The 552,233-nt window shown below is 37.7% G+C and overlaps 58 protein-coding genes, 4 long non-coding RNA genes, 6 other non-coding genes and 5 pseudogenes across 118 annotated transcripts; 36 read left to right on the top strand and 37 right to left on the bottom strand.

Annotated features, from left to right (window-relative positions):
- Positions 1-14,657: 14,657 nt before the first annotated feature.
- On the bottom strand, positions 14,658-15,481 carry LOC121766621 (annotated as a pseudogene).
- A 1,350-nt stretch (positions 15,482-16,831) lies between these two features.
- Positions 16,832-19,579, top strand: LOC121769382 (protein TIC 20-I, chloroplastic-like). The gene is made up of 3 exons (XM_042166178.1): positions 16,832-16,973; positions 17,175-17,386; positions 18,746-19,579. The coding sequence occupies exons 2-3, from the start codon at positions 17,197-17,199 to the stop codon at positions 19,381-19,383; spliced, it is 828 nt and encodes a 275-aa protein (XP_042022112.1). The 5' UTR covers positions 16,832-16,973; positions 17,175-17,196; the 3' UTR covers positions 19,384-19,579.
- Positions 19,580-20,051: 472 nt separating this feature from the next.
- TRNAW-CCA lies at positions 20,052-20,123 on the bottom strand. Its single transcript has one exon. It is a non-coding gene; the product is annotated as a tRNA-Trp (tRNA).
- Positions 20,124-20,224: 101 nt separating this feature from the next.
- LOC121767894 (reticulon-like protein B13) lies at positions 20,225-21,374 on the bottom strand. Its single transcript, XM_042164227.1, has 4 exons — positions 21,147-21,374; positions 20,894-21,080; positions 20,601-20,812; positions 20,225-20,532 (listed from the first exon to the last, which is right to left on the bottom strand). Exons 1-4 carry the CDS (start codon positions 21,316-21,318, stop codon positions 20,348-20,350), a joined length of 756 nt encoding a protein of 251 aa, XP_042020161.1. The 5' UTR covers positions 21,319-21,374; the 3' UTR covers positions 20,225-20,347.
- Positions 21,375-32,121: 10,747 nt separating this feature from the next.
- Positions 32,122-35,283, top strand: LOC121768747 (L-ascorbate oxidase homolog). Of its 2 annotated transcripts, none has more exons than XM_042165289.1 (9): positions 32,122-32,228; positions 32,379-32,536; positions 32,618-32,727; positions 32,972-33,242; positions 33,551-33,647; positions 33,728-34,073; positions 34,163-34,528; positions 34,615-34,693; positions 34,778-35,283. In XM_042165289.1, exons 2-9 carry the CDS (start codon positions 32,396-32,398, stop codon positions 34,982-34,984), a joined length of 1,617 nt encoding a protein of 538 aa, XP_042021223.1. In that variant the 5' UTR covers positions 32,122-32,228; positions 32,379-32,395; the 3' UTR covers positions 34,985-35,283. The 2 variants fall into 2 exon arrangements, with proteins under 2 accessions (XP_042021223.1, XP_042021222.1); XM_042165288.1 differs by having other exon boundaries at positions 32,209-32,262.
- Positions 35,284-39,191: 3,908 nt separating this feature from the next.
- On the top strand, positions 39,192-41,541 carry LOC121767629 (L-ascorbate oxidase homolog). Its single transcript, XM_042163955.1, has 7 exons — positions 39,192-39,387; positions 39,489-39,598; positions 39,702-39,972; positions 40,052-40,148; positions 40,227-40,941; positions 41,019-41,100; positions 41,199-41,541. Exons 1-7 carry the CDS (start codon positions 39,241-39,243, stop codon positions 41,391-41,393), a joined length of 1,617 nt encoding a protein of 538 aa, XP_042019889.1. The 5' UTR covers positions 39,192-39,240; the 3' UTR covers positions 41,394-41,541.
- Positions 41,542-44,814: 3,273 nt separating this feature from the next.
- On the bottom strand, positions 44,815-46,159 carry LOC121767631 (dof zinc finger protein MNB1A-like). Its single transcript, XM_042163956.1, has one exon. It carries the CDS (start codon positions 45,970-45,972, stop codon positions 45,079-45,081), a length of 894 nt encoding a protein of 297 aa, XP_042019890.1. The 5' UTR covers positions 45,973-46,159; the 3' UTR covers positions 44,815-45,078.
- Positions 46,160-64,822: 18,663 nt separating this feature from the next.
- Positions 64,823-73,147, top strand: LOC121767590 (autophagy-related protein 101-like). 4 transcript variants are annotated; one of them, XM_042163893.1, is made up of 8 exons: positions 64,823-64,969; positions 65,302-65,450; positions 65,542-65,578; positions 65,901-65,986; positions 71,191-71,286; positions 71,703-71,868; positions 71,971-72,124; positions 72,793-73,147. In XM_042163893.1, exons 2-8 carry the CDS (start codon positions 65,418-65,420, stop codon positions 72,866-72,868), a joined length of 648 nt encoding a protein of 215 aa, XP_042019827.1. In that variant the 5' UTR covers positions 64,823-64,969; positions 65,302-65,417; the 3' UTR covers positions 72,869-73,147. The 4 variants fall into 4 exon arrangements, with proteins under 4 accessions (XP_042019827.1, XP_042019830.1, XP_042019829.1 ...); XM_042163896.1 differs by having other exon boundaries at positions 72,736-73,147; XM_042163895.1 differs by having other exon boundaries at positions 64,828-64,969; positions 65,414-65,450.
- A 4,915-nt stretch (positions 73,148-78,062) lies between these two features.
- LOC121767115 (geraniol 8-hydroxylase-like) lies at positions 78,063-80,006 on the top strand. Its single transcript, XM_042163308.1, has 3 exons — positions 78,063-78,715; positions 78,831-79,229; positions 79,343-80,006. The coding sequence occupies exons 1-3, from the start codon at positions 78,269-78,271 to the stop codon at positions 79,934-79,936; spliced, it is 1,440 nt and encodes a 479-aa protein (XP_042019242.1). The 5' UTR covers positions 78,063-78,268; the 3' UTR covers positions 79,937-80,006.
- Positions 80,007-93,348: 13,342 nt separating this feature from the next.
- On the top strand, positions 93,349-96,101 carry LOC121767452 (salicylic acid-binding protein 2-like). Its single transcript, XM_042163719.1, has 3 exons — positions 93,349-93,751; positions 95,230-95,367; positions 95,675-96,101. The coding sequence occupies exons 1-3, from the start codon at positions 93,386-93,388 to the stop codon at positions 95,954-95,956; spliced, it is 786 nt and encodes a 261-aa protein (XP_042019653.1). The 5' UTR covers positions 93,349-93,385; the 3' UTR covers positions 95,957-96,101.
- A 3,377-nt stretch (positions 96,102-99,478) lies between these two features.
- On the top strand, positions 99,479-104,385 carry LOC121769399 (salicylic acid-binding protein 2-like). The gene is made up of 3 exons (XM_042166196.1): positions 99,479-99,925; positions 103,587-103,724; positions 103,925-104,385. Exons 1-3 carry the CDS (start codon positions 99,572-99,574, stop codon positions 104,207-104,209), a joined length of 777 nt encoding a protein of 258 aa, XP_042022130.1. The 5' UTR covers positions 99,479-99,571; the 3' UTR covers positions 104,210-104,385.
- LOC121769400 lies at positions 104,297-108,058 on the bottom strand (annotated as a pseudogene).
- Positions 108,059-119,566: 11,508 nt separating this feature from the next.
- LOC121769076 (nuclear pore complex protein NUP58-like) lies at positions 119,567-123,170 on the bottom strand. The gene is made up of 6 exons (XM_042165754.1): positions 122,656-123,170; positions 122,428-122,542; positions 121,362-121,835; positions 120,477-120,975; positions 119,985-120,025; positions 119,567-119,775 (listed from the first exon to the last, which is right to left on the bottom strand). Exons 1-6 carry the CDS (start codon positions 122,919-122,921, stop codon positions 119,740-119,742), a joined length of 1,431 nt encoding a protein of 476 aa, XP_042021688.1. The 5' UTR covers positions 122,922-123,170; the 3' UTR covers positions 119,567-119,739.
- Positions 123,171-123,481: 311 nt separating this feature from the next.
- On the top strand, positions 123,482-126,490 carry LOC121766365 (THUMP domain-containing protein 1 homolog). Its single transcript, XM_042162642.1, has 7 exons — positions 123,482-123,639; positions 123,717-123,833; positions 124,443-124,946; positions 125,239-125,378; positions 125,474-125,594; positions 125,799-125,939; positions 126,266-126,490. Exons 1-7 carry the CDS (start codon positions 123,580-123,582, stop codon positions 126,353-126,355), a joined length of 1,173 nt encoding a protein of 390 aa, XP_042018576.1. The 5' UTR covers positions 123,482-123,579; the 3' UTR covers positions 126,356-126,490.
- A 773-nt stretch (positions 126,491-127,263) lies between these two features.
- Positions 127,264-128,142, bottom strand: LOC121767663 (dof zinc finger protein DOF3.4-like). Its single transcript, XM_042163994.1, has one exon. It carries the CDS (start codon positions 128,005-128,007, stop codon positions 127,393-127,395), a length of 615 nt encoding a protein of 204 aa, XP_042019928.1. The 5' UTR covers positions 128,008-128,142; the 3' UTR covers positions 127,264-127,392.
- Positions 128,143-133,094: 4,952 nt separating this feature from the next.
- LOC121767757 (GDSL esterase/lipase At2g23540-like) lies at positions 133,095-134,862 on the bottom strand. Its single transcript, XM_042164082.1, has 5 exons — positions 134,606-134,862; positions 134,373-134,503; positions 134,019-134,267; positions 133,655-133,910; positions 133,095-133,474 (listed from the first exon to the last, which is right to left on the bottom strand). The coding sequence occupies exons 1-5, from the start codon at positions 134,844-134,846 to the stop codon at positions 133,251-133,253; spliced, it is 1,101 nt and encodes a 366-aa protein (XP_042020016.1). The 5' UTR covers positions 134,847-134,862; the 3' UTR covers positions 133,095-133,250.
- Positions 134,863-135,288: 426 nt separating this feature from the next.
- LOC121768766 lies at positions 135,289-138,641 on the top strand. Its single transcript, XM_042165309.1, has 6 exons — positions 135,289-135,634; positions 135,874-136,101; positions 136,534-136,617; positions 136,938-137,067; positions 137,154-137,837; positions 138,287-138,641. The coding sequence occupies exons 1-5, from the start codon at positions 135,342-135,344 to the stop codon at positions 137,835-137,837; spliced, it is 1,419 nt and encodes a 472-aa protein (XP_042021243.1). The 5' UTR covers positions 135,289-135,341; the 3' UTR covers positions 138,287-138,641.
- On the bottom strand, positions 138,164-149,517 carry LOC121768763 (protease 2-like). Of its 2 annotated transcripts, XM_042165307.1 has the most exons (12): positions 149,296-149,517; positions 149,032-149,227; positions 148,124-148,302; positions 147,816-148,038; positions 147,604-147,745; positions 147,322-147,522; positions 147,094-147,225; positions 146,779-146,907; positions 139,686-140,095; positions 139,289-139,505; positions 138,906-139,096; positions 138,164-138,758 (listed from the first exon to the last, which is right to left on the bottom strand). In XM_042165307.1, exons 1-12 carry the CDS (start codon positions 149,438-149,440, stop codon positions 138,575-138,577), a joined length of 2,349 nt encoding a protein of 782 aa, XP_042021241.1. In that variant the 5' UTR covers positions 149,441-149,517; the 3' UTR covers positions 138,164-138,574. The 2 variants fall into 2 exon arrangements, with proteins under 2 accessions (XP_042021241.1, XP_042021240.1); XM_042165306.1 differs by having other exon boundaries at positions 149,032-149,517.
- Positions 149,518-149,530: 13 nt separating this feature from the next.
- LOC121768764 (pentatricopeptide repeat-containing protein At5g50280, chloroplastic-like) lies at positions 149,531-152,641 on the top strand. The gene is made up of 2 exons (XM_042165308.1): positions 149,531-150,428; positions 151,094-152,641. The coding sequence occupies exons 1-2, from the start codon at positions 149,596-149,598 to the stop codon at positions 152,409-152,411; spliced, it is 2,151 nt and encodes a 716-aa protein (XP_042021242.1). The 5' UTR covers positions 149,531-149,595; the 3' UTR covers positions 152,412-152,641.
- A 1,855-nt stretch (positions 152,642-154,496) lies between these two features.
- On the top strand, positions 154,497-154,976 carry LOC121768725 (B3 domain-containing protein Os01g0723500-like). The gene is made up of 2 exons (XM_042165265.1): positions 154,497-154,559; positions 154,695-154,976. Exons 1-2 carry the CDS (start codon positions 154,497-154,499, stop codon positions 154,974-154,976), a joined length of 345 nt encoding a protein of 114 aa, XP_042021199.1.
- A 2,756-nt stretch (positions 154,977-157,732) lies between these two features.
- On the top strand, positions 157,733-159,623 carry LOC121767888 (putative B3 domain-containing protein At5g66980). 4 transcript variants are annotated; one of them, XM_042164222.1, is made up of 4 exons: positions 157,733-157,857; positions 158,625-158,693; positions 158,783-159,103; positions 159,170-159,623. In XM_042164222.1, the coding sequence occupies exons 2-4, from the start codon at positions 158,637-158,639 to the stop codon at positions 159,425-159,427; spliced, it is 636 nt and encodes a 211-aa protein (XP_042020156.1). In that variant the 5' UTR covers positions 157,733-157,857; positions 158,625-158,636; the 3' UTR covers positions 159,428-159,623. The 4 variants fall into 4 exon arrangements, with proteins under 4 accessions (XP_042020156.1, XP_042020157.1, XP_042020155.1 ...); XM_042164223.1 differs by having other exon boundaries at positions 158,783-159,106; positions 159,182-159,623; XM_042164221.1 differs by having other exon boundaries at positions 158,783-159,106.
- A 78-nt stretch (positions 159,624-159,701) lies between these two features.
- LOC121768293 (extra-large guanine nucleotide-binding protein 1-like) lies at positions 159,702-167,159 on the bottom strand. Its single transcript, XM_042164743.1, has 8 exons — positions 165,479-167,159; positions 165,255-165,392; positions 165,063-165,167; positions 164,769-164,954; positions 162,927-163,116; positions 161,641-161,882; positions 161,006-161,166; positions 159,702-160,560 (listed from the first exon to the last, which is right to left on the bottom strand). Exons 1-8 carry the CDS (start codon positions 166,796-166,798, stop codon positions 159,978-159,980), a joined length of 2,925 nt encoding a protein of 974 aa, XP_042020677.1. The 5' UTR covers positions 166,799-167,159; the 3' UTR covers positions 159,702-159,977.
- A 6,205-nt stretch (positions 167,160-173,364) lies between these two features.
- On the bottom strand, positions 173,365-175,160 carry LOC121767692 (protein JINGUBANG-like). The gene is made up of 2 exons (XM_042164018.1): positions 174,238-175,160; positions 173,365-174,149 (listed from the first exon to the last, which is right to left on the bottom strand). The coding sequence occupies exons 1-2, from the start codon at positions 174,976-174,978 to the stop codon at positions 173,472-173,474; spliced, it is 1,419 nt and encodes a 472-aa protein (XP_042019952.1). The 5' UTR covers positions 174,979-175,160; the 3' UTR covers positions 173,365-173,471.
- Positions 175,161-176,861: 1,701 nt separating this feature from the next.
- Positions 176,862-200,369, top strand: LOC121768344. Of its 2 annotated transcripts, XM_042164817.1 has the most exons (36): positions 176,869-177,331; positions 177,443-177,545; positions 178,144-180,308; positions 181,085-181,199; positions 182,125-182,886; positions 183,036-183,297; positions 183,427-183,896; positions 184,679-184,805; positions 184,888-185,012; positions 186,096-186,802; positions 186,913-187,030; positions 187,108-187,224; positions 189,234-189,328; positions 189,672-189,817; positions 190,958-191,013; positions 191,107-191,320; positions 191,645-192,061; positions 192,142-192,419; positions 192,493-192,578; positions 192,661-192,747; positions 193,720-193,972; positions 194,060-194,482; positions 194,582-194,681; positions 195,771-196,093; positions 196,918-197,034; positions 197,149-197,316; positions 197,456-197,581; positions 197,682-197,771; positions 197,890-197,996; positions 198,072-198,220; positions 198,533-198,615; positions 198,699-198,794; positions 198,877-198,999; positions 199,216-199,299; positions 199,516-199,653; positions 199,997-200,369. In XM_042164817.1, the coding sequence occupies exons 1-36, from the start codon at positions 177,051-177,053 to the stop codon at positions 200,318-200,320; spliced, it is 9,435 nt and encodes a 3,144-aa protein (XP_042020751.1). In that variant the 5' UTR covers positions 176,869-177,050; the 3' UTR covers positions 200,321-200,369. The 2 variants fall into 2 exon arrangements, 1 of the variants encoding a protein (XP_042020751.1); XR_006043354.1 differs by lacking the exons at positions 197,456-197,581; positions 197,682-197,771; positions 197,890-197,996; ... (5 more) ...; positions 199,516-199,653; positions 199,997-200,369 and having other exon boundaries at positions 176,862-177,331; positions 195,771-195,962; positions 197,149-197,287.
- Positions 200,370-200,604: 235 nt separating this feature from the next.
- Positions 200,605-200,676, bottom strand: TRNAH-GUG. The gene has a single exon. It is a non-coding gene; the product is annotated as a tRNA-His (tRNA).
- A 10,092-nt stretch (positions 200,677-210,768) lies between these two features.
- Positions 210,769-211,354, bottom strand: LOC121767400. The gene has a single exon (XM_042163666.1). It carries the CDS (start codon positions 211,310-211,312, stop codon positions 210,854-210,856), a length of 459 nt encoding a protein of 152 aa, XP_042019600.1. The 5' UTR covers positions 211,313-211,354; the 3' UTR covers positions 210,769-210,853.
- Positions 211,355-212,453: 1,099 nt separating this feature from the next.
- TRNAS-AGA lies at positions 212,454-212,535 on the bottom strand. Its single transcript has one exon. It is a non-coding gene; the product is annotated as a tRNA-Ser (tRNA).
- Positions 212,536-212,970: 435 nt separating this feature from the next.
- LOC121767755 lies at positions 212,971-214,738 on the top strand. Its single transcript, XR_006043196.1, has 2 exons — positions 212,971-214,331; positions 214,707-214,738. It is a non-coding gene; the product is annotated as an uncharacterized LOC121767755 (long non-coding RNA).
- A 10,395-nt stretch (positions 214,739-225,133) lies between these two features.
- LOC121769525 (BTB/POZ domain-containing protein At5g66560-like) lies at positions 225,134-227,885 on the top strand. Its single transcript, XM_042166359.1, has 4 exons — positions 225,134-225,589; positions 225,669-225,738; positions 225,819-227,120; positions 227,196-227,885. The coding sequence occupies exons 1-4, from the start codon at positions 225,552-225,554 to the stop codon at positions 227,745-227,747; spliced, it is 1,962 nt and encodes a 653-aa protein (XP_042022293.1). The 5' UTR covers positions 225,134-225,551; the 3' UTR covers positions 227,748-227,885.
- A 1,001-nt stretch (positions 227,886-228,886) lies between these two features.
- LOC121767731 (cold-regulated 413 plasma membrane protein 2-like) lies at positions 228,887-230,055 on the top strand. The gene is made up of 2 exons (XM_042164059.1): positions 228,887-229,406; positions 229,492-230,055. Exons 1-2 carry the CDS (start codon positions 229,240-229,242, stop codon positions 229,922-229,924), a joined length of 600 nt encoding a protein of 199 aa, XP_042019993.1. The 5' UTR covers positions 228,887-229,239; the 3' UTR covers positions 229,925-230,055.
- A 5,237-nt stretch (positions 230,056-235,292) lies between these two features.
- LOC121766331 lies at positions 235,293-236,720 on the top strand. Its single transcript, XR_006042975.1, has 2 exons — positions 235,293-235,323; positions 236,419-236,720. It is a non-coding gene; the product is annotated as an uncharacterized LOC121766331 (long non-coding RNA).
- On the top strand, positions 235,463-235,554 carry LOC121769603. Its single transcript, XR_006043629.1, has one exon. It is a non-coding gene; the product is annotated as a small nucleolar RNA SNOR75 (small nucleolar RNA).
- LOC121769641 lies at positions 235,633-235,702 on the top strand. Its single transcript, XR_006043661.1, has one exon. It is a non-coding gene; the product is annotated as a small nucleolar RNA Z105 (small nucleolar RNA).
- Positions 236,721-239,171: 2,451 nt separating the features above from the next.
- Positions 239,172-241,948, bottom strand: LOC121766322 (pentatricopeptide repeat-containing protein At1g20230-like). The gene has a single exon (XM_042162581.1). It carries the CDS (start codon positions 241,853-241,855, stop codon positions 239,792-239,794), a length of 2,064 nt encoding a protein of 687 aa, XP_042018515.1. The 5' UTR covers positions 241,856-241,948; the 3' UTR covers positions 239,172-239,791.
- Positions 241,949-244,899: 2,951 nt separating this feature from the next.
- LOC121767197 (CASP-like protein 5C1) lies at positions 244,900-246,939 on the top strand. Its single transcript, XM_042163412.1, has 3 exons — positions 244,900-245,338; positions 246,368-246,500; positions 246,569-246,939. Exons 1-3 carry the CDS (start codon positions 245,208-245,210, stop codon positions 246,758-246,760), a joined length of 456 nt encoding a protein of 151 aa, XP_042019346.1. The 5' UTR covers positions 244,900-245,207; the 3' UTR covers positions 246,761-246,939.
- A 7,375-nt stretch (positions 246,940-254,314) lies between these two features.
- On the top strand, positions 254,315-254,962 carry LOC121767733. The gene has a single exon (XM_042164061.1). It carries the CDS (start codon positions 254,359-254,361, stop codon positions 254,845-254,847), a length of 489 nt encoding a protein of 162 aa, XP_042019995.1. The 5' UTR covers positions 254,315-254,358; the 3' UTR covers positions 254,848-254,962.
- Positions 254,963-264,414: 9,452 nt separating this feature from the next.
- Positions 264,415-265,036, top strand: LOC121767566 (STS14 protein-like). Its single transcript, XM_042163868.1, has one exon. The coding sequence runs from the start codon at positions 264,444-264,446 to the stop codon at positions 264,939-264,941; it is 498 nt and encodes a 165-aa protein (XP_042019802.1). The 5' UTR covers positions 264,415-264,443; the 3' UTR covers positions 264,942-265,036.
- A 2,734-nt stretch (positions 265,037-267,770) lies between these two features.
- On the bottom strand, positions 267,771-271,806 carry LOC121768999. 2 transcript variants are annotated; one of them, XM_042165634.1, is made up of 12 exons: positions 271,379-271,806; positions 271,220-271,286; positions 270,668-270,740; positions 270,424-270,507; positions 270,220-270,336; positions 269,674-270,078; positions 269,050-269,453; positions 268,863-268,962; positions 268,721-268,780; positions 268,563-268,649; positions 268,405-268,468; positions 267,771-268,229 (listed from the first exon to the last, which is right to left on the bottom strand). In XM_042165634.1, the coding sequence occupies exons 2-12, from the start codon at positions 271,282-271,284 to the stop codon at positions 267,964-267,966; spliced, it is 1,725 nt and encodes a 574-aa protein (XP_042021568.1). In that variant the 5' UTR covers positions 271,285-271,286; positions 271,379-271,806; the 3' UTR covers positions 267,771-267,963. The 2 variants fall into 2 exon arrangements, with proteins under 2 accessions (XP_042021568.1, XP_042021567.1); XM_042165633.1 differs by having other exon boundaries at positions 268,340-268,468; positions 271,379-271,805.
- A 4,484-nt stretch (positions 271,807-276,290) lies between these two features.
- Positions 276,291-278,191, bottom strand: LOC121767798. 2 transcript variants are annotated; one of them, XR_006043204.1, is made up of 2 exons: positions 278,068-278,191; positions 276,291-276,871 (listed from the first exon to the last, which is right to left on the bottom strand). It is a non-coding gene; the product is annotated as an uncharacterized LOC121767798 (long non-coding RNA). The 2 variants fall into 2 exon arrangements; XR_006043205.1 differs by lacking the exon at positions 278,068-278,191 and adding an exon at positions 277,383-277,711.
- Positions 278,192-282,997: 4,806 nt separating this feature from the next.
- Positions 282,998-293,754, top strand: LOC121769504 (histone-lysine N-methyltransferase SUVR5). Of its 4 annotated transcripts, none has more exons than XM_042166329.1 (12): positions 282,998-283,290; positions 285,274-285,874; positions 286,028-286,330; positions 286,513-286,623; positions 287,530-287,640; positions 288,187-290,967; positions 291,508-291,669; positions 292,343-292,459; positions 292,660-292,763; positions 292,877-293,014; positions 293,335-293,422; positions 293,507-293,754. In XM_042166329.1, exons 2-12 carry the CDS (start codon positions 285,407-285,409, stop codon positions 293,612-293,614), a joined length of 4,491 nt encoding a protein of 1,496 aa, XP_042022263.1. In that variant the 5' UTR covers positions 282,998-283,290; positions 285,274-285,406; the 3' UTR covers positions 293,615-293,754. The 4 variants fall into 4 exon arrangements, with proteins under 4 accessions (XP_042022263.1, XP_042022265.1, XP_042022264.1 ...); XM_042166331.1 differs by lacking the exon at positions 282,998-283,290 and adding an exon at positions 283,375-283,799; XM_042166330.1 differs by lacking the exon at positions 282,998-283,290 and adding an exon at positions 283,375-284,224.
- Positions 293,755-296,978: 3,224 nt separating this feature from the next.
- LOC121768450 (BEL1-like homeodomain protein 4) lies at positions 296,979-302,017 on the bottom strand. Its single transcript, XM_042164968.1, has 5 exons — positions 301,643-302,017; positions 300,286-301,473; positions 299,394-299,776; positions 298,703-298,763; positions 296,979-297,716 (listed from the first exon to the last, which is right to left on the bottom strand). Exons 2-5 carry the CDS (start codon positions 301,414-301,416, stop codon positions 297,285-297,287), a joined length of 2,007 nt encoding a protein of 668 aa, XP_042020902.1. The 5' UTR covers positions 301,417-301,473; positions 301,643-302,017; the 3' UTR covers positions 296,979-297,284.
- Positions 302,018-322,553: 20,536 nt separating this feature from the next.
- On the top strand, positions 322,554-326,886 carry LOC121769490 (protein DA1-related 1-like). 3 transcript variants are annotated; one of them, XM_042166312.1, is made up of 12 exons: positions 322,554-322,780; positions 323,264-323,418; positions 323,517-323,613; positions 323,791-324,127; positions 324,681-324,801; positions 324,919-325,002; positions 325,320-325,439; positions 325,529-325,741; positions 325,820-325,882; positions 325,965-326,080; positions 326,161-326,219; positions 326,308-326,886. In XM_042166312.1, the coding sequence occupies exons 2-12, from the start codon at positions 323,308-323,310 to the stop codon at positions 326,637-326,639; spliced, it is 1,653 nt and encodes a 550-aa protein (XP_042022246.1). In that variant the 5' UTR covers positions 322,554-322,780; positions 323,264-323,307; the 3' UTR covers positions 326,640-326,886. The 3 variants fall into 3 exon arrangements, with proteins under 3 accessions (XP_042022246.1, XP_042022245.1, XP_042022244.1); XM_042166311.1 differs by having other exon boundaries at positions 322,555-322,780; positions 323,271-323,421; XM_042166310.1 differs by having other exon boundaries at positions 322,555-322,780; positions 323,264-323,421.
- Positions 326,887-327,971: 1,085 nt separating this feature from the next.
- LOC121768105 (dehydrodolichyl diphosphate synthase CPT3-like) lies at positions 327,972-330,234 on the top strand. Of its 8 annotated transcripts, none has more exons than XM_042164474.1 (3): positions 327,972-328,165; positions 328,267-328,334; positions 329,286-330,234. In XM_042164474.1, exon 3 carries the CDS (start codon positions 329,353-329,355, stop codon positions 330,058-330,060), a length of 708 nt encoding a protein of 235 aa, XP_042020408.1. In that variant the 5' UTR covers positions 327,972-328,165; positions 328,267-328,334; positions 329,286-329,352; the 3' UTR covers positions 330,061-330,234. The 8 variants fall into 8 exon arrangements, with proteins under 8 accessions (XP_042020408.1, XP_042020407.1, XP_042020405.1 ...); XM_042164473.1 differs by having other exon boundaries at positions 328,267-328,470; positions 329,298-330,234; XM_042164471.1 differs by having other exon boundaries at positions 328,267-328,470.
- Positions 330,235-330,455: 221 nt separating this feature from the next.
- Positions 330,456-332,414, top strand: LOC121768104 (UPF0603 protein At1g54780, chloroplastic-like). The gene is made up of 3 exons (XM_042164467.1): positions 330,456-330,956; positions 331,634-331,826; positions 332,041-332,414. Exons 1-3 carry the CDS (start codon positions 330,456-330,458, stop codon positions 332,286-332,288), a joined length of 942 nt encoding a protein of 313 aa, XP_042020401.1. The 3' UTR covers positions 332,289-332,414.
- Positions 332,371-334,664, bottom strand: LOC121768103 (lysM domain receptor-like kinase 4). Its single transcript, XM_042164466.1, has one exon. It carries the CDS (start codon positions 334,385-334,387, stop codon positions 332,495-332,497), a length of 1,893 nt encoding a protein of 630 aa, XP_042020400.1. The 5' UTR covers positions 334,388-334,664; the 3' UTR covers positions 332,371-332,494.
- A 1,220-nt stretch (positions 334,665-335,884) lies between these two features.
- LOC121768723 (probable ATP-dependent RNA helicase ddx47) lies at positions 335,885-338,216 on the top strand. The gene is made up of 4 exons (XM_042165263.1): positions 335,885-336,152; positions 336,254-336,414; positions 337,624-338,064; positions 338,145-338,216. The coding sequence occupies exons 1-4, from the start codon at positions 335,885-335,887 to the stop codon at positions 338,214-338,216; spliced, it is 942 nt and encodes a 313-aa protein (XP_042021197.1).
- Positions 337,590-342,629, top strand: LOC121767722 (protein DA1-related 1-like). The gene is made up of 12 exons (XM_042164045.1): positions 337,590-338,064; positions 338,145-339,134; positions 339,229-339,325; positions 339,507-339,846; positions 340,408-340,528; positions 340,646-340,729; positions 341,047-341,164; positions 341,254-341,468; positions 341,547-341,609; positions 341,692-341,807; positions 341,891-341,949; positions 342,038-342,629. Exons 2-12 carry the CDS (start codon positions 339,021-339,023, stop codon positions 342,367-342,369), a joined length of 1,659 nt encoding a protein of 552 aa, XP_042019979.1. The 5' UTR covers positions 337,590-338,064; positions 338,145-339,020; the 3' UTR covers positions 342,370-342,629.
- Positions 342,630-345,159: 2,530 nt separating this feature from the next.
- Positions 345,160-348,191, top strand: LOC121767721 (dehydrodolichyl diphosphate synthase CPT3-like). 3 transcript variants are annotated; one of them, XR_006043187.1, is made up of 3 exons: positions 345,160-345,430; positions 346,900-347,842; positions 348,051-348,191. XR_006043187.1 is itself a non-coding variant. In XM_042164043.1 (2 exons), the coding sequence occupies exon 2, from the start codon at positions 346,943-346,945 to the stop codon at positions 347,768-347,770; it is 828 nt and encodes a 275-aa protein (XP_042019977.1). In that variant the 5' UTR covers positions 345,160-345,384; positions 346,900-346,942; the 3' UTR covers positions 347,771-347,946. The 3 variants fall into 3 exon arrangements, 2 of the variants coding, with proteins under 2 accessions (XP_042019977.1, XP_042019976.1); XM_042164043.1 differs by lacking the exon at positions 348,051-348,191 and having other exon boundaries at positions 345,160-345,384; positions 346,900-347,946; XM_042164042.1 differs by lacking the exon at positions 348,051-348,191 and having other exon boundaries at positions 346,900-347,946.
- Positions 348,063-353,233, top strand: LOC121767718 (annotated as a pseudogene).
- A 2,376-nt stretch (positions 353,234-355,609) lies between these two features.
- On the bottom strand, positions 355,610-357,074 carry LOC121767720 (probable galacturonosyltransferase-like 1). The gene is made up of 2 exons (XM_042164041.1): positions 355,917-357,074; positions 355,610-355,839 (listed from the first exon to the last, which is right to left on the bottom strand). Exon 1 carries the CDS (start codon positions 356,965-356,967, stop codon positions 355,918-355,920), a length of 1,050 nt encoding a protein of 349 aa, XP_042019975.1. The 5' UTR covers positions 356,968-357,074; the 3' UTR covers positions 355,610-355,839; position 355,917.
- A 3,913-nt stretch (positions 357,075-360,987) lies between these two features.
- On the bottom strand, positions 360,988-362,456 carry LOC121766567 (E3 ubiquitin-protein ligase RNF185-like). Its single transcript, XM_042162836.1, has 2 exons — positions 362,299-362,456; positions 360,988-361,810 (listed from the first exon to the last, which is right to left on the bottom strand). The coding sequence occupies exon 2, from the start codon at positions 361,782-361,784 to the stop codon at positions 361,137-361,139; it is 648 nt and encodes a 215-aa protein (XP_042018770.1). The 5' UTR covers positions 361,785-361,810; positions 362,299-362,456; the 3' UTR covers positions 360,988-361,136.
- A 5,254-nt stretch (positions 362,457-367,710) lies between these two features.
- LOC121766380 lies at positions 367,711-372,999 on the top strand (annotated as a pseudogene).
- A 77-nt stretch (positions 373,000-373,076) lies between these two features.
- Positions 373,077-375,483, bottom strand: LOC121766381 (protein VTE6, chloroplastic-like). Its single transcript, XM_042162672.1, has 5 exons — positions 375,108-375,483; positions 374,477-374,730; positions 374,191-374,314; positions 373,451-373,555; positions 373,077-373,351 (listed from the first exon to the last, which is right to left on the bottom strand). Exons 1-5 carry the CDS (start codon positions 375,345-375,347, stop codon positions 373,256-373,258), a joined length of 819 nt encoding a protein of 272 aa, XP_042018606.1. The 5' UTR covers positions 375,348-375,483; the 3' UTR covers positions 373,077-373,255.
- A 1,194-nt stretch (positions 375,484-376,677) lies between these two features.
- Positions 376,678-379,342, top strand: LOC121767512 (50S ribosomal protein L13, chloroplastic-like). The gene is made up of 4 exons (XM_042163796.1): positions 376,678-376,949; positions 377,685-377,870; positions 378,567-378,737; positions 379,008-379,342. The coding sequence occupies exons 1-4, from the start codon at positions 376,728-376,730 to the stop codon at positions 379,122-379,124; spliced, it is 696 nt and encodes a 231-aa protein (XP_042019730.1). The 5' UTR covers positions 376,678-376,727; the 3' UTR covers positions 379,125-379,342.
- A 719-nt stretch (positions 379,343-380,061) lies between these two features.
- On the top strand, positions 380,062-381,891 carry LOC121767514. The gene is made up of 2 exons (XR_006043129.1): positions 380,062-380,239; positions 380,343-381,891. It is a non-coding gene; the product is annotated as an uncharacterized LOC121767514 (long non-coding RNA).
- LOC121767513 (protein trichome birefringence-like 41) lies at positions 381,053-383,243 on the bottom strand. Its single transcript, XM_042163797.1, has 2 exons — positions 382,807-383,243; positions 381,053-381,796 (listed from the first exon to the last, which is right to left on the bottom strand). Exons 1-2 carry the CDS (start codon positions 383,061-383,063, stop codon positions 381,604-381,606), a joined length of 450 nt encoding a protein of 149 aa, XP_042019731.1. The 5' UTR covers positions 383,064-383,243; the 3' UTR covers positions 381,053-381,603.
- A 1,421-nt stretch (positions 383,244-384,664) lies between these two features.
- LOC121766421 lies at positions 384,665-389,245 on the bottom strand. Of its 2 annotated transcripts, XM_042162714.1 has the most exons (8): positions 389,183-389,245; positions 388,421-389,045; positions 387,578-387,817; positions 386,445-386,534; positions 385,987-386,136; positions 385,729-385,853; positions 385,263-385,392; positions 384,665-385,099 (listed from the first exon to the last, which is right to left on the bottom strand). In XM_042162714.1, exons 2-8 carry the CDS (start codon positions 388,955-388,957, stop codon positions 384,974-384,976), a joined length of 1,398 nt encoding a protein of 465 aa, XP_042018648.1. In that variant the 5' UTR covers positions 388,958-389,045; positions 389,183-389,245; the 3' UTR covers positions 384,665-384,973. The 2 variants fall into 2 exon arrangements, with proteins under 2 accessions (XP_042018648.1, XP_042018647.1); XM_042162713.1 differs by having other exon boundaries at positions 388,421-389,226.
- An 11,694-nt stretch (positions 389,246-400,939) lies between these two features.
- On the bottom strand, positions 400,940-403,030 carry LOC121767388 (calcium uniporter protein 2, mitochondrial-like). The gene is made up of 2 exons (XM_042163649.1): positions 402,380-403,030; positions 400,940-401,773 (listed from the first exon to the last, which is right to left on the bottom strand). Exons 1-2 carry the CDS (start codon positions 402,953-402,955, stop codon positions 401,321-401,323), a joined length of 1,029 nt encoding a protein of 342 aa, XP_042019583.1. The 5' UTR covers positions 402,956-403,030; the 3' UTR covers positions 400,940-401,320.
- Positions 403,031-408,405: 5,375 nt separating this feature from the next.
- On the top strand, positions 408,406-414,047 carry LOC121768722. Its single transcript, XM_042165262.1, has one exon. The coding sequence runs from the start codon at positions 408,411-408,413 to the stop codon at positions 414,045-414,047; it is 5,637 nt and encodes a 1,878-aa protein (XP_042021196.1). The 5' UTR covers positions 408,406-408,410.
- Positions 408,963-409,069, bottom strand: LOC121769637. Its single transcript, XR_006043657.1, has one exon. It is a non-coding gene; the product is annotated as a small nucleolar RNA R71 (small nucleolar RNA).
- Positions 414,048-418,679: 4,632 nt separating the features above from the next.
- On the bottom strand, positions 418,680-424,261 carry LOC121768835 (pentatricopeptide repeat-containing protein At2g01390-like). 8 transcript variants are annotated; one of them, XR_006043430.1, is made up of 5 exons: positions 424,035-424,261; positions 422,529-423,483; positions 420,517-421,663; positions 418,991-420,032; positions 418,680-418,915 (listed from the first exon to the last, which is right to left on the bottom strand). XR_006043430.1 is itself a non-coding variant. In XM_042165403.1 (3 exons), exons 2-3 carry the CDS (start codon positions 423,274-423,276, stop codon positions 420,663-420,665), a joined length of 1,749 nt encoding a protein of 582 aa, XP_042021337.1. In that variant the 5' UTR covers positions 423,277-423,483; positions 424,035-424,261; the 3' UTR covers positions 420,449-420,662. The 8 variants fall into 8 exon arrangements, 1 of the variants encoding a protein (XP_042021337.1); XR_006043429.1 differs by having other exon boundaries at positions 418,998-420,032; XR_006043431.1 differs by having other exon boundaries at positions 419,031-420,032.
- Positions 424,262-426,708: 2,447 nt separating this feature from the next.
- On the bottom strand, positions 426,709-428,275 carry LOC121769218 (UPF0496 protein 1-like). Its single transcript, XM_042165952.1, has one exon. It carries the CDS (start codon positions 428,144-428,146, stop codon positions 426,938-426,940), a length of 1,209 nt encoding a protein of 402 aa, XP_042021886.1. The 5' UTR covers positions 428,147-428,275; the 3' UTR covers positions 426,709-426,937.
- Positions 428,276-454,596: 26,321 nt separating this feature from the next.
- Positions 454,597-456,970, top strand: LOC121767613 (transcription factor DICHOTOMA-like). Of its 3 annotated transcripts, XM_042163932.1 has the most exons (3): positions 454,601-455,152; positions 455,471-456,656; positions 456,728-456,970. In XM_042163932.1, exons 2-3 carry the CDS (start codon positions 455,779-455,781, stop codon positions 456,741-456,743), a joined length of 894 nt encoding a protein of 297 aa, XP_042019866.1. In that variant the 5' UTR covers positions 454,601-455,152; positions 455,471-455,778; the 3' UTR covers positions 456,744-456,970. The 3 variants fall into 3 exon arrangements, with proteins under 3 accessions (XP_042019867.1, XP_042019866.1, XP_042019865.1); XM_042163933.1 differs by having other exon boundaries at positions 454,597-456,656; positions 456,731-456,970; XM_042163931.1 differs by having other exon boundaries at positions 454,601-456,656.
- A 6,548-nt stretch (positions 456,971-463,518) lies between these two features.
- On the bottom strand, positions 463,519-472,499 carry LOC121768310 (DNA topoisomerase 1-like). 13 transcript variants are annotated; one of them, XM_042164768.1, is made up of 15 exons: positions 472,262-472,469; positions 471,870-471,936; positions 471,418-471,763; positions 471,149-471,298; positions 470,378-470,438; positions 469,313-469,804; positions 468,773-469,236; positions 466,826-468,553; positions 466,627-466,741; positions 466,435-466,524; positions 465,699-465,764; positions 465,522-465,617; positions 465,294-465,416; positions 464,815-464,850; positions 463,519-464,417 (listed from the first exon to the last, which is right to left on the bottom strand). In XM_042164768.1, the coding sequence occupies exons 5-13, from the start codon at positions 470,435-470,437 to the stop codon at positions 465,297-465,299; spliced, it is 3,231 nt and encodes a 1,076-aa protein (XP_042020702.1). In that variant the 5' UTR covers position 470,438; positions 471,149-471,298; positions 471,418-471,763; positions 471,870-471,936; positions 472,262-472,469; the 3' UTR covers positions 463,519-464,417; positions 464,815-464,850; positions 465,294-465,296. The 13 variants fall into 13 exon arrangements, 12 of the variants coding, with proteins under 12 accessions (XP_042020702.1, XP_042020704.1, XP_042020703.1 ...); XM_042164770.1 differs by lacking the exon at positions 471,149-471,298; XR_006043345.1 differs by lacking the exons at positions 471,149-471,298; positions 471,418-471,763; positions 471,870-471,936 and having other exon boundaries at positions 463,519-463,860; positions 464,006-464,417.
- A 381-nt stretch (positions 472,500-472,880) lies between these two features.
- LOC121767300 lies at positions 472,881-474,947 on the bottom strand (annotated as a pseudogene).
- Positions 474,948-476,413: 1,466 nt separating this feature from the next.
- On the top strand, positions 476,414-482,277 carry LOC121768270 (nuclear matrix constituent protein 1-like). The gene is made up of 8 exons (XM_042164704.1): positions 476,414-476,834; positions 477,597-477,806; positions 478,167-478,420; positions 478,534-478,804; positions 478,878-478,961; positions 479,168-481,149; positions 481,468-481,645; positions 481,741-482,277. Exons 1-8 carry the CDS (start codon positions 476,637-476,639, stop codon positions 481,957-481,959), a joined length of 3,396 nt encoding a protein of 1,131 aa, XP_042020638.1. The 5' UTR covers positions 476,414-476,636; the 3' UTR covers positions 481,960-482,277.
- Positions 482,278-482,745: 468 nt separating this feature from the next.
- Positions 482,746-491,247, bottom strand: LOC121768110 (histone acetyltransferase HAC1-like). Of its 4 annotated transcripts, XM_042164482.1 has the most exons (17): positions 491,141-491,247; positions 490,260-490,361; positions 489,792-490,050; positions 489,615-489,665; positions 489,453-489,518; positions 487,274-488,958; positions 486,826-487,125; positions 486,468-486,740; positions 486,256-486,384; positions 485,757-485,957; positions 485,514-485,656; positions 485,119-485,419; positions 484,377-484,516; positions 483,938-484,016; positions 483,402-483,842; positions 483,058-483,275; positions 482,746-482,975 (listed from the first exon to the last, which is right to left on the bottom strand). In XM_042164482.1, the coding sequence occupies exons 2-17, from the start codon at positions 490,335-490,337 to the stop codon at positions 482,921-482,923; spliced, it is 4,419 nt and encodes a 1,472-aa protein (XP_042020416.1). In that variant the 5' UTR covers positions 490,338-490,361; positions 491,141-491,247; the 3' UTR covers positions 482,746-482,920. The 4 variants fall into 4 exon arrangements, with proteins under 4 accessions (XP_042020416.1, XP_042020414.1, XP_042020415.1 ...); XM_042164480.1 differs by having other exon boundaries at positions 489,453-489,665; XM_042164481.1 differs by lacking the exon at positions 491,141-491,247 and adding an exon at positions 490,841-491,113 and having other exon boundaries at positions 489,453-489,665.
- Positions 491,248-497,271: 6,024 nt separating this feature from the next.
- LOC121768587 (zinc finger CCHC domain-containing protein 8-like) lies at positions 497,272-501,342 on the bottom strand. The gene is made up of 9 exons (XM_042165118.1): positions 501,237-501,342; positions 500,232-500,630; positions 499,995-500,076; positions 499,845-499,920; positions 499,574-499,654; positions 498,793-498,929; positions 498,372-498,621; positions 498,142-498,205; positions 497,272-498,050 (listed from the first exon to the last, which is right to left on the bottom strand). Exons 2-9 carry the CDS (start codon positions 500,455-500,457, stop codon positions 497,497-497,499), a joined length of 1,470 nt encoding a protein of 489 aa, XP_042021052.1. The 5' UTR covers positions 500,458-500,630; positions 501,237-501,342; the 3' UTR covers positions 497,272-497,496.
- Positions 501,343-502,808: 1,466 nt separating this feature from the next.
- Positions 502,809-505,104, bottom strand: LOC121768720 (protein GAMETE EXPRESSED 3-like). Its single transcript, XM_042165261.1, has 6 exons — positions 504,769-505,104; positions 504,442-504,688; positions 504,092-504,376; positions 503,618-503,677; positions 503,413-503,555; positions 502,809-503,333 (listed from the first exon to the last, which is right to left on the bottom strand). Exons 1-6 carry the CDS (start codon positions 505,102-505,104, stop codon positions 502,809-502,811), a joined length of 1,596 nt encoding a protein of 531 aa, XP_042021195.1.
- Positions 505,105-507,472: 2,368 nt separating this feature from the next.
- Positions 507,473-512,208, bottom strand: LOC121768589 (isoprenylcysteine alpha-carbonyl methylesterase ICME-like). Its single transcript, XM_042165119.1, has 11 exons — positions 511,778-512,208; positions 511,219-511,295; positions 510,395-510,464; positions 510,219-510,299; positions 509,556-509,630; positions 508,987-509,088; positions 508,651-508,788; positions 508,498-508,563; positions 508,261-508,404; positions 508,013-508,103; positions 507,473-507,854 (listed from the first exon to the last, which is right to left on the bottom strand). Exons 1-11 carry the CDS (start codon positions 512,020-512,022, stop codon positions 507,693-507,695), a joined length of 1,251 nt encoding a protein of 416 aa, XP_042021053.1. The 5' UTR covers positions 512,023-512,208; the 3' UTR covers positions 507,473-507,692.
- Positions 512,209-512,315: 107 nt separating this feature from the next.
- LOC121768586 (proline-rich receptor-like protein kinase PERK8) lies at positions 512,316-517,305 on the bottom strand. The gene is made up of 8 exons (XM_042165117.1): positions 515,549-517,305; positions 514,627-515,028; positions 514,457-514,540; positions 514,011-514,081; positions 513,776-513,858; positions 513,449-513,596; positions 512,883-513,044; positions 512,316-512,785 (listed from the first exon to the last, which is right to left on the bottom strand). The coding sequence occupies exons 1-8, from the start codon at positions 516,501-516,503 to the stop codon at positions 512,597-512,599; spliced, it is 2,094 nt and encodes a 697-aa protein (XP_042021051.1). The 5' UTR covers positions 516,504-517,305; the 3' UTR covers positions 512,316-512,596.
- A 12,468-nt stretch (positions 517,306-529,773) lies between these two features.
- LOC121768417 (probable endo-1,3(4)-beta-glucanase ARB_01444) lies at positions 529,774-533,821 on the bottom strand. Its single transcript, XM_042164921.1, has 2 exons — positions 533,734-533,821; positions 529,774-532,280 (listed from the first exon to the last, which is right to left on the bottom strand). Exon 2 carries the CDS (start codon positions 532,165-532,167, stop codon positions 530,011-530,013), a length of 2,157 nt encoding a protein of 718 aa, XP_042020855.1. The 5' UTR covers positions 532,168-532,280; positions 533,734-533,821; the 3' UTR covers positions 529,774-530,010.
- Positions 533,822-535,142: 1,321 nt separating this feature from the next.
- LOC121768418 (protein trichome birefringence-like 19) lies at positions 535,143-538,341 on the bottom strand. The gene is made up of 2 exons (XM_042164922.1): positions 537,878-538,341; positions 535,143-536,026 (listed from the first exon to the last, which is right to left on the bottom strand). Exons 1-2 carry the CDS (start codon positions 538,313-538,315, stop codon positions 535,259-535,261), a joined length of 1,206 nt encoding a protein of 401 aa, XP_042020856.1. The 5' UTR covers positions 538,316-538,341; the 3' UTR covers positions 535,143-535,258.
- Positions 538,342-552,233: the final 13,892 nt, after the last annotated feature.

The raw sequence follows: 552,233 nt of genomic DNA, 5'->3' as shown, positions 1-552,233 counted from the left end.
CATGGTGATCAGCTCGCCGATGTTAGTACGTAGGCGAAGCTGTCGTTGCTGCGTTTAGTCGACGTCGTCGGTGCCATCGAGGTGGTAGATTTGTATCAGGGTTTTGAGGGCTGAGAAGGCGTTGGAGATCAAGGAGTAGCGATAGGGACTCGGAGGTATCATACCAGCAGTGACTCAAGCTCGTCAATAAACTGCGATCTTTTCCTATTTTCCATATCATTGAGATTTAGCATATCTTTGGTAATTTCATTGATAATTTAATAGGTTCTTCTAGGTTTAGATTTCCTCTCATATTTAAAGGAGATCTTGCCGATTATAAATCATTAAGCAATAATATATGGATTAATTCTTCCTCATGCTTATGGCATAAATAATCTTTTTCATCCACTTATCACATCTTTCAATCTCACAAATCTTCAATCGTTCAAATCTCAAACTCGTGCTCGATCTCTCACTCATTAAGCCAATAGAAAGCCTAATAGGTAGCCTAGCAAGTATTGTTGTCACTTTTGCACTGTCTCACCGATTGCATAAAATTCTTTATGATATAGTGATAGGTCCCGGCTTCTTGCTGAAATATGCCAACGGGTGCCCAGCTTGTAGAAGAACGACTCCAATACCGAAATACTCCCTCTGTCTTGGATTAAGAGTCCTATTTAGTTATGACACATGTTCTGAAAAATGTAAAGAAAAATGAGTTGAATAAGTTAGTGGAATATGAGTCTCACTTATGCAAATTAGTTTTATAATAAAATGTGAGTGGAATAAGTTGATGGAATGTGGGGTCAACTTACCATTTATAGTAAAAGTGAAATATGACTCTTATTGTAGGACGGACTGAAATGACAAAACATGACTCTTATTGTGGGACGGACTGAAATGACAAAACAGAACTCTTATTGTGGGACGGAGGGAGTATGATGCATTGGTTTCGATGTAAAACAACAGTGTGAAGTCAGGCATGTATAACATGGGTGGAAATCATGATATGTTTCAATGCCACAAAACTGTTCTCGGCCGCTGGTAAAATCAAGAAAAAAATCCGAGAAGATAAACCTAAATCTATCAACGGAATATCTTGCATTTTTATGGCAAGATATTGTGTAAGCTAGGAAAATCAACCAAAATATGCTCACTAAGAAAACGAGAAAATAAATAAAAGATAACAACCAAATTTCGGACTGTAATCTTTATATCTTTCCGGGGCTGTTCAGCGGCTGGTGTTGTCTTCGTAAGGTCCGAGGTCCTATATATATGCAGTAACTCTTTAAGTTAATTCTCCCTTTGTCCACCAATAAACTATCCATTTATTTTTTTACTACTTTTAATAATGATCCTCACATTATATTAATTTTATTCTAGTCACTTTTCATTATAAAACTAACTCGTTGATATGATGATATCTAATTCATAGTGTTTAGACCGGAAATAGTAGTAATTAACAGCTTAATTTTTCTAATCAACAGTAATAAAGTGTTGAAAAGAATAGACAAAGCTATAGGGAATCAGAAATCTTAGCATCAGACAAATGCTCAATATTGTAGCAAGTCAACTTACCCTATTAAATGAGTAAATTAAAGCTTATGTAATAGTCTTCATATGGAAACTAGGCAATGCGCCTTCCTTGTTCAATACAGTGTTACTAGTATTGAGTTTTCTAATTCTTATTTTACTCCCGCTTACTTTATTTTCCTACTTTATTCATTTTTTACTTTATTCTCTTTACTTTTCTCCCTCTTACATTTTTATCTATTTATTTAATATACTTAATATTTATTTATTAAGCTTTGTGCTGAAAAGTTCCGCCTCAACTATAAAAGAACGGAGAGAGTATTTCGTTATAGGTACCCAACTTATAACTGGATAATTACTGTTTCTTGGACTTCAAATGCCTCATATGCCTTGTAGATCAATGTCTTTTGTACTGCTCGAGGTTCAACTTTAAATATCACATGTGTTTTATTTTCTAAACCAAATATATATATATACACACATATAAAGCATTAGTCACGTAACTAATAGATTTTTCGGTTTACAATATTATATCTAATGATTAAATATATATTGTGTTTATCATAAAATTGAATCTCACAATTTAATTATAGATGGATAGTCTTATGATAATTAATCATAGCCACCCCCTTCAATTAAAATAATTTTGCAACTTAATTTTAAATGACTAATTATATGATAATTGTTGAGTACCAACAAATCCACATCGGGTGTCTGAGGAGGAAATTGGAAGGTGTATATAATTGATCATGTCCAACCTTCAATCAGTTTGAGGCCTTTTGGGAGTGACCCAAAAATAAATCCATGCGAGCTTGATCAAAGCAGACAATATCAAACTACTGTTGCGGTCGACAATCCGAACAACAATTGATGCAAATCAAATTATTCAATTTATATTCCCCTAACTTTGAGTGGTTTATACTTATTCCGAAAATGATTGTCAAAACCGTCGCCGTGCAAAAACCCACTTCCGAACAGAAGCGGCGACCCGCGGGTTGGTTCCCGTACGAAGCCGGCGGGTCGCCGGTAATGAAAGTTGACTCCTGAACAGTAGCAGCGCCTCGCTAAGTTAGTCCCTTGACGAAATGGGCAACCTGCCGTGAGTGTTTAAACTGTGATAGTTTTGCATGCAGTTATTAGTGGGGAGTTTCATGCATGGAATTGCGAAGAGAAGTTGGGACTACAGATGGAGAGAGAGAGAGGGGCATGACTTGGGGAGTACTTGAGGTACAAATATTGAGAGATTTGGTCTGACGATTTGGGGGGAAGAAAAGAAACTGAAAGGGGAGAGAAGAAGAGAGAGAGGGAAGAAGATCCAGCATCCATTCTTCATCATCTCAAAGACGGACTACCGCGGGCCACAGGGGCAGACACAGAAATTTTTCTTGATAGAGGCTGCATATATATGTTGTATTTCCTCATCCCATCGAAGATAACCACTTTTCTATTATGTTCGTTTTAACAAAGATGATCTCTTACTTATTTTATGCTATCTCTCGTACTATAAAACATCAAATAAACTTTTCTCAGAAAAAACTATATAGAAGACAATTTTTTATGTAGTTATATTATAAAAAAGGCAAAAGAAAAACTTAAAATTACCCAAAAAAAAAGTTAACGCTTTTAAATAGGAAGAAAGTTGTGTCAAGAACCGATGTTTGAAATTTATCTAGTTAGTAATATTTTTTTATATATAACGAATTCACTTAAATATAATTACTTAGCTTCTAGTATAGCAATTGTCACTTTTTAAATGACACTACATGGTTTAAAAGAGTTACATTTCTTACATATATATTTTGTCATAAACTCTACTTTAGAGTTGAATACATACTCCAGTCTCCACTCGTGTACCTTACACGTTTTATTAAAATAATACTAAAGAGCCCAAAATTAATAAGCTCACTTTAAAAGCCCAATATCCCATAAATTATTCACTTTTCTTGTTCTTCTTCAACCTCTAAACAGTCGGCAGCCATTGATCATGCTTTCTATTGCAGTTGAAGAATTTAAGATTCAGCCCTTTTCGATTATTTAATACCCAAGAATTTAGTGTTGAGAGGCATTAGTTTGTAAGGGCTGAAGAACATGATTTTCGAAATTTACAAAAATTTAGATGTAAAAACCAAAATAAAAATTTATTGGAGAACGCCGTTAATTCAACGGTTTTTCTTCTGTTTGGCTAGTTTTTCTCTTCTTCATTAATGATATAGACACAGACGTATAACGGTATATGAATTCATTGTTTTAAAATTGTTTGTAGCTCTTCCAAACAAACTCGTTGATCATAGCGTTTAAATTGGACATAGTAGTAACAGCTTAATTTTTCTAATCAACAGTAATTTAATCTACTTTTTTTTCAAACGTAAAAGGGATTTAAATTTCAAACCTACAATAATAAAGTTCCATCATAAAATGATTGTCAATGGATCGGAGTGAATCATAGCTGATGCGAAGCATATGTTCTATGTTTTTCCCCTTAGACTACACACTTTTATGTGAATTGTAACTCACCAAGTCATGCTTTGAGTGTAGTTTTGGGTGTTAGAAGCTGGAAAGTCGTCGGAAATGCACAGCTGAGAAGGCATTCGGAGTCCAGAGACTTTGCCCGGTCGGGCGATTTTCGTATTGCAAAACGCCCGGTCGGGCGTTTTCAGTTTCGCATGAGGAGTACAGATTATTCGCCCGGTCGGGCGAATTTCTCTTTTAATTCTGCCCGGTCGGGCGTTTGGTGCTGTAACTGCATTTTGGCAGTTTTCTCTCGGGAGTTTTGGGCAATTAAATAAGGAAGAGGTCGTGAGAAACAGGGGGAGGACGGCTGAGGAAGAAATAAGGAGAAGGAAGAAGAGGAAGGGAGGATCCATACTCCATCCCGGAGGAGATCATCCATCATCTAGAGTTGGAGAACACCACGGAGTTCACGGTTCACGGTTCTTTTGGTGTAATTCATTTTTAGTATGTTTGGCTAGATTTCCTTCGTTGCTCCGAATATGTTGTAGGGTGAATTGTTGGATACTTAGATGATTATTATGGTTTGATTTACGTGTGATTCTTGTTTATGAATTGTTTAATTATTCTACTAATCTTGAGACGTCTAGATAGGTAGAACTTTGTAGCCATTATTCTATTGCCTCTTTAGCATAGATTTTGGTCGTACTCATATGCAAGGAACTCGAGATTTGATACTTGTTCAGGGAGATAATCTCGAGTGGATCGATAGTTTTCTTCTATATATTTGGTTTAGTGTCTGCTGCGCTTCCGCGTGGGCATTAAGTTAAAATGAGCTAATTATCGTGTTTGACAATCATAGAAGCTAAACTAAAGCTTACTGCGCGACCTAGCAGGAGTGATAGGTTAGTGACTAGAACTTGGGAGACGTGTTCAGCTTATCCTAGGTATACAATTCTCTTGAAGTGTTCAGCAGATAGGGAGCGTAAAACAAACTTAATCCTCTTAAGCATAGTCTTGATCGTAGTAATCCATCGAAGTATCCCAATTCGTATGCCCAAGACATATAGGAGCAATGATTTCTTCTTATCCTATTTTCTAGTTTTGTATTTTATTTATCTTTGTTTGTTTTATCCTTTCTTTATTTTTATCTTTCTCTAATTAAATAACCTACGCCTCCCTGTGGTTCGACACTCTTTTACTACAACTACATCTGTACTCTTGCAGAAAGTTGTAATTTTAGAGCTATTTTATTAAGCTTGTGTGTAAGTAATTCATTGATATAAAAGCTCGAAAGTTACACATCAAGTTTTGGCGCCGTTGCCGGGGAGGCAACTGGTTATTTAATTAGGATTCTTTTTGTTTTTTTTATTTTTGTATAGTTTTCTAACATTTTATTTTTTGTTTCAGAGTTGTAGCTAGAAGACTAAGTCGAGCCAACGACTTTAAACAAAGGCGCTAGTTGGGAGGCAACCCAATGAGTTTTTAGTTTTCTTTTTATTTTCTCTTAATAAATCGAGGGTTTTGTTCGCTCAATTCTTTCCTTCGATGTATTTTTATGAATTGAGTATTTTGTTTTCTTTTTGTTGTTTTAATTTTTCTTTTTGTAGGAGCAACGTGGAGATATGATCCACATTCGAACTTATGAGGAAGCACACCTACAAAGGAAAATACACCCACCCACCCACCCGAATGCACTTTGGATATCACGCCAAGTTTGGGGGAGTCTTCTTTCCCTTTACTTTTTATGTTCTCTTTTGCATACATTGAGGACAATGAAGCATTCAAGTTTGGGGGGGTTGTGAATGATGTGGGATGCATGTTTATTGGGTGTATTATTTGCTAAAGTGTTGTGAATCATGTAATTGACGGGTGCATGCTAGATCTTCGGCTTTCTGGTTGGGAAATCTTGCTTGATCTTACTTGATCTTTGAAGCTTAGGATGGATAGAATCTGTGCATGAATTTATTTGAAAGAGCATGTTGTGATTACATCCGATTTCTTGAGTTGAGGAGAGTATGAAAGTCATATATCTTGTGGAAATTATCTTGAATTGATTTGCTTTATCGAGTTGCGTGCTTGTATTCATTTGTGTTAACGATTTGGGAGGATAAGGCACTAGGATGAACTCTATGGCCAAATGATCACATGCCTAGTCCATCACTTGATCCCCTAGATGCCACGTTGAGCTTAATTCCCTATTCTTTGTGTAAACACTTAGCCAAACACTTAGCCACTGAAAAAAAAAAGCCTAATTTTAGCCTCATCAATTGACCTTGCTACTATTTGGGTGCTAAATACAAGTTGAGCTTGGTGTTTTGAGTTGTGAGTGTGGGGGTGGTGGACTGTAAAGAGTAGACTTCTCTAGACTTGATGTAACGTGAAAAGAATGAAGTTCTTAGAAAAAAAAAAAACCTCCAAATTCGCAAAAGTCGAGGTCTTTACAAAAACAGAAAAAGAAAAGGAAATAATAAGTTGATGAAATAAAGATAGAGCTTCGACAATTGTTTGATGTAATCTTGTCTAGAATAGATCTCAAGTTTGGGGGAGTGTGAGTTGGGTTGTAAAATTGTTATTGTTCTATCTTTGGAAGGATGGTGTAGGAGGGAAGATTTTGACACTCAAATGTGTAGCCTTTGAGCTCATCATCCATATTTATCCTACCTTGTCCCTAGCCCCATTACAACCTTGAACGAAGACCTTGGACCTAATCGTTGATGCTTGTGGATGTACGTAAATAGCTTGGTAGAGTTAAAGAAGTTTGGTTTGAAATCCGCGAGTCTATGTGGTAAGTAATGCTTGACGAGTCAATGATGACGGTTTGAGTTGTATGATCACATGTTTGGACTTACCTTGAAGTGCACCTTGACTTGAAGTTCTAGGGGGATGAGTGATTGTTCTTGAGAGTGGGAAATCTCGATTGGAAATGTCGGGGGTTTAGATGTTGTCACTCACGTCCCTACATGATTCTTGTTGATGAAAATCTCTTTGCGGGTTAGACTTGGTTGAGTTTTTGTGCTTAAAATGTATCTTGCTCGGGGCGAGCAAGAGCTTAAGTTTGGGGGTATTTGATGCGAAGCATATGTTCTATGTTTTTCCCCTTAGACTACACACTTTTATGTGAATTGTAACTCACCAAGTCGTGCTTTGAGTGTAGTTTTGGGTGTTAGAAGCTGGAAAGTCGTCGGAAATGCACAGCTGAGAAGGCATTCGGAGTCCAGAGACTTTGCCCGGTCGGGCGATTTTCGTATTGCAAAACGCCCGGTCGGGCGTTTTCAGTTTCGCATGAGGAGTACAGATTATTCGCCCGGTCGGGCGAATTTCTCTTTTAATTCTGCCCGGTCGGGCGTTTGGTGCTGTAACTGCATTTTGGCAGTTTTCTCTCGGGAGTTTTGGGCAATTAAATAAGGAAGAGGTCGTGAGAAACAGGGGGAGGACGGCTGAGGAAGAAATAAGGAGAAGGAAGAAGAGGAAGGGAGGATCCATACTCCATCCCGGAGGAGATCATCCATCATCTAGAGTTGGAGAACACCACGGAGTTCACGGTTCACGGTTCTTTTGGTGTAATTCATTTTTAGTATGTTTGGCTAGATTTCCTTCGTTGCTCCGAATATGTTGTAGGGTGAATTGTTGGATACTTAGATGATTATTATGGTTTGATTTACGTGTGATTCTTGTTTATGAATTGTTTAATTATTCTACTAATCTTGAGACGTCTAGATAGGTAGAACTTTGTAGCCATTATTCTATTGCCTCTTTAGCATAGATTTTGGTCGTACTCATATGCAAGGAACTCGAGATTTGATACTTGTTCAGGGAGATAATCTCGAGTGGATCGATAGTTTTCTTCTATATATTTGGTTTAGTGTCTGCTGCGCTTCCGCGTGGGCATTAAGTTAAAATGAGCTAATTATCATGTTTGACAATCATAGAAGCTAAACTAAAGCTTACTGCGCGACCTAGCAGGAGTGATAGGTTAGTGACTAGAACTTGGGAGACGTGTTCAGCTTATCCTAGGTATACAATTCTCTTGAAGTGTTCAGCGGATAGGGAGCGTAAAACAAACTTAATCCTCTTAAGCATAGTCTTGATCGTAGTAATCCATCGAAGTATCCCAATTCGTATGCCCAAGACATATAGGAGCAATGATTTCTTCTTATCCTATTTTCTAGTTTTGTATTTTATTTATCTTTGTTTGTTTTATCCTTTCTTTATTTTTATCTTTCTCTAATTAAATAACTTACGCCTCATTGTGGTTCGACACTCTTTTACTACAACTACATCTGTACTCTTGCAGAAAGTTGTAATTTTAGAGCTATTTTATTAAGCTTGTGTGTAAGTAATTCATTGATATAAAAGCTCGAAAATTACACATCAATAGCTTAATGCAAAGGAGTATAATTATGACTCTCGAATCAACTTGTCTTCTTAAATTCATGAATCCGAGATTTGGACGCAAAAAACATACAAAAATATGGAGTACTAACTAACTAAACGAAATTTTATTTGGAACTTTAAGACTATCAAAGTCGTCCATGCATGCATATGAAGTATATACACACGTTGTGAGTTTCATTTCTCCCTCATGTGTTTGGCAATCTCATTCACCTTCTCTTGCAAATCACTGACAACGGCAGCAATCCTGTTGGTCTCGCACAGGTGAAGAGCCGCCACATCTACTTATAATGCTAATGTTTTTGTCATTAATTTCAAATTGAATTACAAAAAGGTGCCGGGTGGATGCAGTTTGCATATTTGCAATACCGGTGAACTAATTTATCACGTTTAATGTACTTTTTCCATTGTTTTCGGATATTTTTAACCTCTTTAATATAGTTCAAAGTGGAAATAATAGGGTGTTAAAATTCATAATTCTTGTCCCACATCGACTTGGTAACGATCCTAGCTCACCTATATAAGTGTGGATAACCCTCCCTCTTATGAGGCCTTTTAAGGGGTGAGTGGTCCATTTCTAATATGGTATCAGAGCGGGCCCAAGTCGATGATGGATTATATCTCTTTATCTCTTCTCTTGCCTACCCACGTGAGGGAAGTCCGATGTGTCATTCCGGCCCACACGTGAGGGGGGTGTTAAAATTCATAATTCTTGTCCCACATCGACTTGGTAACGATCCTAGCTCACCTATATATATAAGTGTGGATAACTAAGTGTAGATAACCCTCCCCCTTATGAGGCCTTTTAAGGGGTGAGTGACCCATTTCTAATATAGGGCATAGAGAGAAGTCATGAATGGAGCAAGATGAATGAGAAATAAATATTTAGATGTACTAAGGCAGTTCTGAGGCAAAAATGTCTGAAAAGAGTGAAAATGCACCGTAGTAAATTCATTCACCAGAATTTTCACGAGTACCAAATATATGGAAACCACATTCATGTCAGAGAATTTTTTTAGTTCAATCTTAATTTTACTGCACTAAAATAAAACATAGTAAAATATTTAGTTACCCTAGAATTAGAACCATAAGAACGCTACTAATTATATATGAAGTATTTAACAAGAAGATGCATCCACTGTAAATTTTCAAAAAAGTATTCTTACTTAAATTCTTCATATTTGTAAATTAATGTAAAATTTTATTTCCATTGAAAAATAATAAATCCTAAAAATATTGTACATGAATTATATATAAACACACTATATATTGTAAAATTTGTTGGTTTCTGGGATTACAAAGATAACTACCGGGCGTAATACAACCCAAAAGAAAGGAAAGGAAGAACTGAACTTAAAAATACAACGTATAATCGAAACTACTAAACCAGTGTGATTAGCCGAGTCGAGGAGGCCTCTTCCCGCAAGACGAGATACGCCCCGGTAGTGCTCTTCGGTTTGGCGTGTCGTCCCCAAAGGTAAAACGGCTACGTCTCTATTGATGCAGCACCGCAATCAACAGAGCTCCGGCGAACTGGATGGAGGAGAGGGCAGAGCTTCGACAGAAAAAACTATGCAGGGAGAGGGAGAGAGCTTATGATGCAGAATGCTTTTTGAATTGTGTAGTGATGCATGGAATGGCTGGCCTATTTATAGGCTCAGTCCACTGCAGGGGGTCAACAGCCATGATGGCTGTCATCATGGCAATTCGTAACCGACGTCGGTTACAGACGTGTGGCAGGAGTGTGCCATCCGTGTGTGGAGCGTGTGGATTTCTCACGTGGCAACCGTGACTGTGCCTCGCTTGACGACGTGTCAAGCCACTTGGATTGCTGACTCGGCGGTGGTCCAAAAAGAATAGTTTGGGCCAAGCACCAAGCCCAAAGACCACCCAAAGACCAATTGCCAAGTCCAAGTCCAAGTCCAAGTCCAAGTCCAAGATCAAGATCAAGATCGGGATCGGGCTCGGGATCGGGCTCGGGCCCGGGCCCGAGGCCCGAGGCCCGAGGCCCGCGGCCCGCGCCCGCGACCACGAGCACGAGCACGAGCACGAGCACGTGCACGGGCACGGGCACGGGCTCGGGCTCGGGCGGGCGGGCGGCGGCGGCGCGCGCGTGTGCGCGCGTGTGGGCTCTTTCACCCATCTTGGTCCACTATAATTATTAAGTAACATAAAGTCACTTAATTTATACACATTAAAGATGTGTTAATCCTCCAATGTGGGATAATTAACACTAGTTAATTATTCCCTAAGCTCCATCTCCAAGCTTTAATTAAAAGCTAATTATGCCCAACTTTAATCCACTATTTCTCACTCACCGGAAATCGGATTTGAGAAAGTGAATATACTACATTTACCTACGTAAAATGTAGATCGACGCTATGTCATTTAATTTCACAAAATTAAATGTCTCGTCACATTTATTATTTGGTCAAAATCCATTGACCGGGCATATTTAATCCATGATTTTTTACAATCCCCCACATGAGTGGAAATAGCCGAATGCATATGCATGCAGACACAAGCTCAACCCTCGCGAGGTATATAAGCATAAGGATAGGTAGTTGTTGACTTTGAACCCTCCATAGTCGACACCATCGGATACACAGGCGGCTTAGTAGCGCGATGCTTTGAACTAATCCCCCACGGCGTGCACCGAGACAATGGTGTTAACACTTAAACACCTCAACCTCATCCGTTCTCACGTTTTGTGTCCATTGCGGTCTTGGACACCACTTTGGATTCATAAGTGCGTTTTTTATGAAGCGACCACACTTCGCACTTACGTAGGTGATTCTTAGTCAAGTACCTTGCCATACTTGGTCTCTTTGAGAATTCCATCTCTTTGAGATCCTTAAGAACCATTAAAAGTCATAGACTTAGCCTTTACCACGAGGCAAGTTCTCCAACACTCTATTGCTCTCTAGGGAATAGATATAGTTTGAGTGTTTTTCCATGAACTCTCATAGCTTAGTTGTCCCTTTGAACCAAGTTCTTGGGATCTCCAGTCATCATGGTTGGGTTACCACTATGACAATTCTTTAGTTTGTGGATTTCAAACCCATTCCCTCTAGCAACTTATTCATTTGATCACGGTTTAACCCTTTGGTTAGCGGATCCGCTAGATTATCTATTGACTTCACATAGTCAATTGTAATCACCCCTGTTGTGATCAAATGTCTCACGGTGTTATGTCGTCGACGTATATGTCGAGACTTACCGTTATAGAAACCATTGTTTGCCCTTCCAATAGCCGCTTGGCTATCGCAGTGAATCAGCACTGGTGGCACTGGCTTAGACCAACATGGAATGTCTTCAAGGAAGTTCTTAAGCCACTCGGCTTCCTCACCAGCCTTATCCAAGGCAATGAACTCCGATTCCATTGTTGATCGGGCTATACAGGTCTGTTTTGTGGATTTCCACGATACAGCACCACCCCCAATAGTAAAGACATATCCACTTGTTGAAAGTGAGTCTCTATTATCGGATATCCAATTGGCATCACAGTACCCTTCAAGCACCGGGGGGTATCTCGAGAAGTGTAGCCCAAGATTTTGAGTGTGTTTTAAATATCTCAAAACCCTCACAAGAGCTCTCCAATGCTCTTTGCTTGGATTGCTCGTGTAACGACTTAACTTGTTCACGGCACAAGCAATGTCAGGTCGAGTGCAATTAGTCAAGTACATAATGCACCCGATGACCCGTGCATACTCTTCTTGTGCAACGGGCTCGCCTTTGTTTTTGCTCAAGTGAACGTCGAGTTCAATTGGAGTCTTAACCGGCGCGCCATCATAGGCTTTGAATTTATTCAATATCTTCTCAACATAATGTGATTGTGTTAAGATGATTCCATCATTCGTTCTTAAAATCTTCATTCCAAGAATTACATCGGCTAGACCCATGTCTTTCATGTCAAAGTTTCTCTTTAACATGGCCTTTGTATCGTTAATTACTTGAGTGTTGCTACCCAAGATTAACATATCATCAACGTAGAGACACACTATAACATGACCGTTATTAGTGCTCTTGATGTAGACACATTTGTCGCACTCGTTGATTTTAAACCCATTTGATAACATCACATTATCAAACTTCAAGTGCCATTGCAATGGCGCTTGTTTCAATCCATATAGGGATTTCACGAGCTTGCATACCTTTTTCTCTTGTCCAGGTACTACAAACCCTTCGGGTTGTTCCATGTAGATTTCGTCTTCTAGTTCACCATTCAGAAACGCGGTCTTTACATCCATTTGATGAATCTCGAGATTGTGCAATGCAGCAATAGCGAGAAGCACCCGGATAGATGTAATCCTTGTTACAGGTGAATAGGTATCGAAGAAGTCATGTCCTTCTTTTTGTTTAAAACCCTTTACTACTAATCGGGCTTTATACTTATCAACTGTTCCATCGGCCTTAAACTTTCTTTTAAGAACCCATTTGCATCCTAAAGGTTTAGCACCTTCGGGCAAATCAACCAACACCCATGTGTGGTTTAGCAAAATTGAATCAATTTCGCTTTGAACAGCTTCTCTCCAATGCAGCCCGTCTGGGCCAGCAAAGGCTACTTTTATCGATGTTGGTTCTTCATCCAACATGAAAGCAATGTAGTCAGGACCAAAAGTTTTTGGTGTTCTGACTCTATTACCACGTCTTAGTACTGTATCTTTTGGATCGGGCCTTGCACGCTTGCGCGATTCAGGTTCCGCATCTGTTGATTTAGAACTAGTGGCTTCTTCTTCCACTTGTTTAGAACTAGTGGCTTCTTCAATTCTTGTCTCAGAATTGGTTGATACTTTTTCCTTATCTTTGCAAGGAAAGGTATTTTCGAGAAATACAGCATTCCTCGACTCAATTGTTGTTCCTACTGTGATAGTCGATATTTCAGACTTGTGAACAACAAATCGATATGCACTACTGTTAAGTGCATATCCAATGAAGATGCAATCAACCGTCTTAGGTCCGATTGTAACTTCTTAGAAATTTTTAAACCAATTACACACCACTAATAATGTGGATCTCAACCAACGGGTCGCAGCGCAGTTGGTAGCACGAAGCTGTGGTGATCTTGAGGTCACGGGTTCAAACCCCGCCACCCGCGGGAAGACTTTCGGCCTTAATCTGCAAGTCCGGTCTAGCAGGATTAGTCGGATTCTGCCAAAAGGTGGGTTCGACACTTGTGGTTAAACCAAAAAAGTAACACTACTCTCACTACTTTTTCCCTCTTTCTTTTATTTTTTCTCATATCTCTCTTTTACTTTACCAATTAATTGCACATAAAAACCAAGGTGGGTTCGACACTGTGGTTAAACCAAAAAATAATGTGGATCTCACAATACAGTAACACTACTCTCACTACTTTTTCCCTCTTTCTTTTATTTTTTCTCATCTCTCTCTATTACTTTACCAATTAATTGCACATAAAAACCATGTCATTTACAAGTTTGTCTATTTTTTTGGGACATGGAGAGTAGTAATTAACTCACTTTTTTTCCTACATCATTCTCTCTAATTCACTTTTCTACTTTATTTTATCTACTTTTTCCTTTCTCCTACTTTTCTCTCCGTCCATATTAAACAATAAACATTTTTTAAATCTCCGTGCAAAAAAGAAATGTCTCAACTCAACTACGGTGGAATGAATAGGGTACTTTAAATTAGTTAGGGTGTAAATTTATTTCCACGTTTCAAATAAATAGTGGTTAGACATACCATGTCATAATGCCACCTTGATGTGGCTTTTTTTTTAAAAAAATAAAAGAAATTAACTCCTATATGAAGGAGAAAATTACAATAAACTCTTATAGAAAAAGGAAATTACAACTGATGTAAAGATGATTCAAACTCGGCACCTCATATAGTAATGTCTAAGCTCCTTGCCACAAGGACAAAGCCCTGGACCCGTTCTTAGTTGCCACCTTGGTGAGGCTTTACTAGTGAATATTTTCTCGATAGTTGGACCTATATTATTAAATTGATATAACTTTCTAAAAATACAATGCATATATTTTTATGGGACAGATAAAAATGGAAAGTGCACTTATTTTTATGAGACGAGGAAGTATTAATCAACGCTGCTTAAATAGCCGCACATTCTGCCCACATAGTTAATAGTATATTTTTTTGGTTTACCACATCATACATAATTTTGTCCATAGTAGTATTTTTTTTCGTCAATTTCTGAAGAATCCATAACTTTAAAATATTTTCATACTAACAAAATAACTTACTCCCAAGCAATTTTAGAATTAATTATGTTACCATCACCATAAACATTGCTTATTCAAAATATGCGATTTAAGAAATTAATGAAAAAAGGTACGAGTGGCATTATTGAGCAAAAACTCCTGAGTCCTCTCCTCATAATAGTAGCCACCGGCAGCCGAAGCATCAGCCGAGAAAATCATGGCACCATAAATCTCAAAACCTTTCTCCTCCAACAAATCCAACGCCTAAACAAACGCATCCCCCTGAATCCCTCTCCCATCCACCTCGTACGCCGGCAACACCTTACTCCCCTCAAACACCACCGTCCGATTCCGAAACGCCTCCAAATACTTCTTCGGACTCCTCAATTTATCCGTGTAAAACTGGTAGTTGACGTAGTCAATCACCTCCCCATACCTCCCGTGGAGCTCTGCGTAGGGCCCCACGGTGGTGTAGAACGGAGCGACGGTGGCGACCGTAATGAGGCTATGATTATTGAGCATGGTGATGAGCTCGCCGATGCAGTAGGCGAAGCTGTCGTTGCTGTGCTTGGGGAAGCGCTCGTAGTCGACGTCGATGCCGTCGAGGTGGTAGGTTTGGATTAGGGTTTTGAGGGAGGAGAAGGCGTTGGAGATCCAGAGGTCGCGGTCACGGGGGTTGTACCAGGAGAGGGTTTTGAGGCCGAGGCTCCACCCCGAGAGGCTGGCCATGTCCTTGGCGTTTGGGTGGCGGGATTTGACGCCCGCCACCGCGTCTAGGGTTAGGGTTTCGGCCCAGTAGGGGGAGAATACGCCGTTCTGGGGGTGCCGGAGGGGTCGGCGTCGATGGCGAAGCTGAGGATGAAGTGGAATTCGATGTCGTCTTTGATCGGGACGTCGTTGATGTTCACCGGAGCTCCGGTGGCGCCGATGTATTCCATCATTCCTTTCCATCTAAAATTTAAATGTTGACAAACCCTTTATTTTTCATTACTTTTATTGATTCAATAATATTTTTGTAATTTACATAAGTACTTACCACAAATTAGGTGAAAACTGGAGCTGAGTGAAAGAAATAGGAGAATGAGTTGAAGATTATCCATTATTCATTCAGAGATGAGAGACTCCGATCATGCAGTTTTAATGTGCATTTTGCATTATATAGATTATACTGCCGCCGGCGATCCAAAAAAAAAATTAAAGACGTGAACAAACTAACTAGGATTTTTAATAGCGACTTGCAGTTTGGCACAAAGTCGAACTCTACAAAGAATTCAAATTGAATAATTTAAAAAAATATATACTGTAAATGTCTTCATGCACGATTATGTTTGTGATTTTCAAGAGTTGATTGTTGTCGCCTATGAGCATGTTATTATTGGTGGCACATGCACCGGGGCGGCAATATATGCCAAAAAAAAATGATTAGACCGTACAAAAATTTTATACACGTCTTTAAACTAAAAAGATAAACACATTATAGTTTTGTAATGGGATATTGGTCAAATATTTAAGTTTTTTATTTAATTTTTTTTATTATGTCAAATGTGTGTAACCAAATATTTTATGTGTTTTTAACATAGTAGTAATTCAAATCCTAAGTGATTATATTAATCCATCTAAATAGTACTACTTCCATCTCACAATAAGTGTCACATTTTGTCATTTCGATTCATCTCACAATAAGAGTCACATTTCACTTTTACCATAAATAGTAAGTAAACTCCACATTCCACCAACCAATTCTACTCACATTTTATTATAAAACTAATATATATAAGTGAGACCCATAATCCACTAATTTATTCAACCACTTTTCTTTACATTTCTTAAAACCCGCGTCCACACTAAACGTGACACTTAATGTGGACGGAGGTAGTATACTAGTATTACTTTGTCTAATACGGTAATATTTAGTGTGTAGCAAATATGTTAAATAAGAGAGTCAACAAAGTTATTCGTCCATAAAATTACAAACTTTAGCCAAATTTAATATTTTTTATGAACTTAATTAAATTTAGTCGTATTCATGAACTTATCTATTGTAGTGAAATTTTCCATGAATTGAGGAAAAAACCAATTTCGTGGGAAATCCATTGCAAAATCTAAATTCATAATAACCAAATTTAAAGTTTTTGAAAAATACCAAATTTTAGCTGAAGTTTAATTTCAGAGAACAATACCCCTTCTATAATTCAATAGTGGTTATCCCCTTCGTTCAAAGTGAGAGAGAAAACACAAATCGTATTCCTCAAATTATTGAACTGCATAAGTTGGGCTTTTATAAAGGGCCTATGTTATCACTTCTTAGCCGGCCCATGTTCCAGATAAGAAAGATAACTAAGGAACAGGCGGAACGAGAGTTGCGAGAACGACGGAGCAAAGCGGCGAGTCGTATTTTCAGAGGCAGCATCGACAATCTGTCTCAAAATAGAGGTAATCTCTGGATTCTTTGATTTTTTTAATGTTTTTTTTGTGTGTTTTCGCATAATTTTGGAATTGGAGTTCGAGGTTTAACTCGTGGAATCGGAATGTATTTCATAGACTAATTTAGCTCGTTTAATTGGCTTCAAGTTCATATGCCCATACATACATTATTGTTTTAATATAGAATTTGACTGTTATCTGTTCAATTAGGGTGGACATTTGAAGCTGGAGTATGAGTGTCAGTGGGAGTTGTTTGAATTCTGGGGTTTCCAGTCTACTCCCTTACAACAGAAATCCATGTCATTTCCGAAAATGTAGTTCGAGGATTTCAAGCATCCAACCCTCACACAGAAACATTATGTCTTTCAGTTGTGGAAGCTCCAGGGGACCTCTTCCAGAAATTAAACCGTATGCATCTTTAGGTGTGTTCAATTTGACTAAATTGAGTTATCGCCCTAGTTTTCTGAAGCTATGTGTATGTCAGAGATGGAGCTGAGTTTTTGTTTACATCTTCTATTGCATAGGTAGTAGGAGTAGTATTTTATTTTAGAAATGGTTCGTTGTTCTGCTGTCACTCTGTTCAAGATGCTTCACATTTTACCTCATTTATGTATAGCTGATACTTCTCTTGTGTATATGTAAACTGAATGTGAGTGTTTAATTATGTAATAACATAGTGAAATCCATCGTTTACTTAGATGGATTGAAAACTTGGGATACCATGAGGTCCTTGACAATTCCTATAATTTGATAAACATACTAAATTATGTAGTATATCATTAATCTTGAATAGTAAATGTCCCCAATGCAACAAAATTCTGCAATGTTAGCATAGACTTGACGTGTGATGTGGTCAGCAAACATGAGTTTCTCATGTTGGCAATTTAATACTGTACCCTCACTGTCTTAATCTATCAACAAATTACTGCTAACCAATCTTTAGGTGTTTCCTAATCTTTTGTTAATGTGTTGTGTTTTTTGTAAGTGTATTGTGGTAGTAGTATAAGAATCTAGCTGCAAGTCGTTGATTGGTTGCCACCAAGATTGTTATCTGTTAGGAACTTAGGATTTAGCTATATGGGTGGGTGTCATCTGATGCTAATCCTTTATTTTTGAATGGCCACTATGGTGGTAAGAACATAATTTAGAGGCACCTCCTTGCTACCACTGTTGTTATATGATTAAATTTATTGGTGTTGGTGTTATCATATGATTTTGCGTCCAATATCTTTTAATAGAATACAATGGTAGAGGGATGGCAATATAGCGGCATGTGGAAACTCTAATATTGTTATCAGTTAGAATATACCTGTGCAGGTGACATCTGATTCTCACATATATATCTAGTGCCTACAATTGTTATTGGGTTAGAACAATAGTTGCAATTAATCTTGTTTTCTGATTAAATACGCCTGTTTACATTCAGTGTTGATCTATTGTTCTAATCATCTAATGTATCTGGAAAGTACTTTCCATGTTGGACTATTGTATTTGCTTATTTGCACATTTGAACGATGTGATTGTGGCAATTCTTGCTCTCCTAGTCCACCAATTTGTGTTTCTAGAAATACTGGTTCAGTAAAACTGTTTAGGAAGACTTCAAAATGGTAAGTTATGTGTATCAGTCATCTTAAATATAGCAAATCTTCATGAATTGTAGAATGAATAGTAACCGGATTATGATGACTCAAATAGGATAACTTGATATGAGTCTCTTTATGGATCTGATTAGCAGTGCCTTTGTTTTCTTTGTGAAATTAATTTTTGGAGTATCTTGGCAGGCAACCAGCACTTCCTTCTTTCTACTACATCATCACCACTCTTACATGGAGAAAAAGGGAGTTTGTTTCATACCATTCCCAGTTTTCCTAAAAGGAATCGGCAATCGCTGGCTCCAAAAGCATCCAAAGATGTACCTTCCAGTTACCGATATCCTGCTATGACGGAGAAGCCGAAATGGTGGTGGAGAACTTTGGCCTGCCTCCCTTATCTGATGCCTCTTCACGAGACATGGATGTATGCTGAAACAGCCTATCATCTACATCCTTTTCTAGAGGACTTTGAGTTTCTAACATATCCTTTCTTGGGAGCATTAGGGAGATTACCGAGTTGGTTTCTGATGGCATACTTCTTTGTTGCTTACCTTGGAGTTGTGAGACGAAAGGAGTGGCCCCATTTCTTTAGATTCCACGTGGTTATGGGCATGTTGCTGGAGATTGCCTTGCAGGTTATTGGAACTGTGAGTCGATGGATGCCTCTTGCTGTCTACTGGGGCAAGGTTGGGATGCATTTCTGGACTGCTATGGCATTTGCGTATTTGTTCACAGTGTTGGAGTGCATAAGGTGTGCCCTTGCTGGGATGTATTCCGACGTTCCATTCGTGTGTGATGCTGCTTACATTCAGATTCCGTACGACTAATGACAGTATGTTAGTACTTTACATTTTGTATTATCATTATAAAAATAAGCTCAGATACTAGAATGAGACCGGATTTGTAATTTTATGTGCTTACTATGTTGTGCTGTTTCTCTTTTTGAAATTTTGTATATCCTCGCCACCAGGATTTAGCCTATGCGGATTGCTAGTTATGAATATGTCAAAAATTCTAGATTTAGAATTGTCTTTACGATTTCAGATTTTTTTTGTCTTCTCTCCATTTTATTGTGCCTACCTATCTTGGTTTGTCACTTAATTAAAAGGAATATAACATGGTGAAGTACCCTTTATACTCATTGAAGTGAATGCATTGTACATTTGTTGCGGTGGGAAGGGGAACTGCCAATTTCTCCCGTACCCTTGCCGGAAAACTGTCATGATCGCCCCCTCCCTTGGCTGCTGGCGCCACCCCAAAGAAGAAGATTGACATTGTGATTGACTGAGATCATGGAGTTGGGAAGAAGTGGGAGATGAGGAAGTTCTGTTTGTGAGGTATAGATGTAGTGCTGCGGATTGTATCTGAAAGTTTGTTTGGAGATGTGAAATGATTTTGGAAGTGAATAAGTTTTGGCAATTATATAAGCATTTAGTTTTTGGATTATTAGACTAAATTAAAAAAAAAGGAATGGACCGTTTAAGATCGGGAGATTTGAACCCGACGTGAATCGAACACGCAACCTTCTGATCTGGAGTCAGACGCGCTACCATTGCGCCACGGATCCAATTGATCATTCTCCTGACTTTAACTATTGTTATTCAATTTATTCATTCAAAGCATTAAATAAATGCATTCAAAGCATAGGTAGTAGCTATTTTCCTGCGATTGCTGCAGTTCGCATAAATCATGAAATATTTAGCGCAGCTTTTTTTTACGACAAAGTCCTCGCAACATTTTATATCTTGAGCAACAAATTGAGATGGAACGTAGAATTACAAAACCAACAGCCTACTTAGTCTTCTTTTCCTTAACCTCTTTCTGTTTCCCTCCTATTTTGCTTTTCACAATCTGAAACTTCTCCTCAAACATCACATTCAACCTTTGCCACCTCATCATCGCACTCCCTTCAAATTCTCGTATCTTCTGCTCGTTCTTCACATAAATCACCGGCACCGTCATCGCCCCCCAAATCCCTACAACATACTTATTTAGTAGTAATTCAACCTTAGAATCGCCACTTGTTCAATGTAGTAAAACATACCTATAAAGCAAAGTGTAACAAAATTCAAGTGTTTTGCAGCCAGCGACAGTATATAGAGAGCGGCGACAGCTCCAACAAACACAAACCATTCTCTCTCACTGCCGACATGAAACATCAGCCGTATTCCGTCCTCCACCCGCCGCCTCAGCAACCCGGCTTGCGCCTTCGCCGTCTCCTCGCTGATCTCAAGCTCAGACAGGTCGGGCGCCTCTCTACAAAGAGAAAAGACATAGTAGTATATTGGAAAAAGACAAACTAGTAATTAGCAAAAAGAAGAAAAATGGTTATAGTACTTTTTCAAGAAGCGGTGGATGGTGCCCCAGAAGAACAAGCAGGAGAGGAGGGCGATGGCCACCCAAGAAAGGAGAGTGATGAAACTGTAGTGGTAAACATCCATCACTATCCATGTCGCCGTTGCTGCTGCGAGGATTCCAACATTCAGCTGCTTCCTTCTCCATAACACTATCTCTCTTAGTATATCTGTAATTTTAAGGACTTCGTTAAACCCTCTGTGCGTTAATTTGTACGAGATAGAGAGAGGGGTACCTGAGTTGCTATGGAGCTGAACTTTCGGGGGCGGCAAGGTAGGAGTTTCCGATGTTTCTTGGTCTGATTTTGGCGGTGGCGATGGCGGTGGCGAGGCTGGAGATTTCGATGTTTGTTGGTCTGATTTTGGTGGTGGTGGTGAGGTCGGTGATTCCGATTGTAATTCAGACATGATCGATCGATCGAAAAGCTATATGTTTGTAAAAGATGGAGAATAAAAGCGTATGGAATAAGTCTGAAAGTTTTGGAGAAGATAAAAAGGGGAGTAAATGAAGGAAATTTGACACGTGCAGTGCTGAGAAGAGGCCACGTGAATGCCATGCAAGTATTTCTATCCATGTTTTGACACTCAGCAAATATATAAAACTAGTGACTCTTTTCACTCATTCCGGCACCATTTATCATCAATCTTTTCTTTAGTTATCACTTTAAAAATAGTAAGAATTGAGGCTTGAAATTGAATAACAAAAGACGCGTACATTTCAATTATTTTCACTTAAAAAATAAATAATAGTACTAATTAACGTTATCAGTGGAATACAATTTATGATTTACTCATTGGTTTGGTGAATTGGTCCATATTTAACAAAAAAAAAGAGGCAAATCTAATCGGTAAACTATATTTTTTAAAACATAAACCAAACTATATTATTCAAATAATCAAGTACTCCACCCGAGAGCCCATTCACATATGTACATATGGTCCATATTGACAAAATCGAAAAATATTTATTCCTGATCCATACCAATTAGATATACACAACATGAACACAACGATGATGGCCAAACATCAGTAGGTAATATACGTTCAGTCCAATTATAAACAGGAGTGTTCAGAAATGTAAATTGCTCATTCTTTCGTGAACGCTTTAAAAGAAAATTTCACCTTTTAAAAGCAATTCTTTCCAAAAAAGTTACACTAATGTGAATGTTATTTGAGCTTTGCTTATTTAAATGTATACCAAAATACTCTTTTTTTTTGTTTACTTGCGTTAATTTATTTCTGTTGCAGTAGTCGCGTTACCATGAAATTATACATCATAATTCATAAAATATGTAGGCGTTATTTAACGTGTAAGCTACGAGTTTATTTAATGTCCCTACTTAATGATTAAAGGATTAAAGTATCGCATGTATAATGTATCAACTCCTTTAATTAGTTGGTCACTTTGTTTTGGATAACCAGCTGTAAATACTTTTTGGAGGATATAACGTATGCTATACATTCGAATAACTTTTTCTTTAGGCAGAAAATAGGAAATATGTTAATATATGTAGTTATAAATTTAATAAGAATGAAATTGACTTTGGTTATAGCGTGTAACGCTCCAGTCAAAGATGTCATGTACTTATTTATTTATTTCAATCATGTAATTTTTTGTTTTAAATATATAATTATTCATTTTTTAATTGAGTAGTGATAAATTAACAAAAATTGTATATACAAAATTGGACATTTTAAGTATTTTACATTTACAATAGATTTATGATGATTAATTCATTTAATGTATTATATAATTAACCTTCTATGATCATTTTGGAAAAGTTTAAGTTTTCTAATCATCATTCACGCATTATGTAGATAATTTACTATATCTTCATAATCAATTATGTAGATACCTTACATTAGTTGCATAATTTCTTTTTCCATTAATAAGAATGTGGATATTTTTTCATTCCACTTAATTCTTTAGTGTTACCATCAAATAAAATAATCATAGTCATTCACATCAAATTATTTTATTATTAAATAATTTTTAAAAATCTAATATAAAAACACTACATCCATATATACTTAATTTCTGAGTATTATCATAAAACAAAATCATCATAGTCATCAGCACCAAATTATTTTATTGGTATTAAATAATTTCTAAATTTGTAAATTACAAACAATGACTACACGCAAATATACTTAATTTCTTAATTTTACCATCCAAAGAAATAATAATAATAATAATAGTACGTCGCATCCAATTATTTTATTATTAAATAATTCTTATAATTCTAAGGTACGAAGACGACTAGTGTATATATACTTATTTCTTAATTAAATGTTATCATCAAACGAAATAATCATAGTTATTTGCATCTAATTATTTTATTATTAAATAATTTATAATTTCTAGATATAAAAAACAGGATACGTCATATATATTTAATTTCTTAGTGTTAATATCCAAAAAAAATATTTGTATCTTGCATCTAATTATTTTATTAAATACTCTTATAATACCAAGTTATAAAAACAACCATATGCATATATACTTAAATTCTTTGTATTATCATCGAACAATTTAATAATAATATTTCACATCCAATTATTTTAGTATTAAATCATTCTAAGTTATATATGCGTATATATACTTAATTTGTTAGTGTTATCCTCCAACAATTTAATCATAGTCATTCACAATCTAATTATTTTATTATTTAATCATTTATAAAATTCCAAGTTATATAAACACCTACATATATTTATATATACTTAATTTCTTAGTAATATCATCAAATGAAATAACCATAGTCATCTGCATCCAATTATTTTACTAATAAATAATTTTTGAATTTCTAAATTATAAAAATAACTAAATTCTTTTATACTTTATTTCTTAGTGTTATCATCCAAAAGATAATAATAATAGTATTTCACATCCAAATTTTTTTATTAAATAATTCTTAAAATTATATACTATAAAAATGACTATATTCATATATAGTACTTAATTTCTTAGTGTTATCATCCAATAATTTAATCATAGTCATTCACCTCCAATTACTTTACTGGTAAATAATTTTTAAAATTTTAAATTATAAAAATGTCTGCATACATATATACTTAATTTCTTAGTGTTATCATCAAACGAAATTATCACAGTCATTCACATCTAATTATTTTACTATTAAGTATTTTTTAAAATCTCAAGTTATAAAAATGATTACATGATTATATACTTATTTTCTTAGTATCATCAACCGACAAAATAATAACTGTATTTCGCATCCAATTATTTTCCTATTAAATATTTATTAAAATTTTAAGTTATAAAAACGACTACATGCGTATAGACTTTATTTCTTAGTGTTATCATCCAGCAATTTAATTATAGTCAGTCACATCCAATTACTTTATTATTAAATAATTTTTAAAATTTTAAATTACAAAAGTGACTACGTGCATATATAATTAATTTCTTAGTGTTACTATCAAAAGAAATATCATAGTCATTCATATCCATTTATTAGATATATTTAAAAAATTTAAGTTATAAAAATGATTGCATGAAAATATATTTAATTTCTTAGTCTTATGATCATTAAATGAAATAATCATAGTCACTTGCATTCAATTACTTTATTATAAAATAATTTTCTAATATCTAATTATTAAAAGTGACTACTTCATATATATTTAATATCATAAAATTATCATCTAACGAAGTAATATCGTTATTTCACATCTAATTATGTTATTACTCTTTAAATAATTCCTAAAATTTTAAGTTATAAAAACGATTATAGCATATATACTTCATTTCTTAGTGTTATTATCGAATAAAATAATAATACTCCTAGTACTATTTGTATGCAATTATTTTATTATTAGATAAATTTTATATATTTTAGGCAAATAATAGTGTTATCATTCAATTTATTTTAATTTATGAGATATCCCTTATATGAATGGCACCGTTTTTTTCACTCATCATGCATATTTAATATTTTACCATATATAAACCTTGTAATTTGATATTGATTAACTTTACAAATATACTAAAGAAAGGGTAATTAAGTAAAGAAGGAATAATAAATAAGAAAACCAGTTTAAATAAAACCGGTTTAAAATTTAAGGGCATTTTGTATGTACAAATTTTGTTAATTTATCTTTACTCTTTAAAATTATATAGTACATTTTTTGTTATTTTCGTGAAATTTTTGTAATTCTAATTTTATTGTAAACCAGTTTACTAATTATTGCAACACATAAAAGGTAGGTGGAATTAATAAATAATGTAAGTCTAATGTAAGTGAAGATTTTTTTTTGTTTATGAATTATGAGTTAAAATATAATACAGCTATATGGGACGAATAAATAATGGAAGTGAATTGTTTTTGTTAATACTTAGCTTCGTAAATATTCTCAACTTTAATTGGAATGTGATCAAATGCAAACTTTAACTATTGTACAAACTCCAAACTATGATCTGGACCATTAGAAAATATCAACAGATGATAAAATAATAGCAACAAAAAATGTCAACACAAATAGGTTGATGTTGTGTTGAAATTGTGTTGACATTGTATTGACATCAAAATCTTGAAATTTTACACTCTGTTGACGTTGCATTGATACTGTGCTGAAAAGTTTGGAGTTTATAAAATATTTGAGTTTGTGTTTTATCACTACCCCACTTTATTTTATTTATTTTATGTTAATATGTTATTATTGGTAATAATTGCTATTGTCGTAGTTGTCAACCAATACTTTATTCTTGTAACGTTTAGAGGGACACATGAAATAAAAAAGAAATAAAGGTTACTGCCTAAATATGGAAATAGTATGGCGCCCACATTCGATAATTGACCTAAAATTAAGGGGGATGTGTATACTAGAATCAAATTAACCAAATAAAATCAAAATAAATAATGAATTATCATCAGCAGCAGCACCGCTCAGCATCATATATATTTATAATTTATATAAGGCTTTTGCTTTCTTTTGTGACAAATTGATGGTCATAATAACAACTCACATGGGTGACAATCAATAAATAATTTTCTAGTATATTTCGTCTATTATTTCCCTTATTGTTTCTCATAATCCAACAGATTTGCATATCTATATTCTAAAGTTGCGTATTTTATATAATTATCTTCAAAAAATCCCTGCGAATTAGGTATAAGAAAATAATGTCCGCCTATAATGTATATTAGTAGTTGTTTGGTTTGCAAGATTATAACTCGTGATTTAATATATAGTGGATTTGATTCATGAAATTGAATCCCACAACTCAATCCTAGATGGATAACCATATGATAAATAGTCACAACCAATCTCTTCCAATTAAAATAATCTTACAACTTAATTAATTATATCCCGATTCTATTATATTTAGAAAACCGAACACCACCGTAGTGTATTATAATACTACATGCTAATATTAGTTAAACGCATAATAATTTTTACTCATAATACTAGTACCATTGAAAACAAGGTCATATAATCATAAAGTTGTTGATGTCATTAATTAATGGTTCTACCTACTGTATTTCTTAGATCAATATAGTTTTGCCCTTAGTTCATTTTACTTCTTTTATCTTAGTTTATTATCGTAAATACAAAAGAGAGAGAGAAAAACGAGCCTAAAATATTAGGAAATCACAATTACAAGATCTAGCGGGTCGGTCTATAATAAAGCCTCTTGAGAAAAATCCACTCTTAATTAGAGAAAGAAAAATACTACAGTACTTACTACTTACCTTTCCAAGATAGATATATAAAAAAAAGAGAACTTAATGGTGAAGAAAAACAAACAAATCGTGACATGTGAAAACAAAGGCACCAAACATGTCCGAGTTTAACAATGTTCAAAATGCACATATGAGCATGAGACCAAAATCAAGAAAAAAATAATAAAATGATCCAAGCATATATGGTAGTAGTAAAATATGAGAACTCAAAATTTAAATTTTATGCTAACATGGAGATGGAGTACATGAATATTCAACACATTTCTCTCTTTTGTTTGGAATTCGGCATTCCATTGTCTTAAAGATGTGTATGGACCAAAGAAAAAGATAAAGCAGAAAAATGCCAAAGTTGATGAAAGGAAAAGAGAGATAAAACTTGAAATTTGAAGGCAAAGGATTACCACAATTTAGTGTTGTGGATTTATCCATGTGATGCATGTCTATGCTGACATTCAAATCAGTTTTTCAGTCCCACATAAATTAATGCCTGCTAACTTCAGCAAATAATAATAAATGAATTACTGAAATATAAACAATGAGTTTATCTCTGTACGTGACTTAAAATAATTGAAGGTTTGGTGGCTGCCGATTTTCATATATCTCAACTCCTGAGACAAAACCCTAGCTAGATCCACTATTATTTTCTTACACATTCAAATTTTGGGAGTGAGATTTAATGTTATTTTGACGTTAGGCAAATTACAGTATGACTAAAAAGTGAGCTCTTGTTATAATTTAAATTTTGAATTGATTGCAAGTTGGTTCAGCTTGCTGAATTTAATACAAGTCATTTCTTCATTATTTATGGCTCTTGTACTGGGAGTTCTTCAGGGTAAATTATTTTTAGTCTTACACCCTAGCTTGATTAATTATATACGATTATTGCCTTTCTCGAGAAAAATATAAACCTTATATAGCTAGGTTTGTTACTTTGTTTGCATTGAAAATCATGTAATAAAACAGTGAGGGCAATTATTTATGATTAAAAGCCAACCAAGGTTTAAAATTTAAATTGATAGTTTTTTAAAATTCTCGGGTAGCAATGAAATTATGGGAACCGAAATTCTCGGGTATATATACAGCATGAAATAAGATCTAGATTATAATTCAGCAATTCACTTGTCCAACATTTTGAAGGTGATTTCTTCCTTTTTTGGTGTAATTACTGTAAAAAGTAGTAGTACTCAGGGCCGTCCCGACAAAATCAGAGGCCCTGTGCAAAAATCTAAAATGAGGCCTACCACTATAGAAAAAAAGACAATGCATTTTAAAGTTATATGATAATTAAAGAAATATACCATTTCGAACCTCGATTGCATAGTCTTTACTTGAACAACATCATTCTTTTGGTGTTCTTTGAAATGAAATCTTCGACGATGTTCTCATATGCAATCTTCTCCAGCATCTCACTCTCGAGTGCGATTATGGCCAAATCATTCAGTCTATCTTGTGTCATTGTAGAACGCAAATATGACTTCAATAGCTTCAATTTAGAAAAGCTTCGTTCTGCCGATGCAACAGTGACAGGAATAGTTAACAGAACTCTATATGCAATAGTTGCATTGGGAAAGCAGCCATGTTGCTATACAAGAGAAATAGCTTTGTTGGCTGAAAAAATAGGAATACATGTATATGGGCTGAAATATTTCAGAGGCCCCTGAAAATTGGGGGCCTTGTGCGGTCGCACAGGCCGCACGGGCCAAGGGACTGGCCTGGTAGTACTATAGAATTACATGTATTCTATAACATAGATATCTTAACGATATAGTATAAAAATATAGTGATAAACTAACTATATATTTAAAATATCAATAATTTGTTTTAATGTATTATAATTAAACTTAATATATAAAATAAAACAAACAACACTAAATGTGTATTAAACGAATATGATGTTAATTTACATAATTTCCTGAATATACATAATTTAGGTAATTTTGACCATTTTCATAATTTCAAAAATTTGAAATATTAATCAATTCTTGGTTGAAATTATATACCCTCCTCATTATAATTGAGAAAATGGAACATTTTAAACTCCCATTTCAGAAAAGGAAAACTTTTATTTCCTTGATGAAGAGATACTCTATTTATATTTATAATTAATTTGAATAATTTACTATGTAAATTATCCATGATTATAAAGAAAAGGGATTTCCAATTAAAATAGTGTACTAATCTAAACGAGCGGTGGCGGCGAGATTCCCGGTTAATTCAACCTCCGACCACACTACTTTGGTCCTTCATTTCGACGGTTAAACAATAACAAACCAACTCCACAATTAGTATTGTGTAAACAAATTGGCAATGAAAATAATGAAGCATGCATTCATAATAACGCGGAAACGCGTGAATTATAGCATATACGGATACCCATGAGTTGGCAATGCAATAGGGAGACAGCCATGCCCGCTCCTTTTTTCCCTTATAATTTTCTGAATTGCCTGATCATTTTATATATATTCCCAAATACAGCTGCGTTTCTTTAGGGCATCCGCAATGGGCGGACTATGACACGCCCGATGGCGCGCATTGTCCGCGCCATCCATCGTCCGCACCCATTGCGGGTGCGCGCCATAGGGCGCGGACGATAGTCGCGCCCTATACTTCGGTCGTGGAGGATAGCGCGGATGATGGTCATCGTCCGCGCCATCGTCCGCCCCATTGTGGAGGTCGCGGACGATCAACCGCAGACGATGGCACGCGGTTTCGTTTTTTTATAAATACCGTTCATTTGTAACATTTCATTTCACTCGATTTCATTTTCGAAACTTACAATTACATAATTACTACAAAATGGATTCAAGCCCCAATAGTCCTACGTTTAGCGCAGGGGCGCATTGGCCGGGTACAGAACCCGGCGATTATCGTTCGTTCGACACCAATGCTCATTACGATCCCGATTTTAGTACGGAATCGTATGGGTTATCTGACATGGAGCCGTCTCCGCACCGCCCAACCGCAGCGGCCGATCCCGACCCCGCCGCGACCGCTTCCGCCCCAGCCAGAAAGAAGCGGAACCGGCAGCGGGCGCAGAAGTTGCCGCCTCCCGGTGATTGCGATGAGTACGCCCCCCGGCCGTACGAACTACAACGGTGTTGGGTAGATATATCGGAAGATCCGATATTCGCGAACAACCAGCGACAGATCGCGTACTGGGAACGCATCGCGGACCTCTACAATTCGGTGAAGCCGCCGACCGCGTACAAGCACAAGCGTGAGCAACTCCGCAAGCACTGGGATCAAGTCAAGAAGCAAGTGAACTTGTACGCGGCGGAGTTCGAGAAGTTCACGCGGTCACAGGGGAGCGGCGAGAGCGCGAGCGACGTGCGCGCTAAAGCGCTGTTGTCGTACCGGTCGATGTACGGCGACTTCAAGCACGAGGCCATCTGGGCGTTCTTGAGGGACAAGCAGAAGTTCCAAGGTGGAATTCTGCACACTGGTGCGCCGAAGAGGACGAAGACCACTGAAGCTGGTGATTATACGAGCAGCGGCAGCGGCAACCATCCGGTTGACCTCAACCGGACGTACGTGGATGAAGGGAGTTCCGGCACACCGGCGTCCTCCCGGCGTCAAGGCTGCGAAGGCCAAGGGGAAGGCGACCGCGACCTCATCGTCGACCGCTGCAACCCAAGCTCCGGTCCCGGTAGAGCTCCCAACCCAGACGGCCACCGCGTTTGTGTCGTTAGCAACAACGTCGATGGCAAGGGCGATGTTGCAGACGCACAGGGCCCTCAAGAAGTGTACCGACCCCGACGAAGCCGAATATCTCCGGGCGTTACTCGATGAGCTGCATCGGAAGTTGAGAATTGGTCCTACTTAGTTTTTTTTTATTAGTTCAATTATGTAACTTTTTTTTATTAAAACTTCGCCGTTTGTTATTTAGACCGTTTTTTATTTACTCGTTACTTGTTATTTGAAAACAGTTAAATTAATTAAACAAAACAATAAAATGATGATGTGGCGCGCCATAGGGCTCACCTTAGGCCATCCACAATAGGCGCCCAGCGACCGCCCAGCCGAGCGCCGGCGCTGGGCGGTTCGCTGGGCGGTCTATTGCAGTCGCCCAGCGGACGATTGGAGAGAGAAACCGCGCAGCGCTGGGCGGTTTCGTGGCGCTGGGCGGTGCGCTGGGCGATCCGCTCGGCGCTATTGCAGCGCCCAGATCGCCCATCGCGATTTTTTTTTAAAATTCGAATTTTTGAAATTCGAATTTTTAAAAAAAATCAAATATAAAAAAAATAATATTTATTTATAAAAATTGTTTTCTATATATAAAAATCAATTTTTATAAATAAATTTATACTAGAAATTCGTAATAGTCCATATATATTTAATGGGCTTGCGAATTTATGAAACTAATTATTGGTTGTCTCTCTTTTATAAAGACATCCTTGAATGTTTTATGTTCCACTTTCGATGTGGGACAAACTCATTCTTGGTTGCCTCTATTTTATAGAGACATCCTTGAATGTTTTATGTTCCACTTTCGATGTGGGACAAACTCATTCAAGGATGTTTCTCTTTTATAGAGAGATATCCATGAATGTTTTATGTTCCACTTTCGATGTGGGACAAACTCATTCAAGGATGTTTCTCTTTTATAGAGAGATATCCTTGAATGTTTTATGTTCCACTTTCGATGTGGGACAATCTCATTCAAGGATGTTTCTCTTTTATAAAGAGATATCCTTGAATGTTTTATGCTCCACTTTCGATGTGGGACAATCTCATTCAATGATGTTTCTCTTTTATAGAGAGATATCTTTGAATGTTTTATGTTCCACTTTCGATGTGGGACAAACTCATTCAAGGATGTTTCTCTTTTATAAAGAGATATCCTTGAATGTTTTATGCTCCACTTTCGATGTGGGACAATCTCATTCAAGGATGTTTCTCTTTTATAGAGAGATATCCTTGAATGTTTTATGTTACACTTTCGATGTGGGACAATCTCATTCAAGAATGTTTCTCTTTTGTAGAGAGATATCCTTGAATGTTTTATGTTCCACTTTCGATGTGGGACAATCTCATTCAAGGATTTTCTATAAAATTGTATTTTAAATTATGTCATTTTTATTTTTTAAGATTTTAATTATGTCTTTTTTTTATTTTTTAACTTTAAGTTGTAATGTTATTTTAAATTTTCATTTGTAAATTTAATTAATGTAATTTTTTTTAATTATGTAATTTTTTTTAATTATGTACTTTTTAAATTTTATTAATATTAGTTAATTTTCTCGTAAATTAAATTTCTTATATTGCGTTATTGTTAATTATTGCATTTTGTATATATTTGTTAATAGTGATGTGGATAGTATGTGGCTAGGCTATGGCTGGGCTATTGCTGGGCTATTTGCTTGTTTTGATGATGTGGCAGGAGGATTTTTAGTGCTGATGATGTGGCAGTGGCTAGGCTATGGCTGGGCTATTGCTGGGCTATTTCTATTCTGGATGGCCTTAGGGCGCCCCACTGCAGGTGGGAGGTAGGAGGATAAAACTGCTGACGTGGAGCGCCTTAGGGCGCCCTAATGATTTTACCCAAACAAATATTCACTCACGTTCTTTTATTCTTTCCATTTTCCGCATTTGTTTGATCGCTCTAACCAGGTGCGTGCGTATCCAATTTCCCTGCATTTTATCCGTATGTCTGTTCTTTGGTTCAATCCCACTTCAGATCTGCTCTTTTTTGGCCTTTGTCAGCATTTTAGCTTTTCAAGATTTGATTTTTATGCTGTTGGGCTTTCTTTTTTGGTGCAGATTGTAAATTTGGTGAAATGTGGCGAGCAGTTTTGCTGTGTTTGCTTGCGGTTTTCTCATTTTGGAGTTTCGCTGTGGTGAGAGGAGAGGATGCTTACAAGTATTACACTTGGACTGTTACTTATGGAGCTGCTTCTCCACTTGGCCTTTCTCAACAGGTTAGCTATGTTTCATGTCTCTGTTTTCTTGAGAAAGATAGAGAGATGTGCAGTTTTCTGAGAGAGTTGGGTGGTTTGTAGGTTATCTTGATAAATGGTCAATTTCCTGGTCCTACTCTTGATACGGTGACCAATGACAACATTATCCTCAACGTTATCAACAAGTTGGACCAGCCTTTCCTCTTAACATGGTAAGTCATATTCTTCATGTTTCATATCTGTTTATGCTCACTTATTTTCTCTTGTTTGGGGCCTTATCACTTGATCTGCGTTTCACTTTCTTGTAGTTTAGTAGTTCTTGAATAAATTATCACATAAGCATTTTGTCACAGCCTATATAGTTATGAGATTTGAGCTTTTGTTGATCTCTTTGATTTTGTGCCCTTATCATGTCTTGAAGTGAGGCCTGAAAGTTGTGTGTGTTGTATGGGATAGGAATGGGATTAAACAGAGGAAGAACTCTTGGCAAGATGGAGTGTTGGGAACCAACTGTCCCATCCCTCCTAAGTCGAACTATACGTATAAGTTCCAAACCAAGGATCAAATTGGTAGCTACACCTACTTTCCTTCGACTCTGATGCACAGAGCTGCTGGAGGTTTTGGAGCGCTTAATGTGTATGCAAGATCAGTGATTCCAGTTCCGTATGCGAGGCCAGCTGGAGATTATAGCCTTCTCATTGGTGATTGGTACAAGACCAGTCACAGGGTATGCCTTCACCACAATCCTACTTAGATCACAGTTATGAGATTGCTTTTGATCACTAAAACCTGCATTTCTTAGTCATATTGCTCTACTGATTAGTTTTGATTTGAAGAGAATTGGACTCTTGTAATATCTGAACTATAACTGGATAGGTAAATGTGCTTTGCATATTGAAGCCTGGCTTTTATAGATGAAAATGGTGTATGCATCCATGCTAAAATGAGATCTTAATATTAGTTGTTAAACTTTCTTGCGTACATTTGATGAAATAGGTAGATCTGTTGATTGAATTCATCTGAATGTGATTTCAGGTATTGCAGCAAATACTGGATTCAGGAAAGGCCTTGCCCTTCCCTGATGGAATCCTCATTAATGGACAGGGTCGACCATCCTTCAGTGGTGATCAAGGTATTCTACGAACCTAACCATTCTTATGTTGTGTTTTTTCATTGAGAAGTGTGTTTGCTGATAGCAAATCTTGTTTACAGGGAAAACGTACATGTTTAGGATCTCGAATATTGGATTGTCCACGTCGTTCAATTTCAGAATCCAAGGGCATAAGATGAAGCTTGTTGAGGTTGAAGGGTCTCATGTCCTTCAGAATATCTATGATTCTCTTGATATTCATGTTGGTCAATCCGTGACTGTCCTCGTCACTTTGGATCAAGCCCCTAAAGACTACTACATTGTTGCATCAACGAGGTTCACACAAACAGTCCTCACTGCAGCTGGCGTCTTGCACTACGCCAACTCTGGGGCTCCAGTTTCCGGCCCTGTCCCAGCTGGTCCAACCAATGAGGTTGGATGGTCTGTTGATCAAGCTCGGTCTTACAGGTATAATTGTTCGAAAGAAAGTTCGTTATACAAGAACCATTAGATATTCTTCATGAGGAATATATGAACTTAATATGCACCTGTTTCAGGTGGAATCTTACCTCCAATGCAGCAAGGCCCAACCCACAGGGCTCTTTCCACTACGGAACAACAACACCAACAAGAACGATTATCCTTGCCAACACTGCCCCAATCATCAATGGCAAGCAGAGATACGCTGTCAATGGCGTCTCTTACATCAATGCAGACACCCCCTTGAAGCTCGCGGATTACTTCAACATCCCCGGTGTTTTCAGCATCAACTTCATCCAGAGCTCTCCATCTGGCAATGGAGCTAGCCTACGCACCTTTGTTTTGGGAACTTCCCACCACGACTTCATTGAAGTCGTCTTCCAAAACAACGAGAACGCCATCCAGTCATGGCATCTTGATGGTTATGACTTCTGGGTTGTCGGGTAGGCCAAAACATATACGCTTTCCAATCATACAACGATTTATAAGTTCCCCTCCCTCTAACTCATGCTTTTGCTCATCAAAACAGATTCGGGACTGGACAGTGGACACAAGCAAGCAGGAAGACCTATAATCTTGTCGATGCTTTGACCCGACACACGACTCAGGTAACATTATCAAATCAATGACATTGTAATCATCTCTACTAATGTTTCATCATATATATAACATTGGTTAAACTCTTTTCTCAGGTATATCCCAACTCTTGGACAGCAATATTGGTATCGTTGGACAACCAAGGCATGTGGAACTTGAGGTCCGCGATGTGGGGAAGGCAATACCTCGGACAGCAGCTGTACCTCAGGGTTTACAACCCAACACAGAATCTTGCCAACGAGTATAACATACCCAACAACGCTTTGCTCTGTGGCAAAGCCGTCGGACGAAGAATTCCTTAAGTTTTTTTTCCTGGCTTGAAGGTTTTTAAGAGTATTTGTTGAGTTTTCAGGTCATGAGAGGTTGGCTGCTAGTATTCCACAAACAGATTATCTCCTTACATATGTATATTCAGACATAGTAGCATTTAACTATTTATGATAGTTTGGAGGAACTTGTAGTGGCAGTTGGTTTATTGGGTTTGCTTAACGGACTTTAGTGTTCTGGTTAAGATCATGTGGCTATACCCATATTGAGTGTAAATGTGGTGTTTTGAATCGAAATGCCAAAGGCTATATTATCAATTTAGTGTTTTCTTTAATTGCTTTACTTGAATCTTACTCCAAAAAGAATATTTTCGAGATATATTTTATCTCTTGCTTTATTATTTTAATAATCTATACGCATATTTGTTGAACTAATTGATAAATATATACATAATGTACAAAGAATTTTAGTAATTTACATAATATTACTGTGCGGAGTGATCCATTGCTAACTCATCATTTAATTGCTAACTACAACTAATTTAAGACCATAGGATTTTAGAAATCTTGTGGTCTAAAATTTGTCACGTGTAATTTTCGTTTTTATTAATTAAATCGAAAAAGATAAAAATAACTATCAAATTAGGGTTTTGGATGAAAATGTCAATATAGTGTTTCGAAAATATCAACGCAATGCTTAGAAAATGTCAATACAATGCTTTGAGAATGTTAACACATTGCTTATATTGACATTCTACATGTATGTATATATTGACATATTTTATATATTATGTTGACATTTGTTACCGTACGAAAAAATTGAAAATTTTCTAATTTTTTTTTCAAATTTTGACGTCGGAACATATGCAAGTGAGATCTCGTTAGAATCCTTATGAAATTATCTTTAATTTGATATATGTTGTTCGAAAACATAATTTAAATCGAGAAAGTTATATGCGTTTTAAAGTTATGAGATATTTTTCAAAAGTTAGTTATAACTAATTTGTTATAAATTAACCTTAATAGCTTATTGACGTTTTTATGGTATTGACATTCCTGGGCTGATGATCTAGGTCTTTGATTTGAATATCTAATGACTATTATTTAATTGTAGCTAGCAATTAAGTATTGAGTTAGCAATATAACACACCATATTACTATAATATACTAGATTGGATTAAAAAGTGCTGTTTAAAATGTGTATTAAGTTATTGATAATTAAGTGGAATAAAAACTGATAATTTTATGCCTTTTTATGCTTAGGCAAAATTTCGGTATTTGCATATATGTATGCTTCGCCAATTTTCGCGATAGTCCAGTCTATAAATCATTTTCATAATCGGTCCAGGTAAAATATGGACATATATGTCACATGAAAAAAAATTAGGCTGCAAAATAATGAGCATTTAGTTGGTTACCTAGAAAGCTTTTAAGATTTGATCCTTATTTTTTTGGATGGGAATTACAACATCGTTAGGATGTCAAATTTGGTGAAAGAAATAAAGTTAGAGACATTGCCTTGTAAAAGGTGTGGAATTCAATCTCAATTTCTGTTCCCTTTTAATAAGTGATTTAAAATTTAAGAGAAAATCTATATTTAAAAATCACTATAAAATGGGTCTACAAAGAATCAGAAAAATCGATTGATTTGGCATAAACGACTGATCAATTGAACCGATTTAAATGTATGTTTTCACAGTAAAATGAATTTAGAGTTGAAGAAGAAGATAAAGGGAATGGGGGGCGGGCTGCAGTCCCAGGGCATGAGAGCAGTGCCGAGGTGGAATTTGTACATCTATCAGGAAGCTTTTGTTATGTTGTCCTGTTGGGAGATTCTTGTGTTAAATAGTATATAAATAATTTAAAATTTTCCATTAGATGACAATTATAAATATATAAGATCTCCATTAAATAATTTTCTAATACACGAATTTAATGCATTACAAAAAGTATTTAGTTCCAACAAAACTTTTAAAATATGGAAGGCCAAAAAGCGATCCAATTAAATTTAAATTTACCATCCGAATAATGTAAATCCAAATGAATTATCAATATTCATACTTGAATTATCCTATATAGTAGTATTACATGTTATGTAGAGCTTCATATATATGCACTCATTCAACGTTTCTCCTTTATAAATAAATAAACAATGCCATTCTTTAATATAATATAATCATTAAAATCAACTGTGAATTTATGTCAACTATTAAGACTCAAAATTGGAGTATATGGTGAATATTTTCCACATCGAGAATATATATTAAATTAGGCAAACTCAGTTAAGTAAACTTAAATAATAAAATAATATAGTATTATTATTATTATTATTAGTATTGCAAAATGAAATTATTTATTACTTCATCGAAAATGTGTAAATTGTACTAGGCGACCTTGTAAGACAAATACATAGAAAAAATGAATTGTACCATCCCCTGAAAACATAGTAAATTAATTTCATAAGGCAATTAAAGAAAAATAAACTATTGATTTATAAAATCACAAACTTTTGCTTAAATTTGGTACTACTTCCCAAGAACTTAAATTTGGTTGTAAAAGTCATAAATTTATGCAGTGCAGTGAAATCCTCCCGATTTGAAATTCCGTCGAAATTTGGGAGAAAATTTTAAACTCAAGTAATGTACAACGTCATTTACACCTATTTAAATGTGATGATGTTTCTTATATTGACCATTTTGTCTATCTAATATAAGAAAAAATCAAAGCTGTTGAAAAATCCTTGCAAAACATAAGTTTATGATATTAGTGATCTAAAGTATGTAATTTTAGGACCATTACCCCCAAGCAATACAAAGAACTCTTGACGGGGTAAAAAGAACAATAAAGACTTGTGATAGAGAGAAAAAATTGAAGGAGATCTTTTTCGATTAACATGATAATCTGGCGCCAAAACTCCCCCACATACCGATGAAAGGGAGAGGCATTGGACTTCTTCATCCACATTAATAAATACTATAACCTCCCATTGTCTTGGCTACTTGCATTTGTTAAACCAAAACTATTCTTTAATTACTTCTCTCTCTCATTGTTGTATTAACTCATTTTAATTACTGCAGATTGTTTTATTAAATCATGTTTTACAAAACCTATTTAATCCTTAATTACCAAGATCCGTCCTCGGCTGCGCGCTTCTCGCTTTCACACCACCCTCATATATCCTTACCTTACTCCACCGACGAATCTTGTTCCTACTACAACTCAAAACATTAATTTTCACTACAATTGTTAAAATACATAATGTACTCTCCAATCACCATCACAAAAATAACTACCCTTCTTAATCTCTATCTCCTGAATGAAAGTCCTAAATCTATACACACTCAAGTAGTCATCAATTTACACCATTTCTATTGTATTTGACATATATTGCAAATCCACCCACTATGTAATATTTTGTTCGTCCACGAGTAAGTAACATAAGTTGACTCATCGACTTGAATTTTAAGAAATGTAATGAAAATCGAGTAAAAAAATTACTAGAATGTAAGTCTCACATGCTCAGATTTATAATTAAATGCGAGTGATATGGGTTAATGGAATATGTGGTCTATTACTAATAAAAAATAGGAGTAAATAAGACTTTTAATCATGGGCGGACCGAAAAAGGAAGCTCGAAACACTTAATCGTGGACGGAGGGAGTAGTTTACTAATCGCATGAGACATGCAAATATTAGGCTAGCATTTGGCAACCAACTCCACCTAATGATGTAGAGCAATACGAGTTCATTGATACCTAACAAAAAAACATCATTTTAGATGCCAATCTAAGAACAAAAAAGCTTCAAAATTTCTTGATCATCTAAGTAACTAAAAAACTAACTTATTATCAAAGAAGTGACCAAATTCTTGTAGCTAGTGCAAACTCTAGCGAGGATTCGTTGGCGCCACGCAGTACTACAGAATAATGCCACCAATGAATAAGCAAATACCGCAACAGAAAACTATAGTCATAAAAAAATGATTGACTGAATTAAATCAAATTGCTTTGCGCTAAAGGATTGTGAATTACAAGAAGAGAGCTGAGAAATTAAGAGAAGCATTAAAGAGCAAGAAGTACGGCGCAAATGAGCTTCAGATTTCATCTTGAAGTTTGCATTGAGTTGGGATCTACGTTAATTTGTTGGGATCTACGTCCCCTTCATCTTCTATATATTCTCTTTTTCTGCACTTTTCATTTCATCCCTCTTCCATTTTTGTTCAATCACATTGGTTGATGGACTATTAGATTTTCCAAGTTTTCATCAACTCTTTATTTTTCTTACATACAACAATGAGACAGGCCATTCTCCTGCATTTCTTCCTCGGAGTCTCGGCCTATTTGAGCTGCGTTTCGCTTGTCACGGCCGAGGACCCTTACGTCTATATCAATTGGGTTATTGAATATGGCGAAGCTGCGCCTCTTGGCGTCGACCAAAGAGTATAAATGCAATCCCAAATATGTTTTTTTTTGGACTTGTAACTGGCCTCAGACATTAACCACTTTAACTTGTTAGTAATACTTGTGTTTTTTCTTGGCAGGTGATTCTTGTCAACGGACAGTTTCCTGGGCCGACAGTTAACGTGGTCACAAACGACAACGTGATAGTGGAGGTCGAGAACAAACTGGACGAGCCAATGCTCATCACATGGTAAGTTCGTGCGACTCAAACGTAAATTCTAGCACGTTAACTTGTGTTAGGACCCCATCCCCATCTGTCTGTGTGTCTGATGGTGTTTGGTGTGAAATATTAGGAACGGGGTGAAGCAGAGGAAGATGTCGTGGCAGGATGGAGTGCTGGGGACGAACTGCCCGATCCCTGCCAAAACGAACTGGACTTACAGGATGCAAATGAAGGATCAAATTGGGACATACAACTACTTCCTATCCACATTGATGCATAGAGCTGCAGGGGGCTACGGTGGCCTCAATATCCTCGCGAGGTCCATCATCCCCGTCCCCTACCCCAAGCCTTTCGAGGAGATCACCGTCCTCGTTAGCGACTGGTGGAAGAAAGATCACAAGGTACTACTTGCATTACACACTCATACACTTGTACTTTTTCTCTACCAAGATGGCCTGATCATAATATGTATGAGTGCAGGAACTCCAAGCCATTCTTGATGCAGGGAAGCCCTTCCCTCTACCTGATGGCATGCTTATCAACGGCAAACAGTCCACAGTTTTCGACGTCGTCCCAGGTGAACTAATCAAACCTCTATAGCAACAGCAGCAACAATAACAATAACAACAACAACATTAACATACATATATTTCAGGGCAAACATACTTGTTCAGAGTGTCAAACATAGGAATCTCCACTTCAATCAACTTCAGAATCCAAGGCCACACAATGCACCTAGTGGAATGCGAAGGCTCCCACACGGAGCAAGAAGCGTACGAGTCACTCGACCTCCATGTTGGCCAATCAAGCTCTCTCCTAGTCACCATCAACGGCGGCAACCCCAGGGACTACTTCATGGTGGCATCCACCCGTTTCACCAAGCCAATACTAACAACCACCGCGACCCTCCACAGCCAGGGCTCAACCAGACCGGCCTCGACTCACTTGCCCATCGCGCCAACCTACCACATCCACTGGTCCATGAAGCAAGCCAGGACCATCAGATGGAACCTGACAGCCAACGCAGCAAGGCCAAACCCACAGGGGTCTTACCACTACGGGACTATCCCGGTCGTCAGGACAGTAATTCTAGAAAACAGTGCCACCAAGATTGATGGGAAGACAAGATATGCTGTTAACAAGATATCTTACAAAAACCCAGAGACGCCGTTGAAGCTGGCTGATTACTTCAACATCCCCGATGTCTTCACCGTGGGGTCCATCCAAGACAGCCCGCCGGCTGGCCCTGCAGAACTCGGAACCTCGGTTCTGGGGACTGCTCTGCACGACTTTGTCGAGATCGTCTTCCAGAACACCGAATCCACCGTCCAATCGTGGCATTTGGACGGCAATGATTTCTGGACTGTTGGGTAAGAAAAATACTATACAACATAACATATTCACCAACTTTTTTTTTTCAGTGTATTAACAAATTTGTTGAATACAGATTTGGGAGTGGCAGGTGGAATACAACTCTGCGCAGACGGTTCTACAACTTGCACGATTCTCCCACCAGACATACAGTTCAGGTAATTGGCAGTTACAACTGTGCAACATATCGTATATATTGTTTGCACATTTTCTAATTCTGTAATATGGGATGATGTATTTTGGTATATATATATAGGTGTATCCGTATTCATGGAGTGCGATATTGGTGTCGTTGGACAATAAGGGGATGTGGAATTTGAGGTCTGCAAATTGGGCAAGGAGATATCTGGGGCAAGAGCTGTATGTGAGAGTTTGGAACGACGAGAAGAGTCCGTATACAGAGACAGATATTCCGCCTAATGCTCTGCTTTGTGGATTGGCCAAGCCGTAGTCCAAATTCAAATCTCAACGTTGCTGTGATCTTTGAATTTTTCTTTTCTTTTTTGTTATTATTGGTTTATGTTGGTTTTGTATTCAGTTACGAGGGTGTGACTGTATGCAAACAAGAAGTGCTTACCAAAGATAGAAACAGAGGTAGAGAAAAGGGGTGATAGTTTTATGACTTGTAATTGGCCATAATTTGTGATGGTCATTCATCAATTGATGGATACGACTACTTCATTTCATACTACTCCATTACTTCATTAATACCCCTCCGTCCACGATTAATTGACACTCTTTTCCATTTCGGTCCGTCCCTCAATAATTGTCACACTTCATTTTTTACCATAAATGGTAAGTAGGTCCCACATTCCACTAACTCACTTCACTCACATTTTATTATAAAACCAATATAAAAAGTGAGTCTCATATTCCACTAACTTTTTCAACCAACTTTCTTCTTTACATTTCTTCCACTAACTTTTTCAACCAACTTTTCTTCTTTACATTTCTTAAACTTTTCTTCTTTACATTTCTTCCACTAACTTTTTCAACCAACTTTTATTCTTTACATTTCTTAAAACTCGTGACTGATAATTAATCGGGGTCGGAGGGAGTATATTGCAGCATATATAGCTTTACTTGATAATTGAGATGAAAGTGGAATTCTTCTTCTGCAAACCTTTATAAGTTGGAAAAGGGTGGATTGAACAAATTAACAGAGACTGAATCATTAGCAATAAACCATGATTTATAAATATCCTTGAAAAATTCCACAAAAGAAACACAACCTTAAAATTGGTAGAATGGTACTCCATGTTATGTGAGCATATTTTTAGTATCCATTTTGTTTCTCAATATACAAATAAATTTCGAATATTAAATACATTGTGTTTTAAAATTGTCAAGAGATGATTTTGCGGTATGTTTATGATTTATGAAAAAGAGTGTGTGACTGAGAGAGAATAATTTATTTTTCCTTTTTTTGTTTGTCGCAAAGAGCCCAGTACGTCTTGTTCATTTTTACTAGCGGATTTTTAATGGGCCTCTCATTTTCAGTATATAATTGGGCAATATAAAAGACCACTACACCTTGGCCCTTGCTCATTTTACTGCCGAAACTCCCGATATTTACACAAAATAAAATTTAGCATCGTAACCTTTTATTTTACATGCTTTTATACGGACCAAACAATATAACACATTGAGTCCGTAACATTCGCCAACGTCCTCGTTGATCACTGCTGGTTCTTTGTCAAACCACCACTCCGAGTTCTCGTTGGTCGCGTGACGGCAGAATCTTTGCGCGGCCACCTCTCCGTGGGTCACCACTCCAAGTTGACCCCAAACGTACTCGTTGGTCACGGCGAGTTCGTTGCCCGACCACCACTCCGATTCGTTTGGGCTATCAACGGACACCAATGGGGGTTGTGGGGTTGATGTTGTTGCCACCGCCAATCCTGCATCTCCGGTTGCTGCAGTAGCGGCCATTGCAAAGCTTCGGGTGGAGGAGTAGGCGGTTGGTAAGGTTGCTGCGGCTGCAGATATTGTTTGGGCAGTTGTGCAGCGTGCGGCTGCTGAAACGTGGTCGCCGGTTGGTACCAAGACAATGGTGACTGGTAGTGCAGTTGTGCAGCGGTGTACAACGTGGCTGCATCGGGTGGATCAGGTTCGGGCTGGAGTGGAGGGAGCGTGGATGCTTCCCTACGCTCATGCTCAATCAATCGGGTCTCGAGTCGGGCATGCCAAGCGATGATATATTCCAACGTTTCAGCTATTAAATTCAATTGCAAGTCTTCGGATGCTTGCGATATCTCCGGCCATGAACGAAGATTCACTTCGGCCATGAGTTCGAAGATGAAAGCACCAATTTGATAAGGGTATTTCCCTTATCACGATGCCGGAGACGATTAACAAGAAGTCTCGGGAGGCAGAATCCCGCCGACAACTCAAGCTTTAAACAAAGTACTAAAATAAAACAGAAAGAAGCGTAAATTTTACACTTTAAACAAAGTACTAAAATAAAACAGAAAGAAGTGTAAATTCATATTTTCATTCATTCGTTTTAATGAATGGAATAACAATGACACCTATTTATAATGCTAAATACCCTAACTTAAGGAACAAGAAAATATCCTAAACATATATGGAAAAGATATGACAAATAACTAATTAACTAATTAATAAAAATATGAGGATCTTCATATAGATATGCACGTATCAATACGGCACATCAATTATTCTCACAACCGAGGTAGTAATTGAGTCCGTAACACACTTACATGTAATATTGGTATTTTAAAATTGATGACTTGGAAGTTGGAAATCATCCATATTTTGCATGTCCACCTCCATCATTTTCACAATTTTTCTGAAGTTAATTCATTTTTCTGGAGTATTTTTATTTTGATTTTAATTATACAACATTATTTTCAGCGTAAAAAAACATTGTTTTGTACACAAATAAAAGAATTGATAAAAGTTGAAACTTCAGAAACTAATGATTTATAACTGAATTGGATTTGGATGGACCATTTAAATAGCTTTTCAACGATAATAAAGCATTGATATGAAAAAGAAACAAAATATGACTACTTCAATTATCAAGACCCGAAAACAAAATATTAGATTTAATATATAACTTCTTTTAAATTATAAATTTGTAAAAACTTTCAGATTCGTCTCATTCAGGGCCCTTGGTTTAGCAAGCCATGCGAGTAGAGATTATATTCGTATTTCTTACCTAAGTAGATAATCATGAGATTATCTCTCTCTACCACAAAGATCGCAATCCTGCACCAGTTCATTGAATAATAAAGGATAGATTATTAAAATCGTGGATTATGATGTTCTATATTACTAGTGTCAGGGAATAATATATACTTACATGTATCGTATTTTCTTATCATAATCCTGTGCAAGAAAGATTGTACAGGTCAATTTAACCATCCATTTTCATTACTGGCTTTACAGATGTGGTGTGGAATCCTTCCATCTGTTAGAATCACCTTGCAGGATTTCAGAGAACCTCTTCCAAAAGCCTGCTTCTACTCTCTCTCTCTCTCATCCATCCACACAAACAAACACTTTAGTATTTGTTTTGTTCGATAACTCTTAGAAGACGAAACAAGAATCTCCATGTTTGTCCACCAGCACGCCTGCCTGCCTCACAATGTATCTGCAGCCGCTGGAAAATGTACACTATCTTGGACTGAATCAACAATATTTTAAAATACATGATTTTAATGATTTAATAATTGCATTATGCTGCCTGTATGGAAGATTGGAAATATCTACAATATCACTAAGATATTGTCCAAATCTTCTTTGCGCAAAGTGAATCTTCTCGCATATCAAGAATACATACATACATAGTGCTACTCCAACTGTAATACTAATAAAACAACAAAGTTAAAAAGTACTAGCGCTGATTTAACAGAAAAATTCCATTTCCAAAACCTAATTTCGTTACACACGATCTCAGTTTACCAAACACACACTTAAACTAGTCTTACACACCACATGAAATAACCATGAAATTAAAGTAAAACATGGAAATGCTAGAGTCACCATATCCATATACCACACCCCAAATAGAAAGAACCAAACCCTAGCTTCTCTAACCCTGAAAATTATCAAAGTAAAATTGAAAATGTTACTTATTTATTACATAACTAGGATTAATTAATTAATCTCTACGGATATGCACCGTTAGTGGTCTGCAAATCAGCCGGCCACGAGCTCCAAAACCCCATCTCAGCAACCGGAGCCGATTCGAGAATGGCCGAGGAATTTGCCGATGACATGTTTCCATTGATCACGGGTGCATGCTCCGGGTAGCAATTAGACGATAGTCGGAGGCGGTGGTAGAGCTCTTGAAGCCCGGTATTCTGTGCTTCGCCGTGGAGGATTCCTCCGGGGGTGGCTAGGGTTTGGTTTCTGTATAAGGAATTCGGCATCCCAGTAGAGGGGAAGTGGGCCGGGCCGAGGTGGTCGGGCCCTGAGGTCAAGTGGGACGAGCCGAAGAGGGGGGTTTCGTCTTTGATTGCGAGGTGGCTTAGGTTTAGGGTTTGTTGGTTGGCTCGGATTAGGGAAAGGAAATGGGAGTTTTGGGAAGATGGCCAAATTATGGGGTTTGAGGAGAGAGCTTCGCCGTGGTCAAAGGCGCCGCCGAAGAGGTGGTTTTTGGAGAGCTCCGACGGCGGTGTTGTTTTGAACTTGGCGGCGGCGGATTTGGCGGCGGCGGGGGTGGTGATGATGGTGTTCTTGTTCTTGCGGCATCCCCCGCCGATGGGGACGTTGCGGAGGGCGCCGCCTTTGGTCCAGTAGCGGCGGCAGGTCTTGCAGAAGTGGCGCGGCTGGGTGAGGTTGTAGTTGTTGTAGTAGCAGAATTTGGTGTTGGCGGAGTCGCAGCGGGGACACCTCAGGTTCTCCGGCGGTGCGGCGGCGTTTGCGGCGGAGGAGGATGGGGAAGGAGATGGAGATGGAGAGGGCGATTGGGAGGCGGCGCCGCCGCAAGGTGTGGTGGAGAGTTTGGACCTCTCTCCAATTAAGCCCACACTAGTTCCACCTAAGAGCTCTTGGATCATCTTTTTTGGTTTTTGGCTTCTTTGTAGATCTGTGGGAATTGGAAAACAAGGAAAAAGGAAGGATGGATTAGCCTTTTCTTTAGATGTGAGAGAGAAAGTAGAGAGAGAAAGGGGAAGTGGTGGGATGAGTTGAATAAGGTTTTGGATTTGGTGAGCCAAATTTTATGGGGGTGGAGTAACAGAAGATCTCAGGACAAGGCTACCTTTAATATAGGATAAACTAATAAAAGGAGACAAAACCACTTTGTCGATTATCGAAATGAAATGCATTGGATTTCGGAAGAAAAAAAAAATTGGTGGTATTTGGATTTTAGTTGTTCTTTTTATTTTTAACTTTGGGATGTAGAGGGAGACAATGCTACTACTATCCTATTATTCCCTCAATAGCTTAGTATAGGAGAGTACTACCATACTAAGAAAGGATAATTAATCCACTTAGATTTGCTAAGGTACGAAACACTAAGCACTTTTCTCTAATAAATATCATCAGTCCATTATTATACTTGCACATTCTAGAATTCCAAGAAAATTAAAAGGAATATTACACTTTCTATGTTATATGGTATTTGAGTTGTATTCGTTTTTTAGTTTTATAAGCTAGTTGAGTCTATTCCCCCTTTTTTTAACCAAAAACTTTATTCTCTTTTATATTTCATAGTACTTTTTTCTCTTTTATATTTAATTTTCTTTCACACTTTATTTATTCCCTCTCTCACTTAAAATTTGAACATCGATTTTTTAAGAGTAAAGACCAAAATTGGTCCTGAACATATGCTCATTTTATCATTTTGGTCTTAAACTTTATCTTTTGAATTTTTTGGTCTTGGACATTTCAAATCGGATCACAATTGGTCCTCCGTCAACAATTCCGTTAATATTTAACGGTCAACGATTTTAATCACAATTTTGACCAACTTAAACAATTTTTAATTATTTAATCATCAAAATTATTTTGTAAATAAAATCATAAATTATTTATGAGAAATAATTAAATATTTTTTAAATAATTAAATTATTTATTCCAACTTAAACAATTTTTAAAATACAAAATTATTTATGATTTTATTTAAAAAACATAATTTTGATGATTAAATAATTAAAAATTATTTAAGTTGGTCGAAATTGTGTTTATCATAAAAAAATCATAAATTATTTATTACAACTTAAACAAATTTTAAATAATTAAATTATTTATGATTTTATTTAAAAATAATAATTTTGATGATTAAATAATTAAAATTGTTTAAGTTGGTCAAAATTGTGTTTATCATAAAAAAATCATAAATTATTTATTACAACTTAAACAATTTTTAAATAATCAAATTATTTATGATTTTATTTTAAAAAATATTTTTGATGATTAAATAATTAAAATTTGTTTAAGTTGGTCAAAATTGTGATTAAAATCATTGACCGTTAAATATTAACGGAATTGTTAACGGATGACCAATTGTGATCCGATTTGAAATGTCCAGAACCAAAAAATTCAAAAGATAATGTTTAGGACCAAACTGATAAAATGGGCATATGTTCAGGACCAATTTTGGCCTTTACACATTTTTTAAATCTTGTGTCCAAAAGAAACGCCTCAACTATTTTTGGGACGATGGGGCTGTAACTTTTTCAGACGGCCTAAATAAAGCTTTGTTAGATAACTAATTATCTTGTTATTATCCAAGCCCCTTTGCCTAGCGGTAAAGGGTGCTGGATACCACGTTCATCCTGGAGGTCTCGAGTTCGAACCCTAGGTGGCGTAATTTGTCTTTCCTCCTTGTTATAGGAGTTGATTTGTAATTTCCTCCTTCATATATATGATATAAATATATGAAGTTAATTTAAAAAAAAAAAAAAAAACTAATTATCTTGTTATTTTCAACTCGATGTTATAGGAATAAGTGAAATAGTGTGTATATAGAATTGATAAGTAATTCCAATGGAGTACTATAAATCTAAAAGCAAATGAAGGAATGCAAATAGATGAGTCACTATAAAGGAAATGGATGAATCATAGGAATCAAAATCAAAATCAAAATCAAAATCAAAATCAAAATCAAAATAATGCATGAAAACACAATTCGCAAATTCATCCAGACAGTTACCAACAGGAAAATTCTGTCATGGAATTGTCCTAATCCAATTCTTTTTTGTGATGTGTCAAATCATGTAGAATTTTCCAGGACGTCGAGGTTGCCTATTTTGCATCTCCACAACACGTATTGCACAAAAAAAAGTTATACTACTACTACTATATGCCCATATTTTATTTATTATTTATCTAGGAATATATAAAAGCAGATTATTAGATTACAGGGTATATCTCGGGCCAGCATGCCCTTTTCTAATCCCAAAAAATTTGAATCTTTGAACGTACTCTAATTAGCAGTATAATTTAGTTAGGGGTGTTAGTAAACAATTATTTTGAAGGTGGGAGTGGGAATAAACAGTTTGGAATTTACAATGATATCAGCAATCAAGATTTGGAAAACGAATAATCTTGATTAGTGGTGTGTGTGCTTTTCTTGGTATCGAAATGCAATGATTACGATTTCAAGAGTAGGACCATATGTAGTGGAAATACGTGTAAAGGCTAATTTCAAACTATTTCGTTATTTCACATTTTATTTTGTTCTTGACCTACATTGAATCTTGATTTCAAATACTAGTTCTTATGGTAAATTTTAGACAAACTTTCAAAATTCAAATTTATGATGTTCGGCTCACCAAATACTTGTTGAATTTTAATCAATCATAGACAAAGTCTGCAAAATTTAAATTTATGTTTAAAACATTTAATAAAAAACTAAATTATTTCAAAAATTTATGCAACTATAAGTTATTATTATTATTATTATTATTATTATTATAGAATAATTAAAGACAAAAACTTAGATGCGCAAGAGAGCATGGTGCTTATAATTATTAATTGTGATATTTTTTTTAAAGTCCTAATAGATATGTGTACTCCGACAATTTCAAATGCCTTAATATGTGTTTGTATCTCTTTTATACTACTATATATGTGTGTCTAATAATTTCATAAATAATGCTAGTAGTCCTTGAATAAACGAATCAAGATTTCGAGATGGAGATAATACAAATTGCCCCCGAAATTTATGGGTTGAATTGATTAAGATGCTGGTGATTGAACACACGATCAACGAATTTATGGGTTGAATTGATTAAGATGCTGGTGGTTGAACACACGATCAAGTGATCAACACACATAATTACCAACACGAGGGGTTTTGATTTCTTCTACGGTAATTATTACTAGGACAAATTTTTTTTTTCTGTGGAAACTCTTTATTCGTGCGTGCTTGCGTCAATCTCTTTCTCTCCTTTGTTTATTCCTATGTAATGATGTTAATGACTCACCATTTCTTGAGTATGACCAAACTATGCTTTGATTATTTTATTATATTTATTGTCACTTATCACAAGCTAGTATCGAATTTTTTTTCCTACTGATTTGAATAGTGGAGGCAAGCATAATGCTATTTCCCATGATTAAATTCTAATTAAAATCAACAAACTTTATGTGGCACATGCACCATATATTCGGATGGGAGACAATCTTTGTCCGAAAAGAATTGATATATTTGGTAGCACATGATACTAAGCATACTCAACTTGCTTCAGAAATATTGATGACTGATTAGCTCCTTTAAAGTGTTTGTATATGATATACTGTAGTATCTTTACTTACTTTTGAAATAAGATATTAATTACATATCCAATTAAAGTAATAATGACAAAAATATCCATTTGTGTAGACCCTTTTTAACAATATGTCTTTAGTTTGATCATAACTGTTTGCGGTTATTTTTCCCATTATAAGGAGCAATACTGGCTTGTATGTTAGCATCTTGATTGATACCATTATATTATAGGGAGTAATATATATTCTATGTAATTTTTGTAAATATAGATCATATTTAATTATCAAATTCAAATATTAGTTGCAAAATCAAATTAGCTAGCAAAATATGATCCGATCGACTCTTAATAAATTTTGCTTCTACAATTAATATATAACTGTTCATAAGAATTACTACATATAAAGTAAACGAAACTAATCTTTTCACCGCCCTCATAACTCATTACCGACAGGGATTGTTTTTTTTTTCAAAAGCAATTAAAATGACTCGGAAAATAACGTTTCAACTAACTACTGCATATGGATAAATCGCAGTACTTTTACATTTTTAATTCATGTTAGGCAGCGGCTAATCCAGATTTTTTTTTTCACTTTGAAAATAGCTAATTAACAACACCATTAAAGTTCAGATTATAGTGTCATTATTTTCTCAAATTTCTTGCAATGATTTGAGATAAAGTCTTCATACTGTCCATTTTGTGTTACATTCAGTCTGTGGAAATCTTGAAATAATAATTAAATATGCATTTCTTAGAGTATTTTCGCCCTCAAATTAAGTTTTTAAATAGTAGTATTACGTATATATATAGAGTGGTTTGTGAATGAAAGCATTCAATCTAACTTAACAAACTTTACGTCTTATGCACTATGCAGTCAATATAGCAAAAAACAAAAAAGGTAGTCAAACCAACAATTCCAAGTTTCATTAAAGTGTGAATGATGAGAATAGTTATCCCAATAATGCAATAGTTTATACAATGCTGACAAGGAATCTAGGCGCACAAAATAAAATACTAAAACTGATAGTATTTTTTAGGTTTTAATTTTTTCGCTTTCATTTCCAAGCAATTAAAAATACACGAACATATTATTCCAGCAGTAATTGATGTCTACTCAAAATTGAGAAACTATGCTCTTGAAGTAACTTTGATGCGTAATAGTACTATTACAAGTGTACTACACAATTTTGATATGATTACTAAAGCAACAAAATGAATTATCGGGAGACAAAAAATGAAAACGAAAATTGAAAAGTTTCCTTCGTTTGTTAATTGTTCCTGAATACTTATTAGGTATATATATTGGTTATAAAAATCATAAACTTTGAATGTGGCCTTAAATATTAGTAGTACAAATAGAAAATTTTCAATAGATTTTGATCCTACGTGGGTAACCGTAAAATCTATGTAAGTTATAAGTCTGAATTATTAATGAAACAACATTGTTTCTGATCCCTTAATTAGTGAATTGGACACTAAATAATAAAGTAATATACCACGTAGTTCGGTTGGTGGCTGTGAAAATTTGCACCAATCTTAAAGTTTGCGATTTTTTAGATCACATTCAAAGTTTATAATTAAAAGCCCAACATTCTTAAATATTAGTAGTACTTGGTTGGAGTGTATAGAAAGATGGAAGAAACAAAAACAAAGAGATAATGGCCGTGTTTCCAAATTCCAAATAAGCGTACAAAATGGGGTTTATTTTTATGTGGGTGTCATTTAGCATGGTTGGTTTGGGGCGCCCGTAGTTAGTACACCTGACCAGACCTGACCGCGCGTGCCGTCCGGAACTCCACAGAGAGTCTTTTTTGATTCATAAGAGCGGCTATTGATTCAGTGACTTTTTGGGAGTATTATTACAGCGGTGGTGGAGGTGGTGGTGGGGGCGGAAAAGGACGTGAGAGTGGTGGTGGCCGGAATTAGAATAGATCATCGCTACTGTCCACGTCAGACACTCCTCGATTCTCGGGCTCTTCTCTTCCTCCCTCTTTTGCATGCGCCCCCACTAACATGCACGCTGCCCCGTCACTTTCATGCTAACGTTTTCTTTTTTCTTTTTATCTTTTTTTTTTGTTGGAAAAGGAACACCAGAAATGGTAGCTTGAGTGGAGAGAGTTTATGGTAATCTGAAGACGTGCTGCGTGAAATCGGACACCTGCGCAGTGTGATTCAATAGTTTTCGAGGAAATGCAGAGCCTTCGGACCGGTCTTGCACATGTTTGAATTTTGATAAAGAATGGATTGTAAAAAGTAATCCAAAGTTAATTTTACTATTTACGTATATATATTTGAATGAATTGATTAAATTTAAGTATATTTAAGGATCTTTTCCTTCAAATACTTAATCATACTATATATTTTACCAATGTATCACATGTATCAAAGTAAGCATCCCCATAAACATTAAAATAGTGGAGTTTACTGTTTACATACGAATTTTCGATGGGATGCATGGTTCCTACTTCCTTACCGACGAATTACCGACAGTGCATATCTCCGATGAACATTTACGCGCCAAAATCACCGTCGACAATGACATGCAATGTTGTTCAAGAATTTACTACAGACAAATCAATCGATAAACCTAATTTAGATTTAAATATATTTGAAATTGTACATAATACCGATGGGCCTTTCCGTCGATGAAGTTTTCGATGGACATGATAAACCTAATCAGTCGATGGACCTTTCCAGAAGAGATGTCACTGTCTAATTTTGGACCAGAGTGAAATAAAAATGTGAACGAGGAGATGAACAAGAGAGAAACTTCTCAAATTGTTTTAATCCTAAATATGAAAATTTCGGGAGAGGTGAAAAACTACAAATAGATATGAAATCAACTCAGGCACTTGAGATAGAGAATGGTGCGTAAATAATATAGTAGAATAATAAATTAATTTAAAGATGAAAGGTTTTTTGCATTTTAATTGCTATATCAAAATAAATTAATTAAGTGAATTGAATTAAATTACTAATAATATAACGCATAAAGTATAGTATTTATTTGAAATAAATTAAACTTTAGTAACCAATAATGATACAATCACTAGAGTTTGATAACTATGAAATTAACTTCATTATATTAATATTAATTTATTCAATGGTCTAAACATTTAAGCATATAAATAATTTTTGTATTATAAATCACACAAAAAGAATTGCAACCTCAAGCAGGTATTAAAGGAGAGACACACTGAAAGTTGAAACAATAATTATGTACTATAAATTAAATAATGTACTCAAATGTCTTTATTATACTAAAACATTTAACTATACTAAAAGTAGTCTTAGACCTTAGTATTGCATAAGATAACAAGCCGGAGAAATTTGAACGAGGCCGAGCTAAAAAATTTCCATCATTAAATTCATGGACCTTAAATCATTGGCACTTTAGTTGCATGTGTAAAACCTAAAATGTAAAAATTAGACCACAGGTCTAGCTAGTAGTCTTAGACCTTAGTATTGCATAAGATAAGAAAATAGATTTAAGTAATTCAAATTGAAATAGTAAGAAAATTGGAATAACGGAAATTATGAATATAGGTGGGGCCATGAGGTAGTGTTGTTGTCGCGCTTTAAGCGGCCAAGTAATCTTTTACCACCAATCTCAATTTGGCCTTCAACTCGAATGTGAAAGGGTGTGGGTACGGTCCGATTTATGCGCTTGCCTAATTATTCCCTCAATTATTCATCCCAAATTCCACCCTTACATATGCTTCTGTACAAAAACAAGTTTTTTTTTCTTTTCTATTTAATCAATTTACCGAAAATATGACTCTCATCACTAATTAGGGATGATCAGTTATTAATTCACCAATAGTCAAATAAATTGAGATCAATTACTAATTAATCAAGATATATTAGTAAGTTATTCTAACACGAGGTTTGTAGTAGTTTAATGTAGTTTTTATTCTTAATTTTTTAATTATACTTACAAGTAGGGCTGATAATTTTTGACACGATACGATAACACGACACGAACCGGAACGAAATTAATGGGTTTGGGTCAGAGCTTATTGGGTTCGTGTCCTTATCGGGTTGACCTGTTAAGGACACGAAAATTTCGTGTCGTGTTCGTGTCGGGTTCGTGTTATCCGTTAAGAAATAATATTATAATATTATTAATTCTTATTATTTTCATTTTTGTTAATTTTTGTTGGATTTTGTTGGATTTTGTTACTAAGAAATTATTGATGTTTTAATGTTTAGATCAGATTTTTTAATTAGCAATTGGATGTTTTTAATAGGTTTAACCGTTATCAGATCGTGTTGTTATCGAGTCGTTATCGTGTTATCTCATGTACGTGTTGTTATCGTGTCGTGTTGACCCGAAGTGGTTCGTGTCGTGTTTGTGTCGTGTTCGTGTCTGAGGGTAGCGGGTCGTGTTCGTGTTTGAGGTTTTCATAACGGGCCGTGTTCGTGTTTGTTGTTATCATGTTCGTGTCGTTATCGTGTCGACACGATAACGACCCGACACGCACGATTTGCCACCCCTACTTACAACTTGTTGTAAATTAGTAATTTGCACATGAGAACGTTGTGTATTTCATTCATCATCATAACAAGAATTAGATTATATATTAAACTATTTCTTCTTATCTCTTTCTCCTCTCCTTATCTTCTTATCTCGACCTAACCCTAGCGCCAACATCCAAGCTGCCGCCCCCTCCTTCCCTTGCTCTTGCTGCCGTTGATCTCAACGGAACTTCAAATCAATGATATATCCCTTTTTAGTTTATCAATGAAAAAAGAAATGATGCATATCTTCTTTTAGATCATAAAATGATCTATACTTATCTCTAGCTAGTCTACATATAACATATGTGAGTGTATGTGACTGGAGCAAGAAAGAAAATGCATATATTTTTGGGAAAGAAGAAAAAGGGTGCTCATGTGGGATGTCGTTCGTTTGAGAATCTGTTTAACGGAGTACATCCTCAAGGACCCATTCATCCTGTAGGGATCAGACTATCCGGATTCACTATTTACCGAGACCTCTTTGGTCTTGTTTACAAGATGGCTCAGTCAAACCACCAACCAAGCGACTGATTTAATACAAGGACACTAGCTATTACAACCAATGAGCTAATGAACTTAAACACTGCCTTCACGAACCAGAATCCTCAAGATTCACCGAGAACCCTGCACAACTAGAAACCCTAGTTAGTAAAATAAGAAAGATCCTTTCGGATCTACACAAACCAAGCAGTAATAAGCAATATAACAAAGGAATCGCATAGATCTATAAGCAATGGCTCAGCCACCCGCCAATAGTACAGATCTATTCACCAAAACAACAATCCAAGGGAGCAACGTTGAGTTCAACCGTGAAACTCTTCACAAACCATAGGTTGCAACCCCAAACCACTCCACTGCACCGGATCTAGCCGATCTCAAAGCTCACAACCACAGAAACCTCTCCACAAGAAACCCTAACTTCTCTGGAACCCCAGCAACCGAAGTAGTTGCTAATCTCAAACCCACACACTCGTTTAATCACACAAATATCAGTGATAAACCACAGTGGAACAACCAGAGAAACATCAGAGAAGGAAAACTCAAGGGAAACTCAAGAACTCGAGAGAGAAGTGTGAGAAATCAGAGAGTAGAGAGTGAAGTGAGGCGGTGAGTGGAGAGAGGGGGTATATCAAACCGGGAATGGGCTAGGGCAATAACTAGCCCAACTTACCTGATGGGCCAGATTAATTCCAGGCCCAACAATAATAGTCCACCAACTTAACAGCCCAAACAATCAACATACTCCACCTTGGACATTATTTTTGGGAAACCAATTGCACTATTAGCTAAGGTTTTAATCATCATAGCCTACAAGGCAGTTCCCACAGCACCAAAGAACAAAGTTCAATTGCATAGGAAAGCAACCAGGTTTGCCTACAAGACTCCTGAGGGGCTGACACCCATTAGTCTTGAGGACTTAGTGCCTCCAGCCACCAGCTACCCTTACCACAGTAAGCTTAGAGGCTGAGGTCTTTAACCCCCGGGACATGCAGCTATCCTAGGTCAAAATGCAGATATTTAATGCAGAAAAGAAGTTTTTCAAGTGGTAAGCATTTAGTTCCCATGTCAGCTGGGTTCTTATCAGTGTGTACTTTTAAAAGAGAAACCTCATTCTTTTCTACAATATCTCTGATGTAATGAAACCTTACATCAATGTGCTTAGTCCTATCATGGAAGACTGGATTTTTACACAGTTGAATGGCAGATTGAGAATCTGAAAACAAAACAGGAGGAGTTTTCACAAAATTGAGTTCAGAGAGCACTCCCTTTAACCATACAGCCTCCTCCATTGCCTCTGTAATGGCAATGTATTCAGATTCAGTGGTAGAGAGAGCTACAATATGTTGCAGCTGTGATTTCCAACTTATGCAGGACCTGCAAACAGTAAAGACATAGGAGGTGGTGGACTTCCTCTTGTCTCTATCATTAGCATAGTTAGAATCAACATAACCAGTCAGTTTTACACCATCTTCACATCTGGAATAGCACAATCCATACTTAGAAGTATGTTTCAGATATCTTAACAACCACTTCAAGGCTTCCCAATGAACAGGACCAGGATTTGACATGTATCTACTCAAACAAGACACAGCATAGGCAATATCAGGCCTAGTACTAACCATCAAATACATCACAGATCCAATAGCATTAGCATAGGGAACCTTTTTCATGGCATTGATATCATAATCAGATTTGGGGCACAAGTCTTTACTCAACATGAAATGAGCAGCTAAGGGAACAGATGTAGGCTTAGCATCAAACATGTTAAACTTCTTCAGAATTTTGAGCACATAGGGTTCTTGATGCAAAACAAGTACACACTCTTTTCTATTTCTGATAATATTAATGCCTAATATTTTCTGAGCATCCCCTAGATCTTTCATGTCAAAATTCTTGCTCAGAGCAGTTTGCACAGCAGTTATAGTCTTCAAGCAGGGACCCATTATTAACATGTCATCCACATACAACAGAAGAAAGACAGGAGCAGCAGTATTCAAGTTTTTAACATACAAGCAAGCATCAAAAGTGCTCCTAACAAAACCTAGATCATGCATGCAAGTATTAAACTTAATATTCCACTGCCTAGGTGACTGTTTCAGACCATACAAAGCTTTCTTGAGCAAACACACATGATTAGGAAACTTAGGATCAACAAAGCCTTCAGGCTGTCTCATGTAAATAGGTTTATCCAAGTCACCATGCAAGAAAGCAGTTTTAACATCCATTTGTTTCAGTTCCCAATCAAAATGAGCACACAAAGTAAGCATCAATCTCACAGTTGTAAATTTAACCACAGGGGCAAAGATCTCAGTGTAATCTACCCCCTCTTGTTGAGTAAAACCCTTGGCCACTAATCTGGCCTTATATCTTAAACCCTCTACCTCACTTTTAAGTTTATACAACCACCTGCAATCCACAACAGAGGCACCCAGAGGTAGAGGAACAAGTATCCAAGTATGATTAATTTTCAGAGAGTTCATTTCCTCTAACATGGCTTTATGTCATTCATTCCAGAATTTAGACCTAGTAGCTTGTTTATAAGATTGAGGCTCTTCCCCATCAGCTTCATGAACATTGAAAGCCAAATTGATTAAAGCAACCAAGCCTACATAACCATCATATCTAGCAGGTTTATGAATTTGCCTCCTAGGTCTATCTCTAGATAAGATGTAATCATTTAGATTTGGAGCATCAATAGCATTTTGAATACCAGAGGGAGAATTAAGCACATTCTGGACAGGCATTATAGGAGGATTACAGACAGGACTACCAGGTAAGTCAGCAACATTGTCCATATTATCATTTGAGGGCACATTCATATCATTATCTTGTGGACCCCCTTCATTAGGTGTTTCATTAGGAGTATAGATTGGAGTACAGTTCCAATAAGGCTGCTCCACCTCACTTGGAACATCCTGAGGATGTTCCACAGCAGTGGGTGTATTTGTGGACTCCACCTCAATAAGAGGGTCACTGTCCACATTCTGTGGAGCAGGGTTTTCAGCCATTTGCAAGCAAGGGAATTCAGATTCATTGAACACAACATCCCTACTAATAATGACTTTAAACCCTGGCTCATCTCTTAGCCATATCCTATACCCTTTCACACCTTCAGGATATCCCAAAAAAACACCTTTCCTAGACCTTGGTTCTAATTTATCAGTTTTAGTATGCACAAAAGCAGAGCAACCAAACACTCTCAGATTAGAAAGATCAAGGGATTTCCCAAAGAACACATACTCAGGACAGAGTCCTTGCAAAGGCACAGAGGGAGATCTATTCACAAGATAAGTTGCAGTCATTAAAGCTTCACCCCAAAATTTCTTGGACAATCCAGACTTAGCCAACATACATCTCACTTTATCAAGTAAAGTTCTATTCATCCTCTCAGCCACCCCATTCTGTTGAGGGGTATAAGGGACTGTCTTATGTCTTTTAATGCCATGACAAGCACACAAATCATCAAATTGTTTATTACAAAACTCTAAACCATTGTCAGTTCTGATAACTTTAATCTTATTCCCAGTTTGAGTCTCAATAAAGGTTTTCCAAGTAGTAAATTTTCCAAACACATCATACTTGTGCTTCATAAGAAAACACCATACTTTCCTTGAAAAATCATCAATGATTGACAGAAAATACACAGACCCAGAGTGGGAAGACACAGAGGCAGGGCCCCACACATCCATATGCAAGTATTCCAAGACATTTTTACTAATGTTTGCAGGGACAAGGGTGGGAAAAGAAACCCTATGTTGTTTACCCAAAACACATGTGTCACAGAAAGGCATGTTGCCCATTACATCAGAATCAGACAATATTGCATGTTTTTTCAAAATGTTTAACCCCTTTTCACTCATATGACCTAGCCTATTGTGCCACAGTAACAATTTATCAGAATTTACCACATTAGCACAGGCTTTATCACAAGTCAGAGGCACAGCATTACACACATACAAGCCACATTTTCTCTTTGCCTTAAAAAGACACATAGAACCCTTACAGATCTTCATACTTCCATCTCCCCACTTTCCACTCAGGCCAGAGTGCTCAAGTGCAGTACATGACATCAAATTGTAGCATAATTCAGGCACATATCTTACATCATTCATGTTCAACACATAGCCATTCTCAAACTACAAACACACAGTGCCAATACCTTGAACAACACACTTTTTATCATCAGCCATAGAGACATAGGTATTAGTTACAGGCTTTATATCAGTGAACAATTCCTTAAAAGGACTTACATGGTATGTACAGCCAGAGTCACATAGCCAATCATTTGAAGAGAAAGCACATTTGGGGGAGGCATTAATATACATCAGACCATGCAGCATAAACACAGAGTCATTTTCATTTTCAAATTTGACAATATTTGCCACATTTTCAATCTGTGAGTTTCCATTATTATTGTTAGGAGGTTTATACTTCTTTAGCTTATTACAGTTCTTCTTAAAGTGCCCAGGTTCCCCACAATTATAACATTTCCTGATAAATCTAGGGTCCTTACTGTTGGACCTAGATCTGACCTTTCTTCTGGAGTTAGACCCTCCATTAGATTCATTCCTCCCTCTTGAGTTAGACCTTCCCCTAACATTTAAAGCCTTATTAGGAGTAGCCTTATCAGAAGCTCTTTCCCTTAGATCCAATTCTTTTGATTTAAGAGAGCTAATTATCAAATCAAGAGGAGCAGCATCTCTGCCATATTTAATAGCTGCTTTAACATCACTGTATGAATCAGGTATGGCATTCATCAAAGCAATACTGGTATATTCATCAATAGTTTTATCTCCTGACCTCTTAATGTCTTGAACAAGCTTTTGAAATCTATCCACATTGTCATCAATATCTTTTGACAAATCAAGCTTAAATTTAAAAAGTTTTTCAAGCAAATACATCCTTGAAGACATAGAAGTTTCAGTGTACAAGGTATCAAGATATTTCCACATTTCAGAGGCAGATTCAATGTGATTTATCTTCCTAATCACAGAGTCAGACAAATTGAGAATTATAGTTGCTTTTGCCAATTCATTCATTTCATCAAGCTTATCTTGTGGGGTATCAGTAGGCACAGTACCATCAACACATTTAAACACTTTTTGCTGAATAAGAACACATTTAAGCTTCTGTTTCCAAATCACAAAGTCATTTTTGCCATTGAAAGGGACCAAACTGACAGGTTGAGCCATTTTAGAAGCAAACAAAAGAAAAAAAAAATTTCAAGCAGCACAGAGAGGAAGAAAGGCAATTAAAAACCCTCAGCAGGCAACCAATCAAGCACACAGACAGCCTTTCAGGCAGCAAGAGAACACAGATTCACAGGGAACAAGAAAAAAATTTACTCAGATTTCACAGAGTTTTCACACAAGAACCTCAAATCCTTGACTGTCACGAGCAAGGCCGGCTAAGGCTATCCCAGTTCGCAATCACTCGCTTGTGGAGGGCGCAGGGGGTCACTTAGGCAGCACAAAATGCTTGGTGGTCAAGTAATAAGAGATTTTAAAGCAGAGAGCGCAAAGGAAAAAAAACAGACAAACACCACGGAAGCAAGAAACACAGTGAAAAACACACCAAGAAACCCTAAGTCTTGCCAAGACTGTCTACCAGCAACAAAAAACCCAATCCTATAGTTGGCACTAAACAGAAAATAGAAATATCCAGAAAGATTTAGCCAATTTACCAGAGCAAACCCCCACTCGAGGGAGGGTTCCACTTGCCCACCTCCTTTAGCGACTCGGCGTGCCGGAATAGTCCCCCCGTGGCTCTGATACCACTGTAGGGATCAGACTATCCGGATTCACTATTTACCGAGACCTCTTTGGTCTTGTTTACAAGATGGCTCAGTCAAACCACCAACCAAGCGACTGATTTAATACAAGGACACTAGCTATTACAACCAATGAGCTAATGAACTTAAACACTGCCTTCACGAACCAGAATCCTCAAGATTCACCGAGAACCCTGCACAACTAGAAACCCTAGTTAGTAAAATAAGAAAGATCCTTTCGGATCTACACAAACCAAGCAGTAATAAGCAATATAACAAAGGAATCACATAGATCTATAAGCAATGGCTCAGCCACCCGCCAATAGTACAGATCTATTCACCAAAACAACAATCCAAGGGAGCAACGTTGAGTTCAACCGTGAAACTCTTCACAAACCATAGGTTGCAACCCCAAACCACTCCACTGCACCGGATCTAGCCGATCTCAAAGCTCACAACCACAGAAACCTCTCCACAAGAAGCCCTAACTTCTCTGGAACCCCAGCAACCGAAGTAGTTGCTAATCTCAAACCCACACACTCGTTTAATCACACAAATATCAGTGATAAACCACAGTGGAACAACCAGAGAAACATCAGAGAAGGAAAACCCAAGGGAAACTCAAGAACTCGAGAGAGAAGTGTGAGAAATCAGAGAGTAGAGAGTGAAGTGAGGCGGTGAGTGGAGAGAGGGGTATATCAAACCGGGAATGGGCTAGGGCAATAACTAGCCCAACTTACCTGATGGGCCAGATTAATTCCAGGCCCAACAATAATAGTCCACCAACTTAACAGCCCAAACAATCAACACATCCCAAATGATAATAACTTTAATTATTTGAATTCAAGGATTTAAAATTATAAACTTTATATTCATTAATGTCACATAAAGCTCGTCTTAATTAGTAATTTTGGTTAATTTTATGTTTAACTAATCACGTCATGTGTTCGGGGATTTATAGCTTTTATCTAAGATGAAAAGTATAATGTTTTACTTTCCAATCAAATTTTGTAAGCGTAATAAATAATCTTACATAAGACAAAAGATTTCTTTTATCATGATACAAAACACAATGCATGCCGATATCTCATGTAACCTTCAATAGGGAAAAAATTTGGCCAATCAATGAGGAAGAATCTGCTTTTTTACAAATCATTTAGCTAAAACAATTGTGTCCGTATATATGTTTAATTAGATAATAAACAAAAATTGTACCAATACTGCTAAAACAATTGTGTCCGTATATATGTTTAATTAGATAATAAACAAAAATTGTACCAGTACTTTATACTTTTCCTTAGTGGGAGATATGTACATAAATTGATTCCATCAAAAACATAAACCCAAAATGTTTGAACTTTGAACCATAGATAAATGGAGCGCTATTATATATGATTGGACCCAAGATTGTCCTTATTGTGAAGATTTTGGAGATTGTCTATGACAAGGACTAGAAGATTTTATAACTCTATAAATGTCACATTTTCACATGCTATACCATACAAATCTTAAGACAAAACTTAGTGGTAGAAAGCTATGTGACATTCCTCTAAGATTGAATGACAACATGGGCCCCATTGTGTAAAAACAAAATCATGACATAACATGTATATTCAATACCCATTATAGTATTGATTGTCGCCACACATGAAATTGGTCAATAATTTGGCAACTTTGCTTCTCACACAAATTTCAAATTGAGGTTCAAGTCCAATAAACTACTCTAATAAAGGCATTGCAAACATTTGAGAGGAAAAAGTAACGACTAATAAGTTCATTAGAGTGTGAACAAGATGCAATGATATTTTTTCCTTAAAATAATGGAGTATTTGATTCTTGCTTGAGGACATGTACAACTGGTCCCATATTTTTGATTGGACAGAAAATAATTTACACATTGTATATTTCTGGCAAAGAAGAATTAATTAATTAATCAAATGTGGGTTGATTTACATTCTTGTTACCTTTAATCACACTAGAGTTTTCACATAGTAGCTAATCATGATGATGGTGTTTTGCTTTAGTCATTTGATCTATCTTGTTACTAATTGAGTCAATTATTCTCCACTCAAATGGAAGTCACTATCCTAAATAATATCTTGATCATGGTGGTTGAAAAAGCAATTTGTCTTCATTTGTCCCAAGGGTGGCAATAAACAGAGATTGTTCGCACTGTGTGTGTGCTACACAGTAGTACTCCATAATTAATCAGCCTATTTTAGTTGTATAATTGAAATTAGACGTTTCGAGTTTTTTCCTTCTTTAATTCTGTTTTTTTATTACTACTGAATATTTAAACTTATGGTTGATGACGAATCCATCGCAAACCGAAGTTCAAATGGGAGCAACAACTTCGGAGGAAATTTGATTGCCAAGAGCATCCACAACCGTGCTCTTGCCAACGAGCACAGTTGTAGGCCCGGCCCCACTTTTTCTGTTTGCTCTTAGGCAAGAGCACAACACCCACATCCGTGCTCTTCCGCAAGGACAAGCACAAGGTTCCCACCATTCCATTATTCAATTTAAATAAAAACATTTCCACAAAATTAAAATACATTAAAAATACCTGGAATAATATTACAAAATACATTAAAAATTACATAATTAAAATCCAAAAAATAAAAATTACATAATTAAAATCCTAAAAATTAAAAATTGTTGGAGTTAAAAATTACATAATTAAACTCCTAAAAATTAAAAATTACATAATTAAAGGCTAAAAATACCCCGTGGAAGATTATTCATCCGGCGGCACTACCCCCAATTGTTTTTGGAGGCCCAATATCATGGCCTCATGCGATCGAAGTTGCGCTGGGGTCATAGTTGACCTATCGGCCATATTGAGTTGGACCAAAATCCCCACAACGAGTTGGTGGGGGTGGAGGTGGCGCATAGGGAACGGGAACGGGAGCATCGCCGGATGGAGTCGCGGCGCGACGGCGGTTGGCCGCTGCCTTCTTCCTTCCTTGCGATCGGCATTGGGAACCGCTCGGGCCGGCGTCGGGGCTACCCAAGTTAGCTACGGCAAGTTGGCTAGCCACGTCTTCGGAGCCGGCGTCGGATAGGGCTATTGACCTTGACCGTTTGGAGGAGCCGCTAGAAGAGGATGTTACGCCTCCCCTATACTTCGGATGCGACCGCGTCTCCTGCCAAATGTTGAGGTACCTGAACGGCTTGTAGTTCATGGATTGGTAGGTCGACAAGGCAAAACTGATGATGTCGACCTCGCTCCGGCCGCTCCCCGCCGACCGCTCTTCCTGTAGGTAATACCCCTGGAACTTTTGGATTTCTTCGTTGGTGTTGTATATGGCGTTGCGCACCATACTCTCGTTGCGCTCGATTGTTCCGCCGGCCGGTTTTCATTGTACCGGCGACAGATGCGCCACCAATAATGATCGCCGGATTGGTTCGTGCCAACCTCCGGATCATCGGAGATTGACAAGAATGCCTTGAACAATTGCTCCATCTCCACCGGAGTGTACGGTGTGCGGACACCGCGAGTAGGAGGAGTCGGAGTTTGGGAGGGGCCGCTCGACCTCGCTCTAGGCTCGGGTGTCCACCCGTATTGCCCTTCGGGGGCTTCTTGGTCGTCGATCGGGTAAGGCCGGTAGCCACCCGGAACTCCCGAACTTTGGATTTGAGGAGGGGCCGAATATTCCGTTTCCGGACTAGGAAACGGTTGTGAACCGAACCAATTGGGGTTCCAACCGTGGGAGCCCGGGGGGGTGATCGTCGTGGCCGGACATTGTTATGTTGTAGGAGTGGAAGAAAGATTGAGAATGGAAATGAGAGAATGTAGATGAGAATTGTGTAGTGTGGTGTGAATTTTTGGGTGTGAAAGTAGGGGTATTTATAGATGAAAATGTGTATTTTTGGGGGAAAAAATTGAAAAATAAATTAAAAGTGGGTAGAAAACGGATATAATTTTTTGGGAAGTGGGAAAATATTTTTTTTATTTTTAATCGTTCTTTAATTAAAAACCGATTTTTTTAAAAAAAAATCAAATTGCCAACGGCTATGCCGTTGGCCAATCACCGCATGCCAAGTCACCTGCTCGCTGGCACGGACGTGCTCGATGCATCGAGCAGCGCCGTGCCAGCGGTGGACAGCGTCTCCGTGCCGCTGGCACGGACTGACATCGACTTGCGAGTAAACATCGACTCTTATTCATTTCTGAAATTGGGAGTAGAAATGTAAAAATTGGTGAATAGACAGACAGACATCTTGATCCACAACAAATGCTATTGGAAACGTAAAAATATTTTGGCCCAACAATTTTGGGCCCAAAGCTATATTCAATACTTTAGAAACATCTATAGCCCATATTTTCGTTTAGGGCTTTTGGATCCGAAACTGATCGACCAATTTCCATTTCTATAATTCTGCTCTGATATTTATACTGTTACAAATTCATGCTTCAGAAATTCTCTTGCTCTGTTTTCGAATCCCCAAATTCACCGGCACTTGATACTCGATACTACTTCCTAAAGAGGCGAATAGGATGGATTCGTAACAGTTAACTTTCTACCTTGTGTTGTGTTGAAGAAGGTACATTTTCTGGATTCCAAGTTGTTTTCCGATCGCTGATCTGAATTATGCTCTTCTCTGTTTTTTAAAATTATTTTTCAACCTAAATTACCCCTGTGTTCTTATTATAAACTGAATTTACAATTTACAAATAAAAACTATTAGTAATATGATAGTTTAGCAATTGCCAGATGCAATGTACTAACAATATCCAGAAGACAAAGTTAATGTGCTGTTAATTTGGACTGAGTCTTTGATTTGTTTCCGATTATGTAATTTCATTTACATCCAATAATAAAAAGTGTAATCTATTTATTGTTTTTTTATTCGAATAAATCTATTTCTTATTATAGTCTCTTTCATCGTAATTTTACCCACGGAGGATGTGTATATTTGAGACTTCGACGCTGCACGCTATCGTTAATTTCCTCTCTTTTCTTTCCGATCGAATTTCTCATCGAAAAGCCTGATGAACTGCGAAATCTGCCAACTCAAAGAGCTCGTGAGTAAATCTTCGCGTCGTGAACTATATGTTTGTATATGCTGTTGGTTGAAGTTATCTTATGCGTGATTATCTGCTTTCGCTGAATTAGGATGTTGAGCACTTCGAGATACGCGAAGTTCTTAGATGTAAGTTTGCTTCCTCGTTACCTCTCTTCTTTTAGAAATGTATACAGTGATAATTCCTTGCGGAATTGAACTGAGCTTAACTTTGTTTCTTGATTTATTTATTTCTAGGTATTAATTGTATGGGTTTTGGTGATTGAATTTAGTTTATTTGAGAGGAATCATATGTATTGTATACTGTACTGTTAATCTCATCAGACTTGAGGTTTCTCACTCGATGAAGGAGGTGTTCAATATTTTATTTAATTTCCTGAATTTATTTTTTCTACAATTAGAGAGATATGTGGTGCCTAGCAGTTTCTAATACGATAAAGTGCGATTGTAGGCATTTTGCACACTATTTTGTTCCACAGAGCTTTAGGGCTTGTGCGTCCGAAAGACATTGATTTGGAACTTTTCGAGATTACATATGTAAGTAATTTCTAGTTTCACTGTTATGTTGTTATATCAGTTAAGCTACCAATGCTTTTATAATGATCAGCATGGTTTTAATATGATTTTGATAGAAACATTACTCTGTTGTTAGGACTATGCTTTATTGATTCAACCATTATACATCATTAGGAATTTAGCAGGCATGATTTATACCCTCTAATGTGCATGCTTTTGTAATTATCAGCACGGTTTTAATATGATTTTGAGAAACATTCCTCTGTTGTTAGGACTACTATACTTCATTGATTTCACCATTATACATCATTAGCAGGCTTGATTTATATCCTCTAATTATCTTCATAAATACTGATAGGATGGTTTCACTGTTAATTATGGAGCCTAAAATATCTCCTACCATGTTTAGGATTTGTTTCCTTGAAGTATATTTCCTTGTGATAGATTTATTCCTTAAAAGATATTTCCTTATGGAATATGTTTCCTAGTTTGACTAGAATTATGGCTCTCTAGTTACTTATAAATAGAGGTGCTCCCTCATTATTAAATCATCCTTAAATTATATAGTGAAATCTCTGGCTTGGCATCGCCCCCAGACGTAGATACACATTGTATCGAACTGGGTAAACAACTTCTTGTGTTCATTCTCTTTCATATTCGTGATTGCCTGTGTTTATTTCCCAACAACTGGTATCAAGAGCCTAGGGTTTAAGAGGCAGAAATCACGATGGGGATCGACGAGAAAATTGCTGTAGAGAAGTTCGATGGATCTGATTTCGGATTTTGGAAGATGCAGATTGAGGATTACCTGTACGGTAAAGATCTCTGGAAGCCTTTAAAAACCAAACCCGAAAAGATGGAACATGAGGAGTGGGAGCTGCTGGACAGAAAAGCGATGAGCGCGATTAGGCTATCGTTGTCCAAGGATGTGGCTTATCACACGACTGCAGCAAAGTCGACAAAGGAGATGATAAAGATCTTGGAGGACATGTATCAGAAACCATCAACGGCAAACAAGGTACATCTGATTAGACGATTGTTTAATTTTAGAATGCAAGAGGGAAAGCTGGTGCAACAACATCTCAACGAGTTCAACATGATTACTTCGCAACTGAACTCGGTTAATATAAAATTCGATGATGAAATTCGTGCCCTGATTTTGCTATCGTCTCTGCCTGAGAGTTGGGCTGGCACAGTGACAGCAGTTACTGCTGCAGAGACAAAATTAACAGTTGACAGAGTAAGAGATCTGATGATTGGTGAGGAAGTTCGCCGGAGAGAATCAGGATCTTCTACTTCGGGATCAGCACTGAATACAGAACAGAGAGGCAGATCGAAGGGAAAGCAAAATCGTGGAAGATCAAATTCCAGAGGAAGGAGTCAATCCAAGAAGGATTTGGATAAAGTTAAATGCTGGAATTGTGATGAGTTTGGGCATTTTAGAAATCAATGTGAGGCACCGAAGAAGTATAAGAATAAGGATCAGAAGGACAAGAAGACAGCAAACGCTACCATGTCTGATGACGATGGCGAGGCGTTGGTCTTGAGCGTCAGTAGTCCGATGGAATCGTGGGTATTGGATTCTGGGGCGTCGTTTCACTCCTGCAGCAATGTGGAGATAATGGAAGACTACGTTTCTGGCGATTTTGGGAAGGTACATCTGGCTGATGACGAGCCCTTAGATATCGTGGGAAAGGGAAACGTGAAGGTAGTGACGTCCAATGGATCCGTAATAAAACTGAATGGAGTCAGACACATTCCTGGATTGCAGAGAAGTTTGATTTGATTGGGCAGCTTGATGCAGAAGGGTACACCGTGACGTTTGGCTGCAACAATTGGAAGATTACCAAGGGAGCTATGATAGTAGCTCGAGGTAAGAAGGAGGGTACGTTGTATACCACAACTAACTCCAAAGATTGCATTGATATTGCAAGTGAGGCAAATAATGCAGATTTGTGGCACTGTCGTCTTGGCCACATGAGCGAGAAAGGGATGAAGATAATGTGCTCAAGAGGTTTACTGCCTGGCTTGAAAACTGTTGAAGTTGGCCTGTGCGAGGATTGCGTGTTTGGGAAACAGAAAATGGTGAGTTTCTCAAGAGGAGACAGAAAATTGAAGACACAGAAGTTGGAGATGGTCTACACTGATCTATGGGGACCAGCACCTGTGAAGTCCCTCGGAGGCTCTGAATATTATACGACTCTCATCGACGACTCTACTCGAAAGCTATGGGTTTATTTTCTGAAGAGTAAATCCGATGCGTTTGACGCTTTCAGGAAATGGAAAGCCCTTGTTGAAACTGAAACCGGGATGAAGGTGAAGTGTCTAAGATCCGATAATGGAGGAGAATATGAACTTGCAAAGTTCAAGGAATTATGCGCCGAGAATGGAATCCGCATGGAGAAAATTGTGAAAGGAACTCCACAGCAGAATGGAATCGCAGAGCGCATGAACAGAACGTTGAATGAGCGAGCAAGATGCATGAGGTTGAAAAGTGGATTGCCAAAGATTTTGGGCAGATGCAGTCAACACAGCTGCATTCCTAATTAATAGAGGTCCATCAGTTCCCTTGGAGTTTCGGATACCCGAGGAGGTTTGGACAGGAAAAGAGGTAAATCTATCTTTCCTACGCATCTTTGGTTGTGTTGCTTATGCTCATGTTAGTTTCGTTGAGAGAAGTAAGTTGGATGCTAAATCTATTAAGTGTACGTTCATTGGTTATGGAGGCGATGAGTTCGGTTATAGACTCTGGGATGAGCAGAACCGTAAGGTTATTCGCAGTAGAGATGTCATCTTCAATGAACAGGTATTGTACAAGGATAGATTGGAGGCGTCAAGTCCCAGCAGTTCTGAGCCACAAGTGGTCGAGCTTGACATCTCAAACTCGAGTGGGAGCAAGGAGAGTCAGAATGCTGAAGAGGTGCTTGAAGAAGAACCAAGCGCTCCACCACCGACTATTCCGCTGCCTAAATCGACTAGAGAGCGACGTGCACCTGATAGGTACTCGCCCTCTAATTTCTATTTGTTACTTACTGATGGTGGTGAGCCCGAGTGTTATGCAGAGGCAGGAGAAGGCCCTGATAAACGAAGGTGGAAAATTGTCATAGATGACGAGTTTGCCTCTCTTCTCCTAAATGGCACATGGGAGCTTGTGGAACATCCTAAAGGGAAAAAGGCATTGCATTGCAAGTGGGTCTATCGAATCAAAGGTGAAGCTGATGGTAGCAAGCGCTACAAGGTTAGGCTGGTTGTCAAGGGATTTGAGCAACGATACGGTATTGATTATACAGATGTGTTCACTCCTGTTGTGAAACTAACTACTATTCGTTTAGTGTTGAGTATGGTAATTGCAGAAAATCTATTGTTACATCAGATGGATGTAAAGACGGCATTCCTTCATGGTGATTTGGAGGATGAGTTGTACATGACAGTTGACACAGCCTGAAAGATTCATAGTAAAAGGAATGGAAAACCTTGTATGCAAGTTGAAGAAGAGCTTGTATGGTTTAAAGCAAGCTCCAAAGCAGTGGTACAAGAAGTTTGATGGATTCATGATGGAGATTGGCTATAAAAGATGCTACGCTGACCATTGTTGTTACTACAAGAGGTTTGACAAGAGCTATCTTATTCTGTTATTATATGTTGATGATATGTTGATCGCAGGAGGTGATCAAAAGGAGATGGATAAGTTGAAAAGGCAATTGTCTGAACTATTCTCCATGAAAGATCTTGGAGAGGCTAATCAAATTTTGGGCATGAGAATCGAGCGTGACAAGGCGGCAGGAAAATTATATCTTTCGCAAGCTGCTTACATTGGTAAGCTTTTGGAAAGATTCAACATGGATAATTCGAAGCCAGTAGTGTGCCTTTGGGCAGTCACTTTAAGCTGTCAAAGAAGAAGTCGCCGAGTACAAAAGAAGAACGTGCTGAAATGAAGAAAATTCCTTATGCTTCAGCAATTGGCAGTATTATGTATGCAATGGTGTGTACGAGGCCTGATATTGCACAAGCAGTGGGAGTAGTGAGCCGGTTCATGGGTGATCCGGGCAAGCAACATTGGGAAGCAGTTAAATGGATCCTTCGATACTTGAGAGGTACTACAGAAAGCGTCTTATGTTTCAATGGCAAGAATGTCGAGCTGGCAGGTTATGTGGATGCAGACTTGGCGTCCAATGATCTTGATGGGAGAAGAAGCACAACCGGGTATGTATTTACTTATGGTGGTACTGCTATTTCATGGACTTCTAAGTTGCAGAAGACTGTTGCTTTGTCTACTACGGAGGCTGAATATGTAGCTGCGACAGAGGCAAGCAAGGAGATGGTGTGGTTGCAGAGTTTCTTAGATGAACTTGGGAAGGAGAACAAGAGTAGCATACCCTACAGTGATAGTCAGAGTGCTATTTTCTTGGCGAAGAATCCAGCGTTTCATTCTAGGACAAAGCATGTGGAGTTGAAATATCATTACATCCGACACCTAGTGGAGATGAAAATCCTGCAACTTGTGAAGATACTTGGAAGTGAGAATCCTGCAGACATGTTTACTAAGGTGGTGACCTTAGAGAAATTGAAGCTATGCATAGCTTCAATTGGCCTTGGAACTTGAAGAGAAGGTTAGGCGATGCTAAGCGGATGAAGGGATGAGATCACAAGGAAATGGTTGTTTAGGAGTTGTTAGTCTCCAAGTGGGAGATTGTTAATTATGGAGCCTAAAATATCTCCTACCATGTTTAGGATTTGTTTCCTTGAAGTATATTTCCTTGTGATAGATTTATTCCTTAAAAGATATTTCCTTATGGAATATGTTTCCTAGTTTGACTAGAATTATGGCTCTCTAGTTACTTATAAATAGAGGTGCTCCCTCATTGTTAAATCATCCTGAAATTATATAGTGAAATCTCTGGCTTGGCATCGCCCCCAGACGTAGATACACATTGTATCGAACTGGGTAAACAACTTCTTGTGTTCATTCTCTTTCATATTCGTGATTGCCTGTGTTTATTTCCCAACATTCACATAATGTTTCCATGTTATTTGTATGATGATCATGGTTATCATTTTATCTTTATACGTAAATCTATGGTTTCCCTATAATGTGCATGTAGCAAATGAATGAAATGGCAAATGGCTTTGCTCAATGATTCTTATCTCAACTAGTAACTTCAGCGCTATTTATTTGAATTTGTGTGTGTAGTATGGCCAACATTCTTTTATGTTTATATATGCAGGTACAATGTGGTGATGTAGAACTTGAGAGGAAAACAGATGAGAAGATTGAGCAATTCATAGACAGGGCGGAGAAGCACCCAAATAAGAAAAATCAGGTATTATTGCCACAAGCTTGTAACCTTTCTTGCTTGCTTTGTTCAAGCTTGGCTACTTCTTTATTTAAAGATTATTATGCCATGTGATACATTTATTTTTCACTTTCTCTAGTGAAAACATAGAAAAGGGGAGGTACTGGTAGGTCTGATTAGCTTTCTTGTAACCTTTCTTGCTTTGTTCAAGCTTGGCTACTTCTTTATTTAAAGATAATGCCATGTGATACACTGAATTTACTGGTAGGTCTGATTAGCTTTATGGGTAGCTCTAGAGGAGTGCTCACTTCCCTTCTCTCTCATCATTCGTTATTGTGTAGCACTAGAGGGGTCTCCACTCTCGTTCTCTCTCAGTAATTTTCTTTCATTTTGTTGATATTTCAATCATTGTTGAGATTCATTGACATTGTGGGGTGATGCAGATATGTTTGTCCTTCTATGAGGTCAAAAACAAACAGCCTACATGGTTCACTAATAAAGTTGAGCGCCTCTACTGGGAACAGTGGTACATAAACTTGAATGTAGCACAACACCAGAAAGGGCATTCTGGAAAGTCTACCTCTTCCAAAATAGTAGTTGATCCTGGAGGTATTATCTGTTTTATGAAATTTTTAAGATAATTCAGTCCACTTTTTAATCAACTGGCATAGATACTATACTTTCTCTCTGCTTACTATATTAGTACTGCAGCTGAGGAAAGGACTGCTCGGCGTGCAGCATTAGAAGCTTCGCTTCGTGATGTTCTATTTCAGATAATTAGATTTGTGAATGAAAAGAAGGATCACATTCCTCCAGTTCCAAACCTCGAAGGTGTCTCATTCCCCTATGAAATTACTATCTCAAGGTATTTTGCTTTTGTTATTTTTGCAATGTAGTTATGCGCATACTTGTTGTGTTTCACTACTCTATTGCATGCTAAAGATCGACATTTTTTCCAACTTTTCTTTTCCAAGTGAACTGGTATGTGATGATTATTAAAAGGAGGTTATTTTAAGGTTTAGAGGTCATACCTTTTTCTCTTTAAAAGTTGCATATTGATTTCAACACATTCATGGTTTAATCACTGCAACCTAAGAACTTGGCACTGCATACATGCTGATATGTGTGCTTACTTTCCTTGGAGGCAATATAGTAGTATCAGAATGACATGCTTACTGTGCGTGCTTGAACTTCTAGTGCATAAAACCTTTCACAATATTTATGAGTAATCTCTCATGACCTATTGTTGCATATAAGAAATCTGATTGTTCTGTTCCATGGGACATGGTCCAATTTAATGGTAATAAATAGAAGTATTATGGTTTTATGATGAAAGGAAGTTTATCTTGTGGTGATTGCGTGTGGCTGACACGATTAATGTAGTAGGCTCAGTCATGATTGATACATTGGTTTGGTACTTGGAAAGGATGATCACCTTGTGCTTGGATGTTATTGTTTTTTGTGTTTCTTTCGTAGATGTAACTGAAGCCACATATAAACCTGCCTGTTAAGTTAAGCACTGCATTCTTATAGTTCGTCAGATTCTGCATTTGGAATGGAAATGTTCAAGAGGATGCTCCAAACCGGGAATCCTACGATGCTCAGCTGACTCGTGAGGTCCTCTAGCTGCTGTATTTTGTCTCGAGCTCTCTCTGTTATGTACTTGGAATGAATATGCTGCGTGTGAATATCTTATGCTAGATTATGTAAATCGAGATCTACTAATTTACAGCCAAACTGAAGTTATGTACTTGGAATGAATATGCTGCCCGTGAATAGTTTCTGCTAAATCAAAATTTGGTGCTCTGGAGAAGCACACGGTGATTGTGTACATATCAAATTATGTAAACCATCTTAACTATTCTTTATTGAAAATTTTATTCTGGCTTTTCGATGGATTTTAAAGATTATGATTGGATTCGTGGAGTCTTTCCACAACATTGCCGTACACACAGTTTTTCTTTAGCAATTAGAACCACATTTATCAATTATGTTGGATTTGAATGTGAACTAACTTGGACATTAACCAATGCATGCCTCTCAATTTTTTTTTCTGTTTTTTGCTTGTTCATCACAAGTGGCCAGTTTTCAAAATTTTATTGTATAAATAAGTAAAGCTTGAAGCTTAAATGTAGTTAGACCATGAAGCTTCTTATAAAGTGCTTATACTTGATGTCAAAGCATACATATATATGCAGCAAAGTTGAAGGCACGAAGAAATATTTGTTGAGAGAGAGATATCATATTTCATGGACGACTCATAAGTTATTGGAGGAATAGTTCAGAAGCTCGATTTGGTAATTGAGTTGTCAATATCCATTTCTAATTGGTTTCCCAATATTAAATATATTATATAAAAAATATTATATAAAATACAAAATTACTTCCTTTGTCCCCCAATAATTATCCACTTTAGTTTTGACACGGGTTTTAAGAACTGTAAAAGAAAGTTGGTTGAAAAGTTAGTGGAATATGAGTTCCATTTTTATATATTAGTTTTATAAAAGTTAGTGGAATATGAGTTCCATTTTTATATATTAGTTTTATAATAAAATATGATTGGAATGAGTTAGTGGAATGTGAAGTCTATTTACCATTTATAGTAAAAAGTAAAAATAGACAATTAATAGGAGACAAATGAAAATGATAAAAGTGGACAATTAATGGAGGACAGAGGGAGTATATAATAGTCCTTATCCAGAAATTAATGGAGGACAATTAATGGCGGTTCTACCAATATTTGATCGGATACAATTCAGGTTTCGAAGATATTCATATGTAGATTCTGTTTTCTTTCTTTGAACCCAGAAATTGATCATAAGAAGACACTGAAAACGAAGAGTCGCGTTTCTTCGTTTCATAACTGTTTTTAACAGCTTTTTGCGGAATAGAAATTTGTAAAATAGTCCATCAACTTTCGGAAATTACATTTCCGGATGAATTTTCTGTACAACAACTTTAATGGAAATAAAAAATTTCTAACCCAGCTAGGGGCTCAGCCCCTTGGACCCCGCTACTCGGGGGCGCTGCCCCCGAACTCCCGTCTAATCATAACAAATTCAAATAAGTGTACACTCCACACTTCTAACTTATTTGATGTCTCATTATGATCACGTTGATCAATCAGATGCCGAAAGATGAAAGTCTTTTAAAACATAATATCCAAAGATGAAAGTCTTTTAACAAATTAAAATCTTTTAAAACATAATATCTCATGTGCCGAAACTTACAGGACATTTCCCTGTCCAGCCCAGTAAAGCATTCTTATCTTCCTTCTCTGTCCCTTCCATCATTATTCATAGCAACACCAACAAAGGCTAAAAACCTATACTAACATATTGCCCCACCACCACTCCATAATTCAAACCGAAATCATGCGGTGGAAGAAATATTACTCCCTCCGTCCCGAAAAATTTGTCACCTATTTCCTTTTTCGTCTGTCCCTAAAAATTTGTCACCTTTCACTTTTACCATTTTTGGTAGTGGACCCTACATTCCACTAACTCATTCACACTCACATTTTATTATAAAACTAATATATAAAAGTAGGACCCACATGCCACCAACTTTTTCAACCCACTTTCTATTACATTTATTAAAACCCGTGCCTGGTCAAATGGTGACGAATTTTGGGGGACGGAGGGAGTATCACTTATGTTACCCTTTAAAGTTATTATGGAGCTAGGAAACGTAATTCAATCACATCTCAATTTGTGTAATAGTCTATAAATCACAAGATAAGACGTGTAACTAATAAAAATGTGTGGGCTGTCTATGTACTTACTGCATTTATAGGACGGTTCACGTGCTTAGTACAGCAATTGTGTAATTCGACTTGCGCCTATTTATTTCAATTTTCAACACCATACTACGTCTATTTTACATACCTACTATATAGGAGTAAATAAATAAATAAATAAATAATTTAGCAACGCACACGTTAATAAGTTGACTAAACTTTTAATAATTTTTTATTTTGTTTTTAGATTTTAATTTTTAAATACAAATATATAAACTTTAGATTTTTCTGATTTCTCCTCTAAAAAATCAAAATTGCCATGACAAATTAAAACATACTCCTACCATGTGATAATTAAAGCAATGTCATTTTAATTTTTTAATTAAAAATATACTTTTAAAATTCCAGATATCACTCTTTCTCTTTCATAATCTATAACATTGTTATTTTCTCTCTTCATTCTTCTCTTTCCAAACCACCGCTATGGACTAAATTTGGGGAAAATATAAAAACTTTAATAAATGCAGATAATTTGTAAAAATAAAATAAAAAAAATTATCACGATGGAAGTTGGCGATTGCTACTCGGTAGTGCTTTTTTAGGGCAATGGCGAGTAAATCCAAACCTAATTCATCAAAATCACAGCAAACTAAGTCCCAAATTGTTAGATCAATTGATCAGGTTGGGTTGAAATTGACGTATCTAAAATACTGCCAATTCGCTATCAGAGTTGAGCAAAATAAAAACTCCAAATTGATCGAGTTAATTTTAATTCCCAAAAGGAAGTAATATAATTATGATGAGAATACTATAATCTTTTACATCAGGAAATAGAATAATCGAAATCCATCTATTCTAGTACTTGAACAAATTAAGATCTCCCTTAGACCCATTTATTTGTCGGAAATATATAAAGTTTCCACAAGAATAATGATTCACTAAATTATAATTCATGTAAATTATGAATTTTGAAAATATGATTTGCGTGTTTGGAAAAATGTCAGAAATCTGACGTAAGGAAGTTTGAACTTATAAACAAAAGACAAAACAACATTGGATATGCAAAGAAAATAAGCAGAATACGAATATGCAATACAAACAGTAAACTGACCACTTCCGAAGAGATTTGTCCAAAATATCTAAAATAAACAAAAAGAATGATACTCTTTTTATATTTCCTTTGAATTACAATCTGCCCAAAATTTGAATTTTCAATGCCAATTGACTTGTTAATTCCTAATAAATCATATTCCCTCCATCCTCATTAAGTGTCCACATTTAACTCGATCCAAATTTTAAGAAATGTAAAAAAATGTGGTTAAAAGAATTATTGAAATACAAATATCACTTATATATATATATATATTAGTTTTATAGTAAAATATGAGGGAAGTAAGTTAGTTGAATATAGGGTTACTTACCATTTATGGTAAAAAAAATGAAAAAAGAACTCTTTATTGGAGTGATAGATAGAAATAACAAAAGTGGACACAAAATATGGACGGGTGGAGTAGATATTTCTCAATTTATGTCTCAAAATTTGTAATTTAACTATCCAACCATATTTGAGGAAATAGAACTGTAAAGATGAATTTCATAAAATATGATTTATTGGGGAAAACATGATTAAAATTAAGATAAAATTAGGGTAGAAATTAATAAATAAAATACAGGATTAGTAGTAGTGAATCTTATTGGAAACGGGTCAAGAGCCTGGGCTATGTTGGGTTGGATTTTTGAATGGCCTAGGCTAAACCTAGGTTTAAAAAGAGTCCATTTAAATTCCACTTCAATTGACAAGCTCAGCCTAGGCCCATTTCATTTTAGTATGGTTGAGGTTGAACCGCCCGACTGAATTGGGTCGATATAGTAAGTTTGAAAATACCTACATACACGTGAGTTTAAAAACTAATCTGTTACTAATTTTATTGTATTTCAACTTTGTCACTTAAACTATATCATTTACCATTTTCTACTTATTTTGCAGTACCCTAAAGTCCTAAACACAAACCGTCCGTTTAGGTAAATTATTTTATTAACTAAAGATTTTTTAAACATACAAAGGAATAGATTCATATTTAATTATGTTAAGAGAGATTGGGATAGGTAAAAGGAGGGCTTTACTTATTCATTCATATGTTTATCATACATTAGGCACTACACTATTATATAGGACTAAGAAATACTATACACGGAAAAAACTAATTAATTATATTGATTGATGTTTGGTAAGATATTATCTTGCATATCTTCCATTGATTTGGCGTGATCTTCTCAAACAAATTATGTGGACACAGTTTGTATATATGTTTATTTTGTTCATAAATGGTAGAGATGAATGGCCAATTAATATCAACCGGCAACGTTTTCGTTTCGACGTCTTACTTTAAATGCGAAATCCAATTTTGTGGCAACCCACAGTTCACACTAGGCTAAAGATCATAAATGCCTACTATATTTATAAATATTGGGTGTATAATTTGGGGTCAATATGTCGCCATGGGTGACCAAATTTGATACTTCCTCCGTCTCATTTTAGGAGTCTCATTTGAGTTCGGCACGAGTTTTAATAAATATAAAAGAAAGTTGGTGAAAAAAGATAGTGGAATGTGAGTCATACTTTTATATATTAGTTTCATAATAAAATGTGAGTGGAAAAAAGTTAGTGAAATGTGGGGCTTATTACCATTTATGGAATATTCCAACCGGGACTCTTAAAGTGTAACATCCAAAAATGGTAAACCGGGACTCCTAAAGTGGGATTGAGAGAATATTTCTAAAGGAAAGTGGCAAAAAATTCATAAAGACTGAAAAACATTTTGTACTCCTAATATGTCATTGACTTGATGTGCACATGTTTTAAATTGACGGACTCAATTGATTTATTTGATGTCATTTAAATTTTTTTGGGATATCACGTTAAATACAATTTCATCTGTTATAGACCTTATGAAAAAATTAAATTCTATTTTTAAAAGCCATTACTATACAGCTAATTTTCCAGTGAAACGAAATAGATCAGAATTTAATTAAAGTTCACTATTTTTCAAGCAATCTATCCTACTATTTTTCAAGAATAATCCAGAATGAGTTCGCTAGTCTAGAGATACGTGTGAGTAATGAATCTCATCTATACAGAGGATATTAATACTAGTAGTAGTACTAACTACTATAAGTCTATAAGGTACTATTACACTATTAATATTAAGGAGAGGCTGTGACTGAAATTACTCCTATTTCTTCATTCACATTAACCAATTGCATTTTGCCATGGATTTGCTCACAATCGCCGTTGGATTATTGTTTGGCCTAATTTTATTCCATGGCTTCCAAACAGTGAGGCTGAGGGGCAAAAACTTCCCACCGGGGCCGCGGCCGCTACCATTCATCGGAAACCTCCACCTGCTGGGGCCGCACCCCCACAAATCCCTGGCTCGCCTGGCCAACATCTACGGCCCCCTCATGCGCCTCCGCCTCGGCTCTAAAAACACCATCATCATCTCCTCCGCTGACGTTGCCAAACAAGTCCTGCAGAAGCACGACCTGGCCTTCTCCAGCAGGAGCATCCCCGACGCCCTACACGCCCACGACCACTTCAAGTACTCCGTCGTCTGGCTTCCAGTCTCCTCGCGGTGGCGCAGTCTCCGCAAAGCCATGACCTCTAATATCTTCTCCCCAAGCCGCCTCGACGCCAACCAACACCTCAGGACAAGGAAGGTGTCTTTGTTTTGAACATAGTTTTTTATTAATAAGATTATTTATATTTTCAAAATATTGTGATTTTTCTGATTACTCACCAGTTTAATAATTTTTTATACATTTTTGTATCAAGGTGGATGAGCTCATAAGCTACTGTCGGACGGCGGATGCGGTGGATATCGGCCGTGCCTCCTTTCAAACTGCCCTCAACGCGCTGTCCAGCACCATTTTCTCAGTGGATTTGGCTGACCCCATCTCTGATTCCGCTAGAGAATTCAAGGAATTGATATCCAACATCATGGAGGTAGCCGGGAAGCCCAACCCGGTCGATTTCTTTCCTTTTCTAACAATATTTGATCCCCTAGGGATACGACGTCGTTTGAGTGTCTATTTTGGGAAAGTGATCGACATTTCCCGTAGCTTGATTGATGAAAGGTTGGAGAAACGGAAAGAAGAGATGAATGATGTGATCGACATCCTCCTCAGCATGCCCCAAGAAATTGACCGGACTCATGTCGAACATTTGTGTCTGGTAATTTGATGTATAACATATCTATGTTTTTTTTACTGACATTCACTTATTTCCATGTTAGAGCCAAAATGCCTAATATTTATATATTTATTTATTAAAATTGGAACATACAGGATCTGTTTGCTGCTGGAACAGACACCACTTCCAGCACAGTGGAATGGGCCATGGCGGAGGTGTTAAAGAATCCAGAGACGATGAAAAGAGCAAAAGCTGAGGTAGAGGAGGTGATTGGGAAAGGAAAAATGGTACGCGAGGGTGATATATCACACCTCCCATACTTACAGTGCATTGTGAAGGAGACACTGAGGCTACACCCACCGGTCCCCTTCCTGATCCCACGCAAAGTGGAAGAGGACGTGGAGGTCTTAGGCCACACAGTGCCCAAGGGCTCAAAGGTGTTTGTGAACCTGTGGGCCATTGGGAGGGATCCCAAGGTTTGGGAGAAACCTTTGGACTTCAATCCCCTCCGTTTTCTAAACTCGGAGGTGGACGTGAAGGGCAAGGATTTCGAGCTCATCCCGTTCGGGGCGGGCAGGAGAATCTGCCCGGGCCTGACCCTTGCCATGAGAATGGTGCCCGTGATGTTGGGATCACTGCTGAATTCGTTTGATTGGAAAGTGGAAGGTGGGAAATTGGAGATGGATGACAAATTTGGAATTACGTTGGTGAAGGCTCAGCCATTGAGAGCTGTCCCCATCCCTCTCTAATTATAGTCCACATGCATTGGAGTATAAACTTTTAATTTATTTTATATTCGAATATATCATTTTGATTAAACCTCTTTATTACATATAAAAAAATATCTCGTGCACGACTTTTGGTTTCTATTAGCCCCTTAATTTATTAAATCTACTTTATTTTAACTTGCTATTTTCTGCATGCAAAAAACACTAATACTACTACTACTATATTTTTTAATTGTTTGATTCATGATCAATTAAATTATTATTTATATTGAATACGGCTATATATGTCAATCACGTCCATTAATAATTACAACCTCTATATATTGCAATAAAAATAGCTAGGGTGCGATATGGAAGTCAGTCGTATGACATGTTTTAAGAGAATAATATAAACATGAATTTTTATCTTAATGCATCATCAAATAACCAAACAATCAAATACAGAGATCATTTTCAGATAATACACAAATTAATTTTAGATCGTTTTTGTTCAATTGGAAAATTTAGATTTTAAAAACACGAAGATTATTTTTAAATTGTTTTAGTTCATACGAAGGATTTGCACTGACACGATCTAAAAATGACCACTTTTTATATAATAATGACATCCGATTATATAAATATACATTAGGATTTAATTATTAATTTCTTGGTCTCGACTCATATAATTATTCACCATATGTCTACTAATTATTAATAAGGCCAAAATTAACTATGTAATCATACAACATTCATGCACACCTCTGTTTTGAGATAATTTCAACATGAAGTATAAGTTCTAACGTCTAAGTTCTAAGCATGGATTAAACTTATATAGCAAATTTATGCATCTCACAGATAAATAATTAAATAATGAATAGTCACTACAGGGGTGAGGGGACTATTCTAATTTCTACATAACTATGAGCCCGATCTCTATTATACAATTTATTGACTGTAGCATTTAATTTTAATGATATCAAACTTGGCGTTATTTGAAAAATACATTATTAGTTTATCTATTATATTTTCATATGCAAAAATTATTTATTTGCTGATTTGTTGAAAACGTGTAGTCGGTAACTAAGTAAATAAAGAATATTAATCCATAATTAAAAAACTTGAAAATGCTGGCCACCAGTAATCCGCCAGTAATCTCTCACTAATTAGTTTACACTTTACAGCATACATGCACACAATAGTTTTGTGATAATTACAACATGAAAACATAAGTTTTAAGTATGGATTAGACTTGAATAGCAAATTTGCATCTCCTAGAAAATAATGAAAGAATGAATATAATAGTAATTTCGTGGGGATATGAATTAGATGAATTGTAATGGTAAACCTACTGAGATAACTATTAATAAAATTAATTAAGTAGTAGATTTTTAATATCCAATACAAATCCTGAAAAAATAACAAGGAGTAAGGGAATCATTGGGAACTTTAAGGCATCGTTTGGTAGCTATATCATGTTTCGACTAGACATGATACAATTCGTGATAGTTATCATAGTTTTGATTAGTTAATTAATCTTGATAGTGTGTTTGATAGCTTAAGATAATTATGAGTTATCATAGTTAAATGTTTGGTACAACAAGTTACAAATAAAGATAAAATTAATAATTGTTAAAATTATCCTTATTATTAATTTAAATTAATGACTATACTATCTTTAGAAGAATAATTGTTCTCTCCTTTATAAAATTCGATCACTCATTCTAGTTATATTTATGTTTTACGTTTCAAACAACTTTTTATTCTTAAAATATTCGAAGTCCGCCATTTATTATTGAAAAAAATACAAATAATTTATTATATCTAGTAATATATCTAAATGTACAAATAATGAATTAAGGTGTCGCTAGATCAATAATTAACTAAATTAATTTAACGTGTGTGTTTGTGTGTTGGATTGAACAAATAATTTCTTATAGAGGCAACATTTTTTTGGTCCACGAACTTTGTTAAAGTATCATTTTAGGTCCGTGAACTTTGAAAATATCATTTTAGGTCTGTCAATTACAAGTTAATATCATTTGAGGTATTTTGAACTTTTTCTGGATGAAAATGCCCTTACGGTCTTCAAATGGCAATTTGGACAATTCTTTCGCCACTCATCTTGCGCCGGAAGCCTATAGTCCAACAATTTTTAACGGCAGATTTTTATAATTAAATTCAATTTGGATGGTAATTGATTTCCATCATGAAATTCATATAAATAATACTCGAATGACCATCCAAATTAATAGCTATCTAATTTCAAGACAAATAAACTAAATATAATTCACAAATCGCCTATAGTAAGTTCTTAAAATGAGGTTTAGATTGAAAAAATAAAATAAAGTATCAAGTCTCAATTCACTATCCCTATATAATTGGTCATCTAATAATTGAAAAATTAACACATAGTACTATTTTTTACGGTAAATTTTAATTATATTTAAATTTAATTTGGATGATAATTGAATTAAATAGTAGTAAAAAAGACTCTAGGTGTTTGACGCAAGATGAGTGGCGAAAGAATTGTCCAAATTACCCTTTGAAGGCCTTAAGGGCATTTTCGGCCGGAAAAAGTTCAAAATACCTCAAATGATATTAACTTGTAGTTAACGGATCTAAAATGATATTTTCAAAGTTCACAGACTTAAAATGATACTTTGACAAAGTTTGTGGACTTAAAAAGATGTTCCCTTTTTCTTATATCATGATTGTAAACTAAATTACTCCATAAAAAAGTCATGAATATAACAACAGTTATGAAAATTGACCTTGGTTCACCTGAAATTAATTAAAAAATGAAATGGGGGTAAAAGAAAGAACCGAAAGTTGAAGGGGAGTCAAGTTGGACAGAAAGTGAGGAATCAATTCAACGAGACACATGAGAAATATGGAGGCATATTTATGTTTTGTTTATGGTTAGAAAAATTGATGGGGAAAAATGTATTTTGATAAAATTAATTAGATATATTAGATATGTAACATGGGCAAATGAGTAGTCAAGGTCGGAACTACCAGCGGCCAAGCCACCGCTCCAGCAGGGGCTTGGCCGGTCCCGGAACCTCCTTACCCATGGTCGCCCTCCGCCCCGGCGCCCCAGTGCCACGACACCGAATGCGAAATGTTCAAAGTTGAGAAGCTGCGTCGCCAGATTTTGGGAAGAAGATGAAGGAAAATGGCTTGAACTCATGTTGGAGTATTAATTTTCTATTGGGTCTTAAATTTTATGTCACACCCTATTCCCTGACGTATACATTTTTAATAAGCAAAAAATGACTTAAAAGTAATTGGACGGTAGTGAGAGCCTCTCACAACTCTATATGTATTATACATTTGTCTACATGCAAAAGGATGAGGAGGAGAAGATAGCCAGAGTCGTCAGCCACCGACCCTGATAATATGTGTTGTTTATAAAACTCACGTCAACCAAACCATCAATAATATCGTACCCAAAAAAATATTAGTGGTTTACATGAGCCACAACTCAGTGTATATAAACTTTATCTTTAATTTCACATCAAATATCAAACATCAACACTATAACAAGGAATAATAAATATCAGAAATAATTTCATATACATATACATATGTATGTGTCCAGTTTATTATTATCTGACAAATCAAGCCTGGTATCTGCCCGGGATTCTTCTATGACCCGAAAGTCCCTCTGTATTGGACCCATAGGTCCCTCTGTAATGGACTCATAGGTCCTTCTGTATTGGACTCATAGGTCCCTCTTTATTTGACCCGTAAGTTCCTCTAAAATTTCAGATCCAGTGCAAAACTGTCACAGATCCTCTTTAGTCACATGATTCATGTACTTTCAATACCATATATAAAACGTATCAGTTCTATCAATGGCATATCTGCATTATATTCTATCAAATAATTTCAATACTATATATATAGGCTTGTATTATATATCAAACTAGGTTCACAGTCCTATATATATATCCTTTGCACCAATCATATATCTATATCATATTTCACTATCAATATCAATTAGTAAATAATCCTATCATGTTCACATTATATAATTCAATATTCACTCTAATTCAGCATATAGCAATCAATCACATAACATATGTAAAATTAAAAGTGTGATTTATACACATCTTATTACTATTAGTCTATTACGATAAGATATCTAGCTAGCTGGGCACTTGTTCATGCTTTCCGTCCAAAACCCTAGATTATAAAAGTGAGAGCGTATATAAAAATTAAATTCCTGAAACTCATCTTGCATTCGCTTATCCTATTAAAACTGTACTCAGTAAATTTTGGTTTCCTTCTCTAAAACTTCCTTCCATTCTTTTTTTTCCTCCTTCCTCTCTAAGATATATATACACATATAGAAACGTAAGTCGGCTAGATCGACTAATTTTTAATAAAACACCTAAGCACAACTTTCATGCATCATTTCCCTTAATTACATGTGTACTCCATTCCACATGTATAAAACCCCAATTTTATTCTTTTAAAGCATTAGCTATAAGTATACAATATACCATTTACAAAACTTTAGTAACTAAAAGATTTCATAGACTTGTGCAAAAAGCTATACAAATATGTACATATTGTACGAGAAGTAAGTATATATACTTAGTGCATATAAGAAATATTATTTAAATAAATTCTTGTTACATATATATATATATCATTTTTTGTCACGTATGTATATAATATATGCTTAGCTATATATTCGATTTATATGACGAATATGTATTAAAAAATATAAAATACATAATTATCCAAAATTATGCAATTTATAAGGTTAGGGATGTTACATTTTACTCCCTCCGTCCCAAGATATTAGACTCGTATACCACTTTGGATTGTCCCAACATACTTTAGTCATTTCTATTTATAGTAAAAATTTACTTTATTACCAACTGCACTTACACCACTAAACAACACCTCCTAAATTTTTGTGCCAAAAGAAATAAGTCTAATATCTTGGGACGGAGGGAGTATATAATATTTATTGGGCTGTTTTTATTGAATATTATGATAATAAAACAAGCCAAAGTTTAAACAATTAAACACATAAACAAAAAAACCCAACAATGAAATCCCACACGTTATGCAGCCGAGCATATATTCTTTTTCACAATTTTTATTTCTTCTTTTAATTTAGTACTTTTTTTTCTTCCCATTTTATTTTCCTTTTTAATCATGAGTGGGACACTTGTCACCAAATTGTCCAAATTTTAATTCTTAAAAGAATATAAAATTTGCACATACTATATTTTCAATATCCTTACCTTTAATTTAAAATTTCATAGATAAAATATTTTGAGTACAAACATGATCTAATCATCAATTTCATAGATTTTGAAATTTGAATTATTTTTATTTATTTGAAAAAACATAAAATCCAATTAAAACATACCTAAATAAAATACATCTCAACTTACCTTTTTATTTTAATATTTCTTTTATAGATACAGTAGTTTTTATTCTAATATTTGTAGATATATTTTGATTGTAATACATATTTTAACTTAACTTTTTACTCCATGATCACTTGTTTTCGGATTTCAAATAAAATATTATGTTTTCTAAATTTGATTGCATATTTTTATTTTAAAAAAGAAATTGAATGAAACAATAAATCAAACTGTATAGTATATCAATAAATTAATTTTTTAATATTATTATTATTTTAAATAATATTATTTTTTATTAAATTTTAGCACCGGCTAATTTATATTTCTAGTTCTGTCCCTGTGAGTAGTTACAAATATGATTGAAACATAGGCTTTTCAATGGACTTTGTGCGTGACGGATATAAAACACGGGCTACGCAGATTGGTAATATAGCTACCAAACACACAAATAAACTCAGATTATTCCTCTTGAGTCTTGTCTAGCCGTAACATTGCTACCAAACGGCCCCTAATTTTATAAAAAACATGTTCTTTGTAACTAAGGTCCTCCCTTTTTCAAAAATTAATCATCATCTTTTGGAATTGATCCGAAGGGGAAAGAAAAAGAAGATCTCGATGAGAAGAGCGTGAGGAAGAAGGCTGAGATTGCCAAGAAAGCCCATAGCGCTATTATTCTCAATCTCACGGACAAGGTGTTGCGCGAGGTTGCGAAGGAAACCACAGCGCATGGGGTATGGACGAAGCTCGAAGCGCTGTACATGACCAAGTCGCTTGCTAATCGCCTATACATGAAGCAGCGCCTCTTTTCATACAAGATTCTTGAAGACCGACCCTTCGCAGAGCAGATTGATGATTTCAGCAAGAATCTGGATGATTTGGAGAATGTAGATGGCCCCATGAAGAATGAAGACAAGGCCATCTTGCTCTTGAATGCTCTTCCCAAAACATTCCAGCATCTTAAAGATGCAATGCTGTTTGGCCGGAATGCAGAATCTGGAATCACATATGAAGAAGTTCAGTGTGCTCTTCGATCAAAGGAGCTTGAAAAGAACTCTTCGATTGTGAAAGTATGCAAAAGTTCGATGATGACAACCATGCGAAAAAGAAAGAACACTAGAGTTTTACGTGGTTCGATCGTAAGATCTACGTCCACGGCCAAAGGCAATATGATTCAGTATATTGAGAAATATGCAGAGATTTACAATCACTCAAGAACTCTCTCCAAGAACTCAACACCTCTAATCTAATTCTAAACCAAGAACTAATCAAGTGATAGTTTGGAGACTCTTTTCTTGAATACCGAAGTAGCTGATTAACTATTTCAGATGCAGCCTTCGTCTGCTTTTTATCAGTCCCTTCATCCTCCAACGGCTCTCTTGAGATGTTAGTTATCAAATCAGTTATAACTGTTCCAACGGCCACTTCCCGTTTCTTGGTTTGCATCAACATGCCGAAGTGCTGCATGATGCCGAAGTGCTGCATGATGCCGAAGTGCTGTATGATGCCGAAGTGCTGTATGATGCCGAAGCTCAATGAAATGCTGAGCTCAATAAACCGCCGAGCTCAATAAAACACCGAGCTCACCGAGCTCAATAAAACACCGAGCTCACCGAGCTCAATAAAACGCCGTGCTCAATAATATGCCGAGCTCAATAATATCTTGAACGAGCTCAACCTCTAACAAATCTACAGCTGTTGAGAATGACATTGATTTTTAGCTTGCTGCATCCAACGGTGATTGTGAGATTATACTCCAACAAACTCCACCTTAATCTCAGAATCAACAATGAATCATAATCCTCTGACAAAACCTCAAACTCATCACTCCACAAGTCCCACCAGCCCCAAGCAGTATTTAAACTTCATGGCTGGCAACGGCTTTGTCAACATATCAGCCGCATTATGCTCAGTAGATATTTTCACCATCTTGACTTCGCCTCTCTGTATTTCATCCCTTATGAAGTGCATCCGCACATCTATGTGCTTACTTCTTTCGTGAAACACTTGGTGTTTGGCAAGGCATAAGGCGCTGCTGCTGTCACAGTTTATCTCCACTGTATCTTGCTTCTCCCCAAAATCTTCTAGGATTCCCTTCAGCCATATTGCTTCTTTCACAGCCTCTGTCATTGCCATGTACTCAGCTTCCGTAGTAGATAAAGCAACCACATGTTGTAATCCAGATTTCCAGCTTATAGCAGTGCCATTTAGGGTGAACACATATCCAGTTTGAGATCTCCTATTATCTCTATTTGATGCATAATCAGAATCGCAAAACCCCACCAGTGCTCCACCTTGATCCTTACAATCTGCCCTGTACAACAGACCATAATCTGAAGCACCCTTCAAGTATCTGAGCAACCACTTCAATGCTATCCAATGCTCTCTCCCATGGTCTGACATAAATCGGCTAGTAACACTTATAGCCTGAGCCAAATCTGGTCTTGTGCACAGCATTGAATACATTATGCTTCCTATGATGTTTGCATAAGGTATCTTGCTCAGCTCTCTCCTCTCTGAGTCATTCTTTGGTTTCTGATCCATGCTCAACTTAAAGTGAGCAGCCAATGGTGTAGAGACAGGTTTGAAGTCATCAGCCTGAAATTTTTTCAAAACTCTCTGGATGTAATTCCTCTGCAACAACCTGAGCTCTCTCTTTGGCCTATCCCTCAGTATATCCATGCCAAGGATTCTCCTTGCATTTCCAAGATCCTTCATTTCAAACTTGGATTCCAGTTCAGCCTTGATTCTCTCAATCACTCCCAGATCTGCTCCTGCCACAAGCATATCATCAACATACAAAAGTAGGAAAGCAATTGGTACACCATTCCTTTCTCTGATGTAAACACAGCTATCATACTGTGATTTTCTGAAACCAATACTCATCATATGCTCATCAAACTTGAGATACCACTGCCTACTACTTTGCTTCAATCCATACAAACTTCTCTTGAGCAAACACACTTTGTCTTCATTCCCAGCCTCCATGAACCCCTCGGGTTGATGCATATATATTGTTTCTTCAAGTTCACCATGCAAGAAGGCTGTCTTGACATCGAGTTGGTGTAACTCCCAATCATACTTTGCAACAAGAGCAAGCAATATCCTGATGGAACTGTGTTTTACAACCGGAGAGAACACATCATTATAATCAATCCCCTCTTCTTGAGTGAATCCTCTAGCAACAAGCCGTGCCTTAAATCTGACACTCTCAACTTCACCAACTTCAATCTTCATCTTGAAGATCCATTTGCAGCTAATAAGCTTTTGGGTCCCTGGATTCTTCACCAAAATCCAAGTGTGGTTTTTGAGTAGTGACTGGATCTCTTCTCTCATAGCTGCAAGCCATTTCTCCTTTTCCTTACTCGACATAGCTTCAGCATAGGTGGATGGCTCTAAGCACTCCAATACCTCAGCAACACAGAGAGCAAAAAAACTCATCTCATAATCACTGAACCTAGCTGGCTTTCTAATCTCTCTTCTGTTTCTGTCCCTGGCTATAATATGTGATCTCTGATCATCATCAATCTGATCTCGTTGCTGGGGTTGCTGTGGACTTGAAGCTTCATGGGAACTTGAAGCTCCACCTCCATTCTGATCATCTGGATCACTAGGTGGTGGCTGGCCATGCTGAACTTCTTGATCAATAGATACTCTTTCACCCATCTGATCCTCAGTCTTCAAGAATGGCATATGATGCTCATGGAAGACCACATCTCGGCTCACAATTATCTTTTTGTTCCCCTCTTCAGTGCACCACAACCTGTACCCTTTTACTCCATGTTGGTACCCAACCATCACACATTTCTGAGCCCTTGCATCAAGCTTTCCCTGCTTGCAGTGGGCATATGCTCTACAACCGAACACCTTGAACTGGTTGTACTCTCTATCTCCACCATACCATCTGACATCTGGGATTTCATTTCCTATAGCTGATGATGGAGAGCTGTTAATTAGCACCGCAGCAGTACACACTGCCTCCCCCCAGAACATCTTTGGCAAGCCTGATGATAAAAGCATGCATCTGACTCTATCGAGGAGTGTTCGGTTCATTCTTTCAGCAACTCCGTTTTGTTGCGGATTAGCCGGGACTGTCCTATGCCTTTGTATCCCATTTGTTTTGCAGAAAGACTCAAAATCTTCAGATAAGAACTCCAGCCCGTTATCAGTCCTCAAGCACTTGAGAGTGGTGGATTTCTTCAACTTCATCTCTGTGCACCATTCTCTGAATTTTTCAAATGCTTGTGACTTCTGCTTTAGGATGTATATCCAGACCTTTCTGCTATAGTCATCTATTATCGACATGAAATACCTGCCTCCTCCCATAGAAGCAGGCTGAGCTGGACCCCATAAATCACAATGCGCATAGTCAAGAGGTAATTTTGAGGTGTGTTTACCAGCCTTGTATGGTAGCTTCTTGCTCTTCCCCAGAGCACAGTGTTCACATTCCTTGAACCTCTGATCACTTCCAGCCGGAATGACCCCTTTCTTGATCCGTTCTCTCATCCCACTTTCTCCAAGATGGCCGAGCCTCTTGTGCCACAGACCTATATCAGAGTCCTCTGCAAGATTCACTGAAGCAACAACAGTTTCTGCTACTAGATAGTATAAACTGTTTCTTCTCTCAGCAATCAGCAAGATTTTTCCATTAAGTGAGACATTCATGTAGCCTTTCTCAGAAGAAAACCTGAAACCTCTAGATTCAAGCATGCCAAGTGAAATCAAATTCCTCTTAATCTCAGGAATGTACCTGACTTGAGTAAGCAGTTTTGTTGATCCATCATGAGCTCTCAATCTGATATCTCCAATGCCTTTGATGTAGCACATCTGATCATTCCCCAACATTACTGACCCGGTTGCCTCAGAAAGGTTTTCAAACCAAGCTTTGTTGGAACAAATATGGAAGCTGCACCCGGAGTCCATTATCCAAGAACTCTCTATCCCACCACTCACCACATTCATGATCTGGGGTGGATCTGTGTCTTCTGCAAGATCAGCCTGATTTTGGGTAGCCTTCTCTTCGTTTTGCTTCCTTTTCCACGAGTAGCAATCCCTTTTGAGATGCCCAGGTTTCTTGCAGTAATGACAGCTTCGCTTCTCCTCATTTTGCTTCTGATACTTAGGCTTTTGATTCTGATTGAATTTCTTTTTCTTGCCTTTGAAAGCCTTTACATTCAAGGCTTGACTGCCACTTCCTTCATTTGTCTTCGAAGAGTTCTTTTCAAGCTCCTTTGATCGAAGAGCACACTGAACTTCTTCATATGTGATTCCAGATTCTGCATTCCGGCCAAACAGCATTGCATCTTTAAGATGCTGGAATGTTTTGGGAAGAGCATTCAAGAGCAAGATGGCCTTGTCTTCATTCTTCATGGGGCCATCTACATTCTCCAAATCATCCAGATTCTTGCTGAAATCATCAATCTGCTCTGCGAAGGGTCGGTCTTCAAGAATCTTGTATGAAAAGAGGCGCTGCTTCATGTATAGGCGATTAGCAAGCGACTTGGTCATGTACAGCGCTTCGAGCTTCGTCCATACCCCATGCGCTGTGGTTTCCTTCGCAACCTCGCGCAACACCTTGTCCGTGAGATTGAGAATAATAGCGCTATGGGCTTTCTTGGCAATCTCAGCCTTCTTCCTCACGCTCTTCTCATCGAGATCTTCTTTTTCTTTCCCCTTCGGATCAATTGGCTCGATTGCTTCATCGAGCCCTTGCTGGATCAACAGAGCCTTCATCTTGATCTGCCACAGACCAAAGTCATTCTTCCCCGAGAATTTCTCCGCTTCGTACCTCGTCGTCGTCATCGATATCAACTCCGATTGCGCTTCCCACAGACGGCGCCACTTGTTGTGAAAGTATGCAAAAGTTCGATGATGACAACCATGCGAAAAAGAAAGAACACTAGAGTTTTACGTGGTTCGATCGTAAGATCTACGTCCACGGCCAAAGGCAATATGATTCAGTATATTGAGAAATATGCAGAGATTTACAATCACTCAAGAACTCTCTCCAAGAACTCAACACCTCTAATCTAATTCTAAACCAAGAACTAATCAAGTGATAGTTTGGAGACTCTTTTCTTGAATACCGAAGTAGCTGATTAACTATTTCAGATGCAGCCTTCGTCTGCTTTTTATCAGTCCCTTCATCCTCCAACGGCTCTCTTGAGATGTTAGTTATCAAATCAGTTATAACTGTTCCAACGGCCACTTCCCGTTTCTTGGTTTGCATCAACATGCCGAAGTGCTGCATGATGCCGAAGTGCTGCATGATGCCGAAGTGCTGTATGATGCCGAAGTGCTGTATGATGCCGAAGCTCAATGAAATGCTGAGCTCAATAAACCGCCGAGCTCAATAAAACACCGAGCTCACCGAGCTCAATAAAACACCGAGCTCACCGAGCTCAATAAAACGCCGTGCTCAATAATATGCCGAGCTCAATAATATCTTGAACGAGCTCAACCTCTAACAAATCTACAGCTGTTGAGAATGACATTGATTTTTAGCTTGCTGCATCCAACGGTGATTGTGAGATTATACTCCAACATCTGTGTGTTTCGATTTTCTCTTTATATAATCTGAGAAAAAAATCTTTGGTCGAATACGGACTTGTTCATATGTCAGTTAGAGTTAATAATATAATACTGTTTCTAACAGTAATTAAATTCGTTCAAGATGATGTGATGAGCTAACGTAAAATAAATGTTCAATAAATTACATAAACAAGATTTTAACCCAAAACTTCTTAAAAGAGAATTTTGTGGGGCCTCAAATTGACTTTTTAAATTAATTCGTACTCCAGTAACTAAATCTTCGTGATTCACATGTTACTTACATATTTGAAAGAGGCAACGATGGCATGATTTGTGCCTAAAAGTTTGCTATTTTTTTTTATTATTTTGTAGATTGATATATTATTGCATAAAAGGTCATAAAATCTAGAAAAGATTTTAGTCAGATTTCGTTATCGTTTACTTGAAATTATAATTATGATTAATTGGTAGGGTATTTGTGGTTTGAATCGGAAATATTTGATCTGCCGAACCTTTGCACGCCATCTTCGTAATTTGAGCGTTTCGCTCTACGTCAAATAAAAAAGTGAAAAAACCGAACAAACCTTTTAGTTAAATTGATGGTTCAATTCAATCATTATACTATACATTGATACAAAAAAGGAAATCAAAAATAGAACGTGGAGAATTATTGTTGATTAATACAACTATTCATGCTTGTAATTTCTCCATCAGGAACCAAATTAGGCCTATGAGCCTCCGACACGTGGACACCCAGTTTATCATCTATAGCTGGCACCTAATTGGACAATCTCGTCTTAGTTAATTATTAAGAGTTTAAGACTAGGAGTTAATTACGTTTTAAATTATATTTTGTCGATTTATAATTTGAACTTATCAATTATAACTACTTACTATTAACCGATAATTCTAGTTTAATCACCTCTAACAGGAATTTGTTTATTCATAATAATCCTTTAATAACTATTTTAATTTAACTAGATAATAAATCTCCTAATCTGTTAATTATTGAAAGTCGCACCGTTAATCAGTCAACATTGGATCACAAGGATGGTCCCATATTGCAGCCATCTATGAATATTACTCCTCTAATTTAATTTTATATGCAATGTAAAATTTAACTTTGCTTGCTCCTCTAATTAAATTATGAAATCAAGTCTCCTTTATGGAGTCCTTCATACGGTAACTTACTAGTAATAGATGCTAAGTTGCTAACAACTCAAATTAAATTATGCTTACTTTTTATGTAAAGCAATTTATTAACATATGGAATTTACCTGCAAACACTTACTTAATTTGTCAGTATATATTATCGAATTTTGTAACATCTGTACTCGAAAATCCACCAATAAAATATTAATTTCTTTTAATGATAACTTTGTTCAAATTTGTTATAATTTGACAATAATACAAAGAAATCAATAGAGCAAATACGTCTTGTATAACTTATATATGAGCAAGACATCCACCTAATTTTAATTATTTTTTTTTCTCTTGAACTATCTATAAATACGCCTACGCACACAAGCACAAATCACAACCAAAATTCCACCATCAAATTTATTTGCTGATGGCAGCTGTCTCGGTGCATATTGTCCTGGTCCACGGCGCATGCCACGGTGCATGGTGCTGGTACAAGCTCAAGCCGCTGCTCGAGGCGGCCGGCCACCGCGTCACGGCCCTCGACCTAGCCGCCTCGGGCATAGACCGGAGAAGCCTGCAAGAGCTCCGCACCCTTGACGAGTACTCTCAGCCTCTGCTCGAGCTCATGGCCGCGATTCCGGCCACGGAGAAGGTGGTTCTGGTGGGCCATAGTCTTGGTGGAATGAATATTGCACTTGCAATGGAAATGTATCCTCACAAAGTTGCTGTTGCTGTTTTTCTGGCTGCTTTCATGCCTAATCACACACATGCTCCCTCCTATGTTCTTGATCAGGTAATTAAACTACCTTTTTTTCAATACACAAATGAATATAAATTTAAAGGTCACGCTCTGGTGCACCTGAACCTGAGCATTACCACTCTAACGCTAGATCAACTCACACACACCTTTTTTAATTAAAATGGTGAATAGTATTAGTATATACACAGCTAGGCCTAGGATTTGTTGAATTAGACCACTCTTTACGCCAAAACCTAGAAAGAGATAAACTAAACTAGATAAAGTATAGGTCCCCGGATATTGTTATTTATAGAAAATATGTTAATTTAATATTGTACTAAAATTTTTTTGGACGATCTAAATAATACGATTGTCTAATTAAACACCCTTGAGATGGAACTAGAAGGGGTACAATATGTGATTTGACATACAGATATCATAATTTATTGCATTTGATAAAGCCCACATAATTTATTGCATTTGATGAAGTCCACATACCTGAACCATCACATATTTTCTTATCATCGTTTCGTTATACTATTTCGAATTGGATTGAAGAGGGATGACGATCACGTGGATACATCATCAATGTAGCGGTGGTGTGCGACTCCATATGTAAAAAACTAAAAAACTATATTCATCCATGAAAAATAGTCATATTTTTATATTTATGTACATATAGAGTATCAAAATTAACTACTAATCCTATTATCTATTTATAATAAGTTTAACTATTTCATTATAAGAATTTCATTTTTGGTTAACAATATTTCAACTTTTTTTCTCTTTGTGTTATGTTACCAATTTTCCTTAGTGTCACATTAATTTTTTTGGACAGGTTCGTATATATATCGAATTTTGATTGCGTGATTAATTTTCCTCAACTAACTTCTACTGTGCATGTTTTACTTTAGAAGATTAAAGTAGTCCAAATCAATCACCATTTAAAGAAAACCATGTGCCGATGTGCGTTTGAGTTAGGGATGCATTTATTATTTTGTCAAGAAAGCAAGAGCACTTCAAATAAATCACAAACAAAAAAAAACGATGTACTTTTAAATCGATGTACAAACCCCATTAATTCACTCTTCGTTTGCCTATGAATTAATTTTAGCTATTAATATTTGTGAAAGTCACTCGTTCCTAAAAGTTTGTCACACTTTTTCTTCTGCACTAATTTTATAAATATAATAATAGATAGTTAAAGTTGAGAGTGTAAAGTAAAATGGAGAATAATTTAGTTAAGACTTTTCTATACATTATTCTTTTTCTTACTTTACTCTTCATCCACTTTAACTATTTATGATTACTTTTACAAAACGAGTGCAAAAGAAAAAATGTGATAAACTTTCAGGGACGGAGGGAGTACTACATATCATATCCATGTCCGAAAAGGAATACAAATCAATTAGCTTTCTTAGAAAACCTATATATTATTATATTTTTTTCATGAATTTATTGTTTGTGTCATATATATATAGTTAAATTTTTTATGAGTGTTTAATTTAATATGTATCTTTTTAAATTTGAAGTATAACGAGAGAACTCCAGCAGAAGCGTGGCTAGACACTGAGTTTCTTCCATATGGCTCTCCTGAAGAAAATCTTACCTCAATGTTTTTTGGCCCAAATTTCACATCCTCCAAATTATACCAACTTTGTCCACTTGAGGTAAATCTCATCATATTATTCAATATTTTTGTGTATCCATATTTAATACTGTATGCTTCCAACAAAGTAAGATACAAAAAAGGTCTTCTTTATAGTAGTGGTTAAGTGAGTATTCAGTTCTCAAATGTGACCCACCCCTTTTGTATACTTTTTGGAGCAGTAGTATAATAGTATTGCACAATAATGTAATTTTTATCCAAATATAGTACATAGCTCTTGTTAGATTTTATACAATTCATTTCCATAACTTTTATCAGTGGCACCTAATTTCTCAAATTGAAGTTAGTTATATGTGGATGATGTGCAGGACTTGGAGCTAGCAAAAAGTTTGCTAAGGCCAAGCTCTCTGTTTCTTGAAGATTTATCAAAGAGGAGTCGATTCACAAAGGAAGGGTTTGGATCGGTGAAGAGGGTCTTCGCAGTGTGTAAGGAAGATAAAGGCATTCCACTAGATTTCCAGCTGTGGCAAATTGCAGAGAATGGAGCAGATGAAGTGAAGGTTTTAGAGAATATAGATCACATGGCTATGCTATCAAAGCCCCATGATGTTTGTCAATGTTTACTGGAGATAGCTAAAGTTTATGCTTAACATTTTCAATGTATGATACTTTTAAATCCTACTCCCTCCGTCCCCCAAATATTGTCCCATTTTGACCCGCACGGGTTTTAAGAAATGTAATGTACTTTTATATATTAGTTTTATAATAAAATGTAGGAGGAATGAGTTAGTAGAATATGAGGTCCACTACAAAAAATGGTAAAAAGTGAAATGAGATAAATTTTATGGGACGGACGAAAATAGAAAAATGGGACAAACTTTCAAGGATGAAGGGAGTACTATTTAATTGCGTGCACTTGATGATATTATAAACATTCACTTTTCATTATTAATATTATCGGAATGGGCCTTATACTATGCCTTCTGTGGCAGTGGCGGATGGAGGTGGGGTCGAGCGGGGTCGACCGACCCCACCACCATCCATAGTAACCGGAAATATCCATGGTCAGAGTTCTTCGAAACTGCCGGCGACCCCACGGTCGGCAGGTCCGCCCCAAACTGTCAATAGCCAATCGATGAATTAGATCTGCAACTCAGCCCAGATGAGACTAATTATGAAACCAATTTTGTGTTGGATTAGGGAAGAAAACCAATAATCGTAAGAATACAATATCTTGTGGAAGAAGGCTGTAAATGTAGAGTCGTAGAGTTTTCCGATAACTAAGAAAGTAAGGAAATAGTGAAAGGAAGTGCCTAGTCAGAAAAATATTTGCACCTAAAATAAATGTGAAGTTCCTATATATATATTGCTTTGATGCCTAGTATTTTATTTGCTGTAATTCTTTTTCCTAGTTTTTAGTAGAAATCCTAAATATATTGTGCAATTTAATTTTTATTTTGCGCTAAAAAGTTTTGTTAAATATAAATTTGTACTTTTCTTCTATATTAGACTATTTAAATTCTTCCATATAGCTTTAGTAGTTTAAATTTTGCAAAATATGTTTATACTTTATTATAATTATTATATATTATAGTAGCATATTTTATGGCCGTTCTCCTGTAATTTTAATTTTATTTAATAAAGATAATACTATATAATTATAAGTTATTTTCTAAATAATAATTATTTAAATATTATTTATTATTAAATTTTTACTATTTTTCAACCCCACGATAAAAGTTTTCTGGATTCGCCATTGTTCCGTGGTATTCTTGTCCTTTTAATTTGTAGTGCAAAATTAAAATTGACTAAAACAGGGTCCAAAAAGTCAAGTCTTCCAGTTCCAACAAAGTACTGTACATTCCTGGAAAATCATTTATAACTACTGCAATAAATTATAGAATATGATGGTAGAGGAAGACCATAAAAGAGTGTGGATGACTTTGAGTCAACATAGCTTCAATGTAAAACTTTTGCAAAATTTAGTATCGAATTTGATTATATGTAGGGATATTAAAAAGGCACATGCATTGAACCTATCGTGTACGTCTGGTATACTCGACGACATCCATGAATGTTCATATTATATGATTGTAAATTGTAATAAACCCATCATTGACCATTGTCCATATTCTTGGCTTCGTTAGGCTGTGTTGTGTTGTAATGTTGTGATGTGCCAAAAAAAATCATGACTTTTAGTATAGTTTAAAATAGTTATATTAAAGGATTTAAGTTATTTATATAAAAAAATCTATTTTCAATTGTAGTTTATATATACACCCATACACACCTTATAATTATTTATTTGAAGTTATACATAAAATGGTTAAATCAGGCTTCGATTTTATATAATTTGTAATTTAATGATGAAAATAACAGTATTTTTTTTTAAATGTTAGAATCAAACTAAGTATATAAAATAAAATAAATATTGTTAATGTGCAGTAAATGAGAGTGTTGCTCACGGGGTAGTGATAAAATGCAAACTCATATATTGTACAAATTTCAAACTATAATTTGGACAGTTAAAAATTATCAACATATGTCAAAATAGTAGCAACAGAAAATGTCAACATAATGTCAACACAACATCAATCGTTAACATTGCGTTGACATTTTCTGTTGCTACTATTTTGTCATCTGTTGATATTTTCTAACGGTCCATATCATAGTTTGGAGTTTGTACAATATTTAGAGTTTGCATTTAATCACATTCCTCAAGTTTCTATATAAAATTATATTATTGCAATTATTTTTTAAGTAGTAAATTAATTTGTAAGGTGGTATTGTAAATATATAAATTATAAGGATATATAATTAAAATCAGTTTCAAATTAAGGTAGAAATAGTTAAATATAGAATTAGTAGTAGTGCTTCTCATCTGAACCGAACCCAGGTTGGGCTTAGGTTAATGTTGGTTTGGGCATGAGCTAGGTTGTTGGATTTCAAATTTCGAATAGATTGGGCCTGGAGATGAGTTGAAGAAATGTCCCAACTGAAGTTCGCTTCGAAGGAACAGCTCGCACCTTATCTGGGCTGAAATGGGCTCAGTCAGCATGGCCCAATTGATAATTCTAGGTCTATACTAGGGCCGGGGAAAAATACCGAAATGCCGAAATACCGGCCTTATCGTACCGAAAAAATACTGAAAATACCGAATTTTAGGTATACCGTGATTTTCGGTACGGTATGATACCTTACTGAAATATTTCGGTAAGGTAAAGGTATGAATTTTTATATACCGCGGCATACCGAAATTCGGTGTATACCGTAATTTAAGGTATATATCATAATTTAAGGTATATACCGTAAAATATGAATACAATAATATATAAAGTATTTTATATATTTTTAAATTATAAAATTTATTGTGAAATATAATATAATATGAATAAAATATACTAGTATTTAATACCCCGTATATTATTTAAATTACTATAAAATATAAATAGTATTCTAAAAACTCAAATATTTAATTTTCATTGATATTGAAAGTAAGGTATACCGCAAAAGTATGATATACCGAATTTTGGTACGGCATACCAAAAATGAGGTACGATATTGGTATGAAAATTCTCCATACTGAAAATAAGGTATGCGAAGTTCGGTATACCGAAAATTTTGGTAAGATAAAGATATGATTTTTTCGCATACAGAATTTACGGTATGGTATATGGTATGCTGGTTTCGGTAAGGTATACCGTACCTACCCACCCCTAGTCTATACGTGGGAAACCAATATTTTCTCTTGAATCATCTATTTTATAAAAATAATTAGCATTATAATGGGGAGGGTTATATTACTAACTCAATACTTAATCGCTAAATATAATTAAATAATAGCCATTAGATATTAGTTGTAACTAACTTTTAAAAAATATCCTATAACTTTAAAACGCATATAACTTTCTCGATTTAAATTATTTTTTCGCACAACATATATCAAATTAAAGATAATTTCATAAGGATTTTAACGAGATCTCACTTGCATATGTTCCGATGCCAAAATTTGAATTTTTTTTAAAAATTTTTTATAAATTTCGTTAACAGATTTATATATCTTAAATTAGTTGTAGTTAATAATGAAATGATAAGTTAACAATTGATCACTCCCCTCTAACAATGAATCTATACAACATTGTATATTATTCTATAACGACTAGTCTACTAACAAAGTGAAGAACTAATTGATCATGATAATCGAAGGGCTATAATTTTGTCTTAAATTTTTTTTATAAGACGTGGTTCAATTTTTTATAGTTGTAATGGAAGCTGTCTCAAAACCATCGGTGCATATTGTTCTAGTCCACGGCGCTTGCCACGGTGCGTGGTGCTGGTACAAGCTCAAGCCGCTGCTGGAGGCGGCTGGGCACCGTGTCACGGCCCTTGACCTAGCCGCATCCGGCATAGACCGGAGAAGCCTGGAAGAGGTCCGCAGCCTGGCCGAATACTCGCAGCCTCTGCTTGAGCTGATGGCCTCGTTGCCGGCGGCGGAGAAGGTGGTTCTGGTGGGCCACAGCCTTGGTGGAATGAATATTTCACTTGCAATGGATATGTATCCTCACAAAATTGCTGTTGCTGTTTTTATTGCTGCTTTCTTGCCTGGCTCTACACCTCAGGTAATTAGATTAAACTCCACCCTATATTATCAATATTTTAACAACATGAATATTTTGATACTAATGTTAATTTGATTTACTTCATCCACCAGCATAATTCTTTGTTATTACAATAATAAAAAAATGCAATTAAGATAAAGTTATTCTCTATATTATTCTTTCTCTTACTTTATTTTTTCTCCACTTTATCTATTTAATACTCCATCCGTCCCATAGAGATTGTCTCACCTTGACCGGGCACGGGTTTTAATAAATGTAATGAAAGTGAGTTGAAAAAATTAGCGAAATGTGGGTCCTATTTTTATATACGTTTTATAATAAAATGTGAATATGAATGAGTTAGTAAAATATAAGGTCCACTGCCAAAAATAGTAAAAAGTAAAATGTGACAAATTTTATGAGAAGGACGGAAATGGAAAAATGGGACAAACTTTGTGGGACGGATGGAGTATGACTTTCTAAAATTGGTGCAAAAAAGAGTGACTCAACTAATGTGGGGGAACGGAGGTAGTATTGTTTTGTTCGTAATTCAAGATTAAGAACTCTGGAATTTAGGTTTTAATTGTTGGCAAAATAGACACAATTCACCATTGATGAATTCACAAATAATAGAGAATTATTTTTATAATAAGGATAAAACTGTAAAGGGTAATTTTTTTAAAAAAAATCTTGGTGACTGTTTTAGTTTTACAATAGCAAATTATAACTAGGCGACAACCCCCTAATTGACCTTAAACCTCCAAATTGACCACAAAAATTAAAAATTCAAAATTCATAATAATAGTATGTGTGAGTACCTAGGATGAATAATAATTAATCGTGCAAGTGATAGAGTCCACCTAATAGAGGATGGCATCTTATCTTCTTTATCGTTTTGTTAAATGATCAATCAATCAATCAGTTGATTGAGACACCGATGACATTAGGAGTGGGATCTATTAATTGCAACTTGAATATAAAACGTTCATTTATTTCGATCAGAAAATAATGAGTCAATTGTCAAGCCTTAGACCATCCACAACGAGTCTCGCCGGCGTCTCGCATCTCGTCTCAGCGAGACGAGACCCCGGCGAGACTCGTTGCAGCCTCCATCTCGTCCCGTCTCGTCGCGCGTCTCGTCGCGCGTCTCGCCCTAGGCGACGTGGCGCAGCCCGGCGTCGTGCGTGACGCCCACTCGCCGGCCCGCGAGTGGGCGTCGTCACGTGCTGACGCAATAAATATTTTTTTTAAAAAAAAATTCGAATTTAAATAAAAAAAAAAATTTTGTAACGGTATTATTACCGTTTTTTTGTTTTTTTTTATATTTTTTTTGTTTTTTATTAAATTTTTTACTCTATAAATACTCCTAAACCCATCCTCATTTACACACAACTACACATCTATTCTTCCTATCATCTAAATTTTCTCTCAAATTTTCGCTGAAATTTTCATAACCCAACTCAAGATGTCCGGCGACGGCGAGGGCAACTATGGCGGCTCCGGCTCCGGCGGGTGGGATCTCAACTCATTCGGCGATTGGGAGAACATGATCAACACATTGGGCGGTGGAGGTTCGTCAACGCCGGGGACCCAGGGTTCGGCGACGCCGGGGGGGTACCAACCACCCAATTTTGACCTTGATGCATATGTTCGTCCCAACGTCCCGCGGTTTTCGCAGGGATTATCCCAGATCCGGGAGGATTTTCCAGTTGATCCCACGCCGGGAGTAGGCCGAGGCGGTGGAAGTGGGCGAGGCGGTGGAGGTGGCCGAGGCAGTGTACAACCCCAGACGGGCGAGGACGATGAGGAAGAGGATCTTGGCCGACATCCGTACAACAACCTCAAAACGATGGCGGTGTACAACGCCTGGATCACGGTCTCGTACGATCCCATCGTCGGGAATCAACAAACCCGGAAGTGTTTCTGGGAAAAGGTTGTCGAGGTCTACCACCAAATAAAGCCGAACCGCTCCCGCAAGCGCACAGTTAAAATGATCCGCTGTCACTTTGACCGAGTCGACCGACAGGTCAAAAAATTCTGCGGCATCTACTCGGCGGAAGAGGCGCGCTACCAAAGCGGCGCCACGGCCACCGACATTTTGACGTCCGCTTTGCGCGCCTACTACCAGGACGAGGGACATCAATTCAGATTTGTTGATGTTTGGCGCGCCGTCAAGGACGAGGAACGATGGGCCGGCGGTTTCCGCTCCAGCTCGGGCTCAACCTCGAAGCGCACGAAGCATACGACGAGTGACCAATACTCGTCTAGTGCTGGTGCGTCTAGTGGTGACACTGCTGAAGGCATCAGCCAACATGATGCTGAATCCCAGGAGTTTGCGGGTACAGTCGGCGATGCAGGAGGATCAGCGAGTGGGCGCCGTCGGCCGCAAGGGACGAAGGCGGCGAAAGCGGCTAGAGCAAGGAAGGGCCGAGGCGAATCAAGCTAGTCGGCCTCAGGATCGGGCTCGCGAGGAGGCTCGGACACACTTATGGTGGCGTACATGACCGCCACAATGGCGGACACTTCCCGCTTCTCGCACTCCCAATTCGCGGCCTGGTGGAACGGAATTGTGCATATGGCAGCACAACTTGGCCTTCCGACTCCCCCTCAACCTCGACCGCCTCCGGAGGATGATTAGCCCTTCCGATTAGTTTTTTTTTTATTTTGTGTTTTTTTTTTAAATTTTTTTTTTGTGTGTTTTTTTTATTTTGTGTGTTTTTTTTTATTTTAATTTTAATAAAGTGTGTTTGTTTAAATTGAATTGGGTTTTTAAAAAAAATTATAAATTAAATTGAATGAATAGTAATTAAGAGACGGTATAGAGACGGTTAAGAGACGGAGCGTTGCAGGTTCCGTCTCTTAGTTAAGAGATGGAGGAAAAAAGGACAATGGGGCCCTCAAATAGTGCTCAAATAGTAGTTAAGAGACGGTTTAAGAGACGGTATAGAGACAGCGTTGTGGATGGCCTTAGGACAAATAGCGATAGGATACTAAGAATAGTCCATTATGAAATCACGAATGTCACCAAAATGTATGATGGATTGATGGACATAAATAAAATCAATCAAATTGGTCGGAGCAATCAACCTATAAACAGTCCACCAAGACTTCGTGGCTTCTACTTGTCACCACATGATTGGTTTTTCAAATTTACTTGAATGTTAAGATAATTGTCAAATCTCTTTTCTAATTACATTAATAATAATAAAACCTTTAAACAAGTCATTCTCAATAAATAAACACTAATAGTGCCAATACTATTCTATCATTTTCTCTACATACAAACATCAATTATTTTTCACTTCCAAAGCCAACATATGAGGTCATCTTTTCAATCAACAAATTTGACTAGTATAAATTGATTAATCGAACTATATTGCATTCTAATCTGCAGAGGCCGATAAAAAATAACTAGTTTCAATTTGCTATGATAAAATTTATAGAGTATTAAGATTGAATTATAAAATGAAAGAAAACGATGTAGTTTTTGATTTCGCCTTTCATAGATTGAATGCACGAACAAAAATATATCAAGTGACGGTGTATTCGCGTGTAAACAAGTTTATTTTAAACTAGAAGTTAGGGATTTCAATATATTCTTTTTTATCATATTTAATTAAATATAGTAGTGATTGGATTAATCTTATTTGGAAAAACATTTTTGTTTTGTTTAAATTTGAAGCTTTCGGATATAACTCAAGGAGAAGGGTGGTTAGACACACAGTACATACCATATGGTTCCAATGAAAATCCTCTAACTTCGATGCTCTTCGGCCCCAATATGCTTTCCTCCAAACTTTACCACCTTTCCTCACGTGAGGTACGTGCGTTAGTTGAGAGACCGTGAGTGATCAGTGAAGGGCACAACATTTGGTCTTGATTCTCACTCACGGTCTCTCTTCCATTGTCATGAAGAAATATTTATTTAATTTAATTAATGCTATTCTTCAAATGTTTATTGTCACTGTTAAAACTAATTTTAAGAGTGCTTATTTGGTATTACATGTGGATGTTGGGCAGGACTTGGAACTAGCAAAAATGTTGGTAAGGCCAAGCTCTGTTTTTCATGAAGATTTATCAAAGATAGGTGCATTAGTCACAAAGGAAGGGTATGGATCGGTGAAAATGGCATACGTTGTGTGCACAGAAGATAAGATTATTCCAGAAAGTTGCCAACGCTCGCAGATAGAAACAAATGGTGTGGATGATGTGAAAGTGATACAGAATGCTGATCACATGCCTATGATCTCACAGCCCCAACACCTCTGCCAATCTCTACTCGAGATAGCTAATACATATGCTTAAATATGTAGTATATTTTATGGGGTCGTTCGATTGCCATGTTTCAATGATTTTGTACAACTTATAAGCGTGTTTTCTTAGGCCATATAGTGATGTCTCTTCCAAAAAATGAATTATTGAATCTATTTATACAAAAATTAGAGGGATGGGAGTGAATGACCATTCCACATTACTTGAAATTGAAATACCTATGCTTATGAGATAGTGATTCTGTAATGTAACAGTTAGGATCAACTATTGCTGAAAAGAGAGCTCCTGAAACTTCATCAAACTGCAAAAATATCAAAGAGTGAGAACATTATGTTGTTCCAATCAGCAAAGATATCCTGCATCCATTTTTTGGGCCCTGGAAGCATTGGACGAGCTACGTTCAGATTCTGAGGGCCGAAAAATGGACGCAAGATGATTTTGATACAAAGTCGGAAATTACAATTATTGGAGCAATATATGCACGAATGGATGTTCAGAAGTCGTATGAGATGGCAGGAAAATGACTTACCGGCGCAGAAGCACCTGTGGATTATATGGAAATAAACTTTTTTTGTTGAGACTGTCAATGGACGTGGTCAATGAAGCCAAGCAATCCCGAGCAGCCACAAATGGTCGTTTAAAATTGGTACGGCTGTTGTTGCCATGTGCATGGCCTTCGTTGCACTCCGTCTTGAGTGATGGAGTTCCGCCATCCTTTAATGGTGCCGGATATGTTGCTACCTTGATATCTCTTGAATCAGCTAAAATCTTTCGTCTCTTTACACACGATTCGCCAGAATCATCTTTCACTCCCGGAAATTCCACAAATAAGCTCCAGAAATTTCAAATGATTCGTAATGATCTGGCAGAATCCATGGTGTTAAAATACTCAATGCTTGTTGAAAGACCATGCGAATTTCAAGGGAAGACACGCTAGATATAGGAAGTTTTGAATACAAACCTCAAAAGGTATTCAGCACAGATAGATCCAGTATCTTTCGAGATGAGATGGTCAAGAAGGACTTGATGATCATAGCTTATCTATAGCAAAGATACAGAAACTTTACTGCATCAAATAAAAGAGAACTTGCTAAGACAGAAAAAAAGATTTTGGTGAGATTTTCCTTCTCAGCAAAGGTACCTCAGCAAGAAATAAATGGAACAAATGTATAGGATTAAACACATCAGCAGCAAGACAATTCTTCACTTCAGCAAGTGGCTCGTCGTTAATAATCCTTCAATAATTTACATGTACTGATCAGGAAACGCATCAAGAAACACTTCAGAAGGCACTAACTAAAGAGAGGCTCTAGTATTAGTATTTTACTTACTGACGTTCTTGAAAGAATGACGGCACGTGAAACAGTTGCAAGAGCATTTTAAACAGTATATCATCCTACAATTCAAGGGGATGAAACTATTGAAAAACATAAATGCATGAGAGGTGATAAAATTACAAAAAATTGAAATAAATTGAAAAACCACAATACAGTTATAACACTGATACACATTTTAAGATGCGTAAGAAGCTAATCGATAACTCCCATGATAAGATAGAACAATGAGAACAAACCTCATGCATGAATAATTGGATAAAGGATAACGTGAATCTCACACATCGTTCGAAATACAACTCATCATTTAGAAGAATATCCGCATGAACGTGTAACTGAAGCCACTTATGGAGCTCTGTTAAACCTATGCTGTTGTCACTAGTACAACAAAACTCTAATTCCAAATTCAGGTCTGAGGAACTTATATGTTTCAAATTTTCATCCATGCACTCCTGTTCATCAGGACCTGCTTCCACGCCAACCAAATTGAGCGAACACTTAAAGAAAAGCAAAATCACCAGCCTTTGCAAATGGAAAGATGGAATATTATGTTGTTTCTCATCAAATATGCTTGTGCAAAATGGGGACCCTTCTAAAAAGCCATCTTGGTCGAGTTTACCCCCAGACATAGGTTGCAATAATAGATCTTCAAAGTAATCATGCAGTAGATGAATCCATGTCTTGCTTATAGTTGGCCCAATACGGACTATCGAACTAACCCTGACCATGAGCATCTGCATGTGCAACATCTACCAGGTTAGGTATGGTAATGGTCTTCTATCAAATGAAATATAGCCAATCTGAACAAAGTCAGAAACACAATCATCAGAAAATCACTGAGATAAAGTTCGACAACCAAATTCACTCATTCATACACTAAAAGATAGTTGGAAGAACATGTATTTTACAAGATATGCTGTGGCAGGTGTATGGAATGTACATCAGAAGATGTGATAGAATGTAAGTCCAGATAAATAATATATTTAATTAGCAGAAAACAAGAACACCATCACTCCAATTATCACACTGTTCTTGAGAGTACGACAAGTCAAATTATTTACCAGCACTTTGTGTCTGAAGTAATGAGACATGCGGACATGATGAGGACTTTGAACCTCAACTTGGCACCACAATGTAAGTTTGGGGACAAGGTTGACAATTTGCCAAATCATAGATGAAAAATCAACTTCAGCTTCAACTTCAAGAGAACTGCTTTGTGTGACCAAAGAACAGAATAACTGAATGCAATATCCAAAGAATGTAGTAATTTCTCTCAGTTGCAAATCATATATTTTCAGTACATCTTCTGCACGGCCATAGATCTCTCTTAGTAAGTCCCATGGTAAACTTATCAATAAAGAGCTTACAGAATCCAAGTACGTTTTCAATTTTTCATGCATTTCTCATCGATATCTTGCTTCAGACATTTTTTTATATTACGCATAACTCGGAAAATAGCAGCCACCACAGACCAATTTGTATTTTTCAGTTTCAACTCCAGTAAGGATTTTATAGATGGATTAAAATCCAGATGTCTGGTTTCAAATGCACTATCTGGAGAAGATTTAAGAATGCCACGAATTGCCAAATCCAAGCAAAGGCACAACAACTGCATAAATTCATCCCAGTCACCATCCTGAAAGAAAAACATTATGTAATTAAAAACAGAAAACATGAGTGAAGCCATGAATTATATGATCACTACAGAATCGTACCGATGCAAGCAAAAACTCAGAAATGGCCACAAGAGTGTTGCCTACTAAATGTTGAGCATACCGACTGTTGATAGTGAGCAAAAACATCTGCAAATAAATTACAAAATCATGATGTCTAATAAAAAAACACAAGTCCAGTTTCCAAATGAAAAACAGAACAAGAATCAGCTAGCTCAAGTCATTTAACACAAAAATGGTTTAGCACAATGTGTGTGGCAAGCTTTACCAAGTCACCAATGATAGTAGCCAAACAATGACGGTTATCCAACTGTGCGGTTGCATCAATAAAACCTTCGCCATCAAAGGCAGTGTCTGCCAAGTGCCAACAGCTCCTCCTAAAGAAAGGAAAGACTTTTCAATAGGAAAAAAGCAATGATTTTTAGCCAGTGTGAAGAATAAATGAAAGTGCAGACCTCGTCAGAGTCGAGTTCATCAACCAACTGCTTAACTTGTCTGAAAACCTACAATTGGGGAAAGATTAAGCAATATTTGGAGAGCAATTGGAAGGCCTTTCTCAACAGAAATTCAACAGTAAACCTGAGACAGAGAAATTAGAAGGTCCTTCTCAATTTCTTGAGTGAAGGTGCTGGTAGAAAGATCCTGCAAATGCTCAGAGCACGACGGAAATAATTAAAAGAGACGGAAACGTAAAAAAAGAGGAAGTAGATAAAACAGTGGTGGTTGAAATAGTTACTGAGAAGCGGTGAAGAGAGTCGTGTAGGATGCGGTGGAGATGCATGTATTCAGGGCGAGGACTCATCTTGTTATCGTGATGATTTGACTGTCAAGGAATGGAAATAGTTATTGGTTTTTTCATTTGTCGAACAGTTTTCTACAATGGAAATTGAAAAAGATTTTCTTCTCCCAAAACCCATCGATTAACGACGTAGGTTTGATTTTTTAGTTTCATTTTTTCTCTAACTACTATTAACGCCTGTGATATACATGGGACATAAGAGTTTCAAAAAATAATACAATTTTCAATGAATTTATAGAAAATAAGAACTTGAAGCAATGTAAAGATTTACACAACAGACATGTACTTACATTGTCCCATTCTAAATGTAGAATTTACTATTGTCTAATGGATGAAGCATTTCAAACTATACTAATAACTTATGTCAAGTTTTATCAAACCGATCATGGTGAAAATCAGAGATGAAATGTGAAGAGATGGATGAAGAAAAGATAGAACTCCATGGAAGGAGATGAAGAAGAATGAAGGAACATTGCAGATGAAATGCGACGAAGAAGGGGGAGAACAAATGAGAGAATTTTTCATTAATGGACTACATTGTGAAAGAGTTAGATTACAAACTAAACCAAGCTATGCCTTATATAGGCTTACATCTAACTAACTAACTAACTAACTTCTCTAACTAACTAACTCTAATAGCCCCCCTCAAGATGGAAGCAAGACAATTGCTACATCTTGACAACAAAACAGCAAACAAAACATGATAAAATGATATTTTGATCTTCATGCATGGACTTGAACTTCATTCTACAACACTTGAACAACACAAGCTATCGACTCTGTCCTTCACTCGAACCATCACCTCTTCACTTCAATCATCATCTCGAAGCTTCTACATATGATCAGCTTTTCGGGCTTGCTCAAGTTGTTCTTGCTTGCTCAAGCTGTGCTCTCCACAGAACCTCGGAAATATCCGATACAATCGGAGGAAAAAAAATCTGCACACTTGCTGCAGGAAGAAGACGAGCTGCTGCACATACTCTTTGCAACCAGAAATCTGCACTTGTTGCAGGCTGCTCTTTCTCACAAAACCGAAAACAAGTGGAGAAACATATCTCCATAGAAAGTAATGAGCTAGGATCATACAAATCCAGCTAACACAAAAACAAAAACAGATTCACCGATACAATCGGAGGAAAACAAAGATAGATTCAGAGATTAGATTTCGACAGAAACTCAAAGCCGAAGAGAGAGCCTATCTAAAATGGAGAGAAAATGAGCTCTGGTAACACCAAAATGGTGAAGAAGAGATGAATTGAGAAAAAGAAGAGAAACCGATTTAACATGAAAGGAAACAGATCGGTGAAACCAGAAACAGAATTGATATTTCAGATTCATAGAACCCTATTTCAATTGATATTTCAGATTCATAGAATCATATTTCAATTGATATTTCAGATTCATTGAATCCTATTTCAATCTGTGAGAATTGAGAAAACCGAATTCAATTGGTGATTGACGGAAAAACGGTGAGAAACACCGATCCAAAAAATCTGAAGAACTCCGCGGAGATGATTTGAAGAACACCGTGTCAAATGTTGATCATGGTAACAAATAGGCGAAAATTAACACCGAACAACAAACAAGAGATAGAACCGAGTTAAATCGGCGATTGGCTGAAACGCCGAACAGAGAACTTGAATCGAACTGATTCAAAAAATGAAAAGAAAAAACAGAGATATAGATCGAGAATCAGAGTGATATGCGAAAGATTTTGCTCTGATACCATTGTAAAAAATCATGGATTAAATATGCCCGGTCAATGGATTTTGACCAAATAATAAATGTGACGAGACATTTAATTTTGTGAAATTAAATGACATAGCGTCGATCTACATTTTACGTAGGTAAATGTAGTATATTCACTTTCTCAAATCCGATTTCCGGTGAGTGAGAAATAGTGGATTAAAGTTGGGCATAATTAGCTTTTAATTAAAGCTTGGAGATGGAGCTTAGGGAATAATTAACTAGTGTTAATTATCCCACATTGGAGGATTAACACATCTTTAATGTGTATAAATTAAGTGACTTTATGTTACTTAATAATTATAGTGGACCAAGATGGGTGAAAGAGCCCACACGCGCGCACACGCGCGCGCCGCCGCCGCCCGCCCGCCCGAGCCCGAGCCCGTGCCCGTGCACGTGCTCGTGCTCGTGCTCGTGGTCGCGGGCGCGGGCCGCGGGCCTCGGGCCTCGGGCCCGGGCCCGAGCCCGATCCCGATCCCGATCCCGATCTCGATCTCGATCTTGGACTTGGACTTGGACTTGGACTTGGACTTGGATCTTGGCAATTGGTCTTTGGGTGGTCTTTGGGCTTGGTGCTTGGCCCAAACTATTCTTTTTGGACCACCGCCGAGTCAGCAATCCAAGTGGCTTGACACGTCGTCAAGCGAGGCACAGTCACGGTTGCCACGTGAGAAATCCACACGCTCCACACACGGATGGCACACTCCTGCCACACGTCTGTAACCGACGTCGGTTACGAATTGCCATGATGACAGCCATCATGGCTGTTGACCCCCTGCAGTGGACTGAGCCTATAAATAGGCCAGCCATTCCATGCATCACTACACAATTCAAAAAGCATTCTGCATCATAAGCTCTCTCCCTCTCCCTGCATAGTTTTTTCTGTCGAAGCTCTGCCCTCTCCTCCATCCAGTTCGCCGGAGCTCTGTTGATTGCGGTGCTGCATCAATAGAGACGTAGCCGTTTTACCTTTGGGGACGACACGCCAAACCGAAGAGCACTACCGGGGCGTATCTCGTCTTGCGGGAAGAGGCCTCCTCGACTCGGCTAATCACACTGGTTTAGTAGTTTCGATTTTACGTTGTATTTTTAAGTTCAGTTCTTCCTTTCCTTTCTTTTGGGTTGTATTACGCCCGGTAGTTATCTTTGTAATCCGAGAAACCAACAATCGCAAGACGAGATAACTTGCCTTTGAAGGAATTTGGACTTCTAAACTGAACTAAAACTTTCGAAATATTAAAACACCTTTGCTGGAGATGTCTACCGACTCCAACACCGCCGCTGCCACCACCGCCGCCGCCATTCCCTCCACCATGGCGACCACTGGACCGGTCAACACTTCATCGATTCCCTCGATGATGCCAACTCCTGGCTTCCCAGCCGCTTCATCCACCGTCCCTTGGGTTTGGGACAACCCCTTCGGGGCGTCCACTGGTTCCACCTTTGGTGGTTCGGTTGGTTCCACTTTTAGTGGTTCCTTCGGATCCTTTAATGGATCGAGTGTTGGTGCCTTCGGGCTCAATACTAGTGTTGGATCTTTCGGGATCAACACGAATGCTGGGGCCTTCGGGTCTCATGCGGGTGCTAGTCCCTTCGGGGCTGGTACGACCATGGCGGGCTCTATGCCCAACATGAATGGTGGGGGCTCTATGCCCAACCAAGTTGTTGGCTCCTTCGGGGGCAACGGAATTGGTTCCTTCCAAGGACCAACTGCGGCACCTTTGGCACCAAGAATGATGCCACCTGCCGAGAAGCCACCAAAGTTTGGAGGATCTGACTTCAAGCGGTGGTACCAGAAGATGTTGTTCTACTTGACAACATTGGGCGTCGCCAACTTCCTCACGGAGAACGAGCCGCCCGCGCCAAGCGACCAAGAGACTAGGCTCGAAGTCATGGCGGACTATGAAGCTTGGAGAAAAGGGGATTATCTATGTAAAAACTTTATTTTAAGTGCATTAGATGATAGCCTCTATAATGTATACTCCAATGTAACCACATCTAAACAAATGTGGGAAAGCCTAGAGAAGAAATATAGCATAGACAATGCTGCAGGGACTGAACAGGTTGTAGCATCCAAGTTTATGGACTACAAGATGGTCGACTCTCGACCCGTCATGGAGCAAGTCCAAGAGCTCCAAATGATCATCCACTCATTAGTGGCTGAAGGGATGACCTTGCCCGATAAGTTCCTAAGGTGCACGATCATTGACAAGCTCCCTCCAAGTTGGAAGGACTTCAAGAGTTATCTCAAGCACAAGCGAAAGCAGATGACCCTTGAAGACTTGATCGTGAAGTTGCGCATTGAGGCCGACGTGCGCAAAAGTGATCAAAAGGCTAAGGGCTTCACCCCAAATGAAGCCAAAGCCAACCTGTTGGAGCGGGGCGGTCCCTCCAACAAACGCCCTCGCCCAAACCGTCCAAACGACAAAGGGAAGGGAAAGCAGCCTTCAAAGAAGTTTGAAGGCGACTGCTACAAATGTGGCAAACCGGGCCACTTTGCCAAAGACTGCCGCAGCAAGAAGAAGAAGCCGGCAGCCCACGTCGTTGAGAAGGAGTTCAAGGACTGGGATGAGAACGACCTCATTGCAGTGGTCACTGAAGAGGTTAACCTTGTTGATAACAAGGGAGGCTGGTACATCGACACCGGCGCTACTGCTCATGTTTGCTCCGACAGGAGCAAGTTTGCCTCCTACACTGCTGTTGAAGGGAGGAAGATCAACATGGGGAATCAAGCATCGTCAGAAGTCCTCGGCGTTGGCAACGTGATTCTCATGATGACGTCTGGCCTAACTATCACTTTGAAGGATGTGCTGCATGTCCCGGACATCCGCAAGAACCTAGTGTCAGGATCAATACTAGTTAATAAAGGGTTTAAACTTGTATTTGAGTCCGATAGGTTTGTCTTGTATAAGTTTGGAAAATCCATCGGAAAAGGTTATGTAACCGATGGGCTTTTCAAGCTTAGTGTAGCAACTCGAAGTGTTGCGAAGCCATTGGCCAATAAGAATAAAGCATCTACTTCCTCTTATTTGATTGAGTCTTCAAATTTGTGGCATTGTAGATTGGGACATGTAAATTCAAAAGCCATTAAAAGATTAGTAAATTTAGATTTACTAAAGGCTAATGAATTGGATATCCAAGATAAATGTGAAATTTGTCTTGAAGCAAAAATGACTAAGTTGCCGTTTCACTCGGTTGAACGAAGCACAAAACCCCTTGAATTAATTCACACGGATGTATGTGATTTAAAGATGTTGCAAACTAGAGGTGGTAAAAAGTACTTTATCACTTTCATAGATGATTGCACAAGATATTGCTACATTTATCTTTTAAGAAGCAAAGATGAAGCAATAGAGGCGTTCAAAAATTATAAGAACGAAGTTGAGAATCAACTTGGTTGTAAAATCAAAATGATTCGAAGCGATAGAGGAGGCGAATATGTAGCCCCGTTTGAGGAGTTATGCAACGCAAGTGGTATAATTCATCAAACAACTGCTCCATATTCACCACAATCTAATGGTGTTGCAGAACGCAAGAATCGAACTCTAAAAGAGATGATGGATGCACTGCTACTCAGTTCAGGATTACCACATAACATGTGGGGGGAAGCTGTTTTGACAGCAAACTATATCTTGAATAAAATCCCTCTCAAAGGAAAAGATGTTACTCCTTATGAGTTGTGGAAGGGAAGGAAGCCATCCTACAAATACCTCAAAGTGTGGGGGTGTTTGGCAAAGGTGATGGTTCCTCCGCCCAAAGAAGTTACAATCGGACCTAAGACGGTTGATTGCATCTTCATTGGATATGCACTTAACAGTAGTGCATATCGATTTGTTGTTCACAAGTCTGAAATATCGACTATCACAGTAGGAACAACAATTGAGTCGAGGAATGCTGTATTTCTCGAAAATACCTTTCCTTGCAAAGATAAGGAAAAAGTATCAACCAATTCTGAGACAAGAATTGAAGAAGCCACTAGTTCTAAACAAGTGGAAGAAGAAGCCACTAGTTCTAAATCAACAGATGCGGAACCTGAATCGCGCAAGCGTGCAAGGCCCGATCCAAAAGATACAGTACTAAGACGTGGTAATAGAGTCAGAACACCAAAAACTTTTGGTCCTGACTACATTGCTTTCATGTTGGATGAAGAACCAACATCGATAAAAGTAGCCTTTGCTGGCCCAGACGGGCTGCATTGGAGAGAAGCTGTTCAAAGCGAAATTGATTCAATTTTGCTAAACCACACATGGGTGTTGGTTGATTTGCCCGAAGGTGCTAAACCTTTAGGATGCAAATGGGTTCTTAAAAGAAAGTTTAAGGCCGATGGAACAGTTGATAAGTATAAAGCCCGATTAGTAGTAAAGGGTTTTAAACAAAAAGAAGGACATGACTTCTTCGATACCTATTCACCTGTAACAAGGATTACATCTATCCGGGTGCTTCTCGCTATTGCTGCATTGCACAATCTCGAGATTCATCAAATGGATGTAAAGACCGCGTTTCTGAATGGTGAACTAGAAGACGAAATCTACATGGAACAACCCGAAGGGTTTGTAGTACCTGGACAAGAGAAAAAGGTATGCAAGCTCGTGAAATCCCTATATGGATTGAAACAAGCGCCATTGCAATGGCACTTGAAGTTTGATAATGTGATGTTATCAAATGGGTTTAAAATCAACGAGTGCGACAAATGTGTCTACATCAAGAGCACTAATAACGGTCATGTTATAGTGTGTCTCTACGTTGATGATATGTTAATCTTGGGTAGCAACACTCAAGTAATTAACGATACAAAGGCCATGTTAAAGAGAAACTTTGACATGAAAGACATGGGTCTAGCCGATGTAATTCTTGGAATGAAGATTCTAAGAACGAATGATGGAATCATCTTAACACAATCACATTATGTTGAGAAGATATTGAATAAATTCAAAGCCTATGATGGCGCGCCGGTTAAGACTCCAATTGAACTCGACGTTCACTTGAGCAAAAACAAAGGCGAGCCCGTTGCACAAGAAGAGTATGCACGGGTCATCGGGTGCATTATGTACTTGACTAATTGCACTCGACCTGACATTGCTTGTGCCGTGAACAAGTTAAGTCGTTACACGAGCAATCCAAGCAAAGAGCATTGGAGAGCTCTTGTGAGGGTTTTGAGATATTTAAAACACACTCAAAATCTTGGGCTACACTTCTCGAGATACCCCCCGGTGCTTGAAGGGTACTGTGATGCCAATTGGATATCCGATAATAGAGACTCACTTTCAACAAGTGGATATGTCTTTACTATTGGGGGTGGTGCTGTATCGTGGAAATCCACAAAACAGACCTGTATAGCCCGATCAACAATGGAATCGGAGTTCATTGCCTTGGATAAGGCTGGTGAGGAAGCCGAGTGGCTTAAGAACTTCCTTGAAGACATTCCATGTTGGTCTAAGCCAGTGCCACCAGTGCTGATTCACTGCGATAGCCAAGCGGCTATTGGAAGGGCAAACAATGGTTTCTATAACGGTAAGTCTCGACATATACGTCGACGACATAACACCGTGAGACATTTGATCACAACAGGGGTGATTACAATTGACTATGTGAAGTCAATAGATAATCTAGCGGATCCGCTAACCAAAGGGTTAAACCGTGATCAAATGAATAAGTTGCTAGAGGGAATGGGTTTGAAATCCACAAACTAAAGAATTGTCATAGTGGTAACCCAACCATGATGACTGGAGATCCCAAGAACTTGGTTCAAAGGGACAACTAAGCTATGAGAGTTCATGGAAAAACACTCAAACTATATCTATTCCCTAGAGAGCAATAGAGTGTTGGAGAACTTGCCTCGTGGTAAAGGCTAAGTCTATGACTTTTAATGGTTCTTAAGGATCTCAAAGAGATGGAATTCTCAAAGAGACCAAGTATGGCAAGGTACTTGACTAAGAATCACCTACGTAAGTGCGAAGTGTGGTCGCTTCATAAAAAAAACGCACTTATGAATCCAAAGTGGTGTCCAAGACCGCAATGGACACAAAACGTGAGAACGGATGAGGTTGAGGTGTTTAAGTGTTAACACCATTGTCTCGGTGCACGCCGTGGGGGATTAGTTCAAAGCATCGCGCTACTAAGCCGCCTGTGTATCCGATGGTGTCGACTATGGAGGGTTCAAAGTCAACAACTACCTATCCTTATGCTTATATACCTCGCGAGGGTTGAGCTTGTGTCTGCATGCATATGCATTCGGCTATTTCCACTCATGTGGGGGATTGTAAAAAATCATGGATTAAATATGCCCGGTCAATGGATTTTGACCAAATAATAAATGTGACGAGACATTTAATTTTGTGAAATTAAATGACATAGCGTCGATCTACATTTTACGTAGGTAAATGTAGTATATTCACTTTCTCAAATCCGATTTCCGGTGAGTGAGAAATAGTGGATTAAAGTTGGGCATAATTAGCTTTTAATTAAAGCTTGGAGATGGAGCTTAGGGAATAATTAACTAGTGTTAATTATCCCACATTGGAGGATTAACACATCTTTAATGTGTATAAATTAAGTGACTTTATGTTACTTAATAATTATAGTGGACCAAGATGGGTGAAAGAGCCCACACGCGCGCACACGCGCGCGCCGCCGCCGCCCGCCCGCCCGAGCCCGAGCCCGTGCCCGTGCACGTGCTCGTGCTCGTGCTCGTGGTCGCGGGCGCGGGCCGCGGGCCTCGGGCCTCGGGCCCGGGCCCGAGCCCGATCCCGATCCCGATCCCGATCTCGATCTCGATCTCGATCTCGATCTTGGACTTGGACTTGGACTTGGATCTTGGATCTTGGCAATTGGTCTTTGGGTGGTCTTTGGGCTTGGTGCTTGGCCCAAACTATTCTTTTTGGACCACCGCCGAGTCAGCAATCCAAGTGGCTTGACACGTCGTCAAGCGAGGCACAGTCACGGTTGCCACGTGAGAAATCCACACGCTCCACACACGGATGGCACACTCCTGCCACACGTCTGTAACCGACGTCGGTTACGAATTGCCATGATGACAGCCATCATGGCTGTTGACCCCCTGCAGTGGACTGAGCCTATAAATAGGCCAGCCATTCCATGCATCACTACACAATTCAAAAAGCATTCTGCATCATAAGCTCTCTCCCTCTCCCTGCATAGTTTTTTCTGTCGAAGCTCTGCCCTCTCCTCCATCCAGTTCGCCGGAGCTCTGTTGATTGCGGTGCTGCATCAATAGAGACGTAGCCGTTTTACCTTTGGGGACGACACGCCAAACCGAAGAGCACTACCGGGGCGTATCTCGTCTTGCGGGAAGAGGCCTCCTCGACTCGGCTAATCACACTGGTTTAGTAGTTTCGATTTTACGTTGTATTTTTAAGTTCAGTTCTTCCTTTCCTTTCTTTTGGGTTGTATTACGCCCGGTAGTTATCTTTGTAATCCGAGAAACCAACAACCATGTCAAGTTTTATCAAACCGATCATGGTGAAAATCAGAGATGAAATGTGAAGAGATGGATGAAGAAAAGATAGAACTCCATGGAAGGAGATGAAGAAGAATGGAGGAACATTGCAGATGAAATGCGACGAAGAAGGGGGAGAACAAAGGGGAGAATTTTTCATTAATGGACTACATTGTGAAAGAGTTAGATTACAAACTACACCAAGCTATGTCTTATATAGGCTTACATCTAACTAACTAACTAACTTCTCTAACTAACTAACTAACTCTAATAACTTATATAATTTTAATTTATGATCTAAGTAGAGTAACAAAAAAATAAAATAAATGACAAAGATAAGATGTATGACTAATGATCAAAAGTTCATAAGTTTTGAAACACTTCTTTGTAAACAATATTAACAATGGAATCACAATACTATAATTATCACATTTACAAACTAAAATCTTCAGGCCTCCACGACTCGTAACTCTAGATATAGCACTGAAAACTGATTTTTTTGTAAAAAAAATAATCCAAAAGAAAGCACCACAATGTGAACAAAATAACCAAGCATCACCTCCCAATATTCTACAAAAGAAAAAAATATTAACAAAATAGAAATATATTGTATTAAAAATAAGAAGTCAAATGAATTTATCAAGCGAATTAATATGTAAAAGCATTCATGATCAATATTTTAAAAATTTCTAATTTTTTAAAAATACATAACTCCATTTTGATTTACAACATACTACAAATGATACTATCATTCAAAATAAATGAATTAGGTTGATCAAGAACAACATAACTCGTAGCTATTGAACTTTGAACGAATACACCAACATTTGCTAGACAAAAAAAATTAGTAAAATCAAACAGAACGAAATTTGATTCAAGATATAATTAAATTTTACCATACAACAATTTCATTAAAATGAATATAACCATTAAAAATTTAATTTTGTTTTTCTCAAGTTATTATTATCTAATATAAATACATTATATAAAAACAGGCTCAAAAAATGGTTCTTTACAGCCATAAGATATCAGACTGCAGACCTAATAAAATAAAAACAATAGCCCAAATATAAAAAACAGTCCAAATAGATTAAAAGAATGGTCCATTTGTAAACTAGAAAACAGTCCAAATAAGAAATTGCAGACCAAGACGTTGCCCTATATTTAATCCTATATCATTAAGCTAAAAGAATCTTAACTTAGGTTTTTAAACAATACTTATAATATAACAAAGTATAAAAGAAAATTTTCATTATTCAGAAATCACCGCCCGAAACCCTATCGGCGCCGGTTACATCCTCCTCCAACGCCACCACACAACACTGAAACACGCCTTCTCCGATATCACCAAAATCGTACTCCAAATATCCTAGGCAGCGGTCAGCTATTTCAGCTCCACCGCCATAACCTAGACAAATTCGCCTTCTCCAAAATGGCCGACACTTTCTACTTAATCGAACCTTTAATTACCTACTCCGAAGTTGAAAAGGGGTTTCCGACGGTCGACTTTAAGCTCTTAACAGAAAATGACAACAAAGCTAACAACATCATCACAAGGGGCAAGTGACACCAAAAAGGGCAAAATGGTCTTTTCAAGAAACTGTCCCTTTAGATTAGTATAGATTTGTAGTAATACTATTTAATTTAAAATGCGATATTTGAAAGAAAAAAAAACAGGTGAGAGCGAGGGTGCATTATGTCAATTCCATGAGATGTTTAAGGAAGGTTTAGAATTAGGCCAGTCGTTCTTAGAAGTATCTTGGCGACTTTATACAAGGGGAAGTGATGCATTCTCTGTTGTTGAAGACATAGCATGATGCTGAATTTTGAGTTCACAACAATCTGGTTGATATATGACAAAAAGGGGGAGCTCGCCTCTGCTACAGATGCATTTTCTTGCCTGCCCAAGTGTGATTGAAGGTGTTGGGGCTCGATGCTTACAAGATATGGTCACCGAGGGAGGGCGAATGTGGTGTTTCAAGATGCTAAAGTGTGGCTTGAAGCCGGATCAGGCCATCTTGCTTTCTCTTCTGGCTGCTGCTAACTAACCATGGTAACTTGGGTGGACAAATCCAGATTCTTCTGGAGGAGTATTTAAGGAGATGCTCCTGAGATCGGTGCCTAAGCACTATTCATGCATACCAGTTTGTGGAGACAAGCTGGGCTGTGGAAGGAAACGATCCCAGTTTCAGCTGGATTCGAGTTCAGATTATTGTTCGTGTGTTCTCTTTAGGCAAGCAATCATAGCTGCAACGCAGTTAAGTTGAGGCCGAGTATTCTGCTGTAAACATGATGCCTACCGTAGCTTAGCACATAAATCCAGTAGATCTTTACGAGTACATGATGGAACATGATTGAGAAAGAAATAGAGAAACCCAAAACTGGAAAGCAGGAAACGCAAAAGGCAATTTTAATAGAATATCTGCAATTCTTCCAGCAATAAGATTCAGAATTACAATGAAATTTCTGAGGTCGAACTACAACCCCAAGGAATGATACATGTTATGTCGAAACAAGTAAGATGGATAGTAACAGTGGAGGTCTCTTCTTCATCACTAGCGCCGCCCTGTGCGACTTTTCGCTCTCGCCTTCTGCAGGACAAATGGAGATGTACATAAATAATAAAACTATGATCGTTGCTGCTAAATTTTGAACGCATAAGACTACTTAATTCTAAATTGAATCACAATCAGAAATGGCATGATTAAAGCTTGCTTAACCAGTGTAAACAATCTAGTCAAGCTAGTACACAATTTAGGGAGACGGGCAGTTATTTCCAGGATAACGCAAGTTTACTTACTGATGCCATTCCAAAGCTTGCTCCTGACCCAGTTGCAGCTCCTATTGACAAAATAAAGGATGTTTAGTGAGATAGAGCAAATAACATGTAATCAATGAAAAGGAACTAATCTTGTATGGCATCACTGTACGTGCAGGATATCAAAGTGACTTTTGTCCTGTAACATAACTTCTCAGAACCATCTCTAAAAAAGTATAGTAACACTATTCGGGAATAATTACACTTTAGTCCAAAAACTCATAAAAGCATTTGCAGTATCTCAAGATATACTAAGGAGACAATAACATCACATTATGCACTGGCTGGCCAATTTTATAGAATCCATCAATAACAGTAGCAGCAAATGGACACATGTTGGAAAGAATTAGTTTTAGCATTTCAAAATAAATCACAAAAGGACACCAGCTTCTTCATTTTTTCTCTGTTCCTATTTCTCCTGTTCATTTTGGCATTTACAGAGAATTCAAAACCTAGTAGAAACTGATAACTGACCTGTAGCAAAAGGCATCGAGAATGCTGGCGCTGCAGCAGGGGTTGAACTAATGGGTGTGGAAATACCAAAGGCAGATGAGGAAGCAGACAAGGAACTAAAAGGTGATGACTGTGAAGCAGCAGTTCCTAACAAAGATGAGAATGAAGCTGAACTGGTAGGGGTTGAGAATAAAGAGGGTGCTGATGAGGCAGCAGCAGGAGTAGGAAAGAATAGAGATCCAGTTCCACTTGATGCTGGTGCAGTAGTAGAGCTTGACGGGTTTGTTGAAGTTGATGCTCCAGTTGGAGCTGACAAGGCTAGGAGTCCTGTAGCCTGACCAGATGGTTGAGGAACATTAGGTAAATGTATAGTGGGATGAACCCTTCGAGCTGCAGCCTCCTGTTTGGCTGTTTCCCTCCTATCAGCTTCAAGAAATGGATCATTCTCATCTCCTCGATGGCGTTGGTCAGCAAGATATGCTGTTCTCATAGATTCGATGTACTGATGAATACTTTCCACCTACGCAATCGTTAGGGAGATCAATTCAAGGGAACCAGGTGTACAATTCAAAGCAGAAGCACAAAGCATTTGCAATTAAAACAACAGCAATCCAGCAAAAGTAAATACACTGAAACCTATCCCTTAGAGCAAGATCGAGTTGAAGTGTACTACCAAAGCACAGAATAAATGCATCAGAGTTTTAAAACAGATATGGAAGCTTTCATATTCTGTTAATTCGAATCCAAGAAGGCTATAATATAAGATTGAGAAAACAGACACATATAGACTTGAAAATACCAGGGTTCAAATTTGTTAACAAAGAGTTCATTAGTAAGTGAAAAAAGGAGAAGGGTTCAAGATATTTATATACCACCAAAAACAAAAGGAGCTACTTTTCTCATTACCTTTGCTGCAACATGAACAAAGAAGTCATGTACGTTAGTCATGACTTTAGGCAGAGATTGCAATAATGAAGAACTCGAATTTAAAGAATGTTTTCCAGAGTCTAAAAGTAGCAGTTGTTCTAATTCTTCAATCCACTGACGACACTCCGAAAGATATTTCTCAAATCGGGCAACAGTTTGCTGCAAAAAGGGTGACGGCTTCTTTGGTAGCCCACTGTAAAAATCAAAAATAGGAGCCATGGAGTTTCCCGCAGGCTGACCACTTGATGTTTGAGTGACAGTTGCCCCAGAAGGCTGGGATGGTGCAGTGGCACCCGCTGGAGAATTTTTATTTTGGTGAAGAAACCTGGGCCGTAAAATCATAAAAGATCGAACAGCTACTTCTGTATTTCGCAGCATATCTTTCACAACAGTCATAAGCTCTTGCAGGGTCGCCTTCTGCCTCTCCATAGAAATGGTAATTCCACCCAGTTCCTGAGAAAGTATAGCATAGATACCCATTAAGTGCTTAATAATCAATTAGATTGACAGCACAATAATTTCACAAAAATGATCATCATCTCGAAAAATAGTTCAAATTCCTATATATCTAGTCGGCAAAATAAGAAGTTATTCATCATAGAAAATAATCAGACTTCTGCATTAATATTTGAAAATCAAGGAGCCATATTATTATTACATAAAAAGAACATACAGGAATTGAAGGAAAACATAGAAAGCATGGAAGTAAGATCATTCCCACACACTTCATCAAGTTGTCTGAGTCAAAACTACTGCCTAAAAAGATGGTCTCCGGAGTAAGATTAAGAGAGGTCTTACAATTTTAGCAGAACACCTAACTAGATACATATCATGAGGAAGAATCTCAGCCAAAGGCCTAATAGCAGACATACAACAGACAGATTACAGAGACATTGTCAGATAGTTATTTAGTTCTTTGTCAAAAGCACCATATATCCTCTGAAAATCTCTGCCTCCCAATCATTGACACGAAATTCCTATATAATGCTATAGATTTAGTTCTAAATTCGTAGATTGAGTACATAAGTGGAAGTATTATATGAACCTGCACAATAGAGCTGGCATCAAGCTCAAATCCGTTGTTAGAGACAGACGAATCAAAAAGCCTGCTGCATTGGTCCAATCTCTGGCTTTCGTCTCTGTACTCCAATATCTTCTCCCTACATCCACACAAAACTCAATTCCTAATCAACCCCAATAAAAAGTTAAAGCAAAAAAGGGGAAGGGAACACGACAAAACCCAGCAGGATAGCGCAAGAGAAACGAAAATTACTCAATTTGAAGCAAGACTTTCTGCGAATCAGGATGTAAATCAGCCCACTTGGTACCATAAGAAGCGGGAACTTTGTCATTCGTGAAGAGATAGAGCTGCGGCTGTTGCTGCGGCTGTGGCTGAGACTGCGGCTGTTGTGGCTGCGACAATTGTAACTGGAAAGGAGATTGTTGTTGCTGCTGTTGGGGTTGGAACGGCGAGGGTTGTTGAATAGGAGTCTGGAATAGAGATTGCTGAGGCTGCTGAGGGGAGAATGAGAATGCCATTTTCGAGAACCGTTCACGATTCAAACCTTGAATTCGAGGGGACTATTCTCGATCCGAAGCTTGGAATCTCCGGGAATTATTCACAAAAACTGAAGCTTTTCAATGGTGAAATCGTTGGAGGTGAAGAGCACCGGAACAATGTTTGGGTGCAGAATTGAAGTTTTTTTGGCATTGAACTGTAAAACCCGTTTCCTCCTCCGTTCAAAATCAAAACCCTAAACCAAGGAAAAAGGCGCCATCACCATAAAAATGAAGGGCATAAAACGTAAATGTAAAAAGTGAAGGACGCTAAATGTAAATATTTTCTTTGTCAACAGAAACATTCAATTTTTATTTTGTAAATTTACAAGTAATAACAAAAATCATAGTATAATATCGTTAAATACTCAAATTTTGATAAATATTGTGCAAAATTTTATATATATATAGATTACATAAGTAATTTCACTTATATAGTAGTAGGAAATCCAATCTGGAACAAATTCCTAATAACTAAAATTTACAGACATAAATTGCATTAAAGGAAATAATTAATGTAATCCAATTGGATTGAAGGCCCATTGGGCTTTCAGCGACTTGGAATTCATGAAGCAAGTCGACAGAGAAAATGGCGGCACCTTAAACTTTCTCGTCACAAACCGCTGCAGCTCGCTCCTCAATGGCGCCCGACCACAAATCCAATCCAAACAAGAAAAGAAAGAATTACCTCCCCCAATATGTAATCACCCACACTTCTCTCTTTTAATTATACATATCTCGAAGAATTTCAACTGATTGTTTAGCTTGCTTTTGCAGAAGCCAGTGAAAAAGGGTTCTTACCCATTGCGCCCGGGAGTTGAGGGATTCTTTATAACGTGCGATGGTGGGAGGGAGCACCAGGCAGCAAACGAAGCTATCAATGTCATTGAATCTGTATGTTCATATATTTTTCAATCAAACTGTAGTTACTTTAATAAAAATTATGCCTTTGAATGAGTACTAGGTTAATTAATTTCTGCTCATTTGCGGGTAGGAGTTGTGTGATTTAGGTTTAAGTTGTTTTCTTCAGGGTGTTATATGATTTTTATCGTATTTTCGTTTGCTTTCATGGCGGTTTCGTTGTTCATGATTTTATTTAGTTTAGGAAACCTAAATCTTTTGAATTGTTCTATTTAATCATAAAGTTAGTTTTATGAATATTTTCGAATTATTCTGTACTTGTGCTGCATATTTTCTATTGATGACTTTGTACATAAGCAAACCTAATTAGCTGCTATGTTGATTTTCCCTTGAAAATTAGAGTTCGTAAGTTGATTGTGAAACCTAGTGTCATTCAAGTTTTTGGTCATCACGCCTTCCTATTTAGTTGTGATAAGGTGCTTTTTAGCTTATATCATGGCGTATTTAGATGAGGAAGCATTTCTCAATCTCGGAGGATATGAATGATGCACTCACTGTATATTGATTTTTCTTTTTTCTTCTTGTTAGAGCATGAAAGTAGTGACGCCATAGTTAAAGTTTTAATATATTTGTTTGAAACAGTTCTATGAGGAGTTGGTGGATGATGATGATGCAGAGTTAAGAGTTGAGCACACAGAATTACCTAAGAAGCCTTCAAACAAAATTATAAAATTCGCATCGGATTCTTCTGGCAGCGACAATGATGATGATGACGATGACAAAGATGCCAATAAAGTTGATGCAAAGGATATAAACAATCTAGAGACAGAGGAGGACAAAGACCAAAAGGCTGTTGCCTCAACTGACAATGGAAATGATGAGTTAAGACTTGAAACTGAGAATGTTGTGCCTTTCGAGAATCAAGCACTTACAGAGGAAAAGAAACCTGAGAAACAAGATATCAAAGAATCCGAGACACCTGAGAATCAAGATATCAAAGAAGCTGAGGCTCTGGGGCCTCCGGCTAAGAGGCAATGCACCGATGCAGATGCTGCAAACAATGGAACCTTGTCCAAAAAGGTTGAGACTAAATCTGTTGATAAGTTGATTGAAGCTGAGCTGGCAGAACTGGGAGATAAGAGCAAGGTAAGCCAATATTATACTTTATTGTTATTCAACTTGCACCTGAATGCAGCTGATTCCTTACTTATCTATGTCCCTGAAATATGAATGATAATTTAGTAATGCAGTAAGGAAGTCAGGGAATGCTCCGTTTCATTGTTTTTCTTTTCTTTATGTTGTCATCTGATTGATAAAGTAAATCAGCAATGACGTCTTCCAAACCTGAAATCTTATTTTCAGTTCTCACTTCTCCACATGTTTTCATGTCTATTACTCCCGCTGTTTGGGTGATGCATTTATCTCTTTATGTAAGCAGAGGCGTTTTTGTAAACTTGACACTGGTTGTAATGGTGTTATCTTCATACAAATGCGTAAGAGAGAAGGAGATCCAAGCACAAAAGATATCGTGCATCGCATGATGACTTCTCTTGCTGTAACCAAGAAACACGTCTCGAGGTTAATACCTGACAATTAACATGTTCTTTCCGAATTTCTCAAAATACGTCCAGCATTTGGTATCACCCAGCTGAGAGCATGGCATTTTTTAACAGGTTTCTTTTAAGGCTGCTTCCAGTTGAAGTATCATGCTACCCTTCAGATGAAGAAATCAGACGAGCCATCAAACCTGTCATCGAAAAGTATTTTCCTGTAGAAACTGAGAAACCGCATAAGGTAAATGTTTCGCTTTCTAATTACTGTTTTGTTTTGTGAACATTAAATAGTATTTCAAATATTGATTAGAAGATTCATACATGATACATAGAATCAACTTCATATGGATATTAATCTTTTTGACACTTCCTCCAAATGACATTTTTTCTGATTGATACAAAAACACAACATGATTCTTACTCTTGATTGATTATTTTGTTTCAGTTTTCAGTTTTGTATGATGCTCGCGCAAACACTGGCATCAATCGTGCGAAAGTTATCGATGCAGTTGCCAAATGTGTTCCATCTATTCACAAGGTGGATCTGGCCAACCCAGATATAAGTATTATGGTCCAAATTGTCAAGGTAAGAAAATTCAGCTTTGTTAATAAAATCTGACTGCATTTTCTCATGAGATTTTGGCATTTTAGTAGTGCACCTACTCCATAACTGACTTAAAACCTACACTTTGATTGTGCTTGCTGCAAGCATTGATACATGCATAAGCATGCCTTGAAGATGAGACTTGCATCTATCTGAAATTGTAGATACTGAATTCAAATTTTCCTGATGAGAGACTAACTTTATGACTTGCATTGACATGGTGTTATTCTTTGAAAATTGATAATACTTTCAAATATGAGTATCTTCCTCTTTATATTGAATTATTGATGGATACTTTGTGATTCCAGACTGTTTGCTTGATTGGAGTTGTGGAGAAGTACAAGGAATTTGCAAAGTATAACTTGAGGCAGCTTAGCAGCCCCTCAAATGAGGAGTAAAATTAATATTTTTATGTTATGAAAGGCATGGATCTACAGAGTTTCTTTTACTTTTTCTTCTTCTATTTTCGTTAGGAACTCAACTGAATTACTTGGTGCATTTGATAAGAGATTTGGTGAATTTATGTTCTGGTATTTTAAGTTTTTAACCACGAATGATTTGGGCTAAAATTGGTTGATAAATTGCATGTTGAATTACTTCATTGCAACTTAACTTATACTCCATTAAGAGAACAGAATTACTCAATCAAAGTAATTAACTAGGATATAATAACAACAGACTCTATTAATATACTAATTAGGTAATTAATCTACTTAACACCACAACAGAAAACGTTAGGAGTACATAAACATACCATTTAAAATACGTACAACTACAAGGGGGGTTCAGTTCTAACATAACATAATTTTAAGACTTTTAAACATATAATTAAAGTAATTACAATTTACACACATGTACTAGATCTTTCGTTTATGCACCATCAATAGACGGCATCACAAGTTTAATCAATACATAGATTTAGTCTATGCAAGGAACTTAATAATAATATACTGCATAGCATAGTTCAATTTGCAGGAAAACATGTACAATATCAAAGTCTTGTAGCACACATTTGATGTCAACATATATGACTTTTGAACATCGTAATCTTGTATAAGTCCTTGTTATCTGACATTAAATTGTTGCCTGTCTGTGATCGGTCAATTTCTATTTGGGAGAAATTTGAATTCAGTCAAATTTTGTACTTAACCCACTATTACAATAGTAGGAGTAGAAGATATAGAAGCTTTTTGTTTCTTTTCGCATATTTTAACTGCATTAGAAAATAAAAAAATAAAACTGTGAAGATTCATTAGGATTTAGGAGTGTGGCTGTGGCATGAGAACAAGATGATTGGCCAATTAAATAAACAACCAAAACCCCTATGGCAATTGGCATTCATGAAAACTGCAAAAACAATCTCTGCCACCAAACCAACTTCGATATTCCTCCCCTCTCACTTTCCTAAGCACAAGTAAATAAATGATTTAAATCATCATTTCATAAAACTTCCTCCCGGTGTGGAAATAGCAAGATCCGGCAAAGCAAAATAGTCACCGTTGCTATATCCACTCTCCCCACTCTCAACCTGCCACGTGTTCCCCGCCACAGTACCCGCGGGCCCGCCCTCAACCACCCCAGGAAACGGCCACACAGCCCGCCCCAGCCCGAATCCCACCTCCTCGAACCCGCCCAGAGCCCAGAACCCGCCCCCCTGGGTGTTCAGCAGCGAAGTGAAGCTCCCGCAGATTTTAGCATCGCCGGAGACGGAGAACGGCCCCGCGGCGGGGAAGGCGCGGAAGTCGTGGTGGTGGGGCGGGTGAGAGAAGACGGCATTGTACCCCACGGCGGCGGAGGCGGAGCGGGAGCGCTTGGCGTTCTTGCGGCTGCCGCCACCGACGGGGATGTCGCGGAGGGTGCCGCCGTGGGTCCAGTAGCGGCGGCAGGCCTTGCAGAAGTGGCGCGGCTGGGAGAAGTTGTAGTTGTTGTAGTAGCAAAACTTGGTGTTGGTGGAGGAGCAGCGCGGGCAGGGGAGGTGCTCTGGCTCAGGCGGCGGAGCTTGCCCTGAGCGCGTTGCCTTTCTCTCAGCCGTGTCTGTAGCAGCCATCATGTATTGTGTGTTTGCAGAAAGAGGAGTGGCTTCAAATGCTGGGGATTAAAGGGTTTATTTATATTGTGGAGGGGTTAGAGAAGGAGAGCAGATTTTGCAGAGGAATCAGTTTTAGGAATAAGTCGGCTTTGTATGGATCGGCTTCCATGTTGGGGGGGGGGGGGGGGGGGTGGTTCTTTATATGCATGAATTCCCAACATTTCTTCCTATTATTGGTACGGCTACTTTCACATATCAATGCTTTTCTTTTCAAAATTTCTTTTTGTTGCTTGCCTTATTATTGTATGGGATGTTGTCATTAAAATTACGAATTTGGCCCAATTCTAAAATTTCCGTGAACTTTTAAAATTATTTAAAACTTCATAAATTTTACATTTGATGTGTTATTTCTAATAAGACCGAATAAGATATTTTCACTGAAAAATGTGAGAAGCATGAAACATTTGTGATATTTTAGATCACTTTAAAGACCGTGTCAAATAGGATAAAGTAAATCACATTCACCTAATGGATATATATGACAACTAACATGAGGACTGTTGTGGAAAATAACACACAGAAAGATAATTTTATTATACTTTAGACTATTTTTTTAAAAATCATAATATAATATACCAGAATTGAATCCGAGTTTATAATCATAGAGACCAATATTCATATTAGTACAACATTAAACCCATGCTACTAAATGCACGGTTACATGTGTTGATTTTGAAACTAAGATTTCTGTTATTTGTATAGTTTGACTTATATTAAGTCTTTCATATATAAAATTATATTTGTAATATGTGATCCATTGTTTGATAAAATGTTGTAAGTTTAATATAATTAATATTTCTTACAAATCTGATGTTTTTCAACTTTTGGGTTATAAAAGCCATGTACTACTACTTAAACCAAATTAAGTCATTTTGTAGTATGACTATTATGTTTGTTTTATTGGGGGATCAGGGGGTTGCATGATTTAACTAAAGGTCATTGCAGTAAAAATGTGAATTAATAAGGAAATGTCACCTTCAAATTGTAATTGGTGTAACATTGCAGAAATCATATCAAGAAGACATCATCGATGATTATGATTTATGATGTTGGTGGGGTAGGATGGTTTGCACCATCATTTTAGTGGTAATTAATGTAAAAAAGCATGTGCATGTGCATGTGTAGTAATGACTATAGTCATCATATGCAATGTATAATACAATGAGGGAATTATGATGCACTAGTATACATAGTGGGCAACAATTAGAAATAATAATGTACCAAGTTCATCACTAACTGAAAATCGTGCTATATGATTTTAATGTTACAAGTAGTATTATCTCAAATTCTTGGCCATACTTATCCAGACACAGTGGGATTTGTTTTGGACTTTTGCGTCGTCATTTTTGTCCTTCCAAGATTCTATCAAACACTACTACTATTTCATACTCCTAATTTATGGATTAATTTTGAATTTTAGTATAAAGTAAAAGTATGCAATGCAACAAATGTAGAAACAAACTAGATTAGTTGGTAAAGACCGAAATTGAGAGGAGAGAGAGAGACAGTGAGCGTGTAGGAAGAGGAAAAAGATTGAGTGATGGGAAGGAGTTGAATTCGGACAGACAATATCATGATTGTCGGACTAGCGTGGGTGAACAATTATTGGATTGCTTCCCTCCACCTCCGGACCCGTCCTTTTCTCTCTCTCTCTCTCTCTCTCTCTCTCTCTCTCTCTCTCTCTCGTTTCTCTCTCTACAATTCCATCTTATGCTCCGTACTCCAATTACTTGCCGGATTTCTCGTTCCGATGTCTCCCACATTACAATCCCCTACTCTCCACCTCACCGTAATCCCCCTATTCCCCACCCCTCAATTAGTTTGTTACAGTGGCTAGGTTAATCTAAATTTCAAGTAAGATTTTGTAATATTCCGAATAAAACAAATTAAGCTAGTTGATTGGGGTTGGTCGGGGAATAGGGTGGTTGATGAGTAGCACGCCGTGATTGTACTGTTTGTAAGTGGCAGATGAGATGGTGAAGCTGTTTGCTAATTTGACCACTGACTGCGCGCGCACTCCTTCTATCTAGTCCTTTTCACACACTATCTCTCTCTACAGTGTTAGGGGTTGGGCCCCACGCCTGTGCTTTCAGATTGCCTATCTTTTTGTCTTCTTGTCTTTTCGGAGAATATAATCTCCTCTATTCCTACATTTATCAGCCTGCACTATATATGTATCGTTTTTTTGTTCCCATAATAATGCCAAAATTTTATTTACAATGGAATGTTTCGGAAATTTAAAATTAAAGTCATATTCAAACTTATTCTTCTTTTACAATAGTATAAACTAGCTCATACAGATTAAATTGTGAAATTAAATCAGTTAGGTAGGTTGACAAGACAACTCCAATCTATTAGAATATGTTATATATGTGCAGATGCGCTCATTTGCTATTATGGAAAAAATTAAGGATCATAATGTAGTGGAATGATGACAGCAAAATAGTAAGATAAATGTAACTGATGTAGTGATGCATAATGTAATGAAAAAACTTAATTACAATTTACAGGACAGACACGTATTAATGATGTATACATTGCAAAATAAGGGGCACTACCCATGGAACTGGGCAGGCAGATAGCTAAGCAATATCTGCATAATATCACATGGCAAATATGAAACGCTCTATTTAAAGTGGGACGAAGGTAATAGTATTACGAAGGATAACTATCATACAAAATGCCATATTCCCTCTGTCTTGACGAATTCTAATTTTTGTTATAAATAATAATCATGATATATTAATATTATAAAATAATAAAATTTTAAATTTATAATAATTGTTATGGAGTACGTCTACTATTTAATCGTGGAATTGTTAATGGAGCACCATGACAAAATAAAAAATAAAAAATACGAGGCAGAGAATCTGACAACATTACCCTGAATACAAATTAGTGATCATGCATATAACTAGTTAGTTTAGATAATACTCACTCCGTCTGCGAATAGGAGTCTCATTTCTACCCGGCAAGGGTTTTAAGAAATGTTTAAAAAAGTGGGTGAAAAAAAGTTAGTGAAATATGAGTCTCACTTGTATATATTAGTTTTAAATGATATTTGAGTGAAATGAGTTGGTGGAATGTGGAGCCTTTTTACCATTTATGGTAATTATGAACCGGGACTCCTATTCGCGGACGGAGGGAGTAGTTACTATGGTATAAAACATAGATTCATAGTTTTTCTCAATAGAAATATGGATATCTGTAGTTGGATGACCACAATCTAGTATCGTATAACTGAAAATTAAATTTTGACCAATGCATTCAATTTTATACGTACTAATATTTTAATGTCCATCTCCATATAAATGTACATAAAATTCATCAATAATTTCGTTAATATTTATATCTTTAGTCTGATTTCTTCTCTTCACATGAACAACAACTTTATTGAAAAAATCCATTCTTTTGGGTTTAACTTAGTAAGTACTGTACATTGGTATAAGAAAAGATTTTGTACTTACACTGGGCTGGACTCAAGTGCAGCCTTGTACTCATAACTCATGTGATAATAAATGAGATGAGAATTTCCGAAAGTTTCAACTCATTGTTCAACAATCATATAATCTTCACATACTAACAAGTTTTGTATTCGAATGGTGGTTGTTGACACAAGTCACACAATGCATAATAATAATACTACACATGAAGATTTGGACATGAAGATTTCGATAATGAAATCTGATTCTAGATTTGAATTAATTCAACCATAACATTTATAATATAAGTGGGGATAAAATCACCAACCTCCATCCATGCTTTGGTCATTTGATGTAGATGTTGAAATCCACCATTTGATGTTTATCTTCTCTTCAACAGGATTCTTCAATTGATGTTATCCCCTCTTTAACCTCAACGCTTTAATTGACTCTTTTAATGGATAAAGAATCAAGATCTTTAATGTGTATATCTATGTATACAAGCCCAAATGCCGTGAGTGTATATTTACATATTTGCCGTAAGGACATATGTAATATAAGTATGCATATTGTCTGTCTTTTTGCATTACCATATTCACGTTTATATAGAATTAACGTGACTCTTCGCAACAGACACATCTATTCATATTACATAGGAATCAATAGATGAATAATATAACTAACTATTAACTACCTTTCCCTTATAACCTCTTACGGCACTTACATATTAATTATGTAAATACATATACTAAAAATACTCACAGCACATGCATATTATTATATGTATATATATGCATGCACATATATGTACAAACAGCCCTTCATATACATTATGAATCTTGCGCACATTTATATAGGGATGTCAATGTAGCCCGTAACCCGTGGGCTGGCCCGAATAGCCCGCCAAATTTATAGGGTTAGGGTTGGAAATTTCTAGCCCGATAAAATCAAAACCCGATTAGCCCGCACCCGATTAACCCGCAACCCATTAGGGCCAGACCCGAAAACCCGATGGGCTGGCCCGAAAACCCGATAAAATTTCTATTATTCTATTTTTTTACTCATAATTCGACATTTCATTGATTAATATTAACTAAAAAAATAACTTTCAATTTTACATTAAATATACAAATTATATATCGAATTTTTATTAATATAATAATTGATAAATAAATTAAAACTTCAAATTCACAAAAAAATATTTAAATTTCTAAAACATGCATTAAAATTCTACGAAATATCTCAAATATTAGTATTTGATCATGTTTATGATTGAGTTTAAGCATATATCTCAAATATATCATAATTAAATATTTTACATTGTATGAATATTAGTAATTTTAATCATTATTTATTAGATTGATCGCATGTTAATATTATCGGTACCAACCCGATTAACCCGCTGGGCTAGCCCGAAACCCGAGCTTTTAGGGTTAGGGCTGAGCTTTTATAACCCGAAATAAATCACAACCCGATTAGCCCGCACCCGATTGACCCGCAACCCGAGTAGGGTTGGCCTGAAACCCGACGGGCCAGCCCGATTGACATCCCTTGATATATATACATATGCATGTATATTATTATTATAATTATAGGTAAAAGAGGAGGGTTATCAATACACCCGAATTCTAATTCTTTAATCGAAACCGATCCATCACGGTATCGTCTTTTCTATTAGAATTCTTGACTTTAGTGTGAACTTAATCTTTCATATTAAACCAATAGATACATAGGTCACATAGAATCTAAATATTCTTACGATCAAAAGTACACATATATTGTTCAAAGATCTCGAAGCTGTCTGAGATTCATTGGAGTCATGTATTTTTCACCACCATTCACCAACTGTTTAGCGATTATAACGTTAGCAGCCTCACTCGGGTGGTAAGGATCCCAGAAAACATGCTTACTCCGGTCCGAACACATGCTCGATGTCGGCCCACACGGTACAATGCCAGCAAATTGCCCACCATTCCCACAGCAAGCTTTGCTTGAAGTTGTAAATCCTGCACAAAACGTGTATGTAGTCTCTCTCAATTTTCATATTCTCTAAAAAATAATAAAAACACGCATTTTAATTCATATAATTTCAAGATAGATGAGTTATCTATCCTACCAAACTGTCTCTAATAAAGTATTTCTTATCAGTCTTACGTTAATGGCGTGAAATTGATGTATAGTATTACCGTATTTGTCGTAATTTGAAACGAGTTCCATGACAAGTGCATAGACATCGGCGTGGACAACTGTGGCATCTTTGAGGTTTTCGTTGAGTTCTTGCAGAAGATCTTTCAATCTGGCATTGTATTGAAGTGCAAGCTTGTTTGGTAGTGAAACACATTCAGTTTCATGAAGTTGATTAATAGTCTTTTGGTAGGGTATGCATCCAATTGGTCCAACATTTCCCACCACAAATTTCCTTGCATCTAGCTTGTAAAGTCTCTGCATTACAATCCAAAATAAAATAGTTTTATATGTGGATGACACATGTTTTAATGCGTAAGTAGGTTAGAACGAAGAGAATATATCTATCATATAGGTAGCTCATACCGTAAGTTGGCCTCGTAGGTGATTGATGAGATCATCGACGAAGCCATTTGGGCTTTGTGTGATTCTTGCACCCATTGAAATCACAGGTAGGAGATAATTGTTCAAAAAATCATTGGAGCCTATTGTGATGGAGAAAATTGATCTTTTTGTGACGTATTCTTTTGCATTTGCTGCACCCAATAATTTATCAATTTGTTTCCTGGTTATGTTGAAGTAATCAACTTGAATGTCCATTGAAAGCCTATTTACCTATAAACCACAATGATGTTCCCAGTAATTCAAAGTATTGAAAATAGTAACGACTATATACTAGTATCATGTACTGATGAAATGAAATATGTGCCGCCTACTTACAAAAATTCTTCCGGTGGCATTCATGATTCCGCCGCCTCCCGATGCATAATTGACACCGTGCAGGATGGCTCTTCCGGTAGTGTTTGGAGCAAGAAAAGGCAAGGCATAGTGTTGCTGCCCTAATTCCTCCCCTACCACACCAAATTTATAGTACATATAAACAATTCATGGCCTTTCATTGCTATAAACAAAAATTATAAAAATAATATATAGGGAAATGTTATGTCACGTACCAACAATATCTCCAATGGTTCTTCCATTGGTGTAGCGGCCGGTGGGAGTGCCACCGGAAGCTTTGAAATCAATACCATTGGGAGCAATGTTGGCCCTCGACAACGTCGGTAAATAATTATTGTTGCCGGCATCTACCAACGAATCTCCGAAGATGAATGAAGCCCCTTTTGTCAAATCTTCAGTCTGGGAAATCCCAAAAGAGCCTAAACTTATAATCACTGAGAGAACCATGGCCACCATGTGAATCAAGTTCAAAGCCATGATTGATTGCTGATATTACTGCAATTGCACACCCACATACACATATATACGTGTTACAAAATTCTAGGAGTTGTATTTTGGTGTGACCATTGAAAATAATTGGTTTTCTAATATTAGGTAATCGATAATGTATATCTTGTCCAAGTGCTTTCTTTTGATGTGAGCAAAGTGAAAACGAAAGTTTCTTGCCTAAAATTAACTCTCCAAGAATCTTAATTTGGTGCATTTGGTTGAGAAAATTCAAGCTGCCTTTATTTATGATTTGAGGTAAAATAGAGGCAACTAACTAAACTAATGGGCTGGACCAAGATATAAAAATTAATATTCGGCCCAACATTACATCATAATATCTTCATAAAAGGACAGAAGGGCTTTATCGTCAATTCGTGTGACAAGACACATTTCCCGCCCCCCGAAGCACCATACATACTATTGTGATCGAGCCCTCTCCTTCTCTCTCACCCTGCTTCAGCAATGGTAGTAGCTCTGAGAAGTTCGCCTCCGGAAATCCTTCAAATTCCCGAATCCGAACGGATGCAGCAATGTGAAACCGTGGAAGAAGACGATGCGTGTGGCAGCGAGATTTCTGGTTATGAGCTGTGCAGAGAGGAACGAATTAGAGAGAATCGGGAGAGAATGCAGAAGCTCGGTATTTTTTCTATCGCTCAGAAGCTCAATTCCCCCAAATCCACTCCCGTCAGAGCCTATCGAAAAGCTCCGCGCCTTCACTCTCCGCCATCTGTCGGCCCCACCCGCCGCTCCTCCAGGTACTTTCTTATGTTTCCCTTTTTAGTTTATTTTTGTTTTAATTCATGAATTATGAAATTAGGAATCGAGAATCTAAAGTGCGAGTTACCAATTAAGTTTGGGTGATGCTATTGTGATTAATTTTTTGGCGCTTGTTGATTATAAATGATCAGAAAATGAGTGCTGAACTTAATTGATCGCTGTTTCTTTGACACTTGTGTGATTATTACTAATCTCCTCTTTTGTGGTGGGGATATAGGCTGCAAAGCTCTACGCCAGTTAGTTACTGCGAATTACGCTCAGAGAAAAAAGAAAAACCGTATGATATTTTGAGCGGAGAGGGTTCGACGCCTGAAGTTTACACCGAAGAACATGACAAAATGCTGGGAAGCGCTGAAATGAGCTGGACTCTTTCTGTTGATGGATATGGAAAAGATGGCAAGCGAATTTATGATCCCTTAAATGGGAAGAGTTGCCATCAATGCAGGTAGCTGCACTTCTCTTATTGTGTATTACTATGTCTTTCAAGTGTGCTTATGTGTAGTATAAGGTTCAAATATCAGATGCACTCTTGATTATATTGAAGTTTGCATTGATGATTAATAATGTTAAATCATTTTACCACTACTGTGATGGAGGCTTAAGTGTGATTTCTTGTTGTACCAGTTACTGTGATTTTATATCTTCAACTTTCTAGGAAAAATGGGGACTCATATAAAATCACAACTTCATTTTGAATTTTCTCGGAAGAGAACACTTCTTGCTCATTTTGTTTTCCTAGAACCAAATCTTGCAATTCTTTTCTAATTCGTGCTATGAGAATGATTTGATATGATGCGTATTTCTTATTTGGTGATATGTCGTAAGATTGCTTGAATTTTCGTGTTTCTCATTACTGTAAACAACCCCTTATATGCAGGCAAAAAACTCTTGGTCAGCGTACACATTGCAGCAACTGCAACATGGTCCAGGGGCAGTTCTGTGGAGATTGCTTGTACATGAGGTATAACAGAATATGAACTCATAAACATTGCTTTACAAGCCCAGCTGAATGTAGATTGTGTTGAGTAGAGGCATATATCTTTTGTATTATTGTACTGTGTGGGCCGTGGGGTTTACATACTGTTAACTGGTGGACGACCCGGATTCAATTTTTTTCACAGAAACAAATCCATCTATGGTTCTAAGGAAACATAATGTTGCCTCAGCAACAAATAGCATGTTGTGAAGCTTGTTCCTTAGAAGTTTGGGTTTTATTTGTGGTAACTGGTAAGCCTTCTATAGAAACAAAATGGTTCACCAAGGGCAAACATTTTCTTTCAGGTATGGCGAGAATGTGCTTGAAGCAAATGCAAATCCTGACTGGATTTGCCCTGTTTGTCGTGGAATTTGCAACTGCAGTTTGTGCAGGCATGCGAAAGGGTGGCCTCCTACGGGGATACTTTACAAGAAGGTAAGTGTAGAAACTCTGGTGGACTTTACATATTATTACAAGCCGCATTTAGAGCTAACTTCAATTTTTTTTCTTCATATTTTCAGATTTTAAATCTTGGCTACAAGTCAGTGGCACATTATCTCATCCAAACACGGCGGGCACAAACCGATAAAGTGAACAATGTCGTTAGCAAGGCCCCAGTTTCTGCTAAGAGATCGCTGCCTTTTTCGGGCATTGAAGTAACTGGTGAAGACAGTGATCTTTCTAAACCTAGCCATGAATGTTCAAACCCTAATCCCGTATCCATATCTGATAAAGAATCTAGTGATTTTAAATTGCCTCCTGAAAGCGGAGACAAGCCTTTGCTATATCCTGCTGATGATGCTTTAACAAAGGATCAAGTTGAACATCCATTAAAGCCAGAAGTTGGAAAAGATTCAGATTCTCCTGAATTTGACGGTGATAAAGAAAGTATACATGTGGCTTGTACAGTATGTGTAATTGTTACAGATGTGAAAACTGAGCCACTGAATGAAAGAGGAGATGATGATGCCTATGAGATTGAGAAAGAGGAGTCCGTTCCAGATATCAAGTGTGGCATTGAATCTGAGACTAGTCCAAAATCCACCAAGAAACGAGCGGGCTATAAACCAGCACCCGATAGTATTGGCAGGAGGTTGAGAATGAGGCGCACAGGACCAAAATTGGCAAGCCACACTGAAGATGCATCCACAACAGCAGACGTTGGAGGTATTGCTAGTAGATTGAGAAAGCGTTGCAGAGTATAGGTACTGATGCCCTATTTTTCTGGGTTAGCTTTGATCAACCACCCCTTTATGGTGCAGTTATGTTGTTTTTGAGGCGTCTTTTGTAAGGTAGTTTAACGACAAGCTCATAAATATTTGCAAACTATTTTGAAAAGCATGATTTCATCCAGGATTAACTGTGTTCATCCAAGCCTTAAAAATGACTTCCACTTGCTTAATGCATACCTTCATCTTGCTTTTTAACGATATGCATATGATGATTGCACCTTAACTTTTCCTCTACAGAACCCAAAACAAATACTACTTCAATACCATTACAATACTGGAATAAAATTTTGTTATAAGCATGTAAAAGGCGAAGCATAAAATGTGATCTGTATTAAAGAATGTATACTACTACAAAAGAAACTTGTCAACGCCAATACCTACACTGCCATCTGTGAACTCAACTGTTTCAATTTTGTGGACAGAGAAGCAATATTTGTGGTGAGTGAGCTTTGCTGGTTTCAAGTACTACAAAAGAGAACATACTTCGTAAACTCTGTTCTGATAAAAGAGGAACAGATCACGATCACCAACCATGCCATGAGACCCGTTCATGATTCGCTTAAACTCATTTCCAACGTTCAACATATGGTGCATGGTAAGCCAGATTTCCACTAGGTAAGAAAAGGGTCTCCCATCTGAGTGAAGCCACAAGTCCTTACATAGCAGATGTGAGGTGATGAGAGGCAAAGCTGTATAAATGATTCGCTTGATTATGACTGGTCATCTACAAACTTGATAAGAAAAGCACTCTCCAGTGCTGCCTCTTTGCAGTGCAAATATCTGTTCTCCTCCACTATATCAGTTGTTAAATTAAGAAGTACCGGACGACTAGGGTCATGAACAGTATACTCCCTAAGTCGTGCAACCCATTTTGCTGATTCCCATACTCCAAACCTTATAAATTCAAACATGTAAACCAATTGCTATATGATCATAATAAACCTCAACCAAGTTAATAACACAGAATAAGTAAATACTTATACAGTTTGTATAGATGCTACAGCTACATACCAGCAAATACATTATAAGACACAAAATTACCTTGTACTGAAAGATGACGTCACCAGAGTAGAAGGATATACTGCATCTTTCCGGATATTATCGTAGGGAGAAAATTCTCGGATGGCCAGGAAATCTTCAATGTCCCCAGGGTATCCAAACTCCTCATAGTCATTAGGTGTAAGTGGTAAGACAGGAAGCAGCAGGGTGTGTGTTGGGTCTAAAAATGGCACCTAGAAATAGAAATCTTTTTTAACTCCCCAAATGTGGAAGAAGTCACAAAAAAGACAACATGAGTAAAGTTGAGGCTTAATTTGATAGTAGAAAAGTTTGGTTACGAATATTTGTGAATTCTTGCACATGAATCACAATAAATTCGGACTACAAAATAGAATTGAAAAAAAAATGCCATTGACTTTATTCACCTTCAAAACAGCAGCTCGAAATAAATCTGGACGAAAGTTTAGAGCTGAAGCAACTAACAATCCTCCAGCACTGTATCCCCAGCCAGCCAGTTTGGTTTCTCCAACAATCTCCCTTTCAATCAGAAACTTCGCACATGATATATAATCCTTAACCGAATTGAGCGTCTTAGTTCTCCTGCCATCATAACACCATTTTCTACCTCCGCCACCTCCGCCTCTGGAAATTAAGATCACTGAACTAGTCAGAAATATGAAAGCCTTCGCACAATTCATGTAATATAAACAACAAAACCACCTTCCTACAGATAAGCATTTTCAAAAAGCTTCCGGAAAATAGTCGTATTAAACACACACGCACACATATGCATTTAACCAAATATATGAACATATGCACAACCTAACATCAGCATAAGCAATAACCCAACCGCGATCAAGAAGGCTTTTGAGCTCATTTCGCCATCTTTTATCGAGTATCTCCCCATAAGCTCCATGTCCATGAAGTAATCCAGGATTTTCCCTTGTTATCTTCTTATGGCGTGAATAAAGTATGGTAAGTGGAACTGAAACCCCGTCATGTGAAGGAACGTCATACTCTTCACAAGCATAATACTCAGAGAGGTCGTTCCAGGCCCTATCATCTTCAGCATTATCGGCACAGATGTTTTTTGATATAGATGTCTTTCTACTACTGCTAACAGCAGCTGACGAGCCATATAGAACTCGTGTCCGTTCGTAAAGCAAGTTTTGCTGTTGAACAATAGTCCATTTTCCACTTAGCAAATCATAATCAACCACTGCATCTGGCATCTGGAAATTTGACATGAAGTTAATGTACACATACAAGAGAGGAATCAATATAGTAAAGCCTACAATACCATGCATCTAATCACACTCCAACACTCAAATAGAGAATAACACAGAGAAAAATGCTAACACCTCCACTTCAACTCATCTCAAGATAATAAATCCAGACATTATAAAATTATATTCTGCAAAAAAAATGCTGTGGCCAGTAAGCATATATATGCAATCCTAATATATGAGATTAGAAACTTTATCTAGTGGATATTTCAATTTTCACATGCAATCTGTTTTGCAGTAAAAGTGTAGGTCATAGTCGAGCAGAACTATATTTTGTGAATGCTGAACTATTGTCTAGTGATTCTGGAATTAACTAGTCCAGGGGCTGTGCCAATGGCAATCACGCAACAAGCATTGATAGGGGACTGAACCAATTGTATTGCAAATGAGTAAAGAGAACACTCCTCCGCAGAGGCCTACGACTTCAGTCGTCCAATTACAATTGATCTTCCAAGATAAAAAGAGCTTCCTAATTACATTTATTTATACTAGGCGGAACTTAACTAAAAGCATAAATCTAGGGATGCATTAGAAAAGGAAAGCAGCTGAAACTGCCGTGCATGAGAATAGGAAAACAGCTGAAACAGAATTGAGCTGGCGGCTGACTTCTTCAACCCCTTGCACCGGCTCCCTTCTTTTCCTCGCTGCCTCCAACGTCCTTCCCCTTATTGCGGCGTGTGTACACCTTCCAACCGCCGAGGCTGCTGACCGTATCAATTGCCCCGCCCGTCGGAACAGCCTTGTCCGCAAGGCTGAAGAAGGGAAACTGGCCGAGGACGTCCGCCTCGTCCATCCAAGTTGCCTCGTCATCCCCCAGGCCGACCCACCCGATGAGGACCTGGTCGACGGTATCGTCATCTCGGCGCTCAGTTCGGCGTGCCAGCACCTTGTCTGGAAGGAAAGGTGGCGCGGCATCGACTAGGCTGTCGGGTAGCGTGGTTTCCACAGGTGCGTCTCCCACGGCCCGTTTGAGGAGGGAGACGTGGAACACCGGGTGTATGCGGGCTGAGTCGGGAAGCTGCAGTCGATATGCCGTTGCCCCAATACGCGCCTCGATTTTAAAAGGCCCACAAAATCGGGGGGCGAGTTTCCTGTTTCGGGTTGTGAACAGCGAGGACTGCCGGTGGGGCCGGAACCGTAGGTAGACCATATCGCCCACGCAGTATTCGACATCCCGACGTCGCTTGTTCGCGGAGGCCACCATGCGGTCCTGGGCTCGACGCAGGTGGTGCCGCAGCAGCTCCAGCATCTCATCGCGGGAGCGTAGAGAGTCCAAAACGGACTGGGCCCGGCTATGCGGCACGGATACGGATACGCGTATCAGTATCCGAAGGATACGGATACGCGGATACGGCTCTTTCCCAAACAACCCGATACGCGGATACGTTTTAACTATTTTTTTAATAAATAATAATAGTGCATAATAAATTACAAAATAGATATTCTAATGTTATTATACAAATAAAAATAATAAAATTACAAAATATTAAAAGCTAAAGTCAATTTCTTTTATGGTCGATTACACCACATCGATTTTTGGGTTATACTTATCCATATTACCAATAATATTGATCAAAATATTTATTTATAGTTACAAAATTAGACAAAGTTAATGGAGTAATAAATTGGCCCAAAAAATGAGCCCCAAATATACTCCTTTTCCATCGTGACTACTTCTTGCCCAATTCATTCTCCCATTTCCAATTTTCTTCAATCCCTAGTTGAGGCAATAGCGGCGCCTCCCCTTTCTTCTTCTTCTTCTTCATATCCGATTAACTGTCAATTTTGTTCCCAAATCGGATTGAAGTTCGTAAATTGAAAGTTGCGAAGTTCTTCGACAGAGATGGACGTTGATTTCGAAGAGGAGAACCTCAGATCTTTGCAGATAGAGGAGGATGAAGGCCCAATACGGCCCAGCTCGCGGATACGCCGAAGGATACGTATCGAATCTGAGGTTTCCCGGCCCAATACGGCCCAGCTCGCGGATACGCCCAGGATACGTATCGACGGTGTATCCGTCGCGTATCGGTATCGGATACGTATCCGATACGTGATACGGCAACAGGGTGGCGTATCGGTGTTATATAGGGGCCCGGACCTCCCCCGGCAGGAAGGCGTGCAACGTGGGCGGGGGACGACCGTAAACCGTTTCGAACGGAGTCATGCCCGAAGCAGAATGGGCGCTCGTGTTATAGCAGTACTCCGCCCATGGGAGCCACTTGTTCCACTGCTTCGGCCGGTCGGAGGAAAAACAACGCAAGTATGTCTGTAGGCACCGATTTAGCACCTCCGTTTGGCCGTCGGTCTCGGGGTGATAGGCGGAACTCATCTTGAGGGTGGTACCCGTGGCCCGAAACAGCTCTTTCCAGAAAGAGCTTAGGAAAATGGGGTCGCGATCCGACACGATGGAACGGGGAATGCCGTGGAGACGAACCACCTCACTGGTAAAAACGTCCGCTACCTGCCAGGCGGTGAACGGGTGTCGAAGGCCGATAAAGTGGGCGTATTTGGACAGACGGTCGACGACTACAAACACGCAGTCCAGACCCCCAGCTCTCGGCAGCCCCGAGACGAAATCCATGCTGATGTCTTCCCAAACGCGGCTCGGTATTGGCAGGGGCTGGAGGAGGCCTGCCGGGGACTTGGTGTCGGCCTTGTGCCTTTGACACGTTGTGCAAGCCGCTACAAAATTCGTGACATGCTTCATCATCCCGGGCCAGTAAACGTTTGACGCGATCCGTCGGTATGTGCGGTAGGCTCCCGAGTGTCCCCCCGGTGGGGGTGACATGGAATTCGGCCAGGAGTTTTGGGATCCACGGAGAATGGGGTGGCACGACTATCCTCCCTTTATAGAATAGGGTCCCATGGACGAGCTCGTAATGTGGGGAAGTGCGGTGGCCGGCCTCCAAGGCGGTCTTGATTTTTGCCAAAGATGGGTCGGCCGAGAGGGTCTCCTGGACCGAGGACCAGTTTGACCAAGATGGAATGGAAATCGCCGCGAGCTCCGGTGTGTTTTCGTCTCGATGGGACAGCGCATCGGCTGCCCGATTCAACCTGCCCTCCTTGTACACGATGGCGAAATCATAGCCGAGTAGTTTTGCCGCCCAATTTTGTTGTGCCGGGGTGGCCAGGGGGTGGGCCAGGAGCTGGCGCAGACTTCTCTGATCCGTGTGCACGACGAATCGCCGACCCAACAAGTAGGGACGCCAATGATGGATTGCGAGGACGAGGGCCATGAGCTCCTTCTCGTACGCTGACTTGGCCAACCAACGAGAGGACAGTGTCTTGCTGAAATATGCCACTAGCTGGTGGTCCTGCATTAGAACAGCGCCGAGGCCCCGCCCCGAAGCATCGCACTCTATGACGAACTCCTTTGTAAAATCCGGCATCCGGAGCAAGGGTGCCGATGTCAGTGCTGATTTGAGGGTGTCGAATGCAGCGGCAGCCGCCGGCGGCCAATCCCATGCAGCCTTGGGTTGGGTGACGAGGGGCTTTTTGAGGAGCTCCGTCAATGGGGAGGCAAGCTTGCCGTAGTCCTTGATGAAACGGCGGTAGTACCCCGTTAACCCTAGGAAACCGCGGACACTTTTTAGGGATGTTGGCGTCGGCCAACGGAGGACAGCTGAGACCTTAGCAGGGTCCATTCGCACGCCGTCGAAAGACACGATGTGGCCTAGGTACTCGACGCTTGAGCGACCCAGAAGACATTTCTTCGCGTTGACCACGAGTGTATGGGCGTTAAGTACTTCGAAGACTCGGCGGAGATGGCGCACATGATCCTCCCACGACGCGCTGTAGACGAGAATGTCGTCGAAAAACACCAAAACAAACTTCCGAAGGGCCGGGCGGAAGATGTCGTTCATTAGGCTCTGGAACGTGGCGGGCGCGTTGGTGAGGCCGAAAGGCATGACCAGGAACTCGTAGTGGCCGGAGTGGGTTCGGAAGGCTGTCTTAGGAACGTCCCCGCTGGCCACCCGAATCTGGTGGTACCCTGCTTTCAAATCGATCTTGCTGAACCACTTGGCGCCGTGCAGCTCGTCTAGTAGCTCCTGGATTACCGGGATAGGGTATTTGTCCGGGACCGTTCTTTTGTTGAGCTCTCTGTAGTCTACGCAGAATCTCCATGAGCCGTCTTTCTTGCGGACCAGGAGTACCGGGCTCGAAAATGGGCTGGTACTGGGTTGAATTACCCCGGAGCTTAACATCTCGGCGACGAGCTTCTCCATCTCATCTTTCTGCAAATGGTTATATCGATAGGGCCTTACCGAGACGGGGTCGGTGCCGGGAAGGAGTGGAATCCTGTGGTCCGTCCGGCGGCGGGGGGGTAACCCGACGGTTTCCCTTGTCAATGCCGGGAACTCCTCAACCAGCCTGAGGAGGTGCGACTTGGCCGCGCTGGCAGTGCCGGGTCGATCCCGAAGGGTTCGGCCGAGGTGTCCTTCTCGAGGGCGCGGAGGACCCAGCAGCAGTCCCCGTCCTCGAGGCAGCGAAGGTCGTTGGTGGAGCATGCCCGGCGCATGAGGGACGGGTCTCCCATGAGTGAGACCGGCCGCCCGTTGACCTTGAAATCCATGGATGACCGCTGCCAATTAGCCATGACGTAGCCGAGGGATGCGAGCCAAGCGACCCCTAGGATGACGTCGATGTTCCGGAGGGGAAACACATAGCACGCCACCACAAACTCCTCGTTTCCCAACATAAGCGGCACGGTCCTATATATCCCAGCTGCCCGACGTGTGGAGCCGTCGCCTAGTACCACCGAGTAAGGCGAGGTCGGGGTAACCTGTAGTTCGAGCCGTTGTGCACACTCCTCGGATATGAAGCAATAGTTGGCGCCACTGTCGATCATTACTTTTACTGGCTGTGCTGCGATTTCCCCAAAAAGTTTCATCGTGTTTGCCGTGTCGAGGCCGTTTAGGGACAAAACGGACAGTTGGGGCTCCGCCCCCGCCTCCAAAATCTCCGAGTCCTCAGCGTCGGCGTCCGCATCCGCCAGTTCCTCCTCGTCGCATATCATGACATTTAGGGTCCGGGGAGGGCACCTATGGGCTGGTCCAAACTTCAACCCACATTTGACACAGGTTCCTGCTGCTAAGTGTCGCCTATACTCTTCCGGGGACACGTTACGGAAACGTTTCGATACCGGTTGTGAAGAAGCCGTGGAGTACGCGGGGCTCGGGGAATACCCTTTGGAGGTCGACCGGTTTGAGGGCGCTGGGTAGGAGGGCGCTTGAACCGCGGTCTGCGAAGGGGCAGCCCGTTGTGGCCGAGCCGAGGCTATGATGTCTAGATCGAGGGCCATTTCAACCGCGTCTTCGTAGGTTGTGATCTTGGCAGCCTTCATTTGGAGACGCTCGGGTCGGAGTGCGGCCATGAAGAAACCGAGGTACTGCTGGCACGAAATGTCCGGTACTTGCGCGAGGCGCGCCTCGAATGCCGCGACAAATTCCACCAAGGATCCCGTGTGCCTGACCGCCGCGAAAGCTTCGTATTCATTCAACGCTCCGGTGCCCCCGAAACGTTTCATCAGTTCCCTTGCGAATCGAGCCCAATTCAGATACGGGACTCGAAGTCGCAGCAATTGGTACCACGGAAGGGCCTCGCCTGCCAATGCCACCATCGCGAGACCCACCCGATCCTCGGGGGCAGTCCCTGCGATCAAGAAGTATTGCTCAGCTCGTGCCAGCCAAGCGAGGGCATCCGAGCCATCGAACGTGGGCATGGGAGAAGCCAACCCGCCCCCGGCGGCCGCCGGCTTCGGCCCGTGGTTCGCCGATGCGGATTCATCTTCCGGACTAGCCGTGTCTTTTAGTTTTAGTGACGCGAAACCATCGCGCATTTCCTGAAGCATTGCCGCTGCCTGTTCCTCCGCGTGGCGGAGCTGCGCGTTGAGTTCTTTCACCGCGGCATCCAGCGAGAGGCTGGACTGGCGCAGGTCACCCGTCGTCTTCTCCAATTCATCCAGTCGCGTGTCCGCCCTAGAGTTCACCATCGTTCACCGCACCAATTGTTAGGAGTGAAAGACGAGGGGAGAGGTAGGGAGCACGAGAGGTGCACAGAATTTGTAATATGTAACGTGAGGCTAGTAGTGATAGGGGACTGAACCAATTGTATTGCAAATGAGTAAAGAGAACACTCCTCCACAGAGGCCTACGACTTCAGTCGTCCAATTACAATTGATCTTCCAAGATAAAAAGAGCTTCCTAATTACATTTATTTATACTAGGCGGAACTTAACTAAAAGCATAAATCTAGGGATGCATTAGAAAAGGAAAGCAGCTGAAACTGCCGTGCATGAGAATAGGAAAACAGCTGAAACAGAATTGAGCTGGCGGCTGACTTCTTCAACCCCTTGCACCGGCTCCCTTCTTTTCCTCGCTGCCTCCAACGTCCTTCCCCTTATTGCGGCGTGTGTACACCTTCCAACCGCCGAGGCTGCTGACCGTATCATAGTCAAGCAGAACTATATTTTGTGAATGCTGAACTATTGTCTAGTGATTCTGGAATTAACTAGTCCAGGGGCTGTGCCAATGGCAATCACGCAACAAGCATTGAAACATATCTGCACATCACATCCTTCTCTGACATTCCTACATCATAATTCAGAAATTAAGAAGTCACTTACATACCACTGGTGATGATACTGTAAAGCGCATGGTTGAAGAATAGAAGTCATAATTCGATCCAGGCAATATTTGGGCTACATGATCTGGAAGAGGCAAGCTTTGTAGATTGAAGTCTTTGAGAAGAGCTCCAACCTGTAAGCTCATTACATAAGACACTGCATACCATTAATTTTATGTACACTCCACACCTAATGTTTATAAACTTGTTCTCATGAGAGAGAATCAAGCAATTGTACGTGTAGTATTTTCAATGGAGATGTACGAACAGAAGACTTTGACATTATGGATATGTATCAAAAGATCAGATGAATGAATTACCTTGTTTCTATCTAAAGGTAAAGAAAGAGAATACAATTCATATTTTCGCCCATTCCTCACTATAAGTACCAAATGAGTGCTGCAGAAATCAACATCTACAATACTCATCTGCTGGTCATGGGAAAAAACATTCTGCAAGATATAATAAAAATAACTAAGGATAAACTGTAAGAGACTTTAATATGTATATATCCATGCTTATATGATTAATTGCAGAAATATAATAACCTGCCAATTCCTAGGAATACATGAAGAAGCAACAGGACTACACAAAAGATAATGGTTATCAACAGGTTGCCCCTGCAAAGCGGCATTTGTAAAGAGGTAGAGATATCCTTGATGGTGCTCAATACTGCAATGGGAGTTCGGTTCTCCTTCCCAGACAAGTGTCATTTCAGATAAAGGGTTGGCTGCATTTAATAAAAATACCTAACAGTGGATCAAAAATATGTGAATCCAGCTCAACTTCATGCACTCATTGGAGAGTTTAAATCGTGTTAGTAGGTATACCTTTGAAGTCTGGGTCGTGAATAGGTTCACAGTCAAAAATTGGAAGTCTTTGGTGTGCCTTACAGTCAGATGGACGTTTTCTTGAGGTTCCTCCAGAATCATTACATCCTCAGCATCTGAACCAAGCATTATACAGTAGATCCTGTGAGAATAAAATGTCAAATTTATATCCAAAGACCCAATAGGGAAACCTAATATTCAGCAATATGAACCTAAATGGTCTCTTCTTATCATCCGTCACAGCATAAAGTAATGCTTGCCCATTTTTGGCCCAAGCTATACTGGAAACCCGGTCAGCTTGAGGTTTATTACAAAGCAACCCACTATTCAAATCTCTAACAGATAGTTTGAAGTGGTCATTATCCTTGTCATACATAGTGTATGCAAGATATCGGTGATCAGGTGAGACTTCTGATAGTTCTTCATATGCATAACCTGTTAACAAGAATACATAAGAATTTCTAGAATGTCAACAGAAGTAGCAAGATGTACAGGTTCTACTGAAGAAACAAAACTATACCTCCAAATCTTTCAGCTTCTTTGTTGTAGTCAAGGAGCTTCTGCTCAATTTTCTTTCCAGACGTGAAATCAAATCCAGCTGATGGAGACTTGTTAGATATGAACTCTTCATTAAGACTGGCCAGTCTCCTACATAATACCGAGTACTGCATTCCTTCTTCAACACGCCTGTAGTACAGCCTATGTCAACCAGAAACAAGCCAAACAAGCAATTAGACTCCAGGTTTTTTCTCTTTTCCAGAGTCAGATACAAAGACTTATATATATATATATATATTGGACAAGGGTAGCTGTGAAAAACGTTTGTCTCATCATCCTAGACAATATACTCCAGCTTAAGAAAAAACACTCTTGAAATAGCACTATTATGGAATCATAAACAAAAATCTACAAATCTCATCAATACAAATACAAACTCAAAAGATGAAAACAGCAGGCAGGGAAAACATAGGATAATCAAGAGAATGGCATGTCTGCAATTTCAGAGATCAACCTCCAAGCAAAGACTTCCACTCGTTTTCTACCCAACAAAAATATTTTTCTTTCCAAACATTACTGCTATATTAAGGATTTTCCTTCCCTAAAACTATCTAGTCGCATCACATGGAACTGTGAAAAAGAATTAAACAAGCACACTCCATATTGCCGACAAACCACTACTAAGGGTAAGAATAATACCATCAATCAAACTTTACATCTCAGAAACATTGCAGTCATTGCTAAGTAGTAGTATCAAATTATCATCTTCCTAAGATTTGAATTTCTCTAGTGTGGTTCGTGCACTGATAATAAATTTTATAAATTCTCAATTTTCTCTCTCCAGAGCAATATGATGATTCCAAAAAAAGCAACTAAATTTGTTAACAGTCAAGGGAAACAACTAGAGTAACAAATGTAATTTGAGATTACCAGGGACCCCAACGGAGGGAAGGGGTGGAGAGGTCGGCGGCGAAGCGGGAGGCCATCTCAGCATGGAGCTTGGACTGGAGTCGATCAGTGTTGGACATGACGGCTTCAGTATACTTCTCCTCCTGCTCCATGTAGACGTCCATGTGGCGCATCGCCACCCTGTCACTCAGCTGCGACATCCAGTTATAGTCGTCCGACCACGACTCCCCGTGCAGGGAGAAACTCACCGGCTTCTTAGGGGGCTTCGGCAGTGACGGCGGAGAGGGAGCCGCCTGCGGATTCTGCGGCTTGTAATTCGCCAATTGGAGAATGGCGCGGCGGCGGGGAGGGCGGCGCAAGGCCGTGAGAAGGTGCCGCATAGTGGTTGATGGCCGGGAATAGAGCTGCCGATTGCCGTGGGGTTTAACATGCCATTTGTTTAAGTTTTTTTTTTTTTTTTTTTTTTTTTTTTGCCATTTGTTTAAGGTTCTTTGTCGGGGCTTTCTAATTTCCGTTGTACTTATAAATACATAGTAGCAGTATAAATTTATATGACTTCAAATATCTAAAATTTTCGGCTCAGAGATGGCGGTTGCGCCATTAAACCTCCGCCGTCAATTCTCCATCTTTTCCTCGCCTTCTGCATCTTCACTGCACCCTACTCATCTTCTTACCCCACAACTTATCAAAATCCCAAAAGCCCCCCAAAATCACAAGAAGAAATTCTCCACTTCCTGCTCCTCCTCTTCCTCCCCCTCTCCTATATTCCTGCCCTTTCTACAAACCCCATCAATAAAACAACCTCAAAATCCCGACAAAGATGAAGAGGCCGAAGAATCCGACGACCCACTTCTCAAATTCTTCAAGACCCGAACTTCAAACGCGGACCCGCTTCAAGAAGGCCGGATTTCCCTCCAAAAGAACCGCAGAACATCGTGGCATCTAGCGTCAAGTCTTAATGACCCAGAATCGGAAGCCGCACCGGAATCAAAAATCGAGAATTTAGATGTGACATCTGACAAAAATGCAGAGACCCCTGCGGAAGTGGAAGAGGGGATTGTAAGGAAAATACTTAAAATTGCGAGGTCATTGCCCGAAAATGTCACGTTGGGAGAGGCGTTGGAAAGCTGTGATTTTGGAGGGAAATTAGGGGTGGAGGAGTGTCTGGAAGTGTTGAGACTACTAGGCGAGGAGGGTGAGGTGATGAGCTGTTTGTATTTCTTTGAGTGGATTGGATTGAGAGAGCCGCATTTGGTTACAGCAACGGCGTGCTCAGTTTTGTTTCCACTGTTAGGGCGGGCGAGGAAGGGGGATGAGTTGTTGGTGGTGTTCAAGAATCTGCCTTTTAAGCAGAATCCGCACTTCAGAGATGTTCGTGTTTACAATGCTGCGATTTCGGGGTTGATGTCTTGTGGGAGGTATTGAGGTTCATGTTTATCAAATCTTGTGATTGCAGTTTCGTAGTGTTTTTATTCTGATTCCCATCTTAGAAGTTGGAGATTTGAAATGAAATGTTCTATGCTGTATTGGTTGTGGTTGTATTAGAGCTTTATCAAGTTCTCTTGTTGTGTGGTTAAGTTGTATTATTTGGCTGTAAATGCAGATTGGATCAATGTTTTTTTAAGGTTCGCTTTATGTGGCATGTGTCTAAAAGATTGTTTAGGTTGTTTTCTCGGGTTTCTCTCTAATTTCTGTGTACAATCTGTAAGCAGCTTACTCTGCAGAAGTTGTATTGTGCGTATGCACAATGAATCCATGTATAAACATTAATATTCTGACTGTGTATGTATATTTATATGAGATTGTATAGTACATGCTCTCAGTATAGTCTTTCAGTTGTGCTGAGTACTGAAAGTGTATATGTACTTATCTTGAGCAATCCTTGTACAAGTGTTAAAAATTCATGTGTAAATACTTGTTTGTTCTGTATTTGCTTTGGGCATTAATAAGCATCTTCGCCCCTTTTCAAATCTGTTTTTGCTGTGTTTCTGCTTTCGCTGCTTGATTCCTTGAGATTATATGTTTTTCTTGTTGTGATAGAACTTGTTAATAGTTTGTAAACCATGCCTTGTTTTTGTGGAAGGTACAATGATGCTTGGACTGTGTATGAAATGATGGAAGCAAGTAATATTCGGCCTGATCATGTAACAAGTTCTATCATGATCACAGTCATGAGGAAAAACGGAGACAGTGCTGAAGATGCATGGAAATTCTTTGAAAAAATGAATCAGAAAGGCATCGAGTGGAGTTTAGAAGCTGTGGGAGCACTTATAAAATTGTTCTGTGATGAGGGGTTAAAGAAAGAGGCTCTGATTATCCAATCAGAACTCGAAAAGAAGGGGATATCTTCTAATGCTGTTATTTATAATACAATTATGGATGCTTATGGAAAGTCAAACCATGTCGAGGAGGCGGAAGGTCTTTTAACTGAGATGAAGGCGAAAGGAGTAGCCCCAACAGCTGCTACTTATAACATTTTGATGGATGCATATAGCAGAAGGATGCAGCCTGATATTGTTGAGAAGCTACTTGAAGAAATGGAAGCTGCTGGTTTGGAGCCAAATGTAAGATCATATACGTGTCTGATTAGTGCCTATGGTAGGCAGAAGAAAATGAGTGACATGGCTGCAGATGCATTCTTGAGAATGAAAAGAGTCGGCATCAAACCATCATCACATTCGTACACTGCTCTTATCCATGCCTATTCCGTTAGTGGCTGGCATGAGAAAGCTTACTTGGCTTTTGATGATATGTTAAGAGAGGGAATAAAGCCCTCCATTGAAACATATACTGCTCTACTTGATGCGTTTAGACGAGCTGGTGACACTGAAACACTGATGAAAATCTGGAAGTTGATGATCAGGGATAAAGTTGAAGGGACTCGAGTTACTTTCAACATTCTGGTTGATGGATTTGCAAAGCAAGGCCAGTATGTGGAAGCAAGAGACGTGATGCACGAATTTGGGAAGCATGGTTTCCATCCGACTGTGATGACGTATAATATGCTCATGAATGCATATGCAAGGGGAGGGCAGGAGTCGAAGCTGCCACAGCTGTTGAAGGAGATGGCCGCACTGAATCTGAAACCAGATTCTGTCACCTATTCCACAATAATATATGCATATGTCCGTGTCCGTGACTTCAGTAGGGCATTCTACTATCACAAACAGATGGTGAAGAATCGCCAAGTGCCTGATGCCAAGTCATACGAGAAGCTCAGAGCTATCTTGAATGTGAAGGCAAAAATCAAGAATAGGAAGGACAAAAGCGCACTGATGGGGATCATTAAAGCCAGTGCAGGCTTGCTGAAAGAGAAGAAGAAGGGGAAGAAAGACGAGTTCTGGAAAACCAAGAAGGGGCTGCGGACGCCTCAGTCTCGCCCTCCTCAGCCTTCGCGGTGATCAATAGTGCCGTCGCTCCATCTGTAATGAGGTGATGAGTTCTTGAGTTCTGTTATGTTATTTGAGCTTTATGATCTCATTTAAATTGATCATCATGTTGCATATGGTTTATCCAGAGTGCACTAGTGTATAGTAGTTTTGTGTTTCTCAATTTTTTGAAGAAAAAATTGTAGGGGCTGGTGAAATTGAAAGGCTTTTTGGCGTTGTAATGCGATTTATTTATTTTTATCTTTGATTTCCATGCCTTCGCGCTGATAATGAGGTAATGAGTTCTTGAGTTCTGTTGTGTTATTTGAGCTTATGATCTCGTCCGAAATGGGAAAGATGTGTCTTACACATTAGTACTAAATGCAAACACAACCGCATCCCTATTCCCTACCCAGCCATTCCTCCCCATTGGCTACACATTTACGCAACTTGAGGGAGAAGGAGAAAGGAGTGAGGGACAGAAAGTAAGGAGAGAGAGCCATCCTCCTTGAGGAAGAAGTCGAGAGGTGGAAGGAGGGAGCTAGCTGCATTTAAGTTTCAAGAGTTCTTCAAAGGTTTTCGTTTCTATCTCTTTCGCGTGTTGCTAAGCTTTCAAAGTTTGCGGGCTGTTTTGAAGTCAGTATTGAAGACTGGAGAGGAAGTTGAGCTTTTCAGCTCCATGCTGCCGTATTTTGTTGAAGGACCACTCCTTTCTGAGGCATGTGGTTTGTGTATTTTCTTACATCGGTCACTCCTTTCTCCAATTCTTAAAGTCAGAATCTGTGTATTTTCTTAAATTTTTTCAGCATATTCCCAAACAGTTTTCTGAGGCTTGTGGTTTGTCCGATAAAATGAACATATCTCTACAATATGTGGAATAAAATATCCTTATTAAATAATTTGATACTACCTCCGTCCCACATTAAATGTCACATTTAGTGTGAACACGGATTTTAAGAAATGTGAGCAGAATTGATTAGTGGAATATGGGGATGTCACATTTAGTGTGAACACGGATTTTAAGAAATGTGAGCAGAATTGATTAGTGGAATATGGGGTCTACTTACTATTTATGGTAAAATTGAATAAATATAAAGTGAAATAATATTAAATTGTAAAAATATATTTAGGTGTTGTATTTGTATTTATAAATTATTATACGACTACAAATCAAAATTTATAAAGTTCATTATGTATACTATAGATACTTGAGTTATAGTTTTAATTTTTAACTTTAAAAAGTATCATTATAATTCTCCTCATATTTGATGGAAACCTTTATTCTATTTCCTTATATATATAGATGAAAGTTAAAAAATCCTTTATTAGTTAAATGACATTTTTTTAGTGAAATGAATTAATGAAAAAAATTAGTATAAAGTCAAGAATGAAAAAACGTGGGGATGTCACATAATAAGATAAAAGTTATTTTAAGCTCAAGAATTTGTAATTGTATAAAAAATTAAGTAGTATAATAGACTAGTTGGTGGTGAAATTTTGAATTTACAACTCTTATTAATGAGGCAATAAATTTCCTCCACGATTAAATGAGAAAAGACACACGCCGGCAAAATATGTAGAACTAGAAATAAATCAAATATTGAATGAAGATATAGTAAATGATCTTCTGTTGCAAGAACTGACGAGCCTATAAATTTCTTGCAGCCAAAATAGAAGGAAGAAGCCATGATGATATTAATTTAATGAAGAATATATCTAGTGAATGATCTTTAGGGTTGTAATAAATGAAATTAACAAATAAGTACTCCCTCAGTCCCCTAACAGGAGTAGTTGTTTGACTGGACACGAATTTTAAGAAATGTAAAGAAAAGTTGGTTGGAAAAGTTAGTGGAATGTGGGACTCACTTTTTTATATTGGTTTTATAATAAAATGTGAGTGAAGTGGGTTAGTAGAATATGAGACCTACTACCATTTATGGTAAAAATGAAGAGCGACTCTTAATGGGGGACGGCCCAAAAAGGAAATTAGCTACTCTTATTCGGGGACGGAGGGAGTACATTTGAAGAGACTTCTATTATTCATTTTCCAGCTATAAATATAAATGGCAACGAACATCGGGTAGTAATAGTATATATAGCTCCTAATTAGAAAGAGCAATGTCAATAGAAAAACCTTCATTTTTCAAGGTTCTTGCCACTTTGGATTTCACAAAAGAGCTGGTAAGCCATTATACCTCTATATATACATATATTGATCGATCAGTTGCTAATTTGGATGAAAAATGGTTTCGATGCAGCGATTGCCGCCTAGTTTCTTGACAGAATACAACTTAAAACCTGCCTGAAACTGTGAAGCTGAGAGCCGATGATGATTCAGGAAGAAGTTGGGGCGTGAAAGTGGAAAGATTGAGTGATGGCTTGTTTGCCTTCACCGACGGCTGGCCCAAGTTCGCCGAAGATGCTGCTCTCCGCCTCGGAGAATTTCTCGTCTTCTTCCTCCTGCCGCCTTCCAACTTCAACGTAGTCATCTACGGGACTAGCTTTCTTCAGAGAGAGATCCCAACACCTTCGTCTCCCCTCGTTGACCGAGTGGCCGAAAGCAGTAAGAGGAGAAGAGGGAAACCATCACAACCCTAGTATTATCAATGCAAGTAGTTAGCTAGTTTTTGTGTGTATGCAAACACTGGTCTTCTAATTGTTCTAACTAATGACTGCATACCTTGTTCACAAATTAAACTGCAAATCTCATGCTCGGATATATGGTCTGTAGAATTTGCAAGTTAACAACAATATTGGATTTTACTAGTACTCCTACTATTTAATTTTGTTTAGTTAAGAAGGTACGGAATATTTACATTTATACTTGCACTGTATCTTGAGAATCCTATTCAGACTATCAAAATGGTACTCCAAAGTCCAATCAATAACACATTTGTATATATGTATATATGTATAGAGGGGTATGATCACATGATAATTAAAGTTTATATTGCTGACAAATAACTACATCTCATGCAGTTTAGATGTTATCCTTGTGATATGGTTTTTAATTCATTTTTAGCATTTACAGACAGATGATCTATTGGCAAGACCACTCACAATGATGACCTTATATAGCGTAAGTGATCAAGTGTGTGACCCAAATTTAAAGAATAAAAATAAATGTAAATTTAAAATGTCACGTCAACCTTTAATTTGTCACCATTTATGTAATAGAAGGTGGGTTGAAAAAGTTAACAGTAAATGGATCTTTTTTTATATATTAGTTTTGTACTCTTAAAATGTGAGTGAGAATGGGTTAGTGGAACGTGAGTTCCACTGCAAAAAATAGTAAAAGTTAAAGGTAACAAATTTTTAGGGACGTACGAAAATAGAAATAAGTGACAAATTTTCAGGAATGGAAGGAGTATTACTGTATTCTCCGCCTTTCTTCTCTCTCTCAGTCGCACCATTCTTCTCTCTCCGTACATACAAATACAAGGTAGTAGGAGTAGTAGTGATTTCTAACTCCCTTTCCTTTTAGGCTTAATTTTATGTGAACGATTAAATTATGATCAGATCCATTAAATAGCCAAACTTGGTTTCATGTGAATTGATTTGATGGAGAACTGTAGTGGAAAATTAGAAGAATACTTATTTAACCATAAATTAGTTTTGAATATTTTGAGAAGGGAAATGGCTGGAAGTGAATACAGGAAGGCATCTTTCGTGATGCCGTGCCTCGGTGATTTCTCCTCGAACCTGGTAATGGTATATTACACTTAATTTCTTCGTTTTTTTTTATTTGGCAATACTCATCATATTCACAGATGTACTCCATCGAAGCTATTCAACACTCTGTGATGTTGCAAACTGATTATGCAACAGAATGCAGTTGGGAGGTGAAGATCAATTCCTTTAACATCGTATATATACTTCCTTCAAATTTCAATTGCATCTTCTTTTTTAGTTTTGTTTAACAATATTGAACATATTTAATTTGCTTTGATTTTGTTTTTGGTGAAAAGGGAGATTCCACCATCCACACTAGTTTCAGGAAGAACAAAAGGATGGTTTTTAAAAAAGGATGACCCACTCTACTTTGCAGCTACTCTCAAGCCTCATCACAGACTCAGATTTGTAAGATTAATTTTGCTTATTGAAGAAGTTGATAAATCGTATTCCTACTATTAACAAAGTTAATTAATTAAAAGCTCATGGTAATTGGTTTTAATTACATGATCAGAACCTTCCTGGGGATTTCTCAAGGGCTGCAAATATGAAGGTGAAAAGGCAAGTGAGGTTGGTGTATGAAGGAAACAACAGCAATGGCATATCTGTTGTAGTTGATCCTCGGCCGGAGGGGCGTAGGGTTGATCTGGCCATCGGAAGGAGACAATTCTACAAGGCGAACCGTTACAGAAGGGACGTACGTACACTTTTGAGTTCAATCCCGACGAAGATCTCTTCCATGTAAAACAAGTAGCTCGCACGAGAAGCATGATATCGACATGAAATTAGGGTTAATTTATTGCTTATTTTGAATCGGGATCGGGGCATTGTCCTTCTTTCTAGACCAAAGGCAACTTGATTTCATCAATTTCTTGACTTGTTTTTGTGTAATGTTGTAGTCAAGTAAGGGGATCTTTAGACTAATTGGAGAATGATGTTATGTACTTATAGCTTAAGTATGCACGATCATATGTAATATTATGTGTCTCAATATATAATTGAGGTATTTTGGTATACTATGTAGTTAATGTTTTTATATTGATTACATATTGTGTGAAGTAGCATTGAATCAGAGTGAACTATATCGTGTGGATTCCCAATTCCCCATTTGCATAAATCTTCTTGTGATTTTGTTTACAAATTTTGGAACCAAGCTATAAATGATCCCACACCAAATTCTGGAGAAGAGTTGTAGTAGCATTATTTATTGACGCCAACTGTCGCCAAGTCACGTGTAAATTTGATAGATCTCTTAATTAATGTCACGATAATGTTAAAACAGACTTCATTTGGTAACGGCTTTATTTAGTTTAATATCTTATAGTTGAATAAATATGAGTGCATATTAATAAAATCATACACTAAATATATTTGGTAGTATATTTCAATGTATTAATATTTTAGGCATCGAAGAAGAACATTTTCTCAATTTTGTTTTGAGTGGATTTTGGTTGGAGAATAAGGTAGAGAAACGTGGACAGTGGATCTCATGAATATCTCAATAACCTTAATTAGTACATCCTATATTAAAGAATATGTCGAAATTATAATTTAAAACATGTTTAGCTATTTGAGGAATCTGTAGACAGCAGTAGCTATTATGCATATTATGGAAATGTGAAGAAATCAATAGAAAAGCAGGAAAGAATATGTCTTATTACACATTACTGCGAACCGAACAACCCCATCTCTATTTCCTTACTCACTTATTCCTCCCCATTGCCTTCACATTTACACACTGCAACCTTAAGAGTAGAGAGAGAGTGAGAGGAGAAGTCGAGAGCTGTATTTGAAGAGTTCTTCAAAGGTTGTTGTTTCTGTCTCCTTTGCATGTTGCTAAGCTTTCAAACCCTTTAGTTTTTTTGTTTGTGGGCTGTATTAAAGCTAACATTCAAGCATTATGAGATGTTCTTGACATGTTTTACTCTTACGATATTTTGTGAAGCATGTGACACACGTGATTTTAGTTTGGTTATCCTGAAAAGAATTTTTGCAACATTGTATATTCTTTTCCATTGTATATTGCAAAGTAGAGTGGGTTATCCTTTTCAGCTAGTTTTTTTCAGGCTTAAGCCCTAGTTTTCAGGTTATGTTGCAAAAATTCTTCAACTATTTTCAGGATATGTTGCAAAAAGGATAAGCCCCTCCACACTAGTTTCAGGAAGAACAAAAGGATGGTTTTGGTGATTTTAGTTTTTTCCTTATCTATTCTTTTCAATTTAATAATGCAAAAGTTTGGCTTTCTAAAGTTATCCATATTTACTTTATTAGGAGAAATTAATAATAAGAATATACTAAAAAAAATTTGTTATGAATTGAATCTGTAGTTTAATTTATAGGATATTTTTTAATTTATTGAGAAGTATTGATTTGAGTTTGAGTCATTTAGAATGAAAGTTTTTCAGATAATTGAAAGTACAGTACCAAACAAATTCTGAGTGTCTAGTTGTTGTAATTCAATAGTACCATTACTATAACATTAATTGTTTTACTTTTTTGTTATGTGTATATATGTTGCTCTAGTTTCATGTACAAATATGTATACATTTTTATTGTTTGCTATAAATGATTCAGAGTAAAACGTCCATGGAGGGGAAAAATCCGTCTTTTTACAAGATCTTGATGGAGCTCTCTTCCCATCTCGTAACTCTTTCTTTTACTTTCTTTGTCTTTGTCTTCCTCCTTTATTATTAGTACTTTGGTTAGACTGATATGGTGTGTAATGTGTATAGAGATTGCCTCAAGGCTTCATGCAAAAGTATGGCAAAATGTTGCCAAAACAAGTTGAGCTGAGAGTTTGCAACAATACATGGAATACATGGAAGGTGGGGATGAAGAAACAGACTCTGGATGGAGAGGATCATTACTTCTTCGAGAAAGGATGGACCAAATTCTGCGAAGACGCGCGGCTTGAAATCTTCGAGCTGCTCATCTTTTCCTACATTGATAAGTCCACCTTCTTGGTGACTGTGTATGGAGTCACTGCTTTGGAGAAGACCATCTTCAGTCCTCCACGCTGCATTATTGTGCTCAAGGACTACCGCTGCTATAAAGTTGTAAGAATCCCTCCACTCTCCACCTCTGTTTACGAAAGGCATGAATCTTTTCTTAATTTGCAGCATATTCCTAAGAAATTTGCTGAGGCTTGTCGCTTGTTCGACAAGAAGGAGATATCGTTAGAGTACGTGGGCGGATACACTTCACCAGTGTCGTTGACTATGTGGCAGGGGCGGATAGCTTTTGGGGCGGGTTGGTCCGCGTTCCTCAAAGCAAACCGGCTCTCATCCGACATTGCTCTTAGTGGTTCTAGAAAAACCCTCTGTTTCGAGTTCGTTCCCATGAAGAATCTGATGAAGGTTCAGCCACTCCACAATTGAATTCCAGTTGTAATAGTTGTGAGTTTGAATTGTAGTGATAAGATTATGAGTATGACTCTTTAAGTCTTTCAAACTAACGCTAGTATTTCTTTTGTGGTGATTGCAACGGTGTCATGAACACGTCTTGATGGCGATTTCATTTTGGTTGATTTGAATTTGGGTGTAGGAATTTATGCGTTGTGTTCATTTCTTGGAATCGAAATTCCTCTCCATTTGAAGTGTGTGGATGTGTGTTAGTTGTAAGAAGAAAGTAGTTTCCAATAATGTAAATGAATAAATCAAGAAAATAGATTTATATCATCATCTCATAACTAGTACAGTACATACATTAACCAAGATCAACTCCACACACACCAACAAGCAGCAGTAGCTTTCATTTCTGGAATTTTACATCTGCACTAACACTACCTATCATGAATTCACAGAAATCACCTAAAAAGGAAAAAATTAAATCTATAATCTCTATCAGCTATGGCACGACTAAGGCGAAAGAGCAAGTAGGATCAACATCTACACCATGATTTCTGTACAACGGGCAAGGGAGATATTCTCAATGAGAAAACGAGCTTGCCTCCGTGCTATAAATCGAATATTCACTCAGACTAACATTTGGTCTCTCCTCATCCCAGTTCAATACCTCTCTTGCGTATTTCAGCGCTGTGTCTACACTGGTAGGATCCAGAGCCTTCACAGCCGATGCATATAGCTTTCGCCCTGTCAGGGCAGCAAACAGCCGTTTAAACTTCACAGCAACATAGTGGAAACCCAACTGCCCCAGGGTTGGATGATTTGAGTTGTTGCTGTTTGAACGGTTACGACTGATCACTGGAAGGAAATCATCAAACCACTCGCATTTAGTTAGAGGAACTTGTTCAATCTTTTCCTCAAAGGAGTCGAATTTGTTTAAAAGGAGAAGGAATTCCATCTGATCAAACGTCGGGTGAGTAACCATGTTCTCGAAGAACTTTTTGCTCAACATCATCTTGTTCACTCTGTTTCCATCAGCATCAAGAGCAAACTGATCGTAGTCACTTAGAGAGACGCAAAAGATAACGATCCGAACATCTTCAAGCATCTCCAGCCACTTGCAGTTTTCTCCAAAGCCTTTCGCCTGCAACCTGATTAGCTGGTATCTGTCATCAATAAACAGAAATAGAGTCAATAAACAAGACTGGACAAATCAAAACTTCAAATGCATTTTTTACACCTAATCCAATCAAGCAAGTAAGCAAGAGAGATCATAAAGCACAAAGTTGCTGGTACCTGAAGGGACCTCAGGAAAATTACAGATAATTTTCTGTTTACATGTTTTTCTTAGATGTTTCAAAAAAAAGAAACAAAATGGTGTATTCAGAAAGATATTCTATGAACAAATAAAAAACTAAGAAATCTCATTTGTTGAAGCTTTTAGGAAGGAGAAAATAACTATAATCTGTAGTTCTGTACAGAGGTGCTTGGTATGAAATAATGTAGGAGGCAATGAAATGGTCATTCCTACCTCCATTCCATTTCCCCCTCAATCTAACACCCAGGTTTTTCTCACTAGTTTCAGGAGAAAAATAATGTTAGGTGCAGTACCTGAGCAGCGGATCACGCAGATCCCCACTGTCATCACCATCATATACTGGCTCGGGGAAAGAAAAATCAACACATTCAAGCCCATTGGATGAAGTAACATGTTCAGCATAAAGGATATCCACATCAGATGGTTTGTAATCCGGTTTCAGAATTTCAACAGCCTGGAGAGGAAAAAGGCAAAGTAATAAAGGATCAGGCAAACAGTTGATCGAGAGGAAAAAGTTCATATAGAATATCGTAACGAATACACAAACTCAACTTGTTATCTGGAAGAGCTTTCCTATGAACAACAAAAAACCCTCTTACATGTGAATGTTTCATCTCATTCAAAATAACTTGTGGACTGCTCAAATTTTGTCCACAAGCACACAAATCTAGCGCACATGTTATTTCCAGAAGGATCAGCAAATCCATAGAGCTTAAAATTAACTTTCAGAAGTCAACGGCATTTGGATATGTCATGTAAGGTATACGACTGTGATTAGACTATTAATTCGGTACCCTCTAAATGATCGTCTGGAAATAAACAAAGCCATCCACAAACAAATTTGTGAGTTACGTTTATTTGGTGTTCAATCTACTTAGACAGACCATTACTTGGACAGAGCAACGTGTACGATGGTAAATAATCTTGCCTGTTCTAAAAAGTAACTTGAAATACTGGGGAGGCTTTCCAATTCATGTCTCCGTTTGTAAGTTGCCTTGAAAGCAGCACTACTACACAACTCCTCAACCAGTGGTGCATATTCCCGACTAGCAGCAGGGAATATTGCTTCTAAAGATCCTGATGCCATGATTTTAAGTAGCCAATCTGAGAATGCCTTCAGTCGTGGACCGATTGAATAAGGAGTATCTTCACCATTGCCATCAACATCTCCTATCATAAACCAAAAGATAGGGGGATTACATCCAGATATAACATATAATCTGTGACAGCAGACATGTAAATGAATCATAAAAGACTTCAGTCGGCACTTAGAGCAATGCTATTGAGTAGTACTCACCAGTTCAAGTAATTAGATAACAGAGACCACTTAATATAGTACACTAAAGGTAGTTGTTTTAACAACATCAATTCTAGAATCAAATGATCTTTAATGAAGGTGTACATGTGCAGGGAAAATGAAAAGCTATGTATATCATAGATAGAGGAGTGACAGCCAATCCTTGACTAAACTTTCATTAAATATTTTTCCGATTAGTTTAGATTAATTTCATTTGAGTTGCTATGTTATTTGTTACGATAGCTTCAGCTATTTAAATTGTCATGACATGAGGATATGGTAGGGTAGGCAGGCAATTTGTTAGTAACAAGTAGGCACTTTTCGCCGGGCAGGATTTACTCCTGGGGCACTTTGTGTTATCTATTCATGTTTGATGGAGATAACTGTGACTCTCCGAAATATGTATTTGGCATCCCTTCCCTGATACTTGTACCTTATTTTCGGGTAAATGTTTACTGTTAACAACAGAAAAAAAGGTATGCTAATTATTTTTCTTCATGCTTGTAGGCTGATGTAATGGGAAGTCATTTTTCTTGCCCTATGTACGTATTTTGGTTAGAAAGGAATTGGAGAATCTTTGAAGACGAAGAAGTATTTTTTAGAGTAATTTTGGGAGTGAGTAAAGTTAAGAGTTCCATGGTGGGCTAAAATCACAAAAAAAATTATTTGTCCTATATGTTGCTTTAGACTGAAGTTGTATTTGTAATTTGTACTTGGGTTGAATATATTGTTCTGTTTAAATTACCAAAGAAAGTTGGGGAGCTTATAAGCTCTGCCACACGCAGTCGAAAAAAGCAAACGAGGAATACACAATCATATTTAGTGTATATACAATTGAATCCCAACATAAAACCAACCAATGATATTTTTACTTACATTTAACAAATAAGGAAACTGAATATCAGATAAAAATGTACCTGCAGGAGTTGTAGCATCAGGTCCATCACAAGACTGATGTTGCCTCACTTCATGCAAACTTTCTTCTTCAAATCGTTCACGTCCCTCAAGTAGTATTCCAATATAGTTATACACATGGCTCTGGATGACTAATGTAATGTGTTCCCGCTCATCCTCAGAAAAGGGTATGTCTTTATAAAGAATTCTAGCCTAATCCAACAAAAGAAGACTGGTTAAAATGCTAAATGTTGAAATATTTATTATCCTACCATAAACTGAAGCATCTAATTTGGAAACCCTGATATGGAAATCAATCACGAGATATCATAAAATGGAGATTAAAGAAAGCCCAGATAGTTAAATGCTGTCAAATCTTTTCTTTCAACACTAAAGAGTAAGCAAAACTGTCAATTTGTCTATAACATTGCTGCAAGCCTGCACCACCATATATGTATCGCATGTAATTTTACATAACAGCTTCCTCCCCATAATCAAACGGTATGTTGCCGGGAAGGATGTATGGCATTTCAAGCTACGAACATATAGAAAAGAAGGCCGAGTTTTCGCATCTTTCTAAGAGTTGTTATAGCCTAAAAGAAACATATACTGTTGGTAAAAGACCATTATAATAAGTCCATAAAATCGAACATAAACCCAAATAAGAAGTCCTACAAACTCAAAAAATTAAGAAAAGGGCTTGCGTCCAACTTAGGAGGTGTTTGCTTTGGCATTTAGGGTGAGTTAGCTGCTGTTTTATGACCTTTTCTCATGTTTGGTTTGCCATTTATTATAACTGTCAAGCCCGAGTTAAGGAGGCTGGCCCACCTCATAAATGTACGATTAATTAGTTAGCATATCTGCCGAAAAAACATTGATACCTTTCTGGGCCAATCTTTCAAGAGTAGTTAAGTCTTTGCAATTACTCAAATAACCCTCCCAATTATTCTTTCTCCCCAATTTAAAGTATTACCCAGCAGCGCCATTTATTCTTTCTCCCCAAATTTTTATGTCTGGAATGAGGAATCCCTCCTCCATTCTCGTCGACCGCCGGCTCTTCAAGCTCTTCGAGCTCGCCTCCAATCGCACTGTCAGACACACACCCCTCAATTCGCACCATTGCCGACCAATGTTAGTTTTCTGATGCTGGAATCGACCCCTCTATTCGCCGTACAATCCTAATTTCTTCCGCTATATGGCGTAAAGCATTTGGGAAAGGCGAGCAAGGAGGTCTCTTTCTAATCTACTTTCCTCCCTCACAAAAAGTGTTACAAGTGCCCATGACACAATGAGACAAAACCGTGAAGGAGAGACGGTGTGAGAGCAGTTGTGAGAAATCTAAGTACTTACCAGACCTTCCGCGAATCGAACAGAGATTAGCTTCAAGCAGCAGCACCAGTTAAAGGGAAAAAGAGACGACTAGTTGGAGGCTTCAAAATGGTGGCGGAAATAAGGGTGTATATCTCCAGGGTTTCATGAGGACAATTTTGGAAATGTAGGAATTTACAGAGGGTAGGGATGGAATTATTAGGTATTCCACTGATGCATTACCATCAAACCAAACACATAGAATACACCTCCAATAATGAAAACAACCATACCAAACGCCTGTTACATCAGTGGCAGACCATGAAACAGAAATAAATGGAAGCACTCCTTTTACTAATGAAAACATAAATGTCAAAGCAAACACCTCCTTAAGAACTATCCTATCCGTAAGTTAGGCTTTTGAGAAGGGGATGTTTATATAACAAAGGAAACATCAAGGAAAAGTGATATATAAAGATATATTCTGTTTATCCAACAATATGATCAGAAATTGTGTTTCAACTTGCAATAATTGTGGGTAGAATCTTCATCACTACCTGTTTAAAAATGGTACTTGTTCCAGATCCACTATATCCAATTAGAAGAAGCTTCTGAATCGCTCTCTGCTCAAGATAATCCGGCATGCTCCGACTGATTGAGCTAGATATTTGTTCTCCACAAGGATCAGATGATTTAGAGGGAACTGGGAGAGAAAGAACAGCACAAAGCAGCTTTGTTCCAGCCTGAATAGTCGCAACAATAAGGTTGGGGAAAATAAGAAGAAAACTAATGATTTTATTCCCCAGCAGGAAAAATAAAATAGTACAAAACAGATTAAGCAGAAGCCAAACCTTGCCCCAAATAAAGCCTTTTGTATTTTTTTGTCCCTCCTCTTGGTATGAACCATCTTCATTCACCCAAAAATGTGGATTTCCAGCACACTGAACACCTGCTAACTATATAAAATACAAAAGACAAGTATTATAAAAAACTGTTGAAAGAGGGGTTTTCAAATATACACCTATAAATAACCAAATTCCAACCTTTAGCATACGCAATTCCACTTTGGTGATCTCACGACCATTTATGTAAACTTGGGTGTTCCCATTGCTAGCATCTGCTTTAACAGGACCCCCAACATTGAGATGAGGAGTAATAATTTGTATTGGCTTCTGCCCTTCCTGCGAAATTCAAAATATTACCAACTTCATCAGCAATGGCTAAAAACAAAGCTTCGGGATAGTAAATAAGGGTCATCATAGCTCACCTTTCCCCAAAGACCTGATACTTTGTCGTACCAATAATTTCCCGGCTTCAGCTTCTTCGGTGGATTAGAGCAGCTCTGGAGCATGACCAGCTCATCGTGATATAGAGGCCTACCATTTACAGACATATACTCAGGAGGCAACTGATTCACCTCACAAAACTTCTCAGCTTTCATTATCTGCTTAACTTCCAGATCATTGAGCAATCGCTTGAGCATTCTTGAGCATTTTCCCAAAGAGACACGTTTCGACTCACTAATAGGGTAACCAATGCAGGTGACGCACTTCCTACCCTCAGGCATCGACCCCATTGCTCTAAGCACACAATTATTACAATACTTAGCATCACAGACCATGCACACCTCCTTCTCTGTAAACCGGTTTCCTTTCAAGCACCGGTAACACGCTCCTTTCCTGACCTTTGCAGCAGGTTCTTTCTTCATTCTGACCACCTCAGGCTCAGAACGACTGTAGTCATCATTAACATTCTCATCATCCGACTCAATATCACAAAATGTCACCACCGGGGCACGCCTCACATCACCGCCACCAGAATCTTGATTCCCATCCCCAAACTTGCGAGATGAAACCCTAGAGGAAAGATAATCGGCACTCAGAACTGACTCATTAGACTCCCAATCGGTTCTGTTTGACTCGTTGAAGTCTAAGGTATCCTTATAAGCACTCGATAGCCTCGACTTACGCAGACTCCCTGAGAATTCCATCGACTTCTCAAAGCTATCCGAAGACCCTAAAACACCCGAGCTCCCAACCCCACCAACAAACTCATCGTGGCTAATCGAAGAATACCCCATCTCGTTCACTCCACTCAACACATCATCACGATTGCAACACTCAAACTCACTGCTCAGTTCACCAGACAAAGCACAGACATCATTACTATTGCGATTTTCAGTCTCACTTTCTACCGATGCATTAATGATCGAGCTAGGAGAAACGCTAGTTTCAGTCCCCAAACCCAGCTCTTTACTGTAAGAACCCTCACTCACCTCATTATTCTGCGACTCGAAAGCAATCACCGAAGTCGGCGAAACGGTTAGCAGCTCGGCGGAGGAGGAGCTCAATTTCAAATCCTTGATTAGCTTCTTGCCGATTATGTCTGCCGCGGATATCGGCTGCACCACGGGCAGCGACAAAGTGTCAGGAAACGGCAGCGGAGAGACGACGGAGGCCACCGGAATCCGATCCACATTGATGGGCACGGCCCGCGGCAGCTCACGAGTAATCGGAGGCCCGTGATATTCCATCGCGAACGAATATTCCACCGCATCTTCCACAACAGTCGCCACCTCCAGCGACATATTCTTCCCCTAAAATCAAACCCTTCTCTTTTCCCCTTTCAGAACCCACTTCGCATATGTGTAAAATATCACCAAAAACACGAATCTTGAGCTAGCAGGAAAAAATAACCGAAAAAACGCGAGTTTTTTAGTAAAAAATCAAGCTTCAACTGCAAGCAAAGAATTGGGTTCTGTTCTGAGGAAGAGTGGGAAGAAACCAAGTAGAAATCTCAGCGAAAAAACTTGGTTTTCTATTTTCTTTTTAATTTGAAAGGAGCAATCGAGGGCAAGAAGAAAAGTGCAAGAGAAAATACAAAGAGGATGGGGTGGAGGAAAAAAGTGTTGGGAAAGGGGAACTGAACAAATGGTGGTGGGCACTGTTTAGTGATTGGGCATCTTTTTTGTTGTTTAATTAATTCAAATTGCTTGTTTTTTCCTCCTTTTTGTTTTTTTTCATTTTCGTTTGAAAGAGGCGAAAGCTCCGTGACTGTGTGAGTGAGTGACGGCAATGGTGGTGGAGCAGTGATGTCAGCATGTGTAATTTAATAGAGAGTGTAGGGGCTATTACGTCTTTTAGAGCATCCACTATAGGCTGTCTTCCCATAGCCCCGCCCCTTTTTTTTATCCATAGCCCAAATTTTTTGTTCATAGCTCCAAATTTTTGTTTCCGCCCGCCACTATAGGCGGATACTTCCAATAGCCCCAAAATTTTATAATCAATTTTCATTTTTTTTAATTCAATTATAAGTAATTAAATTTATCGGACCAAACATAATTATAAAAAAACGGCTATAAGTGAAGAAATTAAAATTAAACACTACATTTTCGTCGTATTAAAGTGGGGGTAAAATTATACAACGAATATTAATATATTAAACATCATAATAGTGTTCAAACTGCGCCGACACCTCCCCTATGTGCCCAAACTTCTTCAACCAAATCGGCCTGGAGTGTGGTATGTGTTGTGGTCCTGCGCATATCACTGAAACGTTAGATCAAATATTCCTTGCTCCGTGGTACGCCCATCTGGATCGGCGCGGATGCGAAACCGTTACTTGTACTTGCGCACTCTTCCGGTGCCCAGCGCTCTGCCGCAAATTCTTCATCTTCTATTGTCATATTATGCAATATGATACATGGTAACATAATATTTGCGACATCAACTTCGTGTCAAACTCGTGTCGGGCACCGTATAATGGCCCATCGCGCTTGGAGGACACCAAAAGCTCGCTCAACATCCTTCCTAGCACCCTCTTGTTTCCGCGCAAAGTATTGTTTCTTCGGTCATACCGGTTGGCGAATTGTCTTCACGAATACGGGCCACCGAGGATATATCTCATCTGCCACATAGTATCCCCTAATGTACTGCGTTCCGTTGGCTAGGAAGCTGATTTCTGGACCCTCGCCCCGGCACTTGTCATTGAAGAGCGGCGATGACTAAAGAACATTGATGTCGTTGTTCGAGCCGGGGACATTCTGAATCGCCGGCGAAAAATCTCCGGTGGATAACGGGGGTTATCCACAAAGTAGTCCGCCATTAGACGCTGGTGCGCTCCGCTATGGTCTTGTCGGATGGTCCGCCGACGAGTAATCGCACGAGAAATCGCGCCATACGCCACTTCCGCCCCTCGTTCCGCCGTTCGCGCTGCTTCCTCCTCCTTGGCCTCGTACTGCACCTCTTGGATCAAAGAATTCCACGCGTCGTTCCATAAATCGTCCATTTCAGACCACAAATTCTAGTGAGAGAAAACATGTGTGAGGGAAAGGTGGAATGGTGTGAAAATAATGAGAGGAATGAGGTGTATTTATAGGTAAATTAATTTGAATTAAAAAAATAAAAAATTCGGACGTCCGCCACGCTATAGGCCGGCGCGCCTATCGCCCAGCCGCCCCTCCATCGCCCATCCTCGCCCTGTTTCTGCTGATAGTGCGTCTGCCCCACTTTTTTCGTCCGCCCCGGGGCGGACGTGCCTCCCACTATAGATAGCCCCGGAATCGCCCCCTCCGGGGCTATAGGCGCGCCTCGCCTATAGTGGATGCTCTTAACGTTGTTTCAGGTTATTGGTTAATAAACGGGTCGGGTTGTATGATATTCACAAGAAACTAATTTTCCTTGTTCTTTTAACTTTTTTTGCGGGCAATGGTATGGTTGGATGATCATTGATAATTAATTAAATTATATAATTGGATTGGATAAATATTAATAGAGTGAAGGATAATGTGGATGAGATAAAAACTAAATTAATATATTAAAAATATGATTGACTTAATTGAGTTGAGTGGTTGCTGATAATATGATGTAATAATAGTTTATAATCGGTAAATGCTAGTATAAACTTTTTTCAACAAATTAATTAGAAACCAATACAAATAGTTGATTTTTATATGACCTAAGATTTCATAATAAAAATACAAAAAAGCGTAAGTAAAGTCGAAAGGCAAATCGTAACTAATTAATCATAAACTTTATAGCCAGTAGATAACCTGTTTGCCGATATTAAAGTCCAAAATGGACAATTGATAGAAGATAAATAAATAAAATAATTAATAACTGGTGTCCCTTAACTCATTACAACTGTTAGAAGAAAGTCACATTCTAACTAACAAATTCAAATATTAGGCCACCTTAATTTGTCACCAACTGCTGTCAATATCATAAGTCGTATTATTGATTATAAATCCTTATTTATCTTATCCAATTCTATGATGCCAAATTAAGTTATATGATTAATGTTGTCTGTTTATAATAATGTTTAATAATTTTACTCAGCATCTAAATAAATGGATGTTGACGAATATGCTTTAGGCCATCCACAATAGGAATAGCCCAGCAATAGCCCAGTCATAGCCCAGCCACTGCCACATCATCAGCACTAAAAATCCTCCTGCCACATCATCAAAACAAGCAAATAGCCCAGCAATAGCCAGTCATAGCCCAGCCACATACTATCCACATCATTATTAACAAATAAATACAAAATGAAATAATTAAAAATCACACAATATACGGAATTAAATTTACGACACAAAAACGAGAAAATTCACTAATATTAATAAAATATAAAAAGTACATTAATTAAAAAAATTACATAATTAAAAAAAACTAACGGCGGTCAATCCTCCGTGCCCATAACTCTTCAATTAAATCCTTTTAGAGTCGAATATGAGCCGCCGTTTGGCGCATGTCGGCGTGTGCTTGTAAGAGGCCGGCTTCATCGTGAGGTACCCCACTCCGTACGTTGGGGGCGGCCACGCCGTGGCTTGGACCGGCTTTATTATCGTCGTTGACCCAATTGGTCAGTTCGACACCTTCATCTTCGACAATCATGTTGTGCATGATAATACATGCGTACATGATATCAGCAATGCATTGGACATCCCACAAACGCGTTGGACCCTTAATTGCCGCCCATCGAGACTGGAGCACACCAAATGCGCGCTCCACGTCCTTGCGCGCCGACTCCTGCCGTGCCGCAAAGTAGGCCTTCTTCGCATCTCCTGGGCATCGGATCGTCTTCACAAAAACGGGCCACCTAGGGTATATCCCATCCGCCAAGTAGTAGCCCATATCATGTTGGTTGCCGTTGGCAACAAAACTGATGGCCGGACCGACGCCCTGACACTGCTCGTTGAAAAGTGGCGACGAGTTGAGGACGTTGAGGTCGTTGTTCGAACCAGCTATCCCAAAATACGCGTGCCAAATCCAAAGCCGGTAATCAGCTACGGCCTCCAGGATCATCGTGGGATTCTTTCCCTTGTAGCCGGACGTGTAGAACCCCTTCCAGGCTGCGGGACAGTTCTTCCAGTCCCAATGCATACAATCTATGCTGCCTAACATACCCGGGAACCCATGCTGACTCCCGTGCATCCGCAACAGATCTTGGCAGTCTTCGGGGGTAGGCTTTCGCAGATACTGATCACCGAATACTTCTATCACTCCCAGACAGAAATTCTTCAGACATTGCAAGGCAGTCGTCTCACCGATGTGGAGATACTCGTCCGGACGTGTATCATCGTGGGATTCTTTCCCTTGTAGCCGGACGTGTAGAACCCCTTCCAGGCTGCGGGACAGTTCTTCCAGTCCCAATGCATACAATCTATGCTGCCTAACATACCCGGGAACCCATGCTGACTCCCGTGCATCCGCAACAGATCTTGGCAGTCTTCGGGGGTAGGCTTTCGCAGATACTGATCACCGAATACTTCTATCACTCCCAGACAGAAATTCTTCAGACATTGCAAGGCAGTCGTCTCACCGATGTGGAGATACTCGTCCCACATGTCTGCCGCGCCTCCGTAGGCCAACTGCCGGATTGCCGCAGTGCACTTTTGAATAGGTGTGTGGCCGGGTCTGCCAGACGCATCGTGTCTGAAGCGGAAATACAGATATCGAGACTCCAATGAGTTGACAATACGCATAAACAGATTCCTGGTCATCCTAAAACGACGCCTGAAAATGTTGGCGTTGAACCGAGGCTCTTGTGCGAAGTAGTCTTCGTATAGGCGCTGATGTGCAGCTACGTGATCCCGATCAATCACACTGCGGCGGTGGACCACTGGGGGAGGTCGAGGTATCGCCGGCTGCAAGGCCCTTTCCATCCATTGGTTTATCGCGTTGGTCGTATAGGCGTCCAACGCCTCGGCCATTCGACGTTCGTACTCCTCAGCATCCCCTCCGCTACCACCACTACTACCACCAGCATTACTCATTTTACGTTGTTGATCTTGAACAGAAATTAAGATAGAGAGAGTACTCGTTAAAACAAGTGGTGCGAATGAAAATGACGAACAAAGCGCGTATATATAGTGTTTCGAAAAAAAAAATTATTTTTTCGCGCTAGGCGATGCGCTGGGCGATCCGGGCGCTGCAATAGCGCCGAACGGACCGCCCAGCGCACCGCCCAGCGCCACGCGACCGCCCAGCGCTGCGCGGTTTCTCTCTCCAATCGCCCGCTGGGCGGCTGCAATAGATCGCCCAGCGAACCGCCCAGCGCCGGCGCTCGACTGGGCGGTCGCTGGGCGCCTATTGTGGATGGCCTTAATGCGCTATATTGTGTAAACTCCCTAAATGAATCATAAATTAAAAATAAAATCGGACAGCCCAAACAATATTTTATTTCAAGTTGGATAGCCCAAACAATTAAAAGCCCAAAATAAAATATATCAAGAGATTTCAATAATCATAATTGCTGATGACTTCAAAGATGATATGGTTTTCATCTGCAACTATAATGTACTAGTAACTTGGATATGGAGGCACTTGAGATCCAATGCCCATTTTCTCCAATTTTAATTTGGTATATAGCACTGGGCCCTCAAGATTTTTTTAGCTTAATTGAGAATTGAGATGCATTTTCGGCCGCTCATCCACAATATTTTCAAAATGTCAACTGCAAGTAGATTATGTCAACTCGGGAGTATTATCGTCAATAGCCTGCACATCAAATGTCAACAACTTATAATTGACATTATATGTGTAGTTGACATGAATTGTATATATAGTTGACACGGATTGTACACATAGTTGACATTATATGCGTATAGTTGACATAAATTGTATATGTAGTTGACATTATATGTGTGTAATTGACAAAAAAGAAATTAAAAAAAATTATTTTTTAAATAAAAATTAATAATTAAAATTAAAAAAAGTATTTATTGAATAAAATGTACCATGAAATTACCATTCTGTCATTTCATAATTAATTAATTCATCTAAAAACATTTTCCATGTGGCAAATTCTGGACCGCTCATTTAATAAAAATGAGTGGCTTATAATGCATCTCAATTCTCAATTAGGTTAAAAAATCTCAATTGATCACAACCCTACTATATATGGTTTAGTAATTTTAGTTTAATTTTCTAATTTTGAGTTTATAACTAGCCAGAGTTCATTTCACCCAATTAGATGGATACATAGTTGTTTTAACTTTAATTTCCCAAAATAAAAATAAGTATGAATATTATTATAACTTTCATTTTTATGACGATATAATAGTAGTAGAATATACAAACTGTGAAACATGGAATCATAGAAAAAACGTCTCCACAACAATTGCAATCCAATTGAAGTGAAAATCTGCATTGCAAAATGCATTTGCAGTCTGGTTGAGATGACATTACCCACCCTAAATTAAAATAATCTATTCAGAGCAATTTAGTGAAAAAGATAAATAAAAAAAACATGATAAAAATAACATTTCATGTCATTTTAAACATACAATTTGTTCAATCCGTCGTTTTCAAATTTTTCAAACGTTGGGAATACATATTTTCCTTGCAGAAACTCTAAATCCTAAGCTATATATTAGGATTGGCACATAATTATCTAAGATTTAAATATAAGAGGTCACATTGGACAACATAGTATCCGAATTAGTTAGTATTTGTCATATTAGAAGGAGACAATCGAGAAAATCGGCATATCATGTGAAAGGATTCCTTAATGTTTTACCTCAATTTTGTCACATTCATACACCAAAGTACTCAGCTAGCTCACAAGAATCTCCACTAAATAACCTACAAATAATATCATTATATGCATGATATTTTCAGAGAACTTGTACTCCTGTGTAGATGAAATCAATAAATAGAAGAGATATTGTTAGAGGTGATTATATATAAAAACGAGTTTACATGCTAACTTGCAGCCTTTATATGTATACACACATGCATATCATATTTTTGCCATCTTCAGAAATTTCTCCTCTGCGCTGCCGCGCCCCGACTAGTTTGCGACGACAAATTCTGCGACTGCGACTGTGACGGCATGATCTCGTTCGGCAGCGGCGCGCCCTGCCCCGACACCCTCCATATCTTCACCGACTTGTCGAGGCTGCCGCTGTACACCACGTAGTGCTTCTGCCCTCCGATTATCCCCTGCTGCTGCGGCTCCTCCTCCACCGCCAAGCACTTCACCGGCCCTCTGTGCCCGCTCAAAATCGAGAGACACATGTGGTTCCTCTCCTCCCTCCTCCACACGCATATGTTCGTATCAGCGGATCCACTGAACACCAGATTCCCCGACGTCGCCAGGCACAGCACCGCCAGCTTGTGGCCTCGGAAGAATCCGCCCAGCGAGAGGAACTTGTCCCTCTCCCAGAAGTTCACCAGCCCGTCGGAAGACCCGCAGTATAGCACGGTTGATGCTGCGTTCACGGCCAGCGACGTCACCGCGCACTCCTGCTTTAAAAGCGTCTGCGAAAAGTAGTGCTTCGTCCCCTTCCCCTGCATCTCACGGCGCCACACCTTCACCGTGCCGTCAGCGGATCCGCTGAAGACTAATCCGTCGAATCCTGCGACAACGGAGTTGACTGCGTCGTCGTGCGCGCTGATCGACTCCAGGCATTTGGAGTCAGCCACGCGCCACACCTAAAAATGTATTTTTGGATAAATTTAAAAAATTTACAAGACAAAATTAAATTTAATGGGGGCTTAAGGCGCTTGTGTTATTAGTCACCTTGATCGTTTTATCCCATGAAGCAGAGTAGAGGATGGATTTATCTTCGCTCAAGCTGAGAGATGAGATCGCGTCAATGTGTTTGATCCAGATGGCGTTGTGGCTCTTCCCCACCTCCACGTAATTGCTAGGCTTGAGCGATTTCTTCATCTTTGCTTTCAGAGTTGGTAGGGTTCCGATCCGTTTGCAGACGCTCGGATCCTTTCCGGACATCTTCCAAACGCGGATCTTCCCGTCCTGATGTCCGGAAAAAATCCGCTCATCCGCGATTATGATCGCCTTCACCAGGCCTGAATTGGACCTGAATCCGGAGAATTCCTTCTGATTCTTCCACACGCGGATGTTTTTGCTGTCGGAGCCGGTAAAGAGGAGGTCGCCGGCGGCGGCGAGGGAGTATATGTGGCCTTCTTCGCGGACGAGGGAGCCCATGAGGCCGGTGTAGGAGTAGGGATGGTCGGATGGGGCCATGTGGGCGGACGACCACGGCGATCTGGCGACGGGGGAGGAGCAGAGAGAGGTGATGTTGGGGGTGTGGTCCCACACGGAGGAGTTGCCGGCGTCGAAGGAGAGCGGAGGCGGCCTGTCGTGGTGGTCCGTGGGGCTGGATTCGGAGGCGGTGCTGAGGCGGAAAGAGTACTCGTCTGGCTCGGTTTGGAGAGCGCGGGGGAATAATGGGTGTTTGCTTGAATCGTCCATGCTCGAACTCGAGTAATTGCTGCGGCTCGCTTTCGAATTTTTCATGTTTGCTTAATTTGTGTGATGAATGATGATGATGATTGTGTGCAATGTTTTGGGAGAAAGGAGAGGTGGGTGGTTCATGGGGAGGCTATTTTGGGGAGTTATGGGAAAGGTAAGGCCATGGAGATATTTTGGGACTGGGAGAGCCTCGTTAGTTTTCATGCAACTAAGCGAATTGGCAAACCCAATTCTACTGTTGCAAATATCTATACATATAAACGGCATTTTAAATTTTGTAGGGACGTTTTCCTATATATAGCTAACATCACATAATTGGCTCATTTTCCATATTTTTCTCCTCTCCCACCTTTTGGACTGTTTCTGAGTTCTGACTCCATTTTTTATTTATTTTTTGGCACATCGCTTATGACAGTACACAAAAAATTAAAAATAGCCACTTTCGTAGTGTAAAAATAAAAAAAAAACAATAATGAAGAAGAAAAATAGGGACTGATAAAAATACTCTTACCTGATCCATATTATCTACATTTACTAATATAAAAATACAAAATGTTGTTTTTTCTCTATTCATAAAATACATTACCTAATTTTTATTCAAAGTCGTATCATACTAACATAATTTACCAAAGATTAGATCCATGGAGTATAATATTTTCATTTCAATTGACCGAATTTCGTAATTCCATAAACTTTTCGTTTAATCGTTGCATGTATTATGAGAAAAACATGTACTCCTACTCAACATCTGTAAACCAATATAAGCCAAGACACAGGACACGTATTCATCCCTATAGCAATTATAGCATGACATGTGTACACTGACAGAAGCCACGGTTTAAGAGATTGAATTTTGGAAAGTATTGTGTACACATATACAATTACATGGCTTGTTTCCGAATATAATCATTAGTTAACATCAATCCCAAGTTTGCCACATGTTATTCATACATAAAGACAACACACATGATTAGGGCTTTTGTTCATCATGAAACTTAAAATATTCACAACTTTAATTTGCTTTCATCAATTAAAACATCCGAAAACTGTTTGTGCAAATCAATCAATCAAATAGCTCAAAAATCAGCAACCTCCTAATTTTGATAACTACTATACAACCTACCATCTAGATTAAAATCTAGCTACGATATCCCCATTGGTGCAAATGAGATAAGTAGTTTTTTTTAATGTAGTTTTCAGTTCACTTTTGAATTTTTTTATCACACTTAGTCAAGAATTATATTTATATATTTTTATCTTCGATTTGGATGTGCTCTAATATAAAATATTATATTGGAAATAGATCATTTACTCCTTAAAAGATATTATAAAAAGATAGTTATCTACTCTTATATAGATGAGATATGATTGTCACCCAACCAGTGTCGATAAAGTTTAAATTTTTTAACAAAACTGAAATCAAACAAAATTTTCAATTTAGATTTGATGCAATTTGGATAACCAATTTCTGGATATTATACTCATCTAATGTTCAATTATCCTAGCTCGTTCTTCAACTGAATCGAATAATGACTGTTCTTTGATTTTATTTTATAGCAATTTGTGTTTTATGATCGTCGATTCAAAATATGCTGGTTAATGATAGTCTCACTAATTTGAACCAGCAAAATTTCAATATAATTGCAAAATTCTATATTTTTGTCAATTCCCACCTAATTTGATTTATGTTCACTCTCAACCAATTTTTCCTCTCTCATTTGTGGGATCCATGTTAAAGAAGAAAAGTGATTTCTTAAATAAAATCAAACGATCATTCTTAACATTTCTCAATTATAATTACTTTAATGCGAAAACTATGAAGTAGAATTGAAAAAATACTAATGAAATACTAGTATTTTTAATTTTTAATAAAGAATAAAATCCACTTATCAATTTGTGATTTTACCGTATCATTTATCTTCAACGATTTAGCTAGAAACTCAGAAGTCAGCTTCTTACGACAAGAATCCAGAAACAGAAAGCGATGCCGCTACAACTTTGATCGTTCAATTATCCACACCTATTTCCACATTTCTTCTCAATTCAAGAAACCTCAATTCTCGATTCGCTCTACCATCTCCCGCAATGCCCAAAACAGACTAAAATATAAGAGGGAAATGTTTTTCAACGATTTTATTCAACGGAAACTTGCAGCTCTGCTGCAGCCGTGGCTGCGAGGCCACCACGAACTCCAACTCAAACTCGGCCTTCTCCGCTCGAACGGCGTCCTCACCAACATCGCCTTTGACACCGCCGCGCTCAACGAATTGCTGGATGATCCCTCCAAATTCTGCTTCAAGGAAGTCACCGTCGACCACGTCAGCCTGCAATTCACCCCGTTTTCCTCTGCCGCATTCACTCTTGTAGTACGCGGCGTCCGCGTTGTTCTATCGCTTGGGTACTGGTTTACGCGTTATTGATTTTTTTTTTTTACCTTTTTGTTTGGTTTGATAGTTTGATTGATTGAATTTTCTCGTTACTGTTCGGTTATGGTGTTGGGATAAAAAAGGGAGGAGGAGGATGAGGGAGGGCTGAGGTGGAGGTTGAGGCGGAAGATGAGTGATACCTTGGCGAAGGAAAGGAATAAGGTCCTTAAGGATATTGATCCTGAGGTACTCTAATCACATATTTGCTCTTTCTGACTTGATCTTTTTGAAATGTTGCTGCAATGTGTTGGGTTTGAAAAATGTTTGGCTGTTAAGTAGAGATGCACTGTTTTACTTCTGCACCATGGAAGTGGTAATATTACTTGATGATCGTTTCCTGTTGTTGGTCCCATTGACAAATCTATGAAGTGTCACTTCTAGTACTGTCATTTGCTACCTTGTTTTAGAAGTTTGAGGATTATGGTTCAGACTACTATTTGTGTCTATGCGATCTTCATTTAGTTAGCACTTAGCAGGGAGGGCAAGCAAAGGGAAACAAAGAACCTTGATACCTTTCTCTTGGATTTCACTGGGAATGATGTTGTTCTGTAGAAACGAGCTTAAGTTCAGCGAAGCACAAATAAATTCTTTTTATGCTGAAGACTCATTTGACTCATCATTCTCCAGTTAGAATGACTTTTATGGAACAATATTCAAATCTGTTAGTATTTCATAGCTTTACTTTACTCAGTACTCTTAGTTGTCTCAGAATATGCTTTGAAATTTCTCATTCATGTATAATATTTGAAGCAAAGTATCATTTGCATATCCTTGCTGGTTTCAGGGTTGTGCCCTGCATGATGCTATTAAAAAGATTTCGGACATTAGCACCAGAACATGGAGAGATTCCTTATGGAATACTGTAACTAGACATTGTCAATTGCTGTTGGAGGATGTTAATGTACTTCTGCAATATCCTTGCATATATGATGTGGCCTTGTGCTCATTGTACTTGAAACAAATTGGAGCAGCATCACAGATTCTAGGCCACAGATGCTTCATTAAAGGGTTCATGAAGTCATTTTATTTGCCTTTTGAAGAGAGTTCATTTGATGTTGATTTTAATGGTTTTGAAATTACATTAAACCACCAAAATTGCAGAACCACAGTTTTTCCTGCAACCAATATGTCTGTATTAGTTAATTTGAATAACCTTCAGTCCATGAACTTATCTTTTCATGTTCCAGCATTAAATTTTATATTTTCCCCAGCAGATCTCTCTGTTATAATGTTATTATATGGCCACTTGTCCAGAGAGAACAAATTTACCAGGCCAGGGAGGCAGCTTTGGAATATAGTGGCAAACAAAATTAGTTCTCTGCTTCCAACTTCTAAGTTCTCATTGGTCGATGTAGTTAGAAGTGCATCACTATGGCTGAAATATAGTACTACCTACCACAATATACTTCTACAAGTTGGATATCCTTCCGATGAAGTGATGAGAAGGTCAGCTATTTTGATGTTCCATGACACAAGGTATTCAAAATCTGTGAGATCACAGTGGAAGTCGATGGCTGAAATTGAAAATGAGTTGCCATCTGAGGAAATTGCAGTGGCTAGGAGAATAAGTCGCGAAAAAGTGTTGTCAAGCAGTCTTGAAAGGAAGTTCCAGTCCACCAGGACTCCCTCAACATTGCGTCGGCTGCTTTTGCTCATTTTGAGCACAATAGGCAGTTTGTTGGTTTCACTGATGAGGGTGTTCTTTTTGGACAAAGTTCTGGCTCTTTTTTGTGCTAGTACCCTTCATTCTGGCTTTGTTAGTGAAAACCTGGCTCTACATAAAAGTGTAACCTTAAAAGTTCAAGAAATTTCAGCAAGTATATCCGCGGATGATGTCTTACAGTCTTCTGTTCATGCAAAGACATTTTCAAACATGGGGTTTTCATATCAAGACTTACTCTCATTCAGGTTTTCTGTTGATGAATTATTCATAAGATATCTGGAAAGAATATCTGAAAATTCTCTTACATTTTCCACCGGATGCTTGAATGTCCACTCCTTTTTTACTGCAAAAGCTGGTGCAAGTAGTCGCCTGAAACAACAACAGAGGATGGAAACTGATCAAAGACAGATTATTATACGAGCCGAGCCTGCTCAAATTATTAATTTTCCTGAAGCTGTTTCTGAAGATGGAGATGATGTAGATGATGTTGCTAGAACTTCAGTTCCTCAGTTAGATTGTCTTCTTGGAAATTTGTGGTCGAAATGGAAGAACTTATTTTTAACGTCTGAAAAAGAAAATGTACCAAATAAGCTCCCTCCATGGCTTCTTTGTAATATGTGGAGCTGTTTAATTGACAAAGGAACCAGTGGTTCGGGATCTCAGGTAGATTGTAGTTTTATTGCTGGTAAACTGAATTTTAACCTGGAATATTATTCCTTTGCATCAGCTGTCGTACTTCTTAGATGCCTACATTGTGCCCTTGATAGAAGGAGAGAGATTGTTTTGCGTGTCCCAGAAACCACCATCCAGGATCAACCAGCGAGTTATTTGAGCAGTAAATTTGCATCCTTTTCAAACAAAATTAGGATGGACATTCCTAGAATACTTTCTGCAAAGCATGTTCAAATTGGGGCTCTCATTGCTGGACCTACTTTTGGGATATCTTTGTCAAACAATCATTTCCATCCTAGTGCAGCGAACCCAAGCCACCCAGTCACACGGCTCTCTTTTGAAATATGCAATATTGAACTTCTCGTATCACCAAATGTTAAAGATTATGCTGGGTTATTAAGTGACATAGGACCAGAGAGCCCTGGGCTTATAGAACCTCAAGAAATTGGCAACTCTGACTCAGGGAACGGAGCTTACAGCTGTCAAGAGGAGACTTCACTCTGTGCATACTTAAAGTTTGAGGGTTTGAAGGCTTACACTGATGAGAGCACTGAGAGCAGAAAAAACCAAATTATAGACTTGAGGCCAACGACTGCAAATCTCAAATATGTGAGGTAATATCTATTATCTTTCCTATGCATCCAAACTGCTTTCATGCCCGAACTGTACACAGTTCATGATTAGAACTTGTGTATGATACCGCAAGAGGGTCTTTTCAATCACATCACACATCCACTGCTTAATATAGTGGTTGCTATTTCATTCTCTCCTGAGAATACTCCATAATATGTTCATGTCCGGTCCGCTCTCCAAAACCCATACAAAGTTATAATTACTCTCTCCGTCCCACCTAAGATGACCCACTTTCCTTTTTGGTTTGTCTCCTGGTTTGTCCCAACCAAGATGACCCATTACTAAAAATGGAAACACTTTTATCATTGCTTTATTCCCTCCCTCTTCTTATTCTTTCCACTTAACACACAAAATAAAGTTGCATTAAATCCCGTGCTGCCCAAGGAATGGGTCATCTTCCTTGGGACGGAGGGAGTGTTATCTTTCTTAGGCAAAGATTTGACTTTTAACTGTATATAGAGTTAACCTATCCTCTTTAGTGGCAGCATGAATAGTTAGTTCTTTGCACTTAATCTTCTCTAATCAACTTAACTTATTGAAGATTGCTAATGTAGGAGAATCATATTCATACATCACTATTTAGAAAGGCATCTCTTGAGGTGAAAATACATCTGTCATTCCAATTTCTATTGAAGCATATTTTAGTTTAACGCAGAACATTTGTAGTAAGAGTTCATTGTGTTACTCATATATATTTTGGCTATCACAGATTCAATATGAGGTCTTTTTGATTTGATATCCATCTTATGTATGGCAGGAAGGATCATTATTCACTTGGTACATCACTCATCTCTGTCTCAGCGGCTCTTCATTGGGTGGTTACAGGGTTTTCCTGTTTAATGTTTTTGGATGAGTTGTATGTTCTGACAAAGGTGATTCGTTTCCCATATTCAACTGGTATAAAAGTTGGAATTTTGTGCCTCCACTTGTCATATACCATAATACTATTATATCTTTATTTGGTTTATCTTTTGTACTTACATAGTTGCTTTCAATTGAAACCAATATTCTATAAGCCTGGAATGCGTATGCTGGGTGCTATGCTGGCAGCCAACACCTTAAGTACCTAGGAGGCACTTGAGTTTTCAACTGGCGCTGGTTTTGAACCTGTCAATTTACTAGTTTTTTTTCTGCATTTTAGTCTGAGAAAATATTTTGAGCTTTAATTTTGGAAAATCTCAACTAATATATCAAATTCAGTAAGAACACTAAAATCAATGTAAAAAAAGACTTTGTTGAGCTTGGAAGCAGCTTCTCTTAGAAGAATAAATCTACATTATCCATGTCTACTGGAATTTAGAAGATGTCATAATTTTGCAAAACTATGAACATGTGTTCGATACCTCCAGAAGAGGGACAATCTATTGCTCCATTTTTTTTATCTTCAATAAAAACAGCTCAGCCATCTATCTAACTTTTAGCAGTATCTAGGAAATGTTAAGTTCATAGCTTTCTCTAGAGATGATTTAATGGAAATTCTAAAAGTTATCCTATTGTCTTCTGCCTTTGACGTTGCTAATGCACCGTGATAGGCAAAAAACAAGAATGTTACTTTGGGTTGGGGGGTCTGGTCATTTCTGTCTTATTTTGTTTCAGATTTGGCTAAGCATTGGAGTTGTATTACTCAGTAGGATGGTATTTAGGATGAACGGATGACTCATCCCTTAGCCAAACTTCTTTTCCTGTTAAAATTTTTATATTTTCCACCACCAATAATAATAAAAGAAGTTCCTCTATGATCTTGATTATTATGTTGAGATATGATATTTTCTTCTTTAATGACATATTCTTTTCCAGGTTGTTTTTGGAGTATTATATGAGTCACGTGCCTTGCGGATGAATCTTTCTGATCGTGATTTAAGCCGTGAAGCAGCATCAGGCAGAGATATAACTCGTGTTGAATCTGAGAGCGGATTCTCGGTTAGCAGAAATCATGGATCCCATGTTACATACCCTAAAGTTTTTTTAAATGGAAAACTTGAGTTTAACTCGCTTGACATGGTTCTTCATAAGTCTCGGAAAAGCTACATTTCTGAGACCTATACAAACACCTTGCCAGCTGATAGAGAAACTGGCAACAGGGCGTCCTCAAATGACATTTCTCACAATGGAATTTACATCACTATGAAGCATTCAGTGATGGAGTTTATTTCCAAAGGACAGGACATGGATGTTACAATTGATACAATTGGATTTCGATGTATCATATTCAGATATTTGGCTGAGTTTCATGGATCCTCAGATAAATCTGAGCTTAAAAATCTATTACGCTTTCTGGATTTTTTGACTGAAGCATCAGTTTATCATAGCAATTTTTGTTTCTGCTTGGGAAACCTTGATGAAGCTGTGCCATCTACAAGCTTGTTCTATACAGCTGTTGAACCTAGTTCTCATGGCACTGAAAGTCCGCGTGATCATTGGCTGTCCGTGAAAATTGTTATTTCTCAAATTTATATGGCTGGATGCCCATTAAAAGATATTTTGGTCCATGAGTTTGAGGAATTCAATGCTGCTTTTTCTGTTAGTGGTGAATTCCAGGCAATCTCTTGTGAATGCAAGGTGTTATGCCTTCTATACAGAAGATTTTTGTTTATGTCGTGCTACAGATGAGCTTCTCAATTTTTCTTCTTCCTAGTTAAGTGAATTATTCACTTGTATAATTGATTATCTGAACTTAAATTCATAGACTTGTATGTGCTTTTTAACAGGGTGGTTCCATGTTACTTGAAGCAAAAGCCGTGACAATGTTCAACGAATGCTTTACTCTGTACTACCAATGGGTCTCAAAACTTCGTCCTTCTGGTAAAATTACAGCTGCACAAGATATCAGCAAAATGGCTTTTGTAGCTGGTAACCCCTGCATAAGCCGTCAGCAAGTCCAATGTCAAGAAGCAGCAAGAGATGGTCTGGATGCATTATGCCTGAGTATTTTGCATTTGTCTCTCATTCTTGTGGAGAGGCATGAATCTGGTACATTGTCGCCAATTTCTTTCTCTCTCCTTCCTCCCGGCTCTTCTTTTCTTTCTTTCCATCGTGCGGTCCCTTTTTTTTTCAAATGTTGTGTCTGAATATGATAAGCTAGTTTTAACAACGATGCAGGCAGAATCCAGGAACTTTTACTTGAGGTTGACTTTCATATAAACCTTGAAGTGTTAAATACAGTGAGAAAAATTGCAATCAGGGATTCCAAGTTTTCTCTGCTTTCTCAGTTCAGAGATGAGGACCTAGGACATAATCTAAAGGTTATTCAAAGTTCTTTTTCTTCTATCTCTCCTGATGATTCACTTCCCAGGTTTATAAGAAAGGGCTCATCGATCTCTCCCCACTATAAAAATACAATTCAGTCAGAGGTTGATGCTAGTCCACCAAGTACCTCAATCCCTATAAGAAGTTCTCACGTTGATACTACGAGTCGTCAAAAGTATATAATGAAAGAGTTGCAGTATTCCCTAGAGGCAGAGCGACCTGCAACAAGAAACTGCTCTGATCCTCCATGCTCAAATGACATTTGGGTTGGCAGTGGTTGTATATCCCAGTTTGATGTGACCATCTCTCTGCATGAAATAAATGTAAGTCTTTGATGAATTTCTAGGTGAAAACTGATCTGAAAATATTCCATGGTTATACTTGAATTATAGCCTGAACTCTGACTATATAGTGACTTTTTAGCCCTAACTTAAAAATATTCCATGGATGTACAAATTTGTGAAAATCAGTGATATGTATATAGTCACTATATACTTATTACTGATTTTCACTTAATATAGTCACTATATTTTACTCCCTCCGTCCCCAAAGAGTATGAACTATTTCCTTTTTCGTCCGTCCCTAAAGAGTATGAACTTTCTAATTTTGAAAAATTCAAACAACATACTACCCCTACACATCATTTTATTTACAACTTATACCATCACCATTAACACTTAGACCATTATAATAATGTGGACCCCACTCTCCACTAACATTATTTCCACTGCCCTTTCTCTCTCTTACTTTTTCCCTTATTTATTAAAACTCGTGCCGAACCCAAAGTTCATACTCTTTGGGGACGGAGGGAGTACAAATTTTTAATATTGATATGTATCTTCTAATCAACTTTGTTTGTTATCAGAAGGTACTGGATTTTTGTATATATGTTATTTTTTTTGAATAAAATCATTTACTATAACTATGGAGGAAATGATGAATACCTGTATTCAAATATTAAGCAGGCTTGTTTAGACTCAATTGTGCTCATGAGCTTTCAATATGTTCTGAAAATCATGTTGAGCAGGATTTGATGATAAACAAGCCAAACTTGGAACTTTCTATAATTTGTATGCTATGTGCCCTTTCCTATTCATTTGAACAGATGATGCTTTCTTCTTTGGAATCTTGCTCCAACTTTTTGGGAAGGGAGGGAATCTCAAATGTGGACTCCAGGCGCTGGTCCTATAGCCAAGAACCAGGGGAAAATATGGAAGAAATGGTTCCTGATGGTAATTGTTGTCTTCTCATTTTGTTTAAAATATTCCTTTCAAAGTCAAAACTCGAACTAAGATATCCATGCAACTTCTACAGGAACAATTGTTGCCATCCAAGATGTCGACGAACACATGTATGTCACAGTTAGAGATGTGCAAAGTGGATATGATATATCTGGAGAAGTCCATTATTCACTGGTGGGAGAGCGTGCACTTTTCAGGGTAATATGCTTTGACACCAATATTTCAAATTTCTTTTGCACCTTTTTATTTGAGCTGGTATATATTTTAATGTAGATGAAAGATATTCTCTGAGGATTCCTTGTTAAGTCAGCAGACTTATTAAAATCCACCATTTGCTTTGCATTAGCATTTGTAGTCTTCTTCAATATATGCATTTAGAAATGCTTTGATCTTTAGTTGGCTACATTCTTTTGAGGCTCTACATATGAGGTTGGCTTCATTTGAACTAATATTAAATTTCATATGGTTATGTTTGTTGTGTAGTGATCCCGAATAGCTGTAGTAGGGGATTGATGCCTAATTGATGTTGGACTGACAGATGACAAAGTAATGGTTCCATCATAGCCTCTGTTACATGGCTAGATGAAAGCACACTGTTATATATTTCTCCATTGTTACTTATTCTGTGTACCTTTTTATTAATCAAACAGAACATGCTATACATTTGTCAAATAGGGAGATATAGGTCCCATCTTTAGACTATCATTAATTTTCTTTTGATGTTTAATTTCTTTCATGCGGAGCGGCAAAAATACTTTTTTTTTTCTGTACTGGGAATAATACTGTACTGTTTGTTGAACAGTTAACTTCTCCTGAAAGAGGAAGTGTGTCAGGTTGGCATATTTCACTGCGATTAGTTTAGTGTGATAATGTTTTGCCCTTTGTGTATATTTTCTATATTAGTCAAACATCTATCGTTATTCCTAACTTTATAGCTAGTTACAACCTTGATGGACCAATATGCCTTTTATTACCTTAACCAAGTGGTACTTGGAGTGCCTTGTAGTCTATAGTTACAACCATGCTATCATGAGGGAAGTTTTCTTGATTGGATAAGCAATCCAGTAGTATTGGCAATGTTTGCTAGATGTACTGGCATCTCATTTGGCTTCATTTTGGTTGAAACGCGGTTGACTGAATGCCATCATCCGGCCCCTTTTAGTAAAATATTTTTATTCTGTTGCATGACTTGATTTCTTTTGCATGGTTCTTCAACCCTGTGGGTTGACCGACAACCTTTTTGATATTATCACACAATTTCTCTGTTGGATATTGATTTAGGTAAATTATCAGAAGCCAGGGAGATGGAGATCACACATTCAGCATTTTTCCCTAATTTCATTGTATGCTAAAGACAACTCCGGGGAACCATTGCGGTTGAGTTGCCAACCAAGATCAAAATTTGTTGCCATCTGTTCTAGTGGTAGTGGGTCTTCACTCTGGGAAATGCTTCCCTTTAAACCTGATGCTTATGAAGATGCTGTTGGGTTGGAATCTTCTACATATATATCTAAAAGGGCGTTCCACCTTGTGAATAAGAAAAATGATTGTGCATTGGCCTTTATAGATGGCATGCTTGAATTTGTCAGCAAACCAGGAAATTTATTCAAGTGGAAAGTGTTTGATGACCTTGGTTCAGTACGTAATAGTTTATCACCCAATAGGTTTATTACAGAGGGGCTTTCCAGCGCCACTCATGTATCAGAGGAAGAAGGTTCGACAGAGGCTGGAAATCTTCAAAGTGATTCAAATGTCACTGACATGGGATTGTTAATGACAAATGGGAACCTCATGGCAATCACGGTTAATGTGGGGAAGGTTACTCTAACAATTGTCCATGAGCTTTCAGAAACTGAGGAAAAGTTCCCATTACTGCAGGGATGCATCATGCCTAATCAAACAATAATACATATATCAGATGTTAAAGTCAGGATTATGGACAGATTTGAAGTTATTCTCTATTACTTTGATGGCCAGCAAAATTCGTGGTGAACATTTGAATTAGATTTCCTCTCGCATCCATTTTGTTTTGCAGCAATATTCTTGTGCATTTTTAGCACTTATTAGATGCTTAGCATTACATTATTTGTGATTGCAGGAAGGAATTTATTCAACCACTTAAAATCTGCGCTTTCTATTCGCAGAAGTTAGTCATTCAGGGTGCTGAAAGTCCTCTTCAAGGAGGGCCTAGTCGCTTCTTTGCTAATTTTAAGGAGGTTTGCCACTTGGTTCTTCAATTCTTTTTTAAGCAACACATGTTATCAATATAAAAAGTATTTTAATGCATTGGCAGGTGACTATATCGCTAACCGAGCTTTCCTTGGATATCGTGTTGTTTGTGGTCGGGAAGTTGAACTTGGCTGGTCCTTACGCAGTCAAAAGCTCTCTTGTTCTAGCCAATTGCTGCAAGGTTTTTTAGCACAAGCCTTCTTGGCATAAATAATTAGATAAGCTGTCTTTCTTTGTTGAAATCATGACAGGATACTATTCCATGTCTAGTTCTTGAACGTAGAAATTAGTTTACTAATTTACTCCCATAACTATGGTTTCTTTTCAGGTTAATTGCCTACAAAAATTATGACCTTCGACTTATTTTGAGGTTTCAGCAGGAGTTCTGATACATTTCATTATTTCAATAACACCTCCACCTTTTGATTTGTAGCAATTTCAACTCCCTTAATTTCTCAGAATATGATATAGTGGTCTCTTTTTTCTTTCTCCATGCACATATATTCTAAACCTTGTTTGGTACTTCCCAATTTTTTTGGGGAATCAAGTGTATCTTGATGATAAGTATTTTGTACATGGCAGAGAAATAAATGCGTAGATAGGAGTAACATTTATTTAGCAAGTTAAGATCCAGTAGAAGCGGAGAAACAGTCCCCCAATTCTCATTCCTTGTCTTTCCATTTTGGTTAGGTCGATAATCCCAATGAATTATGGGATCTCCTCATATATTCTTTTCCATATACCCAATTGGATTTGGTGTTTCCCTTCTCACTCCTTAATTTCCGATCAAATATTTGAACTTATTCTTTTTAAAGATGAATATTCTGGGGGATGCAATCAGTGTTGTTAGGGTCGCGGGGCGCACCGGGCCGATGAGGTGAAAATTTGGGTCGCGGGTCGACGAGTCGACGGGGTCGAGAGACCCACAAATCTAGGCTAATTTTTTTGCCTTTTAATATTAAATAAAATAAATATATTGCTCTAATGTTTATAATATATCAAATAATATAAATGTAGACGCAATTCATGTGAATAGAGATAAAGTGGAAAATAGAAATGATCAAAATATCAAAACAGTTCATAAGTCATAACACAATAAATAATTGAAACCATTGTCTGAAAATATCAAAACAAAGGAATATATGAAGGGTGGCAGCAAAAGATCTTGAATTGTTTATTTGATTAGGAGTGAAGAGGCCGAATTCTAAAGTGTAGAAAGTAGGTTTGAAAAGTTTGATGAGGTGCATGCATATATATATAGAGAATCGTGATTGAGATAGTCAGAAAACATGTAAGAGATTTGAGAAAATCAGAGATAGCATGTGTTTAGGGCGACCCACTCGACCCAGGTGACCCAACGGCGACCCTGTATCTCGATCAACCCACCCATGTTGGGGCGGTGATGGTCTCGACCCAGGCGACCCGGGCAACCCGAGCGACCCGAACGACATTTTGACAACACTGGATGCAATTGAGGTTCTGTCTACAACACCTTGGTTTAATTAGAGATAATGGTTGGCAGAAGAACTTTATTCGTTTCCAAAATCCTGATAATCATGAATTTGAATTTTTGGTTGTAGATAAATTGGTAGAATCCTTGATAAAAAGGGAAGAAATGAATTGCTAACATATTCTTCTGAATGTACTTGTGAGATTAATTTGGGAAACACATAGATGCAAGAGTTGTTACTTGAGTTTGTTGTCAGTTTCTTTGTTCTAATATGAGTGATGGTTTATTATTTGGTGTATTTCTGATAAAGCTTCGCATGTCAGTATGTGCAAAACCTGGTACAAATGAGTTGTTACTTTACCTTATAACTCTACGATTACTCGCTTATAACTCTAGGATGATTCTTGGTGACTATTTTTATTCTGTTGATCTTCTAACTAATTATTTGTGAGGATTGAAGCCTAGTGGTAGATGAAAGGTGTAGGCCAATTTTCATTTTCTAAGTTGTATTGGATTCATGTCAATTTTACAGCAAGAATTTTTGTTTTTATGAATTTATATTCTACTGCATGCTCTGTTTTATTAATTTTTAGGTCTAGGTCTCAGTTATCTGATCTTCCATATTTACGCAAGCAATACCTCACTCTGCTTTACATTTTCCATGAAATGTGTGTTTGACTACGGCCTCTTTTTTTACCCCTGTATATTAGCGACGTACAATTAATGTTTTTAGATGGCAGGTTGAAAACCGGTCTGGCTTGACCCTTCTTTGTCAGTTTTATGATAGTCAGGATGCATCAATATCTTCGAGACAGTCTGCCACCATATTCTTAAGGTGGTCCATCCAACTTTCAAGGCTTGTATAAATGCCCAGTACTTAGTTCATATCCAGTGAAAATATAATAGTCGAGTCTTCTATGGTTCAGCACTTATACATAATCTTGAAATGTGACTATGGATTAGCAGAAAGATGAGAATGGCAGCAATGATTATTTTATGAACTGGATGTATGTTGTAAGAACCTAGATGGCCCTTTTAATGATTACATGTAAGGCCCAACATTCAGATTCATTTTAACGACTATGGTAGCCTTTATTTAGGAGGATTGTGCGTTACATTTGTTTGTCACTGTATTTGTAAAATTCTCTAATTTTACAATTGGGATTTCATGATCATAGGCACCTATCTTTGGCAAATCAACCACCAGAAGCATCTTTCTTTTCATTACAACTTGTCCAGAAAGCTCTTTCAACTTCTCTACTTCATCTTTCACTTTTAGAAGCTCGAAAATTTGCTTGGAGGACTCGGATTATGTCATCCCAAGGTGAGGCACCTTGATTCTTCTTGTGACCTCATTGAAGCATGTACTCTAAGCTAACTCTTACTTTGCGATAGCTGTTTCTGAGATTATTGAATTGCTGAGATTTTCTAATAATTGGTAAGGTAGCAGCTTTACGAGTTGTAAAGCAGAAGTTATTGGATGTGAGTGAATTTTCTGAAAAAGGGTAAAAATGTTACAATTAATTGCCATGAATAATTTTAGCAAATCTGCAAGTAACAAAAAAAACTCATTCTCTCTCTCTCTCTCACACACACACACGCATATATATATAGGGAGATGATCCAAACAAGAATGCATCTAAATCTAGAAATGCAGCCTAAATCTTGGCCCTAGGATTAGGTGATCTAATGGTCGATAATTAACCAAAAACATTGAAGGTTATTATTAATCAGTTTTAGGTCATTTTTATAAAATCTGGGTTTTATGTTATTTTAGATCATTTTAGATCATCCTTTATTAAAATGACCTAAAAATAAACTAACAATGACCTAAAAATGCCCTCCGTATGATTTTGTTCCGCGTTTTTGTATTAAGATCTAGTTTTGCATAGATCAACAAAATGGATGTGAGTGAATTTTCTGAAAAAGGGTAAAATGTTACAATTAATTGCCATGAATAATTTTAACGAATCTGCAATTAACAAAAAAACTCATTCACACACACACACACACACCTAGATGCAGACTTTGGGCATTGAACTGTGATTTTATAAGAGTAACTAATTTGATGAATTCAAAATCTGTACCAACTGAAAATTGAAATTGGTTCTATGTTTTTCCTTCTAAAAGCTTTCATGTCAACTGAATGACTGATAGAAGTCCATAGGGTTCCATTTTAACCCAATTGGTTATAGGAGGGGTGGCTCATGACACGGTTTACAAGCATTTTCCCTATGGTACTCTTTTTTTTAGTTTATTACCTATGGAACTTGATAATGAATTTTTATGTATGGAAAACATATTATATTATGAAAATATTATGATGTCCTGAAGAGGTTTAATTTATTAAGTATTTATCATGCTGACATTTGGTTGGTTTTTTGGTAATGCAAGTAACAGTCTTTACTTTTCATGGTCTGGAAGGATAAGTTGATATTTAATCCCCTTTACTCCACTTGTACAGACTCCAAATCTTTTCCCGGCCCCTTTCTTGTTGTTGATATTTCGAAGGGCATTGAGGTATGAACTCACTCTGACATTTGGAGACAATTATATTCTGTTGTATAACTAGAATAAATTTTACTATCTTTGTTTGCGTTGTGGTATAACCAGGATGGCTTATTGATCTCCATCTCTCCTCTACTAATGATTCACAATGAAACTGATTTCACCATGGAGCTGCGTTTTCAAAGGTCTCAGAGTGAGGGAACTGACTCTGCTTCACTAATATTGAAAGCTGGAGATACTGTGGATGACACAATGACAGCATTTAACGCTGTTAACTTGACTGGTGGTTCGAGAAAAGCATTGACATCTTTGAGTGTTGGTATGCTCTTATCTTTATTTGTCCATTGGTGATGCAATGTGCAACACGGAAAACACAATATGTAGTTTGATGATATAAATCTCCACCTTAGATCACCGAGTTTTCTAGTCAATTAAGTATAGATATTTTTATTTTTTCTTTGACAATGTTCATAGAGTTGTGATTTAGGGAGAAACAAATCAAAGATTATGAAATGGTTATTTTGTCTAACAATATCACTTCTCTTTTGACTTATTTTTTTTTTGCCATTCTATTTAGTGCCTGTGTGTTCTATTTCAAATTGTGAAGAACTCGAAACTCACCCCATTCAGTATTAATCTGCAGGGAACTATGTATTCTCATTTAGACCACATTCTGGAGATGGTTTGGGTAATTTTGAGAAATCATCCATAGAGTGGTCAGATGAACTTAAAGGTGGGAAGTCCATACGCCTATCTGGGTTATTTGACAAACTAAGTTACCAAGTGCGAAAGGCATTTTCTGTTGACTCGACTAGATTTTCACTGAGCAGTGCAAATTGTGCTGTTGCATCTGAAGAAGGTTTTGTTTCTAACGTATATTTCCTGATACAAACTGTTGGAAAGACAATACCTGTTATAAACCCAGATAACTTTGGGCATGCACCTGGCAATAAAAATTCACCAGTTGCGATGCAAGAGCAGAAGGAGATTTTTATTCTTGCCACAATTAAGGTTGCAAATCTATTGCACACAGAGATACATGTCCGCTTGACTGATAAAGGTATTTGGGATTGAAAAAGTGTGTTGAGGCTTCAGTTCAGTTTGCTGGATATTTAAGAACAAATCTTCACCTTGTTGCAGATCCACACGGCACTACAGATAATGACAACATATGGAGCCAAGCAACTATTTCATCTGAATCAGCTGTCAATTTTTATGCTAATCCTGATACTATCTACTTTGTGGTGACATTAACTTCTTTCGAATCAAGCTGTAAACCAGTAAATAGTCGTGATTGGGTGAGAAAATTACAAAAGCAAAAAGGACATATTTCTCATTTGGACATTGAGTTAGACTTTAGTGGCGGAAAGTACTTTGCTATGCTGAGGTTGTCTCGTGGACTCAGAGGCACATTAAAGGTATTTATACTGAAAAATAAAATATAGTTCATATCTTACTGAAATTTGCTAAGTGGTTGGGCTTGTTCATTAGGTGGATATCTTTACTCCATATGCACTGCAGAATGATACAAATGAGCCATTATTTTGTTTTTCAGCTAACCAGAGGCCTTTATATAGGTATCGTGCATTTTTTTGGTAGATTTTAAAAAAAATATATTGATAGTTGATTTTATCACTAACAATAAATTGTTTTTGGCAGGGTTGACATGGAAGGATTAGGTACCAGTATTCCTCCAGATATAGGATCATTTTTACCTCCTCGTTCCATCAGATCATGGTTCTCAAAGTAAACATCGATCTTCTATATTTCTTCTTATTACATTGTTGCTTATGTTTTCAAAGAAACATCCATGATAGTTCATAATTAATTTTCAGTTAAATAAGTACTCCCTCCATCCCAAAAGTTGAGTCGTATTCCTTTTTGGGATGTCCCAACTAAGTTGTGTCATTTCCTTTTTTGACAAAAAACAAAATATTCTATCACTCTTACTTTATTCCATCACCTACTTTACTCTCTCTTTATCTTTCCTACTTTACTCTCTCCATTTTTCAACACAATTTCTTAATCTTCGTGCCCAAAAGTTTCGACTCAACTTAGTTGGGACAGAGGGAGTACTTAAAATGAATCCTCTTTGACTAGTCGAACTAACTTCTCAAGTGTACGGGCAGAGTTCCCATTTTCCATGCTCAATATGACAAAGTTGGTGTTCCTTAAGTTGTACAACCATCCAGATTCCAGTCTATATTTTATTGGAACCGAGAGTAACAGTCAAGTATTTCTTAAGCAGTTGGTCTAATCATTGTTACCTGCATGTCTTCCTATAACCTTTTTCTGTTTTCCTGGCAGCAATTTGGTTTTTATGTAATTACGTTCTGCTCAATTTCTTTGATAAGTTTTATTAACTCTGTGAAACTATGGTAAAATATTCCTTAAAAAGTTGGCAACACAGTTAATTTTACCTAAATGGAGTGTACATAAGATTGTCGTGCTATAACTTATATATCCTGTCTAATTAACTAAGTTCCCCATATTTATCTTCATGAGATGTGACCCAAATATAAATGTGTAATGTGTACAATTTCTCTAGTAAATCGTGACCAGAACCTTATACTTTTTTAGCAAAGTAAACTTATTTTCAGTCAATAAATTCTGATGTGAAGATGAAATCAATTTATAGTCAGCTAACTGAAACATTGTAAAGTTCTGTATATTACTACCATGTTATTTACCTTTTTTATACACCTTACCCAATGCTAGATGCCACAAATTGCATTTAAAGTTGCTGGAGGAGAAAGTGCTGGAAGCGCCATTGGACTTGGATGTGATATCAGGCCTTGCAGAGATAGACCTCAAATCTGAAGAATCTTATGGATCAAAAGATATTGTGAGGCTGGCAGTTTCTGTAAGGGCGTCAGTCAATAAAGATTCGCATATAGTATCGTTAAGCTCGCGTTATATTGTATGCAACGACTCGGATGATGTAATTGCTATCCGCCAATGCTACATGGAGGTATTCTGAAACTCGAACAACTCAATAACAGTAAATAATAATGGTGAACCTGAGTTGTGATCTGAAAATTTTTCATCTTTTTGAAAGGATATGGAAGAGGTTACCAATATCGACAGTAAAGAGAGGATAGCTTTAAGGCTGAAGACAGTAATGAGAAAAAAGAAAGTTACCAGCTTTATTGATAATATTCTCAAAAAGCATACAAAATCTCAAACTGACTCGTCATTTTTCATTCAATTCCGACCAAATGAGATGGGACTTTGTTGGTCGGGACCAATATGTGTGGCCTCATTAGGACGTTTTTTTGTGAGATTCCGAAAATCTGTTGATTTTCCTGAAACTCAGTCAGATAACATGTCCACCAAAGACAGTATTGGTGAATTTGCAGCTGTTCATGTGGTGGAAGAAGCATCTACCATAGTCTTGCATTTCCGCAGGCCACAAATGACGAATCTCCCCTATAGAATAGAGAACTGCTTACCTGATACCCCTTTAACTTATTATCAGAAGGTCTGATGTGTAGTTTTCCCATTTTATCACGTGCAGTAGTGCGCTCTATTTTTGCTTACACATATTCTTGTATTTCTAAATTGCGTCAAATGCTTGCAGGGTGGCTCTTCAGAGCCAGAGACTTTAGGAGCTGGAGGTACTATTGACTATGTCTGGGATGACCTGACTCTTCCACATAAGTTAGTTGTTCAACTTGATGGTAATTCTCATGTTCTGAGTATAAGACAATACAGTTGTGGCCAATGTTTTCATCGACTTTTCTGGGAAATACTTGAATGATATAATGATGTTTTTGTTTCAATGTAGTGGTTTAATAGTTGATAGGGTGTTTGATCTTATTGTAAAATCAGTTTAATGAGTAGTGAAGTATTGGATAAATAGAAAATCTTGAGTGTTTAATATAGCACCAAAACAGTCTTATTGTCACAATTTAACAAGTTTGTTAAAACAGGATCTTATTTCGAAGTTTAGGATAATATTATATTCCTTTTAACAAAGAAAATTATTGAACACATCTAATATTTTTATTAGCTTCAGTCATGGAAGTTGTATTAAAGAGCTTGTGTTCTCAGCAAACATCACTCTGTGTTTTGTTAAGATTGGCCCCTCTGAAATGGATAGAAATGACTTTTATGGAGAAGAACTCTTTTGCTAGATTTTAATTCCTTATACAAAACTCAGGGTGAATGTGGTATTTACACTTGGAACAATTGGACAGGGAAATTTGATTATAGTGTTTGACTGTTTGTTACTCCCTCCGTCCGCCATTAGGAGTCCCAGTTTACCATTTTAGTCCGTCCCCCGGTTCACTTTTACTATAAATGGTGGGTACACTTCACTTTCCACTAACTCATTCCACTCACATTCTAATATATAAAAATGGGCCCCACATTCCACTATCTTTTCTCACCCACTTTTCTTTATATTTCTTAAAACCCGTGCTGAACTTGAATGGGACTCCTAATGGCAGACGGAGGGAGTACATAATTACTAGTTCTACAATGAAAAAACCACCATATTCCATTTCACCAGTATACCTATGTTTATCTGTCTGGGGTTCCTACAGACAACTTTGGAGGTTAAGTCGTTACAAATATGAAAGATGGAGGAAAAGCTTGGGTAATAGCTACTTTATAGTTTAGATGGAAGATGAATCAACCACTGTTTTAATGTTTTTTTAAATGGAGAAACGAACTTTATTTCTTATGAAGCAGACATATGTTTCATTGTTCTTGTTAATGCAACTCAAATGACATGGGTTTGTGATTATGCTGTTTCCTTGCTGTAGATGTGCACCTATTGCGAGAAATCAACCTAGATAAGGTACGATCTTGGAAGTCATTTTACCGGAGCAAGCAAACCAGAGATCTAGGACTTCATCTACCACCGGAGAAGAAGCCAGAAGATCAGAAACAAACTACGTACAGTCGGTTAACGAGTATGGAGGGTGCTAAGGTGGGCTTTGAAGTATATGCTGAAGGTACCACAAGAGTGTTGAGGATTTGTGAGTTCTCTGGTAGTCATAAGGTGAATACAGGGTTCAGATCCAGCAGAAAACTTAGGCTGAGAATCTCTTATTTTTCTCTCCACTTGCTGGAATATGGAAAGCAGGTTAGGTTAATATTCACTATAGGGCCATTTCAGTACTCATTTCTTTTATGCATATATCCATCTCTGAAGTACCATGATTGACCACAGCCAAATTGAATCATCAGCAATAGTTGGTATCTGTTATATTATGAGTTACAGCTCATAATCAGGTCCCTGAACTTTTACCTTTGTATCTTGAATCCCTTCTTTATTTTATTTCATACCTCTTGAATGTTTTAGTGCTTAAACTCAGTAAAAAGGCTTGTTTATACTTTATGGAAGGGTAATGCTTGATACAACAAAATGAAAGCAGAGGAAAACTAAAATTGAAGGTCCAGGTGCTTATTCAGAAAAAGGTTCAAAGAAACAAAGCTTAGAAGTTTAAGAAAAAAATTCTTTTGCTTAATTAATAACCATGCATCCTCTGAGTAGAAATTACTATAATGAAGTGCTAGGCCATCATTGTTCAGTATTCAGTTGTGTTAGTTTTCTGAATATACCTGTTTGATGCGATGGAAAGTGTATATTGCATTTTTTCAGTAAAATTAAATACCCCAATCCTTGAGTTAATAAAAGAAGAATGAGAATGAAAGAATGCCAACAGTATCTTGTCTGGTAAAAGCTGATTACAAAAGCTCTCTCCTCAGGGTCAGATACGGCCTGCTGTTATAGAATTGTTGGATACATTTATCAACCCTCTTCATTCATATAGATGTAACTGGCAAATCCTTTGTTTGTCAGGCGTTACTGTTCTGAGCTGGAGCTAGATTTTAATTCCTTTCTTTTTTGTTTTTATTGATATTTTTTTGGTTCCGAATCTTACATTAAGCTACAATTTTGTGAAGGAGGTAAATCTAGGTGACTCGTCGCGCTATGTACCAATAATTATTGTGAGGCTTGAAAGAATTAATTGGGATGGTGTAATGACCAATCAGCTAAACTATAGCCAAATCAGAGTGCAGGTACATGCCGTGCTATTATTTTTATTGTTATTATTGCTCTCTCTCTCTCTCTCTCTCTCCTGGTACGGGTTCATGATTATATGCTTTCCTGATCATTGTTTCTAATAAATGCAGTCGTTAAGTGTGGATGAGAAGTGGGCTGGGGCTCCATTCAACACCATGCTTCGCAGGCACCAGTTGGAGAAGTCTGATACAAATGAGTGTGTCCTTCACATTGGACTAGTTTTACTTCCAACTAGTTATAATGTCAGACAAGTAAAGTACCTTTCTATCGTGCTTCAGGTAATGCAGTTTCTGGAGTTAAAGCGTGTGCCATGTGTTCTATTTTCTGAAATTCGCTTTGCACAATATTTGGTGATGTCTATTATAAAATGTGAGTCATTCTTTTCATAAGCTTTGTCAAATTCCTTCATCTTTGCAGCCTCTCGACTTGAACATTGATGAGGATACACTGATGAGAATGGTTCCATTCTGGAGAAGTTCCCTCAGTAATTCAACTACGTCCAGCCAGTACTATTTTGATCATTTTGAGGTCCACCCTATAAAGGTTTGATATCCTACTTGGTTGTATTCTTTATCAATCAGCTACAAGTACTTACTATCATCTATACAAAGCAACTGATCCGTGCTTCTCTATGAAATTAAAGATCGTAGCAAGCTTCCTTCCTGGGGACTCACGTTACAGCTACAGTTCAACTCAAGAGACTCTTAGATCTTTACTCCATAGTGTGATTAAGGTATGAGAGCAACTTGTTGAATAATTCATTTTCTTTTCTTCTCTTTCTCTAGTTTGTAACTGGTATATTGTTTTTGTTTTCAATATTGTGCTACATTACTGATCATCCTCTCCTTCAGATACCTGCTATTCAAAGAAAAACTGTTGAACTCAATGGCGTCCTTGTAACACATGCTTTGATAACACTGAAAGAATTGACTATAAAATGCGCACAGCACTATACATGGTACAGTGCTACTACCTTTTGATCTGCGCTCCTGGTTTAACAATTTGGCTTCCCTATATTAATTAAGTTCAATAGGTATGCCATGAGAGCTATCTACATTGCCAAGGGAAGCCCGCTGCTTCCTCCAGCTTTTGCTTCTATATTTGATGATCTTGCTTCATCCTCCCTTGACGTCTTTTTTGATCCTTCAACCGGCTTGCTTAATGTTCCTGGGGTAACCTTGGGTATTTCCTTGTCACTCAATATGCTTGCAACTATCATGATGATAACTTTCTCAATATTATTGCTTAATGTTCTATTTGTGAAGAAAGAACATGGCTTGCATATATTCAGTGTTTTATCTCAAGAGCACTTTATGTTTTCTAGTCATCATTTGAATTGGATTGACTATGTAAATGTGCATTACATTTGGATGTCTACAGAAGATAGAGAACTTTGGTTTATTGTGTTTTCAATATCTATGTTGTATAATTGGTTTTAGTATTACTGCATTGTGATTTGTGAGTCTGGCCTGATTGGGGACCTTTTGAAACCAGGCACTCTCAAGCTGATCAGCAAAATTGTAGACAACAAAGGTTTTTCAGGAACAAAACGCTACTTTGGTGATCTGGGAAAGACAGTATGTCATTCTCTCCTATTTTCAAAGAGTAGTTGATTTTAGTTTCCATGGTACTCAAATTTCAACATGTGTCCCACTTGCAGTTAAAAACAGCTGGGTCTAATGTGCTATTCGCTGCAGTCACTGAAGTATCAGACTCTATTCTTAGGGGAGCAGAAACAAATGGTTTTAATGGAGTGGTGAGACTTAATTGCTTCGCATCATTTCAAAAACATAAACTGGGGATCTCGCACTTAAGTGTGTGAAGTACATGTTTTGTAGGTCAATGGTTTTCACCAAGGAATTCTCAAGTTAGCTATGGAACCATCTGTTCTTGGTAGTGCTTTCATGGAAGGTGGCCCAGATCGAAAAATTAAGCTAGACAGAAGTCCCGGGGTTGATGAGGTTTGTAAAGGAGTAAAAAATTTACTCTCCTGGGACCATATATGACTGTGATGCTTGTTATAAATCAGCTTTTTCATATGAAGTTTACTTAAACAACTTGGAAGTGCAGTAGAAACGTTCCCTGAGTATTTCATCCTCCCAATCCACCAAAAATAAGTACTTATGTTCTGGGTGCTGAGGTTACAATCTCAAATCTTTTTATGTTAAACTATGCAGCTATACATTGAGGGCTATCTTCAAGCAATGTTGGATACGATGTACAAACAAGAATATCTTAGGGTGAGAGTCATTGAAAACCAGGTAATGTCCGCTGATGATGTTATGTCATGCCTAGAATGCATACCAGTCAGGTGCTTGGATAAATGTTTGTGTTCATTGTGGCTTCAGTATTGTTCTTTATGCCTGCCATAGATTGATCCAGAAATGTTGACAGTCCACTTTCACTGCTTTCTTTCTTTACTATAGGCTGGTAGGGTATCTAACCATGACCACATTTCAATATTGGTTTTCTTGTAGGTTATTCTAAAAAACCTTCCTCCAAGCAGTTCTCTCATCAATGAGATTATGGAACGTGTAAAGGGATTTCTTGCTAGCAAGTCACTGTTGAAGGGGGAATCTTCAAGTCATTCCCTCCAACACATACGGGGAGAAAGGGTAAGCGTATGCTCTATGTTTGTCTGTAGCATCTCTATCTTTTGTAGGGACACACACGATCCACTTTGTAAGAAAACTAGAACTTTGCATGAAGAAAGTGCTAGATTTGAATAAAAGTCTCAAAATTAACAATAAGGGAACATGCTTAAAGATGTAAGGTGAAAGATATGTTGATGTTCTCTCCGGTAAGATATAAAATAGGATCTATAAGCATGGCTGGGCTGCTGCATCTTTCGTTGGCAAAATTGTCGAATTTTGAGGATACATTAATTGCGTTAGTACTGCACTACACAAACTCGCAGTCTTGTTTCGAGTCAGTCATCTAAAACCTAACACATGACAGGAGTGGAGACTTGGCCCTACGATCCTGACTCTATGCGAGCACCTGTTTGTGAGTTTCATGATCCGTGTGCTGCGGAAACATTCTGGCAAAGTTATCGGCAGAATAAAGTGGAGGGATGAAGAAAAGGCAGATGAAGAGAAAGGCAGTGATGAGCAAAAGGTGAAGTTTGTGTGGAAATGGGGATTGGGGAAGTTTGTGTTGTCTGGTATAGTGGCATATATTGATGGACGGTTGTGTCGAAACATCCCTCATCCTTTAGCAAGAAGAATTGTTAGTGGCTTTTTGTTAAGCTTTCTTGATCAAAGTGATGATGAAACAAAGTGATGTGTACTCTTATTTTGCAATGGAAATTACTATAAGGCATTGTGCAGCATCCTTTGATTAACCACTACAAAAGTAGTACTAGTACTAATTAAAAACCACTTTGGATGTTTTTCAATTTCTAAAGAATTAGATTCAAAATGAAACAATATACTACCAAAGATTCCAATATTAACACAGTACAACATACTATTTCAGCATATTTTTGCCCCAAAAAAACTGTTGAAAAGAAATTTGTTTTCAAACTTAAAAGTGTATAGAAATACTATTAAAAACTAATTAATTAATGTGGCTGCTGGGATTCGAGCCCAGGTCTCCACGGCCACAACGTGGAATTCTTACCACTAAACTACAGCCACTAGATGTTCAATATGACTAGTCTTTACTAATAGTAAGTTTTAAATCTGTGTTGTTATAATTTTCAATTGGATTGGAATGTGTCCAAAATGACTCCAATTAACGTTCTTTACAGAAATTAGCTAATACCAGTATGTACAAAATTAATCCAATTAATTGGTGGTATAAAATGCGGTATGAGTTTGTCCCGATTTTAATTTTGCACATTACTTTTAAGTTGTGTTTTCAAGTACATATATTTTGCATAATTTGTAAGAAAAACTGAAGTTGGCTAACAAGTGTGGAATAAACAAAATTAGCTTCTATTTCATTGGCACGTGAAATCATGGGAAAATGAAATCGAATAGTAGTATAAATTTTGTGTTTGAGAATAACTCAGTTATAAAGCAGTCAAAATCTAAACCTATTTGATAAGATCTGCCAATCCTATTTGAGAAGTCTGCTTCATTTTGAGTTTAAATTAAATAATCATAGTTCTATTAAATTTAGACATTTCGTAAAAATGAAGTAATCAATAAAGTATATAAACCAGTAGCAAGCACATTGTTTTACCAGCCCATAATTGTGTAATTTCCGTTTAGCATCAATTTCGTGGTCCATCAGCAACTTAGGATAAAAATGCATTTTCATCATTTTCTATTTAAAGAAAATTGACAAACCTGTGTGCAATTTGACAACATATCATTGGGAAAACAGCAGCAACCTGATGTAGATAAGGCTGTTCTGACATCTCGTCTTATACTTATACAGTTTGGGTTGAATGCTGAGCCTCTAATTACACTAATAAAGATTAATCAATCATGTTAGAATATTGATGATTCCGTACAGGCATCGTGTCCAAAACAATCTGAAATGGGAGGCTTCTGCAACCGGTCAAATGTCATCTTAGAATTAACCATGGTTCATGAACGGTTAACCGATAATCGACTCGACTAGTGTCGGTTATTAGGTAACCGATAACCAAAATTTTCGGATAAAGGCTGGCTACGATTAGTATTTTTCGACAAAAAGAAAGATACTGGCATCATAAGAATAAATGTTAAAATCGTAATCAAACTATGATTCATTAGATTGAATTTGTTGCTATACCTAAATGCTGACATAGATAGAGCAATAGTATTAAAGTAATAAACAATAACAATATTTACAAATCTCAAACATGCATGGTCTATGCGACTATTAAAAGAAAGTAAGAAAATTAGGACTTTGCTTACGATTTGTTTTAACTATTGAAATTGAATGCGCAGTGGGGGTTTTTTAGGTTCACTAAACGACGTTCGTAGCCCACACTTTGAATATGAAACCACCACCGTTTTTTAATACAACCAATCAGTTTCAAACAGGCCCACAGATCAACTATTTAATCTCTTTATATATAAAACAATCACAAACATATACTCATATACTCCAACGTTGTTCATTATTATTACAGATTGTTGAAGAAATCAATGGCTTTTATGCTCGCCCAAAATCAAGCTTCATTCTCTGATGAATCACAGAAGAAAGAGGTTTCGGTCGATTCAGTCTCAAGCCACCTACTTCTGAAGCCGTCGAGGCAGAGTCTGGACAGAGACGCCGTGCTGAAGCGGCTCCGCCACCACAAGACCATGACCAGAGTCAAGAATGCTATCTCCGCCGTCGTCGAAGCTGCAAATGAATCCGATGACAAATGGCTTCAACGAGGCGATGCTTTCACCTTCCCCTGAAGCTGAGGTAGTAACGGTGCCAAGAAATAGAAATATGAATTCTTTGTGTTGGAGATTTGATGAAGCCGTTGTTGGCTTTCACTATCAGCATTTGGTATTCATAATTGCAACTTTTAGTGAAGGGGAACTTATTTGCTTTGCTCTCTATTAAAAACAATGGCAAATTTTGATTTTAAAAGCAACTTCCCACCAACAATTTGAATTAACTTAAATTAGTTTGGCTGGTATTGTCCACTATATATCGACCAATCACGTCACGGGTATCTGAATTAGCTTTGCTGAATCGTTGTGCATTCAGTGAGTGCTTCACTACCACCAACTCTCGCATTTTCCATTTCTTTTCTAAGCACGTGGAAACATGACTACTGTGCTTTGTTATGCTGAACTACAAAGTTATAAACATATTGTATGTGCAGCAATGCCTCATAATTTGTTTGTTCATGTGAAGAGACACCTCCCCTGTTTACCTAAATAGTCAACTCTATTTTAAATTATTTAATCATCAAATGGAGTATAATAAAATACTAATGGAGTAAGATAAAAGGGGGAAATAGCATAGGCATGGTTGGTGATGAATCCGCGAATTTCTGATGTTTGTAAATGCTGGTAGAAGATAAAGACTACGACACAAAGAATTTACGTGGTTCGATTTACTGAAGTAAATCTACGTCCACGGGAAGAAGGGAGGGCAAGATTGTATTGCTTGATCTGGGATTACAGCTTACAACACAGACTTGCTATATGATCTTTTATCTCTAGAGTTAGTAAAAAATCCTGGTCTACCAGATCTAAGTTCTATTTATATATTGAACTGAGATCGTGGCTTGCATCACCACCCTAAGTCGTGGAGGTCATGGAGGTCATGAGATCCTGCATGGCCACTAACTAGGCAGTGGCTTACATCATCAGTAATTATGTCGTGGATGTCGTGGAGGTCATGAGAGCCTGCATGGGTCCACCACTAGATAGATCGTGTAGTGGAGGTCGTGGCTCCCAGTTCGGTATTGCCGAGCAGCTTTTGCCGATGCTGAGACCGAACTGCTGAACTATTGCCGAGCAGCTTTGTAGAGCTTGATGCCGACCTGAGAGCAGAGTTTGATTGGTTGGCTTTTACCGAGCTGTAGGCTGGGGCCGAACTCTTTGGGTGTGCCGAACTGAACTTCTTTAGTCATGCCGGACTGATACTCTTTCTTGGGCTTTAGGCTGATGGGCTTTACTGCTGTTGGGCTTGTTTAGTACGTACTCCATCACTACCCCCCCTGGAAAGCGAAGTGAATTACTTCGGCATTCTGGATAAAGGTACGGGGTAAGTTGATGTTTGTCCTCGGTCTTATGAAGTGAACTCTTCTTTGACCGGACTCGTCTTTGGTCTGATGAAATAAACATCTTTGACCGGACTCGTCTTGTGTCCTAATTTGGCGAGTTTTATCGCTCGGATCGGACTTTCCGTTGTCCTAATTTGGGGATCGGACTTTCCCTTGTCCTAATTCGGCGAGTTTTATCGCGTGGATCGGACTTTCCCTTGTCCTAATTCAGGCAAGTTTTATCGCGAGAATCGGACTTTCGTTGCAGTTCGTTTCAGACGAAGTGCTTGATTCTTAAGCTGAATTGCGGTCTTGTATCCTCTTTAGAAGCTTGGACTTCACAATCGTTGGCTTATTGCAGCTCGTTTCAGACGAACTGCTTGTTTAAGCTGAATTGTGGCCTTGTATCTTCTGTAGAAGCTTTGACTTCACAATCGTTGGCTTATTGCAGCTCGTTTCAGACGAACTGCTTGTTTAAGCTGAATTGTGGTCTTGTATCTTCTGTAGAAGCTTTGACTCACAATCGTTGGCTTATATATGTTCTAAAAAGGGGATCAGCCTTCGAAGAACAAGATACCTCAGCAACATTTGTAAGAGACGACACGCACATAGACAGACAAAACGCACATAGACAAAACGCACATAGACAAAACGCACATAGACAAAAAGACCAAACAAACCAAAGAAAGCACATTGACCGAACAGGACTCAAGACTGACTGACTGACCGGACTGTCTCTTACAAATGGAACTTCTTGAGGTTGGAAATGTGCCATGTTCGGGGTACCTGTTCTCCTGACATGTGAGCCAATTTGTAAGACCCTTTGCCGAGGACTTCTGACACCCGATACGGACCTTCCCATGTGGGTTCGAGTTTGCCTAGCTTTTCTGCTCGGCTTACTTCGTTGTTTCTCAAGACGAGATCTCCCACTTGAAATTGCAGCTTTTTCACCCTTTGGTTATAATACCGGGCTACTTGCTCCTTGTACTTGGCTGCTTTTATGCATGCCAATTCTCTTCTTTCTTCGGCAAGATCTAGCTCGGCTCTCAGTCCGTCGTCATTCATTTCTGCTGAGAAATTTAGAGTTCGGGGACTGGGTATGCCGATCTCCACCGGAATCACGGCTTCAGTGCCGTACACAAGACTGTACGGAGTTTCACCGTTGGAGGTTGTGGGTGTGGTTCGGTAGGACCATAGGACTTGAGGGAGATTTTCTACCCATTGTCCTTTGGCTTGTTCTAACCGAGCTTTTAACCCTTTCACCAGGATACGATTTGTTACCTCCGTTTGTCCGTTTGCTTGTGGATGAGAGACCGAAGTGAACCGCTGTTGAATATTCAGCTCTTGGCACCAATTCTTGAACGTCTTGTCGGTGAATTGAGTCCCGTTATCCGAGATGAGGATGTGGGGTATGCCAAATCGGCACACTATGTTCTTCCAGACGAAATCCAATGCCTTCGAGCTCGTTATCGTAGCTAATGGTTCAGCTTCCACCCACTTCGTAAAGTAGTCCACGGCAACGATTAGGAATTTTATTTGCCGAGGAGCTTGTGGTAGTGGTCCTACTATGTCTATACCCCATTGCATAAAAGGCCAAGGGCTTTGCATAGTGGATAGATCGGTCTGCGGCATCCTTGGGATATTTGCATGGATTTGGCACTTCGGGCATGTCTTGACGAGCTGCACTGCCTCTTGTACCATGGTTGGCCAATAATATCCCCATCTCAGAACTTTTTTAGCTAAAGCTCTGGCTCCGATGTGGCTACCGCACGATCCTTCATGAACTTCTCTGAGGATGTAGTCCGTCTCTTCTGGTCCTACGCACCGCAATAACGGCTGGAGGTAAGACTTTCTAAAGAGGACTCCTTCATGAAGTTCGTACCGAAGTGCTCGGCACGTGATCTTCCGAGCTTCTCTCTTATCCTCGGGCAATTGTCCTTGATCCAGATACTGCAAGATCGGCGTCATCCAGTTCGGCGAGCTGGATACTGAATGTACCTCGGCTTCATCAATGCTTCGATGCATTAATTCTTCCGCCTTTGAGCTCGGATCTGAGGCCAACTTACTTAAGGTATCTGCTCGGCTATTTTCCGCTCTGGGAATGCGGATTATCCGAAAATAGGAGAAACTTCGGCTGATGCTTTGCGCTTTGTCCAAATACTTCTTCATTCTCTCGTCACGAGCTTCACTTGTACCCAACATGTGATTTACTATGACTTGTGAATCACAATGGACTTTGAGAGATTTGACGAGCAGACTTTGCGCTAACTGGAGTCCGGCAAGGAGGGCTTCGTATTCGGCTTCGTTATTAGTGGTTGGGAATGAGAACCGAAGTGAATAGGTTACCTCGTGTTCATCGGGAGCGATAAGCAGAATACCAGCTCCACTTCCCGTTTTATTCGAAGCTCCATCTACGAATCCGCTCCAGCAGTCCGGCGGCTCTACTTCGGATTCCAAGGGCTGTGCTAGTTCGGCATTGGCAGAATTTTTCTGTTCGGCAATGACAGGGATTGCTTGATCGAACTTGGCCTCTGCAAGAAAATCTGCCAAGGCTTGTCCCTTGATGGCTTTCCGAGGTAGGTACCCGATTGAGTGTTCTCCCAGCTCTATGGCCCATTTGGCGATTCTGCCTGATGCTTCTGGCTTGGTCAAAACTTGCCGAAGAGGCAGATCGGTTAAGACGCATACCTTGTGAGCATAGAAGTATGGCCGCAGTCTCCTTGCTGCATTTACTAACGCCAGAGCAATTTTTTCCAGAGGTTGATACCTTGTTTCTGGACCTCTTAATGCTCGGCTTGTAAAGTAGATGGGAAACTGCTTTAGGCCTTCTTCTCGTACAAGCACCGCGCTAATGGTTTGATCGGATGCCGCTAAGTATAAGAAAATCACTTCGGCATCTGTTGGAGCAGAGAGAATTGGAAGCTCGGCTAAATAACTTTTGAGCTCGTCAAAAGCCTTTTTCTGCTCGGCTCCCCACTCAAACTTTGGTGCCTTTTTTAACACTTTGAAGAACGGCAGTTGCTTTTCGGCTGCTTGGGAAAGGAATCTATTCAATGCGGCTAGACATCCAGTTAGTCTTTGCACATCGTGTATGGACTTCGGCATCGCCATGTTCTGAATAACCTGAACTTTTGAGGGATTTGCCTTGAGTCCGTCCTTTGAAACCCAACAACCCAGAAATTTTCCCGAATCTACCAAAAAGGTACATTTTTGGGGGTTGAGCTTGAGGTTGGCTTTTCGGAGCACGTCGAGAGTGGATTTGAGGTTGTCTTCGTACTCCGAAGTGCTTTTGCTTTTGACAACTATGTCGTCGACATACACTTCAACCTGTTTTCCGATTAGGTGCCGAAAAAGCTTGTCTACCATCCTTTGATAAGTGGCTCCGGCATTCTTTAAACCGAATGGCATCTTTTTATAAGCGAAAATGCCGAAATCGGTAATGAAAGCTGTTTTCGGAGCGTCACTCTCATCCATCAACACTTGGTGATATCCTTTGTATAAATCAAGAAAACAGAAAATTTCGAAGCCGATCAAAGCTTCTACTTTTTTATCTATATTCGGAAGGGGATAGCAATCTTTAGGACAGTGCTTGTTTAGATCGGTAAAATCTATGCACATCCGCCATCCTCCTCCTTTTTTCTTGATCATCACAGGATTGGCCACCCAAGAAGGATATTTCACCTCGAATAGTACATCCGCTTTTAGTAATTGGCGGACTTCGTCATGGATGACTTGGCTTCTTTCTGCCGCAAAGAGTCTTTGCTTCTGTTTTACTGGCCGGATTGAAGGATCAATATTTAACCGATGAGTGATTACCTCGGGGGGCACTCCGGTCAGGTCCAACGAAGACCATGCAAAGACATCTTTGTACTCCTTGAGGAGCTGAATGGTCTTTTCCCGGAGTAGAGGCGTTCCTGTGAAGCCGATCTTGACCGTTCTGGATGGATCATCTTCGTATAACTGAACGGTCATTGAGTTCGGCTCTGAAGTGACTTCGGTCATCTCGCTTGCCTCTGACTCCGGTTGCTGTGATTGCTATGCTTGATGGTGCCGAACTGATTGCTCGGCACTTTTAAGCGCAATCTGCAGACATTCTTTTGCTCTCTTTTGATCACCTCGGATGACCGCTATCCCACCTTTAGTGGGGATCTTGATGGTGAGGTGATAAGTAGAGCAAACGGCCCGAACTGTGTTGAGCCAGTCTCTCCCCAGGATGATGTTGTACGGGGACCGAGCTTTCACCACAAAGAACTCGATCATCGTATTGGAGCTTGTAGGCGCTTTTCCCACCGTGATCGGAAGGCTGATAATACCTTCAGGGCGGGTGTCCTCCTGGGCGAAACTTTTCAGAGGAAGTGGAGCCGGACTGAGCCGAGCTGGATCCACTTCCATTTTATCGAAACATTCTTTAAAAAGAACGCTGACTGACGCTCCTGTATCCACAAATACTCTGTGGATCAGTTTGTTTGCCACTCCGGCTTGAATGACAATAGCGTCTTGGTGAGGAGAGATGGCTGGGACGGGATCGGCATCTGAAAATGTAATCACTTCGTCTTTCTTCAGCCTTTTATGTGTCGGCTCCTCTTGATTGGAACCTCTGCGTTCTGCTTTTAGGGACGACTTAGTCTTCCCGGCAGGGAGAGCATCAATAGTCTGGATTACTCCATCATATTGCGGCTCGTCGTCGTCTTCGGGATCTTCATGCCTTTTCGGATCCTGAGGATTGCAGTTCGCACCTCTCTGCTTTTTGTTCTTTTTCGGCTGCTTGCTTTGGTATTTTTTTAACGTTCCTGTTTTCACAAGAACATCAATACCTGCAGCCAAATTTCGGCACTCCTCGGTATCGTGACCGTGGGCTTGATGGAAGGAGCAATATTGATCCTGAGGTCGCCGCGCGGCTGATTTCGTCATCCGCTTTGGTTTTTCGAACATATCGGAATGTAGTTCGAAAATTTCCGTTCTTGACTTGTTTAATGGTACGAACTGAGCGGGCGGCTTCTCAGGATTGAGACGTGGCCCCAATCTGCCTTGTACCGGTGCCCTTTGAATTCTTTCAAAAGGAGTTCGGCGAGGAAGCACCTGGCCGCTTTGATCGGGCTTCTTTTTCTCTTCTCGGGATGAGCTGTCTAAAGACCGTTTTCGACGGTCTGCCTCATCCGCACGGGAAAACTGGTCCGCAATGTCCCACATTTCTTGAGCTGTTTGCGGACCGCACTCCACGAGCTTTCTGTAGAGAGCTCCGGGCAGGATTCCATTTTGGAATGCCGAAATGACAAGTAGATCATTGAGATTATCTACTTGTAGGCATTCCTTATGGAATCTCGTCAGGAAGTCGCTGATCTTTTCGTCGCGACCTTGACGTATAGAAAGCAGCTGAGCCGAAGTAATCCGGGCTTCCGCTTTCTGAAAGAACCTCCTGTGGAAAGCATCCATTAGATCTCGGTAGGATCTAATGCTGCCTTGAGGAAGGCTGTCGAACCACCTTCTGGCGTTCCCGATGAGCAGCTCGGGGAACAGCTTGCACATATGGACCTCATTGAGACCCTGGTTCGCCATATTATATTGATAGCATCCCAAGAAGTCATGAGGATCCACTAGCCCGTCATAAGTCATTGACGGTGTCCGGTAGTTCCGCGGCAAAGGAGTTCGGGTGATATCGTCCGAGAACGGAGTCTTCAATGCTCCGTACATGGCGAACCCGACATCTCTTCGGTACGGAGGAGATGGAGTTCTCCTGTGGTTCCGGTACCGAGGAGGAACAGGAACATGTCGGGGTTGAGGATTCTTTCTCCTGGAAGACACGTCACTACTGCGGTAGTGACTTTCATGTCTGGATGAGGAGGGAGAATCCGCCGTTGTCTTCTCCGGCTGTTGGCTCTTCTGCAGGAAGGTTAAGAACTCCTCCTGCTTCTCGGCCAAGAACAGCTTGACAGCTTCATTTAAATCGGGCTGCTGGGAAGACTCGGTGCGATCTCTCCTGGAGTGGCTTGTTCCTTCTTCGTGAGAACTGGAGACAGATTTCTCACGAGGCTGCTTTCCAGGCCTATGGGCGGCTGGATTAGCTTCCTCATGGTTATCACGGACGGAGGCACGGGTGTTATGTGATCTGGTATGCATTTTTTTTTTTTTTTTTTTGGTGGTGGAAAAAGGATCAAAAATTCGCTTTATCACAGATTTGGTTCTCTGGTTTCCCACAGACGGCGCCAGTGATGAATCCGCGAATTTCTGATGTTTGTAAATGCTGGTAGAAGATAAAGACTACGACACAAAGAATTTACGTGGTTCGATTTACTGAAGTAAATCTACGTCCACGGGAAGAAGGGAGGGCAAGATTGTATTGCTTGATCTGGGATTACAGCTTACAACACAGACTTGCTATATGATCTTTTATCTCTAGAGTTAGTAAAAAATCCTGGTCTACCAGATCTAAGTTCTATTTATATATTGAACTGAGATCGTGGCTTGCATCACCACCCTAAGTCGTGGAGGTCATGGAGGTCATGAGATCCTGCATGGCCACTAACTAGGCAGTGGCTTACATCATCAGTAATTATGTCGTGGATGTCGTGGAGGTCATGAGAGCCTGCATGGGTCCACCACTAGATAGATCGTGTAGTGGAGGTCGTGGCTCCCAGTTCGGTATTGCCGAGCAGCTTTTGCCGATGCTGAGACCGAACTGCTGAACTATTGCCGAGCAGCTTTGTAGAGCTTGATGCCGACCTGAGAGCAGAGTTTGATTGGTTGGCTTTTACCGAGCTGTAGGCTGGGGCCGAACTCTTTGGGTGTGCCGAACTGAACTTCTTTAGTCATGCCGGACTGATACTCTTTCTTGGGCTTTAGGCTGATGGGCTTTACTGCTGTTGGGCTTGTTTAGTACGTACTCCATCAGTTGGCGATTGAACGCCACTACTCCCTCCCTCCGTCTATGATTACGAGTCTCTGTAACGTAGATCTCATTTTTATATAATATGGAAGTATAAGTTTTACAATTTATGTTATAATATGGAAGTAGTAGTGTACAACAATTGTAGCCTATTTTATTTGTGTTCGGATAAATATGAGAATCATCAAATACCTTGACGAATTAAGAGGCGAAGAATCAGTGTCATAACACAAATTAAACAAACATTACACAATACATAAATGAAATTGTAACATTACAAACAATCTCAAGATTTCCGAGCTTCCGGCCCCAGAATCCCATTAACAATGGAGGTAGCGATGACGACGCCAAGCAACTCCGCTCCAGCAACAACCCCCGCCTGCGCCAGACCGCCGAAGGCCAGCACCGTCTCGAGCTCCTTCTCAGCCGCCACTACCCCTCTCTCGGTTGCCTCGATCCCCTTCTCGGCCGCGACGATGCCCTTGTCCGCCGCCTCGAACCCCTCCTTCACTATCTCCTCCGCTTCCTCCTCCACCTTGCGGAGGCTCTTCCTCAGCCCGAACAGCGGGATATCCTGCGCTCTCGACGGCAACTCCGCCGCCTTCAGCGCCGCCACCGAGGTGAGCAGAAGCAGGCACTGCCGCCGCGTGGGGAGCAGCGCCGCCGCGGGCGCATGTTTGGCGGAGTGAGCGGTATTGTGGGAAGGGAAGAGCTGCGCTGCGACGAAGGAGTATGTGGAGGCCATGGCGTAGCTTTGCCGAGATCAACAAAATGATCCTTTTAATCTCAATCAAGTGGTCATGATAATGTGTGGTCTGTCTTTCTCCGGGCTTCTACACTGAAAAGACCAAAAGCCCAACTCTCAATTAGCTACTACTAATCGGTTCATTCAAAATAGTGGTAGTAGATTAGTAGCAGATGTCATCCTAAACACGATGTTTATTTGTGTGTTAAATACATAAAGTTTTATTTAGTAGTCTCCATATTTTATACTCTCTTCGTTCCATAAAAATAAATATTTTTTTTTCATTTTCATCCGTCCCATAAAAATATCTAAATCTATTTTTGATAACTTCTTTTTCTCTAGTGAGGTGGACTCTTCTCTTTACTTACTCCAATATTTTTTCTTTCTATCTCTCTTATTTTATTAATTACTATATATTAAAATTCGTGTAGTCCCAAATGTCTCTATTTTTATGTGACGGAGAGAGCATATTTATGTGAGACATAACCTTTCCCAAAAATAAGAACGTGATATTTTTTGTAGGACAAACTAAAAAGGAAAGTGTGACATCTATTTTGGTACAAAGAGAGTATTTTATTTTCTCGTTTCATAGTCTTCTTCATTATTTTTTACTTTACTCTTTTTCCATTTTAAGTATTAGTATTATCATTTTTTTTAAAACATGTGGAAAAAAAAATGTTTCTATCTGACACTATAGAAAGTGGACATGGGCGAATGTGTGATAAGTACCATATACTTTTAGAAACTCTAGTAAAAAATCCTTTGTACTTATTCTTTTTAAAACCAATTTTTTTTGTCACATGACATATTTGTAACGTTTTAGTAAGAGGACTTTCAGTAGTTCACAACTTGATTCAAGAGTCATAATCCAGATTAGATGATTTCAAATAATTGGCTCGTATTCTCTGCTGGCCATTTCATCTCTTTGAGAGTGAAAAGTTCAAATCCGTGCACCACTCCATTTATATTCACTATAGGAAGCTAGAAACAGAAAAGAAGCTCAAACTAATTATTTTCTTTTTTATGCAAAAACTCATATCACAAAACGGAGTGGTGAAGGAATTTGAACCACCATTAGCTTCTAAACTCGAAATTGAGGAATATATATATAACCATTACAAAAACAGTTAGAAAAATGTAACGTGGTCGGCAGGATTCGAACCTGCGCGGGCAAAGCCCACATGATTTCTAGTCATGCCCGATAACCACTCCGGCACGACCACTTGGATCCAAATGACTGTCGTTTAATAGTGAATATATATTTAAAACGTTTATAACTATAGTAAGTTATTGGGTCAGGCCTGGTTATCTAGCTTATTCTGCTACTGGGCTAAAAGCCATGTGTTCTAGATCAGTCAAATTTCACATGCTCTTGCACACAACAAAAATTAATTCATGAAAATTGATTCATTCAACTGGATGATAAATACCCTTGGCCTTGTATTTTACTTAACGAACCACTATATTTTAGATATTTGATATTTATTCATTATTTAAAGTTTCTGAAAGCTTAATTATTGCACCACTCAATCTAATTATTGTTCCTAAACTTAATCAGCGTGCATAGTTTTTAGTAGAGTTGCTATCAACCAAGATACAAAATACTTAGATTAATAGTACTACATAACTCCCACTCACAGTAAGTCAATGGAAAAAAATGTTGTTATGGCGTCTTGGCACTTGGATACATTGCTAGAGCAAAACCCGGGAATCATAAGGGAAGGAGTGTCTGAATATGGATCAATCAGTCTTTGTTGAAATTTACTACATCACACTTTTTAATGGGGTTGACTGTTGAGTATGGCAAGCGTCTCATGGGTATGTTCTCTTCATCTTGGGGATGTGTCAATCCTGGTTGTTGATTTGCTTTTGACTGCTTTATTGGTTTCTATTGTCGCTTGGATGTTTTATTTCTATCCTCTTATACTTCATACTTTTGGTTTATCAGAACGTTGTGGGTCAAGGTAGATGTTAGAACCTTGTGGGTTGTTTTTGCTTTGGCTCTTGTACGTGTTTTTGTTTTGTAAAAAAGACTTGTTTGTTGCTCTGTTGAATCTTTGCTCATTATTCTTGATAGTTTAAGCGTTTTGTTTCTATATAAAAGAACAGAAAAATAGCTAAAATAAAGCCTTTACTCTCCTTAAATATATAGAAAATGCCAATTCTTGGAATAGTGTGAATTATTGATGAAGTTAAAAAAAAGAACACACTATTGGATTATATAGTAAGATCGAAATGCTTCCAATCCTCGGTAACTGTCCAAATTGAAACCCTCAACAATTAGTTGAATATCTAACAAAAACCACAACAAATTTTTTTTTTTTCCTGAGGTGTCAAAATTTCATATCAACAATCACTAACTTTCATGTGATGGTCGAATCATAACTACCACCTTCAAGATTTCAACAACTTTTGTTTCATCTCATCTGGATTTACTTCCTAACAGAACACTATTCTACTGTCAAACTCACTCTTTCACATCTAAATAAATCAAAAAAATGTTACTACTATAGCTAGTATCTAGCTAGTCTTGATTGAATGGTGTCACATTAATTCAATTATAGCCAGTGATCATTGGTTCAATATATTGATTTTATTGAACATCAGTCTTAACCCAATAGTCCAAATGGGAGAAACACAAGCAAGCAAACAAACAAATGGAGCAATAAAATGGGAGTTTTATTTTTTTCTTGTTGGGTTTTGGGATAACAAGAGAAGAATTAAGTCGTTAGTTTCAAAGACAAAGGTGCTTTTCATCGATGAATTTGATGAAAATGAGGTCTTATATAAATGAAATTTAACATGATAAGCATGAGAGGATTCCAAGAAATCAAAATGTGTATTAGAGTGGATTGCAAGAAATGTGGGAAATATTCATGGGCAGGTTGTGGAAAGCATTTGACCTCACTTTATGCAAATATTGAAAAAGGGAAGCATTGTATGTGCAAATCTTGGCCTGGTGTGGCTATCCCACCACCAGATGATCAAGATCCACCATCATCATCTTCAACCACAAAAGGTAGTACTCCATGTATCTTTGTATATTGATAATTTAATATATTTAATTTGACCTTATCATGCATGTGAGCTTTGATGTAATATAGTGTCAGGTTTGGTACATGAGTGTATGAAAGGTAGGGGTCAGCTAAATAGGATCCTCTTCATCATTATTTTGGTCTTATTTTATTTACAAAGACAGTATTTACGTCGATTGTAATTTTTTTTTTTAAAAATTACTTAAATTGTTAGGATCTTTCATTGAGGTAGCTAGGAACGTTGAAACTTAATTACATAGCCACTTGGTTAGTAACGAAAAAATAATAGGAGTAAAATCCTTTTATTACACTGTAGCTTCATATTTATTTCTCTTCTAACTCCTTTCACGTTTTTGAAGTGTATAAATTAATGTAACGAGCCTCTTCATCAGAATTGTTTGCCCTCTTCAATAGAAAAGTCGGTGTCATGTGCCTCAGATCAGTAACAAAATTTCAAGTAGTGTGTATGTGCGAATGTATAAATTATAGAATCATGAATTAAATTATGGGGATTTTCAATCATTTATTGTCATACACCAATATTTGCTTCACAGCAATTTGGATGTTTGGTAACTAATGATGCTTTCTATTTTTGGAAGTTATGAAATTAAATGTCTTCGTTCCGATTCCAAGTAAATTAAATTTTTTACCTTTTATTATTTGAATATTCGCCTTATTTAATTTGTGTTATCAATAATTGAGTAGGTACAATCAAAGTTTCATATGTACAGAACAGAGCATCCAAAGTGTATGCTTATAAAATATTAAAAGAAAATTAAAAATAATATTAACCTTCCAACTAACAAATTAAATCTGATAGATAATGCCGTTACAGTCAGACATTTAAGAAAGAAAATGACAGGATTATGTCCCCAAAAAAGTAAATATATTAATTGAAAGAAACCCCCCAACCAAATTGCTCAAATTGGCCATGTATATATTTCTTTTTGAGAGTTCAATTGAGACGAACATTATAAGGCGTAGGGAAGCAGGTATATAGTTAAAACTGGCAATAATTGCGAAATGTATGCCTATTTTTATATCGAAAATGATTTATTGATATGATTTTTTATAATCAAAGAAGTCTTACTATTTCAAAGTATAAAAAAAATTACAAATATGTATGCTATTTTAGCACCTATTTATCAGTTCGAAACATAGCAATTTATTCTCAATCTTTCGGCATTATTATACCAATTGTGGTAAATTAGAGCTTTTAAGTAGTTGTAGCTCAAATACACGAACTCTTGACTCAATTGTGTAACAATCAGCACTCGACGAGTAAATTGAAACATGAGAGAACAATCCTAGTATATAAAAGTATTTAAAATCCCAATCAAACAAATTTACTAGTACTATTTTATTTATGACAAACCCCAAAATCAAATGGAGTACTGCCATTTAAATTGCAATTTATGTAAATATATATAACAAATTATTTATCTCATCTTTGTTTGTCACTTGGCAGACGCAGAACCATCGGCAGCCTGAAGATTTCTCACTTCCCCAAGCTATGAATAATTGGATATATGTGTACGGTCACATTACGCCATTTGTATGATTAATTTATGTTTTCCGAAGTTTTTTCATTTCAAAATAAATTACTATAATATTTGTGTTGGTGTGTCAATAGCCATTGACCAAGCAGCTTCTCATTTAATTTAAGATTTCATATCTATATTTTATATGGATTTAATTTTTGTTTGTATATGGTGCAGTGGGCCTTATATTTATGTTTTAAATATAGTCATAATCAATGGGGTTTGTGCTAATTTGGATTATCTTGTTCTGATATTTGTGCTCTCTTCTTCCCACACACCCACTCTCTCGTTACGCCCTATTAAATTTACCGTTACCCATTTTTTGCTTATAACAATTTACACATGAAAATAAATCAGTTTTTTCATAGATTTTTTTGAGGCGTAGGGTGGCTAATTGATGATCATTAGGGCTGTGATTATGGTTTAGGGTCTAATTAAATAGTTGTTAAATTTAGCAAGTGGTGAGCAACCATTCATCCTATACGACAATTAGGCATTACTAATGTATCTCGTGTTCACCCCATTATTCATCCTATTTCCTATCCTACTTATATTCTCTTACATCAACGTGCTAATTAATTTTTTAGGAGGTTAATTGATTATTTTTATGATGTAATTGTATGTCTAGTTTGTACTATAAGACCAATTTAAACACCTAATTAGTAAAATATGTACGCGTTATAAGATGTGATGGAATTGACTATGATATCTTTTTAGTACTACTATAACATATCATTATGCATACACTACTTAATAGCCACACCCACTTTTACTTAATGACTATCAATTATAAATTGGTGAGAAACTTAGAATTGTCCAATTGTTTAACAAAACGTTGCCATTCATGAGCCTGCACACAATACCCACACAATAGAATTAATACTCCTTCAATTCTTGGAAAATTTTAAACTTATAAATAAAATCTAATTTCTACTCTGTTTGTTAAACTACTGACACATACACATTCAATGAGTTTTTAATATAGAAACGACATACTAGTATTTAGTAGTTGCTTTTGCAACTAGTTTTAGCTATTAATGCAACGCATCTTTTATAAAAATATGTTTATCTTTCACATAAATAAGCTTCTAACTCATCTTTTTTTTTCTCAATTTGAGAACCATTACTTTATTGTTTGTGTTTTGTTTCTTAAGGAAATATATTTGTTGATGAAGTATATATAGTTTTATTGTGTAATTTATTCCAACAACCAGAAAATATTGTGTTTGAACTTCTTATAGAAAATGAAAACACGAACATGCACGATAAATTTGAATTAAATAATACGAAATCATTAAATTTTTCAATAAATGTACTCGGTGTATATGATGGATTACATGAATGCATATTAATGTATACTCATGTATCACATTTATTTCGTGATTTTACTATAAAAGGATGTCCGGAATATTCATATGGATATAAGTTTAGTAGTGTATAACTAATTACTTTTAATATTTATTGAATCAACATACATAAGGATGAGATTAAGGGGATGGTGTAGCAATACGAAGGCATAAAATTATCATTATAAAGTCAAAATCGTCATATTCTTTTGACTAAGTTTAATATGAGTATGAAAAATTCAAAATTTTAGGCGTTGAGATCATTCTCCAGTATATGACTTCCTAACCAATCAAAGAGATGATTTCTTAATTTTTTCATCTTCATTGTTTATTTCATCTTAGAGTGGTAAAACTATATCCACCATACATTACATTGATTTTCATCATACTTTAAAATTAAATTTATCCTACAACAAACTATTTTTTATCATTCAAAGATAATAGTATTATTCATACAACAAAAAATTTCCATCATACACTAATATTGCATTGATCATACAACAAACAAATTTCCATCATACATTAATATTACATTGATCGTAAAATAAACAAATTTCCGTCATACACTATTTTTGTATTGATTGTACAACAAACAAATTTCCTATCATATAGTGATATTATATTCATCATAGAATCGCGTGGAATATGACTGCAAATTATGAAAATCGCATGATAATAAAGAAAATTAAGATGTAAAATAAAGAAAGAATCAATACAAGGGTAGTGATCTATGGCAAACACCCCTTAACCAAATAACTAGAGAACAAATCTCAGCCACACATCTTAATACTCCAAATTAATCTTATGGCTAAGTTATTTTTACCTGATTGTCGATGCAGAAAGTCGCTGCAAGCAGAGACTGCTCAAACTCCGCTTCCACGCGTTGGCGCCGTCATCCTCGATCGCCATTTCTGAATTGAGTTTGCGAGGATCTTCCCTCGCTTCATATTTGGGCGATTCCACTTTCATGTCGACTGATTCAGCCTCCTTCAATTTGTTGAAGAAATCCTGTGAGATCGGGTCCTGATCGGCGTTGAAGGATTCGATCTTACTCTGAATCGGCTGATCACGATCAGAAGCGTGGAGAAGTTGATTGGTAGTAGTTTCGACAAATTGAGGAGACAACTGGGAGATGAAGTAGTTCATGTGGACAACCGAGTAAATCTGCTTCCCAGCCTCGTCGTTGATCTCAAGGTAGTCCTCGTCGGAGAGGAGCTCCCACTCATCGTCAACATCTATTAAACTGCGTAGAACATAATTCAACAATTGTTTTGAAGTGATTCTGATTGTGATTTTGATATAGAAATAACAGTAGAAGGCATTGGGGAATTTGAATTTGGTTTGGTAATTGCTTCAAGAGATGAATCGTGGAATTTTTATCTCATTTTTTATTCAGCATATTTAAAGTGTAATTTTTATTAAAGAGTGATGTGTTTTATAAACAACAGTGAAGTAAAATCATGTTAAGAGTGATGTGTTTTGTAAACAAGAGTGAAGTAATATCATAATAAAAGTGATGTGTTTTGTAAACAACAGTGAAGTAATATCATAATAAGAGTGATGTATTTTGTAAACAAGAGTGAAGTAAAATCATAACAAGAGTGATGTGTTTTGTAAACAAGAGTGAAGTAAAATCATAATAAGAGTGATGTGTTTTGTAAACAAGAGTGAAGTAAAATCATGCTAAGAGTGATGTGATTTGTAAACAAGAGTGAAGTAAAATCATGCTAAGAGTGATGTGTTTTGTAAACAAGAGTGAAGTAAAATCATAATAAGAGTGATGCGTTTTGTAAACAAGAGTGAAGTAAAATCATAATAAGAGTGATGTGTTTTGTAAAGAAGAGTGAAGTAAAATCATAATAAGAGTGATGCGTTTTGTAAACAAGAGTGAAGTAAAATCATGATAAGAGCGATGTATTTTGTAAACAAGAGTGAAGTAAAATCATGCTAAGAGTGATGTGTTTTGTAAATAAGAGTGATGTGTTTTGTAAATAACAGTGAAGTAAAATCATAATACAATCTACAAAATTAATGTATAGAAGATTATTGCAGATTGCATTGGGAAATGAGTAGTAGCATTTCATAACATATTAAACATATACTATAATGAAAACTAGTAATAAAGTTGTATATAAAAATTTCAACTTTCAAATCTATTACACAAAAACAAATTAATAAAGGATAAAAGCAGATGTATAAATAATAGATCTCTAGTGGTGGAAGATGTTGTAGTTGCGCAGCGGCACTTTGATATAGGCAGCCTAGAGAATATCAAAGTATAAAGGCAACTGCCCGATGGCAAAGAGCACGACCGGTAACATCGCCACTGCGTATATAGGCACCGCCTCTATCCTCAGCTTCTCCCTCATTATGAAAGTATGCCCCGCGCAGAACGACAGCAGCATCGCCGCTATGCCCGAGAACAAACAGCTCATCCCCATCAGCAGCCTCCTCGGCAGCTCTTGCTTGAAATCGCGCTCCTCGAATCGGGAAGTGATGATCACGAGGAAGAAAACGAGGGCTGCATTTATTTTTCATTATTAAAATAAATAATATTTATTCCATTTTATTTGTGTGGCTGAGATTTGTTCTCTAGTTATACACTTAAAATTAGTTATATCTTGATCACTAACCATCAATACAATTAAGGAAATCAAATAAATAACGGCGAAAAATAGGACCATAAAAAATGACTGATTCTGCGACTTTACATTTTAGTTTTCAGTTATAAAATTAATGACAAATCACTGACACATGTTCAATTTATATTTATTATATCTGCAAATTTAATGGTTTAAAGCTTTTACGGAGTACTTATGATGTACTCTATTAAATTTAAGTTATGATTTAATTCACGTCTCATTAATACTTTGATAATGTTGGCCAACATATCTTCATTTATTTTATTTATTGTTTTTAACATGAAAGGGTGAGACATTATTAAATATTTACGTTCATATATACGAATAGTAATTCGGGTTTGTGTAACACAAGTGAGGTCTGGTAGTGGTAACTATACGTAATTGGTTTCTTATTTAGAGTATTACCATTCATGCTCTTAGGCAAGAGCATGGAAATAGACCCGGACTCACTTTTATTCATTTTTTACTCACTGCTCTTCCCAAGAGCACAATACTCACATCCATACTCTTCCGCAAGGACATGCTCAAGGGTCCCACCATTCTATTATTTAATTTAAATAAAAATATTTCCACAATATTAAAATGCATTAAAAATACCCGAAATACTATTACAAATTACAAAAAAAAATTTAAAAAGTACATAATTAAAATCCTAAAAATTAAAAATTACATAATTAAAGTCCTAAAAATTTGAGAACCTTGGGTTTGAGGAGGGGCCGAGAATTATGTATCCGAATAAGGGAATTGTGTTGGGTTGAACCATTCGTGGTTCCATCCGCGGGAGTCGGAGGAGTGATCGCCGGAGCCGGACTTTTTTTTTTGTAAGAGTGAAAAGATTGAGAATTGATGAGAGAATTTAGATGATAATTGTATAGTGTGGTGTGAAATTTTTTGTGTGGAAATGGAAGTATTTATAGATGAAAAATGTGAATTTTGGGGGAAAAATAAAAAATAAAATAAAAGTGTGGAGAAAATGAATATAATTTATTGAGAAGTGGGAAAATATTTTTTTAATTTAAAAATGATTTTTTAAATTAATTTCGATTTAAAAAAATAGAAAAACCCAACGGCATTGACGTTGACCAATCGGAGGCTGCCACGTCGACCTGCTCAGCGACAAGGACGTGCTCTTATTATCGAGCAGCGTCATGCCACCGGTGCGAGCACAGCGGCGGATACGAGTGTGTCGCGCCGTCGGCATAGACGCCGTGAACCCCATCGAGTAGCATGGGGATGCTCTTAAATTTCAAAAAATGAGTGCAGTGGTATTTAATATATACCTACCAGAATGTCAGTGTATTAATGCTGCAATAATAATGAAAGCAAGAACGTACATAGGGTAGATATGCCCTCATAAATCGCAAGAATTAACAAGTGGAAAGACCATATCTCTATTTCAATTTTTAACCATTTTAATTTCAAAGTTGAAACACTATCCACTTTCCCACCTTTTCAAAATATCTTAATGTAGTTCATACGGCTGATGTGATATAATCTACCCAACCTTTATCATGAAAATATGCTCTGCTGAGTTCATGTGCACATATTTTTTCAAAGAGTTAATTTTAAGTGGGAAATTATAGACTAAGGTATCTAATTTTATATTAATAAAATTGAGACATTACAAAACTCTTTTCAGCAAGAGATTGCGTTCAAATTTTGCATGAGTGGATGAAAATCATTTAATTTTATTAACTTTTTTGGCCTTTATGGGATTCAAACCTTGATTTAAACTTAGCAAGTTAAATGACTGATATAATTTCAAACACACATTTTAACACAATCTGGATGATATAAATTCAACCCCAATTTAAACATTGTCACATACAAATTTTGTTCACTTGCATAATCGTGAATATAGTAGTGGATTTATTATTAATTATTTACTTAGTACACTCTCCTCTTTAACTTTATAAGATAAATTAGTAATGGTTTCTCGTTTATTTCTTTAATGATTAGGGTATCCACTATAATGCCGGCGCGGCTATAGCCCCGGCGGGGGCGACGATGGGGCGGCCTATAGTGGGTGGGACGTTCGCCCCGCGGCTGACGAAAAAAACGGGGCGGGGCGGGGCGGGGCTATAGGTGGGGCTATCTATAGTGGGGCGGCGGTCGGCGCCGGCAGCCCCCTTGAATTTTTTTTTTATATATATAATTTCCGACAATTTTTTGAGAGATGAAGGAAGAAGGAATTTTTTTTAGTACACGTTTTTTTTTATAATTGATTATAATTGGTTATAAAATTTCGAGGTTATTGAAAGTGTCCACTATAGTGGCGGAAATAAATTTTTGGGACTGTGGACAAAAAAGGGGTGGAGCTATTGGAGTGTCCGCCTTATAGTGGACACTCAGAACCTCCGATCTTTTAGACAGAGGTGAAGCGTCGTGCACTTCCTCCTCATCTACTTAATACGAACAGTTTCAGCACAACTATATTCAAATACAAGTACATGTATAATAATACCATGAGCCTAAAAGTATGACGGATTAATTTAAAATGCAGTTTCAGCATGCTGGGTGTCATTATAGTCCTTTAATATCAAATTATTTGTCCTAATAATTGTTTAATTAGATAGCTAAAGCAATGGAGAAAGTAATCAGGCCACGATGATTATGCAACACGCAGGATCCAACTTTCCAACATTTCAATGCCCCATCAAACTTTGTCATGAAATACTAATAGCAAAGGTGTCTGTCTTCAGTTTATCATATTCTATTCTCGACAATAATATCATTTGCGTAAATCCGAAGTAGCCTTGTTTTCTCAATTATTTGGTGGTAAGTTCCTAAACACGGGATTAAAGTGGAACACAATATCAATTAACTAATTCAACGCATTCAAATTGAACTAACCAAAATTGTTATAAAATCAGTGATAATAACAGCATGATAATGACCTACACGTAATTAAGTTCTACACCTGATCTTAATTCCTTATTTCCAAACAATCACGGCAGCACTATCATTTTTTTTCCATTATCGGACCATGAAAAGAGAAATAAACATATACGACATCGTTTGCTAATATAACACCAAAAAATGAAGAGATAAAAATAAAACAAATTTCAATTTAATTTAAACCTTATTTTGGGTAAAAATAAATAACTACAGTATAGCAATAGAGAGAGAGAGTGATAGAGAGATTAGAGCATCTGCAACGGTGAGCACCGCTGCGTCCGTCCGTGCCAGAGGCACGGAGACGCTGTCCGCCGCTGCGCTCGCGCCGATCGCACGGCGCTGCTCGATGCATCCGTGCCAGCAAGCAGGCAACATGGCAGCGTCTGATTGGCCAACGACTTATCCGTTGGAAAATTATTTTTTATAAATCGAAAATAATACAAAAAAAAAATTCTCAATCCCAAAAAAATGGTCATTTTTTCCCGTTTTTCTGTATTTTTTTATTTTTCCCCAAAATAATCTATAAATACACACATTCATCATCCATTTTTCACATCAAATCATCTCTCATTCATATTTTTCATACAACTTATCTACACATTCATCTCTCACTCAAAACCTCAAATGGATTTCACCCATCTTATTGCGGAAGCGGAGCGCGAAGAACAAGAATACTACGAACAACATCGTGCCGCTTATGAAGCATATGTCGCAGCGAATACCCCCGTCCCTCCTCCTCAACCAACTAGATCAACTTGCCGCTACATCCATCGTGACCGGGAGGGAGCCCACGAAAGGCTCGTTGCCGATTATTTTGCTGACCCGCCGCGGTTTCCGGAAGATTACTTCAGGTGTCGTTTTCGCATGTCAAAGCGCTTGTTTATGCGTATTGTCAACACATTGTCCGCCCGTGTTGAATTCTTCCAAACAGGTCCAGATGCAGCCGGTCGGCAAAGTATCTCGGCGTTGCAGAAGTGTACGTGTGCCATCCGACAACTCGCTACTGGGCAAACGACCGACCTCTTCGACGAGTATTTGCATGTCGGTGAGTCCACTGGAATCCTTAGTCTTAAAAAATTTTGCGAGGGCGTTCGTACAACTTTCGGTGATGAATTCCTTCGGGCACCCACCACCGATGATTGCCAACGGTTGCTTCGTCTTCACGAATCAGTCCATGGCTTTCTCGGAATGTTTGGCAGCATTGACTGCATGCATTGGAGGTGGAAGAATTACCCGACTGCTTGGAGGGGGAAACACTTAAGCGGCCACAAAGGCGGCGGCCCAACACTTATCCTTGAAGCGGTCGCCGACTATTGTCTATGGATTTGGCATGCATATTTCGGCGTTGCCGGATCCAACAACGACTTGAACGGTCTCTATTCTTCACCCCTCTTCAATGATGTGTTGAATGGTGTAGCACCGGCGATCGACTTCACCGTCAACGGAAATACATACCACATGGGTTACTATCTCACCGATGGTATCTACCCAAGGTGGTCGACTTTCGTGAAGACGCTCAGCAACCCGCAAGATCCGAGACGGGTTCTTTTTGCGCAGCGTCAAAAGTCCGCTCGGAAAGACGTCGAAAGAGCCTTTGGGGTCCTTCAAGCCCGATTCAACATTGTGAAGGCCCCGGCTCGGCTGTGGTACGTGAATAATATCGCCGACATCATGTACACGTGTATTATCTTACACAACATGATTATAGCCGACGAAGGACCGAGGGCGGCTAGCTTCTACGACGAGGATGAAGCTGGAAGCTCAACCGTGAGGTCTCCCCCACGCTGAGGTGTGCATACGACGGTGGGTGAGAGGATCGAAACAAGGCACACAATGCGCGATACTCGAACCCACGTTGAGCTACAAGAAGACCTAATCAAACACATGTGGGCAAAATTCGGCAACAAGTAGTGAGTTTTTTTAATTTTACGAATTTAATTATGTAATTTTTAATTTTTAGGAGTTTAATTATGAAAATTTTAATTTTTAGGATTTTAATTATGTAATTTTTATTTTTTAGGATTTTAATTATGTAATTTTTTATTTTTAATGTATTTTATAATATTATTTCGGGTATGTTTAATGTATTTTAATTTTCTAAAAATGTTTTTATTTAAATTGAATAATAGAATGGTGGACCCCTTGTGCTCGTCCTGGCGGAAGAGCACGACTGTGGGTGTTGTGCTCTTACTTAAGAGCAGGTAGAAAAAGTGAGATCGGACCCACAACCGTGCTCGTTAGCGAGAGCACGGTCCAAAGAGCACGGTTGTGGATGCTCTTACGTGGGGAGAGAAAACTACAGTTGGCAAGCAATGCAAAATTTCTGTTGCTTGAAAGAAGAAAAGAAGAAAGCGGAAATTCAAAGTCACTCTTTTTTTTCTTCTTCTTCCCCCACTAACAATAAAGAGAGGGAAGATTCTGATCTGATTCAAGGAGAAGAGAGGAAAAGAGAGAGAAAGCAAAAGGAGCAAAAATTCAATCAATACAATCCCAAATCATCCATCATCTTCAAACTTCGCCTTTATCCATTTCTGCTCATACAACCCTCATTTGTCAATTGTCTTCATTTCATTTATTTTTTCTCCACTACCTAACTCCACCTTCAGTCACCCCTTTTAGGCTTCCACAGCAAACATAATCATTCCATTAGACTCAGAAACTCAAAAAGTTAAGCTCATTTTTAGCTAGCATTTTCACCCCTTTTTTCAGCTCCATGAATCTCGCTTGATTCATCATTCCATTCCTCCCTTTTTTGGTTGTTTCCATTGAAGAAAACAATGGCTGCTGAAAAACCAATCTCCAAAGGGCAAGCATGGTGAGCTGAGCTCAAACCCCCGAAATTTCAATCTCTTGCATTCCATCTGTTTGATTATATTTCTGTGCATACTTTTCAGGTTCTGCACCACAGGATTACCGAGTGATGTGATTATTGAAGTTGATGACATGACTTTTCATCTCCACAAGGTTAAATTCAGTGTGTTTTTGTCTTCTTTCTTCTCTGTTATGATTATGAATGAATGAATGACCATTGTTGGTTTCTGCAGTTTCCTCTGATGTCGAAAAGCCGCAAGCTTCACGAGATAATTACAGAGCAAGAAAACAGCCAAGAAGCTCTAAAATTAGCAAGAATCAGAGGCTCCTCTGAACCCGACCACAACTCCGACAACGACATTGCAGAGAAACAAGAAATCGAGGAAGAAGACGACGACGCCGACTGTCACATCACGCTCCCAGATTTCCCGGGCGGCTCCGACTCTTTCGAGACCGCCGCGAAATTCTGTTACGGAGTCAAAATCGACCTCTCCGCCGCCAACGTCACCCCCCTCCGTTGCGCCGCCGAGTATCTGGAGATGACGGAGGAGTACTCGGAAGAGAATCTGATTTCGAAAACAGAAAAATTCATCTCTCAGTCAGTCCTCAAGAATATCAAACTCTCACTCAAAACACTCACCTCCTGCGAACGGCTGCTTCCCACGGCGGAGAATTTGGGGATTGCTCAGAGATGTATCGAAGCTATTGCGACGAAAGCCGCGGCTTCGGATCCGTCGCTGTTTGGCTGGCCGATTAACGACGGAGTTACGAACAACAAGAATGAAGCTAATCCGCGAAGAACTGCGAGAGGTGGAGCTGCGGCGGCGGAGTCGTGGTTGGATGAATTAGGTTTTCTGAGCTTGCCGTTTTTCAAGAGCTTGATTTTCGCCATGAGAGCGTTGGATGTGAGTGGGGAGATCATCGAGAGCTGCTTGATTCACTACGCGAAGAAGTACATTCCTGGAATTTCGCGGACAAATCGGAAACCGCCGCCTCCGTCGTCGTCTTCTTCATCTGGCATTGCGCCGACGGAGAACGACCAGAGAGAGCTGCTGGAAACGGTTATCGCTTATCTCCCGAAGGAGAAAGCGTCGCGATCGGCTTCCAACGCCACGAGGTTTTTGTTTGGATTGCTGAGAACTGCGTACATTTTGAATGCTTCTGAGGCCTGCAGAATAACATTGGAGAAGAAGATCGGGTTGCAGTTAGAGCAGGCGACGTTAGACGATCTGTTGATTCCGAGCTACTCATATTTGAATGAAACTTTGTACGATGTGGACTGCGTGGAGAGGATTTTGAGCTATTTTTTCGAAGGAATGGAAGACAGATCTGCAATTGAAGGCGGAGATGAGAATACCAGCGTCAGATCTGCGGCGCTGATGCTCGTCGGAAAATTGATCGACGGTTACTTATCGGAAATCGCTTCCGACGCCAATTTGAAGCCGGAAAAGTTCTACGAGCTCGCTGTTGCATTGCCGGATCACGCTAGGCTCTTCGACGACGGCCTCTATCGAGCCGTTGATGTTTATCTCAAGGTAATTGATTCAAAAGTTCTTATTGAAATATATATGTTCATTGATTTAATATCGTTGTAATGCAAATTGTTTCAGGCGCATTCATGGATTCCGGAGGCAGAGAGGGAGAAGATCTGCGGAGTTCTGGATTGCCAGAAGCTGACGCTAGAGGCATGCACTCACGCCGCTCAGAACGAGCGGCTGCCGCTGAGGGCGGTGGTGCAGGTGCTCTTCTTCGAGCAGCTTCAGCTCCGCCACGCCATCGCCGGAACTCTGATATCCGGCGATGGAGGCGGAGGAACAGAGGCCAGTGAGGAGGAAGAGGAAGAGGCTCACGAGGAGGAGAACGAGAGGGCAGTGGCGCGGACGCCGGAGGGGAGGGGGACGTGGATAGCGGCGGCGAGGGAGAACGAGGTGCTGCGATCGGATATGGATACAATGCGGACGCGGGTGCACGAGCTGGAGAGGGAGTGCACCAACATGAAAAAGGCTATAGAGAAGATTGACAAGGTGGGGGAAGGAGCACACGTGGAGAAAGGTGGTTGGCGGGCCAAGTTCGGGTGCAAGTTCAAGACCCAAGTCTGCGATTCACACGAGCCCACCGTGGTCAACACTAGAAAGCCCAGGGCTCACCGCCGGGAACAATAAACCTTAAATTCTTCAGTTTATTATTGAAACTAGTTTTTATTCTTGACAACTCTCTCTTTATTTTTTTTGTGAATACAAGTAATTTATGAATGTGTTATTTTGATTTTGATTGAATAAGTGATTTGTTAAAGTTTGTTACAAAGTGTGATGCATGAAGGAATGAGTTTGGCTGGTAGTAGAAAAATAGATATGTCACTGCTTTTGAGATGTGTTTTCCAGTTCAAAAGATAAAGCAGCATGTAGTGGGAGTGTGCCTCTGTTTATTTTAAAAAATGTGTGCTTGCAAATTTGGATGGTTGTTGGCATGTTGTTTTCTCATGGCAAAAGCTCTATGTTTTGGCCTACATTCCTCTGCTTGGGTAAGCAGACAACTTAAATGATTGGTGTAAATTTCATTTTTTGGGTAATATTATCACAATCAGAAGTGCGTTCAATTTGTAAGAAATTGAGAAAAACTTACTAAAATATAACCACTTTGAAAATTGGTGCAGTCCTAATCTTTACCAAGTATAGTAGTACACGTCTCTAACAAAATTACGTTTTATATCAAACAACTGAAATTCTTTTTGGAACATCATCCACGCATTATGGTGTCTCTGTATTAAGGGAACATGAAAACTTTGCTATCAGCTTTTTGCCCTGATTGAAGCAAAACTACAGCTCCACTACTATCTGATAGTATGTCTTCGTCATATCCATATTGAGCCAAAAAACAATTGTACATCCTAAATTTGTACTCTACTATACATGTTGTAGCTCAGTATTGATAAATAATTATTCCCCATTTTGTTTTTTTTTTTTTTAAAAGAATCAATAATTATTCACTATTGAATTTGAACTCCCTAAAATTATGTTGTGCGGAAGAATTGCCTATTCAAACAAATGGGCCCATATGCCATTTGCTATTGGAACGGCTTGTAGACGTATTTCATTGAACCCTATATTTCTAATTGTGTGGACTTATTTTGGATAACATATATTCTTAATCTTATTTGATTTATCACTAGAATTAGTAAAATTTTACTTATACGTTGTAGCTAACTACTATATTCAAATTTATCCTAATATTCATGATCAAAAGTCCTAATGAAATGGACGAAACAATAATGGAAATATTAAAATAGAGTCGTATAATTACTAATACGTCGCCCAAGATATGTTCATATAACGAAAGAAACATGTGTATAAATTATAAAATTATAGCAAAAATTAAAATCAGATATATATAAGCATATTTGCATAACAAAATTCCAACTTAATTACTCCCCTACTACTAATTCTACTATAAATGAAGGTTTTTGGATTATGAAGCATAACTATAAATGAAGGTGGCATCCACAAACAGTTAGGATCCGTAAAAGCGCAGTGGTTTGTGCATCAAGTATGTGGCCCCCACTATCCTTCCCCAATATAAAGTGTGATGATTATTCTTCGTTTTAGAATCATACCACGATAGCAGAGTTTTACTGAAGTACTATCAAAGACACAGAGAATGAGGCGGATTGATTACCTATCGATGAGAGCCGAAGCAGAAGCCGCTGCATTGTTGGACGCCGACTTGAACGACCTCAAGGCTGCCGCCACAAAACTCCTCAGCCACGCCACCGATTTCGGCGCAGGCACTTCCTTCTTCAAATGGCTCGCCTCCTTCGCCGCCATGTGAGCTCAAATTGTTCAATTCCTCCTCCAAAATTCGTCAATTAAGATCTGATTGAATTGAAAATTTGTGATTAATTAACTGCAGATACCTATTGATCCTGGATCGGACGAACTGGAGATCGAACATGCTCACCTCGCTCCTCATCCCCTACATCTTCTTCAGTTTGCCACACTCGCTCTTCAAATTTCTGAGGGGAGAGGTCGGTGCGTGGATCGCCTTCGTCGCGGTTGTGCTCCGCCTCTTCTTCCCCCGCCACTTCCCCGAATGGCTGGAGATGCCGGGATCATTGATTCTCCTGCTCGTGGTTTCGCCGGAGTTCTTCGCTCATACTCTGAAAGATGACTGGATGGGCGTAGCGATTTGTCTCGCGATCGGCTGTTATCTATTGCAGGAGCACATCAGAGCAAGTGGCGGATTCCGGAACTCGTTAACGCAGAGCCATGGCATATCCAACACCATGGGGATTATCCTCCTCTTGATCTTCCCTATTTGGGCTCTGTTAACACGCCTCCTTTGATACTCGCACAAAAATGGTCATTATTAGATTTATTGGATATCTTTGAATTAGATTTATTGGCAACATTATTAGATTTATTAATATTTTTTTATATTTAGTCTAATTTTTATTACGTACATACGTCCATCAATACTGCCCATGAATTTTAGGTATATTGTCATAAATATACCGTATACATATATGTACTGAATTTATTACCAAATTTACTAAATCTATGAGCATTACACTCGTTTAAAATTTTATGCATGTTTAATGTTGTTTATATATTTAGTTTGATTTTTAAGCATTAAAAATTGTTATTGATATTTTTAAGTTCAGAATTTATTACCAAATTTACTAAATCTATGGGCATTACACTCGTTTAAAATTTTATGCATGTTTAATGTTGTTTATATATTTAGTTTGATTTTTAAGCATTAAAAATTGTTATTGATATTTTTAAGTTCACAATTTGTGTAAAAATCAAAACTTGATTTGCCCGTTTGCTCTATAAACTTCAAATAAATTAATAAAATGAAAAATTGTGCTTTGATTTTTCTTAAAATTATAAAATAAAAATCAATAACATTTTTTTATGTATTATATACAAACTTAAATGTATAAATAAAACAAACAAAGCTAAAAATGTACTCCCTCCGTCCCTGATTAATTGTCACTTTTTTTCCATTTCGGTCCGTCCCTCAATAATTGTCACACTTCATTTTACCATAAGTGGTAAGTAGGTCTCACATTCCACTAACTCACTTTACTCACATTTTATTATAAAATTAATATAAAAAAAGTGGGTTTCACATTTCACTAACTTTTTCAACAACTTTTCTTTACATTTCTTAAAACTAATGCTGGTCAAAGAGTGACAATTAATCAGGGATGAAGGTAGTAGTAGTAGTAAATGAGAGTGTTATGTTTATGGATAGTGCTCACATATGTAGCATATAATTTCCCTATATATAATAGTATTATCATAATTTGTATAATGAAATTGTTCACTATCTAAAATATTGTAATCTATTCAAAATTGAAAAAAATATGAACCAAATTTAAAATCCATGGAACACACAGGATGTACAACAAGATATAAATAGTACTCCTGGTTATTCAAGCCAAGATATTTTTCACTAGTTTCAGGTACGTTAAATAAATCTCTAAATATTGTCGCCCAATCACACTTGGTTTTTCTATGGTCTCACCATCATTTCATTAAACTCTAATTTTATTTATTTATAAATCAGATTTTCAGCTGATGGAAAGAGAATTTTCCGTTGATAATTTTGTCTCTCGGTGATGAACATAATAGGACGACGAGTATGATCTATTTGTTATAATTGCTTTAAAAAATTACTAGTTAAAATCAAATTCTGTTTTAAACGATAAATTACGAAGTTTTAAAGAATTTTAATTATCTCTTTGACCAAATTTATAACTTTTAGGCTAAAAATTGTGGTTGTATACGTCGATACTATTGAAGTGAAATTTTATTTTTTGAGAAATAATCTATAGCTTGTTTGATTGCATTGTTGTGATGCCACGTTTGAAAAGGTACTAGTGTATTGGCATGTCCAATTAGGTAGTGTTACTTACTCCAACTACATTTCAATTTGACCATATTTTAGTATGCGATACGAGTCTTATACTATTATTATTTAGTTTAGATATATTAGAGATTTACATATCTTTTTTATATTTATTTCTTGTTCCATAATCTAGAATTCTAGTATTATAAATAGGGATAGATTGTTATCATTTTATTCATTCAGTCAATTAATAAAATTGGTATTTCGCCCAACTTGCCTTGAATCACAAAACTCTATTTCTCTATCGCTGCCAACGAGAATCTCTCTCGCGCTCAGCAACCCCCTTCGTCGGCGATCTCTCTCGCGCTCAGCAACCCCCTTCGTCGGAAGAATCGCCGACCCAAACCTCTTGGGCACTCGACAACTCCGGTGTGTGTTTCTTGATTGTGTGGAATTCGGCATTAAGGAGGACGTGACCTTGTCCTCAAGGTGGGAACCACAAACCAACGACGAGAGTTGATGTAACATCCCGAATTATAGGGCTTGACGAAAGATTTGGTTATGTGATGAGGAATAGTAGTTAAGTTAAACTATAAAGCAGAAATTTAATACGAAATGTAGATTATGCGATTTTCGGCAATTTGTTATACCCACGTAAAATCGTAAATCGAAGCTAAGGGATAATAATTTTATAAAACTGAAATAGTAGTAGAATTTTAGTTTTATAAACATGAATTAAAATATGTTTATGTTCCTTTATTAATTATAGGTGTGTTGTATATAAGCACATATTTATTTGCAGGTGATTGTTGAACCATAGGTTGCAAATATGAAAATACTACTTAGGATATAAAAGTTTGGAAAAAGAAATGATCACGTAACATGTAATCAATTGTGTATACTTATATGTTCACTTATATTAATTTAAAAAAAGCTTATTCGTCTTTGGTGTTAGTACACGTGTGATGAGTGCATGCAAACAAGAGAAATACAAATAGCTTAGTCATAGATTATAATATATTTATTTGGTTACCTATGCTCCTAAGTCGGCAAGTAGTTTGTTTCGAGTATATATGATGCAAATGAGAGTTAAAAAAAAGAGGGAGATCGAGAGAATAATGGAATAAAAGCTCTTGAAATCAAGAGAAAGGAAAAAAAAAGATATGTTCTTCTCGGGCAATCATATATGCACACATGGGATCAAGCGTTATAAATTATCAGATGATTCAACGAAGGAACCTATAGTTCGTTTTGGAGACAAAGGAGTGAACCTAGAAGATAGAGAAGTATCAAGGTGAAATATGATTATATTCATAAGCCTACGAGGTAGGATATCCTTACTATGAACTTTACTTCTCTGGTTTGAACTATGTGAACTAAATGTATAATAATGTGTTGTTCTATGTGATAATTGTATATATGTCATTAGAAGACACAAATGGAATTATTATGATATTTATAAACCTGATATGAAAGTTTTACAAAGAAATGGTATAAATATAATTATATGATGATGATAGAAATAATATGGTGTGAAATGTGATAATATGTGTTGAAGTGTGTATGAATCACGCTTTTAATTTTACATATATTATGTGGTTGATTGCTATATGTTGATTGTGGTGAATATTTGGGTTATATGGTGTGAACTAAATATGGTTATGCGTTATTTGATATTGATGGTGGAATACGATATGTATATGTGATTGGTGCAACATATATATTTAATATGTTATATTCGAATTATTTGGTAGGATGAGATATGAATATGTGATTGATGAAATTGATATGTTTTGCATATGATATTGGAATTATATGAATCATTCGACTAAAGAGGATCTGTGACGGTCTTGCCCTGGATCTGAAATCACAGTGGACATATTGGGACCTTCGGGTCAAATCACAGTGGGACCTTCGGGTCAAATCATATTGGGACCTTCGGGTCAAATCACAGTGGGACCTTCGGGTCAAATTATATTGGGACCTACGGGTCAATTATATTGGGACCTTCGGGTCAAATCACAGTGGGACCTTCGGGTCAAATCATATTGGGACCTACGGGTCAATTATATTGGGACCTTCGGGTCAATCATATTGGAAATCCCGGGCAGATACCAGGACTGATCAGTCACAGAATAATAAAAAGGAATAGAGAGGCATATGTATATGGATATGAAATTGTTTATGATATGGGTTGTATATTATTTCTGATTATATGTATTTCGGTATATGAGTACCTTGGTGATCGTTATATGTGTTTGAAATGGGTTAACGTTTGCGATTTGTCTGCGTTGGTGTGTGGATAAGAATGTGACATAAAGTTATAAATGATTGAATGACTTTGGATATGGAAATAGGACGTATGACAGATTATGGGAAGTAATATGCTTATAAGATAAGAATAAGTGTGAATAAATAATAATTAGCTAATTGAATAAATTAAGGAATTATATGGAAAAATGTATTTTGTAAGTAAGTATATGAAGAATTATGTTATCTGGAAAACAAGGTGAACGTATAGATGTTGTAATAAAGTGATATGTGGTAATACAAGAAAAGAATGATGATATATGATGTCTTAAGAAATGACAACATGTGGAAGGCGATACGGAAATTAATATGTTTTGACGAGTAAAAGATTAATATAGTAAATTATTCAAGTGGGAAGTGCTAAGAATGAATGGTTATAAGTAAAAGATAAATAATGTAAAAGTCTCAATATAGTTTAGATTAGAGAATTGATTTTCATAGTTTGGATATATCTACTGAGCTGTGGAAAGCTCACTCCTATCTTCTTTTACCCCCTGCAGGTTAGAGTTGATAGTATGTCAGTGTGGTTGCGCAGCTTTGCAATTTTTGGCGGGTCACTGGTAGTCCACATGGTTAAAAGTCGTGGCATGTTGTATAATAGTTCAATCTTTGATCTTCCGCTGGATAAATGTTAAGTTTTTAAATGTAATAGATTTTAATTGTGCTTTTTAAAGAAAATGGAAAAAATTTCAGTACGGGTTGTCGATACTGAAATTTGACATCCAGTATTCGGTGGGTTTACATACCGGGTAAGGGGTGTTACAGTTGAAAGCAAAAAACTTTAGCTAGGTGTCTCCTCCTGGATCAAACACATATCGAACAGCTGAATGTCTCCCTTTATCACCTCCAAGAATGCTCAGATATGGCGTGTCATCGCACGGAGGGATGAAACGTGTATCGACGTCGAGTGATGTCGAACGATGAACAATACTTGGAACATCGCCATCAAAGAAATCCACATAGAAATAGGTAGTTATCCTTATGCCAGTGCAAACACTTCCTCTCTTAAACCAACAATTCGCAACATCCTTTGATGACATTTGAGCATCATTGAACGATGCGATTACCTTCTCCACTTCACCAATAGAACCATCCTCGTCTTTATGTTCTAGCATTGTCTCATCCTCTTCACCAATTTTCTCATCATATACCCCAACGAGCCCTTGCAGCGTCATATTGTCAGTCTTGACGATCTCTTCCATGGCCTCGGCCCTGAGTGAAAATACACATATTTTATAAAATAAACTTACCATGAATATTATTTTCAATTATAAACCCATGTTAAATCATATTTTATAAAATAAACTTACCATGAATATTATTTTCAATTATAAACCCATGTTAAATCTTAATGATATAATCAATAAAAATTACTACCAGATAAATAATGTTTTTTTCTCATTAAGAAAAGCAAATAAAGTTTTTAAAGCTAAAACATGAATTCTGTTAGTATTGGGCCGAAGCCCAGTAGAGCTGAATTAGGGCAAAAAGGAATGCCATTATAAGTAGTACCTGCATCTCATTTCCCTCTGCCATCAATCATTCACCGATTCATGCTATAATCTCCAGTTTCAGGTACTTTAAATCAATCTCTGATTTTCTCTCCAATCATATTTGTTTTTTCAATAGTCTCCCCATCATTTTCACTATCTCATTAATTATCGAATCCATTTCGTTTTTCACTTTATAAATCGATTTTTTGATGAATTGTGTTTCTCGCTGATGAACAAATTATGATGACGAGTCTGATCGAAATCCATTCGTTATTACATCGTGAGGACAAAACGAGGCATTTGTCTGAGAGAACCTCCGTTTCACCCTCTTCTTCCTTCGATCTCTTCTGTTTCAATTCATTTTCATATTTTTGTTAAGTTATTTCTTTTTGGGGCATAATGAGGATTTCTTATTAGTCTGAAGTTTGGTTGATTGATATATAACCTCCTACTCATTCTGAATGTCCCTCATTCAATTAAATATTTTTCTCTATTATACATTTCATTTTGTTGACAATTTAAATCGAAACTTCATATGTTTGAGTAATAATTTAGTTTGTTTGTTTCACATAATTCCACGTTTGAAAAAAAAGTACTCGAGTATATGCAGGCCCCAATGGCCAGTGTTATGGCTTGTCTTGTACTCGACCCAAAATTGTAATGATGTCTATTCAAATCCTGTTTCAACATTAATTCTAAATTCCGAATATTGTAATTTTATAGAGGTTAACTGTTTAATTATTGTAAATTGTGGCAATGATGAGAAACTCATAAATACTATAGCTTGAGATACTCTCTATAATCCTTCTCATTTTGTTTGGGATTGGGAGGTAACTGTGATTATTTTTCAAGCACTTTTGAGCCATGGCCAATTATTTATATTTTAATGATATTTCGATTAAATTAATATATTCTTATTATCACCAGATGTTAGTCAAGTGTTCATTAGTTTTTGTTATTGAATGCTGTTACATCTCTGGGAAAGTGAAGATAGAGATGGAAGATGGTGGATGGGTTTCCCATCCCTCATTGTACCTTTTCTTGTAGGTGTTCATCGTTGCTTGATGATCAAATACTATCATCATCCGAGCTTCATCTGAACTCAACATTGTGTTGCATAGATTCTTGTTTATCATCTCTTATTGCTATCTTATTTATATATTTTATATTACACCAGAAATTGGCAGGTGTTTATCGCTTCACTGTGTGCTTAGACCGTTGAATTTTCTGGTATAATGATGTGTTCATCGTTGCTCTTTAATCAGACCCTTATGGTTTCTGAGCTACATCTGGACACAACATTTTCTCATTCTTCACAATAGCATTTTTAATAGTAATACTTATTGATTTTAGTCTCTAATATACTCTCAATCGTCTGGTATCTTTAATTCATTTTTAGTGAAGCTCTCTTTATCGGGAGACTTTAAATGTATAAATTTCGTTTATTTGAATTATATACTCTGAAACTTTTACTATAAATTTATGTTGTTCAATATCAATTGATTAATAATTTAGAGAAAATCACAATTTAAGTTATTGCCCAACATTCTTAATTGAAATAAATTAGTTACTTTAAAAAACTGAATACAGTAGATCAATAATTGATTTATTTCATCTAAGATAATGATATAAGCATTTATTTAGTAATTTCTTTATGTAAGAATTTTAATTTTTAAATATAGTATAAAGTTAAATCCATGTTTTAGAGGTAAAAATGTAAAATTGAGTGTTGCCGTTCTATTAAATAGATTCTCCATCTCTTTAATTGTTTAAAATTCATTATAGTACCAATAATGAATATGTTTAATCTATAGGATAGATTATATAGTGAAGTTTAGATGGAGTAACGTAGATCGTGGTCATAATTTAACTTTTAATTTTTTGTTTTAGATTGTGGTTATTTTAGATTGTTGTAAATTACAAAAAATTACAAATTACCACAATCAATTATAGCTTTAATGATTTGAACCAAAATTTGATATACTATTATGCAATCATTCTAAAATTATTTTATTATAGATTGCGTATATTCTAAAAATAAATATATGTGAGGATACATTCAGAAGGTATTTTTTTATTTTAGTTATAATAATTCTAATTATTATTAATAAAATAGTATTGTATAATACTCTATCCGTTCCAAAGTAATAGATGCATTTCATTTTTTGCACTAGTTTTGAAAAAATGATAATAAATAGTTAACTGTTTTTAAAAAAAATGATAATAAAGCCATGTATTTAATGCACAATTAATTGTATTTGTCGCACAATTTTAATAAAATGTATTGTCACAATTAAGTGACATATTTTTAAACTTATTTAATATTTATAATAATTAAAAAATGGACTGGGCAAAAATGCTAATTGATTGAAATTAAAATGCCACATTAATACACAAATTAATTAAAATTAAAGTTATTATACGGCCACAAATGGACCTACGGCCACTTCTTCCATTGAAGCACATCCCCCGAAAAACTGCCCCCACGCCCGTTGCGTTCCGTATAGTGGAAAAATGGTTCTAAGGTCATCCGCAATGCTGTCTTTTATCCGTCTCTTAGTCGTCTCATTTCTTTACTATTCATAGCCTCACTGTACTTTTCATCACATCTCTTAACTAAGAAATAACACCTATAACCCTCTATTTCTTAACCGTCTCTTAACCATCTCATCCCTTAACTATTCATTCAATTTTATTTTTTATTTTTTTCCAACAAATTCAATTAATAAAAAACACACTTCATTAAATAAAATAAAAATACAACTATAAATTCAAAAAAATATAAAAAAAACACATAATTAAAATCCTAAAGAAATAAAAATTATAGTATAATTTAAAATACAATTTCTATGCAATTTTTATAGAAATGACATTGTACATGCCCCAGTCGCCAAACGCGTTCAAGTCATATCCGCCGGAGCCGCCCTCGTTTCCATCACCTGACATTTTTGAGATGAAAATTGGAAATGTGAGATGAAAATTGGAGAGGAAAGAGAGATAATTTGAGAAGAATAGATGTGTGTTTGTGTGTATATAATGAGAAAGAAAGATGAGTATTTAAAGAGTAAAAAAAAGAAAAAAAGGAAAAAAAGGAAAATACAGTTGAAAAACGGTAAAAAAAACGGTAACATTACCGTTTATTTTATTTCAATTTTTTTTAATTAAAATCGATTTTTTTAAAAAATGATTTATTGCGTCAGCGTGACGACGCCCACTTGCGGGCCGGCGAGTGGGCGTTAAGCCTAGCATCAGCGCGCGCCACGTGGCGCAGGCGCATGCGAGCTGGCGCGTCAGCCGTCCCTCCGGGATGAGACACCCGCCGAGACGAGACCGAGACGCATCCATGCAACGCCGTCTCGCTGTTGTCTCGTCTCGGAATACTATACTCCAATTAAATGTGAGTCACGTGACCCATTTTATTAGAAAGATAATCTATCTTACTATGCATCAAAATTGAGATAATTTTGATAGGCAAACTGAAACAGAAAAATAAAACAAATTTTCGTAAACAGGGGTACGTCCCATAAAAATGGTCAATTTTTATTTGTGGAAAGTTCTTCCAAACTCATTATCCATATACATACATTAAATTATGTACAACTTATATCACTAAGGCCCACGATCTTTCATCTCTTTTCTCTTATTTTACCAATTCTACATTAATTTTTGCGTCGTTCCAATATTCCTATTTTTATGGGATGGACGAAGTAGTATTTTGCAGATGTGCTATATGTGGAGGTTTCTCTGCCAAAGAATATCGAGAATAGAGAAAATGTGTCCATTGAAAACCAGGTTGCAATGATTCAGAGGGTGTCCATATGAACAATTATTTGATTGAATGCTTTAATTTAGAGTTGACATAGAAAAGAATGGCCCATGCATCTGCTTGTTTTCTAAAGAGAAACATTATGAACAGTTACTTGCACCTTCTTAGTGGAAGCTTATTCTACAAACATCAACATTCTTTTCTTTCACAACATTCTTATCACTCTCTTCTCTTGTTTATACAGGACACCAACAACAAATTGAACACTCTAATCTGTATAGTGATGCTATCAGCTTACATAAATCTCACAAAGTTTAAAATATCAAGAAGTAGAGCTCACTACAAAGATTGAAACTTGATTCCAGGTCACTTTTTGGTAGCACAATTGCCAACCAAGAGAAACAATACAAAAGGCACATAGTAGTCAATTGCAACCATATACCTGCATCCTCCGCTTTCTCATCTTCCGGTGTTGTGATGACGACGATCCCACCAACTCAGTTGAGGCAGCCGTCACAACCAAGGTTGAGCATGCAGCTCCGATCAGTTCATAGCGCCTGCAGGTCCTTTGGATGAATCTGTAAATTGCATAAACTATGAATAGCCCATTAGTCATATCATGCTTGTACACTACTGCACCAACAGTCATCAGCATAACAGATGTGCCGGCTTAATGCACAATGACTACAGATGAAGCATTTGCTAGCTTCACCATATTTTGTACATTCTCCTCCTCACTTCTTGCCTTCTGCCTAATCTCTTAACTTCCCTTCACTTGATCTTTTTACCAAAAGTCTCCACAGGAACATAGGCCCCCTTCAAAATGGTGAAACCTTAAGGAATCCCTTACAATGATTTGTATACCTATGAATTTTGCTATAAACTTAATGGTGTTATGACAATCTCCACAGATCCTCAAGTTCTTGAAGACCCTAATGGATGATTCACCTCTCAAATTGAGTATCCCAAAAGCAACAGCCAGCTTTTCACTATGATTACACAAACTATCCTCCTGTTCTTCTCCATCCAAATCTTGTAGAACAAATTCCGTATTAGGATATAATCCTGCTAATTTCATTTTCACGCGTACATCATCCAGAAACTTATAGATGTCAGCGCTCTTATAGTTATTTTTATCACCAACAACAAATGTGTGCACCCTATTGTTTACTCGAATCCAGCTGCAACCAGGCACTTTCCTGATTCCCCTGTCTCTCATCAATCTCCTAACCTCAGAGGCTTCACCCCACTCTTTGGCAGTAACAAGGATGTTGAAGAGTAATACATAATTTCCGGGGTTGTTTGGTTCTATCTCAAACAGTCTTCGAGCAGCAAGACGCCCTAGTTCGACATTCTTATATATCCGGCATGCTCCAAGCAAAGCACCCCAGGTGGCTGCAGTTGGTTCTACGGGCATTTGTTGGATGAAGTTATGCGCCTGATCTAAGCGACCACCGCGACTGAGAACATCAACCATGCAAGAATAGTGTTCTGCATCAGGTTCAACTTGATGGTCCTTCATCATTGAATGAAAAATCGATAGTCCCTCGTCTACCATCTGTGCGTGGCTACAACCAGATAGAACACCTGTGAAAGTAACAGAGTTTGGCTTCACTCCTGAGCCCACCATCTCATTAAAGAGTGATATAACTTTCACTCCTCTCCCATGCATTGAGTTTGCAATAATAATTGTGTTCCACGCAACAGTATCCCTATATGGCATCAGACTAAAAAGTCGATTGGAGGCTTCTACATCGCCACCCTTGGCATATATTAGCACTAGAGCGGTACTGGCTGCCAGATCCTCCATAAAACAATGTCTAGTTATGTATCCATGGACCTCATTTCCTCCTCTCCAAGCTTCTAAAACAGTACAAGCAGTTAATGCGCTTGTAACTGTGACTTGATTAGGCTTGCACCCTAGCCGTTGCATGTCTCTAAGCACCACAAGCGCTTCTTCTGCTTTTCCATTATCAGCACAACCAGAAATAACCGAGTTCCAGGAAACATGATCAAGCTTGACTCCTCGGCTTCTCATGCGTTGAAATGTATCGAGTGCTTTCTCACCCTCACCATTTGCAAAATACGCTGACACAATAGCATTCCACGACGCAACATCAGGTTGTGGCATGTTAGTAAACACTGATTCAGCTCGCTTGATGCTCGAGCAACTCGAATACATATCGACAAGAGCACTACTCACAAACTGATTCTCCCCCATCCCATTCTTGAGAGCAAAACCATGTATCTCTCGACCCGAATGCAAATACTTCAAGCGCGAGCAAGCAGGAACCACCGAGGACAATGTCATCGAATTCGGCCTAACTCCACCCACAACCATATCACGGAAAGCATGAAGCGCCGCCTTCGGAAGCCCACAGTTGACACAGCACGAGCAAAATGATGTCCAAGTAATGACATCCTTGATTCTCAAATCTGCAAATACTTGCTCCCCACCCGTAAAGTACTTGCATTTACCATACATATCAATCAGAGCATTCCCTATAAGCAAATCCGAGCTAACCTTATACTTCAAGGCATCAAAGTGGACTTCTTTCGCCTTTGACAAATCCCCTGAAATCGCACAAGCCTTGGCAGCAGCTAAGATAACAAACTTATCAAGACTTATCTTTCCACTGTTTTTCACTTCAGTGTAAAGCTTGGTCGCGTCTCTACTTCTTCCAGTCTTGGTATAAGCTGAAATTAATAATGTCCAAGACTGCACATCTGGTTCGGATATTCCATCGAACAGTTGGCGCGCACGCGCTAAATCTCCCAAGTTGATATACTTCTTGATGAATGTAGAATTTAAATGCGACGGGAGACTAGTGGGTACTTTTCCGAGCATTTTATTGCCAACATTGAGCGAAGAAGTAGTAGAAGCGCCGCCGCCGAGATTGATCTAACCCATCAAGTGTCTTTTTTTTTTGTGTTTGTAATTCAGGACACGTGGACTATGGCCCAAAATTGTTGGTTTTTGGTTGGGCTTTTCTTTCATACTACTACATTTTATTTTCTTTTGGCCCAATAAAATTATTGTGCTATCTGCTTAAGTTGAGTAGTACAATAAATTTTTTTAAACAAATTAAATTAAATTAAATTTAAATGAAACCATATAATTTTGGCCAAAAATTCAATTGTCATATTAATTTAAAAAGTGATTCTAAAGAGAATGAACAAATTCATAAGTAGCACTAAGATAGTACTATTATTATTAAAAAATAAAAAGGCCGTTTTGCAAAGTATATAGAGTATAGTAGTAGTAGTAGTATGTGTTTTTTTGTAATATGAGTCATATAATAAAGTTGCGGGTTTCCTACAGAATATTTATACATATTTAATATTGTGTCCAGTTATAATAAAAATAAAGTTTTAGAAAAGAAGAAAAACTATATTTGAAATACTAAAAATAAACACTTGACGACCGAACATGCCTTAATACTACTCTATTTTTAAGCCGATCCCTAATACTATATAGTTTTCGTTTTTCAAACTACTCCATAAAATTTGTTGAATTTAATTGAATAGGCATAGGTAACTTAATTAGTTATTAGTAGGGGCTAATTGTTAGCGGTCGAATTAAACCCCAATTTCAACTTTGTTATAAAACCATTGATAAACGAATCTAGCAATAGCATTAGCAACAATGCTCCACTACACTAGTAAACTAAATATATCTACAAATAATTTCAAACTTTTAGGGTATGTGGGGTATATATCCTCCAAAATAAAAAAAGCTACGGTCTATAATAAATATTTGCTTCCTACAAATTTAAACCACTTAAAAGATTCTCCTTTCATCTTATTGTACTTCACTTGTGGTGTATATGAATATTATCTTCCTCCCTTATTCTATTTCATTTTGTACAACAAGTGCTTCCCTTTTTCCTTTTTGTGAAATGAGTTATTTATTCAAACGGAAAACATGAAGCTTTGCAGGGAATTGAGTAAGATTTAAGTCGTGAAAGAGAACTATGCATACATTTACGAGTATGTTAATAATAATAACAATAATTGTAATACTAATATGGAGTACTATTAATAATATTTTGTATTCGATGTAAATTTTAATAGTCGTATTTGCATTTGTATTTGAAATATAGTACTCCCTCCGTTCCATGTTAACAGAGGTGTTTCATTTCTTGTATTCGTTTTGGAAAAATAGGAGTAATAAATAGTTAAAGTGAGGAAAAAATAAAGTTTCTTTACATCATTTTCTCTCATCATTTACTTTTTATCCACTTTAACTATTTATTACTTTTATTTTTTTAAAACGAGTGCTGCAAATGAAATGTCTTTATTAAGATGAAACGGAGGAGTAGTGTTTTAAGTGAAGAAAAAGATTCACTTCTGATTATGGGGTATTATTTGAAAATGGATGGTGATCTAGTTTTGTAGATGGCTAATTAAGGAAATGCAGTACTATATCATTATACCCTATCCAAGCTTAAAAAAAATTGAATTTAAACGAATTCCATCAAAATATGTTAAAAAGGAAAAAGTGGTAAATTTGGATTTTGTGTCAGACGTGTTGCCCACGGTTCCAAAACCGGCGGTTCCGGTTTATAGGAATTCGGAACCGGAACCGGACCGTGAGGCTATTTCACGGTTCCGGTTCCGGTTCCGGTTCAAAAACCGGCGGTTTCACGGTTCGGTTTTTTTTTCTATGTAATTTGAAATTTGGACTTATACAATAAATTGGAACAAGACAATGGATAATTTAAATTGAAATAAGACAAATAAGGTGAAAATGATATCAATTTTATTGAATTTGAGTTGTAACGGACAACTATACATTACAATTTACAATACATATACAACATACAACATACAACAATGTAATATAATTTACAAGTGTCGTCGGAACGTAAATAAAAAAAACATGAAATGGGGGATAATGGATGAATTTGAATTCAAAATCAAAATTTTAAAAAATTTGAATTTCGGAAAACCGCCGGTTTCACCGCCAAAACCGCCGGTTCGGTCAACAAACCGTCTGCCTCGTGTTCCGCACTGGAACCGAAAACTGCCGGTTTCACGGTTAACCGCCGGTTTCCGGTCCAAAAACCGCCGGTTTTGGCCGACAAAACCGGCTGAAAAAGCTGCCCCCGCTGCCGCCTCGGTTTTCTCACCGGAACCGTGAAACCGCCGGTTAACCGGCGGTTCCGAACCGTCCGGAACCGGCGGTTCGGTGACGGTTCCGGTTCGAAAAATCTTGAACCGGAACTGGACCGCGGTTCCAAATGCGACGGTTCCGGTTCGAAAAAATTAACACGGTTCCGGTTCGGCGGTTAACCGCCGGAACCGGAACCCATGGGCATCGTCAGTGTTTCAGCGTGTCCCTTTCAAATCCAACACATGGATATTAATGGAGATGTAAGATGTTTATTTGATTATTATGTTCATTACAATGATAGAAACATTCATTTACCATGACACAAACATTCATTAACCAAATTTTCTATATAAACGGGAGAAAATTGTTTAACAATTATTGCTGGTGGTTTCATTTACAGTATGCATCAGCATCATGGGATATAATACTACTATTATAGAAAGTGAATAATTAAGGAATGATAAGGTTTATGGTTTGAGGTTGTAAGTGATGCCAGATATTACTAAATCAAACTTGATTACAGTATTTGTTTAATGCGTAAAGTATTAATAATATCACAATCCTGTGCAAAAAAGTAGTCTACAACAAATGGATCAAATCAATAATAAAATAATGACTATATATGACCACGACCAAGCCCAAATTTATGTAAAATTGAATTTGAAATACAAGTGTATGAGCAAGTCAAATTAATTAATAATTGGAAACTCACTATTAATGTTGATAATTATGATATGAATTAATTTATTTGGCATCAAGGAAAAGGAGAGAAAATGACTTTGGAAAAGGCCATAAAACTCCTCTCAACCAATCTCCATTTCCCACTTTGATGAATTTATAATTAACTTTGAATTTTGAATTATTTTAAAAACTGAATAAAACGCTGATCGATCATAATTCTCTACTCAGAAATTGATGCCTTTTAAGTTTTACCCTCCTCCAATATTTCCTCCTTTTTTCATCAAATTTGATGAGAAACGGCTCATGGCGCGGGCGGAGAATTGAATGGCTACGAGGAATTACTGTAACTATAGATAGAGAAAGAGAGAGAAGTTGTATCTAATTATCTACGAGGGGTTTATGTATGGAAGAATTGCCGGGGGCGGTGGGCACCAGCGCCAGTTTGGCTCTGAGATTGGGGCAGGCCTTTTTCGCTATTGCCTCCTTGCTTTTCATGTGTTTGGATGTCGAGTTCTACAGTTACACTGCCTTCTGGTAATTCTCTCTAGATTCAACAAGCACTTTTTTTTTGTTTGTTTCTCTGTTTCTTCGGGTTTTTGTTTTAGTGATTATCTCACGTCGCAATTGTGTTGTATATATATCAGTGGCTTAATAAGTTTGTATCTGATTTCTTCGATTGTGTTAATTGATGAGAATTGCAGCTTAGGGATTTGTTTCCAATTCTCGACGAACATCGTCTTAATTTTAGCCTCTCTCTGCCCATTTTGTGTCGGTGGCGTATAATTGGCTGACAGCTATCGTTTTGACATTTTCATTGAGAGTGGAAATCGATGGTAATGGTTGTTCCACATAGGGCCAAAAGATAGGAAAACCAAACTTTAGGGCATAGATTTTTTGAGGGGGAATCTTCTTTTTTATCCCTGCTGTGCTACTGTTGATGGAAACATTTTTCTTATTTATGAACTATGATCATCAGATTCATCACTGTGTTTATCCACTGTATGTATGCACCTTGGTAGTGGCTGTAGGCTTATCTGGTCATCAAAACAATAGCACATGGTGCAATATATCTACCACTTTTGGGTTGCTTAAGGATGGAATGAGTGAGATTTTTGGCAATGATATGGAGTTAGAACCCCACACAATATGTAGATATTTTAAGTGTGGTTTGCCACTTTTCTCTGCTTTGTGGCTAGAGAAAAGTGGGCTTCAGCAGTAACTTTAGTTGATTCAATTGTCTAACAAGAAGCTATGGCAACGTGGGTTTTATCGATTAATTGAATAATGAGTCTATTCCATGAAGGAGAGCAACTAAGAGACAGCAATTAGTTCTAGTAGACAGTTTACTCGCCAAGATGGACTTTTGTAGTTGAACTCTGCTCTAGTAATAAAACTGTAGTCAAACTTATCAGTGAAACTGTGGTGGCACTGGATTTGATTGTAATTGAGTCTATTCAAGTTCACTTGAAAGCATGATTTGCTTCATCTTTGCTGTTAGTTTTCTTGATTGAAATGTTGCTCCCATATATATCTGTATTTTAATCGTCTAAATTCTGGTTGCAGCTTCTTGGTAACGATTATGGGGTTGGTAATCCCGTGGAGCTTGACATTGGCAGTGGTGGATGTGTTTTCAGTTTTCGTTAAACGCCCAGCTCGTCAGCCTGGGATTCTCTCAATTATCGTCATAGGCGATTGGGTAAGCATCTCATCTATGATACAACTTCATCATATCTAGTTACATCGAATAACAATGTTATTCTGCAGGTGCTTTCGTTTCTATCGCTGGCTGCTTCTTGTTCAACTGCAAGCGTGACTAGTCTGCTGCTTGCTTCGGGAGGATTCTGCGGTGTAAAGTTATGCACGAGATATCAACTATCCGCAGCTATGGCCTTCTTATCGTGGTTCCTATCCTTATCCTCCTCACTCTTCAATCTATGGCTTCTTCCATCTCTCTAATTTATCCACACACATCACATATATGAATATATGTACAGATCAAAATGGGACATTTCCTACAAGATTTTGTTTTCTATACTTGATCCCGGTTGGTAGCATTGTTCATTGTAGTGTTACAATTGTACAGATATATGGTATTTGTAATAAACAGAGTGGAATTATGTAACTTTGATTGGAAAGCAGAATTGTCAGCAAGCTTTGCGTTAAAATGCAGGAACACACATGAACCAAGTGGTAATTCTTCATTACTATTGTAGGACTTCATTTTTGTCCCTTCAAAAAACATGGGCAACAATAGAAGGCCCATGTAGACGTTTTTGTCTTGTTTGGTAATAATGGTTGATATTGAAATGGCCATATGTCAATCTCACTTTAATTTGGTTTTTTTGATTGGTGGAATATATGAGGTCTATTTTTCTTAGTACTAATTGGCTGTCGGCAGATTATGTGATTAATTGGTTGATTAGCTCTTTGTTTTGAGCTGTTTATAATTGTGTGGTACTCCCAACGTTTTTAGTAATAGAGTCATTTTGTATTTGTGTACGTTCCATACTAGTGAAGTCATTTTCTTTTTTAGTAAAAGTCAATATATTTCTTCTCACTTACTTTATTCTCTCTTCATTTCTCTACTTTTTCTTTATCTACTTTATTCTTCTTTTACTTAACTTAAAACATAATTTTTCTTAATCTCCGTGTTGAAAATAAATGCATCCACTACTATGAAACGGAGGGAGTATTTTGTCAGAGGTTCTCCATGAAGAAATGATCGTAATAGCTCTCAGAGAGAGGCAGGCAAACTATCCATTTTTCAAAAAAAAAATTACTCCATTTGTCTATGAAAATTAGTCTCATTTATGAACGCCACAAATTTTAATAAAATTAGGTAAAATAAGAGAATTCAGAGAAAAAGTAAATAAAGTCGGAGAGATAAAAAAAATGAGTAAAATAAGAGAGAGTTTTAATTTTTTAAATGGAACTATTTTTCGTGAACGAAAAGAATATATACTCCATCCGTCCCATGTTACTCGCACTTTTCATTTTAGGACGTAAATTTGGGATTGATTTTATAGTGTAATTAAATTAGAATTTTAAGTGTAATGAGACATCACTTAATAAAGGAGCTCTTAACTTAAACTAACATATTAATTAAATGCTTAATTCTAGCTTAAACTATAAATAGTGTAAGGAGTTTGTGACGAGCTGAAAACAACAGTGCAAGTAACATGGGACGGATGGAGTATATCTTATCTTATAAAACTGCTGACATTTATTTGATTCATACTCCCTCCGTCCGCGAATAGGAGTCCCGTTTTTCATTTTAGTTTGTCCGCGAATAGGAGTCCCGGTTCACTTTTACCATAAATGATAATAGGTCTCACATTCCACTAACTCATTTCACTCACATTTTATTTAAAGCTAATATATACAAGTGAGACCTATGCTCCACTAACCTTTTTACACCTACTTTTCTCAATATTTTTTAAAATTCGTGCTGTTAAGAAATGAAATTTCTAATGGCGGATGGATGGAGTAACTATTTGGTGACTTACCAGTTACCACTTAAACAAAGAGAAAATATTTGTCCGCATGTGTTGGGCCTACAACTTTTTGAATAGTGTAAGTTAATTTAAAGTCATAGAATTTGAGTTTGGACCTCATTTCCGCCAAATTATGTACACTCCATTAGTTTAATGGAATATTGAAGTTGGGCCTAAGCCCAGTACCAACTGAGTTTGTAACTTAAATCCTGTCATTTTTGTACCCCATCATAGTATTTTTCTTAATATACACTCCCCCACCTATTAAAAATGAACTAAAACATTCATAATCTGAATAACCAAATTAAACTAAACCGAAATATCAAATTCGATTCGAAATTTTAAAATTTCTAGATCAGATCACATTCATTTTTCTTCAAGCTTCCAAAATAAACAATCTTTGATACCAAAAGACATGATTAGCCCTGGCCATATTAAAATTGAATTTGAAGTAGAAGAAGATAATGAAGTCTTACTACATAACATTATTGTTGGGACATGGAGGTTGCCGGTTGGTGAGGCTTCCCAAAATACCATCGTATCAAACTGCATTTAATATAACAAAGTCTGGGGGTTTTCAGACGCATTAATATTTCTCAACTAGTAGGAGTACTATTTTATAAAATTTCTGTGGTGGTGTGGAAACAAAGACTAAAATATTAATAATTTATTAAACACGAATGCAGCAAATGTTATGGGTTTGAACTTGGAATGAATATGAGATGGACATTCTAATTTCTCAATTGACAACTCATGGATGGAGCACACGTGCATGCATGTATGCGATTGCGACCTGTCCTCTTCTGCACAGGCAAAAATTACATTTTTTTCATTTTAAATTATTATTAAATGTATATGTATGCCTCTCCGTCAAGATCTAATTAAAAGGTCTTATTAGTTAGCATTAATAGATCCAAGTGCTGTCCTAAATAATTTTCTCCGTTCGCTTGATTAACTTATGGATATTAATTAGGGATGATTAGTTAAGAAAGTGAATCCATGTCGGCGTATGATTACGAATTTTAAACGATTTTTCTATTGATTAAATTAAATTTTAAGTTACATTACTTGCAATATTTCTAATAAAATGACAACACCGAAACAGTTGACTGGTATTTTTTGTTCTAATGAGAAGATTCGAAAGATCCCTCGCATATGGAATCCCAATTGTATAGTTCAAATCGGTTTTGGCATTTGGGTGGAATTTATTTTTAAATATTGTGAATTACTCCTATTAGATTCTGAAAGAGGCACATTTCCAATTCCGTGCATCCATTCTAAATTTGAGATTGATAAGCCCTAACAAAAGGATAAATTGTACATTAGAATTCATACACGTTAGTAGTATATATTAAAGGTTCAAGATATCAAAGAAGAATGTGAAATTTAGGGGGGTTTTAAGATACTAGTGAAAGTGGGTTGCATGCATGAGAAATTCCACCAAGATAGCAGAGATCAGGTTAGTAATCATTCTCAGTATAACTGATTAATTACACGTGATTGGTTATAAATGCACTGAATTCGATGTACAAATTCATTTAATTTTAAAAATAATGAAATTTACTTAGATTTGAATCCTAAATATAGCTTTTTTTTGTTTTAGTTTAGTAAGATAGAAGTATATTAAATAATTTATATGGATTCACAATAAAAAGAGGGTCCATATATAATAACCAGAATGAAACTTCGAGGACGCGCGGTCGAATAGTTTAAAACATTCAATTGGCCCACACATAAGATGATAGTTGCAATTTGGAAAATGCAGTAAATTATTTCACGTTCAAAGATGTGTTATTTCCAATATTTCAGTAATTAATAGTTATATGTACATATGTAGGATGGTTATATTAAATTTGGACAAAAGTGCAGCATCACAGCGAAGCATGTCCAAGTTGCTTTGTTGGTAGGTTTACATGACAATAATTCCAATCCATGACTGTCATTATATTATATAAATAGAAAGGATTAAATGAGAATGATTTCAATGTGGGATATGCATTTAGTAAAACACCTCCCCTACAACAAATTAAATAAGTTAGGAGTTCGAGTTTTCTCAAAACATAAATGGAATAGTTATAGTAGTATATCTGATGAGTTGAGTCAATAGAGTAATTTTTTTAGAGGAGCTTATATTTAGAGTAGATTAAATTTGTAGTAGTAAATTGTAAGTGGGGTTCAAAAGTAGATAGTTTTTGGCTTAGCTGTGTGACAAGAATTAGTCACCATTGTGTTTTTGAGACCACAAACGTCACTATTAATTGAATCATATTCACTCAAAACTGGATCAGTCAATTTTAATTAATGAGTGCGCGTTATTCACAACCACAAATTCTTACAAATATTAAATATATGTACTACTATGATTTAATTTGTAAAATTTAAATACCACTATTATTGGAAGGAAGGAACTGATTTGTCAAAAAGGACGCGCCTTTTTATACGTGTCTTTCTGCATGTTCTCCAGCTCAGCTTCATACCCCGTCACAACTTGCCACGTTTCCTCTTCTTATGGAGACAACACTACAATTACAATTTTATCAAATTCGATTAATTTTTAATTAAATTTTGTTACAGAACCAAAGAAAAGGAAAATCACCTACTATCAAATATATAATACAAATTGGTTTACTTTCATAAACCAATGTGTTAGGCTTTCATTAATTTGTAATGTGATGAGCTCGAGCCACTTGCATTCTAATCTACATAAATAATGTACTATCATGTTCAAGTTTGACTAATTTGATACTCTTTCTTTCGGATAATTCATAATTAATCAAATCTACACAAATTTTTTTTTAAATTTATATTGAACTTCAAATGTTCGTTACTTTACGAACTACCAATAAATTGCATTCATTCTTAGAATTAACTTGAAGGACACTTGATCAGAAATGCTTTTGACTTATTTCAAGAAGTATAAATCGCTATTATTTCTTCAATCTTTTACACAATTATTCAACCTTACCTAATAATAAATGAGCTTATTTAGTAAATAATCAAGTGGTCCAACTAAATTATTTAACTGAGCAACTGACTGCAGATCCCAGTGTGGTCCAATGATCCAGCTTATATCTTATCTCACCAAATTATTCATTTCTAGGGTTTTACATTATACTTTTTGAGTTTTTTTTAATTAATTTAATACTACAAAATTAGATAATGTCTGTCCCTTAGTGAAATCCATAACACCGTTATGGCGTTATCAATCAACTACCAATCAGGAATCAGAATTGATATTTCCAGTCGCTCTCATGCCTGCAGCCAATTGAAAACCAGCTATCAAAATTAACTTTTTTAAATAGTACTACTATTATTAATTGTTACTACTATTACTATTACTATTACTATTACTATTACTATTACACAACTCAATCGATAAGATTAAGGTGTGTGTAAATTTCAAAAAGGCCTAAGGTTGGTGTTAGGTGATGTAGACCCACCGTTAAGTATCACCATTATATCACGTGAATCCATCCACTATATCTTGCTTCTTTTCCAAAATTTCTATTTCTCCACTAACCAAGTTGTTTCATGTCAATAAATATTTATTTGAATTTGATACCAACATATTTATGTGCTTGACGTGATCAAATTGAGCTTCAAAGTAAATATGTTCAACTATAGATGTATGTCATTGCACGTTGATTACTGGTAAAAGTGTAATTATTCATAGTATAAGAGAACTACAAACTGTAATTTAATTCATATGAATGGCGTGCGATTTACTTTGTATATATCCCGCTGACTAATAATTAAAATAATGGATTATATTATTACTATGATAATACAATCTGTATATTATGATAACTTCGAATAATACGAGTTAACAGTCTAAATTACTTCAAATTATTCCTACACGAGAATAAAAATATTCAACCCTTTGAATTATTTTTACTCAATTCATATGCTTAACTTTTCGCCTCCCTTTGCACACACCATACTTATCAAAATAATTGGACTTAGTTTATGAGCAATTAGATTATATAATTACACAACCTAGCTCAAATGCCTTACACAACCAAACATATAGGCACTAGAGTCCAATAGTATTATTGGAAAAATACTCCCTCCGTCCCGGATAATTCGTCTCACTTTAACTGGGCACGAGTTTTAAGAAATATAATGAAAAGTGAGTTGAAAAAGTTAGTGGAATGTGGGTCATACTTTTATATATTAGTTTTATAGTAAAATGTGAGTAGGAATGAGTTAGTGGAATATGAGGTCCACTACCAAAAATGGTAAAAGTGAAATGAGACAAATTATATAGGACGGACCGAAATGGAAAAATGAGACAAATTATCCGGGACGGAGGGAGTATAACTAAAGCTTGATATATTCCTTCCTAAGGGAGTGATCAATTGCTAACTCACCATTTAATTGCTAACTACAACTAATTTAAGATCATATGATTTTAGAAATCTTGTGGTCTACAATTGCCATGTGTAATTTTAATTTTTATTTTTTAATATTAAAAGATAATAGCAACTTTCAAATTTACGGTTTAGAAACACAATGTCAATACAATGTATGAAATACATCAATACACAGACATAACAATGTCAATACAATTACATATTGACATTGTACAAGCATTGTATTTACATATTATGTCTCGTGTATTGATATAAAGTTGTTAACGAAATTTATGAAAATTTTCAAAAAAATTTTCAAATTTTGACATCGGAACATATGCAAGTGAGATCTCGTTAGAATCCTTATGAAATTATCTTTAATTTGATATATGTTCTGCGAAAAAATAATTTAAATCGAGAAAGTTATATGCGTTTTAAAGTTATGAGATATTTTTCAAAATTTAGTTACAACTAATTTGTTGTAAATTGACCTTAATATCTGACTTTGTTTATACATTTCGAAACTGATAATCTAGGCCCTTAATTTAAATATCTAATAATTATTATTTAATTGTAGTTAGCAATTAAGTATTGAGTGCACAATATAACACTCCCCTTATTTCCTATACGATTATACATACCACAATTAATTTTTTTTTACTATTTTATGTAATATTACTCCTATTAAAGAGATTCAATAATACTAAGCGGCATTAATGCATGCAGTTATTTTCATCGTTGATTTTCTTATATCTTATTTTTCTCTTTCTTAATTAATTAAATCAAAGTCAATTTCACAATTCATCTTTCTCTTTTTACTTTTAATTGACTTTTTTCCCGATATATTATTGCAGGTAGAATTCCCGTTCTATAAAGAGCTAAAATATCTTACTTGAGATCTTAACACTAAAATCAAGTGGATATGATTTCTATAAAAAATTATGTATAATTTCCATGGATAATCATCCCAAAATTACTTTGGGAAGCAACTTTGAGTTTGACCGTCTAATACCTTATCAAAAAAGGTATTTTTATTCATGTGACTGACTTTATAATTTATCTAAATTCGCCATCATGCAGCTCAACTAATTAGTTCAACTTTTTTTTTATAGCAAAGTAGAACCAAAAAGCTCATATCAACTAGGTAGATACGTTATCCACTGTAATTGCACAACTCGATAACTTAATTTCATATTAGAAATTGTTATCATATATCTATATAAAATCTCAAATTAATTTAAAGTGGTATTCTTTCGAGCGGCCATTATTGTGATCTAATATTGATCTTCGAAAAATGACAAAATCGTTACTAATATAAAACAATTATGAAAAGATAAACTCGGATTACAAAATATTCGACTAGATTGTGTTCCTTTTTGCGTTATGCATTGGAACCTTCGTACTTGCTAAATAAAATTTTTAATAAAAACACAACAACAATAACAATAATGAAAAAAAATGATGAAGCTAAAATACGTAATTTCAAGGAAGAAATTAATAGCGCCAACATACAAGCTGTCACACAAAGTTTACAGGTTGGCATTTTATTTTACCTTTTCTTTTACATTTTTTTATTTTCCCTTGCTGACGTGTCGCGTAGTACAGTTTCTCCACCTATATATATGAAGCGAACACTCTTCCTTTTTCACAACCATTTCCAATTTCAACGCAACCCAAATTCACAGAGAGAGATCTAGAGAGAGAAACAATGGGTATTTGCAGTTCGTGCGAATCAACCTCCGTTTCTACGGCGAAGCTGATACTCGCCGACGGAAGATTGCAGGAATTTCTCTATCCTGTCAAGGTCTCCTACGTATTGCAGAAGAATCCAGCGTTTTTCATCTGCAATTCCGACGAGATGGATTTCGACGACGTCGTATCGGCGGTCAGCGACGACGACGAGCTGCAGCCCGGCCAGCTATACTTCGCGCTGCCGCTCAGCCAGCTCAGGCACCGCCTTCAGGCGGAGGAGATGGCGGCATTGGCCGTCAAGGCCAGCTCGGCTCTGACGAAGAGCGGTTGCGGCGACAAATGCGGTTGCCGGAGGAATATTCTCGTGTTTCCCGGTGAGTACGATCTGAGAAAATCGGCGAAGGAGGCTACCGGAAACGGCGTGAACTGTAGATCTGGGGGGAGGAGATCCGGCGGCGGGCGGAGAGGGAAGGTCACGGCGCGGCTGAGTGCGATACCCGAGTAGGGGCATTTTAGGAAACCGAATTATCTCATTTCTGTAAATATAGTGCATAATGATGAGTTGAGATTTTGTTTCATTATGAACAAATTTTCCTTTGAAAAGTTAAAGGATTTAACTACTCACGATTTTTCATTATTTCCAATTTAATTGTGCAGTAATTTAGGTAACCAACTAATCTTCAAAAACTATTCTAATTCGAGGAATGTTGGACTTGTCATATTATCAACGAAATAATCATAATGTCGCATTGGATATTGACACATAGACAGAAAAAGATAAAAGATAAAAATAGAATAAAGGGAAGTAAGTGATCATGATAAGATGGATTGAATTGGTATGTCACACTTTGTTTGCTGCGTACGCTAGTTCGAGTTTTTGGGATCAGCGGCGGATCCGGAAACGGAGGGGGCGAAATATATAGTATTAGCTTGATTTAGTGCGGACATGACTATTTTTTTAGTTATTCGGGGCGATGCCGGAGGCAAACGGTGGAGGGCAGACATGATAATTTTACATCCCGATAAGGGGAAAATAGTCGCACGGAGGGGGCGACCGCACTCTCCTGCCCCCTAGATCCGCCAGTGTTTGGGATACACATTTATGAATGCCCATACAAAAAATTGAGTTGCGGAGGTATAGTGTATTTCAGTATTTGTCCTCAAATGTCAAAAGATTCTTTCCTAGTGTATAGAAACATATCAAATCCGTTAGATATCGTAAAATTTGACGGAGTTTTTAGAACATAGTGATCATATACTCCCATTAAAGGCCAAAGGCTTTGTCGAAGATGAAAGGCCAAAAGAGTTATGGGACATATCCAAGATCTATATATAACTTAATCATGGCGCATAATTTCCTCAAATAGAAACTGGCATGCCAATCATGTGGTAAAATAAATTGAGGATGGCAACCATTGATATATTTCTAAAATTTACTTGTATTACAAAATATAATTTGTCTATTATCCCATGCTATTTTTAGGTAGAGTGGATGTAATGTAACAGATGTTTAAGATAATACCTCCGTTTCTTTCTATCTAATAAGTTGCTGGATTGATCACCCAATTGAATGGTTTTAAGATTCATTAATATAATTAATTGATGCACTATAAGTTTAATAATAATGTCCCCAATAGTCCAATACAATACATATTTTGGGATGTGTGTAACAACTGATATTGTTAGTTTTGAAGTATTATATGTGGATAAAGCTTTGATGAAATGAGTATCGAATTTTAAATAGTACTAAGAATTAAGAGTCAATATTTATCATATAATATCGACATCTAACATTTATAATCCGGATATGACATTCTTATCTAATTGATTTTAAACCTAAATGGATATTAATGCCATATTGTGAATAATTAAATTCGATAACTTTAAGTAAATCACTCCACACTATCATATCACATTGAGTCTATCTATTTTCATTATATAGCATATGAAATTAAAAATAATCACATTGTCCTATTGAAAAGACCTCATTCAAATACTATGTATATATAAATTTAGTGTGTTTAATGTCAAACAATAAATTATGTTTGGGATTTGTATCTAGTTTTGAGTATACACGCTTGGGCACTATAAATGGTTTCACGTGATATATTAGATGAATTGTGAAAACAACCTTTTAAGTTTGAATGGTTTAGGATTGGGGTTCATTATATCGACGGAAGCTTCGTGCAAACAACATTCCACTTGCTGCAACAACTTGATACATCTATCTACATGAGTTATGGCATAGCCTAAAGTCCAAAAAGCAGTTAATATAATATTTAATTCATTACTTTTGCACCCATGATTTATTGGCACTTAGTTAAAGTAATCTTTCGCAATGATTTCATAATATAAAGTGGCAGCTTGGGCGATAATTAAGATCTTTACTTACTTTTTGGCCAATTGATCATTACTATTGAGAAACTAATTGGTCAATAAAATTGAATAAGATATTTGTTTGTCAAATAGTCCTACGCGGTGCTCAATTTTTTTTTATCATTATTTTGTAACAGAGATTAACAAGATAATGTGGGTCTTTTAATTGTATGCTTATTTCTTAAAAAATTACTATGTCATATGTTACACGTAAAAGTTTGAAATTTATAATACTACATAAATATATCTATAGAGAGAGAAGTAGATAGGTTAAGTAGTAGTAGTAGTATTACTTATGATTTTGAAGAATTTTAATTACATGCAAAATTATTATTGTTTTATATTAACTATATAATTAAATTATAGTACATATTAAAACGTTAACTAATCTGAATAATAATACACATTTTACAATAGTAGTGTCACTTTATACTCATATATAACAGACAAATCAAATGTTGTTAAACAAGTCTTTTTTATGTATATAATTAATTTAAAACATTAGTACACAAAAAAAAGCTGATAATAAATGGGAGAATGATCCATATATATATACCCTCAAGTAGTGGCCAATGATGCTTATGAACTTTTGAGTAATATGTATTTATGATCCCATGAGTGATATAATTTATGACGCCTCTTTCAATTCGGTATTGCTAATTTTGCCAAACATAAAGTAAGAGATATGTTTGCTATAAAAGTTTAGACGAATCGAGTGTTTTGAATCGACCGTGGATGATTATATTTGTGATAATTTATCTGATTATTCAAGTTAGTAATTTTTTTGACAATCCTACCAAAATATACTTCGTCATTAATTTCATCGATCAGTTCAAGGATATATTAGGACACATTTTTTTGCACAAATTATTATCAATTGGTGTTAGTACTATTTAGAAATTGAGACAGAATATATTATGAATACTCCTACTTATTGAAGAAATATGAAGTGAATTAAATTATAGTAGTATAAAGTGTATAACTTGAAAAAAGAAAATCCTAAATTTGTACTTAATGATTCAAAACCATGACGGCGCTCAGCAAGTTAGATATATTCAACAAATGATAAATTGAAACAAACATGTAATTATATCAGAGTATGGTTACTACCTTAATTGCCCAAACGATAGTTAGGCATTCTGTCTGTTTTTTGCCCTAATTTGAATACTATCATAATGATTCTTCCTTGGTCTCCTCTGAAATTAAATCATGAAATATAGTAGTACTAGGATAATCTCAAAAAACCATCGATTAATCATACTAGACAAACTACAAACAGCATAATTCAACTTTAAAATACTACTATGTCTTAAGATTATATATCCATCAATTAATCATACTAGACAAACTACAAACAACATTCAACTTTAAATTACTACTATGTCTTAAGATTATCCCTTGAAGATTTAATCATCAAGTAGAGATGATGTGATGTTTAGTGCACTCAAACATGCAAGCAGACACGATGATGTAAAATGAGGCAATTTATGCAAGACGAATTGAATTTCCCCTTCTCAGACGGATGATAGATATTATTATATGTAGTGCTATCAATTATCATATGTTGGACTAGATGTTGAAGACGGGCTTCTTTCCACTCTCTTTTCTTATTATGTTGTTTTGGAGTTTATATATGATCTCCTTTTGGAATAATCTTGTTGTTATGATTTTCTTTTGTTTGCTCGATTAGTTGCTCTTTTGTGCTCAGTTCTTGTTTGGGCTTGTTGTCGTGTTTGGCATTGTGGTTCACACTTGTGTAGACTTTTTCTATACAAAAAAATGAAATGATAGTAGTATTATTGAAATTTAATTTAGTGGGTACATAGCAGAGTATAGCCTTTGCCTCTACTTTGGTTGTGTGGCGCTCACAATTTTGTGCAGACGCATTATTCAACAAAACAATTGTGCAGCATGAGCATGACCCTACATGCCAATGCCAATGCCCCTAGTTAGTATTAGTGCGCCTATGCTCATCCACAATTTTGACGCACCTAATATTTTTCTACTAAGTATTATTTAACAAAACTAGGTTCGTGCAAAAGTGATAGAAACGTTTATTAGTGTAGGAATTAGCAGCTACCTTGGAATATTAATATTTGCAATATACTAGTATAATATACGGAGTGTTTTGAATTCAAAAGAAACAATTATTGTAATATACTATCAAATTGCGTCTAATTTTTTTCTATATATTCTAACAAATGTATTATAAATCGTGACATCACCAATCTTTTTTTAAAAAATAAAGTTCAACGTAATTTTGTCACTCGTTTTTCTTGTAGTGTAAAGTTTTTTTGTTTTCTTTTTTATCCACTAACTTATAATAGTATCAATTAATTAATGTATTCAACTAATATAAAAAGTGGACATTGGTCTTACAATTTAGGTGTGTTTAATTAGAATACTTAATTAGACAGATATAATATTGCGATACATGACTACAATAATACAAAGTACATAGAGTAATACTCCATATAACAAAATATATGTAAAATTTTGTAAAATCAGGCTAATTTTTGTAAATTAAGAAAAGCCCACTTTGTAGAAAATAAAGTTATGGAGTACCAGTCCGGGTGTGTTTGAGGAGTACAATTTAGTCTATAATTTTATCTTCAAGAAAGTGGGTTTTTTGGTTAGAATTTAGTCCATAACAATATTCATTCGTTGAGATTAATATAATCAAGAGCGATTTAATTAAACCCAAATACTTAAATTATTGGGTTGATTAATCATATAACCCAATTAAAAAATGAGCCCAACATATAAACTTTAGAAGGGTCCAGTCCACCACTTTTAACTAAAAGAGCTCAACACATGAAATAAAACAGAATCGGCCCAAAAGATAACCAGGGAGCCCAATATGGTTTTAAAATTTTATATTATGAGAGAAATTAGAAATTACTATTTATTTTGAAAAACCCAGCACTCTGTTTTCTGGACCATGTTGGGCTCTTTTAGTTAATTTATACTAATTCAAACAAAAAAAAAAGTCAATTCATTAAATAAACATAAATATTACATTTGACATATGATATAATACACACATTGTATATACACAACAAACAATTTACACATACAACGTAGACACTACACAAATACATAATACATACTCCAATACACATATTGCACACACAATATATAAACAAAAAGTTTGAAATTGAATTTAAATTTAATTTCTTCTAATTCAATTTCAATTTCAATTTTAGTTCAATTTCATGTAACAACCTGACTCAAAAATAGATAAACTCTATTTTGACGGAATTCAACCTAATAATGCAACAAGCTAAATATGTGACATGAATTAGGATCCTGGAATTCAACCTAATACTACAACTAGCTAATTAGGATGCTGGTATTAATAAATATGGGGACGAAGAAATAGAAGAGATTTTTGAATAAGAAAAGATATAGTAGTATCACATAATGTCACATGGGCTCTCTGCCAAAGTCAAATTAAACAATGTTCATTGCTTTACACAAAATAAGTCATCACATTCATGTGCTCTGTCCCACTTATGGTGCGTAGGAAGTCCTTTTCAGTTTTCTACTAACAGAGATTCAGGTAATGAAATTTTAAATATAGCTATTTTTAATTAATTAATCATTATCTAATTTATTTTTCAAAATCAAGTATATTCAATGCCTAATCTTTTTTTGTCCCAACCAAGGATAAATAAAGCATACTACTACCTCACGAGAAATTTCATTCCCTAAAAATAGTAGGAGTACTCCATTTTGAAGAGGTACAAGTTTTAATAGTAACAAACAAATAAAGAAAAACGATTTGAATAACGTTAGTGAATGTAGGATTCACATTATCAAGGGCAATAACTTGTTTTTTTTTATAAATGAATGTAGCTTAATTTTAGGGGACAGAGATTAAAAAAAAAAGTAATATAAAAATGGACTTATTATTTTTTTGGGGACAGTTGCCACTACTACATTCAAAATGACAATGACATTTCCCACACGAGCAGGTCCTTCTCCACCTTCCAGACAGATGATGGTGTTCACTTTTTTCGGATGTTTTTGGTCTTCGACGCACTTTGAGTCACTCATCAGGGTACTCTTTTTCCCCTTGGGGAGTTTTATCCCAAGGGGTTTTAACGAAGCCCGCCTACTCTGGGTTTCGATGGGTGACGTGAACTGGTGTCGTTCTTGTTGGGGCCTTGTTCCTTGCTTTTTGTTTCTTGGTCTCTACCATGTTTTTTCATTCTAGCCGACTTGTGGCTTTTAACTTGTACTTTCCTCGGGTATGCCCGAATATATGATGTAAACAAGGGTTTCGGTTTTACTTAATTTATTTATTCATAAAAAAAATGACGATGACATTATAGATTCATAGGATTGGAAAATCATGCTCATTTCATCCATTAAAATTATGGAATATTTTATAAGTAGCTAGTATAGATCATATTGTTACGAGATTACCAATGTTCATTATTTTATAATTATTACTTATGCTTTTGAAGATCAAAAGCTATTTTGGAGCTTTAAAATATTAACCGAAAAGGGGATAAGATATGCTGCTTCTGTCTACTGAATCCGACTTGGAAATAAATATTTTCCAAAAAAAAAAAAAGATTTGTGGCCTCTATATTGACAGCAAAAGTACATCATTTGTTTGATAGTTGACCTCATCCTAGGGAGAAAAAATTCGCATGTCCATGTATAATGGATATATACAGCCATACACAAATTTATACGCATTAATTACTATCCTATTATGTAACTGCTCAAATTGGATTTGATATTGGAATTTTGCGTCTCATATGTATAATTTATAAAACTACATTTTAAAATAGAGTCTCGAATAACTTTTTAGTTTAAACTATTATTTGTTTCTTTTAAAGAAAACATTTTATGTACTAACTATTGAGTAGTATTTTTTTATGATTAAACTTTATGGTTGGTGATCAGTTCGAGTATTGTAAAATAGTTTTGTTTTATTTTTATTTTTATTTTTATTCATATTAATTGTGACAATCATCTACTATTTTGTTTCTAGAGTTTTTTCATGGTATATTGACAAAGATTTAATATAACAAAATCATTTTTTGGATCATGTTATTAATAGTAACTATCTTTATATTTTTAAATAGAATATAAATACTATTAAAATAACGTACTATTGAAAAATAAAAAAAGATTCATATTACTATATATCATTCATATAGATTTATTGTGTTCAATGCTAGCAAAACGCAAAAACAATTTATTAAATATTATGTGAAATACTAGCAATAAAAAAATATAACTAAGCAATCCCTCGTAATAAGGTGATGATTCTTGCATGTATAATTTATTCTCCACAATAGCAGCAGTGCATATACTGTATATATGCATTATGTATAAATATGCGAAAGTTCCATCTTTGTGTGTGCCTATGTGTGCTTCTTTGCTGGAAGTGGAGCCCATATATTTACGTATTTGTCAAAATATAATTAGTGAGACATACTACATGGGAATTCCACTATGGTATACTTGGACCACTGAATTTTTTCTCCATCCGAGGTTGATTGGCTAATCATACTTTAATATTGAGTAAACAAAATTTTTAAAATTAATCTTTCAAAATATATAATAATCAAATTTCTCTAACTTTCAATCTTTTTGCATTTGAAAATTATCCTTCAATTTATCAATGCACCAAAATCAATCAATTCATACAAATGTTGATAATTCATTCACTCTCTTACCTTATTTTACACAAAAGTTAATAATCCAAATTATATGAGTACCAATCAATTCATACAAAAAAGTTAATAGTCCAAATTATCTATTAATACTCTATCTTATCTTACACGAAAGCTAATAATCCAAAGTATCTATTCATGCTCTATCTTATCAATTTTATTTCTTATTCATCAAACCAACACTCAAAAAATAAATAATGATAATGGTCACTTTTTCTTTTAATAAATTAATAATAGTGTGCACACCATGTAAATATCCTCATGCATCATGGGGTGTGTAAATAAAGTATACTCTTCTTGCTTCTTGCTCATATGCCCATGGCGTCCTTTCCTCAATTTCTACAAATGAAGAGATTTAGAAGTTAGAACAATGCAATTTAACCTCAACTAAAAGCCCAAGATGAAGCAAAATAATAGGATTTTATTATATACTACTAGTATTAATTAAATAAACTAGTTCTTCTTCTACAAATAAAATGGTGAAATTCTAGTCACATAGTAATTTTTTCAATATATTTTTTACAGAAGAAAATCAATATTCACAATCTAAACAAATCTGGACAATATATCTTGAAAGGTTCCATTGTAGTTTGAACATATAGTACGTAAGTATTATTTTGATCTATAAGAAGGTGTGAGATTATCATAAATTCATAATCATATAGGTCATGTTTGGTTGTCGGGATTCTGTCTGGGAAAGTAATCTGATTCCTTAAATTTTAAATTCATGTGTTTGTTTTGGTTTTTTAATCAAACTAGGAAAGTAATCAGAATCCGATAACAAGGAAAGTAAGGACAACTTTCCAGGATTCTAAATTCTAACTTTTCTTAGATATTCTTTTTCCCAGTTTTAGGATTTGTACATATTTAATGCAATATAGTATAGTTATTATTATTATTATTATTATTATTATTATTATTATTATTATTATTATTATTATTATTAATTACAATGTTTTCAAAATAATTTAAAATTAGAAATCATACTCGTATAATAAATAACTATAATTAAAATTATCATAATTATAACTATATTATTATAATTTTTATATTTAATTGTTATTACTATTATAATTAATAATTTATTAAACAATTAAAATATGATTATATAATATAAATCATATAATAGTAATAAATAATAATTAGTATTTTATAAATTAATAATTAATCAATAAAGTTGCAGGGAACTTTTGAATTATAAAATTTATTCAATTATAATATATTTAAATATAATAATAATAATCATATTTATTATGATTATTATATTATGATAAATAATCCATATTTAAACTATACATCGTAATAATAAATATAATAATATAATTATTATTATTTGTAATTAATAATTTATTAAAAAATTTAAATTTTTTTTTTAAATAAAAGAATAATTAGTATATTTTTAGTTTGATATTTAAATCAAATATAAAATTTAAAATTTTGATATTTCCAAACACATGAAAGTAAAGTTATTAGGAATCATATTCTTGGGATTCATTTTCTTATGAATCATTTTTCTTGCCAATTTTAATTTCTCGTCAACCAAACATGGCTATAGTACTATTTGACATGTCAGATAGTAGTTAGTAATTAACATTTGAGGAAAACTGGTATTTTATGAAATTGGCTCTCGTTATGTCAAGTTGATAATATTCTCAAGAAATGTCATGTACTCCTATACTATGAATAATGATTTGTTGGAGTAAGCTGAAATTGTTGTTCCAAACTATACCTCTCTTAGAAATACATAAATAAATTAAATCTATAAATTACATATAATATCTCAAACATAAGAAACAAGTTTATGAAGAAATCTGAATTATTCGTAATTTAGATTTAAAATATAAGTCAATATTAATAATAATACTAAAAAATGTGATATGAATAATGTAAGTGATAGAAATGAATAAGTGGAAGATTGGGGATAGCGTAATGTGAAAAAGAATAGTGAATAATGTAATGAAACTATTATTGTCTGTATCTGTTATAAATACACAACCCCACTCGCCCATAGTCGGAAGTTGAAAAAAAAATGAAGATGCTAAAACCGTGCATTGCATTAACTGCACTCCTCCTGCTGACGTGGCAATGCTCATCCCAAACCCCATCGCCGACGCCGGCGTCTCAAGAATATCTGGCGGCGCACAACCAAGCAAGAAGCGAGGTCGGCGTGGGGCCTCTCAAATGGAGCGATGCGCTGGCCAAATCGGCGAGGCTGCAGAGCTACAAGCAGAACTGCAGCTTCGCCGACCTCAGCAAGAGCCGCTACGGCGCCAACCAGCTCTGGGCCGGCGGCTTAGCCGTGACGCCCAAAGCCGCCGTGGAGGCTTGGGTGGCGGAGAAGAAGTTCTATAACTACGCCGACAACTCATGCCCGCCGGAACACCGCTGCGGGGTCTACACGCAGGTCGTGTGGAGGAAGTCCACCGACCTCGGCTGCGCGCAGGCGGCGTGCCCCAAAGAGCAGTCCACTTTGACCATCTGTTTCTACAATCCGCCAGGAAACATCGTCGGCGAGAAACCGTACTAGTTTTTTGTATTATTGTCGAGTCATTTTCGTCAATTTGTGTGTTCGCATCGATTATTATAAATAAAATTACTACTACTATTTTGACTGGATTTCAATTTAATTTCTTTCTTTACACATGGCCTTATTTGAGATTGGAGGGATGGAGTTAATAACAACAAATTAATTAACACTCACTGCATTTAAATAAGAGGGAATAATTCTTCCAATAACTACACGATTAAATCTATCTATACACAATTATTTTGTGCAAGGAATGTAAATGCAATAAATAAAAAATTATTAAATTCTTTGACTAATTTTTAAAGCACTATACAATGAGTAAGCAATTACAAATCTTGAAATAGGATAATGAGCATTTAACAAAATTTGTAACCTCTATTCTCTTAATTTTATAATTTATGATGTTTTAATTCCATGATCTCTCGTATTCTAATTTTGTGCATATAAAAGGCAAAGAGTTGTGGATGAATTACACAACAACAAAAACATTCTACATTCTCTCTCAAGCTCATTTTATTGGTTATTTTAGGAATATTGTATTGCTCAATTTTTAGAGCTCCATCAAGTTCATCAATGCCTAGCGCTTTTGAGATGTTATATACGTTAGGAGGAAGTCGTTTCGTCTTTGGGGATAATACGTCAATTCGAGAGCACTAACCATGATGTAATTTGTCTTGCGGAAAGAGAGTTTTTCTCGACTAGATTTATGGTTCTGTTTATTTTGTAATTTTGATTGTAGTTTCCATTTCATTTGTTGTTTTTTTTCTTTGATTACAATAGTTAGAGTACCGCGTGTATATGGTTCAAGAATTTTATCTTAATATTTCTTACAATTCTTAGAGATGGAAGAATTGTAACATCCTTAACTTGAAACATGCATAATATTTATCTTCATCTTTACACAATTTTTTATTAGTTTTATATATTTATATTGTCACTGGCACTATAATTATATTAAGTGGTGTCACACAAAAAATAATATTTTATCACTTATGATGAATTAATAAGTGGTGCATAATATGTATACTTGCAATGAGATAATTAAACCTATTAAAATCGAGTTGATCAAACAATTAGTTGTTCAAACAAAATAAAATAGTCTACTACCAAATTATGGTTTACTAATAATACTATTGTTAAAATTAGGATTTAGCATATAATTGTTATGGGATACAACTGATTTTATATAGATAATCTAATTATCTTATCTATAGGTGATTATGCCGAGTAAAATATACTATATTATATTAAATACAATATACTTTTATAAAGATAAAATTTACAGTATTGAGAATTGTAAAGTAGCATAAAAAATAGTATTGATGTTTCATGTTCTAATAAGCCACATTTAAAAGTGCAATAAATAAAGATAAACGTTCCAACGTTCAAAAGAACTGTCATTATTCATTAACATAATAGTGTTAATTCAACCAATTAATGTCATGTTTTATGTGTAGTTTATCATTTGAATTTTTTTATGATCATAATTTTGACGTTTTGAATATTATGAGTTATCGATTTATTATTTTGTTAAAAGTGTGATTTACATTATTTTTAGTAGAGAAATATGAAGATTGTTTTAAACATATTTTTCAAACACTTGATATAGTCTCTTTATCGTTGTCCAAATAATTGTGTTTTTCTTGATTCCATTTCAAATATGTTTAATTTTATGTCTTTAGGTGTAAAATGAATTGAGGAGCATATATTTATTGAATTATTATTATATAGTATATTTTTCTATTTTGAAATATTATATAGTTATATTATTTCTTATTTTAATTAATCAATTAACGATTTAAAACTGTATGACGAAAAAATATTCCGTCGTGCATTGCACGTGGGCTAACAGTAGTTATAATAAAACTCATCTGGTTCATGATATGTCACAATTTGTATGAAAAGAGGGAATAATTCTTTTAGATTTTGCAATCAAGGCATCCTTTATTATTCCGGTAACCGGGAAAATGTTAGGGAACTATTATTAGGCTCTGTTTTGTAAGGTATAATAGGGGTGAGCAAATACCCAAAAAACTGAATATTCAATCCGAACCAAACCGAGATTTAAAATTTGGTTCAGTTTTTCTGGGTTTTTCGATTAGATTCAGTTTAAAGTTTTGGTAAATTTTAATTTTTCGGTTATTTGGGATATATTGTGCAATTTTGATTTTTCGGGTTTTGTTTTTGTAGTTTGAATTTTGGTTTTTCGAGTTCGATTTTTTGGATAGTTCGGTTCTGTTCGGTTCGGTTTTCATTTTTTATAAAATTTTGATTTTTCAGTTCGGTTCGGTTTGAGCAAAAATCCGAATTGAAAAATTGAATACTCACCCTATGGTAGATGGATCAAGGATAGACGAGTGGTCTAGGTTCAACATCCAATGATAGCATAGTTACTTTAGCATGATGGCTCTAACATTTATTGATTACATTAACATATTAAATCCAGATAAATTATTATGGAGTAGCATATAGCTAGCATATCTTACCCACTAAACGAGGCCGTAGCAGTAATAATCATAAACGAATAGTACTAATTTTGTAATTTCGACTTTTATTCCCATATCTTTGGGTAATTTAAATGTGGTCCTCTTCAAAGTTGAAAGTTGAAACCATGAGTGATAATTGACTCTAATTTTAACCATGCAAAAACTGTCGCAAATAGTACTACTACATAATTTGTAGAATCATAAATCCAACTAAACTCAATCAATACAAACATGGTGATTGATATTTGATACGACCAACGAAGATGGAGACACCATGGAATCATATGTATTAGTTGTCCATGTTAGTAGTGTTGTTCTGTTAAGTTGGTTGGTGTCAGTTTGCTGCCAGCTCACAAATATCTCTCATGTTTTCTCCACATACAAAAAGTGTATATACAAAATCAGCTGAATCTCACAACCACCATACATGATCCATCCATCCATTCAACTAAACACAAACTACCCTTTCTTGAAACCAGCCATCATCCATTATTTACTTGGTGAGATCTTTCAGAATGAGATACCGGAAAGCGAAGCTATGCGCGACCCATTCGATGATGTTTTTCCGTGTTTTGGCCTGCTGCTGGCATTTCTTGATGCTCCTTCTCAAAGAGTCTGGCAAACAGTGTTGGATCATCTCCAGCACATCTCCTTGGCGTAGACCTGAATCCTTGGCAAAGGACTCCACAAGCTTCGGCAGAAGGATCTTGTGATCCTTGCGAACGCCAAATGTTGCTCGGATGTAGTCCTCTTTTGCTGCTTCCAGCTCTTGAAACACCCTTTTGGGCGTGAAGATGCGAACCTGAACAACAACAGACCATGCTTATGAGTCGAAAACTCTAGTCTAAAAGTGAACAAATATGATAAGTCGTTTCCAGCTATCGTGATCTTTGTGAAGAGACAGATGATTACAGCAGGATCAGAATGGCTGCCGGATGAGAGTGCAAAGTACAGAAGGGGCTCGCTACGTTCTATACCATATGCTTGTCGTTCATTGCCAGCTTTGAATTTTGTTTTTGAAGAGAGCAGCAACCTCAGCCACTAAACATAGAGATGAAAACAAACAGGAAAAAAAGTGAGTAAACAAAAACAGCTAAGCGTAGTTAATATGGCACCAGCACGGCCATTCGTGTACCTGTCCAGGACGAGATAGTTTGCATCCCAGGATCGAACTTTGTATGACATCAGCACTTACTATTTGACCTCCAATGTTGTAGGCAGCCTGTTAAAAGAAAAGAGTTAGATCATGTACTTTCCGGCCCACCCTCATCGGAGAAATTAGTTGTTTTTCACCTTCAAGAGTAGAAACATTCGCTTCACGTTATTCTGCGGTACACCATATGCCAAAAATGCCTATTCACAAAACAGATCATGATTTCATAAACGATTGATGAGAAACTTTATTCAAAGAAACATTGTTGTGTAATATCCTTACATGCATCACCAGAGCATTGTGCACATTGATCCAGAACGCTAACTTCTCCTCATGAGTCATCTTTTTTGGGTCTATCTCTTCCAATCGAGAAATAAGCGACCTGCAAAGTTGTGTGGTCAGTGTCTACAAGTCTATACCAGCAGTTGCATTTGAATGAATTCTATTTACTTTAGTCGACGAATCTCACCTAAAGTTTTGTAGCAAGAACTCGATATCACCCAATTTCTTACTATCTCTGTATATACAGTTTACTTCAACCATCGAGCTGTAAGGTCCGCTAAAATCTTTAAGCCCTTCAACGTGGAAAGGATTATCCAGCCGAACATCAAAGGAAGAATCGTTTCTGAACCCCGGACTCCACAAGTCACATTGATCTTTAGGAGAAAATGCACTTGTGGATGACAAAGACGAAGCTGGAGATGAGAGGCCGTGATTTGCTGCTGGAGGATCAGCAAGCTTGCAATAGATGCTGGACATGCACTTGACCATATCTTCAGACAGTCTGTTAGGAGTTTCTGGAATATGATCAGAAATACGGGTCCCAAGATGCTCGGCCAAGCTGATTACATTCGAAGAAGAGTTCTGCGCATACTGTAAGCACAGACAAGTTTTGGCATATCATTGAATGTTCAAACTAGAAATTAGAAAGTATGCTGAACTGTAAAACCATAGTCGTGGGACAATTGAGATGGACAAGAATGAGAACTTGACAATCCAAAAAGAATGTAATCTCCGGATATTTGTTAGTGAAAAATGTTATCTCAGAGAATCATCACATGATAGCTTTACGGATCAGGGGAAAAAGCGATACCTCCATCATGGATAATGGTTGAGAATGACATGCACGAACAGCTTTTCCCAAGACATCTGATGGAGGAGACGTTCTGTTTGCAAGAGCTGCGCGCTGAGATAGAGAAGAATGAGAGCGTTGAACACCTGAGTCTACTAGTTTCTCTTCAGATAGACAGTTTGCTTCCATCCTCAGATTTGAGGATGTCAGATTGTCAATAGCTGGTGTAATATCTGACTTTGAAAAATCTAAGCGCCTTCTCCTTGGCGTTGTTAAGGGCGATGTGAGTTCGTCGTCTTTCTTTAATGGAGAGACAGTCGAAACTTGAGGATCAAATGCTTTCCTATAGAGTGAAAGAAGGTATTGTTCGAGATGCCCCACTTCGAGCTCCAAGACTGAAATTTCTCTAATGAGTTCTGTTGCAGGCTGGAAATCAAATAAACTCATTAGTAAGACCTACAAGAAAAATTCTTTACTATGTTTCAGTACATCTCACAGGGGAGATCGAGCAAACGATGGAAGAAGATAAAACACAGAACAATGTGGCAAGAGATAGAAGCCAGCAACCTTAGGAATTGTGGCTTCATTAGTAATATCATGCGAAGAAGCTCGATAACCAAGCGCCATCTCAAGAGCACAGCGAACAGATACTTGGTCGTGTAATCTCTTTTCAAGCGTCAATATCTGCACAGCAACAGAAGTTAACATGTAACCACAGTAACTGTACAAAAAATTAACATCTGATTCATATGAATCAACATTCTCCAATACCTCTCGCCTCAAAGAATGTTGGATCTCAGTATTCGATGATAATGCCTTGTTGTTGTTGGTACAACCATTTAAGGGATCCATATCCTGGAAGGAGAGAAATCAACATGAATACAACTCACATAGATAGCAAAATCAGAAAATAATTGTAAGAACAACAACGAGACAACACAGAATGTCGATCAGCTCTCTAAAGCCCATCAATCACAGATTCACAAGAACAGGTGGCCAAAATGAGGTGCCTTACCAGCTTTCCTTCAGCAGCTGCTTCAGCAGATTCAACCAGCCTACCTTCCTCGAATCTTTTGCTATCTGGGAGGCTGCCATTGTAGCAAATGAAGCAAAAGAGGGCTCAAAATTTTACGTGATAAAATTGCTAGCTGTATATTTCACTAATGTAAAAGAAGACTAAACAGCATTTATCTTCTAAAACTTAAAAGAGAAAGACAAGAGTCCAACCAGAAAATTCAGTTTTGCAAATAAGCTATGAAATTGAGAAACACGCAGATAACACAGAATCTTAAAATCTCTACTCAAAATCTGAAAGATCACACACACTGATTTCTTTCTCAACTCTTCCAAAGTGCATATGCAAGAGAATAGTCTCGGACAAGAAATACAATCCACATTGATAGAAGCACTTATGAGATCGATGGTATTTACTATGCTACATTAAAGCATATAACTTTTAAGCCCTCCATCCTCCTATGCTACAAACCCTTACAAAAATCTTCATTTTTCAAAGGTAAATTTAGCCAAAAAGGACAGAGAAGTAAACACTGCAAGAAAAGAAAGTTACCTGTTGGAACGTTGATGTCTAACCAGCCCAGGCCATTTACTACTGCTAAACCCTTCAAAAGCCATCTCTGCAAAAATCAAACTTAATATCAACAAGCAAGTTTAAAAAGTACTACAAAACTGAAAAAAGAAACCCAAGAAAGTATAGAAGAGACATTACCACTCACAAGCTCTGTTCCAAAGTCAAGATTGAGGTTTTTTTAGAGTGTAGAACGCAAGCGAAAAGGGGTCTTGAAAAACCTCAGCTACAGCCAAAACCCACAAGTTTTTCAAGCACATTTGATGCTAGGTTTTAGTAGTATCACACAAAAGATAGACATCCCACAAGCAAAAAATGACCCTTTTGACTATGAGGGCCTCTTCTTTGCTAAAGAAAAGGTCCTAAAATCTGGAGCTGCAACAATGGCTTTTGGTGTTAAAAGAAGTAAAAGTGGTAGCAAGACAGAGATTTCGTGTGTGGGATTGATTCTCCTTTGTTGAATTCAGGGAAGAAAGTCTAATACTAGTATGTCAACAAAAGTGTACAAAAGTAGACGCTCGCTCCCTGCAATAAAGGTGGCACTTTGCTATATATAGCTGCTAGTATTAGAAGAAATCCAATAACTAAAATAGTATACTAGTAGTGAGTTGAACCCACAAATAAAAAGATTAAATTTTTGTTACTACTGCTATAAAATAGAATAAAAAAAGAAAAGATTTTGGTGACAAAAAATTAGAACTAAGCTCCAAATCCACATTCCTTCCAATCGTTGTGTTGTGAGTGGGAGTTGGTGACCGGCACTCCATCACATTGCCAATTGCTGACAAATATATACTTCTATAATTAGTGAATAATCACATTTTTTATCTCCCCCTAAATCTCAACCTATTAATAGGGTATTTAATTATATCAATTTGCAGTCTTATATTAGTATATTCAGACTGTAACAGGCTGACAGCAACAACTACAGGAAAACATAAGTAGAAAATTGAAATAGAACAATTGTTTTTACCATTTCTTGGAGAGAGAAAAACTGAGTAATTGTGTTAGTGGATTAAGAATAAAATATTCCAAAATACTACTAATAAACATGAATATTCATTTCCAGTATTCTAATGGGAAGAAGTTTTAAAGTTGAGGTCAACAAAAAAGTGAAAGAGAAAAGGTGAAGGCAAAAGGTTTGGGCAATTCGAGATTTTCAACACTCTATTAGGTAAAGGAATCTACTCTATCAATACTAGTAATACTGAATATGTTGACCCAAAATATAGCCATATATTTTTATATTTTAAATAAATCTGTAATTTACTAAAAAAGTTAGTATTATTTGGGATTCATTTAAAAATTAAGTGTGTAGAACAATAAGTATTACTATCATTTTAATTCTTTTTCTAATTCCACTTTCCACACTTCACGAGTCCGTGTTACTAATTTTGAAAAGGCAACTACTTGTTGACCCAATATATTTTATTGACGTGTTTGAAGAGCATGCAATCCCTTGGAAGACTTCAATAATGATTAAAATATTATTAAAATTCAAATGGAGTGTTACCTATTTAAACATACATAAAAAATCGATGTTAAGGAAAAAATATTAATTTTTTTGGAGGTAGGCAGTCAAGGCACTCCATGTATGTTCATCCAATCCAAGAAACCAAATTAGGACGAAAATCGAAATGGCTATGTCTCTGTGTGTGTGTTTTGTGCAAAAGAAATGAATACATTATATACTAATTAATATTAATTGTGTGCATATATTAGTATATAGGAATGTAGTACTATGTAGAAGGCGAAAGAAACAAATTGAAAGGGGTTAGATAAAATAGGTTGTCCTAAAAAGGGATGAAAGTTGAGGCTAAAAAAGCAACATTGGATGCTTGAAAGGAGATGAAATTTTGTGGGGTTATGTTTTGTCTAATCTTAATTTGTGAAAACACATTAAGGAAAGTGAAAAAAACGGTAGATACCCACATTGTCTTGGAGCATCTCAGATAGTAACGTTTGTCATAGAATAATATACTACTACTAAATAAATTAAGATAATTATGAAAAAGGAAACAGGGGTGGGGGTGGGTGGGCATGGGGTATGTCTTGACCTTTTCCAAGATGTAAAAAACAAAAGAAAAAGATGATTAGAGGCATCCCTTTTTGTCGTTAAGTACACCTCCTTATTTTAAAAGCTGCCCCTTATACAGATATGTTTGATGGAGTTTTCCAATGCTAATTAATGGAGATTAATCTGGCTAAACATTATTGATATTGTGCTTATATCTTTGTTTTGACACACTTTGTGAATTGTCGAGGAGGTTGTGATATGTCTCGAAGTATTTGGTTATTGTACTTCAAAGAATATTTAGACAACATTTGATAGAAACAAGATATACATATGGTGATTGTCATTCTAAGTAAACATCGAAAGAGCTCACAATGTTGGGAAAGTGACAATCTCACTGTCAAGTGCTACTATTAAACACTATTCTTTAACGACTAAGTGATAAGATACGGTTATTCAATGTAGATGAAAAAAATAATCAAATAATGTATTTTTTTATCATAAACAATATGATTTTAAAATCAAATTTATTGTCATTATATGATACTACTATATTGCAAATAAGTAGTAGTACTATTTAAAACAACTTAATTGGTGCACGTGAAAGATAAATTTTGTGAATTATATGTAGTGATTTTTTTTATGTGAAATGCAAAAAGAAAGTGAAATGGAAATGGAAAAGCTCTACAAAAAATAAAGCATTTTTGCAGTGTAGTAAGTCATTATATTTATACATGATACTGCAAATAACGATACCACTATTACTCAATTGGTGCGTGTGAAAACTAAATTTTGTGAATAATACTTTTTTTTATGTAAAAAGAGAAAAAGAAAGTTAATGAAAATGGAAAAGCTGTAAAAGTACAAAGCATTATTGCAATTTAATGAGAAAGAGAGCTAGTAGATGAAAAGAAGAAACCATAAAAAATAAACACAGGACTTCTCTCACATTCACCACCTTTTTAGTTTTTTTAACTACAAAATCATAATCTCATTCTATCAAAATTTGTCAGATATGAAATGGCAGAGTTTTGATGATGAGAAATTGGGGATATAGTAGTTGCAAAATTTTTAAAATGTATGTCACAATCACAATTGTAATATTTTAAAAGGTTTTGTCTGCTGATGTTATGAGCAATTAGCTCAAAAAAAGTTTTAGCATAAAATTAATAGAATAGTTACTGAGTGTTAAATTGTTTAGACTTTATTTAATTTTTAAATAAAATCGGATCGGATCGATTTTATTTAAAACAATTAGTTTTAATATTAAATATAGTATGCCCTTTCTAAATTGATTATTATACTTTAAAGATACCATTAAAAAGATTTATGATATATTCAATTTGATTTTAAATAATTACGTAGATATTCAATGAAAAAGTTAATCTTTTTCTAAATTTGGAGATAAATAATTTGAAAAACTTTATCTGTTTTCTGATTTATTAAATGAGGTGAATATGCAAAATATTAAATCATTTAAATTGATTCAGAAAAAAAAAGCATGTTTAATTAATAATCAACACCCCCAACAATTATGAGTTACAATTCCTCCTAAAAATATCCTAATAATATGATTAATGGGTTTTTATTACGATAAATGAGATTTCTACCCTATTCATTAAACACGTGAATTTTTTACATCTTAAAAGAACACTGAGGTTATTTATTTTGTCCTTTTTATTGAAAGCTTACATACTACTACTATAATAGTACTATGTTGCTTCAAACATAAATTCCATATTATATGCCCCATGTTCAACGATAATACCCAGAATAAGCTTATTGCTTAAATCGGTGAACTTTCAAATCAGACGCTAACAATTTAACAACCCAATTCTAACAAAATAAAGTCGAGTAGATTATTAATTTCAACTTGTCTTTGCAATGTGACGATACAAATTATAGATACCAAAGTAGAAAATAGAATGGCCGTTTTGGCATATAGTGACAGCTTAAATTTCACTCACAAAAAAATAAAACTAAAAACAGAACCTGTCACACATTACCAAGAAACTTCTGTTTTATCTTTACATGAAACTTTACACAAATTGGAAATGGCACTTTTTAATACTATAATTTGGTTACAATGTCAAACATGACCAAATAAGTTAAATAGTTTTACCATAAAATGTGTGATTTGGGAGTAAGTGAGGCCCTTTTTCTCATTAAACTGACAGACATGCTTTACAATGTCATCAATAATTGAGCTGTAGTATTTTTTAAACAAATCTGCAACTCAGGAATCCTTGCTACTGAGATAGATAAACCTCCATGATTTTTATCATAATGTATGATTAAATAAACCTTTTCAAGAGCTGTTTAAATGAGTAATTGGAAATGGACAGTCAGGAATCAGTTCACAATTTGATTCACAGCCACGAAAACAATGAATCAAGTGCATTTAGCAGAAGTATCAAGAATCCAAAACACAAATCTCAATGTGTTGCTAATAAGATGCCCCATTTGGCTTTTTTCATGACAACACAGAAGAAAGCTCATTGATTTGTGCTTGTATTTCCAGTGTGATATGTTAATGTTGTGTTTGTGTGTGTGTGTTTTGTTGTGATTTTGTAGGTAAAGTAGAAAGCGATTGTGATGTAACTACTATCAGCTTTGCAGAAGGGCGCATGCTTTAGTTTATAAATCTGATGAAATGAGTGACAAGGGAAATATTGGCCATACAAATCTAACTCCTTAATGTGATTCTGTTGAATATTTTTCAATAATAGAAATATATTAGTAATATATAGGTAATGTTAAAAACTGTAAAGGTGGGATGGAGAGAGATGGGGAATGGAAAAGGTGTAGAATCCCAAAGAACAAGACAAGAAAAAGTGCAAGTTTCCAAAGGGATTTCGACAATCATATAAGGATGCATAAAGGCATCTCTTTCTTCCAACACAACTTCACTGGACTAACATTAACAAGAATTTCTGTCTATAACACTAACACCCACAAATCAGTCAAAACAGTGGAGTATAATATAACATATAGTAGTAGTATAAAACATTACATTTTTTACTATTTTGCAGGTGAAGGTTGTGAGAATATTGATCAGATTTCATTTCATCAGCAGGGAAACAACAAGGATTTAAGTTTGTACAACTTCATCGACGAGAGAGGAACACCGTTTTTAGCATCTCATATATAAACACCGTGAACTACATTTCTTTACAAATTATTGAAATTTGCAGCCATAACGCTATAAGGAGCTGCAATCTCAAGGCCAGACGCGTAAGTGGACTACTGTTAGAAGACCTAAACATGCTTCGGTCATGTATTTTAACATTCTCAGCTAAACCTAGTTACTTTGTGTGGATTCAGCTTGGAATTCTGACCTATTTACTATCACTCTGCATTCATTCCCCAGAACCCACTTGTTGTTCGAGTCACTTGTTCCTGCTCTTCTTAGTTGCCATTAATCGAGCTTTACTTCTTGTTAACGGACCACCAGCAGACTCCATGCTCTGTATCTGCACATCAGTTTTTTTGCTTCTTTGCACTTGATGCTTCAGTCAAATACATGGACCATTAGGGCTATGCCATCACCCGTCTCAAGAGTAACAGCATCATGTCTCTTGACTATAGGTGCAGAGGAGAAACACCGTATTCCTCGGTTTCTGCATTATTGAGATCAACATTATTACATCCGAAACAAGTACCCTGTAACCATGAAACAAATGCAAGATGGAGACCGAGAATATCCAATCGAAACATTACGACACACGTATTCTTTTTCAAAATAAAAATAGTCTTTTTACAGTGTAAACATAAGAATGGCTAAAAGGGGTCCTCAAAAGCCCTAAACTCCAGTTAGAACCCTGGATTTATTCTGGCATATTTGTCGCTAAATTGCAGTCCGAACACTACAAATGGTCCTGTGTGCTTAAGAAAATAATGGTTAAGAAAAACAGCCTCTTTAACACAGTGGAACCTATTCTCTAAAGAGACCCTCCCTGAAATGTGATACTGCCGTAATAACTTTCAAGCAAAGAGACTTCTGTATGTAGGAATTTTCTTTTTGTAGGACCAAGAGTCAATATATCATGGTGTACAACAATCAATGCTTCCTACACAAAGGTGGCACTATAGGTGCAAGTATAAAAGATGCAAGAAACATAAAAGCTATACAGTTATGTAGAACCCAAAAATAAAGAAATTTTGTAGTATCCATCCAGCGTTTGGATTTGGGACATAGTAATGGATTGAGATGCTGTAGCGTAGTGACTAGGGGAGTAGTCGAGACGAGACGACACCTACATGGTACAGCACGGCTAGTTAAGGTCAGTGAATTAAGATCGGCTCATGAAAATCATTGTAAAAGCCACAAGCTTGAGCTCGAAAGAAACTTGTTTATCCTTGAGCTCGAAAGTGAAAGAGTTTCAATAAGAATCGAATTTCAATAAAGAAAGTGTGTCATCCACTAAAATCGGAAATATTAGTACTGGCAGCAATATTCCATCTCATTGCTTTCTGACGTAGAAAATGAAACAGATCATAGCATACCGTGAGAGAAAGTGAATAAACATGCTGATCAGTCAGGTTTCGGATAAGCTAAACCAAATTATCGCCAAACCCCAGTTTGGCCAGTCGATTTTTGGGTTAACCGAATTGTAGAAAGAAAGATCTTCGGTTCACATATATACATTACAAAATTTGAGATAGTGATTCTTCAAAGCAAGCAAAATATGGATGCAAACCACCCCCTACTGTCTCAAATCCAGTTTAAATTAATCAATAATAATCTGTTAATATTTGGTGTGATTAATATGTGTTTGCGTATGAGGAGTCGAGAAGCTGTCAGAATTGAGAAAACCTGAAGGCGGGAGGCAACACTGGCCCAGCCGAGTCTGGAGTGGTGCGTGCGGCGCAGCGCCGATGTCCCAAAGCGGTGACTGGGTGGGGTCGCCGGTCACGTCGCGCGGTTTAACTATTTTCTATTTCAAAATTTCAAATTAAAATATCGCACGGCTTTGTATTGTAGCACTCCAGACTAGTAGTAGTGCTGTGGCCTTTGGGCCCCAATGATTTTAGCTAAAATAGTAATCGTGCAATTTATAAAATGTTTGATGATAAATTGATAATCTTATGTTTTTTAATAGGGATATTGGTCTAAATCTATAAACTTTGGCCAAAATTTGATATTTCCTATGAACTTTAAAATTGATGTAGAATATTACAAACTTTGCACTTTATTTTGTATTTCCCAAACTTATCCAAATAAGATATTATTTTTATCAAAATTTTATTTTATGTGGACAACAGTGATATGCTTTATGATATTTTAAACCACGTTTTAAGTTTATAACAACTATGATAAAAAAAGTTACGTTGAAAAACACATTGATTTAATTGTATCAAGTATGATTAAAAAGCATCGTAAGTTAGTCAAATATGGTGATAGACATGCCGTGGAAAATACCAAACAAAGTGCAAAGTCTGTGATATTCTATGCCAAATTTAAAGTTCGTAGGAAATACCAAATTTTGGCGAAAGTTCATGATTTTATGGACCAACTATCCCTTTTTAATAAAATGATATTTTGAAAAAGAGAAAATGATGTTGTTGGTCATTTAATAATAATAATAATATTATATCGAATTCAAAATGATATTTTGTTTTGTTCTAGAATAATATGTAGCAAAATAAAGGGAAAATATTGGCCTTGATATTCAGCATTTACGATATTGTGTAAAAAATGAGATGATATTGTGTCAAAATGAAATAATATTGTATTTTGCTTGGTGAAATAATGTTTTACAGAAAAATGATACTCTAAATGATATTTTTCTTTAACGATAATGATACTTTGAATAGATATTGTATTTTGTTTAAAGTAGAATTATGGTTTTTTTCAAAATGACACTACTAAGGTTATCTCCACCATTTATACTAACCTCAAATTCATTTTTGAGTACATGTCACACCAAAAAGTAGCTTTATTCCAATAATTTACACCAAATTCAAAATTCACATCATTTTTGAGTTTTTGTCTCACGAAATTTTTGTATAGTAATTAACACCATATTTGACGTTGTTTCAAAAAAAACCCAAAGATATGTTTGAGTTTGATGTATGATTCTATAAGATTTATGCACCAAAATTTATTTTAGTGTGCTGTTGGAGATGATCTAATGATAATGATATTGTGTAAAATTTGAAATGATGTAAGTATTTTATTTTGATTGAATTATGTGTATTAACAACATTGAATATTGCCGCCACTTTTTTAAGTAACACAATTTACCTCTCCAATTTCCAATTTTAGGCTAGTTTTATTTCTAAAATTTATCAATTAGTACATCACAATCTTTAACAATTGTATCAACCTTGAACTTTCAAGTTATCAATTTTATGAATATATTTGCAATTTTGTTTAGAATTTGTTTTCTATAGCAAACTACTATTCCGGATAACCGTACAACATGTCATGTATCGACTTAATAGCTATAGTGAAATTCCGATTAAAATTGAACAAGTTGAAAGAAATGGAATAAAATGAAAAAGTTTTAAAAAATTAAGGAGAAAGTGGTTATCGACATTACTCAAGTTATTTTGATAATTATTTGTTTTCTAATTAATTAGAATAAGTAGAGGTATAGTTATTGACCACTTATATTTTTTACTTCTATCAATTATAGTTTTCGTTTAATTTATTTATTTTCTTTAAGTTTGGTTTTTTTTTTATGTTTAAGATTTTCATTGCCTGTACATAGGCTTCATTGTTGAACAAAAAGATGCATATCCACCCATTTCATTTTTCCACTGAGTTCTTTGAAGAATCTTCGCCATTCTTCAATCTAGCGACGAGGTTTATATCACTTGACATAAAAATATTGCCGAAAAAAATCACCAAATGACATAATCCCCGTTGCTTGATTGAAAACAACAAGAAATTTGCAAAAAACACGATGGAAAATGTAGTGGGTAGATGAATGACACCACAAACATGGCGGAAGAACCTTCTAATAAGTTGTGGGATAGAATGAATGACGCTACAAACGATTGTGACAAGTTGTTTGATAGGTCTGATAAAAAATCCCAATGAATTAACAATCTAAGAGATAAAACTCAATTTTCAAGGATACTAATGAGACCTTCATATAGACAAATAAAAACCTAAACATAAGGAAACATAAAGCTTAAACTAATTAAACAAGAAAAATACACTAAAAAAGAAATTATAATTCAATACCAATTAATATTGGTCAATAACTTTCCATCTACTTATCCTAATTAATTAAAAATCAAATAAATACAAAGAACAACTTAAGATACACCATTTATGCATCAAAACCATATCAAATATTTTGTCTCAGTCTTTGCAAATTCCTCATCGTTCTCCAAACAAGCTACAATGATTATATCACTCTTTCATCATCTTTTCACTGATACTATTTCTTAAAATCCAAATCGAGTTAATTTATTGCTAATTAATTGTGGATCGAGGGAGTAAAAATTATAACCTAGGGTGATTTGTCTTAAATTTAGACAATTTATAAGAGCATCTCCAATGGTCGGCGTCACCACCGGAGCGCCGATTTTTCGCCCACGCCGGTTTGACGCCGAACCATTGGAACCGGCGTGGGCGAAATCGGCGTCAAAATCGGCGTCGCCATGCCGATTCCCGCGCTGACGCCGGTTCCCACGCCGATCCTCACGGGCGCCATTGTGGCTCCCGGATCGGCGCCAAACCGGCGTCGGATTTAAATATTTTTTTTTTTTTTTTCGCAAAACACTATATATACGCGCGTTGAACCTCATTTTCATTCGCACCACTTGTTTTAACGAGTACTCTCTCTCTACCTTACTTTCTGTACAAGATCAATTTAAGAAATGAGTAATGCCGGTGGTAGTGGTGGGGATGCGGATGAGTACGAGCGTATGATGAACGAAGAGCTTGATGCCTATACGAGCCGTGAGGTTGATCGATGGATGCAGAGTTATATGCAGCCGGCGGCACCTCGCCCACGACCAGTTGTCCACCGTCGACAAGTGGTGCATCGTGATCATGACGCTGCACATCAGCGCCTGTTCACAGATTACTTCGCAGAGGAGCCGCGTTTTGACGCCAACCATTTCAGGCGTCGTTTTAGGATGAGGCGGGACTTATTTATGCGTATTGTTAACGAATTGGAGCAGCGATATCTGTATTTCCGCTTCAGGCACGATGCGGTTGGCAGACCCGGCCACACCCCTATTCAAAAGTGCACTGCGGCAATCAGGCAGTTGGCCTACGGCACCGCGGCAGACATGTGGGACGAATACCTCCACATCGGTGAGACGACTGCCATCGAATGTATGAAGTATTTCTGCCAGGGCGTGATCGAAGTATTCGGTGATCAGTATCTCCGAAAGCCTACCCCCGAAGATTGCCGGAATTTGCTGCGGATGCACGGGGATCAGCACGGGTTCCCGGGAATGCTAGGCAGCATAGATTGTATGCATTGGGAATGGAAGAACTGTCCCGCTGCCTGGAAGGGGTTTTACACGACCGGCTACAAGGGAAAAAATCCCACGATGATCCTCGAGGCCGTGGCTGATTACCGGTTGTGGATTTGGCATGCGTATTTTGGGATAGCCGGTTCGAACAACGACCTAAACGTCCTCAACTCGTCGCCCCTTTTCAACGAGCAGTGCCAGGGCGTCGGTCCGGCCATCAGTTTTGTCGCCAACGGCAACCAGCATGATATGGGCTACTACTTGGCGGATGGGATATACCCTAGGTGGCCCGTCTTTGTGAAGACGATCCGGTGCGCATCAGAGCCGAAGAAGGCCTACTTTGCGACGCGGCAGGAGTCGGCGCGAAAGGACGTGGAGCGCGCATTTGGTGTGCTTCAAGCTCGATGGGCTGCAGTTAAGGGACCAACGCGTTTGTGGCATGTCGACTGCATTGCTGATATAATGTATGCCTGTATTATCATGCACAACATGATCGTCGAAGATGAAGGTGTACAACTGACTGATTGGGCCACCGACGATAATGAAGCAGGTCCAAGCCACGGCGTCATCACCGCCAACGTACGAGGTGGGGTACCGCACGATGAAGAAGCCCTCCTCCAAGCACATGCCGACATGCGTCAGACGGAGGCTCATATTCGACTGCAAAATGATTTAGTTGAAGAGTTGTGGGCGCTGAGGACTGCAAGGCGGTAGTTTTTATGCAAATTTATGTAATTTTTTAAATGTAATATTTTTAATTATTGTACTTTTTTTTATATTAATGTAATAAAAAAATTTTAATATTATTATTCGAATTTTCCGTATTTGTCTCGTAATTTAAATTCCGTATGTTGATACAAGTGTAAATTAAATTATATAATTGTTATTAGTGATGTGGATAGGTAGTGTGAAGGCTATTTGATGGCTATTTGATGTCCAGTTGATGTGGCAAGCTGATGTGGCAGGAGAATTGTAGTGCTAATGATGTGGCAGTGTGAAGGCTATTTGACGGCTATTTGACGTCCGTCAGCATTGGAGATGCTCTAAGCTAATTAATCATCAATTTAATATTTACAGCCGTTTTCAATTTTTGGAATTAAAAACAAGTTTAATCATTGAGGTCATTGGTCAACATGCAAGTTGATACTCAAAATTGCCGAAAACACCCCGAGAAGAAGAACAGAATACCAAAAATACCCCCACACCACGTTACAAGTCCCAGTGTGCTTTTCCCTAGAAAAAATAAAATAAAAAATAGGTGGAATAGCTCCCCCCCCCCTTTCTCTGCATTTAATTTCAATTTTGCCCTACCAAACCAAATTTCTCTTCTCTAATCTTCATCCCCACACTCACTTCAATCTTTTAATATATCTAGTTTTTTTTTTCTCAATTGGACCTGTTACACACACACATAGATATACCTATACATACACCCCGTTTCATATTTCCCAGCCAAATAAAAATCTGGTCACTCATGCCATCCACATCTTTAGCAGTTTTTATTAAAACAATTCCAATTCATAGTCAAATTGACACACACAATTGAAAATTTTTACCCCCAATTTCGATTATTTGGTGATCCACACAGTTCTTAGAGGTACATTACCTACAATTCTTTTTTTCTGCTGCCCTCTGTAATTTGTTTATATTGGTATACATACATATATGTGTATCTATCTATTATGTGTAACATGTTTCATGGCAATATTGGCATAGCACCAGCCATGACCTAGCTATACTGTTCTCTTTTTAATTACCCGATTTAGGAAAATATCAGTCGAATTACTTTGTTGATTGGTTAATTAAAATTTGTGGCTTGGTTAATTGTGTTAGTTTCTTGGTTAATTGAATTGTTTTCTTGTAGAGATTTCGTGTGCCATTGATTGTAAATTCAGTGTCTCGTATTTTGGGGTTGTCGATATTCACTCTCTCTCTCTCTCCCTTTATTTAATCTTACCCAATTTTATTATAAAGTTTACTCTTTTTTTCTGAATTTGAAGTTGGACGGTTTGGAGAGTTTCACCATTGCTTTGACTCATGAGTGATTTAGGGTTTTAAATTTGTGGGCTGGTTTCCAGTTTTGGGGAATTGGCGAGTACTAATTGGGTATGAAACTATGAATTGATACTTATTTTATTTTACCAGGAATTGTCGTCATTCATTCAACAGTTTGCAACTTTGCATGCATTTCTCCAAATTGAACTAATAAAAGAGCGATTATTTTAAGTTTAGCAGGCAACATATTGAGGAATTCTCTTGCATCAATTTTAGACATTCAGGTTGTAAAATTAATTACTTTTTTTTAATTCTCTGTTTTTCTGTTTCTTCGGCTGCATCCGGCTTTAATGGGTGCATCGGAAATAGTTGAGCTACATGCGCGTGTAAATATGTGGATGTGTTGGTTTATCTTTGATTGTAATGAGCTGCAGTGACATCTTTGGCAAGTGTATCTCCACATTGAATTTCGATCTAGTTATAAGCTATTTCTGAATGGAGTTAGTTCTGGTTTCAGTTATCTAGGCATATTGACAGTAAGTGTTGCTACACAAGTTTTCTCACTGATTGAAGATCTTTCTGATAATTATGATATTTATTTTATTATTTCCTAACGAATGTGGCAGCTTTATATATAACTACAAAATAACTGTTGATCATGGATCTGGATTATAACTTTTTGATTTTTAAAAAAACTTTTATTTTATTTTATTTTATTTTATTTTATTTTTCGTTGGATTTTGGTCTGACTTCATAGGAATTCTGTGTTTCACCCTTAAAGAGCTTCAAATTATTCAGAGAAATTATTCAGAGAACAAGGCAGACTAAAAAGATGGTGTTTAATGTTATTCTAGAAGATGAGTTTCGAGAAATTGTCCTGATATTTTGTAATAAATATTCTGAGGATAGAGTTCTCGAGTTAAAGTTAGTGATTGGTGATTTGATAAAAAACTTAACTTTTTGTGCTATGAAAGAAAAATTTAGCCAAAACATATTTTTTGTGCTAATCCCTCTTCGCAAATAACAATTAAATTCAATCTGAACTAATCATTGTAAAAATTCCTGATAATCCTAGAATTTCCTTCAGTGTGGGCATTGGGCAGGCTGTTCTGGATTACCAACTCAACCCTCATTACAAATCAACCACAAATTTGTGTTCTGAAAAAAAAATTAACCAAAAACATATTGATTCCGCATCTTATAAAATTTAGTGTAAGCATTGTGTCAATACATTTCCTTTCTGGACCAAATGACAAAAGTAGTATCAGGAATGCTCTTGGAAACTAGAATTTCTGAATGATAATTAATTAATGCTATAAGAATGGATTGAGTTTTGAAAGCCAGCAGGAGCTGTATAGATTTTCAGGTTATAACTTTCATCATGGGGTCTGCTTTATAGGTTAAATGTATATGAGTGCTGTAAAAGTTTTAGACTCCATTCAGCTATGGTGAAAGTGATGCTTTAAAACTATTGAAATAGCATTATTAGATGCTATGTAGTCAAACCTGGTATAAATAGTCTAGCATCAGCATAGAACTACTAAAATTGCATTCTTTTGGCTGATTACATATTTCATTTTCTCAGGTGCTGTGTCTTATGTTAAGCTAACCTACTGCTTACTGCCACTTTCAATTTTACTCTGGGCTGTGGAGGGGCAGGCTCATTTTTGAAGATTATGATGCACAATAGCGGCATGACGTTATTTTAGTGTTCAATTATGGAAGTGCTTCCTTGTGCTCCTCACGTTGGAGAGTCAGATTGCCCTAAACCTGAACAAGAAACAGCTTTTAAGGATGATGGAAAATCTGGCTGCCATCAAGGTTCAGATTATGTTAGAACAGATCTCAAATTTGATGACTTAACTCTTACTGTTGGAGAATCTCATGAAGTAAGAGAAGATGGAAGTCAGTTTTCAGTCGAGGGTTTCCCTACTTTAAATGGTGGCTCTAACGAGGGTACATACTTTGATTATGATCTTGATGGTCAAACTCTCTCATGTTACTCCCATGATTCTGAAGACAACAACTTTGAAAAAACAGATGATTTTGCTGAACCTTGCCATATATTAGAAAACTCTCACCAAATCTCGAATACAATTGGAGGCGGAGTGTCAAGTAACCACCAGGAGGGTTCACCTCATTCGGAAATCAATGGCCTAGATGAGCCCCAAGCAGTTTGGGTAAAGGTAAATGTTTCTTCTTATTCTTTTTTAAATTCTTGGTTTTTTTTTGGTGCCAGTATTGTTTGACTGATAAGATAATTATGTGAGTGGGAGTGGCTAGAGAGATAATCTTTTCATCTCATGAATACTGATTATTCTGTTTATATCTTCTTATAGTGGAGAGGACAGTGGCAGTCAGGGATTAGATGTGCAAGGGCTGACTGGCCATTATCCACTCTAAAAGCAAAGCCAACTCACGACAGGAAACAATATCTTGTGATATTCTTTCCTCACACCAGAAATTATTCTTGGGCAGATGTACAACTAGTTCGTCCTATCGACGAATTTCCCAATCCCATTGCTTACAAGACGCACCAAGTTGGTATAAAGATGGTTAAAGATTTGACACTTGCGCGTCGTTTTATCATGCAGAAGTTGGCTGTGGGGATGCTTAATATTCTTGACCAATTAAATCGCGAGGTTTGGTTTTAAGTTTTGAGCCAACACTGTCATGTATTCGTGGTTTTTTATATTTCCTATGACATACATTACCATTTAGATGCGCTTATCTTATAACTATGAACATAATAACTATGAACTGACGTCAGTTCTACTGTTGACTTTTGTTTATGTATTACTAATATGTTCTCATGGCAATATAGGCTTTGATAGAGAGTGCTCGTGATGTGATGGTCTTGAAGCATTTTGCCATGAAGGCCTCGCACTGTAAAGATTATTCAGACCTTGGAAAGATGCTTTTGAAACTTCAGAATGTAAAATTTCCCTCCATTTTTGATGTTTTAGTATACGATCTTTTGAACAACCATTCATCATTCTCATTTATTATTATTATAATACTCCCTCCGTCCCGGCTAAGATGACACATTTCTTTGCCGGCACGGGATTTTAGGAATTATTGGTTAAAGTATTTAATTGGAGAGAGAAGAGGTGGGTGTACGTATTAAAATAGAGAGAGAAAGAAAGATGAATATTTTAATAGGAGTGAGAAAAAGTGGTTGGGTGTATTAATTGGAGAGAGAGTTTTCAAAAAAGGAAATGTGTCATCTTAGTTGAGACAAACTAAAAAGGAAAACGTGTCATCTTAAGTGGGACGGAGGGAGTATAATTTTACCTTCCTGCGTCTTGATCTACATATTTATCTTCCATTGGCTATGATCTAAGTTCAGGTCTATGACACATCTCACTATTTTTAGTGTGTTAAGGGGGAATTGTATTTTCCATATGAATTGATCTATCAATGCTATCTCTGTATCAAAGTCCATATCTAGCGTCTGAGGAGCTAGTTTATCTTTTGTTTGCTGCTTCTGGATCATTTGATTTGAAGGGTGGTGCTTTTAAAATCTATGAAAATTTGAATTTTCTATTACAAAACCTACCTTGAGGGTAGTTGTTGTTGTTGCTCTGCTGCTATTGTCTTTGGGGCCTTCCTCTCTCTTCCTCATCCCTTCCTTTTATTAGTTCTTACACACTCAGTCTCTCTTTTATCTCTTCTACTACTTTCCTGTTAACCATAGTTGGACTTGATAGTCAAATGAACCAAAAGCTTGATCTAGAATGCTGATTAATATTCTTGAGAATCTGAGATGCTGTAATTTATTCCATGCAAGTTTACCTGGTTCTTTTTTGTCAATATTTAACACTAGTTTTTAAATTTTCAGATGATACTGACGCGTTGCATAACTTCAGATTGGCTACTCAAGTCTTTGGAGTCTTGGAAACAACGATGTCATGATGCAAATAGTGCAGAATGCATAGAAATGCTAAAAGAGGTGCTTATGAAGCTTTAATAAACCTTTGATTCTGACTTCTTTTGGACTGAAGTATGCTTGTTTGATATGGGAAAGCAATTTATTTACGGTGTTGTGGTAAATTTTTCGAAACTAACCCATTATGGTATACTTCCCATCGAGACAGCTGCTTGCTTGCATTGTTTTCCACTTGATCTTGTCTAATTTCTATATTTTACTCGATATCGATACTTTCCAGACTTGGGATGGTGGTGTACTGAACTTTCTCATGTTCAGACCTTTCTTAAGATCTAGAAGTTTAGGTGTAATAGAATTGGCTTCTTGAGAGCTCATATGCTGCACATATTTTGCAAGTATTTGCTTAGGAAGTTCTCCTTTTCTGTAAAATTTGTTTCAATATGTCACAGTTGGAGAATTGAGTCATGGTTTGCTACCTAATATTAGGATTACTTGAAGATTTAGATAACTAAGCTTACATTTCATATGGATTTATTTCTCAATGCCCGAGGATGCAACCCTTTTCTGCAATTTCAAATGTATATTTTTTTATATCTCGATGTGGTTCAGGAATTGTCAGACTCCATCTTATGGAATGAAGTAAATTTACAATCAAGTGAAGCAGCACAGTTGGATGGGGGATCTGACTGGAAGAGCTGGAAATCTGAGGTTATGAAATGGTTTTCAGTTTCACATCCTATATCTACAGACGTGGCTTTGGAACAACCTGTTAGTGATAGCCCATTGACCATGGAACTTCAGACGCCTAAGAAAAGGCCCAAGCTTGAGGTTCGTCGTGCTGATACGCATGTGTCTGGTACGTCTGGTACACATCAATCTGTTCCTGTTGAGACTGATGCCTCCTTTTTTAATGGGTACATGAATTCGGCATTGCTGGAAGCTGAAACTTTAAAAAGAAACAGTCCCGTTGAGGTTGCTGACCTAGCAGGATCTACTAGTTGTGCAGCTAATAGTTGGAATGATATAGTAGTTGAGGCTGGAAATGTGGCTGTTACTAAGACTACTACAGATGTGGACCTGACTCCTTCCAGTGTTGTTACTCATAAGTTCTCAGAATCAGGAAATCATAATCGACAATGCATGGCATTCATTGAAGCTAAAGGAAGACAATGTGTGAGGTATGCCAGTGAGGGAGATGTATACTGTTGTGTGCATCTTTCCTCTCGTTTCATTGGCAGTTCTGCTAAAGCCGAAGCAACACCTCCCACCGACCCACCAATGTGTGGAGGTACCACGGTGCTCGGAACTAAATGCAAGCACAGAGCTCTAATTGGTTCTTCATTCTGCAAGAAACACAGGCCGCATGATGGAAAAAACATTTCATCTCCTGTTAATAAACTTAAAAGAAAATTTGAAGAAAATCTTATGTATTCAGAGGGTACAGGTCCTATTAAATTGGTTCTTTCCAGAGAAGATGCAAATCCTGCACATCTAGACCCACTGTTGTTGGATAGGGGAAAACACCACCCTCAAGAAAGCAGTGTCAGTGAGAAGACCGAGCAGCCTCAACAAAACTCACCTAGTGATGAAACATTGCAATGCATAGGTTCATGGCCCCAGGTTGGTGAACCCTGTCTCGAGAGTCCCAAAAGGCACTCCCTATACTGCGATCAACATATACCAAGCTGGCTTAAACGGGCAAGAAATGGAAAGAGTAGGATAGTTTCCAAGGAGGTGTTCATGGAGCTTCTGAAAAATTGTCAGTCAAGGGAGCGAAAATTGCAATTACACCAGGCATGTGAACTTTTCTACAGGCTTTTAAAAAGCATATTATCTTTGAGAAATCCAGTACCTAAGGAAGTACAATTTCAATGGGCTATTGCTGAAGCTTCGAAAGACACCAGAGTAGGGGAATTTTTAATGAAATTGGTCTTCAGTGAAAAGGAGAGGTTAAAGAAGCTATGGGATTTTGGAGATGGTCAAAGCTTGCAAGCTTCATCAACCGTTGAAGATTTGGTGCCGGTTCAGGTGCAGATGCTTAAAGATAGTTGTGAAGAAACTGTGATTAAGTGCAAAATATGCTCAGAGACACTTACTGATGACCAAGCACTTGGAAAGCACTGGATCGAGAGCCACAAGAAAGAAGCTCAATGGCTATTTAGGGGCTACGTGTGTGCAATTTGCCTGGATTCTTTTACTAACAGAAAGATTTTGGAAACTCATGTGCAAGAGAGGCATCATGTACAGTTTGTGGAGCAGTGCATGCTTTTGCAGTGTATTCCATGTGGCAGTCATTTTGGGAATCCAGATGAGTTATGGTCGCATGTGCTCTCAGTTCATTCCTCCAATTTACGTTTGTCTAGTACTGCTCAACAGCAAGATACCAGTTCATTGCACACAATAGAGGGAAACGTGTTGGGTTCTGTAGAACATGCAAAGTTTGACAATCAGTCGGTTAACCGGAGATTCATTTGCAGGTTTTGTGGCTTGAAATTTGATTTGTTACCTGATCTTGGTCGCCATCATCAAGCTGCTCATATGGGAGAGCAAACCTCCAGCGGTCCCCGTTTGAAAAAGAAGGGTATTCAATTTTATGCCCAGAAGCTGAAATCAGGCAGACTGACTCGTCCTGGATTTAAAAAGGCTTTGACTTCAGCATCATATAAAATTAGGAATAGGAGTGTGCAAAATTTGAAGAAGCGTATCCAGGCGTCGAGTTCTATTGTCCCAACTGAGATCATGGTGCAACCTTCTGTACCGGATGCTGCTACTCTTGGTAGATTGGCAGATTCTCAGTGCTCAGCTGTTGCTAAGTTACTAATTTCTGAAATAAAAAAGACAAAACTGCGGCCCAATAATTCAGAAATTCTGTCAATTGCCAGCTCAGCTTGTTGTAAGGTTGGTTTGCAAGCTTCATTAGAGGAAAAGTATGGAGTCCTGCCTGAAAGGCTGTACCTTAAAGCTGCCAAACTATGCAGCGATCATAACATTATAGTTGAATGGCACCGAGATGATTTTATTTGTTCTAAAGGGTGCTTGCAAAGTGTTAAGTTTCCCTTTTTGTCTCCGCTGGGGCCATCATCAGACAATTCTTTCAAGACTAGATGTTCTCCCGAACCTAACCTTTTGAGTTCAGAATGGACATTGGATGAATGCCATTGTGTTATTGATTCCCAGCACTTTTCCATGGATCTCTCTGAGAAAAATGTTATTTTATGTGATGACATAAGTTTTGGACAAGAACCCATGCCGATAGCTTGTGTGGTGGACGAAAATATTTTGAATGCCGAGGGACCTGATGGGCAAAGTACAGAGTACTCCTTTCCTTGGGAAAGCTTTACTTATGTTAGAAAGCCATTGCTTGATGAATCCCTTGTTCTTGAATCAGAGGTATCTTACTTAAATTTCCTGATTTATATTCTTCTTAAATTTGATGTTGTTGTATGACTTTGCTAACATATTATTTCTTGTCTTCCAAGTAAAAGAAAATTTTCTTCCGTTTTTCAGTAGTCCTGAAAGTTACAGATGGTCGCATCCTCTGAAAGACACATAAAAAATTCTTAATTATTTATCTTCTATTTATGATATGCATTTGTTGTTCTATAAACATTAGTCACTTGTTTTTTTTGGACTCAAATAGGGGGGATGGTTCATAATTACAAATACTTTATTGTGGGAAACACAATGTTGATAACAGCTCAGAGATTGTCTAGTATCCAAATTTCAATATTCTTACCCTACTTGTTGCCATGATTTCTGATTATACTTCACATGAGAAGCTGTCTAGATTGGACATTGGAGTATTTCATGCTGCATTTTGATTGTTCTTTGCTAATGAGTTATAAGTCATTTTCTGTGGCCAATGAAGCATAATAATGGCTTAACTGAATCTAACCAATTATAGAATTTGTCATATTTCTTGATGCACAGAGTTTGCAATTGGGGTGTGCTTGTGCTCATTCAACATGTTCTTCTGAAACATGCGATCACGTGTATCTTTTTGACAATGATTATGAAGATGCAAAAGATATCTACGGAAAGCCTATTTACGGAAGGTTTCCATATGATGAGAGAGGTTGCATTATATTGGAGGTACATAGCATTTTCTTCCTAGAACTCTTAAACTTTCATGCATAAATTGATCTTAGATATTCTGGCATTTTTCTTCATACTTGCAGAAGGGTAATTGTTTTGGGAACAATGTTAATTATGAATTTAGTATAATACTTGCAAACCTGCCTATCAAATATAATTATTCTGGAGGTTTAGATTTTGGTGAAAGCATTTACTGTTGTTATAAGGTTTGCATCAGACTACTTGGTCCAGAACCATTTCATAATTTTTTCTTAGCTACAATATTCGCCGAACAAGCAGACCCAAATTCACCCTTTTAAACTGCAGTAACTAGATCTAACAAACACTCTAGTCTAAACTTTTTTTTGCGCTCAGTCACTCACCCATATATATCAAATGGAGTTCATGGTTCTATATTCTGTGTGAGATTATAATAGTCACCTAATAAAACGATCATTGTGGCCCCAACATTTCTCTAAAGTTTTTTTTTCTTTCCCTAATCATAATGGCATCCAGTTGTAGATTCACAGGTAAGTATCAAATCGTTATGGATCAACACATTATATCCTTTCGATATAATGCCATCCAGTTGTACTTTGACGAATGAGTATCTAATCTGCCTGCTAATGGAACTGTTAGCTTAACTGACATTTCAGATAGCATGTAATTTTTTTTCTCTTCATATTATCAGGAGGGTTATCTTGTTTACGAGTGTAATCAGAGGTGCAGTTGCAGCAGAGCTTGCCAGAATAGGGTTTTGCAAAATGGAGTGCAAGTGAGGTTGGAAATATTTAAAACAGAGAGAAAGGTAACCACCATGAAATGTTTTTTGTTTTCTGTAAGAATAAATAGTGTAATACACCTCATCATGAAAGTTATTAGAAATCATCTTTCAACCCCATTCCTGATATTATAACATATCTATATAATTTGATTCTGTGAAGCTATCAATCACAAGGTCCCTATATCAGGAGGTAAAACTAACATAAATTGTGTTTTGCACTGCAGGGTTGGGCAGTAAGGGCTAGGCAAGCAATTCCTTGTGGTTCATTTGTCTGCGAGTACATTGGTGAGGTTATAGATGAAAAGGAAGCAAATGAGAGACGCAGCAGGTGTGAAATTCTGTCCCGTTGATCTTTTTGGAATTGTTTGTCATGTACTAACATTCTTATTTATGATTGAAATGATTTATATATGTTCCACTTTCCTTGTCATTGGAAAACAGGTATAGTACAGAAGGTTGCGGATATTTTTATGAGATTGATGCTCGCATCAATGACATGAGTAGACTAATGGAAGGGCAGGTCTCTTATGTGATTGATGCCACAAATTATGGAAATGTTTCTCGTTACATTAACCACAGGTGAGGGCAAGAAGACGTGCTTAATAATTTTTTTAGTAGTCCTCATATTCTGTATAGACCTTTTCTAGTTTACTGCTTGATTCGTGAATGAGGAGTGCATAAAATATTGAAGTACAATGTCTCAAAGAAAAGGCTAAATGCTGAATCTTGCAATTTTATGGAAGCAATGTAACAACTTTAATCACTTTGTTACATGCTTTACTACAACTGTACAGGGCAATTACTTTTCATTGAAATGGCAAGTATTTGCGAAATAGATGACGTTTAGTTTCACAGGTGGCTTGCTTGCTAATGTGTTCCTTATTGTGTATTGTTGATAGCTGTTTGCCCAATCTCGTGAATCATCAAGTTCTAATAGAAAGTATGGACAGTAAGCTGGCACATATCGGTCTCTATGCCAGCCGAGATGTAAGTACAATCTGAATCGCTCATATCCTCCGCATTTAGTGCGTAATTTTACACGATTAATTTTTTCTTGTATTTGGAGAGCAGATTGCTTTGGGTGAGGAATTGACTTATGATTTCCGATACAAGCTGTTGGCTGGAGAAGGATGCCGTTGTGAATGTGGGGCTTCGAATTGCAGGGGAAGGCTTTATTAATGTGTTAAGAGGATGAGAAGATGGTTCAGTGATGGATTGAAGCTTATGCAATCTAACGTAGCTTACAGTTAGTGCCATGAATTCAATGTATTATTTTCAGTTTGATTTTTGCATAATGCAGATGCTTTTATTTCCTCTAATTTAGCCTTGATTCATATGCATCTTCAAGTCTTGTTAAACAAGGCCATAATTTGTGTCCATTTAGATGTGGAGTGAATCCATCATATTCATAGCTAAATTTAATTAAGATTTATTAATTTATAATTAAGCAAATGCACCGTGCATATCATTCATATAATCTTAACTGAAACAATTATTTTTGAGAAAAGTATCTATAAGGCTCTGTCGACTTATATCCACATAAGATCATCTTATAAATTTGAACTAAAGAAATAAACTGATGTAGTTAGCTTTATTACAAATTATTAGACCTTACTTTACTACACATCATTAAATATGCCATAGAGTTGATATATTTAATGTTCTCTGATACTGCTGAAAGAAAGATGTGTCAGAATATGGTCCTTGATTTTTGTGTTATAAAATAAAAAATAAAATTAAATGAAAGAGCTGAAAATCCAATCTTCACAGCTTTTAATTTCATTTCGCTGTTAATGGTAATGTGGTCCTCTTTTGCCTCTGGCAGGGAATTGAATTGCAGAACATCATTTTCTTTTTCGAGATATGGAGTTTTTGTTTTTTGAATTTTGTAATTCACATTTCTGTCTTGGAGCTCAGCAGTATATAGTTTATTTGATAACTTAATTTCTGATCAGAGTTTACTTTGAGTTTTTAAAGAATTTATGAGTGAAAAAGCATATTTCAATTTTAAATTTTTAATACACATACCAAGCACGACATGCCTAATTGAATGGAGTTTTTTTTGATCGATCCTTGGACTTCATTTGGATCTGCCATTGACAATTTGACATCATTCCTCATAAGGTAATGAAAATGCAGATTCAGTTTCTCTTTCTCCTATTCAAATCTAATTTTTACTTTGATGGAATGGATAAGTAGAAGGCCCAAAGAGCATTAGTTGTGATGTCTGCCAGCCCAACAACAGGGCCCACATTCACGGCCTATATCTATTTCATCAAGGCCCCACCAACTTTTTTACTCTCTCTTGCATCCTCTTTCTATGGTGAATCATATATTAACCATTTCTGTATCTAAAAATGGTGATTGAACGGGATGAAAAGAGGGTGTTCAATTTTGACCACTGATAGTGAAAATTTAGATGCATTTTATGCTCTCGCTAGTTCTGTCATATTAAAAAAAATTTAATATGTTCAATACATAACATAAAACATAGAAGTTAGACATATTCTCTACGTGCACAACGAAGTCGCGCTAAAACTGTAGCCGGAGCGCGGGTGCAAGGGAGCTATGAAGGAGATGAGACTAGAATCGTTAGACAATGGGTGTGTTGTGTTGGTAGGCATTTGAAAGAGAGGTTAATTATTTGGATCGAATGGATTACGGGTGTTTGAGTGTAACGATTTGCTATAAGTCACTCTTAGAATTGTTTATTGACATCAATAATTGTGATAAATTTAGGAAAAAAGTTGAGGACAATGAGAAATGTTTTTAAAAAATGACAAAAATTGGAGTAGAATTTTGAAGAATAAATGAGAAGAAACTAGGAAAAGTTTAGGATCATGAATGTGTGAATGAAGTGGGGAAATGCGGGGTATTTGTAGAAGGGGGATTAATAACGAGTTAATATTTTTTTCAGGATTTTCCATTTAAAAGCGGTAAAAACTGACAAAAGAATACTCCTCGTTTTTAAAAATTGAAAAAAAAAACGGATACGCATGGTGACGTACCTAGCCACATGTCAGACAATTGGTCGAGATAGTAGCATGTGTGTCACACTCACATGGCGTGACTCCTGCCGCGTGTCAGACTTTTGCGAGCCGTCATGCCGGATCCGACTCCTTCAATGCATCCTGTCCCGGTAACGTGACAATTAGGGGGTGTGAGTCGTGTGATACACGGACCTAATGTTGGATGCCCTAAATTTTTAAATCTTCGAATATTATGTAACAAAGACCCTACGATTCTTCCCCATTTATGTTCATCAGTAAATAATTTTGTTTTTAGAATCATTGTGATTCATTTGAAACCCTAACTTAACGAGACTCAATAATTGCAAATTAATTACTAATACCTGAATTATGTTAATGCTGAAGGCCCACGCACGTCGTAGTAGTAAATGACAATGAATAGTAGTAGTACTTTATTAAAATAATAATATGTGAATATAATAAAAATAACCTCAAAATAGAATAGTTGATCATATACTATTTGAGACCATAAGTGGTCCACAACTCCTCGGGAAACAGTGTTTCCAGTTGGTTGTGTTCTTATTAATAGCTGCTTTTTAAAATCTACCATTATTACACAAAAGCATCACACAATATATAAAATTGGGACATTCTTTTTGGAATTATTTAATTAGTAGATTGAATGAGCTAGCAATAATAATAGAAGGACAATATCAAGTGCTGCCAATCCCTAGATGCTGTTCCCACCAAACAAATTACAAAAATTTCACAATTCATTTTTATCATAATTGTAAAAATGTAAGGTCTCAGGTTTCACACTACCTACACTACATGCATAACAACAATGAATAATTACTAGTATTAATTATTTATACTGAGAATGCTGACAATTTTTATATTTTCGTCAACAACGGTAATAATTAATTGTACTAGTGCAACTCATAATTTGCAAATAATAAATTCAACAACACATAGGAGCATAATTACTGAGGAGTGACGACGTTAAATTAATTGAGTTACAGTCGTCGACCGTTTCGTGTTAAACAGTAAAAGATAGGTAAAATAGTTACTGCGTTAACTATTACACCACGCATACGGAAAGTGACAAAACAGTTACCACAAAGGAATGGAAAGCATCAACACAGATATATAATTAAATTTATACATATATCGGCCATCGATTAAATTTATTTTATTAAATTAATTATTTGAAAATAAGAAACTGCGTTTGTCTCAGACATGATGAAGTACAGCAGCCATTTAGAAATAAATTCCGGCAGCACTTTATAATGAATAGCACCAACATTTTCTGGCAGAAATGTAAGTTACACAGCAACAAATAATTAATTGGGTGAAATGTAATTGTTCCTTAGAATATATGTTCTCTAACCTCTATGGAATATTTGTTTGTTGTTGAAGAAACATAATTAAATAATTTTAATTTGTTTGCAAAAATTTAGATAATACCCATGCATGTAGAGAAGGCCGAAGGGTGGTTAGACTACTATATTTAAATTATGAATCATGTATATATAATTCATCGTGTAAATAGCAATTAAAAGATCCCAAGCAACTCAATATTAATATGATATAATTTTCAATAAAATGAAATACAAGGTTTACATGTACGTACGTTCAATTCAAATACCAGAAAATAAAAAATAAAGATCCAAAACTTTCAACTATACAATTATAATAAACGTTGTAAACCTTGCTATCATCAGTTTCTACCATTTTCATTATAAGTTTCTCTAGAGAGAAAAAACAAAAAAAAAAAGAACTAACTTGAGACAAAAATAAAAAGAAAGAAATATGAAAAAAACGACTTAAGGGTTTAATTTTCTTATTAAAAGCACCGGTATTTTTAAAATGAAAATTAATTAACAGCCCCCAAAATCCCTAATAGAGAAGGGACTCTTCTCCGGCAAGTTTCCTGCGTGACGAAGCCCTAGCGTGAGTGAAACATCGCCTGCGTTCGTCCCAAACCTTATGACCGTGGATCCGATATTATCAGCACTCCCCGACACTTGCATGTCGCGGCAATCATCGGCCGCAGCCGAGGTAGAGGCGGATGCGCCGTTGTTGGCTTGGTTCTCCGTGTAGCACTGCCTATTGATTGCAATGAATGAAGGGTCGTTTTCCGGTGCAGCGCTGATGGGTGGGGGAGGAGTGGTGGTAGGCGTTCCGCTGCCACTGCTTTGATCCCGGTCTTGCTCGTTGCCCTCGGGCTCGTCTTTGGCCTCTTGCTGGTACATCTCCTCCACCATGGGCTTCCATAACCGGACCCTCGCATTAATGAACCAGTTCGACACCTGAAAAGGACCGAGCCTCGTTAAAACCTCTATCCCGAGAATAGGATCCAATAATGCACATAACAATATATATAGTTGCATTTAATTAGTAGTAGTAGTAGTAGTGTTATTATATTTTTGATGTACAATCAATTATAATGAATCATAGTACAGACAGAATCTAGATAAAAATTTCAATAGTGATCCACGACTAGGAATTAAATGTTGTTATTATTGCGCAGCCAGCTACATCCTCTATATTCATTCAGCTGAGGAAAAGACAAATTCGAACTATACTTATTAAATACCTAAATTCTTAAATAAGTAACACTAGCTAGCCACTTGAAAATTTGCAACTTGTTGCTATTCTACATAAAATATGATACTACAAAATCATCCTCTTGTCCCTCTTCAAATCAATTACTCCCTATATACATAATACATGCATTGAATTTCAATAACAAACAAGTAGCATATCATCAATACTACTATTTCATGACATGAAATGAACATATAAAACAAGACACAACCTATACTAAATTACTAATCCACCCAACTTTTCTAGGGTTTATGGAACTAAAACTGCAAAAAACCACTTAAATCAAACATATATTTTGTATGAGATTCCGTTATGTGATCATTGGTTTGCATTTTTATGTTTGTGATTAATTGGAAAAAGAAAAGGCTAGATAACATCTTGCCTTAAATCCGCAGTACAGTTCTCAACAGCATGAAAGGTTGAAAGACAATAAATGTTTTCAACGTAAGAGAGAGAGTGAAAGCTGCAAACTTTCATGTCTCACTCATCTGTACCATGACACTGCACTTACTATTGGCAGCGGTTTTTTTCTCTGTATCAGAATTTATGTCTTTGGGGAAAAGCATCCAAAGAAAAACACTAAAAGGTGCCAAAAAAATAACCTTGGCTTTTCTTCTTCTATTTACTTACTTCCCACATTTTTTACTGGGAAATAAAAATTTAAAAAAAAATGAAGACGAGGAAATACCTGGTTTCTTGATAGACCAGTCTGTCGGGCCAACAGATGCTTATCTGCATCGCTTGGGTACCTGAGATAGAGACCAAAAAAGAAAACGACATTAGATTCCATCTTCTTACCTAAATCAGATAAAGAGACTCCCAACCTTTATGCATTGTGTTACTCCGTATATTCAAATTATAATTTTTATTTTTAGTGAAAAATTTGTGCATGGGGCGTTGCGATCAAAGAGGGAGAGAGAGAGAGAGAGTATACAACAGTTGCAGCAATGATGCAGAAGGAGCAGATGAGTAAAGCGGACTGCTGCGCTCTCTGCTTTCCTTTTCACTGTACATCCCTATCGTTTTTTGTCTTACGCTTAACTATTATTTTATTTACTATTAATTCAAACCTTTTGTACCTTCTTTCTAGCTCTATAATCCAGATGTAAATCTAGTGATATTTTAGTGTAAGTTTGCATGAATAAATAATGTTGATGAAAGGGAAGGGAGAGAGGGGGGGCTTTATCAGCTTTTTGGAGGTGAAGGATAGAAAAAGAGAATAATGGAGTTAAAAATTAAAAAATAAGGAAAAGTTGTAACAGTAGTAATATAGTGTTATCATAGAATTCTGTAATAATCATTTCTTTGTTGATTGATTACTAACCTAGCTAGTTACTTCTTCTCTTGATCCAATAATAAAGAAAGAAAGAGAGACGTACGGGTGCAGAAAATGTTCGAAAAGCCACGCCCTCAAAATGTTGACCGATCGCTCGGGGAGGCCCCTTTGCGGCCTCCACGCTTCCTGCTCCATGATTCCCATTTGGTGAAACGCCCTCTGCTGCCGGAGGCTCTGATCCAGCATCCGGAGGCGGGGCGTTTCGCCTTTGGTGACGCCGGACGTGCCGGCGTCCTTCTCCCCGAGCAGCTCGCAGCTGTGCTTGAGCTGGGCGGCGATGGCGTCTTTGAGGCACCGGAAGTGGCGGGACATGGCCTTTTGTGCGAGGGAGGTGTACGGCACCGCCGCGCCGAAACCCATCACCATGTCGAATGAGTTCACCACCATCTGCATCTGCTCGCAGTAGTGGTTGTATCTCCGGTCCACCTGCATAATATAAATGAATGACTTCACATTTACTAGTACTATATTTATATACTAGTATGTGAAAGAGAAGAGAAAAAAAGGAAAGAAAAGCAAAGCAAAACAACTCACTTGTCAAGTCAGCTAGTATACATATTACTATTAAAATGAAATTTGATTTTGGAAGCATTAAATTTGGTGTGATGGTTCACTTTCACCTTCCTAAACAAATGGAGGGAGGACGACTAGTTTTTGGTGTTGGATCAATTTTGAATGAGAGGGAGGGAGTGAGAGTGGTTAGCCACACTAAATGAAATGAAAATCCTGTTTGCCCTAATCACACGCCACTAATTATCTTAATAGTGAGGTATGGTATTGGTAGGTACAATTGCAAAATAACTTTATTTTAATTAAAATTAATTAAACAACTCCGCCTGCCGGCAATAAAAAAATAGTGGAAACTTGCCGGAGATTTTCACGACTAAATTAAGCAGCCACGATTGAGTTAATTTAATTAGAGAGAGAAGACATACCTCGTCAAGCATAGATAGCAGTTTGACCTTTCTCCTTTGATGCTCAAGTCTATCAGCAGCGGATAAGGGAGGATTATCCTTGGATGAAGAAGAAGAGTTTCCGCAATTGGGGTTGGAATTAGGGTTTCCAATTCCATCGTTGCTATTATTATTCTGTCGCCGGAGCTTGCTTTTCTTGAAATGGCCTCTCCCAACGCTGCAGAACTCCTCCAGCAGCTCCTGCGCCGCCTTAGCGTATTTAGAGCTCCGGAGCATATTCACCGCGCCGTAGGGGGAGGTCATCCCGCCGAGGTTCTTCAATTGGTACTGCGCCGGAATTGAGGCGGCGGCGCCTTGGCCGAAGAAGAGCATGTTCCCGTCCCCCATCCTGAGCTCCTCGGCCTTGGCGGCCTCGAGGTGCGACGACAGCGACAGCGAGAGCCCTTGCCCTTCGACGATAGGGTTGCTCTCGCTGCCGCTGCCCGGGAGCCATGTGAATTGCTCGAATCCGCCGCCGTGGAGGGCCGCGGCGGAGGATGAGGAGCGGTGTGGAAGCAGCATTTGGAGTGTGGAGGAAGTGGATTGAGGCGGCGGATGAGAAGGCGAAGGCGATGGCGGCGAGCGCGGCTGCTGCTGAGGGTTCATCAGAAAAAGCTGCATGGCTGCTGCTGAATTGGCATTAATGCTTGGAATCTGATGTGGTGGTGGATGATGAAGGTGTTGATTTTTAGTTTCGCCTAATTCTCCCCCAACAACCATCCCTTGCCGCGGCGGGAACCAATCCGCCTCCCTCGGATTCCGGTAGCTTTGAAGAATCTGGCTCTCGAGCAATTCGGTGGCGGTGCCGGCGGATTGGAAAGTGAACATCTCGGATAGCATACCGGGGTTCTCATACACGGCCTCCTCCTCCATACCGACGAGAGGCGGCGGCGGTGGCTCGAAGCCTTGAACCCGGAGCTTATCGCGGCGGATCTGCTGGGCTATGTGATGCTGCTGCTGTTCCTGCTGCGATCTCTCGAATCCATTCGAGAAACTGAAGATGCCTTGATGATAATCTTGTGACATAGAATTTGAGAGGCTTTGTTTGTCCACGAATTGGAGAGAATTGTAGTGAGAGGTAACAGGAGGCAGTGTTGTTGTTGCTATTCCCATATCACTATCTCTATCTTCTTCATCATCATCTTCTATCTCTTCAACCTCCTTGTTTTTCTAATGGATCCATACACAAAATTGAAGATGTGATCAAAGAAAGAATCAAGAAGAAATGAAAAAAAGAGGAGAATAAAAAGGGAAAGCATAAAATAAAAAATAAAATAAAAAAAATTGATTGTGATGAAAAAGAATTAAAATTTAGTAATTCATGTAAACACGTACATACCTCTTATAGTTGCAGGATGTAAAAGGGTGTGAAGCCCTCAGACATCGTTTTCTTCTTCTGTGGGATTCTAGAAACAAAAGAAAAGAAAAGATAAAATCAAAAGGAAAAACAAACCACACTCTTGAATCTTGAATTGTTTTTCTTTCTCTCTCTGTCTGCTGTTTCTGAGGCTGTCGTTTCTCTCTCTATCTTTCTCTTTCTCTCCTTTTCTATCTCTTAATTTGTAGTGGGAGAGTGCTGTTGTTCTCTGCAATCGCCTTCTCCAAAGAGAGAAGAACTAAAAACAAGTTTTTTTCTTTAAATTAAAAAGAAGTCTTCTTGTATGAATATGAATATATATGCACCACTCTTAACTTTCTATCTCTTAGAGAGAGAGAGAGAAGAGGTCGCTATTTCTACTATGCATCTTATTTTATTTAATTAATTTTAATAAAAAAATTATTCTCCAACTTGACGAAGAAAGTTAAATAGAGTTTCGTGATACAGCTGAGGACAAAGATACAGACCTGATATATTAATCAGGATTTCGAAATGACGAGATCGCCCCCTTTCTGTCGTTAGGAGTTGTCAACAGATTAAATTCAATACTACTGTGCACTATAGTACACTTGAGAGCCTCTACTATATTTTTCATTTTAAATGAAGATTATCCTTAAATAGTGACGTAAGTTTTCTTTTTAATACTACTAGTATTATTTAAAATGCATGCATTTTTGTAATTAAAAAACACTTTAGTTAGAAAATTTTAACTCAACCACTTAAAATCGTGTGGATATTTGGATTCAATTAAAGATATACTATGTGGACGAGCTATTGAGTTCACCCAGTGTCGCATGCAACATTAGAGAAGGGAGTATTTTAAATCAGTGAAGATAATTTTCCCTATATATGGTGTGACTTAAAAAAATTATACTATAAATTATGATAATTTAGAATTTAATCCTATTTATAAACGATACCGAGTAGCCACCAAATTATTTTATTTCTGAATATAGTTTATTCCTAATGGAATGTTCATTTATAGAGGTTTTACTTTGTTTATAGGAATTGTGAACTCTCAGTATTTAAGAAATCTAGGAACTAAATAGAAAAAGTTTAAATTATTTTTACACAACAAAATATAGGGATTTGTACTCAATCTCATGCATCTAACTCATACTACATCTGTCCCACATTAAGTGTCACATTTAGTGTGGGACGAGTTTTAAAAATGTTAAGAAAAGTAGGTTGAATAAGTTAGTAGATTATGACTCCGACTTATATATATTAGTTTTATAATAAAATGTGAGTATAATTGGTTGGTGGAATGTGAGGTCTACTTACCATTTATGGTAAAAGTGAAATGTGACTCTGATTGTGAGACGGATCGAAATGGCAAAATGTGACACTTATTGTGGAACAGAGGTAGTAGATCCTATTGTCCATATTTTTAATTTTCACATTTTTTCAAGTTGATGGATGCCACTTTTTCTACAGGCTTAGTATAATCGCAATTCAGTTAGATATAGTACTATAATTTTAGAAAAAACATTCTTACTGTTAAAAATAAATTTGCTGAACATCAAACTGCATACGATTAGACACAAATATGCATAGTACAAGATTTTCGACTTGATAATTTCTTCTCTTACTGTTTTTTGCTGCTCGGAATTTGAAGATCCATTAATTTTATGTTTATTTTTGTCAGTTTTTTTCATTGTAGTAATCAATTATTAGTACTTTGACATCCCAATTGGGTCAATTTGTTGATTTCATGATAATTGAGTCATTTGATTTGAAAATTGTGTGTTACATCTGATTCAATTGGACTTATCACTTATTCTCGATTATACAAAAATCTAGGTGGATGCAACATCCTATTTTTGTTAGAATAAATATTACTTTACACATTAGATTAAAGGCAATAATATTTTTGTTAGAATAAATATTACTTTTATTCATAAAAACTACTCCATGTATCTACCAAGAAAATAGATCCGACTCAACATGGAATTTAGTGAATGTCCGAAACATATAGTAGTAATTTTGAATGGATGAAGAGCTCCACTATATTTTAGTCGTTAAATGATTTGATTGTAGACATTGGTCTTTTTGTAAATAATGAGTTGTTAGAGAATTGAGTTGTATTAAGTGGATATGGCAATATGGGGTTATGAAAACTGATACACTTTTAATTGATGGTTAAAAGAAATAAAGCAAAATTTATTTTTAGTGGAAAGGAATATTAATTTTTTTTAAATAACTGTCACTGTGAACCATTAGTTCAAAGTCAGGGATCTAGCTTTTAGAAATTTAATTATAGTGAACAACTTCGATTAAAGAAATAACATTTATTCTTTTGCAGTAGCATAGTTATAAATAGTGAAATTATATACCACAATAAATTGTAGGTCTGATAATCTCACCCGACATGAATATAGACAAATTTAATTTTGTTTGATACCCTCATCAACACAAAGGGTACCGTGTACCCTTTTGTAATAAAACAGAGGTGCATAGATACTTTTAAATTTATCAAAACGTGAAAACTCAAAATAAGATAAAAACTCAGAAGTGAATATTAGTAAAAGTCAATACAGAATTTACAAAAGAGATTGTTTAAGTCATAACTGATCAATTCACTAGTGAAAAGGAAAGTTTGGGTCTATTTGAAGAGTTAATTTCAATCAATTCTCTTCATAATTGAGAAAACGAGTTGCAATAAGATCTTAGTTAGATGTGGCAAACATTAAAATCCAAACCTAGTAATAGATTTTGATATGAAAAAATCACATGTCAGCACAAGTTTTTACTAGCAGTAGTAGAAAACGGAATATTATCATACTCCCTACGTCCCAACTAAATTGAGTCGTATTCCTTTTTGGAATGTCTCAACTAAGTTGAGCCATTTCCTTTTTGTAACAAAAAACAAAACATCTATCCCTTACTTTATTTCATCACCTACTTTACTCTCTCTTTATCTTTCCTATTTTATTCATCTCTCCTACTTTCCAACACAATTTATTAATCTCCATCGCCCAAAAATTTTGTATAAACTTAATTGGGACGGAAGGAGTACAAAAACAATAGATTCTAAAAATGAATCTCGTAAGGTCAGATATATCGGTCATTGTTAACGTCGTAGAGGCAATGCAATGACATTTGTTTATCATTGATGCTAGTAATACAATATCAAAGATAGTATAACAGGAAAACATACTTTTCTATGTTTCAAATTTTAATAGCAAATGTTACTTGGGCTTTTATATTAGTACAACAGTTTTTATTTTTTATGACTAATATTATTAAAATATTATTGGACACATAACAACAAACACGAACCGACAGTCAGTATTTGCGTGCCTTTATAAGGTCCGAACTGCGTCAAGTTTGTTGTTCGATTAAAATTACGAAATCAAAATAATATTATTGCCATGTAGGCATGAACAATTTCATATACTCACTTAATATTTTCTATTTCGAAAGACCATGAATCTATTAATAACGAAGTTTTCAAGAAACCAAATAGGAGTATATTAGTTTAGAAGTCATCGATTTTTTAAAGTTGGAATAATTTGAGGAATTAAGATTTGCAAGAATTGTAAAATTCAAATGGCAAAAGTGTCATTTTCTAATGCGCTCTATTTGGTAATCAATCAAGTAAAAAGGTCGTTTCCCCCCTAATAAATGATGTAAATTATAAGCAATATAAAAGACTTGCAGACAAAGTCAAATGCATTATTAATTAAGATAATAGATATTGTGAAATCCATGTATAAGATTTGGTCTTTAAATTGACGTATCTGCCCTTTTAGCTACCAAAACATGACACCAACATTATTAGATATATAGTCAATAAGTTACACTGTCAATTAATCACATTATTCCCCCTCAACCTCATTTTCTTGTAGTATTTACATATATAAGAATGCAATTATACTATTTAGTTGAAGATTAATTACAAGAACATATTTCACTGATTTATTATCAATGCGAGTGATTGGAAATTATGAAATAATTTTCATTCGATAATTTAAAATGAATGATAACCAAAATAATAAGGAAGATATTATTAGTGTGAGATATATTAAAGTGAATGGGCATTTATTCCCAGTACCAAATAACTAAAAGAGGAAATTATATATAAAATTGTTTGAAAAAAGGTTATAAAAAAGTGGATAGAAAATAAATGCAGCAATCAGTGATTGGTTAGTGGCACGTGGAAGAAAACTGGCCGTGGCGCTATGGAGTTTGGTTTGTATAATGAAAGAAACTTGTAACTGATTTGCCGTTTAGCCAATGCCCAATTTAACATATTCATATTAAAATCTTTCTCAAACCTCTTCATTTCAACTGCCACTTTTTCTGCTTCATCTTTAAATTTGCAACTTCTTTCATTACAACCTCAAATTCATACCCAACTAACTTCATTGAGCTGGCTTGGAAATAAAATATTTGTTTCATAATTTGAAGTTTTGAACTATCCAAACCCAAAATCAGAACAATAAAAACTCGACCTATGTGCCTCGAAATGAGGTCAAATTATTAGGATGCTTCATAATTTTAACTATCCAAACCTAAAATCAGAATAATAAAAACTCGACCAATGTGCCTCGAAATGAGGGCAATTTATTAGGGATGATTATTTACATGTATTATGAAAGTTATTTGGTAAATAAATCAATCCTAGCTATATACAATGTGCTAGAAGATCTTCTATGGTTTTTTCATATATAAAATCATATCATATAATTAATGTGCATGATGCAAATCTTTATATATGAAATTAAGGCCAAATTGTTAAATTATTCACGACAATTAGATCAAATTTTGGTCAGTCACACATTTTTCAAAATCTGAAAGTTAAATCACGAAAGATGAAAATTTCGCAAGTATGTTATCCGCCTCATTTCAGGAGAAATATGCAAAGATGTGGCAACCGAATTTCTTTTTTTTATATAAAAAGGAAAATGCTCAAGCGATCTGAGGAGGCGAGCACTGGGACACAATCCTCAAACCAAAAGAACAAGTCTTATCTAAGCTAACAACATGAATAAAACAAAAGCCATAAACAACGGCACCAGGGCTCTAAGTACCAAAACAAACACGAACCCAGCACTAAGGTCTACCTGCCACCGCAATCGCACAGACATACCTTATCGTGTGTTCCGTGCACCCATCCAGACCCTAATATCTTCCAAGTTATCCATCAAAAGACCTGGATGTGTCCTAATATGTTGTGGCAACCGGTATTAATCCCTTCTTTAGGTTGATACATGTTTATGTGGTGGGTGATGTGTTTAAATTGACTTTAAGACATCTTCGCACATTTAGCCGGAAATGAGGCAGATATAACAAAACCTTTATATATATAGTACTATAAGGTTATGCAAATCTTCCATAATTTGATGATCCCATATGAATATCATATACTAAACCCTAAGTTGCTTTCTTTTAATTGTTGTAGTAATTTAGGTTGAATTGATCCCACATAGTTATTGTTTTCCAAACGTGAAAACTAAAGATAGAGTTGAAATTAATTATATGATTGGACATTTATAACTAGGAACTTCTGAATCGAACCAATAAATATGAATATAGGGCGGCGCCCCTTAACCAAAATGGAAATAGTAAAGATCCCTTTTACGAAAAATTGGTGAAATAATGAACAATTTAGAGAGAATAGATTAAATTGTGCATTTATTGGAAAGACATATCGTAATTAATGAATTAAAGAGAGCTGGAAAAAGAAGTTTCTCATAATAAACCTGCACAACATAACTCCCATATCATATCATTTTGTCAGCACATCAATACTGAAAATGACAAGGAAAAACAAATTTGTCTTACTGAAGCCAAATAATAATAATTTAATGAATATTATTTGGACTTCTAGCTGGAAAAAATAAATTGCTAATTAATATTATTTGACCCTGTCTCTTGTGGATCTTTTCTAACTTGGATCGATCTAACTATAATCCAACCTATTCACTTTTTATTCACAAGAATAGCCTTTTTTATTCAAAAACAATGTCAGTTTTATTTAGAATAACAATCACTGTATGCGACAATTCTCATTAAAAACTGTCACTCATAGTTAGGGCTAACAATATACAGTATTTTTGAAAATACTAATATTATATTACACAGCTGCCTATTTCAGTCAAATTCTGGTCCTACTTATAAATAAATCAGCCACATGATTGTTGTTTCTTTCAGCAAAATTGAAGCGTCGCAATAAATATATGTTACACATAGTTGGAAACATTTACACTTCATCTAAAAATTGTGAAACTAGGAGGTGGGGTTGAAAATTAAAGAACCATGTGTGTGTGTGCGTGTGGTAATAAGTTTTGCCTGAATTATTTTGATTTGGGATTTATAATTGGGCAGGGCTAATAATAACTTCATAACAATCCAAAATTCAAACTTTATAAATGATCATGGCAGGGACTATAAATAGTTTCGTCTCTAAAAGGACTACTTGATAAGAAAGAAGATAATTATTGACTGAATAATGATTTCTTATAAGAAATGTTTTTTTTTTGGTTTCAATCCATGTTTATAGGCAGATTAAACTTTTTCAGTTAATCAATAAGCTTCTGAGTACTTATGAGTATTACTTTCATTGAATCGTTGTTATATAGCTAGTACGTAATTTATCCATCCCATTATAGATGTCACATTTTTCTTTTTAGTTTGTCCTATAAAAAATGTTATATTTTTTTTTAATTAGATACCCAATTCACAAATTTCTGCAAAGATAATAGAAAATGCTAAGTAAAGAATATAAGAACAATCCTAATTTAAGTACATGAATATTTCTGAAACATATTTTGCCATAATTTGAGTTACATATAAACGCGCAATGATTATCACACAGCGGCGCATAAAAATTTGTGGTTAATATATATCTAAGCAATTGATTTTCATTTTTAGTCGACAACTATAAATAAGTATGTAGAGCTGACAAATCGTATGGTTGGATCGTTATCGAGTCAATCTGATAAGGACATAACCCAATAAGCTAAGGTCTAACTCGAATCAGACTTGTTAAGGAAACTCTTAACCCGAATATGAACCCAACCCTAAATTATTGATTGGTTCAAAATAGATCGGTCCGATAAGAACACGAACCCAATAAGACTCGACCCAAGTACCATTAGTTTTGTGTTGTTTGAGTCGATTTTTTGTATTGTGTCAAAATTTGTCAGCTCTATAAATCAGTTTGGTTTTTCTTAATTAGGATTTTGGTATATTTAGTTCAGTATTTTTTTCATTTAGACATTGATTAAGGTCAGGTATATTATATTATAATTTGCCTTACTTTTGTAATAAATATTTATAAGGTAATAATTGTGATAGCACAAGACATATGGTCGCCTGATTGATAATTTTATCATGACAATTTATATTTTGGTGGGCTTATATAATTATGAGTAGTCATTGTAGTGATACATAGTTAGTCATTGGTATTCATTGCCGTGCGATCTATCACAATTGTTGGTTAATTTTTATTTTGTTACAGTCTTTTACATTTTGGTCAAATAATGTGGTAGTAATAACTATCCAATGGATAAAATGTGCAAAAATATAAAATGTTGGTGCACTTATTATTTTACTCAGTAATTCACTAATTTGTGTACCGATAATTGAATGAGCCATCATATTAGAATGCTGAAATAGCAATTATCTGCTGTTATTAGTTATTTATTGACGTTCCATTTATCTTCCTAGAATTAAAAGAATAATTGCTATTTATGAGCATAATAATTCACAAATTTGTTAGTTCGTGCTGAGCCTGAACATTTATTTAAGGTACCTTATTGTTTGTCAACTACTAACTAAAAAAATTTAAATGAATCACACCTGTGAACATTTGTTTTTCCTTCTGTGGGGGGTAAAGATATGTATTAAAAATTTAAAATCTTGATACACTACTTCACGTATCCCGTAAATCAATGGGTTAGTATATTTTATAGTCGGATTTTTTTGATAAATTTACAACAATATTTTAAAATTTGTGATCTTTCAAAAAAATTGAAATGTTTTGAGTAAGAAAGAACATTTCAATATCAGAAATAAGAACTGGATAGCTGTAGTCAACGTGGATAATCAATTCAACCATATTTTGTAAAATCATATTAAAACAATTAATTACGATTTATGGCCCTACCCCTCTATCTGGACAGAGTTGCGAAAAGGACCTATTATTCTGGAAAAAAAACCCAACTTTCCCAAATACTAGTAAATATATATGGTTTAATTAAATTATTTTTTGAATTTTTAATTATTTATTTCATTTTATAATCATAAATTAAATATAATAGTATTAAATAAAGAATAAGAAAAAAATAATGAATGAAAAAAAGTGAAGGCATGTCTATACTTTTGTGGCTAGGTTGGTGTTGTGACTAGAATTTGAAATAATAGTGCGATATCTAAAAGATCGTGTTATGTTGAATATCTAAGATTAAATTGTGAATATGTGATTGGTTAATATTTGGTTATTGTTTAATACGGTTTTGTTTTGGGAGAGAGATTTATATAAATCATCTGTGGTTGAGTTAATTATTGATACTTAGTATTGGAATTAGGATTGATTTAGAAAGTATAGTAAATTAAGTGGTTACAGTTTGCAACTACAAAGCAGATTGAAAGACGACATGCCAACGCATCGCCTCTTCCATCTGTCCATATATTATCACGTGAATCTCACCCCTTTCCTCTCACACGCTTCACTGGACCACTCACTCTTTAAATAATCACATATAAATATATTGTAATCATAGAAGAAATAGCAATGATATTCTTGTATGGCGAGAAAAATTGGTCAACGGGTATGCGATGGAAAATCACTCTCTATAATCTACTCCATCAATACAAAGAATAATTACATAATGCATAAAAATAATAAATCATAATTGATGTATTAGTTTGCATTTAGTGGCGATAATAGAATGAAGGCAAAACTAGAAGGTGTGGCTTCTTTACAGTCGGCCCACAATAAAAGATAAAAACAATAGTAATAAATAAATTGATGTTTAGATATCAAACCTTGAATATTTTTACTATTGCAGTAATTTTTGCAAACGCAATATACTTTTAGTAAAAATAATCTATATCTATAGACATTTCAAAGTTTTCTTTCCATGATATTATATTTTGCATGAATAAGGTAACGATGATAATTAATTAAGTAATAAAGCGGCCCCATTTTAATCTACGGCCCGCCGCGAGCCAAGATATCTTGGCCCCTCCTTTAAAAGAATCTATACCCACAATCTAACCCACCTATTTTTATTTTTAAAAGAAAAAAGAACCACCCAATTTTTAAGATTGAGAAGTTATAGATTGAAATTCTTTTCAACAAATTTCAATTGAGAATTTGTGTATATAAATATTTGCTTTAATTATTTCTTAATATACCTTGGTGATCTTGACAAGTGACGAGATTACAAGGTGAAACTTTGTTAAGCAGTCATCACATCAAACCCCCATCAAATCAAAATTTGACGAGATTACATCTATAGTCCATTCTTATCTTAAAAAATTAGAATTTGGCAATAGGTAATTAATGCTACCGAGAATATAACTGCTATTAATAATATCTTAATAAGTTTTTTATTTTTCAAAGTCCTCTTTAAGTTTTCTTTTCTTCTTTTAAGTTAATAGACTCACACTTTAAGTTAACTGAAAAGAGTAACATGTGTCATCTTAGTTGGAATGGTATATTAACTTTAAGTTTTGTTAGCACTAATGATAGACCTAAATGTTAATACTAGAAGATGTTTCTATGAAGGGTTATGATTAATTTTTATTATTTATGTTTTATAGTACTACTATTAGATAATGAATAATTTAAGTTGCAAATAAAATTTATTTTGTATTTAAAAATAAAAAAATAATGCTAATTTTGTATTGGTTTTCACCAATGAGTTTGTTTGCACATAAGTGTGTGTAATGTATTGTTTGCATTTGTGTGTCGTACGAGGAAGCGTCAACGCCGATTTCTATTCTAACTGTCTCTTTTTGCTCAATGGAGAAATAGAAAAGGAAATAATGAATCGCGAAAGCAAAAACTAAAGCCATATATATTGGAGTCCCCGTCACTATGCCAAAATATGTACTACCTACTATAGAATATGTGTTTGTTTCATACTTTCAACCGTAAAAAAAAATAGTTTTATTTGTAAATGATTATTTTTAGTATTATTACACAAGTAGCAAAATATGAGAGACAGGATAAAAATGAGAAAAATATAAATAAAATGATGAGAATATTTTCATAAATCGAACTAATTTTGATGGACATACTAAAAATAGAAAAATGAGATTATTTTATACAGTAGTGTACTAGATTTCGATTCCAATTCTAATTTCAATATGGAAGCGTCAACTTTCGTTTCTTCTTTTCACGTCAATGGCATTATTCCTTTTTTTCTCTCTAAATGCTTCTGCTTTTGTTTACATCTTTTCATAAAAACATATTTCACATTGTTACTCCGGACCACAATCCCACTAGCTATTATGGACTTTCATTTGTTGAAGCACATATTCTTTCCTCAAATTTTCTCAAGTTTTGACAAGATGTCAAATTCTTTCAATTTTACATATGTTATTTACATAGCCATAGTTTTTAATGCCCTAAAAATACAAATTCACTATTTACACTAAAAAACAATTTCTACCTCTAATGAGATTCATGTTTAGGTGATGCATTTAGATCTTTGCAATTGTATGAGTGAAAATGATAATACTTTTTTTTGTGCAGTAAGTAATTCGTGATAACTTTAAAGTAAAATCATTTAAATAAATTTATTTCATTAGTGAGTTTATTGATATAATAATCCATATTTAAACACAAAATAAGATCTCTAGAGCCATAGTTTTTAATGCCCTAAAAATACAAATTCACTATTTACACTAAAAAAACAATTTCTACCTCTAATGAGATTCATGTTTAGGTGATGCATTTAGATCTTTGCAATTGTATGAGTGAAAATGATAATACTTTTTTTGTGCAGTAAGTAATTCACATGTAGTGATAACTTTAAAGTAAAATCATTTAAATAAATTTATTTCATTAGTGAGTTTATTGATATAATAATCCATATTTAAACACAAAATAAGATCTCTAGTGAGGTAATGGCTTTTCTTAATCTCTGTTTCTTTGTTTTATTCTTTTGAATTTGAAGCTCAATTATTGATTGAAATGGTGTGACACATATTGTAAAGAGGGCGATGAGATCCGTGTCATGTCACTAGCAAGAATGTTTTGTCCACACATTGAAATTGAATCTTGTGTATAATGGACTCTCAAAATAAAGTAATGAAGCAAATTAAAAAGCATTAATAATTGTGTGGGGAAAGTTGTCACGCAAATATTATCTGGGGCAGCTATATATAGCTACACACCATTTTTGTAGGAGTATTTGATATAATATGCTAATCATGCTCTCATCATTACTCAATAGTGCATCACATTTTTGCTTACATCATACATAATGGAATGGACAACATATAATAGTATATATAGACCAATGCAAGTGTTTATATATGTTTATGACTTTTGTAGCAACTTTGAACTTTCACTCAACACTGTAATTTTCAAATAAGGAAATTTTCAAAGTCTGCTTTTTGTAGTGATATATGCATATATTATATTTGCACAAGTTTAATAATGGTGTAGCTTTTTGATTGAGTAAATCTATGGGTTTTGATTTTGGCTATTCTTGGGATCCAATCACCATCAGTCTCCGCAGCTTTATATATGTTTCTTTGTTATATTTTAAACATTATCCCTTACCAATTTAATTTATAATTAGTTGTTTTTAAGACACTTATAAGTCACAATAAACATGTAGGCATCATATATAAAATGTGTGTGTCTCATGTGATCTTCACAAATCAAATCATATTAACATGTGTTACCTTTCAATTTATACTATTAGAACCAAAAATGAAATGGGTTTCTTGTTCAAACAATATAGTGCATAAAACTAAGTTGAAATCCAAAGCGATAAACATGTAGTTTTGGAATTGGTCCCTATCCTTTCGTTTAATTCTAAATTAATATTAATGTTATCAAGTTAGAGGAGTTATCAAGGTCTAACTAATTTTAAGTGTATAACTAGAGAATAAATCACAATCAGACAATATGTCAATTCAAAGGCTAAAAATAAAGGCAACAAATCTTTCATATTTAATTAACAAAAATATAATAAGGGCATTATTGGAAACCAAATTTTATGGTAGAAGCATTCAATCTCACCCCGAATTGCTCACATAAAATCAAACTCGGCGACATCATCCTCCGCTCCGCCACTCCTCGCGGCACCGGCAGACCTCCATGCCCGTGACCTCGCCTCCTCCAGCTCCTCTTCCGCCTCATGCAACTTCATATCCCTCTCATCCATCACCGCCATCCACTAAGAGGTCTCCGACGTCGTCGATGTGGAGCGGCGTTGCAACAATAGTAGAACCCCTCTCTTCCTCGACAAATTCCATCGCGTCAACAAGACGTAGCAAGACTTATGTTGATTTGCTGCAATCTTCATCGTTTACGCTCACTCTCAGCAATCTCCATTGTTAATTGCAAAATCTTCATTGCAAGAGCTGATTTCTCCTTCTCACTTGTAGATTTCGCGATCTACTATATATGTATATCATCTCAAAAGATGATTTCTCCATCGTCAATTGTCGATTTCAAGATCTGCTAATTCAATATTTCATCACAGGAGTTGAATTCACCCTCTCATGAATTTAATTATGAGATGATCGAAGATGGTGCACTTTAAGATAAAAGTAGTTCACTTTACTTCACTAAAATATCAAACATCATATTTAATCCACTATAAACAGCATTTCACTAAATATTATATGCATCACTATATGCTCAATATAATTCACAGAAATGATAAAATATTACACTATAAGACATGCAGAATTTACTTCACTATATACACAACATACATCACTATAAACTCATTATGCATTATAAGGCATGCATAATATGCATCACTATATGCTAAATATACTTCACTGAAATGAAAAAAACTATACACTATAAACAATATTCTTCACTGAAATATCAAATATCATATTTACTTCACTATAAACGACATTTACTTCACTATATACATAATATACATCACTATATGATCATTATACTCCACTGAAATAAAAATTAGTGCACTAAAGTGATGTATATTGTTCATAAATTGAAGTATATTCTCCATGTCTTATAGTGTACTGTTTTCATTTCAGTGAAGTATATTGAGCATATAGTGATGTATAATGTGCATATAGTGAAGTATATTGTTCATATAGTGAAGTATGTTCTGCATGCCTTATAGTGTACTGTTTTTCCATTCTAGTGAAGTATATTGAGCATATAGTGTTGTATAATGTGCATATAATGAAGTATATTGTGCATATAGTGAAGTATATTGTGCATATACTGAAGTATGTTCTGCATGCCTTATAGTGTACCGTTTTTCCATTTTAGTGAAGTATATTGAGCATATAGTGATGTATATTGTGCATATAGTGAAGTATATTCTACATGTCTTATAGTGTACTGTTTTTTTTTATTTTAATGAAGTATATTGAGCATATAGTGATGTATATTGTTCATAAAGTGAAGTATGTTCCACATGCTGTTTTTCCATTTTAGTGAAGTATATTGAGCATAGAGTGATGTATATTGTGCATATAGTGAAGTATATTCTGCATGTCTACTATTTTTTTAAATTTCAGTTAGGGATGTCAATCGGGCCGACCCGTCGGGTTTCGGGCCAACCCTACTCGGGTTGCGTGTCAATCGGGTGGGGGCTAATCGGATTGTGATTCCTTTCGGGTTATAAAAGTTCAACCCTAACCCTAAAAGCTCGGGTTTCGGGCTAGCCTAGCGGGTTGATCGGGTTGCTACCGATAATATTAACATGCGATCAATCTAATAAATAATGATTAAAATTACTAATATTCATACAATGTAAAATATTTAATTATGATATACTTGAGATATATGCTTAAACTTAATCATAAACATGATCAAATACTAATATTTGAGATATTTCATGGAATTTAATGCATGTTTTAGAAATTTAAATATTTTTTAGTGAATTTAAAGTTTTTAATTTATTTATCAATTATTATATTAATAAAAATTCAATATATAATTTTTATATTTAATATAAAATTAAAAGTTGTTTTTAGTTAAAATTAATCAATGAAGTGTCGAATTAGGAGTAAAAAAAATAGAATAATAGAAACTTTATCGGGTTTTCGGGCCAGCCCATCGGGTTTTCGGGTCTGGCCCTAACGGGTTGCTGGTTAATCGGGTGCGGGCTAATCGGGTTTTGATTCTATCGGGCTATAAATTTCCAGCTCTAACCCTATAAATTGGAAGGGCTATTCGGGTCAGCCCACGAGTTACGGGCTACATTGACATCCCTAATTTCAGTGAAGTATATTGAGCATATAGTAATGTATATTGAGCATACAGTGAAGTATATTCTCCATGTCTTATAGTGTACTATTTTTTCATTTCAGTAAAGTATATTGAGCATATAGCGATGTATAATGTGCATGTAGTGAAGTATATTGTGCATGTAGTGATGTATAATGTGCATGTAGTGAAGTATATTGTGCATATAGTGATGTATATTGTGCATATAGCGAAGTCTATTGTGCATATAGTGCAGTATGTTCTCCATGCCTTATAGTGTACTGTTTTTTCCATTTTAGTGAAGTATATTGAGCATATAGTGATGTATATTGTGCATATAGTGAAGTATATTGAGCATATAGTGATGTATATTATGCATATAGTGAAGTATATTCTGCATGTCTTATAGTGTACTGTTTTTTATATCAGTGAAGTATATTGAGCATATAGTGATGTATATTGTTCATAAAGTGAAGTATATTCTGCATGCCTCTTTTAGTGTACTTTTTAAATTTCAGCGAAGTATATTGAGCGTATAGTGATGTATATGCTTTGCGTCTAGTGAAGTATATTGAGCATATAGTGATCTTTCTCCGCGTCAAGCTCTTTGAAACGTTGTCAACAGAAATACACTGAACAAGATCACACCAAATGAATTTTCAAACCTCAAATTTCAATAAGAAAAAAACAGGCAATGATACTTTTTTCCGATTCTCCAACTATTGCTCAAAGAAAATAAAATCAGAAACTTATAGAGATTTTAACATTACAAACTAGATTAGAAGAAAACACAATCGCAGCGATCGTGAGGCGGTGAGGAATGGAGGACACAGCGCCGGAAATTGACGGAGGAAAGCACGGTGATGAGCCCTAACTATGCGACGACGAGGAATGGAGGAAATGGCGGCTGGAATGGAGGAAACATGACAAAGAATGGAGGTCACGGTGGCGGAACCCTATGTATTCGACGGAGAGAGAAGGAGGTTTAGAGAAGAGACAGACTGAAGTGGAATGTTCAAATTAGGGAAAGAGAAGACCCACCTCATTTTAATTCAGCAGAATGACCAATATACCCCCGAGTGAACTAAATTATTCATATAGTGAATCAAAACCTGAATATAATGCTAGAATTCTAAAAGTAATCTTAGCCCTTAATTTCTTGATCTTGTGACCGAAATTTGTTCTCTAGTTATATACTTAAGGGTACCTGCCCCATATCACTACTCTATCAAGTTATTCATTTAGTTAGTTATTAACATCCTATTAAAAAAATTCCATTTTAATAATTAATGGTCCATTTAAGCTAGCTTTTCATTAAAACGAAAAAGAAAATATGTGGGCGAAACATTTAATAAAAAGGTGATCCACTCTTCGATATATATATAAAATCTATATAAGTTGATAAGATGTAGCTAGTTGATTACTTTAAGTGACAAAGGTTGGTAGCATCTCATCTTCTCTCATATACTTGTCATAAACATGAATTTATGTAAATAATTAAGTTATACAGTGACCTTTCAAAGCTTAAATAGTAATTATAGATTCTTTAAAATGTGATCAAATAAATAAAAGGTGACTAGCTATAGCTTAAAATATATTAGTAGGCCAATAAAATATCATGAGTGCTTGTTAATTTGTACATGAAATTAAGTACAAAACATTTTTTAAAAAGGTACCTTTACCTAATGATGTAAAATATTAACCAACAAAATCAAGTGGGATCCCAAGATACTATGAAATGGATGACTTTTAAGCGACTTATAACCTATAACCTTATATATTTTACTTAGTATTTAAGTCTATGACTCCACCTCACCAAACCTTGTATTAATTTCTTTATTAAAATCTTTTCCTTTTCGATTGGTCCCAAAAGTTGAATTTTACATATGTTTAGAAGTATATTCTACTTAAAAAAATGAAGAGGAAAAAACAATAAATAATGTCTATTCAAAGGTGCCATTCATGTCATACACTAAAGTCATTTAAATTTAATACTAAATAAATTAATATTGTTAGAAGAAACAAATGCTACTAGTAGATTTGAATAGAGTGATTGAAAAATCAATCAAAATGGGGCCTGATTGGATACATATTTATTGCCTTGGCTAGCCCTAGAAGTTTTCTTAGGTTTATATAATACCATTTCAGACCAAGTAAAACAATTATATGTATTCACTTTTATAATTAAGAACTTATTTAATTCTAGTACGGCCATATATCTTATAAAAATACCGTTGAATTTTAAATGATATGGGGAAAGGGTTAAGATCTCCCTTATTACTTTTCTTGTCAGATTAATGTATCCCCTCAACATTTTTTTCGTGTTATTTGGTCATTATTTGCCATTAATTGCATCTCATATCATATCCCAGTCCATTAATCACTTACCTATGCAATGATTTTTATCTGATTTAGAGGCCATCATCAATTTGTGTTTCCATACCTTTAACAAAAGTCACCTACACTAATCACCCTTCAATAGTTGAATGTATGAGAATGAGCTTTATCATTTTACTTTCCAACAACGGCAAAAATATTATGTACGGGAACTTCTATCAGTCATGTACATGCATGTACAACATCAATTCATTATTTTTTCATATTTCAACATATGAAAGTACAATGGGGAAAATATGGAGTCCTTAATCTTGACTAGTGGTTGTTAAAAAAATCTCTACTAGTGGTCACAATTCATAGTCAAGTCAAACAAAAAAACACATAAAGTGCTACATTTAGTTTTGGTAATAATAGTGCGAAATTATTTTTTTGGGGTAGTAAAAATGGAGTAATAGTTTGGCAATTTAATTAACATGAAGAGACAAATGCTCTTTATTTAACTCACCCCTTTTCACATTACCCCTTTCTGTATTCCAAATTTACTGAGTTCTTTAAATTCTTATTTTTATCTTCTTTAGTCTCGATCACCCCTCTTTAAATTAATATGAAATGGCCAAATTCATATTAGGCTTCTCACATTTGGAGCTCGTGCAATACTAAAGATTGTCACGAGAGTCTAATATGAATTGGGTTAGTTCATACCACAACACAAAATTCAGTTTGTAAATCTGATATGTACTACTACCTTATATAGGAAACGACCGCTGGTACTCATTTTGGAGCATTTTTGTTTAAAACTTTAAAAATTAACTACAGTTTATTGAAACCAAATTGATAGCTCACTATTAACTTTTGGATTTGGCCTGTTTTATGTTTCACCATTCTCAGTGAATGAAGAAAAAGATTAAATGTTTTTCGCTAGAAAACAACTTGGGTCATGACAGCTGATATTTACTAAAGTGGGTGTTCTAATTGTTCTACTTTACTTGCACTTTATTTTATAGTCAAGATTGAAGCATAACAAAAAAATTTGTCATCTTTCAGACAAGTTATAGCTTGATAGGCCCCATTGAAATAAGTTGCACTGCTGCTTACCCTTTTATTCAATAGTATTTCGAAATAACTTCCCAAAATACACATCTGAGGAGCTTTGCTTTGTGGTAATCAAAACTACCCACATTACAAAAATAATTAAATAGGGCCAGCCCCAATTTTTTTAATTGATAGATTGTTCTTGCAGAAACCAAACAGTAATGTCCTTCTCATTTGGGTCACTTTCCACTCTGATGATTACATTAAGTAAAGGACCAACATTCTCATGGTATGGCTCCACCTTTTTCCAATTTTCCTAAACAAATTAAATTACCCCATTTAATTTTTTCTTTATTTATAATTCTAATTAACATTTTTGATGCCTTGGTTGATTAATCATTCATGATTTCTATACCTAACTATATTGTCGAGTCTTTACCGTTATTGTTTATTTATTTAATTATTAGTAGTATTATTATTAGGATGGTCCAAATAAATATGCTAGAGAAGCCAAAAATAAAGAAACTGCAACATGTGGGTAACTTATTATATTAATGAAACCGAGGGTTGAGAAAAGGAAAAAAAGAAAGTAGCATTTGATTGATGAAATTAGAGAATGAGAGAGAAATGGGGAAAAGAGGAGAGAGAAAAGCATGAAAGGGAAAATGGGCTTTGGACAACTTTAGTGATAGGGCCCATATGGACAAAGACAAGAAAGAATTGAAAGGCAAGCAGTTGTGGAACAAAGAGTGGGAGTGATATAATATATGTGATCAATGGTGGTCCTCCACCGCCTTGTGGTGGCGCAGCCGGCAGGGGGTGCCCTCAGCCACGTGGGAGAGGTGGTCCAATCTGGCCAACCGCCTCCGACACCGCGACACGTGTCGCCTCAAGAAACAAAGGGATGGATGAAATGACAGTCTGTGTTAGCTAATGCCATGGGAGATAAAGATGAGTGATATTGCAATTGCATGTTGTTGTGATCTAATTAATATCTCTCCCTTCATTGCCTTATTGCTATGTTGATGCCCTCTTTTCTCTTTGCATGCCCACCAAAAAAATATGCTTCACACCTTATTGTCTCTACTACTTCTTTTGCTCACATGACCTCCTTAGCTAGTAGCTCTTGCTGCCCTCTATTGTCCCTTTTGGACTAAATTTTTCTATAGTTATCGATCGTCGTAAGCTAGTATTGAATATCGATCCGTACGATATATCAAAATGTTTATCTTCAAGTCAATCCAAATTAACACTATGTTTGATCTCTCGTATCAAGAACTCAAACAAAGAGTTTATGAATGTTTGGATCAATGATTGGAAAATTGTGTGAGATTGAATTGCGAAATGTTTAATAGAATCTTATTATACAGCTAATTATTTTTTGGCTTACAATATTTACTAGTAGAATTTTATTTTTTGGAGTCCTAGTCTCCTAGAGGCTAGTATAGTGAACCCAATGAAGTCCGAACTTGAATCTAAGAATAATAAGAAGGCATTTTTTTCAAATTGTATTAAGAATGTCAGTGTATAAAATGCAAGTGAAACAAATAATTTGAAGAAAATATTATAAAGTGTGTGAAGGAAATGAGGAGCAGGAAGAAGTCCTAAAAAAATTCAATATAATGAAAAATATAAACTCTAATATAATGTAGGTGAATAAATAAAATTATAATTTCATCCATATTGACTTACCTATATTTCTACACCCTATAATCTGATTAATTTAGTTTCTCTTTCCATGCAATACGAAATTTGAAACTCCCTTACCCAGCCCATGGTTGAGATATTGGGCCTTGTTTGGCCCACACATTCAGCCCAATGGACATCATATTTAATCAAAGTACTGTCTTTGTTCCTCTATTTTTTAATATCTTAGGAGATGTTTCGGAATATATTTTGATTAATTTCTCACTAGATTTATTTACTACTCCTTACTACCATGACTTTTTCAAGAAACAAAAATGATTGATTGCAATACTTAGATTGCTACACATTTTGGAAAACCACAGCATCTAAAATGTGAGCTCTTTTCCACCACCACCAAAAGAAAAAATTATGGGAGTGGGCTTAGATGATTCAACTACTTATACTGATTAAAAACCGAATTGTTAGGTATGAGTCTTATCACCCTTAATCACAGCATTAATGATATCTTCTTGAGCTATAAATTTATGCTAAATAGTTTCAGCGCAAGGCATTTAGTCAACATATACTACACAAATAATTAAATGTAACAACAAGGCCTAATAAGAAATAATCGTCTTCAGCAATTCCCTTAGCTAGACTTCGTTCAATGCTTCTAACTATATAGGTTTGCGCCTCTCATGCATAGTTTTAATTATGATTTAGTTATAAATTTGTAATGTGTGATTCCTATAATAACATAAATTCATAAACAAGTAGGAGAAGCAAACGGCGGAGAAAAATACCGTCTCGTCGGTGCAGGCGGCAGAGGGAAGCTTTATCGTGAGAGTGAGGCCGTGAATTAGGAATAGTGTACATGGTCGATTCATGGAGTGAAAGATGGAAAATAGTATGAAAAATCTAATTAAATAGTAGTAATACTAAAATTTTAGGTATGTTAATTTAAATCGGGTAATCTAATTATACCCGATGCCGGTTCGAGTAACTCGATACTCAATAGTTTCAAAAAAATGAATACCCGAATTTTCAGATTAGATCCGGTAATACCAAATACCCGATACATGATATCTTATTGGACATCCCTAGTCCAAAGCTAGATACTATTGGATTTAAAATTACTAGTAGTAGAAAGTAACTGAGTAGCCCAGATTTAAACGTTAGCTTAAACCAATGAGAAAGCTCCAAGACTACGGTGGCTGAAAGAAAGCCAAAATTTTGGCATATGTTTGCTTAGAATTCAAGTAGTAAGTTCCGTCCCATTAAATATGCAACATTTGAGAATCGGCACGAATTTTTATGTAGTGTTGTTTTGTGAGTTAATGAAGAGAGTGTAAAGTAAGAGAGATGAGATGTTTCCATTTTAGGAAACGTTTCATTTTTTATGGGAAAAACTAAAAAGAAAAACGTTTCATTTCTAATGGGACATTGAGAGTAATTGTTAGGTATCCACTTGGTTGTAGAGTGCTTTCTTTTCTTGTGGTTTGTAGCCCATCATAAAATCTGCTCGCTTCTCCTAAGTAATTAGATTGGGTGATTTTGTCACACGCATATTGTGATGTGTGGAAATGGAGTATCCTTTTTGTCAGCTCTTATGACTCTTATTGTTGTTGGCGACTATGCTTTCGTCCCCCAAATTTGATGATCTGGGTCTCATCCGATTCTTCCAAATCCTGCAGACTCTTCATCTGTTTCTGGTAAATCCATCTCTTTCTTGCATATTTCTTGCATATTTCTTGCTGTGGTTCTTGGTGTGTTGTGGGGAAGTTTTTATCATTAATAGATTTTAACAGACGAGGCACCTTGAAAGATTATACCTTTTCCATTTTGATGAATTGATTGGGAAATGGGTTTTGAAGTTAGTGGAGTTGCTGGATTATTTTAGAAGCTTGGCTGTTGATGGGCGTGTTGTGATTATGTTGGGTTCAATTGAGAGGGAAGGCCTTCTGCTGAGTATAGGAATATAATTGGTGTATTTGCTTTGAGAAAGTTGGAACTTGATATATGGAATTTTAAATTTGTGCTACTGTTAATCAATGCCACAGTGAATCTTGAGTTGAATGATGATTGTTTGATCTTGATTCATATGTTGATTTAGCTGAGAATAGAGGTTGGATTCTTGGATTGTATAATGATTGAAGATAATTTGCTGCCTGATAAACTTTGAAATCCATTGCTAGTCTGCAGTACATAAGTGTTGAGGCGAAAGCAGAAAGCAGAATTCATGATGGGCTGGCTAACCAAGATCCTTAAAGGCCCCAACTACCGAATCTCAAAAGGGCAATATCATGGGAAATATGAAGATGATACAATTTGGGAAGGACCTCCGATTACAGCGGTTATCTCCCCTTTACTTGTCATGTATCATCATTGATTCAACTTCATCTGCATTGCTGATGTTTTCATCATTTTCTGCGTTGATTCTTAATGTAGGATCAATTGTCAGATTTCGATAATGAAGAACTTGATAGAGCAATTGCACTTTCAATTGCTGAAGTAAATGGCAAAGAGAAAGGAAAAAAAGTTGTAGGTAAGTCGAGTGGCTGCAACTTGTTTCTTGTTTTTGGGCTTCTCTTCTATCTTTATGTGATTATGAACAAATGAAAAATTGTAAGTGAAAATTGTGATATCTTTGTTATCAGCTCTATGATATCTTTGTGATTATAGAGTAAGCTGGGTAACTTACTCATACTCCTGAATAATTCAGATAGTGATTCTCAGTTGGACGAAGATGAGCAGCTTGCTATGGCTCTGCAAGAAAGTTGGAATGTGGAATCCTCCCCTCAATCCCCACCCCGATCACCTCCTCCTCAATCACCTCCCCCTCGATCACCTTCACCTCAATCGCCTCCCCCACGATCACCTTCGCCTCAACCGCCTTCTCCTCGATCACCTTCACCTCAACCACCTTCTCCTCAATCACCTTCACCTCAATCACCTCCACATCAATCACCTCCACCTCAACCACCTCCAACTCGGTCACCTCAATTTGATTATGGAACTTTTGTGCCACCTTCTCCATTCTACTATCCTTCAGGATACAGGTATTACCTACACTTCCCATTAATATTTCGTTTTCATCTCTCTTTATGTTTCAGTCAAAATTTCCAGAATTGTTTCAACCTATCAGATGGATTGATGAAACATATTCTTTGAAGTTCTGGCTAGTTTATTTATGCAAAGTGGCAACATTTCCATTCTTATACCTTTAATACGATTTTTATGCAAATTTTAAGAAGGTTTCCAAGTACATTAGCAAAGTCATTAATCGTTACTCCAAGTAGCTATATTCAGTAACGAAACTTCATGTATACTTTTTTTGAGGCTGTACTCCTTCCCTGTCTCTTGGATTATATCAACCTCCTTTAATGGATTTAAGACAGAATTCGTATTTCAAGTACGACCAGGCAAGCTATTGTGTCTTGGACACTTTTATGGGTCTCTCATGCTAGTGTCTCAAAAAATGTTAGCACTTTCATATAAAATGTTGAAAAATTGAAATGAATGTGTTGTTAGGACTTGTTATTCAATGTTGGTTATTCCTTCTATAAAGACTACTAATTCTTTTAATGTACCTGGTTTATTCTTCTTGAGTAGAATCTGTGCTGGTTGCAATAGTGAAATTGGCCATGGAAGATACTTGAGTTGCATGGGAGCTGTTTGGCATCCAGGATGTTTCTGTTGTCATGCTTGCAACCAAGCAATATCTGATTATGAGGTGCTGAACTGCTCAGAAAATACCGGTTTCACTTTCTGACTTTGTAGATACCTCTTTGATATTACTTGATAGGACCAATAATCTTGTGAACTGACTTCTTCTCGGATTTTGTTTCAGTTTTCCATGTCTGATAATCGTCCTTTCCATAAATCTTGCTACAAGGACATGCACCACCCCAAATGTGATGTTTGCAAGAATTTTGTAAGTGTTCATATTCCATTGCGGTATGTTATGTTTGACACATACATTTTGTATTACTGTAAAAATGAGCCAGTCGCCTCTTAGAAAGGCGAGGGAGAGAGTTATCCAAGCTGATATAGAAGGGATAAGATCAGTACCAAGTCGATATCGGACAAGAAACATAGGTCTCAACAATTACATTAGCTCACTAGTTTCCTATTGTTTGAATGGTTTAGACCTGAGTTATATTCGTTACATGGTATTTCTTGACTGGCCGCAAGAATGATACTACTTTTTACTTGAGAGCTTTGGTTAATTCTCATTTTCCATCTATGTAGATTCCCACGAATGCTGCTGGACTTATAGAGTACAGAGCTCATCCTTTCTGGCATCAGAAGTACTGCCCTTCACATGAACATGATGGAACACCCCGCTGCTGTAGCTGTGAAAGAATGGAGGTGAGCAGTACGAATAATCTTTTTCTTTGGGAACCCGAAATATATGTCTTACTATTGTTTACCTATTTAACGGGCTTGTGGTAATGCAGCCTGTAGATGCCAGATATCTAGTTCTTGAGGATGGAAGGAAGCTCTGTCTCGAGTGTTTAGACTCATCAATAATGGATACACATGAGTGTCAACCACTTTACCTCGAAATACAAGAATTTTACGAAGGTTTAATGATGAAAGTGGAGCAGCAAGTGCCATTACTCTTGGTTGAGAGACAAGCACTGAATGAAGCCATGGAAGGAGAGAAAACTGTACGTTCTACTCTGTGTAAGCATCGTAGTTTTACCTCTGCAAAGGGGATGATTTATTAATATTTATTCCGTCGCCAGGGTCATCACTTCATGCCGGAGACAAGAGGCCTTTGCCTGTCAGAAGAGCAAACTGTCAACACGGTATATGAGCAAATCTTCAAAGCGAACTAAAAATCATAGGGAGAATATTTCCTTTATTAACTTTCCACCCTTAAATTCGCAGATACTGAGGCGACCCAAAATAGGAGGACAACGGATAACAGGCATGTTCCCTGAGCCTTACAAGCTCGTTCGAAAATGTGAAGTAACAGCAATTCTCATTTTGTATGGTCTGCCTAGGTAGAGTAACTTAATCTATACATATTATACCTCATCTTCCGACTTTGGATCCTCACCATAACTAAACTGTGCCAATGTAGGTTACTGACGGGGTCGATCCTGGCTCACGAAATGATGCATGCTTGGCTTCGTCTTAGAGGTAAATTTTCACTAATTTCACCATTTTGAACTGAAGATTTCTCTTGCTGCAATACATATCTACAGCTTCTTACCAAGTCCCGTTTCAGGTTATCCGAATCTAAGTCCAGAAGTTGAAGAAGGTATCTGCCAAGTGCTAGCTCACATGTGGTTGGATTCAGAGATCATTGCTGGCTCTGGTAGCAATGCAGCTTCGTCATCATCTGCTCCCTCAACCTCAGCATCCTCGTCTGGCTCTTCGAAGAAGGGGAAGAGGTCTGACTTTGAGAAAAAACTTGGCGAGTTCTTCAAACACCAAATAGAATCAGACAGTTCAGAAGCATACGGAGGCGGTTTCAGGGAAGGCAACAAGGCGGTGCTCAAATATGGGCTGAGGAGCACTCTCGATCACATTCGGCTCACCGAGAGTTTTCCTTGTTAACTGGATAGCTGAGCTCCATTTGGTATGGAATTCTTGCTCTATATCTGTATATGCATCTGTCCTGCATAATGGAAGCCAAGAAATCAAATGACTTTTAACTCTTTTTTTTTATTTAACTTATACAAGGAAAGGAAAAATAAGCCACCAAATGTAATTGTGCCGAAATAATTATTTGTGCATGTATCCTCAAATAATTGTTATGAGAATCTATTGGAAGTTATTATTGAATGTTGATATTTAAATTTTAGTTTGGTTTTTATGGTGGAAGGCGTAAAAGTGGCTTTTGCAGGAATATCATGTTTTATCTCAAAGGTAAGATATATTCCTACTTTTCAATTTGCCAGAAAGCTGCTTCACCACCCCGGCTCGACAAAGCGAACCGAGAACGATCCTCTACTAAACTAGAGGGCCAGCAATTGAGCCACTAGGTGCGCAAATCACGCTACTATGATTGAGCTGCCATGGTTCATCTGTGTCTCAAGAAAGGAAATGTAGGAGCTTGTCATTTTTAAGCATATATCCCATAAAAATATATATTATGTAATTTGGGAACGACACAGATTTTAATGCGAAGTTGATAAAGTAAGTGAGAAATAGAAAAAAAGTGTTATTAGAGATTGAGATCATCCCATAAAAGAGAGAATATTTTCAAAATGAAAGGGGACTAATTGTGGGACATACCATGTCAATTAATTACTATTCAACCAATTGTTCAAGTATGGACTAATCTTCTAAACTATCTACACTAAGGCCATTTCCAGCCATTTAATACGATTTACTCGAATCATATACACCAAACTTAAAACCAAAAGAATATTCTATATTCACTTTTTTATATTTTTTCAATCTTACCTAAGTATTTATATACATTACACATTAGCCCTACAACACTTTATCAATAAATTAATACGATTTACTTGTATTAGATTTTTTATTTTATTATTGTAATTTGTTATTCGTCTTTTATTTTATTTTTATGTCAACGTAACTTTCACTTGTCGAATTCTTTGTGTTCTGTTATATATTTTAATTTATTTACTTATATTTAAAGAATGGCATGCTATATATAATTATAAAGAAAAAATAATTAATAATAAGTTATCTAAAATAAATTTTAATTGATTAAAATTAAGTACTAATACTCCATGTTAAAATTGAAAAAAAATAAAAATATCATCAATTAAATTAGACCAACTTAAGGAAAATCTAAATATCCTCAATCAAAATTAGACAAACGTAATTTATTTAAAAAATTCAATAGTATCTACTAGTATAAATTAATTAGCCCAATAACCATTACTTGAAGCCCATTTAAATAGGTAATAAATCTAAAAAACATGTGCCTCCTTCCTTCCCATCGTTTTCTTCGTTGCTCTTCTACCAATTTCTGCATCTCCACTGTTCATGATCTCTCTATACAATTTATAGGGATCAAATAAATTGAAGGGAGTGATCGTCGCTTTGGCTGCAGTTGCAGATTCATCTTTCTCAAACCGCCACTGGCCCCCCAAATTCAAAACCATACGGTAATCCCTTGCTCCAATTTACTGTTGTTGCTTAGTTTAATCATCGCATGTGTTATAAATTAAGATGCTTTCTTATTACTGAGTGAAGTACATTGTTTTAGTTGTGAAATTGCAGGCTGTTAAGTCCTTTAATCCTGGCACGTTGGAAGATTAGTTTGTCTGATGTGGAGTGAGCCAATATTTGTGTGCTTGACTTCAGATTGGTTTCAAGTTATCATGAATTTATTGTTGTTTGAATACATCTCAGTTGGTAAAGGGTAGATTCTCTATTTGTGGGGACAAATCAAACAAAAAAGGACCACGATGTAAAGATTTTTCATTTTTCTTCTTCTTTGTTTATCTTTTACATTTTCCATACTTGACAGTTGGTTAATCCGATGAATTATGAAGCTCTTAAATATGCAAAGAAGGTCTGATTTTGATGACTTGATTCTCAATACATTGATGTTGATGTTGATGTTGACGGTGTTGATAGTGATAATGCTAACACTTCATGACAGTAGGCAATCTTTATTTTTAAGTGTGTTTCTCGTTGATAAGATGGAGTTTTTCGTGTCAATTTCTATTAGGTAAGCTTCTGGTGGAAAATTTTATCAGCTGTAGTTAGTTAGAGATCCACTGTATTAATGGTTCTTTTACAGCTTACAGCCTGTACTTATGTTAGAAATGCTTCATTAAGAAGTTAAGATTGATTGTGCTGTTCCTGTTTTCAGAGTAAGGATTGTGACGCCTTGAAGAGTTTCAATAAAATTAGAATTAGATACCATCGTTTCCCATATTCATCCCACTTTATGCACCCTATGATGGAATCTTTGGGATCGCTGCCACAATCTCCAATAACATAAAGCATAAAAATGTTAATCTGCTTTTTTTTCTAGCTTATAAGTCTTCTTGGTTTTCTTACCAAAAAGTTATTCTCTTACTTTTGTTACCTCCCGCTATGTCTCGTCACAATATAGTTATGGTAGTCTTGGTTTACCTGAATAACAAAGATGAAAATGAATCTTTCTACTGTTGTTTTCAGGTTAATCTAGCTTCAACTTCTACCACTACTGTTTGAATTGTTTATGGAGAAACAGAGTAGTAACCTTGCAACTCAATTGATTGAAGGTTTGTGTAGTTTTCTGCGCAGATGTATTTGTGCAATTCTTTCTGCTGGTTCTCTTCCAAGGCATGTGGCATTTATCATGGATGGAAATCGAAGATACGCCAAGAAGGAAGGCTTACTTGAAGGAGATGGGCATAGGGTTGGATTCACAGCTCTTATGAATATGTTGAAGTATTGCTATGAGATGAATGTCAAGTATGTTACAGTGTATGCTTTCAGCATTGAAAACTTCAAACGACGTCCAGAAGAAGTTCAATCCACTATGCAGTTGATACAGGAAAAGATTGAATCATTGCTTGAGAAAGAGAGTATTGTCAACCAGTATGGAGTGAGAGTGCACTTCATTGGAAACCTTAAACTTTTGAGCAAACCCGTCAGGCTCGCTGCTGAAAGAGCTATGAATGCCACTGCACATAATTCGACGGCCACGCTTGCAATATGCATTGCCTACACATCAACAGATGAAATAACAAATTCTGTCGAAGAAGCATGTAAAGTAAAAATGGATGAGCTAGGAGGGAATGAAATTGACAGCAAGGAGCTTCATATTGATGTGGCAGATGTCGAGAAACATATGTATATGGCAGTTGCACCTGATCCAGACATTATAATCCGCTCGTCCGGTGAGACTCGACTAAGCAATTTCCTCCTGTGGCAGAGTGCATCTTCCCTTCTTTACTCCCCAAGGGCGCTTTGGCCAGAGATTGGGTTTTACCATTTGGTCCGAGCAATCTTGGACTTCCAAAGGAATGTCACTTCTTTGGAAACTAAGCTGAAACAGAGTTAGATTCGCCAGTTTCTGCACTTACAACTGCGAATCCACTGACGTTTCCCCATGATGATGAAAGAAGTTAAATTGGTTTGGCTTGAAACCCGAATCTTGTTGTACAATTACGTTGTTGTTAATTGTTATGATGCTAGTGTATTTTTCTCTAATCTAACTAGTGATTATGGTGTTTGATTCCTGGTTTCTTACTCTACGTATATTATTAATAGGTGATGTACCACCTTTTTGTGCTATTGCTTTGCCTTATAAATCATGTCCAGCCATATTTTTTACTCAGATAATATTATTAGTAGTACTGATAAAATCGACAGAGAAGCATCTTCTATTATAAAAAAAATAACATTATCCTCCCCCAAATTTAGACAGCCAATCAAAAATAAATATCCAAAAAAAACATGAACCAGTCAAAAATGTTGAACTCCCATAACCACGGAATGCATGGTCCTCTCGCATCAACCCAAATTTCTCAAACTCCCATGGAAACCATACTCTCTCCACGCTCGTGCTCTCTTCTAAAGACTCGTCCTTTTCCCCGTTTCCATCCCAAATCCAGCTGCTCCCTCAAACCCATTTGCTGCAATCTCAGAAAACAGCCTTTTCAATCGATCCAAGCCTCGTCTTCGGACAAGCCCGCGGCTTGGATTTCCAATGTGCAACAGGGTTTAGCTGCGCTCGCCATTTCTTTGGCCCTTAATTTTTCCTTACCGGCTCTAACCGGCGGCGCACTCGCGTCTGAATTTGATGTCCTCAACGATGGCCCTCCGAAGGAATCGTACGTCGTGGATGATGCGGGCGTGCTCAGCCGCGTTACCAAGTCGGATTTGAAGAGGCTGTTGACGGATTTGGAGTCCAGAAAAGGCTTCCACATTAATATCGTCACTGTGCGCAAGCTCACTGTAAGTTCAAGTGTGATTTTGTGTGTTGATTGAATGGAGATTTGATGAGACTATGTTTTTACTGCCTTCTATCTTCTCATGATAATTAATGTATAGCCCTTATATTTGATGAAAATTGAAATCATAGAATATAGATATATCCTTGTGAAATTTAATGTTGCCTAAGTTAATTAAGTTTTCATGGTTAGAGACTTAGAGCAGCTAACTAAGAGGAAATCATAAAATTGTGATGGAAGCCATTAGTGAATAAGCTAGTAAGCTAAGCAGAGCTGAATCCAATTGCCACATTCTGGTTGGTTCGGTTTGGCCTTCCAAAACTTTGGCTCAAACCTAACCAACTTAATAAGTATATAATGAATGCTGTTGAATTTATAATTAGGTTGTTATTTGACTTGGTTTGTGGGGATAGTGATGCTGATTCAAGAAAAGGAATGTTTTTTGGCTGATTTGGCAATTGATTTGCAGTTGATATTAGAAATTAGGACTACAACGCAAAAGTTCGGATAATCAAAAGACTGAAGTTTGAGCACAGTTTGGTTTGGAAAAAAGTTTGGTTGGACAAGTTGATATGTTTAAAAGCTTCTGAATTTTCCAACTGCTTTTCTGCTGTTGGATATTGGAAATGAGTGTCCCGTAATCAATTATTTTTCTGACCATTTTGTGTTTCTTGCCCGTAGAGCAAAGCTGACGCGTTTGAGTACGCTGATCAAGTATTAGAAAAATGGTATCCCACGATCGAGGAGGGAAACAACAAAGGCATAGTAGTGCTCATCACCAGTCAAAAGGAAGGTGCAGTTACAGGCGGACCTGAATTCATCAAAGCCGTTGGTGATTCTATTCTTGATAGCATTGTATCTGACAATCTTCCGGGTAATACCCTACTTCTCCATTCATAAGGAGTACATTGTATAAATGAGCCTCATCTGGGGTGTGGTGTTGATTGGATTATCTTGTTCAAAACTCTGATGTATATAGCTGTTTGCTGTGTTTGAGGACTTTGATGTATAAATTAGCTACAACTTTTCAGTTGTGTTTTGTGATGCTACAATATCTGATCAGTATGTGCTGGTTTGTGTTTTCACAGTCCTAGCTACAGATGAAAAGTATAATGAGGCGGTTTATAGTTCTGCCTCACGTTTAGTGGCTGCCATAGACGGCCTTCCTGATCCCGGCGGTCCAGCGACTAAAGACTATAAAAGAGAATCTAACTTCAAGACAAGGGAAGAGACGGATGAGAAACGCGGCCAATTCACCCTTGTAGTTGGAGGTTTACTAGTAATTGCTTTTGTTGTTCCTATGGCGCAATACTATGCATATGTGTCTAAGAAGTGATCCATATTTTTTCTGACTGGAATTTTTTAACATCACCTTTTGAGAGTTGAGTGAATGTATAAATGATGTACAAATGTTTATATGGAGTAGTTGATTCACAGAGCAATGAATCAACAAATTTATATCTCTTCATGTAAATGAAATTTGGTGCATATAAATGTAGTTCAATTCAAGCAGGAAACTAAAACAGAAGGTAAATCATCTTCTTATCTAGGAGAAGCACCTGGCTCTGATATGCTAACTGCCCATTCACCAGAAACTCTCGAGAGGGACTGGAAAACGTCCTCCATGCTTGGGCGAGCAGTCGGATCTTTCTTGAGGCACCCATCGATCATTCTGAACAGCACAAGGACAAGGTTAGAAGGATAGTTTCCGAGCAGCAAAGGATCCATCAAGCTGCTTATCTTCTCCTGTCCGCCTTCAGACAGCACCGGAGCCCATACCTCTGGTAACCTCATGCCCACCTCTTCATACAATTCAGAGACTTGTTTCCCGGTGAGAATCTCCAGCAACATAACACCAAACGAGTACACATCAAGCTTAGGAGAGACTACTCCATTCTCCAAATACTCGGGTGCCATGTAGCCCTTCGTCCCAACTATGTGCCTTGTCAATGCAAACTGGCCCTCCTGACCCTCTGCAGCTCTAGCCAGCCCAAAATTCACGATCTTGGCTCTGAACTCGTCATCAAGGAGGACGTTGCTGCTGTTGAGATCCTTGTGAATGTGCGGAGGCGAAGTGTAAAGATGGAGGTAGTTCAGACCAGCAGCCACATCAAGAGCAATCTGCAGTCTCCTATCCCAGCTAAGAATGCTTTCACTGCCCTTGTTGTGAAGCCAATCCACGAGCGCCCCATTTGAGGCGTACTCGTAGACAAGATACCAGTTGCCCTCGTTGAAGGATACACCGGAGAGACGGATGAGATTGGAGTGATTGATCTTGTTCAACAAAGTGATTTCTTTGGAGACATCTCCACCACTCATTTTCTTGATGGCAGCAAGATCTCCATTGATGGTGCCTCGATAAACAGAGCCTTTGATCAAACAAGCCGGGCTGAAATCGTCCGTTGCTTCTCTCAGCTGCTGGAAAGGGTAGACCTTAAGAGACTGTGCTATGCTAGAAATACTCTCAAGAAAGTCCTCAGACTCATCATCAGCCTCTTTGTTCAACGGTTTTTCAACAGATTGAAACCTCTGTGGCGATGCAACAGCCTCCGCTGCCCTCCTCTGCCTCCTCCTCCGGAGGAGGAAAACCATCCCCACAGCAAGCAAAGCAAGAAGCCCTCCAACAACGCCAACCACTACATATATCCATGTCTTGCTCGACGAGCCACCACCCGTATCCGGGGGAGGGGAGGCCGAAGGTGGAGGTGGCGGAGGAGGTGCTGTCACCTGAGTACTATTCGGAGGGTTCTCAAGAGGAACCAAAAGAGTGGTGTATGGAAAAACGAGGTCAGTTTCCAACAAGCTATTCGCTGTTAAAATTGTCCTCGTATCAACGGTAAACAGCTCACGTATGACATCAACAAACTGGCCGAACTGCAACACATAGCTCAGCAAGTAGTTGACGCCATCGTCGGCTTGAGCCTGAGTCGGACACGCACATCTCAACGGAATATGAAGCCTTGCTCCAACTTGCAACGCATTTGCTGCAAAATCGTTCTGGACTTGGAGGGCTTGGCATGTGGACAAGCCCTGGAACGTGTTGTTGGCGATGACAAGGTAGCCGTCGTTGGGCTGGACAGTGTAGGAGGCGTTGGCTTGGTAGAGCTGGCCGGAGCAGGAGCATGTGACGGGGACCAGCAGCATGCGCTCGGCTTCTAGGGCAGAGTTTTCAGAGATTGAGTTGAGTTGAGCGAGCTGGGATACGTTTACGGATAAAAGGGCGGAGATGGAGGCGAGGTTGTCGTAGGGAGGGCGGGCGCGGAAAGTGAGGTAGGCTTGGCAGGAGGGGCGGGGGCCGTTGCAGGTGTAGCCGAGGGCGGAGTTGTTGTTGTCTCTGATTTCGCAATCTTCGATGAGGTTGCGGATGTATGGCTGCTGCCCCATAGCCAGAGGCAGGCATGAGATTAGGAAGACGATGAATTGAGGCCAATTCATTCTTCTTCAATTGTGATGAGGAGATGAAGATATTTGGTCTTATTGTTGGGGGTGGAGCCGTGGAGATGGAGGTTTCGTGGAATGTTAGAAAGTGGGGGTTTAATGCAGTTGAATATATTAAAGTTTGAAGTTGGAGAGTTGAATATTATTGAAAGCTAGTTGGAGGGTTGAATATTTCAATTATTGGACGTTGGTTGTATAGAATAACGTCACAAACCAAGATTCGGGTGCTTATTTTAGTATATCTGTTGAATTGAAGTTTTAGAGATGTCATTCTCAGGAAATCGGTAAGCCTAATTTACATAGATTTTTGTCTAGTTTTTTTTATTTTACATGTTACTACTACAATAATGATAAGGGAAGGAAGAGACGTGCAACATGCATGGAAACATTACATACAATTCGCTTCGTCAACGAACACTCTATGTAATCAACAGATTCATTTAGAATTAGTATTCGATTTGAAAGTTAAATCCTATGAAAAACGAACACTCTAATTGTATAAGTCCTTAGTCAACGCCGCGTGCACGTTCAAATGGTGATCATCATAAATTTCAAACTAACAATTGTGGTAGTCCAAATTATTTTGGCTACTACAACTATATGATGCTTTGGTCAACACAGGTCTAATCAATAGTTAATTTTCTTAAATTACTAACTCTTCTAATTCATCACCGTACTGTAATAAAAATGTCAACACAATGACATTAAAATGTCAGCAAAAATAACGCATTATATTAAAATATCAACACGATGACATTAACATTTTTGAACAGTGGTTCAGTTCAAGTTCAAAAATTTTTGAACCGAAACCGCGAAAAACCGACTGGAAACCGTGAAACCAAGCCGGAACCGCAAAAAATTGGCGGTTTGGAACCTTGAAAAACCGAAAAAAACCGCCGGTTCAAAACCGAAACTAGCGGTTTCGGAACCAGAACCGTAATCGCGAAATACTCTCGTGGTTCGGTTCCGGTTCCGGTTCGGCAATTTCTAAAGCCGGAACCGGCTGTTCCGAACCGTAACAGCCGGTTCCGGAACCGTGGGCATCTCTAGTTTCATATAGTATATTTGAATTAGTTGATACAGTTAATGGAAAAAAAATGAAGAAATGACATAAAATCCTAGAATATTACGAAAGTCATTCAAACAATATTATATTAATTCATGAAGAAACATATCAAACAGAAAAAAAAAATTACTAGTACTATTTTTGTTTCACTCTTAATTTTTAAAATAGAAACGAAAATATTACTAGTAGGGAGAATATCATTAAAAGTATATTTCCGTCTTTCACAATTTTCCATATACTGTATAGGAGTAATTTTTAAAAGTTTACTACTTAGTTTCGGAAAAAGATAGCATCACAAAAGCCATTCTCACCAATGGCCCAACCCGGTTCGGTTAGGAAAAAGCCGTATAAAAGCCTTCCCGCATTTTCTTTTATCATCATCACACAAAATTCGCTGCCGCCTCCGATAGTTCCATACTGCTCTACTAATGGAGGAAGAATTAGATCATTCGGAGGAAGAATTATGGGAGGAAACATGTATGGGAGCTGCTGAACGTCCTATTACGGAGGAAGAGAAAATATTTACGGAGGAGGAATTAATTGAAATAGCTCAGAAAATATCCATGGCAGAAGCATATACTTATGCTGCTCAAATTCCTATGACAGAGCAAGTGAAAACAATTACGGAGGAGGAAGAAATTAAAATAGCTCAGAAAATATCCAAGGCAGAAACATATACAGATGCTGCTCAAATTCGTTTGTGTGAAAACAATTACAGAGGAGGAGGAAATACAAATAGGTGAGAAAATATCCAAGGTAAATTACGTATACAGATCCTGCTAAAATTCGTACGACAGAGCAGGTGAAAACATCTACGGAGGAGGAGGAGGAAATAGAATCAGGTGAGAAAATATCCAAGGAAAATACATATACAGATGCGGCTAAAATCCGTGTGACGGAGGAAGAGAAAACATTTACGGAGGAGGAAACAGCTGAGAAAACATTCAAAGATTTGGGGGTAAACGATCAATTAATACAGGCCTGTGAAATCCTCGGTTGGAAAAGGGTTTTTTTTCTTTTTTTGATTCTAGACTACAATTAACATTCCTCGAGTGTTGAACTTTTTTTTTATTCCGAATTTGGGAGAGATGCATGCGTCTCCTTCTAATTCCTAATTTGGGAGAGACGCATGCGTCTCCTTTTAATTCCGCATTTGGGAGAGACGCATGACCCTCATGCGCATCACAGACATGCGTCTTTCATAAAGACGCATGAGGGACATGCGTCTTTCTATTGTTCTTCCGAATTTTTTTAACGACACAACCATCATGCGTCTCAGGGAGAGACACATCATTCTTGAATGTTTTATGTTTCACTTTCGATGTGGGATAAAATCATTCTTGGTTGTTTCTCTTTTATAAAGACATCATTGATTGTTTTATGTTTCACTTTCGATGTGAGACAAAATCATTCTTGATTGTTTCGATGTGAGATAAAATCATTCTTGGTTGTTTCGATGTGAGATAAAATCATTCTTGGTTGTTTTATGTTTAATAGAGACATCCAAATGTTCATTCGCGCATATACGCAAACATTTGTAGAAAGAGGAAATTGGACAGCTCCAGTAGTGTGAGATGAGTATTTATTAGAGAGAAATTTTACTCTTTTCTATCACTTTCTTCTTTCCTTGTTGGGCAAGTCGTAATGTTGTGAAATTAACAATATATTAGGGTTTTCGGTGCGTTTATCTTTTGTTAATCAATGATTGACAATTTTAAAACTTGGATATATACAAGAAATGAGGATATTTTAAATACTAAAAAATTCTTACATATTAACTTTATTCATTTCTAGTCTTAATAATTTGTTGATCTATATTTAACTATTCGTAAAAATTACCTATATATAACTATTCATAAAAATTACTCCCTCCATCCCATTTAGCAGTTTCATTCACTTTAAGCACTCATTTTATAAAAATGATAATAAATAGCTAAAATGGACAAATGTTAAAATAAGAGAGAATAATGTAGAAAATTCAAAATTGATCTCTTATATTTGCACAAAAAATTTATTGCGTTGTACACATATTCATAAAGTGTATACAAAGTATACACTTTATGTCTCTATAACATAAAAATAGTATTTTGTTCCATATGCGAAACATAAAACATTCCCAACAAGCTATTCGCTGTCAAAATTGTCCTCGTGTATCAACGGTAAACAGCTCACGTATGACATCAACAAACTGGCCGAACTGCAACACATAGCTCAGCAAGTAGTTGACGCCATCGTTGGGTTGAGCCTGAGTCGGACACGCACATCTCAACGGAACATGAAGCCTTGCTCCAACTTGCAACGCATTTGCTGCAAAATCGTTCTGGACTTGGAGGGCTTGGCATGTGGACAAGCCCTGGAACGTGTTGTTGGCGATGACGAAGTACAGTGTGAGGCCATACCTATTGCTTTAGCGGGAAGAGATGTGATCGGGCTCGCCCAAACCCGGTCGGGCAAAACCGGCGCATTCGCGATTCCGATCATCCAATCGCTTCTCGAAGCTCCGGAGGCGTTTTTGGCCTGCGTGCTGTTGCCGACGCGTGAACTCGCCATTCAGATAGCCGAGCAGTTCGAAGTCCTGGGTGCCGGAATTGGCCTCAAATGTGCTGTGGTGAGAAATAGTAATTTTTTAATATTTAGTTTCGGTGTTTATTTATCACGATTGAGTTGAATTGGGATGTTCCGTTGCAGCTTGTGGGAGGTGTAGACCAAGCACAGCAGAGTATTGCCCTTGGAAAGCGGCCGCACATTGTTGTGGGTTGAATTTTGTTATGCATTTATATACAGTAGGCATTGTCGATTCTGTTTTTTTTTTAACTTGGTCACATTATGATTACTAGTTCTAAATTAGTAGATTGTGTTATACGGTATACTGGTTTGGTAGAGCCTCCTTTTATCAGCTGTTATCCACTTGGTTGTAGAGTGCTTTCTTTTCTTGTGGTTTGTAGCCCATCATAAAATCAGCTCGCTTCTCCTTAGTAATTAGATTGGGTGATTTTGTCACACGCATATTGTGATGTGTGTAAATGGAGTATCCTTTTTGTCAGCTCTTATGACTCTTGTTGTTGTTGGTGACTATGCTTTCGTCCCCCAAATTTGATGATCTGGGTCTCATCCGATTCTTCCAAATCATGCACTCTTGCATATTTCTTGCTGTGGTTCTTGGTATGTTGTGGGGAAGTTTTTATCATTAATAGATTTTAACAGACGAGGCACCTTGAAAGATTATACCTTTTCCATTTTGATGAATTGATTGGGAAATGGGTTTTGAAGTTAGTGGAGTTGCTGGATTATTTTAGAAGCTTGGCTGTTGATGGGCGTGTTGTGATTATGTTGGGTTCAATTGAGAGGGAAGGCCTTCTGCTGAGTATAGGAATATAATTGGTGTATTTGCTTTGAGAAAGTTGGAACTTGATTTATGGAATTTTAAATTTGTGCTACTGTTAATCAATGCCACAGTGAATCTTGAGTTGAATGATGATTGATTGATCTTGATTCATATGTTGATTTAGCTGAGAATAGAGGTTGGATTCTTAAGTGTCGAGGCGAAAGCAGGTAGCAGAATTCATGATGAGCTGGCTAACCAAGATCCTTAAAGGCCCCAGCCACCGAATCTCAAAAGGGCAATATCATGGGAAATATGAAGATGATACAATTTGGGAAGGACCTCCGATTACAGCGGTTATCTCCCCTTTACTTGTCCTGTATCATCCTTGATTCAACTTCATCTGCATTGCTGATGTTTCATCATTTTCTGCGTTGATTCTTAATGTAGGATCAATTGTCAGATTTCGATAAGGAAGAACTTGATAGAGCAATTGCACTTTCAATTGCTGAAGTAAATGGCAAAGAGAAAGGAAAAAAAGTTGTAGGTAAGTCAAGTGGCTGCAACTTGTTTCTTGTTTTTGGGCTTCTCTTCTGATATCTTTATGTGATTATGAACAAATGAAAAATTTGTAAGTGAAAATTGTGATATCTTTGTTATCAGCTCTATGATATCTTTGTGATTATAGAGTAAGCTGGGTAACTTACTCATACTCCTGAATAATTCAGATAGTGATTCTCAGTTGGACGAAGATGAGCAGCTTGCTATGGCTCTGCAAGAAAGTTGGAATGTGGAATCCTCCCCTCAATCATCCCCACCCCGATCACCTCCTCCTCAATCACCTCCCCCTCGATCACCTTCACCTCAATCGCCTCCCCCACGATCACCTTCGTCTCAACCGCCTTCTCCTCGATCACCTTCACCTCAACCACCTTCTCCTCGATCACCTTCACCTCAATCACCTCCACATCAATCACCTCCACCTCAACCACCTCCAACTCGGTCACCTCAATTTGATTATGGAACTTTTGTACCACCTTCTCCATTCTACTATCCTTCAGGATACAGGTATTACCTACATTTCCCATTAATATTTCGTTTTCAGTTCTCTTTATGTTTCAGTCAAAATTTCCAGAATTGTTTCAACCTATCAGATGGATTGATGAAACATATTCTTCGAAGTTCTGGCTAGGTTATTTATGCAAAGTGGCAACATTTCCATTCTTATACCTTGAATACGATTTTTATGCAAATTTTAAGAAGGTTTCCAAGTACATTAGCAAAGTCATTAATCGTTACTCCAAGTAGCTATATTCAGTAATGAAACTTCATGTATACTTTTTGAGGCTGTACTCCTCTGTCTCTTGGATTATATCAACCTCCTTTAATGGATTTAAGACAGAATTCGTATTTCAAGTACGACCAGGCAAGCTATTGTGTCTTGGACACTTTTATGGGTCTCTCATGCTAGTGTCTCAAAAAATGTTAGCACTTTCATATAAAATGTTGAAAAATTGAAATGAATGTGTTGTTAGGACTTGTTATTCAATGTGCATTGTATGAGTTGGTTATTCCTTCTATAAAGACTACTAATTCTTTTAATGTACCTGGTTTATTCTTCTTGAGTAGAATCTGTGCTGGTTGCAATAGTGAAATTGGCCATGGAAGATACTTGAGTTGCATGGGAGCTGTTTGGCATCCAGGATGTTTCTGTTGTCATGCTTGCAACCAAGCAATATCTGATTATGAGGTGCTGAACTGCTCAGAAAATACTGGTTTCACTTTCTGACTTTGTAGATGCCTCTTTGATATTACTTGATAGGACCAATAATCTTGTGAACTGACTTCTTCTCGGATTCTGTTTCAGTTTTCCTTGTCTGATAATCGTCCTTTCCTTAAATCTTGCTACAAGGACATGCACCACCCCAAATGTGATGTTTGCAAGAATTTTGTAAGTGTTCATATTCCATTGCGGTATGTTATGTTTGACACATACATTTTGTATTACTGTAAAAATGAGCCAGTCGCCTCTTAGAAAGGCGAGGGAGTGAGTTATCCAAGCTGATATAGAAGGGATAAGATCAGTACCAGGTCGATATCGGACAAGAAACATAGGTCTCAACAATTACATTAGCTCACTAGTTTCCTATTGTTTGAATGGTTTAGACCTGAGTTATATTCGTTACATGGTATTTCTTGACTGGCCGCAAGAATGATACTACTTTTTACTTGAGAGCTTTGGTTAATTCTCATTTTCCATCTATGTAGATTCCCACGAATGCTGCTGGACTTATAGAGTACAGAGCTCATCCTTTCTGGCATCAGAAGTACTGCCCTTCACATGAACATGATGGAACACCCCGCTGCTGCAGCTGTGAAAGAATGGAGGTGAGCAGTACGAATAATCTTTTTCTTTGGGAACCCGAAATATATGTCTTACTATTGTTTACCTATTTAACGGGCTTGTGGTAATGCAACCTGTAGATGCCAGATATCTAGTTCTTGAGGATGGAAGGAAGCTCTGTCTCGAGTGTTTAGACTCGTCAATAATGGATACACATGAGTGCCAACCACTTTACCTTGAAATACAAGAATTTTACGAAGGTTTAATGATGAAAGTGGAGCAGCAAGTGCCATTACTCTTGGTTGAGAGACAAGCACTGAATGAAGCCATGGAAGGAGAGAAAACTGTACGTTCTACTCTGTGTAAGCATCGTAGTTTTACCTCTGCAAAGGGGATGATTTATTAATATTTATTCCGTCGCCAGGGTCATCACTTCATGCCGGAGACAAGTGGCCTTTGCCTGTCAGAAGAGCAAACTGTCAACACGGTATATGAGCAAATCTTCAAAGCGAACTAAAAAACATAGGGAGAATATTTCCTTTATTAACAATCCACCCTTAAATTCGCAGATACTGAGGCGACCCAAAATAGGAGGACAACGGATAACAGGCATGTTCCCTGAGCCTTACAAGCTCGTTCGAAAATGTGAAGTAACAGCAATTCTCATTTTGTATGGTCTGCCTAGGTAGAGTCACTTAAAAGTCTATACATATTATACCTCATCTTCCGACTTTGGATCCTCACCATAACTAAACTGTGCCAATGTAGGTTACTGACGGGGTCGATCCTGGCTCACGAAATGATGCATGCTTGGCTTCGTCTTAAAGGTAAATTTTCACTAATTTCACCATTTTGAACTGAAGATTTCTCTTGCTGCAATACATGTCTACAGCTTCTTACCAAGTCCCATTTCAGGTTATCCGAATCTAAGTCCAGAAGTTGAAGAAGGTATCTGCCAAGTGCTAGCTCACATGTGGTTGGATTCAGAGATCATTGCTGGCTCTGGTAGCAATGCAGCTTCGTCATCATCTGCTCCCTCAACCTCAGCATCCTCGTCTGGCTCTTCGAAGAAGGGGAAGAGGTCTGACTTCGAGAAAAAACTTGGCGAGTTCTTCAAACACCAAATAGAATCAGACAGTTCAGAAGCATACGGAGGCGGTTTCAGGGAAGGCAACAAGGCGGTGCTCAAATATGGGCTGAGGAGCACTCTCGATCACATTCGGCTCACCGAGAGTTTTCCTTGTTAACTGGATAGCTGAGCTCCATTTGGTATGGAATTCTTGCTCTATATCTGTATATGCATCTGTCCTGCATAATGGATGCCAAGAAATCAAATGACTTTTAACTCTTTTTTTTTATTTAACTTACAAGCGCTATAGAATACAAGGAAAGGAAAATAAGCCACCAAATGTTATTGTGCCGAAATAATTATTTGTGCATGTATCCTCAAATAATTGTTATGAGAATCTATTGGAAGTTATTATTGAATGTTGATATTTAAATTTTAGTTTGGTTTTTATGGTGGAAGGCGTAAAAGTGGCTTTTGCAGGAATATCATGTTTTATCTCAAAGGTAAGATGTATTCCTACTTTTCAATTTGCCAGAAAGCTGCTTGACCACCCCGGCTCGACAAAGCGAACCGAGAACGATCCTCTACTAAACTAGAGGGCCAGCAATTGAGCCACTAGGTGCGCAAATCACGCTACTATGATTGAGCTGCCATGGTTCATCTATGTCTCAAGAATGGAAATGTAGAAGCTTGTCGTTTTTAAGCATATATCCCATAAAAATATATACTATGTAATTTGGGAACGACAAAGATTTTAATGCGAAGTTGATAAAGTAAGTGAGAAATAGAAGAAAAAGTGTTATTAGAGATTGAGATCATCCCATAAAAGAGAGAATATTTTCAAAATGAAAGGGGACTAATTGTGGGACATACCATGTCAATTAATTACTATTCAACCAATTGTTCAAGTATGGACTAATCTTGTAAACTATCTACACTAAGGCCATTTCCAGCCATTTAATACTATTTACTCAAATCATATACACCAAACTTAAAAGCAAAAGAATATTCTATATTCACTTTTTTATATTTTTTCAATCTTACCTACGTATTTATTTTAATTACACATTAGCCCTACAACACTTTATCAATAATTTAATACGATTTACTTGTATTAGATTTTTTTTATTTTGTTATTGTAATTTGTTATTCGTCTTTTATTTTATTTTTATGTCAATGTAACTTTCACTTGTAGAACTACTTTGTGTTCTGTTATATATTTTAATTTATTTACTTATATTTAAAGAATAGCATGCTATATATAATTATAAAGAAAAAATAATTAATAATAATTTATCTAAAATAATTTTTAATTGATTAAAATTAATGATTAATACTCCATGTTAAAATTGAAAAAAAATAAAAATATCATCAATTAAATTAGACCAACTTAAGGAAAATCTAAATATCCTCAATCAAAATTAGACAAACGTAATTTATTTAAAAAATTCAATAGTATCTACTAGTATAAATTAATTAGCCCAATAACCATTACTTGAAGCCCATTTAAATAGGTAATAAATCTATAGATTCTATACTAATCTAAAGTGCTAGTTTAATGAAAAGACTTATTTGCCCTTTTTGGTGGGAAATTGTGAAGGTATTTTGTTTGCCCTTTTGGTCATTTTGAAAAATGACAATCATTGGATAGAAAAAATGCCGCTCCTTTGGAGCAATAGTGGCTTCTCAAATAGTCCAACCGAATGCAAACTTCTTGAAGAATATTTGAAACACTTTTAAATAGATGGACTATAATCTGCATTTTGTGGACTAATTTTGTGATTGCAGTATAGCATGTTTGGTTCTGCTTCGAATCCGGCGACAGCCGGCGGGTGAGGCGATGAGAGAGATGCCGGAAATGAAGGGAAGCAGCGGCGACTAGAAGAGAACCGAGGCGGCAGCAGCAGCGGAAGAGACGGAGGCAGCACCGGCGGTGCATGCACTGCAAGAGCCATCTTGCGACACCATGGTCGGTCAAACAAACAGTTAAGCGGGATGGAAGGAAACCCGACGAGAACTGCGGTGAGCGTGGCGACGTCAATTGGCAGAGAGAGGAAGGTGGCGAGGCAAGGCAAAGAGAGAGAGGTGGCTCCGCTGATTGAGAAAGAGTGTGGAAGGGCGGGAGAGAGATAGAGAAGAGGGAAGCGCGATTGGAAGAGAGATGGACACATTCATTTAATACAAAGTCAAACAATTTATTTAAATAGGTGCCCGATCAAATTGAGACAAACTTTGAGGGACGGAGGGAGTATCATTGATCAATTTTAATACTCCCTTCGTCCTAATTATAAATTTAACATTTTTAGCCGTCATGAAATTTTAATAGTCATTAATTAATTTGTTTAGCAGAAAAGACGAAGGGTATGTGTAATTTTTAAATTGAGAAAGAAAGAGTTCTAGATATTTTAATTCAAGAGACAAAAATTGTTGGTGTATTATTTGAAGAGAAAAAATTATCTTCATCCCATAAAGTTTGTTACATTTTTCTATTTTCATTCATCTCATAAAATGTCATATTTTATTTTTTACTATTTTAATAGTGGACCTCATATTCCACTAATTAATTCTCACTCAAATTTTATTACTCCTTCCATTCCTCATAATAAAATGTGAGTGTGAATGAGTTAGTGGAATGTATGGTCCACTACTAAAAATGGTAAAAGTGAAAGGTGACAAATTTTTTAGAGACAGACGAAAAAGGAAATAGGTGACAAATTTCCATACTTTTCGGGAAGGATGTAGTATATAAAATTAATTAAAAATATGAATTTTGTTAAAAATAAAAAAATTGTATACATATTAAATTCATAATTTTCTCAAATTCAATTTAATTCATATGAATATTAATTTAGTTACAATTTTAATATCATATGATCCCTCCCTCCCTCCATCGTACTGGGTCATAGTATTTCATTTTGGGCAACTTATGATTAAACTATTTAACTCATATTATCTTATAATTACTAAATCATTAGGAAGAATTAACACTTAAAGATAGACTTTTTCTCTCATTTCATCCGCCGCCACCAACACCATACCCTAACTCTTCCCACACCGACGAACACAAACGGCGACACCACGACCCCATCACACTCCCACACGCCGACGACGAAATCCGTGACGCGGTGGATGAAACGGCGACACGGTGTATAAGGAGGCGGTGTGGGCGACTTCGATTTCGTCAAACCCTACGGTAAGTCGGAAGAAACTACCTCACTCGCCGGAATCGGTCGAGAAAGGTAACAAATCTTCACCTTGGTTTAATTAATCGGCAAAAATTCATGAGTTCCACATAGATTCTTCATTTTATGTAATTAAAGTTTTCGATTTCAGTTAACTATTGTTTTTGCCCCTAATTTTAGAAACCAATCCATGATTCGTGTCAACCATAGTCTCCAAAAAGGAAAAAGTTCAAACCCTAGTTAAAAACTGATACAAAAATGGATAAACGTAAAGGGTTTCGGCCTGACCTAGTTCTAAAAGGTATAATTTCCGGATTTCCTTTCACCCTGCTTCATCTGCCCTGCCGGCCTTTGCTCTACCACGCTGCTCCACCGCCCTTCCTCGCCGATCCACCGCGCTGCCTCACCGGTCACTTTCTTTCACTATCCGCTTCTAAACCAGCCCCGCCATCCAGTGGTGTGCTCAGGCGGCATTTTATTGTCTTGGTTGATTTAATATGATATAAACATTCTGATTTTGCGTTTGAGTTGGTACTTATTATATAGATATCGATTCTTCTTTTGAAAGCCATTATCTTTCTATTTTATTGGCAGATATCTTCCCAATAATTTATATTTTTGACAGATTTAACAAAAGTTCACCTGGCTCTAGGCAGTCAGATTCCACTCACCTCAAAATGACCAAAAGGGCAAACAAAATAGCTTCACAATTTCCCGCCAAAAAGGGCAATATTAACTTTCCATCAAACGGGCACTTTAGATTAGTAAATGGTAGATTCTCTATTTGTGGGGACAAATCAAACAAAAAAGGACCACAATGTAAAGATTTTTCATTTTTCTTCTTCTTTGTTTATCTTTTACATTTTCCATACTTGACAGTTGGTTGAATCCGATGAATTATGAAGCTCTTAAATATGCAAAGAAGGTCTGATTTTGATGACTTGATTCTCAATACTTTGATGTTGATGTTGATGTTGATGTTGACGGTGTTGATAGTGATAATGCTAAATCTTTATTTTTAAGTGTGTTTCTCGTTGATAAAATGGAGTTTTTCGTGTCAATTTCTATTAGGTAAGCTGCTGGTGGAAAATTTTATCAGTTGTAGTTAATTAGAGATCCACTGTATTAATGGTTCTTTTACAGCTTACAGCCTGTACTTATGTTAGAAATGCTTCATTAAGAAGTTAAGATTGATTGTGCTGTTCCTGTTTTCAGAGTAATGGTTGTGACGCCTTGAAGAGTTTCAATAAAATTAGAATTAGATACCATCGTTTCCCATAGTAATCCCACTTTATGCACCCTATAATGGAATCTTCGGGATCACTGCCACAATCTCCAATAACATGAAGCATAAAAATGTTAATCTTCTTTTTTTCCATAGCTTATAAGTCTTCTTGGTTTTCTTACCAAAAAGTTATTCTCTTACTTTTGTTACCTCCCGCTATGTCTCTTCACAATATAGTTATGGTAGTCTTGGTTTACCTGTATAACAAAGATGAAATGAATCTTTCTACTGTTGTTTTCAGGTTAATCTAGCTTCAACTTCTACCACTACTGTTTGAATTGTTTATGGAGAAACAGAGTAGTAACCTTGCAACTCAATTGATTGAAGGTTTGTGTAGTTTTCTGCGCAAATGTATTTGTGCAATTCTTTCTGCTGGTTCTCTTCCAAGGCATGTGGCATTTATCATGGATGGAAATCGAAGATATGCCAAGAAGGAAGGCTTACTTGAAGGACATGGGCATAGGGTTGGATTCACAGCTCTTATGAATATGTTGAAGTATTGCTATGAGATGAATGTCAAGTATGTTACTGTGTATGCTTTCAGCATTGAAAACTTCAAACGACGTCCAGAAGAAGTCCAATCCACTATGCAGTTGATACAGGAAAAGATTGAATCATTGCTTGAGAAAGAGAGTATTGTCAACCAGTATGGAGTGAGAGTGCACTTCATTGGAAACCTTAAACTTTTGAGCAAACCCGTCAGGCTCGCTGCTGAAAGAGCTATGAATGCCACTGCACATAATTCGACGGCCACGCTTGCAATATGCATTGCCTACACATCAACAGATGAAATAACAAATTCTGTCGAAGAAGCATGTAAAGTAAAAATGGATGAACTAGGAGGGAATGAAACTGACAGCAAGGAGCCTCATATTGATGTGGCAGATGTCGAGAAACATATGTATATGGCAGTTGCACCTGATCCAGATATTATAATCCGCTCGTCCGGTGAGACTCGACTAAGCAATTTCCTCCTGTGGCAGAGTGCATCTTCCCTTCTTTACTCCCCAAGGGCGCTTTGGCCAGAGATTGGGTTTTACCATTTGGTCCGAGCAATCTTGGACTTCCAAAGGAATGTCACTTCTTTGGAAACTAAGCTGAAACAGAGTTAGATTCGCCAGTTTCTGCACTTTCAACTGCTAATCCACTGACGTTTCCCCATGATGATGAAAGAAGTTAAATTGGTTTGGCTTGAACCCGAATCTTGTTGTACAATTACGTTGTTGTTAATTGTTATGATGCTAGTGTATTTTTCTCTAATCTAAAAAAGAAAAAAGATTCCACCTAATTGTTGTTTAAATTGGGGGTTTGGTGTTTAATGCTGTAAATATGTTCTTGCTCGATATTACATGTTCTTTCTTTTATTCTGATTTTCCCTTCTCTTCTTTTAAGAATGCTATCTTGTATATATCTTGACTGAGTTGACGGGAATCTCATCCATGGTTTTTACTCGACCATGTGACGCAACTACACTCTTGGCATATAATCTTCGTAATCTTGGTTTCAAGGCTATTCCAATTAATGGCCACATGACACGGGTAATATTTTAGATAGTTCAAAACTACTTATAATACTTATTACTCATCCAATCATATCTAATCATCCATTTTTCTGCGATGCTACTTTTCTCTAGTCAAAAAGGCCTGGAGCCTTAAATAAGTTCAAGGCTGGAGAATGCAACATTCTTATCTGCACTGATGTTGCTAGCAGAGGACTGGATATTCCATCAGTGGATGTGGTTATCAACTATGTTATCCCCACAAACTCAAAGGTTAACTTTTGCTTTCCAATCAGTAGTTATGTCTTGTTAATAAGGCTGCTACTATTTTTCTACCATATTCTAATGTACATATCTTTCTTTTCCTCATTTTCCATCTCTTGACTTTGATTTTGAGCAAAACCTTGGTGGTGAAATATGGAGAATATTTGTTGACGATAAGGTCAACTTTGGCTGATGCATGTATTTTAATAAGAAAAAGAATAATAATAGATATTGTTTGCTTGTTGTATGATGGCTGCAGGATTACATACATCGGGTAGGAAGAACTGCTCATGCTGGACGGTCAGGGTTTGCGGTATCAATTGAGAGTCAATATGAGGTGGAATGGTACATTCAAATAGAGAAGCTTATAGGTAAGGATCAGTTTCCATATATGTGGTACAAGTGTGGACCAATAATATCTTGCTATAACATATGTCTGCATCAGGTAAAAAACTGCCAGAGTACCCTGTCGTGCGGGAAGAGGTTTTGTTACTATTGGAGCGTGTTGCAGAGGCGAAAAGAATATCTCAAATGGTACTATATGCTTTCCTGAAACATGTCAAATTTTAGTCCTAGGTTTCTTGTCAAATCCAGTATATAGAAACAGAGTTTCTGCTTGACTGCATGTTGTTTTCTTGATATGATGATACATTGCACCTCTCCATTATAGGGGACAAGCCAGTATTATCTGTCATAGCATTTACATCATATCATATCAAAGTAGAATTTCACGGAGGATACAAACCAAAGGATGTACATAACTCACTAGCACATTTTCTATGTTTTCGCAAATGCTCCATAAGAATTGCTTTTTGTGTCGTAGTTCGTCGAAAACCATAGCATATGTTATTCGTCATCAGCTATTCAAAATTCCATCTTTAAACATGAGGGTGATTGATTAGGCCTTGTATGTCATTATGAGTTTTGGCCTTTTGCTACAGTGTAATGTGAATTTTGTAATGTTCGTGATTTGGTATCCGGTGATTGCGCAGAAAATGAAGGAAGCTGGGGGCAATAAGCGGAGAAGAGGAGGTGATGAGGGCGAAGAAGACATGAGCAAATACTTGAATCAAAATAAAGGAAAATCACGAGGTAATAAAGGAAAACCAGCAAAGAAAAGGATAAGATGATAGAAGAATTTGTTTTAAATTTTGGCCTATCCCATTGGTATAGTTAGATATATACTAGTTAATGCCAATTTTGCATTTCTGAGTGCGTACCGCTAGGAAATTAATGCGACTCTGCTCGTGATGTTTTCTTTTTAAATTAATTTTGGTTATGACCAAAATTGTTTAGGATCACTATGTAAGTATGTTCATAATTACTCATGAATATGCACATTGATTTATATAGAAGTGAGAGAAAGATAAAGAAAAACACCAAAATGCAGAAAGCGCAGCGCACCGTCGACGCTTACGCATCCCTTTTTTATCATTCTCTTCCACTTGTCAACCCATGCGATGCAACTAATGACCTATCTTCCATTTTTGTCGTTTCTTCCACCCCATCATATTTTTATATGGAACACGCAGAGCTACGACAACATATTCAAATGCTGATTCAGTAAATTTTATAACGAGCGAATCTCAACAAGATTCTACCATCGTCTCGATTATTTACCAGAAATATTTTATTACGTAAATTGGAATATATTAAAATCCCAAGGTGTGATTCTATTTGTAGCTACTGAAAGGATTAATTACGACTGTAGTCTTGTTTTGATTTCGTAGTAAGTTCAATCCAAAGCAGTTGCAGTTTTAAGAGAGAGATATGAGAGTTGCAGCGCAGAATACGGTGTCGTATTGCGTGGAGGAGGAGGAGGAGAAAGCATGCATCGGTTGGGTGGAGAAATACTTCAAAGACTGCCTCTGCAATACCAGCGACCAGATTTCATTCGGCTTCGGACTCATTAGCCTCCTCTGCTGGGGAGTCGCTGAAATCCCCCAAATCATCACCAATTTCAGAACCAAATCCGGCCATGGCATCTCCATCTTCTTCCTCCTCACTTGGGTCCTAGGGTCTCACTCTCTCCCCCTAACCTCACCATTACCATTACACACATTTTTTGTAACCAATTTTGTTGAATTTGCAGCGACATATTCAATCTAATGGGCTGCCTTCTCGAACCTGCGACGGTGAGTCCTAACCTAATCATTCTTCAACTCAATTTATTCTGCATTTCTCATTTCCTGCAGTTACCAACCCAGTTCTACACCGCGGCGGTAAGTCCCCAACTCCGTTAATTAGCGCCGTCAGAAACCATTTCCCGTTTAATTATTTTTATTTTTTATTCATCATCAGCTCTACACAGTGAGCACCGTGGTTTTAGTTATACAGAGCTTCGGTGGCGAAATGTAAAACCGCCCAAAGAATCACACCAAGAGGTTTAATTTTGATTCTTTTCTGCATTAGTATCAATAATTGGTGTGAAATTGAGTTAAGGGTTTGAAATGAATGTATAGGTAGATGAAGTGCTGAAGAAGCCTCTAAGGCCAACACCACAAACTGATTCCCCCATTCCAATACCAACTCGTGGCGAAGCCTATTACTACGCGTGAAGCCTAATCGAATTCTCATTCGTTTATTTGAGAATGGATGAATTTGTTTGGTGATATGGAATGTGTGTTGTGCAGGTCTGCAAGATCAATGGCTGCGAGCACAACTCCGCCTATACGTATGAGTTCTTATCTTTGGCCCATCAAGAGTGGTCCTTCGGCTGTCGGAATCTCTAACAATTCCTCACCAGACAACGAAGATCATCCCATTCCTTCGAGGAATGGTGTCACAAAACCTAAGCCAATTCCAAGATCTGTGAGTCTCATACAAAGTTTGTTTGTCATATGCTTGAACAGTCTTAATTTATTAAGATGCCTCGTCTTTTTCTCAGGCGGGATTTGGAGCATTTTTGGCTACATCCATCAGTATGCCACGAGAAACAAACGCTTGGTGCAAGTGTATCTTGGATGGAATGGGAGAAAAATGTTGCAACTGGGACTAAATCAAGTTAGATATGAACCAAATCAAGTTAATGAAATTATTGAACTTATATGTAATGATGTAGCTTATGGTTAGGCCTTGTTTTCGTGACAGGAAGACGGATCAGAGAGCGTTTTTGGTCAGTGGTTAGGATGGATGATGGCTGCCATTTACATGGGTGGAAGGCTTCCTCAAATATGGTTGAATGTAAGTAACAAATCCTTATGTTGCACATCATTTTTCAGATCAAAATCCTCATCTAATGTGTTTGCTTTGCAATGAATACGATCACAGATTAAACGAGGGAGCGTTGAGGTAATTCTTTGTGAAACTGATTACCATCAACTCATCAAATATAGTGAAGATTGTGGATGATTAATAGAGTAACTCCATGATCTTGCAAATTGTGTAGGGATTGAATCCTCTCATGTTTACCTTTGCACTTGCGCCTAATGCTACTTATGTAGCCAGGTACGGGGTAATTACATGTTTCATACAAAATGTTTTACCTTTGTTTCAATTTAGTACAAAAAGTATTAAGTTTACATATTTCGTTACATTAGTGTACCAAAATAATACATTCCGTTAAGTCCCTACTAACACCGTTACTTCCAATTACATCATACATACAAAAAGTTTTATAAATGTTTCAAATTTGTACAAAAAGTTTTAAATTAAAACTTTCCATTAATTATTTCAAACACATTTATTTTTATTACTCACAAAAATGAAAAACACGTAGAAAAAAAATCACCACTTTTCACTATCAAATTAGCGAATTGCATTTTATTGTCGAAGCTTTCTCATGTAACAATGGAGAATACAACTAAAAAGATATTCAATCTTTTTTGTAAAAATTAAATATTAACTTATTGATTGTTTGAAGCTCATCAGATTAGTCATTTTGTAAATATGAAATATGGACTTATTTTATACTGTGTTCTATAAAGAATATAATAAAAAAATAAAGAATGTTGGGAAACATAATTTTTTTAAACCACGATTAATTGCTGGAAGAATTGATATTGACTGTTTTTTTAGAGTGATAATTGTATTAAATCTCTAATTATTCTTTTATTATGATGATAAGTTGGATAAATTATAAACTAACTAACATTATTTAAAATATTTAACAGAATGTATTAATTTAAAACACTAATGTAACTTTTTGTATAAATATATAAACTTAATACTTTTTGTACTAAATTGAAACAAAGGTAAAATATTTTATATGAAATATGTAATTACCCCACCAAGCACACTATACATTAATCCCTCCAAAATCAAAGATTAACGGAAGCTAATAGAGCCCTCTAATATTTGATGCGGCTTCCTTGTGAGATCAACTGCCTGGGACAAAATTAGAGCTAACTTTCCCCGGATGCCTCCGTCTGTGTACTGCTCGACTTAATCATATCCTATTTCACTGAAATATTATGAGTTTTGTATTAAGATCATGTGTTCAAATCTGATGGTTGAGGTGAGGCATAGAATGTGATTAGTGAACTGAATCAGAGGAACCTTAACTTGTTTCAACAGATAATAATGCAGTATGTTTACTACAAATATTATAGGAAGGAAAGGCGTTGCAGAGGAGAAGACTATACTGAAGCCACAAAATGAGGCAATGCATTTGTTGTTATGTTAATTAGAAGTTTTGACGAGATTCCTTTTTGTTCGAAAAAATAAGAGAAAAATCAAGCAACATTTGTTGTATAATCTCTAATTAGGCCCAACCCATCTTACTCCAACTCCGAGGCCCACATTACTACATTGGGACTATGATACAATCACTTTCTTTTTTACAAATTGATTCCTACAAAAATGATGAAAATTAGTACTATTCCTTATTAAATAGGAGTATAGTTAGATCTACTGATTTGATTTTTGTTTTGTTTATACATCATCTTGTACACGGTTCTCTGTTACTATTTATAAATCTTACAATTATATATTTACGTCAAATAGTATTTACAATACATAAACATAATGGAACATGGAGAAAAAAATGAAGAAATCAATGCCTCATGTCATGTGTATATCTCTTTATTGTTTGACCACCGTTTATGATTATTTCCCATGTCACCACTGAGAGAAGTTTTTGGGGTTATGTTCGAAAATTAACAAATTCAACTCATCAATGTCATGGAAATAGTGTTGTAGTTTAGTTGTCATCTACCCTTTATTTATTTTTCTCTTTAATTACGTACATTGTTCGTTCGGCTGTGAAATTTTGGCTCCACCACCTATAAATCTCATTCAAACACATAATATAATTACACATATCCAAAATCATGTATTGAAGTTCTTCATAGATATTCGAATCGATTTTGAAATGTATGTACTATTACTATTATACTTATAACTACGTCGGTTTGACTTATTCTCATACCATACATTTTCTTTTAATGGGGAGGTGAGTTCCACGTCTGGATTGACGAGTCCAACTAGCAAGTATTGGACGATATATTTTTCGGTTTTTGTTTGAAAACATGAAAGTTGAAAATCGAGAAAAAATGCGTAACATTAGGAATTTGAAGAAAGTTCATTTTAGAAGATTTATTAAATTTTTTTAGATAATGCTTATGACTTTTTGGGCCCACAAAATTTATTAAATTTATAGGAAAAAAGTGAAATTAGATTAAATACGGTTTTAACGTGAAATTAATTGAAGTTAGCGATGCGAGGAATATAAGCCATGGGGGTTGCGTGTGAACATGGAATTGGTGCCTCATTTAGTGGTGGTTTTGTGAGCCATGTGTGGTTTGAGCCCACATTCACTTAAACATCATTTTTCAAAGGAAAAATATTATTTGAATAGTATCTTATTTAATAATTTCCCTTTCGATTTACTATAACACAACAAAATCCCACATGCCTTTCAATCAATCTCACCGTCACTCATCAATGATGGGAACTCCTTTAGGGCCACTTGCGTATTAATTTTGATAATACTTTTGCATTGTAATTAAAGCATAGTTTATTAATGGCTTCGATTTCGACCCCTTTTTCATACTTCGACTCTTAGTCTCTTTCACTGAGTTTCATCTCAAATAATACTTCTTTCCTCCCACCGTAATAAAGTATTGCTTGGATAATAAAGTAGGAGACATAATAAAGTAGAAGAGTGCGAGAATAAGGTAAAAGGGTTTAGTTGTGTTATATTTTGCCAAAAAAAAATAAAATGTTCACTTTAGATAATTAGATGTCCCAAAAATAAAGACGGGTCACTTATAGTGGGATGGAATATTATTATTGTAACGCTTCACTTATTACGATGACTCATAAATGGAGTTTTATTATTTACGTAAAGAAATAAATGAATATTGAGTATGCATACTATTATTACAGTTGACATATATTACTATCAATTAGAACTAATACTGGTTAAATTAACTGGTTTTAATCTAATACTACAATCCTATCAGAAATTTTTGAAAAAAAGTGAATAACAGACAACAAATATTCTTCTTTGTCCTTTTTCCTTTTTACCCTAAATTTATTCGCTCCTCACCATGCTACCGACAATTAATTTACACCAAATATGAAACCATGAAAGAAGGGGTTTATGATGATTGACAGGTAAAAAGGTAATCCAATTTGGTCAAAACTTTTTAAAAAGAATTGCCGCACATAATCAAACACTAAACAACCCTCATGCTTTAAAGTAGAACCACAAATGCCTTATTTAATTCCATTATTTTACCTTTCTACTATACTAGTACCACTACTAGTCAATATATTCTTCAAACCCCAATCAAATACGTTTTCCATTCCCTCCCTATTTATTTCAATTCTATGACATTCATTGCAAAAATGCCAAGTACGTACATATTTTGTTGGAATCCTATTTATGAATCCAACATGCATTAACAGTGTAATGCTTTAATTCTTTCTAGCTAATTAAATTTGCTGATAACTACTTAAGTGTCCTATTCTTTTACAAGATTTATTAAGTATATAAAAATGAAAATTTATTGTTATGTAAATAATGATTCCCAATTAACATTTTATACATTAAAACAAAACACCTGAGAATAAATTACTCAAAGCTAGAAAAAAACAGTTGAAAATAGGATAGTAGATCCCAAGTGTTTTATTTTAGTTACATCATAGGAGAAATTTCACCACCAAATCTTCCCATTTGTGTTACATTTGATTTGATGTGACAAGAAATTTGTAGCTACAAACACATAGTATGTCTTCCCATGCATAAAGAAGTCGAATATATGTATTTATTCTACTTGAGTTTAGTAAGACTGTAAAAATTGTGAATAGACTATAGTAAGTATGATGTACAAACAAAACAATTCTCACTCACCTCATTTATCTTTGCATCATATCCATCTCCTAACCGCCCTATACTACTCTCACAATTCACATACAACAGAGCAGGATCTCAACCTCTCAAGATCTCACATCTCTCTTGCATCCCTCAAAATCCTAAGAAAAAAAAAATTGGATTATTAGCATAATATAATTGTTTAAAAAAATAAAGAGTTTAATTAATTACTCCATACCTTAAGATTCAAGAATATACGGAGTGCGTAGCAAATCGTAAGGCGCCCAAAGGGCATCAAGAGGGCAAGGGCGGTTGGCGTCGAGGCGGGCCCACGGCTTGCCCTTCCCGCTCCAGTGCAGCAGGCTGACTGGGCCGGGGTGCAGGTCCCGGCACAGGCCTCGGAAGTTGTCTCCCCCGAGGCCGTGCTGGTTCCAGCGGTGATCCACGGGGGCGATGTTTCCGGCGAAGACGAGGAGGAAGGGGGGGAGGGAGCCGAGCTCGTAGATCCTGATCCGCTTCTGGAGCTCCATCCATTCGACGATTTTGGTGGTGTAGCCGCCGTGTCTCCAGCGGCGGAGGTCGATGACCATGACGCCGGTGTTGAAGTAGCAGGGGCGGCGGTTGGCGAAGGTGAGGGAGAGGGAGGGGTTGGACCAGAAGGTGGGGGTGAAGTAGGAGGTGAAGTTGGCGTTGCAGTATTCGGGGGCGGCGAGGACGGCGGAGTTGGGGAGAGGGGTGGCGGCGAGCTTGGCGATGTCGTCGACGAGGACGAGGTCGGAGTCGAGGTAGACGATTTTGGTGAGGGAGGAGGGGAGGAGGTCGGCGAGGTAGTTGCGGGCGTAGTTGAGGGGGCAGTCGAGGGCGGCGCGGATGGAGGTGGAGATGAGGCCGGCGGCGGAGGAGGAGTCGAAGGGGTGTATTTGGAAGTGGAGGTAGGGGAAGGTGGAGGAGAGGGTGGAGCGGAGGTCGGGGGAGGAGGAGGAGACGAAGTGGAAGGCGATGTTTTCGGGGCAGGAGGAGTGTTGGAGGACGGAGAGGATGGCCGCGATGGAGCCACGGAGGTAGGCGGCGTCGAGAGTCATGGCCACGTGGATCGCATTGGGGTCGGAGGGGGAAGGGGAGAGGCTGGGGCAGCTCGCCGAGTTGTAGAATTTGGGGGCTTCCCGGAAGCGAGGGACGGCGGCGGCATTTGTTGGTGGTGTGATGAAGATGAAGATGGAGATGGAGATGGAGATGGAGATGAAGAGGATTGGTATCAAGAATGTGGATAGTGTAGCACTTGGTAGCATTGCTTTGGTGAAATGAGATTTTTCATATGAGAAGTAATCAGATCAGGGCCCCTTTCGCTCTACATATGGAAATTGTCTCTCACTCTCGCCTCTACTAATATATTTGCGTCAACTAAATGGTCTTATTTAAATTTATGAGGAGCATCATGGTTAGTGGTAAATCATGTGAGTTAGGTTATCGGGCTAATTTGATACGATCTAACTTAATAAAGTCTAATTTGAACTTATCTGTTGAGAAAATTCTTGACTTAAACTCGTTAAAGACATGCTATAATATGAGATGACACGACACGGTACGATGACAGCACGGTAATGGCTTAAACCTAATTTACACGATTAGAATCTGATATTGCACGATCAAATTACTTGATAAAACCTGATTTGCACGATTATATTGTATTACGTGACAAAAACTTAATTTACATGATATGTACTACCTGATATACATCTGATTTACACGAATATATAGAGAATAGTAATATAAAAGTAAGTAAATTTTTAAAGAAAAGGATAAAAATAATAATATTATCTACATTAGAGTTATCTAATCCCAACTCAATATTATCTTCTCTCTAACAAGTAACATAATAAGAATGAGAAATTTAGGGTGAGATTATCGTGTTGTGTTAAATTTTCAGCCCAATATTATAACATTTGCCTCTTCATTTTATACTTTCTTTTTAGTAACTATACAAGGTCAATTCATTTCTACTAGGATATATGGAAAATAGTAAATAAATAGACAAATCCAATGTAAGATTCTGGATTGATACCTTAATTACCACTTTAACATCATCAACGTCCTATGAAACACTTGAAACAAAAATATGATAAAAAAAAGTTAGTAAAATTGGAGGTTGAAACATGATGAGTCGGATAATTAAGGGGATTCCATAATTAAGTGGCTGTGAATGCGTAAATCTAGCGAGAGAAGTAGGGAGCTCGTGGGCGGGGCCCATGCCCACCTCATCTTGAATTCAAAGTTAGCGCCTTTTATCAAAGATGATGAGATATTGAGATGAGCTATCCACATCTCTCTTTTCTCAAACTCTTTTTTTTTTTTAAACGAAACACAACTTAATTGGACCAAGTGGAGACTTTTTCTATTTTTTATTTATTTACATCCAAATCTAGCAAAATAATTTTAATTCTAAGAAGACGTGAGTTATAATTAATGTGTGTTAGTTATATGTGAAAAATAAAGACCCCTGAACAAAAACGTAGATAGTCCACCGACATAGGAAGGTAGATTGGATTGCTGCAAATCCAAGCATACAAGAAGAAACGAAATTAAATAGGGACTGTTGCTGATATTCGTATCAACAATAAATGCAGCAAGACCTAACTAGCTGCTGAATAGTTAACTATAGCATTCAAATCCCAACATTTTCAAATCTCACTTTATTTTATTTTTTTTGCTTTCTTCCTCTCCAAATATTTGATCCACAATCTACGCTACACCTTATTACCTCATTAATTCTTACCTTTTATCAGATGCTTCGAGTCTTCGTCGTGGGCCATTTCTGCCTCGTCTAAATCTCCATTTCATTAATTATTACTCTTTTTCTTGCAATAAATTTGACTTATAGTGGAGCTAGAAATTAGATCAAGCTAGCGACATATCATCATTTTCCCTTTATATATGGTTGTGCACTATGTAGCACTCAACTCCCATTTCACTTATTTCAATCTTCATTTGCTCACATTTTTTACAGTTAAAAAAAAATACAACGTGACACTCAAATAAAGATATGTTAGATTCTATATTCCTAAGGTGCAAAAAATGCACCTAAGTACTTAAAAAGAACAATACCACATGCCATAGCTGAAAAGCCAATCGTAGGAGTTCACATTTTCTCAATAATCTCGTATAGTAATAATCAATGATTATCATGTATATATAGTATAATATTATAATCCATCACATTCTAAGACAAATAAAGTCTATTGTTTAAGACAATATCGCAAAAATTCTTCATGCAAGACAAAAACTGGATTGAAATACTACAAATTCGATATGTACTTAAAAGTTAAAATCCAAATATTTTTCCAAACTGGCAGGTCTTGGTATACACATCAAACTATATTGCAATATTTTTATTTAATTTTGTTTTTGTGTATTCATGTAAACCCATAGGCCATAGCTATGACCTCTTTGTAAAGGAAACAAGGGCCAAATAAATGGTCTGTAAAGAAGATGCCACTGCACTTTTTTCTTCTTTAATTTAGTGTCTTTCACTCCTCAAACTCAACATATAAGGCAAAAAACTGCTTTTAAGATTTTTTCTATTTCATTTCTCGTGCATTGTCCAAGTAATTACAGACATTACACCTCATATATAAATGAACAATCATGTACAAAAATCACGTGAATGTGTGATAGAGGACGTTCCACCTGTATTTTAATTTTTAATTAATTATGTTAAGGAGTCTAATTAGTAGTTTGTTAGCAATGAGTTTCATCCTATTTCAGTTAGGAGTCTGTAGCAATGTGTCAATTCTGCATTAATGAAACACTAATTCATGTGCAATGGGAAACCTATGGCTTATCTCATACATTTATGGTAATAAACTAATTGCAGGAATTAACATTGCCCAATGCAAGAAAGTAGAGCCAATAAATGTATGATTGAATTGATTTATTAGTCCAATAATTAAGCATGTGCAGTCTCACATGCCCAGTTCATAAATTTGTGGCTGCCCAACTAGAAAGGTGGAGAATCAACCCCTATTATTTAGGGTCCATTGATATTCATTCACCACTGTCCATGCATACACTTCCATGTTCTCCACATGCATCATAATTCATTAACAAGTAGCTCCAAAAACAGATAAAAGCAGATCAATAGTGCATATCAGTAAGTGCAACTCAATTACATCTAATCTAAGTGATATTGTAAGGAGTAAATATCTCTAGCAGAAATAAGATACTATGCAGTGTACAACCTAAAAGAATGCAATGAGTAGGTAAACACATGAGCGACTGCCAACGTAATAGGGAAGTCCTGTCTAACAGCGGAGCAAGTTTCTGATTCTCGTTTCAATTCATTTTGGTATTGACAAGTAATACAAAGCCAACTACTTGTGATGTTTAATGTCATTAAAGAAACCATGAAACAGGTGATAGCATGATAATGACAGTTATTGATGAAAAAAGAATAGGTGAAAGGCCATAGCAAAGAATCCTTTGTTATTTGAAATCAAAAGCAGCAGAAGTGTGGAACAATGTACATACTGATACCTTTCACAGTTGTGAACTTCATTTGGACTACGTTAAGGCTCATAATTGTTGAGAACTTGAGAATTGAATTATCTAAGCATCATTACTGCAAGGACAGAGAAATGAGAGATGAGCAATGTATGATCTTGAAAAAAAAAGCGCAAAAAGAGTAAAACAGCTTTCGCCCCCCCTACTTCCCTGAGAATTTGTTAGTACTAGAAAAGTTAACTAGGATGGCAGCTACGCAGATGTGAAGCTGTTATTCCATGGCCAAAATCAACATTATCAAATTGGTAGAAGGAACGAATAAATGGCACCAAAAATTTACTAGTACTATACAGGTACCAGCAGCCAGGAGGGCAGAAGGAAATGCCTTGTTAGCCTTCATTCCATATTTGGTATGGACATAGACAGAATGTGGTAAAAACCGAAGTGCCAAAGCATTCAGATGGAACACGAGGATCACTTTAACTAGAGGCATCTACTGGATAGCTGCATTCACCACATAATATACTCATAAACTCGGGCTCAGAACAACCGTATATCTTCGAACATTAGCTGAAACAGGACAGGGCTGTTAGTATTGACTATAGCAAGTCCAGAATCAGACGCCAGCACTAGTATAAACTAATCTAAATGTAAATTATGAAGACTCATATTTGTAATCTCCCATGCTTTCATCAGCTACAACCAATTTGGTACATCATAATACCCTGATAAATAGCAGCAGCCAGTTACATTCCGTCACAACGAATAACATACATTTTGCTAAAGGGTAGCATAATATATAAAACCAAATCTTTCATTTCAAATAGCAATTCATTTGAATTTCATATAAATTTACAGTGTATACAAATATCAAGCATGCACACTCCAAGGACCCCATGACAAAGAACTGGCACTGGGTATTTTCAAATTCTTCTACACAATGGTTGGGCAGACTAGTCTTTTACAATGTCAAAAAAGCAAACAATACCAAGAGGACTACAAGAAGAATCTTCTTCAGATTCTCATCATCTGCCTGAGAAGCTTGACTAGTGTCTTGATTCACTTGGCCTTCACTATCATGGAACGAACCAGCATATCCATAATTATACCCTGATGATCCACCATGATCGTTTGCACTTGGGAACCCTTGAAGCTGAACACTGAAAAGAGGGAATACAAGCCCTCCAAAACCAGCAGACATTGCAACTGGTATAAATCCTCCCATGAGTCCCAGAATAAGACTAGCGAGATTATTATCTAAAAATCGTGCTGGTTCAGGTCTCTGCCCTGGTGGTCTATTAGGGATTTCGATGCCTGGCACAGGTTTTGATCTTGGATCAACTGGGGTCTTCCCTCGGCCGTAAAGAGGAATCACCTTCTCATCGTCTATCAGGGCCTTGCAAACAGGGCATCCATGGGACTGAGAGTGACCTTTTAGCCATCTATAAAGGCATGGCCAGCAATATAGATGCCCACAGAGTGTTATCACCGGATCCTGTGCTAAATCGAAACAAATGTTACATTCAAAACCAGCAGCTCCATTCCCATCGCCCCCTGAGGGAAATGAGTTTTCCGGTGCACTGGTAGTCGGATGATGAGCCTCTGCCATCTGTGCAGCCCACCTAAATCCAAATGCTACCAAAAGTGCACAAAATTAATCTTGATTACAAACTCAGACTGCTGCTAATCAATCTACGCTAAAGCATGTAGATCCACTAAGCATAGAAACACATATTCCAAATCTGATTGAAACGGCATCAAAATTGTCAAATATTGTAAGCTACATTAAGAAAAAGCTATTCCGATATCACAAGACTCGGTTAACATATGTGCAATCAAAATTCATCCTTCAACGAATTGTTGCGCTTGTAACTCTTGGTGACATTTGACACTACGGTTTACAGATACACATTTGGTTCGATGTTAGACTATTAAAAACCCTAATTCTAATTCGATATTCCAATACAATGCATCCTCTCTATACAGATATGAAATCAATATCTGAATTGATAGCTGTAAGCTTGAATTCAATATCACCAACAGTAATTGAAAAACAAAAGGCATACAAACAACAGAAAAGGAATGGAAAGAAGAAAACGGTAAAGTTGAAGGCAAAAGCTCACCTCTGTGAAGTGATGAATATAGCGAAGAATCAAAATGATGAACGATTATTAAGAGAAGTGTTTAAAAATGCATAGGTATTTTAATTCCAGAAAATTCCAGCTTATTCTGTTGAGCGACATTTGTTTCCTTTCACAGTGATGGTTGCTATTTTTATTCAGTACATTCTCTTGTTTTTTTTAAGGATAAGAAAAGAGTGATTGAATTTTGTGGGTATTATGTAAATACAATCCGTGATTTAATTTTGTGGGAATTATGTAAATTCAAAATGATATTAGTGTGTAAATTCAAAATGATTTACTCCCTCCGTCCCTGAAAAATATTAAATTTTTAAGTTTATAATAAGTAAACAATACATTATCACTACACATCATTTTATTTAGAACTTATACCATTGTGCTACACTACACTACTAACAATACATTATCACTACACATAATTTTATTTAGAACTTATACCATTGTGTTACACTACACTACTAATGATGTGGAGCTCATTTTTAACTAGCACTTACACGGTTACAACTTACAATACACTTTATCTTTCTCTTACTTTACCAGTGTAGTATATAGTATTAAAACTCGTGTCGAACTAAATGTTTATACATTTCGGATACAGAGAGAATAATATTTTTGGATGTGTAAATCCAAAATGATTTAATATATTTGGATTATGTGATTCCAAAATGTTACTACTACTATGTAAATCGAATATGTATACTTGTAGAACTAAAATTTAAATATGTGGAATGTTTGGATTGCTATTAGTAAGTTGATGGACTTTGAAATTTTACGGGTTGGGCTGCAACATGTTCAAAAACCTGCGCGCTTCAGCATACTCTAGTCTCGTGATATTATTATGGGCTTTGAAATTTTAGGGGCCGGGCTGCCAAATGACCAAATCCAAAGGCTAATTTTGTAGCATTATTATCTATCTATACATATATAAAACGTGAGTTTTTTGCGCTTTTAAATAATTATTTTATACGAGGGATGTAAATATAATTAATGGGTAGTGATAAAATGCAAACTCATATATTGTACAAACTCCAAACTTTTCAACACAGTATCAACACAATTTCAACACAGTGTAAAATTTCAAGATTTTGATGTCAACACAATGTCAATACAATATCAACACAATTTCAACACAAATCAACAGTTGACATTGTGTTGACATTTTTTGTTGTTATTATTTTATCATATGTTGATATTTTCTAACGGTCGAGATCATAGTTTGGAGTTTGTACAATATTTAGAGTTTACATTTGATCACAATCCTATAATTATATTTATAACTCTTAGAATTGTATTAATAATATTTAATCCATTATACTAATTAACATATAATAAGCATTATGTATCCAATAACAAATTTAGAGGAAATACTTAGTTGACATAGCATAATTAGCACTATTTAATTCTAATTAACCACATGCATTAATTCTTAGGTTACGTTGAAATAAATACTGCATTAGCGAAGAAAATAATTAGGTTGTGGAAAATGAAAAGATTTAGGAAGAAGAATGTGAAAAGATTATGAATAATCTTAATACTTTTTTTAAATTATAAATACTACTTTCGAATTGGAATTGTACATCCAAGTTCATCATTCAATTTTCTAGAATAAACCCTATCAGAAAAATGTTTATAGTTCAGGTGTTAACATTTGATTTGTCTTCTCACTATTCTTATTGTAATCAATTACAGACCACGATGGAGTCCGAAACTTCATAATTTGCTATCCAATCAACGGTGTCAACGGACGATATCCTTCTGTCTCCCAGTCCTAATTTTTCTATTCTTTCTAGAAATAAACACTATCAGTCAAAAGGCAATATTCCACTTGCCTAAAGTTGATAGTGACTGTGAAAGAGGACTTGCAAGCATTCGAGAATCTATGATGGAATGATTTCTTGCAAGAAGTGGAAGCATTTTGCCGAACAAATGAAATTGATGTTCCTATAATGGATGACATTGTTCCAAGACGTATTCACATGAAGAATGATAGAAAAAGTATTACAAACTATCATTATTATCGTGTTGAAATTTTTTATCGGGTATTTTTGATAACTAAAATTCTTATTTATTTAAATTTTGACATTAACTCCTAAATTTAATTTTTTAACAATCAGGTTGTTGACTTAATTAGTCAAGAAATGAGGAATCGTTTTTTCTAAGTCCAGCACATACTTACTCGAATGTATGGCATGCCTTGATCCAAGAAATCATTTCTCCAATTTCAATGTCGATAAATTTGTTCATCTTGATGCTCTTTATCCGGAAGACTTTTCATCCATGGAGCTTAACTTGTTAACTCAAAAAACTTGGAAGTTTCGTGAGTGATGTAACAACTGATACGCGTTTCTCAGATGTTAAAGATTTGGGAACTCTATCAAAAAAGATGGTTGAAACGATGAAAGATAAGATTTCAAATTGGTTTATCGATTGATAAAATCGGTCTTACTTTTACTTGTAGCGACAAAATCTGTTGAAAGAGTGTTTTCTGCAACGAAATTTGTGAAGTCAGAGCTGTGAAATAACATGGAGATGACTGGTTGAATGATAGACTGATGGTTTATAGTGAGAAGAAGTTGATAAACTCGTAGTTTAGCAAGTATGTTGGATGTTTGAAAGTGCATTTTTATTTTTTTTTGCACACTACTAGAGTTTCTATCCAGTATCCCTATTTTAGTGTTTGATGAGTTTGTCGAGTTTTGTAGTCATAACAGGTGGAAACGGACGAAAACGGCACCAAAAACCCCATACCGGGCGTTTTACTGAGCACCTCAGGCATTTCCATCAGAGGTTTTGCAACTATTCCCAATGAAATGATTTTGAGCCATTTTCAAAAAATGGGTACTCGAAGAAGCTAACTATCTCGCATAGCATAAGATTGTGGTATTTATATTTTATGTATTTTGTTTATAAATATTTATTAAAATATATGTTTATAATCTTGTTCGGTTCGACCCCACGATTTTTTATTCCTGGATCCGCCATTTGTGACGTTGGGAATATCATCATCATCTATCACATTTACTTGATTATTCATTCCAACATCAACGACAACTGCAACATCAGCTCGCTCAGTAATACCACAATCAACACTCATATGTTCAACTCGTCAGACAACACAATACCACAATTAACTACACCAGAATCAACAATAAGTGGCCTTTCTGAAATTCTCACATGTGCACATTCAACATTTAATTCAATATGACCAGTAGAATATGAGCTTCGTTAAACATATACATCACGCTTTGATCACTGTGAATCCCTGTACCATGGGCGGACCCAAGTATAGTTGGGAGGGTTTAAGCCCTCAATGAATATTTTTTTATACTTTTTCTATTATTTTTTTTAAAATTTATTCAAATTTAGTATAAATTATAGTGTAAAAGCCCCTACAAATTATCTATATTACTCAAATATACACTTTAAAATAAATTTGGAAATTCCAGCCCCTATCGATAAATATTTCTGCGTCCGCCACTGCCTTGTACATATATAACTATGCCCTGAACCAAAGTTTAGGCAATCCTCCATGATAATTCAATCGTGTGTTGGTTCATATCAATTTTCATTGAAACACATATCCTTGCAACTAATTCCAAATATGAAACACATGAATCAAATAGAATACCATCTCTTGCACGAGGTGGATCATAACCTATGCCAAGTGTGGAAGTTGAACTATTTTCCCACCCCAATACAAACTCACAAACACTTAGCATAATTTTGCACAAAAAATTAGACACTATTTAGATAAAAAAAATTAAACAATTTTTCACATAAACCCTAGCTTACAAAATTGGGGAAAACCTACACAAAATATGCAATAAACAACGTGTTTGAGGAAGTAATACCAAAATATTGAAGAAAATGACCACAATCGCCTGGAGTAGTCGAAAAATCACCTGGAATCGCCGCTGCTTCTTTTTCTTCATTCACTTGCACGTTCTGTTCTGAACAGCGCTTGATGTTGATTTTATTTCATTGAGAGACGCATGAGTCATATGCGTCGCTTGGGAAAACGCATAACACGCATGCGTCGTTAATAATAAAACATTTTTTTAATGCGTCGGTGATTCGACGCATAAGTTACACGCGTCTTACTCTAAAACACACTTCTATAGTCTTAGAGAGAAAACGAATTTTTTTGGTCACGGATGAGGATAGTCTCAGAGAGAAAAATGAGTGAGAGATATATTTTTGGTACGAAAAAATTGGGTGATGAATTGGGTATTCGTAGATGATTTTATGGGGATTAAAAAAAAATTAGAAAAATGAAAAACGATAATATTAGGGAAAGTGAGAATTTTTAAATATTTTAACCTATTTTTTCAAATTTTTTATTTTTTACAAAATAAATAAATTCTAGCGGTGCAAACTACATCTACTCACGGGAAAGGAGGGGTCACCGCCCACTCACATCGCGCCACTTGGGATGGGTGCGTCGTTCCGCCAGACCGAGTGAAGTTCTTTGTGAAGGAATGGTCGTTGCAGCGGAACGCTTGCAATAGTGTTCCGATGACATGCCGTCCCAACAACACGGAACAGCTCCTCACGGAAAGCACCATTGCTGATGCTCTTAGTATAAACACATATTTTTTCTTTAGATCCTATTTTGATGAAATATTAATACTTAGATTCTGTTTACAGTTTCTATCTTTTTTCTTGTTAGAATCTACTCCTTCCGTTTCATAGTAGTGGAGACATTTTTTTCGTCTAAGTATAAATAAAAAGATAAAAATATGAGAGAATAAAAAGAAAGAGCATAAAGTAAGAGAGAGGGAAAAAGTAAGTGAGATGAAATGTGTTGACTTTTACTTAAAATGAAAATGATTGCACAATCTTCACTATTATGGAACGTACCAAAATGATAAAATAACTCTACTATTATGCAACGGATGGAATATTAATTCTATTTTATTATGGTTGCATTTAATTGATCTTTCAATTGGTATAAATATGTGTCTTCTAGATTAAGTTTGCTAAATAGATAATCCAGTTAAGATTAATTAACCGATAAATTTTGTCAATGGGCTGTCTTCATTTCCCATTGCAAATGGTCCAAAGATAGTAAGATTCCTAACTCAAATACTCTCCTTTATTGTATTCTTTATATTCTTTTAGTATTGGAACTTGGTAAGTTGTCACCATGAATCCTCCATAATTTACATCACCTTTATTATTTAAATTTTATATGTATGTATTTATTATTATGACTTAGTGGTTGAGTACAATTAGTTAAAGTTTTGTACTATAAAATACTGGTGGACAAGAAAATTAGCTAGATAAACTAATTTTATTTGAAGTTAAGTATTTTAATAAATTTAACATGTACACTATTATAAAAAACCCAGAATTATCCGATAATTATCTACAAAGAATGTCAATAAAATAATATTTCTCTGTATTGAAAGTATCTTCTCCCTCTTTCACACACACAAATTCACATGAAGATTCAGTGCAACGTCTGTGAAGCGGCGGAGGCCAGCGTCCTCTGCTGCGCCGACGAGGCCGCCCTCTGCTGGCCCTGTGATCAGAAGGTCCACGCCGCCAATAAGCTCGCCGGGAAACACCAGAGGGTCCCGCTCTCCACTGCCTCTTCGCAGATGCCAAAGTGCGATATTTGCCAGGTTCGATCATTTCCCCCCTCTCTCTCTCGCAAAATCATTTTTAGCTGAGTTGGTGAGTCAAATTTTGTTGGAGCTAGGTTAAACTAATATTCAAATCTCGCATTATTCAAATATTAATACAAAATTAGCATGTGCGATTTGATAATTGTTTATTTAGATTACCTTATTGTATCTCTTATTCCATTTCTGGAAAGTGTAGAATGGGATAAATAATGTTAATTTTATGTGTTTTACTATCGATAAAATATACTGTGGAAATCGAGGGATTCAAAATTACTCTTAATTGTGTGAAGCTGAGGGCTTGTTTTTTTTGTTTTTTATTGATGTTTTATTGTTGTGGGGTGTATGATTTAGATTATCTTATTACTCAACTCGAATATCGGGTCAAAAGAGATGGAGAAAGGAGGAAATTGAAAAGGAAACAAGAATTCGTATTTTGGGGCCAAGACTGGATTGGGATCTATGATTGTTTTGATTGATTGATGAACTTCTTGTGAAGGAAGTACTAGGAACGTAATATCTCGGCATCTATTAGTAACTGTGCCTGCTCCTCGGTCTGAAACACGTATCTGAATATCAGAATGTCTTAGCTCAGTTTGTCGCTCTGAGATCGAGTATGCTAGCCGCTTAGGCTCTGAGTGCGCTTAGTGGTGCTCTGCAGGCTGTTCGGCTGTCTCTGTGGTTGGGTTTTCTTTGTCTCTTTATTAGATATTTCATAGTTGCTTATGTCTTCAATCTTTATCGGAGCATGACATATCTCATTAGACTTCAACCAGTTAAAAGGGTTTTCTTTGTCTCTTTATTAGAATTCCTGAAGCATATATCATGTAGCTGCAGCCTACTGTGGTTATAGAGAGGTATTGATGAAACTTGTTATCCATTTTCAAGAAAATTAAGGATGAGGATCATAATCATTCTACACTAGGATGTCACTGTCAGTTTGTCACCACCTCTCCCTATCATACAATCACATATGCCATCATATTCTCAATCCAAAATAACTAGCGCTCTGCTGTACGTACGATATAGGTAAGTTCCAGATGGTTTCCGGTCTCTCATCCGGGGCCTCTCCATATGAGCTAGTTGAAAACTCTCTTCAGATCCTTGTTCATAGTTTTCTCATTGTCTCCATTATTTTTGAATCATGAAGGAAAGAATAAAAAAGAGAGATTGTAGTTGTGCCATAAGCCATTTTTAAATAACCTTGGTTTACTGGACTTCATAGGGTAGCATGGAAGTATAGCCTAGTTGGTTATAGAAGTACAATAGTAATTTATTTTTCTCATAAAACAACTGATAGTTGTCGATTTTGCATCTGCAGTATCATGGAATAAGCTATCAATGCATTATATTGAACATCTAGTTTCTTAATGAAATAAAAATGGCAGAGTTCCAATATTGCTTCTCCAGCCTGCCTATTCTGCAGATGAACTCCATCTCCATCTCCATCTCCATCTCTCTTTCATTTTATGCCTTAAATGTTAGCTTTCTTGGCTTCAAATTCATTTTGAAAGTAATTTATTGTTTTGCTATACTCTATAGTGACCCAAGCAACAAAATCGTTGGCCATAGCCCCTTTTGTTAAGATCAAGGCGCTGCCGACCATGTGATTAGATGCATATTAGAGGTCAAGGATAACTAGTCTGTTTGATCCACCTGTTTGTTCAAGTTCAAGTGTTCTCTTACCCCCTTTGATTTCGTTTCTCTGTTTCTCTTTTGTCACACAACTGCTTTCGCCGACAATTTGCTTTTCACTGAGTTGGTGAAATATCTATTAAGTTAGTTATTTTTATCGCTATTCCAATTGTCCAGTGACTCGTGTGATTCCAGAATTCTACTGTTTATTTTCTCGTTATCTTATCAGCTTGTGGATCTTCTCCATGCCTAAAAACTGTGTCCCTTTGTGCCATTCTTTTCATGCACAACAGGTCTAGTGGATAGATGGAGTTAAAGACAGGAAAGTGTTAAAGAAAATAAAACGTTGTTTGTTTGAGAATGGGAAATGAAGTAAAATTATCCAGAAGATGAATTTCTTGCCTCTTAGGCCATCCACAATAGGAATAGCCCAGCAATAGCCTAGCCACAAACTCCTCCTGCCACATCATCAACACTAAAATCCTTCTGCCACATCATCAAACAAGCAAATAGCCCAGCCATAGTCTAGCCATAGCCTAGCCACATCACTCAAAATTATATAAAACAAATAATTAACAATCACATAAAATACGGAATTAAATTTACCACACACATACGGGAAAATTCAATAATAATATTAAAATTTTATAAAGTACATTAATTAAAATTAAAATAACATTATAACATCCTCATTAATGAGTTTGTCCCACATCAAAAGTGGAACATAAAACATTCAAGGATGTCTCTATAAAAGAGAAACAACCAAGAATGAGTTTGTCCCACATCGAAAGTGGAACATAAAACATTCAAGGATGTCTCTATAAAAGAGAAACAACCAAGAATGAGTTTGTCTCACATCGAAAGTGGAACATAAAACATTCAAGGATGTCTCTATAACAGAGAAACAACCAAGAATGAGTTTGTCCCACATCAAAAGTGGAACATAAAACATTCAAGGATGTCTCTATAAAAGAGAAACAACCAAGAATGAGTTTGTCCCACATCGAAAGTGGAACATAAAACATTCAAGGATGTCTCTATAAAAGAGAAACAACCAAGAATGAGTTTGTCCCACATCGAAAGTGGAACATAAACCATTCACGGATGTCTCTATAAAAGAGAAACAACCAAGAATGAGTTTCATAAAAAATATTAAATAAAAAAAATTAAAAAATCTGTTGGGCGATGCGCTCGGCGATCCGGAGCGCTGCAATAGCGCCGAGCGGATCGCCCAGCGCACCGCCTAGCGCCGTGAAACCGCCGAGCGCTCGGCGGTTTTTAATTCCGAAATCCGCTGGGCGGTTGCAATGGACCGCCTAGCGGACCGCCTAGCGCCGGCGCTCGGCTAGGCGGTGCGCTAGGCGCCATTGCGGATGGCCTTAAGGCATGTAATGCCCAAACACGACTGATGGTCTGGTCAGTCTAAGACTGATATCCTGCTTATTGTACACCCCCCGTATCTATTGTTTCTATTTCTAATAGGGGTGTTCTTAAAATTGTGCTAATAAAAAAGTCCAATTTCCAATAGTTTGCCAAATCACTCTCCCATGCTGTTGGCTAATATCTGTGCGAAGTTGGTTACTATGTTTAAGAGCTAGAAATTGATTCATGCCTTCTTGCTCCCATACAGTTGGCTCTTTAAATCCATATTCCAAATTATTGTTCCTCTCACTGTACCTGCTTCGGTCATAAGTATGTTTGAGAGAGGGAAATAGGTTTATGTGATCTGCTCTTTATTGTGATATATTGGAATAATGGAATTGCTTTAGATTCAACTCAGTCCCATTGTCTTATTGATGTCCATTAGTTGTCTTTGCTACCAAAACCTAATCTTGATTATTAGTACTCCCTCTGTCCCAAGGTAGTTGAGTCGTTTCTTTTTTGCACTCAGTTTTGAAAAAATCATATTAATAAATAGTTTGTTAAAGTGGAGAGAGAATAATGTAGAGATGAGTCTTGTCTACATTATTCTCTCTCTTACTTTACTAGCTCTCCACTTTAACTATTTATTAGTATCATACTATGGTAGTAACAGTATCTTCTGTAAGCTTAAAGAAAGTAAATTTTACTCAACCCCCCCCCCCCCACCCACCCCAACCTGTTTTTATGTCCATGTAAGAGCAGTTTTCTTATAATGCTTTACTATGCAGGAAACTGTTGGCTATTTCTTTTGCTTAGAGGATCGAGCCCTACTCTGCAGAAAATGTGATGTTGCTATACACACTGCAAATTCCTTAGTATCAGGGCATCAAAGGTTTTTACTCACAGGAGTTAAAGTAGGCCTTGAGGCTACTGAAGGTCGTGCTGAACCATTTCTAGGAAAGACCAATATGGCTGATAAAATATTAGAACCAGAATCTCATTCTCTTCCAAAAAAGCCACCCCGGCATCATCAACTGCTCAATATGGTAAAAGCATGCCTGTTCAAGCTAGCGGATGTGGTGATTTTTCAGAGCCGCCCTTCTCCGGAGGTTCCTCAACAGGAAGTATTTCACAGTGGCAGTTTGATGAATTTCTCGGATATGGTGATTTCACTCAGAGCTACAATTTCATGGATAATGACTCATCTAAGGTATGTCATGTAATGCCTCATATCTTCAGTTTTCATGGATTGTTGTTCAGGATATAGACGTAGAGTGATTTTATACATGCATGCTAACCATTTTTGTACACCTTATGACATTGCTTATATCTTGCTCTTCGCAATTCTTGAAAGCTGCTAGTCGTTCAAAAGATTTCGCTGACAATATTTGTATTCCATGAGCTTCAAATTTGCTTATAGATGCTGCATCATGATCAACTTGTTCACTGGCTGACCTATATACAATTTGAACGTATTTCACTAGGCAGACAGTGGAAAGCTTGGAAGTTCAGATGGCTCCCAAATTCTACTAGCTGCTGACGGTGAGTTAGAATGCGATGATTGCATGGGTCATGTACCGGAAACATATTGGGCAGTGCCACAGATCACTTCTCCGCCCACAGCATCCGGGCTTTACTGGCCGAAAAGTTTCCAGAATCAGCCTGACTCTGCTGTGTTTGTGCCCGACATAAGTTCCCCGCCCTTACAGAATCTCCGTAACCATCAGGATCATTCACATGCTACCAATTCAAAGCGGATGAGACATTATTGATGAACTATACGTCGTTCATGGTCTCGTACCACATAGCTGCCCTGGGATACCCCAGCTCTTTAGGAATAGGATAGATGGTCTTACGCGAGTCTCATCTTCGTCATGTTTGCTTTGTTTGTTTGTGAGGTTCAGTTGTTGGTTGATTAGCTACATATGTTGTATGTAAAATTCTCTTCACTTTGTCGCAACCGGTGAAAGTGGCGACTGCGATGATACAATCTTGTAACTTGAATATTACATCGACTGAATTTTAATGTGTATAATAAAAGATAATCCTAAGCAGTAAACTTGAATTTGTTTCTGCAAAATAGTAATCTCTATGCTATTGTTGTGGTGGAGATGATAAATCAGATTATTAAGAGACTTACTGTGGTAAATTTCTGTATAAGATGTGTATAAAGGTAATAAAAGAATATAGTTATGCTATGCTCTATGTCAGAGGACTACATTTTTAACATGTAACGTAAGAACCTCACAGTGCATTAAAACCATTTCCTAAGAGTGGAGAGCTCGATTGGATGGCTAGCATCGAGATGAATCGTGTTATGAAGTTCGATTCCGGAGCACTTGTTGCTGCATAAGGACGGCCAAGCTGCTGCCCAGTGATATGTTGATGATGTTGGCCACGTCATTGTTGAGCTGAGCAAGGAACGACAAACGGGTGAATTGGAACCTAGGCTATAACACAATATAAGTGAAAGACTGCTGAAAAGGGTGAAGATAAGTATGGTGACTAACCCATTTAAACCCTTCTTTCTCTTGAAGTGAAGCACCAATTATACTCTCTCCTACATTAGCAATCTGGGAAGCAATGACGCATATGATGCATTCGGTCACATTTATCTGTTAAGACGCGATTCTTTATCAGTTGCAGTCGAAGAAAACATTATAAGGGTGGACATAACTGTGTATGCCTATTAAGTAACAAAAAAACCCATCCTTTGGAACCAAAATTCAATTAAAGGCATTTCTATTTAAGTCAGACAAATGGATTGTTACAAATCAAAAGCACAAAATAAAATGAATCGCGATCTTCCTTCCTTCTCTTGTTGTTTCTCAAGACACACTCACGGTCGCCTCCTTTCTTTCCCATTTTCCTTATCCCAGACTCCTTTTCATTCTCCTATCTTCGTATGAAGATCTATGATTCTAAAAATGGGATGCGCATACCAGAATGAGCTAATTAGGTACCTATGGCCATTGTATGAGGAAAACAGGTAACTATAGCAATCTCTGCGTACCTTATTTGGATTAATCCAGTCCCAATTTCCCCTATTAAGCTCAAGTTTAAGTAATTATCAGCAATACGAAACAAGTATAAGGTTAGAGAAAAACACGAGACAGACATAAACTAGCCTTCATGGAAAGAAAACCATTAAAAGTTCTCATTAGCTTGCTCAACTCTTACCTAACTACATAATATGTTACCCATCGTTCAAAATGCTTTGAGAAAAAGAGATGGAGAGCATAAATTTTACCTCAGCCATCATAAAACCAACAGAAGCAAGAAAAATTGAAGCACAAAGCCCAGCAACAGTTCCCTCAATGCTAATGGCACCTTCTGTCCCCCTGGGGACTGTCTTAAACGTCGTCACCAAATAACTGCAATAAAAGGCAATTGACAAGTGCACAAAAGGTTACTACCATCTAGGAATGAGAGGAATCACAATACATATATCAGATTCAGGTATGAGTCGGATTATTATGCTCAGCTCATCTTTTAACATAAACTGCAACAGTTTTCACTTGAGCACAAGAACTCACGTCGTTTTGGCATAAGCTTTCCCTATCTCACTCGAAACAGTGTCACTGAGTTTAGTGCAGAAACTGGCGACAAAGCCAAGCTCCCAGAGACGAGCAAACGCCCCTCCCCCGAATCCATAGATGGAGAGAAGAGCACAGACACAGCCGGCAGCGCTTGATCCAATGACACTACTCGGCCCCCTCCTTCCTCTCCTCTTCTCAGCAACCCCGTGCGCCTCCTTCTGCGCCAACTTCAATTTTGTTGCTGCTGTGCCCTAATTCATTTCCCCATACCATCAAATTCACACTTCCATACATTACAAAGAGTAAAAAAAACTCTTCAATTCTGTCATCAGACAATCAATCAAACACAAATATGATCAACAATTCACTTGCGCCAACTTCAATTTTGTTGCTGCTGTGCCCTAATTCATTCCCCCATACCATCAAATTCACACTTTCAGACACTACAAAGTGTAAAAAAACTCCTCAAATCTGCATCAGACAATCAATCAAACACAATAGATGCACAAATATGATCAATCCAAACATGAAGAACACAATCGAAAAGCAAAGGATTTTGCTCTTTCTCTATTGAAACTTGAATTGAGGCGGCATAAACATGAATTAATAACAAAATAGAAGAGCTCACAAGGAGGTAGTAAGTGGCGACGAGGAGGAAACCGGAAGAGCCGAAAGCGCGCCATGTGAGAGTGCCGAGGAAGAAGGCGGCGGCAATGCCGGAGAGCGAGAGGCCGGAGACGAGAAGCGGGGAGCCCAGAAGGAAGATGAAGAGGTTGCTGAGAAATGAGGATTGCCACGTGGGGGGAGACGAATGGATCGATCGAATAACGTGATGAAGCAGATGAGAATCGGAGGATGCCGCGGGCATGATTATGTCGCTGGGGTTTAAATTGAGGGGAGGAAAAGAGGGGTTTTTAATCGAGGATCGAGAATTGAGGGAAAATAGGTGGACTTTGAAGAAGGAAAGGAAAGAGTAAAGTCGCCATCTTTAAAGCTTGCGTGCTTCGTCGAAGAAGGTGGCGTTTAATTTTTTATTTATACATTAAAAATTATTATTGGCACTTTTAATTTTACAATTTTCGCAAAAATCAAATCTCCATTTGTTCTTTTCCTCCATAATTTCAAATAAATGAAAATAATAACAGATTGAGCTTTGATTTTCATAAAAATTGTAAAATTAAAAGTGGCAATAATAACTTTTAATCTATTAATATCAAAGTAATTGTATAAAACAAAACAAACTATCCTAAACATGTCTTCTATAAATTTAAATATCACCGTGACTTTTGGCCCTAGACTTTATCACTATACCGTTTTTCAACTCACACACTATTTGCGACCAAAATGTCTATGTTTCAGCATGTGATAAGATTCGTCGAATACGACTCTATTAATGTGGAACAAAGAGTAGAATAAATTATTTTAAATAATTTTCGTAAGATGTTTGGTAGTACTATGTAATACTAAAAAATATTTATCTCACTTTATCAAAAAATAATTCAAATTGATTAATCTTATTTAAGCTTATCTGTTTTACTTAAGGGCATCCGCAGTGATGCGGATGTCCCGGCGGAATTCCCCGCGAAGTTCCCAAAAACACCTTCTGCCATGTCATAAGGACTTCCCACTGCACAGTGGCGGAATTCCCCTGCGGAATTCCCGACGGAATTCCCACATTAAAAAAAATCACAAATTCACAAATTAAACAATTTCTGGAAGTAAACAATTTACGTAATTAAAATTTCGACGAAAATAAGGAAAAAAATCCATTAAAATAAGAAAAGTACATTTCACCAAATAATAAAAAATACATTTCAATAATTAAAAACTACATCAACGACGACCCCTACGCTGCCACACTTCTTCAATAATATCGTTCTGGAGTCGAACGTGAGCTTGTTTTTGGCGCATGTCGGCAAATGCACGGACTCGATCGACGTCGTCATGGGGAATTCCGCGGGAGTCGACGCAATGGCGGACATCCCCGCGGAATTCCGCTTAACGCCGCTGACCTGCGACGTCCTCAGCCCAATTCCGTATTCGTGGCGGGCACGCCTAATGGCGGACGTTCGCGACGGAATTCCGGGACGTCCGTGGGAATTTCGCGCGGAAGTCCGCCATTGCGGATGCTCTAAGAGGGAATTATAAAATTATTAGTCTATAAACAATTAAGTTTAAACATTTTGGATGAAGTTTAAAACCCCAACAGCTTATCCTCATTGTAGCAGTAGCGGCATTGGCATTGGCAATGGCTGTTAACTGCGCCACTTCTTCTTCCCTTTTCATTTCCAAACCCTCTAACAAACCCTCACCCTCCTCCGTCACGACCACGCCGTTCCTCGGCTTTTCACTCGCCGCTTCGACCAAACCCGCCGTCCAATCCAAGAGGCTTTTCAAGATATGCTGCCACGACAAACCCGCTGTTATACCGGCCGAGCAGCAGTGGATGTTCGACGATCTCACTGGCCCCGTCGGTTATTTTTCCCCATCCTTAAATTAATTGCGTCAATGTTGCTAGCTGAAGATTACTTCGCCCTATCTCTGTTTAATTAGGCTTTTATTGCTACTATCCTGACAAAACGGAGGCTAATTTTCTCAAAATCGGAGTGGTGATAATAATAATCGAGATGTTTATAGTTATGCTAGTCCAATTTAATGTACTAGTGTTGATTTGTGTTTCATACTTACTTTCAAAGAGAGTGTAGAGTCTAGAATTGGACATTTTTTGGAAATTGTGGTAGGTGTTGAAGTATTGACTGCTTATTCAATTCACATTGATGATGGATGAATAAGTAAAAACATTGTAATCTCGTCAAAGATGATGAATGTGTGTATGATTGATTGTGAAAGTTTGATTCTCTTAGCATTTTCTGACCGTATGTGGGATTGCATTCTTCGATTGACGGTTGAAGAGAACACGATAAATGATGAATTGATGATCTGTGAGGAAGTAGAAGGGGCAATTCTCCATACTTGATGGCTAAATGAGAATAATTTTTACTTCATACTGTCTAGTTGTTTAAGCACGCAATCTTTATCTAAAATCCGGCTAAGGTCGTGCCTACTTTTAGATTCAAGCATGTTTCGTATCCTTGTCTAACGAGTCCTTGGCTTAGTTTATCCAGCCATGACCTTTTAAGTGTATTCACACCACTGCAGTTAATTGTGTTAAAGTCATCATATTGCTCACAGTTTCATATTTCAGGATGTGTGGAATAAGACATGGTATCCCAAGGCTAAGGACCATATTCCAACCAGCAAGACTTGGTACGTGGTGGATGCTAGCGACAAGATTCTTGGAAGACTAGCTTCGACAATAGCCATTCATATAAGGGGAAAGAATCTAGCTACATACACTCCTAGTGTCGACATGGGAGCCCATGTTATAGTGGTAAGCCGATACGTGGTGAACAGACTTTTTGAGCTTATCACAAATTACTTTAATTGGTAGTAGAATTCCATTTGAATTTACTGTATATGACTCTACTCTCACCAAGTCACTGTATTTTAATACAACCAAATTTCTTGAGCTAAGAACTGACAACAGGCATGGTGAGATATATTAAAGTTAGATGTTATTACTCCCACATGTTATAAGCTCATAGTTTTGCATTTCTTTCAGACTACATATGTTATTTTCGATAGTAACAAAAAGAGTTGGCTAGTTCATTTCAGATCAATTACGGACTTCATTACATGAAGCACTACATTGGATTAAGATGTAGGAAGTTTGGGTAAATATGGTATGATTGCTCTTTAATCTATTTAGATACACCGCTTATTTTGGTGGCCAGCCATTAAAATTGAAGATAAGTACTGCCGAGAAATAATTTTTTGATTCAGTTCTACTGGGGGGGGGGGGAACAAAATTTTTTAAAAGCATATTAGTATTATTTTTTAATAGTGGGGCCCAGTACCTACTTATTAAAAACATTCATGGCCCGACGTATTTACTTCGCTATCTTAATAAATCAAGTTGCTGCAGTTAATCTACTTTGATGATCTAGCATGAGTCTCTAAGATAATTATTTGATTTTGGTACAGTACAATATTCACAATTTATATACTCCATAATGGCATAAAATAGGTGAATGCGGAGAAGATCGCTGTATCTGGAAAGAAGAGGACACTGAAACTCTACCGGAGGCACTCAGGAAGACCTGGTGGCATGACAGTGGAAACATTCGATCAGCTTCAGAAGAGAGTTCCTGAAAGAATTATTGAGCATGCTGTGCGTGGGATGCTCCCTAAAGGGCGAGTAAGTTGTCTCTAATTCAATGTTACTTTTAATGATATCAATTTGAGTAGCCAATAAGTAGACAAGGCATAATTATTCATGTTCAGATTTTCTAGCACATCTATTGCAGTTTTATTCTGAGAACTGTTGCTTTAGTCTGAACATGCTGGCAGGCAATACTTATACTCTAGGTAAATACAAGAATCAGAGAATAATGAAAAATAATCGAACATGAATGCACATTTGTTGTATTTCTTATGTTCCTTAAAAGCAGTTTTTGGTTGTTTACAGCTTGGCAGATCATTGTTTACCCATCTTAAGGTTTACACTGGTCCAGATCACCCTCATGAAGCTCAACAACCCAAGGAATTGCCTATAAGGGACAAGAGGATAACAAAGCAGACTTAGAGGTGTTAATGTTTCTTTGAGGAAGTCATTTGGGGACTAAATTTCAGATGTTTATAATGTATTTCATCATTGACTTCCATCTCTCCTGTGGCTGGAAGCACCCTCATAACCATTCTTCTGAAGCATTTAAGCACAATCGGAATCGTTATGAAGCTGTTTTGACTAAACATTTGCACAATTATGTAACTTTTGTAGTTTTGTCTCTTTTATTTTGATAATCTCTCTAGTACACATGAACTGTTGCTTTGCTAAACAAACTGAAGGAAAATAAGTGATTTAACTCTGTAAAAGAATAGTGTATAAGAGTTGATTCCAGGTGTCAGGAACGCCAGCAAGGCACCAATGGCTGCAGTCGATCCCGCCCCCAGCATACGTGGATGGATGGCCATCCTTCCCTTGCTGAGTCAGTAAAAGTATGTCGAGCAGAGTTGCAGGTTTGTCCATGTTGCTCAGGGCATTAGCAATGGGGCGCCCTAAGGCGCGCCACGTCAGCAGTTTTATCCTCCTACCTCCCCACCTGCAGTGGGGCGCCCTAAGGCGCGCCCTAAGGCGCGCCCTATGGCGCGCCACATCATCATTTTATTTATTTGTTTAATTGATTTAAATGTTTTCAACTAACAATTAATAACGAGTAAATAAAAAGGTCGAAATAACAAACGGGGACACATTAATAAAAAAAGAAGTTACACCGTTCAACTTACAAAAAAAAAAACTAAGTCGGTGCAATTCCCAACTTCCGACGCAGTTCATCTATCAATGCCCGGAGGTATTCGGCTTCGTCGGGGTCGGTACACTTCTTGAGGGCCTTGTGCGTCTCCAACAACCAAACCGCGTGCCATCGTCCGCGACCTATCGTCCGTGTACGCCACAATGGGGAGGACGATGGCGCGCCCTTAGTATCGGCCGCGACGATCGTCCGCGACCTATCGTCCGTATCCGCAATGGGCGCGGACGATCGATGGCGCGGACGATGCGCGCCATCGGGCGTGCCATCGTCCGCCCATTGCGGATGGCCTCAGTACAGTCCTGATCACCGCGTCCCCCGGAGGTTTGCTTCCTGGGAAAGTGGACCCTTCAACGGGCTTTGGTCTGCCCCCTGCAGTCCTGCACGCTAGGTTCGTTCCAGTCTGCACCAGTGATAGACATCATAAACATTAGGATTGGTTTGGAGCAAAAATGAGAATGTTTAATTTAGAGCTTACTGGCAATGAACTGTAGAAATCCGTTGGAAGAAGACAAAGGTGTATGCTTGCATGAGATCCATGTCCGGGAATGTGTTGTTTCCGAGCAGGCACGAGTAAAAGAAGAAGATGAAGATGATGTTTATTTAAGGGAATGGACTGATGTTTTAAGGCGGCCGGAGTGGAGCCACCAGTGGTAGGTGTTGAAGATCAAGACATGGTAGCCTAGCCAGAGGGCGAGGGTGTGGAGCATCAAGAATCCGTTTATCAACAACTTAAGCGTGAAATCGTATTCCTTTAATTTACAAAAGGGAAGGGAAGGGAAGGGAAGAAGAGTTGGTAGTTACTCCATTTACTGTTATTATTAGCAAAATGGAAACAATAATAATAATAATAATAATGTGATTGAGTTGTTGATTTGATGTACCACCGGGAAGATGGGGACAGAGGCGTGAAGGAAGCATGCATGCACGCCATAGATTCCCACTCAGTGACTCTCCCACATACATTACCTTTTTGCCCCCTGTACCTCTCCATTCCATACATTCATAATTCACTCTTTTAACATTTATTACTACTCCTATCATTCTTTTTTTAGACTAAAGTCCCTTTTTGGTCCTTAACATTTAACGATTTTTTGATTTTAGTCTATAACATTATCTTTTGAATTATTTAGTCCCTCACTAATAAAATCGATCACATTTGGTCCAAAATGGATGGAACCGTTAAAATTTAACAGTCAACGGGTTTTAAATCAATATTGACCGAAGTAAGTTAATAATTATGTTTAATTAATGTCTAATATCTAATTAACCAAAATCTAAAAAATTACATATCGTCGTGGATTTCTTCGCTGAGGGATGAATGCTTCGTTCTAGCATGGCGATTCCGTTCACAATTAACAAAATTATTAATACAGCAAGGGGATCCAGTACATTGAAGCCTTAGCGAAGGAATTAACCCTAAATCGGAGGAAATCGGGATTATTACTGAAGATGCTAGCGAGATAGGAGGACCAGGTTCGCCCTAATCCGGCGGCGCCGACGAGTCCTTCGAGCAAAATGTTACCGGCGGCGATGAACGCGATGAAATCCCCTAACTCGAGGCGGAGGAAGGAGGAGGATCCACCAGCAACGGGGATCTCGACGGCGAATTCGGTGTAGCAGAAGACGGAGAGGAGAGCGGAGAGGCCGGAGACGGCGTAGGAGGCGATGATCGCGGGGCAGGCGGTGTCGCGCGTCTCCAATTCGGTAATGCTGAAGATGCCAGAGCCGATGACGGAGCCAGATCAGGTCCTATCAGGTGAGGCACTTCTTCATCTCGTGCTCGGATTGCTTCTTCGCCTCGATGAGCCGTCGGATTCGGAGGCGCGGCCGAGGAGACGGTCGCGGAGGCGGCGGTGCGGTGGCGGAGAGGGCGGAGAGGTAGGCGGAGGAGCTCTGGAATGAAGGCTCCGAGAAGAAGTCGTGCTTGCTGAATCGCGATTTTTCTCTGGCGGTGAGGGGAGAGATGTGAGGTCGTCGAGATTTTGATTTTGGTTTGATTAGTGTATCGCATTTGTGGAGAGTGATTGAGATTTCTTATAACACAAGAGTAACTGGAGGAATTGGTGGATTTGGCAGAGGAATTGAGATACGGATTTACAGATTTGGATGAATCTTTTTTCTTTTTAAAAAAAAAAATTAAAATTCTAATTAGATATTAGACATTAATTAAACATAATTATTAACTTAATCCGGTCAAAATTGATTTAAAACCTGTTGATTGTTAAATTTTAACGGTTCCATCCATTTCGGACCAAATGTGATCGATTTTTATTTGTGAGAGACCAAATAATTCAAAAGATAATGTTATGGACCAAAATCAAAAAATCGCCAAATGTTAAGGACCAAAAAGGGACTTTAGTCTTTTGTTTATTAACATCTTTACTAGTTCCATCTCTTCCATAAAAATATGAGCACTTTCTATTTTTCTCTATCCCATAAAAATATGGGCATTTTCATTTACAGAAAGTTAACTCAATTTATTACTTATATACATCAAGTTATTTACAACTTATACTATCATTAAAACACAAATAATAATGTGAGTTTCATTAGCCACTAACACTATTTTAATTACTTTTTTCTTCCTCTCTCTTACTTTATCATTTTTTTCTTAATTTGCGTGGCATAAAGAAATTTACTCCAACATAACATAAATTTACTAGGCAGACTTTATATAGTACTCCGTCCGTCGCATAAGAATACACACTTTTGGTTAGGCACGGATTTTAATGTATGATTAGTAAAGTTAGAGAGAAGTTGAAAGAAAAGGTAATTAAAGAGAATGAGTCTCACCTTATTATAAAGAAAAGAATTTTCAATTTAGAAAGTGCATATTCTTGCGGGACGGGCTAAAAAGAAAAGAATGCATATTCTTGTGGAACGAAGAGAGTATGTTCTAACTAAGCAGAAATTTACTCCAACATAAAAATGAAAACACATACTAAGAAGATAGACCTGGGAAGAAGACAGTGGTTTGGGTTCCATCTGTATTGAAGGTAGACAATATCTGGCCTGCCTTGCTTTTGGCAGTTGAGGCCGGTGGCGATGAAAGGGCACTGCGACGCGTCGTACAGAGGATACGACGCGTCGTAAACCCAACTCCCTTCAAATGTATTGCACCCCTCCTCCTGCTGCTGTAGAGACAGAATCACACACACAAGAAGAAGTAGAAGAAGAAGAAACAGCAGCCTCAAACTCAAACCCAAACCCATATATATTGCTGCTGCTGCTGCTACTACTACTCTGTGGTGGTATAAATAATAATGAAAATTTGAGCTATATATGCATAGAATGATAATGAGCACTTTTATCAAATACTACATGTTTCATTAATTTTATGCCATTAACATTACTTATATACTATAAACATATATATATGTGTGTGTGGAATATTATTGCAGCAATGATGTTTGGTTTTACATGGGAGGATAATTGAATGTTACTATTATTTAAGTTGACTTCTTTTTGCCATATTATTTTGAGTTATTCGGATACAATTAAATGGAAGGTTTTATTTAATTGATAGTATAATCTAACAATAATGGCCATCAATCTTCATCGTTCTTGGTTGTCAAGTATTTAAATTATTTATGTTTACCCTTTATTTAGAAAACGTTTATACTTGCCCTTGTATTCTATATACTTTAGTACAATTTCTTGGGATGCTAGACATTTTGTTACTCAATAATATTTTGACAAATTATTGAGGATGGGTGGAGTAATTTTTTTCAATATGACTAGATAACATAAAAAAAATTGGATCAAGTTTCAGTCTAGATTACTACTAGTTTTATAAGTCTAATACTCTCTTAACGTGAGTTTTGATTAATTTTTATACAAGAGTTGACACTTTGGTGATTTTTAAATGATAAGGAAAAAAGTGTGCAAGCTTGAGAGTTGAGAGATATAGTACACTCCTATTTGCTTATGAGTTTACTCACTTCACCAGCTATAGGTCCCTAACAATGTTTATGATTGAAATTTGTTTGTATTAAAATCTAATAAGGCGTTATCTTGGATGGTCCATGCATAACAATATTGTTAAACTCAAGTATGTGATTTTTTGTCTACTACATCCATTCTTGAATAATTAGCAAGTAAGAGAGGAGAAAAAAATAGGCATAGTAAAAAAGAGAGGATAGAGAAAAAATAGTGGAAATGATATTAATGGATTATGAGTTTATTTCTTAAAACAGAAAATTTATAAAGTTTTTATTTTAAGTAACGCAGCAAAATAAAAATAGAATCGATTTGTTATTCACAAAATAAGGCACTTTGATTGGTAGAAAATTCCGGAACCCGAGTTCTATGATCATATGATATTAAGATAGTTGCACAATCAATTAGTGCTTTTTAAAACAAGAAATAAATATTCAGTTCTAGAATCATAAGGAGGTTTTAAAATTAATGTTGTTTGCCTTTTTTTCAGTGGGAGAAAGAATAGTGGAAATTGCAATCATGCTATGTTTACTATTATTATTATTATTATTTGATCCAAATTAAACTTTTTAATTCCACCAATTAATATAGCGTAACGCACGTGAACCCTCTGCAAAATTATTAAATTCAAAATTCGTCCTATAGTTGAGACACGTCAATTATGAGTTTGATATAACAACAAACTTTGTTCCATTTGAAGACAATACATTTTCTGATCGAATTCGTTTGAATTCGAACATCGTTGTCGCTCTCATACAATTTAATCCATGGTATATACTAAAAATTCCAACAAGTAAACATTTTAATTTTAAATATTTACCTTACCTAAATTAACTTGAATATATACTTCTTATAACACTACAATAATTTGTGCTTAAAGAAAAGACGTATCAAAACTAATTTCATTTACAGCGGCGACCTAAATTAAATGACATAAGTTAACATAGTAACGTGAAATCTATTTAACTAGATTAAACAGGAAAACATAAAAAATCAGCCACTGCTAAATGCACCAAAATGCAATCTATTCCACTTGGCATAAATATTCACATCTTCTATCTTCTTAACTTAACCCAGAATTGCTGGAGAGACGTTGCCGTTGCCGTTGCCCTTGCCCTTGCCCTAAACACGGTATATACAGTTAACTTCAACAAGCAGTTGTAAAACTCATAAGAGGACATAGTCAAAACTCGATTCCGCTGTTTAACTGAACAGAGAAAGAAGGATTGCCAAAATGATCTAGAGGAGTTTCAACTTTGACAACCACCCCTGCGCTTCCAACGTTTCCATTCCACTTGGACCTCCCAACCTACCTCCATTTTCAACGAAGAGAGACCGAATAAGATTTGGTTATAGAAAACGAACAACAACAGCACTCCATTCAGATTTTTTTAAAAAAAGAAGACATTTTAAGAAGTTTAACCATATCTTGATGAAAACAAACCAAGATAGCATCGACCACGCATATTTACCGATGCTGATGCAAAAGCAGAAGGACGATGTACGAGGGCGCATCCACAACTCAGATTAAATTCATCCTTCACAGAATGAGTAACTTCCATATGTACTCCAGGAAAACTTCCACCAAATGTCGGACATAAACTGAAGCAAAAGAAATGTATAAGGAACTGTAAGCATGGAGATTTGAAGGGTGTAGATCAGAATCAGAAACAATATGAAAAGGTCCATAGATCAAAACAAGGTAAGAGGGAAAGTACTGCCTAACAAAATGGCACACACTGGCCCCATGACAAACAATAAACATTCTTGTAAGACAGTTCTGCGGCAAAGCCCAAAAAATGACTCATACTGGCTACATGAAGAACAATGAGCACGACTGGCTATTCATAAATAGATAACATACTGTTGATAAAGGAACACAAAAATAACTAGCAGTGGCTGAGTGGCATTGGATATTGATAAAGCAATCACAGTTACCTTAATTGGACTGTTGGTCTCACCATGAGACCAGATCTCTTCCAGGCCAATGCCTGCTCCAATCCTAAGGCAAATGATTTGTCAGGCCACTGCCATGTGGGTGTTATGCGTGTTCCCCACTTGTTCTGCATGAGTTGAATATTAATTTTCTTGTTCAAAAATGAAGACAGAAGGCAGCAGTTATTGGTTGTATAGAACAACTATCTAGAGCAATAAGTTTAGGAAAAAAGTCACGACGGATAATTGCAGTGGCATCACCTTGCAAGAGAAACTAAACTTCATCTCTCCTGGATATTGACCCTGTGCTTGAAGTAGACCACCACAGAGGGGCAGAAATGCACTGGTTGATATACCTTCACCAGACACATAGGTTAACTGGCCATTAGGAAACTGCACGTCCATGAAAGACTGCACAGAAGAAACAACAGTGTTAGAGCTAACTAAGTTAGAAAATTAAAGCTTTCAATTAGGAAAGGAGAAGAAAATGTTTAGGCATTCAAATATGTATAGGCATCACAGCAAGCAGTTATTTACAGCAAAGTCAGAAGTAAATTGATTATAAGTTAAAAAATACCTAAAAATTTCTTGTAATTTCACATATTAGAATATAGTACAATTTTACATAAGTACATGATTATATATTATCCTACTTCTTTCCATGGATATTTTCCACATTAAAACTACATCAGTTATACATATGACAGGTTTAGACTTACACAAGTGAAAGGGTTGAGGCAGATCATTGACATTAACAGCCACCTCCTATGCTTTGACCATACAGCTGGACAAAGTGAATGCATTCCATTCTGTGCAGCATAAACCACTAAACTGGTTAAGTTTTCAACAAAAAATCACATTAATTGCAACCCTCATGAACAGGATTGTGACAACAGTGCAGGAGAAGTAATCAACTAACTGGGTAGATAATGTTTCAAACGTTTGACATAACTACCAAATGGAAATAACACAAGTGTCAAGTCGATTGGTCCATGCGCATATTTGCCTGTTCATTTTCTTGAGATAGTTCCCAGGTATCATGCGTTACTGGATAATATCCATAAGAGTATTGGTGAGTCTCGCTTCACACGAGCAAAGTATGTACGACCAGATTTCTTTCCCTTACAATTTGGAATATTCATCCACCCGCTGAACTAATCAAAATTCTTGCACATTTTTTCAAGAACAAAAACAAAAAGGAGTCGCTTTAGATTTGATAAATAAACATAAGCCTATGACTGTATTTAGATTGCTTGTTTCAGTCAATAAACTAAAAGAGACCCTGAATTATCAAATCATGTACTATTTCTCTTTGATTCATGAAGTAACAAATCTTGCAACTATCAGTACATGCACATCAAATTAGAATTCTTCCTACAATCCCAACTTCTACACTAAACTGGGAAGCAAATAGACGGAGAGACCAAAACAGCTAACAGACAAACAATCAGCCTTAAGTAACACAAAGTACAATTTGAGAAAACAGTAAAATTGGCTTTTACATGCTAATGGCTACTTGCGGAAAAACACAAATATGCACATTTCAAGTGAGAATATCTAATTAAGCACACAATAGATATAATTATGTACTATAAACTATAATTAACAGGCGTATTGACTACGGCCATAAAATATAAAATTGGGAGCAACACTCACACCCTTAATCATTGTGACCGACCAATTTAGGGCGTCAGCTATTGTTCCACGTTGATTCAGTAATTATCTGAACAGGCTTACCAGGATTTCAATTATAACTGACTATTAAGCATTCTCAGAAACAAGCATTATTATTTTCGTTGAGCATAGATAGCACAAACCAACAGAGACAACAGGTTTCATAAATTTGCCTTACCTTTCTATCATAGCCATACCACAGAAGGTGCTGCTTTGACAAATGGACAGGCAAAAGAAGAGTGGAATCCCGGACAAAAAGTACAGGCCCAAGCTGGACGAGGAAAAGGGAAGAATTATCACGACCTGATGTTGAACTACCTTGTGATGCCTCAACTCGCCATAAATCTCCCCTGGCAACCAGAGAGCTCTCTATATTTCTGGTTCTACTGTCATAAGTCGATGTGACATTGAAAGTACCCTGCACACAAGATATTTTGGTTGGAAAATGAGACGTAAACAGACACGGGTCGATTTGCACCGTTAACAGATGGAAAGAAAAAAGACAACACTGCTATGCAAAGACACAAACGTAGATGATAATAGTTGCAGCAGAACCTGGGTACGGTCATTCTTAATGTGAATCAGAGATGTCAAACTGAAAACCAAATCAATGGTTACCAATCTAAACTTAAAACCAAAACTATATGCCCTCCATATGGAAAGTATTTTCAATTAGAACTACGCAAAGGTTCCTTCATGATTAGGAACTATAGACGTAACGAATCCTACTCTAGAATCTGCACCAATTACCAACTCACAATCCAAAAGGTGTAGTCAAGCCTATATCAATGTTCAAATACTAGATGAAAAATGAGGTGTAGTACTTACACATATCACAAACCAGACAATTTATGGTACTGTTAGTCTATTATGAATAGGGTTCAACATCTCTCGTCTACTACTATTTCTCAAGTCTACTTAGAAATTTCAAGATGCAAATGGTAATAGATAGTATTATTTAGTACATCATTTCTAAGAAGCTCAATTATAAACCAAGGTGTTGATGAAGTTAATTATTCACCTGTGCTCGACCCAACTTTTTCAATGCCTTCGTCTCGTCCTCCGTCGAACCCTGCACCACCGCAGCACCATTTTCAGGAATACCGTAATCCTTAAATCGTTCAGCCAGAGACCCCAAATCCTCCTGCAGCGAAATTCCAACATTCGCCCTCGGTCCACGACCCTCTGTTCCCAACGAAACCCCAGCGCTCTCTTCATGCCCGAACGGAACCGGCAGCCGCCTGAAGAATTGCTGAACCACACCATTAAAACTCGCCCCAAAATCAGCCCCCGCCTGCCCTATCCTGTTCCCGATGTCGAAAATAGCAGTCACGCCAGTTATCGTCGACTGATCCACGGATAGGCCAAAGTCATTCCTCATAAAACTCCGCGCCGGAAACTCCAGCTTCGGCGTGGGAGGATTCGGCCAGACGAACGACGGCGGGGCTATGTGAGAGTGAATCAAGCCTGTAAACCCCTGCGCAAGCTTATCCGCAAAATCCTGACCGTGCCGCTGCACCTCCTCCCACGCTTCAAACGATCTCTCCACAGACATCATTCTCAACGAATCAAGTCTCCTCAAATCGAATTATCATTCAGCGCGACGAAGCAACTTAATACGCGAATCGTGAGCAAGTGAATGCAATCTGCAATACGATATTCACCAAAAAACAAAAGGAAAAGAAAAAGAAAAAGAAAAAGAAAAAGGAAAAGAAGCAGCAGAATCGATCAAGCAATGGCAGTCAGTTTGATTTGCACTGATAAATAATGGTACACCGCTCACCTTCGCAGACAGAGTGTGAATGTGTGTGAAGAAATGGATAGGAAAGTGCGTGTTGACGACACGTCGCTGGTAAAAATCCCGTGTGGGTGTGGCTATGAAGTGATGAATCCGCGAATTATTGAGGTTAGTAAATGCTGGTAGAGAATGAAAATTACGACACAAAGAATTTACGTGGTTCAATTTACTGAGGTAAATCTACGTCCACGGGAAGAAGGGAGGGCAAGATTGTATTGCTTGATCTGGGATTACAGCTTACAACACAGACTTGCTATATGGTATTTTATCTCTAGAGAGCTTAACCCTTTTCTATCTGATCTAAGTTCTATTTATACATTGAACTAAGGTCGTGGTTTGCAGCCCCACTAACAAGATCGTGGGTGAGCAATAACTGCTCAATAACTGCTTCATACCACTAAATAGATCGTGGGTATAGTGGAGGTCGTGGAGGCCTTTCGTGAGTCCACCAACTCCTAGTTCGGTCGAATGCTGAGACCGAACTGCTGGACTTTACCGATCAGCTCTTGCCGATCTGAGAGGAGAGCTGACTGGTCGGCTTTTACCGAGCTGTAGGCTGAGTCCGAACTCTTTGGTCGTGCCGAACTCTTTGGTCGTGCCGAACTCTTTGATGCCGAACAGATACTCTTTCTTGGGCTCTGGGCTGATGGGCCGTCACTGTTATTGGGCTTGCCATTAGGGTTTAGTTCGTACCCCATCACTACCCCCCCCGAAAAGCGAAGTGGATCACTCGGCGAGGTGAGTCACTTCGGCATTCTGGATAACGGTAAGGGGGAGGCTGACGTCAGGGGACGTGCCTAGCGCATGCCTGCATTAAATGCGACAGTAAAATCCGGCCGTTGATTCCTGAAAAGGTGGGATTCGAAACGGCGCAACGATTTCGAAATCTTTCCCGTATCTGATAAATACGCTCTTTCTTCATCATTGAAGCACTTTTGCTGTTGCGTCTTCTATACTCTCTTTCTTGCGAAAATTCTCTCTCCGCTTTCAAGAATTTTTTTCAGACTATCTTTCTTCACCTTCAAAAGTAAGAAAAATGTCTTCTTCTTCTTCTTCGGAGTCGGGTAGCGTTAGGAAAGGGGGTAAGGGGTCTTCTAGCCGGAAAGAATCCGGGGAGAAGACCGTAGAGTATTTTCACAGTATCTTGAGTAAGGATACTGTGATATCCCTTTACGAAAAATACATCTTTTCCTGGGGGGAAGGCGGTGGTACCTGACGGTGATCACAGGGCTGACTCCCGCCGGAGGGTTACGTCACCGTGTACGAGGCCTGCTTAGAATGCGGGCTTCGTTTCCCCCTCCCTTCTGCCTTTATAGATTTACTAGATTTTTTTCAGCTTCCTTTAGGCCAGGTGACTCCGAACTCTTGGAGGCACTTGTCGGCCTTCGCTGCCGAACTCCGTAGGTTAGGAAGGGATTTGTCTTTGAAAGGCGATCCTTAAATTCTTTCAATTTAAGAGGAAGGGGTCTTGGTTTTACTTGATCCCTTTACAAGCCTTTTAGGGCATTTTGTAAAAACGAAGTGGCCGAAGTGGCAAAAATCGCTTCTTCTACTATGATAGGACCGCGGCTCCTAGTTTCCCTGGAGAGGGCCGGAGTCCGTTATCCGTCACCCTCGGCCTGAACCGTTGGACGAGCTCGACGGCGAGCTCAACAAGATTCCCCTAGTTAGGAAACAATACACGGAGTCTGAGCTCGTCAAGGGCGACGTCGTGTTCGACATCTCGTCTTCGGACGAAGAGGCCGAGGGTGAGGATTTCTCTTTATCTTTATGCTCTACTGCTTTAAACGAAGAAAATCTGACTTTGCTTTCTTGCTTTTTGGCAGTGTTCATGTTGAATAAGGCTATCAGAAAGTCCTCCGAGCTTGTGGAGCCGGAGAGAGAGAAGGCTACCAGCTCGGCGCCTGATGCCGAGAAGAATCCGAAGAAGGCAAAAGACCTCTTCGGGTCCAAAGAAGCCGGAGTCGACTTCGGCAAATAGGAAGGGGAAAGACCCAGAAGCCCCCGAGAGCGCCAGAGAAAGACATGGTCTTGGCGCCTCCTTCGGAGCATATCTGTGAGCCATTTCTATGGCCCACGGACTTCGCCGAGGTGAATTGTCTTCTTGATTCCTTGGCTTGGCTTCTGTCCCTGTATTTTTGGTGCCCTCTGTTAACTTTTTTCCTTATCCATTTTCAGAGGAATGATATGCTCTCCAAGCTCGTCGCCGTCGAACTCTCCAAAGCGTCCAATGACTATGCCGAGATGCAGAGGAAGTTGGCGGCTGCTTGTCATCGGGCCGAACAGGCTGAGGCTAAATTTGAGAAGGCCAGAGCTGCTAGGATTTCGGCCCAGGATGAAGCTCAGTTTGCCAAAAACCAGCTCGTCATCCAGCGAGAGCAGGCGAAGCGGAGCGATGCTGCTGCCGTGGTTGCCCAAGGGGAGGCTCTCCGGGTTTACACGGAGAAACTCTTTTGAGCAGCCAGTTCTCGGCCTTTGTCGGTAGCCTGGTAAGGCTAATTGCCGATAAGGGCGAGCAGGGGGCCGACGTCGTGCTGGCCTCTGTACAGCCGAGAGATAGCAGCTCGGCTTCAGAATCTGCCGCTCCTTGAGGAGCTCGCTTCATCTTCGGTCCTGCTTTCTGCAGACCGAGTCCGGAGTTGTCGAGCTGATCGGGACGAGAACCTGGAGGCTATCTTTGCCTCCGTGGGACCCGTTTCAACCCGCTTCGACTTACAACGGAGAGGGTGAGGCCGAGCCGCTGGAGCGGGAGGCCGAAGTCGATCAGGCCGGGCATCCGGAGAAGGAGGCCGATCAGTAGGCGGAGGCGAGGCCGGCAGGAGGCGAGGCCGAGGCTGAGGTAGCCCAGGAGAAGGAAGCTGTACCAGACCGAGGAGCCGGAGACGAAGCAGGCGGAGTATGATTTCGTCTCCCTTCTCTTAGTCTAGTTCTTCTTCCTTGTAAAATGGCCTTGAAGCCCTAGTGTAAAAAATTTTCCTTGTGAATGAAAAATTCTCTACATTTGTCTTCGTATAGCTTTTCGTACTCGCCTTTATTCCTGTTGTATTTTACTATCTGCTCGGTATAGCTGCCGAACTAATAGCTGCTTTGTACTCAAGGAGATGGAGATACTTCACTGGAAACGGCTGTACTCTTCGGCTTTAGACGAAGCTGAGAGAAGAGCTATAGCCGATCAGACGAAGAATGACGAGCTTCTGGCTCGTTTAGTGAAGCTGGAGGCCGATATCAAGGACTTAGAGTCCGATAAGAAAGATCTGGAGGCCGAGCTGAATACGACCATTGCTGAGAGGACTGCGTACGAGGATTACATCCGTGTGCGCGGGGGATTGACCATATCAGATGTTCAGAGTCGAGTTGACGAACTGTGGGAGGAATATCTTGTACTCCGGAGGAACAATGCGCTGGAGAGCTCGGCTTGCCAACAAGTTGTGAAATCACTACGGCGTTGGGCTTCTCGGTACAACATTGTTCTTTCTCGGCGCCCCCCCATAGAAAGATTCCTTCGGCATATCGTGCCAACAGATGCTCGCACTCCAGATCAAACCTCTGGTTCCCTTGTTCAAAATCCTACTCCAAGTCAACAACGAACTCCGGAACAGCCGGAAACGTCTAGACGAGAACGGGCTCAGGAGCAACCGGAATCGTCAAGACAGGGACGGACTGAAATTCGCCGAGGAGTTGTGACTATGAGCGAGCAAGATCAGCAGATGCTTATTGCAGAGACTCTTCATCGCCGAGGTGTTAGGACTTCTCGGGCTCGGGGAAGAGGCGTTGGGTCGAGGATAGCATCTCGTCGACCTGCTTATTCTTCATCTGCTCGGAACGACCGAACTCGGCTTCCAGAGGATTTTGTGAATAGGTGGCTCAACTTTAGCAACCCCGGACAGTAGAATAGTCCCTTGTAATAGTAGGGTAGCGGAGTTGTATGCTGAACAAGATTTGAAAAATGAAATTTTGTCTCCACCTCTAACACTGTATTTACAGCTTAGCGAAAAAATTTCATCGTACTTGTCCTCGGTCTTATGAAGTATACTTCTTTGATCGGACTTGGTCCTTGGTCTTATGAAATAAACTTCTTTGACCGGACTCGTCATTGGTCTGATGAAATAAACATCTTTGACCGGACTCGTCTTTGGTCTGATGAAATAAACATCTTTGACCGGACTCGTCTTTGGTCTGATGAAATAAACATCTTTGACCGGACTTGGTTTGTGTTCTAATTTGGCGATTTTTGTCGCCGGGATCGAACTTTCCCTTGTCCTAATTCGGCGAGTTTTATCGCGTGGATCGGACTTTCCCAGTTAACCGAAGTGGTCTTATGCAGTAAACCTCTTTGACTAGACATGGTCGTCCTCGGTCTTATGAGGTAAACTTCTTTGACCGAACTCAGTCGTCCTAATTCGGCGAGGTTTATCGCGTGGATCGGACTTTCCCTTATTGCAGTTCGTTTCAGACGAAGTGCTTATTAAGCTGAATTGCGGTCTTGTATCCTCCTTGGAAGCTTGGACGCACAATCGTTGGCTTATTGCAGTTCGTTTCAGACGGACTGCTTGTTAAGCTGAATTGTGGTCTTATATCCTCCTTGGAAGCTTGGACGCACAATCGTTGGCTTATTGCCGTTCGTTTCAGACGGACTGCTTGTTAAGCTGAATTGTGGTCTTATATCCTCCTTAGAAGCTTGGACTCACAATAGTCTTTAATAATCGATCTAAAAAGGGGATCAGTCTTTAAAGAACGATATACCTTGGTACCATTTGTAAGAGACGACAAGCACATAGAGACAAAACACATAGAGAAAAAAAGAAAAAGACGAAAGAAAAAAAAACTTTAAACTTTTATAAAACGACAAGTAAAAGATACAAGTAAAAAAAAAAAAAACAAACAAATAAAAACATGTACCCCTATGACCGAACTAGACACAAGACAGACTGACCGGACTTTGTCTCTTACAAGTGGAACTTCTTGAGGTTGGAGACGTGCCATGTTCGGGGTACTTGTTCTCCTGACATGTGAGTCAATTTATAAGACCCTTTGCCGAGGACTTCTGACACCCGATATGGACCCTCCCATGTGGGCTCGAGTTTGCCCAGCTTTTCTGCTCGGCTTACTTCGTTGTTTCTCAAGACGAGATCTCCCACTTGAAATTGAAGCTTTTTCAACCCTTTGGTTATAGTACCGGGCTACTTGCTCCTTATACTTGGCTGCTTTTATGCACGCCAATTCTCTTCTTTCTTCGGCGAGATCTAGTTCTGCTCTCAGTCCGTCGTCATTCATTTCTGAGGAGAAATTTAGAGTTCGGGGACTGGGTACGCCGATCTCCACCGGGATTACGGCTTCAGTGCCGTACACCAGACTATACGGAGTTTCCACCGTTGGAGGTTTTGGGTGTAGTTCGGTAGGACCATAGGACTTGAGGGAGATTTTCTACCCATTGTCCTTTGGCTTGTTCTAACCGAGCTTTTAAACCCTTTCACCAGAATCCGGTTCGTTACTTCCGCTTGTCCGTTTGCTTGGGGATGGGAGACCGAAGTGAACCGCTGTTGAATGTTTAGCTCTTGGCACCAATTCTTGAACGTCTTGTCGGTGAACTGAGTCCCATTATCCGAGATGAGGATGTGGGGTATGCCAAATCGGCACACTATGTTCTTCCAGACGAAGTCCAATGCCTTTGAGCTCGTTATCGTAGCTAATGGTTCAAGCCTCCACCCACTTCGTGAAGTAGTCCACGGCAACGATAAGGAATTTCATTTGCCGAGGAGCTTGAGGAAGTGGTCCCACTATGTCTATGCCCCATTGCATGAAAGGCCAAGGGCTTTGCATAGTGTACAGATCGGTCTGCGGCATCCTTGGGACATTTGCATGAATTTGGCACTTCGTACACTTCTTGACGAGCTGCACTGCCTCTTGTACCATGGTTGGCCAATAATATCCCCATCTCAGAACTTTTTTAGCTAAAGCTCTGGCTCCGATGTGGCTACCGCACGATCCTTCATGAACTTCTCTGAGGATGTAGTCCGTCTCTTCTGGTCCTACGCACCGCAATAACGGCTGGAGGTAAGACTTTCTAAAGAGGACTCCTTCATGAAGTTCGTACCGAAGAGCTCGGCACGTGATCTTCCGAGCTTCTCTCTTATCCTCGGGCAATTGTCCTTGATCCAGATACTGCAAGATCGGCGTCATCCAGTTCGGCGAGCTGGATACTGAATGTACCTCGGCTTCATCAATGCTTCGATGCATTAATTCTTCCGCCTTTGAGCTCGGATCTGAGGCCAACTTACTTAAGATATCTGCTCGGCTATTTTCCGCTCTGGGAATACGGATTATCCGAAAATAGGAGAAACTTCGGCTGATGCTTTGCGCTTTGTCCAAATACTTCTTCATTCTCTCGTCACGGGCTTCACTTGTACCCAACATGTGATTTACTATGACTTGTGAATCACAATGGACTTTGAGAGATTTGACGAGCAGACTTTGCGCTAACTGGAGTCCGGCCAGGAGGGCTTCGTACTCGGCTTCATTATTAGTAGTGGGGAATAGGAACCGAAGTGAGTAGGTTACCTCGTGTCCGTCGGGAGCGACAAGTAGAATACCAGCTCCACTTCCCATCTTGTTTGAAGCTCCATCTACGAATCCGCTCCAACAGTCCGGCGGTTCTACTTCGGATTCCAAGGGCTGTGCTAGTTCGGCATTGGCAGAATTCTTCTGTTCGGCAATAACAGGACTTGCTTGATCGAACTTTGCTTCTGCAAGAAAATCTGCCAAGGCTTGTCCCTTGATGGCTTTCCGAGGTAGATATTCAATTGTGTGCTCTCCCAACTCTATAGCCCACTTGGCGATTCTGCCTGATGCTTCCGGTTTGGTCAACACTTGCCGAAGTGGCAGATCAGTTAAGACGCATACCTTGTGAGCATAGAAGTATGGCCGCAGTCTCCTTGCTGCATTTACTAATGCCAGAGCAATCTTTTCCAGTGGTTGATACCTTGTTTCTGGACCTCTTAATGCTCGGCTTGTAAAGTAGATGGGAAGCTGCTTTAGGCCTTCTTCTCGTACAAGCACCGCGCTGATGGTTTGATCCGATGCCGCTAAGTATAAGAATATTACTTCGGCTTCGGTTGGAGCAGAGAGCATAGGAAGCTCGGCTAGATAACTTTTGAGCTCGTCAAAGGCCTTTTTCTGCTCGGCTCCCCACTCGAACTTTGGTGCCTTTTTCAACACCGTGAAGAACGGCAGTTGCTTTTCGGCTGCTTGAGAAAGGAATCGATTCAGTGCGGCTAGGCATCCGGTTAGCCTTTGCACGTCATGTATGGACTTCGGCATTGCCATGTTTTGAACGACTTGAACTTTTGAGGGGTTTGCCTTGAGTCCGTCCTTTGAAACCCAACAACCCAGAAACTTTCCCGAATCTACCAAAAAGGTACACTTTTGGGGATTAAGTTTGAGGTTGGCTTTCTTGAGCACGTTGAGAGTGGACTTGAGGTTGTGCTCGTACTCCGAAGTGCTTTTGCTTTTGACGACTATATCGTCAACATACACTTCGACCTCCTTTCCAATCAGGTGCCGAAAAAGCTTGTCTACCATCCTTTGATAAGTGGCTCCGGCATTCTTTAAACCGAATGGCATCTTTTTATAAGCGAAAATGCCGAAATCAGTAATGAAGGCCGTTTTTGAAGCGTCAATCTCATCCATTAAAACTTGATGGTATCCTTTGTACAGATCAAGAAAACAAAAAATTTCAAAGCCTATCAAAGCTTCTACTTTTTTATCTATGTTCGGAAGGGGATAGCAATCTTTGGGACAGTGCTTATTTAGATCGGTGAAATCTATGCACATCCGCCATCCTCCTTCCTTTTTCTTGATCATGACAGGATTGGCTACCCACGAAGGGTACTTCACTTCGAATAACACATCCGCCTTCAATAATTGACGGACTTCGTCATGGATGACTTGATTTCGTTCTGCCGCAAAGAGTCTTTGCTTCTGTTTTATCGGCCGGACTGAAGGATCAATATTTAACCGATGAGTGATTACCTCGGGGGGGCACTCCGGTCATGTCCAACGGAGACCATGCAAAGACGTCTTTATACTCCTTGAGGAGCTGGATGGTTTTTTCCCGAAGTAGGGGCGTTCCCGCGAAGCCGATCTTAACCGTTCGGGATGGATCGTCTTCGTACAGCTGAACTGTCATCGAGTTCGGCTCCGGTATGACTTCGGTCATCGCCTCTGACTCCGGCTGCTGTGATTGCTATGCTTGGTGGTGCCGATCTGACTGCTCGGCACTTCTAAGCGCAATTTGCAGACATTCCTTTGCTCTCTTTTGGTCACCCTCGGATGACCGCTATCCCTCCTTTAGTGGGGATCTTGATGGTGAGGTGATAGGTGGAGCAAACGGCCCGAATTGTGTTGAGCCAGTCTCTTCCCAGGATGACGTTGTACGGGGACCGAGCTTTCACCACGAAAAACTCAATCATCGTACTGGAGCTAGTAGGCGCTTTCCCCACCGTGATCGGAAGGCTGATAATACCTTCAGGGCGGGTGTCCTCCTGGGTGAAGCTCTTCAGGGGAAGCGGAGCCGGACTGAGCCGAGCTGGGTCCACTTCTAGTTTGTCGAAGCACTCTTTAAAAAGAATGCTAACCGACGCTCCTGTATCCACAAACACCCTGTGGATCAGTTTGTTTGCCACTCCGGCTTGGATGACAATGGCGTCTTGGTGAGGAGAGATGGCCGGGACGGGATCAGCAGCCGAGAACGTAATCACTTCGTCCTGCTTCAGCCTTTTATGCGTTGGCTCCTCTCGATTGTAGCCTCTGCGTTCTGACTTTAGGGACGACTTGGTCTTCCCGGCAGGGAGCGCGTCAATAGTCTGGATTACTCCATCATATTGCGGCTCGTCATCGTCTTCGGGATCCGGCTGCCTTTTCGGATCCTGAGGGGCGCAGTTCGCACCACTCTGCTTTTTATTCTTCTTTGGCTGCTTACTTCGGTATTTTTTCAATGTCCCTGCCTTCACAAGAACATCGATACCTGCAGCCAAGTTTCTGCACTCCTCAGTATCGTGACCGTGGTCTTGATGGTAGGAGCAGTAGTTATCCTGTGGTCGGCGCGCGGCTGATTTCGTCATCCGCTTTGGCTTTTCGAATAGGTCAGAGTGCAGTTCGAAAATTTCCGCCCTCGGCTTGTTCAGCGGTACGAACTGAGCGGGCGGCTTCTCGGGATTGAGACGAGGTCCCAATCTGTCTTGCACCGGAGCCCTTTGAATTCTTTCAAATGGAGTCCGGCGAGGATGCCCCTGATCGCTATGATCGGGCTTCCTTCTGTCTCCTCGGGACGATGAGCTGTCTAACGACCGTTTACGACGGTCTGCCTCATCGGCCCGGGAGTACTGGTCCGCAATGTCCCACATTTCCTGAGCTGTCTGCGGACCGCACTCAACGAGCTTCCTGTAGAGAGCTCCGGGCAGGATTCCATTTTGGAATGCCGAGATGACAAGCAGATCGTTGAGATCGTCTACTTGCAGGCATTCCTTGTGGAATCTTGTCATAAAGTCGCTAATTTTTTCGTCGCGACCTTGACGAATGGAAAGCAGCTGAGCCGAAGTGATTCGGGCTTCCGCTTTCTGAAAGAACCTCCTGTGGAAGGCATCCATTAGATCTCGGTAAGATCTGATGCTGCCCTGGGGGAGGCTATCGAACCACCTTCTCGCGTTCCCGATGAGCAGCTCGGGAAACAGCTTGCACATGTGGACCTCGTTGAGACCCTGGTTCGCCATGTTATATTGATAGCGCCCCAAGAAATCGTGAGGGTCCACGAGCCCGTCGTAAGTCATCGACGGAGTTCGGTAGTTCTGTGGTAGGGGAGTTCGGGTGATGTCGTCCGAGAACGGAGTCTTCAGTGCTCCGTACACGGCGAATCCGATATCTCGTCGGTATGGAGGAGATTGAGTTCTCCTGTGATTCCGGTACCGAGGAGGAGCTGGAATATGTCGGGGTTGAGGATTCTTTCTCCTGGGAGATGCGACACTACTACTGCGGTAGTGACTTTCTTGTGCGGAGGGAGAAGGAGAATCCGTCGTTTTCGTCTCCGGCTGCTTTTGGCTTTTTCGCAGGAAGGTTAAGAATTCCTCCTGCTTTTCAGCCAAAAACTGCTTAACAGCCTCATTCAAATCGGGCTGCTGGGAAGACTCAGTGGGACGATTTTTGGAGCGACTTGTTCCTTCGCCATGAGAACTGGTGGTGGATTTATCCCTAGGCTGTTTTCCCGACCTATGGGATGGATGGGCTTCCTCCTGGTTCTCACGGGCTGGAATACGGGTATTCTGCGATCTGGTATGCATTTTTTGGGTGGAAAAAATGGATCAAAAATTCGCTTTATCACAAATTTTGTTCTCTGTTTCCCACAGACGGCGCCAGTGATGGATCCGCGAATTATTGATGTTAGTAAATGCTGGTAGAGAATTATGACACAATGAATTTACGTGGTTCGATTTACTGAGGTAAATCTACGTCCACGGGGAGAAATGAGGGCAGGTTTGTATTGCTTGATCTGCGAAAATACAGCTTACAATACAGACTTGCTATATGCTATTTTATCTCTAGAGAGCTTAACCCTTTTCTATCAGATCTAAGTTCTATTTATACATTGAACTAGGATCGTGGTTTGCAGCCCCACTAACAAGATCGTGGGTGAGCAATAACTGCTCAATAACTGCTTCATACCACTAAATAGATCGTGGGTATAGTGGAGGTCGTGGAGGCCTTTCGTGAGTCCACCAACTCCTAGTTCGGTCGAATGCTGAGACCGAACTGCTGGACTTTACCGATCAGCTCTTGCCGATCTGAGAGGAGAGCTTGACTGGTCGGCTTTTACCGAGCTGTAGGCTGAGTCCGAACTCTTTGGTCGTGCCGAACTCTTTGGTCGTGCCGAACTCTTTGATGCCGAACAGATACTCTTTCTTGGGCTCTGGGCTGATGGGCCGTCACTGTTATTGGGCTTGCCATTAGGGTTTAGTTCGTACCCCATCAAACATCCTAACATAGCAATATGAGACAGTATTTCACCAAATTGAACTCTTTGTTTTTGACAGGAAAGGGGAACTTGGATCTAGTAGTATCTAACATGAAGAATAATGTACCAGTACTTGGTCACGGCCATATTCACTGTGCATGTGATTCTTCTTCTTTTTTCCTACTACATTAACTACTCCTCACACAATACATTTATTAGGTCACAAACATTACTATAGTAGGGCTTTGACATAACAAAAATGAATGTGACACTTATCACATGCTGATATTTTCCAAGAAATAGACAGCTATACAAGTACACCTGTACACATACAAGTTTTTAAATTTCTCCATACATATACAAGCAAATTAATCTCATGATAAACTAAATTAAATTCAAGCTGTCTACAAAATAACCACTCACCTTTAAAAATACAAAAGATCCTTAAATTAAAATTTGAGTAAATGACTTTCATACTAATTAGATATGACATTTCTTCGACGGATTAATATCAGGGAATATAAAATTTGTGTTTTGCAATGATTCATAAAACCCCCACAGAATTATTTCACGTGACTCAACACCAATATACCAACAATAAATTTTACGAAATATACAACAAATTAATGACTCAACTCTTTAAATAAGGGGATAATATAATGCATATGTTCAGAATAAAGAAATACTATCACACACACATATATAGGGGCAAACTAAAAAAAAAATTGGTATGAGCTATATTTCCTAAATTTCAATATAGATAATTTGATAAGGGTTATTGTATTACAATTTACATAAAATTTGGAAATTCTACTATAAAAGAGTAAAATTATTTATTTCTATAATCTGTAAAGTTCCTAGTTCCTAGATTTCATTGTTGAACTTGATATGTATCAAGTTCATGATTCCTTTGAATACAATGCATACACGCACCCAAAAAAACGAAGATAAAAAGTAAAGATATCCTAAAGCCTAAACCTCTTCAATCTACATGATACAAGAGCCGCCAAGACAATACAGTTTATAACTATGATCTAACAGTTTGAATTATATTGCATCATTTTCTCTAAACACATCACAACCATTGTGTTGTGCCCGATGAAAACGTGCGAAATCCACAACTAGTAAGCGAATGCAGCAGCATGATCATCTGATTGAGAGGGTTTAGGCTTGCAATAATAAACTTTCTTCAACTGATTATACTTATGAATATCGAAATTGTGGGCCTTGATGAGGCGCTTCTGCTTGGCCACGAAGCGGCTGTGGAAGAAGCCCTCGAAGGTGGGCTCCATGGAGGTTCGTATGAAGAAGGCGTACGCAGCCATGAAGTGCGTGGACGCTATGAAGAAGCATATTGGCTCCATCACATCCCATGTGAGCTCCCAGAATGTCAGCCTCATCAAGGCTGCTGTTTGGACTGCAAAATAGACTAATCCACAGTGAAGCTCGCGTTGCACCAACGTTCGAGCCTCTCTGTCGATTGCTGCCTTTTGCTTCTCCATTTCTTGGAACATTCTTGATTCGTTTAGGCTGTGTGGGGACACTGGGATTAGGCTTCGGATGGCTTTCACCACCTGTGTACAACAACAACAATTGCACACAACATTTTGGTAAATATGCCTCCATTTCACCTTGATCTGCCTTTGTATCTTGAAAGAAACACACACACACACGCACAGACACGTTTTGTTGTATTTAGACCACCCCAAATAACAGCATAAAATGAAAGCACTTTTCCTCTCATGATCAGATCAGACCATCTATGCCCACCCAAATATTTTTTACTTTGGAAACTTTTTCAATCAAGAATTGAGGAGTTTCTTGAATTTTGAATTAAGCCTGCAGAGATGGTTGCCCTTTCCATTTTTTGAATTTTTTGTTGTTTTAAAATTTATGTGATGGAAAATATCTGCTGTGATGAGTGGGTCCACCACCATCTCTCGTTTTAAGGGATTTGGGTGCCAAACATGTGTTTCAATTTCCTGTGGAAGAGAGAAGCACACACATAATCAAGTCCAAATAAAAAATTTCAATACAAACCTAAATCCTAATTAGATAAATTTAAATTGATTAACAATCCTATGACTCTTCCTTCATCCATATCGTATAGTCAACTTGGTTTAAATTTATGCAAACACAATTAAACATCAAAATGAGGAGAATTCATAAAAGAAACCAACCTGTTCGGGCCTGATATAGACGGTATTGCCGAGCACAATAACGCTCCCAGATTGATCGAGCATTTGAGCGAATTCGATCGCGTGATCGTCGTTTGAGCATTCCGTCGAACATATTCCAACCAACTCCGAATACGAAATCTGATCCTTCTCAATTTCCCTCAATCTCGCCTTGATAATTTCCAACTGCGAAACTTTGAGAATCTTCACAGCGTCCTTCACTGTCAGGCGCGTCTCCTCCTCCTCCTCCTCCTCCTTCTCTGCCGCCGTCTCCAGCCTCACGCCATCGCGCTCGATCCGGCTCCGAGCAATGTCCATCTCTCGGATCCTCTCCAGAAGCTTCTCCCCGGTCGGGAGGAACCGCAGGCCGGCGGCGACGGACGACATCGCCCCCGCTTTCCGGTGGAGATATCGTCGGAATATTCCGTCGTCGCCGGGATCGGATGCCAGATTCTTCGACGACATCGCCTTGGAGAGCGCGGCAGTGCATGGGGACGAGACGCGGCAGTTGGTCACCGCGGCGCTGGTGATCGTAGATTTGCCGAAGAAGCGCTGAGCTAACAGTTTCTTCAACGCCATTGATGAATGGAAATCTGATTATGGATAGAGATTAGAGAGAACGGCGGAAACGATGGAGGCGAAATGGGTAATGAATTTTTTGGATGAGAGATTCGTGTTATATATAGGTAAGAAATAATTAAATAAAAAATAATAAAAAGGAAATTTTCCTAAATAGATGGCCCGTTGGCCGTGAAGGAATAAACTATTTCCAATTTTCAGTTACTATTATAAATATTCGGTAAAATAATACTGGTAATTAAAATGGCATGTTCGAGGGTGACTCAGCATGGGTAAAAGTTTCACGAGAATTTCATTGCTTTAATCAGATGACACGTGTAAGGATGATGTTGGACCGTTGATTGTCTTAAACGTGGCGATTGCGGATAAGTTGGGGTGAAGGGTACACGTAGTCCGCAGCGCAGAGTATCAGTTTTGGGAAGAGCATTTAATTCAAAAGGAAAAAGAAAAGAGAGTAAATCCGAGAAAATAGCGTTATTTGCCAACCACAAAGCTGAAGTTATTAGCGCTAACGTGTCGCCACATAATATTTAGCCGATACACATCCGAAGACCCGAAACCGAAATATTGGAAATGGAAAGCCCGGATCCGATCCGTCGGCGAACCGGATCGTGCGGCGTAACATGTTCTGCGTGTGTCGTTTACTCTGAAAATAGTTCTATTTCTCACGAAAGAGTTACTCCGAATTTTAATAAAAATAATATTTGTGACCAGAAAAATAAAGTCCTATTATTTTTATATAACATAGAGGATAAAATGTATGAGATAAATGTAAAATATGCATTTTTATAGACATAAAAAAAGACAAATTAGGTACCAATAGTATTATAACCTCATATTACACTATTACATCAGAATTTTAAATTCATACACACAATTGTAATTTAATTTACACTATTAAAACCTGGTAATACACAATTACATCATAATTTTAAAGTTGATTTACACAATTATAATTTGATTACACAATTAAAACATGATACACTATTAAAATCTGAGTTTAAAACTTGATTTGCACGATACAAACCTTATTTACAAGATTTAAATATGATTTACACATACCTAGATAATAAAACTAAAGTGCATTTTTCAAAAAGAATAAAATAATATAAAATTAATAGGTTACTAAACACCACCCAATCTGAAATTATTGAGTTCATAATGGATCAATTTGATAAGAATATGAACCCGAGATTTGACCTAAACCTATTAATTTTGCATCAAAATTACCAACAAATAAATGAAAGATTTATTTTTGCATTGCCTGTGAGGATAGAGTTCTTTACATTATTCTGTTCTCCAGTTGCAGCTTTTAAATGTTAAAATTTTGTCATTTACTGATATAAGGATGTAGAGATTAAGGCCATCCACGTCCATGTCTCAATACCGTCACATCCCTTAACTATTCATGGGTCTCACTGCACTTTTTACCCCATCTCTTAACTAAGAGACAACAACCCTCCATCTCTTAACCATCTCATCCCTTAACTATTCATTCAATTTCATTTTTATTTTTATTTCCAACAAATTCAATTAATAATTCATTGAAATATTAAATTAATACTAATAATTCATAAAATCATTAAAAACCATGAAAATTACAACATCCAAAAATACGAAAAATACATAATTGATCCTAATATTACAATTTATTGAAATCTGCATAATCATGGAAAGTGATGCGGTGATCGTCTAACGGTTGCCAAATTTTGCTCAAATGTGCTCCATTAGATCCTTCTGGAGTTGGGCGTGGGCGATAGAATCATGTGTCCTTGCCCGAGCACACATACGCTCTTGCAAAGAAGGATGCACTCCATTGCGAGGCGGACTACTTGCGGTAGAGCTTCCTGGGATTTCAGGGTCGAACCAATTTCCCGCATTAGGTCCTTCGTCGGCGACAATCATGTTGTGCAAGATTATGCACGTATACATGATGCCGACCACATTCTCCATAAACCACGTACGAGCCGGAGATTTGATAATGTGGAATCGAGCTTGTAGAACCCCGAACGCTCTCTCCACATCCTTGCGAGCAGCCTCTTGCTTCTGCGCAAAAAGAGCATGTTTTTTGTTTATAGGCCTGTTGAACGTCTTCACAAAGGTTGGCCACTTCGGATAGATGCCGTCGGCAAGATAGTACCCCATTTTATACTGGCGGTTGTTAGCGGTGAAGTTGATGGTCGACGCTTTACCATTCAAAACTTCGCTGAAGAGGTCGGACTGGTTGAGCACGTTGATGTCATTGTTCGATCCGGGACCCCGAAAAACACATGCCAAATCCATAGCCGGTAGTCGGCAACGGCCTCGAGTATAACGGTGGGGTGGGTACCTTTGTGGCAATTCTTCCATTGCCAATGCATGCAATCGACGCTGCCAAGCATCCCGGGGAATCCGTGCACTGTTTCGTTAAGTTCGAGCAGAAACTGAGAATCTGCGGTGCTTGGCATTCGGAGAAATTCATTGGTGAAGGCTGCCCGGACGCCATTGCAGAAGTTCATCAAACACAGTCTCCTAGTGTTGTCCCCAACATGCAGGTACTCGTCGAACAAATCCGTCGTTTGTCCAGTAGCAAGCTGACGGATTGCTACAGTACATTCTGGACCGTCGTGACACTGGGATGGCCAATAGCGTCGAACCCTTCTTGGAAGTACTCTTCCCGGGCCGCCAATGTATTTGCGATATGCAGAAATAGCTCCCGCCGCATGCGGAAACGGCGACGGAAGTAGGTATCTCCCCATACCGGGTTCTCACAAAAGTAATATCGTACCAACCTTGCGGCGGCTTCCTCCCGGTCACGATGAATGTATTTCCGGGGTCGCTTTTGATGCGCTGCGGCTTCCTCCTCCTCCCTACGTCGATCTGCTTCTAGCGATTTTTCCATCATTCGACGCATTTGCTCAAATGGATTAAATTTGGGAGAAGAATAATGTTTTGAGATGAAGAATGTAGAGTGTGTGAGTGAGAATATTGGAAATGATTTGATATTTATGGAAGTGATTGAGGGCTTGAAAAAAACAGAAAAAATAGAAAAAAAAATTAAAATATTGGAAAAAACAGCTATAAACGGCTAGTATTTTTGGGGGATATTTTTTTAAATTTTTGGTTTTTCCGAAATTAAAAAAAAAACAAAAAATAACATTTATTCAACGGATATAAACGACGCCCACTCGCGGGCCGGCGAGTGGGCGTCAAGGCGGCACGGGAGCTAGCCAGCCTTCTCTCGACGGAGGGATACGGGACGAGACAGAGTATCCGCATCGCTGGCTCGATGTTGTCTCGTCTCGCTCGAGCCAGCGATACGGATGCTCTAATTATTTTCTTTACGAAATTAAATAGTTTTGATTGATTTTCAACGCAATTAAAACATCCTTTGTTGATAATGGAGAATCGAATTGAAACAAGAAGTTAGAGACGAAAAAGATGATGAGCACAAAAGGGAATTTTATTCAAGGAATTGCAATTGAGATTTTCGTAGCTTCTCTCTGCTAAAACACAGAAACAACAATGGGTATTAAATCCCTAAACAGATTTCAACACTTAGTTGAATCAATGGCTAAAAAGAAAAGATTCTAACTAATTTTTCATCCGACGGCTGAGATCTAATCATCTCAACTAAAACAAAACTAACGGTTCCTAAAGCTCATCAAGCGGATGAGCTGCTTGTCTTCACTCCACTGACTATTCTTTACCCCGGATTTCATGTTAATTATAACTCACCAAGTCGTGCTTTGAGTGTAGTTTCGGGTGTTAGAAGCTGGAAGTTCGTCGGAAATGCATAGCTGAGATTCCAGAGAGTTCGCCCGGTCGGGCGTTTTGATGTTGCTAAACGCCCGATCGGGCGTTTCCATTTTGTGCATGCGGAGTCCAGAAAGTTCGCCCGGTCGGGCGTTCTGATTTCAACTAAACGCCCGGTCGGGCGTCTCCCGCGAAGCTATGCAGAAGCATATCGCCCGGTCGGGCGATTGGTCCTTCTAAGTTCGCCCGGTCGGGCGTTACGCATGAGGATTCCAGAAAGTTCGCCCGGTCGGGCGATTATTGACGACACAAAACGCCCGGTCGGGCGTTTCCCCACGATACCTCCAGAAGCCTTTCGCCCGGTCGGGCGATTATCCCTTCTAATTTCGCCCGGTCGGGCGTTTGGTGGTTCAACTGCATTTCAGCAGTTTTCTCGGCAGTTTTGCTGAGAAAATAAAAAGAGAAAGGATTTGGACAGAGAAGGGAGGACAGAACGGAGAAGAAGGAGGACAGAACGGAGAAGAAGGAAGAAGAGAAGAGAAGGAGGAAAATCTACCCGACACTCCGACGATCCGACTCCGCCATCCAATTCTACTCCGAAAGAGCATGCCTTCTACGGTTTTAATCATTGAATTTATCATGTATCAAGGCTAGGCTCATTTGTTGCTCCAAGTTGTGAATTAGACTCGTTAGAATGCTTCTACACTTTTGAACTCATGTTTGATATCATTGATTGTGTTTAATGCGTAATTCTATTACTTTAGAGGCATCTTTTGTGATAGATATCTAATCCTTGTTTATTGTCTCTTTAACATAGACATGGATGGATTAATCAATTGTTTGCTATCAAATTAGAACTGTTCAGGGGATAAATTGATAGTGGATTAGGTAAGTGATTATAGTAGACGACGTTCGTTCCCGCGCATCTGCAGGAATTAAATGTCGTTGAAAATTGGTTCATGGAACAAGTGTTCAGCTGACTATGAACTATACGTCGTAGACATGTTCAGTGCACGCGATTAGGTTGATAAGTTAATCCCAAATTTGTGTGTGATAAATGTGTAGAATGATTCGAGTCTAAGGAGCAACTTGGAGTGACCTGTTTTTCTCGTGTTTAAAATCCTTGCGTAGTTAGTTTGTTAACTTAGTGTCATTAATCATCAAAACCAAAAATCGAACCTTTTTATGCTTTGTTTAGTGTTAAGTTTTAATAATCATTCCCTTCCCTGTGGATCGACACCTAAAATACTACACACGAAGCTGTATTCTTGCAGTTAGTGATAATATTTGGGTAATTAAATTGAACTTGCGTGCGAAATTGATCTGTTTTACAAACCAGTATTATCCACATCAAGTTTTGGCGCCGTTGCCGGGGAAGGCAATCGATTATTTAGCTTATAGTTTTTGTTTGTTTTTATTTTGTTTGATTTTACTTTTTGAGTTTTATAGGTACATTGTTCGTGTTCTACGGTGTGATAGCCATCTACCACGTCCGGACTTGAAGACGAAGGAGTGTATTATTTTAGGTAATATTTAGCTAACTCTTAGTTTAGTTTTAGGTAGTTTTGTTCGCACTCTAGCACACACTTTTTATAGTACTTACCCCGAAGTTGTCGAGAGGTCTCGCTTTCGGTAATAGGAATTATATTGTGCTTGTGCTTGGTATATTTTCTGTTGTGTAGGTAAAAATAAAAAAAAAAATAAAAATAAAAAAAAGTGAATGCACACGCGATCACAGGGTACACCACCGTTTGGGTTGCTCTGTTATCAAAGAAGAAGAGTTAGAGGATCGCCTACTGAAATCTTCCCGGACTATCCGAGTCCAATCAGAGGCAACTTGTTCAGCGAGCCGAGTACAGAAAGAGATTCAGAATCAGAAAGTGAGATGGCAGATAACAATGAGATACCACCACCTGTTGTGAGGTTTGGCGATACACTGAGATCGGGAATTGAGTACCCCGGAGAGTTTGCTTATGCGAACAACAACATCAACATTCCACCTCACTATATTAGTTTGGTGAATGGGGGGAATCTTTTCCATGGACGGGATGATGAGGACCCGGTGAGCCACCTCAATGCCTTCTACGAGTTGACGAACTCTCACAGACCCCCGAATGTGGAACACAATCTAATCAAGAGGGTCTTATTCCCATTCTCTCTGAGGGAGAAAGCAAGAGCTTGGTATGACTCTATCCCGGGCTACAACATAGCAACGTTCCAAGAGTTGAAGACGTTGTTCCTCTTGGAATACAATTCTCCTATGAAGATTGAGAAGTTGAGAGAGGAGATCACCTCTTTCCGACAAAAGTATGACGAGTCCTTCGCGGAAGCATGGAAGAGATTCACGGAATTGATAAGGAAATGCCCAAGTCACGGACTAGCTCCGGGGCATGACCTTTTGAAATTCTACAAGGGACTCAACAGTGAAGGCACGGGATTGGTGACTGCAGGTTCGAATGGGAACCTAGATGATCTAACTCACGATGAGGTGAGGGCTTTGTTTCAAAGGCTGGCCAACAATCAACGGAATTGGCACAATCCAAGGCGAGGGGCTGATAGAGCGGGAGATACATTTGGTGCTACCAAGGATGCGGAAAGAGTGACCGCAATTGAGGCTCAACTGGCGGACATTAGCACTCAAATGTCGTCGATGACAAAGGCAGTTAAATCTCTTCAACTGACTCCTCAACCCCAAGCTGTGACGGTGATGAGATGTGGGTTGTGCCAAGGCGGGCATCATACTGATCAGTGCCCAAGTCTTCAAGGACCACCTGTGGAAGATGTGAACTATATTGGCAACAATCGCCAAGGGTTCAATCAAGGCAACCAATTCAACAATCAGCAAAATTGGAGACCTCAACAAACGGGATGGAATCAGGCTGGTCCTAGCAACAACTCGGGAAATCAATGGAGGAACAACACTCAACCGCCGGGTTATGAGAAGAAGCCAACCGTCGAGGATCAGTTGGGGCAGATTCTCTCTTTCATGACTAAGAGTCAAAAGGAGAACGAAATTTTCAAGGAAAGGACGGTGGAAAAGTTTGGGCAGATGGATGCGACAATGAGGAATCTTGAGACGCAGATAGGGCAGCTTGCCACGGCATCACACACGAGGATTCCTAACACCATCCCGAGCAATACCGTACCTAATCCGAGAGGCAATGAACAGTGTAAGGCAGTGGTCTTGAGAAGTGGTCGTGAGTTGGATTCGACACCATCAATGGACGGCCAAGGTACTTCCGGCATCTCACACGCAGGGGCGGATGAGATGTTAGGCTTGCATTCCTCGCACGCAGGGGCGGACGAGGCATGTAAGGGAAGTCCCGCGTTGGTGCAGGGTGCCCAACATGGTCAAGAACAGGCTGCATCCGGCAGCAAGGAAAATGGTGTAGAAGCCGAGTTAAGTGAGAAGTTTTTGGCAGAAAAGAAGGGAAAGCAGAAAGTAGAGATGGGATCAAATGGACAGCTGATGACAAGTCCGGCATTAGACCCGAAAAGCAAGTTCAACTTCCCTGATCACATTCCTCCTCCACCATATCCACCGAAGAGGAAGAAGAGAGCTCCAAAGGAGAAAAGCTTCGAGTGGATGATGAACGTGATTCGAAAAGTGAATGTGGATGTATCGTTGGTGGACCTCTTCACTAATTTCCCCAAGTTCTCCAAGTTCTTTAAGGACATGATGGCAAACAAGGAGAAACTTCAAGACGAGGGAATAGTGGCATTGAGCATGAATTGCTCACAATTGATTTCGGGAATGATGCCCATGAAGAAGAGGGATCCGGGAAGTTGTGTGATTCCTTGTGAGATAGGCAACACAATTTTCACCAAATGTCTATTGGATCAAGGATCGGGGATCTCACTGATGGCATTGAAAACAGCACGTGCCATTGGACTGGAGAACAGAATGGAGCCCATCGACATTGCCCTACAACTGGCTGATCATTCCATTGTGAAGCCCACTGGAATAGTAGAGGATGTCTTGGTCAAGGTAGACAAGTTCGTCATCCCCGTTGATTTCATAGTATTGGATATGCCCGAGGACAAAGAGGTGCCAATTCTGTTTGGCAGACCGTTTCTTGCCACAGGGGACGTGTTGCTAGGAGCAAAGGACAACTCGGTCACGTTTAGAATTAATGGTGAGCAAGTGACCATTAATGTGGAGAAAGCGATGAAGCATCCTAGTGATGCAAAAGCGTGCTTTAGAGTTGATGTCCTCGACAAGTGTATCTTTGACAAGATGCGTTGCTCGGCAAGTATAGAAGGAAGCGTTTATGATAAGGGGAGCTTGGAAAGAGACTTTGGTTCGACAATTAAAGTTGATTTTGATTTTGATGAAAGTGAGGATGCTCAAATTGATCAACCAAGTCTAGAGAATGAATGTGTGGTGGATACTTTCGTGGCGGATGTGCAGCCCTCAATTGAAGTACCACCAAAGCTAGAATTGAAGCCACTCCCGACAAATCTGAAATACGCATTCCTTGGTGAGGATGAATCTTTACCGGTTGTGATATCGGCGATGTTGAATGATGAAGAGGAGTTGAAGTTGATAGAGCTACTGAAGTCACACAAGAAAGCTCTAGGTTGGTCCATTGCCGACATCAAAGGAATTAGCCCCGCAATATGCATGCATAAAATCTTGATGGAAGATGGAGCTAAGCCGGTAAGAGAGAGACAAAGGAGGTTGAACCCACTTATGCAGGAAGTGGTTGAAAAAGAAGTGAAGAAATTGCTGAAATATGGGATGATCTATCCCATTTCCGATAGTGAGTGGGTTAGCCCGGTACAATGTGTACCAAAGAAAGGGGGAATAACCGTGACCGTCAATGAGAAGAATGAGGTTTTGGCAACTCGATTGGTGAACTCATGGAGAGTTTGCATGGATTATAGAAAGTTGAATACGGCGACGAGAAAAGATCACTTCCCGTTGCCATTTCTGGATCAGTTGCTCGATAGGATTGCGGGTTATTCCCATTATTGCTTTCTAGATGGATATTCGGGGTACAATCAGATTGCAATTGCCCCGGAAGATCAAGAAAAGACGACATTCACATGTCCTATTGGAACTTATGCCTTCCGCCGGATGCCTTTTGGTTTGTGTAATGCACCGGCTACATTCCAACGTTGCATGATGGCAATTTTTTCTGATATGAATGAAGACATCATGGAGATCTTCATGGATGATTTCTCCGTCTTTGGATCCTCATTTGACTTTTGCTTAGAAAACTTGAGACGGGTCCTACAAAGATGTGAAGAATCAAACCTCGTGCTCAATTGGGAAAAGTGTCAGTTCATGGTCAAGGAAGGCATAGTGTTGGGACACAAGGTGTCAGAGTTGGGGTTGGAGATGGATAAGGCGAAGATTGATGTGATCTCAAAGTTACCTCCCCCAACGAATGTGAAGGGCATCCGTAGTTTCCTTGGACATGCGGGATTCTACCGACGTTTTATAAAGGATTTTTCAAAGATTGCAAAGCCACTTTGCAACTTGCTTGAAAAGGATGCCAAGTTCGTCTTTGATGGGAAATGCCTTGAGGCATTTGAATTGCTGAAGAAAAAGCTAGTCGAAGCTCCTATTATTATCACACCCGACTGGTCAAAGCCGTTTGAGCTGATGTGTGATGCTTCGGACTATGCTGTGGGGGCCGTTCTAGGCCAAAGGAGAGACAAGGTTCTACACGCTGTCTACTATGCTAGCAAAGTACTCAACGAAGCTCAACTGAATTACACCACGACAGAGAAGGAAATGCTAGCAGTAGTGTATGCTTTTGAGAAGTTTCGTGCTTACTTACTTGGCACGAAGGTGGTAGTGTTTACGGATCATTCGGCTATCAAGTACTTGATGAACAAGAAAGATGCAAAGCCTCGGTTGGTGAGGTGGATCCTTTTACTACAAGAGTTTGATGTGGAAATCAAAGACAAAAAGGGGACCGAGAATTTGGTAGCCGATCATCTGTCTAGATTAGAGGGATTGGAAGAGACGGAAGATGAAAGAAAGAAAAGGATAAATGAGAAATTTCCCGACGAGCAAGTGTTGCAAGTGGAGGCTCGGGAAACATATGTGCCGTGGTTTGCCAATTTGGCAAACTACCTTGTCACGGGCATTATACCAGAAGGGTTGTCATCTAACCAAAAGAAGAAGTTTTTGAGTGACACCCGCACATATGTTTGGGAAGATCCGTTTCTCTTCCGGATTTGTAGTGATGGAGTGATTCGAAGGTGCGTTGGAGAGCATGAGCACCTTCAGATTTTGTCTGCATGCCATGATTCGTTGTATGGCGGCCACTTTGGAGCACGCCGAACTGCTTTTAAAGTGCTTCAGTCCGGATTCTTTTGGCCATCGATCTTCAAGGATGCAAAAGCCTATGTAGAACGATGTGACAGTTGCCAAAGAGCCGGCAATATCTCGTGGAGGAATGAAATGCCGATGAATAATATTCACGAGGTAGAACTTTTCGATGTTTGGGGAATAGACTTCATGGGACCGTTTCCCAAGTCTAATGGGCAGCAATACATTCTCGTTGCTGTCGACTACGTATCTAAGTGGGTAGAGGCAGTGGCCTCGGCAACCAATGATGCCAAAGTGGTGTTGAAATTTATCAAGAATCACATCTTTAACCGCTTTGGGACACCACGAGCTATTATCAGTGATGGAGGAACTCATTTTTGCAACAAATTGTTTGAAAACCTCCTAGGAAAGTATGGTGTCCAACACAAGGTTGCTACCCCTTATCATCCCCAAACAAGTGGTCAAGTTGAAGTCTCCAATCGTGAGATAAAGCGGGTGCTTGAGAAAGTTGTAAGGCCGTCTCGGAAGGATTGGGCTCAAAAGCTAGATGATGCTCTGTGGGCCTATCGAACGGCGTATAAGACCCCGATTGGAACTTCACCATACAAATTGGTATTTGGGAAGGCTTGCCATTTGCCGGTAGAGCTTGAGCATAAAGCTTTTTGGGCTTTGCAAAAGCTTAATTTGGATTATGATGCTGCAGCCGAGAAGAGGATGTGCGATATGAATGAGATGGATGAGTTTAGGCTTCATGCATATGAGAGCGTTGATCTCTACAAAGAGCGTGCTAAGAGGGTACATGATGCAGCCATTAAGCCTCGTCAATTCCATGAGGGACAACTGGTCCTTTTGTACAACTCTCGGCTTAGACTGTTTCCGGGCAAGCTCAAGTCAAGATGGTGGGGTCCCTATGTGGTGCACAAGGTATACCCCTATGGTGCTGTGGATGTTAGGGATCAGAAGAATGGTAGCATTTGGAAGGTGAATGGCCAACGCTTGAAGGCCTATGTTGGAGTTGAAAGTGGCACGGAGACAGAAGAGGTGGTCACACTAGAGAATCCGAAAGTGTAGACCAAAGATGAAGAAGGTCGAGCCAACGACTATAAACAAAGGCGCTGATTGGGAGGCAACCCAAGTTTTTATCTTTCTTTTATCTTTTGGTTTCATATGTTGGAGGTTTTGTTTGCTCAATTCTTTCCTCCAACATTTATTTTGAATTGAGTGTTCTTTTTGTAGTTTTTGTTTTTTTTTGTAGGAGCAATTGGGAGTTAGGATTGGAGCTTAGGAGGAAGCACACCTGCAAAGGATTTTTACACCCACCCTCCCACCCGAATGCACTATGGACGTCATGCCAAGTTTGGGGGAGTTTCCTTTCCCTTTACTTTATTTGTCTTCTTTGCATGCATTGAGGACAATGATGCATTCAAGTTTGGGGGGGTTATGATTGATTTGTGATGTATGTTTTTTGGGTGTTTTGCGTGATAAAGATGTTTTGAATCTATGTAGTTGACGGGTGCATGCTTTATCTTCGGCTTTCTGGTTAGGAAATCTTACTTGATTTTACTTCATCTTTGAAGCTTAGGATGAATGGAATGGGTGCATGAATCTATTTGAAAAAGCATGTTGTGATTACATCCGATTTCTTAAGTTGAGGAGAGTATGAAAATCGCATGACTTGTGGAAATTATTTTGGATTGATTTGTTTTATCGAGTGAAGTGCTTGCGTTCGTTTGTGTTAACGATTTGGGAGGATAAGGCACTAGGATGAACTCCATGGCCAAATGATCACATGCCTAGTCCATCAAATGATCCCCTAGAAGCCACCTTGAGCTTAATTTCTTATTCTTTGTGTAAACACTTAGCCAAACACTTAGCCACTGAAATAAGCCTAATTTTAGCCTCATCGATAGACCTTGCTACTATTTGGGTGCTAAATACAAGTTGAGCTTTGTGGTTTGAGTTTGAGTGTGGGTGGTGAATTGTAAAGAGTAGACATTTCTAGACTTGATAGAAGGTGAAAAGAATGAAGTTCTAAGAGAAAAAAAAAAAAAAAAACAAGAAAAAGAAAAAGACGACCTCCAAATTCACAAAAGTCGAGGTCTTTACAAAAAACAAAAAAAAAAAAAAAAAAAAAAAATAAGTTGATGAAATAAAGATAGAGCTTCTATGTTTGTTTGTGTAATCTCGTCTGGAATAGATCTCAAGTTTGGGGGAGTGTGGGTTTGGTTGTAATTTTGTGTTGTTCGATCTTTGGAAGGATGTTGTAGGAGGGAAGATTTTGGCACTCAAATGTGTAGCCTTTGAGCTCACTATCCATACTTATCCTACCTCGTCCCTAGCCCCATTACAACCTTGAAATAAGACCTTGGACCTTATCGTTGATGCTTGTGGATGTTGTGTAAAGAACTTGGTAGAGTTAAAGAGGTTCGATTTGAAATCTGTGAGTCTATGTGGTTAGTATTGCTTAATGAGTCAATGATGATGGTTTGAGTTGTTTGATCGCATGCTTGGACTTATTTTGAAGTGCACCTTAACTTGACGTTCTAGGGGGATGAGTGATTGTTCTTGAGAGTGGGAAATCTCGATTGGAAATGTTGGGGGTTTAGATTTTGTCACTCACGTCCCTACATGATTCTTTGTGATGAAAATTTCTCTGCGGGGTAGACTTGCGTTGAGTTTTTGTGCTAAAAAATGTACCTTGCTCGGGGCGAGCAAGAGCTTAAGTTTGGGGGTATTTGATGCGAAGCTTATTTCCTATTCTTTACCCCGGATTTCATGTTAATTATAACTCACCAAGTCGTGCTTTGAGTGTAGTTTCGGGTGTTAGAAGCTGGAAGTTCGTCGGAAATGCATAGCTGAGATTCCAGAGAGTTCGCCCGGTCGGGCGTTTTGATGTTGCTAAACGCCCGATCGGGCGTTTCCATTTTGTGCATGCGGAGTCCAGAAAGTTCGCCCGGTCGGGCGTTCTGATTTCAACTAAACGCCCGGTCGGGCGTCTCCCGCGAAGCCATGCAGAAGCATATCGCCCGGTCGGGCGATTGGTCCTTCTAAGTTCGCCCGGTCGGGCGTTACGCATGAGGATTCCAGAAAGTTCGCCCGGTCGGGCGATTATTGACGACACAAAACGCCCGGTCGGGCGTTTCCCCACGATACCTCCAGAAGCCTTTCGCCCGGTCGGGCGATTATCCCTTCTAATTTCGCCCGGTCGGGCGTTTGGTGGTTCAACTGCATTTCAGCAGTTTTCTCGGCAGTTTTGCTGAGAAAATAAAAAGAGAAAGGATTTGGACAGAGAAGGGAGGACAGAACGGAGAAGAAGGAGGACAGAACGGAGAAGAAGGAAGAAGAGAAGAGAAGGAGGAAAATCTACCCGACACTCCGACGATCCGACTCCGCCATCCAATTCTACTCCGAAAGAGCATGCCTTCTACGGTTTTAATCATTGAATTTATCATGTATCAAGGCTAGGCTCATTTGTTGCTCCAAGTTGTGAATTAGACTCGTTAGAATGCTTCTACACTTTTGAACTCATGTTTGATATCATTGATTGTGTTTAATGCGTAATTCTATTACTTTAGAGGCATCTTTTGTGATAGATATCTAATCCTTGTTTATTGTCTCTTTAACATAGACATGGATGGATTAATCAATTGTTTGCTATCAAATTAGAACTGTTCAGGGGATAAATTGATAGTGGATTAGGTAAGTGATTATAGTAGACGACGTTCGTTCCCGCGCATCTGCAGGAATTAAATGTCGTTGAAAATTGGTTCATGGAACAAGTGTTCAGCTGACTATGAACTATACGTCGTAGACATGTTCAGTGCACGCGATTAGGTTGATAAGTTAATCCCAAATTTGTGTGTGATAAATGTGTAGAATGATTCGAGTCTAAGGAGCAACTTGGAGTGACCTGTTTTTCTCGTGTTTAAAATCCTTGCGTAGTTAGTTTGTTAACTTAGTGTCATTAATCATCAAAACCAAAAATCGAACCTTTTTATGCTTTGTTTAGTGTTAAGTTTTAATAATCATTCCCTTCCCTGTGGATCGACACCTAAAATACTACACACGAAGCTGTATTCTTGCAGTTAGTGATAATATTTGGGTAATTAAATTGAACTTGCGTGCGAAATTGATCTGTTTTACAAACCAGTATTATCCACATCACTGGCTCACTCAAATCATCACACATTTAGCATTCATACCAACATCCTTGTTATGTTGGACACCTCTGGTTTGCAAAATAATACTAGCTCCATCAACTACAATAATTTATTAATTTTGACTGTGCAAATTTAAATACAAAAATTAATAAGATAGAGGTGGAGACAAATTAAAATGATTATGGGTATGTCGTTAGATAATGAGACCTATCTTATTTGAGATGAATTTTGTATGACTAATATTTGTGGACGATCCAAAATAGATTAATATAACTATTACTAATTGGGGATGCGATCCAAAATAGGATTAACATAACATAACATAACTATTAGTAATTGGGGTATAGTAGAGATGTTATATGGTGTATTATTAAATAAAAGAAACTCCTTATGATGTGAAATACATATATTTACACGCAAAACGAAGGTGGCATAAGTAAATTGTGGCTCCCATATCATGCCATAAACCGAAAATACTAATAAATTGCTGCCCCTATGCACCACATGTAATAAAAATAATATTGTTAAAAAAACGAGTCAAACGTATAAAAAATACTACTACTGCAATACTAAATATTACATGACGCCAAAATTCTCCTCATTATTCGGTAGCATCCTTGAATTAGTTCATTTACTTACAAGTTATTAAATTTAATAAAATGTGGATATGTATGAATTAAAACGGACACTTCAAAACCAGCGGCTTATAACACTTCATATTTTTAATAAAACAAATTAAGATAAAATACATCAAAGGGCTTACCAGAATCGTAATACTTTGCGGAATATATACAATAATACTACAAGTGATAGTTTTATTGGAATATTAGACAGAGGAATAAATCCACTACACATTTAGTCGTAGGTTTCAAAATTTTATTCTTTAAATTATCAATTATCTTGTAAGATAAATTCTCAGTGGATTCGTCGTCATGAGCCGATTCTTTTTTCTTTTTTATCTGGGGATTTTATTACTATTATAAATGGATTTGGATGATACCTAAACTTTCACGTTGTTTACCATCTTGTTTTTATTTATCACTTAAATACTTATGTATGTTTTTTATAATTAAAAACATAACTTTAAATCAATATATTTGTGTTTGATTTAGCAAAATGTACTATCAAATTGGAATATTATTTTCAAACATGCGAAATGCCCTCACCAAAAAAATAAAATCTGGAATAAATTCTACATTACAGAAAAGTGAAGAAATCAGAATAGTGGATATTTAGATAGGTTCATAATTTAAGCCTTTTGGGAGAGGAATTATTTGGAATATTGGTGGGGAAAATTGATGGTGGTGAGTTAGATAGCTTCGTTTTTGCACATAATTTAGGAAGCAATGCATATATTCTGGAAACGATACTCAACACCATGCAAAGTAGAGTAGTTATCTAAGAGCTGTGGTCCAATAAAATTTGTAATTCCCTAATTCAATTCCCTATTTCTATCATTTCACATCCTACTACTTTTTTCTCTTTTTTTTCAAAGACCCATTTCACATCCTTCTACAGTATGTACCTTCGATCATACATAGGGTACAAAAGTATCCACCATAAATCAAATCAAATCAAATCTTGATAAGGGGTTTGCATCAACACTCATCTATTGATATTAACATTGATGCTATTTGATGGATTTACAACCACTACAACAAAAGGATGATCGAATTAGGTTTCGAACTGATGCCTCAGCCTACAAAGCACCGGTGTCGTAGCCAGGGAGAGGTCCTCAAAACTCAAGCCTCAACTTCTAACTCGCAGCAAATCAGTCCCCTATCATTGAAGATAAGGAACACTATAAGTAGGTCTGTATATCTTACACAATGATATGAGAACCAATAGAACTACCACTAACTGATAAGTATGGCTGAGAAACCGCGACGCCCACCTCTGTCATCTTTGCAATCTAGAACACTTTTTGAATAGAGACGAATATTATTGTAAGAACGCAGGAACCAATTTTATCCTGGACTTCAAGTTTTATCTATACACTGAGATGTAGAATTGAGAGTATTGTTTTCTCAGTCACAGAGATGCCTAAAGCAAAGCAAAATGAGCATTCTAAGAAAACTAAAGCAGTATATACAACTGGAGTCGGTTTAAAGAGTATTCCCAGTCACAGAGATGCCTTACATAAGCTCATCAAGATACCACATGATCTTTTGGAAATCAGCGATTTTGTCACTACCACCAATAACAAAATGTTTTCCCACACCGACTTTAGTCTTTCCAGACTTGTAAAGAAGTATAGACCAATATGTCCGGTCATACCAATGGTACGAGAATAAGTATTTTAAGCAAGGAAGCTATCAGAAGCAAGTAAGCAACTACCATGTACTAATGGACCAAAATCGTAAAATCAACCAGAGAATGAAGCAAACTATGAGATCAGCATCACATTTTTTCAACATCTAGCATCACTAGAACAGTGAATATTGAACCCTGAACCTATTGTGCAACTACACCATATCTATTAGAAATGTAAGCTTTCAGAATTCAGACTAATAACTTAGATTCTACGAGGGCAATAACACACATTCACAGAGAAAAAAATAAGGTCTGGAATCAACAACAATCGAAAAAGGAGATCAAAATAGCTTATTGTTTCTACGGACCAAAAGCTTTTTCTATGCTACAAGGTTAGCTTCAGAACTTGTATTCATGCGCCATAGGCATTTTGAGTAAATAAACAATCTTAAAAATGAATTTCACAGATATAACTTAGAGATGCATGTTTTAGAGTCAACCTCCCATAGTAGCAGCCAAGAAAATTCCATCCTTTTACTTAACCCCAACCACTGAGATCTCTAAACCTCCCATATTAGCAGCCAAGAAAATTCCATCCTTTTACTTAATCCCAACCACTGAGATCTCTGTAATATATGGATACCTACACTCAAAAAAGCCCATCATTACATTCTCCACTACATCCAGCCAATCACATGGAATGAAAATGAAAAACAAAAGACTCATATTAGTTGTTTCATGCTATTTAGTACTCCCTCCGTCCCAGAGTATGCACTATTTCCTTTCTAGTCTGTCCCATAAGAGTATGCACTTCCTATTTTTGGAAACTCTTTTCTCTCTAATGAGATGAGACTCATTCTCCACTAACAATACTTCAATTACTTTTTTTTCTTTCTATCTCTCTATTACTTTACCAATTGTGCACTAAAACCCGTGCTCAACCAAGTGTGCATACTCTTGTGGGACAAAGGGAGTATTATATTTCAAACACAAGTAACTCAAAAAACCATCACTCTGCTGGGCAGCCGCATGATTGCAAGTTGCCATTATCTATCAAAATAAAATAACAAACCTATTTTTTACAAAATGCATTATGCTCATCATGTATATCAGCTAAAGAAAGAGACCTTACAAAAAGTTCCTCCTAGGACTGTTTGTAGACTAAAGGCATTGCCAAGAAAGCGGATTGTTTTTTGAATCTTGGCATCAGTAGATTAATCAATTGCAGCACACCAAATCCCAGGTTATAAACTATGTCTACAGGAGGTATATCTTATCGAGCACGACGAGTTATAAAATCCCCAGCAAATAAAAGATTACATATGGTTTCCTCCATTGAAATATTTGTGGAGCACCTTTCCACTTCCAGACTCTTCTTTTCTTTCCTGTAGTGCTCTAGCTCACGAGCCTTACCACATTTTTCAAGACCCGCTACCACGACACAATAAGTTCCCAAGGCAACTTTTACACACTTGCTTTTCATAATGTTGAATGTTTCGAGTCCCTTGCTGGCATTCCCACAAGAGAAGTAAGCACTAATCAAAGCTGTATATTCAGCACTACTCTTCTCTTTGTCTGGCAACAAATCAAACACTTTCTCAGCAGAAGCAACTTCTCTTCCACAGCCAAGACGATATATCAAAAGAGAATTCAGCTGTGTGCCAAGAGAAAGACCTTGCTTTACCATTTTCTCAACAATCTCCACCACTTTGTTGAATGAATTTGCTCTAATTGAGAAACCTATTAAAGCAAGATAGGCACTTCTTTCAATATTTATGCCCCATTTCACACTATAATCATATGCCAATAAAGCTCCATCTTGTCTTTGACGAGCAATGTTTACCTCAATAATATCTGAGACCACCTTACAGTGTAACTGAACACCCTCATCCGCCATGTCAGTAAGCAAAGAGTCAATAGCAACAAGATTCTTCTTATTCATGAAGTTCAATACAAGGCCATTCTCCACACCGATTTCACTATTGTGCAACACTATATCATCTTCATCAGAGTACTCTGCAGAGAAGTGCCGATTGACTTGCCTCAGAAGTGTGTCGCTCTCCCCAGCAAATTTAAAAGATTTAAGTGCTTTTTGATAAACAGGATTTCGGAGGACTAAGAAATTTTCCTTCATGAATTCAAGAATTTTCACCATTGCCCATATTTCCCCACTGGTACAACAGATTTCAATTAAGATATTGCATGTAGCTTTATCAGGTAGCACACCTGCATCTTGCATTTTGTAAAATATCTCAATGGCTTCAGAAAACTTACCTGAAACAAAAAAATAAGAACACCTTTGAATCATTTACTAGATAATAAAGCTACGGGATATCTAACATTTTCATGCAATGATGTCATAACATGATTTCCTACAAGTCATAACATGATCCCTCTATATATTAGAAAATTACAACACACTTCCTGTTATTATGAGATTCCATGCTTTCTAGACTTCTACCAGACAATTCCACCAAACCCAACTGGAACGTATACAAATTTTCTACCCGAAAACAACCTGCATCGAAGAAACTGTGGCATTTGTCTGCAGGTGGCTACAGAGAGGGGTCAGCAAATTATAATACTAGTGTTTTTCATTCCTTGTGTAAGATATTGATGTGCATAGTGTAACTATTTTACAAATCATTCAAACAAGAAAGAAACATGTAAGAGGTTATCTTAGAAGTTAGAACTTAAGAGTTCAAGTGATACAGGGTAGCTATCAAGTCTGGAAGGCAAACTCTGCATTGCATTTGAGCCACAATTTCAAATAAGCCAAATAAATAGTACTAGTAGTTGGTAAAAATCCTCAAATTCAGAAAGCATTCCATTGAACATCCCATCCATTATTATGCCTAAGATGAATGGTATGCCAATTTCATGAGATGATTTAGCTAAGGAAAAATCTGTGAAATGAAATGCAGAGTGGTCACACTTAATGCTGTTTTTCTATTTCTTAATAAGTGAAAATTAATCAGATTATACATTTCCAGAAATTTTACCATGATAATGACAAAGCTCATAAAATGTTTGTGATAAAGTAATATAGAAGGCACATATCCTATAATGAAATGAACATCAAGAACAATCAGAACATATAAACAAAGACTGTATAAGCATATGAACGCAGCTCACTCACCAGAAGATGCAAGATACTCCATAAGAACCGTGTATGTGTGACAATTTGGCGACAGGCCAGACTCCAGCATCTCTTTGTAGACACCAGTTGCTACATCCACTCTTTTACTATCCAACAAAATCTTCATGTACGCAGTGTACGAAACAACAGTCGGTCGACAACCCTTCACCCTCATCTCCTTCCACAAATCAATTGCTCCATCAACATCCCCATCATTTGATATCCAATGCATCAGCGAAGTGTACGTAACAACATCAATCTTGATCCCTTTCTCCTTCATTTGATTGAAAACATACATCATCGAAGAAATCCGCCTCGCCTCCCCAAAAATATCAATCATAGTAGTGTAGGTATAGTGATCATGCCTGAAATTTTTCCTGCTGGCAGCCCAGTTGAAAAAGAGCCAAGCTTTTTCCATTGGAGGGTGAGTCTTGAGGACTTGGTTGACAGTGTAGGAATCCCATTTCACAGAGAGGTTTTCCAGCTGTTCTTTAGCAGAATCCCAGGTTGAGTACTTCAAAATGTTGTAGATTTTGGTGATTCTTTGTCTTGCATAATTTTCTGTCTCCACATCATGCTTCTTGGTTGATGATTCAGAGGTAGGAGATTTTTTATTTTTTGGACTGGAATATTTTACACGTTTTCTCTGCTGGATATGTTTCTGTGAGGTAAAAGCCCTAGAGATCACTGGATTCAAGAAAGGGGGAATCGTTTTGAGGAATTGACGGAAAACATTCAAAGAAAACATAGGGAGACCACTCTAGGGAATTCCTTAATAGGACGCAGCCATTAATCAAGAGTGACAGTTAAAAGCACTCTGAAAACAGGAAAACTTTCTCCAACATTACCCTTCAAAAGAGCAAGAGGAGAAATATTAGAAAATAACAGGACGAAGGTGGTGGCCCGATGAGAGTAGTGCTGGAAGAGCCGCAGAAGGCGGATGTCGTGAACAAAACTGAAAGAAGAAGCACACAGAAACAAATAAACTTTGGAAAAAAAGAAGCTAATTTCAACTATACATTGGTACTTGAACATACTCTTCATTTATGGCATTACAATTTAAGCTGCAGAAGGTAATTCAAACAACACCATAATATTGCTGGTTAGTATTTATTGGAATTATCAAAAGATTGCCGGGGTTGGCCTTTTAGGCCAAATTCTCCAACATTTTACTGGCTATCAGGCCAAATTGGAACAATTTTTAAAAAGAGAGAACGTTTACTGTGATCACAAAAGGAAGACGAAGCATATCTTTCTTTATGCATATTTCTTGAAAGAATACCTCTATTAAGTGTTCTTCCTCTATTCTCTAGTAACCTCAAAACAACAACAGTTAATTTACAATCTTAAGCTGAACCATATCCAAGCAAAAATCAAGTCACATATGTTTCATTTCCATTGTCATCAAAAGCATAACAACTAATCTTGATTACTCGGAGCTTTTCACAATTAAAAATTTGAAAAAGAAACAGATTAATAAATGAAAGATTGGGGACTTTCGGATACCTGCTTATTCATGAACAATGTAGCGGGTCGTTTTGAGTAGTCCTAGGGAACTGGGGGATTGTGTTTTGCCGTTGCTTCCGTTTGAAGGTGAGCTAGAAGGGAGTTGATCGGTTGTTGAGCGTGGAGAAGGAGGAACAATTACACTTGGTTTTCAAAGAAGAAGCTGCGGCTACGGCTTCCTTCTTCCATTTTTTTCCTCTTGTATTGCAATTTTCTTTTTTCTTTTCTTTGTTGGGCTTTATTCTTCTCTAGCCCAACTGATGTCATGTTAATAATATATAGGAGTATCACAGTATGTATTTTGGTCAAATAATTAAAATAATATTAGTAGCGAAATTCATATTACTTCTCTTATTTTCAGAATTCCCATTGATTTAATTTTTATTAAAAAAAATAAAACAAACATGTCAAAAATTAACTCATTACTTAACAAGGGAGAGGGAATATATTTATAGGAGCATATTACCGGTCCATAAAATTTCGAAGGTATATTGTCGTCTTTATTGTTTTCATTAACTTAAATTAAAATATATGGACAATAGTTAATTTGTGGGAAAATATAAGTACAACTCATCATCTGGTGATCTGGCCGGAGAGGATTTGGATGAGGTGGAGGGTGGAGAAGAGTATTTCTGGGTGGATTGAGAGGAGGGATTTGAGTTTGACTATTGTTGATGACTTGTCAACAGGTAGATTCGGTAGATGACTTGTCAACATGGTGCAGGGATGAGGTAAGACCATCTGCAACGCTGTCTCTTATCCGTCCATTAACCGTATCTTAAATTACTATTCATGGGTCGCACTGTATTTTTTTACTCAATCTTTTAACTAAGAGACGGAACATGCAACCCTCAATCTCTTATCCGTCTCTTAATCGTCTATTAAATTACTATTCATTCAATTTCATTTTTTATTTTTATTTCCAACAAATTCAATTAATAAAAAACACACTTCATTAAATAAAATAAAAATATAAGTTAAAATCCTAAAAAAATACATAATTAAATTCGTGGCAAAATAAATAAAAAAGAGACATAATTTAAAATATTAGAAATTAAAATGCAAATTATTGACCATAAAAATTCCGTGATGTGGAGAAATAGCGATCGCCGCATGCGGAAACGGCGACGGAAGTAGGTATCTCCCCATACCGGGTTATCGCAGAAGTAGTCGCGTACTAACCTTGCGGCGGCTTCCTCCCGGTTACGATGGATGTAAGTCCGGGAGCATCTTTGGGGCGGCGCGGCTTCCTCTGCCTCCCGGCGTCGATCTTCTTCAAATGATTCTTCCATTATTCGACGCATTTGCTCAAATGGATCAATTAGATCGATTAACTTTGAGAGAAGAATAAAATAGATGATTTGAGAGGATTAGATGTGTGTTTGTGTGTGAAATGAGGATGAAATAAGAGTATTTATAGAATAAAAAAATTTAAAAAAATTAAAAAAAGGGAAAACGGTCGAAAATGGTAAATATTACCGTTTTCGAATTTTAATTTTTTTTATTAAATTCAAATTTTTTAAAAAATAATTTATTGCGTTAGCGTGATGAAACCCACTCGCGGGCCGGCGAGTGGGCGTCACGCATCGCCCCGGAGCGCGCCACCTCGCGCAAGCGCGTGGCGAGACAGCTCGCGCGCTGTCTCGGCGAGATGGTGACGGGACGGGACGCTGCAACGCGTCCCGCGCCCGTCTCGTCACGGAGGGACGGGACTCGAGCCACCCGCGTAACGCGTTGCGGGTGGCCTAAGTAGTTGATAGAGAACATGATTTTAATTTTTAATAGGGTTGGGGTATAGGCTTTTCTTTCATTTATTTTTTGCTTTTTACTTTTGTAATTTCATAAATAAATACAATGCTACTAGTATTTAGTTCATGTATGTGTCACCTCATTAAAATTAACACATGGAAATCCCGATTTTTTTTACCATGAGATAGCTGCAAAAAACTGAAACTTCGTTTTTAAATTTTGTTTTGAAATATGTGAAGAGCAGAGAAGATCAAAGTTAGATGATCCATGAAGTTGCAATCAGAGTTAGATACTGTATCATGCCAATTATAAGCAACCACATTTTCTTGATCTCTCTCTCCAAGGAAATGTAATAAACCCTGCAATCTACAAACAATACCAACCTAGGCAGTGCAACATTTTCTCACTCAATTCTTTTCCACGATCTCCTTCTTTCACCTTTTCTTGTCTAACCAGAAACTAGTAGCGTTCTCATTTAGCAAAGCCTGACTGCATCATTTCTCATCTAAAAAGATTCTAGCTTTCCTCTTTCACTCTTATCATAAGTAGTTACTGCCTTTTCCATTTCCTAAATTAGTCTTTTGAGAAGTGATCAGAAGCAATGCAATCTATAACAACCAACTGTATTTCATCTTCTATTTCCTATATCATAGATACACACTTAGCTCAAGCAGAGACTACAAAGACCAATTCTCATATTGGAAGATGCTTTGATAATAAATCAATGATACTCGCTTTAACACAATTTGAGCAAACTTCAAAGAAAACTTGACTAGAGAGATAGATCACCATCTCTCTTGTTGATCAACTTTCCAACAATCTCATCATGCTTGCTGCCAAATGCCACTCTCTTGTTTGCAACTTTCCAACACTACATAGCTCAGTTGATCTTGAGGAATTCAAACGACTGCTCTTTGCCCAATCATTATGCAAAACCAAGTCATATTATTCAATGAAATAATTTAAAATATAGTACAGTATATACTATGTAGTATCCAGTCATCTTCCTAGTAACATGTGTGACAACTCTATGCCTTACAAGAATAAGGCCAATATATAGGTATCTATGCCCAGCCCTTATTTATCAGGACATGTATATTTCACAATGCACATAATTAGCTAGCTCATAGACTGCTGATTCCTCTCTACTTCAGTCATGAAAACATATCAATATCTTGATTGGAGCCCGAGGGATGATTCATGATCTTCCGCAGTATCAAAGTCCGGGCCATCCTCGTCTCTTGCGTGCACTTGTTGGCTCTGTCTCGGAGCTCCTGTATAGTCTTGATGAAGCTATCCACCTGCTGCCTGATCTCATCCACCGCCACCACCACCGCCTCGTCCCCTCTCATTGCAAACTCAGCATTCGCCAGCAACGACTCGATCACTATCTGAAACTTCTCCACCAGCCTCTTTATACTATCCAAATCATTCAACGCTATGTAGCTCCCTATCTGCATTGAGGTGAGTATCTCTGTCTGTCCCCTCAAATCCCTCTCGTAGTTCTTCCACAGTGAGTTCAGCCATTTCCCCATCGAGCCCAGGGGCACGGCGGCTGCAGCTGCTAGAGCCGTCACCACCGGCGGAGCAGACACGGCGGCGGCCACCACAGAACATATCAGCACCGAGGCAAAAGCTGCTACGAATATCACGTTCGAGACTCGTCTCCACGCCTTGAGCCGCTTCAGCTTACGATCGAGCTTCCGCTTCTTCGCGTGCAATCTCTCGAGCATCTGAGACTGCCGCGAGTGGATCGAATTGAAAGCCCTAAAAATCTCCTCCGTGAATGGATCGCCCGCCGCTCTGAAATTGCTCAATTCCTCGAGAGTTCTGGCGTAATTCCTCTCCTCGGCGGCGCCGTAGTGCTCCTCCTGGAACTTCCTCAGGGCTACATTGACGATCGACTCGATGTGGCCGGCGCGCTTGAGGCAGGCGTCGAGCGCGGTGCAGAAATCTAGGGTTAGGAGGCTGTTTTCGAAGTAATCGTCGACGAGATCGGACAGTTCGGGATTGTTCCAGACGTCGCGCTTGTTGTGGAGGATGATTTTGACGACTTCCTGGTTGGTCTCGAGGAGGCATTCGGTGACCTGGCTGAGGGAATCGAGGGAGACGGCGCGGGAGTCGAGGGCAAGGGCGATGGAGTTGATGGCGCGGGTGGTGCGGAGCTGGACGGAGGAGTCGAAGCTCCGGAGTTGTGGATCGGAGAGGCAGGCGGCTTCGTAGAAGGTAAGGTCGGGGGCTGCTGAGGAGGTAGTGGAAGCATTCGGGGTGGGGTCTGAGATGGTTCGAGGCGGCGGCGGGTGTGGCTGCGGGCGGAGGGAATCGCTGCGGCCTCGGTTGATTCGGCTGATTTGAATACCCATTTGTGGAGATTTTTGGAGCAGCACTCTCTCTCTCTAGTGAAGATTGATGAATGAGGGAGAGGGAGAGGGAGAGGGAGGGAGGGAGCAGTTGACAGTGGTGTTAGACTTTTGACTTGTTATGAATGATGAGAAAATGGAAGGTGGAAAAAATAGAATTGATTAATTGAATAACGAAACGAAACGACACGGAAAATGCGAAACAATATGCATCATCTCATCTTCATAGTAGATTCCATCTTAATTTTATTTGACTTGGTATATGCAAGAATTTGAACACTAATTAATCCCTCTTAATATATTTACACGTTCACACTACCACCACTTCTAGATAATTTAGTGCAATTATACTATGAGTTGCTACATACTACAATTACTCTCTAAGTTGCTAGAATTCGTATTATTGACAAATTAACGCAATAATAACGTAGAAAATATACAAAAAAAATAGTGATAAACATGTTCTCATTATAAATCATTTCAATGCTAAAATACATCAATATCATCGTAAAATCAAGATTAGACACTTTAGTTAGACATTACAATTGTTAATAGGAGTATAACAAATGTATACGTCGAATATGATGTTTTCCAGTGTCAACTTTAACAAGAGATGCATCTATTGCTAGCTGAAAATATGCATTTAGTTATATTCTTATACCATGACCAGTGCATTTAATCGCGCATAAAAATCTTAATGTCTAAATTCCGAGTGAAAGTAAGTTCTGAATTCGATTGGTTGAAGGCCCATATATATACCATATCCAAATAATGAGCAAAATAATAGCCCAGATACTGATCTCATTAATATTTCCAAAATAGAAGGCCTGATTGTCTTCTTGTTAAATGTAAAATGTTGAAGCCCATTATTAAAGATAAAAATTAACACCGTGACCCTCTGTTTAATATCGTGATGAAAGAATAATTATGTCCAAATAGAAACTTCGATAGCGGCAAATATTCAGATAATCAACCTCTTCTGATGAAGAACTACTATTGTCTCTCTAAGAAATTAAATTTTCAATTTTTCTACTCGGATCTCTTCTTCCTCCACTTCTGATTTTGTATTTATTAAGATTTCTTTCGTTTGCTTTTTATTTCTGATAATTTCAGGTTTTTTAAGGTTTCCTATATAGCTAGGGTAGAAACAACCTCCAACTACTAATACTCCTACTAGTCAATAGTCATTAGTGGAGTACTATATTACCAACTGAATGGCCAGAATTTTATTTCGCAAACATTATTAAATTACTTTTAATAATAATAACAATAATAGTATATAATTACTAGACGTTAATGCATGTACCCTCAACCAAAAGTTTTAATTGTTGTATTTTTAGTTTTAAATTTCTATTGCGTAAAAATATACATTTGATATTTTTATGAATTTGTACCAGTTCGAAATTCATTTAATATAGAATTCTTTTAATGAAATCGGCTTATAAATTTTAGATTGGGAGAATATATGAAACGTTATACTCCTAGTACGTAGTACTACGATCGTGGATATTTTATTGTATATATGGCTTTTGTTTTGGGTGTATATCAAAAATCATGAATACGCTGCTACTGACTATACATACATATCAGCCAAAGATTAAAAATGGAAATGAGAAAATATTGGTAGTACTTAATTAAATATAATCACATTTTTTTTCAAAAACACTGAAAATGAGTTTGAGTTTGGTGCATAGTTGGAGAAGATTTCTACACCAAAATTTATTTTTGGGTATGATTAGAGATGGTCTTAGAAGTCAAACTCAATTTCTAGTGGGATTACTTTTGTCAATCAAGTCAACCTAGCAGCCTTCAACCAATCCTATTAGGTTGTGGCTTTGGGTTATTTTAATGCCGGATAATCGAATTGTGATTTTTATCGAGTTATAATATTCAACTCTAAACCTAAACATTGGGGTTTCGGACTATATATAGATTGGTTAGATGGTATGTTGTAGTAGTAATTTTTTTTGCAACAAAGAAAACAAAGCAAAATATGTAGGAGTATTTATGACTAGTAGCATCGTTCAAAATGTATGTATACGTTTACTGTATTTGTATGTTACTTTATACATAAGGTAGAGGCTCATTCAAAGGCGTATAAGAGTGTACATATAAATTGAAATACGAGAAAGTTGAGAATTTGGTTTAATCTATTCATCTGTACCTTCATCTCCGCAAATAATTAATGGAGAAGGATGAATCTTTACCAATTTAAATTTTGGAATATTAGAGGTGAATGCACAAAATTGGACAACAAAATCGAAAATTCGGATTCTCAGACACACCGAAATCCAATGAGGATTTCATGACTAATCCCTTTTTTAATTAACAAACAGCCCCCATTTCATTCACTCACATGTGCTAATTTAACTGTGAATTTCGGAGCTGTCTTGGAGTAGAAATCAAACCAAAGATCTTCTTCCAATAATTAATACGCCTAATTTCCTATTAAATATGGTTTGCTAACTTTTTTTATTGTTGAGGGTCAATTATAATTCCTAAAGCTTTTCCAACTTCAAAAAACTCCAAGAAACCTTGAGGCCTCAGGGGCTTGGAAGAGTCAATTTAAATTTGAAGTTAAAGTAAGACATTGTACGAATGCTTGAATGCTAGTATATACCAAATTTGCATTATGATTAAACGTTTTTAGTTCCTTCAAATAGACACACAAATTTAATTAATGTTAACAACTTTTGTGACAGCAATATTAATTCTTAATTTGAGTGAGAAATTGAGAGTGACTTGGCTGGCACATAATCGTCGTTTTTAGCTGCATTTAAATTTATGAAGTCGACTTTTTATGTATGATTTAACTTATCCACGTAAAACACAACTTTTTACTGTTAAATCAAATACTACCAATTTAAAATGGATAATAGAGATGATGAGATTTGTAATGTTGGTATGTTGTCCGTATAATCGTTGTGGAAATCGTTAAGGTTATGCAGCATTAATTTGATGTAATTAAAAATTCATATAAGGCTCATAATATTATATGCAACTCGTCGTACAGTCGTACTTATAGTGCGTGTGGATATTATGTTTTCTTATGCCTCTAATTTAAATTGATTGGTACTAAAATAAAAACGTATAATTTGTCGCCTAAAAATGATTAAGACCTAAGTAACTTTCGATTTTTTAGCGAAGTGCATTACACAATGAATTTATTATTAATTTTATACGTCCAATGCAGTATGATAAGAAAGAGATTCTCTAACTCACCAACGAAAGAGAACTCATTAGTCCATCTCCTATATGTATATCAATATAAATACATTATCATGTAGTTATCCCAAATTATTAAGGGAAAATTAAATGTGGAAGCATAATTTTGTTTGTTACTCACTAGATAGAAATTGCTTTCGAAAACCTATTTCGCATCATATTTGAAAAATCAAGCAAATAATAATGTTTATGATTAATTAGTAGAGGTTTAATGAATTCGAACCGGTAATCTTTCATACAAATACTCAATTTACACTTGATCATCCCGAAAAATATCTTAATTGTTTAATCTATCAATACTACTACAAAGAGAGGATAATATGTGGCTGTCACCAGGGACGAACCTAGGCATGGGCCAAGCCACCGCTCTAGCGTGGGCTTGGCCGGTGCCGGTGCTGGTCCAATACTTCCACCATGGTTGTCTGTATCTGCACGTTGCACCTTTTACATTTTTTTACAGAAAGATGAAAGGATGAAGGGGAGGAGAAGGGAAAAGAAGACGAAAGAGAGAAGGGAGAGAAATAGAAAGTAATAATGAATCCAGCTATGTGGGGTCCACAATCTATTCATATACTACTACTTCTATTGTTTTTTTATATTATAAACTCCTACAACTATAAATCATTGTTTCGAGATATTTGAGAATAGTAGATATAATGATATAATCAAGTTTGCTTCTTTTTATTTATATGTGGAGTACAATACGCTAATCTTCTTTTTATTTATAGTATAATACTATGAGTTTTACGTAACAAATTATTTTACACATCTCCATAATGTCACAATTTATGTGTATCTATGTTAGTATATAAAATGTTAGTAAAAAATTAATCTAGTTAATTATTTAAAAGTAGAATATAAAATCATGATTTTAAAATTTTTATTAGACTATATACTTTTTCTTTTTTTTTTTTGTTTTTTTTCTTATTTTAATAAAAGACCATCGTTTAACTTTTAAATGTTTTCAAAAGACAACATTTTATAATTGGATGATATAATGGTGAAAATTTGAAAGTTTACAATTTAATATTATAATTTTAAATATAATGAAATGACTGGCCAAAATTTACTAAAATTTTTAATTTGAATGAATATTATTTCTTATAAAAATATATATGAAATTTTGTATTTGAAATTCTCAAATTTTGTTTTCATCATTTTATAAATTTTTAAAATAAATAAAGGAGGTAAGAATAAGAAATTATATTTAAAGTATATATATACTTTATTTTTTATAATTTTAGCACCGGCTTATCGAAAAATCTGGTTCCGTCCCTGGCTGTCACGTGACGTGACAGCATCTCTTCCTTGTATCGCGCAGGGCTGTCTTAGTCTGAACAATACTTAAAATTAATTTGTTACACATTCATGAATTAGCAATGGACCATATAAACCTGCTGGTCCACTGTTTGAATTTCTAGGCATTTTGATCCTCTACTGTCCCGTCCCCTTCATTTTATTTCTATTTCCTATTTCTATTTTAGACCCCACTCCTAATCATACACTCTCTTCTCTTGTCCTCAACTTGGATATTTTCTTCAGTGAAAACACTCGTGTGCAATCTTCCAACATCTTTCAATTTTGTCAGATTTACACTTTATACATAATTTAATGTTACAAATAGTAATAATTATTAAAAGCAAAATTGGATTATTGTAGTAAAATATATTGTTTTGGCATGGTGGAACACTAAGCAAAACATGTTTAGCACTGCCTCAAATTCCAAGAGCAATGCTTGGAATTAAAGATGCCAATTTCTGTAACACCATTAATGTTTTTGAATTAAGCTTTATTTAAGAGTTTAGATTTTCTCAAATGTCCCTTTACTGTCCCTATTAAGGAATCTAACTGTGAAACTGCGCATTAAAATAATCACTTCACCACTTCAGCTATGTGAAAGTATCACTTCTGCTGTAATGTTTGACTGACTCACTGAACTACAACTACCATCCTTTATTGCAACAAAATTCTTACAAATTTCATAATAATAAAATTAAATTAAGTCAAATAAAAGAAGATAACAATTCTCCTATGTATGAATGGTACAAATATATGTAAAATCTTGGTAGATTCGATCATGTAATGTTTCGACTGGTCTATTGAAAACTCAGTAAACATATAATTGTGTGGAAAATATAGTATGACAAAAAAAATTAAAGCAAACTCAAAAATAAGATAGGTTATAATGTATTGGGGCCAAGCAACTATGTAGGAGGATGATGCCTGCATTAATGATGCAACGTGGCACACAGAAAATGGGCCATTATAAGAACCCCCTTCTGCCCCATCATTTCAAACTCAAACCACTTCTCAATTCTCATCATTCTTGAGAGAGAATCACCTTACAAAAAAATTATTCGTTTCCTTGAAATCAAAATTTTCTTGTTGTTGAAGCAGATTCAACTTAAATGGAGATGAGAATGAGGGACGAGTCGTCGAAGAAGCGATTGTCAAGCAAGAAATTGGGAAGATTCATGAAGGAACAGAGAGGAAGGCTCTACATAATGAGGAGATGTGTAGTCATGCTTCTTTGCTGGCATGACTGATTTTTTTTCTAAATTAATTAGGTTTTAGTGAATTATTGTGTATGTATCCATCCCCAGGAAAGGATTTTGCTCTCAGTTAGTTTCTTTCTTGGCCTTAATTTTACTGTCATTTGTATTCTCTATTTTACTGTAAATATCTGTCCTACCTCATTAGTGAGATCATGAGTCTTTTTCCATTTGTGCATGGTATTTTTTTCGTATCTTAGTATTGGAGTATATCATTTTTTCATATGATGATGATTATGGTAGCTAGTGAGCAGTTTGGCACTATTACATATTGCTTTAAGTTTATTTTCAAGCAACAAATTAAATAAATTCGAATAGCATCGTGTATGTAATAATTGGAGGTTGCATTATTAATTAAGATAAACAATTATGACATAAATTTCAACATAGTAATGATGGCTCTTTTGGCTGACAGTATAATATGATTGGGAAATTTGCTCCCATACCACAAATTGGCAACTTTTTAATTATAAACTAATACTATCATTTTCAACAAATTTTCAGTCTAATAATTCACTCCAAATTGTGACCAATATAAATACTACTACTATATTTTTATCCCATCAAAAGTTAATACTCCACTATACAATATCACGCCGAAGAATTAGCTTCTCAACTACCACGTGCATATTTATAGTAAACCATTTATTAAAATTCCAAAGGTAAAAGTAAAATTTCATGAGACAGAATTCTCCTAGAGTTTTAATGGCATTCCTTTGTCCCACTCTCCTCCACTTTCTAATTTAAAAAATACTACTATATAGTATAATTTGATGATATTTAAACTATATATACTTAAATTATTAGCACCAAATTAGTCATAATCTTAATTTCTTGTCAGTCTGTTGAGCTTAATATTAAAACCAGTTGAAAATCATACTGCAAAGAACGATAAGAAAAACCCAAAAATGTGTGGCAGTGAGTGAGAATTGAATAAGTGATGCAGTTTTTGCCTTAAAAGAGGGAAGACAGTTCAAAAGGAAATATGACTGACAATCAGAATCAACCAAAAACAAAATTCTGCAATCGCAGAATTAAATGACAAAATTAATGAAGATAAGAAAGGTTAGTAGGGGCTAGAAAAACTGCAGCGCCCCAGCCATTTAGTTCAGTACCCTTTTCTTTGTAATTTTTTATTAAATGCATTTTTTAGGATTGTTCCATTTGACTTAGCATCTTTTTAAGAGCATCCGCAGCGGTGGCGGTTGGCGCCACCGCCGTCCGTGCCAGCGGCAAGGCGAAGGACCGCCACCGCTGCAACCGCGCCGCTGGCACGGCGCTGCTCGATGTATCGAGCACGTCCGTGCCAGCGGACGCACACGTGGCGGTCTCCCATTCGCCAACGGCATAGCCGTTGGTTTCAAACATTTTTTTATTTTTTTTTTAAAAAATCGGATTTTTATTAAAAAAATCGATAAAAAATAAAAAAAAAAAATTTCACTTCCCCAAAAAATTATATCCGTTTATAACCGTTTTTCCCCACTTTTTAATTTTTTTTTTATTTTTTTTACCCCAAAAATACACACTTTCATCTATAAATACCCCCAATTTCACTCCAAAAAATTCACACTTTCACTACACAATTCTCATCATCAATCTCTCATATCCATTTTCATCTTCCTCTCACACCCTACAACACCACTATGTCCGGTAACGACGACAACCCAAGCGGCTCTCACGGTTGGAACCCCGAATGGTTCGGTTCGCAACCGTTTCATAGTCCGGAAACGGAATATTCGGCCCCTCCTCTCACCCAAGATTCGGGCGTTCCGAGTGGCTACCGGCCATACCCAATCGACGATCAAGGTGCCTCCGATGGGCGCTACGGGTGGACACCGGAGCCTAGGCCTCGCGCCCCTTCCCAAATGCCGAATCCTCCATCTCGCGCCGGTGTCCGCACACCGTACTCACCGGCGGAGATGGAAAGATTGTTCAAGGCGTACTTGGAAATCTCCGAAGATGCGGTGGTTGGAACGAACCAATCCGGCGATCACTTTTGGTGGCGCGTCTCTAGCCGGTACAATGCACACCGGCCGCCGGGAACGATCGAGCGCAACGAGAGTATGGTGCGCAACTGCATCGGCCGAGCCAACGAAGAAATTGGCAAGTTCAACGGCTATTTCATCCAGGAGTCCCGGAATGCCGGGAGCGGCCGAAGCGAGGTCGACATCATCACCGCCTCGCTGAGCACCTACCAATCCATGAACGGTAAGTCGTTCAAATATCTTAACGTTTGGCAGGAGACGCGGACGCACCCGAAGTATAAGGGAGGCATAACATCCTCCTCTAGAGGCTCCTCCAAACGCTCACGGTCGGCATCCCTATCCGACGCCGGCGAAGAAGTGGCTAGCCAACTCGCCGAAGCTAACTTGGGTAGCCCCGATGCCCAACCAAGCGGTTCCCGACGCCGACCGCAAGGTAGGAAGAAGGCGGCGGCCGAACGACGTCGCGCCGCGACTCCATCTGCCCCTGCTCCCGAACCCGCACCCTATGTTCCACCTCCACCCCCGAACAACTCGTTGTGGGCCCTTTTGGCCCAACTCAATATGGCCGATAGGTCAACTATGACCCCCACGCAACTTCAAACGCACGAGTCCATGATATTGGGTCTCCAAAAACAATTGGGTTGGTGCCGCCGGATGCGTAGTCTTCCTCGGGTTATATTAGCCAATAATTATGTAATTTTTAATTTTTAGGAGTTTAATTATGTAATTTTTAATTTTTAGTATTTTAATTATGTAATTTTTAATTTTTAGGATTTTAATTATGTCTTTTTATTTTATTTGTAATTTGTTATTTTTATTGTGGTTTTTTTAATGAATTTTAGTATTATGAAAATGTTTTTGTGTAATTGAATTTTATATTAATTGTGCTCGTCCTTGCGGAAGAGCACAGTTGTAGGTGTTGTGCTCTTGCCAGAGAGCAGGCATGAATAGTACCGCCCGGGCCCACAACCGTGCCGCTGGCAAGAGCACGGTTGTGGATGCTCTAACAATCATTTTGCACTATAATAAATACTTACTTACCCTATCTCATTCAAAATGATCATATTTCCTTTTTGTTTGTCTCTATCAATATGATCACTTTTCAATTTTAAAAATAACATCATCTCTCCTCCCTCCTCATTAAAATATTCAACTACTTTTCTCATTTCTATTTTATTCCACCTAGCAACATTTTCTAAAATCTCGTGCCACTCAAAAATGCGGTCATCTTGAGTGGGACGAAGGGAGTATATACAAGTCACATTTGTTTTGGTGACTCACATAAGTCGGAAGTTATAACTTATAAGGTGTCTATACCTACTCCATTTGCCTTGTTAAGCGAAAGTGGGAACCACGACAATTTATTAATACTCCTACTAGCATACCACAGTAATTATTCTTATCATCAACTGAAAGTGGGCGCCACAATAGTTTTTAAAACAAAAAATAACGAGTTTGTAAACGTGAGATTGATTCATAATGAAGATTGAAAAATGTTAAATTTCGAATGTAAACATGGATTTTAATAATTTATTTATCCTTCTATTAATATGTATAATTACAAATTAATACTCTTAATCTTGACTCGTACATAAGAGTCTGAGACAGTCACACCAAAGAATTCATTATATAGCCATGAGGCTATTAAAGTAGGACAACATAAATAAGTTTGACTACGTATTTGTGAAAGAATGAGCTTTTTAGCACTAGTATAATTAATGGTTATGTATTGGTAATTTTATCGTTTTATTCTCTCATTTTATTTCAAGATGGAAGTAAATAAAATTACTACTACTCCCAAATCAGAAATTCTCACCTACCCAATGAAACGTGGCGATATGTTACTATTTGCAGGCGAATCAATCACAATTAACCATATTTGACTCCAACTAAAATTACTATATTTACTAGTGTTACATTTTATAGAAATTTATTATTTGTTGTTCCGTTGCCATAAATGAATTTTCGTTTAGAAAATATATACACCTTTTTTCGTGAACAGAGACATCAATTCCTCTTCGCGTATATATACTCCTATTACAAGGAAATGCACGTGAACTAAATTTATTTCTCTTTTTTATATTTTTTCTTTATTCAAAACTTAAATTAATTGTGACTATAATATACTAGAGTATATACCAAATCTTGAAAACTGATGATTTTTTATTTATTTCTTAGACTAGCCTAGACCTCCCAATTTCAGTTTGTTTTTTTTTTTTTGAAACCAAACAAATAAATTTAATGAAGTGCACAAATAAAACGAACCAAGAAGATCATTTATAAAGTTTGTTTTAAGGCTTATCCCAGTTATATACTCCAAGTTAGAATTTTTTAGGAGGCAAAGTGTAAATCCAATTACTATGGAACCGATGAATATCGTAAAAACAAGCAAAGTTTATCATCCAAAACAAATCTTCTGTTTGTCTCATCTCATTGCATTTATCCGATTTCTCTATTTCTTTATTTTAAAAAAAAACTTTCTGCAAGACTAAATATACAATTTTGACTTTAACATAGATTTAAAGATATGTAAAAATGAAAAAAATTAATGTAAGTAAAAAGCGAATGAAAAAATTGTAGAATGTGAATTATAAGGGATTGTACTAATTAACAAAAGCTTAAATCGAAAAGACGGACAAAATGAAAGTCAAAATTTTCTAATAAATACATATAGTAAGACGAAAAGATGAAAAAATGAATGTACTCTCATGTATAGAATTTATTGGTACCTCCTTTTTTAAAAGAGGAGTTGAAGGATAAAATAGCATGTGGGTTTGCTCCCCAGGAAAGGACTATTAAATGTCGTTACTTGATCGACTTTATCTTTATTTTTGCTCCCTAATAGTATTTTGTATTATTGCCTTTTATCTATTTAATTATTTAATTCCCTTTCTAAAACTTTCTTTCTTTTGTTCCTATATAAGTATGTAACTTAATTTTGTTGCCTGGATCTAGGACAAGAGGTGCCCGCAATCGGTTCCAAATTTCCTATACAAATCTAAGCAATATTCGAGTAAAACAGCCTAACTCAAAACTATAATACATCGGCTTTCATTCCTTGGTAGACTAATTTAACTAATATTTTAATATTGAAATAAATATTACATCAAATAGTAATTAAAATGCTAGTGTCAATTAATCATGATTTGTGACTGTTCTTTGAACTATGCTCTATTCTTTTTCCAAAACTTTTTTACCATGGAAATATACAGTAATTTATTTATGGTGTTGAAAAAGTATGGATGGACAGTTATTCAATTATGCTTGATATATTTTTAAAAAATATTTAAATTCAAAATCATTTCAGCATTCAAGCCCTTCTCTATACTTCTGATTTGCTATTTTATTTGTTTTAAATAAACGGCACCGTTTTGATCTGGCTTGTAATCTTTTAAAACTTTGAAACATGTAGATTTTTAATACATAATTAAGAAATATATGCACAAAGTGGTGATTGTAGTCATAATAATAATAGCGGTACAAAATGTTGGTATGCGTAAAAACAGTAAAATGATATTGTAATATAGTACATGCTCATAAATTCGTTTTCATTGATATAGTAGAATTATTGCCCCACTTTCTAAAGCGTGCGGGGATGACAGAATGAGATGAGTCGACATTCACACTTTTCTTGCGTATATGATGTGATGTTTCACTTTATTTTTCATTCCGTATTTCAATTATGTGAAAATTTTACACATACTACTATTTATTTCTTCCATATGCATATCGTATAATAATTACCATTTTTTAAAGTTTCCATAGCAAGAATAGACCGCCTATAAATAAAGTCAATAAAATGCAGATTTCAATTTTATGGTACAGTTGATCTACAAAAACTCTTTAGGTCACAAATAAAATGTTAGAAGAATATTAATATCGTATATACAGAAATACCGTCTAGTAAAAGTGTAAAACTATGTATTTTCCGTCAAAATAAACCTATGTATTTAGTCGCTAAAATCAGAAGTAATATGTGTATTACTTTTAACAAAACAAATATAAGCACAAGATATACGTCGTCGGTTTTAGTCAATAAATATTTGAGAATTTTGATCACTTCATAATTTAGTAAGATCTTATTTTAAGTTTCCTTAGAAATACCATGCAGAATTCGGAAATGGGCTAAATACTCTTCTTTAACCCTTTTAGAGAATTGAGGATATTTCTAATTGGGCCCAAAATATTTTAATATTGGACTAAATTTCGAAATGGGCTAAATATTAATTAATTAATTAGTTTTCACAAACAAACTTGTACATGAGACCCAAAAATTTCGAAAACAATTAAGGATATATTGGTAATTAAAATTCTAAATTTAATTTTTAAAATATGCGATTAATAAGCTAGATTAGAAAATTTAGAGATATATCTCCTGATGGAACTGAATCAAGGTCATACTGTAATTTCTTTCTGCTCTAAGATTAATAAGTCTATAAAAAACTATTATAGAAATAGGACTTTAGAAATTTGTAAGTTTGAGTTTAAATTATGTTTTGATTTTAAGGAAAATCTTATCAAGAAAATTGTGAAATGTCTTGGGTCTCAGTATAGAATTTCTGGCTCGGCTAATTAGTTCCTTCCGTCCCAATAATTTGAATCCGTCTATGTACATGTAAATTATAAAAAGCAAAAAATGATGAAATTGTTACTTTACTAATAAGCTAAGACTCCAATTATTTTCTATTCTCTTTTTACTTAAATGTATAATTAATGAATAAAGTATAAAATACAAGTATCCACTATCCAAATTTGTTTGTATAATGCCCAAACCCTACCCAAATCACTCACATGCTATTAGTCTATTATTACCCTCCCAAGCTACTAGCACTACTAGTGAAACATTCTTAACTAGCTTCAACTTAATAAAAAAAATTACTACATCTTCAAAATTGTCAGCACTTTAAACACAAATGCACAAATTATTGCAATATACTCCCTCCGTCCCACACTACTCGCATCTTTTCTTTTGGGCACGGAGATTAAGGAATGAGTGATAGACAAAGTCAACAATTACGGCTGTAGGTATAAATTGTTACTAAAAATGGAAAGAGTGCAAATAACTTGGGACGCCCAGAAAGGAAATAAGTGCAAGTAGTGCGAGACGGAGGGAGTACATTTGTATATTACTGTAGATTTTTTGATAAAAGACAATGTCATGCATAAAATACATTATTAAAAGACAATGATTCCATCATTTTTTTAATGATGATATATACATAACCAACATAATCTGTTACATCAATCTTTATGCTATCATTAATCAATATTATAATTCAATTGAAAGATATGTATATGTCCATTTTTGTTATATCTTCTTGATGAATCCGCGAATTTTTGATGATGGTGAATGCTCGTGAAAATAAATTACGACACGGAAATTTTACGTGGTTCGATTTACTGAGGTAAATCTACGTCCACGGGGAGAAATGGGGGCAGGTTTGTATTGCTTGATCTGCGAATTACAGCTTACAACACAGACTTGCTATATGATTTTTTCTCTAGAGAGATTCTAACCTCCTCATATCAGATCTAAGTTCTATTTATATATGGAACTAAGATCGTGGCTTGCATCTCCACCCTAAGTCGTGGATGTCGTGTAGGTCATGGCCTAAGATCGTGGATGTAGCGTAGGTCATGGCCTACGATCGTGGCCTGAGTTGACACCACGTGGTAGTGGGTGTGTTGGACATCCTGTAGGGGTCCACTAACTCCTTGTTCGGTCGAATACTGAGACCGAACTGCTTTGGTTGCCGATCTTTGAGTAGAGCTTGATGCCGACCTGAGAGCAGAGCTTGATTGGTTGGCTTTTACCGAGCTGTAGGCTGAGGCCGAACTCTTTGGTAATGCCGAACTCATACTCCTGCTTTGGTTGCCGATCTGAGAGTAGAGCTTGATAGGTTGGCTTTTACCGAGCTGTAGGCTGAGGCCGAACTCTTTGGTAATGCCGAACTCATACTCTTCCTTGGGCTTTGGGCTGATGGGCCGTCATTGCTGTTGGGCTTGTTTAGTACGCACCCCATCACTACCCCCCCCGAAGGGCGAAGTGAATCACTTCGGAGAAGTGAGTCACTTCGGCATTCTGGATAAAGGCAAGGGGGAGGCTGATGTCAGGGGACGTGCCTTGCGCGTGACTGCATTAAATGCGACAGTAAAATCCGGCCGTTGAATCCTGAAAAGGTGGGATTCGAAACGGTGCGACGATTTTGAAATCTTCGCCGAATCTGATAAATACCTCCTTTCTTCATCATTGAAGCACTTTTGCGACTGCTTCTTCTGCACTCTCTCTTTTTTGCGAAGATTCTCTCTCCGCTTTCAAGAATTTCTTCAGACTTTCTTCACCTTCAAAAAGTAAGAAAAATGTCTTCTTCTTCTTCTTCGGAGTCGGGTAGCGTTAGGAGAGGCGGGTAAGGGGTCTTCTAGCCGGAAAGAATCCGGGGAGAAGACCGTAGAGTATTTCCATAGTATTTTGAGTAAGGATACTGTGATGTCCCTACCCGAAAAATACTTTTTTCCTGGGGGGAAGGCGGTGGTACCTGACGGTGATCATAGGGCTGACTCCCCGCCGGAGGGTTACGCCACCGTGTACGAGGCCTGCTTAGAATGCGGGCTTCGTTTCCCCCTCCCTTCTGCTTTTATAGATTTACTAGATTTTTTTCAGCTTCCTTTAGGCCAGGTGACTCCGAACTCTTGGAGGCACTTGTCGGCCTTTGCTGCCGAACTCCGTAGGTTAGGAAGGGATTTGTCTTTGAAGGCGATCCTTAAATTCTTTCAATTTAAGAGGAAGGGGTCTTGGTTTTACTTGATCCCTGTACAGCCCTTTAGGGCCTTTTGTAAAACGAAGTGGCCGAAGTGGCAAAACCGCTTCTTCTACTATGATAGGACCGCGGCTCCTAGTTTTCCCTGGAGAGGGCCGAAGTCCGTTATCCGTCACCCTCGGCCTGAACCGTTGGACGAGCTCGATGGCGAGCTCAACAAGATTCCCATAGTTAGGAAACAATACACGGAGTCTGAGCTCGTCAAGGGCGACGTCGTGTTCGACATCTCGTCTTCGGACGAAGAGGCCGAGGGTGAGGATTTCTCTTTATCTTTATGCTCTACTGCTTTAGCGAAGAAAACTAACCTTGCTTTCTTGCTTTTTGGCAGTGTACATGCTGAATAAGGCTATCCGAAAGTCCTCCGAGCTTGTGGAGCCGGAGAGGCAGAGAGCCCCTCGCTCGGCGTCTGAAGCCGAGAAGGATCCGAAGAGGCAAAAAACCTCTTCTTCGGATCCGAAAGAGCCGGAGTCGTATTCGGCTAAAGGGAAGGGGAAATTTCATGAGTCCCCAAGAGTGCCGGGGAAAGACCTGGTCATCTCCGAGGTGGTTGCAGACATCCCGGAACACGTCCCTGAGCCTTTTCAATGGCCGACGAATTTTGTGGAGGTAAGCTTTCTGACTTGGCTTCTTTTCCACGTTTTTTGATGGCCATTCTGTTGAGTTTTTTCCTTGTTCATCTTCAGAGAGCCAAGCTCGTCTCCGTGGAGCTCTCCAAAGCATCCCACGACTACGAGGAGATGCAGAAGGAGTTGCATCTTGCTCGTAGTCTGGCCGAACAGGCTGAGGCCAAATTTGAGAGGGCCCGAGCTGCTAGGATATCGGCTCAGGATGAAGCCCGGTCAGCCAAAAACCAGCTCATCATCCTGCAAGAGCAGACGAAGCACCGGGAGGCTCAGAAGGAGGCTGCCGCCGTGGCTGCCCAGGGGGAGGCTCTCCGTGTTTACACGGAGAAACTCTTTTTGAGCAGCCAGTTCTCGGCCTTTGTCGGTAGTCTGGTAAGGCTAATTACCGATAAGGGCGAGCAGGGGGCCGACGTCGTGCTGCCTCTGTACAGCCGAGAGATAGCAGCTCGGCTTCAGAATCTGCCGCTCCTTGAGGAGCTCGCTTCATCCTCGGTCCTGCTTTCTGCAGACCGAGTCCGGAGTTGTCGAGCTGATCGGGACGAGAACCTGGAGGCTATCTTTGCCTCCGTGGGACCCGTTTCACCCGCTTCGACTTACAACGGAGAGGGTGAGGCCGAGCCGCTGGAGCCGGAGGCCGAAGTCGAGCGGGCCGGGCATCCGGAGAAGGAAGCCGATCAGGAGGCGGAGGCGAGGCCGGCAGGATGCGAGGCCGAGGCTGAGGTAGCTCAGGAGAAAGAAGCTGAACCAGAGCGAGGAGCCGGAGACGAAGCTGGCGGAGTATGATTTCGTCTCCCTTCTCTTACTCTGGTTTCTTCCTTGTAAAATGGCCTTGAAGCCCTCCTAGTGTAAAAAATTTTCCTTGTGAATGAAAAATTCTCTACACTTGTCTTCGTATAGCTTTTCGTACTCGCCTTTACTCCTGTTGTATTTTACTATCTGCTCGGTACAGCTGCCGAACTAATATAGCTGCTTTGTACTCAAGGAAATGGAGATACTTCACTGGAAACGGCTGTACTCTTCGGCTTTAGACGAAGCTGAGAAAAGAGCTATAGCCGATCAGACGAAGAATGACGAGCTTCTGGCTCGTTTAGTGAAGCTGGAGGCCGATAATAAGGACTTAGAGTCCGATAAGAAGGATCTGGAGGCCGAGCTGAATACGACCATTGCTGAGAGGACTGCGTACGAGGATTACATCCGTGTGCGCGGGGGGATGACCATATCAGATGTTCAGAGTCGAGTTGACGAACTGTGGGAGGAATATCATGTACTCCGGAGGAACAATGCGCTGGAGAGCTCGGCTTGCCAACAAGTTGTGAAATCATTGCGGCGCTGGGCTTCTCGGTACGACATCATTCTTTCCCGGCGTCCCTCAATCGGGAGATTCCTTAGGCATTTCCCGCCAACAGATGCTCGCACTCCAGATCAAGCCTCTGGTTCCCTTGTTCAAAATCCTACTACCAGTCAACAACGAACTCCGGAACAGCCGGATACGTCAAGACGAGAACGGGCTCAGGAGCAACCGGAATCGTCAAGACAGGGACGGACTGAAATTCGCCGAGGAGTTGTGACTATGAGCGAGCAAGATCAGCAGATGCTTATTGCAGAGACTCTTCATCGCCGAGGTGTTAGGACTTCTCGGGCTCGGGGAAGAGGCGTTGGGTCGAGGATAGCATCTCGTCGACCTGCTTATTCTTCATCTGCTCGGAATAACCGAACTCGGCTTCCAGAGGATTTTGCAGATAGGTGGCTTAACTTCAGCAACCCTGGACAGTAGAATAGTCCTTTGTTATAGCGTAACGCCATTTTGTAGGGTAGCGGAGTTGTATGCCGAACAAGATTTGAAAAATGAAATTTTGTTTTCGCTTCTAACACTGTATTTACAGCTTAGCGAAAAAATTTCATCGTACTTGTCCTCGGTCTTATGAAGTAAACTTCTTTGATCGGACTTGGTCCTTGGTCTGATGAAATAAACATCTTTGACCGGACTCGTCTTTGGTCTGATGAAATAAACATCTTTGACCGGACTCGTCTTTGGTCTGATGAAATAAACATCTTTGACCGGACTCGTCTTTGGCCTGATGAAATAAACATCTTTGACCGGACTCGTCTTTGGTCTGATGAAATAAACATCTTTGACCGGACTCGTCTTTGGCCTGATGAAATAAACATCTTTGACCGGACTCGTCTTTGGTCTGATGAAATAAACATCTTTGACCGGACTTGGTTTGTGTTCTAATTTGGCGATTTTTGTCGCCGGGATCGAACTTTCCCTTGTCCTAATTCGGCGAGTTTTATCGCGTGGATCGGACTTTCCCAGTTAACCGAAGTGGTCTTATGCAGTAAACCTCTTTGACTAGACATGGTCGTCCTCGGTCTTATGAGGTAAACTTCTTTGACCGAACTTGGTCGTCCTAATTCGGCGAGGTTTATCGCGTGGATCGGACTTTCCCTTATTGCAGTTCGTTTCAGACGAAGTGCTTATTTCTTAAGCCGAATTGCGGTCTTGTATCTTCCTGAGAAGCTTGGACTCACAATCGTTGGCTTAATGCAGTTCGTTTCGGACGAAGTGCTCGTTAAGCTGAATTGTGGTCTTGTATCCTCCTTGGAAGCTTGGACTCGCAATCGTTGGCTTATTGCAGTTCGTTTCAGACGGACTGCTTGTTAAGCTGAATTGTGGTCTTGTATCCTCCTTGGAAGCTTGGACTCACAATCGTTGGCTTATTGCAGTTCGTTTCAGACGGACTGCTTGTTAAGCTGAATTGTGGTCTTATATCTTCCTTAGAAGCTTGGACTCACAATAGTCTTTAATAATCGATCTAAAAAGGGGATCAGTCTTTAAAGAACGATATACCTTGGTACCATTTGTAAGAGACGACAAGCACATAGAGACAAAACACATAGAGAAAACATGAAAAAGATGAAAGAAAAAAACTTTAAACTTTTTTTTTTTTTTTAAAAAACGACAAGTAAAAGGTGCAAGTAAGAAACAAACAAATAAAAACATATACCCCTATGACCGAACTAGACACGAGACGGACTGACCGGACTGTCTCTTACAAGTGGAACTTCTTGAGGTTGGAGATGTGCCATGTTCGGGGTACTTGTTCTCCTGACATGTGAGTCAATTTATAAGACCCTTTGCCGAGGACTTCTGACACCCGATATGGACCCTCCCATGTGGGTTCGAGTTTGCCCAGCTTTTCTGCTCGGCTTACTTCGTTGTTTCTCAAGACGAGATCTCCCACTTGAAATTGAAGCTTTTTCACCCTTTGGTTATAATACCGGGCTACTTGCTCCTTATACTTGGCTGCTTTTATGCACGCCAATTCTCTTCTTTCTTCGGCGAGATCTAGTTCTGCTCTCAGTCCGTCGTCATTCATTTCTGAGGAGAAATTTAGAGTTCGGGGACTGGGTACGCCGATCTCCACCGGAATTACGGCTTCAGTGCCGTACACCAGACTATACGGAGTTTCACCGTTGGAGGTTTTGGGTGTAGTTCGGTAGGACCATAGGACTTGAGGGAGATTTTCTACCCATTGTCCTTTGGCTTGTTCTAACCGAGCTTTTAACCCTTTCACCAGAATCCGGTTCGTTACTTCCGTTTGTCCGTTTGCTTGGGGATGGGAGACCGAAGTGAACCGCTGTTGAATGTTCAGCTCTTGGCACCAATTCTTGAACGTCTTGTCGGTGAACTGAGTCCCATTATCCGAGATGAGGATGTGGGGTATGCCAAATCGGCACACTATGTTCTTCCAGACGAAGTCCAATGCCTTTGAGCTCGTTATCGTAGCTAATGGTTCAGCCTCCACCCACTTCGTGAAGTAGTCCACGGCAACGATAAGGAATTTCATTTGCCGAGGAGCTTGAGGAAGTGGTCCCACTATGTCTATGCCCCATTGCATGAAAGGCCAAGGGCTTTGCATAGTGTATAGATCGGTCTGCGGCATCCTTGGGACATTTGCATGAATTTGGCACTTCGTACACTTCTTGACGAGCTGCACTGCCTCTTGTACCATGGTTGGCCAATAATATCCCCATCTCAGAACTTTTTTAGCTAAAGCTCTGGCTCCGATGTGGCTACCGCACGATCCTTCATGAACTTCTCTGAGGATGTAGTCCGTCTCTTCTGGTCCTACGCACCGCAATAACGGCTGGAGGTAAGACTTTCTAAAGAGGACTCCTTCATGAAGTTCGTACCGAAGTGCTCGGCACGTGATCTTCCGAGCTTCTCTCTTATCCTCGGGCAATTGTCCTTGATTCAGGTACTGCAAGATCGGCGTCATCCAGTTCGGCGAGCTGGATACTGAATGTACCTCGGCTTCATCAATGCTTCGATGCATTAATTCTTCCGCCTTTGAGCTCGGATCTGAGGCCAACTTACTTAAGGCATCTGCTCGGCTATTTTCCGCTCTGGGAATGCGGATTATCCGAAAATAGGAGAAACTTCGGCTGATGCTTTGCGCTTTGTCCAAATACTTCTTCATTCTCTCGTCACGAGCTTCACTTGTACCCAACATGTGATTTACTATGACTTGTGAATCACAATGGACTTTGAGAGATTTGACGAGCAGACTTTGCGCTAACTGGAGTCCGGCCAGGAGGGCTTCGTACTCGGCTTCATTATTAGTAGTGGGGAATAGGAAACGAAGTGAGTAGGTTACCTCGTGTCCGTCGGGAGCGACAAGTAAAATACCAGCTCCACTTCCCATCTTGTTTGAAGCTCCATCTACGAATCCGCTCCAGCAGTCCGGCGGCTCTACTTCGGATTCCAAGGGCAGTGCTAGTTCGGCATTGGCAGAATTCTTCTGTTCGGCAATAACAGGAATTGCTTGATCGAACTTTGCTTCTGCAAGAAAATCTGCCAAGGCTTGTCCCTTGATGGCTTTCCGAGGTAGATATTCAATTGTGTGCTCTCCCAACTCTATAGCCCACTTGGCGATTCTGCCTGATGCTTCTGGTTTGGTCAACACTTGCCGAAGTGGCAGATCAGTTAAGACGCATACCTTGTGAGCATAGAAGTATGGCCGCAGTCTCCTTGCTGCATTTACTAATGCTAGAGCAATCTTTTCCAGAGGTTGATACCTGGTTTCTGGACCTCTTAATGCTCGGCTTGTAAAATAGATGGGAAGCTGCTTTAGGCCTTCTTCTCGTATAAGCACCGCGCTGATGGTTTGATTCGATGCCGCTAAGTATAAGAATATTTCTTCGGCTTCGGTTGGAGCAGAGAGAATAGGAAGCTCGGCTAGATAACTTTTGAGCTCGTCAAAGGCCTTTTTCTGCTCGGCTCCCCACTCGAACTTTGGTGCCTTTTTCAACACCTTGAAGAACGGCAGTTGCTTTTCGGCTGCTTGGGAAAGGAATCGATTCAGTGCGGCTAGACATCCGGTTAGCCTTTGCACGTCATGTATGGACTTCGGCATTGCCATGTTCTGAACGACTTGTACTTTTGAGGGGTTTGCCTTGAGTCCGTCCTTTGAAACCCAACAACCCAGAAACTTTCCCGAATCTACCAAAAAGGTACACTTTTGGGGATTAAGTTTGAGGTTGGCTTTCTTGAGCACGTTGAGAGTGGACTTGAGGTTGTGCTCGTACTCCGAGGTGCTTTTGCTCTTGACGACTATATCGTCAACATACACTTCGACCTCCTTTCCAATCAGGTGCCGAAAAAGCTTGTCTACCATCCTTTGATAAGTGGCTCCGGCATTCTTTAAACCGAATGGCATCTTTTTATAAGCGAAAATGCCGAAATCAGTAATGAAGGCCGTTTTTGAAGCGTCAATCTCATCCATTAAAACCTGATGGTATCCTTTGTATAGATCAAGAAAACAAAAAATTTCAAAGCCTATCAGAGCTTCTACTTTTTTATCTATGTTCGGAAGGGGATAGCAATCTTTGGGACAGTGCTTATTTAGATCGGTGAAATCTATGCACATCCGCCATCCTCCTTCCTTTTTCTTGATCATGACAGGATTGGCCACCCACGAAGGATACTTCACTTCGAATAACACATCCGCCTTCAATAATTGACGGACTTCGTCATGGATGACTTGACTTCGTTCTGCCGCAAAGAGTCTTTGCTTCTGTTTTATCGGCCGGACCGAAGGATCAATATTTAAACGATGAGTGATTACCTCGGGGGGCACTCCGGTCATGTCCAACGGAGACCATGCAAAGACGTCTTTGTACTCCTTGAGGAGCTGGATGGTTTTTTCCCGAAGTAGAGGCGTTCCCGCGAAGCCGATCTTAACCGTTCTGGATGGATCGTCTTCGTACAGCTGAACTGTCATCGAATTCGGCTCCGGTATGACTTCGGTCATTGCCTCTGACTCCGGCTGCTGTGATTGCTATGCTTGGTGGTGCCGATCTGAATGCTCGGCACTTCTAAGCGCAATTTGCAGACATTCCTTTGCTCTCTTTTGGTCACCTCGGATGACCGCTATCCCTCCTTTAGTAGGGATCTTGATGGTGAGGTGATAAGTGGAGCAAATGGCCCGAACTGTGTTGAGCCAGTCTCTTCCCAGGATGACGTTGTACGGGGACCGAGCTTTCACCACGAAAAACTCAATCATCGTACTGGAGCTAGTAGGCGCTTTCCCCACCGTGATCGGAAGGCTGATAATACCTTCAGGGCGGGTGTCCTCCTGGGCGAAGCTCTTCAGGGGAATCGGAGCCGGACTGAGCCGAGCTGGGTCCACTTCTAGTTTGTCGAAGCACTCTTTAAAAAGAATGCTGACTGACGCTCCTGTATCCACAAACACCCTGTGGATCAGTTTGTTTGCCACTCCGGCTTGGATGACAATGGCGTCTTGGTGAGGAGAGATGGCCGGGACGGGATCAGCATCCAAGAACGTAATCACTTCGTCCTGCTTCAGCCTTTTATGCGTTGGCTCCTCTCGATTGGAGCCTCTGCGCTCTGACTTCAGGGACGACTTGGTCTTCCCGGCAGGGAGAGCGTCAATAGTCAGGATTACTCCATCATATTGCGGCTCGTCATCGTCTTCGGGATCCGGCTGCCTTTTCGGATCCTGAGGAGCGCAGTTCGCACCTCTCTGCTTCTTATTCTTCTTTGACTGCTTGCTTTGGTATTTCTTCAATGTCCCTGCCCTCACAAGAACATCGATACCTGCAGCCAAGTTTCTGCACTCCTCGGTATCGTGACCGTGGTCTTGATGGTAGGAGCAGTAGTTATCCTGGGGTCGGCGCGCGGCTGATTTCGTCATCCGCTTTGGCTTTTCGAACAGGTCAGAGTGCAGTTCGAAAATTTCCGCTCTCGGCTTGTTCAGCGGTACGAACTGAGCGGGCGGCTTCTCGGGATTGAGACGGGGTCCCAATCTGTCTTGTACCGGAGCCTTTTGAATTCTTTCAAATGGAGTCCGGCGAGGATGCCCCTGATCGCTATGATCGGGCTTCCTTCTGTCTCCTCGGGACGATGAGCTGTCTAACGACCGTTTGCGACGGTCTGCCTCATCGGCCCGGGAGTACTGGTCCGCAATGTCCCACATTTCCTGAGCTGTCTGCGGACCGCACTCAACGAGCTTCCTGTAGAGAGCTCCGGGCAGGATTCCATTTTGGAATGCCGAGATGACAAGCAGATCGTTGAGATCGTCTACTTGCAGGCATTCCTTGTGGAATCTTGTCATAAAGTCGCTGATTTTTTCGTCGCGACCTTGACGAATGGAAAGCAGCTGAGCCGAAGTGATTCGGACTTCCGCTTTCTGAAAGAACCTTCTATGGAATGCATCCATTAGATCTCGGTAAGATCTAATGCTGCCTTGGGGGAGGCTATCGAACCACCTTCTTGCGTTCCCGATGAGCAGCTCGGGAAACAGCTTGCACATGTGGACCTCGTTGAGACCCTGGTTCGCCATGTTATATTGATAGCGTCCCAAGAAATCATGAGGATCCACGAGTCCGTCATAGGTTATCGACGGAGTTCGATAGTTCTGTGGTAGGGGAGTTCGGGTAATATCGTCCGAGAACGGAGTCCTCAATGCTCCGTACACGGCGAACCCGACATTTCTTCGGTATGGAGGAGATGGAGTTCTCCTGTGATTCCGGTACCGAGGATTCTTTCTCCTGGAAGACATGACACTACTGCGGTAGTGACTGTCTCGTATGGAGGGAGAGGGAGAATCCGCCGTTTTCGTCTCTGGCTGCTTTTGGCTTTTTTGCAGGAAGGTTAAGAATTCCTCCTGCTTTTCAGCCAAAAACAGCTTGACAGCCTCGTTCAAATCGGGCTGCTGGGAAGACTCAGTGGGACGATTTTTGGAGCGGCTTGTTCCTCCGCCATGAGAACTGGTGGTGGATTTATCCCTAGGCTGTTTTCCAGACCTATGGGATGGATTGGCTTCCTCCTGGTTCTCACGGGCAGGAATACGGGTACTCTGCGATCTGGTATGCATTTTTTGGGTGGAAAAAATGGTCAAAAATTCGCTTTATCACAAATTTGGTTCTCTGTTTCCCACAGACGGCGCCAGTGATGAATCCGCGAATTTTTGATGATGGTGAATGCTCGTGAAAATAAATTACGACACGGAAATTTTACGTGGTTCGATTTACTGAGGTAAATCTACGTCCACGGGGAGAAATGGGGGCAGGTTTGTATTGCTTGATCTGCGAATTACAGCTTACAACACAGACTTGCTATATGATTTTTTCTCTAGAGAGATTCTAACCTCCTCATATCAGATCTAAGTTCTATTTATATATGGAACTAAGATCGTGGCTTGCATCTCCACCCTAAGTCGTGGATGTCGTGTAGGTCATGGCCTAAGATCGTGGATGTAGCGTAGGTCATGGCCTACGATCGTGGCCTGAGTTGACACCACGTGGTAGTGGGTGTGTTGGACATCCTGTAGGGGTCCACTAACTCCTTGTTCGGTCGAATACTGAGACCGAACTGCTTTGGTTGCCGATCTTTGAGTAGAGCTTGATGCCGACCTGAGAGCAGAGCTTGATTGGTTGGCTTTTACCGAGCTGTAGGCTGAGGCCGAACTCTTTGGTAATGCCGAACTCATACTCCTGCTTTGGTTGCCGATCTGAGAGTAGAGCTTGATAGGTTGGCTTTTACCGAGCTGTAGGCTGAGGCCGAACTCTTTGGTAATGGCGAACTCATACTCTTCCTTGGGCTTTGGGCTGATGGGCCGTCATTGCTGTTGGGCTTGTTTAGTACGCACCCCATCACTTCTTTTGAAATATTGAATCATGTGGTTGGAATATTCATTTGAATCTTGTGTTGTACGACATTCTCTATATTTTATCATATCATAATTCGTATTGCTATTTTTTTTATATTTTTCTATCTGGTGTTGATGACATAAATACATCTGTAATAAAGAATAAAGACTGTGGTTCTCTGAGATTAATTAAAAATTCAGGACAATTAATATTTGGTGTCCGTGTTCAGTGAGTAGAATAAATTACAAATATTATGATGTGACGACAATACTTTTGCACCATTTGGTGCGATTATATTATGCTTCTTTTTAAAATAAAAACTTGTACTGCCACATGCATTCACGTTAAATCATGTCTCTTACACGGTAAAAATGGATAAAAGTTAATGAAAGGGACTTGTTGTGGCCAGATTGCCAATCGAATCAAATATATAGTAGTATATTTCTTCAAAATAATGAAAACGTTTGTCTATTTTCTTGTTAGCACCATACTTAATTAAAATGGGATGATTTATAAGTTACTGAAAAATATATATTCCTTAATTGTATCAAATTGGACGTTAGGAATTTAAAATTGAATACGGCAATTTGAATTTCATTTTATTGATGATTACAATTGTTTGATATTTCATCTTTTTTTTAGATTTTCTTATTTTATATTTATATACATAACATTAATTAAAAAACTACAACAACCTCACCATTAAAATATGAGATTTTCTATAATAAATGAGTCGAGGCAAATGTGGCGGCTGATGTGCTATTTCAATTGCAACTTATGTTAAAGTTGACCAGAGAACTAAAATGGATGGGATATTTAGTTTTAAAATTAATACTACAGATTACATATTTCAGTAACATTAAATAAAAATTTACCCCCTTAATGGGTTTGCCCTAGTTAATAGCACTTGAGCTGTGTATAGAAAGTGGCCCTAGCTTAAATTAAAGGACACCGGCAAAATAAGGCATATACCTATATAGTGAGATTAGTTTTTTTCCCTTCATTATCTGATTACTCTAATAATTTCATCACATTCTTCGACAAAATTTCCAAAGTTTAATGATAATTTATATCATGATTCTGTTCCACGGCACAAATGTAAGGTACTTTTTTCCTACTAATTAACTAAAAGGTGTGTCCAAGAGTTTATTTTGTGAAATGATATGTTTATCACATTTAGCCAAACTATATATATAGTACTACAATTAAATATTTCATCACATTTTGCAGGTATCTGATCACATGTAAACAGATACTGTAGCTCTATACATCTTGCTAGTATAAGTACGTATTTATTTTTTTGATAAATGTCCAAAAGATAGTACTGACCTCCTAACTAATTAGACAGTGTTTATTAATTATCCAGCCCATGGGGTTGGATGCGTGTAAATTAATAGAGCAATAAGATTGTCTAACATTTCGTCTTTCCAAATCAATAATGATTATTTTTGTACTTCACTTGCATATGAGTAAATACTAATCCCCCCGTTCCACAAAGATTGTCTCACTTTGACCTGGCACAGGTTTTAAGAAAGGTAACGTGAGTCCTACTTTTATATATTTGTTTTATAGTAAAATGTGAGTAGGAACGAGTTAGTGGAATATGGGGTCTACTACAAAAAAATGGTAAAAAGTGAAATGGACGATCTTTATGAAATAGAGGGAGTAGTAATTTCAATAAAAGTGTACTAGCAAACTGGAGAAAAGGAAACTAGTAGGAGTATTAATTTTCATAAATCACCATGCAACTGAAATTTGAATAATTGTCATAGAACCGTTATCATGAAAATACTTATGTATTGAGCATACCAACATCTATTAGAATTAAAAGAATAGACTCGATATAAAAACATTAACAAGTACACTTTTTGCAAGACATCAAGTGCCATAGAGACTGAATCAACTCAAGATAGCTTTGGTGCATTAAATAAAAGATTAACTTCTTTTTCTTGATTATGTTCTTGAAAAAAAGTTAATTTAATTAATTACAAGAAAACTTCATTTTTTTTTCTCAAATATCTCCAGTTTCACTGTATTAGGGTTTCCTTTTCTGCAGTAGCATCAAGAATATATACAGAAGAACTAAACACATCCACAATTCAGATAGATAGATAGAGAGAGGATGAGAGAGAGTGTCCTTTTCTACTTACTCAATTGCCATGGCTTTCCTCTCCAACTGCACTTGAAGCAGTTTCACTTGCACACTAATATTTATGAGTAAAAGATAAAACTCCTCCACTTGACGAGCAGTAGTTGATTTTTTTTTACCCAACGAGAACAAACAAACAAGACACAAACCCTTGTAGCTCAACATTAGGGCTTCCAATTTCCTCTTTCAATAAATAGGGTTTCTAATTCCACCACAGCTACAGATTACTACTATTGAAATTCCCACTGATCAATGAGAAGAAATTGAAAGGCACCTTTCCCAGTTGCACAAAAAGGGTGAAGAGGTCCCCTCGATTGCTTAGAGCCATGCCGGAAATGGTGATTTTTCCTCTTCTTTTTTTTCACTTTTTAATTTTTTTTCAGAGCAATATGTGCTCAACCGGACACGAGATAAATGGGGCCCTTCTTAAGCACAAGAAATGAAGAAAATTTTGTCGATTGCGTAGAGTTATAGATAAAGGTACGGTTTTAGACTCCAAAATACACTTGTTTTTTTAAATCACCACACAGCTTTTCTGGGCTCCCCACAGATGCAATGGTCACCCACCCCTACAAAAAGCTCACGGCCCTAATTTTAAATTTTAAATTAATTAATCACAAAATCTCTACCAATTCAACTAATAAATCCTTTTGTCTAATGTTTAGGTTTGATGCAAGTGAATACTTATGATTAGTCCAATAAATTCGAGTAGTATTTGTCATTGCCTCTCATTCCCTACAAATCAAACAGTAGGGTCTGTATCAGCATACTAACTCTGTATAATTATTGCAAATGAAGTGTGGAAATCCCTAATCCATGATTATATTCTACATCTCCATGAATGGGGCCTTGGCATGATGAATTAAAAGAAAGGGGCAAGTCTTTTCTAACCCCAATAAACAGATCTGCTAAACAAAGGCTTTACCCTCTGCGAACATCCCTTTCCTCTACGGTTCATGAACCTCCGTTTCGGAAAAGTGCAGAGATCTTTCCCAGCTTGATCGCTGAAATAAATGCTTCATTCTTCAAATATGAGGGTTTCCTCTCCTCCATCACTACATAATTACCACTAGCTAGGGCTCCCAACACCTCCACAATTCATCACCATGTTGGGAAGAAACACTTACCTCCTCCCGCCGCCTTCCTCCCGCCCCTCCGCCGACCTCGACTCCGGCGTCGAAATCCTCCTCCACCACCACCACCACCACCACCATCAATATCTCCACCCGGAAGCAGCCGCCTTCTCCGGACTCTACTTAGCCGCTCCCGAGGCCTACAACGGAGAGGGCTCGGGCGCTGCACCGGTGAGGAAGCAGGCGGCGAAGAAGGACCGGCACAGCAAGATACACACGGCGCAGGGGCCGAGGGACAGGAGAGTCCGCCTCTCCATCGGCATTGCGAGGAAGTTCTTCGATCTCCAGGAGATGCTGGGCTTCGACAAGCCCAGCAAAACCCTTGATTGGCTGCTCACCAAGTCCAAAGCAGCCATCAAAGAGCTGGTGCAGACAAGCAACAGCAACAAGAGCGACTACTCCTCGCCCTCTGCATGTGAGATGGTGGCTTCCTCTGATCAACAACACGGAGGAGGAGGGGATTCCAGCAGGAGGGAGGCGAGGGCCAAGGCGAGGGCGAGGGCGAGGGAGAGGACGCTGGAGAAGATGTGCATCAAGCAGCTCGGTTCTGATCTCAACCCTCCATCGTTTGAATGCAATCAGCTTGGGTTTTTGCAGCTCTCCGGCAGGGCCACTGCTGGTTTTCGAGACCCGGTTTATCACTTCGGTGAAGGGGCGAGGCATGACCTAATTCAAGAACCGCCTGTGATCAAACGCAAGAACAAGAACCCTTCTTCCATTTTGGGGTTTCAGCAAAATATTGGTTTGAATTCAAACTATAGCATGATCCCGTCATCTTCCAATGAGAATTGGGATATTTTTGGGCTCTCCTCGCAATCCAACTCTTTTGATCAGCACAAGTTCTTCAATAGGTATGATGATTGTGCATATTTTGTTGTCTTAATTAGATCAAGAATTAATGATGTTGATTTTCTATTTGCAGCAGCTCAAACATATAGTAAGAAGAAGAAGAGGAAGAAGCTCTTTGGGAATCCACAGGACTACTAATGTTGCTCATATTGTGTTTAAACAAGTAATGTAAGTTTTTGGTTTTGAGCAATTTTCCAATATCTGAAACCTCAATTGATGTAATAGCTTTTGTCTCTGAACTTAATTCCCAAGTATATAAGCTATTTATCAATTGATTGTCGAATTAATGTCTAGCTTTGAATGCAAATTTACTTTGTTTTAAGTAACCTTTTTCATAGAACCCATGGACAGAGGTTAAACTCAGCAGTCCATGTTCAATATTGAAGCTGTCTTCATCAAAATGTGTCTGAATTCGATGTGAATTCTTAACCAATATTTTCCTGAACATGTTAATTCAAGAGAATTGGAGCAGATGATGATCAAAATGGCACATCAAGTTACACACTTCAATCAAGCTTAACAGAAAATCAGATAGTTATCAGTTTAAAAGAGACAATGATAACAGATCCTAATGTATTTGTCATGTCAGAAAATTAAGAATGTAAAACCTTCTGGTTATTATTTGGAAGTTAAGAACCTTGGCTGATTTTGACCTAGCTACACCTTCTAATTCCCCATTTTGTTGCAGCTAGAAACCCATCTATTCATTCAAGATTGGGGGGTTGAATTTATTGGCTAGCTAGAAACTCCTTAACTAGAATCATTTCAACTTTCTGATAGCTTGAATCTTAGGAGGGGAAAATGTGTATGTCAATAATCATTTTTCCTACCTTTCCATCTTCACTCTAACTAGTACTACAACATACACAATAGTAGGATTTTCAGCTAAGTTTTCAAAATCATAGCAGAATCAAAGTGAGTTTCTTAACTAAGCAGTTCTTTGTGATGGGAAGCACACTTACCACTTCACCTTAGATTGTCACTTCAAGAAGAGCCAATATACAGATTCCTAAACCCTGTTTCGTGTAAGTTCGCAACATGATAGTTTATCTATAGACCTCCAAAATTCTTTGTTTTAATCTCATCCATATTGATTGAGTGTTTTTGCTCATGCTGGGAAGATGTTAATTTATAGCAGAATATTCTTTACAACCACATTTCTTAAGAAAATATTATTTCATCATCAGCAGCAGCTAGCAGCATAGTATATATTTTCTATAATAAAGGCTATGAGCTAGCCATGTTGTGTTTGAGTTGAACTTTTGTTACATTAGTTTCTGCAGACTGTTGCATTAACATATTGGTGCTGATGAGGTATACATACGATATAATGAAAGTTTTGAACAAGTAAAGCTGTGAACTAGATTTGATTTTACCAGTTTGAAATCCCAAAATTGTTTCTTGAAGTCCTTTGTTTGTGAAAAAACTCAACACCCACATTAGGTCAAGTGACCTATTTCACTGCATACCTAATGCTAACTTCAGTAGGTTTTTATATCTCGAAATAAAAGAAAAAAAATTCTATAACTTTATTCATTGACTCTTTTCTAAACATGTGGGGTGGAATAGCAGCAAAATCATGTTTTCATTTATATTCACATGCAGAATTGAATGTTTGTTTAAGTTTGGCAGTCACTTTTCATTCTATACAAGCTTTAGTGACCCAACAATATTTAATGAAACGATTGATTTATTAAATGTTAGTATAAGAAATGCATAGTATTTATTAATCTTATATTCCAAACAATAACTGTACCTGCTTAATTTAGCAGCTACAACATTTAAAGAGATCTATCGCTATAGGAAAATGAGCAATAGCTCAAACTATTGCTGTCAAACACTTATTCTTCAACATTTACTCTTGAGAAAAAAACATATCATGTGAACAACAGCTAGCAAATTCTGAAGCTCCAGTTTGGAATTTTACTGTGAGAATAATGAAAAAGATGATGTACTGTGATGTATATGGTGATAGCATTAATGAGTTAGTGGGAGAATTATGTCCATATATACATCAGTAGTGGTGAGTGGTTGAGTAAAAAATATCTTTTCCAATTGTCTAATTTGTTGTTACCTCTTTTTTATTGGGGGAGTAGCAATAAAGAAGTTTGCAGTTAATATGTCTCAACAAAAATAAATATCACCAGCTTCATTTTGATGCCTTATTTCAACTGATTTTCATGGTTGGTTATATATATGACTTGTCTCAGGTAGTACATATGGATGATCTCAGAAGAATTAATTGTTAAGGTTCACTTTTATGAATGATGATAAAGATCAATATCAATTGCAACAAAAAATCAAGAAGCAAAGCCTCAAAATTTGCACCTGTCTATAAAATTTTCATAAATATGGTTGTACTGTCAGATTCACTTACCTCAGATGAAAAAAGAGCCTCCTTCATTGCTCATTTCTTGTATATAAAAGGAAGTGGTTTCTGTAATTGATCAAGGATGACTGGGAACTAATAAATATGCAATTCAAGAATGATTAATATTTAATGTGGAAAAAGATACATGAATGAAATCAAATAAAACCCACTTGTTCATCAGCCATGGCTACTACTTTTCCTACAAATGTGTAAATGTATCACTCCAACAAAAGGTTTTTAATGATTAGATTGCACTCATTTTTGACAACCTTAATTTGTTTGCAATAGTTACAGTAATTTTTCCACCAGTATCAGGCATTTTAAGAAGAGGCTAAGGAGTTTCGATAACCCAAAAAAGAGTTGAAAAAATAGGGGGAAAAAGGCTAGATATGAATAAAAACTGATAGTAAGTAGCTAGGTATTCAATTGTGGAATGACAATCTATATAATTTGTTTATTCCTTAGCTAGGTAGAATTATTACAACCTTGGTCGTTACATGGAGCCAAGTGTAAAATAGTTTGACCGATATATATTTGGTGATTTTCTTGATCAAATTTTGCAGGCATATAGGGTATGGTAGAGGTGATATTTGTACCAGGAAATCTACTGTTTGCTAGAAAGAGTGATAGGTGAGTGAAAAGATATGATGTTGTCTCCATAAAATCTTGCAAATTCTGCTTGTCATCTTCATTTAATTTAATATGATTGCATTGGAGAGTAACCTCATATCTGTCCTATATTGGAATACTTTAGCTGTATATCCTCTTCCACATAGCTAGCAATAGAGAGTTCGAACAAATTCAGAAAACATGAATGAAGTGAGGTTTAAAAATTTTCAGATAATTTATAAAATAGATTCAATCACATCAGTCTAGTAGCTCGATGATAACTGGCGAGTGTAGTGGTTGAGAAATTGGGGGCTCAGAAATCAGAAACACCTATATTGATATAGTATGATTAAACAAAATCAATTACACTTGCCATAAGGTCCGATATATACAGCCTATATATCTAATTTTGGGTGACAACAGATGTGCTAAACAAGTTTTTTAATTTTTTTTTATTTAGGACTGGAGAAATAAGATAGGGTTGATTATAAGGGCTGGAGGACTGACAGGATCTTTTTTAAATCTTAATCAAATTGATGTGAAAAAAAAATCAAATATTATGTCATTTGTCACATTTAGAGTAGTATTACGAAATTAACTAAAAGCTTTATAATTCTTAAAAATCAATTTTAGAATAAAATTTTAAACAACAAACAATGTTTCTATTTTGTAAGGATATTAAAGACATCGACGGATGCAAGAATATTGTTTCGGGCCAAGAAAATAATGAGTATAATGTTAAACATACGATTAGAAACTGATAATAGTTAGTATATTGTTTAAAGTTTGGATATTTTACGATCAACTTTGAGAATGTCGAACTTTTGAACAAATGAATTAAAAGAAACTTGTTCATGATAACTATATTAATTGATCTTCGTCTTGATCATATAGTTATATACCTTAAGTCCTTAATATTCATATATCTTGCAAATATACTACTAATAATAAAACATCAATTAGTAATATCTACAATAATAATCAGATTCCAACATAACAAGAAAATTATCGGTGTAAATATTAAAGATATTAGAGTGTCTCCAATAGGGGAGCCGCGGCTCATGGCTCGCGTGTGGCTCGGCCGCGGCTCCCTATTAGGGCACCTACAATGGGGCGCCCGATGGCGGCCATCATCCTCGGGCGCGGACGATGCCTCTATTGTGGGTGCCCGCCATCGTCCGCGCCCTACGCCCACACCCGATGCATCGTCCGCGCCATCGGGCGCCCCATTGTGGGCTCGACGTACGATGGGCGCGGACGATGGCACGCGTTTTTGATTTTTTGTATAAATACCCCTACCCCACCTTCATTTGTAACATTTCATTTCACGATTCCACTCTCGAAAGTCACATTTACTACGAAATGGATTCAAGTCCCAATAGTCCGATGTTTGGTGAGGCGCGTTGGCCAGGTACAGAACCCCACGAATATCGGCCGTTCGACGCCAACACGTAGTACGATCCTGAATTCAGTACGGAATCGTACGGTTTGGATGACATGGAGCCGTCTCCAAACCGACCCGTCGCCCCCTCCCGCCGAGGCCGCAGTCGCCGACGCCACCCCATCCGCCGCCGCTTCCGCCCCCGCCAAAACAGATCCGGCACCGCACGGAAAAGTTGCCACCTCCGGGCAATTGTGAAGAGTACGCCCCACGCCGTACGAATTACCAGCCGGATGAAACCCTCGCATTGGCGAGGTGTTGGGTGGATATATCGGAGGACACGATATTCGCGAACAACCAGAAGCATGTGGCGTACTGGGAGCGCATCGTCGAGCGCTACAATGCGGCGAAGCCGCCGAGCGCGTACAAGCGCCAACAGGAGCAGCTCCGCAAGCACTGGGATCAGGTGAAGAAGCAAGTCAACCTGTTCGCGGCGGAGTACGAGAAGTGCTCGAGGGAGCAGGGGAACGACGAGAGCTTGAGCGACGTGCGATCTAAAGCGTTGTTGTCGTACCAGTCCCTGTACGGCGACTTCAAGCATGAGGCCATCTGGGCGCTCTTGAGGGACAATCAAAAGTTCCAAGGCGGGATTCTGCACACCGGTGCGACAAAGAGGACGAAGACCACCGAAGATGGTGGTTACACGAGCAGCGAAAGCGGAACTCGTCCGGTGGACCTCAACCGGACGTACGAGGACATTGAGAGTTCCGGCACACCAATGTCCTCCCTGCGTCCTATAGGCGTCAAGGCTGCGAAGGCCAAAGGGAAGGCGGCGGCGACATCATCCTCGACCGCCGCCGCCCCATCGCTGATCTCGGTCCCGATCCCGACCCTGAGCCGGACGGCCGCCGCGTATGAGTCGTTGGCAACAACCTCGATGGCGACGACGATGTTGCATACGCACAAGGTCCTCAATAAGTGTACGGACCCCGCCGAAGCCGAATATCTCCAGGGGGTTGATCGATGAGCTGCGCCGGAAGTTGGGAATTGCATAGATTAGCCAATTTGAATCGTGTAACTTTTGTGTAATTAATGTAATCTTCGCCGGTTTTTAGTTACTCGTTCTGTTTTTTAATTAGTTTGCATTATATATTTGAAAACATTTAAATTAATTAACAAGACAATAGTAAAACATATAGGGCGCCCCATTGCAGGTGGGGGTAGGAGGATAAAACTGATGACGTGGCGCGCCATAGGGCGCCCCATTGTGGATGGCCTTACGAGAGCCACGCAGGGCCGGGGGGCATGGGAGAGCCACGATAGCGGCTCGGCCGCGGTTCCCTAAATATACACATTTTTCTCCATAATTTACCCCATTTCAATCTCCACTCTTTTCAATTTATCTCAATTCCACTTTCAAAAAATGAGTTCCGACGATGAGTTCGCGGTGTTGTTTGTGTGATGTCGATTATTTTCTTTGTATAATTTTACCCCTTTCTATAATATAACGAAGATTTGGTTTTAATTTTTTTATTAAATTATGCATTTTTTTATAATTATTATAGCCCGATAATTTTTATTCTACTTAAATTAAAATACCTCCAAAAATAAAAAAAATATTAATTGGTGGCTTGGGGTGGACAAGTTTTTTGGTGGCCCGGCCAAGTTTCGTGGCCTAGGCCAAGTTTTTGTGGCTTGGGCAGGGTCACAGGCTCTCCTATTATGGATACCGTTAGTACCTTGTAAATTAAACTCGACTATTTAGTAACATCAGTTGAGGCACTCAATAAGAAAGAAATATAGTAGTAGTACTTAAAAACTAAAAAAAAAAGAGTAGCAACATACAATAAGTTTGGAATTGCTTTGTTATTAAATACGAACGACGTCAGTCATAATAGAAAGACTTTCATTCTAGTTCCTACTCAAATTTGAAAATTCATTCTCCCATTGACAAGTCCAGTGTACAAGAGATGAATTCATGGCCTAAGCCGCGGCCACAATATATTTTCCTCAAAATGTTTAATATATTTATATTTCGTATATGTCCCCACAATTTTCCATCCACAAGAGATGAATTCATGGCCGATTCCAACAAAAAGTAACACTTACAGTTTAATTAGGAGTTTAAATTAATATTATTTTCAATATTATGAATTGTAGATGAAAATAGAATTATTGCTATTGCAAGTGTTGTGACTGAAGTAAAAAGAATGCTACCATAACATTGAAAATAGAGTTGTAATTGAAATGAAGTTGATCATTTGACCCTTATTGTGGATGCTATTTAAGCAGGAAGAATAGTAGTAGCAGTGCAGTAACAAAATGGAATATTCTGCTTGAAAAATAAAATAATAATTAAACAAAAAAATATATATTTCTGGAATATTCTGTGGACGATATTCTTTCCATATCTACGTCAGATGTGATTTTCTGGGTATTTCCTTAAATAAATTTGCCAGTTGTGATGGGTTGTGTTAACTAACCTTCAGTTGTGAAATGCATAAACACTTAAACCGTAGGTTAATTAGTTCTCAATTTAATAAATCTCAATATAGTAAAATCAGCATCTAAACCACGCTACCAAATTGCATATATAACAACGCAGATCTCATCTCAGGGATGTGTTTTTAGTCCTGTAGTAGAGGCCATTCTTCTTCATTCGGCTCAGATTCGAGCCACTGGCCTCAACCGCAGTTCTGTGCAGACATTACAGCAGTAAAACTTCTGCGCTTTGCCAAAGGCTTTCAACACATCAAAGATGAAAGCAATGAAAGGCAATTAGTAACTCTCTCCAACACAACATTATTTCTGAGCATTGAGCAGAAGCTGTTATAAAAATCTATACCTGAAAACATAATATGTAAAATTAGAAAGCAAGCATGCTTATAACATCATGCAACAAAAACACTAGGTCAAGTACCATATGATGGAGATGATTAGAAGTGATGATACATTACAAAGAAATACAGTATAACTATAAGAGCAGAGACCTTTATTCATTAGAGATATTAAAGTGATAAATACCAACTTCAGAAGAAGAAAGTCCTTCATAGCGACCTGAAAGGTGGCTAGAGCATGACAGTGAGATTCCCAAGGGTTTCATTAACAAGGTGAGTCATTAAACAGATTGATCTAATATTCTTGGCATATTTTGTTTTCCAAACAAAAGATACAATTCTCAGGATTAATGGCATTCATCACCATTGACCTTTTCTTTTCTCCCCATTTCCTTGAGAAGGTTTTTCACCTCAACCACGATTCTGGTGCTGCAGGTATTGTAGTGTCCACACATGGGGAAAAATGCACGATCAATGGGATTTGCAGTTCGTCCAATCATGGCCCATATACTTCGATGGTAACCAGCAGTTACAGGATCATGGCATATCAGCTTCAAAAGCTACACTATTTAAGAAATGATAAGTGGATTTAAGAACACAATCAACTTTCAAATTATTCACAAGAACAATAGTCAAGAATGGGAGTGCTGCTAGAGTGCATATACACATCAGGAGAGATAAGCATGGCTGGGAATTTTCTGACTAAGATTTTGGCTGAGGGAAATACATACAATCAGATCTCATGAAGCGGATTTTCCCACCACACTCATGAAAAGAAACATATTCAATAAGTAAAAGATGAATAAGGACATCATGACCAAACTTCCTCCTGGCACCTACCAAACGTTCACTTGAGAAAAAAAAAGTCTCTACTTTCCAATAACAAATAATAATAATATACATATAAATGAAAAGATTTAGTAATTCGAGTTTAAAATTAGAGGGGGGAAAGAAATACACACCTGCCAGTACATAAGCCTTGCAAGATATTACCTAACCTGCAAATTCAAATTGTCTAATATTGTTATAGAGTAAGTTACAAAATTCATGGGAATAGGACAGAGATACTACGAGAAGAGAGAAATAATCAGTAGGAATCCAGTTCCAAATTCTGATTGAGGACGTAATGCTCAAAGTAGTGGTCTTTGAGTCTCTACCCAAACCCAGGTTTCTTCCAAGTACTTTCTGCTGAAATCCCACTTTTTCAGTTTATATATTAGTCAATCACCCTAGGACTCAACCAAACTTTTTGTAGTTCCTCTATAAAATTTAATCTTGGTTGTACAATTTCCTAGTAATAAAAGTTTAGAAAAAACATAAATTACACTAGCAAAAATTATTGCCAACAAAAATTAAGCATCATTACATTCAAAAATTCCTGAAAAGAATGTATATCTATCTATAAATCGTTTTCCAATGAGGATAAGCCTGCTATGCTTACAAATTACATAGCCTCTGCCGGTTCAGCACTCTTTTTTTGCTTCGGTCGTCCACACCTCTTTACATCTTTACCGTTTAGTAGTTCCAAACCTTTCTCTAAGGTTATCTCACTGGGTTTTAGATTCTGCAATACAAAATCATGTGTGAGTAGGGCCATATTATATTCACATGAGAAACAGACATAACAGAATGACAAATAATTTGAGTACCAAGACAAAGCAGACTTTACCTTGGGAACGGGAGCAATTGTGCGCCTGTGTCTGACGGAAAATCCACCCTTTGCAAGCTTCAGAATCACGGGTTGGCTATCATCTGGGTGGTTTCCCTGAAACAAACGCTCATTTTGGATCAGTCAGAGTAATTTGAAGTAATGATAGAGAGAAGAAATGAAGGTCTGAGAAAGTACCAAGGTTACTGGATACTGCAACAAGTCTATGGCAATATCCAACGTGACGGAGGCCACATCCTTTATCTAAAAAGGGACAGAACATATGCATCAGATGAGTGAATTGAGAATGACAATATTGCCAGCAGCATAATTGCGAAGGGAAATTGGGGATACATCAGTGAATGGACAATGAGCACACAAAGTTAATCAATTCATAAAGTGTATCAGAATAGATACAAGTCAGGGAATGTGAAGGATTGCATGGCTTTTAGCATTTCCTTGATGAGCATTAAAATTGACAAAAATGGACATTTCCTTGTGACTTGTGAGTGCCTAAATTACATTCAAGTATGGCTGGCATATATACTAAAGCATGATGCTGTTCTTGTTTTATACTATCATTATTGTGGTTGTTATTAACTTATTAAAAATAAAAACCCTATAATGATAATTTAAATATCACAATAGAAATTCTGTGAAGCAGACTCTGTGGAGGGATCAGGGATGCAAGTGCATTTTGACCCCAATTCCCAACCACTACAGTGGGCAGTTTTCATTAAGTAGACTGATGTGATTGAAACTATTTCATAAATTATGATTAAGTGACCTCATTTTATTTTAAATTTTTCGGAATATGTGTGAGCCCTCTATTGCTAGCTGTGTAAGGAATAAAAAAATTATAGAGATAGTCTGAGACATAGAATAAGAGGACAAAAGTGGTGATCAAAATTCAGCAACTAAAATATATACGTACGTGAGACAATGATGCTCGCTTGGGTGGATGCCCTTTCCTGTCTTCACCAAGCTGCACATAGTGTCCATATGGACCACACTTCAACAGAATCTACATAGCAAACAACACAACAAAAACGCAGAAAACCCAGAATTAGTGAAAGACAATGTCAATTAACAGTTAACAATCAGCACATATAATCATCAGATGAACCTTATCCTGAGATGCTGGATGTAAGCCCAGCAACTTTGGCTCCTCGACACTTCTCTTTTGTTGGTCCTGGATGTCATTGTCATTATCTTCACCATAGAGTGTTTGAGCAATATACCTGCATTGGATTTTCACAACACAAGTTAGACTTTATCAAGGCAACAGGGACAAACCTATACAGTACAGTGATTCTCATACTCACTTGCATTTTGGGTGTTGATCACAACCAATAAAGTATCCTGCACCAAACCTGCTAACTTTGAAGACTAATGTCCCAGCCAGACAGCTTGGGCAAGTCCTATTTCTGTCACGAAGAGAAGAAAATAAGAAGTCACCAAATGTTTTTTCCAACATTTTCTCAACCTGATGGATGTGGACACCACTAGCACTCTCACAGTACTTGCTAAATCTAGTCCAATAATCTTTCAGAAGGCCTTTCCATTCAGTTATTCCACCAGATACATTATCAAGTTCAGCCTCCATATCAGCAGTAAAACTGTAATCTGTCACCTCCGAAAAATAATGTGAAAGAAATGCTGAGACCATGCGACCACGAAATTCAGGAATCAATGCCCTACTTTTCATTGTTATATATTTTCTATCTTTTAGCACCTTAATAGTGGTTGCATATGTAGAAGGTCTTCCGATACCGAGTTCCTCTAGCTTTTTTACTAGTGAGCCCTCAGAATAGCGGGGCAGAGGCTCTGTATGGTGTTCATCAAGCTCTACACTAGTCAAGTATAATGGCTGACCATATTTCAATTTACTCAATATCTCAAATACATCATTACGATGACCACCATCATCGTCAATATGTCTAACTCTGATGGTTTCAGCATCCGCATAAGCTGCCTGATATCCCAAAAATTCAACCCTAGAGCATGTAGAACGAAACACAATGGATTGATCGGCATTTCCGATATCACATCGCAACTGCTCAATGATGGCAGGTTCCATTTGGCATGCCATCGTCCGACACCATATAAGAGTATATAAATTCAGGGAATCTGCATCAAGAACCCCAGCAAGGCTTGACGGTACTCTACGGATATCAGTGGGTCTAATGGCTTCATGGGCCTCCTGAGCATTTTTAACCTTCTTAAAATACTTGCGAGTAGACTTTGTTGCAAAATTCGGCCCATATTTTTCAACAACAAAGTTTTGAATGCTCTTCGCAGCTTCATCAGATAAGTGTAAGCCATCAGTTCTCATGTAAGTTATCAGTCCAGTGGCCTTTCCATCTGATAATTCAACTCCCTCGTAAAGCTTTTGTGCTACTTTCATGGTATATGAAGCTGAAAAGTTTAATTTGTTTGCTGCGTCTTGCTGGATTGTTGATGTTATATACGGCATGGGCGGGTTTCTACGGGTTTTGCTGGTTTTAGAACCAATCACTTCAAACTTGGATAGATTAATCTTCTCTTCAATACTTTTTGCCTCCACGTCAGAGCTGATTGACAACTGATTCAGCTTTTTGGAATCAAAATGTGTTAGATGTGAAGTGACAGTGGCATTGTTGGTTGAGTTCAGATTGTTATTCTGGAAGTAAGCATTGATAGTCCAGTACTCTGTAGATTTAAAATCATCTATCTCCTTTTCTCTATCACATATGAGAGCTAAAGCAGCAGATTGGACACGTCCAGCAGACTGGCAACCTGGTAGTTTCCTCCAAAGCAGAGGAGAAACATTGAAGCCAATCAAGTAATCAAGAGCACGCCGAGCAAGATAAGCATGCACCAAATCAGCATCTATGTTCCGTGGAGCTTGAAGAGAACTTTTAATAGATGATTCAGTAATTTCATTGAAAACAACTCTAGCAATGCTGACATCTTCACGAAGTGCATCCTGTTGCTGCAACATCTCAATTAGGTGCCAGGCAATAGCCTCTCCTTCACGATCAGGGTCTGAGGCAAGAATAAGATTTTGCGCCCTGGAAAATGGACAATAGATAAGAGAGTAGACAGGAAAATTTACAAACTAAAATGAAAAAGGGAAAGGGAATTCTCTTTTCTCATGGGGGGTCAGGGGGAGTGAAAACTGTAAAGTGAAATGAGAAAAGGAATTAGCACAAAAAGAAAAGGTTTTTTTCTTTCCTTTTGAATTTCTAATTCAAGAAAATAATAATAAAAATGAACAGAATGCCACATACCCACTCAATGCAACCTTGATACTCTTAAGATGAGACCAGGCGGGAGATGGGACTTCCCACACCATACTGAAGTCATCATCAGGTCGTACCGATCCTGATCTTGCAGCCAAATCCCTTACATGGCCATAACTCGGAAGGACTTCATACATATCACCAAGGTACCCTTGAATGACTTTTGCCTTCGTGACTGACTCAACCACTACAACAGATTTACTAATAGGCGGATATAATTGAGGCCAAGCCTTTCCGCCTTGAGACGTTGCTTTAGAGACTAGGCAAGAAGTTGGGGTAGGCGAAACCTTGAGATTTGATTTTCCTGTAAAATCTTCATTGGGTTTGGGAAGAGAACTAGATTCCACACTAGGTTTTTTCTTTCTAGCAGGGCTCCTCTTCACTTTCTTTTGAACTGTCTTAGGTGTATCAACGCTTTCAACCACTTCTGCTACTGTCAAATTAGACTGCACCTGTACTGTTAGTCAATGTAATGCTGGGTGAACAACTAAAACCCAATTAGACTCAAATGAAAAGGTTGCAACTGACCTCTGGGGGTACTTTAGGCTGTTTGTTTTTACTTTTGCTTTTGCCTTTTCTAACCTCTTTGGCCCCAGATATCTTTTTGGAGCTATCTGGCACCTCTGCAGCATCAGTAGTATTCTTCCCACTGCTCCCTCCTTCCGTTGAAATAATACGATTTCGTGTACCCGCCTTTGCTGTGTGGGAATATGACCTGCTGATGATATTACTAGCATAACTAGTCGCCCATGGTCCACCTACTAACCCATAAAAGGAAACATTTATGGGCATCCCAGAGTTCAAAAGCTCACATCCAATGGATGCCATGGCTCTAGATGCAGAGAAAGGGGATGAGACACTAGCGCAACTTCGTAGTGGGTATATTTTCGTTCCTGTTTTTAGTTTTAGAGCACATGATATCCCAGCTCTCACTGGAGATCGTTTCGATCTTTCAGCCTGTACAGATGGACACTTTAAACAGATTCGAGGCGGGTAACTTCTAAATGCCCGGTTCTGCAACTAAATAGATAAGAAAGCTGCCACATTAGAGAGAAAATACACTAGCAAGCATGCATGTGACATACTATTGCAAATTTCCCCCATCCCCATCAAAATAAAACTAAAAATAAATAATCCCCAACACCCACAAATTCACACACACATTGAGAATTTGAGAGTGTGGCTGCTCTGCAACCAAGTAAGAATTGTTACTATAATACTAGTATAAACAATTTCAAATTAGAATCTAAAATTGAGTTATGCATCTTCTCCATTGACATTGATAGTAAAAGTTAAATTAGTCTCGAATTTTATTTTCTAGTTGGATAATATGAGAGAGAGAAACTTCCAGCAGACACTAAATTCTAACAAAATGAGGACGGGAAAATCTAATCATATTCCTCAACCAAATTCAAGAAAAATAACAGAAAGAGATCCATATTAATAGGTAATGTTTCCTTTTAATGATTCAGATAACTTCTTATGGACGTTTGGAGAAAGACTTTGCTATAAAACAGTATTAACAAACAAATACACCACTATCACGAATATTTTCCCAACAAAACATTTCATTGGTATCAATTTGACACTGACCTGAGAAAATTGACCACGATACCATGTCATGCCCATAACCTTCACTACTGATGCATCCATCCTGTGAAATAGAAAGACCTATTCAATGAAGGCTAGACATAAGGCTGATTGCCACGAAGGAATTGTCAATGCAGCATTCCATGACATAGCATCTGCTATATCAAACATTTAGCAAATATAAATTCAAAAACAACTTTCAAGGAAGTAAGCAATCGATATACTAGATAAAGGGGCATTCATTCAGAAAAGAAAGGGAAACTGGTTTCTTTAGAAGCAACAAATGAAGGGTAAAGCTCTGTAAAAGTTTGAATCGACAGTTATTCGCCGAGCTCAAGCTTGGTCACCAACTTTTTTGGCAACTGCTATTCGACCGCAATAAAAATGTGGAATCTATTATTTTAGCTCGAGCCCTGACAGCTAAAAATATATTATAAATGTATACTTGGCATCAATTAGCAACGCAAAGAACTACAACAATTCTGATGCAAATAATGAGCAACTATCCGCAGATAAAGTAATCAACAACAATCACCAATAAAGTAAATTGAAGCAAATAATCAAGCACTCCTTTATTCAAACTATTCAATAATTTTGAGTTATAAAATCAATCTGAAATCCGAGCCCTTTTAGCTCCTAATTTGAATAACACAAAAGAGAATGAGATACGAGTCTAGGAAATAAATAAAATGGAGTCCTGATTCGACTATTTGAGGCGAACGAATAGCGAAGAAAAATAAACTAAGTTGAAAGCAGTGGCTGAGGCGAGCGTACAAGTGACAAACGAGCTTGTATGCATTTGGATAAAGGTTCCGTGAGCAGGGGTGGGCAGCGAGTTGGTGATATTCTTCTCTTGCTTATCTCTGTTTTCTTTCTATCTATACCCCTAGTAGCTGGAACAGGGGATTGCTTTACACTCTTTTCCTTCAGTTTGGAGTATATAATTGTGTTACAACGTGTTTGATACTCATGTCAAGAAAATGGGTATCAAGAAACTCATTTAGAGTTTGACCGAGAAAATAATAGATGAAACATAATTTTACCTATGTTTGATACTTGTTGGAAATTGAAGGCAGTGCTGGATATAAGGTTAGTGGCAGAGCCTTAAACACTCATTGACACTTTTAACCCTAATGTAATTGTTGATTTCCGAACCTCAATCCCTTATTTCTCCTTCAGCCGCAATCCCTCATTTCTTCTTCTGCAAATTGTCTTGTGTTTCATTACTTAGTCGCCATCCACAATTTTTCTCCATCTGAAAGCTTTGGGGTATGACAAAGGTAAGGGGAAACTGAATTTTGCATCCCAACCTCACTCAAATATTGCTTCGATTTAATTCAAATACTCCCAAAAAATTTTAGGGCGGTAACTATAAATCCCAATCCAAACCTGTGAAATTAACCAGTAGCTATTAAACAAAGTAAAATTGGGTTATTGAATTTACCAACTTGAATCGAACTGCACGGTTGTTGTTCGTCCTGTAGAGATTACTCACCAGCAAAATAGACTCGCGTAATGGACAACACAAAGAACGAAGGTGGAATATTCTGGTCGCCGACCGTCTGCCGCCAACGTACGAATCATGAAAATGTACGAAGAAGAGAACCACCAAAATCTCCTTGCTTTGATTCAAAAAGTGGTATTGCAGTGAAATTGCGGAGAAAGAGTTTGGTGAATTGATGGAGGGAAGTAGTGGAAGACTAAATTAATTACTCCATAATCCATCATTTATGATCATTATATAAAAATGAGAGTATTAGAAATGACAGCATGGTGTTCCAAGCAGCATAAGGCATGGGTCGTCTTGCGTATCATAAACCCCAATACATGAAGAAAAAAAACAACTAAAAGTGGACTAAGATGAGAAGAAGCAGGAAAAAAATTAACCTGATGGTGGTCGGCGGCAGCGGCTTCTTCTTTTTTCACTCCACTCGTCTTCCTAATGTTGTTGCTCTTGGCTTCTCTTTCTACTGCTTCGTGTGAACATTCCGGCGAGTCGACCGAGAATAAGGGAAGGGTGGACGTGTTGGCCGCCGGTTGCTGAGAATAAGGTGGAGTCGCCTGAGAATAGGCGCTGTATAGAGGATTGGTGAAGAAGGGTCTGCTTTGAGTGCTTTGTTTAATGTTATGGGCTTTCTCTTGGGCTTCAAATTTTATGTTTTGGGCTTGGCTTCCAGTCTGTCAATGAGGCTAATCTGGTTGGGTAAGGAAACATTATACATAGACAATTATGAAGAGTGAGAAATTGGAATGTTGAGTTTGCAAGATTAAATTTATAATTAAATTTGTATTATATTTAATTAATGAGATTGAATCTCATGATTTAACTGTGAGTTTATTGAAACTGTAAAAATCATGTTTTAGAATTTGATTCCTTGCATAAATTATTTGTGTTCTAAGCATATGGAGTAATTAATTGTTTTATTATGAAAGTAATTCATTTTATAATCAATCATATAGATTTTGTTCTCTGGATTTATTTAATTTGCAAGACTTCCTCTTGAAATTCCAACAATAAGAGCCAATCTATTCCGTTAATCTCTAGAAAATTGCAAACAAGAAACACTTTTTGGATATTAACAATTCAGCAAAACCCGCCATGTTTTTTTTTCAAAAGCTCTACAGAATGGACACCCAGAAACACATTCGTCATTGTTTGATCCTCAAAAATGTGGTTTTGAATGTGCTATAAAATGTACAAGTGTTCCCCATCGCCCTTTTAGATATTACTATACTCTTTCTTTGGGGTTATCACCTTTCCCATGCACAGGAGAGACCACTCCAAGAATCACAAAACCTGCCAAAACAACAATCAAGATCCCCAGAGAATTCACCAGCAATGCCTCGGTCGAGTAGCGTGATATTATCTTCTGCGTTTGTAGAAACGTTGCCTTCTCTAGAAGACCAGTCGCACAAGTAGCTACAGCTAGAGCGTAGATATACACCCCAAGAAATACATGCCATGGCATCAGGCTTTCTCGGCTATGTCTTGAGCCACCGGGATACCAAAAGGTCGCAAAGCCAGCAGCCCACTACATAAGAAATTGAAAGGACGTCACACATTTATGCCAATGAAAACTTTAGAGTTTAAATTCAAAGCAGGATTTAGGAGTTGAAATTTTGAACGGCCACCTGAAATCCAAACAGGATGAGGCAGGCTAGCCCCAGCCAAGAGTGGAGACTGTAGAAGTTATCAATGCCTTTATCAACGTGAAACTTCCATGCAGCCCATACACCGATGATGCATAAAAAGAAAGCCATGAATTGGAGGACAAGATGAACTGACTTTTTGAAGTTTTTTGTTCCAGACAGAGTCTTGTAGGCTAGCATGGCTGCAAGAATCTATGATAAGCCATTAAGATATACTTCCACGGACTACAGTTAAATAGGTAAACGTGTAAGTAATCTGCCAGCAAGCTTGCATATAAGCTGACATGTAAGAGACATCCAAGTGAGAAATGAAACAAGTATAAAATCCAGAGGAAGATTCAAACAAAAATGCTATGAGATGAGGAATACGTGACAGGTAGCAATATAAACTAGGGACAAATAAAATGAAGTTCATTCATTTCATTGGTATATAAACTTACCATCAGCAGATAAGCGGCTAATGTACCTTGTTCCTATCATTTAAGCAACCATCAGATAAGCTTCTACTAAAGAATATGTCGATTCAAAGATAAATTTGGAGATCTGTCTTAACTCTTAATACAAATCACTTTTTGTTAGCCTCTCTGTTTCTGGGGTGCCTTCCACTATCCAACAATACCCTAAGCATTTTATACGAAGACGTAAGTTTAACAAACAAAAACATCAGATATTGATATTTCCAAAAGCATTTCTTATGATAAAGGGCAATGTTAATAATACAAGAGGTATTAGTTATTCAAAGCAGTTTACCAAGAAAATTAGTGTAGTTTTGTTGCCGCAAATAATTCCATCAAGGATTCAACCTATCTCAATTCTACTATTCACACTCAACTGCAGTAAGGCTAATTACTTAACCCTTACCAATCTTCAAAAAAGTTTCAAAACATAGGCAGATGTTGATGAAATCAAACATGATTAAATATCGTTGACATAATTAGTTGAAAGAGTGTATCGATAACAAATTATATAAAACACAATTGAGTTAATATCAACGAATTAGAACTCAATTTCGTCCTACAATGAAGTTCATACCTTCGCCATTGAGAAGCACAAGGCTAATCACCATCAATACAGGATGAACCTGAGATGAAAACAACACAAAAATCAGTTAAATATGAAAAGGAGGCTAGATTGATCCTCCATTTAGAAATTCAGAAGAAGGAAAATGTAGAAAAAAAACGGACATTGAAGATGAGATCTTTATTTTGGGAAATGAGGGCCAAGCCGCCTCTGTAATATGCACAGTCCAAATTAAGATGAGAATGAGCACTGTAAATCCGATGATTCTGACCAACGAGAAGATAGGAAAGCGAACTACCGGCACCGCCATTTGAAGATCAAGAAGGAATTTCCTGATCTCTGTCCAAAGGAATGGGGAACTGTCGCATTTTCAACTGAAAAAAAGAATAGAAAGGAATATAGATTTTTCCAATCCAATAGTTTGGAGAAATTATTATTAAGTCTCTTTTTTTATTAAAAAAAGGAAATAGTATAACAATGGTTTCAATTTCGGTCTCTTTGAAGTAATGAAATTAAGTTCGCCATTAATTCATGGTAGTATAACAAATTTTAAATTAATTCATTTATCCTCACAAAAATGTGTCATTCATATGCATAAAATCATGAATTAGTATTAAATATGTATCAAATTGATGTTATTAAGAAATATATACAATGTCAATAGATTGTGCAATGACACTAGATGTTATGCACAATTGAGTAAAAGGAGTAATAATTTAGAAAGAAAATGATCATATCAACATAAAGTGTTGATGAAATGTAAGCAACTTTTAGAGTTTTGTATAATAAATGTCACAAAATAATATACAGGTTTTTTATCCCTTGCTGTGCTGAAATGCACCTGCTGCCTCTCACATGAAAATAAAATAATCAAATAAAATAAATAAATTAATTAATTAAATTAATATAGTATTTTAATGGTCTATGAGAAGCAGTCGGCCCTGTTGTGCATTTCAGCACAGCAGGGGATCCTATCCAGTTTTCAAGAGTAGGTGTTATGACATTAGCATAGCAAATCATAGTATTTTATTACTGAAGATAGGCAATTTGCTCAAATGAATAAATAAATAAAACTATACTATTGTACGATTTTTTTTTGGTTATGGTAATTGACCAACAAGAAAGCAATAAAGCGACCCCAAACAAAATAGAGACAAAAAAGGAATTGATGAAAAAGAGAGAGAGTCTTATCTTCAACGCCAAGTAATGTAAGTATGGATAGTGTGGCCTCATTCATTCCCAGTCATTACAAATCACCATAATATATTCCTGCACTCACACAAATATTTAAAATTAACTGAATTTTAGATTTCGACTGGGTTCAAATTTTAAAAAACTTTTATATATTCAGGCTGGATCGAATATTTTAAATCCAAAAAGTATTTATATAGCAAAAATATATTATAATTTATAAATTTAATAAATATATAGAATATTTGTATTGAACAATTAATAATATTTGGTACATCAAAATTTTCAGATTTTAGTATTGAAATTTTAAATACTGGGATTGGTATTGAATTTACTGATCGGATTAGATCAAATTTCATAGTCTGATTTCAGATTAATTGGAATCAGATCAAATTTAATTTAGTAATAAAATTTCAGATTTTTGAATAGGGATAGAGCAAAAATACAATCAAAATCCCAGATAGATTCATTCCCCTGTAATTTTTTACACATTTGGTCCCAGCCGGAGGGCAGTTTGGTCCTAAAATTACGGCCCACGTTGGTCACAGAAAGGCGGCCCAGTGTATTTCCCATATTACCCCGATCCAACGGATATAAGAGTATCGTTTATGGGGGCAGATATGTCCATGCATATGTGGGAATCGCTGTCGGAGCGTAAAATAAGCAAAAATAGAGAACGCCAGGCTTCCGCGCACACCACGAAAGTTGGGGGCTCTGTGGAAAAGCTAGAGAGAGAGAGAGACAGAGAGAGTTGGTTTTGAGACGTTACCGGACTTGACAAAATCACTGCTCAATTTGGGAACTGTGTTGGCGTCCGCTCGAATTAGGGTTTAATTCTCTCACAATCACTCTTCAATTTAGTGGAATCTACATCGACTCGGCTCCCTCGATCTGCTGTAGAATGTTTTCGCCGCAAAAGTTGTGGCCGCTAACGCCTAGGACCGAGCCGGCCCAGAAGAACGGATCCATGTCTTCGGGCTTGAACACTAGCCCGTTGAGCCCGAGAAACGGCGATGCTTCAGCCAAAGGGAAAGCTGTGGCTTTTGTTCTGGACGACCGCGACCCGTTGACTGAGAAGGTCTCGAAGCTCGAGAATGAGGTACTCACGTGTTTAATTTTGGGTGTTTTTGTCATTTTCTTGCTTGGTGATGCTGTTTCGTTTAAAGTATGACGGTTAAGATCAGTTGTAGCTTTGGAAAATTCCATAGTGGCTTCCATTGAATTCTAGCCTGAGAGAGTGAGTTCATCAAGTTGTGGATTTGGAAAGATAATCAATGCACCTGCACAAACATTATTACTTGGCATGCTTTAGCTACTCATAATTGGTTGAAGAAACTCGTCATGAGCAAGTAACAATAGATGTAGTAGTATTTTACCTGTGAGAACAAATTGTGCCAGTGTTTCAGAGTTGGTCAGTTATTGCTAATTTCTGCTTAGTCCATTAGATAGACTATGTTCAATTCCCATGGTTCAAGGAGTTGGCTGTGGGAGGTTCGGGTCTGACCCAGACTCTATATTAATACCATATCTCAATTCATCATTTTATTATGATAAATTAGCTTCATGTACATGGCTGGGATCTGATAATGACCAAATTTTATGTTCTCAAGTCCATGTTTTGTTTCTTAAGTCATATTTAGACTCTTGTAAATTCAAAATTAATAACTTCCTGTAAACTCATGATATTTGGATCTTTCAAGATAATTGTAGATTTTTATCATCCCCTCTTATTTAATGACTCCTAGTCCTGATGTAGCTAGAAATAGAACAGTGTGATCGTATATCAGTTTATTTTTTGTTGGCGTAAACATTACTTTTATTAATGCTTTGTGACTTTGTCTTAACATCCCATTTCTTGCAGCTTTTTGAGTATCAGTACAACATGGGACTCCTCTTGATTGAAAAGAAGGACTGGAATTTCAAGTATGAGGAACTGAAACAAGCTTTGGCAGATGTGACTGATAATCTAAAAAGAGAGCAAACGGCTCATTTGAGTGCAATGCTTGAAGTGGAGAAGCGGGAAGAGAACCTAAAAAAAGCATTGGGTGTTGAAAAGCAGTGCGTGCTTGATGTAAGATTTTCACTTTCATAACCAATTCTGTGTAAATGCATACATGACTTTCATTTTGAAAACAAGCATGTGTCTCACACTCTCACTAACAACTAAAACCATTCCGTTGGTTTTAACAAGAATGGTTTTGTGGATAATTTGCTACGCTATACAGTTGTAACAATGTTCACAGTTGCCCCCACAGTTTTTTAGTGAAATAGTAGCATAATTTGACGAGGACAACATATTAGAGAACATTTATTGGACGATGAGTGACGTCAAATCATGGTTTTTTTTTTATTAATTCAAAACTATGTTTGTTTTCACCTGTCTCGTGGTAGCTACTTAATTTGTTATGCTGTTGGTTGTCACTTATCACAGCTTGAGAAGTCTTTACGTGAGATGCGATCGGAACATGCTGAAATCAAGTTTAATGCTGATTCTAAATTGGCGGAGGCCAATGCATTAGTCACAAGTGTTGAAGAGAAATCTCTGGAGGTGGAAGCAAAAATTCATGCTGCTGATGCTAAACTTGCTGGAGTTAGCAGGAAGAGCTCAGAAATTGAGATGAAATTGCATGAGTTGGAGGCTCAAGAAAATTTACTCCGGAGAGAACGGTCTTTGTTTACAACAGAGTATGCTTAAGTTCTTCAGCTCGTTTCCTATATTCTTTCTTGCATAGTTAATTCCTATCAGGAAGCATCTGGCTGGTAAATAGTAGTCTGACATAAATGTCTATTTTTCTCAGGCGTGAAGCTCATGATGCTGATATTTCTAAACAGCGAGAAGACCTGCGAGAATGGGAACGGAAATTACAGGAAGCTGAGGAGCGACTGGCTGACGGTAGACGATTACTGAACCAAAGAGAAGGAAGAGCAAATGAACTTGATACTACCCTGAAGGAAAAACAGAATGACCTTGCAGAACTGAGGAAGAAGATTGAGGTTGCCAATTCAATTTTAAGGACCAAAGAAGATGATATAAGTAGTAGACTAGCTAATGTAGCTCTAAAGGAGAAGGCAAGTCTCTAACTTGAGTGTGGTGTATATTTTCTGGTTACCCATTGCTTGACTGTTACTGAATTTCATGCAGGAAGCTGAAGATACTAAGAAGAGATTGGAGGAAAAAGAGAAGAATTTACTGGAATTGGAGGAGAAATTAAATGCTAGAGAAGAGGTACTTAGCTTTTTATTCGCCTTTTGGTTTATAAATGTGTAACCTTTTCTTTTCTCTAAGTTTATGTTTCTATATGGCATGGGTCTGGTTGGTGAGTAACTATAGCTGCATGGTTTATTTTCCTGAAACATTTTATCAATAAGTCTTGCATCTCTCCTTGTTGTGCAAATGTTTTTTCTTGACCATCTCTCTTATGATGAATGCAGTCAGAGATTCAGAAACTGTTGGACGAACATAAGAGCATCCTGGCTGAAAAGCAGGAGGAGTTTGAGTTGGAGATGGAGCAGAAGAGACAGTTGAATGATGAACAGTTGAAAAACAAGGTAGTTGAATTGGAGAATAAGGAAGCTGAAATTAAACATATGGAGGAGAAAGTGAAGAAGCGAGAATTGGCAATTGAAAAAAAAATGGAAAAGGTGAGGGAGCGGGAAATGGATTTTGATTCCAAATCAAAGGCTTTGAAGGAAAGGGAGAAGACCCTTAAAGCCGAGGAGAAAATTTTGGGGAATGAAAGAAAACAACTGCTTGCTGAAAAGGAAGAATTACTGAGTATCAAGGCTGCACTTGAAAATATCAAAACTGACACTGAGAAACTACGGGTGAGGCTCAATGAAGAAAGAGAACAACTGCAAGTAACTGAAGATGAAAGAAAAGAACATGCCCGCCTGCAAGTAGAGTTGAAAGAAGAGATAGAAAAATACAGAATTCAAAGTGAGCAGCTTGTGAAGGAGGCTGATGATTTAAAGCAAGAAAAGGGTAAATTTGAGAAAGAATGGGAAGAGCTGGATGATAAAAGAGAGAAGATAAAGCAGGAACAAGATGATATTCTTGAGCAGAAAAGATGTTTCGAAAAACTAAGACAGTCTGAAGAGGAAAGCCTACACAATGAAAAGCTGGAAACAGAACAGCTTGTTCAGAGAGAATTTGAATCACTTAAAGTAGCAAAGGATTCTTTTGCTACTAGCATGGAGCAAGAAAAGTCAATGTTGGCTGAAAAACTTGAAAATGAAAAAAGTAAACTTGTTCGTGATATTGAAATGCAGAAACAAGAATTTGAGGCCAAAATGCGAATTAGGCAAGAAGAGTTGGAGAATTCTTTGAATGAGAGGGAAAAATCTTTTGAGCAAGAGAAGGACGTGCAACTTACCAATGTTAATTACTTGAGAGAAGTGGCAAAAAGAGAAATGGAAGAGATGAAATTGGAAAGAGAGAGGATAGAGAAAGAAAAATCAGAAATCTCACAGAATAAGCAACATGTCGAGGCACAACAAAGTGATATGAAAAATGATATTGAAGAGTTGGTTAGTCTAAGCAAGAAATTGAAGGACCAGAGAGAACAATTCATCAAAGAAAGAGAACGCTTCATTGCATTTGCCGAAAAGCAGAAGAACTGCAATGACTGTGGAGAGACAATTCTAGAATTTGTTCTCTCTGATCTTCATTTTGAGGCTCCTCCCCTCCCCAGTGTAGCAGATGCTTATTTGAAGAAGGCAGTTGAAGGCACTTCTGGGAGGAATGATGCTGGATCATCCCCTTTTGTATTTACTGCAGGATCTCCCTCTGCTGCTGAGGCTGTATCTTGGCTCCGGAAATGCACCTCAAGGATTTTTAAATTTTCACCCGGAAAGAAACTTGAAATGGATGACGCACAAGGTCCTGAAGGGTCCCTTTCTCTTCCCATGAGGCAGGCTTTGGATTCATCAAAAGCATTACCTAGTGCTGAACAGGAGCAAAATCGATTCTCTCAACTTGCAAATGATTCTGTTGATGTTGAAATAATTGAATCAGAAAATGCCATCAGGGAGGTTGAAACTTCCCAAGCTCTCTCAGTTCATCAAGATCCATCAGATGTCCCAGAAAATTCTCAGAATAGTGATCTGAAGTTACGCCGCCGTGGTAGGCCTAGAGGTGGCAGAACAAGAGCAGTGAAAAATGTTGGTGATGAGGAGAAGTCAGTTCATACAAACAATGAAACACAAGCAGAATCTGATCAGGTTGTAACAGCAAAAAAAAGAAAGCTAAACCCCCTTGATGGATCACAAGCAACAGTGAGTGAGAGTCAAACTGAAGGTCATTCGGAGAGCATTAAGGATGGTGATCGACCTAGGAGGCGACAAAGGGTTGCTGTGGACCTTGCGGGTGACCAAATCCCTGGCCAGAAACGGTACAATCTCCGGCAATCAAAAAGGTCAGTCGTACTTAAATGTATTATAGCCCTTATGTTTTTGGCCTTAGGTCTTGTTGATGGATTTCATTTTTATTCTTACTTCTCAACAAAATTATGTCCAAATGGTAATGCTGCTAACATATCTCTTGGAAATGACACGGGCACTATGTTACTTATATTTGTTCCAGTGACTTGGAAAATAACTAAGTAGATTTGACTTGGAGATGCTGGTCATTTCACTTTTACTTATCTAGGATTCATTTTTGGTATTAGGTGAAAAACAGTATGCCTGCTATTGCACAGTTTTGTGTGATTGATCTTACAAATTTTTCTTCTCAGGTCAGTGGGAAAAGTGACTAATGGATCCTTACCTCAAGTGAGAAAGGGCAAGAAAAAGGCAGCTGATCAACAGTCTGCCTTAAACGCTAATCCATCTGAAAATGCTGAGACTCCTGGAGCTGGTGACGAGCTTGTGAGAAGCACTGCTGCTGCAAGCGAGTTTTCTGCTGACAGTCCTGTGAGCACTCTTTTCTCTCTCCCTTTGTACTCATTGACCTATGATATGTTGATATGAATGAGCATGTCTTATGTATTTTCTCTTTTCGTGTTTAGGCACAGTTTAAAAATGCTGGGCTCACCAATGGTGGGCATGTTGACACAGCTCTGAGCGAGGAGGTTTCCGAAACAGCAGGAGAGAGAGAGTACAATGGTGAAGAAGAGTTCCGAAGTGAGACGCGCGAGGAAGATGATAATGACGGGGATGGTGATGAGGTTGATCATCCTGGTCAAGCATCCATTGGAAAGAAGCTCTGGACCTTCCTCACCACGTAAAATACTTGTTACATCTTAATTGTAATAACCATTTTAGCATCACTCCACCTCCCCCCAGAAACTTGTTCTAGTTAGTTGTGTGTATTGATTAGTTTGGAAATACCGGTCATAAACCTGGGTTGCAGGAGTTAAATAGATTCCTTCATCTTGCCCACACGGAAGTTGGGGTTGTTAGTGTCTGCAATCTCTACGTAGATATGTAGCTACTGCATTTGGTTTCTTCGTTTTCGGCCCTCCCTTTTGCTGATGTGTATTCTATATTTATAAAATTATTGGATTTTCATTTATATTTATAATCAATGGTTTTATTACTTCAAATCTGTGAGTTAGGGGCTCTGTTTCCTGTCATTAAACACGCACGGTGTATTATATAAAATTATCAAGCCAATATCGTCAAGAACAAAGTTACCGTTGTTAAATTGCGAATTAAAGAATGAATGAAGGGATGGTACATGTTTGAAGTGAATAATAAGAAAGAAAATACTATCACTCTAATACTATACTAGTGTGCCATTTTTCAAAATCTGGTAAAATGTTCTTACTATTTTGAAGGCCTAGCGATTTTTAACAACATGCCACAAATCAGTTGATTAGATTCAATAATCATACTTGAATTCACTTATAGGTTTGGCTATAAAATTGGAAACACGAATATTTCTGATGTTGTAATATTTGGTTAGATCTCGTCATAATTTCAGTTTGCTCAAACTTAGCACCTCAACGAATTATAAGACAATAATAACAATACTGTGATGACATAAAGGAGGAACTATGAAATGAGATATATGGTTTAAGAGCATATCACTATATGTGAATAAGCTATATCTATTATCATGTAAAATAAGCAAGCCGCTCATGAAGCTGCAAACTGTTATATACAACTTGAAATGGCTAGTAAAGCCAGCAGCTCTCCATGCTCAGAAATCTTTTATGTTTTATTCTGTACAACACAATGCTATCTTTACACCACCTCGTCAGATTTTGTGGTCTGTTTTCTTCTATAATTTTTAATGTCCCTGAAAAAGATCAATCACCAGGTCAATCTACAGTCTAAGAAAAGAGATTTGAATCATAGAGATAGGAAGTTATTGACGTTACATGCAACGTGGTATACTGCAATTTGAATCTTCGCAAACGTTTGAGTGCATTACGAGCATATCCCAGATTCTCTTACAGTGCATGCAACCACCAGCTACACGACGTGTACAATCCCTGGTGTGCCGGAATGTGTTCTTGAGAGAGAAGCATTTGGGGTTCGAGCAGGGGTTGTTTTTGGTTGATTGACACTTACTGGCATGCTCTAGTAGATCCAGAATCTGCACAGCATTCTTCTCTCGTTATTACCAGACAAGAAAACTACATAATTTATCACTTCGAAATAGACATAGCAGATTATACTTCACATATGCTAGACTTGAACTTCGATTACACTACAGTCATACCTCTGAGATTCTATACTGCTGTATTTGTTCACTCTTCTTTCCGGAATCAGCCTCCAATGCTAATTGCTGATGCATTTGTTCAGTCCCTTTTCTGGAATCAGCCTTTAAAAAATGCTTAACTAACTTGTGAATATGACAATGACCCCCCTCCCTTTGGAAGCATGCATCACAAACATGAAACTGGGGACACATCTCGCAATGCCATCCTGCCACTACGTTCTGATTACACATACTGCAGATGGCTTCTTCCATTGCTCTTGATCTTGATTCATGGAGATGATGAATGATCATCATTGATGAATGCTTAGCACGGCGAAGTGTGTCAAATCGGTAAAAATTCTTCTCACAGAAGCTCAAGAAAGAAAGTCTATCATCAAAGAATTCATTCTCTAAAAGACCATCATTATCGTTAGTATCAGCTACTTCATCATTCACTGGTATCTGAAAGGACACAATCCAAAAAGAGCAGCGATGAAAGTTGTTAAATACTGACCAGGTTCGAGCAACCAGAGAACAATTTAAGTTTCAAACTTTACCTTATAGAGCTGGTGTTTATCCCCAAAGTTGCCACTGTGAGTTTCCAGTAAATTGGAAGAATGCTCGTGCTCAAGGCATCTGTAGTTCAGACCTAAAACGTCAACACTACAATATACTAGCGAGAATTGCTAGTAATAAATGAAGTAAACATTTTGGAGGATTGCAATGGCCTGGTTAATATGAACAATGTACCATAACAAATTATGCAAGAGAGCAATTGCATATTGTAAACTAATAGCATTTGATCTCAAGACAAACAATATTTTAATTTCTTAAGCAGTCACTTATTGCTAGAATTTAATAGCATTTGAAAATGTATAAGTAAAATCCTGAGAGAGCCAGAAGAAAAAACAAGACTGAGTATGAAGACATTAATATAATTAAAAATACTGATGAAACAATATAGTACTAATGAATGGTATTTGAAGTAAAAAGTACCTGCCGCATATGTAAAATTTGCTGCACTGGTTACAAGACCAACAACTTCCAGACAGTATGGCTTCATGACAGTTTGTGCAGGTAAACTGCAAATGGACGACGAAGAACTCTTCCTTTGCAGTCAGGATTCTATGCCCAAGCTATAAATGGGAGATGTCAGAAAACAATAAAAGCAGTTGTAAAGCACAAGATAAGGTATATTGCATACAATACTATTATACTGGTTTAATTTGGTGATATTAAATGTAATAGAAGAAAATCAACTTGTAAAAGAAACAAGAGGTAGCCAGACTTTCTAAACCTAATAATAGATTGTTTTAGATGTAGTAGCAATATGAAATATACACGATCACATAGTTTAAGTGAAAAAATGATGTTGAAATTCCAAGATGTATTAGGTGTTGTAGGTTGAGACAAATCATGGCCAATCTGCATAATGCCACCAATCACTACCCTAAGTCTAAAAAGATAAATCAGTAGATGAACCTAATATATAGAAGCTATGATGGCACGGTTTATGCTATCAGAAAATGATCTCAGTTTGATCATATTAATTTTCAAAGCAAACTAGAATCAGTTGTAGCTTTGTCTGTGGCTTCATGATTATTATGCAACTTACACTTACTGCTATTTACACCACAATATTGGTCAGGTCAGTTAACAGTCATCCCAAGAATAATACCATGACCCATATGACAATTATATCGCCTATGAGCACACCAGTTGTTTATTAGAAACTCACCTTTTGCATAACTAGAATATCTTTTGTTGCATCAGCCGAAAGATCATTATGTCCCATTGCTTTCATAGTTCTTTTTGTCATTTGATTCTTCAATTGTCTTTCAGATTCTCCACCATCATTCTCAATTGCTTTTATCAGATCTTCAATGGCACGAGACCAGAAATCTCCATCAAAATAAGGCAACCGTGCTGCAGTTATCTTGCAGTTGGAGTCTCCATTCGGAACAAAGAAATGGTCATAGAAATTAGTAAATTCGACCACAACATTTTCTTCCTTGCCCTTCTTAAGCATCTTCTTGTACCTGTGCACAGAATATTGAAAGACAGGGATGTTTTCTTTTAGATATGTACACATATAACTACTAGAACACATAATTCAAGGTAGGAGCATTATACCATTGAACTAGCTTATGTGAATTTGGTCTTTTCTGAGTCTCAGGATGGTAATGTAGTATGTAATCTTCCCCTTTCCAAGGTGGGCAAGCCCATATGTAGCAGGTAATGAAACCAAGCCGCTTGCAGTAATCAAGATATCCAATCTGCATTGATGCAAGCACAAACAGAAACCAAATAAAACTAGTGATTCATTCATCAGAAATTCCGTTCACTAGTTAGAAGAATAAGAGATAGGATTATTACCAGTATTTCATGATATACAAAGGTACGCAAAGCAACACCAGCCAGAGTTTTTATTTCAGGTCTGAAGTACTTCACTGAGTCAAGATACGAAATATATACAGAGCGTTTGTTTGGGTTCCCACATTCTGATCCAAACTCTTGAACATACATAGCAAAGATGCATACATCCACTCCTCCAACTTTTTGGAACAACAGAATCACCTACATGGGAAAACCAGTATTATTTTCTGCGAAGATTGAAGAAACAAACAAAATAATAATAATAATAATAACAACAACAACATCAAAATAAAAATAAAAATAAAAATAATGGCAAGGCAATGTAAATGTGTATGTAGAGTTCTGTTTATCTATATGTCCATCTGCCTTGAAAAAACTAAAACAACTCACTAGTGAATCAATGAACCACCTTAGCGAGAACTAATGACCATACTGGATAACCAAAAAGCCAATTAGTATAACAAAGATAAATACGTTGGTATGAGTTGCTAACTCAAACCTTAGATTTATATGGAAACTCTTCCGGATAAGTCTCACCGTGGAGAACATCTAAAAACTGCTGCTTCACTCGTAATTGTTTATTCACAGATAACACCACTCTAACTGTGAGATCTGACGCTCCAGGCACCTGTTAAAGTGAAAATCATAATGTGAAGAAATTACAGTAAGAAAAAGACAGCAGAAGTACATTGTGCAAAATCGGTTGCTTACCTCTTCAGGGTTCTTTCCAAGAAATTCTGCTCTCTGTTTCCTCTCTCGCTGAAGACTCTCAAAAAGTCTTTGTTCTATGTAATCACTAAGCTTGGTTCTTGGAAGCTCTTGTGCCCCAAAAACTGGAGTAATAGGCATACGCCCCTTAGCTTTTATCTCATCATATCGACAGAATGGACAAATGTACTTTGCTTTCCCTTTCAGATCTCGTTCAGAATTATAAAGAGCACAAATCTGATGTTGCCAACGCTCACATCTGTCACATTGTACCCACTGCAATAGAAACATAAGTGAATAGAAACACTAAGCCCTACAATGCAATCAGAAAAAGGGAAAAGGTCAAGATGTGTAATCTCACTGGTTCACCAGATTCTTCAGTGTTTTTGCCCTTGTAAAGCTCTGCTTTTGGAAATGAGATCCCCCTATATAAGATTTTACCACCACGAGCTTCCTTGAAGCATATTGTACAAAAGCAGTATTGTGTACCCGCTCCATCTTTTGTCCAATAATAAGTCACCTTGTGTTTGATTCGAGCTCCACAAGATGTACAACACATAGCCAGAGCAGTAAATGTGAGCGTTTCCAAAGCACATAACTGACAGGTATTTGACCCACCTGTGTGGGCATACATGCTTGTATGCAGTTCCTGCCCAACATCCTATACAGAATGAAAAAGTGCAAAAGAAGAAAAATTATTCAAGAGAAGGAAAGATGATAAAGGGTTATAGAACAATGTTACAATTCACAAAATCTATAATCTGGAGAAGTTGGCAATTGGGAAAAAGATTATACTCCGTAGTACATACCAGGTTGATATCTTGATTGAGACTACACAAGTGTTCTTTTATTTGCTCAGCTGTGAAGAAATCAGTTAAGGCAACACCTGATGCTTTCAAATCATCCAACTTTCTTCCACATTGATTGTCAGGGTCGGCAAAAGCATATGTAGCATCTACTGTCTCGTGCGAGACCTGGCTCACCAGTTTGGAGTTCTCTTCTTCATCAATTGCTGAGCCTTGAGGAAGGACAGAAATGCCTTTAGAATTTAAGCTTTGAGGACTAAAAGGTACATTACTTTCCACTTTACTAGTCGTCACACAGCCTATCTCCTGCTGTTTGTCGACCAAATTGTTCTCTTCGGAATGTGAAAAGGCAGCATCTTTTCCGAGATTTATGTTGTCAAGACTATGTCCATCATTAAAAGTTCCAAGACTTCTCCCAAGATCAAGTATTTGCGGAAGAGCGGAAATATTGGTAGAGTTTAAATCTTGAAGACCATAAGTTACATCACTTTTCACCTTGCTTGTCTTCACACAGTCTATCACCTGCTCTTCATCAACCATATATTGCCCTTTGGGATGAGATATGGTAACATCTTCATCCAGCTCTATGTCAGTAAGATCAAGAGCGTTGGCTGAAGTTTGAAGACTTTTCCCAAGATTGCCTTCAGGAAGAACACAAATGCCGTCGGAAAGTGTACTTTGACCGCCAAAGGTTACACTTTCCACTTTACTAGTCTTAATACAGCCCCCATCATGTTGTTCAGCAACCAATCTGTGCTCTTCAGAATGAGTAACAGCATCATCGTTTCCCAGCTTTATGTAGTCAAGATTGAGAGCACCATTAAAATTTTGAAGACTATTCCCAAGGTTACCTCTGGATATGGGAACCTCATTCACTGGGGCTGAGCTTATATGGCCTTCAGGTGACTTCCCCACATCTAGAAATTCATCTGATTCATTAGACTCCATTGATCCACCATTATCTGCATTTTCATTCCATGCTACAGGTCTTGCTGATGCTTCCTTGGAGCTCAATGGTTCTTTGTTTGCCTTGTCCATATAATCCTCAACATCAACCATACCTCCTTCACACTGCTTTAAGTGTGGAAGGATAACCGCAAACAGGGACCAGTTGTCAAACTTAGAAGCATTTTCTACCTTCATTCGTTTAGGTGCAGGTTGCATGTCTGGAAGAATGTGATCTCTATCACGGAAATCTCTAGACATATATAGATTCAACTTTCCTGATTCTGATGTAACTTTCTTCACAGGGCACGGCACATAAATAGGCCCGGCATTCATATTCTTAGTATTGTGCCACTCTCGAACTGGTTGACATACGATACAGTTGGTGTTGCGACAGTTGTGGAAGTGTAATATCAAATTATGATATTCTTCACACCTGCACGTTTGGACCTTACACAGTATATGGTGTAAGTGATTCATAAATTCCTGCTTCCTTCTTTCAAGAACATTTAGCTTGCTTTTGAAACTGACATATGCAATTAGAATATTAATTGAATCTGTTGGCCTGGGAACTTGAACATTACTAAATCCTCTTTGCCCAACATGTGCAGGAGGACCTGATTTATGAGCCTGCAGTCCATAATTGGGCCAGTGTTCACGCCTTAATTTGGACCTACTGAATGGAGCACTTGTATATTCCCGATCCGACAATGAGATGAATTCATCAAGCTCCATATTATCACCTAGAGAAAAGATTGAGAACAACAAAACTCGAATCAGGATTGCTCTCTGCAATTTGGCTGTGTTTAAGTAATTAATCATTGGACGGACTCAAGGTTATACAGAGTTGCACACATAACTAGGTTCCATATATCAAGTCATTGTTTTTGAAAGAGAACTATGTTTCAATCGATTTTAGTAGATTAATCAAACTGAATAATAAAGGAAACGGGGAGCACCAAATGTCAACCTCTTAGACAAGCTCATAATATGACATGAATTTATTTGTAAATAATGATGCACTAGATACTTGGCACATAGAAAAGATATCTCAGATAGACATATAAGATCCATCCATAACAGGAAGTTGACCAAAAAATTAACTGTTGAAAATGGCAGATGACATGTAAAAGATCTAACCCTTCAAGTATACCATTATGAGTCAACCAGTTTGGGTGGAGAGATTAGCATCAATCAGTAATAAACACTTACCGAATATGGAGCACAAATATATTACCTTTTGTTGGCTCTGTGAGAAAACCTTGAGCACCAACTTCAAATGGTGTCTTACCCGAATAATAATCTGCATCAGAACACGTTGTGACTGATGAGATCTGCTCGGGAGAAACAACATCTCCATATAATTGCTTAAAGTACCCCATCATAGGTTTGCCTTTACCATCAGAATCAATTAGCATTGTGTAACCTCTGTGATCATCCTGTAAAAAATCTGCATTTATAGTGATCATGAGTAGCATGCCTAAGGACAAGCTTCATAACTTGATGAGCATAATTTAGAGAGATTAGGTGAAAGAAATAGGAGAGTGTGGAAGGGAGAGAAAAAAAAAGAACCTACTCTGAAAGTGTCGTAAATTATACATAGCATCAAGTCCGAGCTTGCCAAAGCCAACATTGGATGTCATCGAATAGTTCAAGCCAGAATTCGGCAGATTTGGAACATAAGAACCTAGTGAGAACCCAAAGCCTGCACTTGGTTGGCTAATAGGTAAAAAGGACCCGTGAGATGAAGATGCTCCAAGAAGTGCAGGATCGTCATTAATTTGGTGATACATTAGGTTTTGATATTGGCAAGCGATCTCCTGGTTTAGGCAGTCCTGAAGAAAATTGAAATAATATGAGATCAAGTACAATAAAATATTCAGAAAAATATAAATCAGCCAACACATTCCTCTCAGTATGCAAGTTAGATAGCATAGGGGATATTGCGTAACATAAATTAATGATAGTAAGACATTAAATGACAATCACATAGCACATTTGGGCTAATCAAAGGATCACAAGAAATTTCATGCAGTTAAAGTACCTTAGCGGACCCTTGAAATATCCGATTGTTCATGACAGCAACATCGTCCAACCTCCGTTTCCTCGAATCCAAATTCATAATCTATGTGATGATATTTCCTCGCTGCAAAAGGATCACATTAAAATGGTCATTATAATCCAATGAGGAAGAACACAGTGCATGGAGTCACTAGTAAAATTATAATCAGAGACACTTGGTTTTCGAAAAGATGATAGCATCTTAAAGGCCTTGATGTGTCATATATAGTTCGATTAACAGTTTACTAATACAAATACTGTATATCATTAGTTTGATGTGCCAAATGCACACACATGTACGTGTGTGAATACCACTATACAGTCTTGCATAATTGTAGCTTACGGTATCCAAATTATTTGCAGAGATATCCAAATTAGGTTGATAAAATACATTTTTTTCTACAAACAACGATGAATATAACAAATTTGACCCTTTCTCCCAAACATCTTAAATATAGTTGAAAAAGAAGAGTCCAAACAAGTCAACACCATCATCACGCCGCGACATCCATCCTCAAAATTCCTTCTCCAGAAAGCGAAGTCGATTTAAGATTAAATAGTTACCTTAATTACATAATTTTCAATCCTTCAAAACCTAGCGATCAATTATCAAAAAGTCAACCACAATTCCAGAGTCGTTCTCAATTCCAATCAAATTCCGGTCGGCGAAGACCGCGGTTCCGCAATTCGAAACGTGAAAATTTCAACTTAGGGTTCCGCCGCAAGGCGATCAAAATTGGCGAAACGTAAACAAACACGTAGGCGTAAACGTGTGTTCGACTGTGGGCGCGAGAAGGATCACGAGGAACAGTAGAAATTAAAGAATGTATAAAATATTCAGGAAAGGGAAGAAACATGGCGTACCATAATTAGGGTTTATAAAATATTTGTCGGTGGCGACGGGAAATTACTGCCAGTCAAACCCGAAAAATACTTCACATTCAAAATAAGGTAATAAATTAAACATCTCGTCTTCTCTCTCTATTTATATATACTTACAAATTTGTGGTTTGGTTTAATCATGGAAATAACCCTTCACTTATTTCTAATAGGACTAGGATCACTTATTACATATACGTAGCATTTATTTTTAAAAATTTAAAATAAATATTAAGAGTACTTCAACTTTTTTTTGACAGGGAATTCGACAAAATAAGTCTTTGAATTTCCTAATCTTGCTCAATTTTTAATTAGTATAGTAATTCTACATGCTTGACATGTACAATTCTACACTTGCGGAAATTGAACTCAAATCTAAGCCGTTCGATTAGTTTTCGACCGTTGGAGGATTAGTGGTTTAAATAGTTGGTTAGAGCGGTTGTAATAGCGAGTTAGCTCAGTGTGTAAACATCATCCGATTTCAATAATAATTCTCTCAAGATTTCTGAAGCACTCTCAAAATCAAACACACACACATTCGCACACACTCAATCGAAGATCAAAGTTCACAATTGGCGCCGTCCGTGGGAAGGAGATTCTTGCGTTGATCTTGCGAAAGGGAATCGAATCTACGAAGCGAAATGGCTGCACGGTTTGAAGCGGAGAAATTTACAGGGAAAAATGACTTCGCTCTTTGGAAGATGAAGATGCGGGCAATGCTTACACAGCAAGGCCTTGCATCCGCATTAGAAGTGAAGCCGAAGGGGGCAGAGGCTGAAAATCTTGAAGAGAAGGTGATTCAATAACGTGCGGAAAATGAAGCGAAGGCCTATAGCACGATTGTTCTATGCCTTGGAGATAAGGTGTTGCGGGAAATCGCGAGAGAGAAGACGGCAGCAGGTATAATGGCTAAACTTGAGGATTTATACCTTACTAAATCGCTAGCAAATAGGTTGATTATGAAGCAGCGATTGTATTCATATAAATTCTTGGAAGGGAAGGGAGTATTGGAGCAGTTGGAGGATTTTAATAAAACTATCGATGATCTGGAGAATATAGATGTATCAATAGGTGATGAGGACAAGGCGATTCTGTTATTAAATGCGCTCCCATCACATTATGATCAACTGCGCGATGCTATCTTGTATGGGCGTGAGAGGACAGTGTCGTTCCTTGAAGTGCAGACAGCTTTGAGATCGAAGGAGCTGCAAAATGTTGAGATGAAGGGTGGAAATTCATTCTCTGAAAGTTTGAACGTGAAGAAGTTCAAAGGAAAAAGGCCATACAAGAAGCAGGCTGATACACCAAAATTTGTGCCGAATGAGCAAAAGGAAACCCGTTCTTGTCATTGGTGCAAGAAACCTGGTCACCTCAAGAAAGATTGTTTTGGTTGGAAGAGAAAACAACAAGAAATTGGTGGAGCAAAGGCTGTAAACTCAATTGAAGAGGTTGAGGACGATGAGCCTCCAGTGGCTTTGAATGTGGCAGACAAGAAGGATTGTGGTTCTTGGATCATGGACTCGGGTTGTAGTTTCCACATGAGCCATAATCTTTCTTGGTTTGAGAGCATGAAAGAAACATCAGGGTCTGTAATTCTGGGGAATAATCAGACTTGTTCCATCAAGGGGATTGGGGTGATCAGACTTCAGGTTGAAAAAGGTAGCAGCATTTTGTTGAATAAAGTCAGGTATATACCAGATATAAAGAGAAATATGATATCATTAGGCACTCTTGAGAAGAAAGGATGCAGGTTTGTCTTTGAAGCTGGTGTCATGACAATTAGCGAGTCAGGAAAGATGTTGATGAAGGCAGAAAGAGAAGGGAGCCTATATTACATGACTGCTACTGTCCAAAAGGATGAGTCAGAGGACTCATATGCTCTGGTTGCTGAAAATTTCAGGACTTGGCATGGTAGGCTTGGACATCCAACCTTGGGTACTATAAAGGAGTTAGTGAAGAGGGGGCTCCTGCACTGTGATGAAACAGAAGAAGATGGCACATTCCAGTGTGAGGAATGTATGCTAGGAAAGGCAAAGAAGTGGAGCTATCCAAGATCCACTCACACCTCCACAAGGCCACTTGATCATGCACATAGTAACTTGTGGGGACCTGCTCAGGTGAATTCCATTGGAGGGGGAAGATACTACATGAGCATTATAGATGACTACACAAGAAAGATATGGATCTACATCTTAAAAGAAAAATCAGAGGCGTTCTCTAAATTCAGACACTGGTGCATTGAGATGGAGGCAGAAAAACATACAAATATGGGCTGTCTGAGAACCGACAATGGGTTGGAGTACTTGTCAAGAGAATTTGATGAGTTTTGTAAAGAAAGAGGCATAAGAAGACATAGAACGGTCCCCCTCAACCCACAACAGAATGGAGTGGCAGAGAGGGCAAACCGCACAATTCTTGAGAGAACTAGATGCTTACTGATTGCTGCTGGTCTTGAAAAGAGGTTCTGGGCAGAAGCTGCTACCACGGCTGTGATATTGATGAACAAATGTCCTTCATCTTCCATAAATGGAGACATACCAGACAATAGATGGTTTGGGAGGCAGTGCACTTATGAGAATTTGAAGACTTTTGGTTGTAAGGCCTTTGCACACATCAAGCAAGGAAAACTTGAAGCAAGGGCAGTTAAATGTATTATGTTAGGATATCAGCTGGGTGTGAAAGGTTATAGGCTCTGGTGTGTTGAGCCTGGAAAAGGAAAAATACTCCCTCCGTCCCGTGCTACTCGCACGTTTGCTTTTCGGCTCGTCACAAAGTCCTTACACTATTTATAATTTAAGTTAGAATTAATGCATTTAATTAATATGTTAGTTTAAGTTAAGAGCTCTTTTATTAAGTTATGTCTCATTACACCTAAAATTCTTTTTTAATTACACAAAAAAATCAATCCCAAATTTACGGCCTAAAATGAAAAGTGCGAGTAGCATGGGACGGAGGGAGTAATAATCAGTAGAGATGTAGTTTTCTGGGAGAATGATTTGCCTTTTAAGAAGAAATCAGATGTTGCTGTTTCTGATCATACTGAAAGAAGTGTTGCTCTTGCACTTGATAAGTTTGAGGTGGAGCATGGAGGTGATAATATGAATGAGAAGGCTGATAAAGCTGATGGAAGCAGTGTATTAAATCCACGATCCTCTGAGCCACCTCAACAATCCAACTCTGATGATAAAGCTAACTGGAAACTGACTCGAGATAGAGTAAGAAGAATTGTGAAGCCCTCAACAAGATATTCAGATGCATAATACATGTACTTTTGTCTAATAGCTGCAGAGGAAGTTGAGTACTCTGAGCCAAATACATTTGAAGAGGCTGCTGCTGGAACAGATTCTGATAAATGGAAGTAAGCCATGATTGAGGAGATTGACTCATTACTGAAAAATGGTACATGGATATTGGTTGAGAGGCCGAATGGAAGGAGAATAGTTAGCTGTAAATGGATATTCAAAAGAAAGCTGGAAGGTGCTGATGGTGATAAGGTCAGACACAAAGCTAGGTTGGTTGCAAGGGGGTTTACACAAGAATATGGTGTTGACTATGAAGAGGTGTTCTCCCCTGTAGTTAAGCACACTTCTATCAGAATTCTGTTGGCTATTGTGGCAAGACAAGATTGGGAGCTAGAACAACTAGATGTTAAAACAGTTTTTCTACATGGTGAGCTCAAGGAAACTATCTATATGGCTCAACCCAAGGGTTTTGTGAAGGTTGTACATGAGAACAAGGTTTGCTTATTAAAGAAGAGCATTTATGGGTTGAAGCAAGCTAGCCGTCAGTGGCACATGAAGTTTAATGAGCATATGATAAAATCTGGTTTTCTGAGATCATCATATGATGGATGTGTCTATATCAAGAGTGTAGGTGGAGCTGCTGTGGCTTATCTACTCTTGTATGTAGATGATATGTTGCTAGCTGGATCTGATGTGAATGAAGTTCAAAAGGTGAAAAAAGATCTCAGTAAGGCCTTTGAGATGAAAGACTTAGGACCTGCCAGAAGAATTCTGGGCATGACCATAATCAGAAGCAGGGAAAGGAAGCAGATCTACCTCACACAATCTGACTATATCTCCAAGATGTTGAAAAGGTTCAAGATGGAAGGTGAGAAGAAAGTGGCAGTTCCTATGGCTTAGCACTACAAGCTGACTGCAGATTATAAGCCTAAGAATGAAGATGAAGTAAGGGAGATGCAGAGTGTGCCTTATGCTAACATTATTGGTAGCATAATGTATGCTATGATTTGCACCAGGCCTGACATTGCACAGGCTGTATCAGTGACCAGTAGATACATGACAAACTATGGAAAAGAACATTGGTCTGCGTTGAAATGGTTAATGAGGTATCTGAGAGGGGCCACTGATTGTGGAATCATGTTTGATGGTGGGAGTAAATATGTAGGAGATGCTCTGGTGGGATGGAGTGGTTCAGACTTTGCTGGAAATCTAGATACAAGAAGATCTCAGTCAGGGCATCTATTCACACTATATGGATCAGTTATCAGTTGGAAGAGTAGCTTGCAATCTGTGGTTGCTTTATCCACAACTGAGGCTGAGTTCATAACATTGACATCGGCTGTGAAGGAGAGTTCATGGCTGAAGGGTATGCTGAAAGACTTTGGTGTGGAGCAAGAATCAGTAAGCATAGGTTGTGACAATAATAGTGCTTTGAGTTTGGCCAAACACCAAGTGTATCATGAGAGAAGTAAGCACATAGATGTGCGTTTGCACTTCATCCGGGAGAAGATAGAGGATGGTGAAATCAGAGTGTTCAAGGTTCACACAGCTGAAAATCCAGCTGATATGCTGACAAAACCAATGCCGAAAAAGAAGTTGGAGTTGTGCATGGACTTGATAAATCTCAGAAAGATTCAATGAAGGTGGAGTTAGTCAGCGAGTCATCAAGGTGGAGTTTGTGAGTTAGATTGATGAATCGCTGCATTGAGGTAAGTTTCAAGTTCGGGAAAACGTCAAGGAGCTGAAACTCTTCAGCTACCGCTAGATCGCGCGCCTCACTTGAACTCAAATCTGAGCCGTTCGATTAGTTTTCGACCATTGGAGGATTAGTGGTTTAAATAGTTGGTTAGAGCTGTTGTAACAGCGAGTTAGCTCAGTGTGTAAACTTCATCCGATTTCAATAATAATTCTCTCAAGATTTCTGAAGCACTCTCAAAATCAAACACACACACATTCGCACACACTCAATCGAAGATCAAAGTTCACAAAATACGAATACGATACATCAAATTCAAGTGTTTACAATAATACTAGTAAGTTGTTATTATTATTTCGACAAATTCAATCATTTGAACTTTTTAGTTATTAAATACATAAAATTCAAGCTTGAACTTCTAAATAAAAGATTAATTGAAATTCATAAATTGCTCGCATAATTGTTTGTAGTATCTTTTGAAAGGTTATTTGTAGAACATATATTAGTAGTACTACAATTTATTACTCCTATTAACGTATGTACGCAATGGGCAACCACAATCTGTAAATAGGTAGAAATTAATGATGATAGATTAAATGAGTGTGGGGAAGAGTGACAATGGATGTTTTATGACTGTAATATTTATTGGTAATAATCTTATCCAAATTTAATTGGTTAATTAGAGGAATCAAATATATGTTGTCCTATTAAGGTGGTGTTCGGTTTGCAAGATAAAATAATACCAAAATATAATCTACGATTGAGTTGTGAGATTATTTTAGTCATATAAATTTAGCTATGACTAATTATCCCATAATTATCCATTTATGATTGAGTCGTGGAGTTGAATCTCATGAACCAAACATATAACAAATTTAATCTCTGATACAATCTTGCAAACCAAACACCCCCTAAATAGATACTTATTAAGATAGGCCCATATCAAAAGCCCAATGAGCTTAGACTGACATGATGGGCAAGGTCGATTCCAGAGAGTCGAACAATAAAAATTGTGATGCAGCAATTATATCACCAAATTCTATTCTTTTTACAATGACAGCCACACTACTTTATGCGGCCTGATCATCGTTTCGCCTATGAAGCATGACTTTATCACTAAAAACAATAGAACATGAAATTGCAGAAATTGCAAAAGTGATTATAATATAGCAACATTCTAAATACAAGATCATGTAAAGATTATATTAAAGTTGAATTTCAACATTCTAAACTGTTGAAATTCAATGTATTTAACAAAGATTGCAAGTGTATGTAAAGTTATACAACTATTCGAAAGATTGTGGTTCCACTACTGTAACGAAATTCAAAGTTTAAATAACATGTTACACAAACCTTCATTTGTTTAGGTGATCCACCTGGGTACAGAAAAGCATTGCCTTTGTCTATCTAGGAGAAGCATATGAACCATAGTAGCCATATGTGGGGGAACCATCACGATGCAGGGGACTTCGTCTTCCTCTATCCGACAACGATCTGGCATAGCTTGAGCTCCAAGTCGTAGATGGGCTGTCTCGGGGGCTATGGGGTTTGTAACCAGAATCCAGATCTCCATATCTATGAAAATGATTCGATAGAGAGGGGCTAGTTCCAGGTTCACACCCCGGAGGCCCCTCGTCGTCCCAATCCCTCGACCGCCTCTGCTCACTATAGTACCCTCTGCTGGAAGTTTCAGATGGTTGATTATACCGTTGGTGTGAGCTATACCTAGATGGGTTGGAACTCAATGAGTTGGATGCCCAAAGTCTTTCATCAGATGCCCAAAGTCTTTCATCGGCATTTTCTGGGACAGGGGCATTTAGCCCAGGAAATTCGACAGTCATTTTCCTTAATGGCTCAGCATAGCTTGCATCTAAGATTTCCCCTTCCTCATTTTCATCCTTATATGTATCATCACCAAAGATTGTTATGCCCGAAGGCTGGTCTTCTGTTTCCGCGTCTGAGATAAAATTGAAATAGGAAATAAGATCATACTAACAGATTAGCACAACACAAGAAGCTAATGGCCACAATATGCACAAATTCATTACCTAAATAACCAGGCGGGTATCCAATTTCTCGCATTCTTTTAAGCCATGGAGGTGGATCAAGATCCTGTGTATACATAAAACAAGAACTATAAACATTTTCATCATGAATTCCCAAGATGTAACAAGTTCAGGTTCAATAGCAATCAGCTTAGCTTGGTATCATCTACTAATATATACTAGTGATAAAAAAATGGTGCATGATTCTCGTCTAAAAGAAGAAGAATATTTACCCCAAGGCCTAATGCTTTCTTTGTTTCACCATCAAGCACACCCGGTGTTAGACCATCATATTTTCCTCCTCGAGAAGTCTGATAATATCGAGTTGAATTTCGAGAATTGGGATGCTGATTTCGTTTGACTTTCTGTTGCTTTCGAGCACTATTAACGGCAGCATTGTCACGTGGCTTAGAGCAATCTTTCAATGCATGGCCATATGAACCACAGTTGAAACAACGGGAAGCATCCAGCTTATCTGCTCTTCTGGATAAAAACAAAGACGTCATAGAATGAAAAATCAGGCAATGATTGAAATGGTAAGAGGAAAACAAGATTTCCGGTTGGTGTATCCAGAGTTTTTTGTTGTTGGGGGGGGGGGGGGGTCAAAAGTAGTCATCTGTTAAAAAAAAACTTTCGAAGATATCATAAGCATACCCATCCAAACTGCTGGCACCACCAGTTGAAGTCAAAGCTGAAGAATATCCACGATCATAGAGAGGAACAGAAGCGCTATCCAATTGTTTAAACTCTGTACTTGACTGCATTTTTGTTTTGCTGTCCACCCAAAAGGTCTGCTTACAAATTGTGGATTACTATTTACTATAAGTCTACAACTATTTCTGTATAATAGAAACAGTTTTTGATAATCAATGTAGGAGAAAATGTATTCATGCCCACTCAAGTTTACATTTCAAGGCATGGTGGAACAGAAATTCCTCATACTTGTCTTTGGAAGCATTTAACTATTAAAGACTTTCAAGTGCCCAAGGAGATAGAAAGCAATACCCAAAAATGAGACTCCAGTCCTTATCTTAGGTAAGATTTCAGAAAAGGAGGATTCATACACGAGATACATTACAGCACGAAAAGAATCACTAGTTGAAATCTACAAGAATGTTCCATGTTAAATTACTAGACCTATATAGGCATTATGGTTCCATTAGGCTGTATCTTTGCTAAGAACCCATTCAAATACTCCACTATAAAGTTACTTACAGGCTACAGAAGTATAATACAAATCCAATTGAGTCAAACTAATTGATTTATGTAATAGAGCTTGAACCCACAAGATTAATTTTAAGCTAATATGAATGTTCTACTTCTTTATACTGGACTATAATTCATGCCATATTTAGGTGGCTTAAATCAGTAAAATATGAAAGCTAGATGAACCCAGTTCAGTTTATTGCATAAGTTAATAAGCAGAGAATCATACTATTGAAGAGGGTTTATCCCCGCCAACCCGAAGAGCAGGGAAGTAGGTCTCTTCTCCAGATTCCAGCACTACATTTGAGTCCTGAATTAGATAAGCAGACATCAGCCATATCATTCATGTGTTTGTATAGCTATATCACTCTAAGCACAATGAATATGAGAACAGTAGTACAAAATGCAAATACAAAAAATATACACCAACAACGTATTGGATGCAGAACACAACAAGGATACAAAAGCAGTATTTTAGGTGTGGATCAAAATGTGATTACATCTGATGAAGAGCTCCACTCTGAATGCCACTGGGACCACTGCTCTAACAGCTTTTCGAGCTTTTGCTTACTTTCTCTGATAATGGAATGGAAGCTTATCAGTAACAATTGCATCCAAAATAGAATAGTGTGTGCACAGTGGTTACATACCTTGGTAGAGAGCTATAGATCACATGCACTGAAGGTTGATACTCATCAACAGCTGCTCGAGGTCTCTTAACCCCAGATATAGCTGGTATAACAAGTTACGGAAAGTATAAAACCAGAAAAATTGGCAATTAGATGATTGGATGAAGGCATGGGAAACAAAAAAACATGAGATTCGTGTCCCAGTAGGTCCTCTAGAAGTACAGAGTAAAACAACCAAAGCTACAAAAGAAAGGATACACTTAGCATCTAGCTCCCTTTTACTTAAAAGTACTTCATTTTTCTTAAGATTGCTGACACTTATTTCACTTTGAACTGATACAAATCCATTTCCATGAAGCATAGAACTAACGGATGCCACTTTTTCTACATTTGCAACTGAATCTGTTATTCGCAAACCAACCGGTGGGGTCACACCATTACTATTTGGACCCCCTTCAAAGTCATCCTCCATCAAAGCATCCATATTTTCATCCAAAACACCCAAAGTGGCTCCAGGATCCTCCCCATTAATCTCTTCTGTTACCTCAGAGTTTAGATGTAGAGATTCAGAGCTAATGGCTTCTGGACCAGATTCACATGTATTGTCTTTCTCACCATGTTCTGAATTACTGGAAGCCGGCAGTTTAATTAGATCCTCTGTTTCCATTGCAGGCAGTATCTATTCTGAGTAAAAGTATATCAATGCTGCATGGAGTACATTACAAAAGTAAACAAATATAATTCATTCAACTAACACAAAGAAGGTAAATTTATACGCGCAACCAGCACACAACAGTTGAAAGTATCTATATGCCCAGGCCAGGATCTAATCGAATTTATAATTTATCCAGAAATGCACTGATTTGTAAAACTTTTTTCCACATAACATATGAGGTTTCAAAGGTGAGCTTACATGAAACAATAATTTCATCGGGTGGAACTCAATAAATCCACATTCACCACCAAGTTTCCATCTTTCCAAAACTAGCTGTTACACTAACTGACATCCAAAACAGGATCAAATACTACACAATCTGTGGATCTAACGAATCTGCACAGGTGCAAAACATAAAGAAGATACCGTAGAAAAACCTAAACCTGTAGCTTTTGCATCAAATTCAGAAATAACTTCAGAAACACATCAAATCTAGCTCCAATCAAGCATAACAAGCGTGTAACTAAGCATATACAGTCCAGATGAAGGTTTCGCACAACTAAGAAATCCACGAGTGCATAGCCAAAGAATTAGGGTTCTGAGTTTACCTGGGATGCCTGAGCGCCGCCGGAATTGAGAGGCTTTGGAATCCGGACCTGTAGCGCCAAGATTTTGAAAATTTAGGGGATTAAACCTGCGTGCGCGTGAGGGGGGGGGGGGGAGAGGGAGGGAGAGAGAGAGAGAGAGAGAAGAGACGGAGATAATTTGGAAATCGATAGGTCTGCGCAGCCTTGATAATATTTATTGGTGTCAATAATGCAAAGTCCCTTCTACTCTTTTACCACTCACTATTCTTTGAATTTTATGATTTTCAACAATCTATTTTTGGATATTATATTCTATATTTGAGGAAATAAATTAAATGTCTTCCCCTTTTCAATGAGAACTTGAAAAATGTCTTTTTTGTATTTATATGATGGATATTAATCTATCATAGAGTTATGACAGTAGTTTTAACTGACTATGTCCAAAAATGTTGCTCGTGTCAGAAAGACTTAAAATTCAGACAGTTCTTGCTAAACTAGTTGAAGAATCAAAATCATTGTTATTCTATGTTGGGTGATAAATTTTGATCATTACTGAGTGTGAAAAAGTTTTTTCCTAAAGTTGTACTAATATTTTTTGGATTTATTTTAAATTTGTTAGTTGGCGTTTTATTTGTCTTTACAGGATTTCCTAATCACTCAATATTAAGTTCAATATTATTAGGTAGTATTGGATAGGGTCCTCCTATATTGTTTATAGCATCATAATCCAAAATCAAGATCAAATCTATATCCTTAGATTGAATGGATAAGATTAAACCTCATGAATTTTAATAAATAATATACAAAATATCAACAAAGAGGTAATATCGTCATTTAGTTATCATATTATATTTTTCGTGGTTTTTTTTATATCAACATAGTGTATTACAAATATCAACACAATGACCTGAGTATTTCAACACAAGTACACGAAAATATCAACACAGTTTTATTGAGATTTTACATGCATTATATTGAAATTTTTTGATGCATTTGTTGATAAAAATATGTTTATCGACATATACGAAAACTGAAATAAAAATGATCAAATTTCATCATCCGAACGTAGTCGGAACATATCAATTGAGATCTCGTTAGAATCCTTATAAAATTATCTTTAATTTGATATATTTTTTGCGAAAAAATAATTTAAATCGAGAGAGTTACGTAAATTTAAAGTTTTGAGATGATTTTGAAGAGAGAAAGTAGTTAGGAATTGGTCTTAATTTTGGATTGCTAATTAGTTTGCAATTGATCACTACCCGTACGATATGTTTATAACTAATCAAATTTTAAATAACTTTGTAGATATTTTTAATTTAACTAGTCTTACTAAAATTATGAAAATTTCACTTCTTTAGTAATTGGAAGCAAGGAATTGCACTTATCCTTCAAAGATATATTCAACTTATATCTTGGTGATTTCATGAAGAACCAGATTATTATAAATAATTTTGTTACTGGTGTTGTGAGAATTCAGCTTTGTGACCCCCTTTGCCTATAACCAAATAATTGTTTATCTTAAAAAAATTGAGATGTTAGCATAATTTATTCCATAAAGCCAAGCAAAAACCAAGTTAGTTGTTTTGGTACCTAACCAGTGAAAGGCATAGTTCTTCTCCTCAAGCTTCTACTTTCACTATGTGGATCATCACCATCATATTCATTCCCCTTCACTTCCTCTATTTCACTAAACGAATGCTTCAAAAACAATGGACTCATCACATACTCTTCCTCACTACCACCATAATCACTAGAGCTTTCTCCTCCAACTTGAGAGAGATCGTCGTCGGCCTCTTCCACGAGGCTGCTCACCTCTTCATCCGAATCGCTACTATCGCTAAGAGTGTTGAATAGTGTGACATTCTCTTTCTTGGATCCTTGAAAGGAGTAGCTTCTGCTCCTCCGATCATGCAGCGGAAGAAGGGACTTGGGACGCGATGCTGATCCCTCCACGTCCCTTCCTAAGCTATACGTCGTTGAGAGCCTCCTCTTGATGCCCTCCCTTGCCTTAACCAGGTAGCCTAGCTTCTGCAGCGCCTCTACTTCCTCTGAGGCCTTTTGCTTCAGTTCTGTTATCATTTTGTCGGATGCCTTCTTCTTGGATCGCAGATAACGCTGCACAGATGCAAGAATGGCTTCATACGACTGACTCATTCTTTGCACAAAATATGTATATGAAAGGTTTTATACATACTCTCTTCTCAAGGAATTTGCCAAGGTCTAGGCCTTGAAGCTTTTTCTTCTTCCAGAAAACGCAGCAGAATCGCACCAGCACGGCTAGTAGAAGCAGAACGACGGATTCCATCATGAGAAACAATGTGATTGTCCTCTTGTTTCCTGCATAAAGGAAAATGTTAGTCTTCAACTTGTTTTGGATATGAGCAGTTGCAAGAATTCACCTATGTACACACTTGTGTTCTTGGGCTTCACTTGTGCGCAGCTAGACGCGGGTTTCTGACCTATAACCGAATAAAAGATGTTACAGAAACTGCAGTTTTGTGTAAGTTGTGTAGATAGGCTTGATCTTACGGGTGGAACGACAAGGCAACGGGTTGCCATTTCCTGCATCACATCAAGTTTTCCTATTAGGCTTGAACTAAGTGATGATGCAAGTCTTGCAGCGGGAGTGAGTTTTACCCCGTTGCAATGCTGCATCATCACACGATCATGGATAATCGAAAGTTCGTATTAAGCAAGAGAAGTTGGAAAAATTACTTGAGACAGCAAAAAAAAGGTGAGGAGAGTTCTGTCATCCACCAAAAAATGCTGCAGGTCACTCTGGGAGAGATGGAACAGGAATTGACCTGCTTGTTCATAAAATTAATTTAGCATTGTTGTGACAATAGATTGATGAGAGAGAGATAGATGATTACTAGGATCGCTTTCGAACCATAGGACGGAACCAGAAGCCGGAACAAGAGAAGTGAACACAACATTTTTAGGTTTCAATGCAGACACATGAGTGTAATCTGCAAATTTCTGGGAATATTTCCCCTCCATCTCTGTCTGAGAGATGTAAATGGCATAACAGGAGCAATCAAGCACCGGATCAACCTGCATAACAGAACTCCAACTAGCTGATCTAGGGAACTTCTTGAGATATCCCGTTGCTGAAAACAAATACAGAAATCCGTCCAGCGAGCTATACGATATCCAGCCTGTTCATCAATCAGCCAAAAAATATTAAACTTTAAGACTAATGCAAAAAGGATGATCTTCTAACCATTTGCATCAACAACTGGCTCGTGATCTGCTGAGCTCAACGGCCCAATGCTTCCTTGCCACAAAACATTTCCTCGAGAAACATCCAAAGCCAGAACAAGAGCTTTATCAGCCACAGTAACATATAGAAGGCCATTGTTTCCAGCAGTAAGCCTAAATGCATTTCCATACAAGCTAAGATCTTGGATCCATTTAAAATGGTGACCGCGGATTGATAACGAATACACTTCCCCAACCGTGTTAGTCATCTACATTGATGGTAAGAAACAGTTTATCTTCAAGAAGGCATACAACAAACATAATTTTTTTAAAAATAGTGGGGCCTTACAAAAATACTAGCTTCACATTGAGCAATCACAGGCGCGGAAGTGAAATAGCAGTCAGTAACGTTTCTCCTACAACCTTGGCGATATCCATGCTGGTAAAGCACCGGGCCAGCGCTCCAGAAAAGCTGCCCGTACAAGCGATAAGCAAACAGCCCTCTATTATTTACATTGATGAGCAGGCAGGAGCTCGATAAGCTTGCAGCGATCCCAACGATCTCTTCTGCACATTCGAAGAATACTTCCACAGGAGCTTCATTAGTTCCAATCCTTAGAGGATAGATTTTCAGTACTTTGTTCTCTGCAACTAAATGTATCTGCAAATACTGAATTATACTCATCAGCAAATGAATTCTTTTTTCTTCTTTTTTAAGAAATACAAATGCAAAGGATTGATTGATTCATTGCCTTGCTTGATCCTCCATGAACTGAAGCTATACTTGAACTGCAAGTCTAGTTCAAGTGCAGCGCCCACGCGATGGAGCCGTTTCTCTCAAATGCAAACAAGTATTTCCTTGAGCAAGCACAAATCCTCCCATCATCCATGATTAAACTCTTGTAAAGCCTATCAACAGCCCTCTTTGAATCTGCATATCACATCGAATAAACGCCAAAAAAAAAACAGATCTTTACACAAATTCCAAATTGAGAAAGAGAGATATAACCTGAAAAGGAATGAGGATATTGTGAAAACTTGTTGAGATGGTTGAAGTGAGAAGATCCAGCAGAAGTTAATGGTGCAATCAATGACAAGAAAACAAGGATTGAAGGAATTTGAACAGAAAGAGATTTTATGATTGATGTTTTCAGCGACACAGTTTAGAAATAGGATTTCTTAAAAATACAACTTAATTATGGCTGCAAAAACGAGCAAGTATGAACCGGAAGGAAGCGGTTAATTAACCGCTTTGTTGAAGGCGGGAAAATAAAATAAAATAAAATTAAATTAAATAAAATTAAATTAAAATTAATTAGATTCAATTCAATTTCAGCGCCTTTTCAACTCTTTAATTTACAGTATTAAATTGAGATAAATTCCATTGAATTTACAACATTCAATCCGAAAATTAAGTCACTTTAATTCGAAATTCCAATCGAGCAATTGATGCCATATTAAACAATACAAAACCACAAAAAAAAACTATAAATGCAATGTCTTCAACAATCAATAAACAACAACAACAACAAAAAATCAAGAATGAAGAAAATTTTGCTGCTAATAATTTTTCAAGAAATCTGCTTGGTGAGGGAGTTTGTGTATGTGGAATGTGGATGGATGCTTCGGCACACAAAAGCATCATATCCATATCCTTAGCAGGCTGCCTCATAATTCTCCGCCGTTAAGAATTCACTGTGCATCTGGAGACGATGATCTCGGATTTCACAATCTTAGTCCAAACCAAGATTACGAGTGGCATTTTTGTGCAAATTTTTTCCCTACCACCATATTTTTCTGTCATTTTTGGTGGGATCAAGATCCAAGTCACAAGTTATCAATCTTTTGAAGTAAAACAAGATGGTATTCATTTTATTGATGACAAGCTATTTGTTGACCTGGCTCCCAAGAAATATGACTGGCTGATTAAGAGGAAGAAGTGAATAAAGATTTTTGTGTAATTGAGCAATGCACTTATATGAGATTGTTGCGTACGAAATAATATTAATTTAATTTATATTTCTCTTTTTCATATTTTTTTTATTTGACATTAATCTTCTTATTTTGATATTGTAGCTTATTTTTTGAAGAATTATCACCCAAAAAGTGTCTCTAAATTAAATTAGTTACTATGTGTTACTATAAAATATAAATATAGTACAAAATTTAATGACATTTGAAACTATACCATGTTTTTAACTAACAAATCTTTGTGATATTATGTATGGATTTAATTGTAAAAATAGTCTACTTTGTAAAAGAGATTGCTATATTATCATATTATGACCAAATGACTTTTTTTTTTCATTTCTAACATAGTTAAAAGTTAGTCTTTCAAAATTTAAGATATATGACACATTTCAGTTTTGGAAATATCAATCTGACAATTTTATTTTATGAACACACCAAATTTTATTTTATTTCAGTTTTATTTTATTTTAATTTTCACCATTTTTATTGGAAATAATCACGGCACAATTATGTGCCAATTAGAAAAGAATTACCGCACATTTATGTTGTGGAGTAGTAGTATTTTACTACTCCATCTGTCCCAAGTTAATACTACTACTCCATATGTCCCAAGTTATTTGTACCGTATTCTATTTCGAGTCATTCCAAACTATTTATAAAAATTCTTTTTTGACAAAACCTTTATTTTTATATTTATATTAACCCATTCTTTGTCTCTCCTATTTCATTATCTTTCATACTCACTATGTCCCTATAAATGGAACTTTGAGACCAACATAAATTTTAGTGCAAAACTAATGTAGTATGAGAGAAACAGAGAGCAGATAGTTTTAAAGAATAGTGAATCCCACATTATGACTTGTGCAATGTGGTGAAAATTTTTTCCAAAAGAGAAGTGAACTAAATTTGGAGGATGAACCAATATGACAAAAATAAGACTATTTTTTGAAGATAAAGGGAATATTTAATTTCTTAAATTACTTGTCCAAAAGATATATCAAGCCCTAATTAAATTACTACTACAAATTATACCTACATAAATAATAGAAATATAAAAATCAATATATATAGCTTAATGGATATGTCGCTCTTAAAGTAAAAATTAGTATAACAATAAGTAGTAAAAAATTCAAATAAGCACCTTATCCATTCCCCATCTAACAAAGACAAATTACGATGAGCATGTTAAAAGTAGCGATCTGTATCTCCAATAATTACAAGGTATAACAAATATCAAAACAGATCAACACTGAGGAAGTGAGGTTTCCATCTTCAGCTGCAAGTGCAAGTATGGTGTGTGGGCTAAAAAGGGCTGATGTGGCCGGCCAATCTAAGAAGTAATTCAGGTACACGGCGTCTTCTAGGAGGAGCCGCAGCATCCCTAGCAAGAGCTTCCTTGTCATCGGCATGTATGAACCGCACCAAATAGTCGAATAGCTCATCCTTACCACCACGCAGAGGGTCCTACATTTTGGAGAGCTTAGTTGCTTCGGCTATTATGAGTAGTATGTTAAATCTCTTGTTTATCAAGTGGACTTTTTTTCTTCTCATAACTGTGGGAGCTTCATACAATCTTTGCAGCATCAATGAGGAAGAAAACTGAAATTGATCATATCACTTACTTGGAGGAATAAATCTGTATGCGTTTTCCCCTCGTACAAGATCAGTTCGGCTTGTGCCCCTACTTTTTGGAGTGTATCTGCAAACATTTTGCTGCATATACAAGTATCGCGCTTAAGGAAAATCAGAGTAAAGGTTTCCAATTTTGGAACTCCGAATCAAAAAGTCATTTCAAGATCAAACTGAGAAGGAACTGATTAGGCCAAGAAACAAGATAGAGCTGAATTTATTGCTGCAAGGGGGAACTAACCTTTCATCGGATGGTATGGAATTATCTGAGGTACCATGGAAAAGAATGATTCGTGGTAGCAGACGAACTGCACTACTTGCGCTTGGGTTTCCTATGATTTTTTCAGGAGAAAATTTTTCCAATGACTTTTCTCCTTCCATGATACTGTAATCATAAATATGAGTACCAGTCAGATGGATCAAATTTTAGTTAAATATTGAAATTCAATATACAATACGTTGAAACACGAGACATCACCTCAAGAATATAGACTGATACAAGCCTCGATTATGGAAATGATCAACTAGTTTGAGTAAATTGTACCTGTAAATAATTGTCGGGTAATTTAGGCAAGCACTAATGCATGATCATGCAATCGATAAAAAAGCCTTCGAATCTGTGGTAACTTACCCCCCTGACAAACCAAAATAAGCATTTATCTGGGATGCACTCCAAGAAATGCTCTCACCTTTGGATTCTTTTACTGCCTGCTGCAGAAGAGCACATGAAGATATATGTGCACCTGCTGATTGCCCCATTACATAAATCCTGTAAAATACAAATACCACATCTTGGCTTTAATAGATCACGACGATTCATCAAATACATTTGTGGGTTGCACATTGCAAACCTTTTTACAAGCTGGGTTCAGGTGCTCTACCAAATAGTAAACTGATTGGGTTAGGGTTAGGCAAAATGCAAAATTTTTAAAAAAATTGTATACTAGTATTAAATAATACAACTCACTTATTTGGATCTCCTCCGAGTTCAGCAATATTGTTGCAAATGACTGCAATTCCATGACAAACATCAGAAACCATGTCACTGATAGTTCCCTGAGGAAAATTTCTGCACCCAATTTATGCAATAACTGTATCAGGCAATAGATCAATAATGATACACCTACGCAGTCATTAAAGAAAACAATAACTGTCAGAGAAATGTGACAAGGTTCCTAAATACTAAGCTTTAACTCCACAAGTCTATACAAGTCTGTTTTCCTACAAATGAATTGAAACAAAATTAAAGAGTGCACATTTTTATCAAGAAGCAAGGAAAACAACTTCATTGTTAACATGCCAACGTGCAAGCTTTGTCTAAGACGACGGCTCCACCATTCTCAGACATACTATACATGTTTCCACGAACGCACATAATTTTCAGTGGCATGTCATTAGTAGTTATAACTAAGCTAATCAAGTGTTGCCCCAACAGGCGAGTAATCTGGTCTTTGGAACTAAATCCCACATGTCTGGAAATCCACTCAATTATAAACGTCAACACTAACATCTAATAACTAAAATTAAGTCAAGTACCTGTAGTCAAGGCATGCCACTATGATGTCTCTTTCTGCCAATTGCATTCCCAGCAGCGCACCCCAGGCCTTATACCTGATTTGAGTTACATGAAAATTCAAAATAATAATGCACAGAAAACTTTATCTCAACAAAGTGGGAATAAAGGGTTAGGAGGATATTATGCTGAGATACAAAAATACAAAACAGCATGAACACCTTAAGAGTAAAAAAAGATAAATGCATCCACACTCTTGATAAAAGATGAAGGGTATTACTCGATGAAGAAAAATTGCCAGTGCAGACACAACATACAACCATTCTTATTTTATCTTCTGGAAAATATATCATCTCAACAGACACGTGAATTTATGCTTTCATGACATAAGAGTTGCCGCCAGTAATAACTCCGGATTGTGCAAATATTGAAAAATAGCAACATTTATACTAGGTTTGCAAAGAGGATGGTACTACAATATTCTCACTTCTGGATATTCTCCCCTTTTATAAAAGTAACAATTAAGGATATATAAAGATACATCTGTAATTCTCTTCATTCCTTTTTAATCAATATGATGACTTCTTTTCAGAAGAAAGAAAGTGCAGTGTATTATGCCTCCCATATCCCCCACCCTCACCCCAAGAAGAAGTAAGAGAAGCTATGAAAAGTGAACTTCGACTTACCCAATAATCCATGCCCCTCCAGTCACAAATATCACCACAGGCTTCAAGCCATCACTATTTCTAGGTAGATACAAATCTAGCCTGAAAAAATAAAACAATTTGTATTAATGACATAGATGGAAGTTAATGCAGCTTGGAGAAATGATTATGAGATAAAGAGAAATGACAAAATATACCTATTTCTTGGCTGATCACCATATACAATACTTCGACGCACTCTGCTTGAAAAGTAATAATGAAAAGCAACTGCGCAAAAGAAAATTGGATACATCTAGTACCTCGATTGAAGCTAACTAACTGAACATTGAGAATAAGCAAAATATATGCATACGACAGAAGCTACTATTCCGAATATTTCCCTAAATATAGCAAAACTAACATTGGAACATGGAGAATCCCTTTGTAGGAATATGACATGGATACCAATACCCAATTTAAGGCAAAGCTGAATAATTAAGTAAGCAGAAGAAGCCGAGCGCATTGATGTATCAAAAGTAGAGAAATATAAATATCATCACTCCCAAGTGATAAGGTTATATACATAAAAGCTACAGACAAATTATATACACAAACTGAAAAAAGGATATTAAGTGGAAAAAAATGAATCCCAGGTTTGCAGAAAATTGTATTTTGTAGAGTACAACAAATCATCACTATGGATTCCTTATTCAGTTATTCCCACAATTGCTAACAGCATCATTATCTAGAATCAATAAAAACTTCCAGATAAGCATTCTCACTCCTCTCTAGAAATTGGATCACCAAAACATATTCTTCACTCCAGCTTAACATAAGATTGGATCAACAAATGACGTCCACTTTCTAAATGACTAAAGGGAGTACATTTTACTAGATGAAAAAAGTGAAATGAATAGGCAACTCCAAACTGTGCGTCATTCATGTGGAGGAAAACGGGATGGACAAACTTTGAGTCCTCTAGAGAGTAATATCTTCTCCTATTTCACATATCGAATGAATCATACAACTATCTAGAGCTTACCTTGGATAAAACCCGGCATAAGAAACATCGCATAAAGAGTAAGAGCTAGTAGTCTTGTTATCCACCGATATCCTACCCTGAATAAAAAAATCATTATGAACAGATCTATACAACACCTGTTACAGTATGAAAAATAAGGTGGGCTGCTAGCTCTCCATCATGCAAAAAAAAAGGCAAACTCAAGCCTTCTTCAGATGGATCAGTGGAAGAAGAATAAATATTTATAAGGAAAGAGCAGTAAATTGGCAAGCCCTGCTTCCAGAAAAGTAACAATCTAATTATCATGACTATAAATATTACTGCACTGATATGAAAAACATAATTCTCAATCAATAAATGAGTATCTTTTTGGTATCTTTTGGTATCATGTATTGCTGTCGAAAAGTAATACTATTTCTTAATACAGTAACTTTTAAGTGTTTTTACAAGTACCTAAATTAAGATCCAAAATCCAACCTTTTGCTTGCCTTCTAAACGATTGTTCGTCACAAGCGTAATTAACAACAAACATAAAACGAGGAAGCATAAGCACAATCTAAAAGTAAAAAAAGAATGGTACCCGAGATAGCTGAGCAGCTTGAAGCTGAGGCGAGTGAGAAGGTAAGTTTCGGCAGCAGCGTGGCCGATCTCACGGCTGAACGACTGCTGACGGCAGGGCGGAGCCGCAAACTTGTTGCCGCGCCTCCGCCTATGCTGCTGATTCAAAGAAGCAACTTTGAAACTCGACGCGCTAACCAGAGTTTCATTTTCTTCGGTAATCTCATCTCCGGATAGGCGATCCGCCGGAGACAAGGGCGATTCCATCGCCGGCGGTGGAGCAATAGGGAAAGCAGAAATACGGATTGGAGAATTCGAGAATTGCAATTGTTTAGGATTCAGGTTTATGGGGATTAGCTAAATGATAGCAGAATATATGTCAATTGCATTGGGTTGCGGGAATCTGATTACGAAATTTTATAGGTGTAGATTGCCGAGGCAACGGTTCATTTTGAATGAAATAGTTAACTTTTATAAATGTAGATTTATTAACATTATAATTTTACTTTACTATATTATAGAAAGTCCAGATTTTTCGGTAAAAATCAAGAAAATAACAGTTGATAAGAAATACTCGTATAGCATTAGGAGAGAGAATTATGAGCCCACAAAAATTTTTACAAAGGAAAAATAAGTGAATAATGCAACATCAAACTGCAAGTATAATGGCAAAATCTAATAAATTCAATGGTAACATCAGATAAACTGCCTGCTTCGATTAATTACTATCAAAAACAGCACAAAACGTACAAGAACGTATGCTTTCGCAGGGGCTTCAGCTCTTATCGTTTGCACCACAGCAACGAGCCAGGAGAAGGGTCTGCATTGTTAGCGAAATCGATCAACTCTTCCAGCTGCTTTGAGAGTTATTAAAGTATTCTGAACTGTAGTCTTGACTTCCGAAGGCCATCCTCTGAAACATCTTGATCTGGGCTGATTGTTCCCTTGAATTGAAAATCCCACTTTGGCCCGGTTTCATGCCGTTGTTCAAATCTGCCAGCTCCTCCATTGAATCAAGAGCTCTCACTACCTGCAGAGTTATGACGAAGAAGCACAAAGCAAAAGCCACGTTCAGTGTGCGAAAAGGTGAAGTGCATATAGTCTGATAGCTCTTGAGAAAAACTCACCTGGCTCATCTTCGGCCTTTTGGAAGCTAAATGGCGCACACAGGCTGCAGCTGCTTCGATCATTCTGAACATTTCACTTGGAACAAAGTTGTCCCCTAACTTAGCATCAACCAGATCTCCAAATTCTTCTTTGTCTAGTGCTTCAGTCATCAATGGCCGAGCCTGTATGAAGAGCAGTGTTTCAAGATTTGAACTGCCTTGATAGATACAAAAGGTTTTTTGATTCATCACAAAGACTGAGAGAACGTATCGCTAAGTTTTGGCTAGATCACCCAACTTAAGAGAGCACCAGCCCCCTTTTTTATAATGCTAAGGGAAAAGCAAGATAAAATTCAAAAAATAGGAAGGACCATAGTATCGAACCAAAGCATAAAGAAACAGCTAATTCTCTGCATTGTCTTATTTATACATTCAGAGAGTACAGTAGCAATATCAAAGTCTCTTCTTGATTTAATTTTAAATCCATTAGATTTATTCTGCCTCGTAATAAAAGCTGATGGCCAAAAACACATGCTGAGGCTGAAAGAAAACTCAATGAAAAACAATGACCAAGGTTTGGATCTTACCCATTCAACCAGGCTTTCATCACCCAGTGGTTGAGATGCGTCCACCGGCTTACGACCCGTAATGAGCTCCAAAAGCACAACACCAAATGAAAACACATCAGACTTCTCAGTGAGTTTGCCTGTTGATGCATACTCAGGAGCCAAGTATCTGCAAGTCATCCAAATAATCTGATAAATGATGGATGTACAATGCATGATAATTCTAATTCGTTTCTGTGTACAAACTAGTTCGTTGACCAATAGGAGACTGGATCGGTATATTTTTATCTTGATGTGTAGAGAAAACATAATCTCTTAATTGCAGCTTTGAGAATAGTTGTGACCTACCCGAAGGTTCCCATCACACGGGTTGACACATGTGTATGTAATTCCAGTTCCATTGCTAGCTTTGCAAGCCCAAAGTCCGCAACCTGCCCATGAGTGGGTAACGAACATAATATTAATGGAGTAGATTGCTTTTGCTAGATAAACTACAATATCTCAGAAGATTGCAACCAAGATTTACAGCTCATTAAAAATGGCAACTAAGAAATGTTGGATAGGATAGGAAGAACGAGCATACCAGGGCTACAAAGTTGTTATCCAAGAGAATGTTTGTTGACTTAATATCTCTGTGAATTATACGGGGTTGGCCTGAAAAAAAAAGGCGAAAACTTTCAGATAATTTTGTCACAATAGTCTCAAGGGGAAAATTACATGACAAGAACTGAATACATGGAATAGACAACAATCAACTGCTCTGGTCAGAAACAGTCAAATATACACTACTAAATTGTTATTCTCTGCTGAATCATTCTCAGTACTGCATCAGAGAACCTTTGTTGTCCTTATATCTATAGTAATGCATAGTCACATTTTGGGTTTTGATATAACTCGAGGAAAACAAAAGTGATATCAATGAAATTGGATTTATGATTTACTATCTACTTATCTAGAATATTTTTTAAGATGTCAATACAGATCTAAGCAAAAAGATTAAGATGAAAAAGTGACTAAATTAGAGCTTACAGTCTTCATGAAGATATGCCAGTCCACGTGCTGCACCAGTTGCAGCTTTAACTCGACTAGCCCAATCCATTACAGTGCCATGACCTGCCCATGTTATAGGTCAAATGACTGAACTCCAGTTCACAAATTGAAATTACATTAACAAGGCAGCAACTTAAATCTAGCCTTACAATGCAGATGGTGGTGCAGGGTGTTGTTCGGCACATAATCATACACAAGCAACCTTTGCTGTTCAGAGATGCAGTAACCAACTAGTGATACTAAATGTCTATGGTGTATTCGGCTAATGATTTCAACTTCCGCTCTGAATTCGCGCTCTCCTTGTCCACCACCATCCTTTAACTGTTTAACAGCAACTACCCTTCCATCCACCAAAGTTCCTTTATAAACACACCCAAAACCACCTTCCCCCAGAATATTATCTTCTGAAAATCCATTTGTAGCTTCAGATAAGTCTTGATATGTGAACCATGACCTTGAAGTGTTTAAACCGCCATCGGGAGAGTAATAATTGTTTGCTGAAACACTTCCAGCCAATTGAGATGAATACTGAGATTTGAGAAATGACGAATCTGATAAATAGAAGAAAGTGAGAGTACATCAACAGTCATTATTAAAAAAATAATCACAATTCATCATTGCAAATAATTGGCAGATTCTGAAAATGCCAAATTTATCATTTTTAGTTGCCTAGAGAAGAAGAAAGATGAAAAGGAAAACATGGTCAGCCCACACTGACCTTGATTTGTAACATAAATATTAATTTTTCATCAACGGGTAAAATACTGTTAACAATGATGAGCTGATAATTAATGAACTAAGCTGCCTTGATATTAAAAGATGAAAAAGGAAAAAGCAGATTCATGTCTAAAGAAGTCCTAACATCTTGCCATGTTAAATATTTTCCTGGCAAGTGAGTAGATATATAATTTGCATCAACATAGATGGAGAAAACATAGTTATATCTCACAAAACAAAAGAACCAAAAAGATAATGATGTCTGAGAGAAGCTTCAACAATTCAGCAAATTACAGATGCCCAAACTCATGACCTATATACCATGTAACCAGAATGAAAAACATAGCTTATTACCTGAATTTTGGGAGGATGCAAACGGCGATGGCATGACATAGTTGAGTCTAAATTCATCCTTTCTTCTCTTTCTTTTATTGGTATACCATACGGCCAGAACCACAAGAGAGAGCGCCATAAATCCCACGAGAATGCCTAGTCCTGCTGCACCTCCAGCTCTAAGACCACCACCACCGGCATTCCTTGGTGTTACATCTGCAGTTATGTTTGGACTATTTTGAGTTGATCCTGCCGTTGGTTTCTCTGTAGGGATTGATGGAAGTGGCGAGGCTGGGTGGGTTCCATTGTTAGATGTATTGTGTGGTGGAGCAGAAGGAGATATAGCAGGTGAAAAGGTTGATGAATGGGTGGGAGGAGGAGATGCAGTGGCATCTGGCGGAGGACTGCTGGTTGGGGAGATAGGTGGGGAACCGGTTGGAGGAGGTGGAGGAGAATGCTTTGGGGAATGTGCCACCGGTGAGGGTGGAGGACTAGCAGTAGGAGGTGCAGCCTCTGCAGGTGGAGGGGGAGAAGAGGGTGAAACAGCAGGTGGGGGAGGCGGAGGCGCAACAGGAGGGACTGGGGATTCTTTGGGAGGAGAACTTTCCGATGGTGGTGGTGGTGATGGTGGTGGCGGTGATGGTGGCACTGCCGGTGGGGGAGGCGAATTTTCAGCCGGAGGCGGGGCAGCAGGAGGAGATGGGGGTGGAGACACAGGGGAAGGTGGCGATGGTGGGGGCGAAGGGGGTGGTGCAGAAGGCAATGCAGGTGGTGGTGTTTCTGGAAAAGGGGACTGTGGTGGTGATGGAGGAGGAGAAGAAGAAGGAACTGGTGGTGGAGCAGACTCAGGAGGTGGCGGAGAGGAAGTAGATGAAGGGGGAGGAGCTGAAGCAGGGGGTGGTGTGCTAGTTGTCTGATTAGCATCAGATCCTGAAGGAGGAAGGGATGGCAAAGGAATTGGTATAATTGAAGACATAATTAACAAAAAAAGAGTTCCTTTTTATCACAAGTTCGATCTCAAAATTTCAAGATCGAAACATCACCAGCACATATCATCATATCAACATATCACCATTCAACGGAAATGATCCTTCCTAATTGATTGCCAAAATTCTTCAGAGATACCGATCAGAAATCAGCTCCAGATGACAGAAATCCCAAACAATTCCCAGAAAAATCAACTGCAAACTACGCAATTCAAATATTTGAAGAAATGCCGCAATAAAAACAGTCAACTTCCCAAACACAATTCTTCAAAAATTCAACACTGGTATCAGAGGAGTCAATAATCAACGACTAAATGTAAATCCCGCAAAATCACAACCGAAATGCAGCCAAATGAATGAGCAAGATAGAGAAATCAGATTAATTAGAGCTGAAGGTAACTCTCACTTGTCAAAAACAAGTCGGAATCTTGACATTGCCAAGAGAGAAAAAAAGATCCAGAAAAAATCTGTTTACGTGAGATATGGTAGAGGAGAGAAATGTACAACTAAACGTGGCTGCGACTACGCAACAATCAATCAATGTTGAAGACGATTCCTCGCAGTAAAGAAAAGAAAAGGAGAGAGAAAATATTAAAAAATTGTGAATGCTCATGAGCACTATGAACTGAGCTGTATAGATATTAATTGTGGGATTAGAAAAGAATCAGGTAGAGAATAATGGGACTTAATGTGAAGAATATGAATTTAGTATTGAAGCAGCCAAGTCAAACAGAAGATCATGAACGCCATGTTCACAGCTCCCTCTCTGCCTTCATCAATCATTTGTTTGCATTTTCTTCCCTTCATATTTTATTTTTAAAATATTTCCTCGGTTTTATTAAAATACGGGCATTTTCTATTTTAATCCGTTTTACTCCCTCAAACCATAAAACGCAGCCCCTAACAAATGAAAAATAGTTACTCCCTTCGTTCCCTCATAGTTAATGCAAAATTTTTCAGAACAAAGTTTAAGAAATGAATGTTGAGTGTGTTAAATAAATAGATAAAAAAAATAAGGGAAAGGGAAAAAGTAAAGAGAATAAAGTAGAAAGTGAATAAAGTGGAAAGAATAAAATAAGAGAGCAACGTAAGAAAGAAAAAAAAGTTACTACTCCCTCCATCCCACTACAAGTTAGGATATCTTTTGGACACGAGAATTAAGAAAATGATATATATTAAGTTAAAATAGAGAGAGTAAAATATGAGAGAGGAAAAAGTAAGAGAGATAAATGGAGAATACCGAAAGAAAGAGAAAATAAAATAAGAGAGATGGAATAAAGTATGAGATGGTTGAAGTTTTGCTTTTAGCTAAAAAAGAAAATTGATCGTTTGTGCTGGGACAACTCAAAATGGAAAGTTGATCACTTGTGGTGGGACGGAGAGAGTATATACTATGAAAATGACTTAGTGAACTTCCCAAAATAGAAAAATGACTTAACTATGAGGGAACATATATGTATTTTTCATTCTATTTATTTTCTTTCCCTTTTTTTGTTACAATTTTATTACTTTTTTCCTTTTCTTTCAGTTTACATGAATTACAAATTAAGATGTAAGATGAGTATTTGTGCCTGAATTAATAACCGTCATAGACATTATTCAACTACTTAAATCGTGCAGTTATCATAAATTCATATGAAAATATACAATTTTGCAAATTTTCTTTTATTTAAATTATAAAATAAGCATAAAATTAATTTAAAATTTTAAAAAATGTTTTCATATGAATTTATGATAACGGCACGATTTATGTTTTTTTTCTAGTTTTTCAAATTTTCTTTTATTTAAATTATAAAACAAGCATAAAATTAATTAAAAATTTTACTTAAAATACTATACTATTTTAATCATGATAGAGTAAATTCCTGCTTGAATTTTTTAAATTGATTTAATTTTATTTTTATTTTACTATTTAAATAAATGAAATTTTTTAAAATAAAATATAATTGGCATACTGTAAATACTAAAAGAAATGGGAAGAGTGAATGGAAAATAAGACGGGGGTGTGTAGTGCTCTTAGAGCATCCACAACGGTGGTGGGAGTGAAGGCCGCCGTCCGTGCCAGCGGCGAGGACGAGGACCGCCGCCGCTGCGCTCGCGCCGTGCCAACGAGCAGGCGACGTGGCGGCTTATGATTGGGCAACGGCATAGCCGTTGCCTTTGAATTATTTTTTTTATTTTAAAAATCGTTTTTAAATTATATAAAATGATTATAAAAAAAATTCCAAATCCCAAAAATATGGCCGTTTTTTCCCGTTTTCTGAATTTTTTTTATTTTTTCCCCCCAAAATCATCTATAAATACACACATTCATCATCCATTTATCACATCAATTCATCTCTCATTCATCTCTCATTCTTAATTCTCATACAAACTATCAACGCATTCATCCCTCATTAACCTCAAATGGATTTCACCCATTTTATGGCGCAAGCGGAACGCGAAGAACAAGAATACTACGAACAACATCGAGACAAGGCACACAATGCGCGATACCCGAATCCACAATCAACTATAAGAAGACCTAATCAAACACATGTGGCGAAATTCGGCAACGCGTAGTGGTTTTTTAAATTTTTAGTATTTTAATTATGTAATTTTTAATTTTTTAGGATTTTAATTATGTCGTTTATTTTATTTGTCATTTGTAATATTATTTAGGTTTTTTTAATGAATTTTAGTATTATTGAAATGTTATTGTTTAATTGAATTTTAAATTAATTGTGCTCGTCCTTGCGGAAGAGCACAACTATGGGTGTTGTGCTCTTGCCAGAGAGCAGGCAGAAAAAGTGGGGCCGGGCCCACAACCGTGCCGCTGGCAAGAGCACGGTTGTGGATGCTTTTAGGCTTTTTTATCTACTTGTTTCATATTTTTCCTTTTCATGAGTAATATAGATAGATTTGGAAAAAAAAGGGATTAATTTCGAAATTTGGGATTAAATTCGTCAATCTTTCGAAATATAGGATCGAGACATGTGAATTTTTCATAGTAAGGGATTTTTGTTTAGAGTGAACTATAAAACTAGTACCCAGAAAATGGAATTTGCACATTTTTAGTACCCAATATTTATAAAATCATATTTCCAGTCAAAATATTTTATAAATCCTAAATTTAGTCATGATTTTTACATTTTTAACCTTCATGCTTGGAAGGGTGTATATGTCAATTTACCTTGATTTGATATTGCTATGTACAGACTGACATAATTTTTGCAGATCCTTTTTCTTATTAATTATTCTTACTTTTTTTAAAGTTTACATATTTATATTACTAGGAGTATATAGTTTAGGGGAGTGAGTGAAGGCGGCGCTAGCGTTTGGTGGTGGCAGCGATGTGGCGGTAGGAGAAAGGGGGCTCCGGCGCGGCGGAGGGATCAATGCTGGTGAGCATTTGAGAGATTAATTAAGGTGAATGCTAATCAATTGGGTTAATCAGTAGAGAAGATCAGCTTCAGATGTTACAAGAGATGGAGAAAAAGAAACAATAATAAAAAATAATAGTACTAAAATCGAAAGAAAGAAGAGAAGCCTATTTCTTTCGGTAATACTCCCTCCCCAGCCATTAGCGGTACAAGTTTTAAGAAATGTTAAGAAGGTGGAAAACAATTAGTGGAATATGAGTCTCATTATATTAATTTTAAATGAAATGTGAGTGAAATGAGTTAATGGAAGTTGAGACTCTATTACTCCCTCCGTCCCGCACTACTCGCACCTTTCCTTTTGGGCACAGAGATTAAGGAATGAGTGATAGACAAAGTCAACAATTACGGTTGTAGGTATAAATTGTTACTAAAAATGGAAAGAGTGCAAATAACTTGGGACGTCCAGAAAAGAAATAAGTGCAAGTAGTGCGGGACGGAGGGAGTATCATTTATGTTAAAAGTGAACCGGGACTCCTATTCACAAACGGACTAAAATAGAAAAATGACACTTCCAGCCTTTGAGCTCCCATCACTTTAGCAATATAAACAAAAATGAAAATGAAAAGCTTCTTCTCCCTTTGTCTCTCAATAAAACATCCGCAGGGGAGGGGGTAGGAAGGGTGGCCGACACAGATAGTATCAAATAAGGTAAATTGACATATACACGACATAAAGGGTAGGAAGGTAACAATCGCGACTGAATGTGAGATTATGGAATATTTTGACTGAAAATGAAATTTTATAAATATAGGATACTAAAAATGTGCAAACCCCATTTTTTAGGTACTAATTTCATACTCACACTTTTATTTTTTTCTCATTTTTATCTCTTTTCTCTAATTATTTCTTTCACAATATATATGAACTGACCAATACATCCACATAAAATTTAAAATTGCAATTCTGAAACTCTCTCTTCCACCGTAATTCTGAAATTCCGCCGCATCCACCCTCTGCCGCATCTGCTCAAGGCTGCTAGAGCAAGGTAGGGGTGAGCATTCGGATTTTTGCCCAAACCGAACCAAAACTGAAAAACCGAATTTAGTTCAAAACTCAAACCGAACCGAATCTGAAAAACCGAAAAACCAAAACCGAAAACTGAACATCAAAAACCGAACAAAACCGAAATTTCAAAAAAAACTGAAAACCAAAAAAAAACATGGACTATATATATAATATTTTATTTTATATATACTAATAGAATATATATAATACATATTATATAAAATATATTAAAAGAATATATATTATATAATATATTAAATTAATATAATATATATATAATATTAGATTTAAAATATAGTAATTAGGTTTTTCGTTTTTATTCCTCTAGAACCGAACAGAACCGAACTGAAAAATCAAAATTTTTGTATTTTTAAAACCGAACCGAACTGAAAAAACCGAACCGAATTTTAAAATTTTGGTTTGGTTCTGTTCGGATATTCGGTTTTCGGTTTTTTTCTCACCCCAAGAGCAAGGTCAAGTGCGGGACTCTCAGCCAAAGTATTCTTGCGCTGTTGATTGCATCAAGAAAGTCTTCAGACAAGATGGTGTAACAGGGTTCTATCGCTCCTACGAACAACTCCATTTGCTGTGATTACAATTATCGGTTACGAGATGATACATAGATTTTTGCTGTAACTATCTCCTGATTATGGGCAGGAATCGACAAATCCAGGAGAAAACATCTTTAGACCAATCTGTTTTCTAATTATAGAACTCATACCATTCCTTGGGATACTAAAGATCATGATCTCACTACTAAGCATTAGCTAACCCATTTTCTTGTCAATAAAAAGAAACTGCAAGTTTCTCTTGTTGTATGTTTTTTCAAGCTTTCACCATTGTTAGGTTCACTTGCAAGGTTTAGGATCACGGTAGAAGATAAAGTTTTAGAACGGGAGTTTTAAATTTATGTGGATAATTTGTTCAATTCTTAAATATTACGAGGGAAATAATTAGAAAAAAGAAGTGAAAAAAGCAAGAATCCCTTATTATAAAAAAATTCGCAAGCCTTAGATCTCATATTTCTAAAGTTAGCGAATTTAATCCCAAATTTTAAAAGGTCAGCGAAATTAATCTATTTTTCCGATCTTTTAATATTATCTATACCAGGTAATAGTTAATTTTGAAGTTTAAATCAATTATATTATATTTTCATTAACATAGACCAAAAGATTTGTAAGATTCGTAAGATAAGAGTTTTTTAAGAAACCTATTTTGCAGAATTGGATTTGCTCCGGAATTTCAAATAAAGAAAAGAATTTTAAGAAAAAGGAGATGGATATCATACACAATGGTACCATCTGTATACGCAGCTCGGGACCAATGTCACTACTTCAATTAAAAAAAATTTCTACCCAATTCTTGGGCGCTTCACGGGCCTTGCATCAGCGGCGGCCGAAGAACTGAAGATAGATTCCCCGCTAGCTGCGCGGGGAATTGGTGGGGATTCTACCATGAAGTCTACGTCAATCGCCATTTGGAAGGGGGTCCGCCGTATTTGCAGTGGAATCAAGACTTCCGAAGCTTGAGCTTTCGGCCAACTTCAGACCGCAAGCCGCGGCTGCCTGGGAGGCGGCGATGGTGGTGGTAAGAGCCGCGACTGTCGCCGTGGGCACCTGAGGGCCGCACCGCCTCACGCGGCGACCTGGCGGCGGTTTCCAAATAAACATTAACTGCATAGTTGATAGTAATTGCGATCTGGTCTGCAGCGGCGGTGGGTTGGGCGGCGGCAGCGAGTTGAGTGGCGTAATCCGCCGGCTCTTGAAAGCAGTTAAAACTGCTCTGTTCTATTATTAGTTTGGATCCATCTTATTTCTTGTTATTTTAATAGTAATATGGATAAGAAATTAAGATCTCCTTCCAGCACAATGCACGTTTGTTTGAGAAGCTTTATGTGTGCTGAAGATGATCCAGATCTCTTAATAGAATCAATTGTTTGTATTGCACCATCTCGTATTCATGCCATAAATCTTGTGAGTTCAAGTTCTGTTACACAAATAGCCTTTAATCTAAATCAAGCAAAATGCAAATAATGTAGTAGAAGTAAGAAATGCATATGTTTTCAACTTCTTATACATAATGATACAACTTAGTCACATTTATAGGCATTCCTTACTTGTGCTAGAATTCTTAGCTAAGTATATTCTTTACGTTCTATATATCCAGTTTTCTCTATAAAAATCTAGTTATTTTATTAAATAACATTATAGAGAACTCTAAATCTAGATAATTCTTCTAAAAGTATATAAATATTCTAATGCCTAATTCTAGAGAATTCTACTACATCTAAATTTAGATACTCCCTCCGTCCCTTTTTGGGAGTCTCAATTGAGTTCAGCACGGGTTTTAAGAAATGTAAGAGAAAATAGGTGAAAAAAATAGTGGAATGTGAGTCTCATTTTCATATATTAGTTTTATAATAAAATGGAAAATCGAGACTCCTAAAGTGGGACGCGGGAGTAATATTTAGATATTTGTACCATATATTATCTAGATATTTCAACTACAAAAATCAAGTTCATTTCTTTTATTCCAACACCATCTTGATAAATCTTCGTAATTGAGTAGCTTCGTGAAAATATTTTGGAAACTTAATCTTGCGATTTCACGTACTCCATTTGAACCTCCTGAGTTGCAACGCATTCTATGATGTGGTGGAAGCAGGTTCGATGTGCTTGCTTTAGTTGTGTTACGGACTCAATTCCCACATCGGTTGTGAGAATAACTGGTGTGGGGTATATAGACTAAATAGGCTCTTTCTCCTAACAGGCTAGTCTTTTGGGATGTGTTCTGCTGTTTGGTCTGTATCAATTGGTGCTTTCATTGAGAGCCCAGACGGCTCGGAGTGGTGGCGGGCAACGAACTCGCCGTGACCAACGAGTACGTTTGGGGTCGACTCGGAGTGGTGACCCACAGAGTGGTGGCCGGGCAAAGGAATCCGCCGCCACCAACGTGGCCGTGACCAACGAGAACTCGGAGTGGTGGACTGGTAAAGAACTAGCCGTGACCAATGAGGACGTTGACCCCTAAAGGAGGGTCGAATGTTACGGACTCAATTCCCACATCGGTTGTGAGAACAACTGGTGTGAGGTATATAGACTAAATGTGTTCTCTCTCCTAACATGCTAGTCTTTTTGGATGAGTTCTCCTGTTTGGTCTATGTCAAGTTGTGATACTGGATTTTTAGGTAGTGCAATCTCCGACTTGTTATCCATATAATAGTTGTTCGTTCATTCTATGAGCATGCACCAATCTCAAGTCAATCACCTGGAAGTCATTGTTCAGATTGTGAGATACTTCCTTCGTCCCACTCAAGATGTCCACATTCTAGAGTGACACAAGATTTTAGGAAGAGTTATTCGATGGAGTAAGTACAGTGGAAAAAAATACTCTTAGTTGAATATTTTAATGAGGAGAAAGATTTATTTCCAAATATAAAAAGTGGACATCTTAAGTGAGACAAACTAAAAAGGAAAAGTGAATATCGTGAATGGAACGGATGGAGTACTTGAAAGGAACTTTTGGACATGGAGTTATGTTTCAGAAGCATGTGCCTTTGAAAATACATGGCTATATAGATAGGAGGTCCAAAGTATGATATTTCACCTTTGTTGGTGGAAACTTGACGATTTAGGGCATCCACAATCCCGGCCCGGATTCAGGCCTCAAGTCCCCTCCACGTCATCATTCCCCTAAATTTGAGTTTCAGGCCACAACTCCTCTAACACTGCAGGCCCCATCTCAGGCCACAGCTATTAAATTGTATTATTCACAACTTATACCTATTTTACTAGTAAAAATTGAAAACGTTGAACAATTATAACACGAGAAATTCATTTTTAATTCAAAAATAATTAATTATAAACTAACAAAAATTAAAAATTAGAACATAAAAAATGCAAAAAAAATTAAAAATTAGAAAATCATGTGGGGAGCTCCGTCGCCCCTTGTTAGGTTTAGTATACTGAAAAGCATGTTTCGAGCGAGTTTAAGCATGTTTCGAGCGAGTTCGCGCGAATAGAATCTTGCTTGTATACGGAAAAACTCAACAATCCACTTTTAACCCGATTCAGTATTATTTGAGCAGTTTGCACGAATAGAATCAGTATATTATTACATTGTGTTTGCTTGTGCGTTTATAAGATGTTTTATAAACATATAAATGCATAAGAAGTAAAAAAAGCCTAAGTCTTTTGCTTAGTAGACTGGTTGTGGACCGCATCCAATTTAAGGTAACTACAGTCGGTTCTATGCAATGCTTTGGCTACCTATCGCGAAAGGTTGCAATGTTAGTCCGATTATTTCTAAGCCTTATTGAAATAAAATGACGTTGGTGTGGTATATCTCTGAATGGATCTAACAGCAAGACGTGTCTTTATGCTATCTACTGAAAGACTAGGTCTTGATAAATATCTATTTCTTAATCAATGTACGTTAGCATTGAGCATACGATATTGAGTATCTACTACTTTGACTTACCAAAGGTGCAAGTTTTTCGTCACCCAACGATCCAGATATATTGGGTAGTGGTGATCATTATCTAGCGGTGCTAGGATTGCTATTATGTTGAATCGTGCGTGAGGTGAGTCTCGTTTGATAATGTCCTCAAGAGGAGCTTGAACAAGGTTTTATTATTCGGAAACTGATCAGTTGGAATTTAATTATTCCATGAATAATAAATAAGTGTTTTTGCTAAGTCCACTCTTGGAATTAATAAGATGATAATTAATTAATTCCATAGCTGACTTTAATTAATTAATGGATATTTATATCTTAAGCGCGGGAAATAAATAATAAACAAAATGGAAACCCGGATTACTTGTAATTTCGGATTTGGATGGGGAGTTCAATATTACTTTTGTAGTGGCTGCTCGTAATATTCCAATATAAGCTTGTACTCCCTCCGTCCCGGACTACTCGCACAATTCCTTTTCGGCACGGAGATTAAGGAATGAGTGTATAGCAAAGTCAACAATTGCGCTGTAGGTGATAATTTTTACTAAAAATGGAAAGAGTGCAAATAACTTGGGACGCCCATAAAGGAAATAAGTGCAAGTAGTCCGGGACGGAGGGAGTATTAAATTGTGGGTTCAATTTAATTAGTATAAAGCTAATTGGGGAGTCCATATCCAAAACCTTCCATAGATCCCTGACTGAGCCCAATATGAACTATTATAAACAGGAGAATAAAGGAGACAGAAGATTAATTGATTTCATAATGAAATTTTCGTCCCTCTCTATTTTTTAGAGGAGCTCGAAAATTCTCTCTCTCCTCCTCCGTGAGAAATTTGTGTCTTCTTTATTCAAGTCCTAGTATTTTGATAAGATCAGCCCACCCTGATGTCGAGATACAGTTCGGGACACCAGTCAGAAGATCCGTGGTCTAGTATTGAAGATCATCTTGGAGAAGACGCGAGCAATCGACGATTCTTTGGAAAATCAAATCGGTAACTCTAAACCGTAGAATTCATGTTTTAGGATTTATATTCTTTAAGCATGAATTATTTGCGTTCTAGCATGCAATTCTGTGTTAACATGTGAATTGATTAGTCTCATAATCTGTCAAATAGATCCTACGTCTAATTTATTTATTTTGTACAAGTCATCCGTTGTGCAAGGGGCTCCAAAACCCCAACACCCCTCTCCCTCCATCTTCTTCCTCTCCCCATCCCTCTTCTGCCTCTTCCAAATGCAAAAAAATTAGAAGTTGGGACAACGGGTCACGGCCCGCTTCACCTCCAACGCTGGACCGGGACTCGCCAACGCCGGGCCGGACATGCTTACGCTGGATGGACCGGACCCCGGTGCGGCCCCGGGACGTGACTGCGTCACCGGGACCGTCCCAGGCCGGAAAATGTTGACGTTTAACGTGGGGGCACGGGCCGAGACCCAAGTGCGGTCCGGCCCGCAGCGTTGTGGATGACCTTAATGACTTAACAAAGCAAGAATTAAATGCGAACGTTGGGTTCAAAGAAGTGAAAATGATTTGACAAAGGTATTTTAGAGGAAGCTATTAGGCGAGATATGATTTCCACCCTCACAAACTGTGTCAGATCTATTGTGACAAGAATGAGACTATTAGTATTTCTTATAATCTACTTCAACATAATCGGCAATTGAGATCTATATTTCATTAAAAAAAATAAAAAAACAGTAAAATTACCCTATGTTATTTTAAAAAGAGTAAAGGCTAAAATTGATCCTGAACATATGTCCATTTTACGATTTTGGTCCTAAACTTTATCTTTTGAATTTTTGCATCCTGAACATTTCAAATCGGATCACAACTGGTCATGGACTAATTGTTCTGTTAAAAACTAACGGTCAACGGGTTTAATCTCGATTTTGATCAAATTAGACGGTTAATTATGATTTTTCACTCCCTAATTATTTCCTTAATTATTTTAATAAATATTCATTTAAAAATGAAGGCTTTATTCTTGTCTAACATGGCAAGGCTACATAGGTAGGAGGCGGCGAGTTTGGCGGATTCCGGCGAGTCGATGAGAGAAGTGAGGTGGAAAATGGTGTCCTTTTGAGCTAAAGATTGCTTCAAGTTGGGATTAAGCAAGAGGTTGAAGAGCACCGAGAGCGCCAGAGTTTGGACATTTTGAGGCGAGGCGGCGGATTTCGAGAGGTCGATAAGTGAAGCGACTGCGCCATCGATCTGAGCCACCAGGTTCCGATTTTGAGGGCTGATGTTGGTGATGGTGGCCAGGGTTTGCAGCGCCTGGCACCGGTCCTCGTCGTCGGCGCCGGAAGATTGAGCTTCTCTCATGCAATCCACGATGGTTTCGCGAACTCGGCTTGCCATCGCTAAATTTGATTAATTTGCTAATGGATCTTGATTCATGGTTTTGTTATGATTAATTAGTGTAATGAGATGACAAGAGTTTCGATTTGGTCATAATTATTAAAATAATTAAATAAATAATTAGGGAGTAAAAAATCATATTAATAGTCTAATTTGGTCAAAATCGGGATTAAACCAGTTGACCGTTAGTTTTTAACGGAACAGTTAGTTCAGGACCAATTGTGATCCGATTTGAAATGTTCAAAATGCAAAAATTCAAAAGATAAAGTTTTTGACCAAAATCGTAAAATGAGCATATGTTCAGAACCAATTTTAACATTTACTCTTTTAAAAACTAAACGACCGATATTTAGACAATAGTAATAAACTCCAATAGCTTTGAAAAAATTCTTGACAAACTACCGTACCTTGTCATGTAATCCTTTTGGAGTATGCACATTTTGGCTCTAGAATTATTAGAGCATCTCTAAAGAGAGAGGTAAGTGGAGAAATAAAGTCAATATAACTATCATATTTTACCTTTTTCTTCTATATAAAATCATTCTCCAGAGAGAGACTTATTTGAAAAGGTATTATACATTTTTCAATTTTAAAGAGGTATTTTACCCTTCATCAATGAAGAGATAAAATCTTATAAATATCATATTCACATTCTTTTCATTAAAAATCATTCTTCAAGGAAGATGGTATTTGAGAAAGTATTACACATTATATTTTTTAATGTATTTTGAACTATTATTTTATTTTTTAAAAATAATTTACCTTTCTATATACATTTTTCCTTTTGAAATGTTACATTTTAGAAGGGTATATTTTATTTTTTAAAAAGATAAATAGATGATATACCTCTTTCATTTACCTTTCCATATAGAAAATGTTCTTAAATCTTGTTCTCTTGAGCACTTAAACTAATGTACCCTCATCTTTTTACTATCGAGCCTAGGGTGCTTAAATGGTTTTCCGGTTCTCGGTTAACCGGAACCGGCCGGTTAATTGGGAAACCGGTTCCAACTTTTTAAATAAAATCGGTTCCGGCTCGGAACCGGAACCGACCGGTTCCTAACCGGAGACCGGATTATAATTCAATTTTATTTTTTATAATTTAATATACTAATAAATCTAATTTAATTGAATTAATTTTGAATTAAAGTAAAATAATTTGAAACACATTGAGTGATTTTTAGATTTAAATAGGGTTAGATTTGCGAGCTTTGTTTCTGAAGTATTTAAAATGTTTAAACCGTGATACTTTGAATCTACAATTATTTCCCCAATCTATTTTTGATGAACTAACTACAATGAGTAGGAAATCATAAGTTTGTTTTTAATTTCCAAAAAACTTATACAAATACAATATCATTTCATATGATAGAAATTTAACTTTATAACAAATTTATGTAACAATTCATTTAACATACGATTTTAACATGTGAATAATTTATTAACTGTTCCGTTATAATCCAAAAAGTCACAACAAGATCAATTAGTATTAGAAATTCCATTGAATATTTGTTTAGCCAAAAAAGGGAAAATGGAATTCAATTTTAAAACTTATTTTTTAAAAAATGGCTAAAGTTTTGAACTCCTATTTTTTTATTAAAAAATTGTTAACATAAACTAGTCCGACCGACGTACTACACTTGGCATCACTCTTATCCATATATGAATATTATTGTATTGTTGGTTTGTATTTTTTTTGTATTTATTTGAATTTTTAGGTAATATTTGTTATATTTCTAGATGTTGGATTATTATTTTTTATGTATTGAACTATTTAAAATTATAAATAAATTCGGATTAAAATTACACACCGGTTCCGATTCGAAACCAAGAACCGGTCGGTTCCGGTTCCGGTTCCGGTTCCGGTTCTAGGATTTATGAAAATTTAAAACCGGCTAATCAGTCAACCGATCCGGTTAGAACCGGAACCGGCCGAATAAGCAGTCCTAATCGAGCCCTCAAAATTCAATTTTGTTCAACAATTTACCACACGTAGGAAGAAAATTGTGAGCATGCATGAATACAAACGCGTTTTTAAATATGCTCAAAATGAACATTTTCATGGTAAACACAAGCCCATTATAACAATAGGCTATAACTATAAAGACAATAGGCTATAACATCCTATTCCTTAAATAAAGACACCATTCTCATTCAACAACAGTTACAAACATCCAATGCAGAAGGGATGAATCAAGCCAAAGACACCATTTTTTCAAACATGAATGTTTGATCCTCAACATCGATTATACACTCTCAATGACTATAATGTCGAAACCAACACAATCTGTCACACTCCTCTGGCTGCTGGTCCCTGCTATGAATCCACCACAGCAGATTGGTGAGCGAATTCCCATCATCATACCCCTTCAAGCTCCTAACATTTGCCACAGCGCCTCCCTTGTCATACATCGCTTGCAACGCATACACAAACCCCTTCCACCCCTCTCCCACCCCCTCCCTCGCCAACGCTGGCATAGTCCACTCCACGAGCTTCCTCACGAAACCAGCATCGGAGAAAAGTGCCTCACTAATGGGGAGCAAAGGCAGCAGCTGAATCCCCAGCCTACACTCCTTCCACTCAGCAGGAGCAAACCAAAGCCCACTATCCCTTTTACTAGCCCACAACACTCCAACAACTCTATTATCTCTAGCAAACTCAGCTGGATACAAATTCTTCCCATCCTCCTTCACATGCCACCATGTTTCTGCAGCAAGAATCTCCAAAGCTGATATAGTCGCACCAATCCAAACAAGGTGGCTGTCCCCATAGGCCAGCCCCATCAGAGCTGCAGAGTAGTATGCATTCACAGCCTCACTCGTGCTCTCTTGATTGCGCCCGTCTGCAAACTCTGTCAGCCCTCCTGCCCAAGAATGCAGCTTCCACAGGTCGAAGCATCTCAACCGTGTGTAGTTTGAGTTCTCCCGCCTGCTCAGGTTCATGTAATCCGCCATCAACGCGTAAGCCTGCGCCCTGTACTTCCTCCCCCAAGCAGAGTCAATCTTGGCCAACACAGAAATCCCATACACAAAGTATCCAAGATGGTAATGGTGATCATTGTACACTCCAAAACCAAAATCAGCACCCGAATCCAACGACCCTTGTTTTGTCACAATGCCTCCCCATTTCGCATCATAGAGGAATCCATTAGGCTCGAAGGCCCCCTCTAGCCACGGCTCAATCGTCTGCTTCAAAAACTGCTTGATTGCCGGTATCACATCAGTGTAGCACACTTCTTCAGCTATCAGTGCTAGCCTAGCCGCTCTAGCAACTAATTTAGCGTAAAAGTAAGACGAGGGCGTCGTCACTGCACGAGCATCCAATGCCTGCACATTGTTGATAAGAGCTTCGACGATTTCAGAGTAAGAGCTCTCCTCAACTCCCTTGATCGAATGCCAAGTTACGGATACAGGATCGGTTTTCAAACTCCAAGAATCTCCAACTACACCAACGAGCTCCCCATCGATGCTATCGTACTTGAAATCTTCTAGCACAGAAACAGAGCAATCGGTATCCGAGAGAAGCCTGAGATGGAGAGGATGCGCTAGCATCAATAAATCCCCCCAACCTCTCTTCTCCCATCTGTAATCCAAAGAGAAGGGCTTTGTGAACACGGCATCGCCCCTCACGGCGTAGCAGGAGCTGAATTGATCCAGAGTCGACTCAAATTTGGGGGAATCTACCGGCAATGCCGCAATCCGAATCACGCCGGAGAACACAGTAGAAGTGATCGTGTTGATGTCGTGGCTCAGATTAATCGGCGACGAGGCGTAGAGCAGCCACGTCTGATTGTTATTCAACCTAATTTTGTATCTAGTGCATGAACTGTTGGGAGTGAGCTCGACAACGGCGTGAATGGTGGAAATCGAGAGGGAAATTGGCGTCACCACAGTGCAGGTCAAATACGGACTACCTCGAGCGAGGAAGAATCTCAGATTGTTGGAGAGGAAATCGAGAGTGACGCTGAGATCGGAGAAAGAGGAGATCACATGAGTCGAGTTAGGGTTTGGGTTGTTGAGCGTGGAAATGGTTAAATCGGCAATGAATACTTGGTAGATGAAGGCGGGATTTTTGAATAGAGAGGGGTAGCAGATTGTGAGAGAGGATTGCGACGATTTGATGAGGTAGGGATGGATGTATTCAGGCTGATCGCCATTTTTGAGGGTGAAGTTCTGGAAGAAGGAATTGGTGGGGAGGGGGGCGGCGAGGAGGTGAGGGGCGAAGAATGGAGAGGGGTCGGGGAGGACGGAGGAGTGGGTTTTGGGGAAGATGAAGGGGCGGGAAGCGGCGGGTGAGGGCGGAGGCGGCGACATGGGCGGCGGCGAAGGGGAGGGAGGAGGCGGTGGCGGCTTTTTCTTGTTGAAAGGCTTCGTAATAACGGTTTTGACTCTTCGTTTGATCTTCTTCATCATTTGATTGATGGGTTATTTATATGATTTAAGGGAAGTTGAGGGGCTGGATTGTCAGTCGAGCTAAGTTTCAGGAAATTGCGGTTTAGTTACGTCAGAGTGCGGATGGGTCCTACCTGCGAACGCGGCGTTGAATGAGAACAAGCCACATCTCATGTCATAATTAATTACAACGACTAATTAATTACAACGAAAATGAATATGTATTCCCTTTAGGTTATAAACAACCAAATTTTATACTGCGAAAATAAGGTTATATTAATAATTTGATGTATTAAAATAATAAGGTTATACAAAGAAAAGAATTATTTTCCTTTAACCTCATTTTTTATTTTTTTATTCGAATTTCCTTTTTATTATTTTTAAAATTTAAATTAAAGTATGCACTAATTATATTTATGGTTCTAAAAAAGTAAAAAAATTATATACTGACCACAATATTATGCACTTTCCATGTACTATATATGCATCAATATATTTTAATTAAATGCCTAAATAAATCTATTTTTTCAAATAAACTAGTTTTTGGTTGTACAAAATTTGGTCACATAGATTTGTTGTTCCCTTAATCAACATTACTTGTCTCATAAGTATTGTTAAAAAAATTAATTTCATTTTTATATACAATATATTTTAATAAAAATATGAATTACTCAAAATTTTGAATTATTTATATAGTACCAAGAGTAAAATGACTGACATTTCAAAATGAGAGTATTTAAAGGCTTCTAACGAAAAGAGTATTTCAATATTTTCTGCTTTAAATAGTTTTATATTTTTCAGTATCGTTGTAAGATTATTAATTGGGAATGATTAAATTTTCTTTTTTAAGAAGGATTATTTCAAATTTATGATTTTTTGCTTCGTTTTTCAATTCTATTTTTATGATAAATGTTAATAATGACTTACTCTTTCTCTCTATACTATGAGGACTTTTTTTTCAAGCCAAAAGTGAAGGTAACGACAAATATACCCAAGTTCACCCGACATACAAGATAACACTTATTATAGACATTTTATGTCCGTGTAATTTTGTTTGATTATAGTTTGTGACTTGAATTTTAATGACTTCAACGTCAATTATTGTTGATGATAAAACTTTACCAAATTGTTAATTATCTTCCGTTTTAATTCATGTTGGTTTTGACTCCATTCTTTCTATATCCTAATTCTGGTGATGGAGTACTTTTTATTCCATAATTTTTTTTGCACTGGATCTAATTAAATAAGTTTGCAAACTAAGATCTTTCAAAAAATAAACAGACTAAGAACGATGATCAATTCCGAATTCATTACTAGTAATATAAGTATCATATTTAATCCAGAAAAAATTACAACAGTTGATTATTAACTTCTCTTTCTATATCATATTTAGTCAAATAAATATATTGGTAATTTGAAAAGTAGTACTCAAAATTCAATACGGTAATTACATATCTATAACTTTTACGTTGGTAATACTCGTTAATTAGTTACGAACACGAGGTCAATATAAGAATCTGAACACCGATTTTTCCTCATGAAATTCAAATATTTGGCTTATGAAACAAATAGGATGACGAAACTTACATAAATAAGTAGAATGCCTCCTTGCTGAAGTTGTGGCACAAAGATGGCATTACTCTCCAAAACCAAACTTAGTGAAGAAGATGAAAAATAATTTGAGTTGTGAAGCAAAGAAATGGTATGATAGAAAAATGAGGTGTTTGTAACGTATGAGGATACTAGGTTTGTCTCCAAGTTAAGTATACATTGGGTAGATTGGTATCTAAATTACTTGCAACCTAAGCATGTAAAAGAGTTAAAGATGGTCTTACTCATTTTTTTGCTAGGATTTATTTCTACTCATTCTTATTTTTTATTTCTTCATTGGTATAGTTTTGGTTCGGTTTATTTCCTCCTCATCGGTATAATATCTAAACAATAGTGTTTGTATATTTTCTGCATATGATAAAAAGTAATATCACAATATGTCTCAGAACAAATTAAATACTTAGTCACAAGTAGATTTTATTAAAATATAGAGCTTACTTATTTTTTATTTAAATGATCTGTAGTTCAAGGCAATCATTAGCCCATTGGATTTTGGGTTATCATTTATTTGTGAGCATGATTTTGAAGTATTATATTAGGAGGTCTACAAATTACCAAATTTGATTATTTGCAAAAGCCATTACATTTATTAATGCTAACACTTTATACTTCTAAGTTGTACAGAGTGCATAAAATGGAAAATTATTTATAGGAACTTTCCCTAGTACTAAAGAAAAGTGAGATGAATAAGTTAGTGGATTATAGGTCTCACTTATATATATTAGTTTTATAATAAAGAGATATTGACATCTAATATCACGAAACTTTAAAAAAAAATTAGGTTTTTCCCACGAATTTTAAATTTGGCAAATAATATCACGAACTTTACCCCGGGTTTGTTTTTTTCCCACGAATGAAAAAATTCATGTTATTTTAATAGATCGAAGAACAATTTTGGAGGGTGTGCTTCAAGAAAAACTATCTTCAAATATTGAAAAACTTGAAGTTCTCGAAATTGTTGTCGAGAAATTATGAAAAAAAATCCGTATCATAATATTATTTATGGGATTTTTTTCATTCATGGGAAAAAACGAACCCGAAGTAAAGTTCGTGATATTATTTGTCAATTTTAAAGTTCGTGGGAAAACCCAATTTTTTGAAAGTTTCATGATATTAGATGTCAATATCCCTATAATAAAATATAAGTAGAATTGGTTGGTGGAATGTGGGGTCTACTTACCATTTATGGTAAAAGTGAAATGTGACTCTTATTGTGGGACAGACCGAAATGGTAGAATATGACACTTATTGTGGGACGGACCGAAATGGTAGAATGTGATACTTACTACGGGACGGAGGTAGTATATACGAGGATCAGTAACGACACGCCTCATGTAAATCAACTATTGTACCCCGCAATAAACCATGGCTGATAATTCATGAGATGCACATAAATAATTTTTTCAAACATTTTCCCCCAATTTCACTATCCAAACACAAGTTTCTAAAATACATTTCCTTTTCCAAAAACAGAAAATCTTTAAAAAAAATTATCACTAAATCAATCCTTAGTAGCCTCAAGTTTAATCAAATGTTGCAACATTTGGGCCCAACTATCAATGGGCCCAGGCAAACACCAATGCACACAGTCATTATACAAAGTGACATTCTCATTGGGCCAATGCCCATATCTACTCGGGTGCCCATCCGGCCTCAGCAGCGTCGCCAGCGTCGTATCCAACAACCGCCATTTCTTCCTCCCTTCCTTCTCCACAGCCCTAAATTCCTCCAATCCGATCATATACATATCCAAATTCACCCCTTCCAACACCGCCTCCTCGCTCCGGAACGGCCGCCGTCGCACACAATCGCCTCCCTCGTTCCACAGCCCGCCCTCGAAGTGCGACGGCGCGTACGTGCGCAGGAACGCCGCGCCGCCGAATCTCCGCCTGCCGTTCACGGCCCTGAACGCCGTCCGGAAGGCGCGGCGGTAGGCGTAGTTTGTGTGGAGATCGGTCATGTTCGGGATCTGGCAGTAGTGGCAGCCGACGACGCGGCCGTCCTCGTAGTAGACGGCGGGGCGGTTGAACCAGTGGTCGGCGTTGAGGATGAGGTAGTCGACCGAGTCGATGTGACTCGTCCACGACTCGTCGAACTCGTCGAGGTAGAGGTTGAAGAGACCCGTGTGGGTCGGGCCATCCGAGTCGCGCTCTTCGGATCTTAATAAAAATGGACTCCGGAAATATTCGAGGGTAAAATTGTAATTTGAGTACTTCCACCGTTTAAACTGCTCGTCTGTTTCTGGGGAGTCGTCGATTGGGTATTCAACCTTAAAATTGATTAAATTGTTAATAAAAATAACCCATATGAATTTAATATGGTTTTGGAGAATCGGATTAATATTTGGCACACATTAGTCATTATTAGGAGTGCATGCACTCAAAAATAGATCTTGAATAGTTTAATTTTTCCTAAATAAAAAAGAACAACTGATGCAAAGGGAATATGGCTTGATTATTCATACAATTGATAATTCAGTTATAATAATAGTAGTAGGAACAATTTGGTCACATGCGTAGGCACATGCACGAGATTTGAATCTATAATAGAAATATGGAGTATTTTTTTATGAATATTTCAAATAGAATACATACGTTAAAGATAGCAAGCTTATAGAATTCAAATAGAGGGGTTGGTGTAAAAATAATTCGATTCATTACAAATGTGTATATACAGGAGATGTAAATATATCCAACATGGGGCAGTTCTAGTGAGAACTTTTTTAAAATGTGAGTTTACAAATGTGTATATACAGGAGATGTAAATATATCCAACATGGGGCAGTTCTAGTGAGAACTTTTTTAAAATGTGAGTTTTAAGAATTAAAAGTTACTATATCAATTCGTTGATACGTTAATACAGATGGCAATAAAAAACTGATGATATCAACTGATATTGATGTACATGCAAATAGATACTATAATTCTGTGTTTTAACTTAAAAATTATGAAATGAACTACTCCATTTCATATAGCAATGTATAAAATGAATTCAATTCAATAAAATGTGGCTAGAAATAGAGCTTATTGGGAAATACTACAAATGATCCGTGTCAACATTAGATTCCCTTTCCTTTGTCATCTTCTCCCTAGTTCTTTTATAAATAAATGTATGATAACATAGTGATAGAAACAGCCGATTTTTTTAGTAATTCATTTCATTGTCATTGCATGATTACAATAAACATGTGACATTAGAGATTACTTACGAAAGACTCATGTATAGCTAGAAAGGCAGTTCAAATAATAGCACTCAAATGAAGTGAAGCAAGTACCGACATTAAGAGGAATTAATCAAGTGGTTTGGCACTGAATTAATTGCTAATAGATTCAATTAATAGAAATATTATAGAAGGGCCTATTTCATTGACTAGTTTACAACATTATACAGTTGCATTATCTAATGAATAAGCAGAAAATGTCAAAAACTAATCAAACAAATCCAGGCTGTACAATTTTTCATTAATCAATAATTCACCTTTGTGGTGGTTCCCAAGATTTGAAGGGAAGTATCAATTTTTCATAATAAAAGGGGGAAAAGACAATCAATAATCATACAATTTATAAAAAGATAATAATTCATTTTCGATAATAATATATCGACTAGACTTTGCTTTAGATGGAATCATGGAAGACAAGAACAAGCTCACCATGCATGGCTCACTTTATATCTCAATTTTATCTGGCCAAGAAAACCCCATGTTTTATTTTATCTCCTTATCTCACTAAAAATACCACACTTTCATACATATCCACTTCAATAATTCAAATTTCCTTTCCACCAAAAATTACAAAGACACAATTTTATGGTCAAAATAAGATTTCATATAAAATTCTACCTCAGTTTTCGTAAACCTCGAAAAAATAATTGAATCTGCCCCCTCCATGTCTGAAAAATTATTTTAATAAACAATCATGTAATGCACTTAACTTAGCGTGAACTATACTACTACTAATCCCACATCAATAAACCCAAACATCAATGCTAAATAATCGTCCACGAAATAATATCTCATTCTACTATTTCATAATATCCACAATTAAAAGTCGTATAAAATTAAATCGATCTCGCAATTTTGAAAATCGCGTCAAGTCAAAGTAGAACTTTAAATCGTACTGACCTTGGACAAAAGGCATATGATGGATTGCATTTGATTCCTTCCGACAGAATCTCCAACGAAGGCCATGGTCTGGTTCCGCACCATACGAAGGAATTGACCGGGGTTGAAAGCGGGCAAATCGCAGCCGTCGGGCTTCCACTTCCACTTGAGAAAGTCGGAATCGGGCCGGGCGTATTTCATGCAGTTTTGGTGCTCGTGGATGGCCCAGCACGTATGGTTTGTGTAATACGGGGCGTCCGGATCCGGGACCCATTCGCCCGAGAAGATATCGCATGTGCTCTCTTCAATCTCACTCATATTCGAACGATCAACTGATGTTGCATTGTATGTGTTTTGCAAAACAGGGTAGTTGATGATGCGGATGAGGCTGATGAGGATTAGAGCGAAAGATAGAAGTATGGCTATGTTGATTATGGTTTTATTTACAGGTAGCTCCATGGATTTGGAACTAAGCTGTGAGAGAGTGTGGAGGTTGTGTTTGAGTGTGTGTGATTTTATTATATAGTGGCTGATGAATCCGCGAATTTTTGGTGGTAGTAAATGCAGGAAAGTAGAGATCACAACACAGAGATTTACGTGGTTCGATTTACTGAGGTAAATCTACGTCCACGGGAAGAAAAGAGAGCAGAGTTGTATTGCTTGATCTGTTTTCTACAGCTTACAAATACAAGCTTGCTATATGATATTTTCTCTCTAGAGTTGGTGGATCCTCTATCGGATCTAAGTTCCGTTTATATATAGAACTGAGATCGTGGCTTGCATCACCACCCTAAGTCGTGGAGGTCACGGAGGTCATGAGATCCTGCATGGCCACTAATTAGGCGGTGGCTTACATCATCAGTAATTATGTCGTGGATGTCGTGGAGGTCATGAGAGCCTGCATGGGTCCACCACTAGATAGATCGTGTCTCCCAGTTCGGTATTGCCGAGCAGCTTTTGCCGATGCTGAGAGTAGAGCTTGATGCCGACCTGAGGGCAGAGCTTGATTGGTTGGCTTTTACCGAGCTGTAGGCTGAGGCCGAACTCTTTGGTTGTGCCGAACTGAACTCTTAGCCGAACTCTTTGGTCATGCCGAACTAATACTCTTTCTCGGGCTTTGTGCTGGCTTGTTTAGTACGTACTCCATCACTACCCCCCCCGAAGAGCGAAGTGAATCACTTCGGCATCCTGGATAATGGTACGGGGTAAGTTGATGTTTGTCCTCGGTCTTATGAAGTGAACTCTTCTTTGACCAGACTTGGTCCTTGGTTTTGATGAAATAAACATCTTTGACCGGACTCGTCTTTGGCCTGATGAAATAAACATCTTTGACCGGACTCGTCTTTGGTCTGATGAAATAAACATCTTTGACCGGACTAAGCTTGTGTCCTAATTTGGCGAGTTTTATCGCTCGGATCGGACTTTCCGTTGTCCTAATTTGGGGATCGGACTTTCCCTTGTCCTAATTCGGCGAGTTTTATCGCGTGGATCGGACTTTCCCTTGTCCTAATTCAGGCAAGTTTTATCGCGAGAATCGGACTTTTGTTGCAGTTCGTTTCAGACGAAGTGCTTGATTTTTAAGCCGAATTGTGGTCTTGTATCCTCTGTAGAAGCTTGGACTTCACAATCGTTGGCTTATTGCAGCTCGTTTCAGACGAACTGCTTGTTTAAGCTGAATTGTGGTCTTGTATCTTCTGTAGAAGCTTTGACTCTCAATCGTTGGCTTGTACATGTTCTAAGAAGGGGATCAGCCTTCGAAGAACAAGATACCTCAGTAACATTTGTAAGAGACGACACGCACAGGGACAGACAAAACACACAGACAAAACGCACAGAGACAAATAAAGACCAAGCAAACCAAAGAAAGCACATTGACCGAACAGGACTCAAGACTGACTGACCGGACTGTCTCTTACAAATGGAACTTTTTGAGGTTGGAAATGTGCCATGTTCGGGGTACCTGTTCTCCTGACATGTGAGCCAATTTGTAAGACCCTTTGCCGAGGACTTCTGACACCCGATACGGACCTTCCCATGTGGGTTCGAGCTTGCCCAGCTTTTCTGCTCGGCTTACTTCGTTGTTTCTCAAGACGAGATCTCCCACTTGAAATTGCAGCTTCTTCACCCTTTGGTTGTAATACCGGGCTACTTGCTCCTTGTACTTGGCTGCTTTTATGCATGCCAATTCTCTTCTTTCTTCGGCAAGATCTAGCTCGGCTCTCAGTCCGTCGTCATTCATTTCTGAGGAGAAATTTAGAGTTCGGGGACTGGGTACGCCGATCTCCACCGGAATTACGGCTTCAGTGCCGTACACCAGACTGTACGGAGTTTCACCGTTGGAGATTGTGGGTGTAGTTCGGTAGGACCATAGGACTTGAGGGAGATTTTCTACCCATTGTCCTTTGGCTTGTTCTAACCGAGCTTTTAACCCTTTCACCAGGATACGATTTGTTACCTCCGTTTGTCCGTTTGCTTGTGGATGAGAGACCGAAGTGAACCGCTGTTGAATATTCAGCTCTTGGCACCAATTCTTGAACGTCTTGTCGGTGAACTGAGTCCCGTTATCCGAGATGAGGATGTGGGGTATGCCGAATCGGCACACTATGTTCTTCCAGACGAAATCCAATGCCTTCGAGCTCGTTATCGTAGCTAATGGTTCAGCTTCCACCCACTTCGTAAAGTAGTCCACGACAACGATTAGGAATTTCATTTGCCGAGGAGCTTGAGGAAGTGGTCCCACTATGTCTATGCCCCATTGCATGAAAGGCCAAGGGCTCTGCATAGTGGATAGATCGGTCTGCGGCATCTTTGGGATATTTGCATGGATTTGGCACTTCGGGCAGGTCTTGACGAGCTGCACTGCTTCTTGTATCAAGGTTGGCCAATAATATCCCCATCTCAGAACTTTTTTAGCTAAAGCTCTGGCTCCGATGTGGCTACCGCACGATCCTTCATGAACTTCTCTGAGGATGTAGTCCGTCTCTTCTGGTCCTACGCACCGCAATAATGGCTGGAGGTAAGACTTTCTAAAGAGGACTCCTTCATGAAGTTCGTACCGAAGTGCTCGGCACGTGATCTTCCGAGCTTCTCTCCTATCCTCGGGCAATTGTCCTTGATCCAGATACTGCAAGATCGGCGTCATCCAGTTCGGCGAGCTGGATACTGAATGTACCTCGGCTTCATCAATGCTTCGATGCATTAATTCTTCCGCCTTTGAGCTCGGATCTGAGGCCAACTTACTTAAGGTATCTGCTCGGCTATTTTCCGCTCTGGGAATGCGGATTATCCGAAAATAGGAGAAACTTCGGCTGATGCTTTGCGCTTTGTTCAAATACTCCTTCATTCTCTCGTCACGAGCTTCACTTGTACCCAACATGTGATTTACTATGACTTGTGAATCACAATGGACTTTGAGAGATTTGACGAGCAGACTTTGCGCTAACTGGAGTCCGGCCAGGAGGGCTTCGTACTCGGCTTCATTATTAGTAGTGGGGAATAGGAACCGAAGTGAGTAGGTTACCTCGTGTCCGTCGGGAGCGACAAGTAAAATACCAGCTCCACTTCCCATCTTGTTTGAAGCTCCATCTACGAATCCGCTCCAGCAGTCCGGCGGCTCTACTTCGGATTCCAAGGGCTGTACTAGTTCGGCATTGGCAGAATTCTTCTGTTCGGCAATAACAGGAATTGCTTGATCGAACTTTGCTTCTGCAAGAAAATCTGCCAAGGCTTGTCCCTTGATAGTTTTCCGAGGTAGATACTCGATTGAGTGTTCTCCCAGCTCTATGGCCCATTTGGCGATTCTGCCTGATGCTTCTGGTTTGGTCAAAACTTGCCGAAGAGGCAGATCGGTTAAGACGCATACCTTGTGAGCGTAGAAGTATGGCCGCAGTCTCCTTGCTGCATTTACTAACGCCAGAGCAATTTTTTCCAGAGGTTGATACCTTGTTTCTGGACCTCTTAATGCTCGGCTTGTAAAGTAGATGGGAAACTGCTTTAGGCCTTCTTCTCGTACAAGCACCGCGCTGATGGTTTGATCTGATGCCGCTAAGTATAAGAATATTACTTCGGCTTCGGTTGGAGCAGAGAGAATAGGAAGCTCGGCTAGATAACTTTTGAGCTCGTCAAAGGCCTTTTTCTGCTCGGCTCCCCACTCGAACTTTGGTGCCTTTTTCAACACCTTGAAGAACGGCAGTTGCTTTTCGGCTGCTTGGGAAAGGAATCGATTCAGTGCGGCTAGACATCCGGTTAGCCTTTGCACGTCATGTATGGACTTCGGCATTGCCATGTCCTGAACGACTTGAACTTTTGAGGGGTTTGCCTTGAGTCCGTCCTTTGAAACCCAACAACCCAGAAACTTTCCCGAATCTACCAAAAAGGTACACTTTTGGGGATTAAGTTTGAGGTTGGCTTTCTTGAGCACGTTGAGAGTGGACTTGAGGTTGTCTTCGTACTCCGAAGTGCCTTTGCTTTTGACAACTATGTCGTCGACATACACTTCAACCTGCTTTCCGATTAGGTGCCGAAAAAGCTTGTCTACCATCCTTTGATAAGTGGCTCCGGCATTCTTTAAACCGAATGGCATCTTTTTATAAGCGAAAATGCCGAAATTGGTAATGAAAGCTGTTTTCGGAGCGTCACTCTCATCCATTAACACCTGGTGATATCCTTTGTATAGATCAAGAAAACAGAAAATTTCGAAGCCGATCAAAGCTTCTACTTTTTTATCTATATTCGGAAGGGGATAGCAATCTTTAGGACAGTGCTTGTTTAGATCGGTAAAATCTATGCACATCCGCCATCCTCCTTCCTTTTTCTTGATCATGACAGGATTGGCCACCCACGAAGGATATTTCACCTCGAATAGTACATCCGCTTTTAGTAATTGGCGGACTTCGTCATGGATGACTTGGCTTCTTTCTGCCGCAAAGAGTCTTTGCTTCTGTTTTACTGGCCGGATTGAAGGATCAATATTTAACCGATGAGTGATTACCTCGGGGGGCACTCCGGTCATGTCCAACGAAGACCATGCAAAGACATCTTTGTACTCCTTGAGGAGCTGAATGGTCTTTTCTCGGAGTAGAGGCGTTCCTGCGAAGCCGATCTTGACCGTTCTGGATGAATCGTCATCGTATAACCGAACGGTCATTGAGTTCGGCTCTGAAGTGACTTCGGCCATCTCGCTTGCCTCTGACTCCGGTTGCTGTGATTGCTATGCTTGATGGTGCCGAACTGATTGCTCGGCACTTTTAAGCGCAATCTGCAAACATTCTTTTGCTCTCTTTTGATCACCTCGGATGACCGCTATCCCTCCTTTAGTAGGGATCTTGATGGTGAGGTGATAAGTAGAGCAAACGGCCCGAACTGTGTTGAGCCAGTCTCTCCCCAGGATGATGTTGTACGGGGACCGAGCTTTCACCACAAAGAACTCGATCATCGTATTGGAGCTTGTAGGCGCTTTTCCCACCGTGATCGGAAGGCTGATAATACCTTCAGGGCGGGTGTCCTCCTGGGCGAAACTTTTCAGAGGAAGTGGAGCCGGACTGAGCCGAGCTGGATCCACTTCCATTTTATCGAAACATTCTTTAAAAAGAACGCTGACTGACGCTCCTGTATCCACAAATACTCTGTGGATCAGTTTGTTTGCCACTCCGGCTTGAATGACAATAGCGTCTTGGTGAGGAGAGATGGCCGGGACGGGATCGGCATCTGAAAATGTAATCACTTCGTCTTTCTTCAGCCTTTTATGCGTCGGCTCCTCTTGATTGGAACCTCTGCGTTCTGCTTTTAGGGACGACTTAGTTTTCCCGGCAGGGAGAGCATCAATAGTCTGGATTACTCCATCATATTGCGGCTCGTCGTCGTCTTCGGGATCTTCATGCCTTTTCGGATCCTGAGGATTGCAGTTCGCACCTCTCTGCTTTTTGTTCTTTTTCGGCTGCTTGCTTTGGTATTTTTTTAACGTTCCTGTTTTCACAAGAACATCAATACCTGCAGCCAAATTTCGGCACTCCTCGGTATCATGACCGTGGGCTTGATGGAAGGAGCAATATTGATCCTGGGGTCGCCGCGCGGCTGATTTCGTCATCCGCTTTGGTTTTTCGAACATATCGGAATGTAGTTCGAAAATTTCCGTTCTTGACTTGTTTAATGGTACGAACTGAGCGGGCGGCTTCTCAGGATTGAGCCGTGGCCCCAATCTGCCTTGTACCGGTGCCCTTTGAATTCTTTCAAAAGGAGTTCGGCGAGGAAGCACCTGGCCGCTTTGATCGGGCTTCTTTTTCTCTTCTTGGGATGAGCTGTCTAAAGACCGTTTTCGACGGTCTGCCTCATCCGCACGAGAAAACTGGTCCGCAATGTCCCACATTTCTTGAGCTGTTTGCGGGCCGCACTCCACGAGCTTTCTGTAGAGAGCTCCGGGCAGGATTCCATTTTGGAATGCCGAAATGACAAGTAGATCATTGAGATTATCTACTTGTAGGCATTCCTTATGGAATCTCGTCAGGAAGTCGCTGATCTTTTCGTCGCGACCTTGACGTATAGAAAGCAGCTGAGCCGAGGTAATTCGGACTTCCGCTTTCTGAAAGAACCTCCTATGAAAAGCATCCATTAGATCTCGGTAGGATCGAATGCTGTCCTGAGGAAGGCTGTCGAACCACCTTCTGGCGTTCCCGATGAGCAACTCGGGGAACAGCTTGCACATGTGGACCTCATTGAGACCCTGGTTCGCCATATTATATTGATAGCATCCCAAGAAGTCATGAGGATCCACTAGCCCGTCATAAGTCGTTGACGGTATCCGGTAGTTCCGCGGCAAAGGAGTTCGGATGATATCGTCCGAGAACGGAGTCTTTAATGCTCCGTACATGGCGAACCCGACATCTCTTCGGTACGGAGGAGAAGGAGTTCTCCTGTGATTCCGGTGCCGAGGAGAAACAGGAACATGTCGGGGTTGAGGATTCTTCTTCCTGGAAGACACGGCACTACTGCGGTGGTGACTTTCATGTCTGGATGAGGAAGGAGAATCTACCGTTTTCGTCTTCGGCTGTTGGCTCTTTTGCAGGAAGGTTAAGAACTCCTCCTGCTTCTCAGCCAAGAACAGCTTGACAGCCTCATTCAAATCAGGCTGCTGGGAAGACTCGGTGTGTGGACCTTTTGAGCGGCTTGTTCCTTCACCGTGAGAACTGGATACAGACTTCTCACGAGGCTGCTTTCCAGGCCTATGGGCTGCTGGGTTAGCTTCCTCATGGTCATCACGGACGGAGGCACGGGAGTTGTGCGATCTGGCATGCATTTTTTTTTGTAGTGGAAAAAGGGTCAAAAATTCGCTTTATCACAGATTTGGTTCTTCGTTTCCCACAGACGGCGCCAGTGATGAATCCGCGAATTTTTGGTGGTAGTAAATGCAGGAAAGTAGAGATCACAACACAGAGATTTACGTGGTTCGATTTACTGAGGTAAATCTACGTCCACGGGAAGAAAAGAGAGCAGAGTTGTATTGCTTGATCTGTTTTCTACAGCTTACAAATACAAGCTTGCTATATGATATTTTCTCTCTAGAGTTGGTGGATCCTCTATCGGATCTAAGTTCCGTTTATATATAGAACTGAGATCGTGGCTTGCATCACCACCCTAAGTCGTGGAGGTCACGGAGGTCATGAGATCCTGCATGGCCACTAATTAGGCGGTGGCTTACATCATCAGTAATTATGTCGTGGATGTCGTGGAGGTCATGAGAGCCTGCATGGGTCCACCACTAGATAGATCGTGTCTCCCAGTTCGGTATTGCCGAGCAGCTTTTGCCGATGCTGAGAGTAGAGCTTGATGCCGACCTGAGGGCAGAGCTTGATTGGTTGGCTTTTACCGAGCTGTAGGCTGAGGCCGAACTCTTTGGTTGTGCCGAACTGAACTCTTAGCCGAACTCTTTGGTCATGCCGAACTAATACTCTTTCTCGGGCTTTGTGCTGGCTTGTTTAGTACGTACTCCATCAGTGGCATCGTCACAAAATTATGTAGGAGGCGACAAAAATGTATATAAGGTAATTTGATGAATTTATGTGTAATTGTAGAGTGGCATGGGGTGATGACAGATATTTTACAGCTTCTAAGATTCTCTCCAAAGAGTGGGTGACTTATATAGAGTTAACTTAATTGTTTATAAAATATACTACTCCGACTAATTAAAGTTCAGTTAAATTTTGATATGTGCCACATTTTTTAAATTTAAATGAAAAAAAAAATTCGACTAAACTTTTTTATTTTATCAGTTATTAAAGCTCAAAATCATATTGTTTGGTCGCATGTGTATGCGCCAATTTAGTAGTAGTAGTATGGATCAGATTTGCTTGGGGAAAAAACCATCTCGGGTTACGAAAGAATTTGCAAAATTTTAAGATTTTTTATTTACATTTTCAAATAACAAAATTAGAATTTGATCAAGTTTTGTCACTTTGCATATAATTAACCTATTATATATGATCTTGGTCGATCTTGGTCACTCCACTTTTTATTTGTGATTTAGAAGTAATTCCTTCTTTCTTCAATTGGAAACTAGCTAAGATTTTGGGATGAATTTCTAGATTACTAGCGTGACCAAGTGAAAGTCGGGACTACAACTGAATTACTTGGTAGTAATTAATATATAGTCGGTTGGCAATTGAAACTAAAAATATAACATATAACTGTCTCACATCGGTGTCAAGATAAAACTGAAACTAGTATATAAGTCTCATGGGCCCCTCCTCCTATCACCAATTGGTTTTAGGATGGAACCCACGGATTTCTATCATGGTATTAGAGTAGGTCGCCGACTGTGGGTCATATTTAACTGACCCAGCAGTATATCTGGGCTGAAACCGAAAAAAAATGACTGACCCAGCAGTATAACTGGGCTGAAAATTTGGGCCAAGTGGTCCCAACCGATCCAAAAAAATTGGACCGATTGTCCAATCGATTAGAAAAAAGTCCAACCCCTCCAAGGTTCACCTTGAAGGGTTTGAGGGAGGGTGTTGGCAATTGAAACTAAAAATATAACATATAACTGTCCCACATCGGTGTCAATATAAAACTGAAACTAGTATATAAGTCTCATGGGCCCCTCCTCCTATCACCAATTGGTTTTAGGATGGAACCCACGGATTTCTATCATAGTCTATATAGATGTCATCGTTACGTTGGAAAATGACATGATTTCAAGACATGTTATTTTGTGTGTTAAGTAGAGAACAATTGTAATTAAATGTATTAATAAAATAAAAAAAAAGTAATTAAAGTAATGGATAAATAAAATAAAGATTGTAATAAAAAATGTACTAGTACTTCGATCATACCTGTCTTCACTATTTGGTTACGCTAGTTTATATATGTATTTCATTTAATTTGTTTTAATTGTCACTTTTAACTTATGATTTGAGAATCTTATGTAGAGTATATAAATATTGTGGGACTAATTAAGAAACGCGTTCATTAATATTGTACTACTATTATGATACTGTACATTTTTTTTAAAATTCACCGTGAATTGTAGAAAAGTACCAAAAAGTTGACGAAAATTTGTTAAATGATAGGAATACAGAGTGGTTTCTAGCTAAAATTAGTATACACGTTGACATGTAGAAATTAGTTTTATTCTTTTTTTGGATAAAAAGAGAAAATCATTAAAAAATAGAATAAAATTAATTTTAACATGTCCACATACAAGAAGAAAAGGTTGTAGGGTTGTAAGTATTCAATGCCGTTTGATAAGGGATGTGCACATGATTGTCTATAGAATAATTAATTAATGACTGAGACTACTGTGATATGATTTAAAATTTTAATATTGCAATTATAAAAAAGTAAATATTTTTAACAAATAACAGTTGACTCCATATACTTGTTAACACGATTAACTCCACTAGCTAAAAATTCGTATCTAAATAATATATTTTTTTCTTAAATGGTGTGCCGTGGTCTTACTATATCTATTTTAAAATAGGGGTTTAATAATAAATTTCTCAATAATAAAACCAATATTTTAGTATTTCTCATTTTCAGCAGTAATACAATATCCTTGATAAAATAATGGTACACAAAACGATTTATTATATTAATGAGTAATAAATTTTAGACTTAAGCCAAATTTTAACAAAAATAATTAGCTACAACTAAAATTATAGTATAATTTGTGTATTGTGGGCACGTAGTTCAAATAATTACTACACAAAAAAAAATCCCTATCAGAGTTCCAGGGACAGAATTTCCCGTTGGTAATGTTATAAATTTCATATAATTAGTCTCGTAAAATTTGAAAAACAAATAAAGGTTATGGCATTTGCAATAAAGAATTCCCTTTACAATAAAATAAAATAAAAATTAACATGAAAAACATCTCGACATGTTTTTCATCCCCTTTTTTCTGACGATGTCGCGAGGACTAAAACACAACTTCATAATTTATATAATTATTTTTTAATTAAAAAGGCATTTTTCAATCATGCAAATCAATAACGATGATGTAGATCTTTCTCCTAAATTAATTACTGTATAGTGTTCAACTACTAGGACTACTATTATGGGACGACAAATGGTATATCAAGATGACAAGATATGATATTATACAAAAATCATACGGTACATAAATTAAAAAGATTGTAATCGTATAATTCGAATTGGTACCATAAAAATGTAGTAGTAGTAGTTTAATAAGTTTTAAAAAATGTTATATTACATATTTATATGAGTACTATTATTTAGTGTATTTCTTATTTAGACTATGTCAGTAGTGATTTTTATTTTACATATTTAGTTTAATTCTAGCGTTAAAATATGTATTTTTTATATTATTCAATTTACAGATTATAAAACAAATCACAGATTGATTTGTTTATTTATTTAATATTCTAAAAATTGAATAAAATAAACTTCGATTTTTATGTAATTCGTAGAATTAGTAATGTTAATAATGCTTATTACATAAAATTTTAGTCGGCAACGTACAATTACAAAAATAAATGTCATTGTCAACTAATTATAAAATTTGCGCGACCAAATTATGAATGAAAATCCCTTCAATCAATACTCAAATGTCAATTAAAATTTAAAAGGCTATCTTATCAACTAACTAGTTTAATCTTGAAAGATAGAACATCACATCGATACTAATTAATACAAACTTAATTAATGAAATTTCATTTCGTGTCAATTCAATTTCTGAATCAGCTATTATCATTTTACTAGCCAACTTAACTATATTTGAAAAGCCATGTTATCGAATCAATATTCCAAATCCAAGCAATAACCTACCTAAGTAAAGTAAAACCTATGTAATGCACTCCTACTAACTTCTAAGGTCGATGAAAATATTGATTTCCAAACTCTAAATACCACTGACATTTATTTCCCAAATTAAATTAAATCTCACTAACACAACACTTCATTTCGTTTCTAATCTCTATTCAATTTAGAAGAATAACCCACAAAAAACAAACTGACCCATTTAATTTCGACCCAACTTATGAATTTTCCAATTCATTCTTTTACCATTATCATTATTTAATATATTATCACTAAAGAAGGCAGGGGCAGATCTAGGGGGCGGTCGCCCCTCCGTCCGACTATTTCCCCCTTATCGGGAAGTAAAATTACCATGTCCGCCCCCTCCGTTTGCCTCCAGCATCGCCCCGAACAATGACAAAAATAGTCATGTCCGCACTAAATCAAGCTAATACTATATATTTTGCCCCCTTCGTTCCTGGATCCTGGATTTGCCAGTGAAAGAAGGCATCTACTGAAAAACAACTGAGCCTCCATACTTTATGGATCACGTTGTCTTTGTAATTTAATTAGTTTAATTTTCCTAGTTGTAATAATATACCCACAATAAACAATGTGTATCACAACAAAATGCGACAATATATATACGTAATTACCGTGCTTGAGCCTTGAAGAGTTAAGAGCATCCGCAGCGGTGGCGGTTGGCGCCACCGCCGTCCGTGCCAGCGGCAAGGCGAAGGACCGCCACCGCTGCAACCGCGCCGCTGGCACGGCGCTGCTCGATTTATCGAGCACGTCCGTGCCAGCGGACGCACACGTGGCGGTCTCTGATTCGCCAACGGCATAGCCGTTGGTTTCAAACATTTTTTTATTTTTTTTTTTAAAAAATCGGATTTTTATTAAAAAAATCGATAAAAAATAAAAAAAAAATTTCACTTCCCCAAAAAATTATATCCGTTTATAACCGTTTTTCCCCACTTTTTATTTTTTTTTATTTTTTTTACCCCAAAAATACACACTTTCATCTATAAATACCCCCAATTTCACTCCAAAAAATTCACACTTTCACTACACAATTCTCATCATCAATCTCTCATATCCATTTTCATCTTCCTCTCACACCCTACAACACCACTATGTCCGGTAACGACGACAACCCAAGCGGCTCTCACGGTTGGAACCCCGAATGGTTCGGTTCGCAACCGTTTCATAGTCCGGAAACGGAATATTCGGCCCCTCCTCTCACCCAAGATTCGGGCGTTCCGAGTGGCTACCGGCCATACCCAATCGACGATCAAGGTGCCTCCGATGGGCGCTACGGGTGGACACCGGAGCCTAGGCCTCGCGCCCCTTCCCAAATGCCGAATCCTCCATCTCGCGCCGGTGTCCGCACACCGTACTCACCGGCGGAGATGGAAAGATTGTTCAAGGCGTACTTGGAAATCTCCGAAGATGCGGTGGTTGGAACGAACCAATCCGGCGATCACTTTTGGTGGCGCGTCTCTAGCCGGTACAATGCACACCGGCCGCCGGGAACGATCGAGCGCAACGAGAGTATGGTGCGCAACTGCATCGGCCGAGCCAACGAAGAAATTGGCAAGTTCAACGGCTATTTCATCCAGGAGTCCCGGAATGCCGGGAGCGGCCGAAGCGAGGTCGACATCATCACCGCCTCACTGAGCACCTACCAATCCATGAACGGTAAGTCGTTCAAATATCTTAACGTTTGGCAGGAGACGCGGACGCACCCGAAGTATAAGGGAGGCATAACATCCTCCTCTAGCGGCTCCTCCAAACGCTCACGGTCGGCATCCCTATCCGACGCCGGCGAAGAAGTGGCTAGCCAACTCGCCGAAGCTAACTTGGGTAGCCCCGATGCCCAACCAAGCGGTTCCCGACGCCGACCGCAAGGTAGGAAGAAGGCGGCGGCCGAACGACGTCGCGCCGCGACTCCATCTGCCCCTGCTCCCGAACCCGCACCCTATGTTCCACCTCCACCCCCGAACAACTCGTTGTGGGCCCTTTTGGCCCAACTCAATATGGCCGATAGGTCAACTATGACCCCCACGCAACTTCAAACGCACGAGTCCATGATATTGGGTCTCCAAAAACAATTGGGGTTGGTGCCGCCGGATGCGTAGTCTTCCTCGGGTTATATTAGCCAATAATTATGTAATTTTTAATTTTTAGGAGTTTAATTATGTAATTTTTAATTTTTAGTATTTTAATTATGTAATTTTTAATTTTTAGGATTTTAATTATGTCTTTTTATTTTATTTGTAATTTGTTATTTTTATTGTGGTTTTTTTAATGAATTTTAGTATTATGAAAATGTTTTTGTGTAATTGAATTTTATATTAATTGTGCTCGTCCTTGCGGAAGAGCACAGTTGTGGGTGTTGTGCTCTTGCCAGAGAGCAGGCATGAATAGTACCGCCCGGGCCCACAACCGTGCCGCTGGTAAGAGCACGGTTGTGGATGCTCTAAATTTTTTTCCCAAAGAGGTTTGTGTGCTGGAATAGTACTGTAGTAGGAGTAGTGTTTTTGGATGATGTCAGTTAGTAGAAAAGTCTGTGTATGGTATGAGTAAAGGTTAGTAGACACTTTTTTCCGTATAACTTATAAATTGTTTCTTTATATATACCATAAGAAATTATACTATTAAATTATTACTATATAGATATGTGTTGATATTTTAAATATCAATGTCAAACAATGTATTAAAACATCAGTTAAGTTTATATTGACAGTTCAACGTTATCGTATTGACATTTTTAATACACCGCATTAATGAGTTAACAAAGTTAGCAATTTAAAAAGTTAGTAATGGATCACACCTCTTTGCAGCAAAAAAGGCGATTCCGTCGCCTTGGCGGCCCCCACACTCTTGGCCCGACATCATGTGAGGGGTTCAATCAGGGTACGCAGTAGCCCGGTAAGGGGATGCCTTAACCCACTTGCTGCCAGAAGCCCATCTCCCAAGGCCTCACACTTGTGTCTGAGAGATGGAAGCAACTACACGACAGCAGTTGAATTTGAACTCAGGCTCATTGCAGCAAGATCCGCCCCTTACTATGTACTATAGGAGTATAGGCTATAGTTTAAAATTAAAGAGGTGTCGCAATACT

Source organism: Salvia splendens, chromosome 15 (genome assembly GCF_004379255.2).
Source record: "Salvia splendens isolate huo1 chromosome 15, SspV2, whole genome shotgun sequence".
NCBI lineage: Eukaryota > Viridiplantae > Streptophyta > Magnoliopsida > Lamiales > Lamiaceae > Salvia > Salvia splendens.
Note: the sequence above shows the minus strand (reverse complement) of the source record. Positions and strands in the feature narration are given on the sequence as shown.

What these genes read in the sequence shown, in the direction of transcription:
- LOC121769382 (XM_042166178.1), top strand. Translation starts at nt 17,197, where the DNA reads ATGAGTGTCAGTGGGAGTTGTTTGAATTCTGGGGTTTCCAGTCTACTC. An exon ending in TAAACCGTATGCATCTTTAG is followed by an intron (nt 17,387 to 18,745) that starts GTGTGTTCAATT and finishes GTATCTTGGCAG; the next exon opens with GCAACCAGCACTTCCTTCTT.
- LOC121767894 (XM_042164227.1), bottom strand. Translation starts at nt 21,318, where the DNA reads ATGTCTGAATTACAATCGGAATCACCGACCTCACCACCACCACCAAAA. An exon ending in ATCCACCGCTTCTTGAAAAA is followed by an intron (nt 20,813 to 20,893) that starts GTACTATAACCA and finishes TTCTCTTTGTAG; the next exon opens with AGAGGCGCCCGACCTGTCTG. An exon ending in TGTTACACTTTGCTTTATAG is followed by an intron (nt 20,533 to 20,600) that starts GTATGTTTTACT and finishes AGTATGTTGTAG; the next exon opens with GGATTTGGGGGGCGATGACG.
- LOC121768747 (XM_042165289.1), top strand. Translation starts at nt 32,396, where the DNA reads ATGTGGCGAGCAGTTTTGCTGTGTTTGCTTGCGGTTTTCTCATTTTGG. An exon ending in CAGCCTTTCCTCTTAACATG is followed by an intron (nt 32,728 to 32,971) that starts GTAAGTCATATT and finishes TGTATGGGATAG; the next exon opens with GAATGGGATTAAACAGAGGA. An exon ending in ATCCTTCAGTGGTGATCAAG is followed by an intron (nt 33,648 to 33,727) that starts GTATTCTACGAA and finishes TCTTGTTTACAG; the next exon opens with GGAAAACGTACATGTTTAGG.
- LOC121767629 (XM_042163955.1), top strand. Translation starts at nt 39,241, where the DNA reads ATGAGACAGGCCATTCTCCTGCATTTCTTCCTCGGAGTCTCGGCCTAT. An exon ending in GAGCCAATGCTCATCACATG is followed by an intron (nt 39,599 to 39,701) that starts GTAAGTTCGTGC and finishes GTGAAATATTAG; the next exon opens with GAACGGGGTGAAGCAGAGGA. An exon ending in CCACCAGACATACAGTTCAG is followed by an intron (nt 41,101 to 41,198) that starts GTAATTGGCAGT and finishes ATATATATATAG; the next exon opens with GTGTATCCGTATTCATGGAG.
- LOC121767631 (XM_042163956.1), bottom strand. Translation starts at nt 45,972, where the DNA reads ATGATCCAAGAGCTCTTAGGTGGAACTAGTGTGGGCTTAATTGGAGAG.
- LOC121767590 (XM_042163893.1), top strand. Translation starts at nt 65,418, where the DNA reads ATGAACTGCGAAATCTGCCAACTCAAAGAGCTC. An exon ending in GATACGCGAAGTTCTTAGAT is followed by an intron (nt 65,579 to 65,900) that starts GTAAGTTTGCTT and finishes GTGCGATTGTAG; the next exon opens with GCATTTTGCACACTATTTTG. An exon ending in TATGAAATTACTATCTCAAG is followed by an intron (nt 72,125 to 72,792) that starts GTATTTTGCTTT and finishes GCATTCTTATAG; the next exon opens with TTCGTCAGATTCTGCATTTG.
- LOC121767115 (XM_042163308.1), top strand. Translation starts at nt 78,269, where the DNA reads ATGGATTTGCTCACAATCGCCGTTGGATTATTGTTTGGCCTAATTTTA. An exon ending in AACACCTCAGGACAAGGAAG is followed by an intron (nt 78,716 to 78,830) that starts GTGTCTTTGTTT and finishes TTTTGTATCAAG; the next exon opens with GTGGATGAGCTCATAAGCTA. An exon ending in ATGTCGAACATTTGTGTCTG is followed by an intron (nt 79,230 to 79,342) that starts GTAATTTGATGT and finishes TGGAACATACAG; the next exon opens with GATCTGTTTGCTGCTGGAAC.
- LOC121767452 (XM_042163719.1), top strand. Translation starts at nt 93,386, where the DNA reads ATGGCAGCTGTCTCGGTGCATATTGTCCTGGTCCACGGCGCATGCCAC. An exon ending in CCTCCTATGTTCTTGATCAG is followed by an intron (nt 93,752 to 95,229) that starts GTAATTAAACTA and finishes TTAAATTTGAAG; the next exon opens with TATAACGAGAGAACTCCAGC. An exon ending in ACCAACTTTGTCCACTTGAG is followed by an intron (nt 95,368 to 95,674) that starts GTAAATCTCATC and finishes GATGATGTGCAG; the next exon opens with GACTTGGAGCTAGCAAAAAG.
- LOC121769399 (XM_042166196.1), top strand. Translation starts at nt 99,572, where the DNA reads ATGGAAGCTGTCTCAAAACCATCGGTGCATATTGTTCTAGTCCACGGC. An exon ending in TGCCTGGCTCTACACCTCAG is followed by an intron (nt 99,926 to 103,586) that starts GTAATTAGATTA and finishes TTAAATTTGAAG; the next exon opens with CTTTCGGATATAACTCAAGG. An exon ending in ACCACCTTTCCTCACGTGAG is followed by an intron (nt 103,725 to 103,924) that starts GTACGTGCGTTA and finishes GATGTTGGGCAG; the next exon opens with GACTTGGAACTAGCAAAAAT.
- LOC121769076 (XM_042165754.1), bottom strand. Translation starts at nt 122,921, where the DNA reads ATGGCATTCTCATTCTCCCCTCAGCAGCCTCAGCAATCTCTATTCCAG. An exon ending in ATGCCAGCTCTATTGTGCAG is followed by an intron (nt 121,836 to 122,427) that starts GTTCATATAATA and finishes ATACTTTCTCAG; the next exon opens with GAACTGGGTGGAATTACCAT. An exon ending in CAAGCTTTGGAATGGCATCA is followed by an intron (nt 119,776 to 119,984) that starts GTAAGTAAACTT and finishes TTTGTCCTGCAG; the next exon opens with AAGGCGAGAGCGAAAAGTCG.
- LOC121766365 (XM_042162642.1), top strand. Translation starts at nt 123,580, where the DNA reads ATGGCGCCCGACCACAAATCCAATCCAAACAAGAAAAGAAAGAATTAC. An exon ending in AACTGGGAGATAAGAGCAAG is followed by an intron (nt 124,947 to 125,238) that starts GTAAGCCAATAT and finishes TTATGTAAGCAG; the next exon opens with AGGCGTTTTTGTAAACTTGA. An exon ending in ACCAAGAAACACGTCTCGAG is followed by an intron (nt 125,379 to 125,473) that starts GTTAATACCTGA and finishes ATTTTTTAACAG; the next exon opens with GTTTCTTTTAAGGCTGCTTC.
- LOC121767663 (XM_042163994.1), bottom strand. Translation starts at nt 128,007, where the DNA reads ATGATGGCTGCTACAGACACGGCTGAGAGAAAGGCAACGCGCTCAGGG.
- LOC121767757 (XM_042164082.1), bottom strand. Translation starts at nt 134,846, where the DNA reads ATGGTGGCCATGGTTCTCTCAGTGATTATAAGTTTAGGCTCTTTTGGG. An exon ending in ACCTACGAGGCCAACTTACG is followed by an intron (nt 133,911 to 134,018) that starts GTATGAGCTACC and finishes ATTGTAATGCAG; the next exon opens with AGACTTTACAAGCTAGATGC. An exon ending in TTCAAATTACGACAAATACG is followed by an intron (nt 133,475 to 133,654) that starts GTAATACTATAC and finishes CGTTTTGTGCAG; the next exon opens with GATTTACAACTTCAAGCAAA.
- LOC121768766 (XM_042165309.1), top strand. Translation starts at nt 135,342, where the DNA reads ATGGTAGTAGCTCTGAGAAGTTCGCCTCCGGAAATCCTTCAAATTCCC. An exon ending in AAGAGTTGCCATCAATGCAG is followed by an intron (nt 136,102 to 136,533) that starts GTAGCTGCACTT and finishes CCTTATATGCAG; the next exon opens with GCAAAAAACTCTTGGTCAGC. An exon ending in CGGGGATACTTTACAAGAAG is followed by an intron (nt 137,068 to 137,153) that starts GTAAGTGTAGAA and finishes TCATATTTTCAG; the next exon opens with ATTTTAAATCTTGGCTACAA.
- LOC121768763 (XM_042165306.1), bottom strand. Translation starts at nt 149,390, where the DNA reads ATGCGGCACCTTCTCACGGCCTTGCGCCGCCCTCCCCGCCGCCGCGCC. An exon ending in TCCCTCCGTTGGGGTCCCTG is followed by an intron (nt 148,303 to 149,031) that starts GTAATCTCAAAT and finishes TGGTTGACATAG; the next exon opens with GCTGTACTACAGGCGTGTTG. An exon ending in AGAAGCTGAAAGATTTGGAG is followed by an intron (nt 148,039 to 148,123) that starts GTATAGTTTTGT and finishes TCTTGTTAACAG; the next exon opens with GTTATGCATATGAAGAACTA.
- LOC121768764 (XM_042165308.1), top strand. Translation starts at nt 149,596, where the DNA reads ATGGCGGTTGCGCCATTAAACCTCCGCCGTCAATTCTCCATCTTTTCC. An exon ending in GGGTTGATGTCTTGTGGGAG is followed by an intron (nt 150,429 to 151,093) that starts GTATTGAGGTTC and finishes TTTTTGTGGAAG; the next exon opens with GTACAATGATGCTTGGACTG.
- LOC121768725 (XM_042165265.1), top strand. Translation starts at nt 154,497, where the DNA reads ATGTCAATAGAAAAACCTTCATTTTTCAAGGTTCTTGCCACTTTGGAT. An exon ending in TGGATTTCACAAAAGAGCTG is followed by an intron (nt 154,560 to 154,694) that starts GTAAGCCATTAT and finishes GAAACTGTGAAG; the next exon opens with CTGAGAGCCGATGATGATTC.
- LOC121767888 (XM_042164220.1), top strand. Translation starts at nt 158,637, where the DNA reads ATGGAGGGGAAAAATCCGTCTTTTTACAAGATCTTGATGGAGCTCTCT. An exon ending in TGGAGCTCTCTTCCCATCTC is followed by an intron (nt 158,694 to 158,782) that starts GTAACTCTTTCT and finishes TAATGTGTATAG; the next exon opens with AGATTGCCTCAAGGCTTCAT.
- LOC121768293 (XM_042164743.1), bottom strand. Translation starts at nt 166,798, where the DNA reads ATGTCGCTGGAGGTGGCGACTGTTGTGGAAGATGCGGTGGAATATTCG. An exon ending in TGATGCTACAACTCCTGCAG is followed by an intron (nt 161,883 to 162,926) that starts GTACATTTTTAT and finishes GGTTTATGATAG; the next exon opens with GAGATGTTGATGGCAATGGT. An exon ending in CAAGTTACTTTTTAGAACAG is followed by an intron (nt 161,167 to 161,640) that starts GCAAGATTATTT and finishes TTTCCTCTCCAG; the next exon opens with GCTGTTGAAATTCTGAAACC.
- LOC121767692 (XM_042164018.1), bottom strand. Translation starts at nt 174,978, where the DNA reads ATGAAAAATTCGAAAGCGAGCCGCAGCAATTACTCGAGTTCGAGCATG. An exon ending in CATGGGATAAAACGATCAAG is followed by an intron (nt 174,150 to 174,237) that starts GTGACTAATAAC and finishes ATACATTTTTAG; the next exon opens with GTGTGGCGCGTGGCTGACTC.
- LOC121768344 (XM_042164817.1), top strand. Translation starts at nt 177,051, where the DNA reads ATGTTTTTCAACGATTTTATTCAACGGAAACTTGCAGCTCTGCTGCAG. An exon ending in TCTTTGCTAATTTTAAGGAG is followed by an intron (nt 187,031 to 187,107) that starts GTTTGCCACTTG and finishes ATGCATTGGCAG; the next exon opens with GTGACTATATCGCTAACCGA. An exon ending in TGCTGGAATATGGAAAGCAG is followed by an intron (nt 196,094 to 196,917) that starts GTTAGGTTAATA and finishes AATTTTGTGAAG; the next exon opens with GAGGTAAATCTAGGTGACTC.
- LOC121767400 (XM_042163666.1), bottom strand. Translation starts at nt 211,312, where the DNA reads ATGGCCTCCACATACTCCTTCGTCGCAGCGCAGCTCTTCCCTTCCCAC.
- LOC121769525 (XM_042166359.1), top strand. Translation starts at nt 225,552, where the DNA reads ATGGCTGCTGAAAAACCAATCTCCAAAGGGCAAGCATG. An exon ending in ATCTCCAAAGGGCAAGCATG is followed by an intron (nt 225,590 to 225,668) that starts GTGAGCTGAGCT and finishes CATACTTTTCAG; the next exon opens with GTTCTGCACCACAGGATTAC. An exon ending in TGACTTTTCATCTCCACAAG is followed by an intron (nt 225,739 to 225,818) that starts GTTAAATTCAGT and finishes TGGTTTCTGCAG; the next exon opens with TTTCCTCTGATGTCGAAAAG.
- LOC121767731 (XM_042164059.1), top strand. Translation starts at nt 229,240, where the DNA reads ATGAGGCGGATTGATTACCTATCGATGAGAGCCGAAGCAGAAGCCGCT. An exon ending in CTCGCCTCCTTCGCCGCCAT is followed by an intron (nt 229,407 to 229,491) that starts GTGAGCTCAAAT and finishes AATTAACTGCAG; the next exon opens with ATACCTATTGATCCTGGATC.
- LOC121766322 (XM_042162581.1), bottom strand. Translation starts at nt 241,855, where the DNA reads ATGCTCGGAAAAGTACCCACTAGTCTCCCGTCGCATTTAAATTCTACA.
- LOC121767197 (XM_042163412.1), top strand. Translation starts at nt 245,208, where the DNA reads ATGGAAGAATTGCCGGGGGCGGTGGGCACCAGCGCCAGTTTGGCTCTG. An exon ending in TACAGTTACACTGCCTTCTG is followed by an intron (nt 245,339 to 246,367) that starts GTAATTCTCTCT and finishes TTCTGGTTGCAG; the next exon opens with CTTCTTGGTAACGATTATGG. An exon ending in TTATCGTCATAGGCGATTGG is followed by an intron (nt 246,501 to 246,568) that starts GTAAGCATCTCA and finishes GTTATTCTGCAG; the next exon opens with GTGCTTTCGTTTCTATCGCT.
- LOC121767733 (XM_042164061.1), top strand. Translation starts at nt 254,359, where the DNA reads ATGGGTATTTGCAGTTCGTGCGAATCAACCTCCGTTTCTACGGCGAAG.
- LOC121767566 (XM_042163868.1), top strand. Translation starts at nt 264,444, where the DNA reads ATGAAGATGCTAAAACCGTGCATTGCATTAACTGCACTCCTCCTGCTG.
- LOC121768999 (XM_042165633.1), bottom strand. Translation starts at nt 271,284, where the DNA reads ATGGCTTTTGAAGGGTTTAGCAGTAGTAAATGGCCTGGGCTGGTTAGA. An exon ending in AACCATTATCCATGATGGAG is followed by an intron (nt 269,454 to 269,673) that starts GTATCGCTTTTT and finishes CTGTGCTTACAG; the next exon opens with TATGCGCAGAACTCTTCTTC. An exon ending in GAATGTTTCTACTCTTGAAG is followed by an intron (nt 268,650 to 268,720) that starts GTGAAAAACAAC and finishes TTCTTTTAACAG; the next exon opens with GCTGCCTACAACATTGGAGG.
- LOC121769504 (XM_042166329.1), top strand. Translation starts at nt 285,407, where the DNA reads ATGGAAGTGCTTCCTTGTGCTCCTCACGTTGGAGAGTCAGATTGCCCT. An exon ending in TTGACCAATTAAATCGCGAG is followed by an intron (nt 286,331 to 286,512) that starts GTTTGGTTTTAA and finishes ATGGCAATATAG; the next exon opens with GCTTTGATAGAGAGTGCTCG. An exon ending in TATTTAAAACAGAGAGAAAG is followed by an intron (nt 292,460 to 292,659) that starts GTAACCACCATG and finishes TTTGCACTGCAG; the next exon opens with GGTTGGGCAGTAAGGGCTAG.
- LOC121768450 (XM_042164968.1), bottom strand. Translation starts at nt 301,416, where the DNA reads ATGGGAATAGCAACAACAACACTGCCTCCTGTTACCTCTCACTACAAT. An exon ending in TTCGAACATTTTCTGCACCC is followed by an intron (nt 298,764 to 299,393) that starts GTACGTCTCTCT and finishes TCTCTATCTCAG; the next exon opens with GTACCCAAGCGATGCAGATA. An exon ending in CTGGTCTATCAAGAAACCAG is followed by an intron (nt 297,717 to 298,702) that starts GTATTTCCTCGT and finishes GGTCCTTTTCAG; the next exon opens with GTGTCGAACTGGTTCATTAA.
- LOC121769490 (XM_042166311.1), top strand. Translation starts at nt 323,308, where the DNA reads ATGATGGGCTGGCTAACCAAGATCCTTAAAGGCCCCAACTACCGAATC. An exon ending in GAAAGGAAAAAAAGTTGTAG is followed by an intron (nt 323,614 to 323,790) that starts GTAAGTCGAGTG and finishes TGAATAATTCAG; the next exon opens with ATAGTGATTCTCAGTTGGAC. An exon ending in AAGCAATATCTGATTATGAG is followed by an intron (nt 324,802 to 324,918) that starts GTGCTGAACTGC and finishes ATTTTGTTTCAG; the next exon opens with TTTTCCATGTCTGATAATCG.
- LOC121768105 (XM_042164468.1), top strand. Translation starts at nt 329,233, where the DNA reads ATGGAGAAACAGAGTAGTAACCTTGCAACTCAATTGATTGAAGGTTTG.
- LOC121768104 (XM_042164467.1), top strand. Translation starts at nt 330,456, where the DNA reads ATGAACCAGTCAAAAATGTTGAACTCCCATAACCACGGAATGCATGGT. An exon ending in TCACTGTGCGCAAGCTCACT is followed by an intron (nt 330,957 to 331,633) that starts GTAAGTTCAAGT and finishes TCTTGCCCGTAG; the next exon opens with AGCAAAGCTGACGCGTTTGA. An exon ending in TGTATCTGACAATCTTCCGG is followed by an intron (nt 331,827 to 332,040) that starts GTAATACCCTAC and finishes GTGTTTTCACAG; the next exon opens with TCCTAGCTACAGATGAAAAG.
- LOC121768103 (XM_042164466.1), bottom strand. Translation starts at nt 334,387, where the DNA reads ATGAATTGGCCTCAATTCATCGTCTTCCTAATCTCATGCCTGCCTCTG.
- LOC121768723 (XM_042165263.1), top strand. Translation starts at nt 335,885, where the DNA reads ATGGAGGAAGAATTAGATCATTCGGAGGAAGAATTATGGGAGGAAACA. An exon ending in TACAGATGCTGCTCAAATTC is followed by an intron (nt 336,153 to 336,253) that starts GTTTGTGTGAAA and finishes TTCGTACGACAG; the next exon opens with AGCAGGTGAAAACATCTACG. An exon ending in AAACATTCAAAGATTTGGGG is followed by an intron (nt 336,415 to 337,623) that starts GTAAACGATCAA and finishes AACGGTAAACAG; the next exon opens with CTCACGTATGACATCAACAA.
- LOC121767722 (XM_042164045.1), top strand. Translation starts at nt 339,021, where the DNA reads ATGATGAGCTGGCTAACCAAGATCCTTAAAGGCCCCAGCCACCGAATC. An exon ending in CCATGGAAGGAGAGAAAACT is followed by an intron (nt 341,469 to 341,546) that starts GTACGTTCTACT and finishes TTCCGTCGCCAG; the next exon opens with GGTCATCACTTCATGCCGGA. An exon ending in AAGAGCAAACTGTCAACACG is followed by an intron (nt 341,610 to 341,691) that starts GTATATGAGCAA and finishes TTAAATTCGCAG; the next exon opens with ATACTGAGGCGACCCAAAAT.
- LOC121767721 (XM_042164043.1), top strand. Translation starts at nt 346,943, where the DNA reads ATGGAGAAACAGAGTAGTAACCTTGCAACTCAATTGATTGAAGGTTTG.
- LOC121767720 (XM_042164041.1), bottom strand. Translation starts at nt 356,967, where the DNA reads ATGCTACCAAGTGCTACACTATCCACATTCTTGATACCAATCCTCTTC.
- LOC121766567 (XM_042162836.1), bottom strand. Translation starts at nt 361,784, where the DNA reads ATGGCAGAGGCTCATCATCCGACTACCAGTGCACCGGAAAACTCATTT.
- LOC121766381 (XM_042162672.1), bottom strand. Translation starts at nt 375,347, where the DNA reads ATGCCCGCGGCATCCTCCGATTCTCATCTGCTTCATCACGTTATTCGA. An exon ending in TTGGTTTTATGATGGCTGAG is followed by an intron (nt 373,556 to 374,190) that starts GTAAAATTTATG and finishes GCGTCTTAACAG; the next exon opens with ATAAATGTGACCGAATGCAT. An exon ending in AGAAAGAAGGGTTTAAATGG is followed by an intron (nt 373,352 to 373,450) that starts GTTAGTCACCAT and finishes TTCCTTGCTCAG; the next exon opens with CTCAACAATGACGTGGCCAA.
- LOC121767512 (XM_042163796.1), top strand. Translation starts at nt 376,728, where the DNA reads ATGGCTGTTAACTGCGCCACTTCTTCTTCCCTTTTCATTTCCAAACCC. An exon ending in TCGACGATCTCACTGGCCCC is followed by an intron (nt 376,950 to 377,684) that starts GTCGGTTATTTT and finishes TTCATATTTCAG; the next exon opens with GATGTGTGGAATAAGACATG. An exon ending in GGATGCTCCCTAAAGGGCGA is followed by an intron (nt 378,738 to 379,007) that starts GTAAGTTGTCTC and finishes GGTTGTTTACAG; the next exon opens with CTTGGCAGATCATTGTTTAC.
- LOC121767513 (XM_042163797.1), bottom strand. Translation starts at nt 383,063, where the DNA reads ATGGGTTTGGGTTTGAGTTTGAGGCTGCTGTTTCTTCTTCTTCTACTT. An exon ending in AACCACTGTCTTCTTCCCAG is followed by an intron (nt 381,797 to 382,806) that starts GTCTATCTTCTT and finishes CCTCACCGCCAG; the next exon opens with AGAAAAATCGCGATTCAGCA.
- LOC121766421 (XM_042162714.1), bottom strand. Translation starts at nt 388,957, where the DNA reads ATGATGTCTGTGGAGAGATCGTTTGAAGCGTGGGAGGAGGTGCAGCGG. An exon ending in GCCTCAACCCTTTCACTTGT is followed by an intron (nt 386,137 to 386,444) that starts GTAAGTCTAAAC and finishes TCTTCTGTGCAG; the next exon opens with TCTTTCATGGACGTGCAGTT. An exon ending in CTGCTTTTGCATCAGCATCG is followed by an intron (nt 385,100 to 385,262) that starts GTAAATATGCGT and finishes AAATGGAGGTAG; the next exon opens with GTTGGGAGGTCCAAGTGGAA.
- LOC121767388 (XM_042163649.1), bottom strand. Translation starts at nt 402,955, where the DNA reads ATGGCGTTGAAGAAACTGTTAGCTCAGCGCTTCTTCGGCAAATCTACG. An exon ending in TCTATATCAGGCCCGAACAG is followed by an intron (nt 401,774 to 402,379) that starts GTTGGTTTCTTT and finishes TGTTGTACACAG; the next exon opens with GTGGTGAAAGCCATCCGAAG.
- LOC121768722 (XM_042165262.1), top strand. Translation starts at nt 408,411, where the DNA reads ATGCACACGCGATCACAGGGTACACCACCGTTTGGGTTGCTCTGTTAT.
- LOC121768835 (XM_042165403.1), bottom strand. Translation starts at nt 423,276, where the DNA reads ATGTTTTCTTTGAATGTTTTCCGTCAATTCCTCAAAACGATTCCCCCT. An exon ending in GGAGTATCTTGCATCTTCTG is followed by an intron (nt 421,664 to 422,528) that starts GTGAGTGAGCTG and finishes TTTTTGTTTCAG; the next exon opens with GTAAGTTTTCTGAAGCCATT.
- LOC121769218 (XM_042165952.1), bottom strand. Translation starts at nt 428,146, where the DNA reads ATGGGTATTCAAATCAGCCGAATCAACCGAGGCCGCAGCGATTCCCTC.
- LOC121767613 (XM_042163932.1), top strand. Translation starts at nt 455,779, where the DNA reads ATGTTGGGAAGAAACACTTACCTCCTCCCGCCGCCTTCCTCCCGCCCC.
- LOC121768310 (XM_042164769.1), bottom strand. Translation starts at nt 470,437, where the DNA reads ATGGATGCATCAGTAGTGAAGGTTATGGGCATGACATGGTATCGTGGT. An exon ending in ATCGTGGTCAATTTTCTCAG is followed by an intron (nt 469,805 to 470,377) that starts GTCAGTGTCAAA and finishes TTATCTATTTAG; the next exon opens with TTGCAGAACCGGGCATTTAG. An exon ending in GATCAACACCCAAAATGCAA is followed by an intron (nt 466,742 to 466,825) that starts GTGAGTATGAGA and finishes AATCCAATGCAG; the next exon opens with GTATATTGCTCAAACACTCT.
- LOC121768270 (XM_042164704.1), top strand. Translation starts at nt 476,637, where the DNA reads ATGTTTTCGCCGCAAAAGTTGTGGCCGCTAACGCCTAGGACCGAGCCG. An exon ending in ATGTAGCTCTAAAGGAGAAG is followed by an intron (nt 478,805 to 478,877) that starts GCAAGTCTCTAA and finishes AATTTCATGCAG; the next exon opens with GAAGCTGAAGATACTAAGAA. An exon ending in AGTTTTCTGCTGACAGTCCT is followed by an intron (nt 481,646 to 481,740) that starts GTGAGCACTCTT and finishes TTTCGTGTTTAG; the next exon opens with GCACAGTTTAAAAATGCTGG.
- LOC121768110 (XM_042164480.1), bottom strand. Translation starts at nt 490,337, where the DNA reads ATGAATTTGGATTCGAGGAAACGGAGGTTGGACGATGTTGCTGTCATG. An exon ending in TAATTTACGACACTTTCAGA is followed by an intron (nt 489,666 to 489,791) that starts GTAGGTTCTTTT and finishes CTATAAATGCAG; the next exon opens with ATTTTTTACAGGATGATCAC. An exon ending in TGCAGTATACCACGTTGCAT is followed by an intron (nt 482,976 to 483,057) that starts GTAACGTCAATA and finishes GATCTTTTTCAG; the next exon opens with GGACATTAAAAATTATAGAA.
- LOC121768587 (XM_042165118.1), bottom strand. Translation starts at nt 500,457, where the DNA reads ATGGATGCTTTGATGGAGGATGACTTTGAAGGGGGTCCAAATAGTAAT. An exon ending in AGTGGAGCTCTTCATCAGAT is followed by an intron (nt 499,655 to 499,844) that starts GTAATCACATTT and finishes TATCTAATTCAG; the next exon opens with GACTCAAATGTAGTGCTGGA. An exon ending in GGTGCCAGCAGTTTGGATGG is followed by an intron (nt 498,622 to 498,792) that starts GTATGCTTATGA and finishes GTTTTTATCCAG; the next exon opens with AAGAGCAGATAAGCTGGATG.
- LOC121768720 (XM_042165261.1), bottom strand. Translation starts at nt 505,104, where the DNA reads ATGAGTATAATTCAGTATTTGCAGATACATTTAGTTGCAGAGAACAAA. An exon ending in AATGTGAAGCTAGTATTTTT is followed by an intron (nt 504,689 to 504,768) that starts GTAAGGCCCCAC and finishes CCATCAATGTAG; the next exon opens with ATGACTAACACGGTTGGGGA. An exon ending in GCCAGTTGTTGATGCAAATG is followed by an intron (nt 504,377 to 504,441) that starts GTTAGAAGATCA and finishes ATTGATGAACAG; the next exon opens with GCTGGATATCGTATAGCTCG.
- LOC121768589 (XM_042165119.1), bottom strand. Translation starts at nt 512,022, where the DNA reads ATGGAATCGCCCTTGTCTCCGGCGGATCGCCTATCCGGAGATGAGATT. An exon ending in CTCGGAGGAGATCCAAATAA is followed by an intron (nt 508,789 to 508,986) that starts GTGAGTTGTATT and finishes TGTATTTTACAG; the next exon opens with GATTTATGTAATGGGGCAAT. An exon ending in TATTTTGGTTTGTCAGGGGG is followed by an intron (nt 508,564 to 508,650) that starts GTAAGTTACCAC and finishes AATTATTTACAG; the next exon opens with GTACAATTTACTCAAACTAG.
- LOC121768586 (XM_042165117.1), bottom strand. Translation starts at nt 516,503, where the DNA reads ATGTCTTCAATTATACCAATTCCTTTGCCATCCCTTCCTCCTTCAGGA. An exon ending in GGCATATCTTCATGAAGACT is followed by an intron (nt 514,082 to 514,456) that starts GTAAGCTCTAAT and finishes TTTTTTTTTCAG; the next exon opens with GCCAACCCCGTATAATTCAC. An exon ending in ATAACAACTTTGTAGCCCTG is followed by an intron (nt 513,859 to 514,010) that starts GTATGCTCGTTC and finishes ACTCATGGGCAG; the next exon opens with GTTGCGGACTTTGGGCTTGC.
- LOC121768417 (XM_042164921.1), bottom strand. Translation starts at nt 532,167, where the DNA reads ATGATGAAGAAGATCAAACGAAGAGTCAAAACCGTTATTACGAAGCCT.
- LOC121768418 (XM_042164922.1), bottom strand. Translation starts at nt 538,315, where the DNA reads ATGGAGCTACCTGTAAATAAAACCATAATCAACATAGCCATACTTCTA. An exon ending in TCATATGCCTTTTGTCCAAG is followed by an intron (nt 536,027 to 537,877) that starts GTCAGTACGATT and finishes ATCAATTTTAAG; the next exon opens with GTTGAATACCCAATCGACGA.